This window comes from Thermobia domestica, chromosome 3 (genome assembly GCF_964235325.1).
Source record: "Thermobia domestica chromosome 3, izTheDome1.hap1.1, whole genome shotgun sequence".
NCBI lineage: Eukaryota > Metazoa > Arthropoda > Insecta > Zygentoma > Lepismatidae > Thermobia > Thermobia domestica.
In genome coordinates, this window is record NC_137456.1 from 149,111,798 (window position 1) to 149,688,513 (window position 576,716).

At 35.9% G+C, this 576,716-nt stretch overlaps 2 protein-coding genes across 16 annotated transcripts; both read left to right on the plus strand.

Annotated features, from left to right (window-relative positions):
- The first annotated feature begins 67,050 nt into the window (after positions 1 to 67,050).
- Positions 67,051 to 363,823, plus strand: LOC145680804 (uncharacterized). Of its 15 annotated transcripts, none has more exons than XM_081751855.1 (24): positions 67,052 to 67,208; positions 78,551 to 78,785; positions 106,913 to 107,035; positions 124,599 to 124,715; positions 161,853 to 161,969; positions 213,867 to 213,983; positions 220,505 to 220,621; positions 255,471 to 255,587; positions 276,288 to 276,404; positions 301,653 to 301,769; positions 339,791 to 339,913; positions 340,600 to 340,722; positions 341,409 to 341,531; positions 342,217 to 342,339; positions 343,025 to 343,147; positions 343,830 to 343,952; positions 344,643 to 344,765; positions 345,451 to 345,573; positions 346,259 to 346,381; positions 347,072 to 347,194; positions 347,880 to 348,002; positions 348,688 to 348,810; positions 349,497 to 349,619; positions 363,567 to 363,823. In XM_081751855.1, the coding sequence occupies exons 2-24, from the start codon at positions 78,560 to 78,562 to the stop codon at positions 363,596 to 363,598; spliced, it is 2,799 nt and encodes a 932-aa protein (XP_081607981.1). In that variant the 5' UTR covers positions 67,052 to 67,208; positions 78,551 to 78,559; the 3' UTR covers positions 363,599 to 363,823. The 15 variants fall into 15 exon arrangements, with proteins under 15 accessions (XP_081607992.1, XP_081607991.1, XP_081607990.1 ...); XM_081751854.1 differs by lacking the exon at positions 363,567 to 363,823 and adding an exon at positions 362,370 to 362,684; XM_081751866.1 differs by lacking the exons at positions 348,688 to 348,810; positions 363,567 to 363,823 and adding an exon at positions 362,370 to 363,502 and having other exon boundaries at positions 67,051 to 67,208.
- Positions 363,824 to 530,396: 166,573 nt separating this feature from the next.
- Positions 530,397 to 539,787, plus strand: LOC145680805 (uncharacterized). Its single transcript, XM_081751870.1, has 2 exons — positions 530,397 to 539,532; positions 539,637 to 539,787. Exon 1 carries the CDS (start codon positions 537,203 to 537,205, stop codon positions 538,496 to 538,498), a length of 1,296 nt encoding a protein of 431 aa, XP_081607996.1. The 5' UTR covers positions 530,397 to 537,202; the 3' UTR covers positions 538,499 to 539,532; positions 539,637 to 539,787.
- Positions 539,788 to 576,716: the final 36,929 nt, after the last annotated feature.

Here is a 576,716-nt window from a genome sequence, read left to right on the forward strand (position 1 = left end):
TAGGTCAGGAGATCGTGGAGGCCAGTGAATAGGACCTCGACGCCCAATCCATTTATTCGCCATACGGTGGTCCAATAAGGCTCTGACCTGGCGTGCGTTGTGTGCTGGAGTACCATCATGTTGATACCACATTCTTATACGTTCAGCGAAAGGAATATTCTCTAACAACTCCGGGTATAGTACATCATTGATAAATGCGGCATAGGTATCACCAGTAAGACGTCCATCAATAAAATATGGCCCAATGATATGGTTACCAAGGATGCCACACCATGCATTAAGAGACCACCGATGCTGATGAGCAACTTGTCTCTGCAATAGTGGATTTTCTCTTGCCCAATAATGCATATTATGTCGGTTTACGTGTCCTGTGTTTGTAAATGTAGCTTCATCGCTAAACAAGATGGTGGATATGAAGTTGCGCTGTCTGTTTTCCATACCTTAAAAAAATAGACAAAATTGCAATCTGGCATGAAAATCATTGCCAGATAGTTCCTGATTTAAGATGATATGATACGGTGAAACATGTACTCGTGCAAAATACGCACTACAGATCTTTGGCTAACTCCACTGGCCTGAGCGAGGTGTCTCGTGGTAACATGCGGGTCCACATGCACTGCTGCCAATATTCCTGTTGCACGTTCTTTATTGGTTGGAGAGCGGTAACGACCCATACTTCGTCCCCGGGCAAGACTATCATGTTGCCGCAAACGTCTCTCCAATCCCAGAAATGCCATGTGAGATGTTTGCTGGCGTTGGGGATAGCGCATTGCATACGTTCGTGCCGCGTTACGATAGTTTCTTCTACATTCGCCCAACACCAGCAACATATCTACACAATGATCAAACACCGCCATTGCTCTAAACAAACGCTACCCAAACTAATAATATTAATGCGATAGTGTTCGCTTCCTTGTATGGAAAACTTATCACCAAAGTTGATATCCCGTTCTTTCTACGCTTTTGAACCGTTCAACACACAACTACAGCCGCTACCTACAATACCCACACTGCCACTTCCCTTTAAGTCAATAACACTCTCACTAACAGCTAGGCAATGTAACATCAATGATGATTTTACGTTGAACACTACTACTCAACAAGAAAAAAATAATAACATACTATTCACACTGCATGAACAAACAACACACAGGTACATTCAAATGTTTTCAGTAGAACAATGAAAATCACATTCCCCGTCCCCTGTGTGATCGGCTCTATTGACACTTGTGTATACCATCCATTATTAAGGAGGTAGAGTACTAGCTATTGCTACGTTTCTAATGTCTATTTTCGGTTTCCGGCACCAATTTATATACGTTAAAATGTCTATTCTCTGGAGTTGAGACACCACTAATTTTACTACATTTATTTCTACGTAGTATCTAGATTGTATCCCGGTTCTTAAACTACGTGACAAACACAATTTACCATTTTCTTAAATTGGTTTTAATACTTAATCTTGAGAAGCGTTTATATTTAACATTTACATATATAACAAGAATAAATATAGCGTATATACATATACATATAAATATAGCGTATATTTAACATTTACATTTACACACTTACACTTACATTTATTACGTTTACGATTCCATGTCAGAAGGGCCCGGACAAAAGGGCGAGGACAGAAAGGCCCGAGTCAAAACGGCCCCGCGTCAAAAGGGCCCGTGTCAAAAGGGCCTTGCGTCAAAAGTGTCCCGGTCAAAAGGGCCCTGCGACAAAAGGGCCCGGGTCAAAAGGCCACCGCAACAAAGGGCCTGAGTCTATAGGGCCCCACTCAAAACGGCCCCGCGAGAAAAGGGCCCGAGTCAAAAGAGCCTCATGTCAAAAGGGTCCGGCGAGAAAGGGCTTGAGTGGAAAGAGCCCGGGTAGAAATAGTCCCACAGCCACAAAGGCTGAAATCAAAACAGAAGTGGAAATCGAAGATGCACGAGTGGATAGTGCCACCTTAGTAAGTAGAAGTGATTGTCTAATAGAAGGAAGAATATCAGTGGTTATTAGAGACAAAAAGGAAACTTGAATGGTGATCTTAATTTTGTTTGGTTGCTGTTTGTTCTGCAACAATCCCTATCGCTTAAGTCGTTTCTCGATGAAAGTTTGCTTTCAACCGCGTCTCTCTGAGTTTGTAGACGTGGAAGACCCGGGTTCGATTCCCGGCGGGATCTCATGTGGTTCGAATTCCACGTTAATCAGTAGGTCCACATCTCATACAGCCTCGCTGCTGAAAGGGATCCTAAAGTGAAAATCATATCATATGCTATGTCTAATTTTGTATTCTCGAGACCTAGCCCAATCAGACTATCCATTAATGACTGTTTCCTTAGTTCTAAAATTCAATTTCTGCCCCTGAATCAAAGTAGAAAAATACGTATTATATGAATAATATTATCTTGAAAACGTTTCTTTAATTTTAGTGTAAGAACATATATGTGGATCTCCATACAGGGTTAGTCAAAAGTATTGGGACAGAACAATAATAACGACACGCGTGGACGGGGGAAAATCTAATGTTGCAATTTGGTGTTATTGCAAAATCTGCATTGCCTTAGAGTGTGGTCGCCGTGGAAGCCATTTTGAATTACACTATATTGCGGATCGTACATTTTTTAATGGGAAAGGCTATGATCTTACACTTCTGTTTAGGCTTTATATTTCCACAAATGTGAAGGTGAACTTATTTTTGACGCATTACCGTTTGTTTATGAGACAGGGTGTTTGACATATGTATCTAATAGGAAAAAGTATCATGACAGGGCAGTAACAAAGAGACAAATGGACAAAGGAAAAGTAAATGTTACAGGTTGGTATTGGTGTTAAAACTGCGTTAAATGATCATGGCACCCAACTTGAATTCTGCATATTATATACCATAGACAGGGGTACTTGTGTCACATAAATTTAGGCTAGAATCCTGCTAAAAACGATTATCTGAATTAGGGATGCGCACAAGACAAGATTTGAGGCTGTCTCGTCTCAAAAATGTACTGTAAATGTAATGTCTCGACTCGAAAAATATGCATTTTTCTATTGGAAGAGCTGTCTCGACTCGGATATTCTCAGGAAAATTATGTCTCGACTCGTCTCGTTCGCATCCCTTACTGAGTCGACTTTTGACCGATCTCTATTCATTTACGCGATAGTGTGTGCTAAGTTTGACATTTGTTTCTAGTAGAAGAAAGTATTTAGACAGGTAACTAATAAATAGTACTTCATTGTGCTCTTAACGTTTCTGTTCGTTTGCTTACGTTTGTAAAATATTGAGAAGTTACCACATATGTATAACATATTTTAATAGTAAGTATATTTGTGATTAATTGTTACTTTACGATTATAAAGCAATAGAATGCTTTTAATGTGCTGTTTCGAATATTTGGTAGAGCTCAACAACGTCGTTCAAATAGTAGTGGGTGATAACGATGTTTCTTCTGGTCAGTGTATTGTACCATGTAGAGTTAATACGGGAAAGATATAATGGTAGAATTGCTAGAAAGAAACCATGTATTACCCAAATTAAGAAATATAAGATACTTAAATTTTCTAGAGCTTTTGAAAATAAACCCAAAAACTGGTGGAAATGTTTTTATCGACGAATTTAAGTTAAACCTACATGAATATGATGGTAGAATAATAGTGTTTCGACAAGTAAATACAGAAATAAATGTCAAGAACTTCAAGCCTGCTTTAAAATACAGAAGAAATATATCTTAACGTTCTTAGAAGCACCAATAGTTTTATCAAGATATTGATCCCAAACAAAGTATATGTTGTAAACAAAAGATTGCTTTAAATTGCCCAAAAGTTCGCTAAACCCCACCACACAGTACCGGCACATTGAGAATCTTTGGAGCGAATTGCAACGTAAGGCCAATATATACGAGTTACGATGAAAGAAGGTTTGAGAAAAGCATTACGTACAGATTGGAACAATATTTCCCCACACTACACCAGGAAAATTGTAACAACGATGCCGAAATGCTTAAAGAGAGTTATAAATCATTGTGTGTTTGCTATTAAATACTAACTGTATTAACTTGGAGGAATAAAATAATTTTAGAAGATATTTTATAGTAGTTTTTTAATAATATCTGAATATTTATGTGATCAACAGTGTCCACATCCCCATTCAATGTAGTTTTTGCAATAACACACACTTGGAACATTTGCTTTTCCTCCACTACATTATTATTTTATTGTATTAACTACTGATACTTTTGTCTACTACACACTAATGTCAAACATAGCACACTTTCCTCGTAAAAGAATGAGGATTGGTAAAGAATGAATCATATTCTCGTTTGTAGGAAAATTCAATCCTAAATTGATGTGCCAAACATACTCCTTTCCATTTAAAAATATTATGTGATATCCAATATGGCGAATCTAGGATGGCTGTCATTATGTCCACGCCCTCACTCAGCGTAGTTTTCGCATCAACCTGCAACCTATTACTTTTCTACGTCTACGTGTGTCTTTGCCTGTCCAGATACTTTGGTTTACTAGATACAAATGTCAAACGTAGCACCCTATCTCGCAAACGAATGGAGATAGATTTTAAAAAATGAGTTCTTCTTCTCATCTGTGGGAACATTCTAGCCTAAATTGATGTGTCAAACCCACCTCTTTCCATTCAAAAGATGTTGTGTGATATCAAATATCGCAGAATCCACCATCTGCAATATTTACTTTACCTCCGTCCGCGCGTATCGTTATTACTGGTCTGTCGTAACATTTTTACTAACCCTATATTTTTTCCACATGTATGTTCTTTCAACACAAATAAACAGGTATGTCCACGTAATATTTTTCATCTAACAAGTATTTTTATACTTCTGAAGTTTTGCAGGCTATATCTCAGATTTCTTGACGTGGGGCCTTTTTGTTAGGGGGCCCTTTTGACCGGGGCCCTTCTGGCCAGGGTCCTTTTGACTCAGGCCCTTATGACTGGAGCCCTTTTGACTAAGGCCTTTCTGTACTCGCCCTTTTGTTCGGGCCCTTCTGACGTGACACCGGTTATAGGATAGGAAGAGATCATATACAGAGGTACAACAGTTATTTAATGCTACATTTTCCGACCATAACCCAATTTCGAAGTCAGCTGCCTAAGAGACCATTGAATGTTTTGCAGAAAGGTACCGCATGCGATCAGGAAGGTCGAAACAATGTAGCAATTTGGCAGTTTCTTTTAATTTACAATCTTTTGTGGAAATTCCGCATTCATTGATAACCAGAGTTGCTAACAAGCTAGGTGTTTCCCAGAGTTCAGAGCAATGAATTTTTGTACACTATGCTCTTCATGTAAAGTCATTCTGAAGTATGATTAGTACCGTACTAAAGAGTTCGATTAACACATGTTAATTGCAGTAGTCAAACCTTTAGTATGACGCTAATCATACGTCAAAACGACTCTGCATAAGGCGGTATAAGTTGAAACCCTAGGAGAATGCGTTTAGTGCATGAAATAACGGAAGACGACTTTGATCACCGCATTGAGTTTTGTGAAGTAATGATATGAAATATCGATGACAGCAATATTGTCGTAAATGACATGGTATTCTCTGGTAACTTTCAGACTGTCAGTTTAACGTCCTACATTATGCCCTTTAGGATGACGATGATTAAAGCAAGTGAATGATTATGAAAAAACGGGTGAAATCAAAAGGAAACGAGGGTACCCCGGGAAAACTCACTGATAGAATATTGTCCACCACAACCTTACTTGGCCGGGAATCGAACCAGTAGTCCTACACATCAGAGCTAAGCGTTCTACCACTGAACCACCGTGCCCCTCCCTCCGGTATTCTTTAATGAAGTGATATCTACCTCATATGGTCTGGTGAACCGAAAAACTATCACTATTGGACCGATGAAAACCCACATTGATGGGATGTTATTTCGAAGAACAGAAGTGCAGAAGCTACAGACAGAAATAAACTACATTCTTAATTAGAAATATTACGAATGATATAAGAGATATGTTAAATTAAAAGTAGGAATGCAAAATATTTTTTGAATACGAACTGTGGTTTAATTAGGAATACAGCTGGTAAATAATAATATTGGACTACAAAGGTATTCAGAAGTCTTGCTAGAGGAAATATAAATATATTGAGATTATTATTATTATTATTATTATTATTATTATTATTATTATTATTATTATTATTATTATTATTATTATTATTATCGAATTCAAAATTCAATGGTGTATCTGAAATCAGGTAAAAGATCAGAGAAGTACGTGTAGCCAACAAGCGGTAAGAAATGTGTGAAGTATTAAAGGCTTGCATTGAGGTTGCCAGGTAAACATGATTGAGAGCCACTGATATACGATGTTGCATTGAGGACGACCCCTTATGTACACGTCGTTCTTTGTCTAGGCCTTACTGACATGGAATCAAAAAAAATAATGAAACAAAACTGTTATAAACAAAAAATCCTTACTAAAAACTATTATATATATTTTCTCCACTAAATCTCATCAAATTATATATATATATATATATATATATATATATATATATATATATATATATATATATAATATTAACAACTTGACTTCGGTGAACATTACATTATTCTTATTATATATTAACGGTGCTAACCTAACATGAAGCCTTATAATAAGGATTTAAAAACAGCTGAAAGACAAATGACAAACATTACAAACAAATAGCATTTGTTTGTATTTTCTGTTGCATCTGATCAGATTTTATACGTATATAATTATTTTACATTACAGTATATTTTTTGAACAACTTGACTTTGATTAACATTGCACTATGATCATTATATTTTAGAAGTACCAATCTTGCATAAAGCCTTATAGTAAGATAAAAGGAGTGAAAAAAAAGACATTACTAACAAAAAGTATTTTTGAGATAAACATATTACATTATCTTTATTATATTTGAAAAGTACTTACTTAACATGAATCCTTAGAAAGAAAAAACTTCAAATCTTGTCGATTAAATTGGGTCTAAAAGGGCCAGTGTCACCTTTTGGCCAAAAAATGAGATGTTCGTCTAATTTTAACGCCTATAAATGGATATTTTCTTTTGCAAGAAAAGCAAATGTTAATATGAATAGTATATTTACTCCAAACTACTTCGTGTTGACATTAGCCTTTTATTCCCAAGTCGCAGATATATAAAGTATGTGAACTTACATTGAAAAATTCTGGCTACTTTAATGTGTTTTGAAATTCTTCCAACTTATATTGGACATAAGTTTATTATCATTTTTTCTTAACTTTCCAAATGCCAAATACGATTGATATTTGTCTCAAACTACTTGCGTGGATTGCAAATTAAAATTGTGAACAAAGCCACGAAGATAGTCCTCTAAAGGTCTTTGAGCATACTCCTGTACAATAGTACGTACCCGACTTGCAGTTACTCTGTATTTTTTTCTGCCGGTGGTCAATACTTGTCTAGCAACGTCTATTAATTTGATCAACAGAGTGCTCCTTTAACCGTTTATATTCGACGATAACCGTTTACAATAAGATAAAATTTGTTGCGCCATATAATTTTATGATAAAATTACGCGCATCTCTTTACTTTATTTCATAGTTCTACCATATTCATTTTTCAATACTCGGCGACAGTTGCCATCGAAATTCATACAGTTATACGCAAAATAATAATAATAATAATAATAATAATAATAATAATAATAATAATAATAATAATAATAATAATAATAATAATAATAACAGAATTACAATATCAATTACATAAACAATACCTTCGAATAAAGAATAAATAACTGTCACGCTGGGATTCGAACCCGAGTCACTGAAATGGCAGTTCTCTGCTTTCACACTTGATACAAAGATAAGAAAATAAACTTGTAGGTATGTTACATAAACATAGCACACAATATTTCTACACGTATTGATGCAATTCAAAGAATGCGAAAATAATGTCTGCCGGTTTTTCTTCTTTAGAAATTAGAAGTCACGGTAAGGAAGAATTGCAGTAACATAAATCGGGACCAGTTAAAAACAATGAGGTAGCTTCATCTTGAAGAAAGCTTCGCGATATTTTCCTCATTGACGAAGGTCTGTATCACTTGTTTTGAGTTAAAGAAGGAAACCTCGAGTAAGTCATTGTAACACTCATAAGGAACATCTTATACGAGTATTAGTACGAGTATTTTGTGTATAGTCTTACATGCAATGCTTTTAACTAGCTAATAGTTTAGGCGGAAGATGAAGTGACGAGGTGGCTAAGTTTTTAGAGCATTGAACTTATATTCGGCGGACCCGCGTTCAAATCCCGGTCAGGTTCTAACTTTTTCAAATGTTTCAATTCCAATTTCAATACATACTCAGTGTGACAACCAAGATTTTCTCTCCTCCAGAAAGAAAAAATATTGGAATGAGGAGAATTGGAGGTCTTTCAATGAAGGCAATCATTTACCAACTTATTTCCAGCAGTTGTCCTAGATTTCATATTTTCGTCTACTTTCAAGCATTTTCTGATTTATGTGTGATCAGTGTTTTTATTTCTTTGAATATACAGTACATAGTGAAATAATACATTACATACACAACAATATTGAGACTAACATATGATGTTCATTGGACACCACGCTCTAAACCAGAGAGGTTCATCTCACAAGGCAGGGTACCTCGGTGTAACACGCCGATTTTGATAAGATTGCACAGACATACAGATCATCAAAAAAGAAGCGACACGTATTTTTTTTATATCGGCCAACAAGCGTATTGAAAGGGTCAAATAGGGACATAAAAATGGGGTCAAAATGAGATTTTATGCAATATAGCGAGAACGAGAAGAGATATCGGGAAAGGTTAAATGTACGAAATACTACCCATAGTTGACGCAAGCCATTGAGGTAGAACTTACCCATGTGAAGAAAGCAGAACGTCCGGAAATGGACCAATCACGTTTACAACATTGTCATAATGTGCTACAGAAATGAGTGAAGAGGGTGGCAAGGAGCAGGAAGAAAGAAAACACGAAAATGGAAAATACGTGTTTTTGCTTTGGGTGCATACGTTATCCATATGCGAAAGAGACGCAAATTTATCTCACTGCACGAAGATTCATCTCTACAAGCATGAAGGATGCAAACGCCGTTCGTATAGGCAGCCAGTGAGAAAATACTGCACAGTGGGTTGCGTATATTGTGCAATGGGAGCAACGGTGAGATACATATTGGAAACGGGAATATTTGTAGCTAGTAACACACACACACGCACACAAAAATGCATTGCAGAGTAGAATGTATTAACAGGTGGTCCACATGTAAGATAAAAAGCAACAGCAATATCAGTTCTACGCATGAGTATCTACATTATATCATGAAAATACGCGTACATATGTACGTACAACATAAAAGTCAGCAGAGGTGTATGCTGGAAACAAGACGCTCACTCCTGATAAGTAGCACAAAAATGATATTTCAGGAAGAAATCGTCCAAACAAAAACAGTATTTGCACCACGAACACCTGATGATGGATAGGTTCTGGCACTCTGCTTCTTCGCAGACCAATGACGTCAACTGATGAAAACAAAACTCCACTGGCTTTGGAAAATAATCTGGTCGTGATGAAAGATATCCAGAACAAAACCATGCGTATTGCAATAGATGTATGTACCGTGGAGATGAAAGTTGATTATTCACAAGGGATTCAAGTTTCAGTATATTGTCTCTGCTGTATAGATTGATGTTGAGTTGCTGAAGGCGTACCGCATCAGATACTTTGCGTACGAAGTTCTTCCAAATTCTGAAACCATACACATCCAGAGGTTGTATTAACCCAGTTGTGTGTGTAGGTATCGTCATAATGTTGCACTGCTTGTCCTGTGGCATTATTGTTGCCAAGTCGGATCGATCGTAACCCGTCCACGAGTCGACTAACAGTACCGTTTGCTCATTGACTTGTGGAAGGAACACTGATTGGAACCACGTCTTAACGATCTGTTTTGTCACTTTCCCAGATGATGATGCACAAATATATAAGTTTTGTGGGCGGAACATTGTTTGCTGAATCCGTGACCCAAACGTACCATGAAGTTCTTTCAAGACTATGAGCATGGGCGACAGCAATCTTCCACTGGCAGATATAACAGGCTGTATTGTGTAGCTATGTGTGATGGCAGGTAGAGATTGCATTGTTGCTGTAATATGCTTCTCGCCTCGCAAAGCCAGAGAGCGTCCAGAGTGAAATTCTAAAGCAAAGCCACTCTGATCTGTGTTATATACGTTATCCTCGCCATGAGCAGTAATGAGTGATTGTACATTTTGGACGAAGGTTTTAGCGCTTTCGTGCACTTGTGTGGCCTTCGCTGTAATGCTATGTGTTACAAATTTTGTAACTTTGCGTGAGACGATACCGTGACGTGTTTTAAAGCACATAACCATTTCTTCGAAGCTTTGAAATTAGCAACGGCTGTTGTTTTGTTTGCTTCTAACGCCCAACGTTGCAAGTCTGTGTCATGGACAATTAAATGCAAATTTTTCATACACAGTTCGGTCTATCACGTTTAGCTTTTCACGTTTGGTTTCACCTTCTGTGATCTGTTTCTCCCATCTATATAGATCTGTTCTGCATTTGACACGCTTGAAGTGTTTCTGTACAGATTTCCAGGACATCTTTCTCTTCTTCCCTCGTTTCCAAAACGATACTGCCTTCCGCTTGTATCCCATTTCCACAATATCTCTGCTCTTGACTCCAGTTGTATGTACGTTGGAGGTCGTTGGGCCATCCCACTCATCCATCTCATCTTCACTTGCCATAGTTGGGATGTCTAATCTATTGCTGCATAATAGGTCTTCTTCAATCTCAACATACATGTGCCCATTCGTCTTCAAACTTTCTAGGATGTTAAAAATATAGTCCTTGAGCTCCATTTCCGTTACCGTTCGTGGTGTCCGGACATATTGTGTTGCCTGATATGCCTCCACTAGCATATCCACCACATTCAGGGGATTCACATAGACCATCTTGCGACCACAAACGTCACAAGCCCACTTACACCTCACCTGAATTTTGTTACACACGCACAAATATGCACAAGGACACACCACCAGTTACACACCAATCAAATACCACTCCAGCTACCACACTGTCCAATGTTCACCACTAGGTCTCACAAGCAGTTAAACGTCGCCTTGCTTGTCTTGTTGAGAATAGTACCTGTGAAAGACACAAATGCACATACACTTTGCTGGCTCTACACATCGCCTTTGGCAACTTTGTATACTCAAACCAGCTCGTATTGCATACGCCGCGTCCAATACTCTCACTGTTAAAACTGATTTTGTGTACTACGTCAACTTGCTCTTTCTTTCCTTACAGTACTTGCACCTGTCATAATGTGCTACGTCATCTGACCTCGTATTCCTTCATCTATTAGTCGTTTCTACCACTCAACTTGAGGTTTTGATCTTATATGCAACCCGCTGTGCAGTACTGTCTTGCTGGCTGCCTATACGAACGGCGTTTGCATCCTTCTTGCGTGTAGAGATGAATCTTCGTGCACTGAGATGAATCTGCGTTCCTTTCGCAAACGGGTGACGTATGAACTCAAAGCAAAAACACGTATTTTCCATTTTCGTGTTTCCCTTCTTCCTGCTCCTTGCCACCCTCTTCACTCATTTCTGTAGCACATTATGACAATGTTGTAAACGTGATTGGTCCATTTCCGGATGTTCTGCTTTCTTCACATGGGTAAGTTCTACCTCAATGGCTTGCGTCAACTATGGGTAGTATTTCGTACATTTAACCTTTCCCGATATCTCTTCTCGTTCTCGCTATATTGCATAAAATCTCATTTTGACCCCATTTTTATGTCCCTATTTGACCCTTTCAATAAGCTTGTTGGTCGATATAAAAAAATACGTGTCGCTTCTTTTTTGATGATCTGTATGTCTGTGCAATCTTATCAAAATCGGCGTGTTACACCGAGGTAAACTGCCATGTCAGAATGGAGAAATGTTTCATGCGTCATCTACTCACAATTTTACTTGCATAAAGACTGGATTCAGTGCTACCAACTGTTGTCAGTGCCGAGAAAAGTTACGTGTAAATTGGGTTGCACCTGTCCAGGCGTTCTCACAACTGCAAATTACCTGGACCCCAAGTTATGGAATTAGAGCACAGGGTGGAGAGACTTTTGTTGTCGGGTGTACATAGATTTTCCTAACACGAGTAACACTATCTGCCATTGATCTAAAATATTCCAAGTAATTTTTCCTTTTTTCTTTTTCTTTCCTTCTTTCCTTTATTTCTTACTCCCGAATTTGGCGCCACCTTACTTCGGCAGCCAGGGTCGTTGCCCCGCTCACCCGCACCATGACACGACACTGATCAATACCTACTTGCAACACTTTTCTCTGTTCACATGCATCGTAACTGTGCTGTCGTAATAACTTTGACTAACACTGTATACATATCCACATATACGTTCTTTCAACACAAAGCAGGTGGTGTCCACTGAATACTTTTAATCTAATAAGCATTTTTATATTTCTCATGCCTTTCACGCTATATCTCAGGCGTTTTTTCACGTGAGGCCCTTTGAACGCGGGGTCCTTTTGACTCCGGGCCAGTTTTGGCTCAGGGCCTTTTTGACTCGAGCCTTTTTGCCGGGGACACTTTTGACCCGGCATCTTTGGACGCAGGGCCCTTTTGACCCGGGCACTTATGACCGGGGACGTTTTGACGCGGGGCCCTTTTGACTCGGGCCCTTTTGTCGCGGGGCCCTTTTCACTTGGGCCCTTATGACCGGGGCCCTTTTGACGCGGGGCCCTTTTGACTCGGGCCCTTATGACCGGGGCCCTTTTGACGCGGGGCCTTTTTGACGTGGGGCCCTTTTGACTTGGGCCCTTATGACCGGGGCCCTTTTGACGCGGTGCCCTTTTGACCCGGGCCCTTTTGACGCGGGGCCCTTTTGACTCGGGCCTTTTTGTCCTCGCCCTTTTGTCCGGGCCCTTCTGACGTGACACCTACGTTTACATAGCGATTACATTAATAGTTGACGATCAAAAATAATCTAAAGATATTTCTTTGCAATTTTCTTTTCTTTGTATAAAACGGCTCAAATAATTCGCCTCTGATCCTTTTTTTTAATAAGATGGTACTATGTTCCGATGGCCATCGGTTCCATTCCCCAGGCAATGACGTTGACGGGCTTTCCTTACTCTAACTGGGCACATGTTGAGATGTTGCCTACAAGTAAGGCCTAATAGGTACCTTCCTATCCCTTTCTCATAGGATTGTAGTGATTGAGGAACGACGTCTTTTTGCGCATACGTATTAGTATTATTCATTGTCTTATTATTTTCATTCATATTATTATTATTATTACTAGTTTTATTATTATTTTTCGAAGTAGTATCCTTCTTCTCCTTCTTCTTCTTCTTCTTCTTCTACTTCTTCTTCTTCTTCTTCTTCTTCTTATTATTATTATTATTATTATTATTATTATTATTATTATTATTATTATTATTATTACGTTAACCCTTATAGGTCGATTTTGCCCCCGAACATTTTACTTGTTATTCACTTAGAGGATGATGATGGAATTTCGTGTTCGACATATTTTTAGGCCTGTCTGTATTGTACATTGACTCTTAACACTTTGTATATGATGCAATAATTCGCGGGATATTGCTTTGAACACTCAGTTTGAACCCTGCACTTACTATCTGAATGTGGAACCATTTTCGGCGGCCATTTTGAAACTGGTTTGCCCGAAATCAAAACAATTTTTTTACTAAGCTGTTTGGTTTTCCATAATCTACCAAACAAGGTATCACTCGACCTATATTCAGATTTGAAATTTTAAAGTTGGTCCCGGGACCCCATGATGGGGCCCTGGGGCACCACGACAAAACCATTCCACGTTGCCTATGGCGTTTACCTTTTTCATTTTTTGTTTCATGTTTTTCTACTTAGACGTTTCCGATTTATAAGTACTGGAAATTTTATCTGCTACAGGACCAATTTTGGGGTCTATCTTGAAAACGGTGCCCCATATAAAAAATTGTTTCCTACAAAAATTGTTCCATTATTCAAGCTCTTTCGAACGAGGTATCACTCGACCTATGTTCCTATTTGAAAATTTCACCTTAACCCCCCTCCCCCAAAATGGGGGCGAGGGAAACCTAATGTTTGACTCATTTTTTAGGCCCCTCTTATTGTACATCGTCTCTTAATATTCTTTTAATATGATGTATAGTTCGCTTGATATTGGAATGTAACACTTGTTTATAAGTACTGGAAATTTTATCGGATACTGGATCATTTTTGGGGCGCATCTTGAAAACGGTGTCCCATATCAAAAATTGTTTCGTACAAAAATTGTTCAATTTCTCAAGCTCTTTCGAACGAAGAATCACTCGACCTATTTTCCCATTTAAAAATTACACCTTGACCCCCCTCCCGCAAAGGGGGGGGGGGGCGGGGGAAAACTAATGTTTGACTCATTTCTTAGGCCCCTCTGTATTGTACATTGCCTCTTAATATTTTTTATATGATGTATAGTTCGCGAGATATTGGCTTGTAACAGTTATTTATAAGTACTGGAAATTTTATCAGATACAGGACCATTTTTGGGACCCATCTTGAAAACGGTGCCCCATATCAAAAATTGTTTCCTACAAAAAAAGTTTAATTTTTCAATCTCTTTCGAACGAGGTATCACTCGACCTACGTTCCCATTTGAAAATTTCACGGTCACTCCCCTCCCCCCAAAATGGGGGGCGGAGGAAACCTAATGTTTAACTCCTTTCTTAGGTCCCTTTGTATTGTACATTCTCTCTTAATATTTTTTCTTATATGATGTATAGTTCGCAAGATATTGGCTTGTAACACTTTTTTTGACATACCCTATATATATACCTGTATATATATATATATATATATATATATATATATATTGACAACCTAGCCACTCAGTGCCTATTTGGGGATGCAAAGATGAGTGCTACTAGGCGCCTTCCACTCACCATCTAGAATGAGTGGGTAAATTATAACTTAACTTGCAAGAGGTTTTCATATGGGGATTAAACAAATAAATATACGTCCACTTCATTTAACATAAAACACTGTATTTCTGAAATCTGATGAATGAACTGTGAGATTTCTGAATGTTTGCTATAACGGATATTCGGAGTCATTTGCCAGTAAGGTATAGTACGATCAAGTATTGAGCTTTGAATTCTGACTCGGAGTCACACATACCTGGATAAATCTGTTGCTGTCCCACGTCGTTCTGGTGTTGAACTCTGCTCCTTAAGCTGACACTCCTTGTTGTTGGACGATGAAAGTGGGCATTGAGGAATGGGCCTCTCAATGTAAATCTCCCTCGAAGTTCTGCGTCGTTAGAATATGTTGAAGTACAACGTACTGTTTTCTCCTATCATCTGGTGGATAATTAAATGTTACTTGGTTCTCCAGACTCGAACCCAAGTATCTTCAAAGTCGATGAATAATCTTGGAACTCTCAGAACTAATCATCAAGAACTGCGGAACTGATCCTCTCGAACTCTCTAGGAAATCTCAGGAACTCTCCTCCAAAACCTTCTCGTCCTGTGGTTTTGTTTGGCGGGGTCCAACTACCATCGTCTGCTTTTCCGTCTGCTGTGGCACGTGCGACACCGTTTTCACATGGAGAGACAAATTCCTTCCATGTGTCAAAACTCAAAACTGCAACCCTCGACACGTTCTGACTTCCCGATTCTAAGCAATTCTCCGTACATCCGTAATCTCATGAAATTCATAAAATCCCACAAATTCACGTTTTGTACAATTTCTAGAATCTGGCTAATGTGAGGAAAGACACATTGTCAACATTTCCTTCCTACATTGCCAGACACGTTACGATGACATTCTTATACACAACTGTTTACAATGAATTGCTGACACAACTATTAGCGAGATTGTGCAGCTTGCATTAGCTTTACATATTCAACATTAAATTCCCATAACCTTACTTAACGATTTCGAGACATAAACATAACAATAAATCTAAAATATACAAATTATTATTCTCGAAAATCGAGTTCTTCCACATGTCCCCCCTTAAAAACTTGGTTGCTCCGCAAACCAAATTCGACATCGTAAGAGGGCGATTTTCTATAAACACCCTGTACATAATATAAACTGACACCATATTAAGGATAAATATCAACTTGAAACGAAATAAGATATGTATTATTATTCAACATAATTATATAAATATTAATTAATCTTCCTTCACCTAACATTTATTTAAAAATATATATTCGAATTTTTAATCTTTGTATTACTTTCTAACATTATAAAATACGACATTTCAAAATATAATGTCGCAAAGTATATCCTCGCGACATCTAGCGAGTTTTTACTAAACTACTTGCACATCACATTTTGTCAAGAGTGATCATACATACATTTGCAAGTACTCTTGAGTTATCTCCTCTTAGCGACAACGCTTTTACAATATCAAATAACCAAAAACTTCCATTACTCTGAATGTTCATACTTGCCAACCAATGAAGTTATTGGCCGTATCAGTAATGTTTTAACTTCGTCTCTTTCCACCTCTCTGTGGATGGAACTGCAAAAATCAAAACTTGTAACATAGTTATTTAGAACATATGTAATTAACATATTCACATTTGCACTATAAAACTTGAAAATATTAATGTTTTATTTTCATGAAAAATTTTATTCACTGATATTTAATCTGAACAGAAAGAAAATCCTGCAGCAGGGCATTGGAAATCCTGACACTTCATGCAGCCTAGTAACTGCAAGCTCAACAGTTTTTCAATCAAGCTTTGTCAAGGTTAATTCAACTTCCTGCCTTCTATTCACGCGTCACCGTTGACTGGATAACATCAAGTTCCAATATTGCGTCGCAATTATTACACTATTAGTTTTAAAACACTTTGTTTTACAACACCAGTATGTCACACGATGTACGTGAATGTTTTATCTACGTCGAATGTTTATTGGAATTCACTAAAATGTTCCAATTCGTGACCTCTATTCGTGGGATTGCGTGCGGGATCTCTTGCACTACAGTAGTGTTACCGACATTCAAAATTCATGCTATTACTCGACCATTACTCTACCAATCTGGCATATCCGTTCATGATTAAAATATTCAAAAATGTGATATTTTAAAAATTAAAATATTATAAAGTGATTAAATATTTACAAGTGAAAAAGTTTATTAATTAATATGTGATCTTTACTCTAATGGATATACAAACTTTATGTGGACATTACAATGGACTATTTACTGGATTAACTATATGGGTAAGTACAAAATTTACACGCGAATATATATATTTATTTATTTAAATACTATAACTATTTACTTGTCCTTAACCTATAATTATTATTAACCTAACACTTGTTAACTGCATACAAAAATTGATTGCGATTCAGAAAAATGATGGATTTTCCATTTCCTAAAAATCCTGAAGGCTTTGGTCGTTAAATACGGCAGCCTGACTTGCCGTATCATCTCAATCAACAATTGGCTACAGTTAGCATATTTATAACTATCTATACATGGTTTTACAAAATCTGACGGGTTTTCAAAATTAAAATTTTAATTCTTCTCTATACCTAAATTTAATAAAATTAACGTGACGTGATTCTCTCTTTTTTTTTCCAATATCAAAGACGTAACTATTATTCTTTTAAATCATAACCATAGACTATTTATTTAATTATTATTTATTTATTTACTCATTTACCTACTTTCATTGTCTAGGATGGCCATTCCGCAACAATTATACTAGGTTAACTTCATCTTATTATTATTATTATTATTATTAATCTTCTTAACTTACTATTTTATACTTATCTCTATATTAAATTATTAAATTATTACATTATTTTAACACTTGCCGACAGGGCCTATAGCGTGTGAGAAGGACTACTATCGAAGAAAGTCTAAAACTACTTCTTATTTCCAACTCCAAAAGTTCTATATCTGTTCAGGGCTTCTCGTCTGCAGGAAAAATCCTCTGCATGTCCCCGATAATATTTCTCCATTTTCTTCTTTTCTTGCGCTTTATTCATATATATTCTATATTTATATAACTATTTCTTATATTCTCATGGAGTACTCCTAGCGCTCATATATGCATACATAATTATCTATATATCTATTCGTCGATGCATGCTTAAATCTATAAACTTCAATATTTACTTCTCTCTTCTTACTCTTATTTATTTATTTCTTAACATTATTTACTATTAATTATTATTTCTATCTTCTTCTCTCTCTCCACATTTTTTTATTAATTATAGTCTATGTTATAGATCTACTGATGGTTACTCTTTTACGTCTTACGTCTATAATTACTTACCTTCTAAATTTCTCTTCCACTAAAATTTCCTTCTTCTCAATACTCACATTCCTAAATCCAACTCTCTTTTCCTCTTTCTTCCTGACTAATACAACTGAATCGATTAATCTAGACTATTTTTACTTTTATACTAGAAAAATATAATTATATTCTATTTCTACTATTAGATGCTCTACTAACATCTCTCTCTCTCTCTCTTCTCTGACTATCCTAGAATTCCTAGAATATCAAATGATTTACTAACTAATTAATTCTACCTTAATTTTAATCTTACGCTAAGGGATTAGCTAAAAATGAAGGATATCTCCACCAAAAAAAATTTGCACGGCTTTCACGTGATGTACGAGTCAACTCCTGTGTCTCTTTTCAACAATCACGGAAGACTTATGTTGCATTATAAATAAAATATTCTCATCGAAGTGTGGTAAGCACCCACTTTAACTCGAAGAGAATGGGATTTCCTTCCTGATTAGAGTTTCCCCTAATGAAAGGTTTGGCCTAATTAACTGGGTTTCTTAATTTTAACTTACGTCTAGACTAACTCTATTTCAATTGCATCATTCATTTTTGTTTTTTTTTTTCATTCTTGCCTTCTCTTACATCTAAAATCCTAATACAAAACTAATCACACAAAATCATTCATGTTTCATTTTCCTTTGTTTTGCTTTTCTTCTCCATAGTCTTTTCCTATTTTTAGTCTACGTCACTATTTAAATTATATTAAAACTATATGCCATAAAGACATACTACAATAAAACCCAATTGATAGTCAGATTTTCTTCCAATAATAATAATAATACTATAACTACCCATATATTTACGTCCTATATTACTAACACAAAATATCTTATAATCAAATTACTATCGCTACTAAATACTAAATCATAATAATTACTAATAATATATCCTTATCCTATACATATATCTAACCAATAATAATGCCTATACTAACCAATAATAATACTAATATCTATACAAAAATTCTTCCACTTTCTTGACCATCTCTAGGCTAATAACCAAGGTGTTCGTTGTTTAAAGAACAACGCAAAAGCTACTAAATCGAGCAACGATTTATCGCTTGCCACTATGATCTTTGCTTTTTTCTCGTATAACGCTATAGTACTAACAAACTCTGAAATTTTTACTGCCTGAGTGCAGTCAAATCTATTTCTAAAACGATCAAGCCATGTATTCACTAGCTCTTGACTAGCACCGCTAGTAAATAACGCACATACTTTGTATTTTAGTTGCTCATCTTTAATTGCGAAGAATATAGCGTTGCGTATTAATGTATTTGTCTCTGAAATACCAGTAATTACGGACAAGAAATGTCTCCTGAATCCCAATTCTACTAAATCATCAACGCTGAAATTCTTCTCAGAGAATTCAATCATATAATAGTTTTTGTATCTGCGACCCAGAACGTTCTCTCTAAACGTCTGTTCTTTCGTTACGTTATATGTCGGAAAATATTCCGCAAAGTATCTTAAAACTCCTAAATCTAATGAATAGTACCTAGATTTACTAAACATCGTCGCAGGTTTTCCATTGTCTTTAAGAACAGGATAGTGCATCCTATGATTGTTCTTTAGGGACAACATTGTAATACCTATTTACTATTTACTACTAATTGAATAATCAATAGTCTAATCCTAGGATTAATGTGAGTTATATTTAATATATTGTACAACAACTGTTTCGTCTCTGTTATTCTGCCTGCTTCAACACGGAGCAAATTTTCCGTGCGGCTCTCAACGTAACCTTGTACCTTCGTGTCAACTCGGCTACACTCGTGCCTAATCGCTTGAGCGACTCTCGTCCTCCGTTCAACACAACCTGCCTGATACATGCATCTGTTCTGTGTGTCCAGAACATAAATACAACGAAATTATTTCACTTTCTTTTCTTTTAATATTATTGTTGTAAACTCGTAATATTATTACTGTATTTGTTACTTTTATTAACCTTAATATTATAGCACAAACTAGCATTTAATTACTATGTTTAGTAAACGTAATCCGTTGTTTAATATAACTGATACATATTTCTTTCATTCGATCGAGAATCGAACTCAGTCGTCGCACTTATTTTACAGTTAAGCTGAATCGAAGCGAGGGTGGGATGGGTGGGTTTCATTAACAATTCTATTAGTTACTACTTTTAACATTATTCACCATAAATGGGTGGGTAGGGAGGGATTTTTAAATTCACTATAGTTTAAATTTACTAAACGCACATAATTCACCATGGGTGGGACGGGAGGGATTTAAATTTACTATTCTTTCTAACTGAGATTGATCCCAGCTCTACACCATGCCAACCTAATTACTTTTGTCCATGTGACAACATAAAGTCTTTCAGCACCTCCATCATGAAAAGGGAGGGAAGGGTGGGAATTAATTTTACTAAGATCTTTTACCCAGCTCTCAACCATGACAACCTAGCCACTCAGTGCCTATTTGGGGATGCAAAGATGAGTGCTACTAGGCGCCTTCCACTCACCATCTAGAATGAGTGGGTAAATTATAACTTAACTTGCAAGAGGTTTTCATATGGGGATTAAACAAATAAATATACGTCCACTTCATTTAACATAAAACACTGTATTTCTGAAATCTGATGAATGAACTGTGAGATTTCTGAATGTTTGCTATAACGGATATTCGGAGTCATTTGCCAGTAAGGTATAGTACGATCAAGTATTGAGCTTTGAATTCTGACTCGGAGTCACACATACCTGGATAAATCTGTTGCTGTCCCACGTCGTTCTGGTGTTGAACTCTGCTCCTTAAGCTGACACTCCTTGTTGTTGGACGATGAAAGTGGGCATTGAGGAATGGGCCTCTCAATGTAAATCTCCCTCGAAGTTCTGCGTCGTTAGAATATGTTGAAGTACAACGTACTGTTTTCTCCTATCATCTGGTGGATAATTAAATGTTACTTGGTTCTCCAGACTCGAACCCAAGTATCTTCAAAGTCGATGAATAATCTTGGAACTCTCAGAACTAATCATCAAGAACTGCGGAACTGATCCTCTCGAACTCTCTAGGAAATCTCAGGAACTCTCCTCCAAAACCTTCTCGTCCTGTGGTTTTGTTTGGCGGGGTCCAACTACCATCGTCTGCTTTTCCGTCTGCTGTGGCACGTGCGACACCGTTTTCACATGGAGAGACAAATTCCTTCCATGTGTCAAAACTCAAAACTGCAACCCTCGACACGTTCTGACTTCCCGATTCTAAGCAATTCTCCGTACATCCGTAATCTCATGAAATTCATAAAATCCCACAAATTCACGTTTTGTACAATTTCTAGAATCTGGCTAATGTGAGGAAAGACACATTGTCAACATTTCCTTCCTACATTGCCAGACACGTTACGATGACATTCTTATACACAACTGTTTACAATGAATTGCTGACACAACTATTAGCGAGATTGTGCAGCTTGCATTAGCTTTACATATTCAACATTAAATTCCCATAACCTTACTTAACGATTTCGAGACATAAACATAACAATAAATCTAAAATATACAAATTATTATTCTCGAAAATCGAGTTCTTCCACAATATATATATATATATATATATATATATATATATATATATATATATATATATATATATATATATATAGCAGCTACACTGATCATGCCTCACTCCCAGAAATATTCGCTGAATGGCCGGACAGACTTTCATGTAGGGCTGTTCCGATAATGGAGTAATCGATAAAAAATCGATAAAATTTCGAAACCGTTTCATCGATAAAGAATTTTAATTTTAATTTTAATTATCGAAATTTTGAGACTCCCAAAATGTTCGAGACTCCCGGAATGTTCGGGACTCTCGAAGTGTTAGAGGCGTTCGAAATGTAAGAAACATTAGATAACTTCGAGAGACTTGAACTGTTCGAGAGTCTCGAATTGTTTGAAAGCAGCAAATACTGAAATGTATCGATATAATCGCATTTGTCGAGTCGCTTGAATATTTTGAAAAGTTCGGGATTATCTGAGTGTTCGGAAGAAACAATGTATTAGAGGTTATCATAGTTTTATATAATATGTGTATTACATATATGCCGGGTGTTCACTTTAAAACTTCTCTCCTTAGCAATAAAGTGAAGGAAAAATTTTTTCCACACAGATCCGTAAAAGGTTTAAGTAGTTTGTCAGAAGAGAGAAAGAGGAAGAGAAAACATGGATCGCCCGAATGAAATTGGAATCCAAGACACCATTAGTCTACTAATAGTCACTTTGCCGATTGCGCCAATAAGGGGCGGGCAGATGATTTCGAGGGTTTAATTTAAAGTTCTGTATAGAGACAGCTACTGATATAAGTAGAGGTAAGAAAATTCGATAAGGCTGAAGACTTATCAAAATTCTGTTTAGAAAATTAGGATCCAGCGCTCGAATGCCGTCGAGTATTTAAGATTCTCGTGAAACAAACCTTGAGAAATTTAGGTGCGAAGCTCTCTATTACAGGCCGTCTTGTCTGTCTGTTTGTATGTGGCATCCGACGATAACTTTCGAACGGATTGTCCGATTTCGATGGAAGTCATTTTAAAATGCTCTCGTTTGCTTTCACCAGACACCTATTGTTTTGGTTGCTATACGACAAGGGGAATTTTCCCGAATTCAAATATTTGTTCTTACTTCGAGCGTAGGCGTGTAAAATCTACGATAACTTTCGAATGAATTGTCCGATTTTAAGGGGGATTGGTGTAAAGGCATGTGTCAAATAACTGTTGCTCTTGGTTACTTTACGATATTTGATTTTGTATACAAGATGCCGTGCGGCTCTAGGACATTACCAACCTCAGATTCAATGCGTACCTGGGAGGGGGGGGGGATGCGGTCGAAGCGTAGTGCCAACAACACCATATTCATCTACGACTGAGATCAGGAAAGTTTGGAGAATTATCTCCACACTCTCTATATGCCCTCATGGCATGGTACTATGCACGGATAGGTGCTGATTGCCACGGGTGCTGACTACCACAGCCAATTATTGGTGCTGATTGCCACGACTGTCGCTGATTGCAAATATGAAGGTGCTGACTGCCACGAGCCTGGGAGAAGCTGTATTTGGAAAGAGAGGAATAAATCCCTCATACTAAATTTATGATTATTAATTAATTTAATAGAGAATAATTAGGGATTAATTTAGTAATCATCACAGCAAAATCTATGTGGTATCCTATAAGTTACAAAGTTTCTCACTAAGTGGAACGACATACACTTGGATGTTTATAAAGGGATTTTGACTTTTCTTTTATATGTAAAATACAATTTGCACATTTCTTTGTTTATATTAATAGTTTTATTGTATTATTTAATAGATATGATGGTCTGAAGCCAGCTGACAAGGAACGTTTGGGAGAAGCACTCGCCTGCAGAGAAATAAACATGTCATTTGAAGGACCAATTCATGCTGATAGCAACTGGTAATAAAACTCATGTACGTTGAGAACTGTTCGAGATATTCAGCTTGGAAATTTATATGAGAGAATGTGTGGATGCACGTTTCAATGCGTTAAGTATTCTCACCCATGGTGAAGCCTGATGGTTTGAACTTGCTATTGCTTGATCACTGGGGTCCATTCACAGACAAATTGCCCATTACAAGCTGCATGACGGGTGGCAAAGACCTAATGGTTGAGAAGATACTAAAGAATTGCACACGATTTGTGCAACCATTTGATGTGTTTTGATTCCGATCAATCAAAGGTTATGGCAGGAGATTTGTACATAGTATGAATCTTCTCCATCTGGACGTTATAATGTACCAAAGAAACAATTAAATAAAGTTTGTGTCCATACGAATCACTTCCGATCACCGCGATACATTGAATTGTTTTAGTTTGCGTTCTGCAAGGCAGGTTACGAACAAATTATAGGCCTATAACTTTTGAATTACTTGTCGAATTTGCTTTCTGCTTTGGTTCTGAGAACTGTTCTCTTGACGGATGCAACACAATTGCACATATAAAATGTTTATATTGCAAGGGAGTCTTTTGCCTGCGTTATTTATTCATAAAACAGAAGAACAACAGTGATCAATTTTCATCTCTAACCTATGATTATTGTGAACAATGTAATGACTAATTTTATCTAACAAACCCGTTAGTTATTGCGAAACACTTTTTTTCTGTAACTTCCGATAGCTTTCAATTCGTATGCCAATATTCGTTACTAATTATGTTGTATTTAACGCGTATATTCTCATGTTGTATAAATGCGTATATTCTCATTTTCTCATATAAACTTCCAAGTTGAATATCTCGAACCGTTCTCAACCGTACAGGAATTTTATTAGCTTGTTCTAATCAGCATGAATTGGGACTTCAAATGGCATGCTTAGTTTCTCTGCAGGCTAGTGCTTTGTCCTGAATTTCCCTTGTGAGGGACAGCCAGCAGTGCTTTTTTGATGGAACTTTCAAGAGCTGCTAGAAACAATTTGCGCAGCTGTTCACAGTTCATGCTGACATAGGGAGTTCAAGTGAGAATACATAAATCGTACAAATTTTGTACGCACCGGTCCCTGACACAACTGAAAGTACACTCATGTCCAAAATTATTGTCGCATATCTATAACTGTATTCTTGTAAGAATATAATTTGATAATTTTGCAGAGTAGGCCTACTTTTAATACTTATATTATGTGTATAGTCAGGAAATGTATATTTGCGATAAATTTCATAGGAAAAGAATTATAAATACGAAAATGATAATGAGTAAAATAAAATGTAACTAAATGGAGAAGAAAATTTTATTTTCGTTGTATTGTTCTTATTTACTGCTCTCTTGACATGAAATGTACCACATACTTGTCTTTGTCGATTATACACATACTAACATTATAAGAAATACCGGGCGAATTCGTTATCAAATTATATTACTAGAACAACATATTTATAATCATGTGATAATAATTTTGGACATGAGTGTACATACAGAGAACTGTTTACCATTGTTAGGTGTTAGTTTGAAAAACACGATCCTAAGGTTCATCTAGTTTCTTTCACGCTTCTTGGCGTCCGGTAATGTTACGTCTAGCAACTTTCTCTCAGGCTCGTGGCAATCAGCACCTTGATATTGGCAATCAGCGCCAGTCGTGGCAATCAGCACCAATAATTGGCTGTGGCAGTCAGCACCCCACCACTCACACCCTATGCACAAGGGAGAAAGAGGAAGAGAAATCATGCATCACGCGAATGGAATTGGAATCCAAGACACCATTAATCTACTAATAGTCACTTTGCCGATTGCGCCAATAACGGGGCAGGCATATGGTTTCGAGGGTTTAATTTAAAGTTCTGTATAGAGACAGCTACTGATATAAGTAGAGGTAAGAAAATTATTTATAAGCCGGTTAACAATTTGTTGTAAAAATAAAGATTTCCCTTCCAGATACAACTGATATAAGGTAACAATTAGTATAATAAGTGTTACTGAACCGTAATAAGTACTGACTAATCCCAGTGCTTGTATATTTTCGAAAGTGAAATAAAAAGCAGAGTATGGCTCGCAGCTAAACTTTGATTACACTGCCATGGGCAGAATAGCCATTGGTTTGGGAATTACGTAGATTTACTCCCTAATATGATATGCAATTAAGTTCAGCGTTATTAAGAACGATGTAGCCTCTAAATTTTAGTAGTTTGAGAATCTTATGTCTCTTTGTCTCCCTTCACAAGTTTCGGCGGCTAATTCAAAATTGCAATTTGAATAATTCAAATAAGCATTGGGCAACAAGCAAAATATTAAATATTGTGGTATAGATTGATTTAGTTTCAGCACAGTTTCCGAATTATTCTTCTAGTACGTTGGCATGCCAAAACTTACTAAGTTAGTTTAAATTTGTGCAAACGATTGTGCATGTATATCTGAGTGAGTGTATGTGTGCATGTTGGTGATTGGTGTATATAGGGAGTTTCTTGTTTCTTGTGTTTTAATAGTAATTTCGTATGTTATCATGTCCATAAATGTATTTCATCGTCATGTACATCATCATAACGTTTGTTCGATTTGAATGTAAGAGTAGCCTGATATATGTTCCCTTCAGGAACTGATACTAGCTGGCTAAACTGGGAATTAATGGGAAAATGGAAAAAAATAATTAGGTATTTTTTATATGTAGTTGTAATTGAAACTCCTCATGGTCACCAATTGCATTTTGTCTTAGATTAAATGTTTATTAGTTGCATACATATGTGTTAGTTGCATGTATACGTAATCTTGTAGTTTAAATATAGATGAAAGTACCAACAATTCAAAGTACCAATTAACTAACTGCAGATTGTGAAACTGTGCTTAATATTTATTACGAACGATACTGAAAATGCATACACAAAAGCTGTACCTAAAAAAATCCAAGGAAGTTTTGAGAAAACATTGGAAACTATGTTAAGATTTTTTTTGTTGTGTGGATATATGACGTCCTATGTAAGCATATGTTAAATGATATCACGACGATTTACGACCATTAAAATCATCCTACTTTGAACCCGGTATTATTATTATTGTTGTTTACTATAAGCTATACGAATTTAGATCATAATATTAAAATACAGTAAACTTTATATTTAGGTCTTACGGTGCTACAATGAATGGGTATAGATTAAATTAATATAAATGGATCGAAGTCTCCATGGGATGGGAGAATGCTGTTCTTGGCAAGAACCTGGAAGCACTTATTTCCGTATTGTGTTTCTTAAATAATAAAAAAAATCAAGTGAGAATTCCTTTGCGTGACACTTCTTTACATTTGATCATGTTGAGTTATTGAGTGATTCAGTGTTGCTGTGTTCGTTAGCTACTTGTTTTCTTTCTTCCCCAATCTTATGGACTACTACTTTTCTTCATTGTATGACAAATATGCATATGTGACTTACACGTAGAGAATCAGCATAAACGGAAAGCTGATATATGGTTGGCGCCCATGCGTATTTTCTCAGCCATGAGTAGATTTCGGCTATACAATTACTCATTCGAAATTGTTCTTCCCGATTCTGATGCTAAAAGGGTTTCTACGGAAACCTTTTTTTTTTTTTTTTTTAATTTTCCGCCTTTTCTACCCATTTTTCCGCGGTTTCCTGGCTTATGCAAGATATAGAATTACAATGTCTAGATACATTACGTCATTTACTGACAATACCGTGCATTTTACTAAACGATCCTTCACAAACGTTTGTTTTCCTTTTTTCGTCTTCCCTGCTGACGACGAGAAATATTCAAGTTTTTTCAACGGTATTACATTGTGAAATTTCCCTTGTGCACGTCGTTCTTCTACTGTAGGGCTGCGATTCGCTGAACTCACCCCTCCGTCTTCAAGGTTGCTAAGCTGAGCAACCACCCTAGTTCTACGGTCGTTCGCTCTTTGCTGTTTAGCCGCAGAACCAAATGTTTTTTCCTCTCTAGTGAAGTGACCATTTTCGCTTCGGGATTTTTCTCCCATTTCCTTTTTTTCTCTGGTCACAAATATTCTCTCTCCCCTCTCGGCGCTAGTTTATTTGCAAACATAACAGTGATTATATTTACCGTTTCTAAACCGTTTACGTTGATAATTGTATGTTAATCTGTTTCATCTTCTGTCTGATCTGGTCTAGCAAAAGGAGTTATGTAATTTTGATTTGAGAATTTCCACCAACCATCTTTCAAGTGTAAAGATATGGCAACCTTTTGTATCATATCTGCATCAGAGATGAGTGGAATATTCAAATCTCCTAAAACGTAGAATTTATGCTTAATTTTTCTAGACTTTATACAAAAATCTGGAGTTATAACTGCTGCATTTTTTGTATGGGCACTAGCTAGCGAAATTTCCAATACTTTTATTCGTTATAAAATAATAATAATAATAATAATCATAATAATAATAATAATAATAATAATAATAATAATAATAATAATAATAATAATAATAATAATAATAATAATAATAATAATAATAATAATAATATTAATAATAATAATAATAATAATAATAATTTTAAAAAAATACAACCAAAATCACCTGAGTCGTTTTTGAGAACGTGGTCTGAAACGAAACTCATCCCCCAGAATAAACTATACCACGTAGACTCTTGAGGTCAAACCAGTTATGTCATATTTTCCGGCTATTTATTAAACATTTATTTCTGAAATACGAAGAAACTCACCTGAGTCCTTTCTGAGAAAGTCGTCCAAAAGAAGCTCACTCTACGAATAAATTAATCTTTGTACATTAAAAGGCACAAATGAGTGATACCACATTGTCATGTTATTAATGAAATATTTTAATACTTATGAAGTATTAACAAAAGCGTCTAAGTGGTTTTTGAGAAATTTGTCCTAAGAAACTCACCCCCAAGAATTAACTACTCCTCGCTGATTTTTAAGAACGAATGAGTTAATCTATATTGTTAGAATATTATTGAAATCTTAATTTATGAGGTATGAAATAATCAACTGAGCAATTTTTGAGAACACCACAAGAAAAAAACTACTCCTCTTACATTTTCAGGACAAGTTTGTTATGCCATATTGGCCACATTATTAATGAAATATTTGTTTATGTGATATGAACAAAATCGATCAAGATATTTTTTTTGAGAAAGTCGTCTGAAAGGAAACACTAAAAGAATAAACTACCTCTTTCCGACTTTACCCAGAAAAATGACTTATATTAGATAAAAAAGTTATTCCTAGAAAATTGCTTTATGAAATATAAACGAAGTCATTAACAGTCGTTTTCGAGAAAGTCGCACTATTTGATTTTCACCCTTAAACAAATAACCCTCTGTTTTTAACTTACGAAAGAAATTCGAGAATCTTCCTTCAAAGATCACATGAAAACCTTAAGTTTACAGTTTGGTTTAGATATGTTTAACGCAGTGATGCAAATAATCACTCGCCCGGGGCGAATATTAAATGGGGAATGGTAAATAAATGATTTCTACTGTGAAATATGGGCTAGTTGTTTTCTCCTTGGATGAGTAAAATTTTGTTGCTTATTTGCATCCCTGGTTTAACGATATGTCTCTAGGAAACATATGTCTCTAGGTGAGGACGAAAGGACGAAGGAACGGACTTATGTCAATAAATTACTTTTTCGTTTTCTATGGTCCATGGAAGGTGTAAATCCGTTGAAATCTCTGACCTTTACTTCTTCATGACGGCTATAGTTGATTATCTTCTTTCTTCGCTTAAAATGGAAAAACGAAATGGAGAAAAGTGACTGGAAATGATACACATGCAATATAAAGTATCAGAATTTATTAAATCGGAATAGCAGATTTGTTACAACATGTACAGAAAATAATGTGTGTGTGTTGGTTTTACCGTATACTCATTTACACTGTAAACAATATACGTTCATATTTACAGATCAATTACCGTCAATTCTGACTGCCAATCTAGTACTCTAAAATTTACGGTATCACTGTAAAGTTTGTTGCTATATTCCACAAAAAAGTCGTATTTATCACCTATTACTAAAAGGTTAACAACTTATACCGTAAATTTTAGGGTGATCGGTTGGCAGCGAAATTGACGGTAATCGGTCGGTAAATGTTTACAGTATGCATTGTTGCTTGGCATACCTCTAAGTAACTTTATTGATCAAACTATAGCCTAGGAAAAATATTAAACCATATAGAATTATTTGGTTCATATTCTGTGTGAAAGATGTGACTACATGGGGAAATAGATGGATTAAATGTATGTAAATAAAAAAAAATGGAGGAATAGGAAAGCAGAGTTATTTTCAACAATTGGATTCAGGTTCATTTGAGGCTTCGTTTGGGGGCGGGAGCATATGAGACTCATAGTACGGTAGATGAATCTGAGTTCTGAGGTGAATCTGTTTATATATTATATATCAGGTGATGTAAATCATTACATTTCTAAACAAAAAGCACATTTCAAATCGGATTATTGGAGGAGGGGACAATAAACTATTTAAGATTGAAAGGGACATGTCCCCCTCGTGCCCCGGAATTTGCGCCAGTAACTATCATTGTAAAAATGACTGATTTTCAACAATAATCGTATCCATTTATCGGTAAAGAGGTTTTCAGGCGAACAATCTTTCATTGTTCGATGAAGAATGATAACTGAAAAGCTGTACTAAACACTTTATATTAAGACAGTAATGATTACTATTCATTAATGTTGTGGAATGTATAAGGGTACAAACTGTGTGATATTCTTCCCAAATTATTTTGTAGGTTCTCAAATAGCAAGTAAATTGAAGACTGGTAGAGATTTTTGAAATAAATTTGAATATGCGAAAGGAATTTCAATCAGATGGTAGATATAACGAATAAAGCACAATTTAATGTAATGTGTTTCCTTTTTGCTTTAAAGTCGCTCAAAACAATTCAATTTTTCATTGCAGAAAATGCACATGACACAAAATCAAGTTCTCACCAAAAATGAAAAAAAAGTTACTTAATTTGTTATTGTGTGTTTATTCAATTATCAATTATCACGCTCTGAGGCAGATGGTAACGTGTAATTAAATACCCAATAAAATTTTAGTTTAGTTGCTAGCAGTTCAAAATAAAGGAAATAAAACATTGCACATGCGCCCGTTCTGCATGTGAAATAATGATATACAGGGTGGACAATTTATCTTGATCACCCCGTATAACGGAAAAACCAAAAGAGAGAGATAGAGAACGGGAACTTTACACGAAGCAACTATAACAAGGGGACATCTTTGTACATAATAAACAAAACATCCAATAAACAGTGTTCCCAACCAATATAAAGTTATAATTTTCTTCAAATGGCACTATGTCAGATTAGTACATATTTCAAATCAGCATATGAAATGAAAGTATAAAATACTATATTTGTTATTCAATGGTGCAATCTAACGATGTTATAATATCAAAAACATTTAAAATTTGGAAGTTTCTATCATACATACAGCACAACGGAGACTGACGGGATAAAACACATGGAAAGTTCCTTAGGGTTGGATAGAATGGCCATGGTATGATTTGTTTTGAATGAATAGAGACGAATTTGCAAAGGCTTGAAAAGTTGAATTATTTGAAAGGGTTTAATTCGAAATAAACTTCAATAGGTATAATACATAGTTTACAGCACTGCGATATCTCAAACCGTTCCAGATTTGATAACCATTCATTAAGTTTACAACACTGATTAAATCACGTAATTCCGAGAATTTGTTGTAATTACAGCAACCAAAAGCTATTGCTGTAATGCTATAAAAGAGAAAGAAAACATGAAACAATTTAAATATTTTGTACAAGTACGTAATTTCCAACAATGTTTATGGACAGTTTATATGGCATTGCTTACTTTTTTCGTATGTCCATACACAACTCCATGGAAGGAACTTTCTGCGTGTATTCTATGGCAGCTCAAATCATTCCTTCCAACGTTGCAGTCAAATACTTGCTAAAACATCAAACATGAAATTTTAACTGTGACCTTTTACCTTTTATGACATTGTTTACCTTTCTCCTATGCTCATACACATTATGGTGCATCTAATGTCCACTTTTCTAAACATTCAGCTTACCCTTAGTGATATGTTTTACGAGATGGGCTCCGTATAAAGTGTAAAAAATTGCAAGTCGATTGATCAATATCTTTAGATATCACCAACGCACAGTGGTTCAGAACGAGTAAAAAGCTGGCCAAAACTCAATGTTTGAAAATTGCGTTAGAAGGATGCTGGTTTAGTGTATGGGTTAAGAAATATCCAAAGTTTACTATATACAAACAATGAACATGAATAACATGCAATGGGTGAGTTAGAAAGGCTGGAAGTTAACCATTGTGAGCATGTTTCTGAAATAGCTGCCAAATAGAGTATTTGACATTCAAGTTCATGGCTTGATACCTACGAATATGTGGTTATAAGAAACGTATGTTATATATGGTACCAATATACCTCTCAAGCACTGCAACTATCCAAAGTGGCTATGCAGAATCTTCCATATGTACGTTTCCTCGAACAAAATATGTTAATGTGGCAAAATAGCACTTGTGTTAACAGAAGGCTCAAAGAACTACAGAGATTTAGTATAGTGCCCAGCATTCCCCAGCGGAGTTGTTGAAATGGTCCGAAAGAATAATCAATGTTGAATTGTTTTTTTTTTTTTTTTTTTACGAAGAGTAGGTGCGCATATGTGCGAGTTCGTGAAATATATGTTTCTTTGTGATTGTGTGTGGTGACAATACTACATAATTAATAATTCTTAGTTTTTACTTGCAGGAAGTCTGTAGTTTATTATAAAGCCGAGACACATCCAACTCTATGAGAAAACGAGATATATATATATATAAAAGGACATTGTCAGAGGGAGCAAACACGGAATGTCCAGACCTGGGTTTTAACGCAATTGGACATTGTTGATCACCCAGCAGGCGTTAGTGAAACATTCGAAGAATTGTTTCCAGGTTTTGCAGCAAGTGCACCAAAAACTGTATAAGAGTGGCAGAAATCATGAATATTTCTGAAGACACATACAGAATGGCTTGAGGGAGGAGAACTGACGTTTACAGTCCAGACACAGATGGAATGTCGATCAAATCCGGGCGGTCGTCCATCGAAGAATTTCAGAGAATCTAATGACAGAACCTAAGGGAGCAAAACGAAAGACTTACACATATCTGGAAGTACCTCAGAACTGGCTTTTGCTGCCAAAGTGAGTCGTCGGGCATCAGGACAAAAAGATGCGCAAAAGTACTTCATGAAGTGTCAGAAACAATTCCGACTAGAGCTTGTAAGATGAGGCAAGCGTTTGTGAGCGCAAAGGACCAAAGTATTTCACCCAAACCGAAAACCAAAGAATAGGTGCTTGCTTTATTTCTCGATGCTAAGTTAACCAAAGGCCAATACAACTTTATACGAGTTGGTGCCAAAACATGCAACGCAGACATTTATCCAAGTTATCACCAATTACTCACGGAAACATGAGATTCAGAAGTAGTTGAGAGAAGAATTAGACCTTACTGTTGATAGACCCAAAGCAGGAGGCTATGGAACAAGCAATGATTGGAACACTACTAGGAAATTTTTGCGGACTCATACCAATCTTCACAAATAACGGGATTTCTGAACAACTGATTACACGTTTTTTGGTGATACTATCTGTAATCAACTCTGGACTTGATGTTGATCCCAAGACTTTTAAGTTATGCATTTGAGACAGCCAAACTCTTTGTCATCTTTACAGTTGGTTCTATATGCCTGCTAGTGTCCACAAAATACTTGTTCATGGATTGGCTGTGATACAGAATGCCATTTTACCAATAGGTCAGCTTTCTGAAGAGGCACGGAATAAAGACTTATGAACATTTCGGGAAGATCACTCGCGCAAATTCTCTCACACTATTACGAATCAGGATATGTTGCATATGGTTATGATTACTTCTGATCCCTTTCTTTTGAGTATTAGGCAAGTGGCTACGAGGAAGAGAAAACGTTGCTTGTCACACAAAGGACGACTACTGTTGAAGATGTCGGAGCGTGGAGTTAAAAGAGCCAACGCCGCGTGCAACAGCCAAAATAATGAAGGCATCCGATCTGCATTCAGTGATATTGACAGTGACAGTGATGATTGACGTGGAGATGTGGTTGACAAAATAAGTTCTTGTTTTCCATTTGTAAGTGTAATGAAGACTTGTATGTATGAGTGTAGTAAGATTAGTACATGTGAGTGTACTGACATATACCATACGAATACACAGTACTTTGTCAGTGTTTACAAATATTTCCTACTAACATATTCTTGCAGATAAGGCTAATGCAACCAAACGATGAACGTACTCGTTAATTCTTAGTACTATAAATATGCAATTCTCACATATTTGGGAGTTTAGAAGCATTTTGTACATTTTTATAACCAATTATAGGTTGTGGCAAGGTTTTTGCTCATCCTGAACCACTGTGCAACGGCCGAAAATCTTTAAATTTTGTTTAAAAATAACTGTTACTTTAAAAAATGTAAAATATGTACTTTTTATGAAATATGGTTATCCTATGTGGTTTTGTTTCTTTAACCCGTTTTTGTCCGAATTTATTTACTTTCGAGTTTTTGTTTTTGAAAATTTGTGTTTTTCTGAATGTGAGGCTTCTATTTGTTCGATTAATATTAAATTCTGGCACATTTCGTAATTAATTTGGCTGTTTAGGCATGTTCCAATATTGGAACACCAGCAACTAACGGGATCAGTAGTATTTGTTCCAATATTGGAACACCAGGAACGAACGGGACCAGTAAGATTTTTTCCTAAACTCTGACATTACGAACGAACGTGACAGTAATGTTTGTTATATATGTTATATATTCTACAAATATAACACCACTCTATACTTCTACTTTTTCTAGAAAGAAATATCGTTATAAAACAACCGATCAATTTTCATATTTTTATTTTCCAAATATACTTGTAAGAATATTATAGTATGAAATACAGGACGAACAGTATAAAATATAAATGTTTAGTGAAGAATATGAATATAAATATTCTTTAATGATTCTAAACTATGTATCCTATAGTTCTTATAGGGAGATATAGGAATAAAATATTAACACGTTAAATTTTTAGATGCAAAATCAATATGGATTGATATTTAAGAAATACCATTTGATTTTCTTCCCGACAGATCTGACCAATTCAAGAACTAAAATTACTTTTGATTGTGGTAAGGTGTGAAGCCGGAGCTATCCAGTTATCAGAAATGTCATGTCTTAGACCTCTACGGATGCGTGACAGAAATCCCTTGCTTGTTTCCGCACTTCCACTTGAAGATGGTGGAGAAACATATTTCTACAAATATATTTCGACTATACTTCTTGTGAAGCGGAGATAATCTAATGATGGGTCTGTTTCTGTTTTCCTGTAGAGCTGCCAAACATTGTGGAAAAGTTTATCAATACAGAACGCAAAAGCAGGCCACATCCATTTTCTGGATCTGCTTGATATTCTGTAACTTTGAATGTTTTCATTCATCCTATCCACTCTTCCCACGAACTTGTGATACTTTGAAACAGTATTAGGTTGTGGAACTGGTAATTTCTTCTCCCTAGCAATCCATCTCTTTGCAGGCTCCACTGCATTGCATGTAGTTACCAAATGAACTACGCGATTGTCATTCCATTCCACCACCATGCTTTTGCTAGCTGCGTCGGGTTTGAAACAAATGCCCCCACCTTCTTTCTTTTGTTCCTGTAGATCTTTTAGTGGGCAATTCTCTATTCGGTTCTTCATAATAGTTCCAGTAAAATCAATACCCAATTCGGCTAACTCACTTGCTAATGAAAGTGATAAAATAGTCTATCCGTGTATATCTTGAAATGCATATCTTTTGGAATTCAATTTGTCAACTGTATTACAATGTATTCTCCCAAGCCAGTTTCTTTAGGTGTAATTACATCTTGTCCAACGTATGGCTGAAACTGTACCAGGTATCCTCGAGGTTCACACATACACCACGTAAATAAAAATGAATTGTTACACAATAATAATCGGTTAAAATAATAATAATAATAATAATAATAATAATAATAATAATATGAATAATAATATGAATAATAATAATAATAATATCTTATGACTACATGGTTAACGTTCTCGCATTTGGTACAAGAGACCCAAATTCGATTTCCGGCAAGAGCATATGTGATTGAAATCCCATGTTAAGCTCTAAGTCTAGTGTTGAAGGGAAGTTTTTTTGTTAAATTAAAAAATCATAAGACCTCAGGTATTTCTGTAGAATGCACAATTCTACTACAAAGGGAATTGAACCTCGAACTCAGTGCACCAAATACATGCGTGATACTAACTAGTTCAGTGAAGAATTATACATCCAGCATACATCAATGCTCCATACCTTTTGAGAAAATAATTTATAATATATATATATATATATATATATATATATATATATATATATATATATATATATATATATATATATATATAGTGCAAATAGTATAAAGTTACAACCAAATAATATTATGAGCTATTTTCGATACTTTTAGAATGATATGAGTGCTTGCGCCGCAGCTGGAAACAAAGTAAATATAAGCAAAGAAATCGTACGGAAAGCAAAAATCATTTATATTTTAATAAAAGAGTAATATACATTCCAAGTTGCGAGACAGAAATGAAATTTTACATTAATGAAAATACTGGACCCATTCGTTCCTGGTGTTCCATTATTGGAACATCGTAGTTTAGATTACACTGTACAAGTTATAATTATCACTTTCTTTACAAATCTTTAATATGATTTGAAACAACTATTAATCAAGGTATCTGAGGCAATAAACGGAGAAAATTATAAAAATAAAAGAATATTTTCTTACTTTCTTTCCTCCATGATATATGTAAAAATTTCTTTGACAATGACGTCACCACCGCGAGGTGCAAAAGCTAATAGAGCAGGAAACAAGTATCGGTATCCGCAAAAAGAAGTTCGCATATACTGTAACTTCAACATTTTCATTAATAACTCAGTTTTCTTAATATATTATCGCTTCTTTGTGCTTTCCTTAACAAAGCAGTGTAGTAATGAATAATTATTTATGATTTTTGTGAAAAAATAAAGCAAAATAAGAAAATTATAAGCAAAATACTGTGATTGTTGTGACACTTTAGTCTGTCAGATAATTACGCGAAGAATATCCCGAGGGAAATTCACTCCATACAGTGCACAGGTATTAGGAGCACTCACAAATACGTAAAATTGAAGGAACAGAAAATAATGTATTTTTGAGATGAACATACAATTCACACTTCACGTGAAGTTCCAATATGGGAAATCAATCAATATCTTCAGTTGAAATTACTGAAAAAAAAAACAGAAAATGGCTATTTAAAACTCCAAGTGTAAACCTTCGCTTGGAGCGAGTCTATTTCTAATATCAGAACGCGTTATTTCGCAACATACAGCGGGTTTAGCAATGCTGTTGAAATTCTAGAACCGAAGGGTGGCAGTTCGAGCCTGAGTGCGGAACGCATTTTTTTTCAATACAGTGAAATATTTTTTAAAATGTCTAGTTTGAAGTACTTAAAAACACAAGACCAGATGAACAATCACTTTTCAAAGCTCAGTCACATTTATTCACTATGTTCATCAATTAGGCTATATACGAAGACACTAAAATGTGGAACGTTAACGATCCTTATTAACGTTAATACCACATCCGTTATAATGAGAACAGATTTGTGATCTGAATACCAACCTTAAACCATACGTCCAAACTGAAAATTATTCATTTCTTGATACCTATTGCAACACTCAGTTGTAATATAGAGAGTGAGAGTGCGAAAGAGAGATAAAATACTGTATACAGGGTGCGGAAAAATTCCCGGAACGGTCCAATATCTCGCGAAGTATAAATATCAGGAAAACAAAAATAACACATGTTAAATACTTTTGAAGAAGCTATCCAATGATAGAAAACGCAATCACCTATCCCTACCTCCTTGGGGACTACGGGGGATAACTTTAAAATTTTAAATGGGAACCCCTATTTCCTATTTCATATGTGGATTCTCCAGAAAAAGTGATAGTGATTTGATCAAAAATTGAAAACAGTGTGTGCGAAGATGAAGTTACATGGAATACAATATCGATAATTATTTTGCAAAGTAGCTTTATGAAGTAGTTCTTAGTAGTAGGGTTATTTACAACAAAAATAAGCCATTTTTGTCATCATTTGTATTTTCTTGCAAATTAATAAATATGGACAAATGCATTATTTTATGGAAGTTAAAATGTATGAATTCGTTATGTGGGTAAAAAAATCACATGAAAATTTTACTCTGCGTGGAAATCGAACTCATGACCTTTCATGCCGCAGTCCCGTACGCTAACCGCATGGCTCAGAGCTAGACACTGAGAGGCCACATTTTCATAAAGATTTGCCGCCCCATCATTTTTTATGTGTCGATTCAAGTGCTATCCGTGAAGGCACTGTTTTCAATTTTGGGTCAAATCACTGTTACTTATTCTGAAGAATCCAAATGTGCAACAAAATATGAGGATTTCCATTTAAAATTTTAAAGTTACCCTCCGTGTGGGAATGGAGGGTTGCGTTTGGTATCATTGGATAGATTTTTCAAAACTGTTTAACACGTGTTATTTTTGTTTTGCTGATCTGTATATTTCGCGAGATATTGGACCGTTCCGGGACTTTCCCCGCACCCTGTATAAGCTTCTATTTTTAATTAAAACAGTTAGTGTAAATCATAATCTAGATTTTTATAAAGTAAATGAAACAATCATATAGAAAATGTATACAATTTAAAATTGAATTAAATTGCAATCCCAGAATCTGTAACATTGTACATTTCTTATTTATTTACATCGAATGTTAGCTTATTGTATAGTTTATAGCATGAGTATCAGCTGATATGTAACACAAAATTATCTATAAATTGAATTTAAATAGGAAATGATATAGTTGCTATAAGAACAAGTTTATGAAAATGAACTGTATAATAATGGTTGTATTTGAAACAGAGTTTGCGTAATGGAGTAAATATTTACACCGCCAGCTTTGCAATACTGTGCGGTTTAAATTGTCAATTTCATCAATTTTACTTATTTCGCTTGAATGTTTATGGAATTTAGTATAGCATTATGAAACATTCAACAACTGATCTAGTAGTGAAAAATATTTAATAATATTACCGCACATTACGGTAGATTCCAAGATCGCTCCCAGCTTTGCGAGCACTTGATAATATCTTATTATTATTTCAGATAAAAATATTATGTTGAAGAGCTAAATTAAATTAGAAAATGAAATGAAATATTTAACATCCCACTATTACACCCTTTAGGCGGGAAGGTTCTAGATTGCTGGTCCTCACATAGAGGAGAATTTGGATTAGTAACCAGTTTGGTTCTTTTCTTTATCAAATCTCAATACACAATTCATATAGTAATGTCGAGCAAGCGATAGCGAGTGAAGGCAGGTTAACCAGGTTGATTGCTTTCTTTATCACCACTCAATTGGTATACGGACCAGTGTTCTAGAATCCTGCTATTTTAGGGTAAGGGAGAAGATAATTAAAGTAAGAAAAATGATATAAGAATTGGTGGAATGAGAAAGTGGAAGGAAAAGGAAATGCTTTGAGAAAAGTCACGGACATAATGTTGTCCACCACAAGCTTACTTGAAGGGAATAAAACCAGAGACCGCATGCACCAAAGGTAAGCGCTCTACCAGTGAACCATCGCGCCCCATAAATTAAATAAGAAAGATAAGTAGTAGGCATTTTATAATTGAATATTGTATGTAAGGAACTTATTGTCCATAAAGATTCTTTCTCTTCAAGCTTTTGTAATTGATGTTGCAAATTGTCCGATGCTTTGCAATGCGGGTCAAAGGAATAAATGCATTTTTTCGGGATAGTATCGTCTGCCCCTTGCTGCTATTGGTGGTATAAAAGTAGTGTTGAGTTGTTTTTTAATTTCTTGTTCCTTTTGTTATGTGAATATAGACTAGACCAAATTTTTTTACTGGTGTTCATTTCAGGATCACTCGGTAGCATGTTTTTAGTGGAGGAATGTTACGTGAATATAGATTACACCAAGTCACAAATATTTTGACAAAGATATACATTTTTATTACACAAATAGTTTCTGCTTTTCCTTTTACTGCAAATGTTTGTTTCTAATAGTGATTTTTATTCTTATTGTATCCGTGAATACACATTCAAGACTTTTTTTTAAAAAAAATAAGTTGTTTAATAAGGCACTGAAAAGTGTTGATTTTGTAACACTCTAACACTTAAAAACATAATACTGAGTGATCCTGAAATGGACACCAATAATTAATTTTGGTCTAGTCTATATTCACGTAACACTTTCAACAGCGAGGCTATATGAAACGTGGGCTTACTAATTAACGTGGAATAAAAATAAAAAAGTCTAGTGGCTAGCGCGAGTGTTTTTGGTTCTTGTAGTCTCGGGTTCGATTCCCGGTAAGGGTCGATTCAGGTTAAATTTTTAGGGGAGTTTATGGGAAAAACGTTAAAAAATATAATTGCAAAAGTCTGATGCCAGTGTTTTGTAAGCTATTGACAAAATAATAGAAACACGGGAAAGAAATTCTCTAGAGAACTGAAAGTGAATAATATTTTCGCATTTATGCTTAATTTGCTACTAGCTGACACATTAAATTGAATATAATATATATATTAGACACAAAATTCGCTACTTCACGGTTGATAACATGGTAAATGCTAGGTATTGTTAAACATTAAACGTAACACCTCCATTTTATATCAATAAATAACTTAAATAAATAAATAACAAGACAGAACAATACTATTAACCTATATTTGCATAGTATATAAATTAAAAACACGTTGTTTATCGTAACGAAAAATGGCTGAACCGTTTGAAATCAATTTTATTAACATAGTAAACACCTACCTCGAACTGGGTTGTTGTCACGCCATTTTTATTGAAATGCGTATCCAAACAGAAGAGAGGGGGTTAAAATGTATGAAAAAATAGAATCTCTCACGTTTGTGAGATGAAATATGATACATAAATTCCTTATTTAAAACGAGTGTGCACGTGTCCGACCGTGTTTAGAAATTTCGGTACTAAATGGAGAAGAGGGGCAATTTGTATCGTTTTTGCTCAATATTTAAGATGATGACATCGAGATTGTGTCTTGTCTTCACAGCAAAACGGATGAAGCACTTGTATTATCTTTTAAATATACGGTATTTAGCATTTGGTCCAGTCGGATTCATTAACACATATGTCGTAAGAGGAACAGATGGATATAAACACCTTATTTTAAAATATGTGAGCCCATCTTCCGTTGTCCTTAAAAATCCACTTTTGAGGGGGAAATGGGGCAAGTTCCAAATAATGCGGTCAATATGTAAAAGTGACATCGTGTTTGTCTGTCCGATCATCACGGGAAATCAAATCAGCCGTTTGAAATAAATATTTGAATACATTTAGTACTTGGAAGAAAATGGTTAGCTGACGTTCACTAGAATCTTGACAAAACTTTGATACAAATTAGAGGATAGTCAGCTATGCCTAAATCTAATATTGTAGGTGGAAGTGAAAACGACGAACGAAGTAACAGCGGATTAAAATTTAGCATTAGAAGTCATTGAAAAACAGAATGTGATGTGCGAAAACGAGAAAAAAGAAAAGGAAATACGTAACATTGCCGACGACAACACACTGGATGGTGCTTCTTGAAAGACCCATAAACGCTATTCATTAGCTCATTCTTCACGGTTTGGATTGCAAGAAATAAAACTATCTCTTCGTGCTAATACGCCTCTCAAAACGAAATGTTACATTTCTGCAAAATTTGTTTTTCTCACATGACTGGATATTTTTAAAAAAAAAATTCTATTGTGCTGAAGAAAACAAAACCATATGACAAGCTGTATTTGATCTGAAGACCCCATGATCTTTACTAAATGTTGTTTTTCATTACATCAGCGAGACGTTGTTTGCAATGACACTGATACATTGAGTGGTTTATTCGAGAAAGTTGCTTGTCTCGATTTTGTTTACTCTTTAGGTTTTTCGTAGAATACATGAAAAAGAAATACATTTTTCGCTTAGATATCCGGGAATCCTATTTTAACTGATCAGAAAACAGCAATCTACTGGTGAAATGATATGGGGTAATGTGTAGCATTTTGTTTTCACGCCATCGATAGCAGCAAGGGGCCTATGAATTACATAAAAAGAGAGTGTGTTGTTATTAACTACAAATATATTTTTCAAAAAATCTACGTGTCACTTCGTAGCTCAGGGGATAAGTGAGAGATTACAATACACAAGCTCGCACGATCGAGTCTTGTCCACTGGTATTATGTTTGTTTTCATTTTCATTGTTTAACGGTGAAAGTGACGTAGATACATTTTCATTGGCATTCAAAAAAAAGAATGGAAGGGAATACGTAGCCCTGAAAAGGGCTGTTTATATATAAGTGTCTAATAGGAGGTCTAATGACCTTCTACATCGATGACTGCCTGGAGCCTTCTGGGCATGCTTTCGGTAAGTCTGCGGAGAATGCGTTCACTACGGGAGACTTCCTCCCAGCTATTTTCAACGATTTCCCATAGTTGATTTTTTGTGGATGGAGGCGGGTTAGGCCAGTTCTCCTTCATCACCCTTTTGACCTCTGCCCATACTGTCTCAATTATATTCATATCGGCTCCACGCAGTGGCCAATCTAGGACCTCTAAATCAGCCTGCTGCGAGACCCAATTCTGAACTAATTGACACATATGAACCGGAGACCTGTGGTGCTGAAACTGGATTACTCCATCGGGGTAGATAAAACGCACAGATGGCAACATAACATCCCGAAGGATATGTAAATATTGCTCACCTGTAAGACGCCCCTCTACCCTATGGAGTACTCCAAGACACTGCGATTTCATGAAACCCCAGGCAGATACAAATACGCGTCCACAGTGGCGTTTGTGGTAAACGTATCTGGGATCATGCCTGGAGCCTCTCGGACGATACACGACTACTGGGCCATTATTTGAGGAAGAAAATGTGCATTCGTCTGTGAAGACAACATGTCTCCAATCACGGTTCACATTTTCTTCCGCAAGCTGAAGCCGTCGTCTTATATGCTCTTCCGAGAGGAATTATTTCACCGCAGCACGACGGGCGTGAAGATTAGCTTCCCTAAGACGCCGTACAGCAGTATCTCGAGAGAATGGAAAAGCTGATGCGTGCCGAAGTTGTCTGGCGGTCATGTTGGGATTAAGTCGCGCAGCAGCAACAAGCTGCGCATCCTGCTCAGGTGTTGTCACACGACGCCTACCACTACCTCGGCGCCGCATAGTTTCTCCAGTCTCTCGAAAACGCTTTATCCACTTCTGTGCTGGTAAAACTCCACACCTTTCAGCGGCTTGCGCAGCGCAATAGCCTTCTTGCACTAAAGCAAGAACACGCTCTTTTCTATTCTCAGCCATTTCTGACTTCTACCCTTTTCACGAGTTGTACGTTGAATTAGCATCCCTTTTAGTTGAAGCTATTAAGCGACATTCGCAGTTGTTTACTCCAAGAGCTAGTAAGATCGTAGTTTTTATTTGCTAAGAGGTAGAAAACACGTTATTTCGATATATGTTGTTTGACTACAAGGGAGCACTTCACAACTGATTACTGAGTGATAAGATCTGTGGTATTCTGTTCAACTTTCCTTTAGGCAATTTTAAAAGTAATAGACAATATTTGTCTGACTTTGTCAGTGCCTGAGGCAGAAGACAAAATCAATGAAAATGTTTTCAACATAACATTTTCGATTTATGTTTATCTCCTATCCGTTTTTGTTACAATTGTCTCCTTTAGAAATATCAGCTTTCTTTTTTGGCCCCTATAAGGAAATGCTATTGCGGTTTTCAACGTTCAATATTTTTGGCAAAATTAACACTTTCAAATAAAGCTAAACAAGCATATGTTTCACAGACAAAACAATATGTAAAGTTCTACTTTCCAGTTAGGTAACATTCCTTCAAAAAATTGCTACTATAGTTTGCATCTCAAGTAATAGGGTAAATGTGCCAGTAGTCGACCATTTAAGGAGATTTTCAACTTTGTTAAAGTATAAAAAAATCATTTTTACTAATAACTTTTACTGCATGTCATTAGAAAGAACAGTGTTTAAATTTTACGTTTGTGTAGCTCGCATAGGAAATCTTTTATACATAATTACACATGAAAAAGAAAATACCAGAAACCCTGAAAAAACTGTAGTCGGCCTATGAAAACCAAAGGTCAGCCATTACTTTAACTAGTATTCAGCCACACTATAGAATTGACTTTTTTAATTGAATTTTAGAGATCAATTCCTCAGTAGCAAATTAAGGGACAAATATATTGCACTCAGAGTTCCTACAAAGAAAAACTACGTGGAAAACAGGCCCGCAACTAGAGGGAGCTAGGGGGCCTGGCCCTCCTAAACTTTTCGTGGCCCCTCCAGACCTCAACACAAAAAACACAATTTAGATATGTGTAAGATATTTTTAATGACTTGCCCCCCTAACATATCTATGCCCCCCGAAACCTCTGTGGCTAGAAGCAGGCCTGGTGGGATATATATTGCGATACAGGAAAAAAGACTTCTTGTATGATATTTACCATAAACTAAGAAAAATGTGCCTCGACCTAGACTAGCCTATTTAAAACTAACATTATACATTATTATTTACATTTATATTTACATTTACATTTATATTTACATTTACATTTATATTTACATTGATATTTATATTTAACTATGACATTAACCCTTTAATATGAAGTTCATTAAGCCCATTCAGGACACATAAGCACTTGTTTAGCAGGTTCCTCATACGATAATACACTGAGGCACGTGCATTATAAGTGGTACCAGTGATCACAAAAGTGACACTCAATATTTAAGTGTATCGTTCTCAATATCACTTATGAATTCTTCTTCAGGTATTAGACGGCATTTCAACAACTTCTTGCGTCTCGTCTTTTTAACTACTAGTGCTACTTGGCTTGACAGTCCTTTTCTTTTTGTTTGACTTAAAATTTTTCCTTTCTTTTGTATTCTCTCCGTTTTTCATTTTAGACATTCCTCTTCTAGTTTCCTTTTCTTTTCATTCTTTATCATCTGATAATTTCTCCATGCTTGGGAGGATATTGCACTTTGAACTTTTTCTCTGGGCACATGTTTGGTAGTTTTGCTTTTGATTGGAGCTAGCCAGAAAAGATGCTAATCAAAGCCAGATGATATGGAAGTATTTTACGAAGGTTTTCTTTGAATTTCTTCTGAGATCATATGGAGTTATTTCTGGCTCTACTGACTGTAGAAACAGAATCAGACCTTTCACCTTGCGTCGCTTCAGTACAAAATGCCATAACGGATATGTTGTTTTCCTGGTTTGAGTCAGACGTAACGTCTATTTCTGATATCGAAGATATATTTTAGGCTCTAGACGGCCAATTGCTAAAATTTGGTATGTTCCAGGACTAAGTTATCGAGCATGTCACTAGCAAGTATCTACTGATAGCAGATCGATCCTCTTCGGACAGAACAATAGCCTTATGTGTGTTCAGTAGTGTAGAATAAGAAGACTCTTTAGATAGAGTATCCTCAACGCACCTGATTGCAAAAACATCTGACACTGAGTCTATTCCAGTAGATGTCTTTGGACTGGTTGAAAGAAACGCTAAATCACGCGTTCTTAAACTGTTAGACATATTTTCCTCACGCTCATAGTGAGTTAGAATGTAAATATTTACGATTATTCTGTATTGTTTCGGCAATCAGGCAACTCTAGGAACAGAGCAGATAAGAACAGATAATAATAATAATAATAATAATAATAATAATAATAATAATAATAATAATAATAATAATAATAATAATAATAATAATAATAATAGTTGAAGAGCAATTGCAGCCTTGGAATTAAAAACGTGCAGAAACGCGACATTGTGCGGAGTAATTTTAAAAAATAAATCAATTAGATATGGATAACCCTTACTTCCTCATAGCTACCTTAGATTAAAAGACTAAGCTATGATCAGAGTCAAGGGCGTCGATCCTGCTAGGGCCGAGGGGCCCGGGCCCCCAAAACTTATGTAGGGCGTATTCTTAGGGTAAAGTAAACACTCATTACCTATCCTTTTTAAATTTTCGAGAAATAATTCAGACCAGCCATAAATCCTTAACCTTTTTTCCCTCAGTTCTAGAAAAATACAAGAATTGAAATGGTTACAATACCAGACTGATATTAAAGTACGAAACAAAAATAAACGACCAACATCGTCATAAGTTTTAATGGCATTTTCGATCGTTTAATTTTGTCCCGTACTTTATAACTGTATTATACTTGTATGATGCAATTAGTGACATCATAACAGTTACTTTTTCATTAAATCGTTAGAGAAGTCTTTTACGTATTAGTTAAGTGTCTTAGTTGTATGTCATGTGTCATTTAAATTGAATGAATGATAAGTGGATGACTACTGGAGTATATGTATCCAGTAGTCGTCCGTTGAAAGTAATGGGGGGCTGACCATTGGAAATTGAAATGAAGAGTCATTTCCAGTAGTCAGCCCCTAATGGCTGACTACCGGAAAACGTTACCAAAAATGCAACTTGTAGTCAGCCCCCCTTATTTCTACGCAATATCTTGTTTTGTATCATAAACCACGAATTTTTGATAAGCTACGATACATTCATGCATAGAAGAAAGCAATAACTCGTACTATTTTACAATAATATAATTTTAACTTAACTTTGAAATAAGCTTCTTCCTTATTTTTTTATTAACAAAATGCGCACTTTGCTCACTTGCATCAGCAGACCTCAAATGATAATTTTTCTTTTCTGCCACGAGGAGTCACACCAGGCCAGAACAAATGAGGTTGAATACTGGAGCTCTGATTTAAGTTGTAGTTGATTATTTGTTTGATAACAAGCTACTGTATGTTTATTTAATATGCTTTTTACTGAAAAATGGCTGACTACTGGAGACGGCTGACTTTAGGCACACTTACCCTCCTAACTAACTAACTAATTCTATGGCCTATGGAACCTGGAGGTTCAATGCCGCATTCACAAAAGCTCTCCACTACTTCTATCCTTAGCTAACTGGATCCAGTTTCTACTTTGTATTCCTATTTCTGCGAGATCCATCTTAATATTGTCCTCCTATCTGCGCCTAGGTCTTCCTAATTATAAGCTCAAGTAATATGTAACATAATAATAATAATAATAATAATAATAATAATAATAATAATAATAATAATAATAATAATAATAATAATAATAATAATAATAATATCTTAGTATCAAACTAAACGATTTTTATATGATGCATATATTCATGAAAATAGTCACTATTTGTTATACACTCATTTGGTGTTCCCCTAGGGTTACTAGGAATTGAAATCAGGATCTCTGACTGTGCAGTCCAGTATGCTAACTGTATGACCACAGAGCATGGATCTGACAAAAAACATGTTCATAACATTTTGCTACCCCTCCTTTTCCCGTATCGATTAAAGTGCCATCCGTGAAGGAATTGTTTTCAATTCTGGGTGAAATAAGTCACTTTTTTCTGGAGAATCGAAATGTCCAATAAGAAATGGGGGTCCCACTTTAAAATTTTAAAGTTACCCCTACCGCCAAAGGGAATGGGGATAGCGGATTTTGTTTGGTATAATTGAACTATACATATAAAGCAGAAACATATATTCTCATTTTGGGCGTATGTTTTCAATTTGATATTAACTTAGAAATCTATTTGAACTTTGGTAGTGCTAGCATTTCCATAGCGTCATCTTCGTATACAAACAGATGATGAATAAAAGTGACAGAGGTTTGAAAGCTGACAGTTTATCTGATTTTGTTTTTATAACCAATTCAAATGTTAAAAAATGTAACGTTGTATTTAGAAAAAATAAAATATCCTTATATTGGAAGAAAACCGGACTGGGAATCGAACCGTCAATCATTACTGTAATTTCAAGCGCCTCGCTAAACCCACTTATTTTCTTCTTAATTTACGTCGCGAAAGGCGGCCCCGAAGTTCACTTACCAAAGTCTACTTTCCCCTTATCAGTACTTTCTGTATATTTCCTACTCGGTTATACACGTTTTACAGTAACCTTGAATGATAGGGACACAAACACAGACACGTCGAGAACATTTAAAATTCCAAAAGTTCTCCCACCGGAAATCAAACCCGATACCCTGTACACCACAGACACACATGCTAGCCACTAGACCACACAGCCATGTTATAAAGCCAGCGCGTTTTAATAATTCTACTGGAAATGCACGAGATATGCACTTGTAATACATTGAGTGATTTATTCGAGAGAGGCAAAGCACTTTACTTTGAATTCATTTCTTGGTTTCGTTTCTACTGTGTTTATTCTTTGTATTTTTCGTACCCTACTTGAAAAAGCAAATACATTTTTCGCTACGCTGTCCAGAAATACTATTTTAACTGATCATAAAACAGAAATCTTTCGGTGAAATAATATGGGGTAATGTGTGCTATTCTAGTTTCATACCGAGTTCCTTCGTAGCTAAGCGGTTAGCATACGCGCCTTTGACGTAAGAGACCCGGTTCGATTCCCGGTGTGAGCTCATGTAGTTCGGATTTCACGCTAATCAGTAGGTAAACGTCTCATATAGCCTCGATGCTTAAAGGGATGTTAAAATCAACTCAACATTATTTTATACCATCAATTGAAGCAAAAGGTAGACGATACTATCCTGTTAAAAACATGCATTTATTTCTTTGGCACATATTAAAAAGCATCGGACTATTTGCGACACTTCAAGAAAAAGATGCTTTATGAATATTAAGTCGCTTCAAGCGTTCAAATCGCTTTGTAAAAATCCAGATTATGAATTGCAATAACTTTTTACGTTGTAATTAAAATTACACCATATATTGTTTTCTATCTCTTTCACGTACTTTCTCTCTCTCTCTCTTTCTTTCTCTATATATACACACCTGTATATTACAATAGGTATCAGAACATGAATAATTTTCATTTTGGACGTGTGATTTAAGGTTGGTATTCAAATCAGAAAGTTGTTCCCATTATAACAGTGTTAACGTTCCTCATTTTAGCGTCTTCGTATATAAATGACGGCAGGGTGAACAAATGTAAACAGGCCTTGAAACGTGATAGTTCATCTGATTTTTTTTCAAGCACTTCAAAGCAGAATTTTATATTTAAAGAAATGTTTCCCTATGTTGAAAACAATCAAAACTGCCGGGAGGCAGATTCGAACTGCCGCCCTCCGATGCTAGATTTTCAGGAACACTACTAAACACGCTTGACCACCGAGACAATTCAAGAAAGAATATGCTGTAATAATGCTCATATATCGCTCCAAGCGCACATTCACACCTGAAGTTTTAAATAGTCATTTTCTCCCTATATCAGTAATTTTAACTGAAGATATTGACTGATTTTGCATATTGGAACTGTGCATGAAGTGTGAATTGCATATTAAACGCATAAATAAGTAGTTGACTCTTCAGTTCATGTTTCTGTTCAATAGCTTCACATGTTAGTGAGTGTTTCCTAATACCTGTGTCATTTTCCCTCTTTTTTCCCACGGGATATTCTTCGTGTAATTATTTGACACACTAAGGTTTCATAAGATTAAAGGTTTTTTTCTTGCTTATAATTTTCTTATTTTGCTTTATTTTTTCTCTAAAATAATAAATAATTATGCATTATTACACTGCTTTGTTAAGGAAAGCACAAAGAAGCGATAATATAGTCAGAAAAGCGAGTTATTAATGAAAATGTGGAAGTTACAGTATATGCGAACTTTTTTTTTTTTTGGATGAGGATACATCACCTCTTCATTCCGTCCCGTGTGAATGCAGTTAGCACGTTCCCAACTAATTGCGATACAATATAGCCAGCTGAGCAGATATTTACGTCATCTTTAAAATGATTCCAATATTGGAACACCGGCAAACAACGGGTTAAAAAGTCCATATTTTATGTAAAAAAAAAACAAAAAACAAAAACAATTCAGCTTGATGATACAAGTCATTCAGGTGCCACCAGTAGCTTAAAATATGAACAAATAAGTCCCTACTTTTTCATTTCTTAAAACTATGTTGCATTGTTTGTGATTGAATTGGATCGTTAATTACATAAGAAAGATTTTGTTTTACACCTGCAGCTCTTTGCATATTTTCAAACATTAATGATGGAAATACCCCAGATCTCACCATGAGAAGGTGGCTGCAGTTCGAGTTGCGCCCACCCGTTTACACTAATGTTGCATATGGTAGTGCAAGTTCATATCGTTACTCTTTTACCTCCAATTGTTTTTTGTATTGATTTCTGGTATGTTTTTCTTCATTCTAGTGTTGCTACGCCAAATTTATGCCGTGCTTCTTGCCCACATACCGATGATTCTGCTGCTGTCACAAACTTCACCATTCTTTCTACAGCATGAGTGTGACAGGGTAAGGATGCAATAAATTCATCAGCCATTGTAGCCGTCTTTACATTTTCTATTACCTTCTGCAGACTCAAGTGTTTTGTCATTGGTGGCTCTGTCAGCGTGCATGTTGACTAATTAATAATATCAACATAGGTTGTCGCTTCTAAGTTGATTTCAGGGGCGAAGAATTCTCGTACCTGTACGCGATCACCAGATTGGGTCGATTGTCTTGCTTTTAGGACTCGCCTCCAGCCAAGCTCTCGTACTTTAGCATCTTGATCAGTCAACATTGATAGAAGTAGCTTCTCAAAATGGCCATACCACGCATTTCTACGGATCAATAGATCAATTATTTTCCTGTATTTCGCTTCCATGTGACGAGAAGTCGTGATGAGTTTCCATAAACGACGACCTTTTTCTGCACACGATGGATTGCGAATCAAAGCAAACCAGAGATGCGCGTAGACCATCATGACGTACTGCACGATGATTTTAAGTTCATTCGCGCGTTCTTTTGTTCCTACGTACAAACGTAAGACTATTTGCTGTAGTTATCCATCTGGCTTGATAAATTTTACCAGGCTCAATGTGAGGTAACCCAACGTTGCATTCGAGTGAAGAAACCGCTTGGCATATATTCAGCAAATATTTCTGATCCGTGCTTAATAAATCCTCAGTGAAGTTGACGTCCCAGTCTACTCCAACAGGCTGAGAACTCTGGAGTGGCAACTCTTCGCAGGTTGAAAGGGCTGATCCTATTTGTCCTCTAAATGTATTTGGTCCAATAGACTTGCAGTCTACAAATTCAATCAAATGTCGAAATGGGAGCTCATTCCTGTGTATCATACAGACGATTCTCTGAAGGGGTTTGTTCAGGAAGACTTCAATATGTGCCATAACACCATTCTTCCGACCAGTGTTGTTATCAGTAACGTCGCAACCCCACCAAAAGGAACAGATCTGACAACAGGATATTTTAATCAACAACGAACTTTGGGATTGCAGCCCGTACGCTCTCTGCTCTTCGACATGGAGGGACGTGGCCAAGATAGTTCGATCCTGGTTTCTGTAGCAGTACGCAGAAATCTTTTTTTCACAACTCGGTGGTTGATGCCGTCTTTAGTCTCAAGGGTTAGAGTCTGATTCTTTCTTATGACGAAGTATACCGCTTTTACTTTGGTAGATTCAAGCGATGCACTCACTTGTTCAACGATGGTTACTTAAGGATTTCTTCTCTCTCCGAATCTTGCTTTTATCGATCACCTTCTGCTTATGAACTGGGGTAATCAATTCGATATCTGCCAAAAGCGATAAAGCGATAATTGCCGTCTTGCGGTCTGATATATTACATGTATATACTACATTGGATAATGTATGCAACCTAATTCACATTTGTTTAGAAGGGCTAGTCTTCTCTCTTTTAAATGTAGGAAGAAAGTCGACAGTGGAATCTGACACTTCTCTTGATTCATTTGATTCATTTTGCAAAAGGACAATATCGTTTTTCTTTCGGAACTACTAATTTCATTGGGTTTTGGTTGATTTTTATGATCTCGTTTTTTTCGCAATAAATGTTTGGCACGTTTCTGTATTTCCTTTCTATCAAGTCATGCCATACCCATCTGTCAGGCTTTTCTCTGGTCAATTAAAAATAAAACCTCCAATTTAGGCACTTTCTTCTCTCTCAAGAAGCGATATCAAACAAAGTTTTGCTGGCGAACGACTGGAATTCTGCAAGTTTGGAACCAAAGGAAACGGCTTTGTTCTTGAGCTGACGAACCGTTTTGTGATAATTTAAAAGCAACAATATAACCCGTTGTTCGCTCAAAATAGCTACATCGCTGATTGATGTCTTTTCCCAAATTTGAATTACTTGCCTTGCCACTGAATGAGCTAGCACTTTAGCAGAGGGTTCCTTCTGAGATGCTGCTTCCTATTTCGTGTTCTCTCTTTCCCACAAGAATTGGTTAAGAACATCAGCAATTGTTGGAAGCTGACTAAGAGTGAATTCCGCATGGGATCCAATGACATTATGGACAAAGTTTCTTACATTCAAACGTGACTTCTTTTTAGGTGACATTTTTACGGACACTTGGTAGTTTATTCACCGAATCCAATTCTGAACAGTTAGACACTTTTGTCAACGCAAGACCTCACAATCTTCCCGCACCATTGGAATGACGAACTGACACATTCAATGACTGTGGACAAGCACAAGTAGGACGGAATCCTCGAAAAACGCAACAAATGCACACTTATTTTCACTTATGCACGATCAGGAAAGTAAACAGTGTCCACATAAAACATCACTTTTTTTCTGTCTAGAAAGCATCGCAAAATTGCTCCTAATCTCATCTTCAGACACACTGACAATGAACCACTTTTTTCCTTTTCTCTCGATGCTACTCTACTTTTAATTTTACGACAAACTCACTTTTGGGCGACTTCATTCTATGCAGTACAGGTGTTTTATCGAAAGGAGTTTTATCTCCAAAAGTAATCACTTATTTTTTTTTCGAACATGAACTGGTCAACTACCGGTATGTGTCTTATTTGATAACATTATTGTACTATCAAGTATATTCTTTTTACCTTGGTTGCCCCACTTCTTACCTAATTAGCTGTTTATAAGACACCAAACCTCGATTTTCTTTTAAAAAAAACAGTGAATAAAATATATTTTTGGGCGTTTTGTTTAAATTTTAAGACTCTGTTGGCACCTGAAGAAGTTGACCGATCAAGCTGAATTTTTTTCACGTAAAATATGTACATTTCTGACAAAAATAACTACTAAGAGTAAAATGTTTTGGTAAAAGTAAATACGTATAATTTGTTTTTTAAAAAATGTATTTCTTAACAAATATTTGAAATTTTGGTCGTTAATAGAACCTAGAGAAATTAACTAATCGGCGTGTGATTTTCTATATGATATATAGAGACCATTTCGCTAAACAAAAATTCCCTAAGAGTAAGCTGATTTCAAAAAAAGAGTGGAAATTCGATGCACCCTAATACACACCCATTGCAACATAAAACAGGATATTTTACCTGCGTGACCTTTGACCTTTCATGACACTGTTGACCCTTTCCCTATGCCCATACCCAATTCTTGGAAGATACTTTTTGCATGTTTTCTATAAAAGCTCAAATAATTCTTTCGAACCCCTCAGTTTCTAACTCGCAAGCACATCAAATATAAAATTTCAACTTTGTGACCTTTTACCTCCGATGATATTGCTGAAGTTTTCGATTTGCTAAAATGGACGTTCGGTAGATCCTTTATACATATGCTCTATAACATCATTTGTACAATTACTTTCTGAAATTGAGTTTTTCCTGCAAGATCATTAGGTCACTGCTAGATGTCACTGGGTCTCGATTGCTCACATTTCTCATTATCATATTGCTTCGGAGCAGAATATATGCCGATATAGAAATTTGCTACCAGAGATAAATATTAAATAAAAAACAGCATGTAACACTACTATTTAACTTTGAAATCCTTAAAGCAAAAAATGAAGTTTTATCTTTGACATTATAGCTCCGCCGACTATAATGACTGTGACCATATTTTGCTATCAAACGAGACATCTGACCTTCCTCTAAATCGTTGGTGAATTTCACAATTCTGGCTTTTACGAATACTGAGAACTATGGAACTAAGGTTGACAGACGAATTATGCGCCAGTCTGTACCTGGCAATAATGGCAGAACATGTATGATATATATATATATATATATATATATATATATATAGAGAGAGAGAGAGAGAGAGAGAGAGAGAGAGAGAGAGAGAGATAAAATTAAGGATAGTACCGAGACAGACCTCCATAAATCGAGACGATTGCGAAACGAGACTTACGTCAGTCCCTAAAGTCTCGTTCTCGTCTCGCATATTGATATTGATAGCTATTAAACTTGCTTTTACTCAATTTTTCTTTGCTTTGTTAGGTAATATATAAGCGACTGACTGATATACAGTGGTGTATTTACGTGGTGGTTATCGGTCTCAAGTTCCTCCAGAAATAAATTACTGTTTTTTTTTTCATTGCACGTCCAACACAAATGTTTATTACTGGATCCAGAATATGATCAAGGGAGGGCTAGACCATAGTTTCCCGCTTTATCCAGTGTAAAGAAAGTTGCATTGAAGCCCATTTTGTCGAGTGTACACCTCAGGGTCAATGGGGTGCCTTTGGATCCGCGATATATATATAACATATATCTATCTATCTATCTATCTATCTATCTATCTATCTATCTATCTATATATATATATATATATATATATATATATATATATATATATATATATATATATATATATGTATGTATGTATATTAAAAATGCTGAAATTTTGTATCAAGTAGTGTGAAATATTGAAGAGGAAATTCTTCTAGATACTCTGCAATACCACTAGATGAACAGACAGTGTTTCTAACGCAATAATTGTATTTTCTCAAATTGCACTACGTAAGGTATTAGATATTTCTAACTTAGGTATTAAATAAAACCACAATACCACATATATTATTGAGTGTATTAAAGGACAATACAATTTCACTAACATCAACATTTTGGAGATCTCTAATAACTCAAATGGCATGGACACTGCAATGCGCATCAATTCTATCTTAGCATCAAATACTATGAAGATGGTGTAATGTATTTAGAATGAATGAAGGTACAAAGCTACGAGAAATGTAATATTTAAATTTTTCTAAAGACTTTACTTCGCAAATGTGCTGATATATCACGTCTTATTATATAGATACTTCCAAAATACTTAAATTAACATAATGCCATTTACAAGAATTATTTCAAACCGTTTCAGAGATACCAATCATATGAGTAATGATTGTTATGCTGCTTAAAATGACGTATTTGTGTTATTTTTTTTTTTATCGTTATTGCTACTTTCTTTTGCTTCTGTAACATATAGTTTTTGGTGGTTGAAATTACAAGTGGCAGTTACATTATTTTAAGCACTGTTGCCAGCTTAAGTAAATCGCTAAATATCATTCTAAATATAGTATAAAAAACGTAGGTAAACTACAAAATATTTTAAAATTACTCGTAATTTGTTTTATGGTGAAAGAATGGTTTCCAGAGAAGATGTTTTTCATAGTCTTTGGGCTACTTATAATTAATGTCAAAGTTTTTATTCCAGCAGTGCATGTAAACAGAGCAATAATTTTTTTCTGTAGGGGCAACTGTTAATATTTGGGAGCCTAGAAAAAATAGGCACATTGAGTTCATCTTCCTCTAAACCTTTGTGGGCCCTCGTAACCTGTGAACCTCCCGCACGGCAAGGTCTGCCGGGCCGTTAATTAATCTCCTCGGCTTTTTCCATTCATGACAAATTAAGATGACAATATTGACAGATCCCTAAGCCATATGAGTAAATATTCTTTGAGGTGGCATAATAGTAGACGTTTTTTGCTGAAATAGGCTCACGACCCCCTTTTCTTTGCATTGCATATGCCTGTTACCTTTTGTATGCTGTTTTGTTTATGTAATGTATAGTAGTGAACCTGTTTGATGTGATGTAGTAAACCTGTCGATTCGTAAATGGAGTAAGAACATTTTGCCTCAAAGTGGGCTCCTCGAACGACGGGAAGATTCCTGGACGGGAAATTATGATCGATGGACGAAAACAATTATAGACTTGATAGCGCGAGATAAAAACAGCCTAGGAAACTTCCGCATACAAGAAGGTGTGACGAAATCAAGAACGACCAGGGAGTAACTACGAAAAGAATGCTTAAGATAAATACTTGTAAGATTTGGAAAGGCCTTCATCCAGCAGTGGATTGATAACGGTTGATTGTAATGATTGTGATGATTTTATTATATCTGGACCTCAGAGGTAAACTAAACCAAGTCATAATTTCGTAATTTTACAGGAGAAAGAAAAAGAAACAGTTCCTTAACTAAGAGCTATAGTACTGTTTTTCGAACTATACTAACTAGTTACAAAGTAGTATAATATACTTTTAGACTTAGCTTACGTGGTTCCGATTCCACGTTAATCAATAGATCCAAGTCTCATCTTTCCCCGCTGCTGAACGGGACGCTAAACTCAAAATAATCCTACCTCACCGCTTTTAGACTTACATTATTACACCACTAGAGAGAACAATCTTTTAAAAAAGTTTTCTTAACTCAAATTCGAACAAATATATATATATATATATATATATATATATATATATATATATATATATATATATATATATATATATATATATATATATATATATATATATATATATATATATATATATATATATATATATATATATATATATATATATATATAACTTTTACTAGGTAACAATGTATCCAAAATTTAACAAAAATCGTACCGCGATAAACCATGACAATTCAAACCTTCATGTTGCAACAAAACTACTAAAATTTATACAAAAGATAACTAGAAATTTAAGAATCACTTCTTTTGGCGACATAGACAAAATAGATACAGATTGCTCGAATTACCTATATAATTGTATAATATGTATGTCCATGTCACGCAACTAATTTTCAATCAATATAAAATGTCAAGGTAACGAACGCACTGTCTTGTATAAGAACGTACTTAAAATGACACAAGAAATATGCAAAACATCGGATTTTGAATCTAACTTGTTTGATGATCCAACCCGAGATCACACATAGCAAAGATGACTACCGTAGCTCCCACCTCAAGGTTCAGGAAGTTCGTGTTATAAAGTGCCAATTAAACACGAAGATGTGAAACGGTAATGAAGCATTAGGTCAATTTGAAACAAAATGTATTGAAGTAATAACACTGGTCGGCAAAATAAAACTTTTTTTTCGCTCCCACGAACGAAGTGATTCCTATAGGTTTCGAGCTCCTGAGATCGAACTCTTAACCTGCTTTTCTCCAGGACGTACCAGTTTTAAGGGCGGAAGGGATGTTTCAATATCCGCCCAAAGATGCTATTCTTCACCCATAATAATTTGCACGTTATAATTTAAATATCAACATATTATTCAGATAAAATTGCACAAAAAGTTAAAGTTACTTTTCACTTGGTGTCACTTGATTTTCCTACTCCTCTTGAAATTACTACAGGGTGTCTCGCGTGTCACATTCCAACAGAAGTCTGCCAACATATTCACACTCCATTTACCACTGCAGCGACTCTCCATGGTAGCTGTTTGCTGGTGAAACCTTTCCTTTTGTTCGTCAGAGACCTTCCCAAGCTGTACATTTCAGTGAAGAGGTCCAGGTTGCAATGCAGGAAGTGTAACTTTAGGGACATATTACATCCCATGTTACGAAATGAAGTAATTAACCTTCCCACAATGTCTTTGTAATCAGGTGACTTGTGATTCCCTAGAAAGTTACTGCACACTTCTTGAAAGGCCTCCCAAGCCTCACTTTCCACTTCATTAAGCTTAGAAGAAAATGTAGTATCCTTAAAAACGTCTCTGATTTGAGATCCCGTAAAAACACCTTCATTCACATTGGCCTCGCTGAGTCTTGGGAATAGTTTTGCGAGATGATTAAATTTTTCACGATCCCGGTTCAGGGTATTGAAGAAAACCTTCATGAGCCCTAATGTGATATGAAGGGGTGGTAAGAATATTTTTTTCGGATCCACAAGACGTTCATTAGCCACGTTCATCTCCCCTGGGACCAGTTGCTTCTTTGGCGGCCATTTCGTGATGGTGTACTGTTCTTTGGCTCGATTATCCCAATGACACAAGAAGCAGAAGTATTTTGTGTAACCTCCTTGTAAAACGGTGAGGATGGCAATAACTTTAAGGTCAGCGCATACAGACCTCTGGAACTGTTTTTACTTTATTTTCTGCAATAGGTTTCTCATGTTCTCGTATGTTTCTTTCATATGTACAGCATGAGCAATAGGGATGGCTGGCTTTTCATTGCCATTGCGTAGTAACACTGCCCTGAGACTTATCCTAGAGGAATCTACTAATAGCCTAGAATCTTCAGTGTTGTAGTTCAACTTAAGTTGTCCCGTAAGCGATGAAATATCACTGCAATACACTAAATCACCTTCCTTTGTAAAATTAGGAACTAGGCTCACCTCTCTATTCATATACATCGATATATTCACATCTTGGTTTAGTAGATTCGATTGTTGAAGTCATGATGCAAGCAACAGGGCCTTAGACTTGGGAAGGTTTAAGTCTCTGATCAGATCATTCAGCTCTTCTTGACTTGTCACATGTGGTTCATTACTGTCAGGCACTGGAGCGTAATTGGGATCTGATTGTGTGCTCGAAGATTTTGCAACATTCTCACAAGCAGTAGTTTCTTCATAGGATGAAACACTGCATAGGGTATATTAGAGATGCAAGGGCTCGGAAAAAAACGGCTTTTTTGAAAAAAAAAAACTGTTTTTTCTGCTTCGCTTTTTTGCTTGGGAAATTTTGGCCTTTTTTGAAAATTCTGCTTTAAATTGATAAACCAGATTTTGTTTCGCTTCTCTATAACACAAAAAGTCATTTAATTAGTGCTTGATGTCGATAATAATATAAAACCTCGAAAATAAACCATGAATTTCGAAAAGATATTTCAAACAGTTTTACTTCTCAACATATTTACGTTATGAATTCCAAAGAATTAACCAATGTATATAATATTTTTTTTAACCTCCTACATACAAAAGTAAGCAGGGTTGGCAAGAACCATGGTTGTTTTTGAAAATGCAAAAAACCCGTTTTATTGGGGGGAGTTTAAACTAGTTTTTTTGTGGTTTAAACCAGGTTTTTTGGGGTTTAGATATTTTGCTTTATGTATTTATATTACATATTGACATAAATAAGTTTGTTTCGCCTTGGTGTTATGCAAGAACGGGGTTATGCTGGAAGAGGTCACATAAGCTTAAAGAAGCCCGGTCAGTAAATTTCTTAAATTGAGAAACTCCCGCCCTAGCCATCAGGAAAATCCCGTCATTACTCTAAATGTAAAAGAATAACGGAAAAATCCTGTTATTGCTTTGCATGTAAAATTTAAAGGTCAACGTATCATAATCAGTACGCTAAAACTGAGGTATTAAATTACAAATTTAGTACGTACATACCATTGAAAGTACAATCCAAGCTAATGTTGGAAGCTACGTAGGCAATCGATAAATTTTGCAATTTATATCAATATATTTAAGCAACCTTGCCTTCTTTATAAAACAACAGGCATTCAGGCATGCAGAAATATACAATTTAGTTTCGTTTCGTATGTTCAGGCTTAACATCCTTACGTAATACCGAAATTATCAAGGAGAAGACTTTCGCTGAAAGTTACATCCGAACCGCTACTTTGTTTACTTATGAAAGAAGGGTTGTGGTTCGACCGAGAATTGAACATGGAACACCTTGATTAAAAGGTGAAAAATAAAGCTAATACAAATGGTTTGATGTGTGGAAACGTCACCATGAAGTTCACACGATTCGCATTTTTCGTTCTTTTCATCTTTTTGGGGGGGTTAAACCAGTTGTTTATTTAAAGAAAGAAAAAAAGCTGGTGTAAACCAGCCAACCCTAAAAGTAAATACTTCTTTTAAAAAAATACTCAAATAAGTAGCAAAATTCAATGTAGTATTTTTACTTCAAAATATTCCATACCCTCTTTTTGGAACAAAATAAAATTAAAATAAAACATAAGACAAATACTTAGATTTATATGATACACTTAAAGGCTGCACATCTAGAGCTTTTGGTTTTATATATTCTTGAAATTCTACAGTTTTATATAAGCACCATCACGGTTTACTCAGTCCTCAAGTTTTCTGTATTTTTAACAAGAGGGATTCAACATATGAAGGGTGTGAGGTAAGAACATGGTAACCCACAATTTTACTATTTTACGAAATTAGAAATTTTCTGCTGCAAAATCCATTTTGAAAGTCGGAAAGCTGATTTTTCACATAAGACTATACATGAAGGATTAAACGAAGCGGTATGCGTTGCTGTCTATCTGGTGCTGCATATCTCAGCAATTGAAAATTTGTTAGTTACCATGTTCTTGGCTCACACCCTTCATATCATTATGGAACTCTCCCCACCCCACCGCCACCAAAAAAAAAAGGACTACGGAATATATTTAAGTTAAGATAAATACAACTGCACAAGAAACATGACTGAGTCGAGCTTTTGCGCTTCTATCGGGAAGTCGGGGGTTCAACTCAGCATTCGACTATTCTGACAAAACTTTTCTTCATTCCATCTAGAAGTAGAAGTAGTGCGTGTACTGTGAGTTGGCCGACTTCCGTTTTTTTACTGTTTTTAAAACGTTATTATTACTAATTACCAGTAGTGAAGGTTTTGCGAAGGTTAGTGGGACGGTCTTTCGGACTGAAGCCTGTTCCCCAAAATTACGGAATGTCTAAAATAAGCGAAATATCTATTAATTATGCCTTTACTCATAAACTTTAAGCTCCCGTCAAATAAAAATTACGAATGTTTAGAAAAACAAAACATTAGTAAGAAAAAACCTTCTCAAAATACTTTTCTAAATCCGCCACTGATTCTCAGTATAAAATGATCATCAAGGTTGTATGCGGAAGATTATCTCTAAATATACATATAAACGAAACGAAATACAGTATTAGTTATGCCTGTACTCGTAAACTTCAAGCTCCTCCCAAATAAAATTAGGACATTTTAGAAAACGAAACAATCAGAGAAACCCGTCCCAAAGTACGTTTCTAAATCCGCTAGTGATTATTTGTATAAATTAGTACCGGTATTCAAGGTTGTATCCGGAAAATTATTGCTAAATCGTTGCACAGCTATAGTATAACAGAAATGTGGAAGTACGGTTAGACGGATATATTGAAAAACGTACGCTTTGACGGATATATAGTTAAACCTAAGTTTAACTTTTGCGCTAGAAGCTAGAATACTAAGCTCTTAGAAAAGAAACACAGATGAAAAACTGAAATGATCCCGAGAAGAAAAAAAACTGATAACTCAAAAGTTAAAATAAAGTTAAACAGCCTCTAAAATTGGCCTCAAATACTACATTCTTCATGTTAGCTTTAATTCGTGAAACATGTGTTCCATCCACCTTGATGGTGAATTTTAGAGCGAAATATGGCACTTAGGTCATGGAATTCTTATCTAACTATAGAATATACTATAAGAAAGCTATTTAGATAGAAAAATTATGAAAATGAAAAGAGCCAAAATTTCCAAAATTCTCGTTTTTTCCCAAAAAAAGCCGGCTTTTTATGTGAAAAAATCAATCGATTCAAAAAAGCCGGCTTTTTTGCATTTCTAGGGTATATGAGTCTAGTGGTATGGGTACAGGCAGACAAACATCATGTTTCACAGGTCTCCTCGCGGAATCCAAGTTAGGATACTGTATTTTATGCTTCATGTTTTTAAAGAAACCTTTTATATTAGTCAGGCAGAAGTAACAGTCTGAAACATAATCACGGGGCTCTTGCCAAATTATAGGTATGGCGAACGGCATCGATTTATGTATACCTTTCAACCATCCTGTGAGAGTACGCGTACACGAGTTACAACTTTTTTTCGGAGCCCAAACGCGATCCAGGTCGCCGATATTACACCCGAAGTACAGATGGTAGGCTGTCTTCAAGAACGGTGACAGTGGCCTACTTTGTCCCTTGAAAATTACTTCCCCACATATGTAGAAGAATGAATCTGTCGAAATGTTGCAAGTTCTCTTCATTTTCGTTTAACACAAACTTCAATATTTCACACAGAAATATTTTTCACCTACGGTATACACAGACACAGCGTAACACAACTTTCTAACACGAAGATGAACTCGAAACTGAAATATTTGTTTCACGCGACACGACGTGGTGTATATCTTGGCGCCTTCTACAACAATCTGTCTTACGTCTGGATAAAAGGGAGCCGACGAATGATCGCAAGTTGATTACGAAAGTTTCTCCGTCAATAACGCCTAGGTTTTAGTGTATGCAGTTTGGAAATACGACAAATACGATGGACACAGAAAACACATATTAAATACGAAAAATACGATTTTTCTGTCAATTATAGAAACAGCACCCCGCAAAAAAAGAAAGAAAAAACACCTTACGTGCTGGAACTTTCTCGATGAGATATTCGTAATCAGCTTCTCGAAATCTATCCGGTACACCCTTTCACGCTCGTAAAAATTCAGAATTATGCACCCCAAACACGAAAAACACATATTAAGTACGAAAGGTACGATTTTTCAGTCAATTACGGAAACAGTATCCCGCCAGAAAAAAAATATGATATACCCACTGATGATTGAAGCTAGGACACACGCACGGAAAGCATTGGCGCTAGCAAATTACCTATGAAGAGGTATACCATACCATAATTCTAAGTCAAAAATGAAAGAAAAAATAAGAAGGAAGACAACAGACTGTACGATGATAATACTTCCATGATTTTAATTTCACACTATTTATTTAGAGACTCTCGAGACGAGACCCAGGCTTTTTCCTCGAGACCGAGACCGAGACCGGACAAAGTCTCGTCTGGCCTCGTCTCGATAGCATCCTTTATATATATATCGTCGGCGGCAATTCAAAACCTGCTATGTGCATTTTGCAGGAGAAGCGAAAAACAGTATCCTGGTTAGATTTTTCGCTTTATAAAAGTGATGTTATAAGTAATATTTGATGCTGCACGTAACTGGTACCTTCTCAAGTTACTTGAAAAGGTATCAAGTTACGTGCAGCATCAAATATTACTTATAACATCACTTTTATAAAGCCAAAAAGCTAACCAGGATACTGTTTTTCGCTTCTCCTGCAAAATGCACATAGCAGGTTTTGAATTGCCGCCGACGATATATATATATATATATATATATATATATATATATATATATATATATATATATATATATATATATATATATATATATATATATATATAGATATAGATAGATAGATAGATAGATAAATATTCCTGACTCTTGCATTGGCAGAATATATATTTATTGAAAGTATTTCAAGAATTACTTTCCATTAAGACGCCTTAACATTTTCTCTTACACGGAGGGATCCACAAGTGGTCGCTAAGATCTAATTGCTACATAGCATATTTGATGGAGCATTATAAGAAATGAAAATAATCAAAATTTAAGACCAGAAGGATGTGAACTAGGGGACTTCAAAATTTGAATATCCAAATCATTACAAAGTTACACAGCTAGCAGTAGAGAGCGCTACCGATAGAGAGCGCCACTATATGAGGCCAGTGAAGCAATCACTGATAGACACGAGGAGCCGATGTGAGGTGTGTTTAACTTCGTTATGCAAGAGTCGGTTGCAGTGGAAGCACTGTTACGAAGATATATTTGGTGTTTTTATTCAGAAACGGACACAATCGAAGCAGCGGAAAAATGATAGAATCGGAAGGGACGCAAGAGAAAGGAAAATTGTGAACTCTAGCAAAGGATTGTTGGGATGGGCCTCACCTTGAGGGCTCTAAAATGGTGAGAAAACTATGCAAAAAAAAAAAAAGTTTGCTTTCAGTTTCATTTCTTTTTCATAGTGTTGCCACCACTTTGATGCCTCCTCAACAGATATATGTTATACCTAACGGTATAACACATTTTTAACCAAAAAGTCAGCGACGTGTCCCCCGAAATTTTATTTTATGTATTTATTTATTTTTGAAATTTTCAACACGCAAAAAAGTAAAGAACAAATGCATCGATGGTTTTGGGAAAAAGTACACATTTATACCCAGATAGTATCTACAATTTCTGAAACTTTCAAAATTTTACAACCACCCCTACCAAAATTTAAAAATATTCAATTTTGAGCAGGTATGATACGATAATTCGATAAGGAGAAGGGGTAGGGGAAGGGTCAAATTTTTTTTTTGAAGTAGTTTTAGGTCAAGAGTAACCTTTTTAGGGTCAATAGCGACCCAATTTGGTTCAAGGGCCTATTTCACTATCTTACTAGGAAAGACCCTTTGGATGTAAACGGCATCGGTAGTCACTATTCTTCTCAATAGCCCCGCGAATTAATGATCGGACTCTAATATTAGTAGTTTCTATTGTATTTTTTCATCCCACCCCCATCTATTTCTCTTGTTACCTCCCATGCCGACGAGGTTCAGCATAGTTATACATTGGATACGAAAAGCCAGTATTCATCTCCTAGGTTCCGGAAACAATGAATTTTTCACTAATGCCCATCATTTTCCTTTATCCCATATGTCAACTCCTTCTCAATCTACTCTCAAATCCCCATGAAAAAAGGCATAAATTAGAACTTAAATATCATCATCAATGCCACTACTAACCAGAGCGACTTGGCCAAGTATGAACTGGACAATATAATCAGTCGTTTTGGATTATTTTTAATGTTACTCTTCTTTTCTCATTTCTACCTCCTATTTGGAAAGCTGCATACACGAACCCATCTTGTTCAGAATGACAAATTCATCCATAACTCAGTTTGTCCCATACTGTTACATGTGGTCTTTCTAGAATGATCTGTTCAATGGTAGTTTTAATGAAAGATATAGATCATAAGAACAGGAACCTGTAGAAGAAAAGAAATAAAATTTAAAACAGGTTATTTGACTACAATATAAAAGTCAAGGTTTTCCTCTATCCGTAATTAAGATGATTAAACTGCTTTGAATTTTGCTAACTTTTTCTTTATTTGTTTTTTTTTTAATGAACTTATTTACGTTTTTGTAATCATATCTCTTCTAAGCTTAAAGTCTTGCCATGTACATATTGTTATGTATTTAGTATACGGTACTTCTCCTAGTTAACAAAACAATTTTAGTGCATACTATTACGTTATGCGGGTTTCGTTTCACAGTTGAAAAACTACTTTAGATTCCCGAACTATGCATATTTAATACTAAAATTTGAAGCAGTACTTCCTTATTTACTGGTTCCAATAGAGTAATAAGATCAAAGACAGAACCTGTTCCTGGTACGCTAAATAAATATAATATAGAAGATGATAATTACTTCTCATTTCTTCCTGTTTCCGTTCTATGGTGACAAAAGTTGAAACAACAAGTCGTTATTCGCCAGCTGATTTAAATAAAGGTTAAGGGAGGAGACGAACCTAGTCTCAGAACGCTTAATTGATTACAAGAATCCGCTTTTCGATATCTCTTATAGTTTTGGTCTATGTAAAACAGTATTGAAATCAGAAATACTAGCAACCTCAACCACGTCCGTTTTCGAAGTTATCTCTCGAATGTACAGAATATATGTGCTTGATATTACGTATCGATTGCAAAAAACAGCCTAACATTATCTATTACTATTTCCCTTCTATGACAGTAAATGTCGAAACTGTAAATAATTTATTTGAACCATTTCTAGTTCGAATAGACTGTTAAGGGAAAAGATGGAATTTATTCTTGGCAAACGAACTGATTTGAAAGAGTGCATCTCGGTATATCTTGTCGTTTCGGCTTCATGCAAGTAAATATTTAAACCGAATATATTATTAAATTCCAATCACTTCCGGTCTTGGTAAAATGTTGCGAAATGTGATTATATGATCTCTTGATACCGAGAATTGATTGTAGATAATCATAAATTGCCATCTATTATAATTTTTGTTTATGGTGAAAATTATTGAAACCAGAAATGATTAAGTTGAATTAATTCCTATGTCAGTAGAGAGATAATGGAAAAGACGAACCATATTCCTGGAAAGGTTAATCAATTACGAAAAACCGCATATATATTTATTTTATCACTTTTTTTCTATGAAAATCAGTATTTAAACAGGAAATAATAAGTAATATGAATATAATTCCCGTTTTCAATCAGTATTATGGATAAGTGTATTATATTGCCTTGATATGGAGAATCATTAGCGAAAATTTATTTCTGGCTATATATTAGCGTTTTCTTTCTACCGTGATAAATGCTGAAACCGGAAATGGCTATTTGAAACCATTTCCGGTTTGAAAAATGGTTCAACGGAGGAGATGGAGCCAATTCTGGGAACACTGAATCGATGGCGAAAAAGAACATCATCTCGACATATCTTACAGTTCTTGCTCCGATACCTGTCAACAGATAAGCGGAGTTCAATAAGACAACCGACACTTATTTATTGCATTGTTTAAAAGTCTAATAATTACAGTCGTTACCTGTAAAAGTTTGATATTTTATTATTTTCAGTCAATAACGTTAATTACAAGCTACTGGGTGAACATACGACCAGACCCGTATCCACGAGGGGTCTGGGGGTGCCCCCCTTCTAAATTTTTGCGGGCCGCCCTAAAATTTGCACATTAGGCTCGCAAATGAACTATAATATGGTTGGATCATTCATTCATTCATTCATTCATATGGTTCATTCTTTACTCATCATCACCGTCTCCTTTAGTCTAACCGGCATAAACGTGGGACGTAAAACTCAAAGTTTTTTTTCTATTTTAAAACTTTTATTGAAAACCTTTTCTTCTTACTTTCTATTGGTTTATTTAATATTGTTTTCTGTTGGTCTTCAGGAACATGAAAATTCTTGTTGAAAACTAGACATTTTTGTTACTTGATTTTCTCAAAAGGAAAGATTGTATCTTTATCAACAAGTCCTAATGGATACTAAATTACCAGTCATTTTAAACAGTAAATTACATCCTTGAAGATATTACACCCAAATATCTGTATCTAATCGTGATTCCATTTCTGAAAGAAGATTTGGTAGTCATATAATTAGTAATCTATTTTCTACTGTAATTTGACTATTTTTTTATTATTATGTGTATCTTTCATTTTGAAAACAGACACCTATAAAGTTGTATATACGTACATATATTCCAAGAATTGGTAAAGTTCAATAGTTCTGAGTAGGAAGAATACTTCTGCTTTGAGTTTTGGATCTACTGCTGATAGTATAACGAGTGTTTACACTTCGCTAACGTAAGTAACTTAGTATAACATATAATCAATTTTCTGTTATGTTCAACTTTAAAATAAATTCAACTTATATAAATTCAACTTATGTTCAACTTATATAAATTATACGCAATATAATTTCAATAACATATGTTCAACTTATGTTATTGAAGTTATATTGCGTATAATTTATCTAAACAATGTGTGCACAATGTATTTCTAGGAAGTTGAAGTAAAAATTATATTGAATCTCATAATATAAGAGGCCGATGTTTCCCTTCACTTTTTTGATCAAAACGACTGAACAGTTTGAAATTAATTTTCAGACATAATGAACACTGTTTCTTGCTGTCCCTTTTTATTATTGCACTTTCAATTAGATCATACCCCAATGCAGAGAGTCAAAAGAGGTTAAAATTGGAAACAAACGTAGATATTCACAAATTCCTGACTCCAGGGCGCTGAAACTTTGTTTACTTGAGAACTTTTAAATATCGCATATTAAAAATAAGAATGTGTTAATATGTGTTTCAATGTCTTCAATCTCTTTAAATGTAATGCAATCAAGATAAAGGCAGGTGATTGTAACAAATGGTGCGAAGGGAACAACTTTAGTAACAATGTGAGGGTAACAAAAGCTGAAACTTTATTTACATTTAATGGTAACAAAATGTGCAATGGGTAATAACTTTATTAATATTTGCGGTTATAGTGAGAAAGTTACATAACATGCTCCATATGCTCCAGACATATCGACGATTTGTTGTCTCCGCAAAATGGCGTTCTCAACAGTTGCTCGTAGCAAGACCGCCGTGAATAGTGGCACCTTAATTGTAACCACCTTGTATAATAAACATAACTAAATACCATTATAGAATTAAATATATATGAATAAATCAGCAAGGTTAAGAATCGTACCTTGTAGAAGAAAGTATTGAAACGGGAAGAAATAGTTAATTTAAACCATTTTGGTTTCTTAGAGTGAATTGTAATTATTCGTGATATATTTACTTATGAATCTTAATCATTTGAATAAATCCACATCGCGATAAACGTACAAATTAGTTTCGAAACCGTAAGGAATAGTATACTTGAACCACTTTTGGGCTTGGAACACGTTTGGGAGAAACGCTTCTCACTATCTGTTACCGATTTCGCTTCATGATATTAAAGTTTGAAAACAGAAATGCGTAATTTTATTTACTTCCGATTTATTAGAGTCTCAACGGAAAAGACGGAAAATATACTTGATACGCTGAATCGATTGTGAAGACCATTTCATGATATATTTTACCACTTTTGCTGTACGGGAATCAGCATTGAAACCGGAAGTGTTGGTAACTTTGATCCACTTTCGATTTTTGTAGAATATTGTGGTTAATAGCTTTATGTTGCCTTGAGACATTGTTTGTAAAAATCCGTTTCTTGGTCCGTGTTACTATTTTCTTTCTATTGTGATAACAGGTGAAACTTTAAATGGCTAATTTTAACCAACTCTGGTTTGAGCACAGGACTAACGGAGGAAATTACACCTATTCGTGGTATACTGAATTGGTACAAAACACTTATGTTAATAGTTTACTACTTCTGCTCTATGGAAATCAATAGTGAAACGGAAGGTAATAGGAAATGTAAAAGTCTCCTTTTTTATTTAGAGTATTTGGAGAGGCATGATATGTTGTCTTAAGAGATTGACTTATTTACAGAAAGAACTCTTCTTGCTCTCTGTTACTGTTCTTATCTGATTGCGATAAACATTGAAACCGTAAATAGTTAATTTGAGCTATTTCCCGTTTGAATAGAGAGTAATCGAAGAACACGAAACCTACTTTTTGGACGTTGAATAGATTTCAAGAAACCGTTTCTCCATATATCTTATAACTTTTGCACTGAGTCTAGTCAATAGACGGACGGACGGACAAAAAGCGTTTTATAAGACTTCCGACACTTATGCCTGGGATAGTTTGAGGTTTAAAAACCTGTCTTTGATTATACAAACATAGTTTAAAATATCATACCAAACAAACGTCTGTGTTCAGCTCAAACTTTTAATATTGATATGCCAGATTCGAAAGCAATTGTGTGGGCCCGCGTAGCGTAGTCGCGGCCGCCCTCGCCTTTGCTGCGAACGGTCTCGGGTTCGATTCCCAGTGGGGTGTAGAAAATATTTTCCAGCCAGCCGTAGTGAATGAGGTTCTGCTGGGTTTTCGTCTTTCACACCAAGCAAATACCAGAATACTACCTAACATGTAGGTCAAAGACAGCTTTCTTCCTTATCCAATCCTTTCTTTCTTCCCTTTCCCCGGATAGTGTGCTTCCCGGAAAAAATAATTCCACATGTACTCCACGCATTCCCAACAATCATAAAAGAAATTAAAGGCGTAGATATAATCACAAGAGAGAGAAAATTTCGGAACTTCGTAACTCCGATGGTCACTATGCACATACTTTACGATGGACTGTCATTACGTTGGGAGCCCTAGCGACGCGCCTAATTTTCACAGGTACATGAACTATACCTCTTTGGTAAGTTTGTGGAACACAGAATTCAGAGAGATAACTTTTGTGCTTCCCCTGCGTACGACAAAGAACAGTGTTGCCAGAGTCCGACAAAGTGAAAATTCTTTATCATTTATTAAATTTTTTATCTTTTTCTTCTTCTTTTACAAGTTGGGTATGGGAACCCATTTGGAATCTGTGTTCTATAGGTTTTTCATGGATGTACTGTCGATGTTCCTGTGACAAATATGTGCGTCACTAGGGCTGCCAGACAACGTAAAGGTAGATGAAAAATAGACAAGGAGAGTGGAGAGTGGTACGAGCTTCGGGACTTTTATTTCCCTTTCTATTCTACCTACGCCTTTCATTGTTTTTATATGACTTTTCTCAATGTCTTGCGTACATGTGAAATGCGTTTCCTGCGTGCGACAAATAACAGTGTTGCCAGTGTTCGTCAAAGTTCAAATACAGTATGTGTTTTTTTTTAATAAGAAAATTTACACTGTAGTGGGCAAATTCAACACCCCCATTTACGCCTCGTATGCCCAATGACCAAATACTGGCTGTCACTAGTCCGTATAGAGGTAAACAACAAAGTTTTGCAGCTTGTTGTGGATCTCTGTGTTGCATTCGACCTCAAACCATGAGTTGAATGCATAATGGAGATAAGGCGAAAGGCAGTTCTTGATGTGGGTATATCCAACATACTACCTACTTGTGGCCGTTCAGTTACACTGTGGACTTCCGTAAGGCTAGAGTGAACATGGGACCTCTTCAGAGCGTTTTAAGGGCGTGTATGCTGCAGAGTACCAACTGGGGTCAAACGCCGCTGCAGCGGGCTGAAAGACATGCCAGACCTTTTCTGACGGTGTCGTGACTACGAGGAAAGTGTATCGGTGGTTTAACAAGTTTAAGGATGTGGACGAAACAATCGAAGACGCACCACGTTCCAGAAGACCAACACATGTAAAAAAAAAAAAAAAAAAAAGGATCTTCATGCAGCAATTGAGGCGAGCAGTGGCCAGACATTTGAGGAACTGGGACTACAATTCAGTGAGAGTGGAGAAACCATTCGGAAACACCTTCATCAACTTTGGAAGCAGTACAACTTGGGTCGATGGATCACACATGATTTTACTTCGGACCAGAACGCAACGCGAGCAGACACCAGTGTGTGTTTGCTGTCTCGTCTGTGGAAGGAGCCATTTCTGGACAGGATGTTGCCATGTGATGAAAAGTGGGTCCTGCACAAAGATCTACGGTGCCTTCATCATTAGTTAGCCTCAGATGAACCGTTTCCAAAACAGTCGAAAACAGCACTGCACCAAAAGAAAGTTCAGCTGTGTGTTTGGTGGACTACTCAAGGCATCGTGCATCGGGAACTGCTAATACCTGATCAGAGCATCAATGGAACTATGTACTGTCAGTGGTTGAGAAGTGTTCAAGAAAAACTCTAAACTCTGGAGCTGGAACTTCTGAAATGCAAAAGGGGTGCTCCTGTTACACGACATCACTAAGCCGCACGTGGCTAGGTTAACCCGGGACACCATTCTGCGCCCAGCATGGGAAACACTATTGAATTAGCCATACTCATGGGACATTACACCGTGTGATTATCGCCTATTCCATTCCTTGGGTAATCACCTTAGTGGAAGTCAGTTAAAATCCGTATTAGAGATGGAAAATTCATTTGATATATTCTTCGGTTCACGGCCCATTAAGTTCTATCGCGATGGAATTCGTGGCTCTCCAGAACGTTGACAGAAGGTCGTTATTGCTGATGGGGAGTATTTTTGATCTTCCAGGTACGTGTTAGGTGACATATCGATGTTTGAAGTTTGTGGATGAAAAAGCACATAACTTTCTTGGTTACCTTATATATTCATTTATTTATATTCATACCAATTTTTATGTTCACTTCACAAACGAACTGCTTTTAATTTTCAAAATTTCCACTTCTTTAAAAACATGAACCACTTGGGGTCTTGCGTTAAAGTTGGTATATCAATTTAATGGATAAATCTAATATTAATCGTTTCTTTTCCTTAATTATTGCAATTAGGCATAATTTATTTAGTCATTCTCGGCTTTCTCGCAGTAATATCTTGTCACGGTATTTTTGCGATTGTCCTTGCAAACACAATAACTGCAGCAAGACGATTACTTACAAAACACCTGCAAGAGAGTGTTTTGCACGAGTAAGGTGAAACTAAGATATCTGGTACGGCAGGCTGTGTCATCTGAAGTGGACGTATGGTTTTGTTGGCATTTGAGAAAAAAAAAACGATTAAATATAAAGGCTTTGCAAACGGAATGGCGGAGTTACTCCAACAGTACAGTTGAACAGTGCATGTCAGAATATGTTGTCGAAAAGAGTTGGGAGTGCACGGTAAACAAACAATGTCATTAACTGCTGATGGAACTGATGGAAGTGAATGCATGAACTTTCATCACAAGAGTTTCCGATTTTCTTAATAATCTTTAAATAAGCAAGCTCTAGTAGTTGAAGTTGAGTATCATTCAGGTCTTGTTCCTGTAACAACTGTAGCACTCCTGAAAGGGAATCCGATTTTATTCTAAACTAAAATCTTACTGTTTGCTTCCTACTTTCCTCGTCGAGTAACAGCCTGTAAAGACATGAAGACCTGGTAAACTTTGGCAGAATATTATTCCAAGTGCTTCTCAAGCTATATGACATCCTAAACCTGTTTTCCTTATTGCAACACCAGCGACTAACCACGAACTATAGTAACCGACGTCTTTTATATAATGCCAGTCTCATATGGCTAACACGAATACACCAGTGTCTGGGCTGTGAATTATTAGCTTAACTTGTTTTGAACTGAATCAATCGCGTGAAGAAAAATACTGGTCTTTGCTTCATTCTGGAAAGTTTTCTGGGTTTCACACGTTCTTATTAGTTGATCTTGATGTTTTAGGCAACAGTCGTTTTTGTTTTCAAAACTAACAGACGTTGGAAATTGGATTAACATCATGAACACAAATGTTCAACAAATGAAAGTAAATGCAAATAAAGTTGTTGCAATATTAACATTATATTTTTGCTTCAGCTACATTTATTAACAATATGATAATGGCCTTACAACTAAAGTAGCATTTCAAATATGTTATCTATAATACCAAGCTCAAATTGCTTTTAAACTTATCCCAAAGAGCTTCAAGTATAAGAATTATCTTTGAGTTTTATGTCCCACGATTATGCCGGTTAGGCGAAAGGAGACGGTGATTATGAGCAATGAATGAAATAGTGGAATGAAGATAGTGGGAGGAAACGGGAGAACCCCGAGAAAACCCACGAGCACGGTGTTTGTCCATCACAAAGTCCACACGGCGCGAGCTGGGATCGAACCAGGGTCCCCAAGCACCGAGGTGAACGCTCTACCACTGAGCCACCGCTCCCCGAAATATAAGAATTCTATACCAATATAAACAAATGAATATTGTATCTAGTGATACTCTGTATTTGGTTATTGGGCTTACGAGGGGTAAATACATTGAATGTACCCATTTCTCCAGTGTATATTTTGTTATAAAAGAAAGCCACATATTTGAACTTTGAGGAGCGCTGGCAACACAGTTATATCCTATGCAGGAAAAAATCTCAAAAGTACGGCAGGCATTGGGAACAACCAAACAAAACAATGAGGGGCATAGGTGCCATAGCAACGGAGATAAAAATTCGGAAGCTCGTACGGCTCTACACTCCCCTTGTCTACTTGCCATCTACCCTGAGGTTGCCTGGCAGCCCTAGCGACGCACCTATTTGACACAGGAACATGAACAATACCTCGTTCAAAAACTTGTAGAACACAGATTCCAAATAGGTAACTTTCGTGCTCAACCTGTAAAAGAAGAAGAGCAAGAACGTTTAAAAAAAAAACACTTTGTCGGACTCTCGAAAACATTGTAGGTTGTAGTACGCATGGGGGCATAAAAGTTATCTGTCTGAACTCTGTGTTCCATGAGCTTTCGTACGAAGTATATTTCATATCCCTGGGGAAATTAGGGATGTCACTAATGCTGCTAACGTGACGCCAGTTCATCGAAAAATATGTATAAAGTGACCAACAAAAGTACGAAGTTCCGAAATTTTCTCTCTCTTGCTATTGTATCTACGCCGTTCATTTCTTTATATGATTGTTGCCAATGTATAGACTATATGTGAGATTATTTTTTTCCGCGTAAGAAAAACAACAATGTTGCCAGCGTCCCATAAATTTTACAAAAAAATTGCTTTTTCTATTTTTTATTTTCTTCTTCGTCTTCTTTTACAAGTTGAGCACTGGGGACAACAGTTACTTCGTCGGAATTTGTGTTCAATGTGCTTTCCAATGAGATATGGTTAATGTCCCTGTGAGAAAAAGCAGGACTACTAGGATAGCCAACGTGAAGGTCTACGATTTTCTTGGCCACACTCCTTTCCCCCCTCCATTAGTTGTCGACCACGCTCGGGGGCGACGACATCGGTTTTCACAATAACTATAGTGCCTATAACAATAACCAGAAATAAAATTGCGTTAGGCTTTCCATGCATACTCAATCCGCCCTCTCACATCCCGGTCCACATCTAATATAAGCTGCCTTGCTGGATGAAAACAAAAGTTGCGCCAAATGTTACGAGAGAGGGCTGTCATGCACCTGAGGACACTATTTGCAAATATTTCAATATTTGGTTATCTACACTAACAGAAGATAGTCGTAATTATGTACAGCTTTTCGATATAGGTGCTAAGCACATGCGCCTAGGTAATTACTTATTCTTTACTTCTTTGATGCCTATAGAGTAACAAATATCGGTTTCATTTCACAAAATGACTAGAGAGTAGCATATTTTTTAAGATCGCTTTTTTATTTGCTTGTTTTGATTTCGTGTCCTTGTATTGTGCTGTTACATATATATTACCTTCGTCTTCTATGTTGTTCTTCCAGTTTTATGGTGCTCAGCCGACTATTGTCTTGCGTTTGTTACCTTCTTGTTTTTACATCCAAATATGTTACTTTCAGTGCTATTACGCCAAGTACATACAACCAAAAATAATAAATGTTCTAAACGTACACAGAAGGCATAGCGGAGCGTAACCCCCAGGAATTCATGTTTATGCAACATAATTTTTTCGTTGCTTTATAGTTCCTTGTCATTATAGTTTTTAGTTGCAAAGCGAATTAAAAACTAATATATGAGTTGAAACGTAATTACGTAGCTATCACTAGTGTAATTAGTATTTTGCTAAGAGCATGGCACCATATTTCTGAAAATTGCATTGGATATGAGTGAATTGAGATAAATGTATCACATTATTTTCGTCAAGTAAAACAATTATAAGCGAGACAGCTTTGCTTCTGGGAAAGATCCTGGCCCTCTGCCCTCCTCTAGTTACGCCTATGCCTATGGTCAAAACTTGATTTCCTATAAAGATAATGATTTAACCTTGGAAATGACAGGTGCACTTTTGAAATTGGAATTTGGAACAAAAACGTGTTTTTCCGTATACTTTGCTTCCATGTATGATCGGTTTCAGGACCTTAGACAAAAAGAACTAAGGGTCCAGAGCCCCATATTCTGCTTCCACTAAAGTTTCTAAATGACGTAATTTGGGGAAATGTTTTGTTTTAAAATGTTTTCAAATGATTGGACCAATTCTAAATGTTTCTGGCATCCTAAACACTTTAGCTGGCTACGACCTTGGAAACAAAGATTTTAACTACGTGTTTGACACTTATGGAAGTTTTGCTCCAAAACCATTAATAAATTGTTTTTCGTTGTAATGGAAAACATTCTAAAGTATTAATGTGATAAAAGATTTTCCTACAGTTGGAGGAGGTATAACCGAGATTTGAGTTCCTGTTGAGACATTAGTTGAAGCCTAAGACATTTGAGGCAGAGTGTAGCAGCAGTATCTGATTTTTGTTTGGTTGAAGTTTAGGGTTATTCTTACATTGGTAGGAGTTAGCAGGATGTTGGACCTTGCAAGTGATAGAGACAGAAGGCTGGTTAAATAATGTGCGGTTTTAGAGTTTGTGCGATCCTTTGCAATGCGAATACATGGGCAGTAGAGCAGCACACTTTTTGGTGGAATGAGAGTTCTAAGTAAGGGCATTTTTGCAACGTGGAACTATGGTCGCTTGTTTTCGAAATATCTCAAAAATGAAATGAAATGAAATCTTTAAGTTTTACGACCCACGATTATGCAGGTTAGGCTAAAGAAGAGGTTGATGATGAGAAATGAATGAAATGATGTAATGAAGAAAGTGGGAGGAAACGGGAGATTTCCGAGAAAACCCACGAGCACGGTGTTTGTCCACCACAAACTCCACATAGCACGAGCTGGTATCGAACCAGGGACCCCAAGCACCTAGGGTGAACTCTCTACCACTGAGACACTGTGCGCCTCGAAATTTCTCAACTCTGTGGTAACAGCGATCTATAGATACCTTATTTTGAAGCAGGTTGCCGATGAGTAGGATACGGATTCTTAGGTTCGAACCTATTTTATTCCTGTACAGTGAATGCAAAAAATTCGTGTTTTCTTTACATTTCAAGTTGCTATAAGTAGAACTATATTAGTTTTATAGGACCTAAAATGTCCTAATTGGGGGTTAGGACCTAAAAAATCCTAAATTAGCTTTTAGAACCTATAACGTCCTAAATGATTCTTTATAGTTATTTTTAACTTGAAAAATACTTTCAAACACGTAATCAATCGTCAATTACATAATTTCATCTATAAAGAAGGTTTTCTTTAAAGCTCCTAACAGAGTGGCTACCTTCAAGGATATGCTTCCAAACACATCACTGCCACCACAGCCCGTTGTGTCCCGTTGGGGAACGTGGCTCTCAGCAGCACTGTACTATGCAGATAATTTTGAAAGCATTGTTCAGGTCATCGATTCGCTCGACGAGATTGAAACCGCTTCAATCACGTCTGCAAAAAAAGCACTGAAGTCACAGTTTGATGTACAACAACTAAGTTACATTAAAGCCAACTTTTCTCATCTGCCTCAAGCCATCACTGAATTGAAGAAGAAGTCTCTTCCACTAACAGAAGCTCTTCAAATTCTTCAAGAAGTGAAAGAGAAAAAAGTACCTGGGGAAGTTGGAACAAAAATTGCGGACAAGTTGGAGGCGGTTTTGAAACGCAGTCCTGATTTCACACAGATACAACTAGTGGGCCAAATTCTTCGTGGAGACAACGTCCAAGAAAATTTGCTATGGAATCCCGAGAAATTAGCCAGTATGAAATATACGCCTCTTACATCGTGTGAAGTGGAACGCAGTTTTTCTGCATTCAAGAGAATTTTGTCAGACGACAGGAAAATGTTCACAACAGAAAATCTTGCCAAATATTTTGTTGTTCAGTGCCATTACAGAGAGTGAAGTGACCACTTTTTGCGTTATAGAAAACATGAAAAGTGCCGGAAAAACAATATTTGAACATTCGTATTTCCTCAGTGTATCGTTAGAAAAGTGAAGTGATATTTGTGGTGTTGTATAAAATTTCAAATATAAGAAAACTGACAAAAAACTACTACTACTACTACTACTACTACTACTACTATAGAACGACAGGCCATACATATGTTAAACTATATTTCAGCTATCAAAAAAAGTCCAAGATAAGAAGAGTTTTATTATTCTTATTACGCAGAAGACTGGTTAGCATAAACCTTATTAAATTAAGGTTACCATTTAAGTATGAAATAACTAACAAAGTGTTTAAAGTGTAGTAATATTTCGTTTTCAGTAATATAATGCCAAAAATCCTAAACGGTGTTTTTAAAAACCTATAAAATCCTAAAATGCACTTTTTAAAATCCTAATTTGAATTTTTTGGGACCTAAAAATCCGAAGCCTACCGATGAGTCTTCTTGTCAGTAAGTAAGCGAATCACATATGCTCACGCTGCGGTTAGGGTTATTATTATATATTCTATATACTAATAAGAATAGCACGCGAAGGGTGAATGTCTAGAACTTCTTGCTGTGTGATCGTGGGATCGACATGATGATTTGTAACTGCAGGCAGCGGCGTACGTTTAGGTTGAGTTATGGTTTTGTGACTTAAAGAATTTCATAATTGGACCTTTGCACTGGCGTCAAACACTGTTGGATGAACTTAATAGTTGAGATGTTGATACAGATTCAGATTAGTGGTCTTAAGAATGATGGCGTTTCGAGTTTTTATTTATTGTAAATCAAACAAGTGTAATAACGTACTGGCTTCATATAGAACGATTTAGTATTATGTAAAGCAGGCTCTTGTTTTGTGAAAAATATGGAAATGATTACGGAATTGGAAGTGATTTCTTCCGTAAGTTTACAGTAGAACTGCCAACTGCTGAGTGAGAGTCTGAAGTTATTTATGGAGCTTTCGGTGAGATTTCAAGAGCATTGGTGTGGGTAAGCTTATCAGGAAGCAATGAAAGATCTTGATCTCTAGAGGGTGAAGAGCCAGAAGTTTCAGAAGAAACAGACGTCTTTCGATTCCGAGAACAAGCTGCCTCCTATCGAGTTTTTATTTTATTTTATTTTTTTTTGGTTATCACATAATAGATATTGTTAATCCTGAATATTTCTCTTTGCAGCAAGCAGCATTTTTTTTATTTACAACTTTTCTTTTTGAAAGTTTCTTGTGAGAGTTTGTAAGTACAGCAATCCTCAGAAATGTATACAATTTGTCATAAAATGTAGTTATATTAGCTTAAGTATCTTTTCAAGGTGAAGATGGTCATGAAAAAAACAACGTTTAAATTACATTTCCTAGCTTTAGACAAACTTGTATGGACTATTGATAGTTTAGACTTTTACAGTCGATATTCTTATGATTAATTATTAATTTTACATTACAGATTGTGAAGATGAAGGCTAAGACACTGTTACTCATTCCAGCCACAGTCATTCTAATCGAATATCTGTTTGACTACATCAATGGAAATCCAATAAGCAATGAAAGGGACGCAATGAGTAAAGCGTATGGAAAATATATGAAAGGGGAGGCATTGAGAAAAGGAAAAGAATTTGAATATAGAAGACGAGTCAAAAGCATGAACGTAGTGAACGGTGCATCTGAAGAAGACACAAATGGTAATGATTTTGATGTATCTTTCTCTCTGTGTGTGTGTATATCTATCTATCTATCTATCTATCTATCTATCTATCTATCTATCTATCTATCTATATATATATATATATATATATATATATATATATATATATATATATATATATATATATATATATATATCGTGTTTCAAAAGAACACCAGCAACGTTTGGGAGGTGATTTCTGACATCATAAATAAGACAAAAATTCGGAGTTATAGGCTCCCGAAAACATGAAAGAATAATCTTTAAAGGTCCACAGTTCCAAAACTATGTGAGGTACCGTAGTCGGGTCAAGACTTCGGTTATGGTCTACTATGTGTTCTATGCAGATATCCATGGTACTTCCACAACAATTTTATACAGTGAATTTGACTACGGAGATATAACTTGAAGTACTCACCAACTACCTCTATAAAAATAGTTGCGGTATTTTTTTATCCTCCTCAGTCCTTCAGCGTACGTCCATTAAGAGAAGTTTCATGCTCAGTTCGACTATGTTTCAAAATTCATTGTAAGTAGTTTAGTCGTCTTCTACAGATATATATTTTTGGGACATAGCAAGCGACATTTTGTCAACAATTTGACGAAGAGTCGTATCTCAAAATCTCACATTTTCAGACATAAATAAAGAAATAGTTATTGCGTAGACAGGAAAACAGTAATAACTTGTCACGTATTCCAGATAATAATTATGTGGAATTATTGATCAATTGTTGAATATTTTTAAATTTTTCCTTTTCTGTGGAACTATATTTATTTCTCTATGTCTGAAAAGGTGAGATTTTAGGATACGGCCCTTCGTGAATTTGTTGACGATTTGTTTCTGTTAAGCTATTTTCGTATGGACAAATTTACCGATCCCTACATAATAATAATTACAAAAGGTGTGCGGAAGTAGGTATTTGCATATTGAATTTCTCTTCTTCAGTATCATTTTATTACCTCGTGTTATTGAAATATCATATGCAAATCACAGGTTTCCAATTCTACTTTTACTTAATAGATTAATTTTAAAGAATTTACTACTATATGCCACATTATTTGTAAACAGATCGAGCCCTGTGAGCTTCCTTTTTAAATTTTCTTACTATGCTGTGATCTGGGTAATTTCAATACTATTTTTCTTTCTGTATAATAACTTTTCATTCCATCATACAAAATACTATCTGTTTAAACTTTCTTCAAATTATCGAATAAAGATGGCCACAATAAGTAGGCGAATACACCACTAACGCCCACTAAAATCACTAATTAATGTTGTTCGTTCTTTCCTTTTTCAATTAATTTCAGTAATCATCTAATAACTTGTTTCTGTAGACAAGAGCACTCATGTTGTGGTTTCCACAGGGGGGCAACATTTAAATATAGCGACATTTAAATTATAGCGACATTTAAAATATAGTTTACAATTTGCCGGTAACTATTCTAAAAATTCCATTGGGTTTTCGATCTTCGGAAGTACAATTTCCTTTAGGTGGGGGACAATGACCACATCTTGCCCCCCCCCTGATGGGCGCCCTTGTCTGTAGATTACTTTTTTCTAAAAAATGCTGTAGAGGACAATTATCTCTTTTTCTATTTTAATTAATTTTCTGAAACAATACTCCTTCAAATAACTTTTCGTTTACATTTTAGCGTAGGATTCATATTCAAGAAACAACTTTACAATATTTCATAGATGTGGTCTAGTAGATCCCAAGCGACTATCTCAGTGGAAGTATTTCTAATTGCATACTTCGATAGCTAAAGCATAAGGACCTGTGCTGCTACATATACTACTACTATGTTGTTTTGATATTTACACGCTCATTTTGACACCAAAACGAGCAATATTATCTAATGAAAACCGGTCTTTTTATTGTAAAAAAAAAAAAAAAATACATAGTTTACTTAACTATTTTCACTAGCACATAAACATATTTTTTCTAGTTTGTAAGGACGGAAATATAATTTAATATAACGGAAATATAATAAAAATTACTATGAAAGTTTCTTGATATATCTTAAGTTTAATATTGAAGTATATAGCTATTTTTGCAAGAATCATACTCATGTAAATTTTATAAAAAAATCTCACTTCACGTATTATATTCTACCGTATAGACACAGACAAATTCTATAATTCCCTTCAAGATTCCTTTATGAAGGTACTAATAAGCACTTTTGTATTTTAAGGTTTCACTTACGAAGATTCAATACATTATATTTTGCAATTCTAATTGCATACATTTCCCTTACATTTCACACACAGTATTGTAATCTATTTGTCAGTTTTACGTGTACAAACAGAGCATTTTCTACGTTTTTCAGTTGTTCTTGAGCCTTCAGAGCAACAAGTAAGATTCACTTCCCAACGTAAAGAGTTTCGAAAGTCGACTTCGAAAGAAACGGATTTTGTACTCGTTTGCTCATGTCGATCCTAATTAGCTGCATTGCCTCCTCTTTCATAAAATTTCTTCGTCTTCTCATCCATGAAGTATACAAGATTTTGTATCAAACAAAAATGAATGCATTAATTGCCACTTTATATTTTACATTTATTTAATACGAGATTGGGTAACGCTGAATTTGCCGCTTGCCTGTAAAATGCCTTACCATTTCATCAAATTTCTCAACTTCCTCTTTAGTTTTCTTATAATAACATATTGTTTTTGGCTTCTTTCTTTCTAGTATTTTTCTTTTTGCTTACATCGTGGTGCATTGTAATAACCAGAATAACATATAGATTCTTTCGAAAGTAGTTTACTAAAGTAAGGTCAATCGCGAATACAAACATTTAAGATTAATTTTCATTTCTCTTGGTATCGATGTTTCTTGAGGCACATCGCTCCTACAGATGTCACATCTTTCTGAGGTACTAAGTCAGATAAAGTAACACCAGTGAAGTAGTTAGCGATTTTAACATTTTTGGACGAGATGTTCGAAGGCAGTACTAGGCCCATAATAATAGACGATTCCAGATTCTTGTGCGTAGGTTTTCCCTTCTTCCGACATTTGTTAAATAATGATATTAACTGAATAGCTTGAAATGAATCGCACAGCCAAACTAAAAATTATGCCGCATTTGACACATACTGCTTGAACTAACAGTGTTCGCAAAAAAGTAAAAATTGTTTCTATTCTAACATTTCTAGCTATTCAGCAGTAAATAATAATCATCGTACGTATATCTTCAAATCTCTTTGCAGACATGATGCCTTTATAGGAGTCATTTGCGTGTTTGTCAAGAAATAGTTATCTCATGGTCACGTCCCAGTCTTTTCAATACCTGAAGTAACAAAATACCAAAACAAATTTATTTAGCTTCGTAGGGGTAACATTTTGCCATGTTTTTCTTTTTCCTGATTGTTTCCATTTCTCTTCAAGATCTGTGCCATATAAATCTTGATCAAACATATCTTGTGTAATGAATTACTCCGACACGTCCTGTACATTAGTTCTTTACATTAGTGCTGTGTACTGGCCAAGGTGCAGTGTGAAGTTAATTGAGTTGATGAATATATATAATAAGTTCGGGAATAGAAAACCATGCTTTACCATCTATTCCGGTTAAAATACTTAACCTTTAAACAAACACTGAAGCAACTGCTCCGTCCAGAATTTACGAATTCTTCATCTACGTCTAAAATTCTTCATCTACGAATATGTGCACAACAAATTGCACAACTGTTAATTTCTTATAATGTTTGTTCCATATGCTTTCGAATAAAGTATCAATCATGACTCTCTAGTAATTCAGAGGTCAGCATAGGAGACAACTCAAAGACCTGCTAGCCCTCCGAAAATGATATAGAGTACGTTTTTAAAGTACTTGTGTTCTGATTTTTTTATACCTCACTTCGTGTTCAAGCAGTGGCTACAATTTTTTTTATATTGATACGAGTGAGCTGCTTATATATTACAACCACTGTATCAGCGTACTGTGAATGCAAGGGTCATGATGTCTCTCTAGATTCTACTTTTAAAAATATTTTAGGACTTTGACATTCTTTCTTTGTCTTCTACAAATAAGCCGAATGCGCACAAATGTTATCTTTTTGCATTGTGTATTCCATAAGGTTTCCAACAATATAACGATTATGACTCTGTGATAATTAGGGGACATTAGCAAGGCCACAACGTAAGAGTATATGATTTCCTTGAAATCCCCGGCGATCGTTTAAAAGTTCTCACTGATACAGATATCATCTTAAATAGATGGAAAGTTTTCTGTGACGATTAGCTAAACACTCAGACGAAAGCTAATCTGCGAGGAGAAAGGGATATAGACACTGCAGAACCTTAAATTCTACAACGTAACAGAATAGAAGTAAAATTGTTATAAAGAAGTTAAAGAAACGCATGTCTCCGGGTGCAGATGAAATTCCGGCTGAGTTAGTTTCAGGTAAAGTTGACAAGTTGTGGAACGAGATACACGAACTCATTCTCTTATCTCAAGCAAGGTTGAATTGCTACAAGAGTGGAAAGAATCAATAATTGTTCCAATTTACAAGAAAGGCCGAGGCAATTCTCTCCTGGCAACATCTTATGAAATACTTTCGAAAGTTCTATTAGCAAGAACTACTCCATACGAGGATAAAATTATTGAAGATTATCAGAGCGGATTTAGATTAAATCGACAAATTTAAGACAAAATATTTATCATCCCCAAATATTCGAAAACAAGTTGGAAAACATTATTCCTGTTCACCAACTACTTGTTGATTTTAGAAAAGCTTACGACTCGATTAGAAGAGAAACCTTGTACAGCGGGGGACACTTCTAAATGGTACACCTTAGCCGTAAATCTCCATATGGCTGTACCACTTAGAAGTGTCCCCCGCTGTACAACATTCTTAAAGAATTTGGAACACCGAATAAGCTAATTAGATTAATTGAGATATGTTTAAGTGAACCCCAAAGTAAAGTCCTGGTAGGAAAATTTTGTTTACGAGCTTTCACGTCGAAGATTGCCTGAAACAAGGAAATGCGTTGTGACATTAATATTCAACTTTGTCCTGGAATGCGCTGTAAGGAAAATCAAAGATAGCAACCAAAACACAGAGTTGAATGTAATTAACCAGGTTATTCCATATACCGATGATGTAAATTTAATGGGAATTATAGAAGAACAATAGAAAGAAACGCATAGTTCTTATTAAACGCTTGCAGTGCCATGGGTTTGGAGGTAAATGGAGAGAAAACTAAATAAATGAAAGTTGGTCGGGATCGTAATGCAGCAAATTATGGATGCCTTAAACTGTCAGGTAATACTTTTGATAAGGTGGATAGTTTCAAATGTCTAGGATCAATATTAACAGACGAAAACTATATTCGCAAAGAAATTAAATGTCGACTAAAAACAGGGAATTCGTGTTATTATTCAGTTGAAATTGTCTTGTCATTACGATTTCTGTAGAGGAAATTGAAGCTTAAAATATGTAAAACGATATTAATGCCTGTTGTTTTGTATGGTTGCCAAACATGGTCGCTTACACTGAGGGAAGAATATAAACTGAAATTACTTCAGAAAAAAATATCCTGAGACGAATATTCGGACCCAAGAAGAACAGAAATGGGGAATGATGGAAACTTCATAATGAGGAACTACATACCTTATACGGTTTACCAAACATTGTTATAGTCATCAAATTTGGGAGGCTCAGGTGAGCAGGTCATGTAGCTAGGATGGAAGAAAGTGGGGACTCTTTCAAAGTCTTAACTGGAAAACCAATCGGAAAACGAACATTATGAAGACCTAGGCGGAGATGAGAGGGCAATATTAAGATGGATCTCGCAGCGATAGAAATACGTATTAGAAACTGGATCTAGTTTGCTAGGGATAGAAGTTAGTAGAGAGCTTTTATGAATGCGGCGTTGATCCTCCGGGCTCCAGAGGCCATAGTGTTAGTTAGTTAGTTGGATGGTGAAGATGGAGTGTCAAATGAATCACAGTAAACATCAATAGCAGAGATGAGCACACTTACTCATTTTTGCCCTCAAGAGGTACGTCCTCACCCTCATTCACCCTCATTTTGATAGATTAGTGAGGGTGATTGTGATAGAGTCGATGAGGGTGAGAGCATAAACAAAATTTCAGTAAGAGAGCGAGTGAGTATGACTGTGAGCAAGTTATTTGAGTGTGGGTGAGTCGACTGAGGTTGAATGCGTCAACAACGTTTGAGTGTGAGGGTAAGTGAATGTGAAAATGAGGGAATCGATTGAAAGTGACTTCTGCTGAAGATGGGGGCATCAAGAATCTTTGAGTGTGAGGGTTAGTGACTGCGAGTACTTCTTACTGAAAGTGCCCATCTCTTGTCTGGATTATATCGGTTGATATCTGCATTTAGTTCTTATATAGCCAAAAGATGTTCAGTGTGTAACGATAACGCTTATGTATTATAATGCTTATGTTGACTGCTTTTACCACAACGAATCGAAATTGATTTCAGATGCTAAGAAAAGGTATAGTATCTATGTACTTGTTTTTACAAAAATAAAGATATAATTGATTAGAACGCAAAAAATAGAAGGACTTATATTATGTTACTCTTATATAGGGCAGATATCTACAATATATTGCATTCTAAAGCTACCATATCTAATGCGTACTTATTTTTTGCAGTGAAGAGTGTATATTAGCTCGAATATTTATTAATATAAAATAAAAAAGGACAATCTGTGCAAATATATAACTGTTTTATGAGGTTATGTATTTTTGGTGGTTCTGCCCAGGACATTGCATTCAAATTGGTTGGAAGCAGAGTATAACTATCTCGTGTTTGTTCTAATTGTCTTTAATCCAAACGGATTATATTCTGTTACGCAATAATAAGAATATGTACATCTACATCGGAAGGTAGGAAATGTGAGGCAATTGCTGCAAGCACTACCCTTGAGACACACCTTCTCATTCAAGACTTAAACTCTGCAGGAAAAGTAACAAGTTTATTATTCATAATTTATTCTCTGGTTTCAAAGTATTTTATGATAAACCATTGTCTTCTAAGATATTTTTACGATTGTATACTCTTCATTACGAAAATTGTACTCCTAACGTAATATTCCATCATGGAATTGAAAAATGAAAATAAACAAAGTTTCTTCATGTTTGATATGGAAGTCTCATCTTCATTATTAACCTCCAACATATTTTAGTTATAGACAACGTGAATCGACGTAATGGCTCTAAGTAAAAACTTGCATTTTTATGGCTAAGTAATCATGAAATACTTGCTGCTGTGTTCTGCGGGGAGCATTTACTACGTCGAGAAATATTATACGCCTTCACCAGCGATGTTGGTTTTCAAGATTTTGTAATAACGTTGAACATTGCACCTACATATCGTTATGAATGTAATGAAAACACGCCAGATGTCTGGTTTCCAACGGATAGTCGGTAATCGCAGCAACGAACAGTCAGCGATCAGTTGGTCGTAGTGTGCTAGACCAAACTCTGTACTACGAGAGAAACAATAAAGCAGCAGTGTACAGTGAATTAAGCAGACGGTGACACTGTAAAATAGGCGACCTCCGTGATTTCCAAAGGTATTGTTGTGGTCGGTAATGTAGTCTGAGTGTGACAAAGCTGGCAAATATGTTGGATGTATGGCGTAGGACAGTTAAAGAGATGACGGGCTACGAACACAACAAAATGACATCGACTAAGAGGAAGGGAATTCGAAGAAACCTTTGAATGACAAGTAACTCAGAGGATTAAAGCATATCATCGCTCAGAACTGTCATGCGACTGGGGTATAAGAGACGGAAGAACTCAAGCAGCACATCCGATCTTCACAATCACAGTCCGCTGTGAGTACATGGGCACGGAAATATGGAGTCTGGTTGCACGGGCAAAACAATCAATAACGGGCCATTGCGGGTTACCAAAACTTCAATGGCCTCGCGAACATGTAACATGGACTGCTGACAATAGAAAACGTGTAATATGGTGTATTTACTTATCATTTATCTTATTTCAAAGCACTGGCAGAGTTTATGTGTGGCGGATGCCCAAAGACAGATATGATTCGTATTGTCTCCGAATTAAGGGGAAACGATTCTGTGATACTGTGGGGTCACTATTTTGAGATTATCATAGAATTCTGCGCTGATATTTATTGGTCATGTCACTATCCGTGATTATGTTGCCATTCTTGGGGACCATGTGTGTCCTATGGTATAGATATTGTTGTTGTTGCAATAATGCCATATTTTAAGATAGTAACGGGCCTGTAGACAAAGCTCAAAGTGTTGATGCGTGGCTTTAAGAACATTAGGATGAACTTGGGCACCTTCCCAATCATGGATCTGAATATAATTGAATATTTGTATTCCGTTTAGGATACACGTATCCGTTGCAGACTTCCGCCTACATCCTCTCTCAAGGAGCGTAGTGATGCACTGCAAACGAAGCGGTGTGTTATTTTACTCGTTACCATTTACGACATTCGACATTCCACTTTACATGGCATTAGATCTGTTCTGAGAGCAAAGGTAGTCCAACACATTTTACTCCATTACGTTGTACTTTTCCAAGGTGCTCCTATTAAATTGATGTTGATTTGATTGTATTCCCGTGTGCAAAGCGCCGCCAACAATCATCGGTCCGGTCTCGCCTTTTGCCAGATAGCCACCGAAATAAATGAAAAATAACTGCCGCCATCGGTCTTCTTTCAGTTCCAATTGGAAAGCCTTCGAAGTGGCTGCTGTCGTCGGATACTTAGATGGCAGTTGTCGGTATTCCGCCAAGCGATGTTATAGACACTTTTCGAGGAATGACCGCTGAATGATAATGAGAACTCTATAACGTTCGATGAGAACTATTCTGCCACCTGTTGGTCTCATCTGTTTTTTATGTGCTATGATATAAGAAAAACAGGTGGCAGCACAGCTACTCATGTAACTATTGTCAGACGATTCATAAACTTACTAAACTATTTTTGTAACCGAGTACAGCAAATGTAAAATATACTGCTGAAAACTTTGCTCGATGCAAACAATAAAACCCAATTTAAAATTCTCACAGACAGTTACTAGTTTCTTCTGATATGTTCGGAGGCAATGTCTTTGGTGTTAAATTAACATACAAGTTAGCTAAAGCAGTAGTTAATTTCTGTTTTAACCATGTATTAGTACATAACTTTCAGGGCACAAATACCAATCCAATACATTGCTGCAAAATTGAGAGTAGAGGATTAAAGGCGACCAAAAAATGGTGGTTACGAAGCGACGATGTTGCTGTTTAATACGCGGTATCGGTTTTCAAGACGGCAGTAGTGGTTCAGGCAAGGAGAATCGACGGATGCGGCCTTACTACCTCCAGTTACGGCATTCGTGTAATTTCATAACAGTACTGCTGCGTTAAGCCCCTTCTGCCTGCCAAAGTTTCGAAGGCAGCCATCGCGTTTTGCGATTTGTCTGACCACATCTTGCACATGGGGATTATGCATGCGCACTTTCAAAGCTTGAAATAGTTGCAATGGATTTGAAAGTCCGGAACACAAAGTCTCATCCCTTGACTACGTCCGAGGCGTTTTCCCCATCAACCTATGCAGATCAGAGGTTTTGAGAAGGGTCCTGGATTTATGAAGAAAAGGGCCCTGGATTTATGAACCCGGAACAAGATCGCCACTGCATTCAAGTGTGTTCCCGAATACGTACTAAACCGCGCAAGCCTGCCCACTGAAAAATCTGTTTTTATGAGTATGTATTAAAGCTTTTTTTAAAATTTTAACCAACGAATCAGGTAATCAACGTTAGTGTAGAAATAATCATTTCCAACCGTAAAAGTTTAGGTTGCTGCTATGGCGATCAATGCTGGGTGTAATTCATATCCTTCTCCGTCGGTGCGAAACCAGAACTCTGGACCACTACAATGTTGAACGTTGTGAAACGTGCAAACCTCTCTGTAAAGATCCATCAATGGCCAACAGACAGTTATTCTAGTGTTCACTTCAATACATTTAAAAACAACACCATGTGTAAAATTTAAAAATTTAAAGGAGAGATAAAAAAACTCCTGCATTATTTTTAGTCAGCAGGAAGAACTCGTATAGACCCTATGTGCGATTGTCGGACGCCCATAATTTTTACCTTCTAACATAAAAACAGCTACGTGTCTTTGCGAACAGCAGAAAATGATTATAACAACTTGACTGCAGCATCACATAGCGGGGTTTGTTTCATTACGTAGCATCCTCTTAAGTGAAGGATATCACATAACGGTTGTAGGTATATCCTCAATACCAAACTATACTTGCATATGTAACAATCACACTTTGAGGAAACACTCCAAAGAACTTTTTGAAGGCTAAGCAAAGATATGCACTTCAATGTAACTCCTCAAATGAAGTATACTGTCTGTGATTTGAACACTGGCGTCGTTAGTTTTATAAATCTGGGAGGGTCGAATATATCAAAATCAAAATCCCCTTTCCGAGAAATGTTATACATACAAAGTAGTATAGTTTCTTTAAAAATATTTGACTAAAATGTGGAGGGATGGATCTTTCCAACCACCCCGCTAACAACGCCTATGATATGAAGTATTAAATTCTTCCTTACTTACAATATTATCCTATTATCTCCTATAGATTACTGCCTTTTCTTGTATTTCAGTAACTTCTTGGCAGGGTAACTTCAGCCAGACTGCGGACTAAACCTGATGTTGTAGTTTTCATTTTTCTTACCTTTGAAAGTGACTCATATGATTGATATTAGAGTTGCTCCAGCCTCTTTTAAATAACATATCCTTGATATTTTCCTAATATTGTACGCTTTGTTTGGGTGGTTGATTTATTTGGTTTGGTTTATTTAACACTCCTTTTATGCGCTGACTTATTATCTATACTTTAATGTGGAAAGTAGATTTCGGACTATGCACTTAAGCCGCTTTCCCACAAGGGGTACATGGAAGTTTTTCGTTCGATTTCCTTAGGAATACTGCGAATTGTATGACTATTGAAAATATGTTTATAATCTGACACCTATGAAATATATTTATTTTTAGTTCTCTCGCTACCAAAACAATACCTATGCTTTTTCACTCCACTCTTTTAATACAACATTTCACGCAATTGTCTGTTCTAGGATGATGCAATTCTAGTTTATGTATTTTATATGCTATCCGGAAACACAGTAGAGTTTCGCTTATCCGGCATAAATAGGCAGGCAGAACGTCGGATAATATGGATGTATTAAGAAAAGACCTATTGTTAGTAAAACTATGATACAATTGTACATATTACGCATCTAATAATCATGTTTTGTAAGAAATAAATACATTGATATGAATCGGGATCGATCTAGTGTGAGGACGTGGGGGCTGTCACCCACCGAAACTAAAGCACTTTTTAATAAACCTGCTTTTACCCTATTAAGGATCTTTTATATCAGTTTATTTTGAGTCAGTGTCCAAACTTTGGGCAGTGAGTTGTTGTCTCGTTATAATTCTAACAACATACCGTAATTCCATTGATCCCAGTTGGAATTAAAGAACACTTCTAAATAAGATTAAATTTCCGTTTCCGTTCTGTTTATAACTTGAATGTATTAGAACGATACACTCATTGTTTTCTTGCTATTTTTCTTGTGGGATATACGTAGCAGACAGTTTTCCCTAGTTACATGTTTCTAGAAAAATGTTTGATTTTGTTTGTGTTACAATGCAGTTTTTTTTAAATAAACCGGTTCATAAATGAAAAGGACTAAAAAATTTAAGAGAAATACAGAACTGTTACATTATTATTATTATTATTATTATTATTATTATTATTATTATTATTATTATTATTATTATTATTATATTAATATTATAAGTAGTAGTAGTAATGTTGACATTTTATTGATATTTTTAAAATATTAGAATTACGTGCTTACGAGGATTCTTGCTATGCTACCTCCGTATATAAAACCTGGATACCGGTCTTCACTCAATGATAGAAATATGAGTCATGGTGTAGTTCCAGAGTATAAAAATAGGCTACGACTATAACTTGCAGCTCTTCTTGTCGATTGATGCTATTTTTTGTCTGCAATATGGAATAAACAAAGGTCGGGTAAGCGAGAGAATGTGTATTGGTGTTCCATGCACCTAAAACTGTAAAATATTTGTGTAAAACCTTATCTTTCACTCTCTAGCAGAATTTGTAGTGTGAGCTTACATAGTATAGTCTTATAGAAAAAATATATATTTATAGATAAAAGCTAAAGGGAAACCAATTTCAATAATTTGCAATATATTTTTTTAATAATGGCAAACTTGTCCATTTCGTCACGATAGATTACATTTAGAAGCAGGGTGTTTGTTTCCGTATGTATACATATTTCACACTTTGTTGGAGACAAATTTTCTTTTTCCAAGACAGGAGAATGATAGAAGAAGCTATACAACAGCTTTAATAGAAAGCAATACTTCTAATCGTGGATAATATGCCATCAAAGGAAAATATCAATTGGTTATTTCCTTATAATATTGCTTCGGTAATTATTGAAATGAAAATTATAGAGGAAGTGTTCGTTGTACCTGTGAACACTTTTAGAGTTTTCTAAATTTTGTTGCTAATATTCAGCACTTTTCCCCCAATTTTTGTTATATATTTGAAGTGACGTCTCTTCGCTATCAGATAAGATAACTTTTAAACGTGTTATATAATTACAATAGCTCTTATAGAATATAATAAGAACACAGGTACACAGGTACACTATGGTCATGTACCATTGAACAGACCCTTTTGTACCTTTGAACAGAGTGATAACTACGTTTCTTCGACAATAATATAAAAGGAAGCCACAAATATTAACAGTTATAAATTACAATGAAAGGTTTAGCTATAAAAAGTTCCATAGAATTGAAATTGCATTAATTTTAATTCAAAATGAACGAGAAGTTCTAACGAAAACTTTGTATAAAAAACTTGAACATGTACAACTCTTAACTTGACCTTCTTCTTCAAACTCAATACTTGGAATGGGAAAATACATTAAAAAATAGGAAATCTACATTATGGATATCGGTATTCTTGGTTACACTCGGAAGTCCAATGTAAAATTAACTCAGGAGAACATTGAATGCAAACTAGTAAATCTAATATTGTTTCTCTATTGTAGAAATTCTAAAAGTTCAGTTGGTTTATATTAGTCTGTTATTAACTTAGATCTTAATATTTATTCAAAAGCCAGTAGGTCTATATAGCTATCTATATCATGAAAAGAAAGAAAAATAAAAAATACCGAACCACTATGGATATACTTAACATTGTAGTTACTAGCACTGAAATTAACCTCAACAATCAATTGCTTACTCTGCCTTTTAGTTGATCCAAGTTTCGATGGTGGAGAGAATTTCAAAATAAAGTCGGATTCCATAACCTCAAATACTTCCTTACTGCTGTAGACAAATTGTTTAGTATCCTTAACAAGTTTCAGGAACCTGTTTTGGAAATATGTGACTTCAGCATCTACAATTTCACCAACAAAATGTTCAGGGTCTCCTTTCTCCTTCAAGAACAGCTCTAACACAAAATCACCAATAGCACAACTGCTAGTTTGGAATTTCTCTATCTCTTTTAAACATTTTTTTTTCTGAATTAAGAATAGATCTAACTTCCCTCAAGGCTTCAAATTCTTCATCACTAATGCTATCGTGCATACTAATATCCTCAAGATCATCTTCTGAATTACTTTGCTATAATTCTTTTAAGATTCGAGGTTTGAGAAACGGTCTCTGCTGGGTCCTAGAATTGAGTCCTGTTTTCTTGACTATTTCCTATTTTCTTTTCTCGAGAGCTTCCTGTGCGGGGGTGTTTGTTCTTCCAGGTTTTCTTCTTCTCATTCCTGTCTTCCATGGTGCTCCTTTTCGGTAAGGTCGTATTTCGTCTGATGAAATGATGGTTGTGGCAGTTGCAATAGTATTCACAGGAAGATCTGGTAAAGAATTTAATTGACTTAACATTATATTTGTATATCTCTTTGTAGCGGATAAAGTTTTACCTTCCATTCGTTGGTGTTCTCCGGCTGGATGTTCAAACAGAATTGATGTTGAATTAGGTCGAACGTTTGTAGCTGCTTCTTCTTGAGGAGTTCAATCAGTAACGAAGGAACACAGAAAATCATAATCGGTGAAAGTAGTAGGGTCTAATGGGAAAAAGCCAGTTGGTTTAAACTCCACTTGTTGCATTACTACTAGTGAATGCTCTGTTATACACTTTCTCTACAATTTCTCAAATTCAATAAAATGGGAGACGCGGTGGCTCAGTGGATGAGCGTTCACCTCTGGTGCTCGGGGTCCTTGGTTCGATCCCACTTCGCGAAGTGTTGACTTTGTGGTGGACAAACACCGTGCTCGAGGTTTTCTCGGGGTTCTCCCGTTTCATCCCACTCTTCATTCCACCATTTCACTCATCTTTCATCATCACCATCTACTTTATCCTACTGTCATAAGCGTGGGACGTAAAACTGAAAGATTTCATTTCATTTTCAAATTCAATAAATGTCAAGTGCCAAGATTGTACCTTTGAATAGTATTATTTATCGTTCAAAGCTACATGATGCATTAATGTTCATAGGTAAAGAGGGTCACCATTACGAAAAGAAATCCTCCACTGCCTTAAATATTACACAGAAGTTAAAACTAAAAATACTACTGTACTCACCTATAGTTGTATCCCAAGTGTGGCAAATAAATATCACAAGGTGCGAAAACGGAAGAACGCAAGCAAACCTCACAAGGTAACTACAAACAATCTTCGTTTTGGGGCTGAAAAAATTAAAACGAACACTACTCAGCACAACAGTGAATAAACAACTGCTAATTACGTTTGTAGTAGCCTTTATCCGTTCGTCTTTCAAACGAATTTTAATTACTGCTCCTAGATAGCTCTGAATTCGAGAAAAGTACAGATGTTCAAAGGTACATTGTTTCAAAAGAAGAACGCTTTCCCCTATACTTTCTATAATGTTTTCTATACACCCACCTAACCACGTAAACTACTTTGTCGTGTTCTCTTTTTCTTAAAAAAAATAAATGCTATTATTCATAGCTGATGTCGCTTCGAGCCTCAAGAGAAGAGTTTTACTGTTTTTTTCTAGACACCTTGGCTAGAGAAGCTAAGTTATATTTGACAGAATATTTAGACATTATCTATAAACCAGTAAATGCAATGTTTTACTCTACTTCCCAGTTCCTTGATCAAACTTTCAGACTGCAAATTCTTTAATTCCCTCCGTAGTCGTGCTCTGCTACTGCAAAATTCCCTCGAAAGCATGATGGCCCAAAATACACAAAACTGAGCACAGTTTAGCTTATTAATTATATTTTTAATATAATATTATATTTGTTTGGAAATATCTCCTTAGATGGATTGCTTTCTATTGTATCCACTTACTAATAAGTGAATTTTACCCATAAACGTAAGTAAAATGAAATAAATGCGAGAAACCGTGAGTTACAGTATTCGCGCATTTTTTTAGCATAGACGTACCTAAGTGTAGATGTTAAACGAAGCAATTTTTGTTCTCTCTCCCTCCCTCCTTCCTCCCCCCCCCCTCTCTCTCTCTGTCTCTTGTGTCAAATAAGCATTTGTTGGACAGAAAGCAAAATGGAAAGGCCTTAATCAGAGAAACTAGGTACTCAGTATTTCTAGCAGTACTTCAATATTTTTTCCGTTACGTCTGCTAATGAATCTTTGTTGTTATCTTGCTACCTGTTTAATACTTATAAATTAAGATATAGACTTTGACCAAAAATTCGACTGTGGTAATAACGTGTAGTCACAGTAGGGCTACAATTTATATTTGTGTTAATAATTTGAAAGAAAGTTCAGTATGTATCAATTTATTTATGACTTCTTATTTTTATTTTCATTTGCACACGGAAAAATATTTAATATTTTGTATAAAATATAATTTTAGTTGCCCGGGAACGTTCAAAGTCCAGAAGTATTATTCAACTTTAAATACCAACTAATAGAATATATTTTAAAAATCCCTCTTCGTTGGTCTAGTCGCGGAATACATAGATAAGATCGACTGTGGGTAACAAGGCGGATTTGGACCTCGTTTCGAGTTCCTCTGAAATGCTTGAGCATTTTTAAGTGGCCTTGCTGTGTATGCTTAATATCACAAAGCAGAATGATCTTGAGTGAAGTCGGTGTATTAAGAAAAATATTATAAAGAATGTCCACAATAAATCGAAATAAAATAACACGAATACATTTGATACTTCAAATTCTTCCGAAGAAAAAAATAATAAAATGGCTAATGTGTATGTCTTCAGTGACGTTCTGAATTCAAATGGCAGTGATTGGATTCGAATAAACTGTCCCTTAAGAACCAAGGCTATGGGTGACATAAATCTACAAATTACGGTGTGATCCCAACAAATGAGTTGTCGCCGGGACTAGAACCACATGTCCCGCAACAAAAGCGCGTATGCTAATTATATAGCTACAAGAAAGTCAGTTCTCAGTAGATAGCATCAAGAGTACTATACCGCTTAACATCTCTCCTTGAACGCTAGGTCTCATAGGCTCTCTGCTCACTTCTAGAATTAGATATAAATAAACCAATCAATCAAATAATTTCAAGGACGAATAATACATAATACATTTCCACATTTCCTCTGGCATTTATCTACATTCAACTAGCTGCCTCGTGGGAACTGTATATGATTCGTGTGCGCGTCTTTGGCATAGAAAGCCTAGATTGATTCCCAGTGAGAGTATATTACGACTGGCATAGGTTTTGTTTTGAAATTCCAAGGTGGGGCTGATGTTTCCAAAGCTTCCACTTCAAAACTCTTATATCTTTTTACCAGAAGTGGTACAAACAAACATTTTTGCGGTACATTCCGGTACAAACGCGGTACAAACGTTTGGCATAGGTTTTGTTACGGAATTCCAAGGTGGGTGGTTGCCGTTTCCACTGCCTTCCCCATTTCAAAACTCTTCTAACTTTATACCGAGAGTGGTATAAACGTTTTGTTTTTGCTGTATATTCCGGTACGAAAGAGTACAAACGATTGCCCGAGGTTTTGTTTCGAAATCCCAAGGTGGGGAAGGGGGCTGGCAAAATGTACCTCTGTCTACTGTTGTAACCTGATGCCTGTTTCTAACTTCGTTCTTTTTGGATAATTTGGTTTAATTGAGAGTACTTTCTCAGTACCTGAGTTACACATTATATAGATATACTGCTTGTGAAATTCAAACCATCATAAGGTGTAAAGTATCAATCTTTTCTCACTAAAACACCGTTCACTAAAAATGCGGGTTCAAGCCAATTAGACTAATGACTTATATTTGCCGAAGCCGTACTACTAATATACAAAATATTAAATTGAAATTTGGGGAGAATACGTTTTGTCACGTATGTATTCGAAATAGAAGGATGTTTAGAAAAATCCATTCTAAGAAAGTAAAAAAGAATTCGAGAACTCCTCTAAGAATAGTGTATCTCACAAATCACTGGTGGTTTAGAAGTGGAATTCGGCGTATAGACCCTTCATTACGAAACAGAAATCCCACATTTTAGTATTCTTAAAAAGAAAAATCCACTTCAAATGTTGAATGAGGGCATACAAAAAATAATGAAATATCCTTTTATTTAATTTGAAAGAGCAGATTGTTAGAATCAGTTAGTTGTGAGATCTGAAATTCAGTAAATATAAATTTCTAATTAATATTAAGGAAACAAGTTTTTCAGTTTTTCTATAAATTCTAATTCTAACGAAAAGTTAAGGAGATTTCACCATTCTGAAATTTTCCTTCATTTATTTACAAATAGCCGAATGTAAGAATCTGCGTAAATTGGAAACGCAAACTTCGGTATATAGATTGTTAAATAAAAATAAAGGACTTTGTTTTTGGCGATTTTGAAACTTCTGATTCTAAGGGAGAAACGTTGGATTATTTCTACAATGCTCCTTCTTCTAATTCCTATTTCTTTGTAGAGAAGGTGCCTAATGTTAGGATTCACTTTAAGTGTAAGTGTGATACTCTTTCCAAGTGCGTTATGTCCACACATAAACAAGTTTATTCTATTACATATGACCAAACTTCGCGAGGACTTTGAACTAGATCATATTATTGTTTTTTTGAAAATGTTACAAAAATTAATTATTAAATGGGTAGGATAACTGAAATGAGGTTAATGGATAGTCGTACGACCAGTGACTTATTCGGCAATAGATACGTCGTTGTAAGAAGTGGCATAAAACTAGCTATCATTGAAAAAATCAGGAGGACGAATGTTAGCAATAAAAGATTATTTAACGGTAAAAACATTTCAACCTACAAGATACCGCTCTGGAGAATTTCTTACTTCAAATTAATCTGAAGAATTTCATATTTACTTTTTTTAATTTGTATATTTGCCACCAGACATTAGTAGCCTTTTGTTACAAGGTTCTTTATTTATCTGAACAATATAGTGGAGCAGAAATGTATCATTGTTCTAATAGATAGTTGGAAGCATTATCGAGTATCTTGGAATGACTGTAACTTTCTTACTTTTTTCAAGCGTATGTCGCGAGTTACATAACTTTACAAGTTTGTAAAATTTAAGGACACTCTAAGAAAAAACAAAATTATTAGAATAAAAGTGGCATAATCTATGACCTAGTTGTAACAAATATCACCAATATTGCAGAGATACATGTATCTCAACCAATAGTGGTTGAAGATGATTATAGTTCTTCTCTTTCTATTGACTTGTGCTTTAGATGGAAAGTGATAATACAAAATCCAAAAATACGAACCCCCGGGTAGAAATGATGATCAAAAAGAGCTCACTAGATTCTCTAATTTTGTCATATGTAGCCGGTGACATTGGTATCTGGATTATATATTTTTAAACTGTAATTCTTCGGCCCTCCACTAACAAATGTCTTCATGTAGGCTCGTTGTCCATAAGGATCCATCTCATCTGATAAACATCCCAAATACGTGGAAGATTCAATGGTTGGCTCCCCCGCTTTTTTTCTAAAAAATTACAGAATCAGTGTCGAAATATAAAACGCGTTGCTGCAACATTTCCAGGTACTTGTACAGTTCCAGACGTGCCTGACATGTTGTAAATGCTCCTAAAACGACATTGGTGTTTCGATTTTGAACAGGCACATGTTCATTTTACTCCCAGAACGCATACTACATGGTATCATTGATGGCTACACTTTCATGGACTTCAATGTTGGGGAAGTGAGTTTTTCAAAAAATTCTTCTGGTCGATGAATAATCGTGGTCTGGCTAATGTTTGTGCGTTGCGAGAGCTTTTCCCATAGAGAGTTAAAACAAACTTTAGATAAACTTCTTCGTGCAGAATTGTCTTCAATTTTGGTCGGATCCAAAGCAATACCTTCACGGTCCAGGACGGTTTGTATAAATTTCGTTTTGTCTTCTTCGGGGGCACTTGAAATCGTGTTCATGTATTCCGTGAACAAGCCACATGTTTTTCTGATGAGGTCATATTCTTCGATGTCATAATCCCAAATTTCAAAGATTTCCAACGATTGATATCCTAATTCTATTGCCTTTTGTATTTCGTATTACACCCATGTTCCAGTGAGGCATCGCTCCTGATCGTTGTGCGTACACATTGCTGTAGGGTCTGCGTTCATTTCTTGGGCACAAGCAGCAAACAGTGGAAACAGTAGTTTCTTGTTGCATCTATATGGGAAGAGACCATGATAAAGGTGGTGACTTGGCAATATCGTCATTTTGATCAGACCATTGGCTTTATTTATTGCTGGTATTTTTTCATCACCCTGTAAATAAATTCTAGGATGTCCTACAGGGTATTTAGCACACTTACTGATGAACGGATACACCGAAACAATATCGAAATATTTTATTTTTCTCTTGCTTTTTCGTCGACTTGGTGGTTCAATTTCAACAATTGGTCCTGCCTTCAAAAAAGCTATCTCTTGGATTTAAGGGTCTGCGATTGATGTACGGATGATTCTTGAGAGACTTCGCCATTGCTGGATTTTGTTTCAAGAGCTGTTCAAATTCGTACTCCCACATTTCATGTACAATGTACCCCAATTCACGCAGTCTTGCATTTTTTCGGTGAGTTCGTTCATTACGGAATTCCATGGTGTATTCTAGATTGCCGTAGATGGGCTGATTAAAGCCTGTAGTAATACACACTTTACAATCATGATAAAAAAAACAGCCGGCATGCTCATAGGCGTGCTCCTCTAACGTCTCGGGATGTTGTTAGTAACCAACATAGAATCCCGCAATAAACACTTCTTTTTGTCGAGCCGCATGTAAAATGTGTTTCCTTCTGTTTTTTCAGTGTAGGCCAGCCACTGGATTGCAGCGATCAATTGGGTACTTCTCCATCGATGACCATGTGCGCGTAGAATTCCAATGGTATTGGGTTTGAGGAAATTCCGGCTGAATACTAAATTGGAAACACTTACCGTCTCCAAGAAGGGATTCACTTTGGTTTTTGCTTCAAATGACGTAATAAACGAAACACATTCTTGTCGCAGTACATGGTTGTTATTATGATGGTTGTTGTACCACTGCATGAACTTGTTCCTGTCTTCGATGGACATTTCATTTCCACCATAACACTTCGCTTCTGGAAGTGGTCCAATATACGATTCATTTTCCTTGGTGTTGAAGAAATGCGGGAAGTAGCCTTTAGTTGCAGGTAAATTGAACGCTTTCGACAATTTGCTTAATGCCATAGGCAGGAAATTCAAAGAGTCAATGAACGTTAGATTGTTCAAGGTTAAACTCAGGATCTTGGTCTCATTTAATATCACGTCAGGTCTCCATTGACATTGCTCTACCATAGTCCTTCGAATAAAATGTCCATCGTAACCCTTCGAGTTGTGTGTGAGAGAGAAAATCTTATTTATATTGGGACGACGTTGCCGCGAGTACTGGAGAAAATTATAAATTTGATCCTCTCCTTGGAAAATGCTGCTCGACACGTACTGCAAGACTGCTGGATATTATCATTTTCAACGCATGCATAACATACTTGTTGTCCAACCAATAAATTTGGAACGTTTACAAACATATTATCCCCAATATTCTTGTCCTGCATGGATTCTATATTGTAGAAAATCAATAAGGCCTTTCTTTGCATGCATGAGTGAAGGAACACCAGATTTCAAGCATTGTTGATCAGGAAGCATGAAACATTGATGCGATCCTGGAACAATCTTCTTACATACATTACAAAAGATCTCATCGCAGTCATGAATGCGTTGTCCACTTCGTACAAAAGAATATACTCTGTGACATTTGGTACATTGATTCACCATTTTACATACAGATTACCCTTGATGATATGGAGCATTGCTATGATTATTAAAACATTCTTCACCGTAAATTGACGATTGCAGTCGTTACACAGCACCAGCGTTTGATTCTTGTCACATACAGATCTTTGTAAGCACTTCGAACACGTTACAGAACAATTTTTCACATGCTCGTTACGATGATCATACGTTTTATGGCTCGCTTCATAGTACAACTTGGAGGCAAAACAAACCGTTAAAGATTGAATAATATCAAAATGACGAGCCAAAGAAATTAAATTTATGGGAGTGCGATTTTTATCGTTGGGTTCCTCGTACATGATGTCACGGCTTGAGAAACTAGTATACAATGTAATTTTATATTCTTTCAGATAAGACTGGAATTGTCGAATTTCATTTACCCTGGCACCATGATCCAAATTCTCTCCTGCATTTGTACATAACGCATCGACTTCTTGGTCCACAACACATTCAGATTGGCGTTGATATTCCCAATATCGTTTCATATTTACATTCTTGTATGTCTTCAAACCAATAGCAATGACAAGGGCGTACGCCAGACACCTTGTATCTTGATTTATTACGCGTACAATCCCTCGTTTGCTTCGTAATAACTCCTCATTCTCTAGTACTCCTTGTCGCACACCACCATAGTCACGTGGAATATCCACACGATGAAAATAAACGGTGAATAGCTCTTGAAGAAGAAACGAATTGTTGCTTTGTAATACCCTCTCAAAAGAAGCCCACATCGTCTCCAGTGTCAGGTTTCGGGCTAGGCAAAAGCTTACCCAAAATGGCTTATTGGTATTTCGTGGCGATATTACTGATAAACCAACCATCGCCTCATCGTCGACATTGGCTAGTAAATAATCCAACATCGCTTGAGAACTGTTGCGTACATATTGAATGATATCGGTTCCTACGGTTGGTGCGTTAAATATTACTTCCATCATTCTGCCCTCAATATTAAATCGTCTATAACGACGAGTGATTTCGTTACGAACAGCAAAACCCGATTCGGTCATAGTTAAAAAAGAAAACACAAACAAACAGGAACAATCACGGTAAAAGAAATATGAAAGGAGAAAAAAGGAATTGAGCAGCGTTAATTTCCTACAAAAGAAAGAATAAAAATCTTAATCAGCTCCTAAACCGGAAATCATAACATTTATGATAAATTCTTAACTAAGCAATTCATGTAAAGGTCATGAGTTTGATTCCTGGCGGGGCGCTCACTGTCCCATTATTAAAGCATACGTGCTAGAAATCAAAGTTTTTTACTTACTCCGTGTTTGAAATAATCATGTTCCTGAAATGAGTGTTTTATTGTTGTTATACTGGACATCAAACTCGAGACCATTACATCAGCATGTAACTGACCTACGATTCTGTAGTGATAAAAAGGATGAATGAAATGAATGAATGTTTCAACAGTGCTGGGATACGACAAAGTATACGTAAGCATTTTTTCCTCGACTTTAAAATGATGCGTTTGCAAGCTTAAGAGAGCCATCAAACATTAACGTTACACATATGTAATTGTAAAAAAGAAAATTTGTATAGCGTAAAACTTTTAACCAAGTATTCATGCACGCTTTTCCCTCATAATTAAGTGATTAGCGTTCGTACTTCTAACGCGGAAGACCTTGGTTCAATCCCGTATGGTTGCTCGAATATCACGTTAAGCTGAAGGGACGCTAAACTAAAACAATGATTTCAAATGAAATCAAACAATATTATTCTCAGGCATAGTTTTCGAAATTTTGTAATGCATTTTTTCAAAAACTAAGCTAAATGATTAGCGTATACATCTCTGGCCATGGTTAAATTCCCGACGGGAGTTCAGATTTAACATTAAGCTGTATTCCTAGTCCACACTAATGAAGACACGCTAAACCAAAACAAACAAACCATATCATTTCTCGTGCTTAGTTTTAGAGAACACGATACTTTTAATGTGTGGACTCCCTAATTCGATCTCGTGAGTTTATTCGGGGTTCTCCCATTTTCCCATTGTACTAATTCCTTCATAACCATTCAAATGCTCGCATAGCCTAAATATTTCGTGCTAAAAGTAAAACAGTGTATTAGTGATAACAATGTTATCCTTATGTGTAGTTTAAAATTCCCGCAAACATTAAATAAAAAATGATTTTCGAATCTTAAGAGAAAATAACATCTCACTAAACTTACCTCAAATTCAATGAACAAAAAGTCGCCGTAGTAAAGTTTAAAATACAGACCCTTATGAAAAGCATACATTCTTCACTTGACAGTTGAGAGCGATGTAGAATTTGAAAAATGACATTTAGATTTTTATTTAGGTCGCAATGAAAACGACGTCATCATCAACCAATCAGAAACGAGGAAATTTATAAAATGACATCACAACGAACCAATCAAAACGCAGCTTTCAATATTGTGATCGTCATGAATCACGAACCAAAACGATGTGTAACAATCGATCGTGACGTCATTCACGTTTCTCAATAGTTATGAAATCCCTATTACAACATCTAATATCGCAATTCTGATCATGACATCATCCCGAATGCTTTCTGCTTGGATCACCTTTCGTAACTGTGACGACAATTCATTTTCCTTGTATTCCACAAGAAAATGTCAATGTTTGCTTTTTCATGAATCATGTTGACACGTTTGTAGTAAATATACGACACAGCATCCGCTGACGCTTGCATTTCAATAATATGTGATTCTATTATATATCAACACACAAAGAAGTTTTTCAGCATTTTATTTTAATCCAAGAAAGAAAATGTTATTTACTTTTACACATCTTAAAGTATTTCATGGACCATGGTTCGAAACCCACCTAGCACGATTAAATCCGAGCTCATTTAAGCGGTTAGCATTCACGTATTTGGTTTAAAAGACCTGAGTTCGATTCCTGGAAAAACACTTATTAGGACTTTTGTTTTCAGTTTTCTAAACCTTTTTTTAAAATTTCAAAATTTGGTTTTAATTTTTAGCTCGCAAATTTTAAGTTCGAGAAAAAAGTTTGATTTTTGATTTATATCTTTAGTGCGAAACTTTTGTTTTTAAAAATTGGTTTGTTTCGAAAAAAGTGGTTTGAAACTTGTTCGAAAAAATTTTGTTTCGATTTTTTCGCTCGAAAAATTTTTGTTCTGAATTTTTTTAGTTTCATTTTTTGGTTCGAAGAATTTTTTTGTTTCAATTTTTTTTGGTTCGAAAAATTTTGGTTTCAAAATTTTTGTTGAAATTTTTTACAGTTACAAATATTTTTTAGTTCGAAGAAAGTTTGTTTTTTTAGTTTCAAATTTTTTGATTCGAAAGATTTTTAGTTTCTCAAAATTCTTGCACTGCGGAACCGTTTCAAAAAGAATCGGGGCAGTTTAGGTAAAAAAATCTGACAAGACTGTTTATATTAATGAAGCGCTCACTGAGCAACTAAACGCTGAGCGTTTTAAAAGAAAATCACCCAAACTCACAACAATGTATTATAAGAGTTCTAACAATGAAATCTACAAGCGACAAGGGTGGACCCCTCTTTCACCATTGTTAAAAATAAATTTATCCTTTCGGAGACACACTAATTCAAGAAGAAGTTTCTATAAATAATCTCCAAACGTAAACATATAAGGCGGGTTGCCTCTCCATCAAGGTAAGAACCATCTTACCCTTAAAAGAAAACAATAATATTTAAGGTAAACGTCTGTACACAACCAGTACTGTAACAATAAAAGGGAACGTGATTCTAAAATCACGGTCAAGGTTGGGTCGCCTGATCTCATGACGTAATGCCACGTAATCTAAAAAATTTGAATTTCTTGCATGGGCTGGGACTAAGATCATGTGACTTCTATCCTCCAATCAAAATCGAGGTACCAAAGTAAACATCTTACTCTTAAAATGAAACAAATTTCAAAAATTCAGAGTAAGGGATTTCCCTACAAGAGTGATACATAACGTTATACCATTTGACTTGGTCACCGTGTGGCTGGTCTAAAATCATGTGACCTCTATCAGCCAATCAGTATCGTAGTACCAAAGTACTCATCAGAGAGAATACCCCTAAAAGGAAACGAATTTCAAAAATCCCACTGTCTAAGATCACGTGACCTCTATCAACCCATCAGAATCAGGTATCAAAGCACTCATCTTGCCCGTAAAAAGAGAACGAATTTCAAAAGTCCCAAGGCATAAGATCACTTGACATCTATCAACCAATCAGCATCCTGGCATCAAAGCATTCATCTTATCCGTAAAAGAGAACGAATTTCAAATATCCCGGTCATAAAAGAGTGATGAATTTCCCTGCAGGGTGACTCATGACGTCATACCACGTGACCTGGGGCCGTGGCTAAAATTTGAATTTCCCGCGTAGGTGGGGCCTAAAGTCACGTGGCCTCTATCAACCAATCCGAATCAAGGTACCAAACCACTCATGTTACGCGTAAAAGGGAACAAATTTCAAAAATCCCGGTCATAAAAGAGACTGAGGAATTTCCCCGCAGGGGTTAGTTATTCGCACCAAGAGGGGGGCGTACTACTCTTATCCTTTTCCATCATTTTTCAATTATAAATTTCATATAGTATGTCAGGAAGCAAATTTAGCTACGGAGTTTAATATTAGAAAGAAAAAATATAATAATAAGGTGTCTCTATTTGTTATGCAATTAGTCTTCGCGATTGAGAGTGTTTTCCTTTAGACGTTTAACAGCTCAACCTATAACAACCGACTATGACCACGCTCACTGCAACATACTGGAACGAAATGTAAAATGTACTCACATATGATGTTTTGTGATGTGGATGATTCATTTTACTTGAAACAGGTGGTATTTGGTGTATGTTATGTAATTATAAAATGTACATTGTGAAATACTATAAATGTTCAATATATTATTCATTTGGCTTGTATTTGTCACCAAAACATAACAAGATTTTCTGGTGTGCTAGAACTATTGATGTCGATATTGATGTTTATAAGTTTTGATCTTCCACACTGTTTACCATTTGATTACTTCGAGATTAGGTGTTATTCAATTCTTGGTAGTTCGTGGAGAAAAACCGAGGCTGAATTATAAAATTAGCGTTTGCGAAAGCAATATTGAAAAATTTGCTCAAGATGTACGGCAATTAGGATTATGACGATATTTTTCCTAGAGTACAGAATCGAGTAAGATACAAAGGTAACCAAGAAAGTTCTATCGCTTTTTCACCAATCGGATTCGAAAGTCGATATATCACCTAAGACGTACGTGGAAGATCACAAATAGTACCCTTCAGCTTCAATGAAATTCTGTCAACGTTCTGGAATGCCATGGATTCCATCGCGGTAGAATTTCGTGGCCGTGAATCAAAGAAGTATCAAGTGCATATTATATATCTACTAGGGATTTGAACAGGCCTCCTCTAAGGTGATTGTTCAAGGAATAGGTCAGGTGATAATTGGACTACGCAATGACAGGGGAGTATGGCGGTGCAATAGAGTTTCCCATCCAAAGCATGGAATGGTGTACTGAGTCATCCCAGAAACGTGGGGCTTAGCGTTGTGCTGTAAGATTAAAATCGATTCAAATTTGCTGGCTCCAGAGCTATAAGCTTTTCTTGAACACTGCTCAATTGCTGACAGTACATAGTTGAATTGTTGCTCTGCCCAGATAGTAGAAGATCTCGATGCACGAAGCTGCGTGCAGTCCACCTAACACACAGGACTTTCTTCTGGTGCAGTGTTGGTTTCGACTGTTTTGAAAACTGTTCATGTGATGCTAACCAATGATGATGGCGCCGTGGGGCTTCGTGCAAGACCCACTTCTAATAATATGTAAACACCCTGTTCAGAAATGACTCCTTCCTCCTACAAGATACCAAAATAACACAGGTGTCTGCTGGCGTTGGCTTCTGTCCTGGACTCAATTCATGTAGGCCCAACTTGTAGTGTGTCCTAAGTTGATGGAGGTGGTGCCGAATGTTTTTTGTCACTCACTTTAAATTGGAGTTAGTGTTCCTCTCATAAGTGGCCACTATTCGCCTTCATTGCTGCATGAAAATCTTCATTTTGTATATGCGTTGGTATTCCGGCACGTGGTGCATCTTCCGGTGTTTCGTCACCGTCGTTAAACCATCTCTCAACTGCTGGCGTAGTCACACCCTTACCAAGAACCTGGCAAATCTTCCGTCCCTCTGCTGCAGCGTTTGTCCTCAGTTTGATCTATACAGCACACCATGTTATTTTTTTTTACTTATTCTCTGAATGTCAGTTTAGGTTTCTGTGGCTAGAAATATACCAGTGAATATGGAATGCGTGACAGTTTCGTGTTGCTGATTGATCAGTTTTATTTTCTTGAAAGCCTCATATATGAATAGTTTTCCTTTTGGATTCAAGGATTACTCTGTTTACGCCACATTCCCACATAAGTTGATTCATTAAAGGAATCTAATTTTAACAAGTTACTATAATCGACCTGAATAAGATATTTAATTCTTGAGTTATGATTCTTTGTTTTAACCTATCTAGCATTCTTTTCGGCGAAACATTACACCTATATGATGCATTGGTATACACGTGTTGAATAATATTTTTAATGCTTTCTTCTGAGTACGTGTTCTATTATTTACGTTGTGTTTATGAAGATCGTGTTATTGACGAGATTAATTCAATAATCTAACAGATAAATGACAGTAATGCACTACCGAAAATTAACATCTTTTCAAGTTAGTTGGAAGAAAGGATTTTATCCATATTTTATTTTAATACATCTTCGAAATCGTTACATCTGCGTAATATACTACATCTGTGTAATATAACATAAATATTTTTAAGCTTTACCTTTGAGCCTGATATACATTCTACTCTTTAATAGGTAACCGAACATGTCAATCAGATGAGTTTCGATGCAATAATGGAAACTGCATACTAAAATATTTTGTGTGCGATACTCGAAATGATTGTGGTGATGGGAGTGATGAAACTGAGTCCGTCTGCGGTAAGATCAACCATAGTTTTCTTTATTATTCATGAGTACAAAATAATCAAAGTGTAACTAGACAGTATTTTGCATTTGTTTCTCTGGAACTAACATACAAAATTTATCCCAACTGTTATTCTTGCACAGGATTTGAACAGTTCGTATACACACTTAAGTGAAGAAATGTTCCTTTTTAAGTCAAACACTATAAAAGCAAACACACTCGTTTAATTGAACTCTTTGGATGAGGGTAATGGTTTGTAATACTAACTAACTAACTAACTCTAAGGCCTATGGAACCCGGAGGTTCAGTGCCGCGTTCACAAAAGCTCTCCACTGACTTCTATCCTTAGCTAATTGCATCCAGTTTCTAGTTTGTATTCCTATCTCTGCGAGATCCATCTTAATATTGTCCTCCCATCTGCGCCTAGGTCTTCCTAATGGTCGTTTTCCTATGGGTCTACCAGTCAAGACTTTGAAAGCGTTTCTACTTTCTTCCATTCTAGCTACATGACCTGCCCACCTAAGCCTCCTAGACTTGACGACCCTAACAATGTTGGGTAAACCGTATAAACTATGTAGTTCCTCGTTATGAAGCTTCTGCCATTCCCCATCCTCGTTCCTCTTGGGTCCGAATATTCTTCTCAGGATCCTGTTCTCAAATACTTTCAGTCTATGTTCTTCCCTCAGAGTAAGCTACCATGTTTCACAACCATACAGAACAACAGGCATGATTATCGTTTTCTATATTTTAAGCTTCAAATTCCTCGACAGAATTCGCGACGACAAGAGATTTTGAACCGAATAGTAACACGAATTTCCTGCTTTTAGTCGACATTTAATTTCTTCGTGAATATGATTTTCTTCTGTTAATATTGATCCTAAATATTTGAAAGTATCCACTTTATCAAAAGCATTATTTAATATTTTAACGCCTCCACAATTTGCCGTATTACAATCCCGACGCACTTCCATGTATTTAGTTTTATCTGTGTTAACTTCCAAACCCATGTCCCTGCAAGCGTTTAATAAGATCTCTGCATTTATTTCTACTGTTCTCCTATCATTCCCTACAAGCTAATTTGTAATACAAGCTAACATTTTATTAAACTGGGAAAAAAATCATTTTCCAAGTATATCAACGCAATGTCGCATATTAAACATATGTGTTTGTTATACAATATTAATGATAGCCAACAATGAATATTGATTTAAAAGTGTCAATTTCTTTGTTTTCCATGTGAGCCATATATGGGTTACAGGCAGGGGCGCTCATCAGTGGGGCAAAATGGGGCACTGTCCCCCCTTTAGAGGAAATTGTGCTTCGGAAGATCGAAAACCCAGTAGATATTTTAGAATAGTTACCGCAAAATTTGAGACTACATTTGAAATGTCGCTTATACTTGAGTCCCCCTTAGAAACCACAACATGGGTCCCTTGGTTACAGGGCTTAGACGTAAATTTGTTTCTCTGAAGATCCGTGAGCCAAATGTGGCTAACGCATCCTTCCCTGTTAGTAGCAAGATAATATTCAAGAAAATCTTGGAACATTGAATATAGAGGTCTATAAATACGTGTTAGTTGTTTATGCTAAATGATAAAATGCTATGTACCACAGCTGAATAAAGCCCAAACGAGTGGCATTTTCGCAATTTCAGTAAGTTAATATTTTCACATATTTTCGGTGGATAAGGACTTATAATGAGAAAACCTAAAGGGCATGCAAGGTAGTCACACACTTGACCTAGAACATCGTATTGGAAAATTAACATAATACTTTTCATAAGACATTAGATAAGTGCTAAACAAAGTCAATGCGTAAGCCATATATTGCTCACGAAGCCTCACAGTCAGTTTTAATGTCAGCGATATATGACTCACAGAGAAGTGTAGTGAAGGCCATGTAATCGTCAGATTGGAGTCAGCGTGCTAAGCATTGTTCATTTTTTTGTAATTTCAAATAAACATGTCCCGCACATGACGAAAAGCGGCTACCTTATTAACATGTACTTAAGTATTTCAGGTTCCTTTGTTGTTTAGCATTTCCAGTTCTTCTGTCACAGAAACGAATCATTGTACGAATATCCTCGAATCTGTTTACAGGCATGCTGGCCTTATACAAGGCATTTACGTTTTCATCGTGAAATATTTCTCTTATCCTCATGTCCCAATTCTTTGCAACACTTGCAGGTCATAATGAAACATACTGTGTTTATCTCCGTAGGAATAACATTTCATCACACTTTCCTTTTTCCCTGAAGCTTTTTATCCAGCTTCAAGATCTGTGCAATATTAAATTTGGTCAACATATCTTGTCTAATAAATTATTCACATGCTTTCTGTGGATGTGTTTTTTGGTGCTGCTGGATATTCTGATTATTGTTGTGAAAGAGATTATGTTGACGAGCCTATATATTAGTTTTGGGAGTATAAAATCACGGGGTAGCATCTCTTCCGGTTAAAAGTTTTAATGCCCCGAATGAAACAGAAGATAAGGTTTCTTCGTCACTAGAAAATTCACTTTCACTTAAAGTTTGTTTCGGATTAAATACTCAGTGCGCTTCCGAAATATCCTTTTGTATCACTCTCTTATTACCATCTTTAGAACTTACCTCGCAAGATAAAACTTCTTCTTCTGAGAGCTAATAAGACACAGCATCTCTAAAGTTAATATCTTCTCGTTGTCCTTCTGTATTACTTATCATAAACTCATTTTTACTGGCTAGTCGGAGTTTCCTGAAACCAACACCAAATTACTCTCGCACATAGTAGTTGAACACTAACTTGAAATAAATTACATTAACTCTTTTTTAAGGAAAAGCATAAAAGGTAAATGACTTCTTGTACGGATAATGCATTTTTAGTTCAAAACATGATATTTCCGATCCTCTCAGATGGTTACACTCTCTCTTTGACATGTGATTACGAATACAAAATATAATTCTGAAAACATAAGATTTGCTAAGGGAAGTTTTGTTATTGACAGCGGTATTTATATATCAGGTTATAAGGAAGTTATATAATCATCAGTTTATATTTATGTATTTTTATTATGGATTCATGTTTAATACCTTATTTGGCACGGTTGCTCTCAAGCAACATCGCATTACATTGCGCTATCCGCATGAATTATAACTTCAGTGGTGCTTTAATTTGCATTATTGCTTTTTTACAATATTCATATATATGATTTGCGAATCGCTTCTTTTGATACTTCTAAATTTCTTCAACAGGTGAGAGTCAAAATTACTATTTTGGAAGCTTTATCTCCTACGTTCCGCGAAAGTTCTTTTCTTATTTTTTTATTAGTGGTTTATTACTCTGTAAGAGAATATTTAAACAAAACTTCTGCTAATTACTTTATGTGTTACTGAGTGTATTCTTATGATATGTTACTATAATAGGGCAATGCACTCAGAAGCTACACATAATACGCATTTTATGGTAATGTTGCTTTAAAACAAACACCCTGTATTTTGTAACCAAAGTACAAAAATATTTTAAAAGTTATTAAAGTATGATCAAGAACACATGGTTCAACCGTAAAAACAAACTAAATATTTTAATGGTAATGCTATCACTTAAAGGGTTAAATGCACAAAATAGAAAACTAGATATAACGAAACTGAGTGTATAGCTTGAAATATAAATAACCTAATTAGGATAAGAAATTGAGAAATATATATGATGCATTATTTTGTGAATAGAGAAATGGAAATTGAAGATTAAATAGATGCAAATCTGCAAGGAGACAAAAATAAGTAATGTGGAATGGATCTCCTAGTGATTGAAATTTAATATAATGTAAATACAACATGCGATGAAGCACCGTCAGGTCACAACCACAAAGCAGTTATAGAGAAGCAAGGTTAAATCCTTAACTCTCCAGTTGGCATGGGACTAGCGATCGGAGGAGGAAGTTTTCATGCTCGTCAACTGTAAAGTTTGTAAGGTAGGTGCAGAAACAAATGACTACATTTAAAGGGGAACGTCGTACCAATATTAAGTATCAGTAAGACAAGCAGACTGAAGCTGTAAAAGAACCGGATATCCAGTTTCAATGCAAGATTTAAGAGCCTGCCTTACTGAAAATAATATGAAATTTACCATTTTCTTTCCTTGATTATTCATCAGTGAAAGAAGATAATGAAATGCAAGTCACCACAATCATAGATAACGCTATTCTACAACAGAATATATGATCCTGAAGAATGCTCAGTGTTGCCATCCATAGAAATTACAGTGTTGCCAGAAAAGCAATTTACCTACAATCTAAGTTAAGGCAACGAGTAGAGGAACAAACTCAACAACATTTGGTTACGTATCATATTGTAACACAGGAAACCAAAGTAGTTCACAGGAAACCAAAACAATATGATACGTAACCAAATGTTGTTGAGTTTGTTCCTCTACTCGCTGCCTTAACTTAGATTTTAGGTAAATTGTTTTTCTGGCAACACTGTAATTTCTATGGATGGCAACACTGAGCATTCTTCAGGTTCATATATTCTGTTGTAGAATAGCGTTATCTATGATTGTGGTGACTTGCATTTCATTATCTTCTTTCACTTATGAATAAACAAGCAAAAGAAAAATGGTATATTTTGTGTTATTTTTAGTAAGGTAGGCTCTTAATGTGCAGAATACGTAGTTCTGCAAGATGCTCTGTGTTCTTTGGAAGTTGATGTATCTATATTTAAGCCACATATTATTAACAAGAATAGGTTGGACTGCTAACTGAATAGCATGACTCTCCAACTCCCGCCTGATGTCTACGAAATTTTGTGTAGTTGTTTGACAGATTTGTTAGGCACGGTAATTTTGACTATTTTCTCCTTTTTGCTAGTTTAATGTATTTGTACTCAAACGATTGTTGGGTCCTAGGTTTTCAAATATAAGAAATCGTAAAATTGTGAGTCTTTTAAATTCCTTGTTATACTCTAAGTAAGCGGGAACTCTAATTTCGTAAAGAAGAATAAAAAAACGAACAAAAACATAAACAAATATGAATAGGAATGAATGTTTTTGATAACATTTCATTAAGATATATATTTTATCTATCTTTCTTTTGATTAATATGTGAGTGATTATTGCCTCTCATCTCTAGATAAGGGTCTTTGAACAAAAAGAATTTATCATTCACTAAGTAAGAACAAAATAAATTTAAAATTATATTGATATAGAGTAGATTTGAACTAAAAACCTTGGAATTACGAAGCCTGCCCTTATAACACGTAGACTATTTTTGCACTATCGGGGAAGTCTTCTAACTTGATGTTTGTCTTCATACAACGAAAGTAGTAGAAAGTTTTCTTCATATATTGAGAGTCAGAGAAAAAACGAAAAAAGTGTTTTAATGCTAACCAACAATAACGAAAAGACACAGACACGTTTCAAATTTCCGAATGAAGATTAAATTAAGCCAAGTCTCGGTTACGACAATCCTTTTGATAAAATATGGTGGAATACTACTAACCGAAGAGTTGTCGGTTAAATCATACTTTGCTTAGTTACCGAGAAAACTGGCAAAATATTTTCATAAACTTACTTGGTTACTTTGCTGAAGAAGAATGAGCCAAGTAGTGCTAAGAAAAACGTTCTACATAGATCATGTTATATCGAATCTCATATCTATTATTATATTGAGAGCGCATTTGCAATCACATAATATATATTCGACTGTTAATTCGATGTATTCCTTGCAATAGATATTCTACAAGTACTTTGGAACATTTTCACCAATATGAACCGGGGGCCGCAGATAAATAGTTTCTGAGTATTTTGTACATGTGTGATTTCTTAGAAATATTCCGGCTAACGAGAGGTGCGCGGGAAACTTCCACTCTGAACCAGTTACAATCGTAATGTGTTTGGAAAACTGACCTTTTATTCAATATTGCAAAGTACTGTAATACTACTACTATTACTACTTCTAATACTACTACTACTTCTACTATTACTACTAGGACCACTGCTATTACTACTACAACTGCTACGACTTCGCGGCAGAGTTGACATGTCTGGTGGTTCCTAATTTACCTTCTAAGTACAGAAAAAAACGGAAAAATGCTAGTTATTATTGCCGGTCTGCATAGAATGTGAACCGATGCTTTATCTAGGAGGAACGACTATGGCTCAGTAGGAAAAAAACACATCCGGTGCTAGAGGTCGTCGGATCAATCCCTGCTTGTTCTATGTGAGCTTTGTGGTGGACAAAAACCGTGTGTGCGGGATTCTCGGCATTCTCCTGTTTCCTCCCACTTTATTCATTCCACCATTTTATTTATTTCTCATCATCACCGCCTCCTTTATCTTAGCCAGCATAACGATGGGACGTAAAACTCAAAGATTTTATTTTCATTGTTTTGTTTTCGTATTACTAGTAATAACAGTATTGGTATTCGCTGTCGTATTAGTATAGTAATGAGTAATAGCAGTACTGGTAGTAGTTATAGTAGTAGCAGTTCCAGCAAGAGTGGAATTAGCACTACCATTTGTAATCCTAACAGTAATAGTAGTATTAGCACTAGTACTTGTAGTATTAGTATCACGTACGGTGTAGTAGTTTTACGTATCTTCTCTGTTAAAGCAGCCTCAGTCTATAGGTAGCCACTTGCTCACAAAGGGAAGCCGCCCTCGTGTGCGGTTTCTTTTCATACTGTCCTGTTTGGTTTTCCTCTCCCTTGAAAACTGACTGACGGGCAATAAACTAAACCCAAACTGTTGCCAAATTTTTGTCAATGACCCTTTTTCTTTCCTTCTTTCTGTTAAAAGGAAAACGGTTTGAGATAGGTACGCTCTCGAGTTGAATGCTTGAACACACACACTGGAGGGAAAGAGAGAGAGAGAGAAAAAAGGGGGCGAGGGAAAGGAAAGTACTACGTATGGCAACGTTTAGCTTTTTCTTCTTCCAAAGGGACCACAAACTTTATGACGACTGCTTTGTGCTAAATTCAAAGTCTCCCGACTGGCTATCGACTGGGCGCGCTTTCTATACTCGTAATGCACTAATGAGCGTAGTATAAGACTTTTACGTTCATAAGCTGTATTATTGTATAATAAATATGGCTGGACAGAGCAAGCACAGATAACAAATAGAGAGACAGAATAGGAACAGAGAAAGCAAATCTCGAGTAACCTTTCACATGATTTTCTCATACGAGAAGGACAAGTAGACAATGCAATATTTTAATAACACATTTCTCATTTTCCCTTGCATATTGAAGGATTGACTTGACTTACCAACTTGGTTGTTCCCAGGGCGGTTACGCCCGGCCGGTTCTCTGCCTGGCTCGAGATTCGGTCCTGGGTTTGCAGGACTCTGGAACTATTTCTACTTTTATGCACAGCATAGTTTGGAAGTTTACAACCTGTCATTGGTTCCATAAATATTATTAACACTAACATATCAATGATACTCTTCAAATAATTCAAAAAGTTAGCCGTGAAATTTAACCCAGGTAAAACCAACATAATCTTTTTATTTTAAAACGGGTGAGTAATGCATAGGTCATTTCTGCTATATATCAACTTCACGGACCAAAGCGAGTCGTGACTTCATGAAACGTGACGCCATTTGTTAGTTCTTCAAGGTCAATAGTAACAAAACTGCTAATAAGAGGAGTACACGTGACCCATTACTTCGATAGAAGAGGGTGATTCAACAGAAGTGTTTACGTATAAAAGACTAATGCCCTCCGGCACTTGGTAGAATTCTTAACTGGGTGGAAGCAACATAGCAACGTTCTATGTGAAAGAACGCTGTTTGTTCTATCTGCTGTGTGTATGAAGCACGAGTTTGCTTGTGTGTGTGTCCATGTGCGGCCTGGGGATCAGACGAGTTAACATAAAGTTACTAAATTTTGATCACTGATACATTTGTCCAGAGCCCAGACCAGGACGAAACTTTTTTTTTTTAAATTCGAACCATTGGGCGAGGGGTGCGTTTATCGGGACATGTAATAATATTAGAAAATGGCCGATATTTATGTCGAATTCATAATTTTCACGGTCACTGAGATCAATGGTGACACTTTCATACACGATAACTTTCAAAATCAGCTACCATTATATGCAGGCCGGGGTCACCGGGGGAGAGAGGGATTACCGAGACATGTAAAAATAATCCAAAATCACCGATATTTGTGTCCAATCCATAGTTTTCACGGTCGCTGAAATCAATGATGACACTTCCATTAGCGATGACTTAATATCGGCTACCATTGTATGCTGGCCGGGGTCAATGAGGGGTTACCTAAACAGGTAAAAATAATCCAAAATGGCAAATATTAGTGTCAAATCCTTAGTTTTCACGGTCGCTGAGATGAGTGGTGATTCTTTCAGAGGCGTTGACTTCTAAATACAACTCCGATCACCTGGATGCCTGAGGTGTTCTTTCAAAATTTCGAACCAGGGGGTCTCAAAGTCTCTTGATTTTAATCTACAGAACAAATGCTTTTAATGAAAACAAGGGGAATGTTCCCGTAGATGGCTAAAGGCCGTAAATAAAATTCAGACTTCAAGTGTAACTGGGGTAACTCACGGACAATGGCTGATTTAACACGATTGATAACAGCGCGTGTAATAGTTGATTTATTTACGCAGTTGATATAGCGTGTATAGATAAGTGGGTAGCGCGTGAGACTGTTGTTTTAAGGATTCTGTGTTCGAGTGTCACCCTAGACTCAGTTATATTTTTTCAAAGAATTAAACACTATAAATGATGTTCGCGTTTGATACTGAAAGAGATCTATCCTATGAAGGGAGAAAAACCAAGACAAATATAGGGGACAGGGGGAAAGACGCAGACTGTTTATCCTTAAGTTTTAAAATATAATTTATTGTCATGTCTTTTGCTCTTTCCTTTCCCTCTCTTCTTTTTGTTTAGTTTTCCATACTTTTTCGGTGCGAATTATAATATCCATTTTCTTTGCATTAATTCCTATCTCTTAGAACTTAACGTGAATGAAATTTCTGCAGAGTTATCTCGTGGTTGTTTCTCTAAGTGATGCTCTCAGATAGTAATACTTTTCCCTCCAACTAGAGGAATATCGTGGCATGTTATGTTTTCGGGCATGTATTTGCTGTCATGTTGGTTGTCCAACAATCAGACATACAGTGAAACTATTCTGCTACTAGAAAAGGCAATCATTTCTTACATATCCAACCTCCAGTTTCTAAAGTTCGTAGGTGTACAATATCCTTACAGAATTTTAATACTGAAAAACCTAGTTAGATTAACTAAGATATGTTTAAATGAATCCCAAAGTAATGACGCGATAGGAAAATTTTTGTCCAGGAGCTTTCACGTCGAGAATGGCCAGAAACAAGGAGATGCGCTGTGGTCATTATTATTCAACTTTGTCCTGGAATACGCAATAAGGACAATCAAAGATAGGAACCAGGGCTTAAAGTTGACAGATATTCAACTAGTTATATCGTATGCTAATGATGAAAATTTAAAAGCGGGTGAGAGGCGAACAATAATGAGAAATGCAGAGGTATTATTACACGCTTTCAGGGACATAGGTTTGAAAGAAAACGCAGATGAAACTGAATACATGGAAGTTCGTTGAGATGTAATACGGCAAATTAGGGTTGCGTTAAAATATTGAATAATACTTTTGGTAAAGTGGATACTTTCAAATATCTAGGACCAATATTAACAGTCAAAAACTGTATTCACGAAGAAAGTCGACTAATAGCAGGTAAGTGGTGTTATTATTTAGTTCAAAATCTCTTGACATCGCGAATTCTGTCGAGGAATTTGAAACTTAATATATATATAAAGCGATAATTATGACTGTTGTTCTGTATGGCTGCAAGACATTGTCGCTCAATCTATAGGAAGAATATGGACTGAACGTATTTGAGAACAAGATACGGAGACGAATATTCGAACCCAAGAGGAACGGAAATGAGGTATGACGGAAACTTCATAACAAGGAACTATATAATTTATACGGTTTACCAAACACTGTTAGGGGTCATCAAGTCTAGGAGGCTCAGGTGGCAGGCCATTTAGCTGGGATGGAAGAAAATCACGCTTTCAAAGTCTTAACTAGAAGACAAATCGGAAAACGACCATTAGAGAGCCTAAGCGTAGATGGGAGGGCAATATTAAGATGTGTCTTTCAGAAAGTAGAATACAAAATAGAAACTGGATTTGATGGGCTAAGGAAAAAAACAATGGAGAGCTTTTGTGAACACTGGAATGAACCTCCGGGTTCCATAGACCATGGAGTTAGTTTTGTTTCAATTCTGGTGAATCCGAAGCGTTATCAACATGCTGTTTGTTGTCAGGTGGTAAAATATTAACCCTTTCGGACTAACTATTCTGGCTCCGTCTAGATCAGAATCGGAACGTATTAGATGCGTTCGAAGTAGTGGAGCAAGGTGAGTGTTTTGAAGCTAGTGATATGAGATGAAAACTTTCCTCGGAAAATTTTCCATTTCGCAAAATTTTCTGGACAATTTTCCGCTATATTTTTCCAGAAAATTTCCCGTTCTAAAAAAATATCTGTAATCAAATAACAATTACTCAGTAATAATAAAATTGATTGAATTCATGTATAGAAATGTTATAAAATGAAAGATCGTTGAAAGAATCTGAAAATTTTCATGGCTCAGAAAATGTTCAATACTATGTAGGAACAAGTGAAACAATTTTTCATGAATCGAAATATTTTCTGCCTTCTATGGAAAAATTCTTATGAGAATATGGATACTATACTTATATGAGAGTAGGGATAGACCATACAGACTAAATGCTGAAGTAGAAAATGAAGTAGGCGAGGATGATAAAGGATTTAGTATTCTTAGGGATGAGTTTGAAAAGGCTATATCTGAGATTAGGAATGGAAAGGCAACCGGAATAGATAACATAACAATCGAATTCATTAAAAATATAGGAGACAAGGGAAAGGAAGAATCGTTCCGACTATGAAATGAAATATATGAAACAGGAGAATGGCCAAAAGGCATTCTGAAAACGATCATGATACCGATAGCTAAGAAATCGAACCAAAGAGATGTGAGGATTACAGAACTATTAGTCTCATATCTCATACAGCTAAACTTCTGCTCCGAATACTGAACAGAAGGTAATATGAAAGAACAAATAAAGAAGTTGATGAGGAGAAGTTCTTGTTCAGAAGAGGCAAGAGCACAAGATATGCAATTGGATTATTAAGGGCGATCGGTGAAAGATTTATAGGAAAAGGGAAAGAGGTGTATGTTATATTTATTGATCTAGAAAAGGTTTTTGACCGCGTGAATTGGAAATTGTTGTTGGGAGTTCTAACGAAGATAAGGTTATAATGGAAAGATAGAAGACTCATAAGAAACTTATACATGAACCAACAAGTAAGTGTTAGGATAGGGGAAGAACTGACGGAAGAGAGTTCAATTAGAAGGGGAGTTCGACAAGGATGCTGCCTCTCGCCAACATTATTTAATGTCTATCTAGAAGAGATAGTGAAAAAGAGTTTACATGATGATGGTGGCATTTTGGTAGGAGGTAGAATGATTAGATGCATAAGATTTGCAGGCGTCTTGGCGCTTGTTGCAGAATCTGAAAAGAAAATCAATAAAATGTTAGAAAAAATGAGAAAAGGCTTTGAAGAATATGGGATGAAAATAAATGTTAGAAAGCCAAAAGCCATGGTGATTGGAACGAAGGGGTCGGTGTCAAATATAAAAGTAGGAGGGGAGAGAATAGAACAAGTGAATAGTTTACGATATCTGGCTAGTATTCTTAGTGATAATATGTAGTGCGAACGTGAAATAAAAGCAAGGATAGCAATGGTGAAAGAAGCCTTTAGGAGGAAGAAGAGTCTGTTTTGTGGGACCTTGAATAAAGAGTTGAGAAAAAGACTCATAAAATGCTTCGTGTGGAGTGTTGTACTAAATGGGGCAGAAACGTGGACATTACGTAAAGGTGATAAAAATAGACTGAAAGCCTTCGAAATGTGGGTGTGGAGAAAAATGTAAAGAATTAGTTGTGTCGAGCGCAAAACGAATGAGAGAGTGTTAGAAACGGTGGGTGAGAAAAGAACACTTTTAGATATTATTAGGAAGAGGAAGAGAAACTGGTTGAGACATTGCCTAAGAAGAGATTGTATCATGAGGGATGTACTAGAGTGTATGGTGGCGGGAAAGAGAGGGGGCGAAGGAGACTACAATTAATGGATGATATAAAAACAGAAAGACCATCAGCGAAGACAAAGAAGTTAGCATATAACCGTGGAGCATGGAAGCTTCTCAGCTGCGGCAAGTGACCTAATAATAAAGGCAGAATACCTATGTTGATGATGATCTATAGAAAAATTCAAGAACTTTTTAACAGTCGGAAATTTTTCATCATTTTGAAGCAAAAAGTGAAACAACTTTTTGTGAATCAGAAAGCTATATTGCTCAGTAGAAACGAGTGAAAGGAATTTTCATGGATCGAACAATGATGTAGAAAAAAGTGGAAAAAACTTTCCAAAAGCCGGTCAGTTTTGGATATTATGTATAGTGATCTTAGGTGGAAATGTTTCTGCTATATTTAACTACACATTGAGATACAAAATTGAATTTCTGTAGAGCAGTTAGTTATCAACAAATTATAATTTTCCAATTAGCTTTCGGGAACCGAATATTTTTCTAATATCTTAAGTTGGGAAGTAAAAATTTACATAGTGTTCCTCTCTCTCTCTTTCTCTCTCTTTTTTTCTATGCGAACTCCTTCGTTGCTAAGCGGTTAGCATAAGCGCCTTTGGCATGGTAGATCTGGCTTCGATTCCCGCTGGGACCACATGTAGTTCGGATTCGACCTTAATCAGTTGGTACCGTCTCATGTAGCCTCGGTGCTGAAAGGGACGTCAAACTCAAAATCAACTCAATTCAACTCTCTCTCTTTCTGTCTCTCTCTCTCTCTCTCTCTCCCTCTCTCTCTCTCTGTGTGTGTGCTTGGGGTCCCGGGTTCGATCCCAGCCCCCGCCAAGTGAACTTTGTGGTGGACAAACACCCTGTACGTGGGTTTTCTCGGGGTTCTCCCGTTTCCTCCCACTTTCTTCATTCCACCATTTCATTCATTTCTCATTATCACCGTCTCCTTTAGCCTAACCGGCATAAACGTGGGACGTAAAACTCAATGATTTCATTTCATTTTTTCTCTCTCTGTGTGTGTGTGTGTATGTGTGTGTGGAAAGTGCAGAGAACATACAGAACATCGTGTTCGTAGAGCACAAATATTCCATTCTATTAATTAAAGTTTCAATTTATTAAAAGTGATGAATATTTTCTGATTCACAAAAAATACTCCACTTATTCCTACATCGTTGTTTAGCACTAAAATTTATTGGTAAGAAATATTGTCTTGAAATTTCCATAAAATGAAAATCTAACGATTCTTCATTCCTTCAAAAATATTTTAAAAATTTCAGTGCGCTTTTCCCTCAGAATCCACCTTTGATCTCACAAAATTATATTTCGTTAGTTTAATACGCGTAAGACGAAGTTTTCTAGTAACTTTACTACTTTTCTACATTTACATACTGCAACATCTATAAATAAGTAGAGATAATATCAATTGCCTACTGTAAATTTTTACTACCCAAAATTCGAGTTTAAGTAGCTCATGAAAGAAATACTGACCATTTTCTGCAAGTAAACATTTACTTATTCATATATTCATTCAGAAGAGAAAGTGAAATATAACTAATAATGAAGCTGATTTGTGTAGTTGTTCTTTCAATAAAATAATAAAAGAAACGTAAAAAGCTACACTATTAGCGTTGCGTTCTAACAGCACGTAATTTCATTTTAATTTACAAAATGAAAAATATATTTCTTTTTTATATATAGAGGGGTTGGACAAAATAATCTAAAACGTTTGCGAAAGAGTGAAAATCATACCTAGTATGGTGTGAGACCTCCCTTTGCGTTGAAAAACAGCTTGGATCCAACGTGGAATGGACGTATACAACTCCTGAATCGTGGTGTGTGGAATTTTGTAACTAGGTTCTTCCAAAACATGCTCCAGTCCCCTAAGGGATGCTGCTGGAAGGTAAGCAGATCGAACAAGTTTTTCTAACTCAGACATCAATGGCTCAATGATGTTCATATCTGGTGATTGTGGGACCCAGTGGAGGTGCGATAGCTCCTGGTCATGCTCCTCAAACCATGATTTCACCGTTTTTGCAGCGTGACAGTGTGCCAAATCATGTTGGTAGATGCCATCACCATCAGGGTACAATATTTGGGCCATGGGTAGAACCTGGCCCTTAAAATGGCCCCATACGCCTTAGCATTCTTCATTCCGTGCAAGATATGATGGGACCTGCAGAAAATCCACTGCTCATGAATCCACGCCTTGTGGTCCTTGCACCACTGGAAACGCCTCTTCGCATTTACTGCGGTGACCAGGGGTTTGGCGATAGCAGTACTGTCATGAATTTTCATTTTATGAATTTCCCGTCGAAATGTTTTCAATGGAACCGAGTTCTGTAGCCGGAATTGAGTTCAGACGTTATTTTCATTCCCGTGGTCTTCTTTTTGCCTGCTACAATCCGTTGTAATGCCTTCCGGTCCCTATCTGACAGGATTGTCTTTCGACCACTTTTGCGCTTTGTAGACGTCGTTTGCCCATGAATTGTGTATGCCCTCGTGACATTGGACACAGTGCCTTTCGATACCTCCGCAATGTTCGCTATCATTGCCAACGTAGCTCCAACCAGACGGGAACCAACGATCATGCCTCTTTGGAAGTCTGTTAGCCGACCATTTTACCGCATCACTTTCACACCACGACACTCACAGGTGAACTGGTTGCAGCTGACGGAAAAAGAAGATCCACATGAAACATTGAAAACGAAAAACGATCGACGACCGCAACACGTGTTGTACACATTAGTGTCAAACTTACGTGTCCTCTATGAAGTGTTTTTACATTGTTTTGTCTTGCCCCTGTATGTGCACTTGTTCTGTTGAATAGTCATTATTTCTAATACATTTTTATACATAATAATGGCAGTTGTACAATACAAATATCTGCTGCAAGATGTTGGTTGTACAAAATTTCAATATTGAAATTATGGTTTACGAGTGTTAAACACAATAAAATCAAAGATTTCTTCTTATTTTCTGTTACAAAAGTAATTTTCGTAAGGAATATTATGTGGTTATATCATTACATAGGCACGCATTTTATGTTTTTGAAATAATTGATAAATTCACAAAGATTTATTTTAGATTTCTTGTTATATTTTAAGTATTTGAATGGGAAATGTGTTCTCTACGAACTTGATGTATGTTCCCTGCACTTTACACACACAGAGACAGACAGACAGACAGACAGACAGACAGACAGACACACACACAGAGAGAGAGAGAGAGAGAGAGAGAGAGAGAGAGAGGGAGGGACAGAGAAACAATATGTAAATTTTGACTTCCCAAACTTGAAATATTAGAATATTTTCCGGTCCCCAAAAGCTAAATGGAGCTCAATGTGCAGTTAAATATAGTGGAAAATTTTCCACCTAACATCACTCTGTATATACCATCGAAAATTATCCCGCTTATGAAAAGTTTTTTGACTTGTTTCTACATCGCAATGAAAATTTTCCGATTCATGAAAAGTCTTTTCACTTGTTTCCACAGAGCAATAAAAGTTTCCGATTCACATAAAAGGTGTTTACTTTTGCTTCAAAATGATGAAAAATTTCCGACTAATATTTTTTTCTAATTTTTCCATACAGGACCGGCAAGTTTTCGATTCATGAAAAATTATTTCACTTGTTCCTATATAGTACTGAAAATTTTCTGAACCATGAAAATTTTCAGATTCTTTAAACGATCTTTCACTTTTTAACATATCTATACATGAATTCACTCAATTTTATTATTACTGTGGAACTGTTACTTGGTCATTGATGTTTGTTTAGAACGGAAAAGTTTCCGGGAAAATATAGAAGAAAATTTTCCACCTCATATCACGGATAAACAACGATGTAGAAATAAGTGGAGTATGCTTTTATGAATCGGAAAATTTTCCTTTTCAAAATTTTCCGGAAAATTTTCATCGCTTTCTGAAGCCCGTTGTTGTCCCTTAACTGTAGTCTTTCCAGTTCTCGACCATCGTGGAATGTGAAGAGTTTTTGGGCAAAAAATACTCGCAAGGCTCCACGGCGACTTTCCGGAGGTGGTCCAGCGACTGAATCTGGGTCTATTATCGTAAAAGCCAACTCAAAACAAAAACCCATCAAAGCACTCGAAAACGAGGATGTAATGATGATGATGAATTGTATTAATACAAAAATGTTGTGCATGAATATAGGAACCCTGGCATCCTCTGTAGAACTTACTGCCCTTGACTGGATTAGTCTTACAAACAGTTGTGTCGAAAGAAACAAAGTAAAAGGATTAGGGCATAGAAAATATAGATTTTACAAAAATCGTCACTGTACACTTAGTGGCACACTGAATAAGTATATGTTTGTTACTTAATTAACAAAGATTAAAAGAGGGAACGAACTTCCTTCTCATGAGAATCTTGAGAACTGTGATCGATTAAACTAAATACTGCCAATTGATGTTTCTTCTTTTCCTTTGGGTAATGCGCTCTATTATTTTACAGAAATCTGTGATATAACTAAAACACCTACTTAATGTCCCCCATTACATGTGATTTGAACTTTTCCACAATTACATAGTGTGTCAATTGTGACAAAGTGGCTCATTTAACTGCTCAAATCATCTGGACTGACGAGCAGATGATCACAATCTATTAAGTCACGCATGCAAGTGTCAGGTTATAGACATCGCGAGCATAGCCGAGACTGATCGCTTATCCTTACCGAAATCTCTGTGACTTGCCAGAGTCATTGTCAATCAAATAAACTGAGCCGAAATGGAAGACATGACTCTTGTAATTGTATAAAAGATCTAGGAAATAAAATTATGTTTCTACCAGATAGACCAATTAGTTAGTTGATTGAATTGTCAAACCAAATTTGAAACGAGAAGAAAATAATCTAACTAAGTGGATTTAGTCATAGTAATTTCCTAAAGAACCTGAATTTTTATCTTCACCTCACCATCAAAATATCAGTCTTTCTCAACGAATTATTGCCAACATTTTGACTTAATGGACACGGAAAATCCTGATTTTCTCAGCTCAAATATCCCAAGATTCCACGAGCTTAGTATTCCTTTCACCACTCAGGCAATATGCGGGGTAGACATACAGGTATACTAATCGCATCAATTCCTACCGCGAATCGAATTCAGGTCTCCCGCATCGTAGGCCCTACGCCAACCACATAGCCACAAAATACATTACTAGAGAATATGTTGAACTGTTATCATGTATTATCATGTACTTGTTTTCATAATTATTTCTAAAACAAACTTTGTTAGACACAGTTTTCTCTCTTCTTTTCACTATAGGGTAACAAATTTATAAACACTTATAATTTCCTGAGCATAATAAAAAATTAAGTTTAAATTAAATTATACTGTAATATATGATGGAAACTTCTGAATTATACATTTTTGTCTTATTGTATACTTGTTAATTTGAATTTTGTTCTTTTACTAGCGAAACATACATGTGAGGCAAATGAATTCAAATGTTATTCAGGACTATGCATATCAAACCTTTTTGTGTGTGATGGAATAAATGAATGCCTTGACAATAGTGACGAAACCAATTGCAGTAAGTTCACCAATCGTTTTCCATATTCTTTATACCAATAAATGTATACTTTCTTCGCACAGTATGTAATAAGGTTACTGCAGAATAATTTAAAGTTGTGCAAATGTAATTTTTGAAGATACAATTAATGATAACTATCAACAAATCGGTGATACTATGACATTAATGCCGTCTCGGAACTACTTACACCAACTGTGTTCAGTATTCACTGCTTAGTGAATAGATTTTAGTTTTGTTCTAGGGCAGGAGTGTTATTTCTCCTTTGTCGTATGGTTATCTCGCATGACTCGCAACGTTTCTTTAAATGCACTCTCTTTCAAGATATTCTTGTGAACTACGTCATATTCTTGTGTCATCGTGTGTGGTGTATTCTCAGACATGTTTGCACTCAGTGAAACGTGTCTTGTTTCGAAATAGAAAAACTGTTGCTAAGGCTTATCCTCTACTATTGGTTTCTTTGCTTCTCCGTTTATAGCTGTTCTTGCCACGCTATTATTCAAGGCGGGTTGGAACTAGGTCGTAGAAAATATCCATAATTCTCTAGAATACATTTTTTTCGAAAACTGGCGCACGTTTCTACCCATTATTGCAGAGAGAGTTTATCCTTGTAATAAGAAACCATAATCTCACATATTACTGTTTACTGCCTGATACACACTCTCCATATTGCAGTGAAGACTAAAACTTCACGGAGAATGCTTGGTACTGGCACTAAGAATGTTCGAAATATATTAAACTCTGAAAACATTTGATACAATAAAACATTTTTAGTCTAAATTTCGTTCACTCGCTAGCTTGCACAACAGGATTTTTATTAATAAATTAGTATAACTAAAATTGTTAAGATGTCTCTCTATTTAGTTAGTACTTTCTTTTACATTTCTTATATTTCTTAATGTTATCATTTATTTTCTCTTATATTTATTCCTTATGGTATCAAACGAACTTCTTGTTTAATTTCTCAATTCGATAACTATTCACTGTTAATTTTATCTATATTGAAATCAGTTTCATTCGTTCTTGTTATTTTACAAATCATGTAATCGATCACTGCTTTGAGGACGGGTTCCCTTTAACGAAATGACGTATTCGTTCCTTTAGATTCTGATAATAATGGTAAATAACAGTACTGTTGAGGTATTCAGTTAACTCCAATCAATGGATGAATGAATTAATTTGACTGTATAGCTGGAGGAACATTTCTGTCATCTTAACTTTTTTCTTATAATCTTATGCTTAATAAGTAGTGTAAGAATTTATATAATTAGTTTAGAATAATAATAAAACAATAGAGGTTTCGAATAGTCCCTTCTTTATTTACAATTTCCTAATGTACAGCCTATGCCAGAAGAAATAACGGCATTGATTATGGCAGATATGAACTGAAAATTTTGTGTTCACCTTCGGGTATCTTCAGAAACAGTAAACTAATGATGATGGCAGACCATCTAAGCCAACTTTTGCAATCAGGAAGAGTTTAGCAGATGTGGTTCTCTCTTCTAAATGTAATCAGAATCACTGAAATGGTACTAACTTTAGTAGCGTCCACTTAAGTACGTAATGATAGAATATTTCAACTGTGTATCAATTTGAGCGTATGCTGGATGTATCGCATATCTCTCCATACGTAGCAAACATGTCCACTAAAATGACAAACATCATACATAATTTTCGTATATGTAGTTAAATAAGGAAGGAAAAAAGAACAAGAAAAGGAAACAAGGAAAACAGCATTTTTACAGACATGAAAGCCATTGTTTTGCAAATTCGAGTTGTTTTCCATAGATGGAATTCTGCAGGGCGTATTTATATTAGGTCACTGATAAAAACGCTAAAATATTAATTTTGTGATACTGCGTTCGATTCTTGTTTGCATCAAACTTCTTAGTATTTAATGAAAAACCCTTAAATACATTTTAGTTATATAACATAATTGTTGTTAAAAAGTACGCTGAATGTATTCATACAACCCCTTCATGTCATATGTATTAATTAAGTTTAAAATTCATCTGACATATGCTGAATATTGACTAATATTAGTATATTAAATCAAAATTAATTACAAATTTGGTAAAACACGTAATGGCAATATATGGTATTGTGTAATTATGTGCAAGTATTAGTTTAAGAGAATAATGAGGTTATAGCGGTTTATACTACCGTATTTAAGTTATTAGCGTCTCAAAATAAACTTCACGGTGATACTGAAATATATATAATTGTGTTTCATTAAAGAATTTCAAGCTGAAATTTAGTAACATATCTAGCATGAGGAAAAGTTAGTATTAGAATGCGATGCAGTATTACGATGGTTTTAGTACAATTTCAGAATTGCACAATGTCAAAATCTAGGAGTTTGGAAACATGATAATTATATAAATTGAAAATCCAATTATCAAACAAATTAAACTTAGCATAATATCCTGAAAATATTTTGTGAAACAAACCGTTGAAATCCAACATTTCACTAATTGAATAATGGAAGTAAATACCGTTATTTCTTTTAAAGTGTTATTAGACTCCGAACAATCAAGTTCACATTCCCTCAGAATATGCTTTTATGTGTTTTCATCTTAGCTCTCAGATAGAAAGCGAAATTTACAATAGTCAAGTCTTCAATTCATATTCAACAGGCATTTTTCGTAGTAGAATTGTACAAGAATATTATACATGGACTGGTAGTTGCAAGAAAAGTTTAGTCAATCCTTACGCCTGCAGTTCTTTGAAGTATGGCGTGGACAGTACTATTGTGCCCGAAACATTTCTGTATTTCTCAGATGTAGCATTCTTCTGATTATGTAGTCTATTACATGGCTGGCACATATATATTATTCATCTTGGACCAGTCGTGTGTTAGGAGCTACCACAGCAGTTTATCCCAAGTCCTTGGTCTATTTTCTATGGTAGATCTTTCGAATGCTCTTTAGAGTAGGCTTCGCCTCTGCCCAAATGATTTCCATGAGATTTACGTCTGGTTTACAAAGCGGAAAGTCAATTAAATCAATAAAAGGCTGCCCTGCAAATCATTAGTGAGAGACTTGAGTAATGCATGTATTGCGGGTTGCTTGTGCTGAAACCAAGTTGCATTTTGTGGTAGAACTTGTTCTCAGAAGCTCACATGTTTTGTTAAAAATGTAAATAATTAATGGATGCAATGATTTTGGTAATATTACAGTGTATATAATATTCACATATAAACTCAAGTAAATTGTAGCATGATGGTACGATTGATTGTTCCAAACAACTAAAATGTTGACGAGGCAGAATATAAAGGAATTTAAACTAATTAGTCACTTGAGGTGTCCGGGAATTTCCTCTATTACAAAAGGATTGACGAATCAACTTTCATTGCATCAACTGAGAGAGAGCTATATTTTATTCATGTTCTGATTTCTACTTAATTATTCCGTATTTTTTTCCCGTATTATTCCTTATATATATTATTCCGGACATATATATACAGCATGGTCCGGAAGTGGACGTACAACTAATTGGCGTATCACGTGCGCAATTACTTCAATCAGACGTTCCCTGAGCGCTTGATTGGATGAGGTTGTGCATCTTCATCAGCTCCCTTTGCCTGGCCTCCAAGAAGTCCAGATCTTACCACAGCAGACAACGCTCTCTGGGGTTTCATAAACTAACAAGTAAGGAACACTCGATATCACACAACGCCCACTTCCAGACCAAATAGTATATATATATATATATATATATATATATATATATATATATATATATATATATATATATATATATATATATATATATATATATATATATCGGGTGTTGCAAAATAAGTGTTACAACTCTTGGGAGGTGAATCCTGCCATTGAGACAAGAAAAAAAGTTCTATTGAACTTTCGGCTATCGGACATAGTTTCAGATCTACAAGGTGCCGAAAGCGTGGGAAAATGACTTTCGGACGCCAATAGTTCGGAAACTATCCAACATAAAGAGGGCGGGTAGAAAATTCACTGAAGAAGTCATACCTGCTGTATTGAATTTTGCATGTTTCACAATCCTACCATGCACGCGCAAGGGATTCCCCAAGGAACGTAGGGAGTCCCGGATAATCTGCTAAATGAAAGTTGGTCTAAATGGATATGAATTGATGGGGTTTCTACCAGGTAACAATAATTCGTTTGTATTAAGTCGATATCTGGAACAAATACAAAATGGCGGACACTTTCATGCTCGTTGTGTGTGGTTGCATAATCGACAGGTACGGATGATGGGCAACAGTGAAGTTCTGGGTACTAAGTGTAGCGAATTTGTACTCAGATGCTCTAGAAAGACATCTCGAGTGTCAATAGAGCAAAACAGATGGAGCAGGGTGATTCACATATGTGGAACATGTAACGAAAAATGCCCAGAAATGCACTCATACTCAGTAAACGTGAGTTCAAAGCGTCGGAAATGTAAGGTTTAGCGTCAAGAACATGAAAACTAATTCACCAATAGTATTCCCTCAAACCGACGCAATATGATGTGCACGGTTGCATACCAATAAGGATGCAACAACTGAGGCCAAGTTGAATTGTGCAAAGGGACTCACTAAGAACCTGGGTAAACTAAATGAATGTCTCTAGTGGGATCGCATGATCAATATTGAAATGTGGCCAATGTGTGTGTTGATATCGACATGTAGCTAATGGACAAATGTCAACATGTGCCACTACTGCTGGGACACCGTCTCACGTGTGAAAACTAGGAAAATAACGTTGTATATTCTGTTATTACATCTGGTGCACTTTTTGGTAGAACGTAACTAGAACACGATTGTATCAATGTCCCACTTTATTTGGGACATTGTCCCACAGTCGACATATATGAAAAGAAATCTCTTAATCCATGGTTCAAATTGTGATAGAGCGTGAAAATAACAAACTTGTATCATGTCTCACGTCTTCTGGGACATATGACGCACTGGATATCAAAATACCTCCAGAAATATGTATCTTACACACAGTACACATGCCAAGAGAGAGACGAAAATGAACCAATTTGGCATATGTAACACTACAGCTGGAACACCATACACATGGAAAATAAAACGACATGAGAAATAGGAAGAAACGTCTTAAAACTCTGATTGTTTACAGCTGTGCAGTAGGAGTAACGAAATGTAACACACATGCATGTCGGGAGGCTGTACAAGAGCGCTTGCCAAAGTTGGTACTCCTCAAAGAAATGTATACAGAGAAAGTCAGGCTAGATTGAGCCTCAGGGCTAGAGCACTCGCTTTCGCTCGCGTGGTCGCAGTTTCCAATCCTACTGGGAGCCCACGGCCTCAGATTCAAGACCCGAGTAGTTATTTTCCTATATTTCCCACGTGGGATGGTGTCCCACCACTAGTGGCACATGTTGACATTTCTCCACTAACTACATATCGATATCAACACACAAATTGTCCGCATTTCAATATCGATTATGTGATCCCACTAGAGACATTCATTTAGTTTACCCAGTTTCTTAGTGAGTCCACTTGCACAATTTTAACTTGGCCTCAGTTGTTGCATCCTTATTGGTATGCAACCGTGCACATCATATTGCGTCGGTTTGAGGGAATATTATTGGTGAATTGACCTTCATGTTCTTGACGCTAATCCTTAAGTTTCCGACGCTTTGAACTGAGTATGAGTGCATTTCTGGGCAATTTTCGTTACGTGTTTCCACACATGTGAATCACCCTGCTCTATCTGTTGTGCTCTAGCGACACTCCAGATGTCTTTCTAGAGCATTTGAGTACAAATTGGCTACACTCAATACTCAGAACTTCACTGTTGGCCAGCATCCGTACCCGCCGATTATGCAACCACACACAACGAGCATGAAAGTGTCCGCCATTTTGTATTTGTTCCAGATATCGACTTAATACAAACGAATTATTGTTACCTGGTAGAAACCCCATCAATTCATATCCATTTAGACCAACTTTCATTTAGCAGATTATCCGGGACTCCCTACGTTCCTTTGGGGAATCCCTTGCGCGTGCATGGTAGGATTGTGAAACATGCAAAATTCAATACAGCAGGTATGACTTCTTCAGTGAATTTTCTACCCGCCCTCTTTATGTTGGATAGTTTCCGAACTATTGGCGTCGAAAGTCATTTTCCCACGCTTTCTGCACCTTGTAGATCCGAAACTATGTCTGACAGCCGAAAGTTCAAGAGAACTTTTTTTCTTGTCTCAGTGGCAGGAGTCACCTCTCAAGAGTTAACACTTATTTTGCAACACCCGATATATATTATATATATATATATATATATATATATATATATATATATATATATATATATATATATATATATATATATATATATATATATATATATATATATATATATATATATATCGAGTGATTCCGTTAGTCCGTACCAGGCGTTTAAATCTAAAACGGTCCGAGATATGTACAAACTAAAAAACACATATCCTGTTGGTTGCAAAGGACAACAGAGCGAAAAAAGTTCCCCTTCAGGGTCACCCGTACGGTCCAGACGGGGTCTAACTCAACATTGTCAAATGGAAAGAGGGGTCAAGAGGTATATCGCTTGAAAGCTGTTGTAAAAAGAAAGAAGCTACAACAAGTCCCGATTCTCTACGATCACCCTATGCAATATGGAGGCGGGTCAAAATGTCATCAAAAGTTGCATTGAAAACAATATGGCCATCCCTATAAATCTGAAACGGGCAGCCAGACGTAAAAACTGAAAAACAAGTGTCTCATTATTTCAAAAGTACAACATATCACGGTAACCAGTTCTAGACATTTAGGCAGGGTCCACCTCCAAATTAGCAGTTGTTCGATTGTGATGGAGGGAAGACCCTGAACATTTTGAACAGCTATATTTCTTTGGTAACATACGTTTTCCGTGTACAATACTACAGAGACTGGTCAGTCCTCCTTCGTGACACTACTGAAAAGTGTTGTCTTGTCTCGTCTCGTAGTCAACACTGATCACATACACAGTATGGAAATGGAAGCGTTATGGTGGACAGGTAAGCATATTATATTCAAACGTGTAACGTTGTTCTAAGAATTAATTTACCATCGCATAACGTACAAAGGATATATCATATTTACCCTGGAGACGGCTGCTGTCCGTTATGTAACAGATGTGCAATGCACACAGCACGTTTTACATCACGTTTTACCGAAATAGTCGTCCATGTACAGCAAGACAACGGTCCAAACGGCGATAATAATTATAGCCCACAGCTTGAAGTTCTGCCTCTCCTATGCTTGGAAATGCAGTCATTATACGTTACCTCATATCTTCTAGTGTAGTTGGTCTATTCGTGTAAACAAGATCCTTGAGTCGACCCCAGAAATAATAGTCCATGCACGTCAGGTCTGGAAAGCGAGGAAAGAAAGGAGTACTGGACCCTATTCCTAAGCAACGGTGCATGTATTTAATGCACCTCAGCATATACGAGCAGCATGTGCTGGACAACATCCAATTGCATCCACATATTACGCCGCACATGAAGTGGGATGTTTTCCAGCAGTTGCGGTAGATGTTCTGTCAAGAATTGACGGAACAGAGTCGACGTTAAATTTCCATCAATAAACCAGGGCCCAATTACATGTGTTCCAATGATACCACCCCACACATTGATGGTCCAACGTCTTTGTCCGTCAATCAATAGTGTCCAGTGCGGATTCTCCGCAGCCCAATAATGCGCATTGTGTAGGCTGACAAGACCATCACTTCTAAATATTGCGTTCTCTGTCCACAGGACCTATATACTGAAAAACGTTGGATTTGTATTCAATTTCTGACGGGCCCAATTACAAAACCGGAGGCGTTTATTACGGTCTTCATCTGTTAGTACCTGGCACAAAGAGATATGATACGGGTGGCGTTTATGCTTCCATATTATACGCAGTACACTTGTTTCACTAATTCCGTGAAATCGGGCAATATCTCTTGAGGGTGCATTAGGACGTACTTCGACAGCAGCCAAAACATCAATAACGACATCGTTCTCATCTACAATTTGAGCATGTTTGTGAACCCCATATTGAGGAGGTATGCGCTCTGTTTGTTTCAGACGATTTGCTAACCGTTGAAGTACATTATGGGAAATTGATTGTCGCTGTGGGAACCTTGCCTTATAAATTCGGGCTGTAGCTTTATAGTTTTGCCTCCATTCCCCTAACACCATTAACATATCAAATGCCTCCCCGTTCGTATATGGATGGCATTGTTACAATACAATGCTATCTTTAGCCGACAGTGCACTAACACACGATATTAGGGTGGTCCGTATCACCTTCTACAATGAAATGGAAGCCTTCTGACACACACACACACACACACAACTCAATTCGTAGCGTATATTACTTTTGCACAGCACAAGTACTTCACTACATTTCGTACTAACGACACTTCAGCAAAGCCTTCTCAACTTACTGTGGAACAAACTGTGTTCCAGCGTACCACACGTTCGTGCCTTTCAATTCAAGGTTGTCTGCGACTGTTTCTCTCGAAAGGCATATGTTTCGTACAACAAACATGAACCAGCAAACAGCCCAATAAAGTTGCAGTAATCGTTATCAAAGATATATGTTTATTCATTTCGGTATTTCATTTGAAGTTATACGTTTCACGACATTAATGTCTCATGAATTTCACTTTTACACGACGCATAGGAAAGAAAAGGGCAGGTAAGGACAGGGTTGAAACCGTGCGACAATCCCATTTTTCGCCTGTTGTTACTGAGGAATACTGAGCTTAAGATAGGTATACAGACGAACCAGGCTGTGACATCATTCAAACCTAGGTCGGGATTTAGGGTGAAAATGCATTCTCGAACGGAAATAACGCAATAACATGGTGAGGGTCGGAACGTGACACTCGGGGATTGGCAAGATTTATACGTCATTGGATTTCACACGGCAAGTCCAGAATGCAGATCTATTTATACCGCCGTTTTGGGTTCTGGGCTGAATGCGGGCAAATGGTGCAAAACAACCTGTCCCAGGGGAATGTTCCGTATAATTGATGTACCCTGGAGAGTTATAGTGTGCATCATGGAAACAAATCATCGCGTAGTGCACACAGCCGAAATATTTCGTCCGTTGCACTAGCCAGTCGGGAAAATACAGTGTTCAATTTCCTTGATCCCATAAAGTTGGAAGTCTGGGAGGGGAGAGGCCACCCTAAGAAGCAACATCACAACTACCGTCCAAGGGTTTTCAAACACACATCCTGTGCGGACACCAAGGTCAAGATCTGGGAAGAGCCCCAACCTCTTACAAAACAGATGCAGTAAACATTAGTAGAGCATGCTTGCCTCGTTTCACATCTCGAAGAATTCTGTGCAAGCAAAGTCAAAACAGTTGTTTTCTCCCGACCGACTAGTGTCATTAACTCAATATTTCGGCTGTGTGCACCACTCGCTGGTGTGTTTTTATAATGAACACCACAACTCTCCAGTGCTACCGGGCACCGTCCAGCAATTTTACTGCCAATTCTACTGGAATATGTGTTTTCTCACATTCATTTCAATGCAACTTTTGATGACATTTAGACCGCCGCCATTTTGCATAGGGTGCTTGTTGAGAATCGGGACTTGTTGTACCTTCTTTCTTTTTACAACAGCTTTCAAGCGATATACCACTTGACCCCTCTTACCATTTGACAATTTTGAGTTGGACCCCGTCTGGGACTTCGCGGGTGACCCTGGGACGAACCATTTTACTTCGTTCTGTTGTCCTTTGCAACTAATAGGATATGTGTTTTTCAGTTTGTACATATCTCGGACTGTTTTCGATTTAAAGGCTTGGTACGGACTAACGGAATCACCCTATATATATGTCTCAGCATACGCTATCTGCTTAAGATGTCCCCATAGATAAAAAGCCAAGGGGCGTTAAATCAGGGATCTGGGCGGCCACTCCACGAGACTACGGCTACCAATCCACTTCCCTGGCAGTTGTTCATCCAACCATTCACAGACACCAAGTCCATACTGTGGAGGGGCTCCATCGTGCTGAAAATAAGATGAGAAAATGCCGTCAACGATCACTGCGGCAGGGAACACAAGGTCATGTATCAGCATCAGATACTGTGGTGCAGTTAAGATGTTGTAAATGCAAAATGGCCCAATGATGCGGGTGTCCCATATACCACACCACACCACAACCTTCGCTTTACTATGTTCTTGACTCGGGTCAGCCCAGTTCGGATTTGCCTCACACCAGTAACAACAATTATGTCGATTAACCTACCCGTTCAAAGTGAAATACGGCTCGTCGCTGAACAGTATGCCCTTGGCAAACGCAGGATCCAGTTCCTGTTGTTCAGTAGCCCACATGCAGAACTCCAACCGGCTATCAGGGTCATCCTCGTTCAGTTTATGTTGCATGTGTAGCTAGCAAGGATGCCACTGATTGGCGTGCACTATCCGGACAACGGAGGATTGGCTTATTGAACATGCTAGGGACACAGGACGGGTACTTCGTTTAGGACTTTTCACAAACGACGCAACAACTGTCGTTGCAGTTTCCTTATTGGTGGCAGTCTTTGGTCGCCCACTACGTGCCCTATCTTCAACAGAACCCGTCTGCAGGAATTTGGTGATCACGTGATCCACCGTGCTGTGCGATACCGGTTCTCTATCTGGGTGATGTCTGTTGTACTCAGCTGTTATTGTTCGGTAGCTGCGTTCCCCTGGTATAAGGATGATTTCGATCTTCTGTTCACCTGTCAGACCCATTTTAGATCACCTGGAACAAAGAGAGAACTGGGTCAGTATCAAGGTAATTTCCCACTTTTGAACATTAATAACTTCTACACTGTACAAGATAGAAAAAAGCAAATTACACCACTGAATTCCTGAACTCAAGCTAGTGTTATTGATGAGTCATATATTCCACTTTCCATTTAAAAAACTGACTTGAATCCAAAACGGCTAATTTCAAGATGTCCGCCATGAATATCATACACTCCAGAAGTTTCGGTCTCTCATCAAACCTGTGCTTCCATCATAATTTTTACTTTTTCCGTCGATTATTAAACTTATGCATGTGTCCAAAGACTTTTGAATCACCCTGTATACTGTGACTGAAAGAAATAATAACACTGATCACACATAAATCAGTAAATGCTTGAAAGTAGACGAAAAAATCAAATCTGGAAAAACTGCTGGAAATAATTTGTATATCACTGTCTCCATTGACAGACCTCCAATTCTCCTTATTCCAAAATCTTTTTTTTTTCCTAGGGAAGAGAAGATTTTGCTTGTCACACATTGCATTGAAATTGAAATTGAAACAAAAGCACTTGAAAAAGTTTCAGCTTGGTTGAGTTTTGAACCCGAGTCAACCGAATAGAAGTTGAATGCGTTAACCCTCACCTACCGTGCCACTTAACCAACCACCAAAACTAATACCTAGTTAAAATCACTTCATGGTAAACCATAAAGAAAATATTCAAATATAACAAAAACAAACAAATATTAAAAATTATAAATAAAAATCTAAATAAGAAAATATAAGCAACTTGTGTGAGTGTCTTAATGACTTACTCGAGAATTCCTTGTTTAACTCAAGAACAAGTTATATAGACATTGCTCAATGAAGAAAATATCACGTAATGTTCTTCAAGTTGAGGATACGTCATAGGCAGATCCATAACTTGTGGGGGGTTAAGTGCCCCCAGAGAAGCTCCCGTCGTTCGAGAGGAACCATTTTGAAAGAAAATTTTCTTATTCCATATATGATAGGAACATGATATTAGAAATGAGGCATCAAAGAGGTTCGATACATTACATAAACAAAACAGCACACAAAAGTTAAATAGAAGAAACCGAGTAGTGGGCCCATTTGAGTAATATTTATTCTTATAGCTTTGAGATTTATTATTATTGTCCCCTTAATAATTTTGTCATGTATGGAATGGGCCCAGGGAGTAAGTAACGGAACCGCAGACCTTGCCTTGCGGTAGGGCCCACATGCTCCGGGGGAACAAAGATTAAGAGAAAGAGGGTACACAATAATTAGAAAAAAAAGAACTTTATCTAGGGGGCACAAATAAACTTATTAAAGCTTGTCCCCAGAAAAGAATCTAAGTTACGGCTCTGGTCATCGGTTGCAGGGATGTTTCCGATTTACTTTAGATATCGTCTTTAGGAAGAAAAGACGACATAAATTATTTTCCATTCTTTGAATTGTATCATCACGTGTAGAAATAGACAGTTCTATGTTTATGTTCCGTACCTAATAGTTTATTTTCTTATATTCATATGAGGAGACTGTGGCAAATTTAGGAAGTGAAACTAGTCGAATGGTCTCGGGCGTTTGACTTCTGATCATGAGGCAAAATCCACTAGAGGTTCGAACTCCTCTGAAGAGCAAGCTTTGAATTTAAACTGTCCTCAGTATTTCTGTGTTGGTGTTCGTGTAGTGTTAGAATACGTCGAAAGGACATGAGGTGCCAGTGGAGAACAATACTCCAGTTGGGGCGATTTCTTTAAAAATAATTGTGAAAGCATGAAACTCCCGTTACAGGTACTTGTGTTCAAATCCCGCCATGGTAATTAGTATTTTTTTCTGAATCGGAAGATTATGTTTATGTAATTGGTATTGTAATTATGTTATTCCTGTATTATTATTATTATTATTATTATTATTATTATTATTATTAGTAGTAGTAGTAGTAGTATTAGTATTATGATTAAGATTATTATTATTATTACCACAGTGGAAAGAAAAAGTAACATAATCGTAGGTATTCATAGGAACAGAAAAGATATAGAATATGTCAGATATTTTCTTAGGTTTACATATGAACGGAATAATATTATTACATTTATGGATCTACAGATAGAGTGATCTTTTTATGATAACAAGAAATGGAATATAAGTATCTGTTCGCTGATAAAAGTAATGAATTTTGTTTCGCCATTCTTCTAAGTAGAAAGGTGACGTGACACCTTAATTACTATTTGCAATTTGTGAACAGCTAGGACCAATTCCTTGGAACTCAATTTTGGCCCATACTACAGCAGTAAGTACGTGTTTAATCCTTATGTGTTATTCAATCCTTGTCCAAACAAGTTACTTCAGACACTTGCAAACGACGGTTGATACTCATGACGTAATTTTGTGTTGTTGGCATTTCACCTGTAAAGGAAGTTGTCTCAACTCTTAGACCCAGAGATATTGAATATTTCTCATTTAGTATACATCAAAAGTATCAGTTTTGTAGAATATAAAAAATATCTGAATTGCTACACCAGGAATCGAACTCGCGTCCCCAACATTAGGAAACTAACGTTTAAGCCATTACTCTAAGACATCACTGTTCTGTGAGAAGGAAAAAATGGAGTTCCAATGAATTCAGTAGTTACACACTTTTACAACTCCAGTGTAATAAAGCTCAAACCTTCTGATTTCAGTCATGATAAAATAGTAAAGTCTTATGCAGAAAGGTAGAGCAGAGAAGTCAAATTTAAATTGACAACTCATATGTTCGGAGGCGCTGAGGTATGTTCTCGCCTCAGGTTGAAGTTTCTCACTGCACGGCATTGGACTGATACTTATATTGTTTGGAATCTGTGTTTTAGGGCACTGAGTTATTTCTTTTTAAAGTTAAATAATTTAACAAACCTTCCTCAGTAACTTGTTTCCTATTTTGACGTGTTTTACTAACTTTTACAGTTTTCCCACTAACTCATTAAGAACAGGGACGAAGACACAGAAACCAAGGAAGACAGCAAAAATCACACACACTATTCGTGCGTTCTTCCCTTACCTGAAGTAAAACAATAAAATATGGTGAACATGAAATTTTGGTCTTCCATTTTCTATGTTTTATCAAATCCAGAGTTGGACTGGGTGAGTGGTTAAAATGGATCAAGTTTTCTGAGTAGGTCAGTAGTTCGTGAGTCAACAGCATGTGACCCATTGCGACCCATCATCCACCGTAACCCACCACTCACTATGATTTATTCTGACCCACCGACCCTCTCTGCTCATTACATTGTAGACAGCATCTCTTGACGTGACAAAACGCCAATGTACCACAAAATTACTCCCCCCGAAATATGTTAAATCGCCTATATGTGTGATTTGTTTACATTAAGGTGAGTCTAAAAACATTTAAAAAGTAACAAAAAACACCCCGTAGGGATCTAGAATAACCACCCTTCTGATTACCGGGCGGGTGTTCTTCCGACTTCTCCACGCAGGCGATGAAAGAGACGTCGCTTATAAAGGAATAAATCGTTCAGATCTTTTTAATTTTGTCAATCAGAGTGCTCCTTTAACCGTGTATATGAAACGAAAACTATTTGGGATAAGATAAAAGGCGTTCCCCATGTAATTTTATAACATAATGACGCGTGTCTACTTACTTTATTTCATAATTCTCCCATACTCACTTTCTAATCATCGACGCCATTTGCCATGTAAATTCATACAATTATCACACTCAACATTTTTCACTTCATGATGTTCAGGCAGAGGTTATTCTTGTTCTCTGGAGCTCACTCTAGGATCAATTTATCAGGAAAAAATAATATATATAATAATAACCGTATGCATATCACTGGCGATAGTTTGTGTTGCTCCCTTCGCGATTCTCGCGACGAATCGAAGGAGCGCGAACAAAGACTGCTACGCTCTGGAAACTTCAACACCCCGACGTGAGATATCTGTTTCGACTCGACGAAACCCTGTCGCCAGTGGGACATTAGCGACAATCCTTCGACTCGTCGCTATATTGACGATCGACGTTTACCCATAAGTGGGCCACTAGGTGTTGGTGACGTTTACGGCATGGGGCAGTTCCATGTCTCATATAGCCTCGGTGTTGCAAGGGATGGTAAATTCAAAATCAACTAAACTCAGCTCAACAAAAAATACAGTGCTTCGCATCATATATCCATATATGCTTACCATGCGCTTTATAATAATTGCTGAAGCTTGTTTATTATTTGGAGCGCTTAGAGCCCAGGGCAATCAACCCATAAATTTGTGAGAAAAATAGGCATACATTTTTAACATAAGCTTCTGTATGTTGGTCTACGTACGTTGATTTGGAACTTTCTATTTCATCCGTTTTTCTACTGAAAACTATCGATAATTTAAGAAGGAAATAATTAGACCATGCTAATTTTATTGATATCTATCGTAATTTTGCCCATGACAAGCAATTTACCATGTCAGATCCATCATTATTGTAATAGAGAAGTGCTTGAGCAATGGACCATAGAAATTCATACTCCGGTTAATTAGAATTTGACCATTTGGTTTTGTTGCAATTATAAATTCTTTAGTCGGTAGAAAAGAGAACGTGAATCATGTGCCAGAGTTGATAACGACGTGTTTTGGTGGGTCAGTTGTTTACGGTTTGTCGTGGGTCGGAGTTGATCATGGGGGATGGTGGGTGAGAGTGGGGCAAGATGGGTGGTGGATCATGGTTGAGAGTGGGTGACGGTGGGTGGTGGGTCAAGTTTGCATTGACCCACGCCATTTCTGATCAAATCTGTAAAACCAAACGAAACAAAGAGCAATATTAAGAAACAAAACGCTCAACATCTTAACTATTCATGACAAACAATTACATGATCCGAATAACTCTAGTATATCTACAAACCATCATTTGTCATATTTTACAAAATGCATAATGACTTTTGTGACAACCTGATACTTTAAATGTTGTTAATACGCAAAGTTCATTGATCTCATTACTTGTTCACTTATTATCTTATGGCCATCACAACCATTAGGGTACTTTCCGCACATATAGAAAGGTGAAATGTAGTATCCAGTCTTGGTGTAGCGTGGAAGTAAACAAATGAAAAGCAACATGATCATATTTTACTCCACCAAACCCCCCTAAAGTGGAGTGTGTTGATTATTTAACAAAAAAGACTTTAAATCCATTCAGAAAATCCATAAAATATAAAATAGCTAAGTCTCGACTTTGTAATAATATTAACAATAATAATAATAATAATAATAATAATAATAATAATAATAATAATAATAATAATAATAATAATAGTAATAAAGGAATTAGAGAATTACAATATCAGTTACGTAAACAATAACTTCCAATTATTGCCATGACGCATTGAGGCAACTTGTGGGGGGCAGGGGGCAAAGCCTGCCGGGGAAGCTCCTCGACGTTCGAGGGGTTCACGTTTTAAGACAAAATTGTCTTACTCCTTATACGATACGAAAATGAAATTATAAGCTGAAGCACAAAACAGATTCACAACATTACATAAACAGAACAGCACAAAAAGATAAATAAAAAAATAATGAGTCGTGGACCCATTTCAGAAAAAAAATTCTACTATTAGGGGCACTAGCAGTAATATATATTCGTATATTATTGTCAGATTTGTGAATATTGTCCCCTTAATGAATTTGTCGTGTATGGGACGGGCCCACAGGCGTAGCTAACGACCCCACATACCTTGGTGTGCGGGAGAGTCCAAGAATTAGAGGTATCTTCTGATCTAATTGGCTGATACAGATAGGACATCAAGAGTCATGACCTACATATAGCGGATATTAAGGGCAACAGCTGTCACCCCTGGTGACCGAGCATTATAGGGCAACGTTATAGTAATGAAAATAGTTTTTTGCGTGGGTTCAATCCCTGCCCAAGGATTTTTTTAAATTTTCACAAAACTTTTTACATTAAAATAAGCTTGCAGTTTTACTATACGGATCCATAGTAAAAGTAATACTACTACTACTACTACTACTACTACTACTACTACTACTACTACTACTACTACTACTAATAATAATAATAATAATAATAATAATAATAATAATAATAATAGTAGTAGTAGTAGTAGTAGTAGAAACGGGATAGAAGCAGCGCACGGGTTCATTAAGTTCTGTTCTCTTGCTGAAATTTTTCTATACATTTTACATGATCAACTTCAAGCAGCTGGCTAGAGTAACACGCAAATACGAAATCTCTGGGGTCGGCGTAAACGCGGCCGGCTCTTTGTCTTTGGAAATTAGAAGTTACGATGAGGAAGAATAGTAGTAATTTAAATTGGGAGCAGTTAAAAGTTACGAGGTAGCCTCAACTTGAAGAACGTTTCGTGATAGTTTCCTCATTGACGAAGGACTATATAAATTATTTTTGAATTAAAGAAGGAAATCTTAAGTAAGTCATTGTGACACTCAGAAGGTACGTCTTTTCAGACGAGCACTAGTAGTTTTATGTAGTCTTACATGCAATGCTTTTAACTAGATAAAATGTTAAGTGACTCGGTAGCTAAGTGGTTAGCGTATTGAACATCTCTTCGTCGAGATCGGGTTCGAATCCCGGCCAGGTTGAAACTTTTCAAATGTTTCAATTTCAATACATACTCAGTTTGACAAGAAAGGTATTCTCTCCTCCAGAAAGGAAATTATGTTTTAATGAAGAGAATTGGAGAAAGTCTCTCAATAGAGGCAAACATTTACAAACTTATTTTGAGTACTTGTTCTAGATTTGATATTTTCAGCTACTTTCAAGCATTTCCTGACAAATGTGTGGTCAGTATTTTCATTTCTCAAAACACAGTATATAAACAACCAATGCATTTCATACACAACAATATTGATATTAATATATGGTGTTCTTTTGGAAAAACGATCCGAAACATAGAGATTCATCTTAGAATGCAGAACAGTTTGGTTAGTCACCTACTAGACAATTTTGCCTGCATAAACACCTCGACCAGATCTACCAACTGCTGTCAGTGCCGAGAAAAGTTACGAGTAAGTTGGGTTACATCTCTTTAGACGTTCTCACAACTGCAAATGGCATGAACCCCAATAGTGCAGTAAATATAGCTCTTTTTTCTTCCAATAAAAGAACAAATTAGTAACAAGCTGAAAATGGGTATGAAAGTAGAAGAAATGTTAGGAATAATATTCTAAACGTCCCCTAAAATCCCACTGTAGCTTTTCCCGCAATTTTGAAAAATGGCCGCCATCTTTAGACGACGACAAGGAGTTTATGGAAATCGTCCCCCTTTTCATTTATTCCTCTAGTCACCGTTCTGATTATCACAAAACCATCGATCACATATGGTTGGAAAGCCTGAAAGAGAGACAAGCTAAGTAAATAACATATATGCCCATCGTGCTAAATTTCTAGAAGAAGATGTGAAAGCGCTTTAATTTTTTAAATGTATATTTTCAGAAAGTATGGGAAGTTTGCAACATTCACAGTTATTGCACATCAACAAAACAACACCAAAAGATGCCCTTGATATTTATCTCACACACAGTTAACAATGACACAAATCGGTGCAATACAAGCTGAGAAGAAAATGATAACTAATATTACTTTCAGACTTCTATATACAAAAGAGCATAAGGTGGCATTCACTTTCACGGCTCTAGTCACCTCCTGTTAATGCATAGGACCAAGAGTTATATATCATTGGAAATCTTACGAAATGTAAATTAGAACTAGATAAGACACACTTATCAAGCCCAATCTGTGGAAGTAGTACAAAAAAAATTTCGGGACAAAATGTGATTTCCATATACATTCTTTAAAATTTGCAACACTGGCAATTATCTTACGTTAACGAAACTCCACCACTGCTTTCACCATCATAATTATTAATTTACTTTAAAAATGGCGTACATTTTCTTAATGGAGTAAATTTTATGACACATAGTTCTATACCACATAAATATACGAAAAAAATATTCATTGACAGAACTAGAAAGTAGCAGAAATTGGTACTCTCCTTCGCATGGAAAAACCATAATTTACAAACTTAAAATAAAACTCAACTACAATAGTCATTTGAATGTAATTTGGTTTTTAAATGTCTTGTTTATAACTAAAATGCAATTTTCCTACTAGTATTCTTCAAATCAAACTTAATGGTTACATGAAACGTTAGTATGCACTTCAAGAACATATTTTGTAGTTAGTCCATTTAGACTTATTTTATTAGAGGTTAATGAGATTATCATTATATCGTTCATCTCCATGGTTTTCATCATTTAGTTGTGTATTCATACATCCAATTCTTCGACACTGACACACAATTTCTGCTCTCCGACAACCGCACGTAAGATCACAGCCCTTTTTGCAGTTACAGAATATTAAATACATGACACTATATGGCGAGTTCCTTTTTCATTCTTGCTGGTACAAGAATACCTCCTATGATTTCCATTCATATTCAGTCGCTCGCATATCGTCTCCATACCACAATTGAAACTGATAATACGCTCTCAGGATATGATGTTTCGCAGCATCATTGGTGGGTGGCGACGTTACTAATTGTATTTCATCTGAATGTGGTAGCCATTTACTGCACGGGTGTATGAATGATACTGGAATACATCCTTTGAGGTTACTATTGCTGGACAATCATAGAATGTTAATAGAAATGATGTGCCAACTTCAATCAGAGATTGTACAATTGCATTATTATGATTGAAAACTTTAGGTGATCGGCATATATCTTCCTGTTTTTGAAGTAATCCCAATGCCTTTTTCGTTCTCTGTCGATACTAGCCACACGATATGTCGCATCCAGTCAAAGCATGGTAACTGAGCAAAACAGTAGACAAATTTGTCCAATTTCCCCGTGTATCTTTAGTATTCAATTATTTCGTTACTTCTTATCCACGTCCTTTCTTTCGATGTGATGTTGTACTGACTATTAGCTTGTGCAAGCAAAAGGACTAAAACGTCAACATCTTTGCCAATTACTACGGCGTGTCTATATTTATTCAAAAACTTGGCTAGAACAGTTTTAACTATAAGTGCGTCGGCATCATTTCTTGCTTCCCGTGTTGAAATTTCTGCTTGTGTCAAATGAACCATGAACTCACTCGTGAAACATTCCTTATTTTTGAAATTACCCAAGATTTTATCTTTTAGTTAACAATACAGTTTGATTTGTGAATAACACCGATGCTTTGACTCACGTCGTTCGAGCTCAGCGGATTTTGTACTGTTTGCAGTACAATACCCATCAAAAATATCTGTCGCTTTCGTTCCAAAGTTTGAGAGTTCATAGGACACATACGAGTGGTATACGTCAACGTATGTTCCATGTTGTGCCAAGAAAACATGATGTAGAAGCCAGTCTCCAACCGTAACGTACAGTGTTTTCAATTTCAGTTTTACAATCTGTCCGCTATTCAAACATGTCATACAAACCTGATTCTTTTTCGTATTCCTCATGAACATTTCTGTGAAGAACGAAAGTGGATGGGGTGCAAGCTTGTAAGCTAAACACTGTTGGAGTTCTTCTTCGGACTTCACTAAGAATATGATTCGGTTGAAGATTAGCATGGTGTTTACAGAATTTTTCAAGATATTCTCGTAGCTAGCACGCTGCTGGCATACTTGACACCTACCTAGATATATCCTTTCCAGTAATGACTTCCCCACGGGTCAGTCCAGCACTGCTTTTCATTACTCTAATTAAAACCTGCTCAATTGTCATATCAGACCATATACCACTCCAAAATACATATATGTTTCCTGCAAATAGTGAAGTAACCGTCTTGTGCAAATAACCGGAACTCATGAGAATCTATTTCATTCTCCGACCGCAAAATTTCTTGTAAGTACAGATATCCGTATTTGACATACAAAAGATGCCCAGCTGCATGAAGTATGGTAACATTTCTCGTATGCAGTGAAGATGAAGATTCCAGTTTCCAGTTCTTTTTGGCACGAATGAAAAGACACATAATTTCTACAAGCTGAAAGTACAGGGCAAATATATTTTTTCGGTACGCATTTTTTCAGTACGGAGGTACGTATTTTTTTCTGCACCAGCGTCCATGAATAACTTCAGGTCATTTGCAATCGTGATTATATTTTAGTGACGATTCATTCTACATAAGCATCGATATCTCCTTCAAACATTGAAGGAATACAGACATCTCGCAATTGACGCACAAACTCCTCACTGGTGTATAATTCATATATATATATATATATTGCAATTGCTAACTGTGTTAAAAAATAATCTTGCAAAACACGAGCATAAGAGTGGCCTGCCATCATCTAGGGAATGGAGTTACTACTATACACATAAGACCGAAGTTCTTCAATGGCACTACCTTTCATTATATATGACTCTGCTCCCATAAATAATATTAATGTGAGTAAAACCCCAAGTATAACAATCACCGACGGCGATTCAGCAGAATTTCTACATGCTGCTACAGTGTCACATGCTTTAGCGTACAAAGGTTGATCGAATGTGACTAAGCACGTTTTTTGCTTGTTTCCTGCACAATTTTTGCTGCTAAACGTAAGCGCCATATATATAGCATCCATGCTGATGAAAGGTAGAGACACAATGTGAGATGTTTGGTAGTTATTGTTGTAGCTCGTTACCAGCTGCATTAATCCATTCCAATTGGAGCAAGTTGTTGTCTTCAACCACTTGAATATCATCCATGTTACATCGCCTAGAAGGTGGATTTCAGTTTGGATATTCAGAACACGAAGGCGTCTCTTATCTTCAATGATTAAATACGAGAGGCCATTACATTTGCGTGTGTACGTTAAAAGTGGTATATTCCATTCTTCCATTCCTAATAGTGTATGCTCTTTGAGCCAAGGTATTGCAGACAATACGCTAACAACTTAATATGAATGTTAAACATAGGAGGTATTCTTGTACCAGCAAGAATGAAAAAGGAACTCGCCGTGTAGTGTAATGTATTTAATATCCTCTAACTGTAAAAAGGGCTATGATCGTATGTGCGGTTGTCGGAGAGCAGAAATTGTGAGTCAGTGTCGAAGAATTGGATGTAGGAATGCACAATTAAATGATGAAAACCACGGAGATGAACGATATAATGATAATCTAATTAATCTCTAATAAAATAAGTCTGAATGGACTAACTACCAAAATGTTCTTGAAGTGCATACTAAAGTCTAATGTAACCATTAAGTTTGATTTGAAGAATACTAGTAGGAAAATTGCATTTTAGTTATAAACAAGACATTTAAAAACAAAATTACATTCAAACGACTATTGTACCTAGTTGAGCTTTATTTTAAGCCTGTAAATTACGGTTTTCATATGCAAAGTAGAGTGTCAATTTCTGCTAAATTTTTGTGCTATATTTACGTGGTGTAAAACTATGTGTCATAAAAGTTTACGAAAATGTACGCCATTTTTAAAGTAAATTAATAATTATGGTAGTGAAAACGCTGATGGAGTTTTCTTAACATAAGATAATTGTCAGTGTTGCAAATTTTAATGAATGTATATGGAAATCACATTTGGTCCCGAAATTTTATGTTTTGTGCTTCTTCCACAGATTGAGCTTGATAAGTATAAGTCTTATCTCGTTCGAATTTACATTTCTTAAGATTTCCAATGATATATAACTCTTGGTCCTATGCATTAACAGGAGATGACTAGAGCCGTGAAAGTGAATGCCACCTTATGCACTTTTGTACAGATAAGTCTGAAAGTAATATTGGTTATCATTTTCTTCACAGCTTGTATTGCACCGATTTGTGTCATTGTTAGCTATGTATGAGATAAATATCAAGGGCATGTGTTAGCGTTGTTTTGTTGATGTGCAATGACTGTGAGTGTTGCAAAGTTCCCATGACTTCTGAAAATATACATTTAAAAAAATAGAAGAGCTTTGTTGTCTTCCTCTTCTAGAAATTTAGCACGATGGGCATATATGTTATTTACTTAGATTTTCTGTCTTTCAAGCTTTTCAACCATATATTGTCAATGGATTTGTGATAATTAGAATGGTGACTAGAGGAATAAATGAAAAGGGTGACGATTTCCATAAATCCCTTGTCGTCGTCTAAAGATGGCGGCCATTTTTCAAAATTGCGGGAAAAGCTACAGTGGGATTTAGAGGACTTTTAGTATATTATTGCTGACACCTTCCTCTACTTCCATACTAATTTTCAGCTTGGTACTAATTTGGTCCTTCCTGAACCCAATTTTTACTAAACTTCAAGTAATGGAATTAGAACACTTAGGGGAGAGATACTTTTGTGGTTGTGTGTACGCTAATATTTGCTGTTTCGTGTTAATTTTAAATGCCATTTCCTGGAGTGGTTTCCTTCTGCAGTATTTTCTTTAAAAAAAGATTTTTATTTAGTTTTACGTCGCACAGATATGCCGGTTAAGATAAAGGAGACGGTGATGAGAAACGAGAAAAATGGTTTAATGAAGAATGTGGGAGGAAACGGTAGAACTCCGAGAAACCCCACGAGGACGGTATTTGTCCACCGCGAAGTCCACAAGGCGCGTGCTGTTATCAAATCAGGGATCCTAAGCACTTTCTACTACTGAGCCTCAGGTTGAAAGTCTTGTCAATCCTAAGTTTGGTTAAATTGCTCCAGAAGTGTCCGAGTAACATTGAATACATTTATGCATATAAATCTAAAACAATATAACTGTATAAGTAACGCCTTCGGCTCTGCCCTATAGATTCCTTTTTCTCATGATAAGCTTCTTCCTTTCTTAGCTTGCTATTAAGCGACATCCCATTTTAAATTAACAGATTGCCACTAACTTGAAACATTTAAGATATTTTGTTTCTTTCTTTTCTCTTTGTACTTCTCATGCTGATAAAACTGAACGTTGACTTTACCTTCATAAAATTATAATTAATAATCGCACCGACATCAGAAACTATGACTCAATATTCTTTTCGTCCGTTTGCGACTAGTTTTACGTGACAACCTGTTTTACCGACAAATCGATGCGAATGAATGTTAAACGTAGACGTACAAGGTGTCGAGGGTGTTGATGTTCATCTCTCTGAATCTGCAAACTATTATCTCTACTCTAATGTCAATCATTTTCAATTAATTTACATTTCACTTCCCTTCACTCTCCAAGGAGTTCTAGGTGGCTTTACTTCTATTGAAAGTTAGACTATATTTCATCCGAACTGCTACCAATTCACTTCAGAACCCGAGAGCCATGGATTCGGTACTTATATTGGTTATTTTCTATTATTTTACATTTTATAATTTCTCCAACTTCAGAATGGAGGATCACTTGAACTGAAATGACATGTAGAGTGTCCCTCTTTATGTATGTGATTCCAAGAACTGACGATTTGCTACTATTATCGGTAGTTTGGTACCACTTTTATGGCTGAATTGATCACTTTTTCCTAGAGGGGCAAAGAATCCGGAGACCCTAATGGAGGCAAAATTTGTAATAAATGTATTTATTAATTTCTAATAAATGATACCACCAAAAAAAGTAGCTACGTTGTAAAGTAGTGATTGTATACTAATATTTATCGATTTAAATATTTCACTTTTCCCCAGGATCATATTTGTATATTTTCTTTACCCTTACGTTGGAGTGATAGACTGTGTTTTACCCTATCTGAGAGCAGACCTTGGACTTAGGGGATAAAAACAGCCACCATTCAACAGCTCGACGCCGAAATGTTGAATCTAATATTAATGAATTGAAATTATTTTTCGGTGTCATTATTCTACTAAGAAATGGGAGTAATAGGCGTTGTATTTAAGCGGTATCAAAAATATCACAATTTATCTCGGGAATTCCGAAAATTACGGATTCGAAAGGAACATAGGAAGTATTCTATCGTATGTTTCCTCTCCTAGTTCCCCTAGGAGTGTTAGTTGGGTCTTATCCTCACAGTACTCTTTCCAAATCTGCTAGCAATATATACTTATTAGGTTTAAGATTTCTTCAGGCGTTCCAGAGTGTACTACAAAATACACATATTTGCATAAACTTTCACTTTTAAAGAAGAGAATAGTGAAAGCGAGCAAGTGAAAAAGAGAGCGCGCGCAAAGAAAGTGTCAACACTTTCATGTAAGCAATATTTTCTAGTTTTGAACTGAAGACCAATGGAAAGAAGTTCTTTTTTCCTTCTTAAAGCACAACTTCGTCTCTTTAAGTGACTCGTTAGGACTATGAATATAAGGATATGCTTTGTGAATGATTGAATTTCCTGTCTGGCACAACGTTGTAATTTGGATATAATCTTTTTATTGCCGCAAGTTTCTTTCAAGCATTTGCTATATTGTGAAAATGTAAAGCAAGTGCTATAATAGGAATATCTGAAAGTAATTCCCATATGAAAAATATTTGCACACAAATATATTACACACACTTTTTATTGCTATTACACGATCTGGTCAATTTGTATTCAGTATTCGCATAAAATAACGATGTTCTGTCAACAGTCAAAGCATATCAGATGTTTTTCAGGCATAACAGTTACTTATGTTCTGAATGATTTTATAAATATTCTTGGTAAATAGGGGGAATATGGGAAGCTTCTGAAATAAAACTTTGTATTTCGGTAATGTATTAAGCAATTAAGAGAATCGAAACAGTAACAACAAAGATGAGATATTTGAGTAAACTTTAGGACATTACGCTTACTATGTAGTACTGCACGAATAATTGCGACACAAGTGAAATGAATCTTATTCCATAAAATTAAGGCTTATATGGGTTAGATAGGAAATATATGCAATACAAATACATTAATTAACCGTCTCATACTACATATAAATTGTATACACGACTTCAAAAACGCTTTACCACCTGCAATTCTCCTTTTATTGTAATAGTACGTCACCCAGAAAGCTCAGTTCGTTGGGTTGGTGGAAAATTCGAAAGGCGTTGGACCTTAACTCAATTTTGTTACAAACATAACAGTGTGGCAAACTGTAAATAAGAGAATAAATTAAATTGTTAAGAATGACGTTTTTATTATCGTGAGGGAACTGGATGACACAAAATTTAAAAAATGATCTTACCTAATAATTTGAAACAAGATGAATGATAAGAAATAGATATCATAGGAAAGCAGTTTATTTCCTTTTAAAAAACTGTAAAAAGGAACATAATTTACATAATGTAAAGGTTTAATATAAATGCTTAACAGCATACCAACGAACATCCACAGGAAACGGACGGAGAAACAAAACATTGACTAAGTATTAGACTTCCAAGCCTCCCTTGCAAGTAAGAGAGACGGAACTCTCCTTCCAATAATAATAATAATAATAATAATAATAATAATAATAATAATAATAATAATAATAATAATAATAATAATAATAATAATAATAATAATAATAATAATAATAATAATTATTATTATTATTATTATTATTATTATTATTATTATTATTATTATTATTATTATTGAAAAATCGCTTTGTTTCCAAATTTGTGATTCTACCTAAGAGCATGTATGTATATAGCGGTAATGTGTGATTTTTTTGTCAATTAGCGGTCTTGAAGGCCAAGTGGAATGGAATTCTCCAAGAGAGTGAAGAGAAACTTTCTTATGATAAATTCTAGGTCAAAGTTCGAAGCACTTGGTTTTGGCAGGTGCTCTTTCTTTTCTGTTTTTCGGGAAAAGTTTTGGCTCCTAAGAAATTACAGTATATAATATTGCAAATTTAGAAGTTTATTTATTTATATTGCTATTTCTGTAAATAAAAAAGTGTCATTGGAAGACATTGCAGTATATATTAAGTTTTCTTTCATTAACTATCGCATATCTTATGGCTTTCTATGCCTCGCTCCATTCCCAAGATCGATATCGAAAATTGAGGATATGGATATATTGATGTTGATATATTTGCGATATCGAATGTTGATATGTGCAATATCGATTAAGACGATATCGATATATCGACATATCACACAGGCCTAGATCCGAGAAACTATGATTGAAATATAATATAATCGGTATTGAAAATCTAAATATGTCCGTGACCAAGGATTGGGGGTAGGGAGTACCAGAACATGTACCTTAAGCCAGAAAATGTTAAAATGAAAGCAATTATTCTTCTCCTTAATAGAAAACTATTACCATATATCTGTTAATTATGTTTCTTCTTATCATCAGAAATCAGCGACAGTACACTAACTTTACATAGTATAACAATATACTCTATAATTTTTATAACTAAGAAAATGGGAAGATGAAACTATTGTGATAATAAAATGGAATGTACAAAATAATAATAAGTTATTGACCCTATTTCTGTCAGTAATTTTGACACAGACATAGAACTACAAGATTAACAAAACTAAAAATGAGAGATTTAATTCATTTTTTCTCTCACACTAAAAGACGTCTGTGTTTTGCTGAGATTGTCATTTTTAAATATATAAGTCCCCTAATTCTGGATACCGGTTTCAAAGTAGTCGGCACCGGAAAGTGTAAAGTTTGTCGTTTCTCAGATCCCGACCGTTAGTTGAAAGAAATTTCATAATTCATATTGTTGTTTCTGAAAAAATCTCTTCTGATTGACTGTATTTCTGATTGAATATTGAACGTATACATTCCGCATAAAAAAGCGACGGATAACAACTTGCAACTAGGCCATCCGATACATATATTCTTACCATACAATCGTGTCTAGTAGAGACACCCAATCTCTCCTCTTTTTCTTCTCTCCAATATTAAAATCAGCAACAACTTGAACACAATTCTAATTTCAAAATATACATATATTAGTGTCAATGAAGTGAAAGAATAAAAATGAGACGAAACGAGATTCATAATTTGATATAGAGAGAAACCTAAACATATACCAATAAAAATTGAAACCAATAAATACCAGTTAGAAGTACGGAAGTGAGAGAAAGAGAAAAAAGGAGATAGAAGAACGAAGAAAAATAGAGCACAGATAAAAATATTGGATTTAAACATTGTAAGAAAAGAACCTAACTTTTTAAAGTTCCGTTTCCAGAAATCCAACAGTAATATACAAATAACGTTTTTTTAATGTCAGAACTGTTCGAATAAATACGTAGAGGATGCTTGAAAAATTCATTAAGTGACTTTCAAAATGAATACCAAATTTGGTGATCAAATTAAGTACCCAATTTCCAGTGAAACTGAAAACTTTCGAGACACATCTAGGATCATACCAAAAGTTTAACACACATCCTGTCTTTCTGTGTGGTTCGATTGCAAATTCGGATTGCGGATATAACGTTGTATTCGCAATGATAGAATGAACACCCTAGAGGTGAAACGGGTCATCGCAGTGACACGGTGATTCGATTGAGACCCGGCAACAAACAGGAAAGAAGAATGCTACTGTACTTACTTTCTCTGATATAGAGTGTGTATTTGCGTGTGTGTCAGAGACAGAGAGAAGAGAAAGATTCAGGACGTGATAAGAAAACGTCAAAAAAGATGGATAGGAAGAGAGACGAATATAAATATGAAAACTACTTATCATTACAGTGTATGATGAAGACTGCACACACTGTTTTTTCGGATTCTCACCAGTGATACGTTGTAACATCTAATAACGTTGATACCAAATTATTTATGAAAAATGGTAGTAGCTGATGAAGATTCGAACCGAGATTTTCCGTTTCGAATTCCAGGACGGAATAATACTCGAACTGTTACTGTAACAGAAACACATTTAACACAAAATGCAGCGTTTCTTTCTAAAAACAATAACATGAAAATGTGCTACTATAGACCATTGTGTTTTGAACTGTCTTAGAAGTCCGCATATTATTATTTGCCCTTTCCCAACCAACGTTTGTAAATAGTCTCTATCAAGATTGAGGTGTTTGCTTCCACATTCCTACAGATTGATCGTTTGGTACCAGAAGTCACTCTTACATTCTTCACGATCACTTTGTAAAAAAACACTTTTGTCTTGACCAGGATTCGAACCTACGTTCTGAACCTATACTAGTCGTGAGTCCAGGACGTTACCCCTACGCTACCCTGCCACCTGTAACTTAAATCTTACTAAGTTCGGTTCTGCTTTTTGGAACGAACCGGTGTCTTTCTCCAAGGCTATTTACAGCAAAGTGCACGACGAAAATTATTTGTTCGACGACCAGGAGACAAATTAGCGCCCACTAATAAACGAAATAGCATACACCATTTTCAGGGAAAAAAATCGTAAATAATATCATACTATGCAGTAATTACGCCATGCAGGTTGAGAAGTCCGCTCATAATGATAATAATAATAATAAGAATTATTATTATTATTATTATTATTATTATTATTATTATTATTATTATTATTATTATTATTATTATTATTATTATGTTCAGCTTCACTGTGTAGTTCTCTTCAACGTATAAAATATCAATATGCGGAATCAATCTAACGAACTCTCTTTGAAGAATAGACAGTTATTCCATTTACACTTCCGTTTCCAGAAAATCCACGCACGTGGAGCTTATTCACCATAAAGTCCGTATGACATTAGATGGGATCCATCTTATATATGCATAAAAGTCGGGACCAGTACTACACACGTTATTGTCGAACAAACCAAGCTTGTGTGCAGCGTTACAAAAATATTTACTTATGTTTTTGTCCGTCTACATGGGTTCAAGTTCATTGGGAACTACAGATCATAGTGAACCTAAATATACTTTAATCAAAATTGTAAGTTTCATCGTTGGAAGTTCAGCTCTTGGTTTTATTCTTTTGTAGTAATTAGTATTGATAATGTTTAGTAAAGGTAATTTTGTTCCTTCGTAGTTTTTACATTCTTTTCTTTTTTGAAAATTATATCCAAATAAGTTCAAATATTATATATATGTTTGAAATCTCCACCTCCACCAGCCCGTCGCAGAAAATCTATAATCACGTTGCTTTTAACAAGAAAGCTATATAATTACGATAGCACGTTGTTAGATCTCTTACATTTCGTTTCAAGAGTCAAATATTTGTTCCCAACAATATGAGTTCATGGGCGACATTGAGAGAGAGATTAAAATATGGAGACAGAAAGGGATGATTTACATATCCAATTTATAATTTGAGAAAAAACGATCGGACAGCGTCCATATTATGACAGAAATTGTGCTTTTGTGAAATAGAAGAAGGAAAGGTTCAGAACTGGAGGATCACATTAGGCAGTTGCCGAATTAAGATAAACTATCAGATGATTACATCTTTTTAAATTCTGTCTAGGTATTTTCTGTATCACTCCTTCCCGCCACTAAAGGAATTCGTGTTTACAGTTACTGGAGTCTTGCTCTGTATAAAACCCTGCCATTAGAAGAAAGTCCGGAAGTACAGCTCGAGACCTGGTGGAGCGTCTCTTTCTGGTTAGGTGTGAGCTGTCCAGGAATGAATCAGCTTACCCTGAACCTGTTACTACAGTTTCGGCTAAGGACGGTGTCCATCCAATACAAATTGCAGTTTATCAAAATCATAATTTGAAACTGATGGTAGAATAGCATAGTTACCAGGTAATAGGTAATCTTCTATTAATGAAGAGGGGCCGCAGTGGCTCAGTGATAGAGCGTTCACCTCTGGTGCTTGGGGCCCCAGGTTCGATCCCAGCCCACTCCAAGTGAACATTGTGGTAGACAAACACCGTGGGCGTGAGTTTTCTCGGGGTACTCCCGTTTCCTCCCACTTTCCTCATTCACCATTTCATTCATAACTCATCATCACCGTCTCCTTTAGCGTAACCGGCATAAATTGGGACGTAAAACTCAAAGATTTCATTTCAGTTTTTTCTATTAATGAAGAAAGTTCAATTGATACTGGAGGTAAACCAGAGTTGGAATCGGATGGCAACTGGAATATGCACATACTTGTTCTATGGGAAACTGTCGAAGTAGTTGAAGATGTATTGTAGTCTAAACTGTCCAATGCACAGACTGCGTCGATATTAGTGCTAAATGGAAAGGGGCACAGAAGACCCTCTGATTTGTAAGGTCTGTACGTCGCAGCTCCAATCTGATCTTCAATTTGTAGCACACGCTTTTATGGTACAAAAATGCCTAGCTTATATGTAAATTACTGATAATCTTTTTGGAACGAATAAGAGTTTGTAGTAAACTTACGAACAGTGGAACGGCGGTTCATAGGATATTTTTTGACTTTCTTATCGCGGTGCAAATCTTCTGTTCTTAAAATTAAAACATATTAATTAACTTATTGTTAGAGCAGCTTCAGAATATGTTGTAGAAGATTTTTCTATGTTAGTTTCCTACAACAGTAATTGAACGAAATTCTTGAGACTTTCTGGAACACTTTCATTTGACAGTCTTCTGTAAAGTATTCTGAAAATTTTTGGCACTCCCAGTTTATAATATCTCTCCTTAAAGACCTTGAACACATTGACACGGAAAAAATACCTCTTTCTTTGCACGTTTGACATGAAATTCATGAGCAATTTTTAGTATCTTTCATTAAGTACCAATAACATATTATTACCAACATTGTCTTCAGTACAATCAGAAACAAAATGAACGAGAAGTGTGTTACTCTCTCTTGTCAAGAACGAGAGTCTTGTTTTATTCAATGCTTTTGATAATCCTGCCACTCTCACCTTGTTTTCATACAGAATGTGGAGCTCTGACAACTTGAAAATGAAATGACCACCTTCTGAATTACATTCCAAGTTATCTATCAGTTGAGCAAATACACGAGATTCTAAAAGATTATCTTGACTTCCAGTTTCGTTTAAAGATCTCCTCTGCCTTTCACAATTTCGGTACCTATTTTTATATATCCATAAGCCCTGTACGTTAGAGTGGAGCATTTTTCACTTCTAAATAACCCCTTACCCTGCCCCAACGGACTTAATGTTTTTTTTAAGTGTTTCGTTATTAAACACGTACAACGCGAATGCCAGAAAGCTACTTGTGGTCGTTCTTAGAGTTACCTGATGCTAATAATACAATTATTTTATTAAAAGAAACTTGGAGCAATGCCAGTAAATAACTTTAAAATGTTTATGAGTCAAAGTACAGCCATATTAGCTCAGTTGTTGGAATTAATGTGCAAATTTTGTTTGGAATGCCACGTTAGCGATAATTATAGGCATAGTCCTTGATATAACAAGATTTTCTTTCTTCATCTCTTCGCTTATTTTGCTCTGTACGCAAGATAACCCAGAACTCAACACGGGGAGGTGACTGCATATCGAGTAACGACCACCCACCCACCCAGTAGGCATACGTGGACATTAGACATTAGGTCACGTCGTTCTTCTTGGTCTCGAAGCGGGACATTTTTGTTCTAGACTTCAGTTTGGCTCTAACGTAGATATCTTTTGCGTTCTGGCCACACTTTTTGATGCTGCGTCAGACACCAGCTTCACTGTGCGTTCCACACCTTGACTATGGTAAGGGCGTTGTCAGACTAGCTGAAGTTCGGATGTTTTCCTGAATTTGCTGATCCGTTATGTTACGTGTGATTGGCAGCTTTGTTAGACATTTAGGCCAATTAATCATGTCGTAGTAATTTTCAGCTGTAAAGTTTAATTTCGGAACAATGAAATCACATGGGCGGCTTGATCTCGGAGTCTTCTGGCTGCAGCACTTTTTAATCCTTTTCCAGCCTAAAGTTCGAATATGCGGATTTTTATCTGCTGACATCGCTATCGGCAGGGATTCATGATGAACGTAGTATCCGTTAGTTTGTAGAACAGAATGAAGTATGTGTTGTAGATTTTCTGGTAGAAAACGTAATAGCTTAACTATGCTAAACAGATGCATGGCGATAATTTCGAACGAAGGATTTCGCCGTATTGAAACTATACGGGACCATATAATTTAACAATGCACTGGCAAAGTAGACAAAAACTTGACCTAGGTTTATCAGTACTGATGTAGTAGCAAAGCATCCTACAGACGAACATAAGCCATTGTGGATGTGATAATGATCCTGGTTTTCTGTTTGCTAGATCGGTAGTACCCATTCCTGTACCAACAACCGTACAAATTTCTAAGAGATAATTCTGGACGCTGCTTAAACCATCTGTCTTTTTCTATTTCAGACACCCACTCAACGGGAATGGGTGTAAAGGATACGATCGGCGAACCCTCATAATCCTTTAATTTCGTTCCGATGGGACCGGAGAAAGCTTTGGTCCGGTCGTCCGACCATCCAAGTCGGTAGCTAGGTGTCGAAATGGTAACTCGTTGCAATGAAAAGGGCAAATCAGATGATGCAGCTCCTTTCCTAGGGATCTTTGTATCTGAGTTATCACGCCGTTATCCCATCCTGCTTTCGTGGCTTCACCATCGCTGCCGACTGCCTCAAGACTTGACACGTCGTACTGGTTCTTCTCTAAAAGCTCCAAAATAGTGTCGGCAATATCCTTGCCAGTGCCAATGCCTTGCCTTTGCTGTGGCATGACCCAAGTATTCTGAACCGGGCTCTGATAGAACTATGATATGATTTTCTGAAACCTCTCGTCTTCGTAGTTTGCCATTTATTTTTTCTTGCACACGGGTTGCATAATTTTTTCCGTAGAAGTAGATCCTTGTAATCTCTGGCCTAGGCGAGCCTTTTCTTTCTAGATCTTCTCATCCACTTTATATTTTCCTCTTCGTACCTTTGATATGTCAACAACAAGATTTTTGTCATCTGGCGTTATGAGTCTCGCGTCCTGAAGTACGGCAGAAGCGATCAAAGCAACCTGTCTGTCTGAAGCTCCAGTTCTAATCGCTGTCTCCGCTGTGTTTTTAAGACATATGCGCTTTAGACTGTGTTTCCTTCTTGGTCGCGCCTCGAAGTTAGATCCCGACGTGTTTCCCGATTCAACAGATTCGCTTGATTTCCCTCACTACACCAGTATCTTTGACCTGTGCCTATGCCTAATGCCACTAGTTAATCGACTCTTTTCAACACTTCCAGCGTCTTTCTTGATTTTCTGCCCATTAAATCTGCCCACTTTACGGGAAAACATCTTTGACAGAGGTTTGCTTGTTCGGACGTCAATGTTACCAATGCTAATTTTCAGTGATGCTCTGTGGTCCAAAAGAAACTTGCTTTCTCGTTTTGGAATCTTCGTGTTCTCTCACAGTTGCAATCTTCTTCGGTTCTACATTTGAAGGACACAAATCAAAAAGAGACTTTCCGTGTGTGCAACAAGGCCTGCAGGAAGTGTTGCTTCTTGTAATTGTCCACTAAAATGTCTTGGTGGGACACTTATTATAAAATGTTTTCAGCATGTCAAAAACTCTCTTTTCTGAAACCACAGGAATACTTGGTTTATGCCAAATATGTAAAACTCTTTGTCCAACTAGTTTACAAATGTCAGTCACTGGTAATTTAGTTACAGTTTCGTCACCACTAAAACAATTTCGAAACCAATGATACTGTCGCATAATGTCAGCGTACGTGGGTAATTGCACTTCACTCATTTCACTTGGAGTGCGAAATAAGCCTCATTTCACACTTTCCCGCGTTGGTCTACTATGAGGCTTTTTCTTCATCTTTCTTTCCATTGCTTCCGAACTTGGAAACAAAAGTATACAAAACATATCTGAATTGTATTTCACTAGTAAGACTGTAACTTTAGGTAGAATGGAGAAACTCTCAGTCTTAACAGAAACAGTTGCGAACTGAAACTGTTAAAGCTGAAGCTGCAGTAAACTGGCCTGTTGCATTGGTTGGCCGATATACGCAATATTTATACCACCTCCGAACTTCGAGCGAGAATATTCTAGAAATGTTGACGTAGGTTCTAGAACCAACGTGGCGAGTGGGAGGTGCGCGAATTTACTGGACGGGGCCGGACATTGCGACTACGCTTGAACAGCGTGGCCAAAGTAAGCAACAACGAAGTTGTGTAGCCTGCCGCTAGATGGCATTTGCTGTCAGTGTATTATCTGTCAGGAAAGTAATTGTACACCTATGTTTCGAGTCTGGCATTCCTGCTCTCCATCCGTGGAGAGTATGAGAATTAAATGAATCAAATGTTTACTGAGGGGCAAAAAGAAAAAAGTTTAATCTGAATAAGACATTGCAGAGGGACACAAGCTGTGAATACGAATAGTGCATAGTGTAAATAAATGGCGACACCAAAAGAGAAATCCAGAAACAGCGGTTAAACTTAGAAAAAAGAGCAAAAATTGTTGAACTGGGAACATAAAACACAAATACAACAAATACGCCGACAACTAAACGATTACCATGCCATGATCTTGGTGTAGTGGTTAAGGTGCTGGCTTACAAATGCAAAGGTCACCACTTCGAATCTTCGGTTAGGACTTTTTTTAAATTTTTTGTTAGTAATACATGCAGCTCATGAGAGATGGTAAAAGAGGTCGTATTTAGTCTTTCGCATGGTTAGTCTTTCGCAAGGCAAAAAATGGGACTTTAACTTGAAATTCGACTAGAGTAGTAACGTCTAGTGGCAAGAGTAGTAGTGACAGGAATGTCGTTCTGTATCTTGGTTTACTAATAATCGGAGAAATGGTTGAGTAGGTAGCAATTGATTCTTAGACTCTTATTTTAGTTCCATTTGCAGACGGAAACAATGTCAAATATTTAATGTGCTATGAAAGTTAAAATTGTCCGGGAACGTTCAAAGTCCAGCGGTATGACTCAACTTTTAATACCAAAAATAGAACAGTTTTCTTTAAATCCTTGTCCGTAACTGTATTTGCTTAATATTGATAAGATTGATTGCGGATAACAAGGCGAAATTGATCCTTATTAATAAATGAAACAAAATAATACGTTTATGTATGGTGCTTTAGTTAATGCTGAAAACGACGAATAAGAAAATGATTAATCTGCATATCTTGGGTGAGAACTGAGCTCAAGTGGCAGTTATTAGATTCGATTTAAGTGTGCCTTAAAAACCAAGGCTATAGGAGATATCAATAACGCTATAGGATTAGCCTACGCGTGTTTGGTGTGGAAATCCTAGATCAATTTCCAGTGAGGATCCATCTGGTTATATCCCATGTAGCTTGTAAGACCAGGTTTCATATAATCGCTGCTGCAACGGATGCGTCTCATCAAGTAACCAACCATTCTCCACTTCTATTAATTCGTTCATAAGAAATTTGATCTAAATGAAACAAATTAAGTACTTCAGACATTGAGTACAAATATGTTAGGACTCAAGGACTATAACACGATTTAATGTGATTTTTATTTCATTTTTAAATATTATTTACTAGTTAAACTGCAGAAAGAACGGAAAGAGGCTATTTGAATGGGACACAATATCCTGAAAAGCACTCTCAATTCAACGACAAGTTTCATGGAGTAGAATTAATAGTTGTGAATATTTTTGTTAATAGTCAATTATTTTAGAATACATGTTTTTTTTTATTCCAGGCAAAAACTGGATCCTTGTAAACACCATAATTTATCAGCAGCACCTGCGAGTGTAGGCTTGTGTTTACTTTCTAATGGAAAATTTTTCGCTGATGAAATCTTGAGCATTAGATTTTGCTCCAAATAACAGAGCATTTAACTATTATTTTATATCCTTTCGTTTCAATACAAATATTAATTGGTGTTTGATCAGTCAGTTTCCCTTGTCAATTCATATAACCTTGGTGCTCAATGTTGAAATTAATGGCCAATCCGACCAAAAGAATAGGTTCAAAGCGTGGTAATGTGTAAAACATATAATCTCTCCAACTAGAAAAAGAAATTAATGAGTGAAACTCCACGAACTCCTTACCCTAACTTCAGCATATCTAACTAACCATTGGGGTTAGATAGGTGAACCTCGGCAGATTGACCCTGCATCACCAATAAGAAAGTCCATCTCAGTGTGTACCAGAGAATATGTAGTACAAAGCTCATGATTTTACTAAAACGGAAACCTACGGAGACACAGTTGACTCCCTTGTTTTAGCTATAGAGTAAACATTCATAATTTTAATCAGCATTTTCAAAAAGTAAGATTAATCATACGTGCAATATATGTTGGAAATTTATAATAATTCTATAGAATGTTCTCTTAATGAATACTAATATGGTAATGAGAAATTTACAGAGATAACTGTCTTCTCGCGAAAGTATACGAAATAGAAGTATGATTAGAAGTAAGGCGAAGTTCATAAATTACCCTAACTTTAGCATATCTAACTAATCACTGGGGTTAGATAGGAGAACCTCGGCAGATAGATCCTGCATTACCAATAAGAAACTCCATCTCAGTGTGTACCAGAGAATATGTTGTACTTTGCTCACGATTTCATTAAAACGGAAACCTACGGAGACACAGTTGACTCCCTTGTTTAAGCTATAGAGTAAACATTCATAATTTTAATCATCATTTACAAAAAGTAAGATTAAATATAATCATATGTGCAATATATGTTGGAAATTTATAATAATTCTATAGAATGTTCTCTTAATGAATACTATTTAATTTCAAATATTCTTCTTTCACTAGCAAACAATCCATGTGAGAAATATGGCTTTATATGCAATTCTGGAGAATGCATATCAAAATTCCGGGTGTGCGATTTACATTATGATTGTTCTGACCATAGTGACGAAACTAATTGCGGTAAGTTCACTAATCGTCTTCTATATTGTTTATACTAGGAAATGTATATTACCTTTGAACATAATATGAGAGGTTAATGCAGGATATTTGAAACTTGTACAAATATAAATATTGAAGGTACAAGTAATGATAACTGTCAACACATCGGTGAAATTTTGACATTAATATTACCTCGGAATGACTTATCCCACTTCTAATACTGTGTTCAGTACTCACAGCTAAGCTAGTAGGTTTTAATTTTGTTCTCGCAAAGGAGTGTTGTTTTTCATATCCCTTAAAGTTATCCCCAAAAACTCGCAAGGCTCCTATAAACCTCCTATATAACTGTAATTCAATATATGATTGTGAGCTGCATCAACTTATTTCATCCATGTGTTGTGTATTCGGAGATATGTTTGCTTTCGAAAAAACGAGTTTTCCTTGAAAATAGAAAAAAAAATAGTAAGTATTACCATGACTTTGGTTTCCTTGTTTCGATGTTTGTAGCTGTTCTGACCACACTATCATTGCAAGCGGATGGAAACTAGGTACAAATTGTGTAAAATAATATTTCATAAAACTGATAGATATTTCTAGCACTAGTTGGGAAGAAAAGACATTCTTGCTATCAGAAACTTGTATGACACATATTACTCTTTACTATCTGATGCACACTCCGCATGCTACATTGAATACTCAAACATTAAGCAGAATGTTTGGTACTGACATGTAGATTGTTTAGAATATATTAAATTATGAAAAAATTTGGAACTATTGAATAATTTTAGTCTGAAATTGGAAATTCACTAGCTAGAGTAACAGATTTTCACTGATAAATTAGTATAACTAAAACTGTTAGGATGCATTAAGATTCTCGATTTAGTCAGTACTTTGTTTTACAATGTTATATTTCTTAATTTTATCATTTATTTTTTATTGTATTTATCATTTATGCTATCATGTGACCTGCTTGTGTAATTTTTGAATTTAATAATTATAAACTTTAAATGTATTTATATTTACCTAAATTATATTGGTTCTTATTCTTTTGCAAATTATATAATGGAGCATTGCTTTAAAGACTGCTGTCTTTTAATAATATGACTTATTTGTTCCTAGGTATTCTGGTAATTGATGTAAATGACAATACTGTTGAAGTATTTACTTAAACCCAGCCAATGGATGAAACAATTACTTTGACTTTATAGTCACTGAAGAAAATTTATGTTATTTTAACTTTTTAATATATTATCATGCTTAATAAGGATACAAATATGTACTCTAAGAATGTATATAATTAGCATATGATGATCACACATCATATTATTCGAATATTCGTTTCTCCATTACATTTCCCTAATGTAAAGCCTATTCCAGAAAATATATCGGCTTTCATTATATCAGGGATGGTCTGAAATTTTCAAAGTTTATCTTCGGACATCTTCACAAACAGTAAACCTAGGATGATAGGTCCGACCGTCTAAGCCGATTTTTGCAATAAGGAAGAGTTAGGCAGATGTGTTTATCTCTTTTAAATGTAATAAGATTTATTGAAATGTTATAAATTATAAGAGCGTTGATACAAATACGTAACGATACAATATTTCAAAACTGTGTAATAACCTGAGCGTATGCTGGGTGTATTGCGTATCTCTTTACAATTAGGAAACATGTCCGCCATAAAGAGAAGCATCGAATATAATTTTCGTATACATAGTAAAATGAGGAGGACAACAAAGAGAAGAAAAGCAAAGAACAAAATTTCCTACAGATATAAAAGTCATTGTATTAAAGTTCGAGTTTTTTTTATTTAGTATGAATTCTGCAGGAGTATGTATATTAGACCACTGATAAAGAGCGAAACTCCTTATCATTTGATAGTGAGTTCGATTCTTGTTTGGAAAAATATTTTTTTGTGTATTTAAAAGATCCCTCAGTATAATTGTAATAATTGAATGTAATTGTTTTAAATAGGTAAATGGAATTTATTCATGCAACCCCTTCACGACGTAAGTAATGATTAAGTTTAAAATTCGTATGAGACATGCTCAATAATGACAAAAGTTTAGCACATTTTATGTTAAAATTAATTACAAATTAGATAAAACATGTAATGGCAATACATATATATGTACTCTGAATTCATGTACAAATATTAGTAATACTGAATAATTTGTTTAATGCTGCTCGTAATACTCATGAAGCTATTAGCTCTCTCCTCACACTTTACGCTGAGATTGAAACATATGTAACTGTGTTTCATTAGAGATTTAGAAGCTGAAATCTAGTAACATACCTTGCATGAGAACAATTAGTGGTTGAATGTATAGTATTAGAATATCCTTAATTCAGATTCTGCAATGGAAAACATCAAACTTTTGTATCTCTGGAATTTCAAATTTCTAAGAAGAGGAAAGTCAATAACGATAATATTAAACATAACACAATATCCTCACAATGTTGTGGGAAATCAAACGTTGAAATCCAAATTTTCTCTGATTTTGTAATGGAAGTAAATCCCATTGATGTTGTAAGTGTTATTAAACACAGAAAATACAAAGTAACATCAATTCAAAATGTTTTTGTATATGTGTTCATATTAGCTTACAGGTTGAGAGCGTATTCACAAGAATCAAGTTTTGAATCCATATCAAACAGGCATTTTTAATAATAGAATTGCACGAGGAAAATATAAATGGACGGGTGATTGCAAGTTTAAATAATCCTGAAGTTCTGTGAACTTGGGTACGTACAGTAATATTGTGCCCGAAACCCTTCTGCACTGCCTATACTTAGCATTTTTTTGGTCATGTAGTCCATTATATGACTGAAATATATACATTGTTCTTCAGGGTCGAGTAGTGTCCTCTTAGCTAAACCTAGTAGTTTATCCCGAGTTCCTTATGTATTTGCTTTGGTAGATCTTGCAATTGTCTTTTACAGAGACTTTACCTCTGCCCAAATGTTTTCCATTGGATTTTTCGTCTGGTTCACAACGCGAAAAGTCAATTAAATCTTTATGAGGCTGGCTGCAAGTCGTTACTGAAAAAAGACTTTTGTAGTAATTTTATTGGGGAGTTTTGGTGCTGAAACCAAATTGTATCTTGTGGCAGAAGCTGTCCTCAGACACTTACATGTTTTGTTAGAGACAATAATGTAGTTAATTAACTGATGTAATGAATTTCGTAGTAATACTGCGTATATAATATTCACATATAAACTCAAGTTGATTGTAGCATGAAGTTACCATTGATTGCTTCAAAGAAGTAAAATATGGAAGGGGACAGAATATTTAAAAAAATGTAATTAGTAAGTTAAGGTGACTACGAAATTTTTCGTTTAACCATGCACCTACCAAAAGTCATTCCAAAAGATTAATACGTTATTCAGACCCTAAATGCTGTGAACTGGACACGAAGTGTACAGTCAGTTCTTAAATTTTCTTTTTATCTACCTTCTCTCATAAAACAATGGAAATGAATTTTATCTTAAACGCCATTCGGAGATTCACTTTTCATTTTAACTATCTCGTACAACAGATTGCAACACTAGTTTTACATGTAACTTCTTCCAGTTCAAACCTTTTGAGATGTCTGACTTCCAAGAGTATTTTGTTCGGATTGATGGCCATGTGTGTGTGTGCTTGGTTTGGTTAAATTGCTCCAGAAGTGACGATTTAACATAGGATACATTTATGCACATACATCCAAGTACAGATAGCTGTGTAAGCAACGCCTTCGGCGCTGCCCTATAAATTCTCTTTCCAGCTGATATACTTATTCGTGTCTTAACTTGGAATTCAATGATATCACGATTTAACCTTATAGCTTTCCAAACCCAAACTATGGATTCGATACTAACTTCAGTCATTTAAGTCATTTTATTCTTGACTTTTTCTTACTCTCACTCTGGCGGAACTTAAGTCGACTTACACTCCTTCAAAATTATGATTGCTAATTGTAGCGGCATCGGAAACTATGATTCCGTATTGTTTCTTTTCTCTTCGACTAGTTATGTGTGTCAACATGTTTTACCAACACATAGATGCGAATGGATATTAAATGTAGACGAATATGCTGTTCAATGTATTGGCGTTCATCTCACTGACCATGAATACTATTGAGTCCTGTAGAATGACCGTCAATGTCTTTTTCAGTTTCTATCAATTTATATATCACTTAATGTCAAACTTTTAAGAGTTGTAGGCGGTTTCACGTCTATTGAAAACTATACTTATATTTCACCAAACTGCTACAAATCAACTTCCCAAACCCAAAAGCCATGGGTTCGACACTGATATCGTTCATGTTTTTTTTTATTATTTTACATGTCACAAATTTACCGACTCCAGAATTATGGCTGACTTGAACTCAAATTGCATGCGGAGTTTTTCTGTTTATCCATGTGATTCCAAAAGTCAAGGTATCAACGCTAGCGTCAAAATTTTGGTTTCAGTTTAACGTCTCATACTATCACTCCTTCTTAGAAACTCGCAGGAGCCATTGACCCCATTTGTAATAAATGCCATAAATATTTCCACAAATTAACTTAGCAACCATGCAAACTAATGGTCATACACTAACACAATAAGAAAATAACTATAAGTTGAACGTGAAACTTAGTGTATGTGTAAATCCTATAGCTTCTGGACTAAACCTATAGGAGTCATGTAACTGAGAAAGTATATTTTATACGTACTTTTCGTAAGAGTGTTCCAAATAAACATATGAACGAAAGAACTGTATATAGGCTGTCAGCATCTGTCATACAGTAAGACAGAAGAACTAACGTTGTAAACAGAAGGACGTACGTAACATATAACTAACGCCTGTAACATACATATATGCAAATTACGGGAAACTGTCAGATGTCAGACATCGTTCAGCGGCATGTCATAACTCTCAGCGGGAAAGAGGACACTAAGTGTGTAACATATGAATAACATATCACCTCTACTCATTACTGTCATAAACATAAATATCCCGAATATTTGTACAATAAGCCGCTGTCCAGATTAAAAATCTTATCAGTTTATATGTCGGGTTCATTCCCGGGATCATTTTATATATTTAGTTTAACCTCCCCTAGAAGTTCTAGAGTGCGACTTATCGTAACTGAGAGCAAAACACAAACTTAAAGGGCTGAAAAGAGTCAGCATTCAACTGACTAACGCATAAAACTTGAAACTAATACTGTTCATTTGCAACTATTTATCAGTGACATTATCCTCCTAAGGAATGGGAGTATTAGATAATGTATTTAAGAGGTTTTGAAAATAACACTATTCATCTCCGGAATTCCGAAAATTACGCAAGCAACATATATACTAGTTTCTTTAAGGTTGCTTCCGACGTTCCAGAGTACACTCCAAAATACAGACATTTGCATACACTTTTACATTTTAAAAAAATAATGAAAACAAACATTTCACAAAGAGAGAGATCTCGCAACCAAAACATTAACACCTTCATGTAAGAAGTATTTTCTAGTTTTGAACGAAGAGCTATAGAATTTTTTCTTCTTTGTTCAAGCACAATTTCGTTTCCTAAAATGCATTGTGAATATTATAGAAACGACAATTTTGTTTCTGGATTTGTGAACTTCCTGTCTGCATATACAATGCATTGTGGATACTATTTGTTTATTACCACATGTTCTTTTTAAGCTTCTGACTACATTAAGAACATAAATCCCACGTTATAATAGGATTACCGGATAGTAATTCTCATACGACAAACAGCTGTAGACAATTACGTTTCACAACTTATTTGTTAATATTACACGATCTAATAAATTTGTGTTTAAAATCTACATATAAATAACGAAATTCTGTCAAAGACCACCACTTCCATTTGCATCTGATATATATATATATATATATATATATATATATATATATATATATATATATATATATATATATATATATATATATATATACGCCCTCCGATTAGCTTTCCGTATCCGCCTTCCCAGCCCAACTCATGAACTCTATGATCGCACCCCATTTCCCCACATACTCTATCACCTTGAAACCCTACGCCTCCGCTACATTTCAACTCGCTTTCAAACTCATCATCCCCTCCCACTAGACACGATGCATCAGTTTGCTTTACACCCGACCGATGTCCTTCTCCGTCATACCCCTCTTTCGCTCCTATTTACCTTGTACCACTTCTCCTTACCACCTGACAGTCCTGACCATCTTTTCATCACAGACTACATCACTGACACGGCATCACCTTGCATTATTCCATCTTATGCACAGTAGTCCTCTTGTTTAACTGGGCTTCCCCTGTCTCCATCAGATCCGGAGTTGCCCCCGGATCAGAAGATAACACACATCTGTCTTGCTAACAAAACCCGTTGCTGTGACGTCTTGTGCACCTCATTACCATTCATTCCCATCCACCTTCAACTATGATTATGGTTAACGGCCATAATGTCCAACCCTTCTCATACTATATGATATACTAGTCTGTTTGATCTGAAAATGCTCCAATATATTTATGATGATGTAAAATAAAATGTTGAAATAAAGTTTAATAAATCTACGAGTACCCATCCACAATTTTCCAATCCCCATCATTCCTTTACTCCACTTCCCGATATAAAGGGCGGTACCCTTTGGGCGGGAGCTAGTCGTCTACGACTAGCAAAAAAAATATATATATATATATATATATATATTAAAAACTTTCCTCCATTGTTGTTTTCATTCCACTAGGGATGCGAGAATTATACTCGCTATATTTTCTGTCAGAGTAAATGTACTCTAACCTACAGGTACGACAATGTACGTGACAAATACATAACATATGCTCATGTGTACACATAGTTTCAAAACACTATATCATTAGAACTTTAATGTATGTTACTCTTTCAATACATATCTTATTGCACATGAAAGAAGAAAAACATTACTTCTCAATATTTTCCGTAAAAAAGTTGACTTCGGTGTTCGAAACTGAAATCTTTGGTTTACAGTATCCGGAGATACACGAAGATGGATTAGAAAATTTGGAACTCAAAAATGACATAATCAATGAAGTCGTTAACTTTAAAATACGGTGTTCAAAATGATGTACAAGATGTAATAGTACACAAAGTATATTCAATGTTTCAACTGTGTAGCCAGTAGAGTATGAGTAAGATCGTTGAAAGATAATAGATTTCAAATAATCCTTAATCAAAGCCATTTCCGTCCTTACTTTGCATATAATCAAAATCACTTCCACCTATTGTTGATGTTTTCCTTAACTCATTGGAAGGCAGGGAATCTTGTAAATTAAGAGTAAATTAATAGTGCTCTAGAGCATATAAATACACTAAAATATTTATACAAAATAACGATAAAGGGTAATTGGAAACAACACCCAAAACATGACAAAATAAATGTCAATGAAATATATTTTAAAAAAATACAGATTAACTACAGTACGTCAATTGAGGTACATAACCAACATCAGTTGATTCGACGAACTATAAACAGTAGATTCCTCACATGAAAATTTAAAAAAAAATCATATTGACCTGTGGTAAGAAGTGCATAGTTTCACAGCTCGTCCTGTCCAAAACTGTTGGAATATGTATTTTAGAGGCGAATATCTCCAAAGCAACTTTGCATTGAGCTGAGGCGGCATGTTATTGCCTTAGACTGGAATTCTGCTCTATAAAAAGTGCATCGCTCAGAATTGCTCTAGGACAGGTGAGTTCGAGTCATAGCAGATACAACGACGTGCAAGGAAGCAACAAAATATCCTTGTTAGACCACAATACTTTGAGCAAATTTAACACATTGAAGGAATCTTTATGTGTTTTTCGTTATTGCATAACAATAAGAGAGAGATTGAGTATATATAAAATCAAACTAAATTAATATGAGGGTTCCTGACCCTCAAGCATGACGTGTATCGCAAAGCAGACAGACATTAATAACACGTAGTGATTTTTTAAGAAATGGAGTAATGAAGATTTTCGAGAAATTGCGAGCATCTCGTCCAAAAAAGTAAGAAAAACAAATTGATACAATGTTGATTGATACCGACATACTTACTTTGTCCGGGAACTAAATTGGGACCCCTTCCACACTACCAGTAATTTACCATTTAATCTTTTACTCCCTCGTTTGTTGATAACACATAGAAGCCGTAATATTGGTTAAGAAATTCTTGTTAAGAAAGTAGTTATGTCCATAAGAGTTGTAATGTATTCTCCCAGATTTAAAATATTAACAGTCAAAAACGATGCTTACGATTAGAGAAATACGAAGAGATTTTAGAGAATAAGAAGGTGTTAGACGATGGGAGAAACCAACAGACACTTTCGGAAATTTCCAGAGACATGTGAGTGACGTGATAGGTAGTAAGGGTAACACATGCTATGGCCAGGTAGTCGCCGATGTGGGAGCGTAATTGAACGGATCAGGGACGGCACTTAAACAGTGTCATTGAACAGCACACGCACATGTATTTGGAACAAAAATACAACCAACTTAACAGGAGTCTTCCTCCTTTCACTTCCCTATTCCATTGTTTATTCATGAAAATATGATTTTTCCCAGCGACAACGCTACCAAATTGCAAATAAATTAAGAACTTGCTGTTTACGAATGGGCTCGCATTTGCTAAAATCGATAAATATTATTGCTAACAGTCTTTTAATCAAGGTATACCGGGTGCGATTAATATAAGATACAAAAGTTTGAAAGCCAACGGAAGGTCAAGAGCTTATTGGTATTGACATACATGGTTCTTCCCTGATAGTATGCTTAGTTGAAAGAATTCCTGCAACTAGCCTTTGTAGAGACGGGAAATAGACCAGGGCTTTCCTATGCTTCCACAGGAAAAAATCTAATGAGTTTAGGTTCTAAAAACGAGCATGCTATCCCACACGAACACCTTGTCCTAGTCATTGCTCCGGGTACACATGATTCGAGTATTCCAGCACGTCATATGAGAAATGGGACATGGTTCCGTCATATTGAAACCAAATATGATGCCGACGATTTAGTGGAATATCTTCCAAGAGTTCTCGCAAACGTTAGGTGAGCAATAGGGATGAAACTGTCAATTTAGTAGATGTGGTAAAACATATGGGGCAATAAGGTAATATTCCAAAACAACAGCCTAAGTTATGTTCACACATTCGATGAAGCTACTCACAGAACTTGACATGTGGACGGTAATCATTAGGTAATTGAGGGTGTAGTTTAGTAAATGATACGCACTGAATTGTTGTTATCGTACTATTTGCCATACAGCTACATATTTTTCAGGCGCTCGCGCAACACCTTTTGGGAATACTAACGTTGTTGTGCTACTTCTTTTAGTACACCCTCTTCCAAATGAGAAGTCCAGATAGTATATGGAACAATGGTGTCTCGCATATCCTGTAGCGCAGAATCAATACTACTAGCCACACAAAGACATTCGCAAATATGGACTGATAAATCTTTATTCTCGCTAGGTGCTTGATATAATCTGGCTAACGGTCGCCCACACCTACTAGCCTCGACATAAACTAGATCTATACCCTGTTGTTCATTAATTTGATTTGGCGGTTTTGATCCTAACACTTCGATTAGAGATGTAAAATTCGGAATGTAAACTCCTAAATAAAAGTAATGAAGCACAGGCTCAAGCGTGTTTGATTTTTTTCTCTTGAAGAGGAAAAGGGGGATTTATATAGTGGTAGTAGTGGGGTCGCGGTAGCTCAGTGGTAGGGCGTTCGCCTCTGGTGCGTGACGTCCCTGGTTCCATCCCAGCTCACTTTAAGTGAGCTTTGTAGTGTACAAACACCGTGTAGTTGAGTTTCCTCGGGTTCTTCCATTTCATCCCACTTTCTTCATTCTACCATTTCATTCATTTTCATCTTGACCGTTTCCTTTAGCCTACCCGGCATAATCGTTGAACGTAAAACTCAAAGATTTCATTCCATTTCTATATTAGTGAAATTTCCCAATATAAATTGATAAAATGTTCAATGTGAGGATTCGCTTAAATAGCAGATGCGGAATTCCGAGTGTAAACTCTTAAATAAAAATATTAGATTTAGTGTTTCCAAATAGACCACATCTAAGGTGCGAAAAGGGTACCATTTTTATAATTGTAACATTTCCCTTTATTTATTCACACAGTATTGTGTGTGAGAGTCTCGTAAGTTAAAGATGTGAATTCCGAATATGAACTGTTATGTAAAACAATGTAACATGTTTCAAGGCTGCCGTATATTCCACTGCTAAAAGAGGAAGGCGGTCATTTATAAAATATCAAAATTTCGGGTCTAGGAAAATTCGGTGTAGAAAATTTCGGTGTAGGAAAATTCGGTGTAAGAAAACTAGGTGTACGGAAAACACGGTGTGGGGAAATTTAGGTATCGGTGTAATACATATTGAATATTACCACTTACGATAACTTATGCCACTTCATATTGTGAAAAAGAAAACATCATAAAATCTAACGAATAAAATGTTATTACCTATTTCAAGAAAATCATTTTTTTGCCTTGAGTCCAATACCTCTTTCATGTCTTTGCGGATATTACTATAAATTACTTTCATCACACAGTCAAGTTGACACTTTTTGTCACAAATAAAACAATTACAGCTATAAGTTAAGAGAATAGTTATAGAAACAACTAAAGACAGCTTTTATATAGTACATCATAGATCATATACAGGGTGATTTTTTAAACTCACGGATTTCATTTGGGTCTAGAATTTCTAACTGAAGGCCGATTTTTAGCGGTTTTTAGCAAATGATCAAGGAAGGATGAGCAATTTACGGAATTGTGTTTACTGGTTAAAATTAATTTCGGGTAATATCGGCCACGCCTCTATAAAAAGAGCCAATATTCGCCAGTGTACCATACAATTGGAATTAGGTGAGGCGCAGTGTGGAGATTTGAGTTTCTTTCTTAGATGGCAATCTAGCGAAGATCAATAAGAAACAGGAAGCTGGCCGTTATATTGAGAATTATGCTGTGGTACTGGGTCATTGTGATCAGGACAGAGTTACAATAATGTACTCTTTGAAGCAACATGATTTTATCGTTAGAAAGTTTTGGGAGAACGGAATGTGTTGTTGCTACGCAAAGGGCATTTACACGGAATTTTGCCTCACGTCCTGCCCCAGACAGGAACAAAATATGGTCGTTAGTGAATAAATTGCAAGAAACAGAACCGCTTCTGAGTGAGACAGGGAAGCATTGAACCCCGTTGGTGGGTGTTGTGGAAGATGTCAGCTACCGACTTTGAAGTCGCTCAAGAAATCTCTCTGTCACCTGTAGCGAGAAATCGGCTATAGCTATCCAACATGTGATTTATGTGTATAACCACTAACACTTAATTTGTATTCTAGCTCTTAATTCGTATTCTAACACTTAATTTGTATTCTTCAATTTCGCTTCAAATATTCAATATATCATTCGAACTATAAGGTACACTGGCGAATATCTGCTGTTTTTCTTGAGCGCTGCTCGATATTACCCCGGATGAATTTAAACTAGTAAACATACTCCCATAAATCTCCCATCTTTCCTTAATCATTTGTAACAAACGGAATGAAAATCGGACTTCAGTTAGAAACTCTATAGCCAAATGAAATCCTTGAGTATTAAAAGAATCACTTTGTGTATACCGTACATATGTAAGGTGCAAACATACATTGATCAAAAAAGTCTTAGTGGAACAGACAATATAAAGCAAGGTGGATTTATCAGATAATAGTTGTACAAGTAGCTGACGTCTCCTCCAATCAGGCACTTCCGTTTGTTTGCCTTAAATTAAGACAAATAAGTACGCCAACCCTATTGACTCAATATTGACTTCTACTTCAATCGGACGTAGACACTTTAGTTGAGGCATTTATTTTTACACTTTTGAGTAACATAAATAAACTATGGCGTTTTTGAAGAATTTAGATTTAAATATTTATTTATAAAATAAACATAAAATGATTAGAACAGTTTTGAAAAATCTGCAATTTTCTCCTTTTGCCGTCCAGTAACCTAGATTTATTTTATTTTTGGAAGTAGAAAATTGTAGAATACACTCTCTAGAACAGCATAAAAACTTAAGGTTTAAATTACATGACGATTGGTAGCGATGGTCGCTTCGCTAAATCACACAAACGGTGATCGAAAAACAAATTTTGCGTCAAGTAAGGGCCATGAAATGTTAAAATCCGTCGAAATGTACAATTCAAATTATTTCAGTAACACAATATTTTTTAAAAATTCCTTATAGTAGACAGTAAAAGTATGTTCTGCAGAAAGTTTGAATTTAAAACTAATACGCTCCTTTATCTTCAAAAATTTTCTAATGGATTCTATGGCCTACTACAACAAATCTTTCTTTACACCTAGCATTCCCCACACCGAATTTTCCGTACACCAAATTTCCCGTGCACCGAATTTTCTTACATTAAATTTTCCAATACCGAATTTTCCTACAACGAGATTTCCTACACCGAATTTTCCTGCCACCGAATTTTCCCCTACACTGAATTTTCAAAAATTTTCTCAAATTTATTTACAATCTAAATGGATAGGAAAGTTCAAAATTTATGCCTAAAATAGAGCATGTAATGGAGTTATGTAAATACACTTTAATAGAAATGCGTCCGTCAGGAGGAAGGTGGTTCAAATATTTTACGAATAACTGTAAAAAGTTTTGAGAAAATGCCCAATATGTGTAGCACACCAGAAGGAGGCAATGCAGCAAACGAAAACAGAAAAAAAGATGTGTTGATTATTTTGTAAGCTACATAGATAGAACTTCATAGCAACATTTTAAGTTGTTCTTTATGTGAACAAACTTTTATTTGTTATATCTAAAATATTGTGCACAATATTAGCATAATAGCATCAATGTGCACAATACTGTGAATTATACGAGAACTAATATTTTTCTTACGCATTCAACAGGCTTTTTTAAACCTCATGAGTACCCTGTTGTTCAACTAACTTTCGTGTTAAATCTAATAATTTTAATATTTAATATGTTAACAATGGACAACAAATTGTCAGCTGAAAAACGATGTTTTTCTCTTTCATTTCTGTTCTGCTATTATGCTGATGGTTGTTTTTGGACTTCAGCGTCTCTTTTCAGCGTCTGAAACGATACTTATAACAAAAATTGAAAGTGAAAGTACTCAAATTCTTTGTGTGCATGAGAATCCAACTGAGTCGTACTTCTCCATGGGTTATCTGTCGGCCACCTTCCCTGCCTTAATTACTTCCCACTTGTGATTATCTTTTAAACAATCCGAAACACACCTGTTGTTTATGCTTTAACAAATGAATTTAAACTTTCTCTTAATTTATCTTTGATGCCAATTAAATATAAATTAAAAGTTACATATTATAATAAATACAACTGATCATAAATACAGCAATATAAAAAAGTATACAAACATATACTGTAAAATAAACTATAAAATGTTACAATATATTAAACTCTATGTAACTATATACAACATTTAACTATATATAAAAGTAAATATTAAATATATGAATATAAATTTCATATATTTCACTTTAATATTGTTCTTTTACTTCAATTTGTTCGAATAATTTATCCAATAGATCATGTATTAACAGTCAACTTTTCAAGTTCAATAATTTTTAATTTTCTCTTTCTTTATCATTATTGCTTCCTTCCGTTTTCTTATCATTGTTCTATTCTCTCTTTCTAGCCCCTGTACACATTCCCAATCTATATCATGCCCCTTGTTTGAACATGTTATTATATGGCATTATTGTCTCTCTTAAGTCTCACATCGTCCCCGAGTTGCTTCATTCTCTTCTTAAATTTTATCCATGTTTAATCAATTAGATCATATCCCTTCAATTTATACACTACACCTTCACCTTTCTCACATATTTCCTTCGCTCTACTTTGACTTTCTTAATCACTTCCAAAATTCTTCGTCCTTCTTTTCTGTACGTTTTTACGAAACCTATTCTAAGTAAGTTCTTTAGTACTTCTGTTTTCTCCCCAATGCCCTCTATCACGTGCCGTTTGTTCTCCTCCTCTTCCTATTTCTCCTTCCTTTCCTTTTTTCATCTTCAATTCTGTAAGTCCTTAACGTTTCTTTGTTGTATCCGTTCTGCTCTAGAAGGTTGTGGAACTTCTCTATATCCTCCTCATTTTTCTCTTCTTCACTATCTATTTCTTCTATTTCCCTCTACGTATTCGTTATGAAGTTTCTTTTGGTGCTGTAATTCACATCACTCCTTTCGTGACAGTAAACGCCTACCACACATTCTTTCCTATAGCGTCTTGTTGTAAACCGTCCATCTTTTCTCTCTATATTCGTGTCCAGGAAGTTTATAAAAAATTTTCTCCAATTCCGTTTCCAGTGTTATTCCTTTCTGTTCATCTTCAATCTTCTTTACGAATATTTCCAGTAGTCTCCTTGACCCTCTCCACACCCCAAGCAGTCATCCACGTATCTCCAAAACAATGTTAGGTTGTTTCCACATTCTTCTATCACTTTCTGCTCCCGTCTGTTCATCACCAATTCTGATATCACTGGACGCAAACTTGGATATATACTCAGTGCTTCCTTAATATTGACTAGTTTGTCCCTATTCTACAAAAACTATTTTCCCGTATTACGTTCAAGGCATTGACTATTTTCTTTTTATTCCAGTCACTTATTTCTTTCCCTGTCACCTCTTCTACAACCTTCACTACGTAATCCTTTTTATACTCGGAAATATTGCCTTAATATCAACACTAAACATAATTCTTTGCACAATATACTCTCTAACATTCTTTGCATTTTCTCCGTATTCTTTACCCGCTGACTCTCTTGGCCTATCTGTATCTCTTCTGCTATTTCTCTTAATTATTCTTCTATTGGTTCCAGACAGTTTGCTATACAGTCCAATACTGGGATTAGATTAATCTTCTCTTTGTGAATCTTCAGGAAACCTTTCATCTTTGGATTCATTTCTTCTTCTTTCTCCCAACCATTTAAATCCTTTTCTTCTTCCGTTTTCAACCACTTCCTTGAGTACCTCATCTTTGATCTTCTTCTCTCCTAGGACTTCGCGCGTTTCATCAGAAAGGTCATCCAATTTTCTTTTATACTATTCTTTCTGCATCACTACCACTGATGTCCTTTCTTCGCTTGGTCAACAACCACGTTTCTCCTCTTCCTCAGTGTTTCTAAGCCCTCCCTTTCTTCTTTCCTAAGGTTCCAATTTCTAACGGAAACAACGTGTCTCACTATTGCCACCGTCTTATCCTTACTCTCTCTCTTTCTTCTTTGCTTTTCTCCTTCATGATAGCTTCTTCTACTGGAAACACTATTCTTTGTTATTCACTTTTCGTTTTCAATTTAAATTTGTATCCTAGGGTTAGAAACTTTGTTTCTTCCTCCGTAATCTCCACATTACCTATGCATACCACTTTATTCCCTTGACTCACTGTGTTATCCTTTTCTGCCATCACTATGTTTCTCCTTTCCTCTTTAACTTTAATCTCTACTTTCCCGTAAAACTATTTTCCCATTGTTCCAACTCCTTTTCTACCCTTTCCCTTACGAACACTGATAGTCTATCCACTATCTCAGATCACATTCTTTTGATCACTTTCTCACTCAATTTACTTTCCTTGGTCCATTTATTTATCACGTCCCACTCGAATTCGTTTTCTAACTTTCTAACCACTTTCTTGTATTTCACTTGATATAATTATCGCTGTGATTGGGAAAAAGAAGAACTGACACTTCAGGTTGTCGCCAACTTGATTTTCAATATGTGAGATCAGTAAAGAAATAAAATACTTTAATTTTTGTGTCTACTATTTTACGTTTATTTCTTTACTAGTTATTTAATATCCGACTACCGAAGAGAAATGTAGTTGAATTTATTGATCACACTTATAGCGACAACTCCTAGTCACGACGAACCTTAAGTTTTATTGAAAGTACGAAAGACTAAGAAATGAATATAGTAAATAAAGAGGAAGATAGTATAGAGAAAAGGAGAAGGAAGAGCATAGAATCAACAAAGAGGGTTAGAAAAGTCTACTAAAGAAAATCTGGTATGTTGGACGCAAGGAGAAACCAGAAGGAAACGTTACAGGAAAGGGATGTTGTATAGTCTATGGCTAATACAGAAGAACATAAAAGAGGAAGAGAAAGTAAGAAATGGAAGTAAAGAAATACCGGATAATTAGGCAAAGATAGTAAGGAAGATTAAATTGATATTAGATAATGCTTCACATCAGAATTTTATTACTTGAGAACTAAATCTGAACTGTTGCTTATGAGAAACATATTCCCTCATACTACTCTGAACTGGATCCAGATAACTGCACAGGTTGGAGTTACCCTGACCCAGCCCAGGTGAGTAGAAATACTAATTTAATCATTTATCCTTTATTTTTTAGTATTAAATAAGTTTCATCCAGAACCTGATTTTACGTGATGAAGGTCAAACACACGATTGAGTTAGCCCAGGAAACAAAAAAATAAATAAATAAAAATAAAAAATAAATCAAATAATAAGTACATTTTCCACGAAAAGGAACTCTTCAAATTTTGAAAAAACTACTATTATCTTTATCCTATCCTGTTGTTTCGGCTCGCCTTTCAGAGCCGATTTTATTACTTTGGGATTAGCTACCTTCATGACCTCGGTTATGAATAAGATATATACAGGTTATAGTAATACACACACATAATAAGTGTTATTGTTTTATATTTGCTTTAGAAGTTACCACTTAAAACTAGATTTACCACTCACTCACGCACACATCGGACAATGGATTGGTAAATAGGGTAAGATGTGATTTCACGGAAACTATCAACTAGCTACATTTTGGTAACATTAGTTACACATATTAGGAATAAACACAAGGAAGATATTGGTGGCATGGAAATAAGTATACATATAGGTATATCATTGTTTATAAAATGTTAAACTATGTCAATCTAAATTCAAAATTGGAAAGAAAGATATACATTAAAAATTGGGAACATTAAATCGTGAGCCGTATATTAAAAGGGATTTTTCTTTCTAAAAATTTTCAACGAGTACTTTTCTCGTCGTTTCGGATAATATTTTATTTCACGTACCTACACTTCACCTATTTGCGCCCAGGCAGGTAGTTCATTTTTATTCGAGCATACACATGACGTGATGTTTATCTATTTGTGAATAATACATATTCAATGTATATAATAATTATATTGTATAACTCTGTCCCATATAGGATGTGGGTAGAGCGTTAATAAAACGAGCGACCGGTATCGACTCCCACTAGCGGCATTCATTATAAAATATAACTATAAACAGTATTTTACAAAAAAATACCATACAGATAATATATCTATGCTTGCAGGCTTAGAATATGTAGTGTTTGACTAAGAGGTTGCAGACAGGATCTCTTCAGACCTCCGAGGTAGGCTAAGCAGAGTGGCGTTAGGGATCCAAACCTCTAAAGCAAGCAATGGGTTGGTTAGGTCACCACAGAGGCCAGAACAAGGTTAAGCGGCTGAGGTTGGCATTCCCGACAAAGCCCCCAAACAGGCTAGGTAGGGAGAAAGGAAAAGACAAGAGTCCCGAGGCTGACTAGAGGCCTGGGATTAGGTTTCTACTAATGTTCTGAAGCAAACAATATAGGGGGCAGAAGAGAACTCGGGTCGGTAGTTCGGGCGTCATTTATTTATAATCGACAAGGTTATTGGGTCGCTATTCGGACGGCATTTATATGTAACCACCTGGGGATCGGGCCGCTGTTCTAACCACCAGTAACTATTCTCCTGGAGACCTGGACTTACCTGGGTAGGACGTTGAAAGACCTCTCCGAGAAAGGATTACCAATTGTTTCAAAATCGCTCGTCAGTCTCAATGATGAGATGAGCATTAGGCACCTAGAGGTTTGGATGTTTCATCCCGAAAACCTCAAGGACGATCAGACGGTCATCCAGACTATAACGCACACAAACATCATTCCCACAAACAACGAAAACACACTCGATTAAATAACACTGTACTTATTTATTAGAATACTATTATAAAAAATAACAAAGAGTAATGAATATAACACATAACACAGAATATGTATAATAATCGTCATTACTAAAATCACACTTTGCCTTTTTAATGCACTGTAGCCCTTTTTGTGAGTTTGATTTATATATATATATATATATATATATATATATATATATATATATATATATATATATATATATATATATATAGGGTTGTGACTGATCTTACATTATAAATACTTTTCTCACACAATTGACGCACTTTGGGGATAAGCAATGGGGGAAAAGTTGCCGGGATAATCCCAAGTAACAGTCTAGTTGCTGCTCTAAAAAATCCAGAAGAATTGAGATGAATATTAAGCAAAATAATTTTCCGAAGTGGAACGCTAATGTTGGAGGGCGCGTTTATAACTTACATGTACGCACAAGGTATGTGAACCCGCGACTTCACTAGTTGGAGCTAGCCGTAACAAAACGTCCTTCACCGCCTAATAACTTTTTCCCCTTAACACAAAGTTATACTTAATTCCCGACGCAATGTGCGTGGTGGCTGCATAAAATTCCGGAGTTAAACTCCTCGAGCGCAAAGGTTCGATGTACGAGCTGCAATGGTTGACTGAAGAGTGTTGGCAGTTCATTCTAAAAACCACTCAGTTAAATCACGTATATGCATATGCAAACTGAATACGGAAAGTATTTATGTTAATTTTAGGCCACTGCCCAGGATGCACGAGACATTGCGATAACTAAGGCGTATGAAAGAACAGATAAGGAACTGCAAAAGCGACGTGACTGGCGTCACTCTGGTCACTTGAACATCTGGTCAGCTAGTATTTCCATAAGTGTTTAAAGAAAGCACTTAATTCAGTTCCAAATAACTGCAGAATATATACTGTGCATATTAATATTTCAGGGAAAACCCTGAAAAAATTCGTCGCTCACTGAAATGTTCTCACCAAAAAGCAATGTTTTAAATATAATATATATATGAAAACCAAATGAAAGACTGCTTTCTCCAGTTGAGTGGGAAGGAAGCAAGTCCCACCTAAGAAAGAACTTATTTGCGTCGCAAAATAAAGTATAAATTAAAAAATAATCACTGCCTTTACGAAATATACAGAGTGTCCACTTGCACTTATAACCTTGTGGCGGTTATGAAACCTCTTGCAAACCCATGTGGTGGTGTTTGTAAACATAACCATGAAGATACAACACCACGTGGGACATTACACTCCCCCGGCTTCTTGAAAAAATAACACGAAGATTTATTTTTCTTCTTGCGGAATTGGTAACACGAAGGGATCACACACCAAAAAATTACTAAATGTACTGGTGTCTAAAAACACTTAAAAATCAGTTTTTCAAAGCACTATTAAGACAGTAAGATAAAGCACTAAACTGTTATTCCCTAAACACAGGCGGGATCGGTTCATATTACGTGTCACTTTATTTTCCATGAAGTAGTGCTGTTTTAAGCTTTGGCTTTAATACATATATATTACCTCACTTGTGAAGGATGTTGAAGTCTATGAAATCATTTATTCGTTTGTTGTATAAATGCTATTAAATGTGTCTATTGGAATTGGTGAAGATATATTTAGATGAGGTCCTTTGGATATTTTTGGTTTCGAGCGAAGACGGTTATATAGTGTGTATAAGATAATGAGAGTTGCGAATACTGAAAGGATTGTGATTACCACAGTAATATAAAGATAATTTTATTGGAAAGTTCTTGATGTGAAGGGCGTCATTTCTTGTTGACCTTGTTTAAGGAATAAAGTTTAAAAATATTTGCACTAAATATATATACATAATTATCCAATATTTAAAAACCAATAATGATGATAATAATAGACTTGAATCATGGACATCCTCTATAATGTAACAGGGATCATGCTTTTTGGAACTTTCTGTATAATATTAATATATTGCATAATGTCGATGACAATATGTAGTTCACAGTGGGAAAAGAAAGAATTATCTAGGAAATGAGGCATTATAAGTTAGGTTAGTTTTCCTTCGGTAGACCATTTGCCTTTAAAATACGGAAATGCAATCTTAGCATTCTTTCATTCAGTATAGAATAATGAAACAGTTTTTTTGTAAAAAAGAAAAAATGAAGAGGAAGTGTCTGTATGACAATGCAAAGTTATTTGTCCATCTGAAAACTTGTCTACGTGTTTCTTCATCCGAATGATGAATGCTGTCTTTTTCTCCAACGTAAGAAGTGAGAATGATTAAAATCTTTTATGCTATACAATGTTCATAGCCAATTAGGTGAAAAAATTTAGATGAGTTTATTTCGTTATCTTATTCTTTTCTTTTCGTGCTTCCAATTCAAAGAAGAGAAATATTTAAAAGATAAGGAGTTTATTGAGATCCTATCCTGTATCATTCGTTTTGCGTTCTGCCATCCTTGCTTTTTTTAAATCTCTTCGCTTGTATAGAAAAAAAAAGTGTAGAGTTATCCTCTTACTGATTATCGTCTAAGTTTTCATAATACGGTTTAATTCTCTCTACAGAAATTTTCTGTATGTGTTGACGATATGAATCAGGAAACTTCATCCTACAAAGGCGTGGATTAATTCTTCCGAGGATTTCTACTGGACTGACATATTTATAGGAGAATGATTCTGGTAGTCCAATCTTATGGTTCGGATAGAATACTTACTGTCCGTTCCCAAAGCTAATCTGTTTATGTTTCGCGTCAAAATATTTCTGCAGCTTCTAATAGCTTGCAGCTAGATTGCCCTGCACAACTACACGTATTTTATTCAACAGGTCCCTGTCGATTCATAATGTTGGAGTTGACGCAAGCGCAATGTTAGAAATGGTCTTACGTTCGTATCATGCATTAACAAAAAACTTGAATACTTCGTTCGAGCCTGGACGAATGTTTTAATCGCAAAGATTTTATGTGGGATAAGCTTCGATCTTTGGTTTCAATTTTCCTGTACGAAATATTTAAGAGCATTCTGTATAATTCTGTGGAATGTTTCCACTAAACCTAAAGTTCCATGATAATATGCTGGACAAAATGTAAATTCAAAGGTGTAGAACTTTGCTAGGTTTTCTAGTATCTTAGCATTATATGCAGGTTGTCTATTAAATTACAGATACGAAAAAACTCCATGTTTAAGAATGATTTCAAATATAATAAATTGTGCATTTTTTCGGCTGTAATGTTATTTACAACTTTCGGAACACAAAACAGGGTGAACAACTGAATAACCACCAGAACGTGTTTGAAATTTCCTTGTTCGACCGGGACTTCTCCAATTGAATCATACTGGAACGCAGTACGAATAGATGAAGGAGTATGATGGAGTAATTGGCCAGATGGCTTAGTTCGTAACTTTTTGACTTTTTGGCATAGATTTGCTCGTCCTTGTTTTGATTGCTTTATAACCTTTCATGTTAGGAAGGTAATACTTTCTGAGTGCCAATTGTTACGTCTTAGAATATCCGAAATGAGGCCCCAATGGGTTGTTACAAATGGCATCAAACTATTTGCTTAGTGTACAGAGCAAGTGTAACAAACCTAATTGAGGATGTTTCTAAGTCCAATATAGCAATCCATTTTAAGAGAAAAATATTTCGCGGCAGGGAGTGTAGACAATCTATTAGGTTCCATATTTTCCAAGACAGTTATGAGATCCGAAAATGAAGCGTCCTTCCTTTGCTCTTCAGCCAAATTGAACAATGTAAACGGTTCGTCAATTTTAAAGGTGTGTTCCAATGAATGAGAGGCAAAATCTTTAGAGTCTTCCTTGACCAAAAAGTTATCATTTTAGTTTTCTTCGTCCCGTTATATCTAGTAAACGACCAAAAATATCTGTAGGATGCTGTAGACTTTTAATGTGCTGAATTTCAAAATTATAGTCTACTAAGAATATCTCGTAGCGAGTGAATGTTTCTTCCTTGTGGAGCTGCGTTTTCAATGAAGCCAGGCATTTAGCGTCTATGAATAACTTGAATTTAATATTCAGTAGAAAATATGAAATTTTTAAGGACGTATATCAATGCATACAATTCTTTCTTGCATGTTGGTGTCCGACGCTTGCTTTTGGTAAAGAGACGAACACAATAGATAACTATACGTTCCTGATTAGATTAGTGTTATAGTATGCTAAACTTCCGCCTGTTGAAATTGAAGATGTTGTCAGTGTGCACTCGGATTTGCAATAATTGATAGAAATGAAACCAAGATTGTGCCTGAATAATATCAGTTTTACGTTTCTCAAATAGCTCGTCATGCTGAGTTATCCTTTTAAATTTAGAACTTTTTTCCAAAGGAATTTCAAATGGTTCCACTTTCTGCTTAAAATAATTGATGTGCGCCCTCAAACAAGAGTAGAGTACAAGAAATCTCTTTAAGGTCCTTAAAGAATGGCTTTTTAAAGGTCCGTGTTTATTTGTCAATTTTGGGAAAACCTTTTATTGTTTACCACTAGCTGTAAATGCTAAGACATCTAATTCTGAATATAATAGGTGAGTTTTTAAGACTAGCTCTAAAATCGTGTTTTGCTATTCTCCTGAAGAGTAATTCCAAGTCCGATAATTGCTGTTCCCAATGTTTTCTTCCTATTATGAGGTCGTCTGCAAATGCGGTAATACGAGTGTGTAAACTCTCTAAAAGCATGCATACTGCTATAGTCAGACATCCAGCTGCTGTGGAGTGTTCCATAACTCAGCGTTAGATTTGATACGTCTTTATACTCTGATTAAGTTGAAAAGTCATGTAGATTTGGCTTTTACTGTGCAATAATACGTGAAAATAGCTATACTATTTGTCGATAGTCGAAGTGCAAGTTTTGCTTCTAAGTACAATGTCTTCTGTAGACTGGAAGGTATGCTTAAATATTTTGTAAACTTATTGCATGCCTATATATTCAATACTAAACGAGCATCTGAAATATTTGGTTTGCGCACTATGAGAAGTGGCGACAAAAATGAATTGTCATTGTTCTCTTTAATGTTTTTAGTTTTTAAGAACTGTTTGATTTGCAGATGAATTTGCGGTCTTACTGCCAAAGGAATAGGAGATGACCTCTGAAGAAAACAAGTTCCTTTGAAAACCTTATTCTGTGGACATAGCATCAAAAGTAGCCTATGTCTGTTGGTGAATATAAAAAGCTAACTGTATTGAAATTATACACAGCCTTTACTGTTCATCTGATAAGTCCGAGTTTGTGTCAAATAATTTAATATCAAAAAGTAATTTAGTTTACAGTATCCTATCCTGAATTTCCTGTTAAGATCTATAAATTGTTTCATCATTTTGTTCGTATATTTGGTGACCTCCATGTGTATCGACTTCTTGCAAGCTCTCCTCTACATATGCGATCGGTGTATTTTCTGCTAGTGATAGTGGCCTGTTAGTTGGATATGATATTAACAGTGTGAAATTGTTCCTAGGTTCTTTAGTAATAAAGTCTGTAATCCATATTTATACAATTAATTTTCTAGTAAAGAGAATAAAATACTCAGTATCAATTTTTCCATTCTTGATACTAATAGGTCGAAATAAATGTGCCTTGGCTGGTATGGTAACTCTACGTGTAGGAAATACGTCAACCGACATGTCCTGTTTTATTAAATGAATCTTACTTGACGATAATTGTTCTTGAGCATTAACTTTAATTGGATACGGCGGTGGCCGTGGCTTCTTGCATAGAGATAATGTATTACATTGCAAGTCAATTTTGGCCTGTAAATGATTTAGAATTTCTTCTCCAAACAAAGACAAGAACTCTCCGTGTTGTAAAATTCGGAAGTAGCTGGAAAATATTGTTGAGCCAATTTTGAACTCAATTAGAGCTATGTAACGCAAATTTAGGATAGAATTCTCAATTCCTCGTAGATTGGCGATAAAAGTAATCAATTGTGTGTTTGGTGTAATCCACGACTTGGGCCATAGTCTCAACGATCTTCCTGTATCAAATATTCCACAATATTTTTGTTCGTTAATTATTACATTAATTAACATCCCGATTATGTTAATTATTACATTAATTAACATAAGTTCCTCATTTAATAATTTAATGTTTTCTCTCCTGTCTGTCACTGGAGCCACACATGGAGCGTTAATAAAAGGAGCGTCCACAATCGAATCCCACTAGTAGCTATTATTATTAAAAAATCGCTATAAATAGTATTTTATAAAAATACTACACAGATAATTTCAGGGTTATATATAGGTAGTCTTTGACTTTGACCGCATACACGATCTCCACAGAGACCCGAAGCATGCTACGCAGAGTGGTGTTAGAGGCCCAGACCTCCGAAGCAAGCAGTGGGTTGATTAGGTCCCCACAGAGCCCCGAAGCAAGATAAGTGGCTGAGGTTAGGATTAACAACAAAGCCCCGAAGCAGGCTAGACCAGGAGGAAGGAAAAGCCAAGAGTCCCGAAGCAGACTAGAGGCCTGTGTGACTAGAAACAATAGGAGGGGCACCAGATAACTGGTATAGGTCTGCTGTTCTCAGACCCTCAGACGGCGGTGGTGCTGCTGCTCTGTGGTCGTCGTTTGCTTCTTGGGAGGAGACAGAAGTCCGTGGACTGCAGGTGATAGTGGATCCACCTGGCGTGTAGAATCCTCTTGCAAAACCATGTGGTGGTGTTTGTAAACGTAAGCATGAAGGGTTGTTTATACACAACACAACGTGGGACAATACAATATCTTTGTATACGTTCGTAAAGTAAGGAAGATTTAAATTTCAATTATTAGTTTCAATTTGATTAAATCACTCATCTCATTACTTAGTTTGTTATTTCGTTAAATCAATATCACTTGAGTCATCGTCTTATTACATCATGTTGAACACACATTTTGCACTCATATTTGTATAATTTAGAGAAAAGACAGTCCAAGAGATCGTAGTTTTTTTATAATAGTTGAAAGATAATAAATATGGTATTACAGACATTGCTAATAATTTTGCATGAACATCACGATCATTAAGATGGAACACTATTTGGGTTTCGAAGATTTTGACATGACACGGGAATTCAGATACGACTATATGGGAAGACTGCAGGTTCACGGTATGAAGATATACCCTCCTGACACCCCGTGTAGAGCTGGCTTTACAAAAAATGATATTTGCCGGTTCATCCCTGCAGATATCTCGAGCTGAGACCGTTTGTAGGGTAATTTCTACACTTAGAATTGTGCTTCCGTGAAACAAACAATAGCGGAAGCGCATTATGTTGTGAAATTTAATCGTGCTTCATGTTGCGATTTCCTCTGGGTATCAGGAGAATACTTGATTGTAGTTTCGATTTAACATAACCTGCATTGCTTACATGCAGCATGAGATTAATGAGAAAATATTAAGATGTTAATATGTGAACATAAGTTAATCATACTACAAAACCAACGATGATATTTAAACACAGGGTGGTATATTCCTAATTTATGTTTGACATTCGTCGAATTTACGAAATTGTGGCAGAAACCGCAACCGTTCGGGTAGGTAACAAGACCATTTATCTACACTAGTCAAATTATTTCAACACTGTACGATTCTCTTCGGTATCACACTTACATTCATTACATATTTATAATTCAATATACTTATATTTAATCATTTTATTGAAATTTCAAATTCCTTACCCCACTCAATAAAATTCTAAGGTTGCATTGCCACATAATGTACTACGAAATAAACTTGACCACAAGGTAAGTAACCGTACGATACTATAAACATGCTATAAACATGAGATTTCGAAATAATAGACATTAAAAGTGTCAGGCAGGTACTGATCTATAAAACTAAAACTTTTTTGAAGTTTGCAATACAGATGAGAAAACCTTAAAAAGTTTAACAATAATTCATAGCCCCATATGTTTACACAGAAAATTAATCTCTATGGCACTAAATTGAAACAAGAATGAAGACAATGTGTACTACAAAGGTGAAGCTCGAAGCATTTAGTCAGGAGTGGTGGAAGAACCGGAAGCAAAGCTAAATCGTCTATCGGGTGATTGCTCACAACTACAGTGGATCAACTAGCGATGGGAACGGTCAATTGAAATCTTAACAAAACTAAATAATATTGTTATACGAATTATATTTTGCAACATCTCAAACGAATATCTACGTTGAAATCAGATATGCACAATGGTTATGAACTGACAGGTCAAAACGGCGGGAGGGAGATTGTACAAATTTTCAGAGAAAAGAATACAAATATAGCTAGAGTAGAGACAGAGACGCGTCAAAGAAAACGACATAGAACACTAGATACTACAAAGAAAGTGGTCGAGTTTAAAACATGCAACAATTGTCGACTTCTGAGCCAAAGATGCGTTTTAACATGCCGAAACGGGTGACCTACGAAATGCGTAGCCTAAGTTATACCTACAAGTGAGAGAACAAGTCGGAGCCCAGATTGGGATTTTCGCAAAGAGAGGGGCTTTATGGAAATTCCTCTTCTCACTCTATCCGGCTAAGGCCTTGAAGATCCTAGAATTTAGAGATTTCTAATACAAAAAAGAATATCCGACCCTCAGAAACCTTAGAAAAGATCAAGTTATAGTGTGAAGAAATAGCGTAAAAGTTGATAAGATAAAGAATATCCTAAATTGGGTTAGCCAAAATTAAAAATGAGTAATTAAAAATAACTTTGTACTAGGAATTTGTATGCCAAATTCTTGCTAGAGCTCTCAATTCCGCAAGTGGGGTTACCTTGGACTCCTGGTTCCAAATCATCTTTAGGATATAACAGTCATAGCTACACAATAGGATTGAACTAGGAGTCTGGTACAGGAATATTAAACTATTACGGTAAGGAACGTACTATGGTATTCACTCTTATTCATCCTGTCACCTCCATGAACGGTGAAGAACTCGGCTTAACAAAGTAACGTCGGAAAAAACGATAACATCCAAAGGAACCAAGTACTAACGAGAATATAAGGTTGAGCAAATATTCTTAAACTACAGCAATTGCGAAACAGCTATACCGTTGTGTAGTTAGTATTACACCATATAAAAACATTTACTGCATAAACACCACTCATATCGTGAGACCGGATAGGTAGTTAATACACATAAATATTTAACAGTCAAGTTTACCTGTATTACGAAAATGTGGAAAACCGGAAAAAATATAAAATTTTCGACATATGAATCGCCGAAAACTATTATTCTTTAACACACTTCTTCGGATCAATTTAGATAATTACTGTTAATCAATAACTTACTAAGTGCAAATGTAGTGAGTCACTTTTCTAAGGTTTCTGATGTGTCGGATATTCTTTTTTGTATTAGAAATCTCTAAATTCTAGGATCTCCAAGGCCTTAGCCGGATAGAGTGAGAAAAGGAATTTCCATAAAGCCCCTCTCTTTGCGAAAATCCCAATCTGGGCTTCGACTTGTTCTCTCACTTGTAGGTATAACTTAGGCTACGCATTTCGTAGCTCACCCGTTTCGGCATGTTAAAACGCATCTTTGGCTCAGAAGTCGACAATTGTAGCATGTTTTAAACTCGACCACTTTCTTTGTAGTATCTAGTGTTCTATGTCGTTTTCTTTGACGCGTCTCTGTCTCTACTCTAGCTATATTTGTAGTGAGTCATGTATATACAACAATCCTTTTAATACGAATTTCTGATGTAGAGGTCACTGCCCGACCTTTCATTAGCACACATAAACAATCGCTACATTAAATACTGCCTGGGTTGGCATCTACATTAAGGTGACCTATTATTTAATTACACACACTATATTCATATATAAATGATATTATTAATTTTATTTACTCATTTCATATCGTAGATTCATTTTGGGAAACCCGATTCTTAAGTACGCCCAAGACTGTCCAAAGCAGTCAAATTCATTTCATTAAAATCTATGCGCCACTCAAAGAAATTCTCTAGTACTAAACAATACACGAAAATTTGTATCAACCAAAACTGACTTCTTGCAATGTAAACAACACCCTAAATATACACTCCGTAACACAATAATCGTATATACGCAAGAAAAAAATAATATTATTTACTTTATTAAATTTCTCACACGCAAATTGCTGTGTAAAATCATTCACAATCTTATACGGTACTTATTTATAAATACTTCCTTTCCGAACTGAACAAGGGATTATTTGCACAAAGCAAAAAAGGAATATTTAAAACTACGATCTGAAGATGGAGATAGAGTCCTGTATAATAGATAGTAGTTGAGGATGAACAAAAAGTTCAATTCGATTTGTTATTTAGTCATTAAACTACAGAACGTATAATAATCTTTAGTATAGGTAACTAGTAATGTACGAGGGTCACTACGAAAGTTTTGAGATACTCATCGTTATGGCACAGTATTTGAATTCCAATAATTGCGTTCGGTAGTAGTAACCAGAGCGAAGAAGCAAAGCAAGTTTCAACTCGCCTCGCTTATCTGCGTGGCCGTATCGCCTTCACTTGTTTGTTAATGTGAGCAGTATTCGGCTGTCTAGAATGGAGCTCGAAAGGGAACATTTTCGGGCTATGATCCTTTACGATTTCAAAAGTGGTTTGAACGAGACACAAAGCCTTGACCGATTGCAGGGGACCTTGCTCCTTCCCGTACCACAATTTTTGGTGGTTTGGTGAATTCAGAAAAGGCCGGACATCGCTTAAAGATGAAGAGGCAGATGGACGTCCGACAACAGCTGTGTCAGATGAAAACATTGCCGCGATGGAACAAATGATTCGAGAAAATCCTCGAACAACTTTCAAGGATATTGAATCTACAGTGAACATTGGATCGCCAGCAGTAACAAAAATTCTTCATAATCATCATTGGCTCAGGATGGTTTCATCTTGTTGGGTGCCTCACACTTTGACTGAACAACAGAAGCGCATGCGTGTGGAATGGTGTGAAGAAATGCTTGCAAGATTTCATGAAGGCAATTCTCGACGCGTCTCTGACATTGTTACTGGTGATGAGACTTGGATCTATCAATTTGACCCTGAAAATAAACGCCAGACTACAGTTTGGATCTTTCCAGACGAAAATCCACCCACGAAAGTGAAGCGACCGCGAAGTGAGGGGAAGAAAATGGTCGGAACTTTCTTCTCCAAATCTGGCCATGTTACAACTGTTCCGCTTGAAGAACAAAGGACTGTTACTGCTCAGTGGTACACCACTGTTTGCCTAACAAAAGTGTTTCAGAAGCTTTGGGAACGGCGTCCAAGAACTGGATTGCGTGGGATCCTGCTTCATCATGACAACGCGTCCGCACACACGGCCAACATCACAATTCAGTTTTTAGAATCTACAGAGGTCAAACGTATGACTGATCCGACGTATTGCCCTGACCTGGCTCCGTGTGATTTTTTCCTGTTCCCCAGGATCAAACATCGCATGGTGGGGAGAGATTTTGCAGCCCTGAAGAAGCTGTAGTGGCTTACGAGAAGGAACTTTCAACACTTGAAAAAAATTCTGGCAACACTGCTTCCAAAAATGGTTTTCGAAGATGCAAAAGTGTTTACAGTATAATGGTGAATACTTTGAGAAAATATAAGTGTTAAATTGATTTTAAGTATGTAAGTTATTTCACATCTTAAAACTTTCGTAGACGCTCGTATTCTAGTGATTTGGCTATCCACATGGACTATGGCTGCCATATATTCCCCCCCCCCAAAAAAAAAACATGAAAAAGAGGTAATTTGAAAATCACATATCGCCTTAAGTATTCTTGGTAATAAAACACGAACGACTTGCGATTGTTTAATTGACGCTTTGTGGCGCTATAATGTAATAATGAAGTTTGTACTGAGAAAACGTGGTTTCTGCTCTATTATAAACTACCTACGTGTTCTATATAAAGAAATAATGGTGCAAAATCATAATAGATCTAAATTATGAACGAATATACTTATTAGCTTAGGCCAGAAGACATGAATAGAAAATAACAACACACTGCCATTAAATAACTTAATAATACTCACACACACACATCAATAAATACATTCATCCTTCATCACAATAAGGCAAAACTACACTTATAACACACATTACTACAGAAATTCAAATTCTACATATGTACACAAATCAAGTCACTAAGCATCACCACATTTCAAATTGGCTCTGATGCTAAAAAAGAAGGGGACAGTTAGAGCCAGGTGGCTCTTGAATCAAAACAAACCCATTTTTTTTCCATCATAATATTATTGTTAATGACCCTGGAGGGAGATATCGAAACGATCAATAAAGATCCCTTTCTTGACGAGAAAGGAACGTTCACGAACTTAGTTCACCCATACCACGTTAGAAGCAAGATCAAATTAGAAGTAAAATAGAAGTCCCTATTAGAGTTTACTCTGAAACTCTAAAGCTTACGTATACCGTCACGTTAAGAAAAATAAAATAAACTACATAGCCAGTACTATATATATATATATATATATATATATATATATATATATATATATATATATATATATATATATATATATATATATATATATATATATATATACTATATATATACAGGCTACCCAACCTAATTGAGTTTGAAAGGGTGAAAGTAATATCTTAACGTTTTCAAATCACCACATCTTAGGTGTAAAATCACACGAAACTGGAAAATTACATCACTGGCACTACACACCTGACCTTAAAATTAAAAATGGCGACCCCATCTAGAAAATCCATATTTCACTGGTTTCTGTCTGTTTTCAGATACAATTCCAATAATTTAGGACACAAACGGGGTTTCAAATGTTATGTTTATTAACTGCAACTACTGTTACCAGTTTATTTAGTGGATTTTTTGTCGTTTTATTAAATTTCACTTCATTGATGCAACCTGCGATGTTGTTCCGATTGCTGACTAAAGACAAAGACGCAAGTAAAGGCGCGCCAGAACGCTGATCACTTTAGTTTATAAACTACACCTTCATGTTTCCCACATATTTCCTTCGCTCTACTTTTCACATTCTTAATCACTTCCAAAATTCATTATCCTGCTTTTCTGTACATCTTTTCACCATCTCTTCTAAGTAACTTCTTTAATATTTCTGTCTTCTCCTCAATGCTCTCTATCACGTGCAATTTGTCCTCCTCCTCTTCCTATTTCCCCTTTTTTCCTTTCCTTCTTTCCACTTCAATTTTGTTATTCGTTAACTTTTCTCTGTTGTACCACATCTGCTCTAGTAGGTTGTGGAACTTCTCTATGTCCTCCTTTTTCTCCATCTCTATATCTTCTATTCTCCTTTCCATATTCTTTATAAAGTTTATTTGGTACTGTAATCTACATCATTTCTTTCGTGACAGTAAAGTCCTTCCACACATTGCTTGCTCTACCATCTTGTAAATCGTCCATCTCTTCTCTCTATAGTGATGTCCTAAGGCAATATTTCCGAATATAAAGCGGTATTACGTAATGAAAGTCATTCAAGAAGATGGGACAAGGAAAGAAAGAATAAACTGGAATAAAAAGAAAATAGTGAGAACCTTGAGCATAATATCCGAAAATAGTTTCTGTGGAATAGTTAACACAGTAGCCAATATTAAGAAAGGACTGAGTATAGGTTCAAGAATAAGTTCTATGTTGTCAGAAATGGCGGTGAACAGATGGAATCAGAAAGTGATAGGAGAATGTTGAAACAACATAATATTGTTTTGCAGATACGTGGAAGGCTGCTTGAAGTATGGAGAGAAAGAAAAGGACAACTAGAAAAATATATAAAGGAGATTGAAGAGGAAGAGAAAAGAATAAGACTGGAGGCGGAATAGGAGAACAACAATACAAAACGTCCTCGACATGACTATAGAGAGAAAAGATGGACAATTTACAGCAAGATAGTATAGGAAAGAATGTGCGGTATTAATTTAGTGTCACGAAAGGAGTGGTGGTTTTTACACCAGCAAAAAATCTTCTTAACGAACATGAAGAGGAGAATAGAACAAATAGATACTGAAGAAGACAAAAACAAGGAGGACATAGAGAAAATCAACAACCAACTAGAGCAGAATGGGTACAACACAGAAAAGTTAAGGGATAACAGAATTGCAGATGAATGAAGGAACGGACGAAGAAAGCAGAGAATGGAAGAGAAGGAGAACAAATGGAACGGGATAAATAGCATCAGCGAGAAGACGGAAGTATTAAAGAAGTTACTTAGAAGAGGTGGTGTAAAGACGTACAGAAAAGGAGAACGAAGAATGTTTTAAGGGATTAAAAAACTGAAAAGTAGAAGGAAGGGGATATGTGAGAAAGATTAAGGTGTACTGTATAAAGTAAAGTGATATGATATACATAGGGGAAAAGGGAGAAAAACTTAAGTAGAGAATTAAAGAACACAGGGATGATGTGAGACTTAAGGCAGAAAATAATGCCATATACAGGGTTTTCATAAAGTATGGACGGATTTAATTCGCTTATAATTTACATAAAAATGCTCATATTGAAATCAAATAAAGTGCAAACGGTAGCGGAAGGATTACATTTTTACCTGTAATCTGCACCAGCTCAGTTCATTCACCGCCACACCTCCAACTGGACCGTCTAGGAATCGACTTCTGTGGGCTGTTGATGATGCTTTCCCTTACCCTGCTCACTGTTGCAGGCGATGTTGGCGGCCTCCCACTTCGAGGACGGTCCAGGACGCTTCCTGTCTCCAAGAACATAGCATGCCACTTTCGGATTGCACTCTCAGTCGGTGCCGGCTTTTTGAACTCTTTGGTGAACTTCCGACACACCAGAATTGGTGATTTTAGCTCTGCGTACCACAAAACATATTGCGCTTTCTCTTTCACCGACGCCATCTTTGATACGGTAACAGTGTTGCCAACTAAAAATTTAATCCTTCTGCTACCGTTTGCACTTTATTTCATTTCATTATGAGCATTTTTATGGAAAGTATAAGCAAATTAAATCCGTCCAGACTTTATGAAGACCCTGTATAAACATGTTATAGAAACGGGACATGAAATTAATTGGTAGGTGTACAGGGGCTGGAAACGGAGAATAGACCAATGATAAGAAAATGGAACGAAGCACTAAGGATAAAGAAAGAGAAAAGTGATAAATTAATGTACTGGGTAAGTTGACTGTTAATACATGATCTATGGGATAAGTTACTTGAACAAATTGAAATAATAGAGATGCAAGGGTTCGGGAAAAAAAACGGCTGTTTTGGAAAAATCTCGGTCTTTTCTGCTTCGCTTTTTTGCTTGGAAAATTTTGGGCTTTTTTGAAAATTTTTCCTTAAACTGATAAAACAGACTTTGTTTCGCTTCTCTACAAAAAAAAAAAAAAAAACTCGTTTAATTAGTGGTTGATGCAGATAATAATATGAAACTGTAATCGTTTCAATTCGAGGTCTCTGTTTGGGTGAACATTTATTTGTAACCACTCTGTGTAATCTGGTCGCTGTTCGTGGTTCGTGGTCCTACCAATAAGTATTCTCCTGAGACTGGAACTTACCTGGACAGGACGAAGGACCTCTCCGAGAAGAGTTACAAATTGTTCCCAAATCGCTCGTCGGTCTCAATGATGAGATGAGCATTAGGCGGCGAGAGGTTCTGGTGTCTCTGGAGGTTCTGTTAAAAACCTTTCGGTGATTGTGATTACATCACAATTGTTTGATAAGACCTTTGTATAGAATTCTGGGGCTTTGTACCGTAAGCCAAAAGTATTTTGATAAAGCACTGAAAACAAATTACAAGTATGGTTTTGAAGCATATTTTTGGATACACGGCTATTATCTACAGAGCATAACAATGAATGAGCCTCGGGGCTTGACAATACAATAAAACTTGAAGGTGAAGTTCTGCATGTAACACACTTGGTATTTACTAATTTTGGTGTACTTACTAATTGATGCAGCTCCTGAGCAAAAAATTCTCATCGGTTGCAGGTCGATTTCCGCTTCACTGACTCAGGACTGGGTAGTTGGTTTGTTAACAATGGGGATGGATCGGATGGGTTAACATTCTTCAGAGCACTAAAACCTTCACTTTGAACTGCCTTAGGCTGATTTGTTGACAGGGGTTCCGAGGCTGTAAGCTAGAATGTGGAGTCTCTTGTTCTGCTTGGATGCTGACTGTTTTGTTTTCAAGTGCACTTAAAGTGATTTTTCCCATCACTATACAGATAACGAAACTGCAGATAAGCATATCTACCGGGATGCCTTGCCTATTTCATGAAAACTTGTAAATTTTTGCGTTCATTTCTCACTTTGTTAGAATAATCCTGTTCAATGTAAATGTTACTAACACGAAGTTTGTGTCTGCTTTTAAGAATATCTTCTTTTGCTTTGTCTCTTAAAAACTTACACACGATATGTCGATTTTTACTCGCACTTATCCTTCCTACTCTGTACGCTCGCATTATTTCGTCGTCTCTTAACTGAATGTTTAATCTGTCTTGAATTACTTTGCACTTTTTTCTTTAATTTCTGTCCATGTCTCTATTTCGCCCTCTTCAACGCCATACAACACAATGTTTTGCCTTCTACTCCTATTTTCGAGGTTGTCCAACCGTTCTTCCAGGAATTCAGTGTATTTTTGTAGTTCACAGACGTCATTTGTTATGGTTTCGAGTTTCTTGTCAATCAAATCAAGTCTATCCATAATTTTTTGTCATGGTTTCTGTCAACCCGCGCACTTCACTGACAACAGCTTCATTTGAACTTTTCACTCCGTTTAATATTGCCTTGATTTCAGCAATATCCGATTTGTTTGAACAAGTGGGGCCAGGATTGCTTTCAACACCTCCTACAACAAGCATTACGAGAACCACTATTCCCTATACATAATATGGTTTCTGGGTTTCGTTTCGCGCACCAACAATTTCTACAGAAAATTCATTTTTTTATTTACTACAATTGAATAGACCGATAGCGGCCCTCCAAACACTGAACGAGACACCCATCTTTTGCTTTACGCTCTGCTGCACTTCTGCACACACGTCTTTTCGCCAAAATAGTTTAGACCAGACTTATAGAACTATTAGTTGCATATCTCATGCAGCTAAACTTCTGCAACGAATACTGATCAGAAGGTTATATGGAAGAAGTTAGATGAACAGAAGAACAAATGAAGAAGTTGTTGAGGAGCAGTTTGGGTTCAGAAGATGCAAGGCCACAAGATATGCTATTCATTTATGTATGTCTTCTGATATCGAAAGAGGTAAAAATAAAAGAAAATATTTGATTTGTTTTACAATGACCACACAAGATGGCGCCTGCTGTTAGATCTTAGCACAAGTGCTGAATTTTATGAAACGATTATTCGAATGTGCAAAGTATTTTAAAGTAACGATTTTATTACAAAATAGATATATTATTTGACCGATTTTCGTATTCTTTTGAACATTTCATTTAAATATTAATTTACATTTAACGAATAGAATTTGAGAAGAAACTTGCGAAGAGCGCCATAATGTGTTCTTGCCAAATTTGTATGTTTAATTCCTGAATTCTAGAGCTGTAGCTCGAGAAGAGGAATTTAACTGTAAATTGCGCTAAGGGTCGAAAATGTTTTCTCCAGTAAGTATCCAAGCAGAGTACTATGTCTATTTCCTGCATTATCTGGCACTAGTAAACACTCGACACTAGCCGGCTACGCCGCAGTATTCAAGCAGCGTTTAGTATAGCACCGAGAACACCTAGTGATTCACCTTAATACTTAATGTTATACAGAGTTAGATATGCACACAATGCATTTGAGCACTTTCACTTTTTGTCTAAATGTCTATGTTCTAAGATACATCTTTCATTTAGTGTATGATGAAGACAACCTTAAGTTGTCGAAACCGTTACACTATAATTAAAATTTTAATAAATAAATGTATTACTCTGATGAGAAGTGTTTATTATTATGTCGAGAAGTGTTTATTATTTCGATTGCAACTGTTCATAACGTGGCTTAGTTATGGCTCCGTCGTGGGCCACACACCGTCAATGACCAGGACAAATATCTATAAAGGGAAACATGCCCTACAGTAATAATTGTTAAATGAGGTAAATCAGGCGAAATCCTCCTAGTGCAAGTCTTAACTATATTTTCTATAATAATTCTCATCTATAGGATTTCTGCATATTTCAGGTTAGCAAAACAAACCAAAGCAAAAAAACATGATATAAATAATCAAAAAGATGCTATTAGGATACTGAAATAAAACCTTATATATATGAATTGAAAACTTTATAACAATAATTCAATCAAGCAATATATACGTTCAATGGATTTGAACAAGAATAGTAGTTTCTACATATGTAAATTTATATCCTGATATATATATTAGAAAAAAATGTTTTTACTGCAAGTACATTTAAGGAATCTAACAGAGTAGCAATATCTACCCTACCACAATTCCATAGCATTAATTTTCTTTAAACAATAATCATATTCAAAAATTTTCTAATAACACGCTATTAAATAATTTAAATAGATATAAAGTATATTTACTCCTAACTAATGTAACACCTTAAATTAGAGAATATAACAAATTAGTATAACAACTCACCCATTTACAAAAGTGGTATATAATTCCATTCACTCCCGATTTAATTTAGTTGGTGTCACACTACAGAAATTTTCATCCACACAATATCGCCAAACCGCAATAACACTTTTCGGAAATTAAATACCAATACTTTAGAAAATATCTGGATATAGATTTCTTTTTCAAGAATAAACTATAAAATTCACTAATTCTGAAACGCGTGATATATAATAACATTATACGCAGTTGACTATAGCAGAACAGATAGTGCCCACTTACACAATAGCAATCGAATGGCTAAGCCATCCCCTTCAAGCACCGTCGTAGGCACGTAATTCCCTACTTTCCGCCAGAGGCGTTAAAAAAATTACATCTTTATTTCGTGTTGCATACTCTTCAGGCAATACCCTCCAAGATTTTTTTTATTATGAGTGGGTCCCACCGAAATACTGCAGAAGCCACCCTTAATCTTTCTATTGGTTCCATAACCTCATGAAATTGTGGAACAAACTTTGCATAATATTGTAAAAATAAAACTAAAGATATCAAACCCTTTTTATTCTTTGGAGCGGGCAATCTTTTAATAATCTCAAGTCTAGATGGGACCATTTTCATTTTTCCATATTCTATAATAAAACCCAAATAAAAAATTTTACGTGAAAAAATGTACACTTATTAATCGATAAAGTAGGTTCTTTATCCTGTAGCATTTAAAGACTTTTTCTAACAGAACCTTATGACTCTTTATATCTTGAGTTTTACAAATTAGATCGTCCATATACCAATCTAAACCTTCATATTTTAACGGATATAACAATTCAGTTAGTATTTTTGATAACACATTACTTCCTGCAGCTAATCCAAATGGAAGTACCTTAAATTCAAACAAACCCCTATGCGTAAGAAATGCTGTCAAATGACGACAATCCTCCGTCAATGGTATTGTTAAATATGATTTTCTTATATGAAGATGGGTATAGATTTTAGCATCTGATAATTCAGCTAAAATATCCTCAATCCGAGGTGTAAAATGTGTATTTAAACAAAGATGTCGATTCAAATTAGAACAGTTTACGACCATACGTTTAGATCCATCGTTATTATTAACAAGAAAACAGGGAGAAACGTATTCACTATTACTAGGTTGGATTAAATCAGATTTTAACATCTCATCAATAATTTTATCGAGTTCTCTTTTAGATGCTCGTGACATGAGATATGCTTCTTATGAATAGGAGTGTAATCATTTAAGAGAATTTTATAATTAAAATCCATATTTTTTCTACATTGAGTGAAAATATATTGGGAAATTTATCAAGTAACTCATTCACATACCCTTGTAATTCCGGATATTCCTCCAAGACTTACGGACCCACTCTCAATTGACATGGATTCTAAATAGACTGCTTATTTAGACTGGTAATGGAAAAACCATTGGCCTCCACTGAGCTGGCAACACTGGAATGTCCCCTGATTGGTCTCTGAGTAAATTCCCTAACATGTGAATTCCCTGAGTAAATTCCCGACAAACGTTTGGATGTAACTCACTCAAAGATGTTTCCCTCAAAAATAATTTTGTTGAAATTTGGAATGGTTCTCTGCAAAACAAATCAACAGCACAAGTATCTTCACGTAAATCAGGTGGGGGGTCCCTTAATGAAAAGTTCAGAGAAACCACAGAGTTCTCTAAAGGAAGAATTAACTTGTTGGTCACTAAATCGATCTTTGCCTTTAACTGTTTACGTTCATTAATTCCCATAATAAAAACTGGCTCAAGATTTTCCACCAAAAAAACTTTAATCGATACACTCGATTCTTTAATTTAATGGGAATCCTCACACATTGTTCTAAAGTTAACTTCTGTTTATCTATCCCTACTCCTGTAACGTTTTCATTAAACACTTGCATAGGATATTTTAAATTGTGATTCCACCTCTCAAAGTTTTGTTTAATAATAAGCGAAGCTGATGAACACGTGTCTAGTCCCCCTCGCCTACGAGTTCCTAGCACAAAAGCATCGACAAAAGCTGCAATTAGTTTTCCTTAAGTATTATTTTCTATTGTTCCATCCTTTTTTTAATATCCGCTGTATTTCTATCACCAAATTTTCGGGATATTGTTCCTCCCTCTCCATGAACTTGTCTCAAAATACGAAAGTTCTTACTGCTTTCATTATTAGCAGGTGATGAACTAAAAACGTTTAAGTTCTCATTTTCTACACCATTCCGAGACACTGAAACTCAATTCCCTTTAAACGTACTACTATGCATTAAATTACTCGCTGGTCTAGATGCATAATGCTTTGTATTTATGTTGTTAATTTGAGAAACTTCATTATAAACACCATCACTCACATTAGGGTATCCATGTTCAATATTATCTACCAGGGTTCGAACTTCGGACCTCTCCATAGGAAACATATACTGCTTCCGATCACTGTTAGATACAAAGCGTCTCTTATTCTCCCTATCACTATTCATAAACTGATTATTGAATGAATTTGAAATCCCCGCACCACTAGAAGATTGAACACCGGACCCAAGTTCCTGACCGGTCACTATTCCCTGCAAAGCATCTTTCCATATTCATCCCCATGTTCACTTTTAACAAATTTGTACTCAGCACATACTGTTTATTAGCAGGACAATTGGCTACTAGGTGCAGTTTACAACAAAAATAACAGGAAACCTGTTTACGCTCTTCACCTCATCTACTTGAGACCTTCGTTAATGCATGGTATACCTCCAAATTTCTTTGATGTAAGTCATATTGATTTAGTTCACTCAACAACTCATCTAATGACGTAGGTTAACGACACTTACATATGTCATGATTTAAGTGGGGATTCATTCCTTCCATAATAATTTGTATAACTTCTTTACTCTTCCCATAATTTAGCGATCCATAACAAACAACATATGAGTCTATTATTTTGTTTACATGATCTAATAAATTCTCTTCTGGTTTTTGCATAGCCTTAATATATCTATTTATGATGGCTCGCTTACCTAATTGTGTAATGAATTTTTGAAACAAATGACTTGTAATTTGTGACCATTCGGTAGTCATTTCATATAAAGAAATTAATTCCTGATTTAATCTACCTTGCGCTTTTCCTAACGCAGCAATCCGAATGGTTTCTACAGGAAATAATTTCAATTTAATAATACCATAGATTACGCTCATAAATCGAAAAACCTTTACATCATCTGATCCATCTACTACAGGAATTCTACGTACGTGTTCATTAAACAAATTACAAGAAGCATTAACAGTTAATTTCTCCATATTAAAATTAAAAGGCACAAAACTATTCACTAACGTACGTTCTGAGGTCCTATACGCATAATTTCAATTTTATTTTTATCGCAAAATGGATTTGCACTTTTCTTTCGCAATCATCTTCTCAGCTGATTGATCAAAGTCAATAAACGGATTAAGGGAGCTACGACTACTTGTTGTAGACACACACAAAGGTCCCAACTCGTCCCTGAACATTCCGCTGCTATCAGAAAAGTCATAACACACACCTGTTGAAGACAGGTCAGTTACATTATCAGCAGTGAAAGACGATAAATGTTGCCTACTTGCATTTGCTTCCCCTTCCAAATACGACCAATCTCAACCTTGACCTATTTTAGGCGGAATAAATATTCCCCTTTCTCCTCCTACAAAACCATTTAAAACGAGCTGACCAGGACTTCCTGCATGAGTTTCCATATATATGAATACTGGAGAAATAAAAGTTAATGCTATAATATACAAAAATATTCCCATCTGAAAAATATTTCTGCCTAGTAGCGACTGCACACTTACAAGCATTTGTTTCGTACAAGAAATCCAGTTTTACCATACAGCCAAAATTCAAACTTTTTTTTTACAAAAAGAAAATGCGGATATATTTAACAACTCCAACAAGAAGCGTACAAAGTAACGAACAAACAAATGTATCTACTGTACATGTATTATGTTGTACTTTCTATCCTGTAGTCTCAAGAAAACGGATTTTACTCCAGCACTTTAAACCTATCAAGTAAGTAAGACATGTACAGTAACTAATTTCAACATTTTTTGAATATTCGGTTGCTACTGTTTGTAACGTGCCTTAGGTATGGCTCCGTCGTGGGCCACCGGCCGTTAATGACCAGGACAAATATCTATAAAGGGAAACATGCCCTACAGTAATAATTGTTAAATGAGGGAAATTAGGCGAGATCCTCCTAGTGCAAATCTTAACTATATTTTCTATAATAATTCTCATCTATAGGATTTCTGCGTATTTCAGCTTAGCAAAACAACAAAAAAAAATCATGATATAAATAATCAAAAAGATGCTATTAGGATAGTGAAATAAAACCTTATATATATGAATTGAAAACTTTATAACAAAAATTCAATCAAGCAATATATACGTTCAATGGATTTGAACAAGAATAGTAGTTTCTACATATGTAAATTTATATCCTGATATATATTTTAGGAAAAAAAAACTGTTTTTACTGCAAGTATATTTAAGGAATCTAACAGAGTAGCAATATCTACCCTACCACAATTCCATAGCATTAATTTTCTTTAAAAAAATAATCATATTCAAAAATTTTCTAATAACACGCTGTTAAATAATTTAAATAGATATAAAGTATATTTACTCCTAACTAATGTAACACCTTAAATCAGAGAATATAACAAATTAGTATAACAACTCACCCATTTACAAAAGTGGTATATAATTCCATTCACTTCCGATTTAATTTAGTTGGTGTCACACTACAGAAATTTTCATCCACACAATATCGCCAAACCGCAATAACACTTTTCGGAAATTAAATACCAATACTTTAGAAAATATCTGGATATAGATTTCTTTTTCAAGAATAAACTATAAAATTCACTAATTCTGAAACGCGTGATATATAATAACATTATACGCAGTTGACTATAGCAGAACAGATAGTGCCCACTTACACAATAGCAATCGAATGGCTAAGCCATCCCCTTCAAGCACCGTCGTAGGCACGTAATTCCCTACTTTCCGCCAGAGGCGTTAAAAAAATTACATCTTTATTTCGTGTTGCATACTCTTCAGGCAATACCCTCCAAGATTTTTTTTATTATGAGTGGGTCCCACCGAAATACTGCAGAAGCCACCCTTAATCTTTCTATTGGTTCCATAACCTCATGAAATTGTGGAACAAACTTTGCATAATATTGTAAAAATAAAACTAAAGATATCAAACCCTTTTTATTCTTTGGAGCGGGCAATCTTTTAATAATCTCAAGTCTAGATGGGACCATTTTCATTTTTCCATATTCTATAATAAAACCCAAATAAAAAATTTTACGTGAAAAAATGTACACTTATTAATCGATAAAGTAGGTTCTTTATCCTGTAGCATTTAAAGACTTTTTCTAACAGAACCTTATGACTCTTTATATCTTGAGTTTTACAAATTAGATCGTCCATATACCAATCTAAACCTTCATATTTTAACGGATATAACAATTCAGTTAGTATTTTTGATAACACATTACTTCCTGCAGCTAATCCAAATGGAAGTACCTTAAATTCAAACAAACCCCTATGCGTAAGAAATGCTGTCAAATGACGACAATCCTCCGTCAATGGTATTGTTAAATATGATTTTCTTATATGAAGATGGGTATAGATTTTAGCATCTGATAATTCAGCTAAAATATCCTCAATCCGAGGTGTAAAATGTGTATTTAAACAAAGATGTCGATTCAAATTAGAACAGTTTACGACCATACGTTTAGATCCATCGTTATTATTAACAAGAAAACAGGGAGAAACGTATTCACTATTACTAGGTTGGATTAAATCAGATTTTAACATCTCATCAATAACTTTATCGAGTTCTCTTTTAGATGCTCGTGACATGAGATATGCTTCTTATGAATAGGAGTGTAATCATTTAAGAGAATTTTATAATTAAAATCCATATTTTTTCTACATTGAGTGAAAATATATTGGGAAATTTATCAAGTAACTCATTCACATACCCTTGTAATTCCGGATATTCCTCCAAGACTTACGGACCCACTCTCAATTGACATGGATTCTAAATAGACTGCTTATTTAGACTGGTAATGGAAAAACCATTGGCCTCCACTGAGCTGGCAACACTGGAATGTCCCCTGATTGGTCTCTGAGTAAATTCCCTAACATGTGAATTCCCTGAGTAAATTCCCGACAAACGTTTGGATGTAACTCACTCAAAGATGTTTCCCTCAAAAATAATTTTGTTGAAATTTGGAATGGTTCTCTGCAAAACAAATCAACAGCACAAGTATCTTCACGTAAATCAGGTGGGGGGTCCCTTAATGAAAAGTTCAGAGAAACCACAGAGTTCTCTAAAGGAAGAATTAACTTGTTGGTCACTAAATCGATCTTTGCCTTTAACTGTTTACGTTCATTAATTCCCATAATAAAAACTGGCTCAAGATTTTCCACCAAAAAAACTTTAATCGATACACTCGATTCTTTAATTTAATGGGAATCCTCACACATTGTTCTAAAGTTAACTTCTGTTTATCTATCCCTACTCCTGTAACGTTTTCATTAAACACTTGCATAGGATATTTTAAATTGTGATTCCACCTCTCAAAGTTTTGTTTAATAATAAGCGAAGCTGATGAACACGTGTCTAGTCCCCCTCGCCTACGAGTTCCTAGCACAAAAGCATCGACAAAAGCTGCAATTAGTTTTCCTTAAGTATTATTTTCTATTGTTCCATCCTTTTTTTAATATCCGCTGTATTTCTATCACCAAATTTTCGGGATATTGTTCCTCCCTCTCCATGAACTTGTCTCAAAATACGAAAGTTCTTACTGCTTTCATTATTAGCAGGTGATGAACTAAAAACGTTTAAGTTCTCATTTTCTACACCATTCCGAGACACTGAAACTCAATTCCCTTTAAACGTACTACTATGCATTAAATTACTCGCTGGTCTAGATGCATAATGCTTTGTATTTATGTTGTTAATTTGAGAAACTTCATTATAAACACCATCACTCACATTAGGGTATCCATGTTCAATATTATCTACCAGGGTTCGAACTTCGGACCTCTCCATAGGAAACATATACTGCTTCCGATCACTGTTAGATACAAAGCGTCTCTTATTCTCCCTATCACTATTCATAAACTGATTATTGAATGAATTTGAAATCCCCGCACCACTAGAAGATTGAACACCGGACCCAAGTTCCTGACCGGTCACTATTCCCTGCAAAGCATCTTTCCATATTCATCCCCATGTTCACTTTTAACAAATTTGTACTCAGCACATACTGTTTATTAGCAGGACAATTGGCTACTAGGTGCAGTTTACAACAAAAATAACAGGAAACCTGTTTACGCTCTTCACCTCATCTACTTGAGACCTTCGTTAATGCATGGTATACCTCCAAATTTCTTTGATGTAAGTCATATTGATTTAGTTCACTCAACAACTCATCTAATGACGTAGGTTAACGACACTTACATATGTCATGATTTAAGTGGGGATTCATTCCTTCCATAATAATTTGTATAACTTCTTTACTCTTCCCATAATTTAGCGATCCATAACAAACAACATATGAGTCTATTATTTTGTTTACATGATCTAATAAATTCTCTTCTGGTTTTTGCATAGCCTTAATATATCTATTTATGATGGCTCGCTTACCTAATTGTGTAATGAATTTTTGAAACAAATGACTTGTAATTTGTGACCATTCGGTAGTCATTTCATATAAAGAAATTAATTCCTGATTTAATCTACCTTGCGCTTTTCCTAACGCAGCAATCCGAATGGTTTCTACAGGAAATAATTTCAATTTAATAATACCATAGATTACGCTCATAAATTGAAAAACCTTTACATCATCTGATCCATCTACTACAGGAATTCTACGTACGTGTTCATTAAACAAATTACAAGAAGCATTAACAGTTAATTTCTCCATATTAAAATTAAAAGGCACAAAACTATTCACTAACGTACGTTCTGAGGTCCTATACGCATAATTTCAATTTTATTTTTATCGCAAAATGGATTTGCACTTTTCTTTCGCAATCATCTTCTCAGCTGATTGATCAAAGTCAATAAACGGATTAAGGGAGCTACGACTACTTGTTGTAGACACACACAAAGGTCCCAACTCGTCCCTGAACATTCCGCTGCTATCAGAAAAGTCATAACACACACCTGTTGAAGACAGGTCAGTTACATTATCAGCAGTGAAAGACGATAAATGTTGCCTACTTGCATTTGCTTCCCCTTCCAAATACGACCAATCTCAACCTTGACCTATTTTAGGCGGAATAAATATTCCCCTTTCTCCTCCTACAAAACCATTTAAAACGAGCTGACCAGGACTTCCTGCATGAGTTTCCATATATATGAATACTGGAGAAATAAAAGTTAATGCTATAATATACAAAAATATTCCCATCTGAAAAATATTTCTGCCTAGTAGCGACTGCACACTTACAAGCATTTGTTTCGTACAAGAAATCCAGTTTTACCATACAGCCAAAATTCAAACTTTTTTTTTACAAAAAGAAAATGCGGATATATTTAACAACTCCAACAAGAAGCGTACAAAGTAACGAACAAACAAATGTATCTACTGTACATGTATTATGTTGTACTTTCTATCCTGTAGTCTCAAGAAAACGGATTTTACTCCAGCACTTTAAACCTATCAAGTAAGTAAGACATGTACAGTAACTAATTTCAACATTTTTTGAATATTCGGTTGCTACTGTTTGTAACGTGCCTTAGGTATGGCTCCGTCGTGGGCCACCGGCCGTTAATGACCAGGACAAATATCTATAAAGGGAAACATGCCCTACAGTAATAATTGTTAAATGAGGGAAATTAGGCGAGATCCTCCTAGTGCAAATCTTAACTATATTTTCTATAATAATTCTCATCTATAGGATTTCTGCGTATTTCAGCTTAGCAAAACAACAAAAAAAAATCATGATATAAATAATCAAAAAGATGCTATTAGGATAGTGAAATAAAACCTTATATATATGAATTGAAAACTTTATAACAAAAATTCAATCAAGCAATATATACGTTCAATGGATTTGAACAAGAATAGTAGTTTCTACATATGTAAATTTATATCCTGATATATATTTTAGGAAAAAAAACTGTTTTTACTGCAAGTATATTTAAGGAATCTAACAGAGTAGCAATATCTACCCTACCACAATTCCATAGCATTAATTTTCTTTAAAAAAATAATCATATTCAAAAATTTTCTAATAACACGCTGTTAAATAATTTAAATAGATATAAAGTATATTTACTCCTAACTAATGTAACACCTTAAATCAGAGAATATAACAAATTAGTATAACAACTCACCCATTTACAAAAGTGGTATATAATTCCATTCACTTCCGATTTAATTTAGTTGGTGTCACACTACAGAAATTTTCATCCACACAATATCGCCAAACCGCAATAACACTTTTCGGAAATTAAATACCAATACTTTAGAAAATATCTGGATATAGATTTCTTTTTCAAGAATAAACTATAAAATTCACTAATTCTGAAACGCGTGATATATAATAACATTATACGCAGTTGACTATAGCAGAACAGATAGTGCCCACTTACACAATAGCAATCGAATGGCTAAGCCATCCTCTTCAAGCACCGTCGTAGGTACGTAATTCACAACTTTCCGCCAGAGGCGCTAAAAAAATTACGTCTTTATTTCGGGTTGCATACTCCTTAGGCAATACACTCTAAGATATGTTTTTATTAAGTGTGGATAAAATTTCCGCACGTCACATTCTTTAGTGAGTTCGAGGTTCGTGATTGATAGAGTTGCATGTGCCATCTATGATTTTTGGAATTTAACACTTTCCATAGGTCATTTCGTATCCTTCACGGCAGATGTATTGCATATGACTAACATGAAGATAGAAGAGGACAACTATTTCTCAATATATTTTTGCTCGTTACTGCTTTCGATATGTTACAGTTTTATAAAATTGCTTATTACTCATGATAATACCTATGAGTTCATGTTCTACCATTCGTTTCCAACCAGATGTGAGCCATATGAATCGATACCGGGATCCCATGATTACAAGGTGGTGCGTAATATTATTCATCCGTTGTGGCAATGCAAGTCCACCAGGTAACAATATGCTTTCAATTTATTTCCAATTTGTTTCACTGTCCCTGTAATAATCTCGTACGTTCGGAAGTCAGAGAGGGAAGGGTTAGGTGAAGAGTAGATACTGTATTACCAGCAGTGCAAATATATACTATTGTTATCATATACGTCCGTGATTTGTTCCATGACATTGGGTATGTGCTTCCCTTGACCGTTTCTGATCCTCTCAATGACACTCTCACTATTGTCACTGCCTATCAATACCATGTGTTGTCTTTCCTATCTAGCACGTCAGTCGCATACCCAACGTAATTTTTGTGCTGGGCACCTACATTAGAAGTCTTCCCAGAAGTGTGAATGAGTTTCTCATACTATGTAACATATTCTGATTCTATCAAAACATTTCAATTTTTTTAATCATGAGCTTCTTTAACCTAAAAGGTAACATTGTAGAATGCCATTTTCTTTAACGGCGATCTTGGAGGAAACATTACCAACTCTTTTCCAGTTATTTACTTTCCCAACACGAACCTCTTAACCAGTATTATTGCTTTATGTGTCGTCACCTCCTACACGCTAATCGCCTTTCATTTTACTGTGGGGAGTGACGTATTTACGATTTTAAATTGGATGAACGCTTTTCTAACTGTAGTCTTGGAAGTGTGAAAATTCTGCTAGATATTTCATTTACATTAATAGAGTAAATAGTATTTCGGGTAGGGTATTAAGCCCAGAGACCCCAAAAATACGAAACTTACTATGGTCAAAGGGGTACATCGGAACTCTGTGGTACTGTGAACCTATACCTCAAGAGATCCAACTCCATATATATATATATATATATATATATATATATTTGATCTAGGAATTAATTCGTGCGGGTGGACAAGAGATGGCGCAACGAACGGAGCGTCCCACAGTTCCGTGTATCCACACATGTGTTGCAAACCCCTGTCATCGCGTATCGTTCGTAGTATAGGGCAGTGGATTAAAGCGTCAACAACACCAGTTTGTAGTTAAGTGAACATGGCGCAATTTGTGCCTGATAAAGTGTTTTTGCGGGGTGTTCTGCTGCATTACTTTAACATGCAGAAAAGTGCGACTGAAAGTCATCGTATTTTGGTGGAAGTGTATGGTGACCATGCTCTAGCTGAGCGAACGTGTCAGAAGTGGTTTGCACGGTTTAGAAATGGTGATTTCGGCTTGGCAGACCAAGAGCGAGCTGGACAGCCAAAAAAATTTCAAGACGAAGAATTGACAGCATTGCTCGAGCAGGATTCGTGTCAAACGCAGGAACAACTTGCAGCAGCATTAGGCGTTGATCAAACAACAGTCTCCAAACGCTTGAAAGCCATGGGAATGATTCAAAAGATGTCACATTGGGTTCCACATGAATTGAAAGACAGAGACGTTGAAAGACGAAAAACCATTTGCGAATTGCTGCTTCAACGACAGAGCAGAAAGGGGTTTCTGCATCGAATTATTACGGGTGATGAGAAGTGGATCCATTACGAGAACTCTAAACGAAAAAAGGCCTGGGTGAAACCAGGTGAACCAGGTCCATCACAAACAAAACGAGATATTCACTGTGCAAAGGTTATGCTGTGCATATGGTGAGATAGGAAAGGTGTGGTGTACTATGAGCTGCTGCAACCGGGTGAAACTATGAATGGAGAACGTTATCGATGACAATTAATGCGTTTGAAGCAAGCTCTGGCCAGAATACGACCAGAATGGGAGAACAGACATGATAAACGTATTGTTCAACATGATAACGCTCGCCCACATGTCGCAAAACCGGTCAAAACCTATTTAGAAAATGTGGGATGGGAAGTTTTACCCCACCCGCCGTATTCACCAGATGTTGCTCCTTCGGACTACTACTTGTTCGATTGCATGAACAACGATTTGATTGGACAGCGGTTTACTTCTTCAGAAGATATCGAAACATGGGTCTCTGACTGGATCGCTTCCAAGGATGAGGACTTCTTTCGCCACGGAATCCGTACATTGCCTGACAGATGGGCGAATGTGGTGGCTAGCGATGGACAATATTTTTCTTAAGGTATTTATGTATTTTGTGTTTGTATTACAGCTTCAATGTGTGCGTACCAACCGCACGAATTAATTCCTAGACCAAATATATATATATATCCTACTAAGTTTGTGATGAAGAGCATTGTGTCATTGGTCTTGTCATTGATTAACATAAAGCAACCAGGTAATAGGAGAAATAAAATAGTTCCGGTTTCTTATATGTATTCAGTATCTCAAGAACATAGTTCATCTTATCTCTTATTTTCAACGAGAGATCATATTAGTGTTTATCAATACCTAAGAGGATGGTAAATATTTAGGTACCAAATAGTAAGCGGTGGCCACTGTCATACTGTTCTTTTGTTTTCTTTTTCGTGTATACTCACATTTTCTCGAAATTCCTTATGTCACCAATTCTTCCAAACTCAGTATGTGTTTGATTTTGGTCAGGTTATTATTGTGGGTCTTGAACCTGTGTATGCACTGATTTTATTTTATTTTATTTAACTACTACACTCAGTCTCTTCTGGAGTTTATAACTATGCAGAAGATACAAAAATCCTTCGCTATCTCTATTCTGTTCAAAATGCCCATGGTCTGTGAAGGACTTTTTGGTATTTACTGGAATTAGTTCTATCTGTGTTGTACAAGACTCATCAGGAGTACTAGTGGCAGGAGTGTTGTACTGTATTTTGATTTACTAATAATGGGGAAAATGGTTGAGGAAGCATGAATTGATTTATCGACTCTTATCTTTAGTTCCATTTGCAGACGGAAATAATGTCTTATATTTAATATGACACGAAACATCAAACTGTCAGGAATGTTCAAATTCCACTGGCATTATTCAATTTCAAATACCAGGAAATAGAATTGTTTTCTTTTTCTAAATCCCTCTTCGCTGCTCTATTCGTGGCATACATAAATAAGACCGACTGCGGATTACAAAGCGCAGTTGATTCTGGCTTCCAATTCAAGTACAAGGTATGAGCATTTTTAAGTTGCCAGGTGTTTCTATGTGATGTCTCTGCCCTTTGCTTAATTTCTGAAAGGAGAATGATGTTGAGTGAGGTCGGGATTCTAACAGAAAATATATTAAAATTGCTCATAAGGAACGAAGCAAAATAATGCGGAAATATTTGGTGCATATAATGTTTCTTAATAATTACCAATAATAAAATGGATAATGTGCACATCTTCCCTGGGGTTCCGGTTTTGACTGGAAGTAATTAGATTCGAGTTAACTGTCTCCTAAGAACTAAGAATATAAGAGACTTGAATCTATAACTTACGGTGAACACAATCAATGAGTTGTGGCCGGGAATCGAACTACTCAGAAAACGTGCCTACAGTAATAGAATAGTCTCAATAAAGATAAGTCCTCCGTAGATAGCACGAAAGGTACTATACCGCTTCACATCTCTCCTTGTAAAACAGGTCTTGTAACTTCTATAAAGTTAGATGCAAATCAACCAATCAATCAACAAAATTAAAGGACCAATAAGGACATACCATTTTCACTGACATTTATTTCAGTGATCTCCCTCGTGGGAACGGTATATGATAGGCCTCCTCTCTTTCCTATCATATACCGTTCCCACGAGGGAGATCTAGGTCTTTGGTGTGGAAGGCCTAGATTAATTCCCAGTGAGAGTGCATCTAATTAGATCCCAAACCAGCTTGTAAGACCACGTTAAATATAACATCGCAGCTGTAAGAGATGAATCTCATCAATTAACCAAACATTCTATACTTCTACTTCTATTGACCGGTCATAAGAAACTTGATGTAAATGAAACGAGTTGAAGACTTGGGAGCTTGAATACAAATATATTAAGACTGAAGCACTCTGATATGAATTACAAATAATTTTTATTTCATTTTCTAATATTATTTGCTAATTAAACTCCAGAGAAAACTTAAAGAGACTATTTAATTAGAACGCAATATCTTGAAAAGTACTCGTTAATTTAACGATAAGTTTCATCTCTTATGCGACAGAAATAATAGGTTTGAATCTTTTTAATAATAAGTAGTTCTTTTAGAAAGCTTGTAGTTTGGATTCTACGGGAAAGAATGAGTCCATGTGAACATTGTAATTAGTCAGCAGCACTCTGCGAATGTAGGCTCGTGTTTGTTTTCTAGAGGAAAATTTGTTGCTGACGAACCTTGAGTAGTAGATTTTGTTCCACGTAATAGAGTAATTTAACTAATATTGTATAGCTTTTGTTTCGGTAAAGTTATTGATTGGAGTTTTTTTAGTCATTTCCCCTTGCTGTTTCGTATTGCCTTAATGCTCAATGTTGAAGTTAAAGACTAGTCCGACCAAAAACAAATTTGTTTCATCCAGTGTCTGTGATCACTTCTTACCGGTATAAGTATTCAAAATAATTCAGAACTTAAAAGTAAAGGCAAATTTCGCGAAGAAATCGGATGAAGATCTAGATATCACAGGTGTCAACTCATCACATTACTTGATAAACTTAGTCAGGCAGCGAAGAAATAGAAAACAGAGTCTCGGTTCAGGGATTTAAACAAAATACCTTTCGTTAATGGTGGAAAGGATAACTGAAACTTAAAATAATTTCTCCAAGATGCAGTTTCAAATAAAAATATATGTCCACTCTTGTAACCTCATGCATATATTTTTGTTTCATTAAATCTGGAAGTTATGCGATTTGTAGATATAGTACTTATGAAATTAAAAGCATAGTGACATGTAAAATATCAAATCTCTCCAACTAGAAAAAAATTATTAATGACTTAAATTTGCTAAAAAGATAACACTAAAGTATTAATGGGGAATTTGTAGAGATTACTCTGTTCTCGCGAAGGTGTACGAGATAGAAGTATGTCTAAAAACATCCTTTCTAAGGAAGTAAGGTGGATTTCAAAAATTCCCCTGATGATCTCACCGATCTCCAGTATCTCACGAATTGATGGAGTTAGAGAGGTGTAACTCGACAGATAGACCCTATATAACCAATAACAAAATCCGTCTGAGAGTTTACTAGAGAACATGTTTACTTCTTTCCATGATTTCCTTTTTTAAAAAAAACCTTGTGAGACAAAGTTGACTCCCTTCTTTAAGCTGCATACTAAATTTTTACTTATAAGTGTATGAGCATTCACAATTTTTATGAGCATTTTCAAAAAGTAAGTTTAAAAATAATTATACGTTTAATATATGTAAGAAATTTCTAATAATTTTATAGAATTTTCTCTTAATGAATGCTTGTCAATTTGAAATATTCTTCTTTACTAGCAAGTCGTACATGTGGGCAACATCTATTTAGATGTAATTCAGGACAATGCACAGTTAGTTATTACGTGTGTGATGGAGAATATGATTGCTCTGACCATAGTGACGAAACTAATTGTGGTAAGTTTACAATTGTTTTTATATTCATTATAGTTGTAAATATATATTATCTTCGCACAGAATATGATAAAGTTACTGCAGAATATTTGAAAATTCTACAAATTTAATTTTTGAATATACAAGTAAACACAACTATGAACACATTGGTGATATTTGGAAATTAACGTCGCCGCGGATTCACTTACCAGAAATACTAGTACTGTGATCAGTATTCACTGTGAAACCACTGCTAAGCTAGTAAGTTTTAATTTTGTTCTCGGATAGAAGTGTAATTTTTCGTATGCCTTATGGTTATCTCCAAAAACTTGCAAGCCTCACATAAACACACTGTCATTCAAGATATACTTGTGCTCTACATCAACTTGTTGTGCTATCATGTGTGCTGTATTCTGAGATATTTCTGCGTTTGGGGAAACGTATTTTCATTGAAAATAGAAAAGCTATCCGTCAGTGTCACCCTTGACTATTGGTTTCCTTGCTTTGCAGTTTGTATCTCTTCTGCCCACGCTATCATTGCAAGACGGGTTCACATTAGGTGGTAGAAATTACGTAAACATTTTCTTTGTAAACTTGATAGATATTTCTAGCACTACTTGTAGAGAAAACATATCCTTGCTATCAGAAACTCTTCTCTCACATATTACTGTTTACTGCCTGATGCGCGCTCTCCATAATACAGTGAAGACTGAAATATTAGGCAGTATGATTGGTACTGGGATGTAAAATGATTGGAATATATTAAACTGTGAAAACATTTGGTACTATTGAATAATTTTAGTCTAGGTTTGGCCATTTACTAGCTTACGTGACAGATTTTCACTGATAAGATTAGTGTAACTGAAATTGTTAAGTTGCATAGATACGCTCGATTTAGTTACTACTTTCTTTTACATTACTTATATTTCTTAATTTGGTCATTATTTTTTATTATTTTTATCGTTTATGCTATCTTGAGACCTGCTTGTCTAATTTCTGAATTTGCTAACTATTTACTTATATTTATTTATATTTAACTGAGATTTATTCCTTCTTGTTATTTTGCACATCATTTAGGCGATCATTGTTTTGATGATGAGTGCCCTTTAATAATATGACTTATTTGTTCCTTTATATTCTGATAATTGTGATTAATGACAGTACAGTTGAAGTATTCATTTAACCCCAGTCAATGGATGAAACAATTACCTTGGCTGTATAGCTGCAGGGAAATTTTCTGTCATCTTAACTTTTTTTTACATATTCTCGTGTTTAATAAGGATACAACCATGTAGTCTAAGAATTTATATAATAGGCATACAATAATTATCCCACATCATAGTTCTCGAATATTCCTTTTTCCTATTATTACATTTCCCCAATGTACACCCTATTGCAGAAAGTATAATGGCGTTCATTGTGGGAGGTATGAGCTGAAAATTTTCTAAGTTCATCTTCGGGCATCTTCAGAAACAGTAAACTCAGGATGATAGATCAGACCGTCGAAGCCAACTTTTGCAATAAAGAAGAGTTGGACAGATCTATTTTCTTTTAAAAGTAATCAAAATTAATAAAACGTTATTAAATATATTAATGTCCACTGAAAGGAGAAACATTAAACGTAGTTGTCATATATATATATATATATATATATATATATATATATATATATATTAAAATAAGGACGACAAAAAGGACAAGAAATGCAAAGAACAATATTTTCTACAGACATTAAAATCATTGTTATAAAATTCGAGTTTTTTGCTAAAAAGAATTCTGCAGGAGTAGTTATATTAGATCACTGCTAAAGCGCGGAAATCCTTATCGTGTGAGTTCGATTCTCGTTTCAAAAATATATTATTTTATTTAATGAATTATCCTTCAATACAATTATATAATATAGTTGTTTTAAAATAATTAAGTTGAATTTATTCATACTACCGCTTCATGACATAAGTAATGATTAAGTATAAAACTCATCTCATATATATGCTGAATATTGACGAAAATTTGGTTTATTATATGTGAAAATTAATTCAAATTAGATTAAACATATAGTGGCACAATATATATATGTACTGTGAATTCATCTACTAATATTAGGAATACGGAATGACTTGTTTAAAGCTGCTCGTAATACTCATGAAATTATTAACTCTCTCCTTACACTTTACGCTGAGACTGAAAGAGAGGTAACTGTCCTTCATTAAAGGTTTAGAAACTGAAATTTAGTAACATACCTTGCATGTGAAAAAGCAGTGGTTGAAAGTATAGTATTAGAATATCCTTAATTCAAATTCTGAATTCCAAACCATCAAAATTTTGTAACTCTGAAACTTGAAAGTTCTAGAACCTAGAAGTTTACTAACAAAAATATTAAATGCAGCATAATATCCTCACAATATTGTGGAAAATAAACAGTTAAAAACCAAATTGTAACAAATTGAGTAATGGAAGTATATGCCATTGTTGCTGTAAGTTATATTAAACACGTAACAAAGAAAGTCACAAAAACTCAAAATGTTATTTTTCTAAGTTTGTTCATGTTAGCTAACAAGTTGAGCGCGGTATTCACAATACTCAAGTTTTGAATTATTATCCAACAGGCATATTTATTGGTAGAATTTCACAAGGACGGAAGTTTGCAAGAAGTTATATAGTGCTAAAGTGTCCTTACTTTGCATATAATCAAAATCGCTTTCAGCTATTGTTCATGATTTTCTAAACTACTGGAAGTTAGGGAATCTTGTAAATTAAGAGCAAATTAATTTTGCTGTAGAACATATAAATAAACTGAAAAGTTTATACAAAATAAGATAATTTGAATAATTGGATATAAACATGGTAATTGGAAACAACACCCGAAACAACACCCGCTATCACTGTTAGTACATCCTCTTCAAAATGGGAAATCCTGACAGTACGCGGGACAATGGTGTCACCCATATCCTGTAGCACAGATCCAGTGCAAGTAGCCGCTCAAAGACATTCGCAAACACGGACTGATAAGGCATTAGTCTCGCTAGGTATCTTGCTTGCTATAATCTGGCTAACGCTCACCCATACCCACCAGCCTCATAATATACTAAACTTATATCCTGTTGCTTTTTAGTTTGATAATTGGCCATTTTGATCCCACCATTCAACAATCTCTATTATGTTAAATAATATGCTGATTTACAACAAATGACAGATCGAGTTGAAAACGGTATGTAACATTATACATCCTGCTTCTCACATCTCTCAGATATTAAACACACAATTTCAATGCCATTCAAAGTCTTGTACTTTACAATACTATAGCAGAGCTAGTCATTTTTGAATGACAGTAGGGCAACTGTCTCTAATGAATTTCAAACATACTTACATTTTAATCAATTGCATACTGATATTCTAATCGCAAACGAGAAACAATTTTCTGGCTCAGGCGTCTAAACCCTAACCAAAATATGAACTTTCGCTGCTGCACGATAGTCGGAGAAGATGGAACGTGAAGCGCCAGCACAACCACTCTACCTTGAAAAATTGTATTATATCAACGTATGTATCATATGTGTATGTGCATGCCTGTCATAAGTTATGGAAACACTTGAATGCAGATGTGCCACGTGTAGGGGTTTGGAATTTAACACTTACCATAAGTTATTTTGTTTGCTCCATGACAGCTGCATTTAATATGAAGAACATAGAGAGAGAGGAGGACAACGATTTTTCAATTTCTTATGTTCGATACTGCACTCGTTGTATTCAAGTTTTATAAAGATGTTTATTACTCATGGTATCACCAATTCGTTCATGATCTACTATTCGTTTCGAGTCATATGTGACCCATATGAATCGATCTTGGAATCCCATGATTATAAGATGGTGCTTAATATTATTCATTCGTTGTGGCAATGCAAGTCCACCAGGTAACAATAAGCTTTCAATTTACTTGCAATTTGTTTTCACTATCTCTGTGATAATCTCGTACGTTCGGAAGTCAGACAGAGGAGGGTTAGGTGAAGAGTAGATATTAGCAGCAGTGCAAATATATACTATTGTTCCCATACACGTCCGTGTTTTTTTCCATAACATTGCGTAAGTGCTTCTCTTTACCGCCTGTGATCCTTTCAATGACACTCTCAGGATTGTGACTGCCTGGCAATACCATGTGTCGTCTTTCTTACCTAGCACGTCAGTCACATACCCAGCGTAATTTTTTTGCTGGGCACCTACATTAGGAGGAGTCTTATCATAAGTGTGAATGAGTTTCCCTTACTGTCTAATATATTCTCATTCTCTGAAACCATTTCACACATTTTTGTCATCAGCTTCTTTAACGTAAGGAGCAGCATTGCAGAATGTTGCTTTGTTTAAAGTCTACCTTTGAGGAAAAATTACCAACTATTCCCGAGATATCTACTTTCTTAACACCAACTTCTTAACTAGTATTATTGCTTTGTATGTCGTCACCTCCTACACACTGTCAACAATCTGTGTTTCATTTTAATGTGGGAAGTGACGTATTTATGATTTTGAATTGGGGGAAGGTTTTGCTGATTTAGTCTTAGAAGTGTTAAAATTCTGCAAGATATTTCGCTTACTTTAATAGAGTAAACAAAATTTCGGGGAGGATCACAAGCCCGGAAGTCCCCCTCAATACGCCCAGAATTCCCCTAAGCCGAGAACCAGTTAGCAAAAATGCCTACGCTAATAGAACAGTCTCAATAAAGTTAAGTCCTCCGTAGATAGCACGAAACGTACTATACCGCTTCGCATCTCTTCTTGCACTATAGGTCTCATAGCTTCCATAGAGTTAGATAAAAATCAGCCAACCAATCAACAAAATTAAGTGACCAATAATAGCTTACCATTTCCGCTGACATCTATTTTTAGTGAGCTCCCTCGTGGTAACGGTATATGATTAGCCTACGCGACTTGGTGTGGAAAGCCTAGATCAATTCCCAGTAAGAGTACATCTAATTAGATCCCAAGCCAGCTTGTAAGACCACGTTTAAAATAACATCGCTGCTGCAAGAGATCCATCTCATCAATTAACCAAACATTCTATACTTTTACTTCTACTGATCCGATCATAGGAAACTTGAAATAAATGAAACCAGTTAAAGACTTGGGAGATTGAATACAAATATATTAAGACTGAAGGACTCTGATATAAATTACAAGTAATTTTCCTTTCATTTTCTAATATTATTTACTAAATAAACTCCAGAGAACACTAAAGAGGCTACTTTAGTGGGACACATCTTGAAAAGTACTCGTTAATTTAACGATATGTTTCATCGCTTATGGGACAGAAATACTAGGTTTGAATCTTTTTTAATAATAGATAATTGTTTTAGAAACATGTTGTTTAGACTCTTCATGAAAGAATGAATCCTTGTGAACACCATAATTAATCACCAGCACTGTGCGAGTGTAGGCTCGTGTTTGCTTTCTGTATTTGTTGCTGATGAACCTCGAGTAGTAGATTTTGTTCCACATAACAGAGCAATTTATCTAATATTTTATAGCTTTACGTTTCGGTAAAGTTATTGATTGGTGTTTGTTCATTTATTTTTCTTTGCCATTTCATATAAACCTGGTGCTCAATGTTGAACTAAAAGTGCAATCCAACTAAAAAAAAGACAGAGTTATGTTTGCCGCAGTTTCTGTGATCATTTGTTAGAGATATAAATATTCAAAATAATTAAGAACTTAAAAGTAAATACATATATCGCAAGGAAATCGGATGAAGATCTACATATTACAAGTATCACCTCATCACACTACTTGTAAAACTTAATCATGCGATGAAGAAATAGATCATAGAGTGTCTGTTCAGGGATTTAAATAAAACGCCTCTCGTTAATGGGGTGACTTTAACTGAAACTTAAAATATTTTCTACAAAGAGTATTTAAAAAAATACATGTCCACTGTTTTAACCTGATTCATATTTTTGGCTTCAGCCAAGTTGGAAGTTACACGCTAGGCAGAATTTGTACTTTTGACGTTCAATGCGACGTAATGTGTAAAATATCAAATATCTCCAACGTGAAAAAATAGAATAATGACTTAAATTCCACAAAAAGAGACGACTAATATCTTAATGAAAAATTTGGGAAGATTAATCTCGTCTCGCAAAAGTGTACAAAGTGGAAGTATGATTACATATATCCTTTCTAGGGAAGTAAGGTGGAGTTCAAATATTTCTCTAACCATAGCGTGTCTTACGAATCGCGGTTGTTATAAAGGTGTAACTCGACAGGTATACTCTGCATTACTAGTAACAAAATCCATTTCAGAGTTTACTAGACAATATGTTGTACTTCTTTACATGATTCCCTTCAAAAAAGAAACCTTCTGAGACACAATTGTCTCTTTTTTTTAGATATAGGCTAAACTCTTTAATTATAAATTTATGAATATTCACCCTATTAATGAACGTTTTCAAAAAGTAAGTTTAAATAAAATCTTACTTCTAATATATGTCGGAAATTTCTAAATTATAGAATTCTCTCTTAACGAATACTTGTCAATTTGAAATATTTTCCTTTGCCAGCAAATCATACATGTGGGGCAGATGAATTTAGATGTAATTCAGGGCAATGCTTACCAGGCATGTGCGTGTGCGATGGAGAATATGACTGCCCTGACCATGAAGACGAAACTAATTGTGGTAAGTTCACTATTCGTTTTCAATATATTCATTATAATTGTAAGTGTATATTATTTTTGCACAGAATATGATAACCATATTGCAGTATATTTGGAAGTTGTACAAATATCATTTATGAATATACCACTATCAACACATTGGCTATATACTGACATTAACATTGCCTCGCATTTACTTGTACCAACTGCTTGTACTGTGTTCAGTATTCACTGTTAAAGTACTGTTAAGCGACTGTTTTAATTTTGTTTTCGCACACGAGTGTCATTCTTCCTATGCAGTTTGGTTATCTCCAAAAGCTCTCCAGTCTCCTATAAGCACCTTGTCATTAGCTTATTCCTGAGATCTAATCAACTTGATGTGTCTTCACGTGTGGTGTATTCTGAAATATATCTGCGTTTGGGGAAACGTGTTTTCTTTGAAAATGAAAAAAAGACTATTCGTAAGTATTACCCTGGACTGTTGGTTTCCTTGCTTTGCTGTTTGTAGTTGTTCTGGTCACGCTATCATTGCAAGACGGATTGGCACTATAGCACGGCCAACAAGAGATGGTCTCTGACGTTTCTTACCACATGCGGTGGAACATTGCAGCCCTACTTTGATACCAGTGTTACAAACCACAATCACTCTGTCTTATACCATTAATTAAATTGCCACTACAGTTGCACCGAAAGAAACCTTGACACGCGAGTAGTGACAATGTCACTGCGAGCTGTCAGAGACGTTCTCTTACTGGACGCACTATAGATTGCAGAAATTATGTAATATACATTTTTGTAAAACTGATGGACATTACTAGTATTATTTGTGGGGATAACGTATCCACGCTATCAGAAACTCTTATCTCACAGATTACTGTTAACAGTCTGATGCATACTCTCCATGTTACAGTGAAGGCCGAAACATTAAGCAGAATGTTTGGTACTAATGTGTAGAGTATTCGGAAGACATTAAACTGAAAACATTTAGTACTATTGAATAATTTAGTGTAAATTTGGTCATTCACAAGCTTGCGTGACAGATTTTCACTGTTAAATTAGCATAAGTGAAGCTGCTAAGATTCATAAAGATTCTCGATTTAGTTATTGCTTTCTTTTACATTGCATATAGTTCCTTAATTTATCATTTATTTTTTATTATGCTATCTTGAGACCTGCTTGTGTAATTTCTGAATTTGATAATTATTTACTTTAATTTTGTTTATATTTAACTAAGTTTTTATTAATTCTTGTTATATTGAACAACATTCAGTCGATCATTGTTTTGATGACGAGTGCCATTTAATAATATGATTTATTTGTTCCTTAATATTCTGATAATTGTGGTAAATGACAGTATACTTGAAGTATTCATTTAACCTCAGTCAACGGATGAAACAATTACCTTGACTGTATAGCTGCAGGTAAATTTTCTGTCATCTTAACTTTTTAAAACATATTCTCGTGTTTAATAAGGATACAACCGTGTAGTCTGAGAATTTAAGTAATTATCATACAATAGTGATCACACATCAAACTACTCGAATATTCCTTTTCTTTCGTTACACTTCCTCAATATACAGGCTACTCCAGAAAGTATTTTGGTGTTTGTGATGGCAGTTATGAGTTCTAAATTTTCTAAGTTCATCTTCGGGCATTCTCAGAAACAGTAAACTTAGAATACTAGCTCCGATCAACTAAGCCAACCTTTGCAATAATTAAGAGTTGAGCGGATGTGTTTCCTTTTTTTAAAATGAAATCAGAATTAATGAAACATTATTGTGAAGATATGTGTACTTGGACACAGAATGAAACGTTTATTTTGGAGTTCGGGACATTTTATTTCAAAATTCATTACAGTCAAAAGCATAATCGTTCGTTTAATGTTCAATCACTTTTCGTTTTTTTCTCTAACTTCATTTGCTTTTCCTTCTAGGAAGTTTTCTTGCTGTCTGTCATTTCTTTCTTTTACATGTAATTTCTCAATCAAAAAAAAAAAAAAAAAAAAAACAGATTGTTTTCCTGTCAGCATTCCTATCACCACCCTACCTTTGGTTAATCTATGAGCACGCATTTGTTTTCATCAAGACAGAAGAAATAGTCAACGACCGAGGATATCAACCCGGAAGGAACATCGAACAAAAAACCTTTGAGACACTTTTGGAGGGGATAGTCCGCATCGCAAGAGAGACGAGTCAACATGTATGAGCACGAACAACGATTTCATTTTTACAAGAAGTTTACCTTGCTCTAACGTAGAGAGCCCTTCGCCTTAGTTAATCTTGTAGTTATTAGTTGCGATGGATTATCCGTCAAAGAGTAATTTCGACTTTGATTGAATTTACTGTATTCGCAACGTGAGTTTTCCTGCCCGGGTTTCTCTAAACCTTAAGTCTCAACTACTTGAACGACCAGCTGACCAGTTAGAAGGATGGACGGACATCAATTCACCGGGAGGATCATGGAGAAGGCAGCTCTACAAGTAAGTGCAAATAGATTATCCTGTCCTAAAAGTTACTCCCTTCTCACCCTTTTCAACCCCTTTCACATCACGATCTGTCTCTTTTTGTATATGTTTGATTTTATTTACATGCGCCCAGGTCAGATCCTGTATCTTACGCTCTGCCAAATTTAATGCTTGCAAAATTCTGGGCGCAACTTATCAGTTTTGAGGTCCCCAATTACGCTTTCTGCAAGTGCATTATCTTAGCTCTCAGACTGACAAGAGGCGACTAAAGATTATTAAGTATATTAATATACACTTATCCGTTTATCTGCCGTTGTTCTCAGTTGGGTACATGCTTTTAGAAACCGTGTTGAGATTATGTAAACTTACGATATGGACGAGAATTAGCCTTTTATGAAGAAGGAAGTTTGAATAATTTATTTCAGCTGAAATATCTTGTTGTTGAAACATTTTTAAGACTTTTTGAAAAAAATAATTTTACTATTTAGCCGCTCTTCGGTATATTTTTTAATTCGTGTCGAAGTACTGTTTTTTTCTGAAAATTTCAGAAATATCAACTGAGAAACATCAGTGTGTATAATAAAAACGATTGGCAGAGAATACAATTGATATCATGTTGGAGGACGAAACCCCTATAGAAATGTGTGGCTAAATTGAATTGCACTTTGGTTACACATAATGCAGATATGGCGCTAAGACTTTTGTTTTACAAATTATTGCCCTAAATATTGCTGCAAAAAGTGCTGGTGGAAAATATTTTCTAATAACTTGAGTATTGCTGCTATAGTTATCTTGCTTATGCACTGGAGCTTCATTACAATGATGAAAGTGAGCACCTTGAGTTCAGAAGAGAAGTGTCAAAAATGACCTTTATGCTCCAGAGGATGAGAACCACATCAAGACCAGGACCAGGAACAGCAATTTCTGTATCACGTAGGAAAACTGATGGACATTCCATAACGCAGTGTGATCGGAGACGTGTCCTATGTGGAAATAATGCTCCTTTGAAGTGTTTCGAGCGCAAGAAAAGAATTCACGTCCATTGCTTACTTAAATATTATGGCATTGATTCATTGTAAATTAGCAATTCTATTTCTGTAGAGACAATAAAATAGTATTGAATTTCCAGGACATTACATTCACACTATATACTGTGTGCTGTTGTATTGAACTGCATTGAAAACCTTATTGCATTCTTTAACAAAATAAATACCTATATATATAAATTCAAATTAAATTATAATATTACAATCAAATAATAAACTTGTAAGCTCATGTAATAATATGTATCTACAACGTTTTAAAAGCACAAAGCTCCCATGTTCCCAAATGGGAAAACGACGTATTTCATACATGCAAGACGATTTTTGAAAATAAAAACACATGAAAAAATAACTTCAATTTCAAAGAAAACAAGAAAATTTTGTTAGATATGTACTTTCCTTTTAATTCGGCAGGTACACGGTTAAGTATGTTATAATGCAATATTTCCAAACAGTGTAGCCATCTGAGAGTACACTTCCTTAGTTGCGATCTACCCATACGTAGGATACATGTCCACTAAAAGCAGAAATATTCAGCACAGTTTCGTATACATAGTAAACGATGATAAGCATGAGAAAAATACAAGAAAAGAAAACAAGGAGAACAGTATGTTCTACAGATATTAAAACCATTGTTTTAAAATTCGAGTATTTTTCTTTCTTTAGAACAAATTTTCCAGGAGTATTTATATTGGGTCACTGATAAAGCGCAAAACTTCTTGTTGTGAGATAATGACTTCGATTCTCGTTTGGTAAATGCTTTTTATTATTTATTGAAAAATCTCTCAATACAGTTGTAATTATATAATATAATTGTTTTAAAAAATTAAGTTGAATTTATTCATACAACCCCTTCATGACATAAGTAATGATTAAGTTTAAAATTTACCTTAACCCTTTCCGGATTCCGGATTTTTGGGCTATTTTTTAGACTTTCAGTCAAGTAGCTACTGCATCGTCACTTTTTATCCTAGGATCATGGTTCATATCTCGTTCTCTTCAGACTTGAGCTGGCTTTCAAATGGTACCACCTGCATGCTCATACCATATACCAGGATCGAAAAAAATGATGTCAAAGGAAAATTTCGGAAATAATTTTTTTCTCGAATTTTGGGCCCCTCTGGAGCGGCCCTGTGTGAACGTAGCCATCTAAAAAAATCTAAATAATATGACTTGGTATACTGAATGTGTGTGCTAAATGTCAAGTTTCTATCTTGAATACAAAGGGCGAGAGAAATTTTATCAGGAATTTCCACCATGCCCCAAATTACCGTAAAACACCATGATCTCAGGTAAAAAATTTCCTGATACATTCCTAATTACCCTAGGTCATATTTCGCCCATCGTTCTCTTCAGAATAGAACTGCCTTTCAGGCGGTATGACTCAGTGTCTTCATCATGTATCTAAGGCGGGAAAATCTCGAAACAAGGGATTTTTTGGGTCTAAAATCCTTTTTTTTTTCAAATTTTAGCCCCCCTGGACCCCACTGTTTTAACGCAGAGATCTGAAAAAAATCTGGTAAATACTACTCGGTGGGCTGAATGTTTATGCACAATTCCAAATTTAGGTGCAAAAGTAAGCCCGCAAAAAAAAAAAAATACCAACAATGTCCCATATTCCCGTATACAGAGGGAAATTTTTAAACATTCCCTGAGGCATCCCTAATTACCCAAGGGTCATGTTTCCCCCATCATTCTCTTCAGAATAGAACTGCCTTTCAGGCGGTATGACTCACGTGTCCTCATCACGTATCTAAGGCGGGAAAATCCCGTAAACGTATTTTTGGTAAAAATTTCACTTTTTCAACCTTTAGCCCCTCAGTACCCCCTGTTTTAACGCAGAAATCTGACAAAAAATCTGGTAAATACTACTCGGGGACTGAATGTTTGTGCACAATTTCAATCTTCTATGTGCAAAAATAAGCCCGCAAAAAATAATACCGAAAATGTCCAAAATTCCCCTATACATAAGTATATTTTGATAAAAATTCCCTGACACTTCACTAATTACCCTAGGGCCATGTGTCACACATCATTCTCTTCAGAATAGAACTGCCTTTCAGGCGGTACCATTAACTTGTCTCCATCATGTATCTAAGGCGGTAAAATTGCGAAGAAAGGGAATTTTTTGGTAAAAATATCACTTTTTTCAAATGTTTGACCCTCTGGATCCCCTCCTGTTTTAACGCAGATATCTGAGAATAGAATCTAGTAAATACTACTTGGTGGACTGAATGTTTTTGCAAAATTTCAATCTTCTACGTGCAAAAATAAGCCCGCCAAAAATACTTTACATAAACCCCCCAAAAAATATTACACGAAAATATATATTTTAGAATTATGACGTCATCACCTCCTATGTCTCGAAGCAGGAAGGTGTGAAACCATACGTAATGTCTTCTACAATGCCTCTGGGCTTAAAAAAAAAAGACGAAAAAGCTCAAATAGGACGCAATGTACCATGAAACACCCGTATGGTACAAATTGTACCATGAAATCCCCAAAGGGTTAAATATGTTGAATATAACAAATTTGACTATATTATATATAAAAATTAACTAAAAATTAGATAAAAACACGTAATGGCTATACATATATGTGTATTTCGTATTCATCTAGAAATATTAGTGATACGGAATCATTTATTTAAAAGTGATCGTAACACTAATGAAGTTATTAACTTTCTCCTAACACTTTACGCTGAGACTGAAACATAGGTAGCTGTGCTTCATTAAAGATTTAGAAGGTGAAATTTAGTAACATATCTTGCATGGCAACAAGCTGTGGTTGGATGTATAGCATTAGGATGTTCTTAATTCAAATACTGAGTTGCAAAACATCAAAATTTTGTAACTCTGGACCTTCAAAGTTCTAGAAACTAAAAAGTAAAAAAAAAAAAAAAACGACAATATTCAACATAGTATAATATTCTCACAATGTTGTAGGAAATAAACCATTAAAATCCCAATTTTTCTCTAATTTTGTAAAAAAGTAAATGCCATTGGTGCCTGAAGTGTTATGAAACACTGCACATTCAAAGTCATATCTCTTCAAAATATTTTTGGATGTGTGTTTTTGGAGGATGAGTGCTGCATTGAAAATAGTAAAGTTTCGAATTCAAATGAAACACGCATTTTTATTAGTAGAATTGCACGAGGATAATATGAATAGACGGGTGATTGCAAGACAAGTTTAGATTGTTCTATCGTGGGCCGTTCTGTGAACTAGGGTACGGACATAAATATTATGCCCAAAACCCTTCAGCATTGCTTATATTCAGCTTCTTTAGCTCATGCATTATATTGTACAGTATGGCTGACAGATATATATATATATATATATATATATATATATATATATATATATATATATATATATATATATATATATATATATATATATACTTCTCCTGAGTCCAATCGTGTCTTCTGAGATAAAGCCAGCAGTTTATCCCGAGTTCTGTGTCTATCTTCTTCGGTAGATCTGTCAAGTTCTTTTTAGGGTAGGCTTCACCTCCGCCGAAATATTTCCATGTGTGTTTTACGTTTGGTTCACAACGCGGAAAGTCAATGAAATCTATATGATGCTCACCTGCAAATCGTTTCTGAACGACTTATGTAGTGTATGTATTGGGAATGGTCGTGCTGGAACCAGTGTTGGGCAAATTTCAATTGAATTAACAATTAACAATTAATCTGTAAATTTAATTGTTAATTGCAATTAACAATTGAAATAAGTAATGGATAATTGTTAATTGCAGTTGGCCATTGAAAAAGGAGAATCAATTGCAATTGATCAATTGATTGAAAGTAATTGCAGTGGAAAGTAATTGCAATTGAATTATGTAATTCAATTACAATTGAAATTAATTGGCAATTGATTCAATTGCAATTGATTTCCACAGCAATTACTTTCAATTGATTGATCAATTGCAATTGATTTTCACTGATTAATTTTCAACACTGTAGTTCAGAGAGGGCGTGAGGCAATGAAAACTTTAGCCATGACCAATTGACTCACCACCCGTCGTGACCCACGACCCACCGTGACCCACTCTGACCCACCACCCACCATAAACCACTCTTACCCACTGCGACCCACAGACCCACCAAAACCCATTGTCATCAACTCTGACCCATGATTCACGCCCTCTTCTCTACTGACTAAAGAGTTTAAACTTGTAACAAAACAAGCCTATAAAATTATCACTCATCGGAGTTTGAATTTCTACGATCAATCGCTCAAGCACCCCACTAATACAATAACGGCGGATCTGACCTTTCTAATATAAATAAAATAGAGTTTGTTCGTGTGTCTGTCTGTCTATCTTTGTGCGGCCTGTGGACGAGACGAGTGGACCGAAACTTTTCAAAATTTGGTCACAGGTAGCTTGGTCTAGGCCCCAGACCAAGACGAAGAGTTTTTTTTTTTAAATTCCTTACTAGGGAGTCTCCAGGGGACGTTTACCGGGACCGGCGTGGGAACCAGAAAAGTCGACCGAGAGTTACCAAATTTTGGTCAAAGATACCTTGGTCCAGGTCCCACGCCAAGGCAAAGCGTTTTCAACATAATTCGAACCAGGGGGTTTCAGGGGGGCGTTTACCGGGACATGTAAAAGTAGAACGATATCAGTGTCGATTTCATAGTTTTCGCGGTCGCTGAGATCAATGGTGAAACTCCGATCGCATTAACTTCCAAATTCACCGTGTTGGGCTGTGGGCCGTGGGTCAACGGGGGGGATACCGAAACGTAAAAGTAATCCAAAATGACCGATATTAGTGTCAAATCCATAGTTTTCGCGGTTGCTGATATCAATGGCGACACTACCATTAGCGATTACTTTCAAATTCATCCACCCTTATATGCGGGTCTTGGGTCACCAGAGAGGGGAATTCCGAGACATGTAAAAATAATCGAAAATGACCGATATTAATGTCAAATCCATAATTTTCGGGATAGCTGAGCTCAATGGTGAAACTCAAGACCGCGTTTACTTTCATATTTAGCCCCCATCAGCTAAGAAAGGGGGGCTTTATAAAAGGGATCACGAGACATGTAAAAATAATCCACAATGACCGATGTCAAATCCGTAGTTTTTGCGGTGGCTGAGATCAATGGTGATACTTTCATTGGCGATGATTTTCAAATTTAGCCACCATTGTATGCGGGCCGGGAGTCACCGGGGGTGGGGAACTGCGAGACATGTAAAAATAATGGAAAGTGACTGATATTAGTGTCAAATCCATAGTTTTCGCTGTCGCTGAGATGAATGGTGGTACTTCCACAGGCGTTGACTTCCAAATACAGCCCAAATTGGCTGTGGCCCAAAGGCATTGTTTTTTTTCAAAATTGGAACCAGAGGATTATAGGGACTTCTACCGGCATATATAAAAAGTAGTAGAAAATGGCAGATGTTAGTGTCACATTCATAGTTTTCGCGGTATTGGTTGGGGGTTGGTGGGGGCCAGAGGAGATTTTTTCACAATACGAACCAAGGGGGTCTGAGGGGTGGTTCACCGGGACATGTAAAAGTAGTAGAATTTGTGTCGAATCCATATTTATTGGGGTTGCTCAGACGTATAGTGACACCCCCGATAGTGTATACGTTTAAATTCAGCCCCCATCGGCCTTCCCAATGAAAACACATGTACGTTGTTGGATATATATTCACACAAAATATATCCAATTTTAGAATGTTTCTTAATTGTTCTCACGTTGTTCAGTTCGTTTACATTGATATTTTATCTGATCCATGCGAAGAACGGGCATAACAGCTAGTACAAAATGGTAAAGTGTTTGTTATGGAACAAATTATAATGAATTCAATTATATAGATAATAATTATAATTAATAATTATTTCCTTGTTGAATTATAGATACTTTTCAGTGGAAAACTGAATAAAATTTAAAAGTACCAAATCAACGTAAAGTAGACCAACGTAAAGGAAAAATGTATAAAATTTTCTATATAATTAAGCTTACAAACTTCCTCGTTTTCTGCGTCACCGGAAATGGGTCAATGTTATCCTACAAATATGGCGGAACAAGTTAATCCTGTTCCGTCAGGAACGATTTCGAGGTCGTTTCCTTCACATCATCTTGTGCGTGTTTTCTACCGTTTTGTAAACCTATTTCCACGTTTTGTGAATCAATGGTAGTGGGTCAAAATGGGCATTGAATGTGGGAAGAAAAATGATCCTCTCTCCCACGAGTATGGAATTTCAAGGTCGCTTTTTCGCATTGTTTAGTGCATGTTTTTACCGTTTCTGCGCATATTTTCACGTTTTGTAGGCCAACGAAAGTGGGTCAAAGACGACCTACAAATATGGCAGAAAAAGGCATATCCATTCCACTTTCAAGGCCCATTTTGACCCTCTCCCACTGATGCACAAAGCGACATAAAAAATGTGAAGAAAACCACCTCGACATTCGATGGTGACGGAACAGCATTAGGTTATTCCGCTATACTTGTAGACCATTTTGACCCATTTTCGTTGTCGCACTAAAGTGTAAATAGGAGCACAAAACAGTACAAAGCAGGCACTAAACGATGCGAAAGAACCAACCCCGAAATTCGATAGTGGCGGAACAGTGAGCCATTTAACTCCCACTTTAAAGCCCCGTTTAACTCACCTCGGGTGTTGCACAAGACGAGAAATAGGCGCAGAAAACTTAAGAAAAGGGCACTAAACGATGCGGAAGGAAGGACCTCGAAATTCGATAGTGGCGGAGGAGTGAGTCATTTTCGTCACACTTTGGAGGCCCATTTTGACACACTTCTGGTGACGCGCAAAACGTGGAAATAAGGGCATGAAACGGCACGAAACATTCACTAGTCGATGCGAAAGGAAGGACCACGAAATTCGGTAGTGACGGAAAAGTGGGTCATTTTCGTCACACTTTGGAAGCCCATTTTGACACACTTCTGGTGACGCACAAAACGTACAAAACAGGCACTAAACAATGCGAAAGAACCGACCCCGAAATTCGACAGTGGCGGAACAGTGAGCCATTTAACTCCCACTTTAAAGGCCTGTTTAACTCACTTCCGGTGACGCACAAGACGAGGAAGTAGGTACAGAAAACATTTAAAAAAATAGACACTAAACGATGCAAAAGAAACGACCTAGAAATTCGATAGTGTTGGAACAATGGGTCATTTTGGTCACACTTTGGAGGCCCATTTTGACACACTTCTGGTGACGCGCTAAACGTGGAAATAAGGGCACGAAACGGCACGAAACATTCACTAGTCGATACCAAAGGAAGGACCAGGAAATTTGGTAGTGGCGGAGCAGTGGGTCATTTTCGTCCCACATTCGAGGCCCATTTTGACCGTCTTCCAGTGACGCACAAAACGTCGAAATACGCGCACAAAAGGGTACGCGATGTAAAATTAACGACCTCGAAATTCGATAGTGGTGGAACAGTGGGTCATTTTCGTCCCATCTTGGAAGCCCATTTTGATCCCCTTCTGGTAACGCACAAAACGTGGAAATGGGGGCACGAAACAGCACGAAAATTCAGTAGTCGATGCAAAAGGAAGGATCTCGAAATTCGGTAGTGGCGGAGAAGTGGGCCATTTTCGTCCCACCTTCGAGGCCCATTTTGACCGTCTTCCAGTGACGCACAAAACGTCGAAATAGGCGCACAAAAGGGTACGCCATGTGAAATTAACGACCTCGAGATTTAATAGTGGCGGAACTCTTGGTCATTTTCGTCCCATCTTGGAAGCCTATTTTGAGCCACTTCCGGTGGGTGACGCACAAAACGTGGAAATAAGGGCACGAAACGGCACGAAACATTCACTAGTCCATGCGAAAGGAAGAACCTAAAAATTCGGTAGTGGCGGAGCAGTGGGTCAATTTCGTCCCACCTTTGAGGCCCATTTTGACCGTCTTCCAGTGAGGCACAAAACGTCGAAATAGACGCACAAAAGGGTACGCCATGTGAAATTAACGACCTCGAGATTTAATAGTGGCGGAACTCTTGGTCATTTTCGTCCCACCATGGGGACTCATTTTAACCCACTTCCCATGACTCACAAAACGGAAGTAAAAGCACAAAACGGCACAAAACGATGTGAAGGAAACGACCTCGAAATTCATTGGTGGCGGAAGAGCAATAATTTGTTCCGCCATATTTGTAGGCCCATTTTGACCCACTTCCAGTGATGCACAAAATGTGGGAATAGGCGCACAAAGCGACACAAAACACGCTCAAAAGATGCAAAACAAAGTACCTCGAAATTCGTTGGTGGTGGAACAAGTTAATGACGCCGTGAGCACCAATATAAGTATATACTGTAGTTCTTACCAGGGGGCGCGGTGAGTCAGTGGTAGAACGTTCACCTCCGGTGCTTGAGGTCCCTGGTTCGATCCCAGCTCGCGCAGTTTGGACTTTGTGGTGGACAAACACCGTGCTCGTGGATTTTCTCGGGGTTCTCTCGTTTCCTCCCATTTTCTTCATTTCATATCATTTGCCATAATCACCGTCTCCTTTAGCCTAACCGGAATAAGCGTGGGACGTAAAACCAAAGATTTCATATCATTTTTTGTAGTTCTTACCATCAAGGCTGAGAACTGCACGGTCCAATTTTTTTTAGCCAAAGTAGAAGCCCAACCGGAATAGTGATGTCAACCGGCCCGGCTCGGTTCAACTGAGGTTACAACTTGAGCTGGCTTGGTTGGGATTACCCATCGACTGGGCTCAATTGAGCCAATGGCTTGAATCGGCTCGGTAAAGATGAGTTATCGACTCGGCTCGATTGGAGCCAATGGCTCGAACCAGATCCGTTGAAACGAGTCCATAGGCTGGGTTCGAGTTAGCTTAACTGAGCCAATGGCTCGAACCGGCTCGGTTGGGGTAAGCAATCAGCTCGGTTCGGTTCGGCTCGTGTGAGCCTTCGGCTCGAGCTGGCTCGGTTGGATGAGCTGTTGGCTCGGCTCAGTTCTCAGTTCGGCTCAATAAGTGAACGAGCTGTGAGCGAGCCGCTTGAGTCGTTGACAACCCTAAACCCGGGTCGAGCAGTTTTAAACATGTTTGGCTGGAGTCCCATAACTTCTAACAATTTTTGGCTCGAGCCCGAATACTTGCTCCTCCTGAACTCAAACCAAGAACCTCGTGACCGATGTCCTTGCCTCCTGAAGATTTCTTGACTACCGAGATCGACAGTAAACTAATTTTTAGTATTCCGATACAAACCGCCTATATTCCATGTTTATACAGGTACACTGTGTTATAATAATAATTAGTTATAGTAGTAGTAGTAGTATCATTGATAATTATATTGTCTATGTAGGATACTTGAAGATAGTAGTACTTGGAACTACACAAAGGATTTAGCTCGAATTGGCTCGACTCGACTGCAAACTCGATCCGAATTCGAGTCGAGTTGGGGGAAATTTTTCGAGCCGAGATCTCGAGTCCAACTCAAAGATGTCTGCTTCGAGTCGAGTCGAGTTTTAAAGAAAACTCGCTCGAACTCGCTCGTGCTCATTCCTATTGTATGCATGACGGGCATATAGAGTTTTTTCGAGGGGGATAGAACCATAAACATAATATATTTTAAAAATACTTAGTTTCACGGCTTTCTTCCCAGGGGGGAAAGGGATGGTAGGTATGCAGCATTTCTTATAAGTACCTTATTTGAAATATGTAAAACAGTAACAAGTGGACAATACAATATACACACATCATCTTATCTTCAGTTTTAATTGCTGATTTCAATTGCAATTAACAATTACAATTAACAATTACAAGTTTCAATTGTCAATTGCAATTAACAATTGAATGTTTCAATTGCACCCTTTGCAATTGACAATTAACAATTAAAAGTTTCAATTGCCTGGTGACCAATTAACAATTAACAATTGACGAAAATTTAATTGCAAATTTTATGATTGAATTCAATTGCAATTGAAATTAATTGTCAATTACAAATTGAAATCAATTGCAATTGATTTTCAGAGCAATTACTTTCAATTGATTGATCAATTGCAATTGATTTCAATTGATTTTGCCCAACACAGGCTGGAATCAGGTTGCGTCTTGTGGCAGAAGCTGTCCTCAGACACTCAGGTTTAGGTTTAGGATTCTGATTTCTGGGCTCTCGGCATCTTACGGCCATTTAGCCCGTCACGTGTTGAGGGATGATGTCCCTCGGAGAGCACACTCTCCGGGGAAAGGGAAGTAAGAAAGGATTTGAAAAGGAAGGAAGCGGCCTGGGACCTATAAGTTAGCCTGGGCATTAGCCTGGTGTGAATGAGGAAAACCCAGGAAAACCTCATTCAGGGTGGCTAGCCTGAAAATGTATTTTACAATTTTTGACCAAGTGTCCCCACCGGGAATCGAACCCGGGACCGCTCGCACCGAAGGCGAGAGTCCTACTCTACGCGGGACCAACTTCAGACACACACATGTTTTGTTACAGTCAATAATATAATTAATTAATGGATGCAATGATTTTTTAGTAATACACCGTATATAATATTCAGATATAAACTCAAGTTGATTGTAGCATGAAGTTACCATAGATTGCTCCAAAGAACTAAAATGTTGAAGACAGAATATAAAAAATTTGGTTATTTTGGTGAAAAGATGGTTTTACAAATGTGTATACTCCAGAGATTTTCGTAATGCGGAAGCAAGTAAACTAATATATATATATATATATATATATATATATATATATATATATATATATATATATATATATATCCAGGGTGGTAGGAAACTCCACCGATAAACTTTGGGAGGTGATTCCTTATATGAAATGAAAAAAAAGAGTTCTAATAAACATGGGACGAAAAACGTCTCCTTTTATAGTTATGAGCCGCCAAAAATTCGAAAATTCACGTTTCGAAACGCTCTGCCTTAGAAACTATAGGAACGATCCCAATCTGTTAACGGAATTACAAAGGAAGTAGTATGCGCTGTATCTAAATATCTATGATCTACCGTGATCCGTTATCGGCGAAACGAACTGTAAAATGGAAGTTGAGGTATAGGGATACTTCTTTAAATACTAATGGCGCGTTCATTTCTCCCGGACGCAGATGGTGTTGCAAAAAACTGCAGTAGCATGGCGCATTCACAGTCTGCTCTTCTGGTACAGCATGGTGCATGTGCAGGATAACACTTTGAACATCATACGCAGCGATGAACATCATCTTCAATCATCCCTGATCATAGGGAACAGTCTTTGGCCGGGGAGAACCTGGATGCTTTCATTCGTTCGATTGGCGCTTCAAGCATAGTCCATACTATCGAACCCAGGTTTCATGAGTGGTGACGATTTTGCCTAAGAAATTGTCGCCCTGTCTCTGGTGGTGGTCCAGCATTTCGGCAGAGCATAGCTACACCTCGGTAATAGCATGTGGTACACAACGTGATGCAATTTTTCGGAAACCAAGGGAGTCGTACAGAGTGTGTAGCTCAGTTTTATGGAATACCCGGACCTTTGCCGATAACTCACGCGCAGTCCAAGGTCTGTTCCCGTCCAGCAAGGATGCAAGTAGCTGAATCGTTATGTTATCTATCGGAGAGCATCCAGAACGTTGACAGTTTTCCACGTTCTCCCTGGTTTCACGAAACACTTTAACCCATCGCGACATTGTGCGGCATGGCAACGCTGCATCACCACAGCCTTCGCGCAGTCCCTGCTAACATACTCGTGCACTACGTCGACCTGCCATTACAATTTTGATCCACGAGCGCTGTTCCTGTTTAGTGAATATCGTTTAGAGCACGTCCATTCACTATACCAAGTTTACGCCACTGTCCTCGTTGACTGACTAACACTACAGCATTCCCACTCACCTCAGATTCTCAACTGACTTTCCCTTCCCACGCCCTGCCACGTCGCAGTTCTCCGTCACATAGATGGTACGTGCCGGCAGGGTTACCAGTACTTTTTATCCATACTATGTAACACCGATGCTGCAAGGAATGCGTCTCATCAATTAGCCAACCATTCTATACTTCTACTTCTATTAATCCGATCAAAAGAAACTTGACATAAGTGAAACGGGTTAAGGACTTCAGAGATTGATTACAAATATATGACGACTAAAGGACTCTGATATGAATTACTTGTGATTTTTCTTTCATTTTCTAATATTATACATATTTGGACACAATATCTTGGAAAGTACTCGTTAATTTTACGATAAGTTTCGTCGCTTATGAAACAGAAATAATGGGTTTAAATCTTTTTTAATAGGTAATTCTTTTAGAAAACATGTTGTTTATGTTCTACTTTCAAGAATGAATCCATGCGAAAACAATAATTAATCAGCAGCACTCTGCGAGTGAAGGCTCATGTTTTGTTTCTAGTAGGAAAGATTGTCGCTGATAATTTTATAAGAAACTTTATGCTGTAATTAATAAGAATCTGCCTAAACAAAATATAAATAAAAGAAGATTTTATCCATGTTGGTTTACAGCTGAGATAATAAATCTTATAAAACAGAATGGAATATTTTAGAAGAAAAAGAAATCATTCCAATTTTAATTTCCTCAAATTCGTTGAATTACGCAAAAAGTTGAAAGGTATGATACTTAGATATTACAAATTATACATGAGTAAGATAGTAAATAATATAATTGAGAATCCAAAAACATTTTGGATTTTCATAAATAATAAAAAGAGGGATAACAAGAAACAGAATCAGATGACTTGTGAAGGCAAATTGCTTAATTCTAGTAAAGAAATTGTGGATTCTTTTGCAGATTATTCTAAGTGTGTTTATTCCTCGGATTGCTCTTCTTATACAACTTCTGAACCGTGATATCATGAAACAACCAAGTGTTTAAATATTTCTACTTTCACAGTAAAAGATTACGAGGTATCTGTAAAAAAAAATCAAGTAAAGTGAGTTGTTATGATGAAATAACTACTTATATATTTAAGCATGTGGGGAAGTTCTTCGTGTTCCTCTTTTATACGTAGGAGCAAACCATGGTTCGACCAGGAATGCATAAAATTAGCAGAGAAGAGAAAACAGGCAAAATTACGCTGGCTACAAAATCCGAATGAAATAACTACACAAAATTTTGCAGATATCAGGCGGGAAACTTCCAAAATTATTACAACAAAGAAACGCGATTTTCTGAAAGCTAAAATTAAGGAATTTGAAGATAATAGTAAAAGTAAAAACATCCCGGACATGTATAAAGGAATCAACGAATTTAAGAAAGCCTATCAACCTCGTGCTTATATATTAAAGAAATCTGACGGTAAAGTTCTCACTGACACGGATAGCATCTTAAATAGATGAAAATATTTCTTTGACGATTTGCTTAACACGCAACCAAAAACTAGTGTGCGTGGAGAAAAGGAGATACACACCGCAAAACCGTATATTCCAGAACCCAACCGAATAGAAGTAGAAACTGCTATAAAGAAATTAAAGAAACACAAATCTCCGGGTGTAGATGAAATTCCGGCTGAGTTAATTTTAGCTGGAGGCGAAAAATTGTAGAACAAGATACACAAACTCATTCTCCTTATTTGGAACAAGGAAAAATTGCCACAAGAGTGGAAAGAATCAATCATTGTTCCAATTCACAAGAAAGGCGACAAAACTGACTGTAATAATTATCGAGGCATTTCTCTTCTGTCAACATCCTATAAAATCCTTTCAAATATTCTGTTAGCAAGACTGACCATATACGCAGATGAAATTATTGGAGATTATCAGTGCGGATTTAGACGAAATCGATCAACTATCGACCAAATATTTACCATTCGCCAAATACTCGAAAAAAAGTGGGAATACAATACCCCGGTACATCAACTATTTATTGATTTTAGAAAGGCGTACGACTCGGTTAGGCGAGAAATGTTATACAACGTTCTTACAGAACTTGGAATACCGCGAAGACTAATTAGATTAATTAAGATATGTTTAAATGAATCCCAAAGTAAAGTCCGGGTAGGAAAATTTTTGTCCACGAGCTTTCACGTCGAAAATGGCCATAACAAGGAGATGCGTTGTCGCCATTATTATTTAACTTCGTTCTGGAATACGCTATAAGAAAAATCAAAGATAGCAACCAGGGCCTAGAGTTGAACGGCATTCACCAAGTTATGGCATATGCTGATGATGCAAATTTAATAGGGGATGATAGCAGTACAATAGAAAGAAATGCAGAGATCTTTTTAAACGCTTGCAGGGACATGGGTTTAGAAGTAAATGCAGAGAAAACTAAATACATGGAAGTGCGTCGGGAACGGAATACAGGAAATTATGAATGCGTTAAAATATTAAAAATACTTCTGATAAAGTGGATAATTTCAAATATCTAGGATCAATATTAACAAAGGAAAATCATATTCACGGAGAAATTAAATGTCGACTAAAAGCAGGGAATTCGTGTTACTATTCGGTTCAAAATTTCTTGTCATCGTGAATTCTGTCGAGGAATTTGAAGCTTAAAATATACAAAACGATAATCGTGCCTGTTGTTCTGTATGGCTGGGAAACATGTTCACTTACTCTGAGGGAAGAACATGGACTGAAAGTATTTGAGAACAAGATCCTGAGACGAATATTCGGACCCAAGAGGAACGGGAAGTGGAATGGCGGAAACTTCATAACGAGGAACTACATAATTTATATGGTTTACCCAACCTTGTTAGGGTTGTGAAGTCTAGGAGGCTTAGGTGGGCGGGTCATGTAGAATGGAAGAAAGTAGAAACGCTTTCAAAGTCTTGAGTGGAAGACCAATCGGAAAACGAACATTAGGAAGACCTAGGCGCAGATGGAAGGACAATAATAAGATGGATCTCGCAGAAATAGGAATACAAAGTAGAAACTGGATGCAGTTAGCTAAGGATAGAAGTCAGTGGAGAGCTTTTGTGAACGCGGCATTGAACCTCCGGGTTCCATAGGCCATAGAGTTAGTTAGTTAGTTTATATATATATATATAATAGCATCTTCAAATCTCAAATATTTCCAGATATTTGGAAAATTAGTAAAATTGTACCTACATATTTACAAGTGGGGCAATAAATGTGAAGTAAAACATTATCGGTCGATTTCACTTACATCTGTTCCTTCGAAAATAGTTGAGCAAATTTTATACCAGGAAATTTTTGAGCACGTTAAATCTTATATATCAACTTATCAACATGGCTTTTATCCAAAAAGCTGTACTGTTACTAACTTAGTCACATTTACTAAATTTATATCTGATTCTTTCAATGATGGCTACTCTATGGACGCAATATACACTGATTTTGCTAAAGTATTTGATAAATTGGATCATACTATTTTGCTTCAAAAATTGTCTATTTTTTCTAATGGATTATTAAACTTATTTCTTCTTACTTAAGCAACCGGAAGCAGTTTGTAGTATATAAGCAATTACACTCTTTTATGTTCAATGTAAATTCAGGTGCACCAAAGGGATCCAATTTGGGACCATTGTTTTTTTTTTTTTTTTTTTTTTGTTATTTATAAATGAGTTACCACGTGCTATTAACTTCTCAAAATGTCTTTTATTTGCTGACGACCTTAAAATTTATAAGAAGATAACTAATCAACTCAATTGTATGGAGCTACAACACGATATAGATAGTTGTTACATATGGTCGCTGCAAAATAAACTTAATTTTAATATAAAGAAATGCTTTAGTCGGTACATTTTCAAGACAATGTACTCCAGAGACCCACGAATATGTTATGAATCGTGAAACAATAACCAGAGTAAATTTTACTAAAGATCTGGGTGTATGGCTAAACAACAAACTTACATATGGATTACACATTGAAATGAATCTTATAAGGCACTTGGCTTTGTGCTACGAAATTCTAAAGTTTTAAATAATATTCAAACTGCATTCAAGCTATTTAATAGCTATTTAAGAAGCAGATCAGAGTACACAAGCGTGGTATGGAATCCTTTTTATCACTGTTATATTAAGAAAATTGAAAGAATACAAATTAATTTTTTGCGGCATATGTATTACAAGAAATATAGAAGATCTTTATATGAAGAAAATATTTCTTATAATAATTTAGTTAATGAATTTACTTGTGACACATTAGAATTAAGGAGAGAAATAACAGATCATTTATTTTTCTACAAAATTGTAAATGGTCTTCTGAAATGTGATGAGTGTTTACAACTACTGAACTTCAATGTTAAAAGGAAGGCGTTACGCAATCGGCAACCATTCTATTGTAAGAAATCTAATTCAGTGTCTCATCAAAACTCACCACTTATAAGACTCTCCAGGAAACATAATAATGCCATTGAAGGAAAAAATGAAATCGATTTTCCAATGACAATGAAACTATTTATGGCGAATATAAGGAAGAATTTAAGTACATGAAATAATAGTACTTGTGATTGTGAATAACGTCTAGTATTACTAAATTTAAAATTTATTTTGAAATATTAAATTTATATTGCCTTGAAGAGATTAATGTTGTGTATTTTCATGTATATATGTTTTTGTTTTGCTTTCGATTTATTGTGTTACTTTATTCCGTAAGTCTTTTTTTCTTATTTTGTTATTGCTATATTCTTCTTAAGAGTATGCTGTGGCTATAATGTTGTGCAATGGTGAAGAATTGTGATGTAATTGCAAATATTTATATTATATTAATTATTTGTACACTTCGCATCAAAAAATTCCGACAGCTAACGCCCTGCAGTTAGGCCACCCAATATACACCTTTTATCCCATAATCGTGTCACGTAAAGAGACCCACTCTCTCGCCTCCTTTCTTCTCTTCTATACTAAAATTAGCTAACAACATGAGCGCAATTCTTATTTCAAACTACACATGTAAAAGTTTCGATAAAATAAAATAACAAAACCGAGACGAAACGAGATTCATAGCTGATCTAGGGAGAAACTGAAACACACACAATGAAAAATAGAAACCAATGAATGTCTATTACACAGAGATTCATAAACGAGACAGCGAAAGAGAGATATAGAGAAGAGGAGAGAAGAAGAAAAAGAAAAGGGAGAACAGATAAAACTGTAGAATTTATACGTAGTAAGAATTGAACCTAACATTATAAAGTTCCGTTTTCAGAAATCCAACAGTAATATAGAAATAACGTTTGTGTTTACATATTTTTCAGAACTATTCGAATATATAGAGGATGCTTTAAATATTCATTTGTCACTTTCATAATGGATAGCATACTCAATTTCAAGTAGAACTTAAATCTTCGGGACACATCTGAGATAATGTCAAAAGTTTAGCACACATGCTTTGTTTCCGAGTGGTTCGATTGCAAATTTGGTAGTGTTCATTGGACGTACTGTTCCAAAATACATTCTAATATATCCAGTAGATAGCATTAGTGATATCCTCCATTTCAGACTACTAATGCAAACTGAACAAAAAACAAAAAAAAGAAAAAAACGAAACAAAAAGAAAGAAAGAGAAAATTGAAGTGTTCTATTTTACTATTAAATTTCTATCAGAATTACCCTATATTAAAAGTCCAAACTGTATCGTAATGAAAATTTACAAATGTTGGAAAGGAAATGTTTATATTTCTCATGGATGTAGCACGTTTCAAATTTCAACGCAACAAAAAGAAAAAAAACATTGAATTATAGGAAGGGGAACAAATCTTGTGTCGAATTAGTATAAATAAAATTTTGCTTTCAAATAACCAAAGAGTTACCATTTTCCTTTCCGAAGATTTATCTGTTCCGAACATCCAGCATTGATTTAATCTCTTCCGGATATAACGTAATTTGTACAGATAGAATGAACACACTAAGAGCTCAAACGGATCATCAGATCAGTCACATGATGTTGGATAGGTTACAGACCACCAATTTTGTCGAGGATTCAAATCCGTAGTGACCCGGTAATTCGACTGAGACTCGGTAACCCAGAGGATAAAAAAGAGGTCTTACTTATTCCCTTGCGTTTAAACAGTATTTCTGTCGGAGATGACCAGGACTGGAGATGTTATCACCAGAGTACGAAACATACGACGCCGAAGTTAACAGTTAATTAGATTCTCCAGACCAGTTATATCGAGCACTTGCTCCGTTTTAAATTTGGAACATGAAGTGCGTGTGTGTGAGAGAGGGGGAGAAGTGAAAGGTGCAAAGACAGAATAGGGAAACGTCAAGACGCAGAGATTGGGGGCCGAATATAAATATAAAACCGTATTATCATTACAGTGGATGGTATAGAACGCACACACTGTTTATTTGAATTATAGCCCGTGATGCCTTCTAAGTTCTCCACCAGAAGTTAAACATCTGCAGCGGTTATTTTACGCGAAAAAATCATACTACCTAATGGGGAATCGCACATAGATTTTCAATTTGGAAGTCTGGTACGTTACCACTACACCATCGATTTCTTCAGCCAAACTTTGTTTAACAAATGGTTTAATGTTTCTTTCTGAGAACAGTAACACGAAAACTGTATACTGCAGATCAATGATGTCTTTGGAATGTCCTGGAAATTCCCTTGCCCTTCCCCAACCAGCAACCGTGCATCGTCTGAATCATGATACAGGTGTTTGCTTCCACATTCTTATGTATTGCTTGTCCAGTATGATAAGTCGATTCTTCACAATCACTTTGTAAAAAGTTTAACTTTGGTGTGAACAGGATTTGGACTTGCGTTCGATAGGTCTATTATTCATAAAGCCATTACATTGCCCCTACACTCTGCCGTGTCGCGACAAAACGTTGTAACTTTGGCGGAGCAGTTTTGAGAAAAAGAGCCGTAAAGTTTTCATCCGAAAATGTGATTTGTATTGTGTAGAACCAGTGTACCTTGACTTTGGAAACATGTGGTTACATGTAATGTTACGTAAATACATGTTGTGTGATTAAATTTGGTGAAAATTGATTGGTTGACCATTATTGCCTAGTTACATCGTTTTGTCGCTATAGCGCTGAGCTTGTATTTTGACTTACATCAGTCTGTGGCTACATCATCTACTATGTATCTGCAGTTACATCATTTTGTGGCTACAGCGTACACGATTTAGCAGCATTATTTGAAATTGAATTCCCTTTAATAGCAAATAGTAACTATTTAATAAATGAAATAACTGAAATACCCAGGCGTTAGGAGTACGTAATTGTAATTTAGGCATAGGGACATGTTAATAATCCAACTTTTCCAGGCCGGGAAAGTCGTTCCGTATAGAGGCAATTCCTATGTTAAATAATAGCAAGATCACACAGATTCTTTGTTTCGTCCATTGTAATAGGCCTAATCGAATTTGCCTATGATATATACAACATATTTTGTGTTCAATTTGTTGGTCATGTTCCATCCACCAAGTATAACAAAAGCGGCTTTCTATACACAATTTAAGGTACCCATGACTATCACATATGTTTTCCTTCGTACTTATTGGCAGCTCATGGCATACACAAAATTTCCTGTTAAATGGTAATTGAATGTTCATTGCAAAACTATGGGGAAAACTGATAACAACCAAAGAAAGCCCATAACTGGACACACACAAAAAAAAAAATGCTGAAGGATTGAGTATGGTATATTTGCTAGTACGTAATTTGAACGACCGTGCATGTTGATTTAGTTTTGTACCCCTTTCTAATATTTCGGCCGGTATGAACGTATTTTCGTTACATTTCTTTAACATTATTAAAGAAAACATTTAAGGTTGTTCGCTACATCGAAATTTAACTGCCGCTGATTTCACATTTTTTTGTAATGTCTTCAAAACAAATAGCAGTACAGGAAAATGGATCAACAGTTTACTAGACAATATTATTTTCCAGGTCATATCGTTGTCGTGGCTCACCTGTCTGCTTTCTCTGTGCAGCTAGTCAGAAAATCGCAATTAAATGCCAAATCTATTAATAGCTACAAAACGGAAGCAGAGAGGTGAGTCGCGACTTTGGCATCACATGAAAAAAAAAACATTGTCTAGCAAATTGCGGATGCATCTTTTGTACTGTTATTTGTTTTGATGATATTACAAAAAACTCTGAAATTAGCGGCAGTTAAATTTCGATGTATGAAGAACCTTAAGGAGAATATGAAACGAAAACAGAAGCTGTTATGTGAAAAATGTACTTATCAATCACATACTATTCCTTCACACAACAGCGAAAAAAATCAAGGGAAAAAGACATACAAGGGACCAAATTATCTGTCACAAATTAGTCTGTACTTTGAAAAACTTATTTACCAGAACTTACACACTAGACAGTTCTTTGATGTATCAGCGTCAAATGTCACTTCACAAATCGACGTCAACGACCCTGTTGAGATCGAAAACTCCGCTCGTGACAGGAAGCTTCTGAAAAAACCCTCGTCTGGTTTGAGGCATACTCTGTCAGAGCTTGAGGAGATGCTCCTTCTTCTCCGCACTGATACCTCCTGGGGATCCCTGACAGCAGATTTGGGCTGTTTCTCCAACTCCTTAGCAAGGACTCTTTCCGTAGCTTGCTTAAGAATTGAAATCTCACGAAAATCTTCTGCATCGTAGTCCTTTCTCACGTAGATTGCCAAACTACCTCTCCGAGATCCCACAATCTTCATGTTGGCGTAGGAGCATCCTTTCGGGAGTTTGACTTTCGTTTCATCCCGGAACAATATCATCTCTCTGTGTGACAGCGTTACTGTCTTGAGGTTTTTCCGACTGGCCTCTATCGTCGACACAAAGTCATCCATGTCGTACAGGTTTTTAGTCGAATTTTGTTGCTGATGCACGCATGCACGCTGTCCGCACTTATGTAGGTGTAACCTGCCTCCAGAGTCAGGACAAAAGTGTACCAAATAGAATTTTGTTCAATGGTACCACCATTACAGGGACAAAGCAAATTGCTGAAGTTTTTAAAGATGTATTTTACAATAATTTTAATTTAAAAGTTAATACCCTAGATTGTGATGTAGTTAGTAATCTGAACAGCAATAATATAACGATTCCACTAATATGTGAAAATGATGTTACTGAAGTAATAGGCAAACTTCGGCCATTAGCATCTTCAGGACCTGGGAGCTTTCCAAATTATATCCTTAAACCATGCTCGAAAGACATAGCCCCAGTCTTGTCAAAAATATACAATACCTCATTAAGAACAGGGTCATTCCCATCTAAATGGAAACATGTACATGTGGTACCGGTTTACAAGAATAGTGACAAGTTAAATCCGAACAACTAGAGGCCGATAACCTTATTGAACATATTTTCTAAAATTTTTGAAACCATCATTTACAAACACTTGTTTTTTAATGTAAAAAATATATTGCAAAAATCACAGCATGGCTTTTATAAAGGGAAATCAGTTGTAACCAATCTCTGTGAAATAACGAATTTTATCTACTATGCAATGAAAAGTAGATCACAAACTGATGTCATATACATTGAGTAAAGCTTTTGATTCAGTTGACCATAGATTGCTGTTAAAAAAACTGTCAAATACAGGTGTAACACCCTTGTACCTAAAATTTTTTGAAAGCTTTTTGACTGGTAGAACATACCAAATTAAAATTGGAAATGTCATGTCACATTCAGCCAGTATTAGTAACGGTGTTCCTCAAGGTTCTCCTCTGGGCCCATTACATTTATCTATTTTTATTAATGACTTACCAACAGTCTTAAATCATTCAAAGGTTTTACTTTATGCTGATGACATTAAGCTTTTTAGTGTAGTAAATAATATTGACGACAACGATAGGCTACAAGATGACTTAAATAGAATCATTATGTGGTGCAAGGATAACGGTATGAGTATCAATTGTCTGAAAACTAAGTGCATGACCTACAGTAACAAATCGCAATGCTATGTAAGTCAATACGAAATACAAGGTACTGTAATACAGAAAGTTGACACAATAAAGGATTTAGGTGTAACATTTGACAGGTCACTAAGCTTTGGTGATCACATACAAAATGTATGTAATGAAGCAAGAAAAATAATTGGTTACCTGTTTAATCAATGGCCTGCTTTCTGTCAATCAAATACATATGTACTCTTATATAAATTACTGGTAAGGTCGAAACTAGAATATGTATCAGTGACTTGGAACAGCGTAACAAAAACTCTCGTAAACAAACTCGAGATGGTGCAAAAGTATTTTATTAGAATACTTTGTTTTAAGTTAGGACTTGACTATTATTCTAGCACGTATGAACATTGGATAACGTATTTTAATTTGGAATGACTGGCTGACAGGAGAAAATTGATTGAATCTGTATTTGTAGGAAAGTTACTTGACAACCAATATACCTCAGACTATATTTTTAAAAATGTTGATTTTAAAGTTCCAACATATGGTACAAGGGCAAAAATTTTATTGCAACCGCATAATAGAAAACATATTTTAATCTGTAGGATTTTAGAAAGCTATAATGAATGCATATCTTAAAATATGACTTTATTTTAGAATTTTAAATATAACTTAGTAGTTTTTATTTTTATTTTATTTTATTTTTTTTACTTTTAATTTTTGACACTTCTTTGTTTTAATAATTGACGTACACTACACTGTCAATGTTTTTATTATTAATAATTTATGATATAGATGTAATCATAATTTTATCACTAGTACAATATATTCATTGCTAAAATAATGTAGAATAAGACAAAGTGCTGTATTTTTGCTGTATTTTAGTTGTTCTCAGCACGTGAAATAAAGTTTATTATTATTATTATTATTATTATTATTATTATTATTATTATTATTATTATTATTATTATTATTATTATTATTATTATTTGCGTACTTTTGAACTTGCATGGCGAAATATTACTGCAAAATATGTTTTATTTCTTTATTTTTTCCTCGATTGTATGTTTTTTCCTTTATCAGTGGACAATAATTTCCCTCTAGGCCGTCGAATAAATCAATTTCGTTATGCACTTTTCTGCAAATAACGTTACAGGAAGACCCCGGTTTTTTCCAAAGATCAGGGCTAAAGTAAATAATATTTGGCTTATCATTTCAAAGGGCGTGATAGTGCAGTTTCGCTCGAGCCTTCGAGCAGTGCAGATCGCAGGAGTGTCAGAAGTGACCATTCGCTTTATCCACACCTGTTGTGTATTGTTAATAGACATTAGTTGAGGCCTATTTTGGCTGATTGGTGAAATTATACTCCAGTGCAGTTCGTATAAGTTTTGTAATTATTCCAGTGCGATGCCATATAAGAAGGAATTGCAATACAAACACATGTTTGATAAGCAATACCAGAGTTCTCGGTATTTTTGAGCAAATTTGTGTATTACAGCTCCACGAAGAGTTTTATAGTATCTACATCAAATTTAAATCTATTACGGATTATGACCAGTTTTCCTCGACAGTCCCGGACACTGTGCCCTTTAATCATGCTGATGGTAATACAAGACTTGTGCGCAATGTACCAGGTGAAACCCAGTGAAAATGGTTCGTCTTTATGATTTTCCACTTGAAGTGCCTTTAACGGTGTTAGAAGATCATTTTCGGACATATGGTACAGTGCGTCGAGTAGAACCGCAATATTGGACTTCCCCATTCCCGACTGGAATAGACAGTGGTGTTAGAATTATACACATGGAACTGACGAAACACATCTCTTCCCGTTTAATCGTGCAGGGCTATAAAGTGAGCGTCTCGTATGAGGGACAACCTATCACCTGTTTTTTTTTTTTTTTTGCCAGTGTCTCCCACACAGTGTCTACCTGCCCAGTCAAAAAAATCGGTTTCACTGGGTGTGAAACCTAACACTGTATCTGTTCAAATGACGGGAATAGGGAAAGTGACACTTCCTGCTCCGACCCCTGGATATGTGGATCACTTGGTGGGAGGAACATCGGACCCCCCGGCCGGCACTGTGCAGGTTACTCCTATCATTGATGATAACGATTTTCCTTCGCCGTTCAGATGATCCTTCGTCTTACAAACCAATGAAGCCTCAGACGGAAGCACCCACACTACTTGTGCCCTCGAAGCAACCTTCCGATACGCCACTGGAAGTTTCGAAGATGTTGGTGCAATTTTCAAATCAAAATGTTACAACGATTTCGGCAGTCTACGACAAGTGGTATTGAAACTTTTATTCTTCCTACTTTCTCACAAAGTGTTATTTCCGAGGAGTCTGATTCTCTCTCGCAACAAAAATGTCACCGAGTTTCAAGGTCAGCAAATAAAAAGAACAAATTGCTTCCCAGTGTGTGTTACAACGATCAAAACAGTCCAGTTCACGTGACAAGTTATCGCAAGACCGATCTACCTCTGACTGCAGTGAGAGTTAATAGCTTGCCTCCTTTTCATGATACGATAAAAACGGTGTTTATGTGTCGAATTATATTCGCATGTTCTGCGTGGTATTCTGGCTCATTTCTATTTTCTTGTTAGTTTTTTACACGCGGGCCGGATTATTGGATTTTATGTGGCCTTTTCTCCCAATATTTCTAAGGATTTTTCAAATAGGTACTGTAATGTGTGTTTTTTTCATAGTGCCTCAGAGCATGCCCATGTTAACTGCATTCACCCTTCTAACTCTTAATATTAATAGGGCTAGCTCAGCACCAAATTTAGCGTTATTAAAGCAGTTTATAGAGCGCCACCTTTGTGATGTATGTTGTCTCACTGAATTGACTTGTCATTCTTTCGATTTTCTCACTGATTATAACGCTATTATCAAATGTGAAACAACCACAGGTGTCACGGTACATGTCAGAAAAGGTTTAGTTTATGATCGTGTCATGCTTTCACCTGATGGTAGAGCAATTAGATGTTATATCTCAGGTATTTGTATTATTTTATTGTATGTTTTTTCTGGATTTCTTAAAATTAGAGAGAGGTATGAGGTTTTTCCAATAACCATATCATCTATGATTCCTTCTGTTGTCGATCAATGTATAATGCTAGGCGACTTTAATGCGGTGATAGATCCTACAGACTACCTCACCCTCTCACCCCTTGCCCTTCACTAGTTGAGTTTCTGCGTGCCATGAAGCTACATGATGCTCTTTTTGTTTCTAATTCTCCGCATGTGATGACATATCGTTGTTTGACCACTCAGAGCCGCCTCAAAGGATGTATGTCACAGATCCTTTATGCAAGGCAGTGCTTCACGTTTAACCCTCTTCCCCCTTTGTCAAATCATGCTGCGGTTGAAGTAGCCTTTAAGCTTCCTTTTTCTCTTCGCGCTGGACGAGATCCATCGTATTGGAATATTAATAACGCGCTTTTGTCTCGTGAGGACGTGATAGACGAATTTATGACACGCTATGAGTATTGGTGTAAGATGCAACGACATTTCCCCACTGTTGATACATAGTGGCATTTATACGGTAAACCTAAAACCCGTAGTTTTTTTCAATGGCGTGGTAAATTGGTACAACAACAAGACCGTACGCTATCAGATTTTTTTTTATCGAGCTCTCAGCGAGTTATGGGTTGCCCCCGTCTTCGGCTAACAGGATCCGAATTCAGGAACTTCAAACTAGGTTGCGTGAACTAGATTCACATGCATCAATACAAGCCTACTTTTCGGAGGATTTTCAACAGTGTTTCCCGGAGGAAAAAGCCTCCATATACCAAGTTGATCTTCTGTTTCGGAAGAGGAAAGCTACATACATTAACTCCTTACTAGCGGCGGACGGTGTGGTTGTTTCTGACTGGTTACAAATACTACAAGAATTCACAAGGCATTATACAGATTTTACGAGTGTGCAGATTTCGGATCTCTCTCTCGCAACGGAATTCTTGTCTGCTCTGCCTTACAAGTTGACAGAGACTGACTCTCAAGCTTTAATACGTCCCATAACTATGGATGAATTTTTTTCTGTTCTTCAAGGAACCAAAGGCCGTAGCTCACCTGGGATTGACGGCGTGAGCTTTGCTTTTATAAACGTTATTGGTCTTTTCTTATAAACCCACTAGTCTCCCTATTTAACGCATGGTTGTCTGGAGACCCCTTTTGTCAAATCACAGCTATTGTGGTACAACTTCCAAAGTCCTTCACTGCGCGAGTCTGACAGATTATAGGCCGCTGTCCTTATTACCAGTGGACCTTAACTTATTTACGAAAGGAGTCTGCCAGACTCCGTCCTATTATTCAGAAATACATTAGCCCGTATCAAGCTGCGATAGATGACTCGTATAACATCCAATACACGCTTCGCTCCCTGCGAGATCTATTTGCGTATTATCATCTTCGTAACGTTCCCGCTGGTGCACTCGCCGTGGATTTAGCCAAAGCTTATGATTCTGTGGACCATCAGTTTCTTCATCTGACGCTTGATTCTTGGGGTTTTCCCACTGTTTTTCGACAGGTAATTCATAATCTATATGATAAGGCTCAGTTCCGCTAGCAAATAAATGGACATCTATCTTCAAATATTTTTTACGACGCGGACTGCGCCAGGGGTGCTGCCTTAGCACCGTTCTTTTTGTTTTGGTTTTAGACCCGCTTCTCCATCGTTTGGATATGTTGTCTTCGAATGGACCCTTCCTGTTTATCAGTCAAAACATTTTTGGGTATGCCGACGATTTGACCATAACCGGCGTTGATCCTGTCTTCCTACAGGGCGTGTTATCTGTACTGATCCGTTTTTCCCGATGCTTGGGTTTGCAGTATAACGACAGGAAAACTCAAGTGTGGTCTTTTAATGGTTTACAGCTCCCTGAGGACCCTTTGGTTTGTCCGGCCTTACCGCATGTCATTTCACTAACTATTTTAGGCATCCCTTTTACGTCTAACCCAACTCCCAACTATGATGAAGTATGGGCTTCCCTTTTAACGCAAATTCGTAAGTTGTTCTACTCCCAGCGTTTCCGTACGCTCCATTTACTTCACCGTATTCATTTTATCAATATTTTTGTTGTGTCTAAGTTGTAGTACAGAGCTTTTCCTTCCCCAGAAATTTATGCCAATTGATTTGAATCCTTATTACTTTGTCATATTTGGCGTGTTCTTTTTTTCGCATTCCCCGTACAGCCCTTTATTTGCCTCGTTCTGCTGGCGGGTTGGGCTTAGTCAATATTCGAACCAAATACCAAACATTGTTCATGGCTGACACTTATCCGGCGCTCTCATCTCTCAACTCCATTCCTAATCATTGGGTAAGTTGTTTTAGGAAGGATTATGGTCAACCGCAAAGCCCTCCTTTTATTCAATTCGTCGATCAGTGTCCGGCATATACCAAGACGTTTATCCGATATTGGAATTATTCCGGGATGTTCCTACACCCTCAACAACACAATGCGCGCTCGTCATACAGGCCCCTCACCGAGCACTCTTCCCCTTCCACTATTTTACGAGTAACACAGCTGTATCCACAAGTAAATTGGCAGCAAGTGTGGTCTAATATATCGAACCCTGTTATACCTGAGTACATGCAGGTTCTGTGGTTTCAGGTAGTACACCAACTTCTCCCGACACGGACGCGTCTCTGTGAGATTCAACGAGCCCGAGATACCTTGTGCGAGCACTGCCAGCAAAAGGACACATTATTTCATCGTTATATACATTGTGTCGGCTCGCAACCAATTTGGCACACAATGCAGGAGGTGTTGGGATGTATCACCTGTCACCTGCCTTCACACTTCACGGTGCAATACACGTTAGTCCATGATTTTCATTTTTATCCCCCCACTAAACATCGAGCGGTGCTGTTTCTTGTTGCAAGCACTCTAGTATATTTTCGGCGCTACACAACCTTGTTAGATCCACGCACGTATTTGGAATTTTTGAAACGCAAACGTCGAAAGTTATATACTACGGACAGGAACCGACATATAATATATAGTATATGTGTTATTATGTAATATAGTAAGCAGGTTTCAGCCTCCTTTTGTACTTAACTATCAGTTGTTTATGTTTGACTCACGTGGTTGAGTCCCCAGTTTGTAATTTCTGTAAGGAAATAATAAAACTGATAGTGCAGGGGTAACGTAAAGGTCTTATGAATAATATACATGTCGAACGTAAGTTCAAATCCTGATCACGCCACAGTCGAAATTTTTAAAAAGTGATGGTGAAGAATCGACATATCGTACTGGACAAGCAATACATAAGAATGTGGAAGCAAACACCTGTATCATGATTCAGACGATTTACGAATGCTGGTTGGGAAACAGCAAGGGAATCACCAGGACATTCTAAAGACATCATTGATCTGCAGTATACACTTTTCATGTTATCGTTCTCAGACAGAAACATTAAACCATTTGTTAAACAAAGTTTCGCTAAAACAATCGGTGGTGTAGTGGTAACGTGCCAGACTTCCTAATGGAAAATCTAGGTTCGATTCCCCATTAGATAGTATGATTTTTTCGCAAAAATAATGGCTGAGGAGATTTCTCTTCTGATGGAGAACGTACAAGCCATCACTGGCTATAATTCAAATAAACAGTGTGTGCGTTCTATATCATCCACTGTAATGATAAGTATTTTTCATATTTATATTCGCCCCCCCCTCTCTGTGTCTTGACGTTTCCCTATCCTGTCTTTTCATCTTTCACTTCTCCCCCTCTCTCACACACACGCACTTCATGTTCCAAATTAAAACGGAGCAAAGGCCCGATATAACTGACTGGAGAATCTAATTAACTGTTAACTTCGGCGTCGTGTTTTTGTGCTCTCGGGATAACATCTCCAGTCCTGGTCATCTCTGACAGAAAAACTGTTTAAACGCAAGGGAATAAGTAAAATCTCTTTTTTATCCTCTGGGTAAAATCTCTGAGTCTCAGTCGAATTACCGGGTCACTACGGATTTGAATCCTCGACCCAGTGGTGGTCTGTAACCTAACCAACATCATCCACTGATCTGATGATCCGTTTGAGCTCTTAGCGTGTTAATTCTATCATTACAAATTACGTTATATCCAGAAGAGATGAAATCAATGCTGGATGTTTGCAACAGATAAATCTTCGGAAACGACTAGAAAATGGTAACTCTTTGGTTATTTGAAAACAGATTTTCATTTATACTAATTCGACACAAGATTTGTTCCCATCCTGTAACTCAATGTTTTATTTTCTTTTTTTGCGTTGAAATTTGAAACATGCTACATCTATGAGAAATATAAACTTTTCCTTTCCAATATTTGTAAATTTTCATTACGATACAGTTTGGACTTTTAATATAAGGTAATTCTAATAGAAATTTAATAGTAAAATAGAACTCTTTAATTTTCTCATTCTTTCTTTTTGTTTCGTTTTTTTCTTTTTTTGTTTTTTGTTCAGTTTGCATTAGTAGTCTGAAATGGAGGATATCACTAATGCTATCTACTGGGTATATTAGAATGTATTTTGGAACAGTACGTCCAATGAACACTACTGAATTTGCAATCGAACCACTCGGAAAGAAAACATGTGTGTTAAACTTTTGACATTATCCCAGATGTGTCTCGAAGATTTAAGTTCTACTTGAAATTGAAAAAAATGAAATGAAATCTTTAAGTTTTACGTCCCACGGTTATGCCGGTTAGGCTAAAGGAGACGGTGATGATGAGTGATGAATGAAATGGTGGAATGAAGAAAGTGGGAGGAAACGGAAGAACCCCGAGAAAACCCACGCACACGGTGTTTGTCCACCACAAAGTTCACTTGGCGGGGGCTGGGATCGAACCCGGGACCCCAAGCACCAGAGGTGAACGCTCTACCACTGAGCCACCGCGGCCCCTACTTGAAATTGAGTAATGTATCCATTATGAAAGTGACATAATGAATGTTTAAAACATTCTCTATATATTCGAATAGTTCTGAAAAAATATGTAAAAACAAACGTTATTTCTATATTACTGTTGGATTTCTGAAAACGGAACTTTATAATGTTAGGTTCATTTCTTACTACGTATAAATTCTACAGTTTTATCTGTTCTCCCTTTTCTTTTTCTTCTTCTCTCCTCTTCTCTATCTCTTTCTTTAGCTGCCTCATTTATGAATCTCTGTGTAATAGACATTCATTGGTTTCAATTTTTCATTGTGTGTGTTTCAGTTTCTCCCTAGATCAGCTATGAACTCGTTTCGTCTCGGTTTTGTTATTTCATTTTATCGAAACTATTACATGTGTAGTTTGAAATAAGAATTGAGCTCATGTTGTTAGCGAATTTTAGTGTAGGAGAGAAGAAAGGAGGAGAGAGAGGGGGTCTCTTTACGTGACACGATTATGGGATAAGAAGGTGTGTATTGGGTGGCCTAACTGCAGGGCGTTAGCTGTCGCAATTTTTTGATGAGGAGTGTACTATGTAATTTCAAATATGTATATTATATTGACTATTTGTACAATGTGATGGCTTATGTATAATGTGATGTATGCTCGTAAATCTGCATATTACTAATTACATACTTATAATGCCTATTGTAATTGGATCTTAAGCTCTGTTATAGGTGACAGATAGTAAAATAATATAAATAAAATAAATTTTGAGTAGTAGATTCTGTTCCACAATGCACAGAAATATAACTATTGTGTTATACGTTCTCGTTTCACTACATTTATTGATTGGTGTTTCTTCATTCCATTTCTCTTATCTTTTCATATAGCCTTTTGGTGCTCATTGTTCAAGTTAAAGGGAAATGTGAACAAAAAAATGTTTATATTTGAGCAGCTTGTGAGATCATTTCTCTCAGGTATAAATATTCAAAATATTTAAGAACTTTAAAGTAAATGCAAATTTCGTGAAGAATTCGGATGATGATCTACATAGTGGGGTATCACCTTATTACATTACTTGTAAAACTAGGACAGGCTGTGAAGAAATAAAAAAACAGAGTGTCTGCCCAGAGATTTAAATAAAATACCTTTTGTTAATGGGGCAACATTGAACTGAAACTTAAAATATTTTCTCCAAGTAGTAGTTTTTTTAAATAAAATTACATGTCCACTCTTGTAACCTGATGCATGTTTTTGGCTACGTTCATTTTGGAAGTTAGACGAGATGTATATAGTACTTTAGCAATTAAAAGCGTGGTAATGTGTTAAATATCAAATCTCTCCAACTAAAAAAAATAGACTAATGACTTAAAATCTCCCAAAAGATACTACTAATATATTAATCTGTAATTTGGAGAGTTACCTCTCTTTTCGCGAAAGTGTACGAAATAGAAGTATGATTATATATATCCTTTGTAGAGTGTAAGGTGGAGTTCAAAAATTTCCCTAACGATAACATATTTCAGAAAAGTCTGTGGTGAGAGGTGTAACTCGATAGGTAGCCTCAGTATTACTAATAACAAAATCCATCTCATACTTTACTAGACAATATGTTGTGCTTCTCTTCATGATTTCTTAAAAAAGAAAAAAAATGTTTGAGACAGTTGACTCAATTGCTTCAGCTATAGAGTGAACTTTTAGATAGTGTATATGGATATGTCGGAAATTTCTAACTTATGGAATTTTCTTTTAACGAATACATGTCAATTTGAAGTATTTTTCTTTTACTAGAAAACCATATATGTGGAACAGATCAATTTAGATGTAGTTCAGGACAATGTATATCGAAAAAGCAGGTGTGTGATCGACGCTATGATTGCTCTGACCATAGTGACGAAATTAATTGTGGTAAGTTCACTAATCGTTTTCTACATTCGTTATACTAGTAAATGTATATTATTTTCGCATAGCATATGACAAGGTTACCGCAATATATTTGAAGTTGTACAAATGTCATTTATGAATATACAAATGTCATTTATGAATATCGAATTGAAACTTGCACAAGTGGAATTACATATTGAGAGATGGAAATATGCTTACTCTTACGATTCGCAACGTCATTAAACCGGAAGTAGAATGATTGTTCTCATATAGCCCTTGAAAGTTATGTACTCTGCTCAGATTCCAGAATGAGATACACTGGAACCTCTTTTCTCATGAAGACAAATATTGCAAATTCAAGATGATAATAGTCGGCGGTAATTGGGATCTTTAGTACATCATTGATGAGAACCCATGTTAAATGGAACAAGAGACGATGCGCCGATCGTAAGTTCCTATCGACCACGTTTACCTGCTGGTGAAAAGAGACAGGCTGAACCAGAACGCAAAAATGGCTTTTTATATTCGTATTTATTATTATTATTATTATTATTATTATTATTATTATTATTATTATTATTATTATTATTAATAGTAGTAGTAGTAGTAGTAGTAATAGTAGTAGTAGTAGTAGTAGTAGTAGTAGTAGTAGTAGTAGAAGTAGTAGTAGTAGTAGAAGTAGTAGTAGTAATTAGTATTAGTAATATGAGCAGTATGATGAGTGAAAATAATATTAATGAGAAGAAGAAGAAAACAAATGTATTGTTAGGCCCGTTCAGTAACCAATGACTTTGGCCGGTCATGGGTGGTTTCTAGCTCTGCTATAAATGTTTTAAAATCCACAAACAACAATAACCGAGCCGGAATTTGAAGTCGGGACCTTTGAACGCTGACTCGTCAACCAACGCTGACTTGACTCGTCAACCAACACGAACATAAGATAGGCAATAATAAGAAGAAGACGGGGCCGCAGTGGCTCAGTGGTAGAGCGTTCACCCCCGGTGCTAGGGGTCTCGGGTTCAAACCCTGCTCCCGCCAAGTGAACTTTGTGGTGGACGAACACCGTGTGCGTGGGTTCTCCCGTTTCCTCCCACTTTCTTCATTCCACCATTTCATTCATTACTCATCATCACCGTCTCCTTTAGCCTAACCGGCATAACCGTGGGACGTAAAACTAAAAAATTTCATTTCATTTCATTTTCAATAAGAAGAAGACGATAAAGAAATAATAATAATAATAATAATAGTAATAATAATAATAATAATAATGAAAATCCTATACCAGTGTTCTTAACCTAATTCCGATCACGACCCCCATATTATCACATCCTCTTGCCGGTGATCCCTATATAATTTCTGGCTTGTAATAAATTGTGCCGAATTTTTAATATAGCTATTGCGGAGGTATCACTATATACATCTACATACTATATACATCTGTATTTCTATAATAGTAAAATTTATTTCTTGTATACAGTGGGTACAGTAACTTCGCTAAAAGTAAATGAATTAAAACCAAATTTAGTCCCTTCGATCAAATTACAAACATCGAATCCGATCTTCCTACTGTTTCAAAATGGACTCCGTTTGAAAATTTAAAAACTTCATAACCTCCTCAACTTTAGGTCATATGATAAAAAAAATGCAATTGCATTCTTCTAGTATTTCAATATGCTGTTCTCATTAGGTTCATATCGTATTTCTTTCATTTTAAATTGATTTTTAACCAACTCTGCACCTGTTGAAAATGTTTAGTAGTCCAAGTTTTTGTTGTTCTTGACAGTATGAATATAAATAAAAATTGTCTATCGAACAAAATTCAAAATAATATTTACTTAAAAATATTTTCCGGTATTACATTCTAATTAGATTTATCTCTTTCACTTATTTTCGCGACCCCAGGTTGAGAAACTCTGTCCTATACATTTCTTCTTCTTGCAGACCTTGTGTTCGTTTGGATTGAGGTGTCAAGCCAGCGACTCAAGGGTCCTGACTTTGAATCTCGGCTGGGGTATGGTTGTCTCTGGATTCTGAAACCTTTATAGCAGTGCTAGAGGACACTCAAGACGGGCAGAAATCCTTCGTTACTGAACGGGCGCAACAATATATTTGTTGTCTTCTTCTCATTATTATTATATTTACTCACCATACTGCTCATATTACTAATCATACTGCTACTACTACTACTACTACCACTACTACTACTACTACTACTACTACTACTACTACTACTACTACTACTACTACTACTACTACTACTAATAATAATAATAATAATAATAATAATAATAATAATAATATTAATAAAAAGCCATTTTTGCGTTGTGGTTTCAGCCTGTCCCTTTTCTAAAGTGGGTAAACGTGGTCATTTGGAACTTACAATCGGTATATCTTATCGTGTACCATTTAAAATCGGTTCGGATCAATGACGTACTAGAGATTGCAATCACCACTGACTATTATCATCTTGAATTTGCAATGTTTGTCTCCATGAGAAAACAGGCTTCAGTGTATCACATTCTGGCATGTATGACCAGAGTACATAACTTTGAGGGACTATGGAAGAACAATCATTCTATTTCCGGTTTAACGACGTTGCGAATCGTAAAGCATTGTGAATCATAAAGCATATTTCAGTCTTTGAATATGTCCTTCCACTTGTGGAAGTTTCAGTGGGACACTCGTCGAAGAGTTGGATATCTTTCCTTGTTAGTAGAATTTCACAAGAATATTATACATGGACTGGAAGTTGCAAGAAAAGTTGAGGAAGTCCCAACGAATACAGTTCTTTGAAGTAGGATGTAGAGAGTAATATTGCGCCGAAAACCCTTCTATATTTCCTAGACGTATCATTCTTCTGACTAAGTAGTCTATTTCATGGCTGACATATACAAGGTGGCCCATTTTAATCTTTCCACGTAAATATCTCGAAATAGGTTGAACGTAATCACAACGGAAACTCAAATAGGAAATACCATGAAGGAAATCGAATGGTGATGTCGCGGTGCCTCCCAGGCCTGCCCTTCAAGGGGACCCGGGGACCAATTTTAAAATTTTAAATGGAAACATTGAGCGAGTGACATCCCGTTCGATGGATCTTTAAAAACTAAAAAGCGATGTGGCAAAATATTTTTCGTATCGGTCACCGTATTCAGAATGGCCGATAAGATTTGTTATATGTATCAGATTAAAGTCCAGTAGCACTAATATGAAAACGGTTGGACATAAATAAACAAAAAATGCTGAAATAGTAATGCCATGGGCACATAAAATGGTGCTGTCGCGGTGACCCCAGGTATGCCTTTCATGAGGGCCCAGTTCCCAACTTTAAAATTTTAAATGAAAATATGTTGCGTGTGATACCTTGTTCATATATGTCACGGTTTTCAAAATTGCCGCCAGGACATGGTAAATGTATCAGATAAAAAGTGCAGTACCACTAATACGAAAACGGTTGAAGATAATAACGGATGAACAGAATAAAACTCCATTAGAAAATCACAGAAAGTATTTATCATTCCAGGGCTCGAAAATGTTTGCAAAAAAGGAGAAGATCATTGGAGTACAAATGCTATAATGCAAAGGACGAAATCTAGTTCCTATAAAATCATCGTCCCAACGGACTCCGTAAGTGAGTGAAGCGGGACGGGAAGGAACGGTGAAATTGCAAATGAGAATCTTAGGTTTTGCAAATTGTATCTATACAACAAAATTATCTGAAATGTGTTTTCCTAACAGATATATGTCTGTAATGGAAGAAAGTAGGTAAAATTCTTGTTAAATGCGAAACCAATTTGTCGAACAATGCAGTTTTAGAACAACATGTACAAACGTTGGTTTTGCTCAAAAGTCGTCTGCACAATATTGTTTCATTACAGGATCAGTCACTTGTACACCCAAGTGTTTCAGACAAGCCACACCTATTGCAAGTAAAAGTGGGTTCTCGTTTGAAATTTTCCCATTCATTTCCACTTCACCCACTTACGGAGGAAGGTCGGAAAAATAATTTTCTAAGGATTAGATTTCCTTTTTATCATTATGTTACTTATACTTTAATAATCTTTCTCTCCGTTGGATTATTCTCGAGGCGAGGAATGATAAATACCCTCTATGATTGGCTATACGAGTTTTATCCTGTTTATTTATCACCAACCATTTCCATATTAGTGGTACTGGACGTTTTATCTGATACAGGGACAATGTTTTGGCGGCCATTTTGAAAACGGTGACCGATATGAAATATCTTTTGAAACAACACTTTTTTAGTTTTTAAAGATATATCGAACGAGATGTCCCTTGACCTTTTTTTCTATTGAAAATTTTGAAGTTGGGCCGTGGGCCACCATGAGAGGATGCCCTGGAGGTCATCGCGACATCATTCGATGTGCTTTACGTCATTTACCTGTTTCACTTTTTGTTCTATTCATTTATCTCCGACAACTTTCATATTAGTTTTTGTTTGGTTCATTTATGTTCAACCTTTTCGTATTAATGCTACTGGACGTTTATATGATACAAGTAACATTTTTTGGCCACTATTTTGAATACGGTGACCGATATGAAAAATATTTTGCCATAACGCTTTTTAGTTTTTAAAGATCTATCGAACGACGTATCACTCGTCCCATATTTCCATTTATATTTTAAAATTGTGCCCTGGGCTTCCATGAAGGGCGGCCCCGGGAAGCACCGCGACATCACCATTCGATTTCCTTCATGGCATTCCCTATTTGTGTTTCCGTTCAGTTTATTTATGTTCAACAGTTTCCGATATATTTCCGTGGAAAGATTAAGTTGCCCCCCCTGTATATATTATTCACCTTGAATCAGTCATGTGTTAGGAACTATCACAGCAGTTTATCTTAAGTTCTTGGTCTATCTTCTATGGTAGATCTTTCAAATGCTCTTTAGAGTAGGCTTCACCTCTGCCTAAATGTTTTCCATGAGATTTATGTCTGATTCACAACGCCATAAGTAATTAAATCAATATGAGGCTACCCCGCAAATCATTAGTGAGCGACTTGAGTAGTTTGTGTATTGGGGGTTGGTCGTGCTTAAACTAAGTTGCGTCTTGTGGCAGAAGCTGTCCTCAGACACTCACACGTTTTGTTAGAGTCGATAATGTAATTAATTAATTAATGCAATAAACTTGACAGTAATACAAAGTATACATGTATAATATTCACACTAAAACTCAAGTAAATTGTAGCATAATAAGTTAAGATATTTAAAAGAACTAAATTGTTGACAAAGCAAAATATAAAGGAGTTTAAAGAAATTAATCACTTAAGCTGTTCGTGAATTTCATCTTCTAAAAATATTATTGGCGAATTGACGATTCAACTTTTCATTGCATCAATATTTTTCAACTGAAAGCTAAATTTTACTCATGTCATTATGCCTATTTATATCCTTCATTATGTTTTTTTTTTCAGTTAGAAAGATGGATTTACAACTTTACATTTTCTAGAGATTTTCCTAATGCCTAAACAAGTTAACTATATATATATATATATATATATATATATATATATATATATATATATATATATATAGATAGATAGATAGATAGATAGATAATCTAATCTAGAACTAATATAGATATTGTAAGGTACCACATGTCTTGATATCATGCGATAACTATTTATATGTTTGTACTACACGTGTTAACAGCAAACAAATACAACGCAGACGATAGTACCGAAGAGGAGTCGCCCACAATCGCCAGCAGTCGGCAGGACGGTGATCACCGAAGGTAGAAGACATTTTAGGATAAAAGACAAGAGCAAGCTTCAACAAGCATCAATCTATCCAGGTTGATTAAACCACCTAAAGCCCTAAGGCGCCCGGTCATTGAATTCCCTTTCTCTCTCACGACGCCCGGTCACCGAGAGAGAAACCTAATCACACAAAACTTATCCCCTCTCACGACTCCCGGTCAAAGAGACGGGGACGCCTGGTCATTGGGTTCCTTCCATTTTCTTATCTAAAATAGATATAGATAGATACGTATATGACTTATACGTCGTTCTCTTAAGGATAAAACAACATTTCAAATGGCACCATGAGAAGTGTGAGTGTTTCTGTATGTGTGTGTTGTGTGTGTGTGTGTATATATATGTGTGTGATGTACGGGAAAAGGGAAGAGTGGGGTAAAATTTGGAATTATCCGTCCAAAATATCCTTTTTTCAACTGTAGTGCTCCTGGTGCGGCCGCAGCTACAGGCACAAACATACAATATACCCTGAAACTATTTTGTACTGTGCTTCATACGCAATGCAGATACTGTCTTTCCTTGCAATATCTGTCATAATTATGAGGCAAAAGTATTTCTCAGTCATGCTTGAAAATACAAAATTTTATGTAGAAAAAAGTGAGATATATAACTCAGATGTGTAATGTGATGTCCGTACGTAAAGATAGGAAAATGGGTTCTGAGATAATGTTAGACACTCTACATATGAGGCAAAAAGTCACTTGACATACAGCTTATAGAGTGTGACAATTGATTATATGTGTGCTTGTCACAGCGTTCTTTCCAAAGAATATTAAAGCTCCAATAAAAAATTAAAATATATAAAATGAATGTTATGAACCATAACTTACATTAGTATTAAGTGGCCTCTCTTTGCCTGTCTCTTGTATTGTGGATCTGGAACATCTCTAGCTATTGTCTAACAACAACCGGCAGGCGCAGATTTTTTCGAAGTTTTCGTCTCCCAGGTCAATACCAAATTGTGGAAAGCAGGTTGGATGTAGGTTACGCAATGCCCTACCAAAGATTCTTGTGTGTGGGTGCACAGAGGGATAAGCTTCTTACCAATCTTCAGAAGGAGTAGTGCTTGATGGGGTGTGGAATTCCCACTGCCCATCCTGGTGAATCCGTGCGTACGGAGAGAGAGACTATATCCATGTCCACGCCGTTTCTTCCTTGCAACACCTGTACGGCCACAGTTGGCAGAGCGATTAGTGTCCCAGTTGGGATATTCACCTAGATAGGTGTGGGAATCTATCTATAGAGGGAAGGCCTAGGAATCAAGTATGGCACTCTCAAAGAAAAAGCCAGAAGATAGAGGAAGGAGGACACGAGCCACTTATAAAGAGTGCGCCAAACCAAATCAGATAGCTAGCCAGGCTGCTAACGAATGTGGCAGCACCAGTGCTACAGGCAAAGGTAACCTGGGGAGCATGTCAATGGCTACAAGGCAGTCATAAAGCAGACAACCAGAACGACCCTCAATACCAGCAATGTCAGCGAGAGTGGTTCGGAAGTAAGGGTTCGGGTTCTGAACCAAAGGAAGTGGAAATGGCCAAATACCCAGCGTCTGCTCATGGAGAGCGTGGAATTTCTGAATTCCACTCTCAAAGTGGGAGAGCGGGTAACCGACAAGGCCATGCGTCGCCTAAAGGACAGAAGATAGAATGGGCAATTGAACGGGGCAAACTTCTGAGGAAGATCGAGCAACTGCAAGTTATGAACCAGAAGTTCACGCTTAAATTAGTTACCCAAACAAAGGAGAGCCAACCACAACTTGTGTCATTCGCACAGGTACGCAAGGGCTGTCTCAACTGTGCAGAGACATGCCGCCTATGCAAAACCAGTGGCGCAGCCTCGACACGAGTTGTCCTTAAACCAAAAGCTGATGAAATCCCCAAGGACGAAAGGAAGGCCCTACCGCAGGTTCCTAATCCTGCAAAGGAAGCAATTAAGATCAGAGCTGTGAGGAACGCAGGAAACAGCGTGGTGATAGAGACTGAATCGGTGTCTGACCTGAGGAAATTCCAGAAAAATCAGGAACTCTCGGAAAAGCTTAGCTTTGACCTTAAGCGTAAACGGGATCCACTGGTCATCATCTACGATGTACCGGAGGGCAAAAGTTCCGAGGAACTCATTGAAGAGGTGCATATTCAAATCTTCGGCATTACTTGCCCATCTCTGAGTTTAGAAAGAACTTTAGGTCGAGGTTCAAAGCTGGACCAAGGGGAAAGCCAACAATTCATCACGGGTTCGAGGTCTCGGCCAAAATGCGCAAGCAGCTACTAGTCCGGAAACTTGTGTCCATGGGCTTCCAGTCCATGTCAGTCAAATAGTTCGTTTTTGTGCCTCAGTGTTGAAAGTGTCGGGATCTAGGTCACGTCACGTAACACTGAAGGTCGAAGCAGGTGTGCCTTCATTGTGGTGTAAAGGACCACAAGAAGGAAGCATGTCCCCGGAAGGACCGTGAAGCTACTTGCATTCCTTGTAAGAATCGTATGCGAATTTGCTCCGGAAAGGACAAGAAGTGCGTCACATACAAAGTCCTGTTTGAAAGAATAGTTGGCCACACCGATTATGGGCTGTAATTTGGCTAATACAGCATCACAACTGGTCAATCGAGTGGTCGAAGCACGTAATACCTATAAGGTATACAATTAAAAGCAATGCGATCCTGATCAGTTGTGTATGAGGTCAGTAAACTTGTAGAAGACATGTCTCTAGATATCGTCATTCTGCAGGAACCCTATACACAGTATGGGAAATTATCAGCGTTGCCTCTCTTGGCACAAATAGCGATTAAAGGACAGCAACCAAAAGCTGCACTCGCAATGCTGCACCGGATGACGGGTGACGTAATGCTAATCTGAGGATGACGGTGATCTTACAATTGTCGGATGAGCACGCTCCTTCCACAAAGGACGATAATTCTAGCGTATATATACCTCCAGTTCAACCATCCCATCGAGCCGTTCTTAAACAGGGTGCAGGAGATACTATCGGTATTTCCCGGAAGGCAGGTAGTCATCATGTCTGATGCCATCGCCAAGTCCCCCCTCGGGTACTTTAGAGTACTGGACGAAAGGGGAGAGTTGGTGGAAGAGCTCATTCACGAGTTTCGGCTGACTGGCAAACCGGCTTAGTCATGTTCCAACCTATTCTAATAGAGTGGGAGCTAACTGTGAACATTGACGTTACTCTAGTCAAAGAATCAACTGCCAGCGTGGTACAGGATTGGAATGTCTATGATGGTATCACGCATAGGGCACACAATGTGGTTACTTTCGCAATGCCAATTGATAAAAATGGAGTCCAAAGGGCAGAAGTTCTAAAGAGACCAAGATACGACCTGAATTGGGAACTGCTTAGGGATATACTAGATCTGACTCAGGTTATGGCACAAACGGAAGACGAGTCAGCTCGCAGACTACAAGATACCATTGCAAATGCTATCGAACGCAGCCAGCAGACTCCTCACTAGCTGGGTTTAGCTTCCATTCCCTGCTGTACGCGAAGCCTCTCAAGGCTGTAAGCGACCAGCAGGAGGAAGAGGAGGCTATAGGAGTGTGTACCAGACACGGATGTACTACTGGACAGAATAGCAAGATAAAGAGCAACAAAGAGAACTTTTGAAAAGGATCTAAATGACGATAGGACTGCCTCATGGGAGATATACGTCCCGAGTAATCTGGAAACTGAAACTTGGAGTGTGCCCTACAAAAGTTTTAACAAAAAGATTACAGCTCCGAGGCCATGCAAACCCTCAGAAATGTGCTAACGCTCTTAAGGAGGGAGGGCAGAAGACAGGTGAGCTCCTACTCAAAGTCATTCTCCCAGATGACAATCCGAAGGAGGATGACGGAGACCAGAAACGAATGCGCGATTAAATCGCCAACGACTATGTGGCAGAAGACGATATTCCCGTATTCTCACAAGCAGAAATAAAGGAGGCAATCTCAAGACTGCGGTACAGAAGTGCTGCAGGACCGGACGGTAACAGGTATTAAGTCGTTAAGCAACGTTCTAATGAACTCTGAAACAGAGGAGCATGTCTGAAACAGAGAAGACTGCCTGCAATCTGGAAAAACGCAGAAAGGGTCTTCTTCAGCAAAGGCTATTATAAGGATCCTCAAGATCCGAAATCCCGCAGACCAATTTCCTATTGAAAGTGCTGGGCAAAGTGCAGGAAAAATTGCTTATCTGCAGATTGACTCTGCACTGCCAAAGAACTAGCATGATTGAAAATAAGTACGGTTTCCGTCCGCGGAAATCAACTGTTGATGCTGTTAACCACGCACTCAGGGTGATCAAGGGGGCTCCAACAAAATATGTCGTAGGCATATTCGTTGACATTTCTGAGGCTTTAGATAATCTTTGGTGGCCAGCCCTCTTCGGGCGCCACAGGGAGATGTGAAATCCTAGGAACTTTTATGAGATGTTCTTTGATCACTACAGAAACAGGAACATATTTTTCCAAATTGGAGGATCTCGGATCTCCAAAACCTGCACCAACGGCTGTCCCCAGGAATCTGTGCGCGGGCCAACGTTCTAAGATGTAGCGACTGAACCACTCCTAACGGACTAATTGGGAATGTCGGAGACAATTGATCTCGTGGCATTCGCAGACTACTTGCTCGTACTCACGGGAGAGACTCCCGCTGGGAAAAAGAGGCAAAGGGGAATGCTATTTTAGCGCGCCTCGACGCCTCGAGGGGAATGCTATTTTAGTCGGGGAAAGGCTACTTCGGGACCCAATCCTTAAAATCGACAGAGAGAGCATCAAGAGGGTTAGACATACTAAATACCTCGGAGTGATTCTGGATGAATCACTCAATATGCAGAAGCATATTGAGTATTCCTGGAACCAAGCGAATAGTATAACACAGAGGATCCTCTCTCTAGGAGGAAGGAAGCATCAACTACAACCTCGCTAATTCAGACTGTACAATGACGGCTTGTGGATCTCTCTGTTGGCATACTGCGCTAGCACGTGGGCACACAGGTTTGTCCTACGCGATGACGATATCCGAAAGGTGAGCAGAGTGCAACGCTCGATCCTGTTGCCGTAGAGGGGAGCATATATGTCGACCCTGGATATCCACTGTGTGCTGTTCTGGGAATAGTCCCTGTGCATTCTTAAACGTGCTGCTAACTACTGGATTAGAAAAGAAATTCCTGAGAAGACAGTGGATCTACTCGGTCGCCTTTGCTTAACAAAAGCGGAAACAAATGCCAGAGTTGTGAGCAGGTGGCAGGAAGAATTGGACGGTTCTGAGGGAAGGAGAACCTATGACGTGCTCCCGGATGTAGCTGAAAGGTTGTTGATGAGACACTAACGCCCAGGCAAAGGTCTTGTACATTTTGCAACAGGACATGGCCAGTATAATGCTAAGCTCCACTGATTGGGCTTAGCTAGAGCGCCGCGGTTTGACTGTGGGGATGCCCCAGGCACCTCAGAACATACTGTCTTCGAGTGCGCTTGTTCAGCAGGTCTGTCCGGCCGAGCGAGCACGGTTGTTGCATATACCGCTAAGGGACGATCTGTGATTCGAATCACTATGCGGTGAACTGGGAAGGCTTACTACCGTAATATCTACCTTTTATAAGGAAAGATACTGTGAGCTTCTAAGACAGAGGCGTGCAGTTCTCCCACAGAAACATAATGGAATTGACGCCAGTCTGGAGCAGAAGTGAAACCTTGTAAATAGTGTAAATATCGTGTACCAATGAACTCCTACTCGGAGGGATCCGGATGACGAACTCCTATGCACAAACCTATGACAAAGAATGCCTGCATTCCACTGACGAAAAGATTCCTCGAGTTTTCATCCTCCCCCAACCGTACCTAGGAATGAGGGATTTCTGCCGGACTCCCGCTGAATCCCAAATTGGAGACCATTGCGTACCATTGGGTTTGGTAACGTACGTGGTACCTCAACACGGCAAAAAGTGATTTCGTCCTCTGGACTGGCCTACCGGGGGAGAGCAGTGGCCACGGCCTTTCTCCCAAAAACCGACTTACACGTGCTGTTGAGTCCGGGAAGTGATCCTGAGTATCTTAATTTGTACGTGGTACCTCAACACGTTAAAGAGAGGTAGTCCCGTATTGCATGGACGACCCTACGGGGATGGGAGTGTCGGATTCCTGCCTACAAGGGATTATAACGGGGTTGGGGAGGGGCCAATCCCAGGCATCTGGGTAACGGCTCTGATCCCGCGGAAGGGAGGAAGCTGTAGGATATGGCCTTTCACCAAACTCAAATGGTGACTTAATAGGTACCATTGGATCCGGGATGAGATGCGAAGCATCTCGACGTATGTATGGTACCTCTAAACACGGCGGTTGCCCGTTGAACGATAGAGGTAGGCAGGGCCGGGACTCAAGCCCCCTCGGGCATTGCCTGGGATCCCGGATTAGGTTGGACTCTGCTGGGTTGTGGTCATACTGTGGGAGAATATGGGAGCTAATCCCAGGAACCTGGGTAAGGGTGAACATGTGCGGGAGGTGAGCTTGCCTTATAACACTTGGACACCATGCTTTCAGAGTATGGTAGGGCCTGACTCGTTAGCAGGACCGCCTTGAACAGGAGGTTAATTGTCAGACACTCGGAACTTCGATCCGGCCGCGCAGTCGGCGTATCCTACTCCCTCAGTGAACGGGGGTTACACGCTAAGGCGTCAAGGTTAAGGGACAAATGTTGACGGTGTACATCGTGCACGAGAACTCAGCTCCAGGCACAAGCAACTATGGGCGGGGTGCCTTGTTTGGCGAAACCCGTCCATCAAATAGGCCGAACAGTCGCGGGCATGCTCTGCATGCATACAACTAAGCGTGGCAGTAGTAGACCACTAACAACTATGTGGCTCTAATATAATTTCTTCATCATATACGGCGGGTTCTAGTGAATGACCGGGTAAGTCGACTTTTTTTGAAAATTGAGATTTTGCAGGTTTAAGCTCCTTTTTGCTGTTCTACATTATGTGGAAGCGGCTAAGGCGAATTCTTAAAATTGAGAAAGCTACAGCATTTTGCAATTTAACCAGGTAAATGCTGTAAAATTTACTTTAAAATCTGCTCTCCTGTAAAATTTTCTTTTCCCGACTTAGCCAGTTAGTCAATGAAGCCAGTCATATATTCCTTGGTAAAAATGTTTCCCATGTTCATCAATGACTGCCCCGCATTTCTCTTGCAAGAAAACTATGTGGGAGTGTGACGGATGCAGTTTTAGTGACATATTGCACCCCATTGCGCGATAGAAGATATTAGGCCCTCCACTACTTCTTTATAGTTCTAAGACCGCTCGTTCCCCAAAACATTCGTCCCCACTTTTCAGAAAGAAACCCTTGCAATTTTTTCCTTATTTTCTAACTGTGCATCAAATCCAGGATTATTGAGGAGTTAGCGAATTTTAGGGCCAATAAGGATTCCCTGCCTGATTTTAGTTTTAGCAATGTGTGGAAGCAATTGCAGAATATATTTGAACAGTAGTTTCGGTGCGTCTTTTAATTGCCACCATTCATCAGAATTATTTTCTATGTGTAGTTTACTCACAAGAACAGTTACATTGTTACAACAGACTATGTCACTTTTCACTGAAATTGTCGTTCCTAGGAATTCTGACGGTTCGAAGCACGGACACGTTTAGATCTTCAGAATAAGTTCCCACTGCTTGAGTCTGGAAGCCATTAGTTCTGCCCCTCTTTTTGACAACCACAAGTAATTTAATTCAGGTTGCGTATCATATGGCGAATAGATAATGAAATGTTGGTTTTTTGAAGTCAGCATCGCTGGAAGAGGGTGAATCTGCAGCAGAATTTTGACAACCAGGGTCGACATTGTCCGCCTTTTGTTCTTCATGGGATGGAGTTACTCTTCAATACAAAAACAATCATGAAGTGGTTGATGATTCTTTGTGAGATATGAAGTACGAGCAATAAGGATAGCTAAAGACGAAGTCAAGAATTTATTTCGGGAGAGGTCCTAAGCCATTTCGGGTGTCCAAATACAATTTGAGGATAAATTATTTTAAAATTTGTAAAATTGCATCTGAAATTAGACTTAATTTACAAAAAAAACTCGGAATTTCTGGGAGTCAAGACCCGGCACGATCCACACTCTGCGTACGTCCCTGAGGATAGCAATGCAAATAACCGTCAAGCAATGAAATATTATCGAAATAAGCAGACAGTTTCAGCTGCAACCAACCTTTAATTTGCCAAACGGAGAGCATGCAGTATTTCTTCTTCTTCGTATTTCTTCGAAACCCGAGTTAATTTTTAAAATCTAATTTCATAGTCGTTATCAGCATCTTGATAATAATAAGAATTGGTTATTTTCATCTTCGAAGCATTTTCACTATTGACCTATGTAAATGCCTTAGACTGGAAATTTGCTCTGTAAAAACGTCATCATTCGGAATTGATATGGGCTAGCTGAGTCCGATTCGTGACTCACAGTATTACGTGGCAACAAAACCCAGAAAATCCTGAACAAACCATCTATATCGAGAAGAATTAACTAGGCGAAGTATTTTCGATGCGTTGTGCGTGATTGCATAACAACATCACCAATTGAGTGTATATAAAATCAAACTAAATTAGATCACTACATATTAGGGTTCCTGATCCTCAAACATGACGTGTGTCCCAAAGGAAACAGACATTAATAATAGGCATTAATAATAGACAAAGGAGACAGACAATGGTTTTTGAGGAATTGGTGAAATGTTGATTTTCGACAAATTGTGATCATTGCCTCTAAAAAAGTAAGAAAGAAATGATGATACAGGGTTGATTGATACCGCAAACTCACTAGGTCGTGGATCTAATGTGGGACCCCTTGCCATATACGTAACTACTACCAGTGATTTACGATGAAACTCTTTACGGCCTCTCACGTAACGAATAACAGATTGTGCACAAAATATGTTAGTTTATGACACATAGAAACTATAATATTGGTTAAGAAATTCTTGCTAAGAAAGTAGATATGCCAAGAAGAATTGAAATTTATTCCACACATTTGTTTTAAACAAAGTAACAATACACAGATGCTGACGATTAGAGAAATACGACGAGATTTCAAAGAATGAAAATGTGTTAGACGATGGGAGAAACGCAGGACACGTCTGGAAATTTGCTTTTACATGTGAGGGACATGTTAAGTAGTAAAGAGGACACGTGTTATGTCCAGTAGTCAATATAGTGAGAGTATAACTGAATGGATCCGAGACGGCACTTAACCAATGTCACTGAACACCACATGGCCATGTATGGGAAGAAAAGTAGAATCTACCCTAACCAAAGTCCTCCTCCTCTCATTTATTTATGAACTTATGATTTTTCCCAGAGACAGCGAAAACAAATTGCAGATAAATTAAGAACTCGTTGTTTCCGGATGGACTATCATTTGCTAAAATCAGTGAAAGAGTCTGAAAGCAAACAGAAAGTCAAGACATTATTTGTAGTGGAATCGTGGGTATTTCCGCACATCATGTTAGAAACGTTCTTTCATATTGAAGCCAAGTGTGCAGCCGATGTTCTGTTTGAATATCTTCCAATAGCTCTGGCAAAATGTTTGGCAAGCAGTAATGATAAAACTGTCCATTTAATCGAGCTAGTAAAAGATATGGAAAAATGAGGTAATATTGCAAAATATCAACCAAAGTATCCACGGTGCCGGTACTGGTATGTACTGGTGACCGATATGGATTATTACGACAGGATTTTCCTCGTTCCATACATGATTATTCTGGATATTCAAGGCAATCTCTCTTTTCAAATAATGTTTCGTTACTAAAGAGTACCTCCGTTAGAAATACAGGGGGTATGCTCTCATAGTCGATCAAACCACTCATAGAATTTCAAACATTTACCGTAACCATTGTCTGACAGAGACTCTACTTTCAGTAATTAATACGCACTGAACTGCTGTTCTCATACTATTTGTCATACAGTTACATAATTTTTCTCGCACTCGCGTAACAACTCTTGAGCTTACTGACGGTTGGTGTTCTTCTGTTTCTCTTAAATCTTCTAAATGAAGAGAGCTGACAGTACGAGGAACATTGGTGTGCACATATCGTGTAGCAGAAAAAAGTTTGGCGTAGACACGCAAAGACATTCGCAAACATGTACTGATAAGGCGTTCGTCTCTCGGGGTTTCTTACTTGATATACAGGGAATGTGAGGTGAAGAGTGGGGATAAATATCAGTGTAGATTGTACTATTGATCTTATACATATCCTTGTTTTATTCCATAAAATTGGGAAATTATTGCTTTTGACCGGCTCTGATCCCGTCAATGACATTCCCACTATTGTGACTGTGGCAATACCGGGATAGGTGTGTCGTCTTTACTATGTACCACGCCACTCAAATGACTAAAGAAATTTTCATGCTGGTCACCGACATGAGCATTAGGTTTACTAGAAGTGTGAATAAGTTCTTTCCATTGTCTAACATATTCTCATCCTCCCAAACCTTTTCATGTTTCTTTAATCACCAGTTTCTTTTAACTTAAGGACAATATTGTAGAATGTTACTTCGTTCAAAACAGATGTGGAAGGAAAACTAATAGATAACTCTTCTCCAGATATCCATTTCCTTAACAAGAATTTCTTAACCAGTATTATTGCTTTCTCATAATATCCCCCGACAGTTTGTGAACAATCTGTTTTTCGTTAGTTGGGAGGCGAAAAAAGTTACAATGCACCTAAAAAAAGAGATTCAATGTTACATATACGCCCCCTTAAATTTGTGATGATGGACATTGTATCATTTGTTCTTTACCTTTTTCCGGGAATACTAACGTTTTCTCGAAATTTATTATTGCACCAATTCTATCAAAATCTGTAAGTATTTGATTATGTCCAGGTTACTATTGTCGGTCTTGAACCTGCATGTATAATGATTTTATAGTATTTAATTTGATTTATCCATTACACACAATCTCTGCTGTAGTTAGGCAACCTCGCAGAACTTACAATAATCCTTCGCCTTCTTTATTCTGTTCAAAATATTGATGATCTGTGAAGAAATTCTGGCACGTAGTTCCATCCTTGATAGACCAGATCCATCTCTCCTAGTGGAATAACTAGCAAGAATTTTCTTATTGGAGACTCCCTTGTGCGTGCAGTGAACACTTCCTAATCATGCATTCTTTTAAGCTTATTCTGAGTTTAAGGCAATAAAATGTTTTCTTAGCTTAATTGCTAATCCGCGTGTAGATATTCTGCTCTAAAGTTCTGTTTTCCTCGATTTTGGACAGATATAGCTATGAAATTTTACAGTTATGGGTCCATGTAAAACATTTTCCCATTTTGCATCAGAAGAATATCCTGCTCTAGTTTGTCAGTCTAGTGTAAAACTCTCTCTTTCTCTCTCTCTATCTAACTATCTATCTATCTGTCTATCTATCTTTCTATCTATCTATCTATCTATCTATCTCTATATATATATATGTGTGTGTGTGTATGTGTGTGTGTGTGTGTGTGTGTGGTTTGTGTGTGTCTTAAAGGTTATTCTAGTACTACGGAATTTGGCAGTTACTTTTGATAATGAAAGTTTACTGTTACGTTGCTATCTCTTAAATAGCAATGAGGAAATGACACTTTGACCTGAACTTCGACTAAAGTACTAACATGTAGTGGCAGGAGTACTGACGACAGGAGTGTCATTCTGTATATTGGTTTACTACTAATGCTGTAAAAGATTGTGTAGGCAACAATTTATTTATCGATACTTATTTTCTTGTTCTATTTGCAAATGTAAATACAGGGTTTTCATAAAGTCTGGACGGATTTAATTTGCTTATAATTTTCATAAAAATGCTCATAATGAAATCAAATAAAGTGCAAACGGCAGCGGAAGGATTAAATTTTTAGTTGGCAACACTGTTAGATAAGCGGCAACTCTGAACACATTGAGAGAGGGAGAGGGAGGGCAAGGCTCAGTTTCTTACCAGATTCCATCCATTGTTGTTTTCATTGTTGTTTCAATGTTGACTGTTAAAAGTAAGTTGTAAGCTGTATTGGTGTGTGTGTCTTTTAAAGAAATAAATAAATGAAAAACTCCTCTGAGAAGACTATTTTTTTACCGTATCAAAGATGTCGTCGGTGAAAGAGAAAGCGCAATGTGTTCTGTGGTACGCAGAGCTAAAATCATCAATTCTGGTGTGTCGAAAGCTCACCAAAGTTCGACTTCTGGGTTTGGGGTCATGTGGAAACGGAAGTTTATGCAAAGAAGCAAAGTGGTTTGGAGAACTTAAAGGACAAAATCAGGGCGTCTGTGGCTCGCATTTCAGATCAAACACGCCGGAACGCTGTGAGTGGATTCCAGCGCCGCCTACGCGAATGTGTGGACGTAAATGGCGCACAGTTGGAGATGTCGCGGTGAATGAACTGAGCTGGTGCAGATTACAGGTAAAAATTTAATCCTTCCGCTACCGTTTGCACTTTATTTGATATCAATATGAGCATTTTTATGTAAATTATAAGCAAATTAAATCCGTCCATACTTTATGAAAACCCTGTATAGTCGGGTATTTAATATGCTATGGAACTTCGAATTCTTCGGGAACGTTGAAATTCCAGCCGTATAACTCAACTTTTAATACCAAAAAAATAGAACATTTTTTTAAAAAAAATCCTTCTTCGTTGCTGTATTCGCAGAATACATAGATAAAATTAACTGCATATAACAAAGCGGAGTTGATAGTTGCTTCCAGTTCAAGAGAAATCTATAAGCATTTTCATGTTGCCTGGGCGTTTATGTATGACATTCCTTTCCTTTGCTTAATATCAGGACGTAAAGTGATGTTGATTGAAATCGACGTATAATGATAAAATGTGGTAAAAATTATTAGACTTTCACTTACATTATTTATGTGATAAAAATGTTCATGGGAAATCAAAACAAATAATGAGGATATATTTTGTGCTTCAGATTTTGTTAGAAATAAACGGATAATAAAATGGTTAATGTGTATATCTTCGGAGAGGTTCTGACCTCAAGTGGCAGTCACTACATTGGATTTAACTGTTCCTTAAACACCAAGGCTATAGGAGACATGAATTTACAACTTACGGTGTGGTACCACCTATGAATTGTCGATGGGAAGCGAACCAAGTCTTCCACAGCAAAAGCGCGTATGCTAATCATAGAGCCACAACAAAGTTCAGTTCTCGGTAGATACATCAAACGTACTATACTACGTAACATCTCTCCTTAAGCTATAGGTTTCATAGCTTCTTCTAGAGTTAGAAATAAATCAACCAATTAACTAACAAATTTAAAGGACGAATAAGGAAATACTATTTCCACTGATATTATGTACTTTCAGTGAGTTCCCTTGTGGCAACTGTATTTCATAAGCGTACGTGTCTTTTGCGTGGAAAGCCTTGGTCTATTCCCAGTGAGTCCAGACCTGCTTAGATCCCTATCCAGCTTGTAAGTCCACGTTTAACATAACCTCGCTGCTGCAAGGGATGCATATCATCAATTAACCAGCTATCATCCATTTCTAATTCGGTTAAGGTGGCAAAAAGAACTTGATATAAATGAAACGGGTTAAGTACTTAATAGATTGGGTACAAATATATAAAGAATAAAGGACTCTGATATTGTTTATCTATTATTTCTTTTTTCTATTTATTTACTAATTAAATTCGAGACAAAAATGAAAGATGCTATTTAATTTTGACGAAATATCTTGAGAGGTACTCGTTACTTTATTGATAAGTTTCGTCTATGGAGCAGAAATAGGATTGAATCTTTTTAAAATCCATGTCAAGATTCAACATGAAACAACGGATAAATATGAACACCGTAATTAATCAGCAGCGTTCTGAGAGTGTTGGCTCGTATTTCCTTTCTTGTATAAAAGTTTGTCACTGATTAAATCTCGTGTAGTAAACTGTGTTCCACATAACAGCATTTTAACTATCAGTTTATACTTTTACGATCCGTTACAGCTTTTGATTGGTATTTAGTCACTTAGTTTCTCTTACCATTTCATATACCCTCGGTACTCAATGTTGAAGATGAAGACCAATCCGCCCAAAAGCAGGTTTATGTTTGACACAGTTTCTGTGATTAATTTCTACAAGAATAAGTTTCCAATCCTTTGTCAACTTGAGAGTAAATGCATATTTCGCCAAGGAGTCGGATCAAGAACTAGATATTACAGGTATCACCTCATTACATTTCTTGGTAACCTGAGGCAGGAGGGAGAAATAAGAAACAGAGTGTCCGTCCATTGATTTAAACAAAATACATCTCGTTAATGGGGCGAGGTTTAACTGAAACTTTAAATAATTTCTGCAAGGTGTAGTTTATAAAATTAGTTTTCCACTATTGAAAATTACGCATGTTTTTGAGTTCGTTCATTTTGGAAATTATTTCAGATATAGAGATAGAGCCTTTGAAATTGAAAGCATAATAACGTGTAAAATTTTCAATCTCTCCAAGTAGGAACAAATTAGGCCGAAAATGTTGCTAATATATTAATGTGAAATTTGGAGATATTACTCTCTTCTTGCGAAACTGTACGAGATAGAAGTATGTTTCCAAATATCAACCCTAAGGATGTAAAGACAAGATCAAAAACTCTAATAAGGATAGCGTCTCTCACGAATCAATGGGGTTAGACAGGTGTAACTCGGCTGATAAACCCTGCATTACTAACAAGAATATCCATCTCATATTTTACTAGAGAATATGTTGTAGACCTACTTGTTTTCATGATTTCTTTAAAATAAGATCCTTGTGAGACACAGTTGACTCAATTCTTTTGGCTATAGAGTAAACGCTATACTTATAAATTTATTAACATTCATAATTTTAATTAACGTCTTTAAAAAGTAACTTTAAATAAAATCATATGTTTAATATATGTAGGAAATTTCTAACTTGTAGAATTTTCTCTGAATGAATACTTTGTGAATTTAAAATATTCTTCTTTTACTAGCAAAGCGTACATGTGGGAGAGATGAATTTAGATGTAGTTCAGGACAATGCATAGATAAATTCTTTGTGTGTGATGGAGTTTATGAATGCTCTGATCATAGTGACGAAACAGTTTGTGGTAAGCTCACTACTTGTTTTCTATATTCATTATACTAGTATTCAAAATACAAGTAATGATAACTATCAACACATTGACGATACATTGACATTAATACCGCCTTAGATCGACTTATCCCAACATCTAATAGTGTCTTCAGTGTTCATTGCCAAGCGAATAAGTTTTAAAATTGTTATTTCGGAAAGGAGTGTTATTTCTTCTATGTCCCATGGTTATCTACAAAGACTCACAACATTCCTATAAACATAGTCTCATTCAAGATATTCTTGTGAGCTACATCAACTTGTTGTGTCATCATGTGTGTTATATTCTGAGACATGTCTGTGTTCGGAGAAACGTGTCTCCTGACAAAACAGAAAAACTTTCGGTAAGTGTTACCCAGGACCATTCCTTACCTTGCTTCGGCGCTTATAGATGTTCTGTCCATGCTATCGTTGCAAGGAGGATTGGAGCTAGGTCCTAGAAGTTATGCATAATTATGTAAAATACATTTTGAAATCCTGTTACACGTTTATGGCACTAGTTGCGGAAAAAAGTATTCTTACTATCGGAAATTCTCCAAATTCACACATTACTGTTTACTGCCTGATGCACACCCTCCATATGAAAGTAAAGTCTGAAATATTAAGGAGAATGCCTGGTACTGGCATGGAAAATGTCTCTAATATTTTAATGTCTGAGAACAGTTGGCACTATAGAACAATATTAGTGTGAATATTACACTAATTTATTTATTTACACTATTTCATTTCACTAGCTTGCATGATTACTGATAAATTACTATAATTAAATTTGATAACATTTATTAATAATCTCGTCAAATGCTTACGTATGATAGTTACACTCTTTTATATTGCTTACATTTCTTAATTTTATCATTCATCTTTATTATACTTACTCTTTATGCCATCATGTGACCTACTTGTGTATTTTTTTTACTGTTTTCCGCGGACGATAACGTCATCTCTTCGGGAGGGACGTAAGTTGTATTTGAGTGATAAGAGGAACACATGTTTGGGCTATGAGGTTTGCATGTAATTTGTGAATTTGATAACTATTTACTGTTAATTTTGTTTATGTTTATATGATTTTTATTCGTTCTTATTCTTTTGCAAATCGTGTAATCGATCATTGCATCGATTGCTGCCCTTTAATAACATGACTTATTTGTTGCTTGACGTTCTGATAATAGTAGTAAATGACAGTACCATTCAAGTATTCAGTTAACCCCAGTCAATGGATGAATCAATTATTTTTACTGTATATCTGGAGGAACATTTTTGGAATTTTTACTTTTCTCTATATTTTCATACCTAAAAAGGATATACATTTGTAGTCTAAGAATATATAATTAGCATAGACTAATGATGACACATCATAGTTGTCGAATATTCTTTTTCCATTACACTTCTCCAATGCACATTCCATTGCAGAAACTATGACGGCATTGATTATGTCAGTTATGAGCTGTAAATTTTCTGAGTTCATATTCCGGTATCTTCAGAAATAGTAAATTCAGAGTGACAAGTCTAACGAGGAACCTATCCACGTGTAACTCTGACTTCGATTTGAGACTATGCCCGTTGGATACCTTCTCCCAAAAGAACATAACACCAAAAGGGACACATCCTCCATCGCAATTTTGCGGAGATATAAGAATGAAAAGTTAGAAATTGAGCTCTAGACTATACATTACGAAGTCAGATTCCGGGTCAGATTTTTCGGAAAAATGGTCGGGTAAGAAAACACAGCGAATACATATCAAATTAGTGTGGGGAGCCCAGTTCCTTTTGAATGAAAACTTTATGTCCCCGGGGCACTCGCAGGAAAATTTGCAAATGGAACCGGGGGTCAAGTAGCATATTGTATGAAAGCTATTGTTAAATAAAAGAAAATCTCAACTCTCTACATTAATCCTGTGCAAACGGGCAACTGGTCAAAATATCAATACAACCTACATCAGAAAAACTATGACCACTCTTCTAAATTTGTTAAGTTGCGACAATAACAAAACAGAAAAGCAAGTTTAAAAGTGCAAGGTATTGAAGTAAAGCAAATTGCCGCAGAGTCTCTCACAGAGTAGCACAACGGACTTTATCCAAGTATAAGTGTGACGTAGAATCACCATGACCATAGGATTTCATGTCGTAAGGAAGGATACATTGTCAATCGCAATCGTTGTGGAGGGTGAGAAGTTCAAAAGGCAACGGTATATGCTTCGCGAATCGCGGCCTCAAATTCGCACCAGGAAATTTCTGTCCCGGGATGTGCTGAACAAGAAACGTGGTGGTAAAGACTAAAAGGATTTACCTTGAAACTTTGAGGCACATTGAAGAATAAAGTGGTGGAGAAAACGTGAATAATGATGCAGAAACAAAGTATATCGGAGGGTGCTTTTCTAGGGCTATAGGGAACGGTCAAGAATGATATTTCGTTAAAATATAAAGTTGAAACCAGTTTGATAATTGTAAACTTGGGAAAGAAAACGACAACTTAGTTCTGTGTTATACTAGCCAAAACATAGTGAACGTACCAAAAGATAGTGTTACATAGAATATTGGCACACAAAATACCCTGTGACAATACAATATTGATTTGCAGCAAATGCAATTTATTGGTAGAATATCTGGAGATATAATATACGTAAACAAAACAATGTCCAAAGAATATAGATATACAACGTCGCATATACCTCTTAGTATATTTACAGAATGTTACTTCAATAAAGAAAACGCATATTGCGGCAGACAAAATGAAAAAAAATATCGCAAAAATTCAATGAAAACAGACTCTCTCCAGAAATTGCATTAAACAAATAAACTTGTTTCAATAAGCACATCGAATAAACACTGCATCAGAACAATTATCTGATTAACACTTTTTCTGATCAGTTAGGAAAGAAAAACACACCTCATTTACATTCTGGAACTTTTCTACATGTTGAACATTATATCCTGATTTCTACCATGCATAAAAGATCATGCCTCTAAAAACAGGAGCTCGTAATTGGTTATGTACCAAAGAGTGCACGTTTAAAAGAAACTGCCTGTTTTGGGCAATGTCGATATTGTCCAGTGCAATTCGAAGATAAACGGCCCGTACCAAACATTTCCATTGCCGGAGGAAGTAAACACCATTAGGTTGTACTAAAGCTGTTGTTCCAGGAGGGATTGTAGCTAGGTCAATCCGATGATCAAGTGCATATTCGCAGTCTTCGGGGTGGTCGGGTCATTTGACAGGATCGTTGAATCCAACAATTCGACAAGGAGTGTTTGCATGTACAATGTGTTTCGTCCGGACCATCTGTCTAATATAACCAATGTTTTACCTTCTTTGGGTATCGCTGACTTCACGAAGTTGTTTACCCAATCCTGTACGTGGGCTCGGGACATCCTTCCAGATTTACCACCGTATAGATTCGGTGGTAGAGTGGCACTCAATTGCTCAATAATACGGGGTCCGAATTCATTACCCGTTGTTTCTTGTAAACATACAAATATTGGGTTAAGCAAGTCGCCTGTTGTGGTTATAGATGGCATTATTGCATATGTGTGGGTACACTTGTTTATGTTGCTCACGCATAGATAGGTTTCCTTCTCACCAACTCGCCTAGCGTACGACTAGACGTGAATTTCATTGCAAAACCCGACTGATCGGCGTTGAACACTACAGCTTATTCTACTAAACGTTCGTTCACGGCGTTTACATGGTCCTCAGCAGATTTGAGAAGATCATCTTCCTCCGCAAAGCGACGATTTGTAACTATGTGGGTAACCTTTGTTGATTTCACCCGCATCCCTTGTTTTAAATTATAGATAAGCAACTCACTGGTAACAAAATTGGTAACGTTTAGTTCGCTATCTTTCTTCCTAGCCCACCTCTTAAATCGACTTCGTGCACTGGTAAGTCTTTGTCTCTTGCTTTCCTAAATTCCTCCTTAACATATGGCTTCACAACATTACATTTTTGATGTCTGGTGACTCCTTTTGTAACATACGCCAGATTTCTAAAAAGCTGCGTGCGGCTTTTAAGCTTGGGATACAGAGTCAGTATTGATTTGGGGAACCTTCCACTTTCGTAGAGTCTTTTAATTGTTTGCATAGTGTCCAAACTAAACAGGTCAGTAAGATCTTTATCTTCATGGCAGAAGGCACGTTACATCTCTACTGCATCGATGTCGCAATGTTCATCCTCACTGTCGCAATGCACAAGTCCGATTCCACCAAAATATCATCACCTAACAAATTTTGTAAAATCTCGAACAGTGGTCATGCAATCGACTTTTCTTCACGAATGTTTGCTACCCCAGCTCCCTCATCCTTAGGCTTATACTCGTTACACTCGGAAAGAGTTTGGCGTAAACAGCATGGTCAATTTCCTGTAATAATGAGAGAGCTTTAATTACTATATTGGAAAATAATTCTCCTTTATAACACTTCTCATGTAATTCACAACGTTTATGATTATTACCATGATCAAAGGGCCATTGGTTTACATGTCTTACCAACTAACAAGGCTCACACCCAACCCCAGTGTTCAACATCAAGCCAGCTTACGCTTGGAATGAAACGCATTCCGCAACAAAAAGAAAACTACTACTACTACTGCTAATACTACTTCTTCTTATTCTACTACTACTACTACTACTACTAATAATAATAATAATAATAATAATTATTGTTATTGTTATTATTATTTTTATTATTATTACTATTATTATTATTATTATTATTATTATTATTATTATTATTATTATTATTATTATTATTATTATTATTATTATTATTATTATTATTATTATTATTATTATTATCCTTCACAGATTACTTACCTCGCTTGCGCAATTATACTGCAAAAACCTCTTCAAGCTGGATTTAACCCAACCTTTAGCGAATGACAAACTTCCTTTATTTCCTTCTTACTCTCATGACACGAATGCGAATCTTGTCAGACACAGTGAATTCGTTATCACTAACTACTTCGTCAACAAAGAAAGGAAGGGCCACTCTAACTGGGTCACTGTTGTTTTCACGTTACATTCTGTATTGGTTCATCTTCAGAATGAATATTCATAGTCCTCATTGCGCACATTGTAATTCGAAAGAAACCCTTGGTTCATAAAACATCCCAGATCGATAGGTATGTGGTAAAAACGCCATTATATATATATTTACATGCGAAATAACAAACCTCTGTGTTATAATCTGTTCTTTGGATCAACAACATACACTACAGTTTTCCCCAAATAGCACATTTAAACAGCGTATCCAGTGTACCAGTAGGCCTACTATAATCGACTACAATTCTTACTTTAATGCTAATAAACGTTAAGTGCTCCTGAGCGGCGACCTACCTTCTTTTATACAATGATCTCGGAACCACCTTTCGCAAGAGAAATCAGTTGCTTTGAACGCGCACTGTGGACAAGCACATTGACAAGTAAATCACGCTGATGGCAACGTTCTTGAATAACCTTTTTCCTTTTCGTACGTACGCTATGTTTTTACTCGTCTTGTACTCCACATTGCTTCTATTTTTCTTTGTCACGTTTACAGTTATCAAACTGGTTTCTAATTGTATATTTTCACGAACTATTATTCCTGACCACTTCCTATATTCATGGGCGCTGATCCCTGGGGGCTAATGGGACCCGGGCCCCCATAAAGCTTATGTGGGCCTCCCTTATTGTATTAAAGAATATACAATATTTGGCATAATTTGAAAGCAATTTGTCTTAAAATCCTCATATATGACTTCTGCATCTGATTGCCCCCCCCCAAAATTTACAGAGAAATCGGCGCCCTTGCCTGTATTCGTGGAAAAGCATCCTCCGGTATAGTTTGTTTTTGCACCATTATTCATGTTTTCTCCATCAATTTATTCTTCAATGTGCCTCAAAGTTTCAAGGTCAATCGTTTTCGTTTTTGCCAGCATGTTTCTCGTTCAGCACAAACCCCGACAGAAATTTCTTGGTGCACTCTGGTTATTTGGGGTTTCGATTCGCGAAGTATATGCCATTGGCTTTTGAACTTCTCACCCTCAACGACGGTTGTGATTGACAATGTAATCTTTCTTTTCTAGGACACGAAATCCAATGGTCATGGTCATTCTATGGTCCATTGATCATTCGATGTCACACTTATCCTTGGATAAGATCCGTTGTGTGATTCACTGAGGGACTCTGCGGCAATTTGCTTTACTTCAATACCTTGCACTTTTAAACGTGTTTTTCTGTTTTGTTATTGTCGCAAGTTAACGGGTTTCGAAGCGTGGCCATAGATTTTCTAATGTAGGTTGTATTGACATTTTGACCAGTTGCCCGTTTGCACAGGGTTATCGTAGAGAGTTGAGATTTGTTCTATCTTCTTTTATTTAACAATAGCTTTCATACAATATGCTACTTGACCCCCGGTTTCCATTTGCAAATTTTGAGTTATACCCCGCCTGGAACCCTGCAAGTGCCCCGGGGACACAAATGTTTCATTCAAAAGGAGCTGGGCTCCCCACACTAATTTGATATGTATTCGCCGAGTTTCCTTACCAGACCGTTTCCGAAAGATCTGACGCGGGATCTGACTTTGTAATGTATAGTCTAGAGCTCAATTTCTAACTTTTCATTCTTATATCTCCGCAACGGTTGCGATCGAGGATGTAATCATTTTCGTGTTATGTTTCTTTTGGGAGAAGGTGTCCAACAGCCATAGTCTCGACTCGAAGTCAGAGTTACACCTGGATAGGTTCCCCCGGGAAACGTCTAAACCAGATCTCGCAATCAGGAACAGTTCCGGAGATGTGTTTTCTTCTTTTTAAATTTAAAGTACATAATGACACAACTGTGTACCCACCTCAGCGTACACTGCCGTTATCGCGTACTTCACCGTTTGTAGAAAACATGTCCACCAAATTAGAAACATCGAACATTGTTTTTGTATACATAGTGAAATAACGAGTATAAAAAAGACAGGGAAGGCAAAGAAAGAAACAGGCATGCGTTATCGTTTTAGAAATTCAAGTCTTGTTCTTTAGAAGAAATTCTGCAAGTGTTTATATAGTACATGTCTAATAAAGAGCTAACTCCTAATCGTAAGATAGAATGTTCGATTTTCATTTGGGACAAACATTTTGATATTTAACTAAAAATCCCTCAATAGATTTGTAATTATATAACATAATTGTTTTAAAGTAAATAATCTGTATTTATTCATACAATATCTTAAAAACATAAGCAATGAGTATTAGTTGCACGGGATTATTTGATTAAAGTTGTTTGAACTACTCTTTAGAAATTATTGGTATTTCTCCACACACTTTGCGGAGGGACTTAAAGATAGGTAATTGTGTTTCATTAAAAATTTTCAAGTTGATGTTCGGTAACATACCTTGCATGAGAACAGGCAGTGGTTAAATGTTTGGTATCAATTTCTTGGTAGTTCAATTTTGGAACTGCACATAGTCTAATTTAAGAGCTTGGAAACACGAAAATTATAGAATTGAAATCCAATATTAAAAATATTACGTACACCCTAATACCATGAAAATGTTGTGGAAAATCAACCGTTAAAATCCAAAATTTCACTAATTGGGTAATGGAAGTAAATTCCTTTAGTTCCATTAGGAAGTAAATTCCTCATCTAAATTCCATTAGGAAGTGAAATCCATTCCATTTGTTTCTAAAATGTTATTAAACACTCCACAATTAAAGTCACATACCTCCACAATATTTTTGTATGTGTGTTCATGTTAGCTCAATGTCAGAGGGCGATATTCACAATAGAACTATTGGTAAGTTAAATTCATAACTATAACTATTGAATTAATATGAAACAGATATTTTTATTAGTAGAATTGCACCACAATATTATACATAGACTGGTGATTGTAAGAAACGTTTTGTAATCCTAACAAGTGCAGTTCTGTGAACCAAGTTGTGAGGAATAATATTGTGCCTAAAATCTTTCTTGACTTCTTACATGTAGCATTCATCTGGTCATGTAGTCTATTACATGGCTGACAGATATATATTCTTCTCCTAGGTCCAGTCATGTCTTCGGAGCTAGGTCCAGCAATTTATCCCCAATTCTTAGTATATGATATTTTTGTGGCTCTTGGAACTGAATCTTAGATTAAGTGTTCCCTCTGCCCAAATGTTTTCCATTGGGTTTAAGCCTGGTTCGCAAGGCGGAATATAAGTTATATCAATATGAGGCTGCACTACAAATCATTACTGAATTACTTTAGTAGTGGGTATATTGCGTACTGATCTTGCTGAAACCGAGTTGTATCTTGAGGCAGAAACTGTTCTCAATCATTCACATGTTTAGTTACAGTCAATATTTTAATTAATTAATTAATGCAATCATTTTATAATATTACAGAGTATATAGTATTCACAGACTCAAGTTGAGAGTAGCATGAATTAAGATTGATTGATACAAAGAACTAAAATGTTGAAGAGGACAGAAAATAAAGACATTTAAAGCAATAAATCACTTGACGCCTTGCGTCCTCTTTCAACAAAGGGATATACGAATCAATATTTCATGGCATAAATATTTTTGAACTGAAAGCTTTATTTTAATCATGCCGATCCGTTTAAATCGTTCGGATTATCTTTCTTAATTTTCAGAGTAAGCATGCATTGTTATATATATATATATATATATATATATATATATATATATATATATATATATATATATATATATAGGGAGAGAGAGTGAGAAATATTAGGTAAAATGCCCGTTTTTGATAAACAGAATATAAGTTTATGGGAGATATTTGAAATTCTTTCTCTTTGAAAGTTTATTTCAATGACAGTTTAATGATAAAAATAATAAAGATATTCTAACATTGATGTATTTATTTAAACACCATATCCCTACAAATACAGTTTAATTAAAATAATATGATTAAAAGGCACAAGTTGGACCGAGTACCACAAACCTACAAAAATTAATTTGGAAAGACAAAGACGTTTTTTCTATCTCGAAAGCTGTGAATTGGCCACACAATGTAGTCAGTTCTGAAATTATATTTTCTTTCTCTTTTCTGTAATGTCACAAGCTGAATGAACTTCAGCTTAATTGGCATTTGGAGATTCATCTGGTCATTTCAGCAATCAGACATATTAGATTGTACACTAATATTTGTCATTTGGCATTACTTTTAAATTGCACTCCTTCCACATTCCTCTCATTGATTTGTTTTCCTCCATACTATTTTCTAAGAATTGAAAGGCACATGTGTGTTAAGATTGGTTAAATTTCTCCAGAAGTGTCGGATTAACATAGGATACATTTATCCACATACACCCAAGTGCCGGTAGTTGTGTAAGCAAAGCATTCGTCATTTCTCTATAAATTCCTTTTCCAACTGATAAGCTTGTTCGTATCTTAGCTTGGGATTAAATGGGATCTGATTGTATGTAATAGTTTGCCAAACCCAACTACGGATTCGATACTAACTTAAGTGATTTAAGACATGCTATTTTTCACTTCCTCTTACTTCCATGCTGATGAAACATATCGTAGATTTTCACTATTTCAGACTTATAATTATTAACTGTAGCGACATCAGAAACTATGATTCCATATTATTTTCCTTAGTTGTCGACTATTTTTGCGTGCCAACCTGCTTTAACAACACATAGATATGAATAGATATAAGACATAGACGTCCAGTGTCAAATGTGTTGATGTTCATCTCACTGGCCCTGAAAATAATTGTCACTGCACTAATGTCAATCATTTTCAATCAATTTATATTTCACTTTCGTTCACTTTATTAGGAGTTTTAGGATTTCTTACCTGTATTGAGTGCTATATTATATTTTATCCGATTTACTACCAATCAATTTCCCGAACCCGGAAGCCACGGATTTGGAACTGATATTGGTCATTTTCCTTTATTTTACATGTCACAATTTCTCTAACTCCCTAATGCAGGCTGACTTGGACGGAAATGACATGTGGAGTGTCCCTCTTTACCTATGTGATTCAAAGAACTGAGTAATAAATAATTGCATCAGTAGTTGGGTTTCAGTTGTATGTCTGAACTTATCACTTCTTCCTAGAAAGACAACGAATTCTTAATGGAGGCTGAATTTGCAATAAATAACACAAATAGTACTGCCAATCAACTTAACAACGTTGTAAAGTAATGATTATACACTGATGTTTGTCAATTTATATATTTCTCTACTTCCTCGGATCATATTTATATATTTCATTTAACCTTATCTTGAAGCGCTACATTGGGTCTTACCCTAACAAAGAGCAGGCATTGGACTTTGGAGCTATTTTTTTTACTTAGACTTGAAATCTGCTTTACAAAAGATGAACAATTCGGAATTGATCTATGACAGGAAGGTCCAATTCATGACAGACGAAGTGAGGTGCGAGCCAAGGTAAAGTCCTTGGCACACCATAGATATTTTGAACCGAGTCAGGATAGCGAAGAATTTTTGACGTGATGTGGGTGATTGCAAACTACAGCAGGGATTCCATGAGGATGCAATTAAAATAAATTAAGTCATTACTAGTTTGTGACCAACACACATGACGTGTGCAAAAGAAGTCATATATTAATAACATGTAGTGGTTTTGGGACAATTGGTGGAATGAGGATTTTCGAGATAATGTTAGCATTCCCTCCAAAAGTTGTATGAAAGAACAATTGATATAATTTTGTTCATCCAAACTCACTTTGTAGTGGAACTACAGTGGGCCCACTGGCCATATATTCGCATATTACCATTGAATTACCATATAATCTCTTACCCCTCTGACGTAGAAAACAGTCGCTTGTTGATAATATATGTGAGTTGGTGACACATAAAAGCCATTATACCTATTAGGGAATTCTTGTTAAGAATATAAATATCTCGAGAGGTGTTGGTATCTTATTTTTGCATATTTGTTTTAAACAAAGTAACATTCTACAGTTCTGTTTCTGAGGCTTAAGATGCTGATAACTAGAGAAATACGAAGAGATTTAAGAGAATGAGAATGTTTTGAGAAACCCATAGATACTTCTGGAAAGAAACCCGCGCTTGTCGGTGACCAATAAGAAAATTTGCTTGGCCATGTGAGTGACGTCCTAGGTAGGAAAGAGGACACATTGTTTGCCAGGAAGTCATAAGGGTGATAGTGTCTTTGAAGTTATCCGAGACGATCAAGAGCAGCACTTACCCAGTGTCATGGAACAGCACACGGACATGTCTGAGAATAATATACAATCCACTTTAACAGTAATTCTCCTATATTCACCACCCCATTCCCTCGTTGATTTATGACATTGTAGTGAAAGCAAATTTCAAGTAAATTGAGAACTCTTTTTTTTTGCCGGTGCACTCGCATTTGCAACAATCGGTGAATAATATTGCTTGTGACTTTGTAATCAAGGTATCCCGGGTGCGATTAGTAGGGGTTACAAGACATTGAAAGCTAACAGTAGATCATGACCTTATTTGTAGTGGTATCGAAAATAAAAAGGGTGATAAAACTATAACATTATGAGTACATTACATAACGCAGGCACTAAAAGGGTAAACAAATACAAACAAAAATGGAAGACGTTTTATTTGGAACACGAATAACCGTGGATTTGCCAGCCTGTAAACTTATACACAGACAAAGTCGTAACGAACCTATTAAAAGTCATATGTCAGCAATGCGCGATTTATGTGCAAGCGACTCCGCAGAATGCGTATAGAATTCAGTCATTCGATCATAACGGTTTGTTCTAACTATGGAAAACATAAACTCTGATTGAATGAGTTAATGCAATTCGAATAAGAGGCCAGATACGAGTCATTATGTTAGTTGTACTTAAATCTATGATAATAATTGCAATGAAATGATGCCATCTTACATATGCAAGTTATATTTATACACGCAACACAGAACACTGTTCTCGGAGGTAAATACAGGCATTGCAACGGCGACGCAGTAAGTTCCCAATACGTGTTAACATACTAGGTGCCTTCGTGATATTATAGATAGAGGCAAAAATTCCTGTACCTATCCCTTGTACAGACAGTACACGTGTTTCGTAGACCATGGTTTTCGTATATCTCCAAAAATATGTAATGTGTTTATGTTCGGAAAATATGTTTCGGATTCCACATTTATCAGTTGGCCCCGTCTCATATCTGAAAGGAAAGTTAAATTCAACTCATCTCAACGAGCAGGACAACCCAAATGACCAACTCACCCTATTGTTTTCTCCAGACACACATGATTAAGGCACTCCCGTAAGTTATGTTCGAAATTGGACATGGTTCCGTTATATTGGAACGAAATGTGCTGACGAAGTTCTAGCGGAATCCTTTCCAAAAGTTTTGGTGAAACGTTAGGCAAGCAATAACCATAACATTTTCATTTAATAAGCTCGTAAAAGATATAGATTAATGGCACAATACTCCAAAACACCAGCACAAATATTCACTGTGATCGTGTACAGGTGACCGATATAGATTGTCACTAGCGGTTTTTCCTGGTTCTATACATGACTATTCCTGATATTCAAGGCAATATATTTTGTAAGGAAATGCTTCGTCAGTGTTGAATAATAAGCTGAGTGAACATAAATAACAGACATTTGCATACGGTATGTAACATAAACAACATGCTGCTTACATCTCGCTAATGTTGACACAAATTCATTGCTACAGTATACAAGGTATACCATTCTTGTTCCTTACAACACTGTACCAATGTTTACCACTTGTGAAATACAGTGAGACAACTGTCCCCTAAAGAGTTTAAAAAAATCACATACTTTAATCAATTCTATACCAATATTCCAATCACAAAAATGAAACGCCACTCTGACGCCTAGACTCCAAGCAAAATACGAAATGACGCTGCTGCTCCATGGCCATAAAAGAAGGGACGTTGAAGGCCAACACAATTACTCTACTTTAACCTGAGATACTCTATGGGGTTAAGTGTATGTTTATGGACTTGTCTATTACATGTTTTCACAACACTGAAAAGCTGAAGGTATTTCATTTATAAGAGGTTTTGAGTTTGAGAGTTACCATAAGTCATTTTGTATTCCCCATGTCAGCTGCATTCAATACGACAAACATGGCGAGAGAAGGAAACAGCTATGTTTCGATTTTCGTATGTTGGTTACAGCACTCATTATATTAAGTTCTTTCTTAATTATCATACTATTACAAGTAAGGTCACGATTTACCGTTTGCTTCCAGCACGTGCTGACTCCTATTCATCGAATCTTGGAAAACTTGATTATAATGTGGTCCCCAAAATTATTCAGCCATTGCGGCAATGCTAGTAAACAACGACCTTCCAATTTACTTGCAATTTACTTTTGCAGTCCCTGTAATAATCTCATGTTCGTAAATCAAATAGGAATTTAGGAAGTGAAGAGGAAATTGCTATAAAGGCAACTAAAAGAGTTATGTTGCTTTTGTGGAGGCCTGTGTTCCACTGACACTCACAGCTTGGGTTGAATGCGAATGGAGATAAGATGAAAGTAAGTTTTTGTTGCGGGTATATCCAACATACTTCATGGTTGTGGTAGTTCAGTTACAAAAATGGACTTGCGTAAGGAAGGAGTGAAAATGGGGCCTTCACAGAGAGTCATAAGGGCATAAATGCTGTACGAGTTCAAACTGGGATCAAACGTTTGTGCAGATGGGCGAGAGATTTTCCAGGCGTTTGGTGAAAGTGTCGTGATTACGCGGACCGTGCAGCGGTGGTTTAAGTAGTTTATGAACGGTGACGAAACTGTTGAAGAAGCACATGGTGTCGGAAGATCAACACATGTAAAAGATTTTCATGCAGCAATTGAGGTGAGCAATCTCCAGCCATGTGAGGAACAGAGATTACAATTTAGTGTGAATGGAGAAACCGTTTAGCAGCGCCTTCATCAACTTACGAAGTATTACTTGTTGGTCGATTGATCCCACATGATTTGACTCCGGGCCAGAAGACAACACCATCAAACTGCTATGTGTCTTTACTGAGCAGTTTGAGAAACAAGCATTTCTGAACAGGATGTTGTCAAATGATTGGAAGTGGGACCTGTTCGAAGCTCTACGGTTCTGTCATCACTGGTTAGCATTCCTTGGGCTAGTTCCTAAACAGGCTAAACGAGCACTGCACCAGAAGAAGTTCCAGCTGTGTTTTTTGTGGACTGCTTGCAACTCCAGGCATTGGGACTGCTACCAACTAGTCATAGCTTCAATGCAACTGTGTAGTGTCAGCAATTGAGCCGTGTTCAAGGTATCTCAAATCCCTTGAACTAGTACTTCTGAATCGCAAAGGGATCCTTCTGTTACTGGACAACTCTAAACCCCCACATGGCTACAATCACACAGTACACCATTCTACCCCTTGAATGGGAAATATTAATGCATCCGCCATACTCACTGGATAATGCAAGGTCCCGTGATGATCTATTCCATTCCTTGGACAATCTCCTTAGAGGACGCCAGTTCAAATCCCTAGTAGATGTATAAAATACGCTTGATAGTTTCTTACGACCTCGTAACTTCACGGTACACCAATTTCTTCTGTGATGCAACCTGCGGCCTTCTAGAACGTTAGCAGAGGGTCATCGATGCTGATAGGGATTATTTTTATGTTCCACATATGTCTCAGGTGACAAATCGATGTTCGAAGTCTTGAGTGAAAATACGATAGAACTTTTTTGTTTAACTATACGTTAGTGAAGAATGTACTAATGTTCTGAGACATGTTTGTGTCGTGTTACATAACACTGGTTAAGTGCCGTCTTTGTTCCGTGCAATGACTTTCACCATTGTGTCTGCATGGTCATAGCATTTTTCCTACCTACCAAGTCATTCACATGCCCAACTTTTTTTTTCTGATCAGCCAAATGCGTAGGGATTTTACCAGAACTGTGGACAGTTTCTCTTACTGTCTGTCATACTCTCATTCTCTCAAATCTTTTCATAATTTTTTATCATCTGCTTCCTTGAACCTAAGAAGCAATATTGTGGAATGTTGCCTTTTTAAAGCCAATCCAGGAGGATAAATTATTAACTCTCCTCGAAATATTTACTTTCATAATACGAATTTCTTAACCTTTATTATTGCTTTGTGTGTCATCACCTCCCACACATTGTTAACAATCTGTTGTTTGTTGGGTGAAAGGGGTAGATGGAAACTCAATGGTACATGTGCATCTATATCGCAAAAGGCCCAACTTTATACAGACGACCTAATGAGTTTTTGACGAAGAACATTGTATCAATTGTTGCTTGTTTTGTTTCCTTTTGTGATACCCACATTTTCTCGGAAGTCCATATACCACCAGTTCTTTCGAAATTAGCAAGTATTAGTTTTTGGTCAGATTATGATTGTAAGTGTTGAACCTATATATGTAAGTATTTTTTTTAATTTGATCTTATTCATTACATTGATTCTCTGCTGTAGTTATGCAACCATGAACAACATTTTCGGCCATATTTATTCTGTTCATAATACCGGTGGTTCGCATATTACTGAAATAAATCAGGAGGTCAAATATTAGCAATAAAAAGAAAATTTGGTTAGAGGGAAGCAAACTGGGCCCCATCATTTTTCGCTTGATTCTTGTAGTATGTGACGAGACAAACACGACGGTACCAAAATTATCGAAATTGCACTGGGGGAACATGGGTAATTTGGGTAATTTTGTAGCTTAGTATGGAAAAAGAAGAGGAGGAAGCAAACTGGGCCCCATCTTTTTTCGCTTGATTCTTCTCGTATGTGACGAGACAAACACGACGGTACCAAAATTATCGAAATTGCACCGGGGGAACATGGGTAATTTGGGTAATTTTGTAGCTTAGTTTGGAAAATGAAGAGGAGGGAGCAAACTGGGTCCCATCTTTTTTCACTTGATTCTTGTCGTATGTGACGAGACAAACACGCCGGTACCAAAATTATCGAAATTGCACCGGGGGAACATGGGTAATTTGGGTAAGTTCGTAGATTAGTTTGGAAAATGAAGGGGAGGGAGCAAACTGGGCCCCATCTTTTCTCGCTTGATTCTTGTAGTATGTGACGAGACAAACACGACGGTACCAAAATTATCGAAATTGCACTGGGGGAACATAGTAATTTGGGTAATTTTGTAGCTTGGTATGGAAAATGAAGTGGAGGAAGGAAAATGGGCTCCAACTTTTTTTCGCTTGATTCTTTACTATGTGATAATACAAAAACGATGGTACCAAAATTATCGAAATTGTACCGGGGGAACATGGGTCATTTGGGTAATTTTGTAGCTTAGTATGGAAAATGAAGGGGAGGGAGCAAACTGGGCCCCATCTCTTTTTCGCTTGATTCTTGTAGCATGTGACGAGACAAACACGATGGTACCAAAATTATCGAAATTGCACCGGGGGAAAATGGGTAATTTGGGTAATTTTGTAGCTTAGTTTGGAAAATGAAGAGGACGGAGCAAACTGGGCCCCATCTTTTTTCGATTGATTCTTGTCGTATGTGACGAGACAAACACGGCGGTACCAAATTATCGAAATTGCACTGGGGGAACATGGGTAATTTGGGTAATTTTGTAGCTTGGTATGGAAAATGAAGTGGAGGAAGAAAATCGGCTCCAACTTTTTTCGCTTGATTCTTTACTATGTGATAATACGAAAACGATGGTACCAAAATTATCGAAATTGTACCGGGGGAACATGGGTCATTTTTGCAATTTTGTAGCTTAGTATGGAAAATGAAGAGGAGGGAGCAAACTGGGCCCCATCCTTTTTCGCTTGATTCTTGTCGTATGTGACGAGACAAACACGGCGGTACCAAAATTATCGAAATTGCACCGGGGGAACATGGGTAATTTGGGTAATTTTGTAGCTTAGTTTGGAAAATGAAGAGGAGGGAGCGAACTGGGCCCCATCTTTTTTCGATTGATTCTTGTCGTATGTGACGAGACAAACACGACGGTACCAAAATTATCGAAATTGCACTGGGAGAACATGGGTAATTTGAGTAATTTTGTAGCATGGTATGGAAAATGAGGTGGAGGAAGGAAAATGGGCTCCAACTTTTTTTTCGCTTGATTCTTTACTATGTGATAATACAAAAACGATGGTACCAAAATTAACGAAATTGTACCGGGGGAACATGGGTCATTTGGGTAATTTTGTAGCTTAGTATGGAAAATGAAGGGGAGGGAGCAAACTGGGCCCCATCTTTTTTCGCTTGATTCTTGTCGTTTGTGACGAGACAAACACGACGGTACCAAAATTAGCGAAATTGCACGGGGGGAACATGGGTAATTTGGGTAATTTTGTAGCTTAGTTTGGAAAATGAAGAGGAGGGAGCAAACTGGGCCCCATCTTTTTTTGCTTGATTCTTGTCGTATGTGACGAGACAAACACGTCGGTACAAAAATGATCGAAATTGCACTGGGGGAACATGGGTAATTTGGGTAATTTTGTAGCGTGGTATGGAAAATGAAGTGGAGGAAGGGAAATGGGCTCCAACTTTTTTTTTCGCTTGATTCTTTACTATATGATAATACGAAAACGATGGTACCAAAATTATCGAAATTGTACCGGGGGAACATGGGTCATTTGGGTAATTTTGTAGCTTAGTATGGAAAATGAAGGGAAGGAAGCAAACTGGGCCCCATCATTTTTCGCTTGATTCTTGTCGTATGTGACGAGACAAACACTGCGGTACCAAAATTATCGAAATTGCACGGGGGGAACATGGGTAATTTGGGTAATTTTGTAGCTTAGTTTGGAAAATGAAGAGGAGGGAGCAAACTGGGCCCCATCTTTTTTTGCTTGATTCTTGTCGTATGTGACGAGACAAACACGACGGTACCAAAATTATCGAAATTGCACCGGGGGAACATGGGTAATTTGGGTAATTTTGTAGCTTAGTTTGGAAAATGAAGAGGAGGGAGCGAACTGGGCCCCATCTTTTTTCGGTTGATTCTTGTCGTATGTGACGAGACAAACACGACGGTACCAAAATTATCGAAATTGCACCTGGGGAACATGGGTAATTTGGGTAATTTTGTAGCTTAGTTTGCAAAATGAAGAGAAGGGAGCAAACTGGGCCTCATCTTTTTTCGCTTGATTCTTGTCGTATGTGACGAGACAAACACGGCGGTACCAAAATTATCGAAATTGCACCGGGGGAACATGGGTAATTTGGGTAATTTTGTAGCTTAGTTTGGAAAATGAAGGGGAGGGAGCAAACTGGGCCCCATCTTTTTTCGCTTGATTCTTGTCGTATGTGACGAGACAAACACGACGGTACCAAAATTATCGAAATTGCACTGGGAGAACATGGGTCATTTGGGTAATTTTGTAGCTTAGTATGGAAAATGAAGGGGAGGGAGCAAACTGGGCCCCATCTTTTTTCGATTGATTCTTGTAGTATATGACAAACTGGGCACCACCTTTTTTACAGGTAGAGCGAGCGGTGAGCGGGTCGTGGCCGCAAGTGGAACTAACAGCAAAACATCCTTTGAAGCAGGGTTACCAAATACAGAATCTGCTGCAATAATCTGCGCCGCAAGTAAAATACCAGCAATGCACTATTTAATCTAATGTCGTGTGAAATGTACGGGAATTTTGAAATACTATTCAATATATAATAATTTAATAATGTTGTGCAATGTTATTTAATAATGTGTTGAGAAAGGATTTGAAAAATTTAGTCGGATGAATGGTAATTGATCGACAATTAGATTTTTCGCCAGTAAAATTGATATTTAATTTTTAATTCATGGAACAGCAGGTCTTACTACAAATAGACGATCTTAGGATTTGATCCCTGGATTTCAGTGATTTTGAAACCAGAACACTAAATGCTTACTTTTACTTGTTCTCATTACGTTATAGGAAAGAAATTAAGATTTGATTTAGGGAGTCCACCATGTGAAAAATATTTAAATTCCTAATGAGAATAAGATATCTCAAACTTCACTAACACCACACCCGTTCCGTTTAACCATTTGTTGTGTAATTTCACGGTCAGACAGTATGACAGTTGTGTGGACCGATTGATCGCACTACAATTTCGAATGTTCCCACGAAAACTTCGACAATTCGAAAACTTCTGGCAATTTCGATAACTTTGGAACCATCGTCTTTGACTTCTCACATAGTAGTAGAACCAAACGAAAAAAGATCGACCCAGTTTGCTCTCTCCCCTTGATTTTACATACTCAACTACAAAATTTCCCAAATTAAACAAGTTCCACCGGTACAATTTCGATAATTTTGGTACCATCGTTTTTGTATTATCACATAGTAACGAATCAAGCGAAAAAAAAGTTGGAGCCCATTTTCCTTCCTCCACTTCATTTTCCATACCAAGCTAAAAAATTAACCAAATTACCCATGTTCCCACAGTGCAATTTCGATAATTTTGGTACCGTCGTGTTTGTCTCGTCACATACTACAAGAATCAAGCGAAAAAAGATGGGGCCAAGTTTGCTCCCTCCTCTTCATTTTCCAAACTAATCTACAAAATTACCCAAATTACCCATGTTCCCCCAGTGCAATTTCGATAATTTTTTACCATCGTGTTTGTCTCGTCACATACTACAAAAATTTAGCAAAAAAAAGATGGGGCCCACTTTTGCTCCCTCAACTTCATTTTCCATACTAAGCTACAAAATTACCCAAATGACCCATGTTCCCCCGGTGCAATTTCGATAATTTTGGTACCGTCGTGTTTGTCTCGTCACATACTACAAGAATCAAGCTAAAAAAGATGGGGTCCAGTTTGCTTCCCTCTAACCGAAAATTTAAACGTACAAAAATTACTGTTCTTTTAAAAATATCTTGCTCTTTTAACTGATTTGTGTTTAGATTAAAAGTAAAATTCCAAAATCCATAAGTAAGAACCTCAGTTGATGATCCAACACAACATTCAATTTTAATTATAATTGTTGAAAATAAAATATGCGCAATTCCGTCAAAAAATTGCGGCTGCCAATTGTTCAATTTTAATAATTTAAGCATTGTGCTTGCTTCGAATATTTGTGTTTATAAAATAATGTACACTATTTGTGACAATTGAAAACCACGTAGAAGAAAAGAAATATTCTACTTTGTTCACACTTCGCATAATTATATTAATACAGAGTACTCAATATCAGAACTGGAAATGGAGGCGAGGTGAAAGGCATGTTAAATTACCACCTATATAAATTTAAAGTAATTTCGATTGCATGAAGGAGGGGAGTTTCTGTTGCTCATTAACATTAGGTTCGAAACTGTGAATCCAGAATTCTAACTAATCCTAAATTCTGTGGGACCTACATAAAGAATGAAAAACGAAAGACAAAATTCAATATCACCTTCACTAGGCTCAATTTTAGGGTTCAATATGAAAACTTGTAGTTAATTACTTAAATATCAATTGCAAGCTACATTGAAGCGCTAGCTGCTTCTAATAGCCCCACCCATATTGGTACTAATTCTAAAATATATGGGAATATGCCAAAAAAATGTGCCCAATTAATGCTGACGACCTGTCATGTTAAAAATTTGTGCCGTTACACAGACGTACACAAAATTGTGGTGGGTTCGGCTAGGTTCCCGCTAGCCCCACCCACTCAACCGATTGCGTTGAAACTTATACACAAAGTTAGTGTTGAATTAGTGCTGGCGATACCGTATAAAAACAAAATTATTGTTGTCACAAAAACGATAAAAAAACAATAAAAGATCTGTGTGGGGCTAGCGTGAACCACGCAACACCCAACCAACCGATTGAGATGAAACCTATATACTAAGGTAGTGTCTTTAATTAGTGCTGTCGATACAGCATAAAAAGAAGATTAGTGCCATTATAAGAAGCCAAAATATATTCGAAAATCTAATATTGCACTATCATCAAAGAAAACAATCGATCCTCATTTTTATGGTACTATACATAACACTAATTTTCTTTCTATGCGATATTGTCAGCACTAATTTTTGACATAGTTTACAGAATAAGTACTGTTACACAAACGTCAAAAACGGCACTAATGTTTCCGTTATTGCTTGAAGTAAAGGTGGTAAGTTAACGCTGGCCCCAAAGATTTTTTACTAGTAGGACCTACATTAATAAAGCACTAATAATAGGTGTTGGTGCACTGAGAAGTACTTACAATGCACTAACGATTGTACTAGAACAGATCATCAGTTCTTTTGATATTGGCGTAAATTTGACGCAATGAAAACTTCCATATGAATTTCTTATGGGATTTGCGTGACATGTAATTGGCCATATCTCCATCAGTAGTTAAGCATTTCTGAAGCTAGTTGTGTTTTCTAGAATCACTAACGATGCATTAACGAATGTCACTTATTTTTTGTTAGTGCCTAAAGTAGGAGCCAAGTTCACGCTGGCTGCCAAAGGTTATTCAATTGTAGAACCTACACTAATGGAACAGTAAATGTAGGTGTCGGTGCAATCGAAAGCACTAACTAATGACACTATTATTTTGGTCAGTAGTTGAAGTGGCTGGGGCAGCGTGAACTTGTCCTCCCAAAAGGTTTATTGTAGTTCCTATACTAATGAAACACTAACGTTAGGCTTTAATGCACTATGAAGTAATAACGATTGACACTAAATTTATCGTTAGTGCGTCATGTAAGGGGCAAGTTCGCGGATGTCAATAGTGCCTTATTAGTGAAGGTACTACAAGAAAAACCTTTTCGAGGGCAATTTCACGCTGCTACACCCACTTCAGGCACTAACGAAGAAATAGTACCATTCGTTAACGCATCGTTAGTGCTTCTAGAAAAAAATAGTTACATTGGTGTTTCATTATTAGTGTAGTTATGCCCAATTACATGTCACGAAACTCACATAAGAAATTTATTTGGAATTTTTCATTACATCAAATTTCCGCCAAATTTACAAGCACTAATGATCTCTTCTAGTTCAATCGTTAGTGTAGTATTATTGCTTGTTAGTCTTACCTCTGCTTCTCTTGGCGCTACCTCGCAGTCTCGATGATTCCACTCGCTGCTCGGCGCTGTACGTTGTTGGTCCTGGGTCCGCTGTCCCTGACTCTCCCTCGTAGTTTCTGGACTATGGACTGGAAGTCCCTCTTAAAGTCGTCTGGATCTGGACCTCTTCTGACAGTTGAACGTACGCCCATTCAGCTTTTGGACTTCGGGTGTCGATCGCTACATCACCTAGGCTGGGAGTCAGGTCCACTTGAGAATGTAATGCGCAGAGTGGCGGCATCATTGTTCCAATTCACAAGAAACCCAACAAAATGACTGTAATAATTATCGAGGCATTTCTCTTCTGTCAACATCCTATAAAATTCTTTCAAACATTCAATTAGCAAGATTGACCCGAAGCGCAAATAAAATTATTGTAGATTATCAGTGCGGATATAGACGAAATCCATCAGCTATTTATTTACCACTCAAAAAATACACGAAAAGAAGTGAGAATACAATGCCCTGTTTTATCAACTGTTTATTGATTTTTGATAGGCTTAACACTCGGTTAGGAGAGAAACATTGTACAACATTCTTAAACAATTTGGAATACCAAAAAAGCTAATTAGGACAATTAAGATATATTTAAATTAATCCCAAATACAGTTCGGGTAATATTTTTTTCCACGAGCTCTCACATGGAGAATGCCCAGAAACAAAGAGATGCGTTGCTGCCTTAATAATTCAACATTGTTCTGGAATACGCAATGAGGAAATTCAAAGATAGTAACCAGGGCCTAGAGTTGAATGTTATTTGTCAGCTTATGGCGTATTCTGATCATATAAATTAATAGGGGATGATGTGAGAACAATAGAAAAAACGAAGAGTTCTTATTAAACTCTTGCAGGGACATGGTGTTAGACGTAAACGCAGAGAAAACTAAATATATGGAAATTCGTTGGGAACATAATACGGCAAATTATGAATGCGTTAAAATATTGAAGAATACTTTTTGTAAACTGGGAACATTTAAATATCTTGGATCAATATTAACATACGAAAATCGTAGTCACGTAGAAAGTAAATATCGAGTAAAAGCAGAACGTTCGTGTTATTATTCATATCAAAATATCATATAGTAACTAATTTTTTCCAGAAATTTGAAACCTCAGATATCTAAAGCGATAATCACGCCTGTTGATCTGGACGGCTGCGAAACATTTTCGCTTACTATAAGGAAAGAATCAAAGTAGTTGAGAACAAGATCCTGAGACAGATATTTGGACCACCCGAGATGATCGGAAATGCAGAATGTTGTAAACTTCATAACTAGGAACTACATAATTTATACGGTTTACCAAACATTGTTAATATCATCAAGTCCAGAAGACTTCGGTGGACATGCCATGTAGCTAGGATTTAAGAAAGTTGGAACGCTTTCAAAGTCTTAACTGGAAGACCAATTCGAAAACGACTATTAGGAAGATCTAAGTATAGATTGGAGGACAATGTTAAGATGGATCTCTCAGAAATTGAAATAGAAAATAGAAACTGGATGCAGTTGGCTAAGGAAAGAAGTTAATTGAGATATTTTGTGAACGCAGCATTGAACCTCCAGGCTCCATGGCCATTGACTTGGTTTTTTTTAAAGCCTGATAAATCCGATGCGTTATCAACATGCTGGGTCTTGTCACTAGACGAGTTGTTAACCCTTTTGGAGTAGCTATTTTTTCTCAGTCTAGATTTAAATCAGGACTTTTTAGAAGCGGGCGACGTAGTGGATTAAGTTGACTGTTCTGAAGCCCGCTATTGTCTCTGAGCTATAGTCTTTCCACTTCTCCACCTTCGTGGAATGAGCATATTGGCGGGCTACAAATACTGGCAAGCATCTATGGCGACATTCTGTAGATGGCCCAGCAGGTGACTATGAGTGTGTCATCGTAAAAGCAAACTGCAACCACAAACCTATCACTGCACTTGAAAACGCGGATGTAATGATGATGATGAAGTGTATTAATATAAAAATCGAACTACATGTTCGGATAGTTGTCCATCAATATAAGTTCCTTTGGCTCCTCTGTAGAATGGATTGTCTTTGACTGAATAAGTCTTACAGACGGTTCTGTCGAAAGAAACTAAGAAAGAGGTTCATGATATGGAAAATATAGATATTAAAAAAGTCGTCACTCATACTTAGTGGCACTCTGAAAAAGTATATGTTTGTTTTTTAGTTCACAAAGATTACAAGAAGGAAGAAACTTCCGTCGCATGAGAGTTGTGGTCGATTAAAGTAAATAATGATGATTGATGACTTTTTCCTTTAGGTGATTGCACTTTATTACTTGATTGAAATTATATTAATCTGCCATATAGCTAACACGGCTACTTAATGTTCACCATTAAATGTGATTTAACCTTTCCCTTGGGCATTTTACAAATACCCCGTGTGTCTATCGTGACAAAGGGGACCTTTAACTGCCCACGATTATGGCAGGAGTGAACTGACGAGCAGATGATTAGAATCTGTTAAGTCGCTCATGCAACTGTGATGTTACATACATCGCAAGCTTAGTCGAGCCTGATCGCATATTCTTACCAAAAGACCTGTAACTTGTGAGAATCATTCTCAATCAAATAATCTGAGCCGAAATGCAAGACAAATCTCTTGTATTTGCACAAAAGATCTGGGAATTACATTTATGTTTCTTCCAGGTACAATACTTAATTAGTGGGTTGAAATGTCAAAGCGAATTTGAAACGAGGAGAAACAAATCTAACTGAGTGGGTATGGCCAAGGTAATATCCTCAAGAACCTGCATTTTTATCTTCACCTCACCATCATTATACCTGTCTTCCTCAACGAATTATGCCCATCATTTCCACTAATGCCTGCGGAAAATCCTGCTATTCTCAGCTCCAAAATCCCAAGATAGCACGAGCTTAGCATTCCTTTCACTACCCAGGCAATATATGTCGTAGGCATATACGAACACTATTCACATAAATTACTACCGCAAATTGAACTAAGGTCTTCCGCATCGTAGCCGCCTACGCTAACCATATAGCCACGAGAGACATTGCGCGAGAAAATGTTATATTATTCTCATCTACTATTTCTCATAATTGTTTTAAAACAAAGCATTTGTGAGACACAGTTGTCTCTCTTCTTTTACCTATAGAGAATGAATTTATAAACACTAATAATTTCTTGAGAATATTCAAAATATATGTTTAGATAAAATCGTAAATCATAGTGTAACATATGTCGGATATTTCTGAATTATACATTTTTCTCTTAATGAACACTTGTCAATTTGAAATATTCTTCTCTTAATAGCAAACAATACATGTGATTCACATCAATTTAGATGTGATTCAGGACAATGCTTACTAGACATCCAAGTGTGTAATGGACTATATGATTGCCCTGACAAAAGTGACGAAATCAATTGTGGTAAGTTCAATAATCGTTTTCCATATTCTTTATACTAGTAAATGTATATTTTGTTCCCACAGTATATGATAAGGTTATTGCAGGATATTTGAAAGTTTAACAAGTGTAATTTTTGAAGATAAATAACAACGATAACTATCAACAAATTGTCGATAATTTGACATTAATACCGTTTCGGAACAATTATCCCAACTTCTAATAATGTGTTCAGTATTCACTGTTTAGCGAATATGTTTTAATTTTGTTCTCAGACAGGAGTGTTATTTCTCCTATGCCCTATGGTTATAACCAGAAACAGGCAACGTTCCTATATGCTCACTCTCAATGAAGGTATTCTTGTGAGCTACATCAGCTTCTTGTCTTATTGTGCGTCGTGCATTCTGAGTCATGTCTACGCTCGGAGAAACGTGTTTGCTTTCAAAAAAAAAAAAAAAAAAAGAATTTTGGTGTTACCCTGTACCATGGTTTCTTTACTTCGCCGTACATAGCTGTCCTGCTCACGCTATTATTGCAAGGTGGACTAGAAGTAGTTCGTGAAAATATGCATAATTCTCTAAAACACGTTTTTGGAAAACTAGTACACCCTTCTACCAGGGTTATTTTGTTTAAAACAAAATGTTTAAAGCAAATTATTAAAACTTGCTTTAAACAATTGATTTTGTTTAAAACAAATATTATACACGTTTTAAACACTTTGTTTTAAACATGTGTATTTTTTGAGGCTTATTTTAAACATGCGTTTATTTTTATTTTATTTTATTTTTATAAAAAGAATATATCAGAGAAAGAAAATTATCAAAAAGTGGTCCCCATTCAGACGACTATTTTCTTCCCATGTGAAATTAAATTATATTCTGAAATTAATTTATCGAAGGCATTCGAAGATACAGTACAGGTTGGCTGTCAGTTTCCGTACAACTTGGAATCGTTTAACTTTAGTTTTACAAAAAAAAAAAAAAAAAAAAAAAAAAAAAAAAAAACGGAAATCATTTAGAGCAAATTTATTAAGGTAACTCAAACTTCATCAGATAAGAAAATGAGCATATGAGCTTGTTGCAAAACGTCTAAGAAAGATATGATTGGTTTAGTTCAAAGAAAGAAAAATCATTATGAAAAATGCAATGTTGTGAGAAAGAAAACGGAAACCCAAATAAATGGTAAAAGTGCTGTTCCGAAACTTGCTTTTGATCATTCTAACGTCAGGTATATGGGTATGGTGCAATGGGAACTTAAGATCAGAATTAATTTTGAATCAAAATTTCTTTTTCATTATATTATCGAAAATGTATTTTGTCCCCCTTCCCCTCCCCTGTTCTAAATTTTCTTAAAACTTTACACTTTGGCATATCTTGTATGAAGAGACCAGTCGAGAAAGAGCAAGATATGCCAGTCGCCAGCGTAACAAACCTTTCAAGGCTGATAATTGTTGTAGCATCAGTGCCGAACGTCAGTTTTTGGAACAATTTGATCTCACATTGTTCGTCTGTCTGTATGTATGCGCCACGCTACAGGGTGCAATTTTCGGTCTTTAACATTAAATTTTGAGGGAGGAGGCATGAGACGTTGGAATTTTCTGTTTAGATTTTGACTGCGATCCAACGTAATACGGATCCCATTTTAAATAAAGAGCCCTATCGCATATAGCCTTCATGCATAGTGTTTGAGATCTAGCATGAAACATATCCAAACACTTATTTTTTTCCTGGCTACAACTATCATCACGCACATGCTTTCTTCGCGCTTTTACCATGTCATCACTATTTTTTCTGTGTAATGTCACTCACGATTCTTTCGCAATATTTTATTAAAGTACCGAATTACTTTGTAGCATCAGCAGCAATTTCTTACACTTTGCCCTCCTGAGGTATTACGCCCCAAACATGGCATCAAAATCACAAACTTCAACTTTCGGACTCCCATAAACCTACAGTTTCAGTAGTATCATAGCTGTGGATATTTATGCAGACTCTGTACGTGCAATAGTATGCAGCACAAAAATTATGATCCTCCAACTTTATGCCATTCCAAAATATAGCCTCTTTAAATGTGTAATTTTCTGTAGTTTTGGTGGTGATTTTATGTATTATTTTGCAACCCTGAATATTTATTTAAACGCACATGTTTATATTCCCCGCGGACCTCAGTATCTCCTGTAAATATTCGTTTCTTGTTGGTGTTCGTCTGATTCGTACGTCCTGAGCAACTGTAATTTTCATAAACCCTTTCAAATGCAAAAATTGGCACTCCACCGACAACAAACATGACCGCCATTCAGGAAAACTTTTATATACATTAATGATGTTATTGATCTTCTCATACACAAGGTTCATTATACTCGAACTTTTATAATTTTCGGAGATAGTCGAGCAACCACCTCTGGACCACTTCGTATGGATTCACCCTATTTCGTTTTACATTATTAAATCATACAGTTCGAACGACTTGCATTTAAGAAAAACACACGAAATGCAAATAACATAGACATGGCTTTTCTGAAACTTCTAAATGTCATCAGCCGCAATTTCCTTCAAACTGTAGAGAAGTCTCTCTTCTCAGAATACTGCATAGGGAAAAATGTCTACAAGTGAAATACAGGTTTTGATGTTACCAATGGTCAAACAGACAGACTTTCCTACTGTCATTTTTTTTAAGGATAATCCAAAGAACTGTCGGGAGGTCTTGTCGGTGATGAGAGAATCCAAGAAACATAGTTTTGTGGCTCGTGAAGGAGCCTCAATCACATTGTTGCTAGAAGGGATCGTGTTTGAAACAAATATCAAAGAGAAGAAAATTATTTTTTAACTATCATGCTCTAAAATTGCCATAGCAAAAAAAACAGTAAAATTGAACATAAAGTACGTATATTAGATAGAAAATTAAAGGATACCGGATTTTTCTTTTGTGTGAGAAAACGGTTGCAGGGAGAGCAACAGCCCCCATTCAAATATCTCCCAAAACAATGAGAAAGACCAAATCCAAAAAAGGGCAGAAGCGATTCCGAGGAAACTATGCATGCAGATACTAGACTTAATAGTAAGAAACACATAGTTTTTCGTTTATGTAGAAGAACGGTTTAAAGGGGCCTAAGTCTCTCCCAAAGCATTTTCAAAAACGCTCGAAATGTCCAAAAGAACATGCGCAATTTGCAGAAAAAGTCGTATACACATACTAGATAGAACATTAACGAATAAGTCTCTTCTTTTGTGTGAGGAAATGGTTACAGGCGAAGCAGCAACCCCTATTGAAATATCTACAAAAATAATGACAAAGACCAAAATTGAAAAAGGGCACAAGCGATTCCAAGGAAACTATGGGTGCAGAGACTATACTTAAAAGTAAGAAATACGCATTTTTCTTTCCTTCCTTCCATGATGTTCAGCTACGATGATGGGCTTTGCAGGCCAGCAATAGAAAATAGACCTTCCATCATTTAAGGCATCAAATACTTGGTTGTGGGATTTTAAAACAACACACAAAATCGTATCGCGAAAGGTGACGAAATTCATATCTACGACACATACGTCTGAAAATATAAAGAGCATATCCAGAACCGTAAATGCCTTTATTGACAATGCAAAGCACTATATTATCCAATTCGACCCAGGTAATGTGTACAACTCCGGTCAAAGTGGTTTCCAACTAGAAATGCATGGCTGTCGAACCTTGGCTGCTCAGGTAATGAACAAAGTGGAAGCAGTTGTCCAATCCGTGAGTGCGACAACACACAATATACAACACAACCGACTTCCTCTGCAGATGGTACTTTGCTGGCACCATTAATCATTGTTCTGAAGAACCCAACAGATGAGTTCGGCCCACGTGTACACAAAACTTTTTTTTGCCCCCGTAACGTACATCTTGCAACCTCAAAATCAGGAGTACTAAAAAGGGAACTTTGCAGCCGTTTGCTTGACCACGTGTATTTTCCAGTAACACAGCATCAAACAGATCTTCTATTGGACGCTTGTAATGGACATTGTGAAAATACTCTACGCGGCATTCAACCATAAGAGAAAAATACTGTAATACTTACAATACCTGAAGGTTTAACTTGGAAGCTGCAACCACTAGACGTTCAGTTTTTTCGCTTGTGGAAGACATTTGTGCGCCGCTTTTCGAACACGATTATTTTACAACAGTCTGATTTTAATTTGCATCTACGGGATAACATAATCAAACTACAATCTCTGACGCATAATCAATGCTCCTTTCCAAAATGTAAAGATGTCATCAAATTTACGTGGTATTATATTGCCTGTACAACAGAAAAGCCAGCACAGCAGCAGAGTTCTCCTTTGCCACGAATCACAACCCGACATCAGGGATAAAAGTGAGGCGGAACGCGTTTGGACATTTTCCCCCCATTTCCAGAAAATATTTTAGGCGTACACTTACTTTCTAAAAGAATACAATGAGGAAATATAGGCAGAGGGTACGGCGTAACGTCAAGAATCCCGCTACATTTCAGATCCACTTTTACCCCTGCCCGACATGTGACATTTGTGCACAGGTTGCTGTGATTCGTTGTGGTTGGTGTAAAAGATCACTTTGTGTACAAGATTTCTTGTGGAATATCATTACCGCGACACATTTATTGCGTAAAATATTGTGCTTACGAAACTGCTGGTCTGTGTTATGAAGTGGTGGATATTACTTCCAATATGTATTTCTTTAGTGCACGTCTAACATATGCGTATATATTTTCATGAGAATTGTTTGTGATTATTTGTGGATTGTGACCTTTCTAATCTATTTGAAATAATTTGGTGGGGGATGTGGCTCCCCTTGCAACAGTTATCCACAGGAAATAACAAATACGTATATTTTACTAGCATAACTAGTATGTATGTACGACTCCAAAAGTGCATTACCACCTGCAATTCTCCGTTTCCCTGCAATTGCAGGCAATCAAAAAAGCTCAGACGTTGTGTTGGTTGAGAATTCGAATGGTGCTGGAGAAAACCTCAATTCTCTTACAAATATATCAGTGTGGGAAACTGCAAAAAAAAAAGGATAAAGTAAATTTTTAAAATGACGGTTTTGTTACTGAGGGAAATGGATGACACAAAAAGTTACAAAATGATCTCACTCAAGCAGTCGAAACAATATGAATTGCAACATGTAGATATCAGAAGGAAGCGATTTCTTTCCTTTTCTTTCCAAAAAATCTAAAATAAGAAAATACATTGCATAATATAGAGATTTAATGTGAACGACTAGACAGCACAGGAAATGGATACATGGACAAACACATACTAACAGACACCATTAGCGGAGTAGATTTGCGGGCCTCCCATGCAAGATAATCAAACTAGACCCTACTTGTAAACAAAGTTGTTATATTATTATTATTATTATTATTATTATTATTATTATTATTATTATTATTATATTAATTATTGAAATATAGTTTCCTTTCCCAAACTCTGGTTCTGCCTAAGAGCTGTCATGTTTGTTTCAATGAACTTTCTCAAAGGCCAAATGGGATGGAAATCTCCGAGAAAGAGGAAGAAAAACACTTTCTTATGATAAAATCTAGGGTAAAATTCGAAGCACTTGTTTCCCGAAGGTGCTTTTTTCATTCTTTCATTTTCGGGAAGAGAAAAGTTTTGGCGCCTAAGAAATTACAGTATATAATATTGCAAACTTGAAAGTGGATTTATTTACTTTGCTATTTGTTGTAATAGAGGAATTGCGATTGCAAAATATTATTGTACAAATTAAATTTTGTTTCGTCACCCATCGAAAGTTTTAGGTGCCAAATCTGTCTCGCTCCCAAAGATCGATATTCAAATTTTAGGATACGAGTATATCGATGTTGATATATTTGAGATTTCGAATGTTGACATGGGTGAATATCGATATCAACGATACCGACATATCGAACAGGCCTAAATCTAAGAAATGATGCTTGAGTTATACTGGAATCAATAATCAAAAACTACATATGTTCTTGCTTTCCGTATCCAACGTTGAGAGAGTGAAACCGAACTAACATTTTAAGCCAAAAAATGTATAAAGAAAAGTACTTATGCTTCCCTCTTAATAGAAAACAATTGCTGTTATTTATATTTTACCTCTGTTTGTGGTTGTTATCAGAGATCAGCAACAGTTCAAATACTTTATATAGTATAGCAATATACTATATAATGTGTCACAACTAATCAAACCGGAAGATGAAATTCTTGTGATAATAAAGTGGAATGTTTTACAAAGTAATCATAATTCATTGTCCTTATTTTTGTCAGTACTTTTGTCATAGACTCAGAACTACAAAATTAATAGAACTACAAATAAAAATTTAATTCCTTTTTTATCTCACACTAAAAGATGTCTGCAGTTTCCCGTGATTGTCATTTTTTAATACGTAAGTCATCTATCCCGGGCAAATTCTGGCTACCGGTGTTTCGAGGTAATCGGTACCGGAAAACGTAAAGTTTGTTCACTTCCAGATCTCGATAGTTTGTTGAAAGAGATTTAACAATTCATGTTATTTCTTCGTTACAAAACACTTCGGATTGACTCTATTCATGGTGAATTACTGAACTTATACACTCACCACAAAAAAGTGAGTGCTATCATTCTGCAGCTAGGTCGTCCAATGTAAACCTTCTTGTCCCAAAATCAAGTCTGGTAGAGAGAGCCCTTCTGTCTCCTTATATCCCCTCTCCCCCATATTAAAATCAGCAACAACATGAGCACAATTCCAATTTCAAAAGAATAAAAATGAGACGAAAGGAGTTCATAAGTTCATGTAGAGAGAAACTTAAACATACCTCAAAGAAAAATTGCAACCAATATATATCTGTTAGAAGTATGGAAGTGAGACAGAAAGAGAAAAGTAAGTAGAAGAAGAAAAAAAGGGCACGGATAAAAATATTAGATTTAATCCGGGAACGATCGAGAGTTAATTTATGATTTTATATGGGATTAATTTTGGACATATTTTTGTAGGTTGACATTTTGTAATTTATTATTATTATCATTATTATTATTATTATTATTATTATTATTATTATTATTATTATTATTAACATCGCAAATTAAATTGTAATACGTTTATATAAAAAAATTTCTTATTATATTATCGAAGTTGTTTATGAAATCAATTTATGATATCCAATAAAAATACAATTAGTTGATTATTATTATCGCATCAAATTGCATTTTTTATTACCATTATCATACGAGGATTAAATTATTTACATAACTAGAGCGAGTTTTTATAATATGCTCTTCAAATGTTCAAACTATTCATATTTAGATTTGGAAATTTCTAAAGAAATTAAAGATATAAATATCTTGATGTAAACAAGGGATGCTAATACTCATCGGTGCTGGCTAGTATTTAACGTCATACGGAAGGTAAAAAAGTGATTTCTATTGTGGATGTGGACTAGTAGCTTTTTTTTCTTGTGATAGTAAATTTTCTTGTTTATTTGCATCCCTGGTCTAAACACTCTACGTGTGTCTCTTGATACATACAGTAGGTATTTCAATATGACTCTTCTATTTTATGTCTCATCACTGTGTTGATGTCACCCATTATACTTTCAGCAGATGCTGATAGTGTTTTTCCCACAGATTGACGCTTCACAGGCAGCATATTTTAAAGTTATTCTTCTTTTCGCAAGCCATAATTGACCTTGTTGTTGTCCATGATCTCGGAAAATCACTCACGCCATCGGTCGACAGGTGAGCGTGGCGCTCACTAATTACGCATAGTCACATTTATACGGCCAGTGCTACTCAAACAGAAGAGAATGAAAAGGTTACACTTCACTCTCACACACAAGAGACTTGAAGAGACAGCTAGATGACACCTGAAGTCTTTGCCCCCATTAGAGCGGCTTTGAAACAAAAACTATAAACCAGGGTGAGTGCTGTGCCGTTCCCTGGTTAAAGGTAGTAAGAAAAGAACTAAGATTATAAAGTACCGTTTCCAGAAATCTAACACTAAGATAGAAATAACGCTTTTTGTTTTTTTTTAAAAAAAATACTATTCAAATAAATACATAGAGGATGCTTGAAAAACACATTGAGTCACTTTCAAAATGAATACCAAAATTAGTTTCCAAATTAAGTACTAAATTTCCAATGACACTGAAAAGTTCCGAGAACATCTAGATCATGACAAAACTTTAACACACATACTGTCTTTCCGTTTGGTTCGGTTGCAAATTCGGTAGTATTCATTAAACGTACAGATCTGAAATGCATTATAATAAACTTAGTGTGTAGCGTAGGTCATACCTACAATTCCAGACTATTAATGGAAAATAAACAAAAAAGAAAGGGACAAAGAAAATATAGGAAAAGGATAGAAAGAGAAATTGAATTAGTTCCATTTTACTGCCAAATTTCTATCGGAAAGCGCCTGCATTAAAAGTCCAAATTATATCATAATGAAAAGTTATAAATGTTTAAAGGGAAAATTTGATGTTGGTTCCTTATATATGTAGCAAATCTTCCATATTTCGCATTTCATACTAGGATAAAACAAATTAAAGAATTACAGGATGGAAACAAATTTTGTGAGAAAATAAATAATATAAATAAAATCTCTATTACAAAAACCACAAAGGTGGCCATTCTCTAGTCATTTCTGAATATTTGTCTATTCTTTATATCCACTCTCGGTTCTACCTATTGCGAACATAACGTTGAAATTTGCAATGATAAAGTGAACACGCTAGAGTTTAAACGGGTCATCGCACTGGCACGATAACTTGATTGAGACTCGGTATCCCAGAGAAAAAAGAGAATGTTCGTATTTCCTTGACAAAGAGTTTGTATTTGTGTGTGAGAGAGAGAGAGAGGGAAGAGAAAGATGCAAGACATGATCAACAAACGTCAAGAAAGATGGATAGATAGAGAAAGAGAAACAAATAGAAAAACGAAAACTACTTTTCATTCCTCTGTATGCTGAAGATTGCACATAGTATTTATTTGGAGTTTCGTCTTGTAACTTCCACAACGAACGTTGGTAGCGAATGTTTTATGAGAAAAACACAATACCGGATGGGGACTCCAACCAGGATTTTTCCGTTTGGAAGTCTGCGAGGGTACCAATACACAAACGATTACTCTACCAGACACGTATTTAACAAAATGTATAGTGTTTCTTTTTAAGAACAATAGCTTTAAAAGTGGATACTACAGACGAATTAAGTGTTACGGATTGTCCTGCCTGCTCCCACAGCTTTTATTTTACCTTTCCCAACCAATATTTGTAAATCGTCTCTTTCATGACACAGGCGTTTGCCATCACATTCTTACGGATTGCTAGTTTACTATCAGAAGTCACTCTTCCATTCTTCACGATCACATTGTGAAAAAATGACCTTTCCCTTGATCAGAATTTGACCTGTACTCCTCATGAGCCGAGGACGTTACCCCTGCCCTACACTACCACCTGAAACTAAAACTCAAATCTTACTAAGTTCAGTTCTGATCTTTGGAACGAACCGGCTTCTTTCTGTAAGTTTATTTACACCAAAGTGCACGTCGAAGTTATTTCATTCGAGGACCTGGAGAGAAGTTAGTGCACAGTAATAAACGAAATAACATGCAATCAAGAAAGAATACAGAAATAAGAACATTCTATGCAGTATTTTCCCCGTGCTAGGTCAAACCCCCATGCCGTAAAAGTCGCCAAAACCTACTGGAATTCTTGCTAGAAAATGTCGATCGTCGCTATAGCGACGCGTCGAAGGATTGCCGCTATTGGACTCTATATACATGAATCGGTATCCCTCTCTTGCCCCAAGACGGGCATACTATGGTAGGTGAACTTGCAAATCATCACCAATCGAAGAGTCACCATTGATCTAAGCGACCGACAAAATTATGGATTTGACACTTAATATCTGTAACTTTGCATTACTTTTACATGTCCGATTCCCAGCCAAATAGAATGAATTTGGAAGTTAATGCGATCGCAGTTTCACCGTTGATTTCACTGACAGCGAAAACTATAAATTTTACATTAATATCGGTAATTTTCTCTTTGTTTTCATGTCACGGTAAACTCCTCCCCTGAGACCCCTCTGGTTCGAATTTTAGCAAAGATACTTTGCCTTGGTCTGGGGCCTGGGCCAAGGTATCCGCGAGCAACTTTTGGTAATTCTCGTTCAACTTGTCTGGTCCGCAGGTAGGTCCCAGGTAACGCCCCCGTGAGACTCCCTGATTCGGATCTTGATTCGCCTTGGTATGGGGTCTGCACCAAGGTATCCGTGTAAAAAGCATGATAACTCTCGTCAACTTGTCTTTTCCAGGCCGGTTCCGGTAAACGCCTGCCTCTCCTAAGAGGTTGGAAAGTATTCCAAAAATGGATTCATCTTCATGTGCGCCCTGCACCAAAATACCAGTGACCAAATTTTGATAACTGTTGCTCCACTCATCTGGTCCCCAGGCAGCACACAGACAGACAAACACACAATCAATCTCTTAATTTTATGTATATTAGGTTATATTTTCCTAACTATTTTTTCCTAAAGTTAGCTTCAATGGTCAAGAGTAAGCCTTGCATCTACATCATGAAGTGAAAAGTCTTGAGATGAGTGCGTATAATTGTTTGAATTTAGATAGCAACCGTCACCGATCGCTTAAAACTGAATAAGGCAGAATCATGAAATAATGTAAATCGACGAGCGTCATTTTGCTGTAAAATTACATGGCGAGCAGATTTCTATCTAATCCCGAATGGTTATCGTCGAATATACACAGTTAAAGGAGCACACTGATTATTTAAATTCAAAAGACCTCAGCTATTTATCCCTCTACAAGCGACGTTTTTCATCGGCTCGGTAGACAAGTCGAAAAGTACTCGCCTAGTAATTAGAGGATTGGTGGTTCGCGCCCACCCTAGGATGCTTTTTATTACTTTTTAAATGTATTTTCTCGAATCACCTTAATGTAGACAAATTACGCTCTTATGCGATTTAACATATTTTGGGGAGTAATTTTTTGTGTTTCATTGGAGTTTCGTCGCATCTCTGCTGCTGGTGGTACAATTTTTAAAACGGAAGTTGCTCCACAGCGGATAGTCACTGCGGGGCCGCCAATGTTTGTCAAGGTGTCAGTAGTTGCCCATCTGTGGTCCACCGACGAGTACTGGATGAGGAAAGTACGTTAATAATAATAATAATAATAATAATAATAATAATAATAATAATAATAATAATAATAATAATAATAATAATAATAATAATAATAATAATAATAATAATGTTCAGCTTCACTGTGTAGTTGCAGAGTCAATCTAACGAACGTCCTTTGAAGATCATTCTGTATTTCCATTTACGTTCCGTTTCCAGAAAATACACGCACATGGTGTTTATCCAGCAATATGTCCGTATGGCATTGGATATGATCGATCTTATGTATAAATAAAAGTCGGGACCAGTTTTACACATGTTATTGTCGAAGTTTTCGCATAGGCTTAAGTCAATTGGGAACTACAAAACACATTGGTTTTTATCATACTTTAACCAAACATGTAAGTTTCATCGTTATAAGCTCAGCTGTTTGTTTGATATTTAATACCGGTAATTTTTGTGCTTGCTTGTTGCTTTTATTCTTTTCCTTATTTTTAAATTATATCCAAATAAATTCCACTATGATTACTGTTATTTTGAATGAAAACACCATTTACAATTGACAAACAACGAACACTTAAATTTCCGACGTAGGTGTAAAAATTTTAAAAAAATGGAACGTTTAGTGTTCGAACGCACACTTCCATGAGGAGCAATACAGAACCTGAATACGTTCGACATTACTCAGCGTAATCATGATGGCCAAGTGGTTTTCGACGGTTGGTTGTAATACTTTCGATATCCATGAGCATGGGTTCCAACCTCAATAGTCCAACCTTTGTTTTTTTTTTTAACTTTTTTGCTGCTACGTCGGAGCGTTAAATGTTTGTTCTTTCTCAATTGTAAACGGAGTTTACACTCAAAATAACGGTAATTATAGTCGCATTTATTTGGATATATTTTTAAAATAAAGAAAAGTATAGCAATAATTAATGATAAAAGCAATTACCGGTAATAAACATAACAATAATTCCTACGAAAGACAAAAACGAATCGCTGAGCTACTATGGACGGGACTTACACATTTGCCTAAAGTAAGTTTAGAACCACTGTGTTCTATAGTCACCAATGGACTGGAACTTATATCCACGCCCACAAGACGTAAGTAAATATTTTTGTAATCCTGCACACAAGCATGAGTTTCTCGACAAGAACGAGTGTAATACTTGTCCGGATTTTTATGTATACATAACATCGATCTTATCTCATAGTAGGCATGAATCCCTCTGCTGAATTGAGCTGGAAGATGCATTCAATGTAAAACTTAGGCCCCCACTGAAGATACATTCTTTGGCCATATACACAAACAATAGAAGGGGGAACAAACTGGTGTTCCAGAAGATTGACAGTTGTGACGTCATCAATATGGCCATCTGTGAAATTTCCAATATAATTTTTAAACACGTGTAATTTCATTCAGAATAGAACTAAAACTGTCGTTTTTGTCCCAAACTAAAGTAAATTAACTGCAAATGATAGACTATTAGTTGCAGTATCTATATATGGTACCATGTTTGAGACTTATTAAAACAAACTTTAAAAATGTGGTTCCATGAAATTCATTTTTAACTTTAAATCTGAATAACTCCACAATTATCATGAATTCTAAAAATGTGATAGTAACAAAAAATGTAGATCTCATTATGATCTATAAAACGAGGTGTATATATATATATCTTGTGTATCATTTACATAAGGTAGTAATGTAATCTTAGAGAAGACATAATGGTGAGCCATCGTAGCTGTAATTTATAGGTATGTTATATTAGTATGATTCAATAAGAGTTACAGATACTTCACCACTGCAACTTTAGTCGTTAGATCACCTAGTTAATAATATAGGGTGACAGAATTGACATTCTAATAGACCGAAACTTATGACGTCATCAATATGGTCGCCCGTAAGTATTCTAGTAAAATGTTTAAAAGCATAAAACTTCCCACAGAAAGACGATAGAATTGTATTCTTTGCACCGAAGTAAAGCAGGATAATTTCATTTATATAAAATGAATTTGTAATGTTCAGAATCCATTTTCATGTTGTTATATAAACATTTTTGATACCATATTCAGAGTTAAATATTGTATAAGAAATGTGAGTGTTGACAACATATTATTTTTACAGAATGAAGTTACATAATATTTCAGTTAGCAATACTATTTTGCATTTTAATCATTTGTATCTAAAATCTCTGACAAACTAATTATGGAAACAATTTTCATCTTGGGAGACAATGTTTATTTTCACTTTCCCGTTACAACTTTCCCGATTAATTAAGTGCTGCAGTAACTTTCTCAGCCTATCATAAGAAATTAGAAACGAAACTGCAGCCAAATATTAGTGTACGTTTATCTTTATTTAAAGAATCTAGTGATCCGCAAATTATCCTTCACGCAATGGAGTTTTTTAAGAAAACCATACATAATTTGAATCCAGGGCAGATATCCGTGATAACTGGGGATCAGACAATTTATAGTATAAGTTGCAGAAGGTGTCTTTCCACCTGTTTGAAAAGAGCTAACATCACTCCTATTCATAAATTTGGTAAGAATCAAAATGATGTGTCGTCCTATCGACCTATTTCTTTATTATGACCTCTCTCACTTGTTTGTGAAAAGATAATCAAAAGCAGGATCTTTCAATTTCTTGCTCCATTTATAAACTCCTCACAACACGGTTTTTCGCCAGGAAAATCTTGTGTTACTAATTTATCTGTTCTTCTGTCCGACGCTGTGGACAAGATCTCAGGAAATTCTCAAATTGACATTTTGTATTTGAACCTGGTTAAGGTTTTCGATTTTCTTCCACACCATCTTTTTATATACAAACTCAATACTAGATTCAATTTACATGGCAAATTGCTTAGTCTTCTCGAAACCTAATAGAACACAACGAGTTTCAGTTTCAGGTTACTTATCAGATTTTATTCCCGTAAATTTTGGAGTTCCTCAAGGCAGTGTTCTGGGTCCACTTCTATTCGTATTATACAAGGACGATCTTTCTTCTTTGTTCACAAAAAGCTCTACCAATATTCTTCTATTCGCTGATGATTGCAAACTCTACAAACAAGTTCAATCTGAGTAAGATGGGTTTGCTTTTCAACATGACGCTTCAATTCTTTTCAACTGGTGTAACTCTTGGAAATTTAGGTTTAACATCAAAAAATGTGCTTCTCTCACCATTTCTCTAAAAATGGGACCTATAAAACACATTTGCGAAATTGGTCATAAAAACATAAATGTTGGCTCGTCTTTCAGAGATATTTGTCTTATCGTAGACAGTAAGCTTATATTTGCGGATCATATAAGCACACTATCTTCTACTGCTATGAGAACACTGGGACTTATTTATCGCTTCACTGTCATAAAAAAAATCCTAATTCCTTGAGCTTGTTCTGTAACTTATATGTTGCTCCCACGATTGAGTACTTGTCTGCTATGGCCTGCCCTATTAGTTAAAAAATTAAATTCCGTAAATAATTTCTTTTAGCCATTGTATCCTACGGAGTAGCTCACCTGCGAACATTTCCAAAAAAATGACATTTTAAAATTCCTCAATATCAAATCTTTCCTAGTGACAAACAAAATTGCTCACCTAATATTTTACAAAAAAATTTAGATGTCCACATAATATGTGAACAATTGTTAAGTCAGATCGCGTACCCGCTAGAAAAACACCGTCCAGTGATCTCTTTTACACTCGAGCGGCGAGAGTTAATATTTTCCAAAGGTTCCTTCTAAACCGAATTGTCAGTACTTAAAACCAGTTACTAGAAACTGAAGACGTTTTCTCAAATGAGTATACTTTCAGATCATCTACAAATAAGCTATTTTTGTAATGCCGCTGTTATGTTGTTCCATCATGACCTCAAATTGTTATTGAATTTTTATGTTAATAAATTGTTAAAATGTTTCACTGTAAAATGGACTAGTGCTGTATCCGAAACTTATTATAAATAAATAAAATAAATAGTAAAGAGTCTTCAGTGGAGCTAGGAAGAGGAGCCCTAAGTCACTAACTGAAGCATGGCTAAATATGATGGAAAATTCTTTTCATTCTCTTGGATTTTGACGCATCCGTAATCAAATCTATTGAACTGTTTTTAATTAATCTATATGGATGTCAGGAAAAAGACTATCAATAATTTAAGGAAAACAATCTTTTCCCTAAAAATCAAAACTCCAGAAAAATTGTCACACAGAATGGTCTTATGTATCATTACAGTCGTTCTATTTACCAAACAAGTATTTGGACTTCTGCAAACATGGCCGAAATTACACTTCCAGATCGTTGCAAATGTGGGTGGTAGAAAGAAGAAAATAGACTCCTACCAATATGGTTCAACATTCTCATTTGCTGCTAATACCTGTCAAAAGATGGTCAAGACGTGTACAAAATCAGGCGTCTGCACGAAGAAATTATTAAATTGTTCTGCACCTTGAAACTGCTTTTTTTAAATCGGTCTTAATAATGTAACAATTATTACTTATATTACTTTTAGGCTAGTCTGCTAACGTTGTAACGTTGTAGTTCCTTTCAAAATGAAAAAACAATGTTTCCATAATTAGTTTGTCAGACATTTTAGATACAAATGATTAAAATGCAAAACAGTATTGCTAACTGAAATATTATGTAACTTCATTCTGTAAATATAATATGTTGTCAACACTCGCATTTCTTATATAATATTTAACCCTCAAAATGGTATCCAAAATGTATAGATAACAGTATATAATGGGATTCTGAACATTACAAAATCATTTTATACAAATGATATTAACTTGTTTTACTTTTGTGCAAAGAATACGATTCTATCGTCTTTCTGTGGGAAGTTATATGCTTTTAAATACTTTACTAGAATCCTTACGGGCGGCTATATTGATGACGTAATAAGTTTCGGTCCATTCGAATGTCATTTCTGCCACCCTATATTATTACCTAGTCGATATAAAGACTAAATCGGCAGTATTGAGGCATCTGTAACTCGTATTTAATCATACAAATATAACATACGTATAAATTACAGCTGCGAAGGCACAACACTATGTCTTCTTAAAATCACACAACTACTTTATGTGAAATGATACACAAAATTATATTGACGCCATTTTATAGACCATAATAAGATCTACATTTTTTGTTGCTATTATAGTTTTTGAATTCTTGATAATTGCTCAGTTATTCAGATTAAAAATTAAAGACGAGTGTCAAAAAACATTTTTTTAAAGTTTTCTTCAATAAATCTCAGATATGGCACTATATACAGATAATGAAACTAATTGTGTATAATTTGCAGTTAATTTACTTTAGTGTGGTACACAAACAAAGGATTTAGCTCTATTCTGAAAGAAATTATACCCCTTTAAAATTATATAGAAAATTTCACGGGCGGCCATTATGATGACGTCATAATTCTCGATTTACTAGAACGCCAGTTTGGCCACCTTCCTATTGTTTGTGTATATATATATATAACCCAAAGAATGAACCTGTAGTGGGGGCAAACTTTTTATGTTCTCGGTAACTCTTACTTAATGATTCATACTTACAATAATGTCATACGGACTTTATAGTGGATAAATACCATGTGCGTGGATTTTCCGAAAACGGAAGCGTAAATGAATAACTACCTAATTTCCGAATAACGTTCGTTAAATTGACTCTACAACTGCACACTGCAGCTGAACATTTACTACCTAGGTATTATTATTATTATTATTATTATTATTATTATTATTATTATTATTATTATTATTATTATTATTATTATTATTATTATTATTATAACCGTAATTTCCCGATGTAACAGATTCTGTAAGAATAACTTTTTCTTAAAGTTTTATCATAAAGTTTAGATGTTATTCTACTTGTTCTTCGGAAAAATTATTAAATACAGTTATGTTATTAACAATTTTATTCACATCTGTTTCAGTAAAAGTGAATGTGTTTTAAAAGTATACATGCAGAGAAATGGAAAATTGATTGACTCATTTGGAAGAAAGCCGTTTAACATTGTAGCTAAAATGAAAATAAATTTACTTCGGTCTAATATCAAGTCATTTCACAACAAAATTTTATTCAGTTTTCCAGTAGTTCACCTCCAACATGCCAAGGCTCGAAGTACGTAAAATGTGCCACAGCGATTATCTGCCGTGGCCCAACTTTCGTTTTCAAAATTATACCACCATTTACAAAATATATAATATGTTAAATCGCATAAGTGTGTAACTTGTTTACATTAAGCTGATTCTAAAGAAAGTGACACTTTCAAAAATCAAAACATAGCATCCTGGGGTGAGTGCGATCACAAACACTTTGTTTACTAGGCGAATACTCTTCCGAATTTTGCACCGGACTGATTAAAAATACGTCGCATGTAGAGGGATAAATCGTTGAGTTCTTTTGAATTTGGCTAACCACTGTGCTCCTTTCACTGTGTATATTCGACGATAACCGTTTGGGATTAGATAAAAACTCCTCGTCATGTAATTTTACAACAAAATGACGCATGTCTATGTACTTTATTTCATGGTTATCCCATATTTACTTTCAAATAACCGGTGACGGTTCCCTTCTAAAAGCATACAATTAAACGCACTGATCTCAAGATTTTTCACTTTGTAATGTAGATTCAAGACTTACTTTTGACCATTGAAGCTAACTTTAGGAACAATTCGTTGGGAAAATATAACCTAATATAAATAAAATAAAGAGATTGATTGTGTGTTTGTGTGTCTGAGTGCGGCCTGGGGACAAGACGAGTGGACTTGACAGTTACCAATTTTTCTTCAGAGATACCTTGGTCCAGTAGAAAGACCAAGGTGAAACACGTTTGTTCAAATTCCAAACAGAGGGGTTTAAGGGGAGACGTTTACCGGGATATGAAAAGAAGTAGAAAGTGACCAATATTACTGTTAAATCGATCGTTGAAATCAATGGTGAATCTCCGATTGCGTTAACTTCCAAATTTACCCTATTTGGCTTCGGGCAGCGGGTCACCGGGCCGGAATATCGATACATGTAAAAGTAATCCAAAATGATCGATATTAAAAGTCAAATTCATAATTTCCCGTTCGCTGAGTTGAATGGTGACAGTTCCGTTAGTGATGACTTAATGCACCTATTATTTTATACCGGTTTGGGGGCAAAGTGGCCATACCGAGTAAGGTAAAAGTAATCAAAAATGGACGATATTAAGTGTCAAATCCATACTTTTTGCTGTCACTGAGATGAATGGTGACACAACCACAGGCGTTGTTTTCCAAATACTATCCTCATGCGAAGAATGGGTATATTCAGCAGGTATATAGTAATAACCGCATGCTCATGACTGGCGATAGTTCTCGTTGGTCCCTTCGCGATTCTCACTGACTAATCCAAGGAGCTCGAACCTAAATGAAGTTTTCTCTGCTACGCGGTGGTAACATCAATACCCGGACTATAGTTTTCTCTTTCGATTCGACGAAACCGTGCCGCCAGTAGCTCACTAGTGGAAATCATTCTATGCGTTGCTGTAGCGAAATCGACATTTACCAGCAAGTGGGCCAGTAGGTGTTGGCGACGTTTACGGCATGGGCTTTGAATTTGCACGGCGTAATTACAGCATACTATGTTATCATTTCTGTATTTTTCCTTTATTGTATGTTATTTCGTTTACTACAGGTCACTAGTTGTTGTCTAGGCTTCGAATGAATGAATTTCGGCGTGCACTTTGGTGTAAATGACCTTACAAAAAGAAGCCGGCTCGTTCTAAGAGCAAAACTGAATTTAGTAGATTTGAGTTATAGTTTCAGGTGACAGCTTAGGATAGGGGTAACGTTCTAGACTCAGGAGAAATAAGGTTCAAAGCCTAGATTCGAATCTTGGCCAAGAAAAAGGCCCTTTTTCCACAAAGTGTTCGTGAAGAATCGATGAGTGACTTCTGATGCTAAACGAACAATCCGTAAGAATGTGGAGGCAAACACCTTATCACAATAGAGACGATTTTCAAATGTTGGTTTGGAAATGTCAAATAATAACTATGGGGGATATTAGAGCAATCCAAAACACTTAATTGGTCTCTAGCATCCACGTTTCATGTTATTGTTCTTAAAAAACACTATACCTTTTGTTAAATATATTTTGGGTAGAGTAACCCTTGGTGTATTAGTGCCGTCCTAGACTTAAAAACGTAAAATCTCGGTTCCAATCCCCGACCGTTACTATATTCTTTCCCATGAAACATTCGCTATCAACGTTCCTTGGAGAACTTGAAGGCAAGAATCCGAATAAACAGTCTGTGCGGTATTCTTTACAGAAAGTAATAAATAGTTTTCACTTTTATAATTGTCTCACTTTCCCTCTCTCTATCTATCTTTTTTGACGTTTGCTTGTTATGGCTTGCATCTTTCTCTCCTCTCTCCCACTCTTTCTCAAACACACACACTCAAATACACACTCTATGACAAGGAAATAAGTAGTCTCTTTTTTCCTGTGCGTTACCGAGTTTCAATCGAGTTGAATTGTTGAGTTGATATTTACTTTAAGGTCTCGTTCACGCTATATGAGATGTGGACCTACTAATTAACATTGTATAAGAACCACATGAGCCGGGACCAAAGCTGAGTCTGCCACGCCAAAGGTAGGTCTCAATCGAATCACCGTGTGACTGTGATGACCCTTTTCAGTTCTAGCGTGTCCATATTATCATTACGAATATTATATCCAATATTATATCCATTAGAATATTATATCCACAATAGGTGGAATCGCGAGTGGATATCCGGAACAGACAAATGTTCAGAAATGTCTAGTAAATGGCATTGTTTTGGGTTATTTCAAGAGAGATTTTATGTATATTAATTTCACGCAAATTTATTTCCATCCCATAATTCTTCAATTTGTGTTATTAACGTATGAATACGACATATGCAAGATTTGCAAAGTTTATAAGGAGCCAACATCCAAGTTTCCTTTTAAACAAAGTAACTTTTCATTATGATACAATTTGGAATTTTAACCCTTCACAGCTACGGCGAAAAAATTTGGACTAATACTCTGCTGAGGCGTGTGAGACCCCGTCGCAAAAAGATCATATACTAATTCAAATAATTAAATTTTGTTCCAATAAAATTTACATACGTGTCAACTAAGGCACGATGGACCTTACAAACAGGTAACTGCTACTTTGGCTGATCTCGACAAATACATAAACTGTATTTCAACAAAAGAATCTCTTACACAGCACACACAATAATTTTGTTTTCCTGTCTGTTTTTGGGGACATAGCTGGCAACACCCTTTTCTAATTCGTGTTGTCTACTATAGGTTGTAGCATGGCGTCAGTGATGTATAATTGCAATGCGCCTAATACGTCGCTTACACGGATATTCTTTGCGGTTCCCAAATTTCTGGCAATTTTATCGCTATGTTATGGGCATTTGTACGCTCCTGTGGAAAGAGCGTCCTGCGTCTCTTGAACGCTTTGTATTCTCCATAGACATAAGCTGTAGAATGTGCAGGCACACCATCTTCTTCCTAATTGATCTCAGTTTCCTCTTAGGCTGATGCTTCGCCACATTCAACGATACCGTCAGACTTTTCCGACGAAAACGTTAATTCATTTTTACGTACATAACTGTGTTACGTCATCCACCAAAAGTTAGATTTCATTATCTGTCATACGTATTCCTGGCCATTGCGCATCAACTGAAGCACACTTTTCGAAAATGTAATACACATAGGTGGCAGAAACTTTGTCGGGAAATTCTCACTGCAGTCACAAAATAACTTACGTTTGCACTCTGGAGGGGTTTCACAGAATCATTTGCAAATACAATTACTGTAAATTGCGAGAGAGAACGGAATAATTTAGAAATCAATCTGATAACAGTCATCTTTTGCCCACCAGAGAATACCTAAGGTGTCAACGCTATCTGTTTTTTTCTTTGGAAAGTACCGGAAGAATAACTTGGCATGGGGTCTGTGACACCTCACCAAAATAGTTAGAGCTTAATGAAGTCTCTTTTTGATTGAAATTTAACAGCAAAATATGACTCATTAAATTTCTTTCTGTCATTTTTCTATATGTTCTCTTTCCTTTTCTTTTTTCTTCAGTTTGCATTAATAATCTGGAATTGAAGTATAATCTACGCTACATACTAGGTTTATTATAATGTAGTTCAGATCTGTACGTTTAATGAACACTACAGAATTTCCCAACCGAACCACGCAGAAAGACAGGATGTTTAATAAAGTTTTGGCATGATCCAAGATGTATCTCGGAACTTTTCAATTTCAAAGGAAATTCAGTACTTAACTTGAACACAAGTTTGATATTCATTATGAAAGTGACTTAATGAATGTTTCAATCATCCTCTACGTATTTATGTGAATAGTTCTGACAAAAATTAAAAAAAAACGTTATTTCTATATTACTGTTGTATTTCTGGAAACGGAACTATATACTATTAGTTTCTATCCTTATTACGTTTGAATTCAATATTGTTATCTCTGCTCCCTTTTCTTTTCTTCTTCTATCTCATTTTCTCTCTGAGTCTCACTACCGTACCTCTAACAGATATATAGTTGTTTCAATTTTTCATTGAGTTGACTTTAGTTGATTTTGAATTTAACGTCCCATTCAGCAGCGATTCTATATAGACATACTGATTAACGTGGAATCCGAACCACATGAGATCTTGCCGGGAAAGGAACCCGGTCCTCCAAAGTCGCGTACGCTAACCGCTTAGTCACGAAGGAGATATTTTTCATTTTTTGAGATATGTTTAAATTTCTCTCTACATCAAGTTACGAATCTCGTTTCATCTCCTTTTTATCTTTCACTTTATTGACATTAATACGTATATATTTTGATATTAGAATTGTGCTCATGTTGTTTGCTTATTTTAATATGGGAGAGAGGAAACGATGACAGAGAGCGGGTCTTTCTACTAGACGCGATTGTGGGATAAGGAGATATAAATTGGATGACCTAGGTGCAAGGTGTTAGCAGTGGCTTTTTTTTATGCGAATTGTATAAGTTTAGTATTGCACCATGAATATACTCAATCAGAAGTGTTTTGTAACGAAGAAATAACAACATAAATTGTGAAATCTCTTCTAACAAACTGTCGAGATCAGAGAGTCAGTAAATTTTACACTTTCCGCTACCGATTACCTCGAAACGCCTACAGCCAGATATAGCCTGGGATGGGACATAATTTTTTTAAAAAATGACAATGTCAGCAAAATGCAGACGTCTTTTAGTGTGAGAGATAAAAGGAATTAAATCTCTCATTCGTAGTTTTATTAATCTTGTATTTCTGAGTCTGTGTCAAAATTACTGACAGAAATAAGGACAATGAATTATGATTACTTTGTAAAACATTCCACTTTATTCACACAATAATTTCATCTTCCAGTTTGCGTAGTAGTGAAAAATTTTTCCTCTGAGACTTCTCATTGAAAAAAATTGCATACTTGACCGCTATATGCAGAAATGCTCTTAGACGGAATCATAGATTGGGAAAGGAAACAATTTTTCAATAATAATGATGATAATAATAATAATAATAATAATAATAATAATAATAATAATAATAATAATAATAATAATAATAATAATAATAATAATAATAATAATAATAATAATAATAATATAACAAGCACGGCCCCGTCTGTTTATGTTGCACAGGAGTCCCAAAAATCTACTATGCTAATGGTGTCCTTAGTCTGTGTTTCTCTCTGATTCCATTTCCTGTGCTGTTAGGCGTTTATATTAAACCTTTACGTTATCTAACCTATGTTCTTGTTTCATTTTTTAAAAAAAAAATAACGAAATTGCTTTCCTCCGATATCTATTTGTTACCATTCATCTCGTTTCAGCTGCTTAAGTAAGATCATTTTGTGACTTTTTGTGTCATCCATTCACTCTCAATAATAAAACGGTCATTGTTAACAAATTACTTTATTCTGTTTTTGTAGTTTGCCACACTGATATGCTTGTAACAGAATTGAGGAATTGGTCAAACGCCTTTCGAATTGTCAATCAACACAACGTCCGGCCCTTCTGGGTTGTCTACTATTTCAGGACAAGGAGATTTGCAGGTTGTAATGCCCTTTTGGAGACGTGTATACATACGCCTTTTTCTGCAAATTGCTAACAAAAAATACGGATCACTTCATTTTGTGTTTGGTATCTACCTGCAAAATTTCGTTGAAATCAGCGTGCAACACTTTAAGAATGTTACATCTTCCATATAAGGATACATTCCAGCATTCCGCTCATAGAACTACAGTAAATATGAAATCCTGAGTCAGGATGGTATGATTAGGATTTGAACTACGACCATCATCCCGAATGCAAACTATTCTTTTTTCATCTTAAGTACAGCTGCTGAATGAACTTCTTTTTTGTCTATTGTAGAATGTCTTAAAAACCCGTTAATGAAGTTATTAAATTATGAGTGAATAAGGGAGACCTCCCTTCTTGCTGAAAGGTTCTATTTTCAGGAGTGAATCACCTCAGGAAAATGTAATTATTGTTGCAACTACTGGCTAATAAGAAAAGGTTTAGAAACAGATTACTCAATAATAGTTACTAGAAGTTTGTATCTGGCATTCGAGCGTTGATCTCAGTGGTTTCATTAGAGCTGTTCTGGCATGCCTGGAAAGTTTGGTTTGACTCCTGCTCATTATTAACTATTTCTTTCTTTCGGTTTTCTTTTTGGTCTTCTACCAGTACATACATGTTCAATTTACTGAGAAACGAAAAGAAATATCAACACTCAAAATTGATAAAACTATTTTCTGAATATTATTGCTCGAAAGTATGGGAAGTTTATTGTGATTGCAAACAAATTAGAAAGCATTAAATGTGAGGGGGAAGTGACTGAGAGTTGAGAAAAAATACATTTTATACATGCATACGCTCCTTTCTATTTCCAGAGATGTAATTTCATTCATGCTCGCGGATTATTCTTGTCCACTCCATATATTCTTTTCATTTCTCTCTCTCTCTCTCTGTCCTTTCCGTTTTTGAGAAAATATTGTTTCTAAATATTTAAGAAAAAATATAATCTGAGAAACGAATCTTTTAGCATTTAATAACGCAAGTTCGAAAGAAGACTGGAGAAAATATTCCAAAACTCTATTATTGCTTCAACAATCATGATGACGAGATACTCTTTTGACTATCCAATGTCAGGTCTATGTCAAGAAAGCTATGTTGCAAAATGAACCGATCTTGGTCTATCGTTGCTTTCGAAGGATGTAGGTTATGTAAATATATGTAACCCAAACTTTAAGTTGAAACTAAAATACCTGTGGCCCTAGAAAAAATTGATTCCAAAAATCATTTATTATATTATGACGTGAGCAAAAATTCATTCACGGAATGCTAGTACTTCGTAACAGACCTTTGGGCAGCCTTTAAATTTTGCTTGGTTCCAGGACGGGCTCAATTTTGTTCTTATTTCGGATAAGTGACTAAATGAAAAAATAATAATAAAGTACACCTTGAAAGTTTAGAGCATAATTTGGGATGATGACAAGTTTGCCACTAAATATAATTTTTTTCATAATACAATTTCCCCATGCCGTAAACGTCGCCAACACCTAGTGGCCCGCTTGTCGGTAAATGTCGATCGTCGCTGTAGCGTCGCGTCGAAGTCTGCCGCTAATGTGCCACTGGTGGCAGGGTTTCGTCGAGTCGAAAGAGATATCTATAGTCGGAGTATTGAAGTAAGCAGCGTGTAGCGGCAAGGACTTCATTTTTGTCAATTCGTGGAAGAGAATCAACACAAACAATCGCCAGTCATGTGCATGCTGTTATTGTTATATATTATTATTCCTGACGAATTGTTCCAAACGTGAGCTACGGTAGTCAAGAATAACCCCTGCCTCTATATCATGAAGTGAAAAATCTTGAGATAAGTGCGTATAATTGTATCAATTTAGATAGCAACTGTAGCCGATCAATTGAAAGTGAATATAGGAGAAACATGAAATAAAGTAAATAGATACGTGTCGTTTTGTTATAAAATTACATGGCGAACGTATTTTATCTAATCTCAAGCGGTTATCATAGAATATACACAGTTACAGGAGCACCCTGCTTAGCTAAATCAGAAATACCTAAATGATTTATGTCTCTACAAGAGACGTGTTTTATAGATTCTCCTTAATGTAACAAATTACGCATACAGGACATTTGACATATTTTGGGGAAGTAATTTTGTTGTTCATTGGCATTTCGTCGCGGCTCTGTCGCTGGTGGGCTGCTGGTGGTATAATTATCAAAACGGAAGTTGTGCCACAGTAGATTGTCGCTGCGCGGCCACCAATATTTGGGGAGATATCTGTAGTTGCCCATCGGTGGTCTTCCGACGCCTACGGCATGGGGATTCCACAGAAAGAAAAGAAAGAAGGAAATTAGGATCTTGTAAAATGTGTGATTTTGTTGGTTGCTACATTTATTATCCCTGTGCTACATTTATTATACTAATATATTGAATAAAAGAAAGTAATGTCTCTTTTGATAAATATACTTAAATTGTATAATCAAGTACATTCATTAAAATGTGGACATTAATACTAACTGAATGACTAATACTCAAAAAGATCGGCAATCTCCTGATATTCAGGAGGTCCTGAGATCGATACATGTGAACAACCATCCTGACTGCGCAGTTGGAGAATATCATTAATATCTAATCCCTGGCTACCACATTCACTATTCCGACATAATCCATAGACAGCTACAGGTCAAAAATAGAGCAAAAAAGAAAAGAAAGAAAAAAGAAAATAAAAGAAACAAGTAAAAGTTAAAATGAACAGATCCTCAAAAATCACCGACAAAGTTTTTAATATTGATATTTTCCATATTGTTGTCCAATTTTTCACAGAAGCCTTTGTATGGTTCCTTTAATTAGGAAAAGACTTATTTACCGTAATCTTTCCTTTATTGCTTTTAACTTATGCTGTAGAATGAAAAATTCTGGAAATTGAGCGGCAGCTCGTTTGCAGTCTTTTTAAAACTAAACCCAACCTGGTCCCCCTCTATGTAGGCCTGCTTCTTAAATAGTATAGCTTAAAACTGGTATTCTCAATACTTTCAACATTGGGAATACCACCCACAGGTGATACCAAGTACGCTACAACACTGAAATCGACCCACATTAATTAATAAACATGTACATTCAAAATACAGAAAAGACTAATCAGATTTTTGAGTTTGTTTGTTGCTTAGAATTTCAGTGATATCATACAAATGGAAGGGGCTTGTTCCTACGCTCAAGCAAACCTTAGTGAATTATTGATGTGGATTAGTTAATCGTGATCGTGCTTTGTTCTTGAAGTATTTCATAAATAAAATGCTTATTCGCAGAGGTTGCGCAGAACATATCCTAAGTAATTTAAAAGAAACATTCTACAATACAGTATTTGGAAACCTTTGGTATTTTCTGCTCCCCAAATACCTTGCACTAGCAGAATGCCCTTTCTTCTCGCGGGCAGAAATCCCTTTCTTAATCTTGGACATAAAGGGCACCAGAACTGTCACCAATCCACTTAGGGATCTCAAAACAATGAATGTGACACTAGTATCATTCATTTTCAACTATTTTGCATGTCGTAACTTCCTCTAGGAGAACTACTGGGGCCTGAATTTGGATTTAAACGGTATCGGAAGCGCCACTATTCGTCACAGCGACCTCCAAAACTATGGACTCGACAATAATATCGATCATTTTCGTTCATTTTTATATATCTTTCTGTTCATCTCCCCTAATTTGCATTGCCAGAGTGAGATAATAAAAGCCATTCTAGGCTAGAACCTCATCCATGATGAAAATTTGATCAAGATGAGTTGGGTGGCTCAAGAGTTATTAAGTCATTTTTATGTGCGTTTTATTCCGTATTTTCCTATATTTATTTCAGCGTGAACGAGGACTAAATATTTACCTTTCAAGTTCCGTAACAGTAGCCATTTGAATATCATCTTCAATTATCTTGCTTTTTAAGTTAAGTTCAGATTGGATTGATAGGGGTTTTAGTAACTACTTTTTCTTTCAAAACAGGGAAACACCTTTCGAATTCGAAGATTTGAATTTCCAAGTGAGTAGGTTTAACACAATCATACTTGACTCAGTTAGGACTCGAGAATTGTGTGCAAGTTGTGGGAAGTAATTTCACCATAGTGTGCATCGAAATAGAGATGGACATAATTCGTCACTCTGTTCTCTATTTTCCTCCAAATTAAAATAAGGTAATGCTTCGTAGAGACGCATATTATATATATATATATATATATATATATATATATATATATATATATACCACGTGCTGCCTGAGTATAGAATGGGGAAAGTAATGCAATTTAAACAAGTTGCAGAGTACTTCTCCAGATGAGAGATGAAAATGATTTGCAGAAATTATAATGAATGCTATCTACATGTGAATAACTGCAGAGTGACAGAAAAGTAGGTATACAATCCTGCATCTATTAAATGTAACATGTTAATTGATTAAGATAATGGATTTACTTCCTTCGGTTTGTTCTTAGATTAAAGATTAAGTGAAAATAAATTAAGAACAGATAAGGAAGAAACTAAGTCAATACCTATATGGATAACAATGAGTAAATGATATAAAATGTCATAACCAGTCAATACAAGACTGTATACCTGCTTTAGGGCTGCTCTGTGGAATTGAGTTCTCTGTATCAGATTTGAGGGTCTCGACCAGTGATTTATACAGAATTTTGAACTTAGGGGATATTCATAAAATTTGGGGGCGGTGGGTGCAATCTTGCATTAAGGTCGTATACTACTATCGTCTTTTTAATTAGTTCTTTTTTTTACAAGCTTTAAAACTCGTTGATGCAACGAATGATTGCATTGGATTTCGTTTCTCAGCCAGATCAAATTAGCGTCGACTCTCTCAGGTTGGTGTGACGTGGAGTCAAAATCATTGGCAATCGATTGTCAAACGTTGTTGTGATGATCACAGCCGTGTAAATGTTGATTTACATTCAATGTTGAGTTGCGTGCTTCACTTGAAAATTTGTCTTGTCGAAAGTAAGTTGGTTTATTCTATTGGCACTAAAAACAAGAATTCAAAATATTTTAGAAACCACAATAGCAATATTTTTAATGGTGTCCTGCTGTTTTGCCTAAAAACTCTGCGTCACTTTGTAGAAATTATAATAAATTATCTAATCTTTGGGCAGGATGAGAGTTCCGGTACTGTCTAATCTTTGGAGATGAGTAATTGTGTGCAGGGATAAATTTCTGCCAGAGAATTTATCTTTAATTATTGTAACAGATTCTGTAAGAAGAATAACTATTTCTTTAAGTTTTATCATATATTTTAGATATTATTCTGCTTGTTCTTTTCGGAAAAATGACTAAATACAGTTATGTTATTAACAATTTTATTCACATCTGCTTCAGTAAAAATGAATGTGTTTTAAAAACATACATGCAGAGAAATGGAAAATTGATTGACGTAATTGGAAGAAAGCCGTTTGACATTGAAGCTAAAATGAAACTAAATATACTTTGGTCTAATATCAAGTCATTTCACAACAAAATTTTATTCAGCTTTCCAGTTGTTCACCTCCAACAAGCTAAGGCTCGAAGTACGTAAAATGTGCAACAGTTCACATCCTTAGGACATGTTTGGCAATATATCGAGCAAACAATGCAAAACGATGCATAAGACAATCCTTATCTGAGCTTTTGATATGATTGAAACTATAAGAAACATACAAATATTCAATATTGATATGGATATTTTGTATTGCAGCTATTTACGCTGACAATATAAATATGAAAATAGAAGAATATATTATACTGTTGCAATATAGTATAGTAAGTTATGTATGTAAGACATATCAGGTGATAACGTGGTGTCAAGAAAGGAGTTGTGATGTAAAATACTAACATTCTTTCAAAAGAGTCGTGGGGGCGCGGTGGTTCAGTGGTAGAGCGTTCTCCTCCGGTGCTTTGGGGTCCAGCTCGCGCCATGAGGGTTTTGTGGTGGACAAAACTGTGCTAGTGGGTCTCTCGGGTCCTCCCGTCTGCTCCCACTTTCCACATACCGCAATTTCACTTATCTCTCATCATCACCGTCTCCTTTAGCCTATTCGGCATAAACGTGGGATGTAAAACTTAAAGATTTCATTTCATTTCATTTTTCTTAAGAGTTGCCCAATGCATCCTCTTGCATTGTTTAATAAATATATGGCTAATCACATCTTGAGAATTTTAACTGTGGCACCTTATATGTACTGAGATTCATAGCATGTTAGAGATTAAGTACTGAAAAAGTGAATAAAATCTTGATGTGAAATAACTTGATATTGTACCAAAGTAAATTTATTTTTTATTTGTCTCACTTACAATGTCGAACGGCTTTCTTGCAACTGCGTCAATCAATTTTCCGTTATTGTGCAGGTATTTTTTAAATCTATTCATCGTTACTAATATAGTTATGAATAAGGTGCGTTGCAAAATGATATGAACGAGACCAGATATCGTCATATCGTGTGATCGGAAAAGAAATGGAAAATGGAAGGGAGGGTGAATGACACAGTGTTGTATTTATGTTACACGAAAAGAGGTACTGCAGAAATGGACACGTATAGAGGACAGAGCGAAACAAAAATGAAAAATCAGCCCAAGAGACGTGTTGCAAAACGATACGAACGATGACATGTTTAGTGTAATAACATGTAGCTAGGTCGCTGCTACAGAACATTGAGGCCGCTAGACGAGAAGACGAAATGTATAGCAAACGAGTGATAGAAATGTAAGCTAGTGTACTACGGCGAGGACGTCTATGTGAGGTGGCGACTAAGAGAAGCATATTGGGCCGTGGCAAAGTATTGTCTGAGTGCGAAAAGGGGCAAATAGTGGCATATAAAGAAGAAGGTGTATATGTTAATGACATCGCACGTCGAATTGGGCAGAGTGCCTACGTCCTGAAAAATTTTCTTAAACTTGGGATGCGGTATGGAGTAAGGAAATCATCAGGAAGACCGCGTTAACTAACGCCACAACAACAAAGACAGGTTGTTCGAAAGCTAAGTTGTGCTGGAATATCCCTTACACAGTTGGCAAGAGACCATAACATTCGTGTACATAAATCTACCCTATCAAGAGCTTTGAAACGCTGTAATCATCTCTGATATAAGAAGCGCAAGCGTCAGCCACGACTCACCGCGCAGCACAAGAAAGGACGGGTGATCTGGACCAAAATACATGTGACCTGGAAGCAGAACTCACGTCGTTTCATCTTCAGTGACGGAAAAAAATTAACTTGGATGGTCCGGATGGCTGATGATACTATTGGCACTATCTGCGGAAGTAGAATCAGATGTTATCTAAGCAACATAAGGAAGACAGTCGGTAATGGTGTGTGGGGAGGCTTTGGTCGTTATGGTATAACATCGAATTTCCTACATCTCGTGGTATAACATCGAATTCCCTACATCTCATATGACATCAACCACGTACCAAACAGTACTTGCGGACAATTTGTTGCCATTTGCCTCCCGAATTGCTGGTCCGGATTGGATCTTCCAACAGGATAATGCCACGATCCACGTTGTTGGAACTACCAGGGATTGGTTTCGGGAGAAAGACATGATTGTCCTTGATTGGCCTTTCAATTTCCTAGACAAAAAACCGATGGAAAATCTATTGGAAATATCGTGTCGCTCAGTGATCGCTATCGGTACCCAGTACAACAATGTTCGTGAGTTGCAGGATGCCATCATCGCTGCATGGAATCAAATTGATGTGACTCTGCTGCAAACGCTGGTAAACATTATGTTTAATCGAGTGTTCAAGCTGATGTTATGCAGTGGTTCATTTATTGACTATTACAACTAGCTATTGTATTGCGTTCGTATCATTTTGCAACAGTCATTATCGTGTGGTTTTGATTGTTTTTTGTTTTTAATTTGGCTAGCTGTGGAAATGAGTGGACTATCCATGGTCTGTATACATATCCTCCTTATACATCTCTAAATATCAAAAATTCCATCCGTGACGTGCACTTTCTAAAGTTATGTTATATATTTAGATCGTTCGTATCATTTTGCAACATACCTTAACACTGCTGATGAAGAACTGTGTCCTCATCATTTTCCGTAGAAGAACAAGAAGAATAACTTCTAAAATTGATGCTGGAACTTGAAGAAATAGTAACACTTATTACAGCCTCTGTTAGAATTACCAAACAGATTATTATGAATGTAGGAGAAATTTCAGGACTACAAACCCTAAGGAAACATTCAGACAAAACGGAATAAATTCAAATGACAGAGTCATACGTGCAGATTAATGAGGAATGATTACTTTTTACTTCAACTGCTATTTATCTTAAATGTTATCTGAAATTCTTCCCTTTACGGAAATAACACTTTTTTAAAAAGCTGAAAAACCAATAGAAAACGTAAGACTGTTATTGTAAGTATATAGTTTACATTTTGATGTTTCCTAAAGAAAATCTTGATCAGTATTTCAGAAATAAAATAAATATTTATACATTACTCAAAATATGCTACCACACAACAACGAAAAATCAAATAGCATTACACGTACTTTCCGTAATTAAAATGAATGGTTTTACTGTAATATGCAAAACGTACTTCAAATCTATTAAAGGTATAATAAATAGAAATACCCAGAACATTTTATATTGCGTGAAAGTAATTAATGATAATCTGTCCTTTTATTAAAACATTTTTACCTTTCATTAAGTTTCAAGCATTTTGAAAGGAAAGAAAAGGTTAATTCAGTTGTACAAATATATATAGTATTTTAGAAAATATGACAATTGAAGGGAAAAAAGTCATAGCTAAAAATATGCACTGCTACATCCACTATATACTCTTGTAATTTTGCCCCTTTTATTTGTCCTTGTCAAATTTTTCCTTGCATTTTCACTGCTTGGATTTAGTTGCCACCCTCATTAATACAGCCATTTTATACATGTGTTCCAATCTGCATACAAACACGTTAGGAGTAAGGTTTTCGGTGATGCACTTTCCTAAACATTTCTTCCTTGCTTAGAATTCTCTGTTGCCGAAGATTTTGAGAATGGGAATTCCGTTCTGCCTAAAGATAATATCATTTAAAATATCTTCTACAAAGTCTGGAGGGCCTTTAGGCAGAACGAGAATGAATCTTTTTTAATTTTGCACCCCCCTTTTTGCACTGGGCTGCTACTATGATGCTACTGTGCTGCTACGATCTATGTTTGCATGTGCCGATCAAAACAACATAGAAGGACCTGTACTGCTACTAATTCTGTAATACTTACACATTTCCACACTCATTTTGACAGCAAAACGAACAATATCATTCTAATAGAAATCGGTGTTTTTTATTGTAAGAAGTACATAATTTACTAAAATGTTTACACTAGCACAGAAATATATTTTTTCTAGTTTGTAAGGATGTTCATTTAATAAAACTGATATATAACTGAAAATACTCTGAAAGTCTCTTGATATCTTTTATGATTAATATTGAAACATATACCTTTTTTGCAACAATAAGACTCAGGTAATTTTTCTTAGAAAAATGCTTTTACTCCGCGTATTATGTTTTAACGTAATTACACACAAAAATTTCCATATTTGCTTCAAGATTCTGTTGCGAACATACTAATAAGTACTTTTGTGTTTTAAGTTTTTACTTACTTAGATTTAATACACAGTACTTTGGTATTCTAACTACATACCTTTCCCTTATATTTCACACAAAGTACAGCGATCTATCTGTTATTATTACGTGTAAAAACAGAGCATCTGTTACCCTTTTCCCTTGTTCTTGAGTCTTCAGATCAAAGAGTATGATTCACTTTACAACGTACAAGAGCTTCCACAATCGATTTCGAAAGACAAGGATTTTATACTCGTTTCTTCATATTGCATCTAATTAGCTACATTGCTAGCTCTTTCAGAAAATTTCTTCATCTTCTCATCCATGAAGCATACATGTTTTTGTTTCAAAAAAAGGAATGAATGCATTCATTGCCACTTTATATTTTACATTTATTCAATGCAAGATTGGCTAACAGTGAGTTTGCCGCTTGCATTTAAAATGTCTTAATATCTCATCAAATTTATCCACTTCCTCTCTAGTTTTGTGATAATAACATTTTATTTCTGGCTTCTTGTTATAGTTGTTTTCCTTTTTCCTTGCATCGTGGTGCATCAAAATAACCAGAACAACAGCTCGATTCTTTGGAACGCAGTGTACTAAAGTAAGGTCAATCTGAATACAAACATTTACGATTAGGTTTCATTTGTCTTGGTATTTGACGTTTGTTAAGGCACATCGTTCTCACTGATGTCGCATCTTTCTGAAGTACTTGCTCAGATAAAGGAACGGCGGTGAAGTATTTAGCGAAGGTGAGATTTCTGGACGAGATTTGCGAAGGCTATACCAGGTCTATAATAATAGACGATTCCAGATTATTGTGTATAGGTTTTCTCTTCTTGTACAACAGTTGTAAATAATGATATTAACTGGATAGCTTGCAATGGATCGCACAGCCAAACCAAAAATTATGCCGTACGTGGCATATTCTGCTTGAACGAAGTGTCAACGAAAATAAAAAAAATGTTTATATTCTAGTATTTGTAGTTCTTCCGCAGTAAAAAATAATCATCGTACGACATCCTTCCACTCTCTTAATGAGGTTAGGTTTTTGAATTATGAAATCTCGACCTTTAATTAGCTGTCATTTGTTACAATTTTTTCTAAGAGTTTTTATCTTCTATCGATTTTCTTCTTCTTCTAATTATATATCATATTGAACAATATCATATTGAACAATATCATTGTTTTTTTTGTAGCTAGTCGCAAATGGCTTATTGTTTACACCTTCTAATAGAAAAAAGTAGTTAATATACTGGCGTAATGAAGGATTGAAAGAAGTTCTATATGATGTTTTTTGTGTTTTGTTATTAAAAATTGCAAAAACGCAAGGAGATGAGCGATTCTAATCATTAGGTATGATGAAAATTAGATAACTTTATTGATATATTAGTGTTAAACTGGTAACGTATAAACAGGTAATACAGATTGAAAGAGAAAATTTAAATATAGATTAAGAAATATGTCGATGATGATGGAAAATCAGGTCAGATGCACTTTCATATCATATAACTCGAACAATAGTTATACAAATGAGGTTAGTTGATGTTCTCACCTAGGGGCCACTCTAGGATTTGATGGAGACAGTGTGAGCCCACTTGAGTAATAATTGAATTTCCTTTCCAAACGATGGAAACCAAAGAAATTTCATTATGTATTTCAAAATCTCTCAGGAGTTACCGATCTAAGGGGTCAGGGGGAGCAGTGCAGCAGTATAGTGAATAGAGTAATGACACTGGTGGATACTAATAGCTAGATGGTGTAAAGTATAAAAGACCGCTTTTACGAAGAAGTAGAACAGGCATATGACCAACTCCGCGATACCATATGAAATTCTAATAGGGGATTTTAATGCGGAAGTTGGACGAGAGGATTTTTTCATACCGATTATAGGGAACGAAAGTCCGTATATGGAAAGCAATAACAGCGTTCTTAGACTCGTGAACTTTGCAACAACCATAAAACCCTATCGTGAAAACTACAAAATTCCTCCATCGTAACATTCATAAATACACTTAGAACTCACCAGACGGAAATCCACATAATAATTTTGATCACGTTTTAGTACAAGAAGACAATCTTGCATAATTGATGTTCGGTCGTTTAGAGGGGCTGCTTGTGACAGTAGTCAGTACCTGGTAGCAGCGATAATACTGTAAGAGAGAGATTATCGATGAATAAAAGAAATATTCAATATCTGGAAACGGAGAAATTAAATTTAAAGAAGTTATAAAAGAGCCAGGTAAAAAAGGAATACAAGATTGAAGTTTGAAATAGGTTCTTCGTTTTAGAAGACTCGAAGTGCAGTAGTTTTGAGGATCCTTGGATTAAAATTATAGATAGCATTACAATTTCAGCGAAAGAAATATTGGGACACGCGGAAATACGTAGGAACAAACCATGGTTCGACCAAGAATGCATTAAACTAGCAGAGAAGAGAAAAACCTAGATTTTATTCACTACTTTGACAAATTGCGTAATGGATATGGAGTTCAAAATTAACAGTGTAAATAGAGTTTTTCGTGAGTCTTTTAATTTATGAAAACTAAAATTTGTGTTTAAATTCATCATTACATATAAGTAAACGTGTATGTCCCAAAATTCTTTTTTAATACCTGAATATTGTTGTTTCTAAATTCAGTGATATAAAAGCAGATGTTATTTATTATGTAATCTGCACGGTAAACAGTTTACCCGTGTGAAACGAATATTGACACAACTGGCGCATCAAGATTTCTATCATGTAACATTGATAAAGGGATATATGGGTATGGGTACGGGAGTTCAAGATATATATGGGAAAAATAGAATATCTTACATGCTTTTATATTTTGACTTTCATTGAAATGAATCTCCTAGGGGGGGGGTGATCAAACACCTTCCATAAGCTTGTTCTTCTTGTGAGAAATTAGTTTTCTATCTTGTTGCCTCATTAAAACTTAGGGACATAAGTGTGCCTGCTCATCAATCTTATTCTTTTCCGTATTTTTCAATTATAAATTTCACATGTCAGTAAGAAAATGTAGCTACAGAGTTTAATATTAGAAAGAAAAAAACATAATAATGTTTCCCTATTTGTTATGCAGATACTCTTAGTAATTGAGCGTCTTTTCCCCTCGACGGATAACAGCTCAATACATAACAACGGACTATGGCCACGTTCACTGCAACTTAGTGCAACAAAATGCACTCACATATGTTGGTTTCTTATGTTGATGATTACTTTCGATTGAAACATGTTTCGTAGAGTAAATTATTTAATTAAGATATACCTTTGAAATACTATAAATATGTAATATATTATTTATTTGGCGTGTATTTAACCCTAAAATCTATCAAGATTTTCTCGTGTACTCGAACTCCCGGGTTTACAAGTTTTGATCTTCCATACTGTCTACCATTTGACTACTTCGAGATTATGTGTTATTCTTTTCTTGGTAGTTCATGGAGAGGAAATGTGACGGAATTTTAAAATAAGCGTTTTCGAAAGCAATATTGAAACATTTGCTCAACATATACAGCAATCAAGTTTATGATGACATTTTACCTACAGCACAGTATCATATAACATACAAAGGTAACCAAGAAAATTCTGCGCCTTTTCACCAATTCCATTCGAAATTCAATTGGTCGCCTGACATATCTGGAAAATCACGAGTAGTCCCCATCAGCATAGGCGAACTTCTGCCAACGTTCTGCAAGGCCATGGATGCCAACGTTCAGCGATAGAACTTGGCGGGTCATGAATCGAAGAAGTCTCAAGTGTATTTTAAACATCTACCAGGGATATGAACTGGCGTCCACTAAGGTGATTGTCCAAGGAATGGAACAGGTGATAACCAGACGGAGCAATGTCAGGAGAGTATTGCGTATGGAATAGTGTTTCCAATCCAAGGCGTGCAATGCTGTACTCGGTCACCCCCCCCTAGAAACGTGAGGCTTAGCGTTTTCCTGTAAGAGGAGGACCCTTATCAGATTCAGAAGCGCTGGCTCTAGAGTTTTAAGTGTTTCTTTAACATGACTCAACTGCTGACAGTACATAGTTGTATTGATAGTGTGACCAAATTGTAGCTATTCCTGATCCACGATGCTGCAAGCAGTTCACCAAACACGCAAGAAGACCTTCTTATGGTGCAGTGTTTGTTTCGGCTGCTTTGGAACTGGCTCATGAGTAGATAACCAATTATAGCCGTGCAATGGAGCCTCAAGCAGTACCCACTTCTCATGATATGTAAACACCCTGATGAAAAATGGCTGCTTCCTCAGACGAGACATCAAAGTAACACAGGTGCCTGCTCGCATTGCCTTCTGCCCAGGAGTAAAATCATAAAGGATCTATCGGCCCAAATATGTTTCCCAAGTTCAGGGAGGTGCTGCCGGATGGCATATCCACTCACACTGAATTAGAGTTATGGCTCCTTGCACTGATCTGTGTTCGTCTCAATTGCAGCCTAAAAATATTCATTTTTATAGCGTTGTTCTTCCGGCACGTGGTGCGTCACCGAGTGTTTCGTCACCGTACTGAAACATTTTAAACCACCGATGCACTCTCCGCACAGTCACGACATCCTCCCCAAAGGCCAGGTATATCATCCATGCCGCTGCAGCGGCGTTTGTTCCAGGCGTGAACTCCTACGGCATACGAGATAATTATTTCGACTTATTCTCTGAAAATCAGTATGGGTTTCTGTGGCTAGAGCTATACTAGAAGATATGAAATGCGTGAAAGGTTCGTGTGTCTAATTCACAAGTTTTATATTCTTGAAAACTTCATATATGAATATTTTTCCTTTTACATTCGAGGCTTACATTGTTTCCGCTACATTTCCACATAAACTGATTAATTAAAGGAACCTAATTTTAACAACTCACTAGGATGTTTTAATGAACATGAATCAGATATTTAATTCCCGAGTTGTGATTTATTGTTTTAACCTCTCTAGCATTCTTTTCGGCGAGACACTGCTCTTAATCAGGCATTTGTATACACGTGTTGGACAATATTTTTAATGCTTTCTCATGTGGACATGTTCCAGTGTTTATGATTTGTTTATGGGGATCGTGTTACGGAAGAGTATATTCAATAATCCAACAGATAGATAATAATAATACACTACTGAAAGTCAATATATTTTTAAGTTAGTTAGAAGAAAGGATTTTATTATATAACTTACTTTAATACGTTTTCGAAATAGTTACGTAGTATAACATAAATCTTTTTAACGTTTTACCTTTGAACGTGAAATATATTTTATTCTTTAATAGGTAACCGAACATGTCAAGCAAATGAATTTCAATGCAATAATGGACAGTGCATACCAAGTATTTCGGTGTGTGATTCATTCAATGACTGTAGTGATGGGAGTGATGAAGCGAAATCTATCTGCCGTAAGTTTATCCATTGTTTTTTAATTTTTCATGAGTTATTGTTCATGAACTCGTACAGCATACAAGATAAATTGTCGACTTATTCTGTGAAAGTGGGTATGGGTTGCTGTGGCTAGAAATATATTAGTATATATGATAAGCATGACGATTTCGTGTTCCTGATTCATCAGTTGTATATTCTTGGAAACCTCATATATGAATATTTTTCCTTTTAGATTGGAGGATTACTCTGTTTCCGCCACATTTCCACCTAAACTGATTCATTAAAGAAATCTAATTTTAACAACCCATTTTGATGTTTTAATGAACGTGAATCAGATATTTAATTCCCGAGTTGCGATTTTTTTGTTTTGAGCTCTCTAGCACTCTTTTCGGTAAGACACTGCTCCTAAATCAGACATTTGTATACACGTGTTGGACAAAATTTTTAATGCTTTCTCATGAGGACATGTTCCGGTGTTTATGATTTGTTCATGAGGATCGTGTTACTGAACAGTATATTCAATAATCCAACAGATAGATAATAATAATACACTACTGAAAGTCAATAAATTTTTAAGTTAGTTAGAAGAAAGGATTTTATTATATAACTTATTTTAATACGTTTCTGAAATAGTTACGTAGTATAAAATAAATCTTTTTAACGTTTTACCTTTGAAGATGAAAGATATTTTATTCTTTAATAGGTAACCGAAAATGCCAAGCAAATGAATTTCAATGCAATAGTGGAAAGTGCATACCAAGTTTTTCGGTGTGTGATTCATTCAATGACTGTAGTGATGGGAGTGATGAAGCTAAATCTATCTGCCGTAAGTTTATCCATTGTTTTTTTAATTTTTCATGAGTTATTGTTCATGAACTCGTACAACATACAATATAAATTTCCGACTTATTCTCTGAAAATCATTATGGGTTTCTGTGGTTTGAAATATACTAGTAGATCTGAAATGCGTGACGTCTTCGTGTTCCTGACTCATCAGTTTTATATTCTTGGAAACATCATATAAGAATATTTTTCCTTTTAGATTGCAGGCTTACTCTGTTTCCGCCACATTTCCACCTAAACTGATTCATTAAAGAAATCTAATTTTAACAACTTACTATGATGTTTTAATGAACATGAATCAGATATTTAATTCCCGAGTTGTAATTTTTTGTGTTAAGCTCGCTAGCATTCTTTTTCGTGAGACACTGCACCTAAATCAGGCAATTGTATACACGTGTTGGACAATTTTTTTAATGCTTTCTCATGCGGACATGTTCCGTTGTTTAGGATTTGTTTATGAGAATCGTGTTACTCAAGAGTATTTTCAATAATCCAACAGATAGATGAAAATAATACTCTACTGAAAGTCAATATATTTTTAAGTTAGTTAGAAGAAAGGATTTTATTCCATAACTTATTTTAATACGTTTTCGAAATAGCTACGTAGTATAACATAAATCTTTTTAACGTTTTACCTGTGAACATGAAAGATATTTTATTCTTTAATAGGTAACCGAACATGTCAAGCATATGAATTTCAATGCAATTACGGACAGTGCATATCAAGTTATTCGGTGTGTAATAGATTCAATGACTGTAGTGATGGAAGTGATGAAGCGAAATCTATCTGCGGTAGGTTTAACCATTGTTTTCTTTATTATTCATTGGTTATTGTTCATGAACTCGTACAGCATACAAGATAAATTTTCGACTTATTCTGTGATAGTCGGTATGGGTTTCTGTGGCTAGAAATATATTAGAATATATGATAAGCGTGACGACTTCGTGTTCCTGATTCATCAGTTGTATATTCTTGGAAACCTCATATATGAATATCTTTCCTTTTAGATTGGAAGATTACTCTGTTTCCGCTACATTTCTTCCACCTAAACTGATTCACTAAAGAAATCTAATTTTAACAACTCATTTTGATGTTTTAATGAACGTGAATGAGATATTTAATTCCCGAGTTGCGATTTTTTGTTTTGAGCTCTCTAGCACTCTTTTCGGTAAGACACTGCTCCTAAATCAGACATTTGTATACACGTCTTGGACAATATTTTTAATGCTTTCTCATGAGGACATGTTCCGGTGTTTATGATTTGTTTATGAGGATCGTGTTACTGAACAGTATATTCAATAATCCAACAGATAGATAATAATAATACTCTACTGAAAGTCAATATATTTTTAAGTTAGAAGAAAGGATTTTATTATATAACTTATTTTAATACGTTTTCGAAATAGTTACGTAGTATAACATAAATCTTTTTAACGTTTTAGCTTTGAACATGAAAGATATTTTATTCTTTAATAGGTAACCGAACATGTCAAGCAAATGAATTTCAATGCAATAGTGGACAGTGCATATCAAGTTATTCGGTGTGTGATAGATTCAATGACTGTAGTGATGGAAGTGATGAAGCGAAATCTATCTGCGGTAGGTTTAACCATTGTTTTCTTTATTATTCATTGGTTATTGTTCATGAACTCGTACAGCATACAAGATAAATTTTCGACTTATTCTGTGAAAGTCGGTATGGGTTTCTGTGGCTAGAAATATATTAGTATATATGAAAGAATGACGACTTCGTGTTCCTGATTCATCAGTTGTATATTCTTGGACACCTCATATATGAATATTTTTCCTTTTAGATTGGAGGATTACTCTGTTTCCGCCACATTTCCACCTAAAGTGATTCATTAAAGAAATCTAATTTTAACAACTCATCTTGATGTTTTAATGAACGTGAATCAGATATTTAATTCCCGAGTTGCGATTTTTTGTTTTGAGCTCTCTAGCACTCTTTTCGGTAAGACACTGCTCCTAAATCAGACTTTTGTATACACGTCTTGGACAATATTTTTAATGCTTTCTCATGAGGACATGTCCCGGTGTTTATGATTTGTTTATGAGGATCGTGTTACTGAAGAGTATATTCAATAATCCAACAGATAGATAATAATAATACGCTACTGAAAGTCAATATATTTTTAAGTTAGTTAGAAGAAAGGATTTTATTATATAACTTATTTTAATACGTTTTTGAAATAGTTACGTAGTATAACATAAATCTTTTTAACGTTTTACCTTTGAAGATGAAAGATATTTTATTCTTTAATAGGTAACCGAACATGTCAAGCAAATGAATTTCAATGCAATAGTGGACAATGCATACCAAGTATTTCGGTGTGTGATTCATTCAATGACTGTAGTGATGGGAGTGATGAAGCTAAATCTATCTGCCGTAAGTTTATCCATTGTTTTTTTTATTTTTCATGAGTTATTGTTCATGAACTCGTACAACATACAAGATAAATTTTGACTTATTCTCTGAATGTCAGTATGGGTTTCTGTGGTTTGAAATATATTAGTAGATATGAAATGCGTGACGTCTTCGTGTTCGTGACTCATCAGTTTTATATTCTTGGAAACATCATATAAGAATATTTTTCCTTTTAGATTGGAGGCTTACTCTGTTTCCGCCACATTTCCACCTAAACTGATTCATTAAAGAAATCTAATTTTAACAACTTACTATGATGTTTTAATGAACGTGAATCAGATATTTAATTCCCGAGTTGTAATTTTTTTTAAGCTCGCTAGCATTCTTTTTGGTGAGACAGTGCACCTAAATCAGGCATTTGTATACACGTGTTGGACAATTTTTTTAATGCTTTCTCATGAGGACATGTTCCGTTGTTTAGGATTTGTTTATGAGGATCGTGTTACTGAAGAGTATTTTCAATAATCCAACACATAGATGAAAATAATACTCTACTGAAAGTCAATATATTTTTAAGTTAGTTAGAAGAAAGGATTTTATTCCGTAACATATTTTAATACGTTTTCGAAATAGCTACGTAGTATAACATAAATCTTTTTAACGTTTTACCTTTGATAATGAAAGATATTTTATTCTTTAATAGGTAACCGAACATGTCAAGCATATGAATTTCAATGCAATAATGGACAGTGCATATCAAGTTATTCGGTGTGTAATAGATTCAATGACTGTAGTGATGGAAGTGATGAAGCGAAATCTGTCTGCGGTAGGTTTAACCATTGTTTTCTTTATTATTCATTGGTTATTGTTCATTAACTCGTACAGCATACAAAATAAATTTTCGACTTATTCTGTGAAAGTCGGTATGGGTTTCTGTGGCTAGAAATATATTAGAATATATGAAAAGAGTGACGACTTCGTGTTCCTGATTCATCAGTTGTATATTCTTGGAAACCTCATATATAAATATTTTTACTTTTAGATTGGAGGATTACTCTGTTTCCGCCACATTTCTTCCACCTAAACTGATTCATTAAAGAAATCTAATTTTAACAACTCATCTTGATGTTTTAGTGAACGTTAATCAGATATTTAATTCCCGAGTTGCGATTTTTTGTTTTGAGCTCTCTAGCACTCTTTTCGGTAAGACACTGCTCCTAAATCAGACATTTCTATACACGTGTTGGACAATATTTTTAATGCTTTCTCATGACTACATGTTCCGGTGTTTATGATTTGTTTATGAGGATCGTGTTACTGAAGAGTATATTCAATAATCCAACATATAGATAATAATAATACACTACTGAAAGTCAATATATTTTTAAGTTAGTTAGAAGAAAGGATTTTTTTTCCATAACTTATTTTAATACGTTTTCGAAATTGTTACGTAGTATAACATAAATCTTTTTAACGTTTTACCTTTGAACATGAAAGATATTTTATTCTTTAATAGGTAACCGAACATGTAAAGCAAATGAATTTCAATGCAATAGTGGACAGTGCTTATCAAGTTATTCGGTGTGTGATAGATTCAATGACTGTAGTGATGGAAGTGATGAAGCGAAATCTATCTGCGGTAGGTTTAACCATTGTTTTCTTTATTATTCATTGGTTATTGTTCATGAACTCGTACAGCATACAAGATAAATTTTCGACTTATTCTGTGAAAGTTGGTATGGGTTTCTGTGGCTAGAAATATATTAGTATATATGAAAGAATGACGACTTCGTGTTCCTGATTCATCATTTGTATATTCTTGGACACCTCATATATGAATATTTTTCCTTTTAGATTGGAGGATTACTCTGTTTCCGCCACATTTCCACCTAAAGTGATTCACTAAAGAAATCTAATTTTAACAACTCATTTTGATGTTTTAATGAACGTAAATCAGATATTTAATTCCCGAGTTGCGATTTTTTGTTTTGAGCTCTCTAGCACTCTTTTCGGTAAGACACTGCTCCTAAATCAGACATTTGTATACACGTCTTGGACAATATTTTTAATGCTTTCTCATGAGGACATGTCCCGGTGTTTATGATTTGTTTATGAGGATCGTGTTACTGAAGAGTATATTCAATAATCCAACAGATAGATAATAATAATACACTACTGAAAGTCAATATATTTTTAAGTTAGTTAGAAGAAAGGATTTTATTATATAACTTATTTTAATACGTTTTTGAAATAGTTACGTAGTATAACATAAATCTTTTTAACGTTTTACCTTTGAAGATGAAAGATATTTTATTCTTTAATAGGTAACCGAACATGTCAAGCAAATGAATTTCAATGCAATAGTGGACAGTGCATACCAAGTATTTCGGTGTGTGATTCATTCAATGACTGTAGTGATGGGAGTGATGAAGCGAAATCTATCTGCCGTAAGTTTATCCATTGTTTTTTTTTTATTTTTCATGACTTATTGTTCATGAACTCGTACAACATACAAGATAAATTTTGACTTTTTCTCTGAATGTCAGTATGGGTTTCTGTGGTTTGATATATACTAGTAGATATGAAATGCGTGACGTCTTCGTGTTCCTGACTCATCAGTTTTATATTCTTGGAAACATCATATAAGAATATTTTTCCTTTTAGATTGGAGGATTACTCTGTTTCCGCCACATTTCCACCTAAACAGATTCATTAAAGAAATCTAATTTTAAAAACTTACTATGATGTTTTAATGAACGTGAATCAGATATTTAATTCCCGAGTTGTAATTTTTTTTAAAGCTCGCTAGCATTCTTTTTGGTGAGACAGTGCACCTAAATCAGGCATTTGTATACACGTGTTGGACATTTTTTTTAATGCTTTCTCATGACTACATGTTCCGGTGTTTATGATTTGTTTATGAGGATCGTGTTACTGAAGAGTATATTCAATAATCCAACATATAGATAATAATAATACACTACTGAAAGTCAATATATTTTTAAGTTAGTTAGAAGAAAGGATTTTATTATATAACTTACTTTAATACGTTTTCGAAATAGTTACGTAGTATAACATAAATCTTTTTAACGTTTTACCTTTGAACATGAAAGATATTTTATTCTTTAATAGGTAACCGAACATGTAAAGGAAATGAATTTCAATGCAATAATGGACAGTGCATATCAAGTTATTCGGTGTGTAATAGATTCAATGACTGTAGTGATGGAAGTGATGAAGCGAAATCTGTCTGCGGTAGGTTTAACCATTGTTTTCTTTATTATTCATTGGTTATTGTTCATTAACTCGTACAGCATACAAAATAAATTTTCGACTTATTCTGTGAAAGTCGGTATGGGTTTCTGTGGCTAGAAATATATTAGAATATATGATAAGAGTGACGACTTCGTGTTCCTGATTCATCAGTTGTATATTCTTGGAAACCTCATATATGAATATTTTTCCTTTTAGATTGGAGGATTACTCTGTTTCCGCCACATTTCTTCCACCTAAACTGATTCATTAAAGAAATCTAATTTTAACAACTCATCTTGATGTTTTAGTGAACGTGAATCAGATATTTAATTCCCGAGTTGCGATTTTTTGTTTTGAGCTCTCTAGCACTCTTTTCGGTAAGACACTGCTCCTAAATCAGACATTTCTATACACGTGTTGGACAATATTTTTAATGCTTTCTCATGACTACATGTTCCGGTGTTTATGATTTGTTTATGAGGATCGTGTTACTGAAGAGTATATTCAATAATCCAACATATAGATAATAATAATACACTACTGAAAGTCAATATATTTTTAAGTTAGTTAGAAGAAAGGATTTTTTTTCCATAACTTATTTTAATACGTTTTCGAAATAGTTACGTAGTATAACATAAATCTTTTTAACGTTTTACCTTTGAACATGAAAGATATTTTATTCTTTAATAGGTAACCGAACATGTAAAGCAAATGAATTTCAATGCAATAGTGGACAGTGCATATCAAGTTATTCGGTGTGTGATAGATTCAATGACTGTAGTGATGGAAGTGATGAAGCGAAATCTATCTGCGGTAGGTTTAACCATTGTTTTCTTTATTATTCATTGGTTATTGTTCATGAACTCGTACAGCATACAAGATAAATTTTCGACTTATTCTGTGAAAGTCGGTATGGGTTTCTGTGGCTAGAAATATATTAGTATATATGAAAGAATGACGACTTCGTGTTCCTGATTCATCATTTGTATATTCTTGGACACCTCATATATGAATATTTTTCCTTTTAGATTGGAGGATTACTCTGTTTCCGCCACATTTCCACCTAAAGTGATTCACTAAAGAAATCTAATTTTAACAACTCATTTTGATGTTTTAATGAACGTAAATCAGATATTTAATTCCCGAGTTGCGATTTTTTATTTTGAGCTCTCTAGCACTCTTTTCGGTAAGACACTGCTCCTAAATCAGACATTTGTATACACGTCTTGGACAATATTTTTAATGCTTTCTCATGAGGACATGTCCCGGTGTTTATGACTTGTTTATGAGGATCGTGTTGCTGAAGAGTATATTCAATAATCCAACAGATAGATAATAATAATACACTACTGAAAGTCAATATATTTTTAAGTTAGTTAGAAGAAAGGATTTTATTATATAACTTATTTTAATACGTTTTTGAAATAGTTACGTAGTATAACATAAATCTTTTTAACGTTTTACCTTTGAAGATGAAAGATATTTTATTCTTTAATAGGTAACCGAACATGTCAAGCAAATGAATTTCAATGCAATAGTGGACAGTGCATACCAAGTATTTCGGTGTGTGATTCATTCAATGACTGTAGTGATGGGAGTGATGAAGCTAAATCTATCTGCCGTAAGTTTATCCATTCTTTTTTTTTATTTTTCATGACTTATTGTTCATGAACTCGTACAACATACAAGATAAATTTTGACTTATTCTCTGAATGTCAGTATGGGTTTCTGTGGTTTGATATATACTAGTAGATATGAAATGCGTGACGTCTTCGTGTTCCTGACTCATCAGTTTTATATTCTTGGAAACATCATATAAGAATATTTTTCCTTTTAGATTGGAGGATTACTCTGTTTCCGCCACATTTCCACCTAAACAGATTCATTAAAGAAATCTAATTTTAAAAACTTACTATGATGTTTTAATGAACGTGAATCAGATATTTAATTCCCGAGTTGTAATTTTTTTTAAAGCTCGCTAGCATTCTTTTTGGTGAGACAGTGCACCTAAATCAGGCATTTGTATACACGTGTTGGACAATTTTTTTAATGCTTTCTCATGACTACATGTTCCGGTGTTTATGATTTGTTTATGAGGATCGTGTTACTGAAGAGTATATTCAATAATCCAACATATAGATAATAATAATACACTACTGAAAGTCAATATATTTTTAAGTTAGTTAGAAGAAAGGATTTTTTTTTCATAACTTATTTTAATACGTTTTCGAAATAGTTACGTAGTATAACATAAATCTTTTTAACGTTTTACCTTTGAAGATGAAAGATATTTTATTCTTTAATAGGTAACCGAACATGTAAAGGAAATGAATTTCAATGCAATAATGGACAGTGCATATCAAGTTATTCGGTGTGTGATAGATTCAATGACTGTAGTGATGGAAGTGATGAAGCGAAATCTATCTGCGGTAGGTTTAACCATTGTTTTCTTTATTATTCATTGGTTATTGTTCATGAACTCGTACAGCATACAAGATAAATTTTCGACTTATTCTGTGAAAGTCGGTATGGGTTTCTGTGGCTAGAAATATATTAGTATATATGATAAGCGAGAGGACTTCGTGTTCCTGATTCATCAGTTGTATATTCTTGGAAACCTCATATATGAATATTTTTACTTTTAGATTGGAGGATTACTCTGTTTCCGCCACATTTCCTCCTAAACTAATTCATTAAATAAATCTAATTTTAACAACTCATTTTGATGTTTTAATGAACGTGAATCAGATATTTAATTCCCGAGTTGCGATTTTTTGTTTTGAGCTCTCTAGCACTCTTTTCGGTAAGACACTGTTCCTAAATCAGACATTTGTATACACGTGTCTGACAATATTTTTAATGCTTTCTCATGAGGACATGTACAGGTGTTTATGATTTGTTTATGAGGATCGTGTTACTGAAGAGTATATTCAATAATCCAACAGATAGATAATAATAATACACTACTGAAAGTCAATATATTTTTAAGTTAGGTAGAAGAAATTTTTTTATTCCATAACTTATTTTAATACGTTTTCGAAATAGTTACGTAGTATAAAATAAATCTTTTTTACGTTTTACCTTTGAAGATGAATGATATTTTATTCTTTAATAGGTAACCGAACATGTCAAGCAAATGAATTTCAATGCAACAGTGGACAGTGCATACCAAGTTTTTCGCTGTGTGATTCATTCAATGACTGTAGTGATGGGAGTGATGAAGCGAAATCTATCTGCCGTAAGTTCATCCATTGTTTTTTTTTTATTTTTCATGAGTTATTGTTCATGAACTTGTACAACATACAAGATAAATTTTCGACTTATTCTCTGAAAGTCAGTATGGGTTTCTGTGGTTAGAAATATACTAATAGATATGAAATGCCTGACGTCTTCGTGTTCCTGACTCATCAGTTTTATATTCTTGGAAACATCATATTTTTCCTTTTAGATTGGAGGATTACTCTGTTTCCGCCACATTTCCACCTAAACTGATTCATTAAAAAAATCTAATTTTAACATTTACTATGATGTTTTAATGAACGTGAATCAGATATTTAATTCCCGAGTTGTGATGTTTTTGTTTTAAACTCTCTAGCATTCTTTTCGGTGAGACACTGCTCATAACTCAGACATTTGTATACACGTGTTGGACAATATTTTTAATGCTTTGTCATGAGGACCTGTTCCGTTGTTTAGGATTTGTTTATGAGGATCGTGTTACTTAAGAATATATTCAATATTGCAACAGACAGATCATGAGAATGCATTACTGAAAGTTAATATATTTTTTGTTAGTTAGAAGAAGAGATTTAATTTTGTAACTTATTTTAATACATTTTCGAAATCGTTGCGTAGTATAACATAGAATAGTTTAAACGTTTTACCTTTGAACATGAAAGATATTCTATTCTTTATTATATAACGGAACATGTCAAGCTGACCAGTTTCAATGCAATAATGGAAAGTGCATACCAAGTTATTGGGTGTGTGATACATTTAATGATTGTAGTGATGGGAGCGATGAAACTGAATCTAGCTGCGGTAAGTTTAAGCATTGTTTTCTTTATTATTCTTGAGTATAAAATGACCTAAGTGTAACTGGACAATATCTTGCATTTATATCTCTGGAACTTACATGCATTTTTTTCGAACTGGAAATGTCACACAAGTTTTGAACAGCCTGTATATACACCTAAGTGAAGAAATTTTCTTTTTAAAGTCAAACACAATAAAAGTAAACACACTTGTTTAATTCAAGTCTTTGGACGAGATTAATGGATTGTAATGCAAGCTATCTTTTTATTGAACTGTGAAAAGTTACCATTTTCATAGTTAATACAGTGTCATATACTAAATAAATTACTTTCTATACAATTTTAATTTACCCAAAAATGTATTATTAATTAAATAGTCTTCCTTGTTTTTCATGTGAGCTACATATGGGTTACAAGGCTTAGACGTAGATTTCTTCCTCTGAAGATCCATGAGCCATATATGTCTCACGCATTCTTCCCCGCCAGAAGCCAGATCTGGCTTTAAAAATCTTAGAATATCGAATAATGATGTCTCTAGATACGTATTTCTTGCATATGATAAATTCTAAATGTGATGTACCACATTTGAATAATAGCCCAAGCAAGTGGTATTTTCGTATTTTCAGCACGTTAACATTTTCACATATTTCCTGTGGATGTGGATACATAATTCGAAAAGCTAAAGGGCATACATTATAGTCACACAATTCACCCAAAACATTGTATTGGAAAAAATAATACGTTTCGTAGGACCTCAGGAAAGTGCCAAAGAATGTCAACGCGTAAGCAATATATTGCTCTCGATGCCTCACAGTTAGTTCTAGTGTGAGCCATGTATGGCTCGCGAAGCAGTTTAGTACAAACCACATATGGCTTACATTGCAGTGAATGTGCAAAGCATTGTTCATTGTTTTCCAAAAAACATGTTCCACACATGACAAAAGGTGGCTATTTTATTAACATGTACTCAAATATTTCAAGTTCCAGTTTGTCTAACATTTCTAGTTCTTTTGTCCTACAAACGAACCATCGTATTTATATCTTCGAATCTCTTTATAGGCATGCTGGCTATATACAAGGCATTTACGTTTTCTTGAAAAATAGTTCTCTAATCTTCAAGTCCCAATTCTTTCCAACACCAGCAGGTAACAAAATACCAAGAAAATATATTTATCTCAGTAGGAATAACATCTTACTACACTTTTGTTTACCCCTCAAAGTTTGCATCCTCGTTTAAGATCTGGCAATATAAAATTGAACCAACATAACTTGTCTAATAAAATATTCACATGTGTCCTGTAGATAAGTTATTTTGGCGCCGCTTGCTAGTATGATTATTCTTATGAATTAGATTATGTTGAGGATTCTATGTATTAGGTTTCGGAGAAGAAAACCACGGTGTACCATCTCTTCTGGTTAAAACATTTAATGCACCGAACGAAATGCAAAATAAGGTTTCTTCGTCCTTAGACAATTCAGTTTTACTTGAAGTATTTGTTTGGATCACATACTCAGGGCGTTTTCGAAGTATCCTTTTGTATCATTCTTCTATTACCACCTCCAGAACTTACCTAAAACTTCTTCGTCTGCGAGGTATTATGACACAGAGTCTTTAAACTTACTGTCTACTGGATTGTCTGAACCATGAGTTTTATTTTTCTTGAACTAATTTTCATTGTCTAACTAGTCAGAGTTTCTTGAAACCAACAACAAAATACACTCGCACGTAGTATTAGAACACTAACTTGAAACAAATTAGGTTAACTTTATTTATTAAGAGAAATGAGAAAAGATAAATGGCTTCTTCTATTTATAACGTATTTTTACTTCAAAACATGATAAGTCCCTTCCTCTCAGAGGCCACGCTCTCTTTTTGACATGTAATTACGTATATAAAATGTAATATTCAAAACCGAAGATGTGCTAAGGGAAGTTTGGTTATTGACAGCTGTATTTATATATCAGGTTATAAGGGAGTTATATCATCATCAGTTTATCCTTAAGCTTTTTGTTATGTATTCACGTTTAAGTACACAATGTAGACAACCAGATGTGTCGAAAGTGGATGTATAGTGTAAAGTAGAAATAGCTTAATTAGGGTAAGAAATTAAGAAATATGTATGATACATTATCACGTAAATAGTAAAATTAGAAGTGAAAATTAAATAAGTGCAAATCTGCAAGGAGACAAAAAGTACCTAATATGGAGTGGAACTTCTGGTGATGAAAACGTAATATAATGTAATTACAGTATGCGATAAAGCACCACAAAGTCACAATCGTAAAGAAATTAGTCGTACAGATGCGAGATTAAATCTTCAGTCTCAGTTTGATATAAGGCTTATGATCAGGGGAGGAAGCCCTAATTAATTGTGAAGTTCTACGTGCTAAGATGGTAAAAGATGAGGAATATGATCATGAATATAATAAATGACACATACTGTGTCTCATGCACGTCAACTGTAAGGTTTGTATGGTAGGTGGAGAAAAATATGACTATGTTTATAGGGGAATGATGTACCGATATGCGGCATCAGTAAGAAAATCAGGCTGAACCTGTAAAAGAATACCGGATATCCAGTTTAAATACGAGATTTAATGTACAGAATAGTTCTGCAAGAATTTCTGTGCTCTTTGGAAGTTGTATCTATATTGTACCATTTAGGATAAGCAATTTTAGATCCAAGGAGTGATCGAATAGCGTGGCTCTCAAATTTGCAATTTTTTCCTACAAGGAAGTAGAGACATTGCGTCACACAGTGTTTCCTAAAGTGAGAATAGTGTGGAAAACAATCTTGTAAGTTTGGAGTAGAATATCGGCTTTCTAGACTCTACGCTGTGCCTTTGAGACGACATTAACGGTGTAACCTAATAGGTAACTTAGCTGTAAGTTTTGCAAGAGTTCAGTTCAACTCAATTTGGAATCGAAGACGATGCAGAAGTAGATAGCATTAATGGTAATGCATACAAGTTACCCATCAGCATTTACTCGTAAGAGTGTTGGGTCTTTGTAAATTCTTCAACGTCTGTTAGGCGGTAGGAAAACCAATATTTATGGTTTGTCCTTGCTGACAGTTAAGTATAATCTCTTGCACTTCGTAATAAGATTATCGAGAGTTGGTTATATTTTCACAAGTAAAAGTGCGTCATACTTCCATTATTTTACACCCTGCAAAGTTTGATATAATGCAATTAAAGTTTCCTGTTTGAGAACTAAGTCAGCCAATCTAGAAGCGCTCTAATTTGTTCGACAGATGACAGTGCAGAAAACCGTAGAATATTACCCATGCCTCTGCAACGAATAAACAATCGGGCAGAGGACATCATTAAGTATCTAAAGAGCGACTGATATGAGAAAATCACAAAGAGACCTTATTTAAGATCAGACACCAAGTAAAAATCTATATTTCGAAAACATTCAATATTTCACAGGTCACAATATTTTGTAAATCTCTGAATGTTTAGCATTATTCGTTTCAATGTTACCTTCACTTTTGTTAGTTTTCAGTTTTAACTTATCTACTGAAACTTTATAAAATATTCAACGACGTGCTGAATGGTTTGTCTTTCATAAGACCATCATAGTTTCCATTGTTTGAAAATTTTATTATTATTATTATTATTATTATTATTATTATTATTATTATTATTATTATTATTATTATTATTATTATTATTATTATATAACATTTTCACGTTCAAGCTTAGAAGACTATTCTTGGATGTTATATTGTTGGTTTCCAAGTAAAAACAAGACGTGATGTGTGTGAGGTTTAATTTTCTCAAAGGAAAACATGTTATATATATTCCAAAAATGATTCTTAATAACTAACTAATTCTGTGGCATATGCAACCAGAAGGCTCAATGACGTGTTCACGAAAGCTTTCCACTGACTTCTGTCCTTATCCAGCTAGATCTAGTTTCTACTTTTCCTCCCTTTTCTGCTAGATTCATCTTATTATTTTCTCATGTAGGTCTTCCTAATGGTCGTTATAAATTGTTCTTTTAGTTAAAGCCTTGAAATCGTATATCATTTCTTCTATCCTGCCCAACTAAGTCACCTAGATTGGATGCCCCTACGAATGTTTGGTAAACCGTACAAATTACGTAATTCCTCATTATGAAATTTTCACCATTTCCCATCCCCGTTTCTCATGAGTCCATATATTCTTCTCAGGATGTTGTACACATATACTTTCAATGTACGTTCTTCCCTCAGAGTAAACAACCATGTGTACTAATAACACAGACTAGCAAGGATGATTATCAGTTTTATATATTTCAAGCTTCAAATTATTTTACAGAATTCGCGACGTTAAGTTGTTTTGAACTGAATAATAGCACGCATCTTTTAGTTTGCATTTAATTTCTTCATGAATATGGTTTTCATCAGGTAATATTGATAATGGATAATTGAAAGCATCCACTTTATTAAAAGCATTATTTAACATTTTAATGCATCCATAATTTGGCGTATTGCGATCCCGACGAAGCTCTATGTATTTAGTTTTATCTTTATTTATTTCTAAAGCATGTATCTGAAACCGCTTAATAAGACATTTGTTTTTATTGTTTATACTCTCCTATCATTCCCTTTTATATTTAAATCATTCGTAATCCACAACTTGGTGAGTATCACTCAACTCTAGGCACTGCTTGCTATCTTTAATTTTCCTTATAGCGTACTCCAGGGCAAAGTTGAACAATGATAGCGACAACGCATATCCTTCTTCCAAGAAATTTTCTACGTAAAAGCTCTTGGACAAAAAGTTTCCTTCTCGAACTTCACTTTGGGATTCATTTAAACATATCTTAATAAATCTAATTATCTTTTTCGGTATTCCGAATTCTGTAAGTATGGTATACAACATTTTTCTTTTAACGGACTCGCAAGCTTTCTCAAATCAATAAATAATTGATGTTCGAGGGTATTGTTTTCCCACTTGTTTTCGAGTATATGTCGAATAGTAAATATTTAGTGGATGATATATTGATTTTCTTTAAATTCGCTCTGATAACCTCCATTAATTTCTTGTGCGTGTGGGGTCAATCTTGGTAATAAAATGGTTTTGGGGATTTTATAGTATGTCTCAATAATTTTTATTCAGTTTTATCGCCTTTCTTGTAAACTAGAACAATGATTGACTCTTTCGACGCTTGTCACATTTCCTCTTGATTCACAAAAAGAAAATAAGTTTATATATTTTGTTCCAAAATGTTTCGTTCTTAAATCAAATTACTGCATATGGAATATAGTCTAATCCTGCATATTCCGTTTCTTTTATTTCTTTACAGTGATTTCTACTTCAATTCTGTTAAGTTCGGGAATATATGCTTGTGCGGTGTGCATTATTCTTTCTCAACGCACATTAGGTTTGCACTGCGTGTTAAGTAAATCGTCAAAGAAATCTTTTCATATATTTAAGATGCTATCTGTATTACTGAGAACTGTTCCGTTGTTTTTCTGTAGTGAGTTTGACAGTCATCACCTGTTTTTAATTTCATTCACTTCCTTATACCATCTTTAGATAAGTGACTTTGAACAAAAAGAATTTATTATTCACTAAGTAAGAATAAATTAAATTTAAAAGCTATGTTGCTGTGGAGTCCATTTGAACTGAAGACCTTGTCATTAGGAAGCCTGCATTTATGACACCTAGACTATACTTCCTCTACTGGCTGTCTCCTAGCTTGATGCTTGTATTCATACAATGAAGGTAGGAGAGAGTTTTCTTCATAAAATGAAAGCCGAGAAACAACGAAAGAAATGTTTGAATGCAAACCAACAATGACAAAACACATAGAAACTTTTCAGATTTCCGAATGAAGATAAAAATATCCAAGTCTCGGTTAGGGCAACACTTTTGAAGAAATAATGTGGGATACTACTAATCCAGCAGTAGCCGCTTAAATCTTACCTTGCTTAGTTACCGAGAAAACTGGCAACATATTTTCACCAACTATCTCGGTTACTTTGCTCAACAAGAATGAGGTATTAAACTCTAAGGTTTCGTTTTAATATCTCGGTTTCAGTATCTTGTATTCACTCTGTTAAATTAGAAAAGTAGTTTCTGCCAAGTAGTGCTATGAAAAACGTTTCTTCATAGATCATGTTATATTGAATCACATAATTATTATTGTGTTGAGAGCGTATTTGTAGAGTCATACTATATATATATATATATGTATATATATTGTTTTGAGACAATGAGTTATATCCAGATTTGGAACACATGTACTGATATCTTTTGTTTTTAGAAAGCTTGTATTCGTATTATGAATACTTTGAATACTTTAAGAGATAGCAGCAATAAAATTGGATGTAAGTCCAAAAGCGCTTAGAAACAAAAAGAAGTGAGTCAACAAGATCTGATTTAGTCCGTTCTAAGCAAATGTAACTTCTAGATGGCAATTTCATACACAAGTATATCTGACGTAACTTTTTGCATATTCCAGTCGCGTCAGTTCTCAGGGCAAGATGTCCCAGCCGTTTCACTCGTGGATATGAAATACCTGAAATGGGTGAAGAGTGTGGAGGAAGAAGATAATAGTGAAGTTGTTAATTAATCAAAAAATATTCAGCCTTCAGATGTAGTATCGTTAGTTGATTTCGGATCGTCATACAATCCTTCGACCGTACCAAGTAGAGAATAAGATGAAAGTGTAACTTTTATGGTTAGAAGAAGGTTGTACAAAGATGGTAACGGCAAAGGTCAACATCACAAGAAATAACTCGACAGACAACAACCATACAATGAAGTTCAACCTAGTAAAGCCAAGGTGAATCATCAGCTGCTGTGCCAGAAGTTGGTGCAGAAACACAAGTGTATACCGAAACAGGAAGTAAGTGCAAACGATGGAAAGTCGCAAATACAAAACAGTGACGTAGGAACAGGTGAAAGAACCCGATTAAAGAGTGATATGTTTAAGGATTTCAGCGCTAAGAATCAAGTTGGGATCTAAGTCAAGGAAATAAAGGGCACGTGTAATTCCAAGAACAAGTGTTTATCTATTGTCGGTGAAAAGAAGCAGGCAGAACTTCATGAAGAATTTTGGTTTTACAGTAATTGGGACCAAAAAATCTAAGTTTACTAATTCCCATGTTGTTGAAACTAGAAAGAAAAAAACGTCCAATAACTGGCGAAAAACGGAGAGACTAGGTAGAAATAATGCGTTTAATTGACCTCTTTGGTTAAGGATATTTAGAGGCAGATATTTTTCAAATCCAACTTCCGTTGCATTCGGCAAACAATAAATCAAAGATGCCAGGTGCGAATGGAAGCCAACCTGCAAAATCGAGTGAAATGCTCACATATGTTTTTCTTCTTTTAAGATCAATAGGATATATTGAAATGTTGTTAGCTGTACAAAAAATGTAATATATATTTTAACACTTAAGGTGACAGTATTTTACAACTATTGAGCATATTGTGGTTTTATCATTCCCTGCGTATAAAACATTTGAAATGAAAGAAGAAACACTTAACACAATTTCACAACTATAGTAGAAAAAGGTACTATGGAGAAAAAACATCACGTACAACGGATATGAATGTCATTGTCATGGTAGTTTATTTTTATTTTCTAGAAAGGACTAAGCACAAGCATTCTCCTTAGCTAGGTGAAACCGTGGGAGTTATAATCATAAAGTCATCTGGGCGATTCTCCGATCGGACTAAACATTTTTGCATTTATTGCTATATTTTCCAATACACGCAAATTTATATAAACAATTATATTACAATAGATTTTCGGTATGTTTTCATATAATCACTTCAGGATAGAAGTAATTATTATATTTAAAATATAATATCTGAGATGTGGTGAGTGTAGACAGAACGTCCGTATGTTAAATATGAGTTTAAAATACCGTGTAAATAGAATGCAATAATTAAATGTCTATTGCATTCGTCTGCAGCTATTACTTATACGGAGGTTATTTCTTAATAGTCTCATTACAGCATATGATTTAAGTTCTTGAAATATAGTCAATGGCGAAAAGAGAAGATGCGTGTATAAAGAGACAATATCCAAAATCGGATGGTAGTTCCAGACAAAAACATACTATCGTCAAAAACATATGAACTTGAAATTCACGAAAATTTAAGGCGCTTTAAAGGACTGAACTCTGTATTATTAAGAAAACACTTGTTTTGGTGTCATTGAATTCCGTTTTATGGGAAAGGTCAACCTTTTTGTCAGTTTACTCGAAAGTTAGAAAATAAACCATACAATTATCTTCGACCAAGCCTCGCAATTATACAGCCGATTTTTATTGCGTTTCTCACCTCCCATGAAATTTCTTTTTCTTTGTGTCAGCCACATATACAACTGGTATGCAATGCAGCATCGAACTGGATGCCCACGGTACATTAGTGATTACGATGATCTAACACAAGAGGAACTTGTATGGACATCTCTTTATTTGTTACATCTTTGTATTTTTTCATCATGGCTTTGATTCTACCAAGGTTCTGTCCTTGACTTTCAATATATAGCAAACAATACAAAATTGCAGCAATTTTTTAGAGAGTTGCTGGAAACCTACACTAAAATTGAAATGTATTAAAAGGCAGATCGAAAAGTTATAATCATATTTGAAGTGCTTACGTCACATACTAGTTTGCAGTTGAGTTGATCAGTATTAACTGTTGAGCTAAGAGTTACCTAGCTGCCTACTATGCCCTTCAGATTTCACTGAGTTGTGTGCTTCTCTATACTGAATATTTAAAGCTTTCGCTATCTCCGCCGTAAGTACACACTGATCTAAGACTTTCTGGGTGGATGTCATCAGCTAATCAAAGAGCACTGTGTTGTCATCGTCTACATGGTGACAGGACATAACGACATACAGAGAGACCAGCCACAACACTGCATTTGGAGGTTTTGTCCTCTAATACCTTCCCTGTAATCCGGTCTCAGTCGCTATTTCTTATAACGGAGAAACTCTCACTGATTATTGCATCCACGCCATTGAAAATAAGATCCACTCATTAAAACCACTTTTCCCAAATCGCAAAAATTATTTAATCAGTTTTCGTTGTAGAAGGGAAAAAGTGAAATATAATGCGATGTATAGCGACCGTATCTTCACATGAATTAGTTCGATTAGAACTGCTAATCTACTCTCAGTTTCTTTTTAAAAAATGTTCCGATCATTTGATAATATGATTGCTATTTTAGAAATATATGCTAGTTATATATTGTACGTTCTGTTGTTTTATTGTGTTGCTTCTTTTTTAAGCTGTGGCTTAATTTTGAAAGTCTTTTCGTCCATAACTAACTATATCAAACTTATATTTAAGTACACATTTATTAAAAGTTTCATTTTGAACTTTTAACAAACACCATACGTCCGAAATTAACAATATGATAACGGTGATAAAGAGCCTCTCTACTCACGGTATCATTAAACAATAATAAGTCAATCAAACAATGAGCTAGTAAGTGAAACCTACTAGTCAAAAACGAAATAGTCATGGGTCAACAATATCGTGTAGTTGAGTGGTATGGAGCATTAGTCTGATGTCGCGAAAAGAAATCAATTATGAGTTCAAGTCTCTTTTTAGAACGTAAATACTTTTAACTGATTCGAAATTTGTTTTCGTTTCTCCGTCGAATTGGATTTAGTAGAAGACCATGGAAGCAAATCTCTAGGTAGCATCAACTTAGAAATAAATGTGGGCAGTTTGATAGACTAAGCAAATGAAAGCAAATTTCCCCCTGTATTAGATTACCATGAATATGGTCAATTCAATGTTAGGAAATCCTGCATTATTTATTCATTTCTTACTCCCTTACAAATTTACTGGTCTAGTTGTTTTAAGTGAAAAGCATGCAATTGAATTTGAAGGCATCGTTGCAAGCAGCTTACAGCTTCACTTTTTCGACAGGGAATTTTTTGTTTTACACTGAAATATATGAAAAAAATATTCTTTTTCAGTCCGTATAAGGGTGGTACACTTCCAACCAATATTCCATACGATACTAAAGGACAGAAGCTGTAACAGGCTACGTATCGGGGGGAAGGAGCTGCAACAGTTTGTGATTCCTAAAATTTTTAAAGAGTAGAGTTAGTCCCCTTCCTACAACGAGCTTTTCAATTGTAATATTTTTACCCAAGATGACAAAGTTTTCAAATTAATAATAATAATGGATGAATCAATTTGTAATACATACAAACATGCTGGTAGAAAAATATATATTTCATTCCTTTTCTATTTGCCTTAACAGTTGTATTTTTGGGGTGAAATGGCAAAAGTTTTAAATATACACTTTTAATTTTCTTCGCATAAGATTATGGAGGATACCTAGTTTTCCTTTGGATGTTTTATTTTAAAAGATTTACATTTTAAAAGAATGAAACAGCTGAAATGATACTTTTATCTGAAATTTCTTACGTTAATGTTATTTATCTGCATTTAATTATTTAAATTTAGCCGTATGAACGTCTGAAAGTTTCAACGCCGAAAAATCGAAAATTCTTCGTAAAATTTTATTCTACAACGCAGTCTAGTTTAGAATGTTCAGAAGTCAGCACATCATGATATCCATAATATCTACGTAACACCCTACTTACTCTTCGGAGATGAAATTCTTCCTCGAAGACATTTTGAATAATCCTCCAAATACCACGGCCCGTCTGATATAATTTTGCAGCTAAAAGTGACTTAACATTTAAATTAATCCATATGTCTCTGTATATTTTATATACGTTTGAGGGAGTATTAAATGTGATGTGTAGGAAGAATAATTTCCAATTAATAATTCCTCTAACAAATTAAATACAAAGCTTACATAAAATTGGGGCACTAACTTTACCTCCAGCTTATCTGATTTTCAAACATTTTTTTCTTATTTTTATCAAAATAAATATTTGATCTCCTTGAGGTTAATTAGAATTTTCATAACTTTTCTAATGCCTTTACAACTCATGAAATAATCAAATCTAGACCGAAACTCATAATGGAAGCAATAGCAAAACGTCTTCTACTAAGCATGAAAACTGAAGTTTGGATTTTACCATTTCGTTTTCCTAATTCAATCTATTAGGTTACAAAAGTACAGGAAGAACCAATATATATATATATATATATATATATATATATATATATATATATATATGGTGGACCAAAAGTAGGTATATAGAACCGTACTGATGAGCTCATTGTATTGTATATCTTTTCTTATTGTTATGCATGTTTCCATGTTTCTTTATTATTTATTCTTAATGTGCTTTTATCTAAATATTAGGATACGAAAACCCGAAACAAGTAAACCCATAAACTAGACTCTTATACTTCGTCAATGCAGAGGTGTATACCTACTTTTATGCCACTGAGGGAGTCTCACCTAACTTTGCGACCTGAAATATTTCCGAAATGGCAAAAATGTTACAAATCTATTACAAAATAATGTACCCATATCAGGGGCCTATAAAGTTCTCTGAAGAGAAAGTGGCCCCAGAGATCCCATAATAGGGCCCCAGGGGACAACTTGACAATTTCAAATGATTACCCCAAATTTTTATTACACATTCTGATTCTGTATCGAAAATAAGGAAATTTTACTTGAAGCACTTTTTCGTTATTTTACTATATGGCGCTGTAATCGCAAAAAGAATTAACATCATCCTACGGACGTCCCTTAACTTTGCAACCTGAAATATTTCCGGATGATAAAAAATGTGACTAATCTAGTTACGCAAAAATGCACCAATGTCAGGGCCCTATACAATTCTGTGAGCAAGTAGTGCCTCTAGGGGTCAGATACAGGATACTTTGTCACGTTCCCTGACATAACTAAATTTGTCACATTTTTTGTCATTTCGGAAATATTTTAGGTCGCAAAGTTAGGGGACATAGGTAGGATTATATTAATTTTTTTGCGATTACAGTATCATCAAGTTGAATAACAAAAAAGAATGCTTCAAGTAAAGGTTGCTTATTTTCAGTCGCAGAATTAGAATCTGGAAAAAAGTGTGGGTTTCCATTTCAAAATTTCAAGCTAGCCCCTGAGAACGTGTGATGGGACCGCTGGAGGCGTTTGTTCACAGAACATTATAGGTCCCTGATATGGGTACATTATTAGGTAACTGGATTTGTCACATTTTTGTCATGTCTGAAATATTTCAGGTCTCAAAATTTGGTGAGACACAATGTGTTTACAGTAAATGTTGTCCAAGCTGGAACGGACATATGGTGGAAACTTATTAATTGTGAATAGCATGAACCAATAGCTAAAATAGGTTTTACAATGTCAATCGTTTTGCATAATTCGAAATCTATCCTACTAGGAAATGGAAACTAATAATGGAAACTTTCACAAGAAGCTACGTGTCTGATACACAAACATTATTAGAATAATCTATCATCGAGATATTTTTTCAGTATAGTAAAAAAAATTTCACTTCTTCAATCTAGTTCACATACTCCACCCTGTTTACGAGTAACTTAGTACACTTTTCTTGAGAGAGTACCAAAACACAGAATCGAGAGATATTGGAAAGATGTGAGAACTTCAAAACAGTATACCTTTGTAGTTTGTTAACGCTGCGTGTCTATATGTATATTTACACAAACCAAGAATTACAGAGTGGGTGAGAATAGAAAAATTTATATTCTTGAAAACAATTCCCGTTAACTCTCTGAACACACAACACAACCAATTGATATTTTCACATAATATTGTACGAATGTTAGGTGGAACCTAGTGCACAGGAAAATTAATTATGTGTGGTTGGTAAATACCATAGAATTTTAGAAAATACATCAGTGTAAAAGTGAAATCAGCCAGAAATTATACAAATAATCATAAGATATGCCTGTTGATATGTAACTGAAATTAGTATAATTTATTCAGACTTATAATAATTTCTACAAGAAATTCTCTAAAATGAATAAACTTCTTCAATTTGGAAAACATAATTTGGTTCCTTGCGTTCCGCTTTGAACAAGTTCTACTGTATATATAGAACAAATTAGGACTAATGCTGGTATTTTCTGTTACTACTGACCGTATAAGAGAATGAACAAAGATGTCTAAGTAAATTGTGTTATTTTTACATTTTGATCAAACCTAGAATAAATATGCTGTCGTCCTATGTTTGGTCGCCAACATTGTTTCATCATGTAATTTTGTTTATTTTCAGGTGAAAAAGTATCGGACATGGTCGGTCCATAATTCTTTATGGATCATATTTGAAGTATTTTAAAATGAATTCCAAATTGTTGGGTTACCTCAAATAAAGAAACAGTAACCTTACGTATTTTTGTATTCTTATCAAAATGGCGGAGAATACTTCAGTACTTGATATGTAATAATAGCCTGAATATATTTCTCTCATCAAATGTAGGCTAACTACTTGATGTACTTTTTAAGACTCAAATAAAAAGTACTATTTCCACAGATATGCTGTTACTTTTTCTATGATTAAAATATCAGCTCTTTGGTCAGTAAATAAATGCTGTACACAAACTCTTTGAGTATCTGCAGTCAGATTTAGTTATTAGTTAAGCTTAGAAGTACATAGCTTAATCCTACAGGTTTACGAAGTTGTCTACTTCACATGTGCTGTGCGTATTCCAAGGTCATTTCAGAGTAAAGAAATAAATTCAATTTCTACCAAGACTTGAATCCTGAATATTCCTTTAGCAAGTACGTAACATATTGGTACGCATTTTTGGTAAACGTATTTCATTATTTGTTCTTCTTGTTCCAACATTGGGAATTTTAGGAAGCTTTTGGGCGACGAATATGTATGTGTGTGATCATTTATCATACATAACATATATTTCAAATCTATTAGAGAAGAATTTTGTTTATGTTCCCAGATATTTCTACATTCATCATTAAATTTTTGGGTCATTGCAAATAATCAATTAATGTCAACAGCAAGCTCCGCTTCATACATGTGTATGCTACCAATCATTCCCATACCTGTTTATGTCAACGGGTGAGATTTGAAACTGTTCTGTGTTTTATCATTCGATTACCATCTCTAACACATGCATAACGCTTGTCGTCTCAAAATGAAATCCCAGTCCTTCTCTTTGTCGCCATTCCATTGTATGATAGGTTAAACCATATATTAAAGAAAATAAGTAATAAACTACTATAACATTTTTTACTTATTTGATATGTACTTGTAAAGCGTTTCATAGGACTGTTTCGTCCATAGTTCTATAAATTTTCTGTTATATTTATTCTACAATTTCAGATATTGAGTGATTCATGTAATTTCTAAGTATTTCATTAAGTTCAAGGGGTACTACGAAGGTATTGTGCTATTTCACTTAAAAGTTGATTGTTTCATAAGTTTGGTTATCGTCCCAGTGTCTTATAAATATACAGTTGGATTCTAATCACTTTTTACCCGGTTCAATTAGAAATTAAAAGAGTTATGGTGATAAAGAATAAAATCTTCAACCAAAGGCTAAATTATGTAAGTATCGTCTTAATAATACTTAGATATCTAAATAATTAAAAGATTATGCAGTAGGTTCTATTCGACGCAATGTTGCTGGTTAGTAAATGCGAGTAAGTTCCAGAAGAATTGAGTACAGTCTTCTCGAAATGTAAAACGCAGTTACACCATGACAGTGGCAAAAGCTTTGTATCGGTTTCCTTCTCTAAAAGTGCAATTATGTTCAGTTATTTTTCAGAAAATATTTTATTTGGGTTTTACGTCCCACTTATATGTTTCTAGGATAAAGGATGCGGGGATGAAGAGAAGTGAATGAAATGGTGGCATGAAGGAAACGGGGGAACCCCGAGGAAACACACAGACGGTGTTTGTTCACCACAAAGTTTACTTGGTGGGAGCAGGATTTGAATTCGGGACTCTCTGCACCAGAAGTGAACGCTCTAGCACTCTGCCACCGCGCCCTCTCAGTAATGTACAAATGGATTATTTGATCGCGTGAAGAGATGTTGAAGTTCACCCGGATGTGGTGTAATAAACTTATATGTATTAAATTTGTATTTTCGTTGAAAAGTACTATTTTGAGAACTGAAAAGGAAACGATAGCCAAGCTTGTATAATATTTAGAAAGCCAGGAAAACGGAAAGTAATAACCAAAAGTCAAAGTATCAAAATAGCGTATAGAAGCCGTTCATACAGTGTATGAAACATATAGGTGAAAACCGAAACAGGGGTGTACATAAACTATTGCAGGCAAGAAGAAAGGGGATGATTGGCTTAGAATTTTTCATACTTTGTTCAGTCAATCAGCCTGTAGTGGGTCATAGGACCTAAAGGCTAGGAATGAGCAACATGCCATTAACTTAACAGAATCAACATACCTGCACTGAGAAAAAAATGTAGGTTACGTACTTAAAAAGATAGGTTACATGCGTAATTCTTGTAGTTTTTGGACTTTTCGTACAGCAGACGTATAATGGAAAACGCATGGTTTATTATACTTTCTGCATAAGTTTTCCATCTATACCTACTTTCCGTATGAAACAATATAGGTTGTCAGGATATTACAAACAAATGGACGTATATAACATGTAGCTGACGAAGGTAACATAAGAATATCCATGTGATATACGAAAAACTGTTAGATGTCAGACATTCTGCAAGAACATGATGTGACATCTAAGGGCAGTGCCTATGTAGCATACGGACAACGTATGCTCCGTACAAATTTATATAGTAAACAAGAGGGAAACGTATATATATATATATATATATATATATATATATATATATATATATATATATATATATATATATATGTGCATGACTCCAAAAGTGAATTACCACTTGCAATTCTACTTTTCTGGCAATAACAATCAACCCAAAAAGCGCGGCGGTAGGGCTGGTTCCGAAACCGAAAGGCGCTGGAACAAGCCTCAATTTTGTAACAAATATATCTTTGTGGCAAACTGCAAATAACAGAATAAAACAAATTGATAAGAATGACATTTTATTATCGTGACGGAGTTGGATAACATCAAAAGGTTCAAAATGATCTTACTTAACAGTTCAAACAATATGAATGCTAAGAAACACATATCAGAGGAAACCATTTCTCTCCTTCCCCCGTACCCAACAAAAACGTATCTCATATAAAAGAAAAAACACATAATATAAAGGTTGAATATGAAAGCCCCACCCAAAAGTTTGAAAGTTGACACTGGAAAGGCAAGAACAACTGAAACGAAGTGCATGTGAATGAATTGTAAACAGATATTACAGAACTAAAATCAGGATATGGGTTTCGTATATAACCAAAAAAAGGTTGGGTGGGGCACGAACCCATCAAAAGCTTTGATCACGAAATAGCAAAAGTGCTAGAAACACTATGTCAAATGTGTGTAAAGACATGTAGAATTGCAACGAAACTTTGTGTATGGACAATACACAAAAAATAAACGAGTACGGGTTTTTATGTTCTGAGGGAAAAAAAATTTAGGTGGCAAAAGTCCCCACGAAAAATTTTCAAAGCTGAAGCAAGAAAGATAAGAACAAATGAACCGAAGTGAATGAACTTCTGCACAGATATTGTAGACATAAAATGTGGGTAAACGGCTTTTGTATTTACCTGGAAACATGGTTAGGTGGGGCACGGACCCCTCCAAACATTTCATCATGAATTATCAAAAAGTGGTAGTAACAGTTTGAAAGATGTGTCTAAACGACATGAAGCATTGCAACATAATGTTGTATACGGACAATACAAAAAATAAAAAAGAATGGCTTTTTTTATTTTCTGCGAAAAACGGTTTTAGGAGGAAAAGAATCCACCCTAAACATTGCAAGTTGACACCCGATAGATAAGTAGAAGTGAACTGAAGTGAATGAAATTTTCATGGATATTGTAAATATAAAACGTGGGTATACGGGTTTCGCATTTACCTGGAAAAGAGGGCTTGGTGGGGCATAGAACCCTCTAATCATTTTATCACGAAATATCAAAAGTGCTAGTAGCAGCATGTAAGATGTGCGTAAACGACATGAACAATTGCAACAAAACTTGGTGTATGGACAGTGCGAAAAAAAGTACAAAGGAATATTTTTTTTTATATTTTCTGCGGAAAAAAGGTTTTAGGAAGTAAAAGGTCCCATCCCAAATTTTGAAAATTGATGCCCGAAAGATAAGTAGAAGTGAACCGAGTTAATGAAATTTTGCACAAACATTGTAGACATACAACGTGAGTATACGGGTTTCGTATTTACATGGAAAAGAGGGTTAGGTCGGGAACGGACACCTCCAAACCCTTGATCACGAAATATGAAAAGTGCTATTAACGCTATGCGAAATGTGCGTAAAGGACACGAAAAATTGAAACAAAATTTTACGTATGGACAACACGCAGAAAACGAAGAAGTACTTTTTTCATTTTCTGCAGAAGAACGGTTTCAGGTGGCAAAATAACCCACGCCAAACTTTTGAAATTTGACGCCCGAACGATAATAAGAAGGGAACAGAAGTAAATGAAATTTTGCACACTTATTGTAAATATAAATTATGGGTATAAAGGGTATCGTATTTACTTGGAAAAGACTGTTAGGTGGGACATGTACCCCTCCCAACATTTGAAAAAGAAATATCAAAAGTGCTAGTAAGAGTATGTCAGATGTGTGCAAATGACATGAAGCATTGCACCATAACTTTTTGTACGGACAATAGACAAAAAACGTAGGTTTACGCTTTTTTTATTTTCTGCGGAAAAACGGTTTCAGGGACAAAAGAACCCACCGAAACTTTTGAAATTTGACGCCCGAAAGATAAGAAGAAATGAATCAAATTGAATGAAATTTTTCACTTATATTTTGGACGAAAACACAGGATATACGGGTTTCGTATTTACCTGGAAAAGACGGTTACGTGGGGCACGTACCACTCCAGACGTCGGATTACGAAATATCAAAAGTGCTAGTATCAGTAAGTCAGATGGGTGTAACGACATGAAGAATTGCAAAAAAAAATCGTTAATAAGAATACGTAAAAAAACAAACGAACACCGGTTTTTATGTTCGGTGGAAAAAACGATTTTTGGCGACAAATGTCTCCACAAAATATTTTGAAAACTGACACACGAAAGACAAGAAGAAGTGAACCGAAGTGAATGAAATTGTGAACAAATATTGCTGACGTAAAATGACGTTCTTATGATCTGTGTAAAACGATTTAGGGGCAAATGTCCCCTGGCAAAATTTTAAAAACTGGCGTACGATAGGCAAGAAGTGAGTCGTTGTGAACAAATATTGTTGACGTAAAATGAGGATAGGAGTTTAGTATTGTCCTGAAAAATGCTTGTGTGGGGCACGGACCCCGAAGTATTTGCCCGAAAAATATAAAAAATACTAGTAAAAGTATGTCACGTGTGTGCAAAGGATATTAAGAATTGCCATGAAACTTTGTGTAAGGCAATACGCAAAAAATAAACGAATTTGTTTTATTTATTAACTGCGGAAAAACGGTTATATTGGGCCAAAGGTAGCACCGAAAATCATAAATGTCATACCTGAAAGCCAAAAACAAATGCACGCAAGTTAATGAAATTCTACACAGATATTGAAGACATAAAACGAAAGGAAACGGGTTCTGTATTTTCCTTGAAGAAATGGTTGGGTGGGTCACAAAACCCTACAATCCTTTCATCACGAAATATCAAAAGTGCTAGTAAAACTATGTCAAATCTATGTAAACGACATGAAAAATTGCAACGAAATTTTGCGTATGGACAACACGCAAAAAACGAAGGAGCACGTTTTTTTTATTTTCTGCGGAAAAAACGGTTTCAGGGGGCAAAAGAACCCAACCAAACTTTTCCAGTTTGACACCCGAAAAATAAGAATAAATGAATCAAATTGAATGAATTTTTTCACTGGTATTCTAGACGAAAACTTTGGATATACGGGTTTCGTATTTACCTGGAAAAGACGGTTACGTGGGGCACGTACCCCTCCAAACGTTGGCTCACGAAATATCAAAAGTGCTAGTAACAGTACGTCAGATGTGTGTAACGACATGAAGAATTGCAAAAACATTTTGCGTTATAAAGTATACGTAAAAAGTAAACGAACACGGTTTTTATGTTCTGTGGAAAAAAACATTTTGGCGGCAAATGTCCCCACGAAATATTTTGAAAACTGACACACGAAAGACAAGAAGAAGTGAACCGAAGTGAATGAAATTGTGAACAAATATTGCTGACGTAAAATGAGGATAGGAGTTTAGTATTTTCCTGAAAAAAAAGTTTGTGTGGGGCAAGGACCCCCCAAGCATTTGGCCAAAATATATCAAAGTGTTAGTAACAGTATGTCACTTGTTCGTAAAGGACCTTAGGAATTGCCACTAAACTTTGGGTAAGGACAATTCGAAAAAAAATGAAAGAATTCGTTTTATCGATTAACTGCGGAAAACGGTTTATTGGGCAAAAGCTAGCACCGAAAATGTTAAAAGTCATCCCTGAAGGGCAAAAAGAAATGCACGCAAGTGAATGAAATTGTGCACAGATATTCAAGACATAAAACGAAATAATACAGGTTCTGTATTTTCCTGGAAAAAATGATTGGGTGGTCACAAACCCCTCTAACCCTTTCATCACGACATATCAAAAGTGCTAGTAACACTATGTAAAATCTATGTAAAGGACGTGAAAAATTGCAACGAAATTTAACGTATAGATAATACAAAAAACTAAGGACTACCTTTAGTATTTATTTTCTGCGGAAAACCTGTTTAAGGGGGCGAAAGAACATACCCAAAGTTTTGAAATTTGACGCCCGAAAGATAAGAATAAATGAATAAAATTGAATGAAATTTTCACTGGTATTCTAGACGAAAACAATGGACATACGGGTTTCGTATTTACTTGGAAAAGACGGTTACGTGGGGCACGTACCCCACAAATGTTGGATTACGAAATATCAAAAGTGGTAGTAACATTATGTCAGATGTGTGTAATGACATGAAGAATTGCAAAAAAAATTGCGTTATGAAGTATACGTGAAAAATAAACGAACACGGTTTTTATGTTCTGTGGAAAAAACGATTTTTGTCGGCAAATGTCCCCACGAATTATTTTAAAGACTGACACACGAAAGACAAGAAGAAGTGAACCGAAATGAAGGAAATTGTGAACAGATATTGCAGACGTAAAATGAGGATTGCAGACGGAAAGTTTAGTACTTTCCTGAAATAAAGGTAGCTCGGGCACGGATCGATCCAAACCTTTGATCACGAAACATGAATAGTGGTAGTAACACTATGTTAAATGTGTTTAAAGGACATGAGAAATTGCAACGAAACTTTACGTATAGACAATTCTCAAAAAACAAAGTCTTACCATTTTTTATTTTCTGAGACGCACGTAAGGCAAGAAGTAGGGAAGCGAAGTGAATGAAATTGTGAACAAATATTGCAGACGTAAATTGTGGATACGGGTTTTGTATTTTCCTGGAAAAAAAATTGCGTGGGGCACGGGCCCACCAAACGTTTGACCACAAAATATGAATAGTGCTAGTAACACTATGTCAAATGTATGCAAAGGACATGCAAGATTGATGCGAAACTTTACGTATATACTATACGCAAAAAACAATGTAATACTTCTTTTTTATTTTCTAAGGAAGAACGTTTTCAGGGGCAAAAGAACCCACCCCAAATTTTTCGAAGTTCACTCCAGAAAGATAAGAAGTAACTGAAGTGAATGAAAATTGGCACAGATATTGTAGTTATAAAATGAGGTTACACGGGGTTCGTATTTTCCTGGAAAAGACTGTTAGGTGGGGAACGGACCCCTCGAAATGTTTGCACAGGGAATATTAAAGGTGCTAGTAACCGTATGTCAGATATGTGTAAACGACATGAAGCATTGCAACATAGCTTTGTAAACAAACAATACGCAAAAATAAAAAGGAATACGTTTTTTTTTCGAGGTAAAACAGTTTCAGAAGGTAAAAGAACCCACCCAAACTTTGAAAGTCGACGCCCGAAAGATAAATAGAAGTGAACCTAAGGAAATGCAATTTTGCACAGATATTGTAGACATGAAAGATGGGTATACGGGTCTTTTGTATTTACCTGGAAAAGAGGGTTATGTGGGGCACGTACCACTCCTAAAATTTTATATGAAAAGTGCTAGTAACAGTGTGTCAGATGTGTGTAACGACATGAAGAATTGCAACAAAACTTTGTGTACAACAATACGCAAAAAATAATCTAATACAGGTTTTTATGTTATGTGGAAAACTATTTTAAGGAGCTAAGTTGCACATGAAAAATTTTGAAGACTGACGCCCGAAAGGCAAGAGGAAGTGAACCGAAGTGAATGAAATTGTGAGCAACTATTGCAAACGTAAAATGAGGATACGGGTTTCGTATATTAATGAAAAAAATTGACTAGTGTATGGACCCCTACAGACCTTTGGTCAAAAAATATGAAAAGGGATAGTAACAATATGTCAAATCTTTGTAAAGGACATGAAAAATTGCAATGAAACTTTACGAATAGACAATACGCAAAAAGCAAAATAATACGTTCCTTTATTTTCTGCGGGAAAACGGTTTCAGGGTGTGAGAAAACCCATACCTAACTTTTGAAATTTGACCCCCGAAACATCAGAAGAAATGAACCGAAGTGAATGAAATTTTTACAGGTATTTTAGACATAAATGTGGGTATACGATTTCAGTATTTACATAAAAACGAAGGTTAGGTGGGGCACGGATCCCCCCTCCCGAAACATTGGTTCACGAAATATCAAAAGTGCTAGTAACAGTATGTCAGTTTTGCATGACGACATGAAGAATTGCAACAAAACTTTGTGTTATGGACAATACACAAAAAATAAAAAATACGGGATTTTATGTTCTGTGGAAAACCGATTTTAGAGGGAAAAATTCTGCAAGCAAAGTTTTGAAAGCAACTTACGAGAGGCAAGAATAAGTGAACTGAAGTGAATGAAATTGTAGTCTGAGAACGGAGACGTTAAATGGGGCTACGGGTTTAGTATTCAAAACTATAAATGCAATGCTGTTTCCGATCAAACACATGAATTCTCTGAAAACTAGAGAAATTTTCTTCCCAGAATAGCAGTACCTCTGAAATCATCACTGAGCCAAAGAAATGGGGTGAATTTAACCCAACTTTGGAGTTTCCGCATATAATGTGGGAACAGGTAACTTTTCTAATCGCTTTGGTAAAAAATTTTAATTTTCATGTAACGTAGTATTTGAGGTTTACCTACTATCTTTATTGCTTCAAGATGATTAATCATGCGCAAGAGAATTTTCCATGTTTATTTTAAATATTCTTGTAATACAGTATTGCATTTCACAGACAAGGTCACAGTGTGTTCAGACCTGTACGTTACAAACCGTGTTCTTATAGTAGTGCATTTTTTAAACTCATGTCGAGTAACATTGCTGAAATTAAATGTATTAACATATCATCAACCTGTATCTGTGTTATAAGAGAAGATCGCAAAACTATGTCAAAATACTATTTCAGTTTTACGTCCCAATTTCAGTTTATTTCCTGTAGGGTAAAGGAGACGGATAGTTAATGGAACGAATGATTGCGTAAGAATTAGTTGAATGGCAATATTGGAAAAAAAGCAAGAACCGAGATAAAATCCACAGACAAGATTTTGTTCTCCATAAATTCACATAAACTGAGATCCAACTAGGAGGAACCCTCGTATGAACACCATATCTCTGAGCCACCATATCCCTAATACCCAGTCATTCCTACCACCAACTGTTGTTAATAGATGAGTTCATTACAAAGCTCCCTCATGACTACATGGTTAGCATGCAGACCTGGGTTTGATTTTCGGTGAGTGCTCATGTAGTTCGGATCACATGTTAAGCTGTAGGTCTACATCTTACATAACTCCGTTGCTGAAAGGAACGCGCGACTCCAAAGAAACGAATGCAAATCTTAGCCTAACATTTCACACGAAACTATATGAGATTTGATTCTAAACATAGGTGTGAAACCATAATCTTATTAACTCCCACGAAAGACAAGAATGCTTATGAGTTAACCACAATGCAGGTCGAGTTAGTATTTCTTAATATTGGTTTTAGTATTCTATTCTCCTATCTTTTCAGAAAATTTCATGTATTTTTCAAATGTAATACTACTACTACTACTACTACTACTACTACTACTACTACTACTACTACTACTACTACAAATAATAATAATAATAATAATAATAATAAGTTTCATTTCAGATAATGGTAGATTTCCAAACTTGAAAATGTATGCAGTTTAATATTAACTTGAAGTAGCACATCTGTACTATAACTACTGGTTGTTTATCTATACCTTATTTATACATATTTATGGGTATTACCGATATCTATGGCCTTAAACTCGTCACTTAGTAGGGATAACGTCCATCGGCGAGCACATTTTCGGGAAAAACAAGGAAATGTCCTGGGGCCTGTATATTAGGTACTATCCCGCTACTTGCCTAGTAGGAATGAGGAAAGCCCAGGGAAAACCTCACTTACAGTCAGGATGGCTAGCCTGAGAAACCTTTTGGACCAAGGTCTCTACTGTGAATTGAACCCGGGACAGCACGCCCCAAAATACCAATATTAAGTTGACTGCTACCCTACACAGGGCAATGTGCTACTGATTGTAATAGAGGAATAAGATCGTTCCTCGAACTCTGAATCTATATGGAAGGCCATTACCCAGTATCTCTTAGTATTTTTGCTCTATGAAAATCATCATTTAAACCAGAAGTGTTCATTGATGTTTAACACTTTCGGTGTGTGAGATATGTATATACAATCAGAAACAATATTAACTATAGATTGGAGGTATGAGAAATGATAGCTCCAATCTATGCCTAATATTGTTTTTGATTGTACAACGTAACTAATGAAAATAAGTGCTATAAAAGCAAAGTTATATGTAATGTTTAAAAATGCATTATAAAAATGGTTTAAAAGAACGAATCGCGTTTAGACTCCAGAGCCGAAAAGAACATAGGTTTAAACACTTCTATCTTAAGTGTGAGAAATCACAAATTGATGAAATGGTCCTTATAATTTCCAGATCTCATCCCTTGTGATTTCTTACTTTTGGGTTTTATCAAGGATCAAGTTTTTATTCATCACTGGTTACGGCAATTGTTGAATTCCATAAACGCATTACCGCAGCCGTGTCTGAAATTGTCCTGCCATGATAAAAAGGTTTGCTGAAAACTTGATTATGAACTACTTAGGTAAATGTGTAATTGCACATCGGAGTAACTCTTGTTCTTGTTCTTGTTCTAGAAGCACTATTGTCGTTGAAAATATTAGTTGATCCAGCCACTAGCCATGCCAGCCATTACACTATAAATTGTTATAAAGTTTAAAATTGTTTTAACCAAATTGGTCTGCGCTATAGTTTGTAAAATAAAATGGCGCACACATAGGGTGAGTTGGCCAATAGTCGACCGCTGAAAAAACATCTTACTACTAAACACTTATAAAACGTGATTATTTCATAATATTTGACAAAAGTGAATTATTTGCTTTATTTGGGTTCTTTTGTACCATAACGTGTGTTAACTGATCACTTTTAAGATTTTGCAGTGATATAAAAATAAGTTTTACAAAAATTCATCAAAATGCCCACATGTCGACCATCGTCGCTCAGTAGTCGACCGCATCCATGCTATTAGTCGACGCAAAATCGTTAATTATCACTCCACATCCTGCGCATATGGCTCCATGGCAGTAGTCAATTTTATCTTCTTCATTGTGATGTTCTTCTACTACAGCAGTGGCCGTCTTCTTCTATCTTTTCTTTGGATTTTCCAGCTTGTTGCTCTTTCTTGCCTTTCTTTCATCTCTTTCGCGTTTCTTTTCCTCCTCTAGTTTCTTCTGTTCTTCTTGTTTTGTAGTCGGTACTCGGCGATATTCTTGTGAGCAAATTGCAAACGTTATTTTCTCTACTTTCCTCTCGGACTTTTTGACTGGAGTCTTGGGCCAGAACAGATGCTTTTAAAAGTTGGCTTTATATAGTTTTAAGTCTGATAGTTGTAGGTGTTGTTGCGATATTCTTCTGACTTGATTCACTTGGTCCAGCAATAGCATCGCTTCCAATGTACTTTGTTTCTTGCTGTGCTTCTGGTATAGAAATCAGAGCTTCAGTAGGAGGTTCTTTGGTAGGATAAGTATCTTGCTGAATATCTTTCACAGGTTCAATTTGATTCATTGGAGCTGATGTGTTACCTTTCTTCCGATTTGATGGCATGGAGTAGACGCTTCCTTTCTCAGAATAATTAAAGACCTCTCCAATTCTGCTGTTGGAGCAGACATAACGGATACATCGATCGCATGATTGCAAGACATGCGTTGCATGATGGTATAGGACATACAATATGATCTCGTTATCGTCACAAAATTTGCTTGCTTCATAAGTTAAGTGAATTTTGGGACCATCGATAAAAAAAGTATTACAGGCTTAGGTACATTGTGAACTAATACCCATTTATTGAAACCATTGGCGACCCAATCAAAGAATGTTTCGCTAATCATCAGGCCAGGTACGGATCGTCCTATCACAATTGACGAGGGAATATTGGACAAAATATCACTGGGTACTCGCGACTTGTACGGATAAACAATCATTGGAGCAACTGTTTCTTCCGAAGCACTAAATGTTCCTAGAAAAGTAAGGATTTTCTTTTCCTTATCTTGAACCTTATACATATTCTTCCAGTCTCTTGGTCCCAAAATTTTCCCGGATTATGGACACAATTGAAAAGAAGATTCATACGCGTTTAAAATTTTACATGGATCTTCTAGAATGAAAAGATTGTTCGTAGTGTTGAGGTAGATCTTAAGATCATGACACGCGTGCTAGTCATTAGACCAGCAAGGAGGGCTTCTTGTTCTCGTGTAAAAAATTTGGTTTCACATTGAAATAGAAGATTGTTAGAAAAACAAACTTTCAACTAATGTTACTGAACAAATTCCAGTCAGCAGAACTCGAAATACAGTATGAAATAATGTGATCGACAGGTGGCAAGAAATATTCCAATAGTCTACCAACATGAGGAATATGCGGTCGATTTTTAGAATATGTCACGAAATCGAAAATTTTATACATGCATGTTGAAAAAAAGACCTTAATACCAAACAGGGAATAATTTGAAGCAATTTGACGCTGAATAATTTGAAGCATTCTCAAATAATCCAATAATCGACCACCCTTGGTCGACAATTGGTTTGTATGGGAAAGAAAAAAAGGCCAAATTCCGACCACATTTTAAGGCGTATTTTTTCATTTAATATTTCCCAGTTACTGAAAAATTATGCCTATACAGCTTCTAGGCTGACGTAGTTATGTAACAAAAACATTTCTTCCATCACATATTATATATATCCTCAGAAAAACGAAAAACATCAGGAACATAAGATTCTCACTACAAGCTGTCGTAAACTGCGCACTTGAGTCGTAATTCAACAGATACGTTGAAATTTATTGGTCAAAGACAAAAAGATAGCCAAGGAAGAGTGAAACAATGAATGTCATTGGTGGTATATGATGCAAGCTTTATCGTGAATCACTTTTCGCTCTAACAGAACATCAGACATATTTTATATACGCAATAATAAACAAAAATGGTCGACTATTGGATGGCGGTCGACTAGTGGCGAACTCACCCTATTGTCCGAAATCGCCCATGTTAAACTAGTTCTTCAGCTATGAACATTGCAAATATTAATATTATTATCATCAAAACTGTCCATTTAGAAAGAATTTATATCACACTACAAAGGAACTAAAAACGAACATTTGCAAAAATTAATAAATAAAACTGAATTAAACTGGTGTTCGAGATGACTGTCCCTACATCGACGCCATATTACCACGAACGAAGCGGCAAGAGTAACTCAGATCGCACATTGAACATTTATAATATGCGAAAAGAAAAGAAAAACTTTTGGGTTGTTGAACCTGTGTGTAAGTATTTGTTTAATCATATCGTTTAAATACAATAAAACTGAGCCGTTGAAATCTTAAATATCATTGTTGCTTATTCGATATTATAGAAATTTGTCACTTTCTTCATAAACGTAGGACTACCTATTTTTTTTTATTTTTTTTACAAAAAAATTTTTCCTCGTTCTTTCCTTTCATAACAAATGAGAAGAAAAAAGAAAGAAAGAAAGAAACTATTTACCAATTTTATATTTCTGGTTAGAGCATTAAATAATTCGCATTTAAATAGTCCTACCAAAGTTCAACATAAGTACTGTACAATGATAAATTTAGAAAAAAAAAAAACAGTGATAAAGAGAGAACAATTGAAACACTATAGATCAGGAATTCAAATAACCACTCGCCCACTCCCCCGGTGCTGGCGAGTTTTTAATATCACTATTAAAATACCAAAAGTAAGTGAATGATTTCTATTGCGAGATATGGGCTAGTAGCTTTTTTTCTCAGCCTAGTAGGCCTTTTTTTTTCCTTATTTGCATCCGTGCTATAGATTAATAGGTAGAAAAATAATCACGTGACAAAACTTAAAAATGATACACAATAATAGCTATCACTACCAGGCCCGTAGCCAGGAGGGTGTAGGGGGCCCCAATATTTTATTGCTGGCCCCTTAAAATTTTCACGGTAGGCTTGCAAATGAACTATAATGATATAAAAAGGTTGGATCGGGCCCCCTAACTTCAGCCGGGACAATCTACATTTTTGGACTGAGTACCGGACTGGTCACTGCACATACCGTTCATATTCTGTCTTCTTGATCCTATCGTTGGTTTTCTCAGAGTGTAATTCAGATCTGTACCTCTAATGAGAGAGTTTGATTCAGATTTTCTAAAATTTTCCTTTTTGTGTGTGTGGAAGGTCAACGCCATCGATTGGTTTCTACTCACTCCATCCTCCCTCAGCAAATAATACAATCAATTGTTATACAGTATTTGTGAAATCAATCATCAGATTTTTATGGTTTTCAACAAGTGACTCATTTAGCAACAGAATCTATGACAAATTGATAGAATTCAGGACCTTGTACAGTTTACAGATAGCTTTCGATAGCTAGATAACATCATTTTATTTTCCTCATGCTTTAAGAAATTAGCCGTCCCTTACGAATTGCTGGACTGTACTTTTCTTTTAATTGGTGGTAGTAATATTTTTGTACTGTGCAAATTCCTGATTAATAAATTGTAAAATCGATGTAGATTTTCATATAATGTTTTCGTATGAGCGTAAGACTTTAAATACCACACTTGATTACGTAGAATCGTAGTAATGTTTCAACTAACTTGAAAGACTTGCATTTGAATGTAGATGCCTCCTTTTTGCATAAAGGATTTTTTGAAATATTATCTTTGAAAGCTTAGCGCTATTTGTTAAGCTATCTTGATATACAACCAAGTGCCCATCCATACAGTATTTAAAGAGCTCCCTCGTGGTTAAGCGGTTACCGTACTCGCCTTTGGCATCGGAGACCCGGCCTCGATTCCAGCCTTAAGCTCACGTTGTTCGGATTCCATGTTAAGCTCTAGGTCCACGTCTTATATAGCCTCGCTGCTGAAAGGGACGCTAAACTGAAAATTAAATCAAATCAAATCAAGAGTATTTGAGCCGTAAATATCAAGGAGAGTAATGGGCAATCCGTATATCTAGAACAAATGATGTCTAAGCACGTTTGCACACGATACCGACAAAGTCGGGGGAAACCCCGACAACGCCGGTCCCGACGATGGTTTACACATGTGGGCGGCTATGCTGGTGCCCACAATGATTTGCACACGTGGCCGGCAATGCAGCCGCTGAGACGTAGTGTTGGACTTGGAACAGAGAACTAGGAGGTACAGTAAAGGACGTGAAAGAGAGAAGATGAATCCAGCTATCAACAAGAGATATATTCTTGCCTTATACTTACGATGAAAAAAAAAAAAAAAAAAGGTAAGGTAGGTCAAGAAAGCTTTGGGTTTATGCATTGCTGACTGTGCTTCAAGCAGAAGGTTCTTTGTACACACTATATGAGAAACTACGCGAAGACGATGCAATTTTTTAAATTACTATGTCCACACTAGCTTTCGGTTTTCTAATAGAAAGAATTCGAAATCATGTTCATCGCCAGAATACAGAAATAAGACCCTGTATTCCACCAATAGAAATGTTGGCAGTTGCAATAAAGTAAGTCTATTATTATTATTATTATTATTATTATTATTATTATTATTATTATTATTATTATTATTATTATTATTATTATTATTATTATTATTATTATTATTATTATTATACTATAAAGTTCTAGTAAAGCTCTTGACTGATTGGTTGACCACTTCTAAATTCTAAACCACTTCCATTTGAGGTAAAGACCCTCCATTTTTCCTTTCTTTACTCACTTAATTCTGGTCGGTTTTAGTAACAAAAGCTCAAATATCGAATTATAAAGCCTGCGAAAAAGCCACAAAAATTCCCTCGAATTTCGAATTTTTTTTGTTTAATTTTCTAGCAAGATCCTGGGGAGCATTTTTGGTCATTATCGATTTTGTTTTTCTAAATTCATATTTTCAAGTTACAGGCGTATTTGTTTCGCATTCGTTGTTCGTAACAATTTTCAATCGCTCCTAAGGGTAAAACTAACACCAATAGAAAAAAATAAAAAAAAGCTTGAAAAGTGATTCACGAATCTGCGTGAATGGATGCCAATGGGTGTGCTCCTGGTCTTAGCACTTACTGCCTTATCATGCGCAAAATGTCAAGAATGAATTATTTAGAGCTGATTATCGAATACAAATTAATCTGAAATAAAAAAACTTAATTAACCCTTTGGGGATCTTGGCGTTTTGGGCTATTTTTTAGACTTTCAGTCAAGCAGCTACTGTGTCGTCACTATTTATCCTAGGATCATGGCTCATACCTCATTCTCTTTAGAATAGAGCTGGCTTCAAATGGTACCACTTGCATGCTCAAACAATATACCAGAAGCGGGAAAAAATGTCAAAGTGAAAATTTCGGACGGAAAAACTTTGCCCCCCCTGGACCCCCCCTGTGTGAATGTAGCCATCTAAAAAAACGATAAATAATACTTGGTATATTGAATGTGTGTGCCAAATTTCAAGTTTCTATCTTGAATAGTAAGGGCGAGAGAAATTTTATCAAAAATTCTCAAAATGCCCCAAATTACCACAAAACACTATGATCTCAGGGAAAGAATTTCCTGAGACATCCCTAATTACCCTAGGGACATGTGTCGCCCATATTCTCTTTCTGAATAGAACTGCCTTTCAGGCGGTACCATTCACATGTCTCCATCATGTATCGAAGACGGGAAATTCCAGAAAAAAGGGATTTTTATCTAAATTTCCCTTTTTTCAAATTTTAGCATCTCTGGACCCCCTGTTTTAACGGAGAAATCTGAAAAAATCTGTTAAATACTACTCGTTGGACTCGTTTGTGCACAATTTGAATCTTCTAGGTGGAAAAATAAGCCCGCAAAAAAAAAAAAAAATCAGAAAATTCCACATGTTTCCCTATACAGAAGTATATTTTGAAAAAAATTCAATGAGACGTCCCTAATTACCCTAAAATAATAATTCGACCGTCATTCTCTTCAGAATGGAACTGCCTTTAAGACGATATGATTCACGTGTCTCCATCATGTATGTAAGGCGGGAAAATCGTGAAAAACGGAATATTTTGGGTCTAAAAATCCCTTTTTCCAACTTTTTTCCCCTTCTGGACCACCCCTGTTTTAACGCAGAGATGTGAAAAAATCTGGTAAATACTACTCGGTTGGCTTAATGTTTGTGCACAATTTCAATCTTCTGGGTGCAAAAGTAGACCCGCCAAAAAAAATATACCCACTATGTCCTATTTTTCCCTATATAGAAGTATATTTTTCAAAAAATTCCTGAGACGTCCCTAATTATCCTAGGATAATGATTCGACCGTCATTCTCTTCAGAATGGAACTGCCTTTCAGACGGTAGGACTCACGTGTCCCCGTCATGTATGTGAGGCAGTAAAATGACGAAAAACGGGATTTTGGGGATAAATATATCCCTTTTTCACCCTTTGCCCTTCTGGTCTCCCCCCCCCCCTGTTTTAGCACTGACATCGGAACAAAAAATCTGGTAAATACTACTCGGTGGACTGAATGTCTGTGCAAAATTTCAATCTTCTACGTGGAAAAATAAGCCCGTCAAAAATATTGAACACAGGCTTAGTAAATGAGAAAATACATTTTTGACTTATGACGTCATCACCTCCTATGTCTGGACGCAGGACGGTCTGAAAGCATACGTAATGTCTTTTACAAGGCCTCTGGACTTGGAAAACAAAAAAAAAACGGACGAAAAAGCTCAAATAGAAGAGTTATAACGCTAAATCTCAGAAAACACCCATATCGTACAAATTGTACGAAAAGGTCCCCAAAGGGTTAATGGTTACTTGCTTCTAAAAACCAGTTCTTAATTGTTCACTCAGTATACCGACCAAATGGACTTGTTAATTGCATCCGACCCCAAGGTTGGTTGTGTGTGCGTTCTGTAAGATCGGCAATATCGGTAATAATAATAATAATAATAATAATAATAATAATAATAATAATAATAATAATAATAATAATAATAATAATAATAATAATAATAATAATAATAATAATAATATAATTGTAATTGGAAAATAGAAACAACAACACTCCAGACAACAAACGACACAAGAATACACAGCGCTTTGTCACTCACTCACTTCAACTAAACCATTTGTCGCCTGGTATTGCCGGCCGCGTATGTATCCAATTATAAGGAAACATTGTCCCTGACAAAACCGGTGGCGGCGATATCACCTCCATTGTCGGGGACTTCTCCGGCTACGTTGCCGTCGTCGTAAGTTCGGACAATGATGTCAGTGTATGTGCAAACTACAATTTGAGTAAATTGTAGTCGATTCCATCGCCAACATTATCGACGATTCCATAGAAATTATCGTTGCCGTGTGGAACGAACTAACAGGCGCTGACAGTTTGCAGTTTATAGAACAGTTATTAGCTTTATAGAAGATTATAGATTATAGGTTTTGAATTTTTCATTTCTTTCCAGCACACATAGCCTGTAAGATGTGAACTTGACGTGGGATCGGAACCATGTTAAGATCTCACCGGAAAAATAAATTTTCTCACGCCAATCATGTTGACGCGAAAGAACCATTTCCGTGGAAAGAATCTGCTTACCCAACATAAGAAAGAAGATACTCGTTTCGTGATTCTATTATGAGGCTTTAACAAAATGTTTAGTCCTTTCATTTTTTGTGCTTATGAGTGGAGTCTTGTATGTTTTGGTACTCTATATTGGACAAATTGTGTAGAAAATCATTTTTTGGTGTATTTTGTAAACATCGTTACTAAAACACTCAACTGTCTCTTTTTAATTTTCTTGAATGGCAATATAATTGGATCGAGTGCTGTTTTCAGGGGACGAGACGGTAGGAAATTCCAAACCTCCATACTACCGGAGCTTTTAATTCACGCTTGGTATATATTCATTCATAATCAATGACGACAGTTTACAGCAGTGTACGAAATCTTGAAGAGCTGTTTGGAATTCCCCTAACCTAATATGTTTTTGGAAGAAAATTTCCCTTATTATCTTACTAGGACAGTGGTTAAGTAAAGTGACACTACTGTGAGTTCAGAAGTTTCTAAATTAAATACAGTAAATCATCAGTAATTAACACGTATTTCGTATGTAATTAACTAATAAGGTAAAGGTTAGCGGCGTCTCTAATCTTCTTCACTTTAATTATTATGGATGCTCAAATATATGAACTCTTTATGACGAAACATTCTAGTGCGAAATTCTTTTCTTTTGTACAATCCTGTCGTTCACTATCTCTCCCACTTTTAGTGGGTTCTGGCTATTTACCATTCTTTTTAAAGCTTCTTTACTGAGAAGAGTAGAAGCAACATTTTATGAATGTGACATGTGAAAAGAGTCTGAAAGATATAGAAAGAAAACTTTAGAACAAGTCCTAAAATTTTAGTCGAGGAATTCCCAAAGTGTTCTCAATGACCTGTCTGTTTTTTTTTTTCTTTTTTTTTTTTTAAATAAGGTTGTACTCGAATGTACAAAAGTTCGTACCTTCTCCCTTAGAGACGTTTGTTAAGTAAATTTCGATTAGTAGGTCTAATTTAAAATTAAATTTCTATTTTGCAGATACTGACACTATTTGGTTGTAAAACATATAAGACCTTATGCAGAGTCATTGTGACCCGTGATTAGCCCTTTTGGGATCCCATGGTAATTTTTGTACCATACGGGGTGTTTCATGGTACATTGCGTTATAACTCTCTTATTTGAGCTTTTTCGTCCGGATTTTTTTTTTCAAGTCCAGAGGCATTGTAGAAAACCTTACGTATGGTTTCACACCTTCCTGCGTCGAGACATAGGAGGTGATGACGTCATAATTCTAAAATCTATATTTTCCTGTAATATTTCTTTGGGGGGAGGCATGTAAAGTATTTATTTCGGGCTTATTTTTGCACGTAGAAGATTGAAATTTTGCACAAACATTCGCCCTAGGGTTCTAGGGCCCTAGGGTAATTAGGGAAATGTCAGGGAATTTTTATCAAAATATACTTCAGTATAGGGGAATTTTGGAAAATTTCGTTATTACTTTTTTGAGGGCTTATTTTTGCACCTAGAAGATTGAAACTGTGCACAAACATTCAGTCCACCGAGTAGTATTTACCAGATTTTTTTCAGATTTCTGCGTTAAAACAGGGGGTATAGAGGGCCTAACATTGAAAAAGGAAACTTTTATCAAAAAATCACTTTCACGGGATTTTCCCGCCTTAGATACATGATGGGGACATGCGAATGGTATCGTCTAAAAGACAGTTTTATCCTGAAGAGAATGATGTGCGACACATGACCCTAGGGTAATTAGGGATGTCTCAGGGAATGTTTAAAAATTTCCCTCTGCATACGGGAATATGGGACATTGTCGGTATATATATATATATATATATATATATATATATATATATATATATATATATATATATATATATATATTGCGGGCTTACTTTTGCACCTGGAAAATTGGAATTGTGCATAAACATTCAGCCCACCTAGTAGTATTTACCAGATTTTTTTCAGATCTCTGCGTTAAAACAGGAGGGGTCCAGGGGGGCTAAATTTGAAAAAAGGATATTTTGACCCAAAAATCCCTTTTTTCGGGATTTTCCCGCCTTAGATACATGATGGAGACACGTGAGTCATACCGCCTGAAAGGCAGTTCTATTCTGAAGAGAATGATGGGCGAAACGTGACCCTAGGATAATTAAGGATGTCTCAGGAAATTTTTTACCTGAAATCATGGTGTTTTACGGTAATTTGGGGCATGGTGGGAATTCCTGATAAAATTTCTCCCGCCCTTAGTATTCAACATAGAATCTTGAAATTTGGCACACAAATTCAGCATACCAAGTACTATTTACCAGATATTTTTAGATGCCTACCTTCACACAGGGCCGCTCCAGAGGGGCACAAAGTGCGTGAAAGAAAATTTCCCTCCAAAAGTTTCCCTTTGACATCATTTTTCCCGCTCCTGGTATATGGTATGAGCATGCAAGTCATACTATTTGAAAGCCAGCTCTATTCTGAAGAGAATGAAGTATGAACCATAATCCTAGGATAAATAGTGACGATGCAACAGCTGCTTGACTGAAAGTCTAAAAAATAGCCCAAAAAGCCGGGTACCGGAAAGGTTTAGTGCTATACTAAAGAATTCGACTAGCATGTGTTTTCTACAGTAGTCAGGCCTTTAGTATGATGCTAAGCATACGTCAAAACGACTCTTAAGTTTTATCACTACTGATTTACGAAATCGAAAACCAACATTTGTTTATTTGTATTCAGTCAATGTTTTTCTTAGGTATATAGCATAATTTTTCAGTCACTGTCTGATTTTGACTGTTTCAAAGTTTAGTATGTGAGTCGACAAAGATCATCAGTCTTACACCCTTTTAGAAATAGACAGATATATATGTATGAGTTATTAGACACTTGAAACATTTGGACACAGGCAACATTGTTACAAGTTAATAAGGAAGACTTATCTACGCGTGGCTGGAGAAACGCCGAACGACCAGTCTGAGCAATATATCATTTCGTCAGTTCTGATTTACACCAAACAGTAGCGTATATTAGTTAGACGGCTTGAGCTAACTAATATTACTAGTAGCTTGAGTAGTAGTAGTAGTAGTAGTAGTAGTAGTATTGAAGATATGAGAATTAAATGGTACATCTAACATCACAGAAGAAGGTCAAAGTAATTGCGCGTATGACCAAGAATAGGAAGGAGAGCATGAAGTTTTACGGATTATGAAACGGCGCGCGATGTAAACAAGAGTGTGTATCTGTGTGCTACAACGAACATCTACTGTACATGCATTTAGAAAAATAAATTGAAAAAGTAAATCACCATTACCTATACTCAGGCCTATTTGATCAACTCTAGAAATTTAAATGTGCATAAAGAGAATACTATCGCGAATATTACAGACACGACACATATGGTTTCAAAGGAGTTGTTTGGCTTTTCACTACTATGATCTTTGTCAATATTGTTATACTTCCTCGTAGTGATAGAAGAGCGAAGACAAGGAGCAGAGATTGAAGACACTGGACACGGCACTCTAAGATCCATTGCTAAAAGTGGATCTGAAAATGTAGGGGACGGTAGGTAGCGGCAGGGTGTCAGGCCGTTTTCCCTGCCTATCTTTGCCCATTGTATTGTTTTAAAAAACTGGTACATCTTCGCCGTGCATATTTTCTCGAGGTGTGGGGAACGACGTACCCCCGCGTTCCCTTTCACTTTTACCCCTGCTAAGATCACAACAAAGAAAGAATCGTAGGAAACTACAGACGATTGAACTTATTGACTTTACTCAACGATAAGTAGAAAGAAAATAAGCAATAAAATTTGGTTTGCAACTCAAAGCGGTTGTTTCCATGGATTTCAGCGTTTGGCTTAAACATTTTCTCTTGCCCTATTTGTTAAATTTTGTTTCCAATTTTTCCTATATTAGGCAGATTCCCTCAATCTATAAATACTGCTCTAAGTGCAAAACACATTTCCTAACACCAGACGGCATTTGCTTAAACTAGTTTTAAAGACAACAATTTTCAAGCTTTTAATGATTATAGACCATGATAATATAAATGTTTCAAATTATCTGGTTAAGCAAAATACATATTCGCTTTAGCTAATAACAAAACAAACTTCCTAGTTCATTAGCTTGATGTGTTTTGATGATAAGGGATCCCAAGAAAGAAAAAAATGAAAGAAAAGAAAGAAACAGCTCAAGGCCAGTCAGATAACCCATTATCATTAGTTTGATAAGTTTTCTGGAAAATAGTGAACTAACACAGTTCAAAATTTAGCACCACAATATATGGCGATGAAAATCTCAACGTTTATTTCTGCAATACAATGTTCAAGATATAAGGCGAATAAATAAACGAATAACTACGATAAAAGCAATTAAAGGATGCACTGGTGCCCTGGTCATGAATCATAATCTGGGTCAAAGTACTATTAGTTTCATTTATCAATTTATATGGAAAACGTGCTAACTAATTTCCTTGTTTACAAGTCATAGCAGGATTGCCAGAGGTAATGGTTTTACTTTAGATTTCTTTCATATGAAGTATATATATATATATATATATATATATATATACAGTACATATACCAAAAGGATGTGCTGAAAAGAATCAAATACTATAATGAAGGTACTCGTGTACATATAAGACTTATACTTTTTAAGTCATTCAACGCTGATGATATATAAGTATATATATATATATATATATATATATATATATATATATATATATATAGCAGCTTTACTGATCATGCGTCACTCCCTTAAATATTCGCTGGATGGCCGGACATAGTTTCATGTGCTCTTTCGACATTACCATGACTGTTTATTTATTTATTTATTTATTTTAACTACATATACTACAGTAGAGGTGAGCCAAGTGGTAGGCAGTGAGTTTTCTTTAATTATAGGATATAGACAAAAGAAGTTATCAGATATAAAGAAGTTGTAAACTCACTGCCTCTAGAATCCGCATGGAGTTACGGCAAACCAGATGTAGCACATTCGATTGGGGGTTGCATAATTCAGCGCAGGAAACCTCAAGTATCATTATTTCTAACTTCCTGGACCTGCATTCGCTATTCCTTCGAGGTTGAGAGAGAATTTGATGTTTATTTACAAAATGATGGAATAAGAAAGTGGGAGAAAACAATCTGAGACAATCCGAAGAGACGGTTGTTGTTCTTTTAGTAGTATTGAAAAAAAGTTTTTTTTTGTGAACTTTTTCCAATAAAAGACATCGTTCTTTTTCATGTTTTATTTCTAATGTTTTTTTTTCTGATAACTATTATTTATTGATTTCTATTCGAGATCAGTGAAATAATAAGCTGAACTTTAATCGAATTCCTCGTAACTTATAAATCCTTTTTCGTTGTGACTATATGAGCAAAATTGTGTGATTATTGTGCATTTGATTAAATTGTTTTCACTGGTAACTCGTGTTGTACTCTAGTGATAGTAGTTATAGCCTCGACTAGTAATAGTCTCGTTGTTGTAAACAGTAATTTCATAACAAACATTTTCCTCTCCTTTTAACATCTTAGTTCCAATAGTGTTACTGGGAATTACAGGGTGTTTCAAAATGAATTTTGGGATAAAGGGTTTGTTGTACTTATCACATTTTACATTCAATTATGAACAATACATCAAGTAAAAGAGCAACTCAAACAGTGTTTGCTACAAGTGTTCAAGGTGAGTACAATTTGTCACATGGCACACGTCGAGTTCATAGGCGAAAAAGGTCTAGGTCCGCCATATGGCACAGAGCACATTCAATTTGGGTAAGTCTCTTTGCAACTGTTCCATATCCTGAGGATTTTCTGACTCTCAGACGCAAACATTATGCGTGTTTACATTAGCACAGGTGAAATGTCAATTTATTGCTGAAGACGGTATGATAGAGAAAATCTTCAGCGCCATGCATCAATATTTCATTTGCAAAATTGGAATGTAAACCGTAGTCAGTAGGCTTTAAACCTTGTAGCAACTGCAAACCATAAGGACGTAGTTGTAAGCGTCTCCTTAAAATTCTTCACACAGACGGTTGCACTGTAATTACAGATTCAATCTTTGTAAAATTAAAACACAGAAAGTTTTCTGCTCTCAAGTCGCCATCTTTGATACTAGCTCTTCGTAACGGCAGACAGAGGAAACAGTGCATGCGCATGTGTGTGAATAAAACTGTTTGAGTTGTTCTTTCACGTGATATTATTTATAATTCTAAGTTAATTGTAATTGATATTACAAACCCTCAAAACCCTAATATTCATTTTGAAACACTCTGTATTGCTTCAAATTATTTCATCCTATATTCATATCTGGGCCGACCATAGGCATTTTGCCGCCCCGTGCAATGACATCATTTGTCGCCTCCCTCTTTCTCCAGAAAGAACAAATGTTAAAAGTCACGATCTTAAGTATTAGTATGGGAGCATACAGTATGTACGAAAGAAGCCGTGGCAGCTATTGTGGAGATAAGACGAGAGGGTGACTTTTTGATTTACAAGAGCCTTCTGATTAATTATATCGATTGTGTCACTCGCTGCGTGGCGTGTAGACATGGTGACGTCATCAAAATGGCGGAAAACTCGATTAAAGAAACAAGCATTATCTCCGTTGTTTATGAGCGATTTTTTTTTTTTTTTTTTTTTTTTTTTGCATAGCTCATTGTAAAGATAAGTAAATTTTCTATAAAAACTGATATGTAAGTAGCTTCTCTAAAATTAACGGTTTCGGTATAGGAGCTAATTAATAATTTAATAACTTGTTGAACAAATATTTACAGTCATGGTCATAAGTATTCGTACAGTGCAAACGTTGAAGAAAAGACACATATTTCTGCCATTAGGTAAATAATTAGACGCATGTGTTGTGCGAGACATATGCTTCATTCAGCAAAGAATATGCACAAAATAAATGGAAAACAAAAAATAGATTGATTTGCTACAACAATGAAAAGAAACAACAATATGCACTGTGTGCTGGACATAAGTATTCGTACAGCAAACGAAAAGTTCTCTGGTTATGAATCACAAACCATCAATATCTTGCCATTATACTTCGTATGCATGCCTCGCTTTCAAATAACCTCCCTCAATCTGTTGGGCATTGAATGAATAAGAGACGTAGTGGTTTCACGTGTGATATTCTGGCACTCTTGCAAAAGTATCTCTTTCAGTCTAGTTTTATTAGTTTTTTCATGTTTTCGTATGCGCGTTTCCAATTCAGTCCACAAATGTCGAATGGGGTTCAGGTCTGGGGACTGCGCTGGGGTTTTCAGGGTATGAGGCGTGTGGTATAGTAACCACATACGCGCAAGCTCGGCGGTATGTTTTGGGTCGTTGTCCTGTTGGAAGTAATAATCTTGTCCAAGACCCAATTTATCCACACTCTTCTGCAAATTTCGCTTTAGGATGTCTAAATATAGACATTTGTTCATCGTTCCGTCAATAAATACAAGCTCTTCAACGCTCGCGGTAGACATATAGCCCCAGACCATCACCCTCCACCAGCATGCTTAACTGTCGCTTGTATATTCTGAACCTCAAGATCAGTATTAGGTCTTCTCCACACTAAAATTCTGCCATTATTGTGGAAAATATTAAATTTAGTTTCATCTGTAAGCAATACCTTATCCCAAAAGCCTGTACGTTTTAGTTACATGCTCCTGTGCAAACGTTAAGCGCCATTTCCTGTTTTTCTTATTGATGAATTGGTTTCATCTCGGTACCCGTGCTCTGTACCCAGCTCGATTGAAAAGTCGCCGAATAGTTCGTGAGGCCTCTTGTTTCCCGAAGTGTTCATGTACATAGGCCGCTATCGCTGACGATGACACTTTCGGCGTTTCTTCATAATTCTCAACACTACCCGTGTTTCCCTCGTAGTGAGCTTTTGTCTACAACCCACCCTTTCACTGTTTATGTATATTGTTTTCCCTTTATATCGTTGTACTATACACTGTACAGTCGAACGACTACTGTCCACTATTTCTGCGATTTGTGAATACGATTTGTTCTTCTGAAATAGTGATAGAATCAGTTTCCTTTCCTCGGGTGCGGTTTCTTTCCTTTTCCGCCTCATTATATCTTTCTAGGTTACAGCGAACACCACCTCACACTTCACCTGATACTTCGAGCGCCTCAGTAATGACTATCTAGTCTCTGTCTGCTGGCACTAGTAATTTGATGGTACTTGTCTAGTATTATTCTGCGGTGTACGAATACATATGTCCAGGCAAATATCGCTCTGCCCACGCATTTCCTTTATTTGTACATTCCATAGTAAGGATACTTCTACAAATTCGTGTTGCGTCTACTCTTCCAACTGCAGGAACATGTCTGTGTTGGAGACATAACTCTCTCATTCACCATTTGCCTGTCAATGCATTGTTAATTCTGGCACACGTGCTGTATGAATACTTATGTCCAGTACTGTATAAAATAAACGAAAATAACGCCAAATATTATGTGCTATAAATAAAGACAATCGGTCCATAAATAATGGAGATAAATGTTAATTACGTTATCAAAATGACGGTCAGAAATAAAATTTTGGGTCTAAATATGTCAACAGTGTCATTTCCGTGAAGACGTAACGGTGAAAAAGTGTCGGAGGCCTTTCAAATTATACGCTTTATTAGAGGCCGTTTAGACGTTATGATAAATCATCAAGGGTAGAGATAAATTTCAGAAATCATCATGTCTAAATTAGTTTATCTCATGATATCTCTCCTGCATATGATACGATGCGATAAGTTCGACATGTTCAACTTATCGCATGCAAGCCAGGTATAGCCCCCCGTAGAGAAACAAAGGAATGAATAGGTCACCGCTTCCAACCCTCCTTGGCTGCCAGCTTCTTGGAAGGAAAGCGGGAAATATATGGTTAAAAACAGGTTTTGTTAAGAATTTGTTTATACCTGTCGTCCAGTGGTCTGTTTTGTTGACAAAAATGAAAGAAATATCTTTTCCCCGGTTTCTGTTCATGAAATGCAAGTTGACTTCCAAACTACGAAAGCTACAACAAATTAACCGCTTCAATTTGGTTTGCTTTGATATCTGAAGTTTAACCTCGGCTAAAGCAAAGGTATATCCATAGTTTAAAATGAGATAAAACCGGGAATTGAAACCTGGACCACATACATCAGAAGCGACACGTTCTTGATTGAAACCCTTTTCATGTCTTCGAAACAAGTCATTATAACCGACCAGAGATGGCTAACACATCAACCATGGTCTCTAGCCTATCGGCAATCGTGAGAGGTAGCCCGCGGTGGTCTGTGTCACACTATCTGTGTCAATCAGTCTCGATGGACTGATTTCTAGTTTCTGATAACAAATGAATGTTTCTGAGAAAATATAAATGAATTAATTAGGTTTTTTAAAAAATATTTAATTAATCTTAATTTTATTGTTCGTATTTACTTCTTCTTTACTGTCCATCACGTCCTCATTATTAATCTATATTTTGATTAGTAGATCACTAGAGAATTCGGAAATGAGAAGTAGCCCTCAAACCTAAGAAAGCCAAGCCACCCCTGTATTGTTTTATTTTCAGTTCTTACTCTGGTTTGTCAATCAAGCGCTTTAGTGCTTATCTCATGTTATTATAATCAATTTCCAATTCCAAAATTGTATATAGATACTTCATAATTAAAATTTCGAATTTTGAATTTATGTATAGTTATTTCATACTTACTTTACTTCTATATAAATTGTATTTTATTTTAAATATCGAATTAAAATATTTGAACCAAAAGTCACCGCGTTAACCATTATGTTAGTCGGGTTAATCTTCTCCCTAGAACTTCTAAGATTATATGTAATAACATTATATATATATATATATATATATATATATATATATATATATATATATACAATGATTAAATGAGCGCATACAGTAAATTAGAAATTTTATAATGTAAAATTCAATTAAATAGCAATGTACTTGTAATTATAAACCATCATTATATCCACCTGCCATTTCGTCCTCTGTCAAGATGTCCACTGGCCACTTCCTCCATTAGTTTGGGCTGAAATATTTCCTGCTCTTTTGACCACTCTCAATAACATGTTCTTCTGTTATTTTCTGTGTAAATGATAAGAAGTGACCTAGAAGAGGCCCTGATACCGTATGGTATGGTCAAATTAAGAAGCACTGAGGAATGATTTGAAAAAGGGTTGCCCAAGATGGAATGTTCTGGAGAAATGTTGAAAGATCTTTATCAAACATTGGATTGACAACGGTTGTAAATAATAGTTATCATGATTTTATATAATATTTTTGATTCCCCAGATAATACAGATAATTCAAATTAAACAGAGTTGTTAGATTGATTTTCCATCTAGTATAAAATACCTTATAAATAAAAATCTATTGCCATTGCTTATAGCCTACCTAATTTGCAAATATATTACAGTGCAGTGTCTTCTAAACGACTCCCCCCCAAAAGTTGTAGATTTCCTCTAAAGATTTTTGAAAATACCTGCAACAAAAGTTAAAAAAAGTCATGAATATCCCCTAGAGTGTTAGATTCTCCTCAAAATTAACAGAATTAGACAAAACACTGCTGGTAGTTATTTTACAACTTTATCTCACAACGCTTGAAGAGCTTTACATAGTTCATAGTTCATAGAAATGAATAGTCATAGTTCATTTCTATGCTAAAAGTTAATATTCTAATTTGCAGTTATTCATTGAGAAACTAATACTGCAAAATTCTAAACTTCGGAAATGAAAAATCAAGTAAAATGTTTTGTTTTAAATAGATTATATCTATATCTATCTACATTATAACTCACAGCATTATTAATCTAATTAATGCACTTATCGTAGCTCCAGTATTCGGTTACAGGGGCGTAAATAAGGGGTTCGCGGACCCCGCATTGTGGGGAGCCCACACCATCAGGGAGCTCAAAATTGTGAAGTGGGACATAGAGAAGGGGTCCCACTCCACGCTGTCTACGGGAGAGCCCCAAGCTTTTAGACGCCACTGTTCGGTTGTGCCATTTGTTTGTATGGCTGGAGAAATCAAATTTATGTCAAGATAAATTTGACTTCCAGTCCTGGTTTTGGAGAGTCGCTTGAGTAATCAATCACATTGAAATTAAGATCAATGTACTAAATACTATGAGGTTAATTCGAAAAAGGACTGCCGTTTGATATCAATGGCACACACTCGCAGATACAAAATGTTTATTATGCACATGGGAAAAATATCACATTACATTACTTGTCAACATATTCACCATTCAAACTGAGGCACTTGTCATAACGTTTTATAAGGTTTGAATTCCTTCAAAAAAAAAAAAAAAAAAAAGTGACAACGTTCTTTCACAGCATGAAGCTTAGGGTTATTGCCATATATATAGTATGATTTGTGTCTTATTCCGTAGCTCATTGGGTCCGTGCAAATTCCCATTTCCACGACCCGTGTTTGAGTCTTCGTTTTACTACTTTTTTATTTTTATTTTTTCGTCGATCAGATAGGACTCCAGGAAGAGGAAAATATTGTTACAGTTAAAGGTGTGATTCGATATGCTGCTAGTATTTATTTATTGTCAAGCGAACAAAATGAAGTAGAATTTTACAAGCGTAAAACTGTTCTAGATTTTACTATTAATAAAAACTATGAATAAGTTTACAGCTCAAAAATAAATTGAATGCTCTTCAATTATAGTCCATAATTAGCTATGGTGAAGAAGATGGAGTTAAGTTGTTTTGTGTGTGGTCCGCACATTGGCATCCATCATCTTTAATTCTATGGAACTAAATATAACTAATTTTATTTTTCGTTTAGAAATAAAATAGTCACCTTTAGCTCTGAACGAAACAGAGAGCATAGTGCAAAAGGCCACTATGGCATTACATTTCGTTACATAAAGAAATTTTAAAAAAAAAGTACATTTATACTTGAAAATGTCGAAGATAATTAGACAAATATTATGAACAATTCTATAATAGAATTAAGCAATAATTTATAATAAAATAAAACTGCAATGAAATGCAAGTGATATGAAGTTAACAAAAATGTTTGCCCCTATATGCTGAAATACAAGTTTCTTGATTAGATAGGGAAACTTCGCCCTGAAATATACACCATGAATTTGATTCTCGATAGAATCTGAAATATGTTAAGATCATGGGATTGTTTATCGTAGGATCATAGTTTATACTTCAATTTCCTTCAGCACAGTGGCGGATCGAAGGAGGCAGGGTGCGAATTACCGGGGGGATGAGGGGGATTTCCCCCCTCAATCACATTTTGTTCCCCGCAAAGAAGTCAGCTGAAGTATCCCCACCGGGGATGCTCGCTTTCCCCCTCAAACTATTCTTAGTATAACTCCAAATTTCACTGATTTTTGTTATTTCTTGTAAATTTAAGCTTCTAGCTGTATTTCGAAATGATCGATGTAAACTGTTCAGTTTTGGTCATTTCTACCACCTATTTTCAACGTTGTTTAGTAGAACTATATTATTATCACTACGGTTCTTACTTGCACCTGTACCTTCGTACCCTTCAGTTCGTCATCGTTTGTGAATTTGAATGTACTAATTGCGTATAACAAAGCCACATATAGATTTATAAATGTTCTTAGCGGTTGGCCAAGAAGAAGTAAACAAATAGCTTCTTCTACCATACTTGGCGAAGTTCGGATATGTCATATTCATCCTCTATATTTGTATCGATTATCATCTTATTTTAATTTTTGTTATAACATGTTATTTCATTTTCCAGTGTACTCTTTGTTAGCACATGGTCTTCATTCCCTAGTAGGTTGTGTGTATGCAACTCAAAAGTTGCATTTAATTTGTGATAATTAGCATAGTAATAACTGCTTTTACAGTTTACGGAAATGAACTTTTGAAACTGTACTCAAAATCTGAGATATAGGTATTCTCTCGTGAGTATATGTTAACGTACACGCTGGGGGATACGCTCCTAGTGAGCAGACATGTTAATGAAGGTGATTTTTAGGTGAATAAGCGAATAATTCAAGATTTGTTTCAGCATTTGTTAATACGACTGGTTCTCCGTGTCATTGTCCGTGTCTGTATAAGCATTTCAACTGGAGCGTTTTTTTTTTTTTTTTTTTTAAGTTAATCTTTTCGCTGTACAGTTTGCTGTCCACGCAATTAATGTTGTCTGAAAAACTTCAGTGTAATGTTTTACTTTATTTGAATAACGTAGCCCATAGTGAATCAACTCACCTTCAACCAAACAGTAAAGTAATTTTTAAGTGTTGACTTTCCGTGCTCATCACGGAATCGATATTTGGAGAAAAAAGTCGTGATGAGCACAGCTTTAGCGGGAAGTAGAAGCACAAGCTCGAAATTTAAATTGAGAGATTTTAAATATTTGGCCTTCGATTTGACATTGATGTGAGAAATCGGGACCAGCAACAATCCATTTCTTATTTGATAGGCTAATATCTAGATTTTCTTAAAAAAAAAAATGTTTGGTTTAACTGATAATTTTAGTGGTTTTCACAAGACTGAAGGAGGTTTCTTTTCGCAACCTGTATGTATTAATGCAAAGTGAAAGCTTTCAATATGAGTGGAAAAATTAACATATGCTTGTGATCATGGCTATCGCTCGAGCCAAATTATTAACTAAATAAATCTTAGAGAGCTACGGGGACAAGAGTGAGTACAACATTAAAACACATTCAGAAAGGTTTAGTGGGGTGTGTGTATGTCAGACAATATATATGTGCATAGTTATTGTGGGTAGATATATTAATAAATCTCTTATTTATTACAGATGTCACACACGCACACACGTATATATATATATATACAGTATATATATATATATATATATATATATATATATATATATATATATATATATATACAGTATAATATACTGTTCCATAATTCATGTAATTTTCTACAGCACTGGGAGAATAGGAAGTTTTCACACTATTAATGTAAAATTTGGCACTCTTATTGAGAAATATCTGAATTTTTTGAATTTCTAAAGGAAATAAGAGAAAAGTTCTGTTTAGCCCCCCTTTTGGGGGTGTAAACACAAAAGTTCATTTTCCTTATGGGAGATTCAATGTTAAATTTTGGAAGCAGTTTTCTCCAATAATTATTCGTAAAGATTTTGGGGCAAATGAATTGTATTTGTTACAAAATGCAAAAACAATCATTCACAAAGCTAATAAAGCTGTCTCAAACATTATTTTGGAAGGCCCCCCTTTTGGGGGCAAGGGGCGTAAAAAGGTGGTGGGTGTTGTTTTACCAAAATCCCAAAATTTATTTTCGGTGTGCCAGTAAGCGTCAGGTTAATCACGAATGACACAGAATTAATGCTCCAATGCTCCTTGTATGTGCCAGGGACTTATATGGGGCTATAGCCCCTCTCAAAAATATAAAAAAAACTCTATAAATATTCTTAGTAGGGACATACGACAAGAAGGTATTTTGTATTGATGTTAAATTTGGCGTCATTGTAGCAAAAGAGTATGCGTTTTTCAAATCTGGAATGTTATTTTGATAACGCATCATCTTAATGGGGCGTTTACACGTTGTCGATTTGTGTTCGATTCAGTTGAATTGACGTCACTTTCAACTTAATCGACCGTGTAAACGGGACTTCAACTTAATCGCTTGTTGATCGAAGGCGACTAATCGACTGGCAACTGAATTAAAAGACGTTCTATTTTCTGTGGTTGAAATAATTGAACACATCCATCAATCTGATTCGGCCTAGTTGCTTCGATTTAGTGGCAAATGCAGCGAGTCGATTTAGTCGTGCGACTAAATCGACTAAGTGTAAACGCCCCATAAGGGGGCAGAGGGGGCAAAGCGTAATTTGGTGGATCTTTATAAAAATTTCAAATTTTCTTTTGGAAATTCCAGGAAGCGTTAGATTAATCACAAATGATACAAAATTAATATTCCGATGTTCCTTGCATGTACCAGTGACTGATATTGGGCTAAAGCCACCCTTCCAAAATTCATAAAATTTACGATAAATATTCTTAGGAGGGACGTACGGGAAGAAGGTAATTATGCTTTACAATTAATGTGGGATTTGTCGTTATTGTAGAAGAATGTTTTGATTTTTTTTAAATCTTGAATCTAGTGTAAATGAATATCGTCTGTCAGTGTACCAGATTGAGGATATAACTTCGTTGTTTTGGCATCACTGGAATATAATCAAAGATTTTTGCGTTTTTATAAAACAATTGGGCTCTTCTTATAGCATAAAATCATACATACAAGTCACCTGTATATTTTCTGCCCACTTAAGCAAACCAACTCGAACACAAAATGACAATGGAAAATGCCGCGGGTACCACGAACGAAAAAATCTTAATGAGAAGTAATATTTTAAAAATTAAAAGTATAATAGGTGACCTTTAAGTTTCAATAATGTTTTCTTTATTCATAAAAGAAACGTATATTTTCCCTACTTCTTCCACAATAACTGTATGATCCCGCTTTCCTACTCGTATACTGCACTTGTAAGCACGTCAGGAAATCGTATACTATGGACACATGGTTGTAGTAAAAACAAATGTCTCGCCAGGAATAAGGATCAGGTTGAGTAAGGCTATACCATAAACCCAAGAAAACATATTGTTCCTTTTTTAAAATAACACTTCTTTTTTGGCTCAGTTGTCATTAACTAAATTCTTGAAAGATTTCATTAATCTAAGTGTAAGACAAATAAAATGAACTTACTTTCTTTCAGCATGCTCTCGTGAACGAGCAAGACATGAATTAATGCTATTTACTAAAGCCACTGTGAACACCTTCTCCAACATATCTGGAGTGATCATCTCTACGCTCTGGACAATTCTTTGTTTTAAGTCATTTACATTGTTACATGACTTTTGACAGAATTTGTTTTAGGAATCTCCACAAGGAAAAAAATCGCATGGAGCAAGATCTGGACTACTTGGTGGCCATTCGACACTTCACCCCATAGAAATAAGTCATTCCCCAAACTTCTCTTTTAAAAGATTTATAGTCGTAGTCGTATAAGAAGGTGGCATGGTTATTTATTGTGTTTTTCAAAGTGATTTTGGGACCAGGAAGGGGAAGTTGTAGCCCCAAAATGGCCACTGGCACATGGAAGTAGCTTCTGAGTGTAAATTCTGTGATATTAGTGATTATTTTTACGCTCAAGCCAATAATACAAATAACGAAAAGTTTGGATTTTTCTTGTCGCTACTGTTGCCCAATAAGAAGGAATAGCCGTAATAAAATTCCAGACGGATGCACCATCATAGATACAAGCGAAAGAGTGTTATTGTATTTTCTAACTAAAAATGCAAATTTACCGCAAAATTCTAACAAATAATTAGAGAAAACTGCTTTCAACATTTCATATTGACATTCCGATTAGACAGAAGAAATTCTGAGTCCACGCCTCTAAAAGAAATCCACATATGGGTATTATCTTATTGTCACTTAAGAATTCTTTCTAAACCAACATTTTTTTTTCTAAAATAATGCCAAAATTTCACATTAATTATTAACAAAATTGCTTATGCCAGTGGATCTTTACGTAAGAACAATTATATTTAATTTATGATGCTTTTTGAAGAGAGCTGTAGTCCCATATTACTCATTGGTACATAAAAGTAGTATGGAGCATTAATTATGTGCATCTTGCAACTAATTTGACACTCATGAGCTCTCCCAAAATAAAATTTTGAATGTCTATCAGTCCTCCCCCTAGGACTCCCAAAGATACCAAATTACGTACACAATGAGTGTGCAAAATTTCAATCTTGTATCTCAAAAGCGAAGGGATGAAATTTTTTTTGAAAGTCTGAATTTAGTCCACACACACACACACACACACATGTGGCTAACCGGTTAGCATACGCGCCTTTGGCGTGGGAGACCCGGGTTCGATTCTCGGTGGGAGCTCATGTGGTTCGGATTCCACGTTAATCACTAGGTCCACGTCTCATATAGACTCACTGCTGAACGGGACGTTAAATTCAAAATCAACTCAACTGATATAAAAATTTACTGAGTCGTTACTATTTGGCCTAGAATCATGGTTCAAACGCCATTTTTTTTCAATATAACGAGCCCTTTCCAACGCCATGACTCACATGTCCGTATCATACACCTAAACTGGAAAAAGTGGGAAAAACGGAATTTTTTCTGAAAAAATCGGCCCCTCGAAATAGTTGCTCCCACAGGCTTGGGCCCGAGTATACGTAGGGATCTAAAAAAGGAAATTGAGAAATACTCAAAGGTGCACACAATCCGTATGCAAAGTTTCAGTCTGGTATGTTGAAAACTAAAGGCTTGAAAAAGTTTTGAAATTTGCCTTAAGGAAAAAAAAGCCACTTCCCTCCGCCCCCACTTGGCGCCACCAAGTTGACCATCTGGTTCCAAAATGCATCTGGGGTGATCTTTGGCCCATTTTTGACTTGTCCAATGTAAAAACCGGCCTAAATACCTGTTATAGAACCTAAATAAGCGGTCAAAGACAACACTTACGCCATGGTATCTAAAGATACCATAAATAGTAAAAGGATTATCGAGAAGTTGCGTAGTTACGGATTAGTATATATATATATATATAGGCGGATCCAAGGGGGATTATAGAGGCTATAGCCCCCCTTGACGCTCAGGTACACACTAGATAAAATGTTCTTCAATCCTGCTTTACATTGGATAAAACTGCAAACTATGGTTTAGCCCCTCCGCCTGGCCTTAATCCTTGATCATATCCTGGACCCGCCACTGTATATATATACACTACACTTGGGGCAAGAACGTACATTTTATCTCTTAATTTATATATATTCTGTGGACACACACACACACAAAAAGAATGAAAACTTCAGCAATAAAACGACACTCGTCTTTCAGCTTACGATTGACGAGTCCTTAAGTGTCTAAATAGGTTACACCGTTCTATATTTCTTTTCTTTTTTAAAACAAATACAATTATATCATTGCCACAGACGTGATAATTGCAAAAGCTGCATTATCGTTCTTTTCATTTCAAGCTCTTTATTCCATTTCAAAAAATCATGAATATGGTCTCCCCCTAGAGCTTTATAAGCTTCCCAAAATCTAGGAGACTGGACAAAACACTGCTGGCAGTTATTTTACAACTTTATCTCTAGTTTCTGAGAGTTGAGTTGATTTTAAGTTTAACGTCCCTTTCAGTAGCGAGACTATATGAGACGAGACCTATTGATTAACGTGGAATCCGAACCACATGAGCTCCCGCCGGGAATCAAACTCGAGTCTCCCACGTCAAGGCGCGTAAGCTAACCGCTTAGTCACGAAGGAGTTCTAAAGTTTCTGAGAGCTTTACACAGTCCACTTTTGAAAAGATCTCTGTTTCTATGCTAAAAGTTAATATTCGTAATTGTAAATATCTACTAAGAACCTAATACTGAAAAAGTCTATACTTCGAAAACGAAGAGGCAAGCGAAATGTTTTGTTTTAAATATATATGTATATTCCATATGATTTCTCTCTCCCCCCTCCATATATATAATGTGTGTGTGTATGCGTAAATCTTTTTTTTTTTTTTTTTTTTTTTGCTTCACATAAATTCTGTGTAGGTTACTCATTATGGGAAACTATGCTAAAATAACTGTTCGTTATAAATAGCTAGACTTTAGATAATTTTGTTCCAGATGTAGATAGCTTAAGGGCGTTTACCGTTGATAATATGCTGCCTGACACTTTCACCCTTCTGTATGCACATAGTTCAAAAATGAGTCATTTCGCTAGATGAACAAAATTATTTTATTTTACAGTTTCTGATTGGTTGGTGCTAACGGGAGGAGAGTGGTATAATTTCTTTCTTTGTTCGCGCGTGTGTGCAACACAAAATCCGTAATTTCAGTTCAGTTGATCATTATTAGTAGTGAGGTCTTTATCTCACTACGGCGCGAACAAATTAGCGAGAAACAGGAATTGTCCTTTTTCGAGTGACACAGTGCACACACATACACACACACACACACTCACAAACAGCGTGGTCATGTTTTGTTCGTCTAGGAGAAACTCAAAGTTTCTGAAGTAGTTCTCATAATCTCCGAAAGATGTCAGACCCTATTGACCATGTGCTAGAGATATCTACGGAAAATATCGCTGTGTGTAAATAGAAAATATCTCACTTGCATAAGATAAAAAAATCTCTACCCTTGATGATTTATCATAACGTCTAAAAAGGACCTTAGATTAACCCTTCCTCTACACGATGGCACTCTTCAACATAGTCTGCACTACACGCGATAAATTTCCGCCATCGTTGAACCGAACACTCGAATCCTTTTTGGAAAGATTCAGGTTTTCACTGTCGATTCCATTGCTTCACTGCCACTTTCACCTCATCTTTGTCCTGAAATTGTCGTCCCCGAAATCTATCCTTCATTGGACCATGCAAGTAGAAGTCAGAAGGTGCTAAATCTGGACTGTACTATGGGTGAGGGACCACTGACCAGCCCACTTTGCCACTCACCTGACTTGTTGCCAAAGCCGTGTGTTGTTTCGCATTGTCATAATGAATTTGGATCAATTTCAAATTCTTGTTTGGTCTCTTCTTCCCGATGGCTTCTCGAAGCTTCTTGAGTGTTGCAATGTACCTGTTGCTGTTCACGGTAAAAACATGTTCCAGAAAAGCAACGAAAATGACACTCTTGCCATTCCCGCAGAAGACTGTTGCCATCATTTTCTTTGCTTATCAACGGCTTTCGAATTTTTTAGGTCTTGGAGAAGAAATGCGATGCCATTTCTTGGACTGATTCTTTGTTTCCGGATCATAAGCATTATAACCCTGTAACAGGATCAGAGAAAAACGTGTCTTCGCTAGATTTAAATGCTTCCACCAGCTCACAGCAGACTTCCGCCCTTTTGTCCTTCAAAGCACGTGTCACTTGCCTCGGCACCCCTTTCATACACACTTTGCGAACGGCCCTCGTATATTGCCCTTCTTCGTGCCTCAGGTAAACCAGGTGCTCAGTGTTGCAATCCTGCATTAAAGCTCTTATTGAAGTTACTGCTACGTTATTCACATTACAAACATTTAAATTGTATTGTAGACCTAACCTAGCCAACTCTCCTACAATGATTACAAAATTAAACCCAATGTTTTTTTTTTTTTTACTTTCTTTCCAGTTATGGATCGAAGAAAAGGTAAAATAAACCGATACAATAGTTTGATCCATTCTAGAGGTGAAACAATTCTTTAGATGCTTAACAAATCACAGATGTCTACTCACGAGTCAGACTCCAATCAACATGGTGGTCGGCAGATTCATCAGCCACCTCCAAGCACGTCTAAAATTCTGTGTTTTAAATCTGAACTGATAGAACGACCTATGCTGCAGCGAAATGTTCAAGATAATGGTTTTCATCTTCATCATTCATCTCCCATAACACCTGAAGTTATACATTATGAATCTCAACTGTCTAGCTCAAATCCCGAACAAGACAGAGGTCTCCAGCTTGAACAGGCTTCAACATCTAGAGTTAAGCATTATGAATCTGAACAGACAGAACTGTCTACCCTGCAATTACATTCCCGGAAAAACGGTGGTCCGCAACTTCATCTGCCATCTCGCACGGAATCTGCTGTTTTATGTACTGAATCGGAATTGACAAGACCGCAATTAAATATTCACGGTAACCATACCGAGAAAGAAGAAGTATCAACAATACATGTCGCAGAGCCTCTAGAGTTTACAATCATTAGCATTAACGTGACACCGCTGCCAGAGTTGAAATCAGATGATATTCGTTCCTCTGAACGTAGTTCTTCATCTATATCATTGTCTGCTACTCGACCAAAGCTCATGACTAGTACCCCTAAGAACGGTCTATACGAAAATTGACACAGAATCATAATATTGACACAGAGTAAAAGACAGAAATGTTAATGTTATACGTGTTCTAACATAATTATGTATGTACCTTTTTGGATAAACGTTTTCTATGTATCTTAGTTAATCTGAAACTTAGATTACGGAAAATAATTTTGTATTGGAATTAACTTTTCAGTAATTTCCATTTTTACTTTATGCTCATTCAGTTTATCAAGTAAAATGTTACCATCTTTAAAAATTACGTCCTTACAGTTTCTTATTAGAAAATCAGTTAAATTACTTATTCACACAAACCTGTCATTACTTGTTCATGTTTGATAAATTATTTAAAATGAAAAGGACTTAAACAGAGAGAAGCAGCACAGTCTTTAAGAAAGGATCAGAGAAATTCTGTTCCTTGAAATACTGGAGAAACTGCTTGAATTTTAATTACTTTTACAAGATTGAAAGTTGTTGAAATTGACCCTATTCTTCCAAAATTAAAAACTGATGAGTTTATTTTTTTTTATACTTGTGAAAGTTTTGACTTTCGTTCAATAGCCGAAGCCATAGACCCAATATTATCATTATCACTTAACTTAAAACACAGAGACACAAACTCGTATCTCTAACAAGAATGTACTGTAGGAATGACACTTCCTCGTATCTCAGAATAGGTTACAATTTTCAATGTATAACAATAAAATTTTTGAAGGTTGAAGAATTCCTCCTGTTTTTTATCGCAATTGACTCCTTTATCAGAAATGTTGTGGATTTCTGACTATTCTTTAATTTTTTAAAACGTTTTTCCTTCTTCTCTAAAGTTGTGTTTTTTGAGATACGAGGTAGCTGCATTGTACCGTCGATATGTTTCGTACACTGCGTTTCTCGCACTGTCTTTAGCCATGATACATCGCGTTTCTGTTTCAAGCGTGTATTGATTTAGAAATAAACATGTGTGTTGTTGAAATTTGTTGCATTCATTTAAGCTACAGCTGAGACATAGCAAAATGTCCTTTGGTTTCCACTTAACAACACTGTGTTTAACACAATTTTCATGTACGAGATCACACTTGCATTCACAATATAATAACAATGGTGATTCATATCGCGAGTGCATACGTAAAGCAAGCGGTGATTCACTTCATGAATTATTTCCACAAATACTTGTTGAGGGAGAATCTGGCTTACATTCGTCTAATTCCTCAAATAAACGAAGAATTTCTTCTTCCTCTCCCTCACTAAATAGGTCTGAAGATTCTGGTCTTTCTTTTCCTTCTTCCACTAGGGTCCATCTCATTCTAGGAATTTTTAGTAGTGATGAGGCCTGTGGTGACCCATTTCAAGATCATTAATGATGTTCCTAGTGGTAATTCATCTAAAGATGCTGGGCCAATTGATGATGTTTCTAGTGGTAACCCATCTGATGAGGATGTTAATGCTGGATATACTGCCAATAATGACGGAGATGGTGCTGATGATCGTACTGAAGATGTAAGAATTAAAACCGAATCATTTCTTAAATCAATAATTTCCTCCTCTATAATGACATGTGGAGACTGAGGAGAAAAATACGTACATTCTATGAAAATCTTAGGAAAATTCTCTGAAGAATTAGAGTTTTTCTTTGGAGCTTCAATAGTATCAAACGCAGAATCCCAATCTACCTCATTTCAAAGCTCAATTTTACGTTGTGTCTAAGTGCTAAACGACTCCATGGCGATTCTATGCTAATCTTCTCTTCAAAACCCATATTAAGAAACTTTTACAAACGACGTCATGACACGTGATAGTTTAAATTGTTCCCTATCACTACATTTAAAATATTTTTCAAAGCAGTCAACGTTCACTTTCTCAAAATTGCATAAGTAACGCTATAAGGAAATCATATGTCATACCACAATATGTTATTCACGTGATCACTTATTCTCTTAAACAACAACAACAACATAGCGTTATGTTCTCAGAAAGAAATTAATGTTACAAAATCTTTCGTTCATTAATGTTATTCAGGTAATTATACCGTTCGTTTACATCTACTTTGAATAACAACATTTCACCAATACTGTTATTCACCTCATCATTCGAATGTCATCTATTTGCAAATAAATAGTATACATAGTTTCAAAAAAGGAAATCTATGTTATTTTATTCAAACATCAAAGTTATTCAAATACAGATAAGTTATATAATATATAAAACACATTTTTTTCCATTCCAGTTCAGTATTCTCAAATATCTACCGTTCGCTATGTCAAATTTATTTTCTATTCTCCATTAGAATCCTGTGACGATAAACTTTTTTTTTTTAAATTCTCCACCACTATTCTCATCGTGACGCCATAGTTCTTTCCCACTGCGTTGGAGGTATTCTGTGATGTTAAATTTGATTTTATTCTTCGTCGGTATTTTCTGACATCTACCAAGTGTGGTGACAAAGTTCTTTTCTATTACGTTGTCGGAATTCTGTGACGTTAAATTTTATTTTACTCCTCACCAGTATTTTCTCATCCCTTCCCACCACGGCACCAAACTTCTTTTCAATTACGTTGTCGGTTTTCTGTGATGTCTACCCACCGCATCATCAAAGTTGTTTACGAATGCATCGACGGCATTCCGTGATGTGTACCCACCGCGGGGCCAAAATTGTTTGCTAAAGCATTGGCAACATTCTGTAATATCACGTAGCAATAAGGTCAATACGTTGCGTCAGCAACTTTCACTTCCGCTCATACATCCGGGTTCCAAAACGCGCAAAAAGCTAAATTACTATGTTAACTTCGGCCAAAAAGACATACAAAAACAACGGCCTGAATTCTGCTACAAGTTCTGTAGATGTTCACACATTTTTAGTATAATCATACAGTGCTCGAGCAATCATTACGAGGAATTGAAAGATACGATCCATCAAAATACAAATTACAATGCAATGATACAATGAAATAAATAAATAAATAAATAAATAAATAAATGTTCATTAACCTGTGTTCCTCCTCTACCACAAGTTCGTGGCGTCTTTCAGATTATTGATAACGACTCCTCCACATGTTCACAAACTGGTTCCGTGCATGTAGCGCCCGTAGACTTAGCGCCCAGTGTTTCTGGCTCACAGAAGAAATTTTACATTGATTTTATCTCACAATCAGGGATGTCCAGTTCATTTTACCACTCTTTCCACAGGTCGTTAATTCCTGTTATTTTCTTACATCCATGTTCCGTGTACTTAGCGTCCACTAAGTAAAACTGTTATGAAGAGGGAGAGAGAGAGAGCGAGAGAGAGACAGAGAGACCAGCCAATAGCACTGATTATGACGCTTCAATGAATCATAACCTCCGGGGGAAAGGGTGAAACGCAGAAACGTAGTTATATATATATATATATATATATATATATATATATATATATATATATATATATATATATATATATATATATGCATGTATGTAACTGTACTCCGTGGTATGCAATGCTCTACAATATTTAAATGTACCATAAACTAAGGTTACATATTTAGCTTTTAATTTGAAAACTATGTAAAACAGACGTAATCTAGAATACCGCAATGAGGATAAAGCATACAAAAAACGGTGAAAATATTCTCACGACTGAGAACCGGGACAAAATGTAAACTGGCGAAACACCGGGATAAGAGTCTTCATGGAGGTCACGGTGGTTCAGTGGTAGAAACACTCACATCTGGTTCATGTGATCCCTGGTTTTATCCCATCTTGCGTCAAATGGGCTTTGTGGTAGTCAGACATTGCGTGCATGGATAAACTCGGAGTTCTCTCGTTTTCTCTCACTTTCTTCATTCCACCATTTCATTCATACAATCACCGTCTTCTCTATCCTATTCAAGGTTTCATTTCATTTCAAGAGCTTTCAAACCGGGACTGTCCCGGTAAAAACCTGACATATGGTAACTCTGACTATAAAACAACATCGGTTTCGATACCAAAAAAGAAAAAGTCAAATTATCATATGGTATTACACAGTTTCAGAAAAAAAAACATCTAACAACCTAGCTGCATTAAGTCTGATACATATTTCACAACTTTATGCGTAATATAAATCTATATAGTTAAGCAATTGATATCATACACTACAAGCACTGAAAAACAACATAACGTTCTATAATAAAAAGAACGTTGCTTTACGAACCAATAAGTTAATCGCTCTACGAACCTTATTGTACACATTATACCCTAAAGTTACGGCCTTATGCAGTGATCAATTCCAATCAGATATTGAACGAGTATGGTGTTTCTTTGAGAATAATCCATCACTAAGTTGAACAAGCGCCTTTGAAGGCTAGTCGTCTTCCATTTTACCCTCTTCTTCGGTAATTCATATTGCTGCTCTTGTTCGATGCAGTTGAAACCATGGCCTCATCCTTTTGTAATGTCCATCCACAAGGAAGGATGGACAGGTTCAACCTTTTGGAATTTCAAATTCGAAGCTTCTATCAATTTACTCGTTCGTGTCTCTTTCTGTAATTTTGCTATATGAACGGGTAGGTTGCGAGGAAACAAAAGAGGCTAGCAAAGAAATTGAATCGTAAGATCACCGTAAGATGAAAGTCGCATACTCCAGAGACTACCTGATGCGTAATGTTGATCAAAATAAATTAGGAATTCTTCAGTTTCTTCTGGTACGATTTGTTGTAAGTAATCCATCACTTCTGACCCTTGTCAGAGAGAAGGAAAACAAATCCGTCCACCATTCCATAGAAATCGGACTTTCTCATTCTCCCTGTAAAAATTCGCCAATCCCAAGTGCTGCAGTATGTACTTCGTGTTCGTGTGACTTGTCTGGAACGCTTTGGCTTACGACTTCCCTCACTAGCCACGTCTGGTTGAGAGTTTAATTTACATATTCCCATATATGTTTGTTTTATCTTTCCTCGCTGGTCTAGTGGCAAGAACGCAAGCCTTTGGCGTATGAGGTTCAAGATTCGATTCCTGGTGGGAGAGCATTGAATGACCAAAGTGGTTCGGATTCCACTAAAATCAGTAAATTCAAGTCTTCTTTAGCCTACCTGGCAAAACCATGAGATATAAAACTAAATACAAACCTATTTATTATTATTATTATTATTATTATTATTATTATTATTATTATTATTATTATTATTATTTATTTATTTATTTATTTATTTATTTATTTATTTATTTATTTATTTTTGCAAAAGGAAGATTTTATTATGAAGTAAAACACTATTCAGAAGTATAATATTGAAATTTGCAAGAAGAAAACTTATTTCTGCGTAACAAAATTTAAAAATTAATTAGTCTCAGGTAATTGTTTTACAATTCTCCATGTCTTTTTAGGTACTTTTCACTACACTAATTAGCACTTTGATAAGTCGTGATGAAATGTAAACATAATTTCGTTGCAATTCTCCATGTCCAGTAGGCATTTTTGACGTACTGTTATTAGCGCTTTTGATATTTCGAGATCAAAGGTTTGAAGGGGTCTGTGCCCCACCCAACCATTTTTCCCAGGAAAATACGAAACACATATTCCATCAATTAACGTTTATAATATCTGTGCACAATTTCATTCACTCCGGCTAACTTCTTCTTGTCTTTCGGACCTCAAATTTCTCCAAATTTTGGGTGGAGGCTTTTACCCCTTAAAACAGTTTTCCCCAGAAAAGAAAAAACACGTATTCGTTTCTTTCATGTGTAATATCTACCTGCCAAATTTTATCAAAATCGGAGTGTTACACTTCGAAAATGTTACATGTCAGTACATTCATGTACTATCCATTTCATAAAGATAGGCCCCTGACTTCGTGGTGCTGCCGTGACGTTCAGTCAAAACTTATATTGCATTGTCGTACCTCGTTGGAATTGCTGAAATGTTGTCTTTTCAATACTTAAGACATAAAAATTTTCTCTGTACTATGTAGTGAGAAAAAAATAAAAATTAATGAAAAAGTGCGTATTTTTTCGTACTTTTTTGGTAGATCAATGTTTAGAGGACTATATCTCAGAAAAGAGATCACGTGAAATAATTTCCTGTGCACAATATGTAGATGCATCCATTAACTGTAAGTTGTGAAAAGTTCAATTTTCATCACTTGATACTTTTTGTGTAATTAAAACAAATGTACGACGCTCTGATCTCCTTTACCATGGTAGTTAGAGAAACGTACAAAACACTGTTCGAAAATTTGGAAGTCTAGTGTTCCAAATATTTGAAACTATTAACATAAAAAGGTTTAGTTGGTAGAGTATTTATTTTTTTAATTTTTTTTTTACTTCAACATGTTCTCTGCGTTAAGCGGTGAGCCATGTTGCAGCCCAATCTTTAAATTCCCCGCGCTTATATGAAGAAACAGCATACAGTAAGTGGAAGTGCGGCAACGCTGTCGTGCAGTGTTGTCGCGTTCAGGAAGTTTGTAGCGCGAAGCTTACTTCATAAGAATGTAATAGGAAAAAGTATTTATTATAACCTTTCACAACATCATAAAAATAATAATAATGCATTACACATCTCAATTTAATCGAAATAAAACGTTGAAGTAAAACATCCGAAAACTCATCTATTTACTTCATTCACTTTCGTAATGGGTTTGTTGACTCATCGCTGCTCCTGTTATCTTCCTGTATACTTATTAACAATGGCTCCATTTCTACCTCAAGATCCTGTATCAGTATACACACTTTCCAGCTTACGAACATGTTAAAGGTTAAAAAGAAATGTATCCTTGGCAATCACATGTTCACCTAAGTTCTGCGATCAATTCCCCTGCCGAATGTACAATAACACAGAATGGGTCCTTTGTTTTCTTTCAACGAAAAAAAAAAAAAAGAAAAAAGCAATGAGTAGGTGACGAGGGCTGTATTTGGGTCTAATCACGTTGCACTGATTACGTCTTCAACACTTCCCTTCGGTTCGTAGGCGTCAAAAACTTAGACATGCACTCACACCATATGGGTTCATTGCAATGAGACGGACGAATAGGCATTTATATTTTCCTTAGTATATGTCGTGGCTTTTGATTATATATATATATGGATATTCCTTTACGAGCGGTGGTATTACAAAAAGAAGAGACAAAATTTTTAGGGATAATGAAATTGCAGAACTGATGAATGACTCCGACTCATACGGTTATGAGTTAGTAAGGAATAGTAATGACATTGATTATTCTGTGCTCAGTGGCGTATTCGGGAGTGAACAAGATAGTAACTCTGTTTCAAGTGAACCTGAGGCTGCGCCGGGAAAGAGAGAAAAAAAGTGTCGTTCCTATTCAAAGACAGATTCTGATGTAGCTTGGAGCGATAAATTCAAGTAAATGCATACCCCTGTTTAGTGGTATCCCGGAAATTGATCAAAATGCTGGGCTATCTACAGAGTATTCCGCATATAAAGTGTTTCAGCTGTTTTTACCGATGAAGTTTTATAGTGAAAAGAAAGTTGAATTGATTTTGAGTTGAACGTCTTGTTCAGCAGTGAGGCTATATGAGACGTCGACCTACTGATTAACGTGGAATCCAAACTACATGAGCTTCTCCCAGGAATAGTAGTAAAAGTTATGAATCAATACGCAAAACAGCAGATTGAGAAAAAGAAAAAAATACTAAAACAAAAATCTTTGTTTTCTAAATGAAAGCGTGTTACTTTAATTAAAAACAAGGAAATTTTTACACTATTTATTCACATAAGCCTTGTACGGAAGCCAGCTTTACGTGGTTTTACAAATCAACTACGCAAGAGCTATTAGTATGTCTGTCAAGTGGTGGAACAGATTTTCTGTGAAGTGTAAACTCAATATTACATATCAACTAAGGTTGTATCATATAATAAAGTTTATGCTTGTATTTGTTTCTGTGCAAGTGTATTTTGTACTGCGTGCAGTAAGTGAAAAACTGATAAAAAGCAACAAATTTTCGAAGACAATCACATGCAAATCCAAACAAAATAAGAGTTCGCTTTTCTAATTTTGAACATTTGGCACATTTTCTGTATATCCTGTTAATTTCTAAGAAATTGGTTTAAAATCTGTGGAGATAAAATTTTAAAAATATCTCTAAAAAGTGCCGGACAGTGTGCGTGACAAGTTTAAATACCCGTCCGTCTGAGAGTGTATACGCGCCAGGAAAATGTGGCAACGTAGCACTCCGTATAAACTGCGATAGCGAAGGGCGCAAAGCTGAGAAAATCATAATGTCATATTTGTGATTATTTATCTTTTAAAACAAGTCAAAACAGTTTGGTTGAAAAAGCTACTTTAAGATCTTTCTAAAAGTTTTTTAAGATTGTTAATACACCGCAGCAATTCAGAGATAATGATGTCTCACTTTTTACTGAATAACAAGAAAATTACTACGTGTTGAGTGATGAAATTTTCAGAACTTACAGGTAACATATGCATCTACATATGGTGCACAGGAAATTATTTCATGTTATCTCCTTTCCGAGATATAGTCCTATAAACATTGATTTACCAAAAAAGTACGAAAAAAGTACGCACTTTTTCATTAATTTCTATTTTTTTCTCACTACACAGTACAAAGAAAATTTGTATGTCTTAAGTATTGAAAAGACAACATTCCAACAATTCCAACGAGGTACGACAATGTAATATAAGTTTTGACTGGACGTCACGGCAGTACCGCCAAGTCAGGGGCCTATCTTTATGAAATGGATAGCCGTTGCGGCAGAAAGTTGTTGTTTTGTGCTCCCTCTTTGCTGGAGAGAATTTCTTAGACTGTTCCTCTTCAGTATGTAGGGAAGCTTCCATTCTCCGTGATTTTTTCTCAACGTTGGCGAACTGCTAACCAGACGAAATGAAGAATTTATGGCATTTCAAACTTTTTAAATGTCTGTTTCTCGTTTGAAATTACGCTTTGATGACACAATACCATAAGTGTTGAGTCCACTTACATCAGTTATGTAAAATACTGTCATAGGCCATTTTGTTCATTGTTTTGTAATCTAACAGCGAGCCATATGATTGTTAGTGTGAACGTGTAATTTTGTTGTGTTGTAATATATGATAACTTTGAGTTTTTCCTCCGCTCTAGAAGTGACCACTTCATGATAGCTGTGCATTGTGTTTTGCAATGGGTGATCTTACTGGGAATATATTGTCAAAAGAGACAGCGCACCCAAAAAATGAGAAATTGTTCGTCTACAGTCATATTATATGTAAGAATAAAATTATATTGCAGAGTGTGTGAAGAATCTGCAACTTCACAAATTAGGAACAGTTCATCATCAGGTATTCTAATAGCGCCGATGTTGTCATCAAAACATGAGGCAGCCCATGTAGGATCGCTTTTCTCCGGAGTTTTGCTTTTTGCATTAGCACGTGCTTTTGCATTAGCTATAAGTGCTACGCTTCAAACTTCTAACCAATCCTCTGGATAAGAAAACTACTCAACGTCTCATTTCAATATGGGTACCTGAACAAGAAACTTCAGTTGCATTTGTATATAAGTCTGCTAATATCTTCTCGTCTGTCGGGAATCAATTTCTTCATTGTTTATTGATTTACCAAAAATATTCCTCCTCTACCATCAATAGTGACGTGTATTGTTAGTGATCTGTTTGTCTACCATGTGCAATGATCAAAACACACTAACAATAAACAAAACTTTACATACAATCAGTGGCAAAGCCAGGATTTCTATTCGGGGGGGGGGGGGGTCAGTGTCCTACTCCGGAAAACTTTTTTTGTTAATGTGAAGACTGAAAGCGCAAATTTAGATTTTATTCTAGCAACTTTTTAAAATTTTGGTTCTTGGGAGTTCATATCCCGGGAAACTCCCCCTGGATACGCAACTGCATACAATGGAAAAATTAATAGTTTGATAGACAAAAGCAACTATTATGCTTCTGACAATGGACTTATATAAGTGAATAAATAAAGAAGAGCTGCTACTAAAATAAGCAAAATTGCAAATAATAAAATCAATCAAACTAAATAATAACACAAAGTTGCAATATGTTATATCTGACTTCATTGGGACAGTTAGAAGATTATCAGAACGTTAACTCCGCTACGAGCCACAATCTCAATCTATTCTGAATCTGTCCTCATATTTCTTCATTAAGGCTCGAGTTTAATGGACCCACTCGGTACCCAATGCTATAAATTTTAAAAACTATCACTTAACTCACGGAAATGAAAAAAAAAAAATAATACTTAAATAACATAATACAAGAACACAACCAGGGAAATGTCATAGAATCTCAATACTTACTAAGCCTTAGTAATTATTAAAGAAAGTATGCGTACGAGTGCAATGGACCCACCTGGTAGTCCTAGGCAGTGGCGACGGTTGGACGTTAAAAGTGGGGAGGCAAGACATGATCTGAATATAGTATTTGTATGTCAATGTTACTTTTCCTGGTTGCTTGTAACACTTTGTTAGACTAAAGGCTGTATAACTGTTAGGAGGCTGTTATATAGACTAAAGGCTGTATAACTGTATAACTATCTTTTTCAGTTAAAATACCGTATATCTTGTTTCATATTTTGTTACGTAAATTGACAAGAGCAACACAAGATACTAACTCTTTGTACTCTTATACAACGAAGGTGTAAGAAGAGATCTGATTCCTTGCTCATGAAATCAAAAAATCATAAAATCATGCATCTTAAAACTCTGTCTGGAAAACTGTGTGATCAGATTAGGGACCTATTTAATAACAAATTTGCAAACCAAATAAATAGAAAGGATAATATTAATCAAATAATCATAGTAATGGATAATAAAGCTTGTTCTGCAAAAGTTATATTGAAACTGGAAATTAATGAACAACTTATATTTTTAATTCCACGCATGTTATTGTACGGTATGTGTTATTACTCTTAGAAAGACAGTGAATACTACAAGCATATGCTACGACATTCAAAGAAATACTTTTGCAGCTTCCCGAAACATATTCGTTGCCATTAGATACAGTTTTCATTTTCTTGGAATACATCAAAACTCAAAAATACTTAGTCACTCCACATTCCAGTTATACAAAATACTCCTAAAACCTAGAATTATGTTGAATTTACTAAATTTAATTGTATAACAAAACTGTATATGTACACCCCTAAACTCGTATATTACACTGCAAAATTATATATTCCTTACTGAGCTCCTTCGTGGCTAAGCGGTTAACGTACGCACCTTTGACGTGGGAGACCTGGGTTCAATTTCCGGAGGGAGCTCACGTGGTTCGCACTCTACGTTAATCATTAAGTTCACGTCTCATATAGCTTCGCTGCTGAACAGGATGTTAAACTGAAAAAAAAATCAAATCAAAATATTCCTTACTATAAGAAAGAAGAAAAGAACTGTCAATTTTTGTGCAATTAAAGAATAACTTGTGAAGGACTTCTTTGCTTGCGAAATGATATCTCAATTAGATCCAGAGCGGCTTACTAACATATCGAGCCCTTGTAAGATGAAATGAAAGTACGCTCGAATTGTCTCGCTCCAACAGCTTAATTTTTGGGCCATTTTTAGTGGCATTTTTAAAACGCAATTTCTGTAGCTTTCTTAACTTCACGGAAAGATAACCAATACGTACTCATGGAACGGCAAATATTTTATGGCACCATTTGTATTCTATGAACCAATAATACGTACAAAACTTTATATTTCCAAATGAAACTATATACATTAATGGGTCATTTCACAAAGTGGAGGGGCAACTGCCCCCTTTTGCCCCCCCCTAATCGCCGCCCTTGGTCCTAGGGTTAAAAGTGTATCCTTGTATGGATATTTAGATAGAGGAAATACTAGTTCTTGCCGAATTTCTTTAACTACTTACGATATGTTCCATTATTTTTAAACTAGGGTTTAAAATGTGATTGATTGCGTTTAGGGCGGCTTATAACACTTGACACATGTTCATTAGAACGTTTTATTTTCATTTGATATAAAGAATTACCCAGCAAATTTTGGCATTTGAATTTTTTGACACCCTGTATTTACGAGAGGAAATGAAGTTATGCAATGTGCATAAATAATTGCTGTTTTCCATGCAGTAGTATTTGCATTAAGGTGCGTGTAATTATTATTATTTAAAATTATATAAATTTTAAAATAACGCTGGCACATGAATTCACATCCATATATGAAAATCTCATAGGTGATATGGTAATGCTCTTAAGTCGTAATTAAATTGTACGTAATTACAGATGTACATGAAAAGTCAGAGTGTTAGAGCTGACGGTGATGAACAGAAGAGGAAGAAAAGAACACATTTCTTTCAACTTGCCTAAGGGGTTTTAAAAGTGACATGACAATTGTGCAGGAAGTATAGCAGGATCTTTCAAGTGAAAAATTTTTGTTCTTTAGTCGTCAAAAGAGAGGGGAAGGGATAGATGATTTGAGTACGAAACTACATTTATACATATATACTAGTTCTCTCTTTGGTCAACCCTAGCACACTGATAAGCATCAAATATTTTCTGGGCGCTAAGTACACGATATTATATGTGGGCGCTAAATCTACGGGCGCAACGTCGGTATTCTCTGACATCTACCAAGTGTGGTGACAAAGTTCTTTTCTATTACGTTGTCGGAATTCTGTGACGTTAAATTTTATTTTACTCCTCACCAGTATTTTCTCATCCCTTCCCACCACGGCACCAAACTTCTTTTCAATTACGTTGTCGGTTTTCTGTGATGTCTACCCACCGCATCATCAAAGTTGTTTACGAATGCATCGACGGCATTCCGTGATGTGTACCCACCGCGGGGCCAAAATTGTTTGCTAAAGCATTGGCAACATTCTGTAATATCACGTAGCAATAAGGTCAATACGTTGCGTCAGCAACTTTCACTTCCGCTCATACATCCGGGTTCCAAAACGCGCAAAAAGCTAAATTACTATGTTAACTTCGGCCAAAAAGACATACAAAAACAACGGCCTGAATTCTGCTACAAGTTCTGTAGATGTTCACACATTTTTAGTATAATCATACAGTGCTCGAGCAATCATTACGAGGAATTGAAAGATACGATCCATCAAAATACAAATTACAATGCAATGATACAATGAAATAAATAAATAAATAAATAAATAAATAAATAAATGTTCATTAACCTGTGTTCCTCCTCTACCACAAGTTCGTGGCGTCTTTCAGATTATTGATAACGACTCCTCCACATGTTCACAAACTGTTTGCGTAATTTATTACGAGTGAATAAAAGAACAAAATAAATATTTCTAATGAATAAACAAGTGTTTCTCCACCTCTACCACAATTTCGCGACATCTTTCAGATTATTACCAACGAGTAATATTTTACATATTACGAAAGAATGAAGAAGTGGTCCTCCTCCCTCTAAACCGACTCTCCATAGGAAATTTTAATAGCGAGTATTATTGTAAATAATACGAGAGAAACAAATAAAACTGTTTGAGTAATTTATTACGAGATGGTTAAATTATTACTGTGCACGCCTTTCGAGTGGAGATCCCGGGTTTAATTCCATTTTTATTTTATTCCTACAAAAGTTCGTTTTTAATCCGACTTTCCATTGGAAAAGAGATGGAAAAAAGACACAAACTGTTTGAATAATTATGAGGGAGTTATAATATTGGTATGCACGCCTTTGACGTGAAATTCACGGGTTCGATTTCTCTTAGGGATCTCTCTTCCATTTTTAACAAGGAGTAGGTGAGAGCGGGGCAAGTTGCGATAATTTTTACTTACAACCTTGTAACTGTTTACCGAACTTTATTTCTAAAATAGTAACACTTGCCTTCCGGAATCCGCCAAACATACAAATCTCGGAATTGACGTAATCATTTTACAGTAAATTATTTTAATACACAACCATATCATTTGGCACAATATGACCCTCTATGAGGCAGGTATTGACATACATGGGGCAGGTAGTGACAACATTTATTAAACATTTGCGTTAGTACATACCACTGTAATATACTATTTACTGAAAGAAAATCTGTTCTTTTTTCACATAACAACGTAAACCAATAAATACTTTCTAAAGAACACACAAATAAAGTTGATATTACAGCGTACACTGACTATTGTTCAAAGGTTGAATATTGATATTTAAAAGATAAACTAAATTCAGCCATAATTGAGTATAAAAGTTAAAATGCAGAATTTTAAGGATTGTGTGAATAGCATAAGCTTCAAAAAATAATAACTCAAGGACATTTATTATGAAATGTTACCTTTAAAAACCATTCCGTATAGACCTATACAGACTAATTTTGGGCAAACTGTCAATTTAAACATCAGACTGACAACTAAGGCAAACATAATATTGATCGTTATTTGTTCAGTTTACAGGAACCCGATTTTTACAATCCAAGTATTGAAACCATTCATCTCATTTGTTGATTTGCTGAAGAGTTTAAAACCCACTAAGCAAAAGCAATCGTCATCTTCAGAAGACTCGGAGTCATCTAATGCAGAATTTCTTCTGTGTTTTCTTTTCCAGTGCCCGTAGATTCAAATAGTCTTTTAAACTCCTACTTTTAATTATTTTTCTTTATTTAATTTCTCTTGTCTAAACTTCTTAGTTCACAAGGACCGATCACATAAAGTATTTTGGAAGTTGACAGTGCATAATCGCACAACTCTTTTTCTTCAGATTCTGAGAAAACCATACGTATCCCATAGTGACAGCATCATTTCGATCGTTCTTCTTCTTCATATATCTAAGCAGGGACATTCTAGTCACATGAAAGATTTCTTGTGCTTTACGGAAGCTGCATGGACCTGATTAAACTTCCTTCGCAGTTTTTTCATTGTCCCCTACAGTTGATTTAGCTCTCCCTGTTTTCCGTTTATAATTACAAACCACCTCTGAAAATTAGGAAGAGGAAGAAAAACTGGTTGGGACATTGCCTAAGAAGAGATTGTATCATGAGGGATGTCCTAGAGGGTATGGTGGCGGGAAAGAGAGGGAGGGGGCGAAGGAGACTACAATTAATGAATGATATAAAAACAGAAATATCTTACGCGAAGACGAAGAAGTTAGCGGAGGATCGTGGAGCATGGAAGCTTCTCAGCTGCGGCAAGTGACCTGCCAATAAAGGCAGAATAACTATGATGATGATGATCTAAAAATGAAACAAAAATCGAACATAAGTTCACAGGTGGGATAAGTTGTGACAATGTCATAACATGCTCCATGTCACGTGTCAAAACTAGCCTTACTCCCCCTTTCTTTGTTTCACAGTGTGACGAACTAAAACAACAACGTGTTGCTTTCAACATATACTATGAATTAATGTAGTAAACACTATTGCCTAAAGATATAATAACAATTTTTACTTACCTCGACACAAGCTTGAACTAACACTGTTCCAGAGGATTCCCTAAATTTTACTTTTGTGCACTAAAAACACTAAGTTTACTGTAGTATCAACGCGCGACGATGTGTTGACTCCAACTTTACTTCGATTACTCTGCTTTAAACTCTGCAACTTGCAGTGGTGTCACTTATCGTTGCCACCTCACAAGAGAGAATATAACTGCTTTGTCACTACTTGCCCCTGTTCTACCAGCCCCGTCCTCCCCTATTATTGTAAATAATACGAAAGAGAAGAAATAAGTTAACAACGAGTATTATTGCAAATAATACGGGAAAAAAACACATAGTATTTATGAGGCAGGGACTATACGATGCCCCTTGAAACCCGGGGGTCATGGTCCCTACAAAGAGGAACTCTTTTCACAAACAATGTAAAGGTTCTCAGCAATACAGGGGCTATTGGAAATCCATGGGGACCGAGCAGAGCATTTGAGAACCCAAAAGGGGTTCTGCAACGACTTTAACAACGAGTATTATTGTAAATAATACGAATGAAGTAAAAAAGACAGTAACACTCTTCATCAGCTAGGAGGGGTCCTGCATAGGGCCATTCTTATCATAACCATTTTAAATATCCTGAGCAATACAGGACCACACTTCAGCGGCTAGGAGGGGTCCAACAATTATTTTTCTATAAGGACAAAGTCCTGGATGGGGACCTCGACAAGACCTCAACCCATAGGGGCCATACTCCTGCGTGGCCACAACAAAGGTCAATAATTTCTCACAAAATTTCATTCCACTTTCCAGGAAAACACTCAGACCCATTTTTCACATGTACCACTTACTCAGACGGGTGTATTGGTCAACCACTTAACTTTACACACTTTCTATACATTATAGCAATTAAGATAAATACATTAACAAGGAAATAACAAGTACTGTTAGAGCGGCAAAAATCGCTTTGACTATCCTACTAAAAGATTCTACTCTCCTTTACTACTCGTATTGCATAACAGAGTGAACTTATCTTGTGTTGGGTCCTTGGTATGATCCCAACTAGCGCCAACACTGCGTACGACAAACTTCCGGGTTGTGGTGTACAAAAACCGTGCGTCTGGGTTTTCTCGGGGTTTTCCTGCTTCCTCCCACTTCCTTCATTCCACCATTTCCTTCATTTCTTATCATCACGTCCTCTTTAGCCTAACTGGCATAACCATGGGACGTAAAATTTTCATTTCATTTAGATTTCATTTCATTTAGATTTCATTTCATTTAGATTTCATTTCATTTATTATCTTTCCTTCAGACTTTCACCCTATTATTAACCGAGTTCAAAATATAAAGTTCTCAGTTTGACCTGTATGAATGTATGTGTGTGTGTACGTATGTTGGTAGGTCTGTACACGTTTATATTGAGAACCGTTGGTTATATTTCACTGCAGTTTTCATTAATCGAATAGGCAGTTCTTCAGGAAGGTTTTTGTCTGTATGGTATTTAAAATACTTATTATTAAAAAGAAAATCAAATTCTGTAACGCTTAATGAGACAAAATAAGTCCTAAATGGGTTCTATACAATCAAGGGATTAGTTTTTTTTGCTGTTGTTTTTTTTTAGATAACTTTCTCCAAAAGATTTAACAATGATAGGAGATGATGTGTCACTGGTGATTCTTGAATGTTTACATGCCAGTTTAGCTTAACTTTGGGAGAATATCATCAACCTTTCCTGTGGTCAGTATCCCACTGTGAGCAACATCTTGGATATAGAAATTTCCAAACGAAAGCGATTGTTTTACTGACTTCTGAATGTATATTTCCTGTTTGAAGTGCATACATATCTGCAGTCTACTAACAACGAACCTATAAGGAGTCACGATGGCCTTGGTAGAGGCTTACATCTAATTTAAAGAGTCGGAGGTTTGATCCCAAACCATGTGAGTTCATGACAGAGAACACTGAGAGTTAGAAGTGAGAGAAATTTAAATATGGGGAGAGAGAGAGAGAGATATTTACATGTGAAAGGTTAGAATTGGAGAAAGAAGTGATTGGACAGTATCTACAATCTGAGAAAATTTGTGATTTTGTGAAGCATAAGAATCAATGTTTCTCAGTCGAACATGCGATAATCATACCCACAGTTACTATTATAAGGCGAACAGTTTTTCAAGCAATATATGATGTGGCGAGGAAAGAAAGGTTTCAACATTTGGGGAATGCAGAATTGAAAGTGCACAGCTTTGGAAGACGGGTTTCGAATCGAGGACTTCTCAATTATGAAGCAACGACATTAACGTCACCAATGCAGAAAGCTACTTAGCAAGCCATGCTGTTCTTAAAAATCTAAAGAACGCTAACACTTATTACCCATAATTGGAAGTAGTTGGCTAGTGGCTAGTTGGACAGTGGCCGCCGGTTACTATTTCCTACCAAAATGTTCACCATCCTCTTAGATATTATCAACATAAATATCATCTCTCTGTAACTTACGGTTCCTGAGATATGGCTCCTTAAATGTCGGAAATCAGCCATTTTCTGGCCATATCTCGAGAACGGTAATAGTGAGGCGAAAAATTCCATCACTTTTTCAGAAAGGTTTTGATACTCCATTGAATGAAAGATTCAAAATTGAAAATGTCGCAAACAGACAGACAGACAGACACACAGATTTAGAGAAATTCAGTAACGAACTATTTAAGTTCGTTGAAAATAGGCGTATAAAATAGACATAGTCAACACAAAATACTTCAGAAATACTCAAAACCTATACGAATATTTACATGTAGTTATTGACAAACAAAGGGAATTAATCATTAAATAACACTCATGACTTTGAGTAGTTTGTAAATAAATGAATTTCTCTGAATGGAAGGAATATATTACGTCACACCAGCGATGAGTTGACGAAGTGTGCTGTATACTTGTTGCATGCGGAGTTATGTAATATTGTCATTTTTGAGCTTTCTTTGCTCGTTTAGGCGAACAGCTTTGCACTGTTGACTTTTTCTGTGTTAGGAAGAAATGCAATGAGTGCAAAAGTGCAAGTACGCTGACATTAGTCGCATTTTATTGGTTCTATCTGATTTTAGTGGATTTCGCAGATGTCAACGCGCAACTTTGCATAAACACTATATGCAAACACCATAAAACATCCCATAGTCACCATATTATTTGCATTAAAGTTTTTTTTCTTTTTTAAAAAAATCTCGTGTTTATTACAAAGAAACCATTCTAATTTTTTTTTAAAAAAATCAGTCTGATCGGAGAAATGGTGCTTTAAAGGTTGAGATTTACTTGAATGTCATTATTGTTGTGCACTAAAAATACATGTATTTGTATTTCTTTAAAGGATTTTTCCAGAAAGTAATCTATATATTTTCTAAAGATCTGCGGTCAAAACAACTTTTGTTTATCTGCTGTTATCGGATGTCCAGCACATTATGATATTTTAATTGTTCTTTTTTAGAAGCCATCCCCGTGAGGTAGAAACGTGGAGAAAATCTACTAAGCGTGTTTGCTGTTATGAGGTATTAAAGATATTTTCGTTCGTAATTAATTTGGGTTTGTTCCTCATAAAACTCTGTAGTCTCAGTCTTAAAAAAAAAAAAAAGAAAAAAAAAACTTTTACCCCAAGAGGCATTTCAGAGCTAGAAGCATTTAAACGGGCGACAACCGTTGGGATCTTGAACCATGAAATTATAATTCGACTTGAGCAGAACCGATTTTGAGTTTAATGTCTTTTTTAGCAGCGAGGCTATATGAGATGGAACCTACGGATTAATTTGGAATCCGAACCACATGAATCCTCCGCCGGGAATCTAACCCGTGTCTCCCACTCCAAAGGCGCGTATGCTAACAGCTTAGAAACGAAGGAGCTCATAAATCGACTTATTATTATTATTATTATTATTATTATTATTATTATTATTATTATTATTATTATTATTATCCTAGGTTTAAGCAATACTTTCTCCATTGTAGATCTTTGACTTTATACACCACCTACTTTAAGTATTTAAGTCTATTTTAGAATAGGTCAGTGTGATCACTTAACTAATATTAAATAGCAGTGTTATCAGCATTAGAAATTAATCAGTTTCATTTCTGCAATTTTAAGAAATTTATTACACCAGTTACGAAGAGAGGACAATATAATGTATCTATTCTAGAATGAAATTTACCTGGTATAACAATAGCCAACATAATTAAGACTTGTGGATGTGGCATGTATATATTACCGTTAGTGTTTCTATTTAAGAAATAATCCTGAGGATTATAGATTCATGCAGCGTTTTCAAGCAAATATGCACTGAGTCGGGCGAGATATTGGAGAAAATTCGTTATTTTTATACATCAAGTAGATTGTTTTCGATGAATTAATACAACACCAATCTTTGTGTATCGTACATAAAATCTTTATGGGCACGTTTTTAAAGAGCCTTTCCTATTCTTTATTAATGTGATTCCTGAATAATCATTACAGCAGGGGGTGGGGGCGTAAGATGACTGATGCAGAGGTTTTTGGTCTCACTGTTAACCACATTATGCAAGATTATCAGATGGTAGGAAGATTTGTGTTGCTAGGTTGCTATCAGTTTTAAGTGAACTGTATTCTTTTAATGCTCTTCTTGTGCAGTCTCCTCTGTGCAATCGACTACAAATGTAAAGTGCAGAAATATTGCAAGAATCCTTCTTCCACATTCTAATTTGAATATATTTCGTTACAGAGGATCGTAACACAATTTCTTTTGTTTTAAACTTTGTTAAAATATCTAACACTAGTAGGGGAGATATGTATTTTTTACCCCACTTTCCCCTCCACCCCCTAACTGCCCCAAAAAATTTATGAATCCGCCACTGACCATTGTACTTTAACACAGAGGGATACCCCAAAGTGAGATTGAATATGCTTTTATGACATCTAAAATCATAAAAACTTACATCTAAAACTTATAACTAAAACTATACTACATATAATTACATCTACTCCTCTTTTATCTTATAATGTCCCCAAGCTAACGTATTTACACCATCTCGTAGTATATATCTTTTATCGTCTGAGGAATCTAATGGTAGCTTATGAACGGTTATGCTATATATATCGTGCTTATAACTTCTAATGAGGTTTATGTCCTTATACGTTTTAACATTTTTAAATAAGCTTTCTTTATAATCATCAAACTGCAACTCCTTAGCAACTACGCATTTAGTTACTCCTTTAGCTTTTTTCTTTTCTTTATTTTCTACTCTATAAGCATACATCTTTGATCTCAATCCAATAAACTCTGTCATTATCTTACCTTTATTCTCATCTTTCATCTTACCTATTACTTTTTTGTTTATTAGTGGTAGTCCATATATGTTATTTTCCTTGTATTCACTCGTGTCAAACTGGTCAATTATTTCTGCTATATCTTTGTAAAAGTCTTCAGTCTCAATCTCATATATAAAGCTATCGGTATCCATATAACATAAATCTATATTGTTTCCATATTTCGGCTTCATCGTGTTATAGTGAAAATCATACATTAACCCTTAACAGTTCACTAGCTTTGAAAATTATCCAAAAATTATGATATTTGCAGTATGTCGTCTATTTGGATTGTATATCATTTGAAAGTAGTTTTCTAAATTTTCCCGCCAATAGTTTTCGAGAACTGAGTTGTGTCCAAATGGTTACGTTGCACAGTTTTCCGTAAAGTGATTTTTGAGTACTTGTAGCCATATAGTAATAAAGAAAAGTAGTCTCATAAGAAAGGAGAAATAAATGAAACATGGTAAGAGTTGTTTACTTTATAGGATTTAATATCTAAATCTGGAATATTAATTTATAAGAACATGTAAGGTACTATGTATGAGTCCACATAGAAAAAAAATATTAATATTTATATTTCGCTGAAAATACAGATTGAATAAATATGATATTCAAATATATGCGTAGTTTTATAGAATATTCTTCTTTTTTATTTCATTTTTTATATTTTTAAATTTGAATATATCATCATAGTGTAACAATGACTTAGGGGTCTACAAAGGATATCAATTACCAAGTGACAAAAACATTCCTTATCGTGATACATATACTTACAGATGGAACTGCATAAAGGAATTCTTTAGTGAGTTTGTTACTCCCGACTTACAAAAACGACATCTTCCCTTAGTCGTTTTTGTAAGTGAGCAACAAACTCTTTCCTTGTATTATCACATGGTCACGTAGCAACAGGTAGACATATTTTTATTTGAGGTTCGCCCAAGCTTTATAAAGATGGTCTCTCTTCTTTAGGCTTTCTGCATGATACTAGTGCAGATGCAGTATCAGCCCGAAACACTTTAAGATGTCTGGATGATTTCCCAAGTACGTTACACTCTCTTTTGTAAGGTAACCAACTGTTTACAACAACTAAATCTAGCATGTACCCAAAAATTCTAAGACACCATTGTTTTCATTTCATTGGTGTACGGCAGAGTTCTATGAACATGTTTGACTCGTCTACACTTCTCATGTGTTTGCCTCAGAAGATAAGAAAAAATCTTATCTTCTGCCTCCTTAACGATTTTGTCTCATTGTTGGAAGAGTTAAGATTTTCATTACATCCTTCAGATATTGCATTACTCATCTATCTTGAATGAGAACGGTGATTTCCCATAATTTTTCAGCAAGACGGTGCTCCACCTCACTATGCCTTATGTTCACGCCAATGGCTCGATAGACCATTTCCGGGACATTGGAATGGGCGACGGAGACGAATAGAGTGGACCAGATTTTACGCCACTAGAGCTCTTCCTCTGCTATCATCTGAGGAACCTTACTTATCAAGAACCCATCCATGATATCCACCATCTGATGTTTGCAATCTTGTGAAACCTTTGACATGCTGTTGCGAATCCATGCGGATTGGCAGAGGCGCTTTGCAGTTTGTCTTGCTCAAGAAGGATAGCACATAGAGCAAATAATGCTGTAATTCCAAATTTTCACACTTTGTGACAAAATAACTTCTGAACCAATAACGGTAGGTGAAGTAGTCTGTATCACTGTTTCCCTGAAATTGAGGTCGTATCAAATGATACCCCACATATCCCCTTCCATTTTAAAAATCCAAAGTTGGATCCAAGATTACGGCTTCCAAGATGGCCGCCAGGGCAATTATGTCAAACAATATGGTCCATTACCCACCCGAAAACATATACCATGAACCAAATGTGAGTGCCAAGATGTTCCTGTGCTAAAGGAGTCTTAACTGACTGATGCCTCACTCTGTACTATATCTCAGGTATATAATCTTTATCTGAATCACTGAAAGTAAGATCAGGTTCTAAATCCGAGGTTCCGAAATCCGATAGATTAGAAGAGAAAGAGATCACTACTGTTGGCCTTATGTTTAGTTTCCTTCCATAGGATATATCAACGGAGGTAAGTTCTTCATCCATTTTTGACGAAACACAGTCACTTGCAAAAATGTAAAAGGCTATCACAATATTTTTCCTTTGCATCTGACATGAGATTTCACAGTAAAACTTAACACATATAGATTTACATATATATATATTCCATACTAAGCCTCTGTATGAAATTTAAAATTTGACTAATAAACAGAGTACCATGTTTCTTTTTCACGTTAGATTTTCTATAAAAATATCAAATGATACAGCAATATAAGCTAGTCCAATATATTGTACTTTTTCTTGTACAAAGTATACGTTTGATCCGTTATCGGACAATGTAACCAAATGGTTACGTAGTATATTTTTTATCGTAAATAGTAATCAATTTTTGACATTATGCCGTTTTCATACTTGCACATTGTTGGGCAATGACTTACAAACAAGAACATATCAAGAAAAATAAAAACATAAACTGCTTACCTTCAGTATTTAATATTTTCTGTCTACTTCCAGCATTGCTTGCAAAATAACAACATATCCACACACTATTTCCCGCATAAAATTCACCAGAGTTGTCACAAGGAGGCAATAGCTGCTCTCCCATCACAGAAAGTATGTACATAAATAACTACAATGAACAATACGGAAATATAACACTCTTCAACCCAATAGGCAAAATCAAAAAATGTGTAACCAAATGGTTACGAAAACTCGTTAAGGGTTAATAGCTTCGATAGTTCTAACACACTCATACCAACATATATTGGCTTATTAAACGTTAATCGCTCTTTTTTCATATGTATAGCACACAAGTTCTCACTAAATATTGTTCTGTAATCAAAGTTAGGTTTAGCAATTAATGCTTCTACCCTCTTAGGATCACATTCTAATTGTATGGGCTGCCTCTTTCTAATATTTTCCATTGTTTTTCCGAATACCGAGTTATTCATGAGCTTATAAAAATCTTTTTCAAACTCATTTTTAGCTTGCGTCCTCATCTCTGTATTTAAATCAATGTATTTCTTTAGCCAGTTTGATTGTTTAAACTCTAATACCCTACGCACTTTCTTCAACCTCATTCCAAGTGACATATAAAGTGTTAAGTTTCTATAGTGAATTACATATTTTTCCTTATTGTAAAGCGTTGTTAATAATTTCGATTGTTTTGAGCCGGGTGGACACATGTTCTCTGGAGCTAATGGTAAATCAGAATGCTTGTTATGTAAATGCTTTGGATATTCTAAATCTACTTCTAATATGTAGCCAGTTTCTGAATCATCTGGAATGTTCATTATATCTATGTAAGGTTTAACCCACTTAAAGTCTTTATAAGGCATGTATTGACTCATAGCCCATCCATATAAGTTGTTTGCGTCTAAATATGCTAGGTATGTTGAACACTCATCCTTATTATAATCTTGCATATATTTGTTGTTAGCTTTTACATATCTTTTACTGCATTGTGAGATTCCTCCTCGTATACCCTTTTCTAACATTAGTATTTTATCATAATCAGTCAACATTTCTAAGTTAATTTTAGTCATCTTTAACATTGAATCCCACGATAGACCTGGTGCTGTATAATACCAAGCAGGATCTAATCCATATGCCTTTAAACACACATCTCTAAAGTTTTCAAATATATCTGTTAATTGAAGGACATCTGTTTTGTTATAATGTTCAGTTAAGTCCTCCAAAACTCTAGATTGAATTCTTTACAAACTCGCACATGAAGCTTATGACGTTCAGGACTCATTTTTTCTCCTGTTAATCTGTTTGTAAATTTGTCTGGAGATAATGGAACAGGTTCTTTCAATTTTTCAAATGAATCAACATAATCATATGGATAATCACCTTTAGTATTAACTAGATCAAGTTTATCAATCGGGAAAAACTTTAATGTTTCTCGAAATTGTTCTGGCTTTAAATTCTTTGTTAACTCTGCTAAACTCTTTGACATAAATCTAAATGAATCAACAAATCTTAAGTTTATTCCATCTTTTTCTGATCCTGCTTTTACATATTTTTCATATGTTATGTACCTTTCCTCCTTATTAGCGATCAGTTTAATTTTCTGTGTATCATAAACTAACTCCTTAATAAACAAATGCGTATCATAGCCAGTTAAGTTGTGAAGAAATACAGGAACAAAGTTTGGATTTTTATAGTTTAAATTGCAATAACTGTGAGCTGCACCTCTAAACTTTCCAGTTAAATGATCATGATCTCTTACCTTTGCTTTATTTTTATTTATCTTATACAAACATTTTTTTTAAGTCATGCTTCCATTCTTCTATTTTTTCACTCATATCATCTTTATCCTTGTAGAACTGTATTTTCTTCTTCAGTATATTTATTTTTTTCTCAACTGCTGGTGGTAAGTCATTCAAGTTTTTCTCAAATATATGACAAATATCCGAACTGTTATAAGCTTTTATTTCCTCCTCACTAAGCGGGATCATATCTACTACCCTGTTATATATTTTCATAATTTCTATTGCTTCTTTTTGTAACATTTCAATAAATACTTTCGCAGCATCTGGACCTATATAACTAACAGAGGCTTTGTAGTCTCCATTTGAATACTTGTCATGGTAACAAAAACTCATTGGCTTATGCTTTTGATATTTTACTGTTTTACTACAATTATGCTCTATTTTTAACTTACATAAGATACATTCAAAGTCAGCAATTATCGTAAATGGAACTCTTAATGATCGATTATAGTTTTGAAACTTTATTTGATTGTCATATGGTTTAGGAAGTTCTATTCTAACAGCCTCATGCTCTTTACAATATAGCTCATGGTTTTGCAACTGCTTCTCATTTCTAAAGTGCCTTGTTAAACATCTGTCACAAAAGTATAACTTCTCAGTATGTTTTGTCACTTGACTTCTTATTAATCGTGATAGGTCTTTTATCCAACAAAAATGATTGTTTTTTTCATCTTTTACATATAATAAATTGATATGAGTTTCCTGCTTATTTTTTGTGATTTTAAGTGGATATACATTATAGTTCTTGTCATAGCTGTAAATATTGATGGAGATATTACTTCTTTTTTCAAATTTAACTATATCTTTTAACTGTACAGGAAACTCAATACCATTACAATATTTCTTTTGTAATTCATTAACAAGTTGCTTATAATGAGAGGGTCTTTGAGGATTTTTTGAAACGGTTTGATCAATAATTTTTAAATAACTTGCAATAGAATATAAGAAACATTTATTATCTTTATTTTGAATATTTATTACTGCTTTCTTATCTTTAATCTGCTTTGGAAGTTCAATATAGGAAGAAGCTCTTAATGGTACATACTTATTTAATCTGATTTCTAGGTGTTTGATTTGATGTAACGTCCATCCTGATCCTCGACCTTGAAATTCTTCCATTTCTCTACGAAGTTTTTGTTTGGCATAAGATATATATTCACTTAAGTCAGTTGATTCTAATATTCTCTCGTTTGATGTTTTGAAATTGTGCTCTTGTATTTCTTTATCTTTAATATAGTCACAAATGAAAACAAGGTTAGCTTTAACAGGGTGAAATTTTAATTCCTCTTTGATTTTGTTAATAACAACTCTTCCACTTGTATCTAAAAATTTTATTGGGTCTTTATATCCTCCTGTGTTTTCGACTTTAATGGTTTGTAAACGCTTCTTGAGTGCTGTTTCTTCTAATTCAACTTTGATGGGTATACGTGCTGGCTTCGGTTCTTCAATTACTTCTTGTTTAAAGGGGAATATATTTCTAATCTGCCTTCTGCTTTGTTCATAATCATATTGTCTAAGAAGGTCTATCAGTTCTGCTTTTCTTAATCGGGAATATCTTCTAATTCCCCTCTCTTTACATTGTCGTCTTAACTCTACTACAGTAAATCTACTATAATTACTCATCTTATTTATATTATAGAAAATCTTCAATTTTTAACTTCACCGGGTTATTTCAGTTCATTTTCATTTGTCCTAGTACAACGCTTAACATTGTACACCCCTGCCATTGTCTACATATTACGCGTTATATTAGAACAGGACTTTCATGGGAATAACCCATCAAAATCACATATACACATATTAAAATTAAATCATTTTTGTAAACTTGCTCATCATCATCATCATCATCATCATCATCATCACTACCATATTTATATTCATCATCAGTACTCAAATCAGATGTTTTTGCTGTGTTATTAATAATTGTTTTTCCTTTAACAGTATTTGCTTCTCTAGTAGTGCTGCTAAAAGTTTAAGATCTTCATGAATAAGGTTAAGTCTATCATGTAATAAATCAAATTCTTTCTCCATATTTATTATATACAAAACCAACAAAAATGAAATAAATTTTAAAAATCTAAGAATAAAAACGAACATGACTACTGCTAAGGAAATATTATCTTACAAACCTGTATTTGATTGTGTATGTAAATATTTAGATATTGGTGGTTATAATGATGAAGACAAAATAAATGTTAGCGTGTCCATAGGTATATTAGATCATTTGTTCAAGAAAGCCACTAAAGAAAACAACTCATTTCTTATACAAAACATTCTCTATGCGAACGTTATGAACTTGTCTGATGAAATATTAGATTCACTGATTGATGAACAATGGCTATCTATAGGCTATGATGATTATGAGGAGGAATATAACTATGATCACATTACAGAAGACTTCATACCCAAATATCAGGAGAAAGTTAATTTGATTGAAGTATGTTTATGGAAAAAGTTATCGGAAGAGTTTATAAGAGAATTTGCAGATAAAGTTGATTGGGAGATTATTTCAGGAAGCCAAGACTTATCAGAAAACTTTATAAGAGAATTTGCAGATAGAGTTGATTGGGGAGAAGTATCGTATAATCAAAAGTTATCTGAAGAATTTATTAATGAGTTTATAGATAAAGTTGATTTCCATGCTATATCTTATAAAAACAAACTCTCTGAAGCCTTTATACGAAAACATGCAGATAGAGTTCATTGGTGGTGCTTATCTGGAACTCATCAATTATCAGAAAACCTTATAAGAGATTACGCTGACAAAGTAGATTGGGAAATGATTTAAATGTCTCAAAATTTAACAGAAGAATTTATTGCAGAGTTCAAAGACAGAGTTCATTGGCATAACATTTCAATTTATCAAGACCTATCTGTAGAGTTTATATATGCATTTAGACACTTTGTGGATTGGAGAGCTATAATAAGAAAATATCATAATAATCCTGATTTAGGTAGTATGTTGAATTTAGCGTTCGATGTTGCAACAGATGGTTTGTTTAGAGCTTGAAATTGTACTTTGATGGATTAAACCATAAAAGTCGTAACCTTAATTATCAGATAATAACCTATCATACAAGCGATCTATACTGTTAATCAATTCTTCTTCTGATAGTGATGTCCAAAACTCATTACCCTTACCTTTACGAATATCTAGTTCTTGCTGCATTAGATTGAATAGCTTAATACTGTTAGGATCTCTAAACTTTTCGTATATTATTACATGATTTGGATATTTTTCTTCTGCTTCATTAAGAGGCTTATATAGACTTCTCTTTTGACATCTGATAGCGTAATAAGGGAAAGGATCATTAGGTTTGTTCTTCTTATATATGATTAGACAATTATCTTTTGAAACATCATCTGCATATGGTACTGCAATTTCTTTTAAGCTCTCGTTTTGAATTCTCAATCTCTCCATTGTTTGTTCTATCTCTTGTATCTTTGTTTCAAGTCGTTCTTTATCATTCTTATATCGTTTAAAGTCTTTAGAGAAATAGTCTACAATAATATCGTAACACTTATCACTTATCATAAAAGTCCTGTGAAATCCAAAAAGCAAAAGCAAGGAATATTTTCCTGTAGACATATGTTCCTGAGATGATTGATGTTGTTTCTTGGTCTCCTCCTTTAATTAGATATGTAGAGCAATCCCTCATATATGAGGAGTTGCTTATTTTTTGATCGTAGTATAAGAATTAATTCTTTAGTTACGTATTGACCAGTTATTTTCTTTGTTAACCCATCTTTATTATCCCCAGTTACTTCGTAGCCGGCGCCAGATATCCCGCACCGGATTTGGGGGGTTTGTTTGTTCTAATACAACGCTTCGTACTTTGATGGGCTAACCCATAAAAGCAATGGTATATTTAGTTTCTCGTATTTTTATACTTAAATGTCTCTTAACTGAATAAACCTGTCAACAAGATCTATATCACTTAAATCTGTGTCCATATGCGAACCGTGCCAAGTTATCTTAAAATCATAGCGTTCTTTAGCTCTGTTGTATAAGTTGATAGAGTTTGGATCGTCGACGTTAAGCAGAATACTCATACTTGCATATTTAAGTTTGAGTTGTTTAATTCTATTTTCGTAATTGCATGTTTGTACTCTTCCAACTCAATACTTATATCGTTCTATTCTTTCTTTTTGATCTCGTTCTTCTTCGTCATAGTAAAGGAGTATATTTTCAAGTTGTTCTTTAGTAAGGTTTTTCTTGATAATGAATAGCCTATGTATCTTTCCCGGATCTTCTGTATATGGCGCTGCAATTGTTTTAAGATAATCAACTTTGCTTTCTAGTTCTTGATTGTATATACAATCGTAATTGCTCCATTTGTTGTTCTATCTCTTCTACTCTTGATTGAAGCTGATCGTTGTTAGTAAGGTATAGCTGTTGAAAGTCTTTAACGAAGTAATTGATAATGATTTGATTGCATTTAAGATAAAACTCTGGAGATAACCATCGTGATATATCTAGAATCAATTCTTTACAAACATACGTTCCTCTTATTTCATTCCATATTTCTCCTTTACCTCCTGCTACTTTTTTGATAATTTCTAGACCCGGAATACCGGTTCTGGAAATGTATGCTATGAGCTCTTTTGATCCCTTATTTTCTAACCAGTGATCAAGCCTTTTTCCACCATCTTGACACAACTTGGTAGCATTGAAGTATCCTGTACTCTGATCTATAATCAACTTGAAATCACCGAAGATACAATACCAATAGTTATCTTTGATCTGTTCATAGCAAATATCATTTAAACTAAGAGGACTATCCATAGTACCCATATTTATTATATAGAAAATCTTTATTTTTAACTTCATTTTCGTTACCGGCTAGTTTTACTGTGTAAGATGAGTTTCTGAAGTGGTCTGAATCCTGACCACTTCGAAGTTTGTTAAACCAGCCTATCTTGTTTATTTGTTCCTTTTGACTCAACTATGTAAATTGGGTTTTGGTGGTTTTGGCTCTATATAATACGTTGAGTTTTGCTGGCTTGGATGTAGGCCAGCTAATTTTTATCAAAATGTTCAAGTAGTTTCTTACTTCTTACTAATCTTAAAGGGTCCCTGGAAACTACAAGTGTCCAAAATACTGACATTGTTATCGACCGTGCACCCTCACACAGTACATAGAGCGGTTGGTAGAATCGTCCCCATCGTCTTTTTTGATAATTTCATCTCCTATAATACCAGCGCTGGAAATATATGCTATGAGGGGTAACGTTTCGTTACCCCCTTATCTCGTTCAAACTATCCTTTTATGGCTATTATTCCATAAAAGACGAACATTTATATTTACACTACAACATTACTTTTATCAATACAACTATTATGTGAATCATCAAACCCTAGCCATTTGACATATACTCTATCACCTTTCTTTCTCAACACCTTTTCTACCAAGTATTCATCCTTATGTTTCGTCTTTAATAGTTCTGGTTCGTAAAATCTACCTTGCACATCCTCTTCTTCTAAATCTTTAATTCTATATGTAGGCGGATTAGATGGAATAACTTCGCTAATAACAAATACTTCTGTTGACCAATTAGGTGTATATCCTTTCTCAAATAACCCTTTCGACTTACTTATACGAACATAATCACCTAACTTGTATTTGGGCTTAACACGCTTATATTCTTTTTGATACACTTTCTCCAATATTGTTTGCTCATTCTTCTTATTAACTTCTATAGGCTTTAAACCAATTGTTCTATGAATTTGATGATTATACTCTTTAACTAGTGTTGGTAATATCTCTATCCATTTATAATTCCCTTGTGTTGTAAACCTTTTCCACATGTTCTGCTTAAGTGTTCGATTAAATCTCTCAACAACAGAAGCTTTCTTACCACTATAGGTTGAGTAGTGATTAATCTTATTTTCCTCCATCAACTTCTTAAACTCTTTATTGTAAAACTCTTTACCTTGATCAGTTTGTAAGTTACTAGGTTTTCTCGTTCTTAATATGGATTCGAATGCTTCTGTAACATTCTTCACACTCTTATCTTTAACAGGAACAGCAAACGCATATTTCGAGAACACATCTATAATCGTTAGCAAATACTTATACCCTTTATTGATTTTGGAAACACCTTTTAATACTCCACTATCCATTTCTACAAGATCAGCTTGCCAAAGATCATCGATACCTTTTATAACTACACTTAATCTGTCAAAGTTTTTTCTAGATGGTTTGTGAATTTCTTCTATAATGTCTTCTCTAACACCTTTACCTTCTAGTCAATCAGGCTTTTTAAAGAATTGAGTTTTAGTAACACCACATACAGAACAAATACCTTTCTTTAGATATCTTCCATTCTTTGTTTGTTCAATTCTAATAGTATCTTTCTTCGTATCTGTCGATTTCTTACACTTAACACAATACATCCTGTTTATTATATAGAAAATCAATAACTATCGCTGTTTAATATTATGCTATCAACATTCTCACCATCATCATCACTATCTTCGTCTTCTCTTTCTACATGCATAAGAAGCAATAGTAATTTACCATGTTTCAGATCAGAACCTTTAGATGGTCTAACTGCTAATTTATCATTTGTATTAAAGTGCAATGGAAAAGTTTCAACTAGAGAATCATTTAAATATATATCTATATAATACGTATTATAAGATGATTCTATATGCATTAACCTACCTTTATAAAGAAATTTGTATGCGATACATAGATTATGTATTAAAAAGAACGGAGTTTCAACATTTTCTGATATCAATCGACTATGAAGCTCTATAACATAACTCCGTTTGATTAAGTGAAGCTCTTCTTTTAACATAGCAATATCTTTTCTCACAACTGTATTATCTAACTCTGATGTCATTTTAACATTACCAAAGATATCCATATTTATTATATAGCAAACGTCTTTAGGAAAGCTCTCTTTCTATGTACATTACAACAAACAATAATTGTCCTTCTTCCATAGCAGAATTTTTATTTGGTTTAATCGTAATTATATCGTTCTTCTTAAAGTCAAAAGGTATCTCTTTAATCAAAGTATCACCCAAATATATATCTAGAAAGTATTTATCCAAACTTAAGTCCATGTGCATTATTTTCCCATTATAGAGAAATTTGTAACCATTAAAAAGATTAAATATTCTAAGGATTGGCTCCTTAACGTATTTAACTTTTAATCGATATAGTAGAGGCATGGTTTCTTTTTGCATAATCAATCTAGTAGTATCCATCTTAACCTTTTCAATATCTTCTTTCTTTATGTATGTGTCTTGTAACGTTTCTAATGCATCTTCAAATCGTTTTCTATCGTTCTCTAATTGAGCTTCTATCGATCTAAGCTGACTTACGCTAACAACATCATTTAAATTCTCCAACAATTTTAATTTTTCTTCACTAATATCAACATCACCTTTTCTATCTTTAACATTACCAAATATATCCATACTCATTTATTATACAGAAAATGCCCATCCTAATTTTTCAAAACATTTCTTTAACATCTCTATTTTTTTAGGTGAGTGTTTAAAATCAATATCAACATGAACATCGTGCTTTTTCAACAGATAGTACAATACACATTTTAGGTTAATAAACAATGCTCTTTTCGGATACAGCTCCCTAAAGACCTCGTGTAAGTTTTCGAACTCATTTATAAGTGTTTCCTCCATATGTTGTAATTTTAATGGTTTTTGATCGGTAAGGTGATAGTGTATTAAATAGACATCATCATAATATTTTGTGTATTTGTTTTTCTTTAGTACTTCTAGAACATCTTTTATTGATATTAAATCTCTTGGTATATCTCTAAGTTTATCATTTAACACTTTGAGCACCTCTTCGGGAATACTTCTGTCCTGTAAAGCTTGCAAACGAGATAACTGTAACTTAAATCTTTTTGTAGTATCGTACCATGGTTTTCGTATGCAAGCAGCTTTCGTTTCTTCACAAGTATTGTAAACCTAACCACTCTCTACAGAACAATCGTCACAAATGTAACTACTCATACCTTTTGTTAATGACTTACTACCACAATAACTGCATTGCAATGGTGCGGCGCTATAATTTGACAGCAAGTCCTTTAAGGTAATTATTGGACGTAACTTTTTCAACTCTTCTTCCGTGTACAAAAGTTTTGGTATTAACATTTTCCATAAATCAATAACATTATATACGTTGTTTTTATCTTTAAGTCTATCTCACTAACTTGCTCAAAATACTGATAAAAATTATATCTAACTAGATCATCGAGTCCATCCTCATGCTTCTCAAAACAATCTAAAAATCTATTGTGTATAGCTTCCATATTTATCTTAAACAAAACTTTTTGGATACAAACCATAAAAGCGCTTAATCATTTTTAATCATATACATAACGTCACTAAAAGGATAACCCTGATTTAGAAGATTTAAAACCTTAACACAAAGATGACCACATATAACTGAGTTAAAGTCTTGTATTCGTTCGTCATTGTAAAGTAAGTTTTCGGTACCAAGATATTGTACCAGTTGTTTAGGAGGAACACCACCTTAAGAATCGAACACGTACTTTATGTTGTTATCTTTCCAATAGCATATCCAATGAGTACCAATGTTTTCTGATTTATCAAGGTTAACTACACCACACTCATTTACATAGGGTTTTTGTGGAAGTTCATCACTCATAAATATACCTCTAAATCGTTTTATCTTTAATTTTTTAGCCAACCTCTCTATATCGAAGTTGGTCAATGGTTTTAGTTTTTTGACTTCTTTGGTTTACCTGCCCCCTGCTTTTCTTCCATAGCCATATTGTGTCTTTTTTGTTCTTCAAGTTCTTGTTTATTCTTCTTAGCATCCAATACAGTTTTAGTAATCGCTGCCGCACCACCTGCTAATGAACCAACTGCTCCTAAAGCTGCTAGAATGGCTGGAATTGTAAAGATGAAACCGCCAATATGCTCTTTCTTAATCTTTTTCATTTGTGCAGTAGTTAAAGTTAAATCCATTCCTTTACCTTCTTTAATTTTCTTAGATTTATCGTTAAGTTGTTTCTTTGTTAATACATGATCAATATTTAAATCCTTTAGTTCGTTATAAGGAACACTAAACATACAACCTTTAATAGAACACATCTTCCTATTTATCTAAGAGAAAATCTTGGTTTGTAAAAGTACAGTTGTTGTTGCTCCACCAAAATCAATTAAGGAATCATTCTCATCTGTTATCCTTATCTCAAAATTGTCAACCTTGTCTTTGGATATAGGGAAAAATAATGGATAAGCAGGCTCGTAAATAATACTATGTTTGAACTCGGCATCTGTTTTGAATGATGCTATAATTCCTGTTTCTCTATGTGTGTATTCTGTATCTTTAACAAACCTGCCATCTGCTATATTACAGTGAACATTTATAGTATCAAACGGATGAAACTTTGGCAACTTACTTCCAATATGTGTTTTGTTCTTTTCTAAAACTTCAAAAACATTAAACCCGAGGACAGTACCTATACTCCCAATTGTAACATCATTACTATCAGTTTCAATTTTAACTCTATTTCTTAAATGATCTTCTGATAATGTTATGTTGATGGATTGAGATTTTAAATATTCATTAAGACTGTTTAAGCTGTATTGTCCTTCTGGTATAAAAACTTGTCTATCACCATATGAGAAACTGTTTTTTTCTGTTGTTATGTTTGGAGTTAGATATGTACTGTAAAACCCAACTAGTCCTATGCTTAAGTAGTTGTTACTGTTGTCTAATTCATAATGGAGTTTCTTCTTTAAAACAGAAGTATCACTCGTTAACTTGAATACCTTAGCCATTTATTATATAATAAATGAATGAATTTGATTTACCTAGAGATATTCCGAGAGAGAAAGTAATCAAGTTAATAGAAGATGTCATTCAAAAGTTAGAATACAGTTTAAAGAAGAAAAAGAGAAAACTACAAATTGTTAAATATGCATACTACACTTTGATCACGTTATCAGTTATTCTTTCTGCAACAACTGGGTTTATTAATATTTTTATACCTGTAACAATTTACTCAATATTAACAACGTCTCTTGCAACTGGAAGTGCTATAATAACAGGTTTGTCCTCTAAGTTGAACATAAGCAAAAGAAAGGATGAATATAAAGCCATTGTCACTTGTATTAACTCATTTAAAGAACAGTTAGAGATGATAATAACATTAAATGGTGAAATGGATAGTGAATATATAAAAGGTACGTTGCTTAAAATCAGAGAACAGCTTAAAGATATAAGATCATAAAGAGTAGATTTGAAGACCTGGAAACTAGAAGGTTCAAAACGCGGACACATCATTATCGACCGTACACCCTCACACAACCTTCATCAACGAACCGGGTCTGTACTAGTACTATGAGCAGAAAATTAATCATCGGAATTCCGAGGGTTTTTAAACAAGCATCATATGAAGTCAAATTAACAGGTAACCAAGATCAATAACACCATATCAGGCAGAAAGGGGTCCAGTGCTGGTGGACCCCAACGTGGGGCATTGAATCAATGCCCCTAACTTCTGAAAAATTTTTCTTATCTTCTTCGTCTACATGATCTTGGATGGCGTTTCTAGGTTGTGAATACTCTAAGACAAATAAGATCATAAAAGGTGATGATTTTCTCTATAATAAATGAGTAAGAAAATTAATTGGGATGTAAAAGAGATGATAAAAGAAACAACAGCTAAGAAAAGAAATGGAGAACTTATACCTGATGATATTCGTTGTCTTATCGTGGGTCCGTCGGCCTGCGGTAAAACTTTCTTGTTATTTAACTTCTTATTACAGCCAGGTTGGCTAAACAATAATTACTTCTACATATATTCTAAAAGCATGAATCAGCCAAAGTATGAGCAGTTAAAAGATCGATTTGAGAAGGCAGAACTAAAGTTCAATAAGCATATAGCAACGTTCTTAGGCGGTAATGATTCTATTGTACCTATTGATGAATGTGAAAAATACTCTGTCGTTGTGTTTGATGATTACATTTTAGAGAATCAAGATACTGTTAGAAATTACTTTACAAGAGGTAGGCATAGACATTTAGACTGATTCTATCTTGCACAAACATATTCAAAAGTACCTAAACAGCTTATAACAGATAACGTTAACTTCCTATGTATATTCAGACAAGATGATACTAATCTTAAACATGTGTATAATGAGTTTGTTGGAGGAGATATGTCTTATGATAAATTTAAAAAGATATGTTCAAAATGTTGGCAAGAAGATTATGGTTTTATAGTAATTGATATGACAAGGAAGGTAAACAATGGTAAGTATAGGAACAAGATAAAACACTTTATAGATGTTTGACGTTTTAACGTTGGACGTTCTTTGACGTTTATTGACGCTTGTTCGTTTTCTATACAATAAATGGATGAGAAAGAAATTGATAAGAATATTAAGTTGAAGGAGTTCTTGATAAAGGGCTTCAAATCCTGGAAAAAAGAAAGAGCAGGTATATACGATAAATTTAAAACACAAGAGCAACCTGTAATTGATGCTATTCAAAACTTGGGAAGTGAGATCAAAGAAGTAGCAGAACAAAATAAAAATCTAATAACTGAACTTGTTCCAGTTGCACATAAGTCTGCTTCAATTGATCCTAGTCTACTAGAAACACCTAAAAAGATAACTTATGATAGTTCTCCAAGTAGTAGTGATACGCCTATAACCGGAGAAATAAAGCAGATGAGAAAACAAATTAAAGACAAAGTGGAAGGAGCAGAACCTTTAACAACAGCACAGTCATTTGGTAAGATTGCCACGAAATATTATAGTAAAAGAAATGATACTGTGTTTGGAATAAGAACTGTAGAAGAAGATGGAAAAATAATAAACAAGATAGGAAATTTGGAAGTTAAAGTGAATGGTGATGATTTGATAATTAATGGTAAAACTTATAAAGGAACAGAAGGTCTATGGGAATTGTTAACGACGAATACTAATAAAACCATTGAAGATTATGATGATGATGATTTTGAACAGTACAAGGAAATAATAATAGACTCAGATGCTGCCTTCCAAAAATATAATCGAGATAAAAAGGTAGCATCTAGCAGAGGTTTTATTACATTAATATTATCAAACCTATTTGGGATAATTATATTAAACCATCTTTACCTCCAACTCCTAAAAAGAACACGACACCTAAAAGGACTGGTGAAGGAATTAAACAATATACAGAGATACCTAAAGAGTATGTATGGATGGATGATGTGAGAAAGTTAATTGATCGGTTAATAGTTATAGATGGAGAAGAAAGGGCTGGTAATCATAACTTTTACAATGAGAAAGTAGGTATAGTGAGTATGATTAATAATAAGCTTTCACAGTTTATTCCTAATGATCCAAAAGGTATAGGTTATTTGATTAAGATCTTAAATACATTACCACCACGATTCTGGAACGATGAGAAGCTTGGAAAAGGATTAGTAAATGATTTGATTAATAAACTCCCATTTGAATTACATATTCCGGGTTTTAGATTTTGCGGTCCGGGAACTAAGCTTCAAGAAAGGTTAGAAAGAGGTGATGAAGGTATTAACCCATTAGATGAGGCTTGTAAAGAACACGATATATACTACAGAGACAATAAAGATACAGAGTCAAGACATATTGCGGATAAGGAACTGGAAACTAAAGCATGGAAAAAAGCATTTAGTAGTGATGGACCAATTGGTGAACGATTAGCTGCTTTTGGGGTTGGTACTGCTATGAATCCTAAGGTTAAGTTGGGATGGGGATTATAAGTTTTTAAATGTTATTATGTATGATTCTTTTATGGGTATATTCCATAAAGGCGTTGTTACCGCAACGGGTTCATGAACGCAACTAAACTTTGTAAAGATGGCGGAAAGGAACTAAAACATTGGCAAGAAATTAAACGAAGTAAGAGAATGATTAAGGTGTTTGGTAAATTTTTCCTCGGTCGACTTTCCGACAATGCTAATATTTATACAGCTACACAAACACAAACAAGCTCCCGAACGGAAGATTTTCCGATTGCAAAATACGCCATCATGACACAAAACAAAACAACGGAAGACAAATTTATTTCAGGCACATACTACCACCCAGACCTCATAGTACACATTGCATCATGGGTTTCCAAGCTTTATGACGATTTAACCATCAAACATTGTTTCAAGATTTTCTTTATAATAAATGGATAGTGTTGAGAGTTACGAGTTACAGAGCTTTAAGGCTAACACAAGAACATTTAATAATTTGAATGAAGCTAACAAAGATATTGAGTTCGATTTCAATGTGGGTTCATACATCCACACAAAGCAGATTGTCATATGACTTTTGAAGTTGTTGGTGCATCAGTTGGAGGAACATTTGGTGCAAATGATACTATAAAACTTGTAGATAACTTCTTCCCATTATTCTTTTCTCAAATTGAGGTTAGAAAGCATGGTGTTGTTATAGATAAGATTGAACTACCAGGAATAACATCTACAGCTGTCGGAACATTAAAGATTTCCAAGCCAGAAGTTGAATATCTAAAACAAGCAGGATTTGAAACGGATGATAAACTCAATGTATATAATAAATAATAAATACGATGTCGAGTCATATTGAGCTTTTAAATAAACTTGGAAGTCTTGAACAAAAACAAGTTATTGGATTAAGAGAATTAGAATTACATACAGAATATAAGATTGTGAAAATGGAAAAGATTAAAACTAAGTTTGGAAAGAGCATATTAGTTGAGTGTGAGGAGTTCAAGGTTTTTCTTCCACCTAGATTTACAAAACACTTAACAGATAAAATGATTGATGAGATCGTTAAAGATGGAATAAAAATCAAATACACTGGTTTAAAAAGTAACTATCCAACTGTTGTGTTCTGTATGTAAATTTCAAATGAGGATTGGTTTTGTGAATCCAAAAAATAACAAAAATGAACAAAAATATTTTGTCAGAAGTAAAAAATAGAGCGATTAAAATAGATCCTCAAAAAAGTTCATTCTTACTAATAACTTCAATGTAATTGTGAAAAATGTGCAAACCGAAGTTCAAGTAGTTTTTGATACTAACGGCTGTCTATTCAGCTTGAATTACGATCAGTGGACAGAGTTTAAGAAGTCATTGTTTTCTATAGAGAACGAGGTTAACAGAAGATTCCATTATCAATATCCGAACTTGTAATTTTAAGTATGTTCTAAGTGCATAAGTGTTTTTATGGTATTACCATAAAAACTAAGACCTTTGGATATACAAATACAACTCAGTTATTGAAATCTGGTATCATTAAATGCTTCAATTCTAGAGACGTGTGGGAGAAAGAAAGAGAAAAAAGATGTGAGAAATGCATTTTGTATATGGAACACTAGCGCGTGCATGTGGCACGTTTTGGAACTAAATAGTTGCTCTGTCGACAAGGCCGCTGTGTAACAGCGCAACATTCTCTCTCTGTTTCTATTGCATAAACCTCTCTGTCGTTCAGAGCTGATGGGAAGGAAAAAGAAAGAAACTCAAGAGATATTTCATCATGTATTACGTTTCCTCCCCGAAGGAGACTGCGTCACGGATTCAATGACGTCATGTATTACGTTTTCTCCCCGAAGAAGACTGCGTCACAAGAGCGCCCTCTGTTCGCTGCTAAAGCTCTGTTGAAGGAAGAGGCTAATGCATATATATGTATGTTGGTGTGAGGAGAAGGAAAGAGAGAGGCTTCTCTGAACTAAAACTGGTTTTGTAAGCTGAATATATGTATGTGCGTCTAGCGTAAGTGCATATGTATGTAAGAACGAATCAACATACTTAACTTTAACTTATCATCATTCAGCCATCTGTAGACCGATTTCGATCAAACAAAAACTATTTTTCCAGTCAAAAACAGCACTATAAGTTGTAAGTTTTAGATGTAAGTTTTTATGATTTTGGATGTCATAAAAGCATATTAAATCTCACTTTGGGGTATCCCTCTGTGTTAAAGTACAATGGTCAGTGGCGGCTTCATAAATTTTTGGGGGCAGTTAGGGGGTGGAGGGGAAAGTGGGGTAGAACATACATATCTCCCCTACTAACACTGTTAAATATTTTAAGATAGTATAGTAGATTATAAAACCTACATATGTAAATAATTATTAATATTTTAATGTATTTTGCATTTTCTCTCATGTCCATTATTTCTTATATCAAAGCCAAAATTACAAACGCTGTAACTGTCTTACTATTCATTGCTAACGTGTTTACACCACCGAGATAATATAAAGAATTAGAGGTGCCCTTCGCTATGTCGCAGTGTTGATTCGAGCGTGCTCTCGACTGTAGCGTTCGATTCGAGATATCGTATAGCAAGTCGAAGTATTCCGCAAGTTTCAGTTAGCTTATATATGTACACAAACAAAACGCATATATCAAAATTTCATTTGTATGCAATGTAGAAGTATCAGATAACGTTTAATAAAGATAGGTTAACTAAAATGGTGTTATTGTTCCCAATTCGATTAGCACATGTAGCTTCACTATGCGTTCATGAATGGATATAAAAGTAAAATAAAATAAAACTATGTTTGTTATATGGGGATATTTTAATAATTATGTCCGTATAAAGTACCGCAAGTTCGACCTGTTTCCGAACGTAAGGAACTCATCCGAGACTATGCTAAGGTAGGGTGACCAAACGTCCAGAAAAATCCGTATTTCCCGGGGTTTTCATCAGAACATATGGTGTCCGCAAAAATTCTTTTGGTACGCTCAAATCTCCCGAAATTCAGTTTCTAAGTTGATTTTATGAAATTATATATATTGACAGCATGTTAGCATTTGTTGCTTTGGTAAATTCAGATAAAATCTTTATTTATGAATACCCTCTAATTTCTTATCTAGCTGTTACTCAACGAGGAGACACACTGCGGTTCCTCCAGAAACGGTATTTATAAACCACGCCCATCATTCGCCTACTTGTAAAGCACCTACGGGATATCCGAACTGAGATGCGGCAATGCCGTTTTCATATATAAACTGAGGTGGTCAACGCAACAATTTATTTTTGTTAATATTACATAAATCCTTCCTAAATATTTTGAAATGTTAAAAAATATTTTCTATTTCAGGTAAACTATCGTAAGGTATGCCAAAATTATTTCATATACTACCAAGTATCTGCATTCGAAAGTTCATCTTAAAAGTGCTTAGCATTAAACAATTGAAATTCATAAGTAGACTTTGTACTTTATAAACTGAAAGAAAAGCAATTTTACTACAAATCTAGATTGTAATGTTAACTATCGCAACATGTTAGAATTTTTTTTCACTTCTTTTCATTACACACATACTCATCGTCCTCTAACGTGCTTGCTGCTTGTGGACGGAGGCACCTTGGCCCTGCACTGAATTGGTTATAATAAAATGGTAACTGGTAACTGGACCATGTAACAGAGATGAAGCGTGTTTGTGACAGCTTTCACGTGCATTCTATAGCCACACTCGCTGATGCGTCTGTTTTCTACGGACCCGATCCCACGCTAGACACCAGTTTCAGCCTATCCTGAACTATAAGGGTGTAATGTTAGATCGTAATGACCACGGAGCACTTTTTCGTTGTGCCCCAGTAGCATATAATTACAATATGTCGTTTTCTGAATCGGTTGTTCGCGTTTCCTGTAGTCATTACTACTCGCTTTCAATCCACACAGATGGCATTCTCATCAAAGCATGTTGCACAGAAACAAGTGTGTCATTGTTGCTGGATTACAATGCATTCCTGCGTTTTAAATAAAATAAGGATTACTTATCGGGAAATCAGACACTATTCTACATGTCTGTGTGATCTGGAATAAACTTAAACCTTTGACCTTCTCGAACTGGTAAAGTTTGTCGGCTAGTTATGGGATAATTATAGGAAAAGAGGGATTTGGACTGCTTTGCCTCAGGCAGTCTGCTAACGAAACGCCACAAACGTCCAGTAAGAAGGAATCTGCAACAGTAGCGTACGCAGGAATTTATTTCGGGGGTCCAAACTCAATATGAGTGTATTTTATATTAAAATTCCTAAAATTTCCCCTAAAATTAGCCAAAATTCACACAAAAGTAGAAATTTCGGACCCCAGGACTCACCACCTGCGTACGTCCCTGATCTGCAAAATAAAAACCACAAGTGGCGTGCGCGAAAAGTAAATTTCATGCGTACTCAAAGTTGTTGCGTCTCTATGGGTTATGCAACCTATGCAAAAAATCGAAGAATAAAGTGACAATAAGAATGGAAAAGAGAAACTCTTCAGGACTTGAAAAACAACCTTTTTATCAGTGCATAGGAACGAAGCGCAGAAACTATTACATTAAGGCAGCAGTAAACTCGAAAGATTGAAAATTTCTTTAAACTTGGTTTGATTATACTCAATATTCTTTTAGTTTTTTCCCTCTTTTTTCCAAATATTGCTACCCACATCATCATCATCATCATCATAGCTATTCTGTCATTATTGGCTGGACACCTGCTCCAACTGAGAAACTTCGATGTACTGCAGTCCTCAGCTAGTCTCTTCGTCTTGACGTAACAATTTTCTGTTTTAATACCTTCCTTTAACTAGTCTCCTTCACCTCTCCCTCTCTTTCCTTCCACCATACTCTCTAACACGTCATTCATAATACAGTTCATCCTGAGCCAATGTCCCAAACAGTTCTTCTACTTCCTGTTAATTATATCTAAAATTATTTTTTCTCCCCTACTGCTACTATTTCTGACACCTCATTCGTTTTCCGTTCAACCAAACTAATTCTCTCCTTTTTTTCACCATGACCACGTTTCGAAAGCCTCCAATTTTTTTATCGCTTTTGCGTATGTCCATGTTTTTGCCCATAGAGTACATATTAGAATCAGCAAAATAAGATCGCAATATTTAATTGTAAGTTTGTTCAATACAAAGATTAGCTAATCGAATTTGAAAGAAAGCTGGTATTTCAGTAATATGTGCCTTCTTGAGTTTTTTTCATGTGTTTCAGAGATATCCTTTCCAGTTTGAAAACCAGTTGAGTATTGGATCTGTTAAAAAATATAAAAATATTATGAAACTTTGTAATTTATCTTATAAGTAGCGAAGCGTGGGCACCCATTAAAAAAAAAGCTTATCTCCTATGTTGTTCACTATCATCATACTTACATGAAGGTAAACTATATTGTATTTAGAAACATGCATTGAATTTCCGTCACTATTGGCGCACTATATAACTTATTATCCCTTATATATATAGTAAAGTTTGCCAATGAAAAGAATAAGATTTCTTAATGCAAGACTTGAAAGACTCTTGCAAGCAAGACTAAGACCAAGACCAAGACCAAGATCAACACCAAGGATTCCAGTGCAAGACCAAGAACAAGATCAAGACCACTCGGGTCTTGGTCTTGGTCTTGCATTTGCTTATCACTAACCTCTAGATCAATACTCTACCCCTCCACCTGCACTTCTCTCTGTTTCAATTATATACACTGAGAAAAATACGTTCTCCGGACAGTGGTATATTGTACAAATATACGGAATCCTGTTGCTTACTACAGAAATCAGTATGGGGCATACGTAATCCATATTCTACATACGCATTGCCCTTAGATGTTACATCTTGCCGTTGCAGGATGTCTGACATCTAACAGTTTTCCGTATACCACATGCATATACTTATATTACATTCCTCAGCTATGTGTTATATATATCCATTTTGTATGTGAGATCCTGACTGCCTATATTGTTTCATACGGAAAGTAAGTATATCTAGAATACTTATAAGGAAAGCATTATAAAACATGCATTTTCAGTTATACGTCTGCTGTACGTTAAATCCAAAAACTACAGGAATTATGCATGTAACCTACCTTTTTAAGTACGCCCCCTACATTTTTTCTCAGTGTACCATTCCTGCTTTCTTCTCCTCACCTAGCATAAGTTTCCAATAATAATAATAATAATAATAATAATAATAATAATAATAATAATAATAATAATAATAATAATAATAATAATAATAAAGTAATAACGGAAATACAATACCAAATAAATAAAATATACATTCCAATAAAGAAAAAAAATGCCACGTCGAGATTCGAATCCGGATCTCTGCTATACGAGTTCCAGAATTGAGGCGGATTGTACTAAAATACATAACAAAAAACCCCGTATTTTGTGTACATGGGAAGAGACTAAGCTTAGAAGAGATATGATTACAATACCGTAAATAACATCATTTAGAAAGGAAGAAAGGAAACAAAAAAAAAGGACGGAAGCTCTTTTTTCGTCTTATTACTGATAGAAGAAAACGTTGACTTTTATAGGGTACTCAAACAACTTGGTTTAAATTCTATTTCTTTTCTTCCACAGGCTCCTGTTCTTATGTTCTATATCTTGGATTAACACTACCATTGAATAGATCATTGTAAAAAGAGCACATGTAACAGTATGGGATAAACTGAGTTATTGGTGAATTAGCCATTCTGAAAAGATGGGTTCGTGTATGCAGCTTTCCAAATAGGAGGTGGGGAGGGAAAAGAGTAACATTAAAAATAATCCAAAACGACTGATATTAGTGTCCAGTCCATATTTTTCGAGGTCGTTGAGGTGAGCAGTGATATCGCCGATGCCATTTAAGTTCAAATTCTTATCTTATTGGCATCGGGGTTTGAGAGTAGATTGCGAAGGATGTGACATATGGGGTAATGGAAAATGGCTGGCATTAATGAACAATTCATTTTTTCCGAAGTTGCTGAAATGAATAGTAATTTCCGACCCAATGTATTTCTATGCTGAACCCCATCTTCATGGGAGGTAACAATAGAAGTAGAAGGAGGTGGGATGAAAAAATTAATAGAAAATGCTAATATTAGAGTCCGATCTATAATTTACAGCGCTATTGAGAAGGATAGTGACTTCCGATGCCGTTTAAATCGAACTTTATCCCTCACTGTTGTAAAGGGTGATATTGTGAAGATGTGATAATACTGAGTTTCATTATAGATCATAACACTTTCATTGACTAACACTTTCATTCTAAGGTTAAGAAAGGGTTAAAATATTTTCAATAAATCTATATATAATAGTTATTCTGCCATTGTTGGCAGGTGAGATACATAAAGACTGGCCCATCATCCTTCTGTCAAATTTAGTTTCAAAGTACGAAGTACTCGTGAAAACCAGAATTGAGAAATTCGCAAAGGATTTAGAGGGAGGTTACAAGTTGTTTGATAGTAAAATTGGTTCATGGGTATTACAAACTCCAGAGCTACAGTGTCAAAAATCAAAATGCAATATTTTCTTTACGGAATTTCAGTGTTAAATAGTAGTATCACATGTATTTTTTAATATCAATCTCTGGTTACAAATTTCCTATATAGGCATAACTTCTGATCTAAGATAATGTGATAATGAGAAATGTGGGCAATCGTGACCCAGTGACCCTAGTATCTCACCTGCGACCTTGTAGAGAACAACTCCCTTTTCACCAGTTAATTGCACGCAATTAATTCATTTGAAGATGTTATATAGCATATCCATTAAAGATCTACCGAACGTCCATTTCAGCAAAGCGAAAACGTCAGTAGTATCATCAGAGGTTAAAACTCATAAAGTTTAAATTTCATATTTCATGCGTTAGCAAATTAGAAAAAATGATTTGTGCCTCCACAGAAAATATTCATAAAGGTATTTCAAAGGAGTATGTATGATCACAGGAAAAGGTTCAACATTGTCATGAAATGTCAAAGGACATTCGGTTAAAATTTCCTATTTCGCGTTGCAAGGGATGTGTATGAACATATGAAAAGGTGAATAATGTCAGAAATAGTCAGAGGTCAAGCAGTTAAAATTTCATGTTTGATGTCTCAGCAAGCACGAGAGTACAACGTTGGAAAGAATGATTTGAACTGCCACAGAAGAAATGCAGAGATCCTTCAAGGAGTTTGTATGGGGATAATAAAAAGATCAACAATATCATAAAAGGTCAAAAATCTCACAGATAAAATTTCATGTCTGATATGTCAGGAAGTACTAAATTGCGACACGTTGGAAGGAATCATTTGAGCTGCAATATAATACACGCAGAAAGGTCCTTCAAAGCAGTGTGTATGGACATACGAAATAGGTAAACAATGTCATATAAAGTGTCCATAAACACTGTTGTAACTGGCATATTTGTAGAAAATATTTCAATTGATTCCTGTTTTCCTTATCTTTTATAGGATTACAGCAATAGCTATTAGTAGCTGTAATTACAACAAATTCTCCCCCGATTTAAAAAGTTTTGTAAACTTTATGAATGTTCGTCATATCACTGGGGCGGATTGAGATATCGAAGTGCTGTAAATGCAAAATTATTTGCTTGCTAATTACAAATGGCACACATAACCTGATATTAGGCTTATTGAAGCATTTTTCGAATTAAAACCTTTCAAATTATTCAACTTTCAAGCCCTTGCAGTGTCGTTCCTATTCATTCGAATCAAGTTATACCACCGCTATGGTAACCAACAGTAAGGCACTTTCGATGCGTTTTATCTTGTCCATTTACGATGTGCTGTATGTGTGATAGAGGCCTCCAAAACTTTGGATGTTTTGAACTGTAACATCCTTAGATTGCAACATTGAATAGTAAATATGGTATTTAATAATTTCGTTTGATATGCTGATTTGAAATATGTACTAATCTGACATCGTGTCATTTAAGAAAAGATAACTTTATATTGAATCGGCAACACTATTTGCTCTGTGTTTCTATTTAATACGCACAAAGATGTCTCCCTCCTTACGTTTGCTTCTTGCAAAGTTTCTTCTCTCTTCTCCCTCCCTCCCTCCCTCCCCCCTCTCTCTCTCTCTCTTGTTCTCCATTACAGCTTGTGATCAAGATAAATTGTCCACCCTGTATATCATAGCTTCATATGCAGAAGGGGCATATGTAAAATATCCTATTTTTTTTATTTTAACTGCTAACAACTAAAGAGAATCCTTGTTGGGTAATTGATATTTGAATTAACTCACACAGTAACAAATTAAGCATTTTTTGTTCATTTTTAGCGAAAACTTGATTTGATGTCAGTACCTTTTCAGCAATGATCAATTGTATTGAGTTGAGAGACTATAAAACAGCAAAGAAGCATTACATTAATAAATTGTAGTTTATGTGTTATATCTAGCATCTGAATCAAATTCGTTTCGCATATTTAAATTTAGTTCAAATTCTCTACCAGTCGTAATTCTGTTTGCTGTGTGTGAACCTACAAAATAATTGAAGAAGACTATCACACAGTTAGTATCCTTATACATTCTAAAATATTAAGGAATCTACACAATAATCAATTACGGAATTTACAGTTTATGTTTTAAAGTTATAGTAATATGCTATAAATAGGACCTTTTGTGGAATATAACCGTAAACTTTGCAGTAATAACGTAATTTTTAGAGTATTGCAGCCAGAATTGACTTTAGCCGGTCAGTAGATTTGGAAATATAATTTTTACAGTGTATATGAGTATACGAAACAAACAAACATACATACATTATTTTCTGTACCGGTTAAAACAAATCAGCTGGTCATATTTAAAAAATTCTAATACTTTACATTGCATGTCTATCAATTCAAACCTTTTTTCTGCTAATCATTTTTCACTCTTAAGATACGGAAGAGGAGAAGAAACTATAGCAGTCATGATAACGTTCAGTTTCGAGATTTCAGTCGATTTACATCGTTCGTTACTTTACACGATAATTTTTAAACAAAAGCGAACTTTTCATGCTCGGGTATTATATGTAACGAACAGTTGAATAGATTATCTCAGCCGAATTCGTTAATGGAGTCAATCTGTTAACATCGGGTTCGTTAATGGAGTCAATCCGTTGACATTGAGTTCGTTAATGGAGTCAATCCGTTGACATTGATTCGTTAATGGAGTCAATCTGTTAACATCTGGTTCGTTAATTGTATCAATCCGTTGACATTGAGTTCGTTAATGAAGTCAATCTATTAACATTGGACTCAATAATGGAGTCAATCCGTTAACATCGGGTTCGTTAATGGAGTCAATCTGTTAACAACTTCATTGGTGGCACTGACATCAACAGTGGCAATTAATATCCTTTTCAATTCTAAATCTAAGTTTCGCGTGATCATATTTACTGCCATTAGCATGATGTATTAATACGAGGGCTTACAATAAAGTAATGAGAATTGTTGATAAAGAACAACTTTACATACATTTTTAACAAACCACAATGCAATCACAGCATTCCCCTTGTACCTGCGCACATTTACTCCATCGGCGTCAATTGTTAGTAGCATCTCTGGAAGTCATCTTTTGGGATGCCTGCCAAAGCCCGTGTTACAGCTGTTTGAATGTCTGTTTCTGCTTCATAATGGTGTCCTTTAAGAACTACTTTCACCTTTGGAAAGAAAAGGAATCACCAGGGGGGATGTCCGGTGAACAAAGAGGATGTGGTAGCGCAGTATTAAGGCTGTTTTGAAATATTGTTTATAAAATAATAACGAAATCGCAGGAGTGTAATTTTACAAAAGTTTCAAAAGAATTACCACAGGAGTACACTTTTCTTGTGGATATTCTCATGGAAGTGATCTATGTAATGTAATAATAATAATAATAATAATAATAATAATAATAATAATAATAATAATAATAATAATAATAATAATAATAATAATAAACATTTTTGAAAGAAATACAACCAAAAGCATCTAAGTAGATTTTGAGAAAATTGTGAAAAGAAACTCATTCCAAAGAATTAGCTACCCATTTTTAAGAACGAATGATTTGTGCAAGATTGTCAAAATATTAATGAAACATTTATTTATGAGTTATGAACAAAATCACCAGAGTTATTTTTGAGATATATGTCCGAAAAGCTCATGCCAGAGAATAAATTACCCCTCGTACGTTTTTAAGGATAAATGAGTTATCCTATATTGTCATATTATTAGTGAAATATTTTTTTGAGATATGAAATAATCCACTGAGTCATTTTTGAGATCGGAAAACACCACAAAAATAAACTACTCCTCGTACATTTTTCAGGACAAGTGCGTTGTGCCATATTGACCACATTATTAATAAAACATTTGTTTAAATGATATGAAGAAAATCGATAAAGTTATTTTTGAGAAACTCTTCCGAAAGGAAACAGCAAAATAATAAGCTATATCTTTTCGACTTTTTCAAGAAAAATGACTTATACTAGATAAAGGGGTTATTTCAGGGAAATAGCTTTATGAATTATAAACGAAATCGTAATAGACTTTTGCGAGAAAATCACAATATTATATATTCACCCTCAAACGAATAACCCTTAGTAAGGAAGAAGATTGGAAAATCTCCCCTGAAGAACCACCTTAGGTTTAAAATTTGGTTTAGATACGTTTAACGGTATGGTCTCTAGGTGAGTATACATCAGGACGAAATGACGAACGGACAAACATATAGCTATAAATCATTTTGTTCGGTTTCTATTGATCATAAAAGATGTAAATCCGTTGAAATCTTGAAACTGAACTTTTCCATGGCCGCTATAGCGTCTTCTCTTCTTTCATCGCTTGAAAGTGAAAAATGAAAAGGAATAAAGTAGCTGGTAATGATAGACATGCAATGTAAAGTACCAGAATTTTTCTTAATCGGACCAGCAGTTTCGTTATGTCCCGTATACTCATCTACGCTGCAAAAAATATACGTCCATAATTACTGACTGACTACCATCAATTCTGTCTGCCAATCGATTACTCTAAAATTTACGGTATTACTGTAAAGTTAAGGGTTATATTCCACAAAAGGTAGTATTTATCACCTATTACTATAACTTTAACACTTATACCGTAAATTTTAGGATAATCGGTTGGCAGCCAAACTTAACGGTAATCGGCAATGTGTGCAAGGTCCCGGCGATATCGGTGCCGGCGCTGAGATGTAGCTTAAAAAGTGGAAGCCAGCACATGAATCCAGTTACCAACAAGAACAACGTTTCTCAACGGCTCTGTCGCGAAACATTGCTGTGCCATGTATACATGTCACGTGTGTCACGAGATTTTCTGATACTTCTGATTATAGTATTTCTTTCTCATATTCCTGCTTAAGATCCATAAGTTTCTTTTATGTTATTATGTTTCTGCTCAAGGATTTTACGTACTTTGTTTCTGAGATTTGTATCTCATAGTCGTTACACAATACAAAAAAAAAAAAAAAAGAGAAAATATTGTATGTATTATTATGGGTTTGCTTGTTTGCGTCTATGAGAAAAAAAAACTCATGTAATGATATCGCAAAAGTTTGAAACTTACCTTGGTGTGCCCCCTCCCTGCACAAAATAAAAGGTTTGGAAACGCTGAACAAGACATATCACCTTGCATTATTGTACTTCTGACGTAGAAACAGGAAACGTAATGACAAAAGCTTTTGGTTCATCCATTATTGGCTGTGTGTCACCTAGAAAGTGCTATTTGCACACTATATGAAAAACTACGCGAAGATGATGTGAACTGTTTTTAATTACTATCGGATGTCCACTAAAAACTTTTGATTTTTTAAATGAAAGAATTGGAAATCATATTCAGCCCCACAATACAAAAATGAAACTCTCTATTCCACCAATAAAAATGTTGGCACTTGCAATAAATGTATTATTATTATTATTATTATTATTATTATTATTATTATTATTATTATTATTATTATTATCAGAGGGAGCGACCCTTTTCTTTATTTTCGCTTCCTCGTGGTCGAATTTAATAACAGAAATTCAAATATCGAAGTCTAAACTCTGCGAAAAAGCCGTAAAAAATTCCCCAAATTTCGAGTTCTATTTTACTTTATTTCTTCTTATTATTATTATTTGTACAAAGATCATGGAGAGCATTTGCGATCGTCATCGATTTTTTCTCCAAAGTCATTCATTGAAGTAGAGACGTGTTTGTCTCTCAATCTTCATTTGTGCTCATTTTCAGTCGCTCCTAAGGGTAAAAATAACTCTCGAATCGCAAAAGCTTGAATGTAGAAAGATGTAGACATGTTTTTCTTATTCAATCACATTCTACTCCTCATAGAGCCATGAAACTTTCCTGACCCTCTACCTCCCTTTTCCTTTGCCAGAGATCAGGGGGAGAAACCTCCTTGATAGTCGGAGGCTAGTTATTAACAATCATAATAATAATGTTAGTAGTAATAGTAGTATTAATTGATAGCGTTTTTCGAAAGCTTTCTGATAAAGCTCATAACACTGTTGAAGCAAAACACTGTTGAAATTTCACATTGAGCAGATTTCCCTCTTGCCAGAATCTGCTCTTATAATTATCTCTCTATAATAGCTCTACCTGAATTAATCCTAAAATAAACAATAAAAATGAAGAAAAGAAAATGGATATTTCGCAAGGGCCTAGAATAGTATTTTCGGTTTTAAGCAGGGGCGTAATCACGGGGTTCACCGGGTGCAGATCACCCTAAACTTCCTAACTTAACATATATTATAAACAATTTCTCAATAAAAATGTACTCGTTTAACAGAAAAGTTATTAATGTAACATGAAAATTTGATCTTGTACTTTATCTGTTCTCTTTTTCTTATAAAAACAATCTGGTTCTAACATTTTCTTTCTGAAAATATAGGTGGAAGTATTTTACAATTGCTTATCGTCTTTCCGGGTGGAGAATAATACTCTTTTTCAATACTACAAAGATGTAATGGCTGGATCCCTTCCAAGAAAAATTTCTCGTTCTGGGTCTGGTCTTAAGTATTACTAACTTACAATGTAAAATTATCAACCAGGAATGATTAAGAACTGAATACTGAATATGAATGTGAAATAATAATAATAAAAAAAACAATAATAATAATTCATGCTTGCCTACGTCTGAAAAGGGGTTTCGAATTGTTCCAGTCAGTAAGCTGACCACATGGACGTGTGAGTTGGGTAGTATGTGTCGTCGTTCGACACTTGACACCTAAGGTTTCGTTTGAAAATAAGAATAATTTGTCAACATATATTCTATTCTATCATTGCTTGTCGACGGGGACCGGGAAAAGTGGTCGGCAAAAAATTAAAGAAAACAAAATGAAGTAATAATAACAATCAGGAAAATTTTATATTTTTCATACACTTATGTTGGCATGTTTCAAAGTTTGAACATTAAGCAGAAATGAACTATATCCACTGTACATATTTGTGGTAGTGGATGCTAATGAGTTATTAACGCAGTTCGGGATATTGCTATGTACTAAAAAAAGCATTTATCTTAAAGTTAGACCTTTTTCTTTTTAAGAAGAATTTAAGCCTAGTGAGCATAGTGAGCCAATAACGAATGTTGTCTATATAGACCATTGTTTTGCCAGCCGTTGGCATGTCTGCTCAAACAAACAACAACGCATTTTCTTTTCCTCTACGAGGAAAAACAATTTCGTTCTATATTTTTTCTTCTGGTAATATAAGTAGCAGCATTTAAACAATAACTTATCATTTGTGCAGGTTGTAGAGTATAGGCAGTACAAGCGCTTCCACCGATATTACCGTTGCAGTGTGCAAAGCACAATAAGAAACCATTGCCCCCGAAAAAAAACGTGTCGGTGATATAGCTGGCAATATCGAGGGCTTCGTCGACTGCATTTGTCGTGTCGGAAGATCGGCCGAAAATGTCGGTGAGGCGTGAAAGCAACAATTTTAGTACATTCAAATCGATTCCATCGCCGATATTATCAGTGATTCGTCTAATAATATCGTTGCCGTGTGCAAACGACCTTAGGGTTGGATACCATGGCTATGGTATGACTTGTTTCGAATGAATAGGAACGAAGTTACAAGGGCTTGAAAAATTGAATTATTTGAAAGGGTTTAATTCGAAAAGTGCTTCAATACGTACAATAATAAATGTGCCATTTGTAATTGAAAAACAAATAATTTTGCCTTTTACAGCACTTCGATATCTCAAACCGTGCCAGGCATATGATGAACATTCATAAAGTTTGCAAAACTGTTTAAATCATGTAATTCCGAGAATTGGTTGTAATCACAGCTATTAAAAGTTATTGCTGCAATGTTATAAAGGAGAAGGAAAACAGGAATCAATGTAAATATTTTCTACGATTTACGACATTTTGAACAATGTTTATGGACACTTTATATGACATTGTTTACCTTTTTTGTCCATACAGTCTCCTTTGAAGGACTTTTCTATGTGTAATCTGTGGCAGCTCAAATCATTCCTTCCAACGTCGCAGTTTCATACTTCCTATTACATCAGACTTGAAATTTTAACTGCGAGATCTTTGATCTTTTATAATAGTGTTGACCCTTTTCCTATCCCCATACAAACTTCTTGGAATGACCTTTCTGGATTTGCTCTGTGGCAGTTCAAATCATTTTTTCCAACGTTGCAGTCTCGTATTTGCTAAAACATCAAACAGGAAATATTAACTGCTTGACTTTTGACATTTTATGCCATTGTTTACCGTTTTCCTTTGCTCATACACACCTCTTAGCACATGAAATATGAAATTTTAAATGCGTGACGTTTGACCTTTCATGGCACTGGTGAGTCTTTTCCTATGCCGATACACACTCCTTGGAAATACCTTTATGAATGTTGTCTATGGAAACTCTACACATTCTTTCAAATACCTCAGTTTCTAGCTAGATAACGCATCAAATATGAAATTTTAATTTAGTAACCTTTGACCTCCGATGATATTGATACCTTTTCCGCTTTGCTAAAATGTTCGTTCGGTAGATTCTTAATGCATATGCCCTACAACATCATATTGAACTGAATTAATTTTGTACAATTAGCTGCTGAAATGGTGTTTTCCCCTAAGGTCACATGTAACCTGCTAGAGGTCACTGGGTCACGATTGTCCCAATTTCTCACTATCATATTGTTTGAGATCAGAATTTATGCCGATATAGCAAATTCGCTACTACAGATGAATATTTTAATAAAATGCCATGTGGGATTACTATTTAACTTTGAAACTCATAAGGGAAAAAGTTATTTTGATCGACGCTGTGACTCCTCAGACTAGAATAACCCTGACCTCATTTTGCTGTGAAACGAAATTTCTGAACCTCCTCTAAATCGGTGGCGAATTACAATTGTGGCTTTTACTAGTACTGAGTACTATGAAATTAAAGTGCACAGACGAATGGAGAATATATGTATTGAAAGTATTTTAACTCTTTCTTCCTATTAAGACGCCTTAACATTCCCTCTTACCCGGGATGTACTTGAACCTGAACCCACAAAGTGAGGATGATGTATATATTTCCTGAAAGCTTGCGTTAACATAAGGTCAAATCCGGTTACCAAAATTGGGGAGGTCTCAAGCGTTACTTATTCTTACTAAATTTTTAAGCGTGTCCATAAAATCTGTTGCAACCCGAAAATTTTGAAACGGTGAGACAGATATATATATATAAAAAACATTAATTTCATCATTTCAAAGTACAACGTATCAAAGTAAAATAAATTGTCCCAGGTCCCCAGACGTTGTTAATTTGCATATCGTATGAAAATCGTTGTTAAATAAAAGAAGATAAATAAAGTCCTGACACTCTACGATAAGCCTGTGAAAAACAGCGGTGGGTCAAAATATCAACACAATCTTCATTGCAAAGTCTATGGCCACTCGTATGAACATGAAACGGATAGATAGATCTAGAAGCAAAAAGACGGATATGTTGTTATTTCAAAGGTATAACGATTCAAAGTAAAACAAAAAATGCTTCAGGATCCCTCGCAGGGTCCCAGACGGTCTTCAACTCAAAGTGTTAAAGAAGAGAGGGTTCAAGTTGAGTATCGTATGAATGCTTATGTTAAGTGAAAGAAGACAAAACACGTTTGGACTCTTGATGATAGTCCCCTTGCAAAATTACGTGGATCAAAATGCCAACGCAATCGTCATTGAGCGAGGTGCGGTGGTTCAGTGGCAGAGCGTTCACCTCCGGTGCTTGAGGTCCCTGTTTCGATCACAGCTCACGCCGTGTGGACTTTGTGGTGGACAAACACCGTGCTCGTGGGTGTTCTCGGGGTTCTTCCGTTTTCTCCCACTTTCTTCATTGCACTATTTCATTCATTTCTCATCATCACTGTCTCCTTTAGCCTAACCGGCATAAGCGTGAGACGTAAAACTGAAAGATTTCATTTCATTTTTTCAAGCGTCATTGAAAAGTCTTTGGCAACTTCTATTTACCTGAAACGGAGAGACAAAACTGGAATGTATCAAAGAGAAAAAGAAATGTCCTACGTTCAACCGCAGGATCCCAGCTGGGGTCCAACTCAAAAATTTCAAATGCCAAAGGGGGTAAATAAGCACATCATGTGAAAGCTTGTGTTAAATGATACAGAACTGGACATTGGACAAGTGTCGACTGTCGGTAAGCATTGCGAAATGGCAGCGGATCATTTCCTTTGATACATTCTAGTTTTTTTGTTTAGTTTTGTTTTTACACCTGTCTCACCTTTCCAGATTAATAGAAGTTGTCATAGATTTTTGCAACAAGAGTCGAGACTTGCTTCTTCTTCTTTCACTTAACATAAGCTTTCATAAGATACTCAACATCAACTCCTTTCCGTTTCAACATTTTTAGTTGGACACCGTCTGGTATCCTGCGAGGGACCCTGGAACATTTTTTTTAATTAAACCGTTATAGTTTTGAAATAATAACATATCCGTGTTTTTCTTTCTACACCTATCCCACTCTTTCAGGTTGTACTTTTGAAATGATGAAAGACATGTTTTTCTGTTTTCTCATGTGTATCATCGTTTCAGATTTTTCGGGGTTGCAACGGACTTTATGGAGACACTCCGGTGTTCAAAGAGTGTTGTGGACAATCGTATTATTTTGCCTTGATAAGCAGAATCGTCCGTGAAAGTTCATTTCCGACTATATCTTAGTGTTTGCATTCTAAGGCAATAAATGTTAAAAGAGGAAATGGCTATTTTGAAAGACTTCCGGTTTGAATAAACTTCAGTGCAGGGGATGAAACCTATTCTTGGGACACTACAGCTTCTCGACATATCTTACCGTTCTTGCTCCATATCTGTCAAAAGACAGATGTACTAAGTCATTCTATAAGACCTCCAACACTTATTTACTGCAGAGTTTAAAAGTCTAATAATTACTTAAATTACATGTAAGCGTTTGATATTTTATTATCTTTAGCCAATAACGTTAATTCTAAGCCACTAGGTGAGCATATGAATTCACAAAATTCTATATAATACTTAGTGCTCTGAAACACAAGATACACTTTCTTCTTGTATATTGCCTGGCGTTGTATATATTGGCCTACATGTACACTGTTTATTACATTAAAATAATAGGCCTATGATACAATTATCAGATATAGTGCTATCCAAGTAAATTAAATACATCAGTATGCAAAATATGAGTTAAGTTCAGGTAACAAAATTAAAATTCAATTTCACCATGCCTTTACATTTTCTTCTATATATTCCATAATATTATAAAACTTTTAGGGAACCCTTTTCTTCTTACTGGCTATTGGTTTATTTAATATTTTTACTGTTGAACTTATCGAACATTCTTGTTGAAAACTAGACGTTTTGTTACTTGATCTTCTCAAAAGAAAATATCGTATCATTATCAACAAAACCTAATGAAAACTAAATTACCAGTCATTTTAAGCAGGAAATTATATCCTTGTACATATTGCAAGCAAACATCTGTATCTAATCGTAATTCCATTTCTGTAAGAAGATTTGATAAACACATAATTAGTAATCTATTTTCTTTTGTAATTTGACTATTTTTCTTATTATGTGCATCTTTTATCTTGAAAACAGACACACACACACACACACACACACACACACACACATATATATATATATATATATATATATATATATATATATATATATATTGAAGAATTGGTAAAACTCAATAGTTGTGAGTAGGAATAATATTTCTGCTTGAGATTTTGATCGTGTGGTGATAGAAGAACGAGTGTTTACACTTCGCTAAGGTAAGTAACATATGCTAACAACTGTAAGATATAGCCAACTTTCTGTTATGTTCAACTTATGTTATTGAATTTATATTGGTATTATTTATCTCAACAGTGTGACCACAACGTATTTCTAGGAAATTGAAGTAAAAATTACATTGAATCTCACAATATAAGAGACCGATATTTCAATTCGCTTTATTTTGGATCAAAACAACTGAAAAGTTCGAAAAGAATTTTCGGTCATAATTAACACTTGCTTCTTGGTGTATCTTTTTATCATTTAACTTTCATTTTGATCATATCCTTATGCAGGGAGTCAACAGAGGTTCAAACTGTGAAAAAAAAATAGAGAATTTTACGGATTCCTGAATCTATGGGGCTGAAACTTCGTTTACATGGGAATACTTAAGTATAACATGTTAAAAATAAGAATATGTGTTTCAATGTCTTCGAAAATACCGTTAGTAAGCCGTGTTACACTTTTTCGACCGAGTGACCCCACCGGGAATCAAACCCAGGACGTGAATATGAAGGAATTGTTAGGATAAACACAAAACAAAATATTTTGTTAGACACTTAAGTAAAATTGTCCAGTGTTTCTAGATACACCAGACATGAAGATCATTGAACATATTCTGCCTGGCCAATATATTAAGCCAACACGTTATTTTCTGAACGAAATCATTTGACTGATGTTAGAGACACAGGATAGAACAAAACCGATTGCAAGATGGTGAAAGGGGTCTATTGAGCAATCAATATCGTACTTATGACTACTAGAATGGAAATGGCCAGCAATATAAACTCTTCATTAAAACTTGCACTTTCCGGATAAATGGAAATCCCCGTTAGTCTGTCCGATACCTAAATCTAATAATAATTATGCAATTGTTAATTTTAGATCTATATCAATTTTATGTAATTTTACTACAGTATTTGAACGAATATTGTATAAACAGATTATTATTGATGATGTTAAACCAGCAATTCCAACCTATTAAAACTTGATTTTATTACTCGCAAATCAACAACAACTAATCTGTCAATAGTCACTGATTTTATTGCTAGCACTTAGATAAAAGATGCCAATTGACGTAATATTTTTTGACTTTCACTTTGACTATTGAGAAATCCTTCGATAGAGTAAGTTATAAAATGCCGTTAAACATACTAGTTCATTATCATTTTCCCTCAACCCTACCAAACCTGTGTAACCATATCTAAGTGAAAGTAGACACACAGTTGCCTATAAAGAATGTAAATCAGACGAGTATTTCACGTTATCACGTGTTCCACTGTGTTCCAACTTAGGCACTTTACTATTTCTATTACTATTTCTATTTCTGATCTTCCAGATCGCATACGCAACAGTGAAAAAGTATTGTTCGTTGATGATCTCAAAATATGCGAAAAGATTTGATGATGTCCATTATTGTCTTGAATTACAACAAAAATTAGAGAGTATTGAATCATCCAAATATCGCGTTGTAGGCATTGGTACCTATATATCATATTTGGTAGGTCTAGAAGACAAGTAAACAAAAATTGCATACCATTCTTAACATTCTTAAGATACTTAAAGCATAAAACAGCAGAATTGCCAAAATTTTACGTAGGTCAAAGATAATTATCGAACTTGATTGGACTTATTCAATGGTAGGCCTATGTATATAAATAGCTATATTAGGTGTAATAGCTACTTATTTCAACATCTGGAATAGCTATAATGTATTTCTACCTTGGATAAAGCATACAACCAACAAAAAATAATGAAACGAAATTTTCCAGGAAGTAAACTACTACATGTGACCAATAAAGTACAGGTAAAAAAAATACAATATATAAAAGAAAAAGTTCAAACATACTGGATTAGCGTATCTTAAGGCGTCCAAATTTTGATTCCAGTTTTACTTTGCAAAACAATGGGCATAAATATATTTTTCTTTTCCTTCCTGCACACGTTTCGTGGGACCATCTTTTACAAAATGGGCATTTTAACCAATTCCCCTCAGTTGAACTGAACGACCACAATGTCCACATTTCTCATCATCGTCATCATGAGTAGGATCACTTCTCATCTTCGTTTGAGTCATAGATTTTTCGGATTAACTTTCTACTTTGTAGTCACGTAATGTCCTTTTCTTTGGCTGTTTCGATTGGATTTCCTTCGGGGGGGCTTGGAAAGCTAAAAAACTTTATAAACATTTGCAATGATGTGGTAGAGGCCTGTTGTGATGAAGTAGAGGTAGCTTCTAAATCGTTTTGTGTGGAATGCTCTTAACTACTTTCGCCTCACCTGGCTTTCGACCACGTGTGTTACGATGCTGTAGTTGTGGTAGCGAATTCACTACTTCAATCAGTACTGTCGTGCTGTTCTCTTCGCTTTTCACTGTAGACGACACGGCAGTTAGGACATTTGAACTCATAAATAACCTGTGAAAGTTTCATTCGAATCGATTTACGCGTTCAGGAGTTATCGTGAAACAAACAATCACACAAACAGACAGCTATTACACAGACAACAAAAATGCCAAACGTCTTGACTAGAAGACATTCGCTGACGCCCTGTCTAAAATATGTCATTTCTAATATAACTTAAAATTTAGTAATTATTCTTCACTTTTCGTCACGCCCTTAGCCAGCTCAAAAATGTACGGGGAGGGGGGGGGCAATCCAACCATATATTACAGTTCATCGCCATGTTATAGTTAATTTGCAAACCTACCATGAAAATTTTAGGGGAACCAGTAAACATTTAGGGAGGCCCGGCCCCTTAAACACCCGTGGATAGGGTCTCCTTCTAGTTCACATACTTATGAACTATTTAGAAATATTCCATATTAGAAACCTACTAGTATTCCCTCGTATATATATATATATATATATATATATGTGTGTGTGTGTGTGTGTGTAGATTTCTAAAAATCATCAATCCGAAGATTGATTTCACTGTCAATTTATTTCGGCAACCCAGGAAATTCAGAACGTACAGCAAAAGTCCTTTTGTTGAGCCCGTTGAAACTCCTCGATCCCTTACGCTATTTGAACTCTTCAAGTTTACCCCTGTACCCTTATTTGGGGGTCTCGGATGAAGCTTTTATAGCACAAAATTTCAACCCATTAAAATAATGAATGACGTGCTTCTGCGTTTCCTCATATCCGTAGTCGTTTTGCAGATGCACGAGGTGGCAACGGACTTTATGGATACTAAATGTAAACCTTCCATTTACGAGTGGGTCAGCATACAGACTTGAAACTTGGCAAAATATTTTCCTTGTCGGGACGCCCTCGATTTTGTTCCATGATATTAAAGTTTGAAACCACCAATGGATATATTTAACTACTTCTGATTTGATTAGAGTTTCAACGGAAGAGACGGAATATATTCTTTACACGTTGGATCGATTATGAAAACCTTTTCTTGATATCCATCACCACTTTTATTCTACGGAAATCAGCATTGAAATCAGAAGTGCTGGTGACTTTGATCCACTTCCGACTTTTGTATAACATTGTGGATAATAGCCTTATGTTGCCTTCAATTGTTTGTAAAAATCCGCTTCTTGTTACGTGTTAGTGTTTTCGTTCTATGGCGATAAAAGTTGAAATTTTAATGGATAATTTGTCCACTTCGGGTTTGAGTACAGGACTAACAGAGGAAATTACGTATATACTTGGTACGCTGCATTAATTACACAAAACTTTTCCTTGATAGTATTTACCGTTTTTACTCTATGGAAATCAATACTAAAACCGAAAGTAATAGTAAATCTGAGCATCTCCTGTTTTCTTTAAAGGATTTTGGACAAATATGATATGTTGTCTTAACACATAGAATTGTTTACAGAAACAACTCTTCTTGCTCTTTTACCGTTCTCGTCTAATTGCGATAAACGCTGAAACCGAAAATTGCTAATTTGAACTATTTCCCGTTTGAATAGAAAGTTAACAAAGAACACGAAACCTATTTTTTGGATGTTGAATCGATTTCAAGAAACCGCTTCTCGATATATCTTACGCTTTTTGCTCTGATATTGTCAATATACGGAGTGACGGACAAAGCCGTTATTTAATACTTCCGACACTTATCCCTAGCATAGTTTTAGTGTAAAAACCTGTCTTTGGTTTCATAAACATGATTTAAAATATCATAGCAAACTAACGTCTGTGTTCAGTTCAAACAGGTAATCTTGATATTATGCCAGATTGTATGGTCCCGCGTAGCGTGGTCGCTAACGCTCTCGCCTTCGGTGCGAGTGGTCTCGGGTTCGATTAACGCTGGAGGCACTCGGTAGAAAAAACGCAGAGAGCTTTTTCCAACTAGCCATCATGAATGAGGTTTTCCTGTGTTTTCCTCATTCACAACAGGCAAATGCCGGCTGTCACCTAACATATCGGTCCCAGGCCGCTCCCTTCCTTCCCAAATCCTTTCTTCCTTCCCTTTCCCCGTATAAAGTGCTCACCGAGGGACGTTATCACTCATGCTCTAGGGGCTAACATGACCATATATGCCGAAAGCCCAGAAATATAAATCCTAAAATCGAAAACAATCGTGGAATGGCAGCTATAACATTATATGTGTTGTAACTGATCTGTGGATATTCACGTAAAATAAATAAACATGTTTAAGAGACATACGACTTTTATAGTAATGCATAGGCCATTTATTAAAGAACTTTACGTGGTATACGGACAAAATCTCGCGGCCAAAACCTCGCCGCCCAAAACCTCGCGTGGCCAAAACCTCGCCGCCCAAAATCTCGCCGTGCCAAAACCTCGCCGCGAATGAAACTTTTCTTTAAAATTTACCCAATGTGTTTTTCCTATTATGCAATTCCACATTACAAATAATAATAATAATAATAATAATAATAATAATAATAATAATAATAATAATAATAATAATAATAATAAGATACAAAACATCTTTACATCTTTATTATTACAATTATTATTATTATTATTATTAATAATAATAATAATAATAATAATAATAATAATAATAATAAGATACAAAACATCTTGTGCGTGGGCTTTCTCGGGTTATTCCCGTTTCCTCCCACTTTCTTTATTCGATCATTTCCTTCATCCTGGTCATCTACGTCTCCTTTAACCTATAGGAAATAATCAAGGGACCTCATAAAATCTCATATATTGTTTCATATTTTCATAAATATTATTAGATTTTTGTTAAAATTTTAAGTTTTTGGATGTTCCAAAGTTCACGAAACTAACCTCATTAGTTGTCATTACTTTCCTTATGCAGACTTTCTTTCCCTATAACCAGTTTAAAAACATCCTGTCGCCCTACCTTCACATTGAAATCCTTTAATACAGAAATAGAATTTTCATATGGTATCGCGGGACTTGGTCAAATACCCGTGATACTTCTTCTGAAACAGCGTCTTTTATACCGTCATCCTTATCATCTGTTGGAACATTTACATTTTGTTCAGGCGAGATTTTGGGTATGGCGATATTTTGGGGCGCGAGGTTTTGGCCCGGCGAGATTTTGTCCCGCGAGGTTTTGGGTGGCGAGGTTTTGGCCAGGCGAGGTTTTGGCCCCGCGAGATTTTGTCCCGCGACGTTTTGGGCGGCGAGGTTTTGGCCAGGCGGGGTTTTGGCACGGCGAGATTTTGTCCCGCGAGGTTTTGGGCGGCGAGGTTTTGGCCAGGCGAGGTTTCGGCCTGGCGAGATTTTGGGCCGCGAGGTATTGGGAGGCGAGGTTTTGGCCAGGCGAGGTTTTGGTCCGCGAGGTTGTCGCCGCGAGGTTCTGGCCGCGAGGTTTTGTACCCAAACCCTTTACGTAGGTAAGGGAACTTCCAGGTCGAAGAAAAGGCACTTAGTGTTCCTCCAACGTCAATTGAGGAGTTTGATGTAATAAGGGCGTAAGCGAGTTAACGCACTTTTTGCATCAAAAGCATTTGTGGGTTTTGCCATGCTTGTTTAGCCCCCTGGTAACATTTCAATTCAATATCGGAATAAAATCACGTATATTACATTGTTAATGTAAGGAAAAAACACTACTTAAATTTTCAATATCGTTTTCCTCCAACTGTATGTTTCATACTTATACCCTTATTACATCAAACATCTCAATTTAAGTGAAAGAAATTTCAAAAACATGTATAATTGACCCTGGCTTTACCTAATATACCATAACAAATTAATAACAATAAATAAGAACATAACAATAAATTGAGAAAGTAAGAGAAGAAGAAAATCTTGCTTTGCCGGGACACAAAACCGGGCCACTTTATTCAAGACGCCGACTTCTTAACTACCAGACCAAAAATGCGCCATACAAATATTGATTTCTCTTTTAAATCACGTTTTCAGTGTACGAACATTGGAAATTGTGAGGAAATGTCAATGAAGTCGGTAAATTAGTGCGTAAAAAATCTATGTGTTATGAGTACAATCCTTTTAAAACCACGTTATAGTCACGACGCGTCAAAAGAAAGAAATCAAAATGTAAAGATATATGATCGCATCTAATCTAACCTCTACTATCCCATGGTTAGTCATTTAGTATAATCTACGAATAATATAAGAACGTAATTAGTAATAATAAGATATATAAATATATAGAAACGTGTATTCAAGGATCCACCCAATGTATAACATATATGCAACAAGAAAGAGAAGCAGATATGAGTCATGTACTATAAGCTGCTTTGCTGGATGAAAACAAAAATGGCGTCAAACGTTACCTGAGGTCTGACATGCACCTTAGAATCAAGTATTACACTTTTAGGTTATCTGCAGAAACAGAAGATCGTCGTAATTATGTACAGCTTGCCAATATGAGTTCTGAGCACATGCTCTCTAGGTAATTTCTTATCATTTACTTCTTGAATGCCTATATAGTAACAAATATCTATGTCTCATTTCGCAAAAGAATCTAGAGTAGCCTATTTTTTCAGATCGCTTTTTTATTTGCCTGTTTTGATTTTGTGCCCTTATAAATTGTGCTGTTACATATAGGCTGAATTTGGCGCTTATGTTGTTATTTCAGTTTTATGGTGCTCAGCCAAGGTGCAGCCAAGGTTCACTCATGGCAGGTGCAGTTTTGAAACTGGATTTTGAAACAAAAACTTTTTTTCGTACACGTTGCTTCCATGTAGGACGTCGTCAGAAAGAACTAAGGGTTCAGACCCACATTTTCTGATTTTTCTAAAGTTTCTAAATGATGTAATTTGGGAAAATGTTTTAGTTGTTTTAAAATGTGGTCATATGATTGGACCAATTCTAAATGTCTATCTCATCCTAAAGACTTTAGCTGGCTATGACCTTGAAAACAAAAGTTTTAACTACGTGTTTGACACTTATAGAAGTGTTGCGCCAAAATCATTAATAAATTGTTTCCCGTTATAATGGAAAAACATTCTACAGTATTAATGTGGTAAATTGTAAAACTTTCCTACAGTTGCAAGAGGTATAAGCGAGATCTGAGTTCCTGTTAAGACATTGGTTGAAGTAGAAGATACATGGAGGTGGCGTGGAGCAACAGTATCTGATTTTTTCTGGCTGAGGTTCAGGATTATTCTTACATTAATAGGAGTTAGCAGGATGTTTACAGTTACAAGTGTTAGAGACCAAAGCTTGATTAAGTAATGTGCAGATTTTCAGTTTGTGCGATCCTTTGCAATGCGAATAAATGGGTGGCGGAGTACACTCTTTGGTTGAATGAGAGATATAAGTGTGAACATTTTCGCAACCTAAAACGATGGGCTGTGGTTTTCGAAATGTTTCAACTCTGTGGTAACAGCGATATATGGAAACCTCATTTTGAAGCACTTTGTCGATGAGAGTCTTATCGTAAGTAAGGAAGTAAGAGAATCACATATGTTGGCACTGTGGCATTTTAGTGAGAATAGCAGGAGAAGGATGATTGTCTTAGAATAAGTTAATCCAAAACTTCTTGCTCTTTTATCGTGGGATCGACACCAAGAATTGCAACTGAAAGCAGTGTCATACATTAAGTTGAGGTGAGGTTTGTGACTTGAGAAATTTAATAATTGGACCTTGCAGTTGTGGCAAACATTGTTCGATGAACTTTATAGATCATATGATAGAGATTCAGATTAGTGGTCTTAAGAATGATAGGGTTTTCCGTTTTGATTAGTTGTAAATCTAAACAAGTGTAATAACGTACTGGCTTCATATAGAAAGATATAGCTTTATGTATAGCAGGCTCTTGTTGTGTGAAAAGTGTGGAAATCATTATGGAATTGGAAGTGATTATTTCCATAAGTTTACAGAGTAGATGCGCCAACTACTGAGTGAGAGTCTGAAGTTATTTTTAAGCTTCAGTGTAGGTAAGCCGATCAGGAGACAACAAATGATCTTGGTCTCTAGATGATGAAAAGATAGAGGTTTCAGAAGAAACAGAAGTCGGTCGATTCCGAGAACAAGCCGACTCCCGTCAAGGATTTTTCCGTGATCTCATAATAGATATTGGCAATCCTGAATGTTTTTTTTGCAGGAAGAAGGTTTTTTGGTTAGAACTTTAAAAATATAAAGTTATTTGTGAAAGTTTCTTGTGAGAGTTTGTAAGTACAACAATCTTCAGAAATTTATTCAATTTGTTGTAAAATGAAGTTATATTGGCTTAAATATTTTTTCAAAGTGAAGAAGGCCATAAAACAAACGTTTAAATTACCTTTTATAGCTTTAGATAATCTTGTATAACCTATGCTAGTTTCACCCGTTACAGTATATTTTTTTTTATTATTGATCAGAAATTTTACATTGTAGATTGTGGAGATGAAGACTAAAACCAAATATCACTGATTTCCGCCACAGTTATTGTATTGCTATATGTATTTGACTACACCAACGGAAATCCAGTAGACCATAAATGGAACGCACTGAGTAGAGCCTCTGAATCTCAAGGAGGCACAAAAGGTAATGATTTTGATCTCTCTCTCTCTCTTTCTCTCTGCATATATATATATATATATATATATATATATATATATATATATATATATATATATATATATATATATGTGTGTGTGTGTGTGTGTGTGTGTATGTGTTTCTGACCATAAGTATCTGAACACCTGGCTGAAAATGACTTACAAGATCGGGCAGCCCTCCATCGGTACTGCTGGAATTCAATATGGTGTTGGCCCACCCTTAGCCTTGATGATAGCTTCCATCCTCGCAGGTATACTTTCGATCACGTGCTCCAAGGTTTCTTGGGGAATGGCAGCATATTTTGCACGGAGTGCTGAACTGAGGAGAGGTATCGATTTAGATCGGTAATGCCTGGCACGAAGTCGGCGTTCCAAAATATACCAAAGGTGTTCTATAGGATTGAGGTCAGGACTTTGTGCAGGCCAGTCCATTACAGGGATGTTATGGTCATGTAACCACTCCACGACAGGCCTTGCAGTATGAACAGGTGCTCGATTGTGTTGAAAGAGCAATGGCCATACCCGAATCGCTCTTCAACAGTGGGAAGTAGAAGGTGATTAAAACATCAATGTAGGTCTCCGCTGTGAGAATGATACGCAAAACAACAAGGTGTGCAAGCCCCCTCAAAGAAAAACAGGACTACATCATAACACCACCACCTCTGAATTTTGCTGTTGGCACTACACACGCTGACAGATGACGTTCACCGGGCATTCGCCATACCCACACCCTGCATTGGATCGCCACATTGTGTATCGTGATTCGTCACTCCACACAACGTTTTTCCACTGTTCACTCATCTAATGTTGGCGCTCCTTACACCAAGCGAGGCGTCGTTTCACATTTACCTGCGTGGTGTGTGGCTTATGAGTAGCCACTCGACCATGAAATCCAAGTTTTCTCACCTCACGCCTATCTTTCAAAGTACTTGGAGTGGATCCTGATGCAGTTTGGAATTCCTGTGTGTTGGTCTGGACAGATGTCTGCCTATTACATTTTACGACCCTCTTACAACTATCGGTGGTCTCTGTCAGTCAACAGACGAGGCGACCTGTACGATTTTTTTGTTGTACTTGTCCCTTCACGTTTCCACTTGACTATCACACCAGAGACAGTAGACCTAGGGAGGTTTAGGAGTATGGAAATCTCGCGTACAGACTTCTGACACAAGTGACACCCAATCACCTGACCACGTTCGAAGTCCGTGAGTTCCGTGTGTTTTCTGCTTTCTCACGATATCTAATGACTGCTGAGGTCGCTGATAATGAGTACCTGGCAGTAGGTGGCAGCACAATGCACCTAATATAAAAAACTATGTTTTTGTTTTTGACGGTGTCCGGATACTTTTGATCACATAGTATATATATTCCACGGCATACTACTTAATTAGCAGAGTTGAAAACATAGCGTAAAAATTTTCTTGCTAAAATAGAATAGTGAGCAGACTATTACAGAGTAGATATGGAAATGTTTTATAGGTAGAGTCAATAATGGATTGAGATTTATCCCTTCACCTATGTTATTACAAAATAGTTCTTCTATGTTTACGAAAAGTTCTTATAACAAAATCTCTATTATGACCAAGGTTGAAGGTTATATTGTTTCGTACGGTAAACCATTTTACTTGACAGCAGCCTTCAGGGTTGTCCAAGCTTGCGGTTCTAGGAGACCTCAGCTCATAGCAGCCTTCTTGAGATACGGTAATGTTTAAGGTGATCCCCTTCACTTCATAGGAGCCTCCCGGGTTTAGTTGTTGTTAGGAGAACACCTTTGCTTCATAGGAGCTCCGGGGTTATTAGATTAGGTTGCGGTCAGTGGTTACATGATCCTCGCTTCCTCCGTGGTTCCTCTTTAATATGTTCTTGTCGGGTGGTTCGTCTCCTTTCGGTTCCCTTCGTGTCTTCCTCTTTAGTGTATCATCTGCTTATTTGTAAATATTAGCACGTATGGTTTATGAGCATGTGCTTGTGTTGTGATGTTGGAATCCTTAGAATATTCATGTTAAAGGAAAACTTACGACACCACATTTAATTTTACTCTTGCAATTAGGAAAGCTTCAGTATCTGAAACACATTTTTCGAAGAAATTTTGGAGTTCTGTAAAACAGCAATAACGCAATTTAAGGGATCATATCAATGCACACAGGTGTTCTAAATTACTGTCGCGATAAGACATATTTCTAACAGGTAGTAACATAGTTCAAATGAATAAATAATTTATTATTTTCAAAATGATCTCAAAAATTTTAAAACGTTTAATCCCTAAATTTTAAATACCACGTTTAATCCCTTAGATGGTTGCTGATAAACACGAAAATCACACTATCGTTTACAAATGTTGGTTATCTTAACTCGTTTCCAGAGATATGATGAGCAATGGGAAAAATTACAATACTTTTTACAACAATCAGATGTGGAGAAATAAATTTACTTTAAACTACCAAAAACTGTTACTGTTCTTATCCCTAGGAACACCAAGGCATTTTTGGGTTACATGGAACACAAACGATGGGTGCTCTGAGGCCCACAACATATAAGATCGTTATATCTCACGAAAAATAATTACGTTGTCTGTTATGAAATTGGATGTCTAAGATATCATATATTTTTATTCTTTATTATTACTAGGTTTCTAGGTACAGTGTTGCCGACTATATGCCTGTAATTGTTTACGTTACCATTTTTTATTTATGTCAGTAACTATAAGCTATTTGTTTTACTTGCTTCTGTAGAAAAATCATCAAACAGATACCGACTTACTATAATGTAGTATGCGTACAAAGGCAGCATCTAAGAGGATTTTCGTGGTGGAGCAGTAAAGTGGGATAGAATGGGGAAGAGTGGGGTATACTTCAATATTTCAATGAATTCAGGATTGATATTTTATAATTCCATCCAAAGAGATAGACAGTGTGAAGGAAGTTCATCGTACACTATAGAGGATTCCACTAGAGAAGCAGTGTTGCCAACACAACATAACTTACATTTTTTCTAAAAGCACAATGTCAGGTTTTTGCGGCTATGGAATGGACATATGAAACGTGAGCAAACAAGGTACGACTTCTCTGTCAGTCTTGTAAGCTAACACCACTACATCATCAATATTACAAGGGATTCATTGCAAGAAACGTACCGCTGCTTCCATTTGTTCCATTTGCATTATCCAATAAAATGTTCAAATTACTGTCTTTTCCATCAAAATATGTTAGGGTTATTTCCACCCTGCTATATTCGAGCTCACTACCTTCTAGGTCATATTCATTTAAAAGTGCTTTAGGTTCTTACTCAATTGAACTTTGGCGAGAAGCACGATTTGTCATTGTTCCAATGCTGCTGCAGATTCCCACATACAGTCACAGTCAGAGAATAACGAACTGACAATTTTCTATGAAACATTCGACTTCAGTCAATGTTGCAGACTGCTTCTTGTAGTCTCTATGATTAAAAGTACTTGCACCAGAGGTGCAACAGTATAGTTCTTTCCCATCACTATTGAAACTTGATTCTCTCTTTCTCTCTCTCTCTCTCTCTCTCTTTAGAATATATATGCTTGTGTGTGTTATATAAGTGACATGTTTAGATGTTAGCAGGTTTGAAATAATAAACTAATACAAACTAAAATATTTAATTGGCACAAAAATAATCAGAAAAAATATATATATGCTAAATTTTCGTAATGTGCAATCGGTAACACTGCACCAGGATAATAGCTGAGAGTTCCCCTGCATGTCGTAATACCAAAATTATTTCAAAGGAAAATAAAATCAATATCCAAAACACTGCAGTATAACAGCGTGTGTGGTGAATAGCCCCTTAGTACTACCAGGCAATGGTCTCTGAGACCCACAGAAGTTTCGTTATTTACAAATAGTAAAAAACAAAACACTGAAAAGTAAACAAGTACGTTTTATGATGATTGGGGTCAAGCTTGGATATATCGTTTTTTTTTAAATATTTTTTATGCAATTAGAAATATTACAAAATGGAATAAAAACAATTTGTGGGCCTCCGAGCCGCCTTGGTGTTCTTAGGTTTATGGAAACAGAAAAATACACCATTTTAATTCAATGTCGAGAAACTTCATATTAAGTAATTTTGCATGACTACGTCATTAAAATCAGCACAGGAAACTCGATTTTAACTTTTCAGATGTTAGTAACGGCTTGAGACATCAAATTGCTCTAAAGAACATTATGTTCCTTACATTTATTTGAAACCACCTTTGAGATCTGAAGTTATTCTTGTCTAAGTACTTTCTCAATGTAATGCATTTTGGAAAAAAAGGAAAGTTCTCAACCCTTTGTAGCATTCTTAATAATTCTTAAAAGTACACTCCATTATGGTCTGCGTATTAGCTATTAAAGTACTTAAAATGTGAAGTGAAACACCTACTTTATTTGTATTATTCATCTTTCTTTGCCGGTTAACCGGTTAAAGGGTTTGCCCTTTCTTCGGGGGAGTGATTCATAAACATTTTGGACTCCATGATATTATAGGAGTTCTATGAGATTTTTATTTATTCATTAAGAATTAAATAATTTATACATACATTCAATACTGATAATGATTAATCAAAGGAACTATAACAAAACAATAACAATAATAACAAAAGGTAAGAGGTGCACAAAACAAATATATAAGGTGATAGGTGGACAATGAGTATATAAGTGAAAAGTAGAACAATATTATATATACATATAAGCTAAAGAGGGAAAAACCTAGTAACGAAGTAGAAAACATAATATATTAACTGAAAGGACTATATGATGAAATGATAATGAATGAATTGCACTAGACGCCACATCACTAAGTTTTGTTAATGGACAGATGCAGTTATCTGATGTTCCTGGGGCCACTCAGGAACTGATGAAGACAGGGGAGACCCATATTAGTTGGTAATCACTGTGCGTATAATGGATAAACATGAAGTGATAAATGACGTGGATGATAAATGGCAAAGATCTCGGGGTCTCTAGTGGCAGGGTCCAATTGGAGGTGATATAGTGTCATATAGTGTTGCAGCGGAGAGTCGATGTATCGTGGTGGTGCATCGTTATCTCTATCGTAGCGTATAATGCCCTGTAGCATTAGATGGTGTAACTCAAACCGAGTAGTATCGGGTTCGAAGCTGCTCCAAGTGTGGGAGTACGGACGGAAAATCGATAAGATCGTACAGGAGTCTAGTTGGACTTGGTAACCTGATTCTATACGCTAACCGTAAGGCATGTCTTTCCATGATACACAATTTTTGATAATATTTGTCAGATGCAGAGACCCAAGCCGCGTGGCCATATGTTAAGGTACTTCGCATGAAGGCTTTGTAGGTATGTAGTACCGTAGAGAGTTGTAAGCCCCAGCTTGTACCAACTAGCCTTTTAAGTAAATTGAGTCGATTTTGAGCCTGGGTGGGAACCTTCTTAAGATGTGGGGTCCAAGATAATTTACTGTCAAAGACGATACCAAGGTAAGTCAGAGTCGAATTAACCGGAACTGGTGTATGCTCAACATGAAGGCGTAGTAAAGTCGGGTTACGGTACACTCTGGAGCGTCGTCCTGGTGGTAAAAATTCAAGTGATTGTGTCTTCGCAGAGTTAATACTCAGTCTCCATATGTTACACCAGTCGACAAATCTATCAATAGCAGTTTGCATAAATCGATTAATTTGCTGAATAATACGGGCTGTTGAAAGAAAAGCTGTGTCGTCAGCAAACTGATAAATTTGGATGTTGGCTTGTAATCTGAGATCGGCAACGTATAAGAGATAGAGGAGAGGCGACAAAGACGAACCTTGGGGAACTCCAGAGTGTAAGAAGATTGGATGAGAAAGAGTGCTCTTTATGGATATGTATGTCAGACGTCCCGTTAAGGAGGAATTGACCAAGCGTATGTAGGAAGTAGGTAAGAAATATTGATGCAGTATATAAATAAGCCCAGGATGCCAAACTTTATAAACATTTCTCGAGATCAAATGTGACTAAAAAAAAGGAAAACCCCGGTTATATTGGTTATAAACGGTCGTAGTAAGACGAAATAGCTGATCTATAGTACTAAAATGAGGCCGGAAACCAGCTTGATGGATAGGCTGAAGATTTTGAGTTCGGATATGGTCATGAAATCTGCGAACAAGAATCCGTTCCAAGATTTTACAGAGGCAGCTAGTTAAATGAATTGGTCTATACGACTGAACATGCTATGGGGGTTTCTTTGGCTTCGGAAATAAAATAACCTTCCAGTATTTCCAATCAAGTGGAAAGAAACCAGTACAAAGGATGAAATTATAGAGCTGGCTGAGGAATAGAAGAAAAGAAGGAGGCGCAAGTTTGATGAGTACATACGTGATGCGATCAAAGTCAGGTGCAGTTTTGCGTTTCTTTTGTAAACTGGTAGTGATATCGTCTCGTGTGATAGGCTGCGTAAGTGGATTATTTGGTTCAAGAAGATGATTGCCCGACGGTTGTAAGTGATCTGAGGTCGGATCAGTTTGGCGGTTGATGATTGTTTGAAGTCGTTTTGGCGTATGCCACCCAGGCAACGGAGTAAAGATATCTTGAAAAAAGAGTGCGAAGGTATTTGCCTTCTCAGAGTCAGTAGTGAGAGCATGATTGTTTTGAGTGAGCGGATATGGCGTGGATGAAGTTGTACCAGTAAGTTGATGAAACTTACGCCAATATTTGCTTGGATGAGTTTCGGCAGCCAGAATATTACATGTACGGATCCACTGTCGTTTCTTGTACACAACTATGTATTTATGTGTTATGCGTAGGTACTGAAGATCGAGTCTAAGTGCTTCTAAGTTGCCACTCATTCGGTACTCTTGGTAAGCTCTACGTGACGCAGTTATTAATGAAAGGTATCGTTGCGGTAATGTGGGTTTATTCAGATGTTTGGTAGTAGTAGGAATGGAGCGGTCAGCAGCATTTTGAACTGCTTCAGTTAGTGTAGTGACTACTAAATCGAGGTTATGTTGGGAATTATTTACAGTGAGCGGAATGATAGCATCGTTAAGTGCAGAGCGGTATTGATCCCAATCAGCCTGATTGTAACAGTAGATTTTCTTACCTGGCAATGGATATGAAGATTGTGCTGTGCAGCGTAGCTCTAACTTAATAGGAACATGATCACTTCCTATGGAGTCCAGTATCGAGATGGTGATAAACTGAGTCAGAGAAGGTGAAGTAATAACAACATCAGGAGTACTGTTACTAGCTGGTCGTGTAGGCTTAGGTAGAATATGAAATTCCCCAGTAGTAGTATTTTGAATAAAATCGAGAAAGTGCTATTTGTCTCTTTGGGTGCAACTATGAAAATTTAGGTCTGCCATAATAATGTAATGCTTAGAGTGGGAGTCAGTGAAGCGAAAGAAATCATAGTTGAGTTGTTTTCCTGGCGAAAATAGATCGTAGCAAAGGTGACGGTACGGCTGCGAAAGTAGATAGTAGTTATGTTCAGGAAGAGTATTATTATGAGGTGATGTTACGGATCGAATGGCAGGCGATTGCAAATACCGATAGCTGTGCCACCATAAAGACGTGCCGGGGCATCGTGACGAAGTAGAGTATATTTCGGTATGTATCAATTCAAGTAAGGAGCCAGATATGTTTCGTTCAACGCAAAAGCTGATATTCGTTTCTCTTGTAACTGCGTGAAAAGCACCTTATGGGTAAGTAATGAGTAAGGTGTAAGCCATAATAAATACGGAGAAAAATTTGGAGATGAATTTCGCCATATTAGACATAAACTTCAAGGGGTTGGATTTGAAAGTGTACCGTGGGCCCAGAATAGGTGGCATGAAGCTGAATATTAAACAGGATTTTAGCTGCGTAAATGATTTGAGTAAGTATGTGATTCCGAAGAAACGGATTGATATTTTGTAAAGTAATGGTGAGAAAGCGTACTAAGTCTTCAACAGTAATTGGATGAAGTAATGAGTTGGCAGGTGGAGTCGGCGGATCAACGGAGCACATAGGAGCAACCAGTTCCGGCTTTGAAGGTTCAGGTTGTGGTTTGGCTTTGCATTTATAGCTGTATGTCGGATGTTTTCCAGGACATGCACTGCATTGTGGTGGTGCCTTTTGATTGGGGCAATCCCTGGTAGGATGTTACATGGAACAATAGCCATATTTAATGATATTAGTGCATTCTGACGTAGGATGTAAATTATACTGCTGGCATCGCTAACAGCGAAATGAAGGAGGTGCCGGTGTACGGGATGGCTCGACCTAATAGCGTCTGCGATAAATATACGCTCCTTTAGACAGAAGTTGATCGATTAGTTGCGATTGGTCTGTAAGCACTCGTACAAAATAGGTTGCTCCTAAGTTGTTCTTTATGCGAATGCAACGTTTTACAGGAAACCCTTCTTCATGCAGTTTCTCGTATATTTCTTCATCTGTGAGGTCTGGTTCTACTCCGCGAATTACCACCGATAACATTGGAGGACGTTTAGGAGGCGGAGGTGTTTTGCGTGTGGTAGGAGTTAAGGCAGAGAGTTTTGCTTTTGGCCCCAAAATTTCGAAAGTTTCCTTATTCCGGACATGCGTCGCAAAATTAGACCTGGTTGATTTTATGATAATGCCTTTATGTGTTTTGATTATTTCACGGATCTCAGGTCGTGGTACAAATTTGAGTAATTGTTGAAAGACGGAACGTACTGAATCGTATTTGGTGTCAAAATCGGTGAGTACGAATTTACAGATGATGTCTTAAGTAGAGATTGCTGAGGTATCTGATCGATTAGTTGCTGAAGACCAATCCATGTTGTTTCTTTGCTGGTTGTCGTCATTACTTGTGCGTGGCCGTTTTGGAGGATCAGAGGTAGAGTCACGTCCGTGTGGTGATCTAGAACGATTCGTTGATCTGGAGGTGCGCTTTCCCCAGTATCAGTGTTGTCCCCTGTTTGTGCATTACTTAGTGCTAGTTCCCTTAGTGCCAGTAACAATACGGAGATGTGTTTTCTGACGTCCGTTTGAACCGATATTAATAGGAATTTGTTGATCGAGATGATGCAGTGGTCCGTAAGCGTTGCCAAGGTCCGTCATGATGAAAATGGAGTTTAGGGCTGAAGCCCAAAACAAGAAAGATGCGAAATGAAAGATGAATAAATGATATTCAAAAAGCAAGCTTGCCCTTCGAAAGTAAGACCTTTCGTCAATCCTCTAAGTGCGTAAGTGTGCTACGCTCACAAGTACGTTTTGCAATACTTGATCCTAGCTGGCACAGTAACTAACACAAGAGAGGCTAGGCTTCTTGGTAGAGTTTTTATTCATTTTTTTGCTAGCCGACTACGGCTAGCACCCGTCCAAAGGGTACCACCCTTTATATCGGGAAGTGGGTTACAGGGAATAGCTAGGAGTGGAGAACGATGGGTGGGTTTCTAGAGTTTTATTCAACTTTATTAAACCTTATATTTTACATAACAAATTATAACTTGGCAGCAGTTACCTATTCATTCATCATAGGAGTGGGGAAATAATTACATTGTGGAGAGTTGTGGACATTATGGCCATTAACCATAATAATCATTGCGGTGGGATGATTGGGATGATGGTGAGGTGCACTTGACATCACAGCATCGGGTTGTGTTAGTAAAACAGATGCAGGTTATCTTCTGATTCAGGCCAGCTCCGAATCTTATGAAGACAGTTGGAAGCCCTGGTAGAACAGTAGGACTACTGTGCAAATGATGGAATGATGCATGGTGGGGCTGTATCGGTGATGAAATCATTGACGAGAATGAGATCGGGACTATCGGGGGGGGGGGGGAGTAGCGGTAGAGTGAAAAAGTAATGAGAGGGGAGAGTGACGGAGTGGAGTTTGGGATCTGATGAGAGCGTACAGATGCATTGTATCGAAAAGCATAGGGTGGTGAGAGTGATATCGTTGTGAGATGTAGCGAAGACGTAATGTTTCTAGGTATTAGAGGATATGCGGAAAAGGTGTTTGATTGTAAAGATCTCTGGTGGGACTGGGAAGGATAATGCGAAAAGCAAAACGAAGAGCATGTCTTTCCAAGATTTGCAATCAAGCATTGAATGATGGGGCTTCCGATATCCAGGCAAGAAAGCCATATGTGAGGACGGGGCGTAAGAACATTTTGTATGTAGTTAGGAGTGTGTGGGCAGTGAGTCCCCAGGTGGTACCGGTTAGGCGGCGCAGGAGGTTAATTCGATTATAGGCTTTCTTACAGATGGTCTTCAGATGAGGTGACCATTTGAGATGCCGCTCGAAGGTGATGCCAAGATAGGTCACTGTATTCTGTGGTTGCAAGGGAACATGATTGACATGAACGCGAAAATTAGCTGGTTTGCGGTACACTTTAGTTCGTTTTCCAGGCGGAAGGAAAATGATGGTTTGTGTTTTATCGGCATTGAGTTAGAGGAGCCAGTATCTGCACCAAGAAAGAAAAGTATCGATAGCTGTTTGTAATGTACGGTTAATCTGATGAATGGTTGGGGCAACAGCAAGAAACGCCGTATCGTCAGCATATTGATAGAGATTGATATTGGGAAGAAGATTGGGAAAATCAGCCACATAGAGCAGATAAAGGAGTGGAGAGAGTGGTGACCCTTGAGGAACGCCGGAGTGAAGAAAAATGGAATGCGATAGGTGGTTGTTGATGGAAACATAGCTAAGGTGACCAGTGAGAAAATGAAAAATAAAACGGATATAGCAGAGAGGAAGATCAAAGGAAAACAGTTTATAGAGAAAACCAAGATGCCAAACTTTGTCAAAGGCTTTTTCTAAATCAAATAGAACTAAACAAGACGGTTGATTTGAGTGAAACTGATTTGTAATGTGAGTGGTTAGGCGAAGGAGTTGGTCATTAATACTGAATTGGGGACGGAAGCCTGCTTGGTGAAGTGGGATGAGATTACGCACGGAAAGATGGAGGTGACGACGGGAGACGAGGATACGTTCAAGTAGTTTACTGAAAACGAGTATAAGCTGTATTGGGCGATAGGAAGAGACTGCATGAGGTGGTTTGTTAGGTTTCAAGAACATTAACGTGGTAGAGGTTTTCCAACAGGTCGGTAGGAATCCAGTGCGCAGTATAAACATGTAGATAGTAGCCAGAAGGTAAAAGAGGACATAATGTGCTTCTTTAATATGGCGATAGAATATGCGGTCGGAACCGGGTGCAGAGTTTCGTTTGCCACGGAGACTATGGTGAATATATTCAATGGTAATAGGTGATGTAAGGGCAGAATCTGGAGGGAGAGTGTGAGTGGAATGGGGTTGGAGGGCAGGAGAAGGAAGCTGTAACATGTGTGTAGGGTGAGGACGCAAGGTAGGATCAGGAGGGAGAGGAGTAAATTTGTCTTGGAGATAAGAGGCGAAAGCGTTAGCTTTGCTAAGATCATCTGGGGGTGGCTGATCGTGATCAAGAAGTGGATAGGAAGTACAAGAGCTTTTGACTGTTAGTCGGTGAAATTGCTTCTAGAATTTGGAAGGATGAGATGTGGTACTAAGTTGGTTACAGGATTTAATCCACTGACGGCATTATAGGCTACAAGGTAGTTATGCATTATCCGTTGATATTGGCGATGGAGGCGGAGTGCTTCGAGGTTGCCAGTGCGAGTGAAATCTCGAAAATGTTGGCGAGAACGGTGAATGAGTTGAAGATACTGTGGGGGAAGAGGTGGACGAAAGGAATGAAGAGTGCTCTGAGGAATATACTGTGAAGAAGCAGTACGAATGGCACCAGTTATAGAATCAAGAAAGTGATACATTTCGTCTTCTGTTGTGGGAGGGGCGATACAATCTAACTGTGTTTGTAGAGAAGTGCGATAGGCAGACCAATTAGCTTTGTCAAAGCGAGGTATCGTCATCCGCAAAAAAAAAAAAAAAAAAAAGTTCGCATATACTGTAACTTCCACATTTTCATTAATAACTCAGTTTTCTTAATATATTATCGCTTCTTTGTGCTTTCCTTAACAAAGCAGTGTAGTAATGAATAATTATTTATGATTTTTGTAAAAAAATAAAGGAAAATAAGAAAATTATAAGCAAAAAACTGTGATTGTTATGAAACTTTAGTCTGTCAGATAATTACGCGAAGAATATCCCGAGGGAAATTCACTCCATACAGTGCACAGGTATTAGGAGCACTCACAAATACGTAAAATTGAAGGAACAGAAAATAATGTATTTTTGAGATGAACATACAATTCACACTTCACGTGAAGTTCCAATATGGGAAATCAATCAATATCTTCAGTTGAAATTACTGAAAAAAAAACAGAAAATGGCTATTTAAAACTCCAAGTGTAAACCTGCGCTTGGAGCGAGTCCATTTCTAATATCAGAACGCGTTATTTCGTAACATGCCTGCGTGGCCAAGCGGGTTTAGCAATGCTGTTGAAATTCTAGAACCGAAGGGTGGCAGTTCGAGCCTCAGTGCGGAACGCTTTTTTTTCAATATAGTGAAATATTTTTTAAAATATAAATGTCTAGTTTGAAGTGCTTAAAAACACAAGACCAGATGAACAATCACTTTTTAAAGCTCAGTCACATTTATTCACTATGTTCATCAATTAGGCTATATACGAAGACACTAAAATGTGGAACGTTAACGATCCTTATTAACGTTAATACCACATCCGTTATAATGAGAACAGATTTGTGATCTGAATACCAACCTTAAATCATACGTCCAAAATGAAAATTATTCATGTTCTTGATACCTATTGCAACACTCAGTTGTAATATAGAGAGTCAAAGTGCGAAAGAGAGAGATAAAATACTGTATACAGGGTGCGGAAAAATTCCCGGAACGGTCCAATATCTCACGAAGTATAAATATCACCAAAACAAAAATAACACATCTTAAATAGTTTTAAAGAAGCTATCCAATGATAGAAAACACAATTACGTTCCCTACCTCCTTGGGGACTACGGGGCATAACTTTAAAATTTTAAATGGGAACCCCTATTTCTTATTTCATATGTGGATTCTCCAGAAAAAGTGATAGTGATTTGATCAAAAATTGAAAACAGTGTGTGCGAAGATGAAGTTACATGGAATACAATATCGATAATTGTTTTGCAAAGTATCTTTATGAAGTAGTTCTTAGTAGTAGGGTTATTTACAACCAAAATAAGCAATTTTTGTCACCATTTGTATTTTCTTGCAAATTAATAAATATGGACAAATGCATTATTTTATGGAAGTTAAAATAATATGAATTCGTTATGTGGGTAAAAAAATCACATGAAAATTTTACTCTGCGTGGAAATCGAACTCATAACCTTTCATGCCGCAGTCCCGTACGCTAACCGCATGGCCCAGAGCTCGACACTGAGAGACCACATTTTCATAAAGATTTGCCGCCTCCATATTTTATGTGTCGATTCAAGTGCTATCCGTGAAGGCACTGTTTTCAATTTTGGGTCAAATCACTGTTACTTATTCTGAAGAATCCAAATGTGCAACAAAATATGGGGATTTCCATTTAAAATTTTAAAGTTATCCCCCGTGTGGGAATGGAGGGTTGCGTTTGGTATCATTGGATAGATTTTTCAAAACTGTTTAACACGTGTTATTTTTGTTTTGCTGATCTGTATATTTCGCGAGATATTGGACCGTTCCGGGACTTTCCCCGCACCCTGTATAAGCTTGTATTTTTAATTAAAACAGTTAGTGTAAATCATAATCTGGATTTTTATAAAGTAAATGAAACAATCATATATAAAATGTATACAGTTTAAAATTGAATTAAATTGCAATTCCAGAATCTGTAACATTATACATTTGTTATTTATTTACATCGAATGTTAACTTATTGTATAGTTTATAGCATGAGTATCAGCTGATATGTAACACAAAATTATCTATAAATTGAATTTAAATAGGAAATGATATAGTTGCTATAAGAACAAGTTTATGAAAATGAACTGTATAATTATGGTTGTATTTGAAACAGTTTGCGTAATGGAGTAAATATTTACACCGCCAGCTTTGCAATACTGTGCGGTTTAAATTGTCAATCTCATCAATTTTACTTATTTCGCTTGAATGTTTATGGAATTTAGTATAGCATTATGAAACATTCAACAACTGATCTAGTAGTGAAACATATTTAATAAGATTACTGCACGTTACGGTAGATTCCGAGATCGCTCCCAGCTTTGCGAGCACTTGATATTATCTTATTATTTTTTCAGATAAAATATTATGTGGAAGAGCTAAATTAAATTAGAAAATGAAATGAAATATTTAACATCCCACTATTACGCCCTTTAGGCGGGAAGGTTCTAGATTGCTGGTCCTCACATAGAGGAGAATTTGGATTAGTAACCAGTTTGGTTCTTTTCTTTATCAAATCTCAATACAAAATTCATATAGTAATGTCGAGCAAGCGATAGCGAGTGAAGGCAGGTTAACCAGGTTGATTGCTTTCTTCATCACCACTCAATTGGTATACGGACCAGTGTTCTAGAATCCTGCTATTTTAGGCTAAGGGAGAATATAATTAAAGTAAGAAAATAATATAAGAATTGGTGGAATGAGAAAGTGGAAGGAAAAGGAAATGCTTTGAAAAAAGTCACGAACATAATGTTGTTCACCACAAGCTTACTTGAACGGAATAAAACCAGAGACCGCATGCACCAAAGGTAAGCGCTCTACCAGTGAACCATCGCGCCCCATAAATTAAATAAGAAAGATAAGTAGTAGGCATTTTATAATTGAATATTGCATGTAAGAAACTTATTGTCTTCAAACTTTTGTAATTGATGTTGCAAATTGTCCGATGCAACATTGCAATGCGGGTCAAAGGAATAAATGCATTTTTTCGGGATAGTATCGTCTGCCCCTTGCTGCTATTGGTGGTGTAAAAGTAGTGTTGAGTTGATTTTTAGTTTCTTATTCCTTTTGTTATGTGAATATAGCAGGGCCTAAAATTCAACGAAATCACAGCTCCACACTGGTAAAAAATTTTATATAGTATAGAAAAACTAGTTTAGTCAGCATTTGTTTTGACATATAATCAGTGTTCTGTCCAGTACATCCTGTTTACCTGCGACTAAAAATATATTATTATTATTATTATTATTATTATTATTATTATTATTATTATTATTATTATTATTATGTAGGAAAATTTGGCATCCAGAGCAAACGAAATTAAAGGCACATTAGGATACATATTTAATTGTATTGTATTAAACCATAAAATACAGGAAAGGACGTAGAGAGGAAACATCTTGGCATATTTCTCCCTCGTTGGCAGCAACACTATCGCATTACTAAGTGAAAGTCAGATGGTGCGAGGGTGTTTCCTCTCGACGTTTCTTCCATTGTGCGCTTGTTTCAATGGAGACAAAAACAACCGCTGTTTCTATGTGAAATTTTTCAGATGACCCCCGTTGGAGATGTTCACGATACACCACTGGTGTCGCTACTATTTTTATTGCATTCTACATATACGATTTGGTAGTTCAAGTGTTTGTTTGACGGCTCTATGTGTATTATTATTAGCTGAGATAAAGGCCTGCTACGTAGTCAGATACAAGTCTGCAACAACGCTTCTAGCGGCTAAATGGGAAAGCATATGACAAAGTTTGTCCTCTAAAAGTTGCATTACATTTAATGTCCTTTCGAACGATTCCAACAGTTATACCACTTTCCATTGCAAATTTTGAAGTTGCCCCCCATTGAAGGTATTCACGAGAAGCCATTGGTCTCGCTACTATTTTTATTGCAATCTACACATCCGATTTGGTAATGCAATTTTTTGTTTGAAGGCTTTACGTGCAGTATTAGCTGCGATAAGTCCTGGTACATTCTTTTTGAATTACAAAATATACTATATATATATATATATATATATATATATATATATATATATATATATATATATATATATATATATATAGTACGTTCATAAAAGCGATACGGGGGGACTACTATCCATTTCATAAAGATAGGCCCCTGACTTCGAGGTGCTGCTGTGACGTCCAGTCAAAACTTATACTGCATTGTCCCACCTCGTTGGAATTGTTGGAATGTTGTCTTTTCAATACTAAAGACATGCAAATTTTCTTTGTACTGTAAAATGAGAAAAAAATAGGAATTAATGAAAAAGGGTGTATTATTTCGTACTTTTTGGTAAATCAATGTTTTTAGGACTATATCTCGGAAAGGAGATAACATGAAATAATTTCCTGTGCACGATATGTAGATGCATATACTACCTGCAAGTTCTGAAAATTTCATTACTCAACTCGTAGTAATTTTCTTGTTATTCAGTAAAAAGTGAGACATCATTATCTCTGAATTGCTGCGGTGTATTAACAATCTGAAAAACTTTTAGAAAGATCTTAAAGTAGCTTTTTCAACCAAACTCTTTTGACTTGTTTTAAAAGATAAGCAATCACAAATATGACATGATTTTCTCTGCTTTGCGCCCTTCGCTATAGCAGTTTATACGGAGTGCTACGTTGCCACATTTTCCTGACGCGTATACACTCTCAGCCGGACGGGTATTTAAACTTGTCATGCACACTGTCCGGCACTTTTTAGATATTTTTAAAATATATTGTCTCCACAGATTTTAAACCAATTTCTTAGAAATTAACAGGATATACAGTAAATGTACCAAGTGTTCAAAATTAGAAAAGCGAACTCTTATCTTGTTTGGATTTGCATGTGATGGTCCTCGAAAATTTGTTGCTTTTTGTCAGTTTTTCATTATTGCACGCAGTACAAAATACACTTGCAGAAAAAAAAAAAACACGCACAAGGTTTATTATATGATACAACCTTAGTTGATACGTAATATTGAGTTTATACTTCACAGAAAATCTGTTTTCAAATCTAAGAGCTCCAAGCTTCATTAGAATCTGCCTTTGAATAGGAATGACGCGTTTTTTTTGGTGCAGCCTCAGCTTTACTTGAAACAGAGTTACTATCTTGTTCACTCCCGGATACGCCACTGAGCACAGAATGTCAATGTCCTTACTATTATATACTAACTCATAACCGTCTGAGTCGGAGTCATTCATCATTTCTGCAATTTCATTATCGCTAAACATTTTGCCTCTTCTTTTTGTAATACCGCCGCTCGTGAAGGAATATCCATTTTTTTAAAATCAAAAAGCACAAGATATACTCACGAAAATATAAATGCCCATTCGTCCGTCTCATTGCAATGAACCCATATGATATATGATATATGATATATGATATATATGATAAATTATTGTCGCATATCTATAACTGTCTTCTTGTAAGAATATAATTTGATAATGATTTTGCAGGGTACTTTTAATACTGATACTATATGTAGAGTCGGGAAATGTATATTTGTGGTAAATTTCATAGGAAAAGAATACGAAAATTAGCATGAGTAAAACTAAATGTTGCTAAGTGGATAAGAAAATTTTAGTTTCGTTTTATTGTTCTTATTTACTGCTCTTTTGACATGAAATTTTCCACACAGCCTACATGTCTTTGCCGATTATACACATACTAACATTATAAGAAATACCAGGCGAATTCGTTATCAAATTATATTCCTACAATAACATATTTATAGACATGCGACAATAATTTTGGACATGAGTGTACATGCATTAATATTTTTATGATGTGAAAGGTTATAATAAATACTTTTCCTATTACATTCTTATGAAGTAGGCTTCGCGCTACAAGCTTCCTGAACGCGACAACACTGCACGACAGCGTTGCCGCACTTCCATTTACTGTATGCTGTTTCTTCATATAAGCGCGGGGAATTTAAAGATTGGGCTGCAACATGGCTCACCGCTTAACGCAGAGAATATGTTGAAGTAAACATTTTTTTAAAAATAAATACTCTACCAACTAAACCCTTTTTTATTAATAGTTCCAAATATTTGGAACACTAGACTTCCAAATTTTCGAACAGTGTTTTGTACGTTTCTCTACCTACCATGGTAAAGGAGATCAGAGCGTCGTACATTTGTTTTAATTACACAAAAAATATCAAGTGATGAAAATTGAACTTTTCACAACTTATAGTTAATGGATGCATCTACATATTGTACACAGGAAATTATTTCACGTGATCTCTTTTCTGAGATATAGCTCTATAAACATTGATCTACGAAAAAAGTACGAAAAAATACGCACTTTTTCATTGATTTTTATTTTTTTCTCACTACATAGTAAAAAGAAAATTTTTATGTCTTAAGTATTGAAAAGACAACATTTCAGCAATCCCAACGAGGTACGACAATGAAATATAAGTTTTGACTGGACTTCACGGCAGCACCGCAAAGTCAGGGGCCTATCTTTATGAAATGGATAGTAGTCTATACAGCATTCTACTTACTCCCCATTATCACTGCAGCATACACAAAACGATGGAAAGTAACGACGAAGAAACAGAAACAGATGTTACGTTTCTTATATTAGTAGACGTAACTATTTTCAGGGATCTTTCCACGTGGGGCGTCGTTTTCTGTACTTAGCATCGCCGTGCCGCCGCCCTACACTAAAATTCCGCCCTGCACCTTTCCCACACTTAAAATTGCCATGTTAATAAGTGAAAAGAACAAAAATACTCCGAGTTGGTGAAGTACTTCTCCACTGACAAGACCATGTACTCTTTTCCCCAACATGCTCAACTTGGCTCAAATTTACTGCGCTATAGGCTACTGCCTACGGTACCTGTTCATACTGCTGACTGTGAGCGGTATTTCTCAAAACCGGGTAATATTTAGTCAGTAGTGGGTGCCCATACTAAGGAATTCCTCGAGGGATCCCTGTATAATTTTGCTGAGGCTTTGAATTCCAATGTCCCATATAAAAATAAATAGACCTAATGTCCAACGCCCAGCAACATGGAAAATTGAATATCCTATGCTGCTTGTAAGCACAAAGTACCGGTAAATCAACTAGTTGAGAACTATGTATCAGGTGTCGTGTCTGCAGGCATAAAGACGAACTAAAGGAACATTGGCTTACCTTTTTTTCTTTATTTCGTTCCTCTGTTCCATTTTGTTATTGTTTCTAAAGTAATGAAATTACTTTACCAAAGACAAGAATGCATGGTCACCAAACAGCGATCACTGATCTATAGACAAAAGAATTAACCCGGGCCGGCTAGTGAGATTGTTTCCCATGAAACCTACGAACGGATAACATTTCGTGGCTTATGATTGGTTATTGAGAGTCTACGGTGCTTCGGCTAAATTTTTGGCGGTTATTGTAGTATGTTATCTCTGGTAGTACATATTTCTATAACGGATTCAAAGGATCGTGTAATTTTTATCTACAAAACAACACATTTCATTATATTGGAAAAGTGTAATGTCCTATTGAAACAACAAATAAACGTACAGTTAGTTGCATATTTTAAAACTATATGAATGCAACCGAAAACGTTTGAAACTAAATATAGTTAAAATGTTCCTTCACCCCAAACTTGGCAATGGTTTTTCCTGCCATCTAGGAGACATCTATACGTATTAATTCTGGCTTAATGTCATGTACTGGCAGTTATATGGAATTGAGTAACTCATTGCATAATGAATGTATTGAATTGGTAAAACTTAGTTTGACACACTAAACGCATTTAAATACATAAGCCGAGGAAAGTAAGGTACTCACATTAATACCACTCCACACTTTAAGAATTACAGTTCCACACTCCTTTCCTTCAGTTCCACAAAGTGTGGAGTACTCCACTCAATTTTGGGCCCTGGAATATAGACTAGACCAAAATTTTTTACTGGTGTTCATTTCAGGATCACTTGGTAGCATGTTTTTAGTGGAGGAATGTTCCGTGAATATAGATTACACCAAGTCTCAAATATTTTGACAAAGATATACATTTTTATTACACAAATAGTTTCTGCTTTTCCTTTTACTGCAAATGTTTGTTTCTAATAGTGATTTTTATTCTTATTGTATCCGTGAATACACATTCAAGACTTTTTTTTTTAAAAAAATAAGTTGTTTAATAAGGCACTGAAAAATGTTGGATTTTGTAACACTCTAACACTTAAAAACATAATACTGAGTGATCCTGAAATGGACACCAATAATTAATTTTGGTCTAGTCTATATTCACGTAACACTTTCAACAGCGAGGCTATATGAAACGTGGGCTTACTAATTAACGTGGAATAAAAATAAAAAAAGTCTAGTGGCTAGCGAGAGTGTTTTTGGTTCTTGTAGGTTCGGGTTCGATTCTCGGTAAGGGTCGATTCAGGTTAAATTTTCAGGGGAGTTTATGGGAAAAACGTTAAAAAATATAATTGCAAAAGTCTGATGCCAGTGTTTTGTAAGCTATTGACAAAATAATAGAAAGACAGGAAAGAAATTCTCTTCAGAACTGAAAGTGAACAACGTTTTCGCATTTATGCATAATTTGCTACTAGCGTGACACATTAAATTGAATATAATATAAATATTAGACACAAAATTCGCTACTTCACGGTTGATAACATGGTTAATGCTAGGTATTGTTAAACATTAAACGTAACACCTCAATTTTATATCAATAAATAACTTAAATAAATAAATAACAAGACAGAACAATACTATTAACCTATATTTGCATAGTATATGAATTAAAAATACGTTGTTTATCATAACGAAAAATGGCTGAACCGTTTGAAATGAATTTTATTAACATAGTTAACACCTACCTCGGACTGGGTTGTTGCCACGCCATTTTTGTTGTAATGCGTATCCAAACAGAAGAGAGGGGGTTAAAATGTATGCCAAAAATAGAATGTCTCACGTTTGTGAGATGAAATATGATACATAAATTCCTTATTTAAAACGAGTGTGCACGTGTCCGACCGTGTTTAGAAATTTCGGTACTAAATGGAGAAGAGGGGCAATTTGTATCGTTTTTGCTCAATATTTAAGAATGATGACATCGAGATTGTATCTTGTCTTCACAGCAAAACGGATGAAGCACTTGAAATTATCTTTTAAATATACGGTATTTAGCATTTGGTCCAGTCGAATTCATTAACACATATGTCGTAAGAGGAACAGATGGATATAAACACCTTATTTTAAAATATGTGAGCCCATCTTCCGTTGTCCTTAAAAATCCACTTTTGAGGGGGAAATGGGGCAAGTTCCAAATAAGGCGGTCAATATGTAAAAGTGACGTCGTGTTTGTCTGTCCGATCATCACGGGAAATGAAATCAGCCGTTTGAAATAAATATTTGAATACATTTAGTACTTGGAACAAAATGGTTAGCTGACGTTCACTAGAAACTTGACATAACTTCGATACAAATTAGACGATAGTCAGCTATGCCTAAATCTAATATTGTAGGTGGAAGTGAAAACGACGAACGAAGTAAAAGCGGATTAAAATTTAGCATTAGAAGTCATTGAAAAACAGAATGTGATGTGCGAAAACGAGAAAAAAGAAAAGGAAAAACGTAACGTTGCCGACGACAACACACTGGATTGTGCTTATTGAAAGACCCATAAACGCTATTCATTATCTCATTCTTCACGGTTCGGATAGCAAGAAATAAAACTATTTCTTCGTGCTAATACGCCTCTCAAAACGAAATGTTATATTTCTGCAAAATTTCTTTTTCTCAGATGACTGGATATTTTTTTAAAAAAAATTATTATGCTGAAGAAAACAAAACCATATGACAAGCTGTATTTGATCTGAAGACCCCGTGATATTTACTACATGTTGTTATTCATTACATCAGCGAGACGTTGTTTGCAATGACACTGATACATTGAGTGGTTTGTTCGAGAAAGTTGCTTGTCTCGATTTTGTTTACTCTTTAGGTTTTTCGTAGAATACATGAAAAAGAAGTACATTTTTCGCTTAGATATCCAGGAATCCTGTTTTAACTGATCAGAAAACAGCAATCTACTGGTGAAATGATATGGGGTAATTTGTAGCATTTTGTTTTCACGCCATCGATAGCAGCAAGGGCACATGAATTACGTAAAAAGGGAGTGTGATGTTATGAACTACTAAGATCTTTTTCAAAAAATCTACGTGTTACTTCGTAGCTCAGGGGATAAGTGAGAGATTACAATACACAAGTTCGCACGATCCAGTCCTGTCCACTGCTATTATTTTTTTCATTTTCATTGTTTAACGGTGAAAGTGACGTAGATACATTTTCATTGCCATTCAAAAAAAAAAAAAAAAGAATGGAAGGGAATACGTAGCCCTGAAAAGGGCTGTTTATATATAAGTGTCTAATAGGAGGTCCAATGACCTTCTACATCGATGACTGCCTGGAGCCTTCTGGGCATGTTTTCGTTAAGTCTGCGGAGAAAGCGTTCACTACGGGAGACTTCCTCCCAGCTGTTTTCAACGATTTCCCATAGTTGATTTTTTGTGGATGGAGGCGGGTTAGGCCAGTTCTCCTTGATCACCCTTTTGACATCTACCCATACTGTCTCAATTATGTTCATATCGGTTCCACGCGATGGCCAATCTAGGACCTCTAAATCAGCCTGCTGCGAGAGCGAATTCTGAACTAATTGACACATATGAACCAGAGACCTGTCGTGCTGAAACTGGATTACTCCATCGGGGTAGATAAAACGCACAGATGGCAACATAACATCCCGAAGGATATGTAAATATTGCTCACCTGTAAGACGCCCCTCTACCCTATGGAGTACTCCAGGACACTGTGATGTCATGAAACCACAAGCAGATACAGATACGCGTCCACAGTGACGTTTGTGGAAAACGTATCTGTGATCATGCCTGGAGCCTCTCGGACGATACACGACTACTGGGCCACTATTTGAGGAAGAAAATGTGCATTCGTCTGTGAAGACAACATGTCTCCAATCACGGTTCACATTTTCTTCCGCAAACAGAAGCCGTCGTCTTATATGCTCTTCCGAGAGGAATTCTTTCACCGCAGCACGACGGGCGTGAAGATTAGCTTCCCTAAGACGCCGTACAGCAGTATCTCGAGAGCCTGGAAGAGCTGATGCGTGACGAAGTTGTCTGGCGGTCATGTTGGGATTAAGTCGCGCAGCAGCCACAAGCTGGGCATCCTGCTCAGGTGTTGTCACACGACGCCTACCACTACCTCGGCCCCGCATAGTTTCTCCAGTCTCTCGAAAACGCTTTATCCACTTCTGTGCTGTTCTTGGTAAAACTCCACACCTTTCAGCGGCTTGTGCAGCGCAATAGCCTTCTTGCACTAAAGCAAGAACACGCTCTTTTCTATTCTCAGCCATTTCTGACTTCTACCCTTTTGACGAGTTGCACGTTGAATGAGCACCCCTTTTAGTTGAGGCTATTAAACGACATGCGCAGTTGGTTACTCCAAGAGCTAGTAAGATCGTAGTTTTTATTTGCTAAGAGGCAGAAAACACGTTATTTCGATATATGTTGTTTCACTACAAGGGAGCACTTCACAACTGATTACTGAGTGATAAGATCTGTGGTATTCTGTTCAACTTTCCTTTAGGCAATTTTAAACGTAATAGACAACATTTGTCTGACCTTGTCAGTGCCTGAGGCAGAAGACAATATCAATGAAAATGTTTTCAACATAACATTTTCGATTTATGTTTATCTCCTATCCGTTTTTGTTACAATTGCCTCCTTTAGAAATATCAGCTCTCTTTTTTTTGGCCCCTATAAGGAAATGCTATTGCGGTTTTCCAACGTTCAATATTTTTGGCAAAATTAACACTTTCAAATAAAGCTAAACAAGCATATGTTTCACAGACAAAACAATATGTAAAGTTCTAGTTTCCAGTTAGGCAACATTCCTTCAAAAAATTGCAACTATATTTTGCATCTCAAGTAATAGGGTAAATGTGCCAGTAGTCGACCATTTAAGGAGATTTTCAACTTTGTTAAAGTATAAAAAAATGATTTTTTACTAATAACTTTTACTGCATATGTAATTAGAAAGAACAGTGTTTAAATTTTACGTTTGTGTAGCTCGCATAGGAAATCTTTTATACATAATTACACAGGAAAAAGAAAATACCAGAAACCCTGAAAAAAAAAACAGTAGTCGGCCTATGAAAACCAAAGGTCAGCCATTACTTTAACCAGTACTCAGCCACACTATAGAATTGACTTTTTAAATGGAATTTTAGAGATCAATTCCTCAGTAGCAAATTAAGGGACAAATATATTGCACTCAGAGTTCCTACAAAGAAAAACTACGTGGAAAACAGGCCCGCAACTAGAGGGAGCTAGGGGGCCTGTCCCTCCTAAACTTTTCGTGGCCCCTCCAGACCTCAACACAAAAAACAAAATTTAGATATGTGTAAGAGATTTTTAATGACTTGCCCCCCTAACATATCTATGTCCCCCAAACCTCTGTGGCTAGAAGCAGGCCTGGTGGAAAATATATTGCGATACAGGAAAAAAGACTTCTTGTATGATATTTACCATAAATTAAGAAAAATGTGCCTCGGCCTAGACTAGCCTATTTAAAACTAATATATAGTCCTATTTATACTTACATTTATATTTACATTGATATTTATATTTAGCTATGACATTAACCCTTTAATATGAAGTCCATTAAGCACATTCAGGACACATAAGCACTTGTTTAGCAGGTTCCTCGTACGATAATACACTGAGGCACGTGCATTTTAAGTGGTACCAGTGATCACAAAAGTGACACCCAATATATTTAAGTGTATCGTTCTCAATATCACTTATGAATTCTTCTTCAGGCCTTAGATGGCATTTCAACAACTTCTTGCGTCTCGTCTTTTTAACTACTAGTGCTACTTGGCTTGACAGTCCTTTTCTTTTTGTTTGACTTAAATTTTTTCCTTTCTTTCGTATTCTCTCCCTTTTTCATTTTAGGCATTCCTCTTCTAGTTTTCTTTTCTTTTCATTCTTTACCATCTGATAATTTCTCCATGCTTGGGAGGATATTGCACTTTGAACTTTTTCTCTGGGCACATGTTTGGTAGTTTTGCTTTTGATTGGAGCTAGCCAGAAAAGATGCTAATCAAAGCCAGATGATAAGGAAGTATTTTAGGAAGGTTTTCTTTGAATTTCTTCTGAGATCATATGGAGTTATTTCTGGCTCTACTGACTGTAGAAACAGAAGCAGACCTTTCACCTTGCGTCGCTTCAGTACAAGATGCCATAACGGATATGTTGTTTTCCTGTTTTGAGTCAGACGTAACGTCTATTTCTGATATCGAAGATATATTTGTAGGCTCTAGACGGCCAATTGCTAAAATTTGGTATGTTCCACGACTAAGATATCTAGCATTTCACCAGCAAGTATCTACTGATAGCAGATCGATCTTCTTCGGACAGAACCATAGCCTTATATGTGTTCATTAGTGTAGAATAAGAAGACTCTTTGGATAGAGTATCCTCAACGCACCTGATTGCAAAAACATCTGACACTGAGTCTATTCCAGTAGATGTCTTTGGACTGGTTGAAAGAAACGCTAAATCACGCGTTCTTAAACTGTTAGACATATTTTCCTCACGCTCATAGTGAGTTAGAATGTAAATATTTATGATTATTCTGTATTGTTTCGGCAATCAGACAACTCTAGGAACAGAGCAGATAAGAACAGATAATAATAATAATAATAATAATAATAATAATAATAATAATAATAATAATAATAATAATAATAATAATAATAATAATAGTTGAAGAGCAATTGCAGCCTTGGAATTAAAAACGTGCAGAAACGCGACATTGTGCGGAGTAATTTAAAAATAAATCAATTAGATATGGATAACCCTTACTTCCTCATAGCTACCTTAGATTAAAAGACTAAGCTATGCTGAGGGTCAAGGGCGTCGATCCTGCTAGGGCCGGGGGGCCCGTGCCCCCAAAGCTTATGTAGGGCGTATGCTTAGGGTAAAATAAATACTCATTACCTGTCCTTTTTAAATTTTAGAGATATAATTCAGACCAGCCATAAATCCTTAACCTTTTTTCCCTCAGTTCTAGAAAAATACAAGAATTGAAATGGTTACAATACCAGACTGATATTAAAGGACGGGACAAAAATAAACGACCAACATCGTCATAAGTTTTAATGGCATTTTCGATCGTTTAATTTTGTCCCGTACTTTATAACTATATTATACTTGTATGATGCAATTAGTGACATCATAACAGTTACTTTTTCATTAAATCCTTAGAAAAGTCTTCTACGTATTTGTTAAGTGTCTTACTTGTATGTCATGTGTCATTTAAATTGAATGAATGATAAGTGGATGACTACTGGAGTATATGCATCCAGTAGTCGTCCGTTGAAAGTAATGGGAGGCTGACCATTGGAAATTGAAGTGAAGAGTCATTTCCAGTAGTGAGCCCCTAATGGCTGACTACCGGAAAACGTTATCAAAAATGCAACTTGTAGTCAGCCCTCTTATTTCTACGCAATATCTTGTTTTGTATCATAAACCACGAATTTTTGATAAGCTACGATACATTCATGCATAGAAGAAAGCAATAACTCGTACTATTTTACAATAATATAATTTTAACTTAACTTTGAAGTAGAGCTTCTTCCTTATTTTTTATTAACAAAATAAGCACTTTGCTCACTTGCATCAGCAGACCTCAAATGATAATTTTTCTTTTCTGCCACGAGGAGTCACACCGGGCCAGAACAAATGAGGTTGAATACTGGAGCTCTGATTTAAGTTGTAGTTGATTATTTGTTTGATAACAAGCTACTGTATGTTTATTTAATATGCTTTTTACTGAAAAATGGCTGACTACTGGAGACGGCTGACTTTAGGCACACTTACCCTCCTAACTAACTAACTAATTCTATGGCCTATGGAACCGGGAGGTTCAATGCCGCATTCACAAAAGCTCTCCACTGACCTCTATACTTAGCTAACTGGATCCAGTTTCTACTTTGTATTCCTATTTCTGCGAGATCCATCTTAATATTGTCCTCCCATCTGTGCCTAGGTCTTCCTAATTATAAGCTCAAGTAATATGTAACATAATAATAACAATAATAATAATAATAATAATAATATCTTAGTATCAAACTTTAAGCGATTTTTATATGATACATATATTCATGAAAATAGTCACTACTTGTTATGTACTCATTTGGTGTTCTTCTAGGGTTACTAGGAATTGAAATCAGAAATTGAATCTCTGACTGTGCAGTCCAGTATGCTAACTGTATGACCACAGAACACGGATCTGACAAAAAACATTTTCATAACGTTTTGCTACCCCTCCTTTTCCCGTATCGATTAAAGTGCCATCCGTGAAGGAATTGCTTTCAATTCTGGGTGAAATCAGTCACTTTTTTCTGGAGAATCGAAATGTCCAATAAGAAGTGGGGGTCCCACTTTAAAATTTTAAAGTTACCCCTACCGCCAAAGGGAATGGGATAGCGGATTTTGTTTGGTATAATTGAACTATACATATAAAGCAGAAACATATATTCTCATTTTGGGCGTGTGCTTTCAATTTGATATTAACTTAGAAATCTATTTGAACTTTGGTAGTGCTAGCATTTCCATAGCGTCATCTTCGTATACAAACAGATGGTGAATAAACTTGACAGAGGTTTGAAAGCTGACAGTTTATCTGATTTTGTTTTTATAACCAATTCAAATGTTAAAAATGTAACGTTGTATTTAGAAAAAATAAAATATCCTTATATTGAAAGAAAACCGGACTGGAAACCGAACCGTAAACCATTACTGTAATTTCAAGCGCCTAGCTAAACCCACTTATTTTCTTCTTAATTTACGTCGCGAAAGGCGGCCCCGAAGTTCACTTACCAAAGTCTACTTTCCCCTTATCAGTACTTTCTGTATATTTCCTACTCGGTTATACACGTTTTACAGTAACCTTGAATGATAGGGACACAAACACAGACACGTCCAGAATATTTAAAATTCCAAAAGTTCTCCCACCGGGAATCAAACCCGGTACCCTGTACACCACAGACACACATGCTAGCCACCAGACCACACAGCCAAGTTAGAAAGCCAGCGCGTTTTAATAATTCTATTGGAAATGCACGAGATATGCACTTGTAATACATTGAGTGATTTATTCGAGAGAGGCAAAGCACTTTACTTTGAATTCATTTCTTGGTTTCGTTTCTACTGTGTTTATTCTTTGTATTTTTCGTACACTACTTGAAAAAGCAAATACATTTTTCGCTACGGTGTCCAGAAATACTATTTTAACTGATCATAAAACAGAAATCTTTCGGTGAAAAAATATGGGGTAATGTGTGCTATTCTAGTTTCATACCGAGTTCCTTCGTAGCTAAGCGGTTAGCATACGCACCTTTGACGTAAGAGACCCGGTTCGATTGCCGGTGTGAGCTCATGTGGTTCGGATTTCACGCTAATCAGTAGGTAAACGTCTCATATAGCCTCGATGCTGAAAGGGATGTTAAAATCAACTCAGCATTATTTTATACCATCAATTGAAGCAAAAGGTAGACGATACTATCCTGTTAAAAACATGCATTTATTTCTTTGGCACATGTTACAAAGCATCGGACTATTTGCGTCACTTCAAGAAAAAGATGCTTTATGATTATTAAGTCGCTTCAAGCGTTCAAATCGCTTTGTAAAAATCCAGATTATGAATTGCAATAACTTTTTACGTTGTAATTAAAATTACAGTATATATTTTTTTCTGTCTCTCTCACATACTTTCTCTCTCTCTCTTTCTTTCTCTATATATACACACCTGTATATTACAATAGGTATCAGAACATGAATAATTTTCATTTTGGACGTGTGATTTAAGGTTGGTATTCAAATCAGAAAGTTGTTCCCATTATAACAATGTTAACGTTCCTCATTTTAGCGTCTTCGTATATTAATGATGACAGAGTGAACAAATGTAACAGGCATTGAAACGTGATTGTTCATCTGATTTTTTTTTCAAGCACTTCAAAGCAGAACTTTATATATAAAGAAATGTTTCCATATGTTGAAAAAAATCAAAACTGCCGGTAGACACATTCGAACTGCCGCCCTCCGATACTAGACTTTCCAGAACACTACTAAACACGCTTGACCACCGAGACAATTCCTGAAAGAATATGCTGTAATAATGCTCATATATCGCTCCAAGCGCACGTTCACACCTAAAGTTTCAAATAGTCATTTTCTCCCTATATCAGTAATTTCAACTGAAGATATTGACTTATTTTGCATATTGGAACTGTGTATGAAGTGTGAATTGCATATTAAACGCAGAAATACGTAGTTGACTCTTCAGTTCATATTTCTGTTCATTAGCTTCACATGTTAGTGAGTGTTTCCTAATACCTGTGTCATTTTCCCTCTTTTTTCCCACGGGATATTCTTCGTGTAATTATTTGACACACTAAGGTTTCATAAGATTAAAGGTTTTTTGCTTATAATTTTCTTATTTTGCTTTATTTTTTCTCTAAAATAATAAATAATTATGCATTATTACTCTGCTTTATTAAGGAAAGCACAAAGAAGCGATAATATAGTCAGAAAAGCGAGTTGTCAATCAAAATGTGGAAGTTACAGTATATGCGAACTTCTTTTTGCGGATGAGGATACAGTGCGAACTAATGGTGCTGGAGTAGGAGTGCGTTGCGGAGTAGGTGTCAAAGTGAGAAGAATAGGAACGTGGTCAGTGCCTAGGGGATCTAACACTGTAAGAGTATGGCGGGTGAGTAGATTGGAGGACGTTATGACGATATCGGGTGTTGTGCCACTTTCAGGGCGTGTGGGTTGTGGTAGATCGTGAAAGAAACCTGTAGTATGTGTAGTGAGGTAAGTTCGAAAATGTTTCTGTTGACGTGCAGTACGACTGTGAAAATTAATATCAGCTAAAGTGACATAAGTATGAAAATGATGAGAGATATATTGAAAGAAAGAATATGGTATGGGGTGACCTGGTCGAACATAAATTGTAGCAACGGTGATGTTAAGCGTTTTGAAATACAACGTAGTGATGAGATGTTCGGGAAGAGGAGCCAGATAAGTATAATGCTGTCGATATGCAATTGATGGTGAAAAGCCGATGGCAACACCTCCGTATGCTCGACGAGCGGGTGCGGTATTATCATGGCGAAGAAGAGTATAACGTAAGATGTGAGGGTTTAAGCGAGGTGTAAGATGGGTTTCATTTAGCAAAAAGCAATGAATATTTTCCTCCAACAGAAGCTGTTGGAATAAGATTTTATGTTGCATGAGTGATCGAATGTTGAGAAACAGGAAATGAAGTGCCATGACGTGGGGAGAGAAAAGGAAGACAGAGAAAGTTAGACTTCAGTCTGGAGTGTGTCCGAGTGAAAGTAAACAGTTTGTCCTGTGTATGTGGCGGTGAAATTAATTTGAAGAATATCCTTAGCAGCCTGTTGAACTTGGTGCAATATATGATGGCGGAGAAATGGATGGATGTTCTGCAAGGTAACAGTGATAAATGACAAGAACTGCGTAATAGTGTTAGGCTGACAAGCATCTGTAGGTGGTGGGAGAGTATGGGTAGCGTGTGGTCGTAATGGAACAGTTAATTCAAGTTTGAACGGAGCGGCGGTTGGTAGTGCGTTGCATTTATACCTGTAAGTCGGATGAAATGTCGCATTACAAGTAGGACAATGTGGAGGTTTTTGAAGGTTAGTGTATTGACGGGTGTTATGAGGTCCTGATCAGAATCCGCATTTTAACTGATTTGGACAAGATCTAGTCGCATGCGCATTGTAGGCTTGACATTTTTCACAGCGCATGGGTAGCGGCGAAGGCGACTTAGATGGTTCAACGCGGTAGATGAATGCTCCATTGGAAAGCAAGGAGTCAATGGTTTCTTTGGATTGGGTTAAGACTCGAACCATGTAGGTGTTTCCGGAAGCATTCTTAATGCGGATGCATTTGAGGATGGGAAGGTCGTCAAGGCGAAATCCTTCGGTGATTTCGTCATCTGAGTAAGACGGATCGACACCTCGTATGACGACAGAAAGTGCTGGCTGTCGGCGTGGTGGAGGCGGTTGTTTGGATAGACGAGGTGCCTGATTGATGATCTTAGCTTGTTTGGCGAAGATTTCAAATGAATGTGTATTAAGGAGATTTTTGACGAAATCGGGATCTGTTGTCTTGATTATGATGCCTTTCTGAGTATTGATGAGTTGTGTGATTTTAGTGCGGGGTACATGCTTAACGAGGCGAAGATACAGAATTTTCAGATCTTGATACTTGGAGTCATAGTTAGTCAGAAGGAAAGAATGAATTTGAGGCTTCGTGGTGCGTTCCAGAGAGTCATCGTCCATACGAGATCCTGAGGATGAGTGTGAAGATTCGCTGAGAGTATGATGACGTTTGGCCTTTGGTACATGAGATAGATGAGCATGTTGATCGTCGTGAATGGGTGGCCCATTATCGTTTTGAGCGGTCCTTCCGCGTAGCTGACGAAGCAGCCGAAATGGAAGCGTCCGCAGAAATAGGTGGTAGGCCAGAAGAAGCTGAAGCCATGATCATACAAACAAACAGAAACAACACTAAGTACTTAGAAAATGTAGGTGTGTAGGTAAAGACCACCCATTCGGATAGTGGCCAGGTGGAGAGAAGCCCCAGTGTAAAATCTACAGCAGCAGTTGCACTTCACTAGATTAGTCTTACAACCGTTACTTGATATTTGCTTCGAGCAACTCTGAGGATCGGGGAAGGATAACAAAAAACAGCCGTTTTGACGTTTGGTACGTCATACCTGGTGAGGTCAATAAACAATCCCGGTTAAAGGGTTTTGCCCTTTCTTCGGGGAAGTGATTCATATACAGTTTGGAACAATAATATTATAGTGGGTCTATGGCTTTTTGGGTTTTTCTTTATTCATTAATAAGTAAATAATTTATACATACATTCAATACTGATAATGGTTAATCAAGGAAACGATAACTAAACAAGAATAATAACAAAAGGTAGTAGGTGTACAAAACGAATATATAAGGTGATAGGTGCACAATGAGTATATAAGTGAAAAGTAGAACAATATTATATATATGCATATAGGCTAACAAAGGGAAAAAGCGGTAACAAAGTAGAAAACATTATATATATAACTGAAAGAACGATATGATGAAATGATAATGAATGAATTGCACAGACGCCACATCACGAGGTTTTGTTAATGGACAGATGCAGTTATTTGATGTTCCTGGGGCCACTCAGGAACTGATGAAGACAGGGGAGGCCCATATTAGTTGGTAATCACTGTGCGTATGATGGATAAACATGAGGTGATAGATGACGTGGATGATATATGTCAAAGATCTCTGGGTCTCTAGTGGCAGGGTCCAATTGGAGGTGATATAGTGTCATATAGTGTTGCAGCGGAGAGTCGATGTATCGTGGTGGTTCATCGTTATCTCTATCGTAGCGTATAATGCCCTGTAGCATTAGATGGTGTAACTCAAACCGAGTAGTAATGTATCGGGTTCGAAGCTGCTTCAAGTGTGGGAGTACGGACGGAAAATCGATAAGATCGTACAGGAGTCTAGTTGGACTTGGTAACCTGATTCTATACGCTAACCGTAAGGCATGTCTTTCCATGATACACAATTATTGATAATATTTGTCAGATGCAGAGACCCAAGCCGCGTGGCCATATGTTAAGGTACTTCGCATGAAGGCTTTGTAGGTATGTAGTACCGTAGAGAGTTGTAAGCCCCAGCTTGTACCAACTAGCCTTTTAAGTAAATTGAGTCGATTTTGAGCCTGGGTGGGAACCTTCTTAAGATGTGGGGTCCAAGATAATTTACTGTCAAAGACGATACCAAGGTAAGTCAGAGTCGAATTAACCGGAACTGGTGTATGCTCAACATGAAGGCGTAGTAAAGTCGGGTTACGGTACACTCTGGAGCGTCGTCCTGGTGGTAAAAATTCAAGTGATTGTGTCTTCGCAGAGATAATACTCAGTCTCCATATGTTACACCAGTCGACAAATCTATCAATAGCAGTTTGCATAAGGCGATTAATTTGCTGAATAGTACGGGCTGTTGAAAGAAAAGCTGTATCGTCAGCAAACTGATAAATTTGGATATTGGCTGGTAATCTGAGATCGGCAACTTATAAGAGATAGAGGAGAGGCGACAAAGACGAACCTTGAGGTACTCCAGAGTGTACGAAGATTGTATGAGAGAGAGTGCTGTTTATGGATATGTATGCCAGACGTCCTGTTAAGAAGAAATTGACTAAGCGTGTGTAGGAAATAGGTAATAGATAGTGATGCAGTATATAAATAAGCCCAGGATGCCAAACTTTATAAACGCTTTCTCGAGATCAAATGTGACTAAACAAGAAGGAAAACCCCGGTTATATTGCTTATAAACGGTTGTGGTAAGCCGCAATAGCTGATCTATGGTACTAAAATGAGGCCGGAAACCAGCTTGATGAATTGGCAGAAGATTGTGACGTCGAATGCGGTCATGAAGTCGGCGAACAAGAATCCGTTCCAAGATTTTACAGAGGCAGCTAGTTAAATGAATTGGTCTATACGACTGAACATGCAATGGGGGTTTCTTTGGCTTAGGAAATAGAAGAACCTTCGAGTATTTCCAATCAAGTGGAAAGAAACCAGTACGAAGTATGAAAGTGTAAAGTTGGCTGAGGAATAGAAGAAAAGAAGGAGGCGCATGTTTGATGAGTACATAGGTGATGCAATCAAAGCCAGGTGCAGTATTCCGTTTCTTTTGTAGACTTGTAGTGATATCCTCTGGTGTTATAGACTGTGTAAATGGCTTATTTGGTTCAAGAATATGATTTTCTGACGGTTGTAAGTGAACTAAGGTCGGATCAGTTTGGCGGTTGATGATTGTTTGAAGTCGTTGTGGCATGTGCCACCCAGGCAACGGAGTAAAGATATCTTGAAAAAGAGGGCGAACAAGTTTGCCTTCTCAGAGTCAGTAGTGAGAGCATGATTGTTTTGAACAGGCGGATATGGCGTGGATGAAGTTGTGCCAGTAAGATGACGAAATTTTCAGCAATATTTGCTTGAATGAGTTTCGGCAGCCAGAGTATTACATGTACGGATCCATTGTCGTTTCTTGTATGCAACGATGTAGTTATGTGTTATGCGTAGGTACTGACGATGGAGTCGAAGTGCTTCCAAGTTGCCGCTCGTTCGATACTCTCGGTAAGCTCTACGTGATGCAGTTATTAATGAAAGGTATCGTTGCGGTAATGTGGGTTTGTGAAGATGAATAGAGCGATCAGCCGCATTTTGAACTGCTTCAGTTAGTGTAGTGACTACTAAATCGAGGTTATGTTGGGAATTATTTACAGTGAGCGGAATGATAGCATCGTTAAGTGCAGAGCGGTATTGATCCCAATCAGCCTGATTATAACAGTAGATTTTCTTAGTTGGCAATGGATATGAAGATTGTGCTGTGCAGCGTAGTTCTAACTTAATAGGAACATGATCACTTCCTATGGAGTCTAATATCGTGATGGTGATAAACGGAGTAAGAGAAGATGAGGTAATTACAACATCAGGAGTACTGTTACTAGCTGGCCGTGTTGGCTTAGGTAGAATATGAAATTCACCAGTAGTAGCATTTTGAAAAAAATCAAGAAAGTGCTGTTTGTCTCTCTGGGTACGACTATGGAAATTTAGGTCTGCCATAATAATGTAATGCTTAGAGTGAGAGTCAATGAAGCGAAAGAAGTCATAATTGAGTTGTTTACCGGGACGAAAATAGATCGTAGCAAAAGTGACAGTACGGCCTCGAAAGTATATTGTAGTTATGTTATATTCAGGGAGAGTAATATTATGAGGTGCTGTTTGAGATCGATATGGCAGACGATTGGAAATACCTATAGCTGTGCAACCATAAAGACGTGGTCCTGCAGGGGCATGGTGACGGATTATGGTATATTTCGGTATGTATCAATTCAAGTTAGGAGCCAGACATGTTTCGTTCAATGCAAAAGCTGATATTCGTTCCTCTTGTAGTAACTGCGTAAAAAGCACTTGATGGGTCAGTAATGAGCGCATATTCTTAAAGAGTAAGTTGTAAGCCATAATAAATACACGGAAAAGTTTAGTGCTGAATTTCGCCATATTAGACATAAACTTCAAGGGGTTGGATTTGAGAGTGTACTGTGGGGCCAGAATAGGTGGCATGAAGCTGAATATTAAACAGGATTTTAGCTGTGTGAATGATTTGAGTAAGTATGTGAGTGCGTAGAAAAGGATGGATACTTTGTAGAGTAATGGTCAGAAAGCGTAGTAAGTCTTCAACAGTAACTGGATGAAGTAATGAGTTGGCAGGTGGAGTGGGAGGATCAATAGAGCGAATAGGAGCAACCAGTTCCGGCTTTGAAGGTTCAGGTTGTGGTTTGGCTTTGCATTTATAGCTGTATGTCGGATGTTTTTCAGGACATGCACTACAGTGCGGTGGTGCCTTTTGGTTAGGGCATTCCCTGGTAGGATGTTGCATGGAACAATACCCACATTTAATGGTATTAGTGCATTCTGACGTGGGATGTGAGTTATATTGTTGGCATCGCTCACAGCGCAAGGGAAGAGGTGCCGGTGTACGGGATGGCTCGACCTTATAGCGTCTGCGATAGATATACGCTCCTTTAGAGAGGAGTTGATCTATAAGTTGTGGTTGGTCGGTGAGCACACGTACCAGGTAGGTTGCTCCTAAATTATTCTTTATTCGGATGCATTGTTTGACAGGAAACCCTTCTTGATGCAGTTCTTCGTAGATTTCTTCGTCTGTGAGGCCTGGCTCTACTTCACGTATTACCACCGATAGCATTGGTGAACGTTTAGGAGGCGGAGGTGTCTTACGTGTAGTAGGTGTTAAAGCGGAGAGGTTTGCTTTTGGACCAAAGATCTCGAAAGTGGCCTTATTCCGTACATGCGTCGCAAAATTAGACCTGGTTGATTTTATTATAATGCCTTTACGTGTCTTGATTATTTCACGGATCTCCGGTCTTGGTACATATTTAACTAATTGTTGAAAGACGGCAAGTAGCAAATCATATTTGGTGTCAAAATCGGTTAGAAAGAAGTTATAAGTGACGTCTTGAGTCGTGGTTGCTGAGGTATTTGATTCATTAGTTGTCGAAGCCCAATCCATGTTATTTCTTTGCTTGTTGTCGATATTACTAGTGCGTGGTCGTCTCTGAGGTTCAGAGATAGAGTCACGCCCGTGTGGTGATCGAGAACGAGTTCGTTGATGTCGAAGTGAGCTGTCCCCAGTATCAGTGTTGTCTCCTGTTTGTGCATTATTGTTTCCCTTGGTGCCAGTAACAATACGTGGATGAGTTTTCTGACGTCCGTTTGGTCCTATATTAATAGGAATTTGTTGGTCGAGATGTAGTTGTCCGGAAGCATTGCTAAGGTTCGTCATGATGAGAATGGAGCCTAGGGCCGAAGCCCAAATGAAGATGGAAGCGAAATGAAAGATGATTAAATGATGTTGAAAAAGCAATCTTGCCCTCCGAAAGTGAGAACTTCCGTCGATCCTGTAAGTGTGCTATGCTCACAAGTACGTTTTGCAATACTTGGTCCTAGCTCGCACAGTAACTAACACAAGAGACGCTAGGCTACTTGATTAAAGTGGATGTTTTATTCATCTTGTAGACGAATAAAAGATTGGATGTTTACCGATGTTTCTGGGACTGTATCGTCATTATTTGTTACAATGAATAATAAATAATGAATAATGAATAATACTTCCCATTTATGGCAGGTAACTAAAAACATTCTATGTTATCTGTAATCGGTCACAATAATATTGTTCTAAACCTGTGAATCATGTGACAAAAGTTACACAGATAGCTGTGCTTCCATCTGTTTTCATTATCTGTTATTCTTGTGTCTTAGCATATATGAACATAAGATGGCAGAACTGTTGCCTATGTAACTGTTGTCAGACGATTTAGAGGTTTACAACAATATTATTGTGGCGGATTACTCAAAACATAGAACATTATTCGTTACTTGGAATAAGTGTCAACGATATTTCCCAAAACTTTGCTAATATTAAATAATAAATACCAATGAAAATTCTCTCAGGTAGTAACTAGTTATATGTGATATGCTCGGAAGGCGATGTCTTGGTGTGAACATACTTTCCCAGAGCTTAGCTTTGCTGTGCTCTGAAGCGCCACTAGAGCATAGTGACGAGTTTTGTAATTTCCTATCCTCTATCCTGGTCACTGAAGCTTGATCTCTGTGTGTATCGGTTGAGAGACTGATCTAGCCCAACTCATCAGATACCTACGCAGCGTGATAACCTCTTTGGCCCACCTAGACCACTATCCAAACGGGTGGTCTTCTTCAAACCTGTAACCTAGACGACCTTCGCTATGGCTTCTGGACAAGGTACTGGTCATACTGGACTGCCCCCTGTTGTTGCTCACGGACCTTCTCTCCGACGGCGTCCAACGGCTCACTCTACAACAGCTGTTACCTTTTCTGCTGCACTCCAGATGACACCTCCAACCAAACGTCATCATACACTGAGTGAGTCCTCGTGTTGGTCTAACAATATGGATATCGAGATTCCTGGAAGATCATATAAACCAGTAGTCCATTCTTTTCTTCTTACCAACTACGACGTTAAGTACCATGATTTAAAGCAGATTTACTTACGTCTCCTGAAGTACGTGCCACGATCGGATGTTAAACAGCTAATACCTACCAAGAACGGTATTATTATCCGATCGACAGTTCCTAACATGGCAACCACTCTCCGTAACACCTACTCGTTCGAGATCTTTGGCACCTCAGCTAACCTCCAAAAGCTTTCATCCAACCAGGCGAAGCAGCCTCCACCTCCTCGCAAGCCTCCAGCTCTCTCTGTTGTAATACGAGGAGTAGATCCCCAGTTCACGGATGCCGAGGTCGCTGATGAACTTAAGCTAGAGGGTCATTCAATCCTGAAATGCCTTCGCATAAAGAACGCATCTGGACCTACTTACATGGTCCGAGTTCTCACAAACAGTCAGGAGACCGTGGATGACCTTCTTAGCAATGGTGCTTACATATACCTGAAAAGACATCGGGTGGAACCGTCTCACTCACCTCCGCCTCTTCCTGTACGTTGTGAGCGATGTCAAGTCTATAACTCCCATCACACTAACGACTGCAGGAACCCTTTCAAATGCGGGTACTCTGCAGGTCCCCACTCTACCAAGTCTTGTCCCAATCTCAGTAATCCACCGCAATGCTCGACCTGCCCAGATCAGCATCCTACATACAGCTATAAATGTAAGGCCAAACCCGCTGCAGAGATGTTAAAACCAGAGCTCACTGTACCTATACGCATTCATAACACAGATTCTAGTACTCCGCCTCCTAGTTCTGCACAACAACCGATCACAATCGACAAATTTTTATCATTTTTCACTGTTACCCAGCAGATCATACATCCATTTCTTCGTCAACATATCCTCCAACAAGTACAACTCGCTGCTAAAACTATCCTACATGTCAACTTCACCGGCACCTACTCCAACAACTACGCTCATTTTCATTCTACAGTCCATGAGTCTGCAGTCTAACTTCTTTCCCCATCTATTCACGTTATTTTTCATTATGGCAGTACATTTTCTTTTTCTGAACATTTGATCTCTACCAAAAAACAAGCCTTTGTTTGAGCAACTACTTATGGAGGAACACGTTCATTGTTTTCTTCTCAACGAAACATTTCTTACTCCTAAAATCTCATGCAAACTCTCACCCTATTTCCTTCTTCGACACGATAATACCATTCCCACTCGACGTGCTAATGGTGGCGTCGCTATTGGTTTTCCGCACTCTATTTCACATAGAGTACACGCTACTGGAGATACATCACTGCCAGAACATCTTATCGCTACTCTATATTTCAAACAATGCTACGTCACTGTTGCTACCATATACATACGACCAGGCCATCCTATTCCTCTAAGTTTCTTCCAATATATTTCTGACAATTTCCGGACCTATATCATAATGGCCGACATTAATTATCATAGCCGCTCAGATAATCAAAAACGTACGTTTTGCAACTATATTCAGACTCAAACGACGGGATTTATTCATCCCATTCCTAAACCGACTCTACCGGCTTCAAATACAACTCCGGATATAGTCATAACATCACCCAATATTCTCTCCAAGCTCACTCTTTCTGTGCTTGATCCGCTTGGGAGTGACCATATTCCAATTAAAGCTACACTTCAAAATACAGGTCCACTTCAACCCGCTCCGCCTACAACTCCCCGCATAGTGGCTCGTTTCGACCGTGCCTGTTGGCCTAACTATATTGAATACCTTTCCAACAGGTTAACACCTTTATCCGCTCCAACTTCAGAGTCTGAACTATACGCCACTATTGATGAGATCACTGATAGTATTCATCAGGCGTCCTTGCCGTATATCCCTCAGACTACAATTGATCCCTATAGACCAAAACTACCGCCACAATACTTACCTTTAATACGTCGTTCCCGCCAACTTTATCGAGATTTCATTCGCACGGGCAATCTGGAATCGCTTCGTCAACATCGTCAATACCAAAGGGCAGTGCATAATTATCTTGTAGCATACAAGACCAGAAGCTGGATAAAAACCTGCAATACCCTCTCTGATACAGCGCATCCAACTAAGTACTGGAAACGCTTTCATCAGCTCACTGGTAACACCACTCGCCCTTCATATCCACTCATTGTCAATGATACGCCATTACACTCTGACCTGGACAAAGCCAATGCCTTCGCTGATCAACTTCAAGGTGTCTTCACGCCTCTTGGACCTGCCCTTTCAGCTCGCACTCATCCTACTGAACGGCTCAATCTCAACTCACCATCACTCCAACCTCATGTTGATCATCTTCTACCCGACAATTCACCATTGACAGCACCTGTTACAGTCACCGACATTATTACCACCGTCGCTCGTAGACGCACCACCGCTCCCGGGCTAGATTCTATTACGTATCGCCATATCAAAGAAGGGCCATACATCCTACATTATCTCATGTCTCTCATCTTCACGTTCATCCTCCGTACTGGTTTCATCTCTAACGACTGGAAAACATCTAAAACTCTAATGTTTCTGAAACCGAACAAACCAGCTTCATCTGTGTCTTCTTATCGCCCGATTCAACTCACCCTTGTTTTCAGTAAAATACTCGAACGGATACTTGTCTCTCGCCTACACATACATCTCGCTGATCATAACCTAATTCCCTTTCATCAGGCCGGATTCCGTCCGAATTACAGTATTAATGATCAACTACTACGGCTGACCACGTACATCACTGCACAGTTTAATCAATCTAAGCCTTCCTGTCTTGTCCTTTTCGATTTAGAAAAGGCTTTCGATAAAGTTTGGCATCTTGGCCTTCTCTGTAAACTCTTTTCTTTTCGACTGCCACTGTGTTATATTCGCTTCATCTACCATTTTCTTTCAAGTCGCCTGACCTACGTTTCCATTAATAATGTTCACTCTCAACCTGTATTTATCCATTCTGGTGTTCCTCAAGGCTCTGCTCTGTCCCTGCTTCTTTACTTACTATATGTAGCTGACTTCCCTCCTCTCCATCCAAATGTCAGCCTTTTCCAATATGCGGATGATACGGCCTTTCTGGCAACTGCAAATACCATTCAACGCATCAACCACATTCTTCAAACTGCCATAGATGCTTTCCTTGAGTGGTGTGATACGTGGCGACTCAAGCTTAACGCCAATAAAACTCAAGCCATTATCTTTCTACCACCAGGCAAACACAGTCAGGTCCATCGCAATCCATCCAACCTCAATATTGAGATTGCAGGTACACCACTTGCTGCTAGTCCCACAGTCAAGTACCTGGGCATCATCTTCGATTCACATCTGAAATGGTCTGCGCATTTGAAGAGTCTTGCTCTAAAAGCGACCAACCGACTGAACTTACTTCGACGCCTAACTGGGACTACTTGGGGACTGAAACCTAAAATCCTACTTAACACCTACAAGGCATTTTTACGTCCCGTTCTGACTTATGGCTTTACAGCCTGGCTTTCCGCACCCGAGGCATACTACCGCCGACTCCAAATTCTTGAGCGCCACCCCCTACGCCTTGCCTTCGGAATTAAATTACCCAGCCCTACCCGGGACTTATATGACAGAACACCTTTTCCACACATTCTCTATCACCCAGAAGACCTCAGACTCAGGTATATTAGAAAGCGATTCCAGACTCACCATCCATTGTTCTTTGATTCTATGCATCACGAAGCCACCCTCCGCAAACCTTCAACAATTCTCCGGCATTCTCCACTCTCTCTCCTGTTTACTCTGTTCCACTACGTTCTCCCACCAAATAGTCCCGACTTTCAACTTCTTGAAGACTTCCTCATTGCGCTCCCCCCACACTTCATCACTCCATCTCATGTTGCACAGTGACTTTCCCGCACTAACAGGGCTCCCCTCGTCTACATTGCGTCCAGAGCAGCCCCTGGACAGAAGATAACACTCATTCGTCTCACTAACCCTCTTCTCTGTATTGTGTTGTGATGTCAAGTGCACCTCATAGTTTCATTTTCATTTTTCACCGATGCTCTGCTCTCTCCAGTGTCATGTTGAATTGCCCGCTAGGGTACATTTCCCTTTTCCAGACCTAATGATTATGGTTAAAGGCCATAATGTCCTCTAATGATACCGAAGTCAGATGTAATAAAGTTAATAAAATCTCATTTGCCTGACGACCATGGTCCAACACCTAAAGTTCCTGTCAACTCCGCATCCCAAATAAAGGGCGTAACCCTTTGGGTGGGTGCTAGTTGCGGCTAGCAAAAAAAATCTTGGTGTGAATTAACACACAAGTAACAAGCTAAAGTGGTAGTCATTTTGTGTTGTTTCAACACCTCAATTTTTACAGTACATGATAAAATCTCAGTTCAGAGAAGGTGGTAACTATGTTCTAAAGTTCATTCGAAGTAGTTTTGTCGTCATCTAATGATATATATATATATATATATATATATATATATATATATATATATATATATATATATATATATGAAATATATTAAGCAACATTTGTTTCCATTAAGCTATTTGCGTATGAACAAATTTACCAATACCTACACAATAATAATTACGAAAGGCGTTGTATATTCAAATTCTCTTCTTGATTATCGTTTTATTACCTCGTACTTTTCAATTATCATCAGCATATCACAGTGTTTCAATTGCCGTATTTATCTAATATTTTCATTTCAAACAAGGATTTATTACTATATACCACTATACGATAACTCGGGTTCGAGTGCGTTGATCGGGCAACATTTTATGAGTCCTGGGTTCAATTCTTTGACGTCCCTGTGAATGTATGAAATTTTATGACGATCTGGGGTTCGGAAATATATATCCCTGTAAGGGCTTATCCATTTTATGACTGTATTGAGTTTGTCTCTTTAGAGCATACCGCTTTCATCATCGAGTAACCTCCCCCGCACCTCAGACATCACAGCTTTGTAATGCCTGCTTGTTTGGAATTCACGCTAGTTCCCTGCAGTAGTCACAAAATGATAATAAGGACACAGCAGTCTACGGTCCAGTTTCGGGAGCTAGCGTCTGTAAGACGATCCAAGATGTAGTTTTCGAGAAAAGGTGAAGTGATAATCTACTCTCGTTCACTTGTTACACAGAGAATATCACGCACATTTTCTACGTTTGACTTGCTTCTCTTGAACTATTAATCAAAGCACGAATACACTTATTGCCTTTATTATAAACTAAAACACACGTGTTTGGTTACACGAAATACAAACATGATAAATATGGTACCTCAGTTATTTGCCCCTTTGCTTTTGTAATCGTTTAAAATGACCGTGTATTTTCATTTATTCAGACCTGATCCACATGTGACTAGTTCGTGCTACATGGTGGGTCCACAGAACGTTGCACAGAATAGTTTGTTAAAACGAATCCACTGCTTTCTCTAACCAGAAAAGTTCAAGTCACGTCTTTTCATTTTTATCAAACTGTGACAGAAAGCAGTAATTCGTAATGTACTAATCAATATTTTCGTGTGCTATTGTGTCACAAAAAAAAACACGTTCTTCCTCTTTCTTGAACACATTTTCACTACCTGCTCGGCGTTTCTCGAATCTAATACCAAACTACACTCGCACGTAATAATACAACAGAAAGTAGAGTAAATCTGCTTTTAAGGAAAAGGAGAAAAGATAAATGGTTTCTTATATAAAAAATATATTTCTGGTTCAAAATAATACAGTCTAGGAGTGCTTTGTTAATTATATTGAATTAAGTAAATTAACAATTCCCAGTATGCCATTTTATGCAGAAATAACGATTGCTTACGTTTACATGTAGGGCAAGAAGGACAATAGTCCGGTACCTAAGACAATAGTCCGGTCCTTGTAGTCAGATTTCTTTAAACTTGGTTTTCTATGCCGTCATATAATAAGAGAGGATGCCATCTTAATGGGATATGTATTTGAATTACATCGAAAAATAATAAGTATTAAAAATACAGTGCATAAAGGAAACAAGGAATAGTTTAATTTCATGAAATATATATAATAGTAAGTTTTGGTATTAAATAAAGTAAGTTTGATTAACTGTGGCTGCAATAAATACGATAGCTAAATATTTCGTTGCGGGTTAGAATGGAGTAATATCATCATTAGTTTATTTTTCTTTATGTATTTTAATGAACTATGTATTCATGTTTAAACAGACAAAATATTCAAGTGCAAAGAAGGTACCAAAAGTAAATATATTGCGCGGAAGTATAAATAACTTCAATAATCAAAAACGATATATCCTATATATATATATATATATATATATATATATATATATATATAGAGAGAGAGAGAGAGAGAGAGAGAGAGAGAGAGAGGGGGAGAGAGACTGTTATCGTGTGTGTAGCGAAATATAAGGTGAAGGATAGGTGAAAATGCGCAAGGAAAAATATATAATATGCAATGGATCTTATGGTGATGAAAACCCAATAAATTACAAATTGAATATGAGATGTAGTGCCACATAAAGAAACTGATCAGGGAGATGCAAGGTTAGATCTTAAATACCGTAGCAACTCGGAACTAACGATCAGACGAGGAGGCTGTTGTTAATTGTGAGGAGTTCTGTGCTAAGATGGAAAAAGATTAGGCATATGATCATAATTAATATAAATGACATTGATTTCACTTTCGTCAGCTGTAATGTTTGTATGGTGAATACAGAAAAAAATGAGTGCATATGAAAGGGAATGTTTGTTCTGATATACAGCATCTGTAAGAGCACCTGAATGAAGAATGTAAAACACTAGCGAATGTCCAGTTTCAATAGGAGATGCAATATAGCGAATACGTAGTTCTACAAACGGCGATATTGAGCCATGTAATATAACCAAGCTAAGTCAGTAGGGTAGTGAAATATCATAACCTTTTGATGCCCAACAGTTTCAAATTCACACTCAATATAAAATGGAAGTAAAACAGGAGGCAGCCATTCATTGTAATGATTAATGAGATAACTTGATAACTTTAAACCTTCTTCTGCTGTTCTGATTGACGGTTCAAAGCCAGATCGCTGCCTACTGAAACTACTCAGGATTGGGGTTATTCTTGAGGCGAGTTTGATGTGGTATAGATATGAGTGCTGCGTGTGGTTGGTAAAAAGTCCTCAAAACTTTTTTGTTGTCTGTGAATGATAACTAATGTCTGCTAGGATGATATAAGTTGGAAAATTTTTATCCAGGTACATAAGGAAACAATATGACAAAGTTAAAGTGAACATAAATTGTGGCGAGTATCATTGAAATGACATGTTCAGAAAATTAATCTGGATATAATGATATGATATAGGAACGATATAATGAAGGACCGAATGTAAGTGCAGCTTCTACACTAGCAATATCTTGAGGAAGATCGGAACGAAAATGATAACGAGGAAAATAGAAGCGCGATCAAGAAGGTTTCGTTCAATGTAATACAGTTAACATTATATAATGAGGCCATTGTTTCCAGTTTTGAGAGAACAGATATTTGGAAAGAGAGCTTTGACTGTTTTTTTAAGTTTTGCTTTTGCTCATACTGTTCAGTAGAATTTGGAACGGAATTAAAATTAAAAATGTGACTACTATATAGATATTAAAGATGTCACACGCAGTTTTTGCTGCATGAGAGATTATAGAGTCACGTTGAAATGAAAAGGCATTTTGCAGAACTAAACTAATGAATTCCTAAATATGTTCCAGAGTTGGAAGTAGAGGTAATGAAGTTTCAGTGCCTGCAGAAAAATTGCTTGCTGTGGAAGAGGCATGAATGGATAATAAAACGACGGTTTCTTGTTTTTAGGCAAGGACAACCATTTCAACCTACAAGATACCGTTTTTTTTATTCCGTTCTGTCAAAAATTACTGTTCAGAATTTCATATTTATTTTTTTTATAATTTGAATATATCCCATCAGATATTAGTAGCCTTTTGTTACAAGGTTCTTTAACTCTCTCAACAATATAGTCGAGCAGAAATGTATCATTGTTCTAATAGGTAATTGGAAGCTTTATCAAGTAACTTAGAATGTCTGTAAATTTCTTACTTTTTGCAAGTGTGTGTCATGAAATACATAACTGTACAAGTTTGTACAATTCAAAGACACTCAAAAAAGGAACAAAAGTATTAGAATAAATGTGGCATAGTCCATGACCTAGTTCTAACAAATATTACTGCAGTTATACATATAAGAAAAACTGTACCAGTCGAATGGTAAATTTTAGTTAATTCAAGCATGAATACTATTTTTCTCATATGTATACCACGTATTAACGTGGGTTCCTTTCACCACGGCTAGGTTCCGGATCGAGGAGAAGGCCTCTAGATATAGAGGTTAGCTGCGAATATACTGAATAAGCAGTCGCGGACAGCCGACTAGGAGTGGTCCTCCAGCTTGGGGGTTTGGGTAAGGATAACAAACTCATCCTGTAAACAAGAGCACTTGTTCAGAAATATTCACAAAAGCCTCGGACAATGATTGATAACTTGGAACGACCTCAGCAAAAGAAAATGGACAAGAGATTTGGAACATGGAATATTAGGAGTCTTTATAGGGCAGGCGCGTTAAAGTCCGTAACGAGTGAGTTAGAGAAATACAGGATGGATAGTAGGAGTTCAGGAAGTTAGGTGAGAAGGAAATGGATCTGTGAATTCCGGAAATTTTACGTTCTTTTACGGGGAAGGAAATAAAAATCACCAGTTGGTAACAGGGTTTTTCGTTCATAAACGTATATTACCAGCAATTAAACGGGTTGAATTTGTTACTGACAGACTTTCTTTTATTAATCTTGAGGGACGGTGGTGTGATATTGTTTTAAATGTACATGCCCCAACTGAAAATGAGGATGACGATATAAAAGACAGTTTTTATGAAGAACTAGAACGAATATTTGACCAACTCCCGCGATACCATATCAAAATTCTATTAGGGGATTTCAATGCGAAGGTAGGACGAGAAGATATTTTCAAACCGATTATAGGGAACGAAAGTCTGCATAAGGAAAGTAATGACAACGGTGTTAGACTCGTGAACTTTGCAACATCCAAAAACCTAATCGTGAAGAGTACAAAATTCCCACATCGTGACGTTGATAAATACACTTGGACATCACAAGACGGAAAAACACATAATCAAATTGGATCACATTTTAGTAGAAAGAAGAAGGCAATCTAGCATAGTTGATGTCCGGTCGTTTAGAGGGGCTAATTATGACACTGACCACTACCTGGTAGCAGCGATAATACGAGAGAGGCTATCTTTGTATAAATATAATATTCATTGTCCGAACACGGAGGGATTTAATGTAAAGAAAGTAGAAGAGAGCCAGGTAAGAGAGAAATACGAGATTGAAGTTTCGAATAGATTCTCGGCTTTAGAAGATTCTGAGTGCACTAGTGTTGAGGATAAAATTTCAGCAAAAGAAAAATTGGGACACGCGGAAATACGTAGGAACAAACCATAGTTCGACCAGGAAATCATAAAATTAGCAGAGAAGGGAAATAGGCAAAATTACGCTGGCTACAAAATCCGAATGAAATAACTACACAAAATTTCTCAGATATCATGCGGGAAACTTCCAAAACTTTTAGAACAAAGAAACGCAATTTTCTGAAAGCTAAAATTAGGGAACTTGAAGGTAATAGTAAAAATAAAAACATCCGGGACATGTATAAGGAAATCAACGAATTTAAGAAAGGCTATCAACCTCGTGCTTATATATTAAAGAAATCTGACTGTACAGTTCTCACTGATACGGATAGCATCGGAAAGATTTCTTTGACGATTTGCTTAACACTCAACCAAAAACTAGGGTGTGTGGAGAAAAGGAGATACACAGCGCAGAACCGTACATTCCAGAACCGAACCGAATAGAAGTAAAAACCGCTATAAAGAAATTAAAGAAACACAAATCTCCGGGTGTAGATGAAATTCCGGCTGAGTTAATTTTAGCAGGAGGCGAAAACTTGTAGAACAAGATATACAAACTCATTCTCCTTATCTGCAACAAGGACGAATTGCCACAAGAATGAAAAGAATCAATCATTGTTCCAATTCACAAGAAAGGCGACAAAACTGACTGTAATAATTATCGAGGCATTTCTCTTCTGTCAATATTCTATAAAATCCTTTCAAATATTCTATTAGCGAGACTGACCCCATACGCAGATGAAATTATTGGAGATTATCAGTGCGGATTTAGACGAAATCGATCAACTATCGACCAAATATTTACCATTCGCCAAAAAAAGTGAGAATACAATAACCCGATACAAGAACTATTTATTGATTTTTAAAGGCGTACGACTCGGTTAGGAGAGTAACACTATGCAACGTTCTTACAGAAATTAAAATACCGAGAAAGCTAATTAGATTAAAAAAGATATGTTTAAATGAATCCCAAAGTAAAGTCCGGGTAGGAGTCGCCATTATTATTTAACTTCGTTCTGGAATACGCTATAAGAAAAATCAAAGATAGCAACCAGGGCCTACAGTAGAACGGTATTCACCAGGTAATATCATATGCTGATGATATAAATTTAATAGGGTATGATAGGAGAACAATAGAAAGAAATGCAGATATCTTATTAAACGCTTGCAGGGGCATGGGTTTAGAAGTAAATGCAGAGAAAACTAAATACATGGCAGTGCGTCGCGACCGGAATACTGCAAATTATGGATGCGTTAAAATATTAAACAATACTTTTGATAAAGTGTATAGTTCCAAGTATATAGGATCAATATTAACAGAGGAAAATCATATTCAGGGAGAAATTAAATGTCGACTAAAGCAGAGAATTTGTGTTACTATTCGGTTCAAAATCTCTTTTCGTCGCGAATTCTGTCGAGGAATTTGAAGCTTAAAATATACAAAACGATAATCATGCCTGTTGTTCTGTATGGGTGCGAAACATGGTCACTTACACTGAGGGAAGAACATAGACTGAAAGTGTTTGAGAACAAGATCCTGAGACGAATATTCGGATCCAAGAGGAACGGGAATGGGGAATGGCGGAAACTTCATAACGAGGAACTACATAATTTATACGGTTTACCCAACATTGTTAAGGTCGTCGAGTCTAGGAGGCTGAGGTGGGCAGGTCATGTAGCTAGAATGGAATAAAGTTGAAACGCTTTCAAAGTCTTGAATGGAAGACCAATCGGAAAACGACCATTAGGAAGACCTGCGCGCAGATTTGTAAGGACAAAATTAAGATGGATCTCGCAGAGATTGGAATATAAAGTAGAAACTGGATGCAGTTAGCTAAGGATAGAAGTCAATGGAGAGCTTATGTGAACGCGGCATTGAACCTCCGGGTTCCATAGGCCATAGAGTTAGTTAGTATACCACGTAGAAAGAAAAAAAAAGAAATTTTCTAATTTGTTCATACCTCGTACAATTAAATTAATAAGAAGTAAACAATATCACAGGGCAAAATGGAAATGGAGGCGACCTGTAAAGAATGAAAATTTCCATTTAAATAAATTCAAATAAAATCAGTCCAAAATATCTTGTTGTCGCGAATCCTGTCTATGAATTTTAAGCCTAAATTATATGAAACCATAATTATGTCTGTTGATTTGTATGGTTGCGGAACATGATCGTTTACTCTGAGAGAAGAATATACACTGAAAGTATTTCAGAACAAGACATTGAGACGAATATTCAGACCCAAGAGGAAGGGAATGGGGAATGACGGAAACTTCACAACGAGGCACTACATAATTTATAGTGTTTACCAAACAATGTTAGCGTTATCAAATCTAGGAGGCTCATGTGGGCAAGTCCTGTAGCCGGGACTTAAGAAAGTACGTATGCTTTCAAAGTCTTAACGGTAAGATCAATCGAAAAGTGACCATTAGGAAGACCTAGGAGCAGAAAGGAGGTCAATATTAAGATGAACCTCGAAGAAATAGGAATAAAAATTGAAACTGGATAGAAATGAGTTGGCTAGCAGGACATAACTAAACATTATTATTACGTGTATACCTGTTGTGTTATAAAAATAAACAAATAAATTTGATGATATTAAACATCGTATATAAACTCTATGTTAAAATGAGAGAAATCTTGTTTCAGCGCTTCCGAAAATTTCGAACAAGGAAGAAAAGTAGATTGAAATTTTTATTCGTTTATTAACGAGGTGCCAAACGTAGAGATTCCGTTGATCTGGAGATGCGATATCTCTCTTATAAAGCCTTCAAAAAGAATAAGAGAAGACACGTTCATGTGGTCGAAAATTATGATTCCAAGGAGGGAAAAGAGACAATTTCTGTAATATTCAGATTTAGTATAGGTATTTAGAAAGTCCCTAATGGGAGATTTCGTTTAAGTTGTAGATGAGAAATTCGGTTTATAAACTTTTTATATGAAAACTAATGATCACATATATATCAGCCTTTGCAAAAAATGTTGCCTCCAAAACAGGAAAAATAAGATTGATTTTATAACATTAAGATTTCCATTTCTTTGTTAAGAAAGAAACAACGTTACGCTTTGCCTAATTTTAAAATATGAAATTCGAAGCAAAATCTCAGATAAAAATTAAGGAAAAACATGTTTCAGTTTCTTAGAATACCGCTCTTAGCAGGGAAGGCCGTGCGATTTCTATTAAAGTGAAATTTCCCATTCTTTATTTAGGATATACCCATCGTAATTATTATCGTAAGTTGGAGGTGTGAAGTTCAGTTTATAACTTTTTAACTAACATTATAAGAATACGTGATACAGCATTTTTGAATATTCCTAAGGCTGAAAAAGGGGAAGTGAAATTTCTCTTTTACATTCATAGAGAATCAAACGTGGATATATATATATATATATATAAGATGGACTGCAAAAATTCCGATTCTCAAGCGAGTATGGATGTAATAATACCATGTATTGAGATTTAATACTATTTGTTCACGAAATGCTCCATGCAAGAACTCACAAAAGTTGAAGGTATACGTTCCATAAATAATCTATTAATTAAGAGCAAAAAAGTTCATTTCAGCTCTTCTGAAAATTACGCTTCTGAAATGTGCCAATAGGTATGATTATGTGGTATAGTGAAAGCGATTCATTGAAAAATAAGTCCATGCTGATATATATAGCAATTTAAGACTTAGAAATAAATCAAATTTTAATACGAGAGCAATGAACAAAAAAGGATTTTTTTAAGCATGTATGCTAAAGTCTATTCAAAATCACGACATTGTTTGAAATGTCCATCTTAACACTTGGCGTTTTGTAGTATATTTTTTCCAACATAAAAAGGGATATGTTGTTGGTTTTGATCGTATTACACGATTATGGCTGAAAAACTTTGAAACGTACATAATATATATTTCAACCTAGATTTCAGTCACTGCCTTGACTAAATGCGCATCCTAAACGTATATTTAGTTCAAAATTAATACTGAAAATAGAGTTTTTCGTATGTCGATTAAGTTATGAAAACGGAAATTTGTATTTGAATTCATCATTACAAATATTTAGATCTCTATATTCGTAAATTCCTTTCTAAGGCTGGATATTGCTGTTTCAGTATTCAGTGATATTCAAATAGATGTTATTTATTGTATGTAATCGGCATGGAAAACAGTTTACCCGTTTGAAATGAATCTTGAAACAACTGTCTCGTCAAGGTTTCTATCGTGTCACATTAATAACGGGGAATATCCCAATGCTGTATGGGAGTTCAAGATATAGGGCAAAAACATAATTATTTAAATGTTTTTTATAATTTCACTTTCACCAATGTGAGGTATTCTAAGATGGGGATTCAAAATATATGGCGAAAATAGAATGCCTAACATGTTTTTATAATTTCACTTTCATTGAAAAGAATATCCTACGGGAGGAGAAAATTAAACACCTTCCATTAAGACTGTTCTCTTTGTATGAAAATAGTATTCTATCTGGTTGCCTTAATAAAACTTAAGGACATAAATGTGCCTGCTAATTAATTTTATCATTTTCCGTCTTTTTGTAATTATAAATTTTACATAGTATCTCAGTAAGCAAATTTAGCTACAGAGTTTAATAATAAAAAGAAAAAATATAATAATATAATAGTGTTTAGCTATTTGTTATGCAGGTAGTCTTTGAGATTGAGAGTGTTTGCCTTTCGACGTTTAACAGCTCAACCTATAACAACCGACTATGACCACGTTCACTGCAACTTAGTGCAACGAAATGTAAAACGTACTCACATATGCTGGTTTCTGATGTGGATGATTCGTTTTGTTTGAAATACGTGGTTTTTTGTGTAAATTATGTAATTATGAAATGTACCTTCTGAAATACGATAAATGTTCAATATATTATTTATTTGGCGTGTATTTGCCCCCAAAATATATCAAGATTTTCTGGTGTACTCGAGCTATCGATCTTGATATTTACAAGTTTTGATATTCCACACTGTTTACCATTTGTCTACTTTGAGATTCAGTGTTATTCTTTTCTTGGGAGTTCATGGGAAAGAACAGTGGCTGAATAATAAAGCTAGTGTTTTCGAAAGCAATATTGACACATTTGCTCAACATATATGGCAATCAAGATTATGATGACATTTTTCCTACAGATCCGTATCGTGTAAGATACAAAGGTAACCAAGAGTGTTCTATCGCTTTTTCACCAATCATATTCGAAAATCGATATGTCACCTAAGACGTACCTGGAAGATCACAAATAGTACTCATCAGCATCGATGATCTTCTGCCAACGTTCCGGAATGCCATGGATTCCATCACGGTAGAACTTCGTGAGTCGTGAATCAAAGAAATATCAAGTGCATTTTACATATCTACTAGGAGTTTCAACGAGCCTCCTTTAAGGTGACTGTCGAAGGAATGGATCAGGTGATAATCGGACTGCGCAATGACAAAGAAGTATGGCGTATGCAAGAGTGTTTCCCATCCAAGGGGTGGAATGGTGTGTTAAGTCATCCTAGAAACGTGGGGCTTAGCGTCGTCCTGTAAGAGAAGGATCCTATGCGTTTCAGAAGTGTTGACTCCAGAGTTTTGAGTTTTTTCGTGAGCATGGCTCAACTGCTGACAGTACATAGTTGTACTGATACTCTGATCAGATGGTAGCAGTTCGCGATGCACGATGGCGCGTGCAGTCCACCAAACACGCAGGAAGACTTTCTTGTGGTGCAGTCCTCGTTTCGAACCATTTGGAAATTGTTCATGTGATGCTAACCAATGGTGATGGTACCGTGGGGCTTCATACTGGACCCACTTCTCGTAATATGTAAACATCCATTTCAGAAATGGCTCCTTCCTCAGACGAGATACCAAAATATCACAGGTGCCTACTGGCGTTGGTTTCTGGCCCAGACGCAATTCATATAGGACCCATTGGCTCAAGTTGTAGTGTGTCCTAAGTTGATGGAGGTGCTGCCGAATGCTTTTCTCACTCACATTAAATTGGAATTACTGTTCCTCTAATGTGTGGCCACCGTTCTCCTTAATTGCTGCCTGGTGATCTTCATTTTGTATATGCATTGGTCTTCCGGCACGTGATCCGTCTTCCGGTGTTTCGTCACCGTCCTTAAACTTGTTAAACCACCCCAGAAATGCCCACGTAGTCATGACATCCTTACCAGGGGCCTGGCATATCTTCCGTCACTCTGCTGCGGCGTTTATCCCCAGTTGGAGCTATAGAGCACACGATGCTATTTTTTTACTTATTCTCTGAATGTCAGTTTAGGTCCATGTGGCTAGAAGTACATATACTAGTGAATATGGAATGTGTGACAGCTTCGTGTTGCTGATTGATTAGTTTTATTTTCTTGATAACCTTATATATGAATAGTTTTCCTTTTAGATTCGAGGATTACTCTGTTTCCGCCACATTTAAGCATAAGTTGATTCATTGAAGAAATCTAATTTTAACAAATCACTATAATGTTTTAATCGACGTGAATCAGATATTTAATTCCCGAGTTATGATTCTTTGTTTTAACCTCTCTAGCATTCTTTTCGGCGAGACACAGTCCCTGTATCATGTATTGGCATACACGTGTTGAATAATATTTTTAATTCTTTCTTCTGAGAAAATGTTCTCTTTTTTACGTTATGTTTATGAGGATCGTATTGTTGAAGAGATTAATTCAATAATCTAACAAATAGATGAGAATAATACACTACCGAAAGTTAACATCTTTTGAAGTTACTTAGAAGAAAGGATTTTATTTCATAATTTATTTTAATACATCTTCGAAATCGTTAAATCTGCGTTATATACAAATGTGTAATATAATCATCTGCGTAATATAACATAAATATTTTAAACCTTTACCTTTGAACATGATAGACTTTCTATTATTTAACAGGTAACCGAACATGTCAACCAGATGAGTTTCTATGCAATAATGGAAACTGCATACTAAAATATTTTTTGTGTGATATTCGAAATGATTGTGGTGATGGGAGTGATGAAAGTGAATCTGTCTGCGGTAAGTTCAACAATAATTTTCTTTATTATTCATGAGTATAACATGATCTAAGTGTAACTGGACTGTATCTTACATTTGTTTCTCTGGAACTTACATACAGAATTCTTGCACAGGATTTGAACAGTTCGTATAGACACCTAAGTGAAGAAATGTTCCTTTTTAAGGCAAACACTGTAAAAGCAAACACACGTGTTTAATTGATCTCTTTGGACGATAGTTTGTAATAGAAGTTAACTTCTTATTAAACTGGGAAAAAATACGCTTTCCATGTCAATCAACGCAATGTCACATACTAAACATATGTATTTCTTATACAATTAATGATAACCAACAATGATTATTAATTTAGAGGTGGCAATTTCCTTGTTTTCCATGTGAGCCACATATGGGGTACAAAGCTTAGAGGTAAATTTGTTTTCTGTGAAAATCCGTGAGCCATATGTCATCCCCACCAGGGGCCAGATAATGTTAAACAATTCTTGGAAAATTGATTATTGAGGTCTCTAAATACGTTTTAGTTGTTTACGCTAAATTATAAGATGCGATGTACCACGTCTGAAAAAAGGCACAAACAAGTGGCATTTTCACAATTTCAGTGAGTTAAAATTTTCACATATTTTCAGTGGATAGGGATGTATAATTCGAAAACCCTAAAGTGCATGCAAGATATTCACACACTAGGCCCAGAACATCGTATTGAAAAAGTAACATAATACTTTTCGTAGGACATTAAATAAGTGCTAAACAAAGTCAATGCGTAAGTAATATATGGCTCGCGAAGCCTCATGGTCAGTTGCAGTGCGAGTCTTATTGTAATATGACTGAATCGATTTGGTAAATGGCAAGTAATATTTTATTAATATTTTATTAATTTTATTTTGTAAACTTTCATATTTTAAATGCAAATAAAACTCAATTCCCAATCTGGTGCTGTTAGGACGTTCACACGCGTAAAGAAATTAAGGAAGTATCGTAACAATTCAAAATTATGTCTAGATAAAACATTATTTTAATAGGAAATAGAACTTATGTTATGTAGCAATGTGACAAGGCAATAACAAACTGAAATGAAAATACAAATGTAAGGGGAAGAAATGACGCTATCAAAAACTAGTTAGAAAACGTAGATGGACAAAAAGAGTAGTGAAATCGAGAGAGTTTTCATGTGACCATCAGACAAGAAGGATCAACCTCTCAAATCTTCACCGATCAAAATCTAGGTGAGTACATGCTGGTTACAAATCGATAACACACTTCTATTATTAAACCTCGTTACCAAATTCATTCAACTCCTAACCTAACTTCTAAATTCAATATGACAGTTGTTATTGATTTTGACGTAAGGCCACAGGACCAGTTTGGATAATTATCTGATCTGATATCTCTAGTTTTATTTATGCAATCAAAATTATCCATTTTAACAAATTAATTGCTCTATCTAAAATTAAATGGTTAAGTTGGTTATGAGATGGCGTTCTAAATTGCCGCCAAGCAAACATGGTTATTATTAAATGAGCTATGTTTGGATATAAATTGTATATGTCAACGCCAGGATTTCGGTCCTAAAAGTTGGCATATGTTAATATATTTCTCACGGAGCAGTGTAGTGAAAACCACATAGGGCTCACTTTGGAGTCAACGTGCTAAGCATTGTTCCTTTTTTTGTAATTTCAAATGAACATGTCCCACACATGACGAAGAGCGGCTACCTTATTAACATGTACTTAAGTATTTCATGTTCCTTTGTTGTTTAGCATTTCTAGTTCTGTCATAGAAACGAATCATTGTATGTATATCCTCGAATCTGTTTACAGGCATGGCTTTATACAAGACATTTACGATTTGGTCGAGAAATAATTCCCTTTAATTCACGATGAATACAAGTTCCCTTTAATTCACGAAGTTGATATAGAAATGACCTTCCAGCCTATGCTCTGCATTAATGCTGGAAGTCTTCCTAAAATGAGCTGAACGAGCGAGTCATTTATCAAACCCGGCCCGACTCGAAACTCAACGTCAGAAACAGTGACTCGGCTTGGAACTCGATTCGAGAAAATTACCTTTGATTCGACTCGAAACTTAACTTAAATTCGATTCGAGTTTTAGGTCGACTCATGCCCATTCCAAGGCATTAGGAAAAATGAATGCTTATTATTATTTTGCTAAACTAATTATATAATAATAGTAATGTTGTTATGTAAAATTAAAAATACAGAATATAGAGAAGCGTAAGATACGCAAACTGATCTGAAAGAACTCCAATATTACATACCATCAACAAACTATTTTCTAGTAGTACAGTAGGCCTGCTCATCAGAACACATTTTATTCATATTAACCTCATGACGCCAACCATTGAAAATTACGTTAATGTCAACCTGGGGTCCGCGCGGACCCCAATCAATAACGTTGTTAGTAGGCACTTTTTTGTTATGTTGTATTTTTATTATATTTTTATTATATTGTTAAATACAGTTCTTTAGTTTTATTTACTATAATATAGTAAAAATTATATATATATATATATATATATATATATATATATATATATATATATATATACAGTGCAACATTTGTGTACTACAATACATTGTCCTGAAATTTTATATATACTACATTTTCTTTATTTCTACGTATTTTCTGATCGCTCACGGCTTTCAACCATTTTCATATGGATATCCCTTTTGCACCTTATCATTGTACCAACAACAGATGTTAGCTGAAGAAGCAACTCTCGAAGAGCCCCGTGCTTCTGAAATAAATATCCATTGTTACATATCATCGCTTATCTAACCATGGCTTAACAAGTCACTTCACCAGGTCTTTTACATTCCCTCGTTCATGCCCTAGATGCTGACAAACATATATTTTGTTTCTGAATCATTATGATGTTTCAGTATTGCACACTCAGTAAATTTTTATACCGTATTTTACGGTCATACTTGGAATGTAAACATACAAAAAGATATCTTCCACATGTAGGTACCAGTTACTGATCCATAGCTTACAAATTTTCAGATCTGTAAAAGTCATGGAAATTCAGAATGAATATTTCTCCAAGTTCACCGAATGCTGATAACAGAAGCTAAGGAGACAGTTGAAACGATTCAGGGACGACGTTGCTTGGAATATTGGACCTCCATTTTTACTTGGCCACAATTCATTCAAGCCTTCTTCTGCCGATTTTGGCAATAGGGCCAAAATAATGAAGTCTATGAACGCATATATTTCAGTTTCGTCGTTTTCTGAGTTTTACTTCTTTGTTTTCTCAACATAGATTCGAGCTTCTGTTTTCTGCACAATTAGATTTGCTGATTCTGGAGTTTGAAAACTTGGAAGGCAAGTAGTTCATTCTGAATACCAAATTCCGCTGGTTTGAGTTCCTTGACGACATTTTCTGCCAACGTCTGGTGTTCTGGTGGTCTTGTGCACTTGATTTTTTTCCACGTGGAGGTGTAAATTCTTGTCTTTGTTCCGTGCTCTGTTGACATGTCTAAAATTCGGCTAGAACGCTACGGAGGGTCATAATCAGAAAACAGGTCCATGTCACGTTCATTAGAGCTACCGGTAGTTTAGTCTCCTTTCCCTTCCTCAGACAATTCACGTTCATACTCGTAATGGCTGTCGTCCGATTCAACCTCAGTTGCTTTGCTATTAGTTACTTCTAACATCCGCAGAACGCTTTCTTTAGGCAGTCCTACACGAGACACTGCAACTAAATAACAGAACTTTCTCAATGTAATTTTTCCTAAAACGCATCGTTTTCTGTATATTTGAGTAGTAATATTCTCCGGCAACATTGAAATACGAATAAAATTGAACAATTTTCTCACAAATATTATACAGGAAGTACACTTTTTCTTAAAGAGAATTTATTTGTTTGAAAAATATGTGTATAGTAACATCCAGTAAGGTATCCAAATTCTAATAGAATAATAACGCAAAGATAGTGCTGCCATATCTGACAATTTTTAAAACAACACAACTCACTTGTCAGAGGAATAAATATTTACTTTTATTTATGTTGTCGTTGTTAAGAACTACCAATTGACAAGCTTTATTTATATATCTGCACATATGGAAGTATGGAAAACCATGGGGTCCGTACGGACCCCAGGTGTGCTACATACGTTTTGGTTCTTAAATATGTTTATAATTTCTAAATGCAAAAGCGTACAACAAGTAAATTGTTATGAGTGAATTGAAAACGTTAAAAAGAGATGTCCTAAGCCGTGGATAAGAAAATGAAACAGAGAAAATGAATGAACATAATGAAGCCTGGGGTCCGCACGGACCCCAGGTTGCCGTCATAAGGTTAACGCCTTACTGTATATCTTTAATTTTGGTAAACTAGGTTTGATAAATATTTACCGCCGGAACACTTCTGAAACTCTACTTTGAAATTCTGTCCACCATTATCCTCAGCTTTTAAGAAAAAGTATTCTTTTAAATGTGCGTATTCTTTTAAAAGTATTCTTTTAAAAGAACAACACCAATGAAAGTAAAATAGACTACCGATATCACTTCACTCGTAGTTCACTTAATGAATGTATTGATTTGGAGCTAGCAAAATCTATGACAAAATCTTCCATTTGCTTGTAATCAGTTCACCTGATTTCCCTGAGGTCGTTCTCATCTTACTAAAACGGCGTCTTCCCGTTTGGCCTATTCCCGTTTTGCCAACTGACCTTCCAGCAATTTATATCATTATCTCACTGTCATCTTATCAAATAAGTAAAACGATTACTTCAGTTTCGCATAAGCAAAATAAACGAGAGATATTTGTTGTTGGAGGTGTGAACGCTATATAAAATTAATGAAAATAGTACCTATATATAATACCAACTGAATACAGTCACTCGATTTTCATGTTAAATATATAGAAATTAGTCAGTGTAAGAAATAATAAATGAAATGAACAGCAAAGAAAGTCCAGAATTAACATTGCATAGTAATCCTTTAATTGTCTAAATTTCTCATACTAATTAGTAAATATTGCAGTGAGTTTGCCTTCTCTCTAAATTGGTTTTAAGTTTCTATGCTTAAATTTATCAACTTATCTTCTTTTAAGGTTATGAGTAAGGTAAATTAAGTGTTATCATAACATTTTTAAATGTGCTTCAGCAACGTTCAAATCTGTCGTTGTCTGTTATCATCATATTCACTTTAAACGTTATGCCCTGGCTCATAAACCCTATAAAACTAATTCCTTCATAAAGAGAATTTTTTTTATATAAATTAATAATTTAACTAAATTAAGTTTAAAGATATGGAGAACGTAATTAGCGCCTATTCGAGCTATTCTGCCCTGTGTTCCAGACCCGCGTTAAATACTAAGGCAAATTTGAGGAACATGGCGACATGGGGAATACGGGCAATATTAAGTTTATAAGTTCACATGACCGTATACTACTGACCGTAAACATGAAGAAATTCGAAATGAGAGTTGGTAACAATTGTGGAATGTAATTGCTTGGCTGACGTTCACTGCTTCATGCAACTCTGCATTTATATGAATTTGTGAAGGAAAAAAGAAAAACAAACTTTAAATTTTGTATTTAAATATTGCGTGAAATTATAGTATGTTGTAATAAAGTAAGGTTTTCTTGCAAAATGTAAAACAACAGAAGAAAATCTAGGTCCCACGCATATAGAGGGAACAATGGAAATATGAGCAAATCGAGTCGGGGTAAAATTATTAGAACATAACACTGCTGTATAAGAAATTAACAGAATTAAGCTTTTTAAAAAAAGGAAACGTAGGTTGTGGAATTCGAACTGATGATCGTGGATAAAAACAAAATACTTTGGGAGCGTGCGATAACCGTCTACTCTACGAAGGTATTCTAATTTTCAGATTCTTAGTAAACGCATATAACAAAATCACTACCACAAGCTGCCTCTCCTCTTATATTTTGTGGCTCATTTCCATTTTTGTTTGTTTCATATAAAATGTTTAATATCTATTATTATTAGAGCTGTGCAATATGTATAGTAACTAACATTATGAAAGATTTACGTTGTATTTCTAATAAAGCGTAAAATTTTCTCTCTCTCTCTAAATTTTGCCGCGCGTTTGACTCGCTTAAGAAAATAAAACTTAGAATTTTGCTATGCATTTCGGAGATTTCTTTTGTTAATCGTGATATTTTTATTTCTTCATTTTTACAGTAATGTTTTTGGAAATATGTGGTTTCCTTTTCCTGCATATTTCTAAAAAGACATTTAACATTTTCTATCATAAGAAAGAGAGCTATTAATATTTATGTAATTTTGAAATACATGCGAGAGAAATTCTGGGCAGAAGTGTAGTTTCTTCTTTTATTTATACTCCATTCCTAGACACAGACAAAAGAACTTTCCTCCATTTTATTGTTTCTTTAAACAAATCATGTAATGACCCACACCTTCGGTTTGGTCTTACTTGTCAGCGATAAACTTCATGCGTTTCGTTCTCGATTCCTTGTTTTTGCCTTTTCTACTTGTACTCAAGAAATAAAATTGGTGCTCCGTGCGCGGGAATCGATCTGTGGATTACAAGATGTTCAGACCACCTTGCTACCGCATACTCTACCAGGGAGGATGGCCAGAGTAGCTTGATTTCTTTGTTCAAAAGACGTACGCACATTACTCTGGCTTCGTTACCTGGTAATGTGTGCGAATTTACACAACTAAATCCGTCTTAAAATTTTACAGGTGATTTCGCCCATAAGTTATTAGTAGCTTCAATTATACATGCAAAGTTGATAAAGCATTAAAGGAATAACACAAATTATAAATAGTGATCAAACTTGCAACTCTCGTCACAAGAAGGATTCTATTCAATGTGTCATCTCACCTTTCTATCTAACAAAAACCCCGAGTTCGATTCCCGGCAAGAGTTTATGTGGTTCGGGTTCAAGGTTAATCAGTAAGTCCCATCTCATATAGCCCTTCTGCTGAAAGGGACGTTGAACTCAAAATCAACTCAACCTATCTAGAAGAAGGGCGAAACAAAATTCATTACTGCTACCAGCTAACAAATACTCGATATCTTGTTCTCATAAAATAAACATTCTATCTATCAAGTCATAAATGTAATAATATTATTACCTACATATGCAAACCTAAAAAGAATCTGATATAATTTATATCTCTTCTGTTCCTATCAATAGCTTTGATTATATGTCTTTTTTCTTCTTTTGTCATGCTTGTAATAATAATAGTAATAATAATAATAATAATAATAATAATAATAATAATAATAATAATAATAATAATAATAATAATAATAATAATAATAAATAGACACTGTTTTCCTCAGAAACTTGGTACTTTAAAGTCTACAGTGTAGAGTTATGCTGACGACAACACACTCGTTTATGCATGTTTTCCGCGGGATAGTATCTTGTCCCTTGTTCCTATGAAACTAAAATACTATACATTACCCCATATCATTTCGCCAGTAGCTTCCTATTTGCTGATTAGTTAAAACGGTATTCCTAGGCATCGTGGCGAAATATTTATTTCCTTTTTAATGCATTGTGCGAACAACAAAAAGTGCACGTAATAAAAACGAAACAAGGAAAAATACAATGCGATATAAATTACTTGGAATCTTTCGAGAAATCACTCAATGTAGGGCTTTGATTGCAAACACGTTTTCATGGTGCAATGGGTAACACCATGGGCTTAAGTTCACGTGGTTATCAGATCGATTTCCCCTGAAGACATACATTTCATTTTCTTGACAACAATAGAAGCTTTTTAAAATTACCCAGTCATCCGAGAAAATTAAATTATGTAGAAACACAATATTTCACTTTTGTATTCACATTTTCGCGAACAAATATGATAATTTCTTTCAGTTCAAGCCGTAGACAATAAGTTAGTGAATAATGATTTTCGGTCTTTTTATAAATAATGTCGAGTGTTTGACAGAAAATACTATCGTGTTGGATTCCCTTTAAGAGTCAATTAAAATTTATTTTAACTAGAATTTATCCTCATTAATCATCCAACTCTTTTAGCCTAAATGACTTAAACGTTGAGAAAAGTATATGAAAAAATGTAGAAGACTATGCATACAAAAGCCAGGTGCCAGTGTTTTTTAAGCTATTGACAAAATAATAAGGACAGGAAAGAAAATCTCTTAAGAACTTAATCTGAACAATGTTTTAGCTTTCATGCTTAATTTGCTATTAGCGTGACACATTAAATTAAATGTAATATATATATTACACACAAAAGTCGCTACTTGACTGTTGATAACATGAAAAATGATAGGTATTATAAAACATTAAACATAATACCTCCGACCGTGTTTAGAACGTTCGGTATTAAGTGGAGGATAGGGTAATTTGTATAAGCTTTGCTGAATAGTTAAGAATCATGACATCGAGGTTGTATCTTGTCATCATTGCAAAACGGATGAAGCACTTGAATTATTCTTCTTAAGATATTGTTTTTAGCATTTCGTCCAGTCGGCTTCCTATAATTCATTAACGCGTATGTCAAAAGAGGAAGAGATAAACATAAACACGTTATTTTCAAATAACTGAGCACATTTTCCGTTGTTCTTAAAAATCCGCTCTTGAGGGTGAAAGGGGACAAACTGTAAATACGTGGTCAATATGTAAAAGTGACATCTTGATTGTCCGATAATCACGGGTAATCGAATGAGCTTTTTGAAATGAATATTTTAATTCATTTAGTACTTGGAAGAAAGTGATTTGCTGACGTCTACTGGAAACTTGAGAAAACTTCACATTAATATTTTACTCGTAGTTGAAAATGGCTACTTTGTTGGTTAAAGGAAAAACAGAAAATGGCTCAAACAGGAATCAAACCCAGGACTGTTTGCACGTAGGACGTGGATCTTTCTATCTCTGCCACGCCGACATTGATATCTTTACGCTTTGGATCATACATGCGTCAAGAATCTTTAAAACGGATTTTCGCCACTATTTCTGGCTATTGCGCCTCTCTACAGTATTACGCCCCCCCCGTTGGCCCGAATGACTCATCCTCACTCTCTTTTATGACCGGGATTTTTTAAATTCGTTCCCTTTTACGGCTAAGATGAGTGCTCTGGTACCTCGATTCTGATTGGTTGAGAGAGGTCACGTGACGTTAGGCCCCGCCTACGCGGGACATTCAAATTTTCAGGTCACGTGGTATGACGTCATGAGTCAACCCGTGGGGAAATCCCTCATTCTTTTTTATGACCAAGATTTTTGAAATTTGTTCCCTTTTACGGGTAAGATGAGTACTTTGATACCTCATTCTGATTGATTGACAGCTGTCATGTGATCTTAGACCCTGGGATATTTGAAAATTCGTTCCCTTTTACGGGTAAGATGAATGCTTTGGTACCACGATGCTGATTAGTTGATAGAGGTCACGTGATCTTAAGCCCTGAGACTTTTGAAATTTGTTCCCTTTTTACGGGTAAGATGAGTGCTTTGGTACCTCGATTCTGATTGGCTGATAGAGGTCACGTGATCTTAGATCCTAGGATTTTTGAAAATCGTTCCCTTTTACGGATATTTTCTCCGATGAGTACTTTGGTACCACGATACTGACTTATAGAGGTCACATGATTTCAGACCCACCACACGGTGAACAGACTACATGGTATAACGTGGAAAAATCCCTCACTCATTTGTTTCCGTTTACAGGTAAGATGAGTGCTTTGGTACCTCGATTTTGATTGGTGGATAGAAGTTACATGATCTTAGCTCCCAGCCAATGAGGAAAATTCAATTTTTGTTTAGGTTACGTGATATGACGTCATGAGACCAGTCGATCCATCCTAGACCGGGATTCTAGAATTTTGTTCCCTTTTTATGGTTATCCTTTTTGGTACCTTAAAGTTCTCATGGAGGGTTCAACCCTCTGCTTAAATAACCTTTTTTTGTATCATGATATTGTACTGAAGTTTACATTAAATATTATCGTTCTCTTTGACAGATAAGGTGATTACCAGCTTTCTTACCTTGATGGAGAGACAGGTCGCCTTATATGTTTACGTATGGAGATCCTGTCCTTGAATTAGTAGCCTATGTCTCTGAAAGGAACAATGGTGAAAGAGGGGTCCATCCTTGTCGCTTGTAGATTTCGTATAGCACATTGTTGTAAGTTTCAGTGATTTTTTAACGCTCAGTAAGCGCTTCATTAATGGAAACAGTGTTGCCAGATTTTTCTTACCGAAACTGCTCCGATTCTTTTCGAAACGGTTCAGCAGAATGCAAGAAATTTTAAACTAAAATTTTTTCGAACAAAAATTTCAAAACTAAAAAAATTTGTAACTAAAAATTTTCGAACAAAAAATTGAAACAAAAAAGTTTCAAACAAAAAAATTGAAACTAAAAAAATTCAAAAAAATTTCGAGCTAAAAAAATTGAAACAAAATTTTGTCTAACTAAAACATTTTTAAAAAACAAAAGTTTCGAACTAAAGATGTAAATCACATCTAAAAATTTTCAAATCAAACTTTTTATCGAACTAAACTTTTAAAATTTTCGAACTAGAAATTTAAACTAAGTTTTAGAAAACTAAGTTTTAGAAAAATCATAAGAAATGTTTCTCCAGGAATCGAACTCAGGGCTTTCAAACCAAAGATGTGTATGCTAACAGCTTAAATGAGATCAGATTTAATCATGCTTGGTAGGTTTCGAACCACGGTCGTGAAAACGATACTCGTATACTTTAAGAAAATAAATCTGACAGTGTAACGCTTTCGCTCGTGGATTAAAATAATATGCTAATAGACTTCTTTGTGTGTTCACATAGAACTACATATGATTGAAATGGAAGCGTCAGCGAATGTTGTATCGTATTACTTTAGTTTTACTACGAACGTGTCAGCATGATTCATGAAAAAAGCAAACATTGATATTTTCTTAAGGAATATGAGGAAAATGAAATGTTGTCACAATTTACGACAGGTAGTGACATGATCCTGACAGCATTTGGGATGAGGTCATGATCGGAATTGCTATACTAAATGTTGTAACTATTGAGAAACATGGATGACGTCACGATCGATTGTTACACATCGTTTTAGTTCGTGATTCATGACAAAAGCAGCGTTTTGATTGGATCGTTTAGATGTCATTTTATAAATTTCCTCGTTTCTGATTGGTTGATGATGACATCGTTTTCACAGCGACATAAATAAAAATCTAAATTTCATTTTTCAAATCCTACACCGCTCTCAACTGTCAAGTGAGAAGGTCTTTTTTTTAAAGTGTCTTCATTTCACCGACTTTTTGTTCATTGAATTTGAGGTAAGTTCAGTGAGATTTTATTTTTCACACAAGATTCGAAAATCATTTTTACTTCATATTTGTGGGCGGATCACTAATACACTGTTTTACTTTTAGTACGAAATATTTAGGCTATGTGGAATTAGTGGAATGGGAAAGTGGGAGTACCCCGAATAAACTAGAGAGATAAAATCAGGAACCCACACACATTAAAACTAAGCACGAGAAATGATATGGTTTGCTTATGTTGGTTTAACGTAACTTCAGCTAAATGTTGAATCTGAGCACCCGTCGGGAATTGAACCATGGCCAGAGATGTGTGCGCTTGGTTTTGAAAAGAATGCATTACATAATTTCTAAAACTGAGCCTGAAAGTAATATTGCTCGATACCTTTGAAACCATTGTTTTAGTTTAACGTCCCTTCAGCTTAACGTGATATTCGAGCAACCAACCGAGATTGAACCAGGGCCAGAGGTGTGTACGTCAACTATTTAGCTTCGTTTTGAAAAGAATGTATGATAACGCATGAGAATATTAAATTTTTAAAAAAGGGCTTGACAGCGCCCCGACGTGGAAAGCAAACCCACCAAGGATTGAACCAGGGCCTTTCACGTTAAAAGCATGTACGCTAACCGCTTAGCCACAATGAAATAAAAAAAGATTGCATGAATATGTGGTTAAAAGTTTGCGCTATACAGATTTGGTTTTGACAATTACGTATGCGTAACGTTAATGTTTGATGAATCTCTTCAACTTGCAAACGCATCATTTTAAAGGTCGTTGTGAGTGGAAAAATATTTACGCGTACTTTGTCAGATCTCAGCACTGATGAAACAATCATTCATTCATTCTTTTTATCACTATAGAATCGTAGGTCAGTTAAATGCTGATGTAATGGTCTCGAGTTTGATTTCCAGTATGACAGCAATAAAACACTCATTTCACTAACATAATTATTTTTTAAAAACTTTGATTTCTAGTACGCGTATTTTAATAATGTGATTCTAAACACTACCGCCAGGAAATCAAACTCAGAACCTTTACATGAATTGCTTAGTTAAGAATTTATCATAAACGTTATTATTTCCTATTTATCAGGTGACTAAGATTTTTCTTTCTTCTTTTCTTTTGTAGTAAATTCAGGCTGGTCAATTCCTTTTTTTCATTACATATTTGTTTTACCGTAATTGTACCTTTTTGTTTGTTTTCTCCTTTTTTAACCATGGCCGAATCGGGTTTTACTGTTCGTAATGAAATCACTCGTTTTAATAGACGATTTAACATTTAAGGTAGAATGCTCGAAATTCAATTTAACGCACTACCCGCAGGAACCGATATTATCCAATACGTGCATAACAGTTTCCAAGCAATGCTAGACCATTTATTAGCCAATGTCGACGATGAGATGATGGTTGGTTTATCGATAATATCACCACGCAACACCAATAAGACATTTTGGGTGAGTTTTCGCCAAGCCCGAAACCTGGCCCAGGAAACAATGTGGGCCTCGTTTGAAAGAGTTTTACAAAGTAACAAGACATTTCTCCTGTACGAGCCATTCACCGTGCATTTTCATCGTGTGGGTATTCCACGTGGCTATGGCGGTTTGCCGCAAGGAGTACTGGAGAACGAAGAATTGTTACGTAGCAAGCGAGGGATTTACGCGTACAAAATCAAGATTCAAGTTGTTTGGCATACGCCCTTGTTATTGCTATTGTCCTGAAGGCATACAAGAATGTAGATGTGCAACGTTATAAGCAGTATCAACTCCAGTCGAAATATGTTGTGGGCAAAGAAGTCGATTCGTTATGTGCAAATGCAGGAGTGAATTTGGATCATGGTGCCAGTTTAAATTAAATTCGACAATTCCAGTCATACCTGAAAGAATATAAAATTACAGTCTATAGCTGTTTTACAGGCCGTGGCATCATGACGAGGGGCCCAACGACGAAAATCGCACTCCCATAAATTTGATTTGTTTGGCTGGCCATTTTAAGATCATCCAATCCTTAACTGCTTGTTTTGCAACAAGTTCTACTGTGAGGCTTGCCATAAAATGTATAGTAAACGTAATAAACATGTGAAAAATTGCCTGTAACGTGTTCCAAATGATTAAAGAGACCTCTATGTGACAAGAATCAAACGCTGATATTGTGCAACGACTGCAATCATCAATTTTACGGCGAAAAATGTTTTAATAATCATCGTAATATTGTATATCATCACGGGGAATCTGTATGTAAAATAGTGAAGCAATGTACTAAATGCTACAGAGTTTATTCTTTTGTACGAAGTGGAGAACGCATTCATGATTATAATGAGATCTTTTGTCATGTTTGTAAGAAGATTGTTCCAGGATCGCATCAATGTTTCATGCCTTGTTGATTTTCTACGATATAGAATCTATGCAGGACAAAAATATTGGCGATAATATGTATGTACACATTCCGAATTGGTTGCACAACAAGTATGTTATGCATGTGTTCAAAACGATAATATCCAGCAGTCTTGTAGTACGTGTGGTCAGCACCAGCATATTTTCCAAGGAGAGGATCCAGTTTATGATTTTCTCCAGTACTTGCGGCAACGTCGTCCTAATATAAATAGGATTTTCTGTCTCGCTCACAATTCGAAGGGCTACGATGGACATTTTATTCTAAAGGCTATGGTAGAACAATGTCAATATAGACCTGACGTCATATAAAATGGGACGAAGATACTGAGTTTAACCTTGAATAATCTGACGTTCGTTGACTCTTTGAACTTCCTGCCTATGGCATTAAGTAAATTGTTAAAAGCGTTCAATTTACCTGCAACCAAAGGCTACTTCCCGCATTACTTCAACACCAAAGAAAATCATTCGTATATTGCCCACTTCCAGAAACGAAGTATTATGGTGCAAATGAAATGGCCGTCGAAGAGAGGAACAAGTTTATGAAGTGGTACAACGACCATCGTAATGACACGTTTAATTTCCAGAAAGAAATTTTCAACTATTGTATTCAGGATGTCAATGTACTGCGACAAGCATGCGTTTCGTTTATAACGTCCTTTGAAGCAGAAAGCAAAGTGAATCCCTTCTTGGAGAAGATCACGATTGCAAGTGCTTCCAATTTAGTATTCCGCCGGAATTTTCACAAGCCCAACACCATTGGAATTCTACCGGCACATGGCTATCGATGGAGAAATACCCAATCGATCGCTGCAATGCAATGGCTCGCCTACATTGAAAAAACCGTAGGAAAACAAATCTTACATGTGGCCCGACAAAAAGAAGTGTTTATTGCGGGATTCCATGTAGATGGTTACTACCAAGATAGTGAGACGTTAGAGGAGCATGTCTATGAAAATGCCGGCTGTTTTTATCACGGGTGTAAAGTGTGTATTACTACAGGCCGTAATCAGCCCATCTACGGCAATCCAGAAAACACCATGGAATTCCATTATGAACGAACGGAAAGAAAAAATGCAAGACTGCGTGAATTGGGGTACATTGTACATGAAATGTGGGAGTGCGAATTTAAACAGTTCTTGAAACAAAATCCAGCAATGACGACGTATCTCAAGAATCATCCGTACATGAACCGCAGACCCTTAAATCCAAGAGATAGCTTTTTTGGACAAAGGACAAATTGTGTGAAATTGTATCACCAAGTCGACGAAACAGCAGGAGAAAAAATAAAATATTTCAATATTGTTTCGCTTTATGCATACATAAATAAGTGTGCTAAATACCCTGTAGGACATCCTAAAATTTATCTACAGGGTGATGAAAATATACCACCAATAAATAAAGTCAATGGTCTGATCAAATTGACGATATTGCCAAGTCGTCATATTTATCATGGTCTCCTGCCTTATCGTTGTAACAAGAAACTACTGTTTCCACTGTGTGCTGCTTGTGCCGAAGAAATGAACCCAGACCCTACAGCAACGTATACGCACAACGATCAGGAGCGATGCCTCAGTGGAACATGGGTATCATATGAAATACAGAAGGCAATAGAATTAGGATATCAACCAGTGGAAATCTTTAAAAATTGGGATTATGACATTGAACAATATGATCCCATCACGAAAACATGCGACTTGTTCATGGAATATATCAATATGTTTTTGAAATCGAAAATGGAAGCTTCTGGCTCGCCCAGTTCTTGTGTCACCGAAGAAGTCAAATCAAAATTTATACAAACCGTCCTGTAGCGTGAAGGTATTGCATTGGATCCTACCAAAATTGAAAATAATCCTGCACGAAGAAGTTTATCTAAGCTTTGTGTTAACGCTCTATGGGGAAAGCTTTCGCAACGTTCAAACTTTGACCAGACCACAATTATTGATCGGCCGGAAGAATTTTATGAAAAACTCTCTTCCTCCGACATTAAACTCCATCAAATTGTACCCATCAATGATACGATATTGTATGCGTTCTGGGAGTACAATGAACATGTGCCTGTTCAAAACCGAAGCACCAATGTCGTGTTAGGTGCATTTACAACATGTCAGGCACGTCTGGAACTGTACAAGTACCTGGAAATGTTGCATAAACGTGTTTTATATTTCGACACGGATTCTGTGATTTTTACAGAAAAGCCCGGAGAGCCAACCATTGAACCTTCAACGTACTTGGGATGCTTATTGGATGAGATGGATTCTTGTGGACAACGAGCATACATCAAGACATTTGTCAGTGGAGGACCGAAAAATTACAGCTTAGAAATATACAATCCAGACACCAACGTCACCAGCTACGTATGTAAAATTAGAGGATTTACATTAAACTACAATGCAGGACAGCAATTAAATTTCACACGCTAAAAGAAATGATTACAAATCAATGCCGTGGACAAGTCACCATTACCATCCCCCATAAAATATGCAGGACTAAAGACCATACCATTGTCACACGAAAAGAAGAATAATGTACAGCATCCAGTACACAAAACGTCAATTTAAAGAACTCAATTCTTATGATAGGGTTCCGTACGGGTACGTTAAAAAACGGAACTTGGAACTGGGAAAAGAAGAAGATGAAGAAAAACTGTAAACACCCATTGAGAGCGCCATTTCTTTTTTCATTTTCCTTTTTTTTCTCCTTGACCACAAAGCAGCAACACCAAAAAGAAAAAACGCAGTACCCAGAAGAGATCATAAACCACCAACACCACCATCAGTGGAAGAAATGCTGTCATCTCGTACCCGAGGAGGAAGATGAGCCTAAACAGATGCACCTTTTACGAGTAAGTTTTCTTTCTCTCTTATCAGTATTGACTCGTTTATATTGTTTCAGGAAAAAAAAAAGAAATTCATAAAGTAATCCGTTGTTTCTTCTTTTTCTTTACAGGATACGTCTACAACATTCGAAGATGATGACACGTCCAAAATATTCATTAACTAGATCCTGTATTTATTATGTTAATAAAATTGTATGAGAAGAGCACATACATTTCGTTAAAATACAAGCTGAAAGAATATGTTTTATTATTTCTTGAAACCCTGAAAACTTGTTTTCAAATAATGATAATCTTGAAAATTTAACTTGGAAAATATATCCAAGATTTGGATTAAATGATTAGCTTGAAAATATTTTGTTCGAAAAATTAATTAAAGAATGTTTAGTGTCCAAAATTTGGTTTTTAATTTACTTCAAAAAAATTGATTTGAAAATTTTCAAATGTGGTTTACATATTTAGTTCGAAACTTGTTTTTAAAAATTGGTTCGAAATTTTTTTTTAGTTCGAAATTTTTTTGATTTGAAAATTTAGTTCGAAAGTTTTGTTTAAAATTTTTTGTTCGAAAAATTTGTTAAAATTTTTAAGTTCGAAATTTTTTTGAAATTTTATGTTTCAAAATTTTTGTTTGAAAATTTTTTGTTTGAACATTTTTGTTTAAAATTTTTTTAGTTACAAGTTTTTTTAGTTCGAAGAAATTTTAGTTTAAAATTTCTTGCACTCTGCGGAACCGTTTGGAAAAGAATCGGAGCAGTTTTGTGTATGAAAAATCTGGCAACACTCTTTCCATTAATGAAGCGCTTACTGAGCGTTAAAAAAATCTACAAGCGACAAGGTTGCCCCCCTCTTTCACCATTGTTTAAAAAGGTAAGAAAGCTGGTAATCATCTTATCTGTCAAAGAGAACGATAATATTTAAGGTAAACTTCAGTACAATATCATGATACCAAAAAAGGCTTATTTAAGGAGGGGGTTGAACCCTCCATGAGATCTTTAAGGTATCAAAAAAGGATAACCATAAAACGGAAACAAAATTCTAAAATCCCGGTCTGTGATGGCTCGCCTGATCTCATGACGTCATATCACGTAACCTAAAAAAATGAATTTCTCGCATGAATTGGTGGTAAGATCATGCGACTTCTACCAGCGCCCCCGAATCAAAAATTGAGGTACCAAAACACTCATCTTACGCATAAAAATGAAACGAATTTCAAAAAATCAAAGTGAGGGATTTCCCCCACGTTATACCACGTAATCTTTTCATCGTGTGGTGGGTCTAAAATCACGTGACCTCTCTCCACCAATGAACCGCGAGGTACCAAAGCACTAATCAAAGGGGGTACCTGAATTTCAAAAATCCCAGGGTCTAAGATCACGTGACCCCTACCAGCCAATCAGAATCAGGTATCAAAGCACTCATCTTACCCGTAAAAAGGAACGAATTTTAAAAAAATTCCATAGCCTAAGATCACCTGACCTCTATCAACCAATCAGCATCATGGTACCAAAGCATTCATTTTATCCATAAAAGGGAACGAATTTCAAATATCCCAGGGTCTAAGATCACGTGACATATATCTCAACCAATGGGAATTAAGTATCAAACCACTCATCTTACCCGTAAAAGGGAACACATTACAAAAATCCCTGGTGAGGGATTTCCCCAAGGGGTGACCCGTGACGTCATACCACGTGACCTGGAAATTTGAATTTCCCGCGTGGGCGGGGCCTAAAGTCACGTGACCTCTCTCAACCAATCAGAATCGAGGTACCAAAGCACTCATCTTAGCCGTAAAAGGGAACGAATTTAAAAAATCCCGGTCATGAAAGAGAGTGAGGATGAGTCATTCGGGCCAACGTCGGCCCCTACTACTTCTACTTTGTAATATTAACACATTTAATGTGCATTACTACCTCGAGAAGGATGGCCTCGAATTATGTTTTTTTTTTTACCAAAGTCGACCTTCTCCTTGTTAGTTAAATCTCTCCGGGCATTCCTCACGTTAGTTTCATACAATACATTTTCTAAGCGAGGAAAGGAGTATTAAAATATGAAGAAAGAGAGTTTTTGACGAATCTGTTACCATCGGTGGAAGAAACTCGGCATTTAAACTCCTTCTTACAAATCTGTGACCATGTTGTGCATCATTTTCGGAAATCCGAACTGCAGCAAAGAAAGCAAGGGAACTACTACTATATCTCAATTTTCCATTTTGTGTTCATAAACTGGCAAAAGTAAGTAAGCATTTTACAAGTTTAAAATAAATCTAGAATATATTTAGCAGTTTGATTCACTTGTATGTTTTTCATTTCACTTTAATTGAAACACTATTCTATTCGGGAAGAGGTTTGAATATTTCGCAAATAACATTTCCATAAAGTTATTCTCGTTGGAAGAATCTGAATTTCAACTAGTTTGTGTCTTACCTTTAAAGATTCCTCCAGCCCATATTTTTAAACGAATTTCGTATTCATTTTTTATTTTTAGAATATATTTACATTTCTTTTGAACCCGTATTAGGAATCTAGACGTCATCGTAAGCCTGTCTTCAACATTGGAGGGAGGAGGGGTAAGACCGATCACATAATCTTTTCTAAGCGATGTTCAAAATATAGATGAAGTTGAAAAACAATGCTGTCAACAATGCTGAAAAACAATTCAAGGGAGCAGAATTATCTTCAATATTGGGAGGCAGACAGACTTGATACTTATTCTGGGGGACCTTAATTTCATCTCATTTTCATTTGTGGCAACCGGATAAAAAGCATCACTTTTCTGCCCCAAAACACATTTCAAATCGGATTATAGGGGACAGTTCCCCTCATTTCCAAGATTGGAGGGAACATGTACCTTTCATGCCGCAGGATTTGCTCCAGTGAACCTAGATGAACACTTTTAGGAAGCTAATTATCAAGTTTAATAATGGGTCACATCAGTTCAGCGAGCGATCTGCTTTTATACGCAGATTTATGACTTCAATCTATTTAGGGTTACATGGAAATTGACCCAAGCTTGGCTTGTAGATTAATAAAGACCTTTCACAGTTCACAAACCAATCATCTTTCCTGAAACTGATAGTTCTAAGGCTGATCAGTTGCTTCATTCGGAGTGTAACATGCCTTTCAGCACTGAGATTATATGAGACATGGTTCTACAACTTAACTTGGGATTTTAAACTAAATGAAATCCCATCAGAAATCAATCTCTTAATAAGGTTGATTCCATAAATGTTACATTCATTTCATTCTCACGTGAATGTCCCCAAATAGAATAAGACTTTCCGAAATACATACTGTCTTTCCACTCGGTATGAACACTAGTTTATTAATCATATTCTCATTAAATGGTGGACATGATTTCTTTTTTCAACATACTGAAACATCTAATAATAAAAGCAAAATATACTGATATTATTTATTTCTCTTTATGTTTTCACGCAGATCAGTACTTCGTTGATAACACGGTGTTTTAAAAAAGTTGTGTTCAGTTCACAGTTAAGAGAGAGATAAGGCAGAAACTTGAAAGTGCCTCAAGTTATATTGGACCAACCTGCTACTTTCATTTCAATTACTTATGTATTTAGTTTCGGATATAAGCTTATTTTTATATTTTCTTAATGGCAAGATATCTAGAATACCGTTACTTTTGATCTACGTAGGTCAAATCATACTTGCAGCCTTATATTATAACCTTAGACAAGAATTTAAAAAATCTAACGGAATGACACCATATATAAAACTCTAATACTACAAGTAATGGCTGTTCTTTCGACGAAAAGAAAAATGGCCCTTGAAGATTCGAACATGGATGAGCTGATTGGTAGGATAGAGCGTTACCAACTACACCAGACAATCATGTGCTTGGTTTCTTGCAATGCACTTTAAACATTCAGGATATGATTTGTGTTTCTATCGTCTTATCGTATAACAGTTTCTCTGCTTTCCCTGCTTGTTACACTATTTGTGTTATTTGTAGTGTAAATTGCTTTTGCAAACGTAATATATTTTGTTGTTTTCCCAGGATCCACAGCTTTAAAAGTTGTTAATGTTAGTTACATTAAGCCAACTGATTTTCTTATATCTTCCATCGCTTCAAGGGATAAACGATACTAACCCGTGGAAAACATGCATAAACTAATGTGACAGACAGCACACATCAAGAGAGATAACCAAACATAGATATAGTGAGAAGACACCGCAGAATTCGTTTTTCTAGAACCACATTTCAAAATTCAATGAACATTAATGAAAAATTAGTTAAACATCGTACATTTAAGTTCTTCAGGATATATATTTCTGGGTTTCGGCATCTATGGCCACTTAACCCGTCACGTTTGAGGGATAACGTCCCTCGGCGAGCACACTATCCGGGGAAGGAGTAGGAATAAAGATTAGGGGAAGTAGGAAAACGGCCTGAGACCTACAAGTTAGGTCCCACACCGGCATTTGCCTGGTATGAATGAGGAAAACGCAGGAAAATCTCATTCAGGATGGCTGGCTTGAAAAAGATTTTTACATTTTTTCTACCAAATGCAACACCGGGAATCGAACCGGCAAACGCTCGCACCAAGTCCTTTAGACTAAAGGAGACGGACAATTAATAAAAGTTAGCTAGCTATTTAAAGCTTCTACTATTTTCTAACTGGACTCGAATCCCAGACTACATACACGAAATGCGCACACGCTAGCTACTAGACCAGCAGGAAAGGATAGAACTATATTAACAATGTAATACAAATTCTTCGTGTGCATGATGCTTGGTTTCTTCATATTTGTTCCAGTCTTACCGAGTCTCATGTCTGACTGATTCCAGGTCACAAAATTCTTAACCAGTTTCATCCATACTTCCCAATACAACGTTTGTTCCAATCTCAAAAAGTGAGAATTAACTGTAGTGAGATAGATACTCTTTCCCAAAACCGGAGGTTAATTTTCGGCGGGAGCGCATGCGGTTCAGGTCCCATATTAATGCTGTAGCTCTATGTCTCATATGACCTCGTTACAGAACGGGAAGCTAAACTCATTCTAGAAAGAGCTCTGCAGAAAATTTTCTTTATAATAAATTTATGTTCATGCCAAACAGAACAAACATTTATACATAATAATAAACATTCAGTGAAACCTTCAGCAGGATTCAAAAATTTTAAAGAAAGATTTAATATATGGGCTTCCACCATAGATAGGTCCTAGCAAGCGAAGTGTGCTATTTTTGACATTCAAGATGAGTAACAACATTTGCTAAAGATGCGCAAATGTTAGTTTTCTTCCTGAACTATATACAAAGAAAAAACTATTTCTTGACCTAAAATACAGCAGGTAGTAATAATGTAATTAGGTATGGTGATTTATAGACAAAAGACAAAGTGGGAGCTAGCTCAATAAACCACTCCCTCAATGTATCATTAGTTTGGTTATTTGTGAGGACAATTTTAAAACCATGGAACTTGAAACTTGTGATTAGTTCTTCAAGAATTAAAGTTCTTAATATATATATATATATATATATATATATATATATATATATATATATATATATATATATATATATATATATATATATATATTTCAGATTCTATCGATAATGAAATTCAATTTATATATTTGAAGGTGAGTGTCCCTAGCTATTGAATAAACTTGTGTTTTAACATATAACGATAAATATTTTCCCTAACTTTCAATACCTTGGTATTCATTGCAGTTTACTTTATTATAAAATATTAGTTAATTTATTACAGAGTTGGTCACATTATCGTCTACATTTACACGTAGAAATATATTAATTTCTTTCAACTATTTTGTAAAGAAATGTGGCGTAGTGACAGTTTGAACTGTTCTCTCTGTTTTGTTTAGAACTAAATATGAGTATTTTATTTCTAAAGAAAAAATGATTTTAGTTATATTTAGTTACAGAAATAAAAATCATAAGGGGCAATGTGCTGACCACACTCAAAACAACTAAAACCCATCTCGTTGATCATAGCCGTTTATGGATTAAAATTGAAGACAATTCAATATAGTTTTCAGCTGGAAACCTCGTCATAGAACTTATTAATATTAAAATTTACAACGGCCTTAACGTTTGTAAAATTGTACTTCATCTTTTTCGCTTAATAGCAGCAAGAACAACAACAAAATTTGCAGAATGTCGAATCAATTACAATTGTAATCATATTTTTCTTTTAACACAAGCAAAGCACAAAGTTTCGAACAAGGGTCATCTGCGTAGTAGCTCTGTACGGATCCAATGAACTACGGAAAAAACGTAGTAGAAACACCCTTCTCTGTAAATATATATTGCTAATATTCGTAAGTTCCAAGCTTGCAAAAGAACGTACTTTTTATGCCTTTCTATTAAGGTTTAGGGTATTTCTATCGTTTCTTATCTGAGGTGGCAAACGAAAGATAATACCCTTATTGATTTATGGTTAGGGATTGGTCCGTTAAAACTTTTAATTATATCGAGAGGTGATAGAAAGATACTATTCCTCGAAAAACATGCATTTTCTTTTGTGAGAGATGATAATACTACTTCAAGTTTGACTATTGAAATCATATGGTTTGGAAATCTTTTTTTTTCACACTGTGAAACGATACTCAATTCTTCTAGTTTGGTATTGGTACTGCCCGAAGTAGTGGAGCAAGGTGAGTGTTCTGAAGCTAGTGATGTGAGGTGGAAAATTTTCCGCGGAAAATTTTCCATTTCTCAAAATTTTCTGGACAATTTTCCGCTATATTTTTCCAGAAAATTTCCCGTTCTAAAAATATCTGTAATCAAGTAACAATTTCTCAGTAATAATAAAATTGACTGAATTCATGTATATATATGTTAAAAAATGAAAGGCCGTTCAAAGAATCTGAAAATTTTCATGGCTCAGAAAATTTTCAGTACTATGTAGCAACAAGTGAATCAATTTGTCATGAATTGAAATATTTTCATCATTTTGAAGCAAAAAGTAAAAAAAAAAACGTTTTGTGAATCAGAAAGCTTTATTACTCTGTAGGAACGAGTGAAAGTAATTTTCATATATCGAAAAATTTTAATTACGATGTAGAGAAAAGTAGAAAAAACTTTTCAAAAGCCGGATATTATGTATAGTAATCTTAAGTGGAAAGGTTTCCACTATATTTAACTACACATTGAGATACAGAATTGAATTTCTGTAGAGCAAAGTTAGTTATCAACAAACTATAATTTTCCAATTACCTTTCGGGAACCGGAAATTTTTCTAATATATTAAGTTGGGAAGTAAAAATTTACATAGTGTTTCTCTCTCTCTCTCTCTCTCTCTCTCTCTCTCTCTCTCTGCCTTTGTGTATGTGTGTGTGTGTGTGTGTGTGTGTGTGTGTGTAAAGTGCAGAGAACATACATCGTGTTCGTAGAGTACAAATATTCCATTCTACTATTTAAAATTTCAATTTATTACAAGTGATGAATATTTTCTGATTCACAAAAACATACTCCACTGGTTCCTACATCGTTGTTTAGGAGTAAAATTTATTCGTAAGGAATATTGTCTTGAAAAGTTTCATAAAATGAAAATCTAACGATTCTTCATTTCTTCAAAAATATTTCAAAAACTTCAGTGCGTTCTTCCCTCAGAATTCACCTTTGATCTCAGAAAATTATATTTCGCTAGTTTAATACGCGTAAGACGAAGTTTTCTCATACCTTTACTACCCTTCTGGATTCACATACCGCAACATCAATAAATAAGTAGAGATAATATAAAGTACCTACTGTAAATTTTTACTACCCAAAATTCGAGTTTAAGTAGCTCATGAAAACAAATACTGGCCATTTTTTGGAAATAAACATTTACTTATTCATATATTCATTCAGAAGAGAAAGTGAAATATAACTAATAATGAAGCTTATTTGTTTAGTTGTTCATTCAATAAAATAATAAAAGAAACGTAAAAAGCTGCACTATTAGCGTTGTGTTCTAACAGCAAGCAATTTCAACAAGTAATGTCATTTTAATTTACAAAATAAAAAAAAAACATTTCTTTTTTATATAGAGAGGGGTTGGACAAAATAATGTAAAACGTTTGCATACGTGTCCTGTATGAAGTGTTTTAAATTTTTTTGTCAAGCACCTGTATATGTACGTTTTCTATTCAATCGTCATTATTTCTAATACATTCTTATACATAATAATGGCAGTTTTACAATACAATTATCGGCTCTAAGATGTTGGTTATACAAAATTCGAATACTGAAATTATGGTTTACGAGTGTTCAAGATAATAAAAGCAAAGATTTCTTCTAGTTTTTCTGTTACAAAAGTAATTTTTAAGGAATTTTAAGTAGTTACATCATTATTAGGCACGCATTTTCTGTTTTTGAAACAATTGATAAATTCAAAGAGATTTCTTTTCGATTTCTTGTTATATTTTAAATATTTGAATGGGAAATTTGTTCTCTACGAACTTGATGTATGTTCCCTGCACTTTACACACACAGAGACAGAGAGACAGACAGAGAGAGAGAGAGAGAGAAACACTATGTAAATTTTGACTTCCCAACTTGAAATATTAGAAAATTTTCCGGTCCCCGAAAGCTAATTAGATTTCAATGTGCAGTTAAATATAGTGGAAAATTTTCCATCTAAGATCACTGTATATACCATCGAAAACTATCCGACTTACGAAAAGTTCTTCGACTTGTTTCTACAGATGGTGATCAGAAAAATGGGAGCACCTGAGCGAAATTGCAACTTACCAGATTAATATAGTGTCGGGCCACATTTCGCCCTCAGAACAGACTTGATGCGACGTGGTATGGAGGCATAGAAGCCATGAATGGTAGCAAGTGGAATTTTACACCATTCCTTGTGCAGGGCATAGGCCAGTTCTTTGAGAGAGGATGGACGTGGAAATCGTCGCCAGAGTCGTGTTTCCAAGACGGACCACAGGTGTTCAATTATGTTCAGATCTGGGTATTGAGAGGGCCAGGGAAGGTGTTCAACTTCATTTCGATGTTCCTCAAACCACGCTGCAACAACGCCAGCTGTGCGAAAGGGTGCATTATCATCCTGGAAGATGGCGTCATTGTCCGGGAACAGAATCCGTACCATATGCTGCAAGTGGTCTCCTAAAATTGCGACATAATCGTTGGAAGTGATTCGTCCGCTAAGTGTGAGCACAGGACCTAATGAAAACCATGATATGGCGGCCCACAGCATCACCGAGCCGCCGCCATGTTTCACAGTTGGGCGGAGACACTGCAGATCATAAGCGATTTTGGGCGTTCTCCACACATAAACACGGCCCGTGGTTGGGAATAGGGTGAAGGATGATTCATCCGAAGGATGACCATGAAAATTTTCAGATTCTTTAAACGATCTTTCACTTTTTAACATTTCTATACATGAATTCAATCAATTCTATTATTACTGAGGAATTGTTATTTGGTCATTGCTGTTTGTTTAGAACGGAAAAGTTTCCGGGAAAATATAGAAAAAAAATTTTCATCTCACATCACGAATAAACAATGATGAAGGAATAAGTGGAATACGTTTTTATGAATCGGGAAATTTTCCGTTTCAAAATTTTCCGGAAAATTTTCGTCGCTGTCTGAAGCCCGTTGTTTTCCCTGAACTGTTTCTTTCCACTTCTGCACATTCGTGGAATGTCCGTACTGGCAAAAAATACTCCATGGCGACTTTCCGAAGATAGTCCAGCTACTGAATCTGGGTCTATTATCGTAAAAGCCAACTGAAACCAAAATCCGATCACTGCACTCTAAAACGCGGATGTAATGATGATGATGAATTTTATTAATATAAAAATCTAACAACCTATTGTGCATGAAGATAAGGACCCTGGCATCCTCTGTAGAACTTACTGTCCTTGACTGGATAAGTCTTATAAACAGTTGTGTCGAAAGAAACAAAGTAAAAGGATCAGGGCATAGAAAATATAGATTTTACAAATATCGTCACTGTACACTTAGTGGCACTCTGAATAAGTATGTCTGTTACTTAATTAACAAAGATTAAAAGAGGGAACGAACTTCCTTCTCATGAGAATCATGGGAACTGTGATCAATTAAACTAAATAATGCTACAAGATGTTTCTTCTTTTCCTTTGGGTATTTTTTTTTTACAGAAATCTGTAATATAGCTGAAACACCTACATAATCTCCACCCATTAAATGTGATTTGAACATTCCATGGTGGGTCAATATTGACAAAGTGTATCCTTTAACTGCTCAGATCATCTGGACTGACCTGCAGCTGTTTAGAATCGTTTAAGTCACGCATGCAACTGTGAGGTTATAGGCATCGGGTGCTTAGCCGTGACTGATCGCTTATCCTTACCGAAATCTCCGTGACTTGCCAGAGTCATTCTCAATCAAATAAACTGAGAGTCAATTACAAGGCATTACTCTTGTAAATGTATAAAAGATCTAGGAAATAAAATTATGTTTCTACCAGATACACTAATTAGTTAGTTGATTGAATTGTAAAACCGAATTTGAAACGAGGAGAAAATAATCTAACTGAGTTGATATAGCCAAAGTAATATCTAAAGAACCTGAATTTTTATTCACCTCTCCATGAGAATCAGTCTTCCTCAACGAATTATGTCCAACATTTTGACTTAATGGCCACGGAAACTCCTGCTTTTCTCAGCTCCAATATCCCAAGATTACACTAGCTTAGTATTCCTTTCACCACTCAGGCAATATGAGGCGTAGACATACAGATATACTAATCACATAAATTCCTACCGCAAATCGAATTCAGGTCTCCCGCATCGTAGGCGCGTACGCTAACCATATAGCCACGGAAAACATTACTAGATAATATTTTGAACTGTTATCATGTACTTGTTTTCATAATTATTTCTAAAACAATCTTCGTTAGACACAGTTGTCTCTCTTCTTTTCACTATAGGGTAACAAATTTATAAACACTTATAATTTCCTGAGCATATTCAAAAATTAAGTTTAAATTAAATTATTGTGTAATATATGTTGGAAATTTCTGAATTACACATTTTTGTGTTAATGTATACATGTTAATTTGAATTTTCTTCTTTTACTAGCGAAACATACATGTGATTCAGGTGAATTCAAATGTAATTCAGGACAATGCCTACCAACCCTTTTCTTGTGTGATGAAGTAAATGATTGCCCTGACAATAGTGACGAAACCAATTGTAGTAAGTTCACCAATCGTTTTCCATATTATTTATACTAATAAATGTATATTTTCTTCACACAGTACCGGTATGTGATAAGGTTACTGCAGAAAGTTGTGCAAATTTAATTTTTGAAGATACAATTAATGATAACTATCAACAAATCGGCGATACTATGACATTAACGCCGCCTCGGAACTACTTGTCGCAACTTCTAATACTGTGTACAGTGTTCACTGCTCAGCGAATAAATTTTAATTTTGTCCTAGGGCAGGAGTGTTATTTTTCCTTTGTCCTATAGTTATCTGACATGACTCGCAATGTTTCTTTAAATGCAATCTCTTTCAAGATATTCTTGTGAACTACATCATATTCTTGTGTCATCGTGTGTGGTGTATTCTCAGACATCTTTGCGCTCAGTGAAACGTGTTTTGTTTCGAAATAGAAGAACTGTTGCTAAGTCTTATTCTCGACTATTGGTTTCTTTGCTTCTCCGTTTATAGCTGTTCTTACCATGCTATTATTCAAGGCGGATTGGAACTAGGTCGTAGAAAATATCCATAATACTCTAAAATACATTTTACGAAAACTGGCGCACGTTTCTACCCATTATTTCAGAGAGAATTTATCCTTGTAATCAGAAACCCTAATCTCGCATATTACTGTTTACTGCCTGATGCACACTCTCCATATTGCAGTGAAGACTGAAACAGCATGGAGAATGCTTGGTACTGGCACTAAGAATGTTCGAAATATATTAAACTCTGAAAACATTTGATACAATAAAACATTTTAGTCTAAATTTCGTTCACTCGCTAGTTTGCACGACATGCTTTTTATTAATAAATTAGTATAACTAAAATTGTAAAGATGTCTCTCTATTTAGTTAGTACTTTCTTTTACATTTCTTATATTTCTTAATGTTATCAATAATTTTCTCTTATATTTATTCCTTATGGTATCAAACCATCTTCTTGTTTAATTTTCGATAACTGTTCACTGTTAATTTTATTTAAATTTAACTGAGTTTTGTTCGTTCTTGGTATTTTACAAATCATGTAATCGATCACTGCTTTGATGACGGGTTTCCTTTAATGAAATGACGTATTCGTTCCTTGAGATTCCGATAATAATGGTAAATAACAGTACTGTTGAGGTATTCAGTTAACTCCAATCAATGGATGAATCAATTATTTTGACTATATAGCTGGAGGAACATTTCTGTCATCTTAACTTTTTTCTTATAATCTTATGCTTAATAAGTAGTGTAAGAATTTATATAATTAGTTTAGAATAATGATCAAACAATAGATATCTCAAATAGTCCCTTCTTTATTTACAATTTCCTAATGTACAGCCTATTCCGGAAGAAACAACGTCATGGATTATGGCAGATATGAACTGAAAATTTTGTGTTCACCTTCGGGTATCTTCACAAACGGTAAAGTAAGGATTATGTCCGACCATCTAAGCCAACTTTTGCAATCAGGAAGAGTTTGGCAGATGTGGCTCTCTGTTTTAAATATAATCAGAATCACTGAAATGGTACTAAGTTTAGTAGCGTCCACTTAAGTACGTAAGGATAGAATATTTCAACTGTGTATCAATTTGAGCATATGCTGGATGTATTGCATATCTCTCCATACGTAGCAAACATTGTCCACTAAAATGAGGAACATCGAACATAATTTTCGTATATATAGTAAAATAAGGAGGACAAAAGGACAAGAGAAGGAAACAAGGAAAACAGTATTTTTACAGATATTAAAGTAGTTGTTTTACAAATTCGAATTGTTTTCTCTAGATGAAATTCTGCAGGGCGTATTTATATTATATTCTTGTTTGCATCAAACTTCTTAGTGTTTAATGAAAAACTCTTAAATACATTTTAGTTATATAACATAATTGTTTTTAAAAAGTACGTTCAATGTACTCATACAACCCCTTCATATCATACGTAATAATTAAGTTTAAAATTCATCTGACATATGTTGCGTATTGACAAAATAATAGTATATTATATCAGAATTAATGACAAATTTGGTAAAACACGTATTGGCAATATATGGTAATTTCTGCAAGTATTAGTCTTACAGAATAATGAGGTTAAGGCGGTTTATACTACCGTATTGAAGTTATTAGCGTCTCTTAATAAACTTCACGGTGATACTGAAACATAAATAATTGTGTTTCATTAAAGATTTTCAAGCTGAAATTTAGTAACATATCTTGCATGAGGAAAAGTTAGTATTAGAATGCGATGCACTATTACGATGGCTTTAGTACAATTTTCAGAATTGTTCAATGTCAAAATCTAGGAGTTTGGAAACTCGATAATTATATAATTACCATTGTTTCTTTTAAAGCGTTATTAGACTCCGAACAATCAAGTACACATTCCCTCAGAATATGCTTTTATGTGTTTTCATCTTAGCTCTCAAATAGAAAGCAAAATTCACAATAGTCAAGTCTTGGATTCATATTCAATAGGCATTTTTCTTAGAATTGCACAAGAATATTATACAGGGACTGGTAGTTTCAAGAAAAGCTTAGACAGTCCTTAAGACTGCAGTTCTTTGAAGTGGGGCGTGGACAGTAATATTGTGACCAAAACCCCTTCTGTATTTCTTAGATGTAGCATTCTTCTGATTATATAGTCTATTTCATGGCTGGGACCAGTCGTGTGTTAGGAGCTACCACAGCAGTTTATCACAAGTTCTTTGCCTATCTTCTTTGGTAAATGTTTCAAGTGCTCTTTAGAGTAGGCTTCACCTCTGCCTAAATGTTTTCAATGAGATTTATGTCTGGTTTACAAGGCGGAAAGTCAATCAAATCAATATGAGACTTTCCTGCAAATCATTATTGAGAGTCTTGACTAGTGCATTATTGGGGGGTGCTCGTGCTGAAACCAAGTGGCATTTTGAGGTAGAAGCTGTTCTCGGACAGTTACATGTTTTGTTAGAGTCAATAATGTAATTAATGAATGAATGCAATGAAATTGGCAGTAATACAGAGTATATAATTTTCACATATAAACTCTAATAAATTGTAGCATGAAGTTAAGATTGATTGTTTCAAAGAACTAAATTGTTGATGAGGCAGAATATAAAGGACTTTAAAAAAAATTTATCACTTGAGGTTTCCGGGAATTTCCTCTTTTAGAAAAGGATTGACGAATCAACTTTCATTGCATCGTCTGACACTGAGAGCTTTATTTTACTACTCTGATTTCTACTTAATTATTCTGTATTATTTTCCGTATTATTCCGTATTTATATATATACAGCATGGTCCGGAATTGGACTTACAACTAATTGGCGATTCTGAGGGTTTTAGGTTTTACCAACCTTTGTCTGGTTACATGCTTAGCATTAATGATTGGTTGGTGTCTCAACTGAAAGAAATGGTATTAAGGACACTGTTGCGATATAGGAGGATGGAGAGTTAGCGCACTTAACGTATCACGTGCGCAATTATTTGAATCAGACGTTCCTTGCCGCTGGATTGGATGAGGTTGTGCATCTTCATCAGCTCCCTTTGTCTGGCCTCCAAGAAGTCCCGATGCGGCGACACCAGACAACGCTCTCTGGAGTTTCATAAAGTAACAAGTAAGGAACACTAGATATCACAAAACATAGGAATTACGAGCTACTGTGGAACACGACGTCACCCTTGTTACTCCGGATTTTGATGTATCATACAAAAAAATGACTTATTATTTATTAAAGTAAAAAAAAATGACTTATTTAAAAAATGACTTGGATCCAAAACGGCGGATTTCAAGATGGCGGCCATGAATGTCATACACTCCAAAAGTTGCAGCCCCTCATCAAACCTCTGTTCCCATCATTACTTTGTATTTTCCCGTCGATTTTCAAACTAATACAGATGTTCAAGGACTTTTGACTCACCCTGTATACTGTGATTGAAAGAAATAAAAACACAGATCACACATAAATCAGAAAATGCTTGAAAGTAGACGAAAATATCAAATCTAGAACAACTGCTGGAAATAACTTTGTAAATGACTGTCTTTATTGAAAGACCTTCTTCAATTCTCCTTATTCCAACATCTTTTTTTTTTTCTAGGGAAGAGAAGATCTTGCTTGTCACACAGTGCACTGAAATTGAAATTGAATCAGAAGCACTTGAGAAAATTTCAGCTTGGCTGGGTTTCGAACCTGAGTCTACCGAATAGAAGTTGAATGCTCTAACCACTCACCTACTGCGCCACTTAACCTACCATCAAAACTAATACCTAGTTAATATCATTTCATGGAAAAACATAAGGAAGATACTAAAATAAAATAAAAACAAACAAATATAAATAAAAATCTAAATGAGAAAATATAAGCAACGTGTGTGAGTGTCTTAATGACTTGCTCGAGATTTCCTTGTTTAACTGAAAAACAAGTTATATAGACATTGCTCAATGAGGAAAATATCACGTAATGTTCTTCAAGTTAAAGATATGTCATCGACAGAGCCATAACTTGTGGGGGGCAACTGTCCCCAGGGAAGCTCCCGCCGTTCGAGGGAGACCATTTTGAAAGAAAATTTCCTTATTCCATATACGATGGGGACATGAAATTAGAAATGAAGTATGAAATAGGGTCGCTATATTACATAAACAAAACAGCACACAAAACTTAAATAGAACAAAAACGAGTCATGGGCCAATTTGAGTAATATTTATTCGTATAACTTTGAGATTAATCAATATTGTCCGCTTAATAATTTTGTCATGTATGGAATGGGCCCAGGGACTAACTAACGGAACCGCAGACCTTGTCGTGCAGTAGGGCCCACATGCTCCGTGTGGCCCATAAAGATTAAAAGAAAGTTTGAAAGAGGGTACCCAATAATTAGAAAAACAACTTTTTTCTAGAGGGCCCAAATAAGCTTATTAAAGCTTGCACCCCGAGAAAAAAATTTAAGTTACGGCGCTGGTCATCTGTTGCAGGGATATTTCCGATTTACATTACATATCGTCTATACCATAATTTGTAATTTTCAAGGAAGAAACGACGACAGAAATTATTTTACCATTCTTTGAATTATATCAACACGTGTAGAAATAGACAGTTCTATGTTTATGTTCTATACCTACTAGTTTATTTTATTATATTCATATGAGGAGGTTGAGGCAAATTGAGCCGGTGGCACTAGTCGAGTGATCTCGGGCATTCGACTTCTGATCGTGAGGCAAAATCCACTAGAGGTTCGAATTGCTGTGAAGAAGAGCAAGGTCGGAATCTAAACTGCCCTCAGTTTTTCTGTGTTCGTGTTCCGTAGTGTTTGGAATACGTCGAAAGGACATGAGGTGCCAGTGGATAACAATACTCTAGTTGGGGCGATTTCTTTAACAAAATTGTGAAAACAGGAAACTCCCATTGCAGGCACTTGGGTACAAATTCCATTGTGGTAATTAGTATTTTCTCTCTGAATGGCAAGATAATGTTTATGTGATTGGTATTGTAATTATGTCATTCCTTTATTATTATTATTATTATTATTATTATTATTATTATTATTATTATTATTATTATTATTATTATTATTACCACAGTGGAAAGAAAAAGTAACATATTCGTAGGTATTCATAGGAACAGAAAAGACATAGAATATGTCAGATGTTTTCTTAGGTTTACACATGAACGCAATAATATTATTTCTTTTATGGATTTACAGATTGACATATTATTTAATGACAATAAAAAATGGAATATAGGTATTTGTTAGCTGATAACAGTAATGCATTTTGTTTCGCCATTCTTCTAAGTAGAAAGTTGTGTGGCACCTTAATTAGGATCATTCGTGTAACTAGCGATCCTTATTGTAAGCTCGATCACTATTTGCAATTTGAGCACAGCTATGACCAATTGGCCAATACTACAGCAGTGAGGACGTGTCCCAGACAACACGTACGTGTACGACAGATGTGCACTATCCATGCATAAGACGTACATGTGCACATGTGCATTTGTGTGGATGATGAACAGATACATAACATGTGCGTAAGCCGTACAAGTGAATTTGCGTGGATGAAGCACACATACATAACCCGTGTATGTGCACATGTGCATTTGCGTGGGTAATGCGCACGTACATAAGCAGTGAATAAGTCCTGCATGTACACATGTGCATTTGCTACTGAGAAACTAAATATTTCAAAACAAAATGCTCACAATGTGCCAAAAATTCATAATACAGACCCATTTCACAAAGTAAAAATACTTCTTCTTCACATTGCTGTTTATTACAGAAGTCTCCGCAGCAGCAAAAATCTGTATCCTGAACACCTTTTGTTGAACATACGCAATCTTTTGAGCAAAGAGGAAGAGCTTTGCACCATACTTTAGCAATTCTTTTAAGCTTTTAGAAACTTCTGGTTGTGTCACCCATAGAGGCTTCCAAGGTCCATCTTCTTTTATCCAGCAGAAATTTTCTAGACTGGAAAATATTCAGCAGTTCAGACTTATTTGACGACAGTAAAACTTGCTCGTGATCAATGATGATGTCAACTATGATTTTCATGAGAAAAAAGCCTGCAGTTTACCCCCACGGACTTAGCGAAATATATGCAGCAGACTGAACAAACTGTAACCATTTTTCAATTATCTTCTGTTCAGATGATCTCCTACTCTTCTTTTACCCGTAAGTACTATGGACCGTCTCTCAGATCGCTGCGACTTTTTGTATCATTATATTTTTTTATACCCCTACCACTACAAGTGGATATACTCCTCTACCTTCCTGTCTAGCAAATAGTTACATATTGTGAAATTTATGTTATAGTTGATCTCTTGTGCGCGGCGCTGGAAGGGTCGCGCGGTCTCACAGACGTACTGATGTAATTACGTGAGTATTTTACTGTTTAGCATTTCGTTATCTGACAGTTATTAGCAGGTTTTGTTTTACCATATAGCTCGTTTGGCACCACCCATCAAATAATGAGCCAGAGACTTGAACACTTGAAATAATCATATTTTATAACATCACTAAAGGCGGTGTGGATCCTATAGACTAAAAATGTACAAATTACACGTCAAATCGTCGAAAAAGACGATGGACATTCCCAGTTTTCTTTATGCTGCGTATGCTGGATGTTGGGTATGCTGTCAATCCGTATGTTTTCCACCAAGCGTACGCCAAGTTCGCAGTGATGACAAAACTTGATTTCATGAAAATGTTTTCAAAATGACTTCTTAGGCATCACATGGAGCGTACTTTGTTCATCAAACATCTGCCACAAGGGCTGAGTTTTTCAATCAAGAGCATATTGTAGATTGAAAGTGAGCTTTCCACCATCCCGCACGAGTGAGGAGTTCGAGAAGAGGAAATCATAGCCTCCTATTCACTGCGACCTAACTGGAAAGCAATATGTTCATGTTTGTTGTGTGGGATGAAGATTACTTTCAGTGCAACAACAACAACAACAAAATAGTTCCAAATGCCTACTCGAAGAAAGCGCATGTAGACAGAAAAGTTACTATTGTGCTTTCTTTGTCGTTAAAATGCATTTTCTTTACTTTCGCCATCATATAAGGTCGAAAAATTACTTTTATTCATTACCTTATCACTAAACAAAAATATAACAATACTTTCTTGTAGGTTTGAAAAAGCTACAATTTCATGCTCTTTTCTCCGGTTTTGCTATATTTTTTTATTATTATTCTCCGAGCATCTATAAAAACAATATATTTTGGATTAGTGTTGTATGGACTATATAGATTCAGAGAAATAAATGGAATATTTCAAAAATTAAAATTTTAGAATATGAGTGAAGGCATTGTTGCAACTTTTGACTTTGTTTTCTTTGTCATTGTTTTAAAAATATAAAACTTTTTTACATAGTGAAATTATTATTTTTTATTTTTCTGTAAGCATGTAGAATATGTAGGATAGCATTTTTTAAAATTATAACAAAACTACTTTTATGAAAATATGAAAAAAAACAATGCAGTCTGAAAGACCGCTCCGTAGTAGTTATGTGATTATTTTCGTCCTTAGTTCTTCAGGATTAAGTTTTCTCAAGAGGAAGAAAAATTATTCCTTTCTATAGCAGAATAAACTGATTTGCTTCGTTTTACAAACACCTTGTCAACGAAATCTTCATATTGGTTTCTAACAGTCACTTTTATTTCTGCAACAGATTTTGAATCATCCTCCGAGGAATACGCATGTGTTGATAAATTCCTTATCTTTTGGGTGTTTAAAAATGGACTTCGTGCTGCAGAAATTGGTCATGAAATGTTTGACAAGGATTGTTAAAACTTGAAACATAATTTTTGTTGATTATTTCCTCAATTTGTGCAGCACCTTCAAATTCTTTTGTAGGTCTGCATAACTCAGGAGCAGTGAGTATCTGCGCTAAAAAGCATGTAAATTTGCACTGTTAATGACTCCACTGGAGTCCTTAAAACTTCTATTATTTTGTTCATGAACCTGGTCGAACGGTATTAAACAAAACTTTTTGTTAGCCTTTGAAAAAATTCAGTTCTTCTTAAACGCTGTCTTTCCTTCATTTAAACTCTTTGTATCTCTGAGATGCACATATAGCCATCTTGCATATTTCTGGTGACCGTACACTAAAAACAATTGCAGAAGGCGTTCAAGTACAGTTGAATATAATAGGAAGTTACTTTATCAGTGATATATACCAAATATCAAAATTAGAAGTTCCAATTCTATGCAGTACAAGATCCCAATATGAGAACGTAGTAGGTATTTTATGTGTCATTCCTTAGAACCCTGTCATTAGAAGAAGCCCTAGAACTACAGCTATGATCTGGTGTACTCTTCTGGTTCTGGCTAGATGTGAGCTGTCCAGGAATGAATCAGCTGACCCTGAACCTGCTACTACAGCCTCGGCTAAGGACGATCTCCATTCAATACCATTTGCAGTTTGTCTAAATCATATTTTCAAACTGATGGTACAATAGCATAGGTACCTGATAATAGGTAATCTTCTATTGATGAAGAAACTTCAATTGGTATTAGGGGCAAACCAGAGTTGGAATCGGAAGGTAATTGGAATATGCTAACACTTCTTCTATGGAAAGACTGTCGAAGTAGTTGAAGATGTTTTGTGGCCTAAACTGTCCAATGCGCAGACTGTGTCGATATTAGGTCTTAAATGGAAAGAGGCACACAAAACTCTCTGATTTTTAACGTTTGCACGTCGCTGCTGCTATATGATCTTCAATTTGTAGAACACGATTATATGGCATAAAAATGCCTAGCTTATATGTAAATTACAGATAATCTCTTTGGAACGAGTAAGAGTGTGTAGTAAACGTACGAACAGAGCGAGCGGCGGTTCATAGGGTATTTGGGCCTTTCTTTTCGAGGTACTAATCTTCTGTTCTTAAAATTAAAATATATTAGTTGATTTACTTTTAGGGCAGCTTGACAATATGGTGTACAAGTTTGTTCTATGTTAGATCCGTACAGCAGAAATTGAACGAAATTCTTTAGACTCTTTGAAACACTTTCATCTTGACAGTTTTCTGTAAAGTATCCTGAAAATTTTTGGCACTCCCAGTTTATAATATCCCTTCTTAAAGACATTGAACACTTTGAGAAGGAAAGAAACACCTCCTCGTTTCATCGTTTGGATATGAAATCCATGAGTAATATCAAGTGTGCTTCATTAAGTACCAATAATGTATTTTTGCCAAGACTCTATTCAGTACAATCAGAAACAAAATGATCGAGAAGTTTGTTGTTTCCTCTTGTCAAGAACGAGAGTCTTGTTTTATTCAATGCTTTTGATAAACCTACTGCTCTCAGCTTGTTTCCATACAGACTATGGAACTCTGAAACTTGAAAATGAAATGACCAGCTTCTGTATTACTTTCCAAGTAATCTGTGAGTTGAGGAAATACACGAGATTCTAAAACATCATTTTGACTTTCAATTTCATTTAAAGATCTCTTCTACCTTTCCAATTTATGTACCTATTTTTATATATCCATAAGCACTGTACGTGGTATGTATTCCCCATTGCTACCATTTCTCCTCCTGAAATTTTAGAATGCAGAAGTGTATTCTGTAATTGTTTTGCCACCTCCGTAAGACGTTTGTCAAATATAAGTTCCTGACATTTTCTTCTAACCCTTTCCCAGAATCACACACACACACACACACACAAAACGATGGAATTGCGTTTCCTCTACTTTCATTTCTCCTGTTACTCTTTGGCTCATTATTTTATGTTGATTTCTGTTCAATTTTTCTTTTCCGTTCTTTTGTGATTTCCCTTTTTAGCTTTGCGCCAACAAACTTCAGTCTGCACGTTTTTTGCCACTTTGCCTCATTGTCAATTAATATGTTTACTTATTCTTGTATTGTGACAATATTGCCACAAACAATGACAGGTTTTCCCAGGTATCGCTTAAGTTATTATGGAGAAAAATCTAGCTGTTCGTTTTCATAGAACTGCTGCAATGGAAACTCTAATAACATAGCTAGGTAATGCCTAAATGTAGTTATCATGACAAGAATAATGACTGGGTAATTTCATTATAAAAAAGTCTGCCTGACATCTCAAATTTTACCTAATAGACCGCTTACGCAGTCTTTCTATTTGCATTGGGTTTGTTTTCAAGACTTATATTTCGACTATTTCTCTTTGCATTTTAACCTATTATACATTAAATTAGAACACTCTTTATGTTGTTTGAAACGTTATGGGGGTACATTTTTTTCTCACAATGGGTCATTGTGGAGAAAAATCTTTTTATATGTAAAATGTTTTATAAAATGTTAAAAAGTCTAATTTGCTGTTTTTTTTAAATAATACTTCCTGTGTACATTACTGTTATAATTGATTACATTCGGGTTTTACTTATAATTTAGAAGAAAGAAGGATTAAAACAGGATCTTTCGTTACCGAGATAATTATATTTTAAGAGAACATTCCCAAAAAATTCAGTATGGTGGCATATTTCAAAATGGCGACCAGAAAATTTTGGCACCCTTCAATAAAACGAATTGAATGCTTAAGTACTTTCGATCTTAAAGTTTCATACCTGTATCCGGCCTGTCACGCTCCTATCTTTAACAGACCAGACTATGTACATAGACAAAATCATACACAATTTACTAAAGGCATATGTCCGCAGTATGCGGTGGATGAGCAAGTGATTCTGGAGAATGCATTTGGACTTTGGGAAGTACGGTCTGTCCAATCTATGCAAAATATAAACCTAGAGGGCATGCATTAATAGCAAGTTCAACTAGAGGACAGACGAGTACCATTTTATCAATTGTACTGATTATATGACAATAAATACAATTGAATGAGGCCATCTAACACGTACAAGAAATATCTTTATTCGGAACACTGAATACTGTACTCAATATAGGCATTGTAACGGCTACGAAGTGAGTCACTAACACGTGTTAACATATTTCTTGAATCTCTGATCTTATTGGCTAGACGCAAACATTCTTGCAAGTAGTTTTTGTTCAGACAGTACAGATGTTTCATAGATAGGGATTTCGTATGCCTCCAATGAAAGTGTATAATTGGTTTAGGTTCGGAAAAATTGCTTCGGCTTCCATGTTAATCACTAGAGCCCGTTCTATATAGCCTCTCTGCTGGAAGGGACGTTAAACTCAAATTCTACTCAACAAGCAGTCCATGCCACAGGACCACCTCACCCTATTCCTTGCTCCGAAAACACATGATTCAGGTATTCACACAAGTCATGTGGGAAATTGGACTTGATTCCGTCATATTGTAAGGAAATTAGCTGACGAAGTCCCAGTGGAATATCTTGCAAGAATTCTGGTCAAAGGTTAGGCAAGCAATAAGGATAAAAATGTTCATTTAGTCAAGCTAGTAAAAGATATGGACAAATGGGGAAATGTACCACAATTCCAGCACAAGTATTCACTGTGATCGTGTACTGGTGGCCGATGTGGACTATTTTGCGCTGATTTTCTTTGTCCCACACATGAATATTCCGGGGATTCAAAGCAATATATTTTGTGAAGAACGCTTCGTCATTAAAAAGTATCCCCGTTGGAAGTACAGAGGTTGTTCAGCGTACGTTTCGTTCCTTCCCTCTTTTCCGGGCAGAATGAACTCACCCGACCTGGCTCGTGGGGCCGTCCAGTGTTGTGGAGTGGCTTCCTGGGAAGTTGTTTTTCGAGCGGACGACAATAACACACAAAACAGAACCATTGTGGTGAGTGTCGTGTTAAATTTGTTTCAAAGTGTGTGGGTTTCCGCTCAGTGACCAAAATGCCGCCCAAACTAACCGGTTTTGGGAAGGCTATGTTGCGGCTCTTTATAACGCCTAATTTAGTGTTTCTGTAATTAGAAAACAGTGCAAGAAGAATGGTTGCAACATCAGTTTAAGTGGAATAAAATATGTTATTAAAATGTACAAGGAACGATGCTTCACAATTTGGATAACGAACGAAGTTGCCTAGGAAGCCGGAATGCACTAAAGCCACCTCTACCATGCAGAGGAAACTTTGCAAAATGGCAATGCAAGAAAATCCGCCAACACAAGCGTGTATGGCTAATCATCTCGACGTGTCTTTGGGGACTGTATGGCGGACCTTACACCATCAGCTCAAGCTGGAATTATTTAAGCTTGCGGCCATCTTTGCACGGATGCCCACCAAAACTGTAACTCCCGGGACATGTACGAACGACATCTGACAAAACAAAGGTGGATGTATGTCGTAACGCTCGATGAAGCATGGATTTACCTTTCCGACTACGGCAAACCGAGAGCCATCATGTACGGAGCGAAAGGCGCCAAGAACTTCAGAAGGTGAATCCGTGTCTGCAAAGAATCCTTACTAAAAGGGTGCATGGCCTTTACTGGCTACTGTTTCCGAGGCAAACTGAAGTTTCGTAGGATTTAACCGGTAGGGGTTCGTGTCTTTTTTGGTACGTCTTTTTCTTAACGTGATTCTGTTCGATTCCTGTTTAGTGCAGCATTTCTTTAGATTGAGTCAGTTCGGCATACAGCATTTACCAGATTAATCCAACGTTATACCTCGTACTAGTTACATACCACTGTTGGTTCGCTCAAAGAAAATATGTGCATGCTGCATATAGAATACAGGATTTGAACCATTGGACAGTTGTATGATTAATGTCTTCGACTTCGTGATTGAACAAAGAAAACAATTTACGAAAACACTAACATAAAAATTAATCTGTCAATATTTACCTTTAATATATGTATAATGATTTCACTCAAAATATATTTATTGAAATGAGATTTTGCTTTGTTTGTATCAAATGCTTAGACGTGGGATGAATCGATATATTTTATTTTTCAAAAGTTTTATTTCACATATTTATGAAATACTTACGTACCATGCTTAAGAATACTGAAATTGTGATATTTCCCATAGCCCATATTATAAAAGGAATAAAAGCTCAATAACAAAAAAATGATATTTTATCGAAAAGGCGCCTCATATTTTCAATTACACGAATATAGCACTTGCATACATTTCACTTTGTCTTATGCAGCACTCACTCACACACACACACACACACACACACACACACACATATATATATATATATATATATATATATATATATATATATATATATATATATATATATATATATATATCCCTTTCGGGATCCCATGGTACAATTTGTACCATACGGGGTGTTTCATGGTACATTGCATTATAACTCTCCAATTTGAGCTTTTTCATCCGGTTTTATTTTTTTTTGTTTTTCAAGTCCAGAGGCATTGTAGAAAACATTACGTATGGTTTCACACCTTCCTGCGTCAAAACATACGAGGTGATGACGTCATAAGTCTAAAATTTATATTTTCGAGTAATACCTTTTGGGGGGGTTATGTAAAGTACTTTTGGCGGGCTTATTTTTGCACGTAGATGATTGAAATTTTGCACAAACATGTAGTCCACCGAGTAGTATTTACGTTATTTTTTTTCAGATTTCTGCGTTAAAACAGGGGGGGATCCAGAGGGTCAAAAAGTTGAAAAAAGGGAAATTTCACCAAAAAATCCCATTTTTTCTCATTTCCCGCCTTAGATACATGATGGAGACAAGTGAATGGTACCGCCTGAAAGGCAGTTCTATTCTGAAGAGAATGATGTGCGACACATGTCCCTAGGGTAATTAGGGAAGTGTCAGGGAATTTTTTTATCAAAAGATACTTCTGTAGAGGGGAATTTTGGACATTTTCGGTATTATTTTTTGCGGGCTTATTTTTGCCCCTAGAAGATTGGAATTGTGCATAAACATTCAGCCCACCGAGTAGTATTTACCAGATTGTTTCTCAGATCTTTGCGTTAAAACAGGGGGTCCAGCGGGGCTAAAAGTTGAAAAAAGGATATTTAGACCCAAAAAATCCCGTTTTTCCTCATTTTCCCGCCTTAGATACATGATAGAGACACGTGAGTCATACCGCCTGAAAGGCAGTTCTATTCTGAAGAGAATGATGGGCGAAACACGACCCTAGAATAATTAGGGATGTCTCAGGAAATTTTTTACCTGAGATCATGGTGTTTTACGGTCATTTGGGGCATGGTCAGAATTCCTGATAAAATTTCTCCCGCCCTTAGTATTCAAGATAGAAACTAGGAATTTCGCACACACATTCAGTATTCCAAGTACTATGTATCAGATGTTCTTTTGATGGTTACGTTCTGACAGGGCCGCTCCAGAGGGGCCCAAAGTGCGAGAAAAAATTTTCCCTACGAAATTTTCCCTTTGACAAAACTTTTTCCCGCTCCTGGTATATGGTATGAGTATGCAGGTGGTATCATTTAAAAGCCAGCTCCATTCTAAAGAGAATGAGGTATGAACCATGATCCTAGGATAAATAGTGACGATATAGTAGCTGCTTGACTGAAAGTCTAAAAAATAGCCCAAATCCCCCGGATCTCTTAAGGGATATATATATATATATATATATATATATATATATATATATATATATATATATATATATATATATTCCTAATTCACGCGCACCAATAACTATTCGAGGAATTGTGGAATTGTAGACGATTATATACAATTTGCATCAATATGTTATTATAGCACTCTTATTTTAAGACGACATAATGAGCCCTTTCTTCTATTTCAGCTTTCTCATGGCATTATGCGTAAATGTGAGTAAGTTTAAGTTTTTGGCGTTCACTTGAAATAATTGATGCAATCGTTGGATGATTGTATTTGGAGATTTATCTCCAAACATTTATACTTAATATTTCTATTGTCACGATGTTGGATGGACACTTACTATCTATTACCCAACAAAATATATGAGAACTTGTTGAAAATCGTCCTACGACACCATTGTTTTGTAGCGAACCACACTTCTTCTCGCGGGCTAGCTTATGTCACCTTATGTACTCCTACTCCAGTACATAGTACTGATATATAGTAAATTACAAATAAAAATTGTTAATGACACACTATATGGATATAATCCAATTTAAGTACGGTTTTTCACTTATTTTAGAAATTATCATAACATAAAATCTTCAATTCACTGCAGATGATAATAGATTTTTAGGGATTATTTTCTTGCTCTTAATCACGTCACCATACTGTTTTTATTTCGGGTGTGACACGGGAAGGCCTACTTGATTCTCTCTGTAGTGGCTACGAAAAGAGTGCTGTTGTGCTACCAAGGAGAGTGCTGCTAACGAAAATTTTGCGCTGCAACAGAAGAACATCATTTCATACGAGACGAAAACTTGCGGGATATAATAAATGACAAAAAGTAAGAGGGGCCATCCACTTATAAATGGCGTGCAAAAAGGGGCGATGGTCTTCAACGAAGATTATCAGAACCCTGGAATCCTGATGAGTTCAAACTTCAGGAAGAAGTAGTCTTTTGGTTATTATTCCTCTTCTTTCTTCTAACATGAGTTCCAAAGAATACATTATAGTTCATTTACCTTTTGTAGAAACATAGATGGGTTATTTAATGCCAATGGGCTATCTCATAACTTTGGGCTGAGATATATATCTCATATATATATCCTGATACCAATGGAACGACCATACATTGGCGATTTGCATTCCATCAGGCGACACTGTATGGTCGTCCAGTGGGAAACCGTGTTAGATGGTCTCCTCTCACCACCACTAGTGCGTAGAAACCAACTTTGAAAATTGACGTTGGTGGTCCCAACAGTGCTAAGATAACTTTTTTTTTGTATAACTGCAGTTCAGGGTTCAATCGGCAGGTGCGCGATAGTCGCAAGCGTATAGCTTGTCGAGCGTATAGTTCTATATACATCAAGGCGCGTTGGACCTTCGGAAGTTCTCATTTCGCAGTTGGCAGCTCTGCTCACCATTGGCTCGTGCATGCACTTTGTTCTGTTTACAGATAGAGAGATGAATGAAGGAATCAAACAATGATTAAAAAATAACTGAAAAAAACTGACAGAGTATTCTATATAGTAACATACAAGACGTTAAGAAAAAGTAACAATGTTGTTTTTTAGTTTGTACATAGAATACATGTGACTATCTACAAATAATTATTATAATACGTTGTTTCAACTATTATCATACATATTAATCGTGTGGGATGTCAAATACTTTTACAAGCAGGGTTGGGCGTCTTTGGGCCACTTTCACATAATAAAAGCAGAAAGTTACTGGCAGAAGTTTAAAAATGTTTTATATCCATTTATAAGAAACTTGTCAATCGTTTTATACTAGTTTCCTTAAACCTCGGATCCGTTGCCTGCAGACTTGTAGCTAGAAGGAAACGCGCGGGGCGGTCGTACGGGCGCTGATGGCTAAAGCGCCGAACGAGCAAAAAGAAAGAAAATTGCTAGAAATGATTAAAAAAGTATTGCCGCCCTATTAAATCAATGTTGTTGTCGGTTTCCAAAGCAATAGAGTTGTTAAAAATGTTCTTGCTCGCTCGGCTCTCAACACAAGCATTTCACTCACAGTTGCAACAACTTTTTACTTTTATGTAACAGTTTCTAACTGTAACACTCCGAATTTGATAAAATTTGGCAGTTAGATACTACACATAAAATACACGAATACGTGTGTTTTTTTTTAATTTTCTGCGGAGAAACAATTATTGGGCAGGCACGTAGCCAGGATTTCCTGAAGGTGGGGGGGTCCGTGACATGAAAAACTGTGGTCATCACACCAGGGGCTCGATCATTCTAAACTATTTTACTGGAACATATATTGGTTCGTTTAGCCAGGATTTCGTAACCGGGAGGGGCGGGGGGGTGACATGAAATTCTGAAGACCCAGGAGCTCGATTAACCTAAACTACTTTACTATCAAAATATTTTGGTTTGTAAGGATATGTTGGTAAGTATTTTAATAAACTATGAAGAAATCTCAAGTAAAATTAAAAACAAAAGCTTATTGATAAAGATTTTACAATATTTACATCCTTCCTCTGTTTATTCAAATATAACAATTCTCCTTTCATTATGACTTCAACTATTATAAAAAGTATTATACATATTCACTATTATAATAAGTACATACTCAATAATGTATTGTAAAATATTTTTACAATATCTGCGTTCCTTTTTCTGTTGAATCAAATGTTAACAGAACTTTCTTTCCACATATATTTTTGTTTTTATTATTCCATCAACTACTGTCTGTTCCAAATGACAGGTTAAAGGAGCAGTTGAAATTTGTTTCTGAAATAACATGTTTGATATTGCAAGGATGCGATGACGAAAAATTATGATAAAAAATGTCCACGCTGTTACACAACGGCACTAAGGTTTCGGAAGCTTGAAATCTCTCTGACTAGTAGCAGAAATTCTGAGAATTCCGCAACTTTTCTAGAAATTTCAAATTCCCCGACTCTTCCAGGATATATCGCTCACTTCGCAATCATGTATTGCAAGTAATACAAATTTCATCATAAGAAAGAGTAACCAAAAGCTTCCTGTAGTTTATTTTTAACGCTGATCCTTCTTTTTCTCATTTCATTTTGTTTCATCCTCCCTTAATTTTTTTCATTTCTGGTCTCGAAGGGGGAGGGTCCGGACCCCCTGACCCCCCCTTGGTTATGTGCCTGTATTGGGGACAAAAGCCCTACCCAATGTTTCGAAAATTGACGCCCGAACGCAGTATGAAGTGGACCCAACTGAATGAAATTGTGCACAAATATTGTACGTAGTAGATGTAAAATGAGGGAATACTTGTTTCGTATTTTCCTGAAACAAATAAATAAATGGGTGGGGCAAAGTCCCTTCCAAATATTTGATTACGAAATATGAAAAGTGCTAATGAGTATACTTTCGAAGTGCCTAAATTACATAGAGAATCGCAACGAAAGTGTATTAAGAAACAATACACAAAAATAAACTAACCCGTGTTTTGTGGTTTGTGCGGAAAAACTGTGTGGATGCCAAGGTCCTTTCCTAAAAAAGTACATAATAAAGCAGAAGCGCAGGAAGGAGTGGACCGAAGCGAATGAAATTATACATAGATCTTGTATCTGTAAAATAAGACAATACGTATTTCGCAAGTAGGTAAGGGGCGCTAACTTCAGTCTTTGAACTTGAACTTTTGAGGGCAGAAACACGAAACACTCGAAATTCACTGTATTGATTCCTACTTTTAGGTTATCTATCTATTGGTAAAATTTCACTATCTTCACACTAGTTTTTTCTACCTATAGCATATTTTATAGTATTTCGGGGTGCGCCTTTAACCTGTACAGTGTTTCTGAACATTTGTAATCTCTAGGTTGAAATTTGTAAGGTTAATTTTAATTTTTCACTGTTGGGGAAAGACAGGAAGATTGTGTTGATATATTTACTGTTACAGTCAACAATTTTTCGAGCTTCTTTATAAAAGTACGACTAATTTCATGTGTTTAGGTATAACTCTTCCTCGTTGTTCAATCACTTATATTCCTCCTTAATTATTCATTGTTTTTGGCTGGAGTTAAAATAATTGAAGTAAATTATGTAAGTTGGTTGTCAAAATAATTTAGTGCAAACATTACTACATAATTATTGGTCAAGTAATTAAGTTCTATTACTGACGGTTTTATTCAAAATAACTTATAATCTTTCATACTGTGTGTAAATTGAAGAAACTTTTTTCCAATAAGAAAGTAATTTATCAATACTTGTATTTTAATTTCCAGTATGTCTTTGTGATAATGTTTGTGACATTTTACATGTTACAAGATTTGCTTACTTAATATACATTAATATCATCACTGAGAAAATCAGAATGTTTTAATTTAGAAAGTTGAACATTCATATTCAACTTGATAAACTAGTCCTATTTTACCCCGACCGAAGAAGAAGAGAGTTGTTCCGTTAACAGCTCTCATGACTTATGTATACTTTTTCGAGTAATCTTGATGAGTACGAAATTTTAATTATGTTGTCCTCGCTACGCAAATTCAATGAAAATTCTTGTGATTACTGTATCTTGTTTTCTGGTTTGTTGAAGTGATGTCTGAATCTCAATCAGCCTTCACACTTTTGAAGACTTGGACTATGATGAATTTTTTTTCAAGGAAAGTCCCCAAAGGATATAATGTCTGCAGCAGAGATGGAATAGATCAGTGGGTCAAGATTTGTGAGTGGGTCAGTAGGTCGTGGTCAGCAGGACGTGACCCACTGCTACCTACCACCCACCGTGACCCACTCTGACTCACCGACACACTCAGACCGACTGACTCACCCTATTCAGTCCATAGTAGACAACATCTTCTGAACACTGGTGAATGTGCCTGTGTTTCACTTTCAAGGCCTCCATTTTATTCCTCTTTCATTTGTTTCTGTATACTTATCTGAGGTGAGTAGGCTATATATATGTGAAAAAAAGAACTTCATGTATTTTGGATATTGATATTTGTAACTGTTGTAACAACAATAGGACTTACTACCTGGCATTCGAGATACAGCCTGTGAGTTTTTAAAGGAGCTAACTACTAAAAAAAAAAACATTTTTGAATCACCTGTAATACATGAATTATTACATAAAAACGAATGTAATTATGTATGAGTGATGATCACGGACAAATGGCAAAGCCAAATGAAATGAATTTTAGTAGATAGTTAGACCCTAATCCCAACTGGGATGTTATCATATCACTTTTATTATAATACATGTACTAAAGGGGGAGAGGAGGTCCAAGTTTTTACGAAAAATTGAGTATGTCACAAACCGTTCAACTTAGGGAGTGAAATTCAGTATATTAACTCTTTATTAAAAATAAACAGAACGCGTTCTAGCAGTTTTTAAATTTCTCTTCTATGGGGAGACTTTCTATATATGGGAAATTGGTAGTGGGTTGATTTGTAAAACTAATCAAAAACGATGGATATTAGTTGAGAAAAATTAAGAAACAATTATTAATTGAGACACAAAAATACAGTTTCAATTAATTAGAAAGCAGTAATAATTAGAAAGCAGTGGTATTATATATCCACTACTTTCTAATATAATAATTTTTGAATCTTATGTTTATTATATGGAGCCTTCTCAGCACATGGCACTGAAGCTATAAGTTTGCAAGAAATATATATACGTATATACAAAATCTGTACTGTAAGTTTAATTCCATGGAAGTCTTATGTTTTCACTGTATACTTAATGATATGGAAAACTTTACATCTTTTTTCTAATTTACTTTGGTTCACTATACCTTTCAAATTTCAGCCTATTTTCCACTGAAAAGTATCTGTAATTCAGCAAGGAAATAATTATATCTAATAATTCAAATTCATCGTAATTTTACCCATGACAAACACTTTACCATTTTGTATTGTAAAGGTCAGATCCACCTTATTGTAACAGAGCGGTGCTTGAGCAATTGACCGTAGAAATTCAAACTCTCATTAGTGATAATTTTACAGCAATGTTTAATTACAAGTGTAAACTCTTTAGTCAGTGGACAGGAGGACGTGAATCATGGGTTAAAGTTGATTACGATGGGTTTTGATGGGTAGTGGGTCAGAGTGCGTCACGTTAGGTAGTGGGACAAATTGGGTCACGGTTTGTCGAAGTGGGTCATGGTGGATGGTGGATCACAGTGAATCATGGTCACGATGGGTGGTGGGTCAATGGGTTATGGGTCAATATTTCATTTACCTACATCATCTGAACAGTGATCAGAAATAACGAATTGAAGCAAGCATCACTCCTTCTGGTCACTGTTCAGAAATTTTCTCCTTTATATATTTTCCTTAGAACAACGTAAACATGATAGTCTAAACTAATACTTGAAGGTTTTGAAGGTTGCTTGAGATTCCGCCATCACTTTTTCAAGCTTGACGTATTATAAGAAAAGTAATAATGCACTGTAGTGCCTTTCTTCGCTGAACAAACGCATGTTTAATTAGATGCGTAACCGCGGTCTTAATTAATGCCGATAATCAACACTATTGCATTTGCTGTCACTACTGGAAATAAGATTTCTTTATAGATTAATTGGTATTTTAGGTTTCAAGACTTTTACTTGCCTCCAGATGTGACACTCGTCAATGAGCACGTAAGGTTGCAATGAAAAATGAGACTGAATTGAATTGTCCATTACAAACCAACAGCCTGAAAGAGGTTTGACTTAAAGAGAGTGAGTGTCAAGAAAAAAAAAAAAACAAGATTTTGTTGCGGAGGATGATAGGAAAATATAAAAGTTCGTAGTAAAGCTATACGTATAAGGGTAAAATTCTTAAGGGGATGACAATAGTTTCAAGAAGCAAAGAAATATGAAGTTGTTTTACAGGGTGTCCAAAAAGTCCCGTATCATAGATGAGAGCACATTTGTTCAATGTGCCCTCTGTTGATTCTACCCATGTTATGAAGCGGAATGGTAAAGCATGAAAATACGGGGGACAATTTGGGCAAATTGCTTTCCTTATATATCCTTTGTTTTCGTGCAAAGATGAACCCCGTCACGAAGCTATACGCTGCATTATAACAGAGATTAGCCGTACTCCCAGAAAGCGTAGTTCATCGAACTCAAAGTAAGCCTCGTGCTCCTTGACGATCAATACAGTTTGCCTGAAATCTAGTGTTCATGTAGTTCAGTATGACCAAGACGCAGTGTGCTAGGGCAACTTTCATGAAACATACTTTCTTTATATGTCCTAATAACAAAGTGCAATATTCTTATCCATGTTCTTCAAGAAATGACCACACAATCCCATTTTGTATTCACGATCGTGGTGAAGGAAAGTCGCAGCTTAAATGGATGTAGAATTCCTTTGGGATATCGTGAATGGCTGAGAGTTTTGTGTTATCCTCTTGTCCACCCTTCGTTTTCAAATACAGTATTTAAGCAATTTTAAAACGTACAGTTTTAATTATTTTTCAGCCCCAAAATCGAGGTGTGTCTTACATTTGAGTTATGCAAGTTTAAGCCTACATTTTGCACTCTCTGTAAGACCCAATTTACAGCACAAAACGATTGAGTTTTGCCGGAGGTAGTTAATCTCGTTAGTCATGATTCTGTGAAAAGTGTGTACTAGGAATACTCACATTTTCCGAAAAATGGGAAATTGTTTTATCCGGAAATTGAAAACTGAAAATGGAAGACGAAATATTTTCATTGTGTTTTCACATGTTTATTTATCTTTTCATTTTTAAAAGTCAATGCAGAGTAGGTTTTTTGTCTCACATTTGAGGGTGTTTTAGACTCGCGTAAATACGGTATCTAAAAATGTCCTGCAACCCGCTTTAATTGAAACCTACGTGTGAAACTGCTAAACTTTTATTCTTATGAACTTTTAGTTGAGATGCATATTCAACAATTTTTCCTATGGCCACGGACTTTCACCCCAACGAAACTATGTTGGGAACCTCGGAAATACTTAATATATACAGAAGTGAACATAAGGTTTAAAATTGAAAAAAAATTGTTCTCACATATTTTCACCGCAAATTCAGTTTTACCAATTTCTTGTATATTTCAGCACTTTTGAAGTATTCTGTAGATATATAACTGAGTGTTGACGCTTTACTTTTACATAACACAAAATTACATTTGAAGAAAAAAACGCCATACTGTTTACCTCAGTTGCATATTCACCCATTTAAAGGAAAGTAAACGTTTTATTTTAAAGGAACTGAACACTACGTTTGAAAAAGAAAGAAATGTTTTCAAACCTGAGATGTTATTTCACTTAACCCATTTCAGAAATTTTGCAAAAATTTTAAAGTAACATGTATACTAGGTGTATCAGATCACCCGTCCCAGGCTTTTTTTCCGGCTCGTAGTGCACGTATACACTTCAAACAACAAATGGTGATGCTTTCATATTTGGTTCTTCAACTAAATCAAACTAGTTTCAAGTATTCTTATTATGATAATGCCATTAAGCGATCAGCTAACTGCTTCACATGGCATTTGATACATAGATTTGGTGTCCCAAATACTTCTCTTCAACACAGACTGTCACAGCGAAAGCAAGGAATGAAATTACCTGTTGCGCGTAAATTAGGAGTTGCGAAAATACTTTCCCCGATATGTATGGAAAAAACCTGAAATGCCAAGTGAAACAGTAAGCTGCTGGTTTAATGTCATTATCACGGTAAAAATACCTGAAGCTAGTTTGACTTAGCTGAAGAACTAAATATCAATGACAGGTTGAACAAAGATAAACAGAGTGCTGTGAAAGGTTTTTATACGAGTTTAAGAAGTGACTTCCCAATTTGTTTGTTAGAAAACCTGTGTCTACAAGTATATTGAAATGTTTGAGTTTTATTTCCCAGGCGTATGCCGGCTAGGCTAATGGAGACGGCAAAGTTTAGAAATGAATGAAATAGTGGAATCAAGAAAGTGGGAGAAAACGGAAGAACCTGGAGGAAAGGAACACACACGGCGTTTGTCCACCACAAAGGTCACTTGACGGAGCTGTGATCTAACCAAGAACTCTATGCAGCAGAGATGAACGCTCTACCACTGAGCCACCGCGGCCCGTAAGTATATCGTAAACAACAACTTTCAATAAGGAACCAATTGCAAAGTTCTATACAAATTAGTGCACAATGATGAAGATATGTTTTTTTCCACCATCACAAATACTGAACGCGCATGAGATTGTTGTATCGTGTGTTCATGTTAATCCCAAAGTGATATGTGAAAAACGGAAACGAGTTCTGGGCAAGTTGACGTCGGGCTACGGTTGCCAGACGTCCCGGTTTTCAATTAAAGAATTCACTGTTCCGAAAAAGGCTTTCAGGATGCCTATTTTTGCTCTTCAGATTGAAAAAAAATTCAGCCAGCAAGAAGTAGTTTGTCTCACCTGAAAACGGAAGGTAGTATTTCTGACTCAAATGATGACGGAACAGAGAAAAGAGTATCTCTCCAATCATAAATGGGAGAGTGTACCGTAATTGGAGCAATATTTAGGGCCTGCTAAACAGAAAAGCTCGGAATTCGGAATAAGGGCACCAGGCAGCTCTCTTGTTACCTCTCCACATTTTTATACATCCTTTTTGGGGCTTCATTTGTGCAAACTGTATATAAAAAATGAACTGGAAAATTGTAAGTAGCTACTAATCTGAAAAAGACAGGTATAATCGATTCTTACCAAATGAGTAGCAACCGTCATCTTAATGGCTATATAGCGTGAGATTGGTGTCGCGGCTTTTTGCTTACAAAATCTGGCAATCCTACGTCGGGCGAAAGAGGTCGGAATATAACATTAATATTCTGCGTGAGTGCTACTGGTCAGTTTGTACTACCCCTCTTCATAGTCGTATTTCCGCGCAAGAGAATGAATGAGGGACTGTTGATTGATGCTCCACCTGAGAGTATTACTGTAGCACAAAGTACTGATTAGATAGCGAGTGATACGTTTTTTTAACTTCGTTGCAACTCTGTGAAATTCTGTCATCCTTCCCCTCTCATCTCAGTTCTGCTAATTGTTGATGGACATGGCAGCCATAAGGAACTGAAAGTGATTAAATATGCGAGGGATCACAGGATTCACTGCTCAGTTCTCCTCCACATATCACTCACAAGACTCAACTCTTTGATAGGAGTTTCATGAAACCATTTCAAAACGCATACAATGATGCTTGTTCACTGTGGATGCGCAAGAATGCTGGAGTAAAGACATCCGAATACGATGTAGCGCAACTTGTTTCAGAGGCATACCAATAGGTATGTCACATGGACGTAGCTCTCAACCGATTTGCCTTCACCAGAATATGTTCACTGAACCCTCAGATATTCACATACACTGACTATCTGTCCGCAAACGTCCACGAGTATCTGATCGGTACTTTGTGTGCAAAGGATTGGGCACGTCCATCCTCACCACAACAAAGTCTGCAGATCAGACGCCATGTTCAGGATAAACGGTCTCCTGATATCCTTGATGCAGTCCATATGGGTCCCCAAATCACAACAGGACGATTAGCTAGGAATGCTGCTATGAGCCACATAATGATTTGGAGGATTCTGCACAATAACGCGTTAAATCTTTATCATGTTCGTCTGCACCAAAAACTCCGAGCACAAGATTTCCATAACCATCTGGTGTTTTGTCAATGGGTGAGCGCCAGGAACAAATGTTTCACTAGAACATTCTGTGTACGGATGAGGCGACCTTCAAGATTAATGTAGGTTAACGTACACAACGCTCACTACTGGTCCAGCGAGAATGCTCACTGGGTACGTGAAGTTGACAGTCAACATATCTGGAGTGTAAATGTCTGGTGTGGTATAGTAGGAGGCCAAATAATTCGTCCTTATTTCTTCGAAGGTACTTTAACAGAAGTAGGATGCGCTAATTTTTTGTCAGATGTTCTTTGTGAGCTCGTGGAAAAGGTCTCATTAGCAACTCGTGAAATAATGTGATTACAAGACGGTTACTCTGCTCATTTTGCAAGAGTTGCCGGACAAACTTGCGCATTTATTTCCGAACAGGTGGATCGGAAGAAGAGGCCGTTTCTTGGTCATCTCCTTCTCTGGACCTGACTCCTCTCGATTTTTCTTTTGGGGACGTGTCAAGGAGTTGGTTTAACAAGAGCGTCCTACTACAAGGGAAGACATAATGAACAAGATCTATAATGTTTGCCATGGACTAAGAGGA

Bases quoted from the DNA above. Each gene is read 5' to 3' on its own strand.
- LOC145680804 (XM_081751854.1), top strand. From the start codon at position 78,560: ATGAAGGCTAAGACACTGTTACTCATTCCAGCCACAGTCATTCTAATC. The intron at 341,532-342,216 runs GTAGGTTTAACC...ATTCTTTAATAG, and splicing joins TGAAGCGAAATCTATCTGCG to GTAACCGAACATGTCAAGCA. The intron at 348,811-349,496 runs GTAGGTTTAACC...ATTCTTTAATAG, and splicing joins TGAAGCGAAATCTATCTGCG to GTAACCGAACATGTCAAGCA.
- LOC145680805 (XM_081751870.1), top strand. From the start codon at position 537,203: ATGGCCGTCGAAGAGAGGAACAAGTTTATGAAGTGGTACAACGACCAT.